Genomic DNA, 469,036 nt, shown 5'->3' with positions numbered 1-469,036 from the left:
GTACAGCATATATAAGTGAGTGATTGGGGCGGTAACCAAGAGCACATCGTCCCCCCCCCCTTAACACACAGACCTTATTGCTGTCCCTCCCCCCCCCCCAGCTTTCCACACACACACAAGGAGAGAGAGAGAGAGAGAGAGAGAGAGAGAGAGGGGCGGTTGACTTATTGGCATTATCTACCGTTAAATTGTACCGGTGTAACGAAACTGAGGGTCCTTGTAACAGAAAGTCCGCCGTCCATGTAGTTATAATGGTTAGGGTTAGTCTGAACAGGGAATTATATCGGATATAATCCCCTGGTCTGAATTAAGTGGGTCAAAATCTAGGGCGAGATTCACCTATACAGATGAATGGGTAGCGGTTTCTCTGTTATGGGTGACTCTCTGTCACGTTACGCCGTACAAGTGCGTGGTCGGGCGATAAAGTTTAATTACATGTTTACAAGCGGGTGTCCGGGTCCTTGCTGTCAAAAACAAGGACGCCCAGTGGTATTTTAAGTCAAATCATTTTTAGTCATAAGTAATGCCTAGATGGCGCTAGTACGTATCCTGTTGTTTACATCGTCCGTGTCAGGGAGATAATTATAAACAAGGCACCGTTTATAAACTGCGTCCCGGAGCAGCGCGGTCAAAAACTAGGACGGCGTGTGATATTTTTAGAACGGGCGTACATTTCCAGTGACCCATTGTTCTGATGAAATCATGATATTTTGTCACGGGGTGCAAGTGGTTAAGGAGTGGACTTTGTCATCAAGATCGCGTGTTTTATGAAATATATCAGTAATCAGGGGCAATAGTTACCTTCTAACACAGGCTTGTAGCCAGTAATTTCAGAAATACACTGCATTCGTGCTTAATACATAGACACGCTGTGTACTACCCAGCTACCCCCCCTACCTACCTACCCCCTTACTCCTCTCCCACTGCAACCACGATTTCAGAAAAAAAGTGGACATTTGCTTATCAACATACCAGTAACCTTGATGAAATTGTTATTCAGAGCCACCAATATATTAGTAATAGCCTCCCGACCAGAAATGCGGTTATTTCGACCACATACCCCTGTCTAATATGGAGGAATATATATTTACACGATTTACGAAGGTTTTCAAAGCTGAGATAAGTGTAGTAATTCATGCGTTGAGTGCCATTACCTTCATTTTACTCTGCAATAATTTAGCCGTCACAACAGCTGTGGATGACATGTGTCACTCGAGGCATTGGAAAGCTTAGCGTGCGCCGTCTTTATAAAGATAAAACAGTAATGAAACATTCATTGATGCAATACGAATTCTATACTTTCAAAAAAAAAAAAAAAAAAAAAAAAAAAAAAAAAAAAAAAAAACTTCTGCGATTAAGCAGAGTTAAATTCATTAATCAAAATAAAAATGCAAATAGGCCTCACACATGTGCCCCGGTATAACCCCCTTTCACCCCCCACCCCACCACCCCAAAACAACAACAGTGTTTTATAACAACGAAGCATCTACAGCTAATCCCCTATTTACGTCAGCCCTACAGTTTATATAGACATTTCTTTTTTTTTCAACTGGAGACGCATTCAAACTAGAGAATAATCCTCCCAGCACCACAGGTAGTAACATGTCCGTCTTTCTCCCTGCTGTCTGTATTTCATCATTACCCCCAATATACTTAGCTATACATTCAATATCTTATCTAATATCAGACGTAAAGGGACGCATTTTGGAGACAGACAGCGGGATGTGTCCACTCATGTAATGTTGTTGTCAGGTGTGTGGACGTTTTGGCTCATGGATTATTCATATAATGTGTCGTTTCAGAATGACGCACACTGTTGTGTATCTCGTACCCGCTGGGCACTTTAAATACTATTACCAGTGCGTCCCATTTTCTGCCCTGGCACGAGAATTAAAGTTGGCGTCCTACTTTGTGCCCTTCTGTAGGGTGCAATAAACAAGCAACGCATATAAAACTGGTTTGCTCAGTACGGCGTTTTAGTTATCACAATTACACGAGTCAATAAACTGGTCGAAGAAAAAAAAAAAAACAGGTATGTGAGACAACTGCTGTTTATGGATTAACATTATACTTGTACACGTATTAATGATGACTTTTAGTTCATTGTGACGTACTCTAATTAGTTAAGCTTTTTTATTTAGATCTAGCGAAGGTTAGACTGCTTCACAAAACAAACGCATTTGAGACATTGAGCTATTGTATACTGCTCTATATTATATGGATATTATGTTATGTTATGAATATGTCATACGGTTAGGCCACATTATTATTATTATTATTATTATTTAGAGCATATTAGTTCAGCTCTGGCAGAATAAGCCTGAGAATCCGGTTGGAGGATAGAGAACAATAGGAAAAAAAAGAAAAATAATTTAGAGTTTATTGTCCAGTCACAGTCAAGTTTGAAGCATACTAGATTACCAGCATATTTATAGACCAAATGTCAGTAGACCGGAAACACACTGGCTGACAGATGGAAAATAGGTTCAATGTATTTGTAACCGATTTAAAATTTAACTGTTATTTATTTTCAGACTACTCACAATGTGGATGTATTTGGTTGCTGTTATCGTCATCCTGGCGTCAGTATGGTTGTGGTGCGTACAATATTACTGTATATCACTATCAAATATTAATGTAGTTTGGATACCTTCTTACTTATAAAATGACATTTTGGAGATAACATCAGTAAGCCAGGGTGTGCCTTCACAGTAGAATTGAAAAAAATATTATTATTATTATCATTATTATTATTATTTTTATTATTGTTGTTGTTGTTGTTGTTTTGCAATACATGTCTTACTTAAATTAACAATCCGTATTCTTTTCATTTAGGCAGAGGATAGACAGTTTCCGTGTGTTCAAGAAGTTGGGAATCAACGGTCCTCCGCCAAGCCTCATATTCGGAAATCTCACAGAAATAAGGGTGGGTTTTCATTTTAAAAAAATTTCATTTATTAATATGCCCTGTATTTGCCATTAACATAGTTTAATAAATAATAGCCAGTTACACGCACCCTTTCAAAGCAACATGAACAACATCGTGAATCATAAAGTTTTCCCAACGCCTTCACCCAAGTACCTTAAGTTACAAGGGGGCGTGCCAGACATTTAAGCTGATTACATTGACCGTGCCTTAATTAGCAAGAGTTCCCGCGCGCTGAGATAGATCTATCCTGTTGGTACGATAACTTTTATTCTGAACAAATACTTATTGTGTACTTGGTCGCCAGATGACACGGCGTATAGGATGCAACAAGCTGTGACTACAATTATAAATAGGGTTCTTATTTTTTTTTATCAAAGGTTAGACGTAAGAACAAAATTAAAATTTGGGGTGGCCATCTTTAAAGGCAAAAGCCTAGTTCAATTAAGATCCAGAGTTTGTAAAATTAGTCAGAATTTTGGATCCCAAATTGTGAACAACAAAATGCAGCAAATGGTTCAGTGCACTTTAATTTCCATCTAGTCCCAGCCGGTTTGGATGGCATACAAGAAATGGGAACAGTTGTATGGAAAAACGTTTGGGTACGTATTCAAAATGCTCTTTATTTATACACATAATATGTCAATGTATTTGTTATGAAATCCAGCGATGTCATCGGCTCACCAGGAGTGACGCGTATTGACAAGTAGTTTAAAGTGTATCATGTAGCGTTCAGTTCTTTCGTCGATGTTTGAAAAAAACACTCACTTTTTGATTCACTAATTTATTTAGGCATATTTCGAAAACGGACCGATAAAAACGTAGTAAAGTTAATAAATGAAAAACACCCGACGGCAGTGAAAGACCCCAAAACTCTGCGATTAAGAAACTGATCAGCAGGCAATTGTGATAGCCATTATTTAGCCAGATACGTAGATGGATCACCACCGAACCACGTGTATAATGTCACATGGTCTTGTATTTATTTTAGGGTCTTCTTCATCAATTCTCCCAGTATAGTGACTTCGGATCTCGATTTTCTGCAAGAAGTCTTTGTCAAACAGTTCAGTAAATTTCACCATAGAGCAGTAAGTAAATTTTTTGCTAATCCTTCACATTTTATTAGTGGCATTATCATCATAAAAAATTAACCAAATATGCTGCTCACATCATATAACAATCGTGCTTTCATTTTTGATTAGTTGATCGCATATAAGAATAATTACACATCTTAGAGTAATTGAATGTTATTAAAACGTTGCACGCTGATTTTTTTTTACATATGTCACCCAACTGTGCATTACAAATGAAACACTTTGGTAAATTTTTAGATTCCTGAATCTATAGATGCAGAAGACGAAGAAACGGACATGCTTTTTGCCAAAGGAAAACGGTGGAAGCGATTGCGTGTAATCAGCAACCCGACCTTCTCGTCTCTTAAAATGAAACAAGTAAGGGTACATTTGATCGTGGGAAGTAAATCGTCCAGAAAGACACTTAACGTGTTGAGATAAAAGTATTTCCAGTGGGTAATTGAGGTCAATAGTGTGATTTAAGGGTTATGTCTCAAAGGTAGCATCCGTAAAGACAGTGGTTTATTTTCCAGACAAAGAAAGGCCACAAGAGACAAACAGAAACATATGTATCCACTTTGTAAACAGTAACGCCAATGACACAGATTAGAAAATAAACATTAACAAATGAAAATAAAAAAAAATGTAAAAAAAATCCTTCTTTTTATATACTAGTGCCAGGAAATCGCTAATGACAACTTTTTAGGGGAAAACACGATTTTCTTTTATTTACATACTGTTGTAAGTAACATGTGTAACTGCATTTCATGGCAGATGGCGCCACTGATCCAGGATTCGGTGAACAGCCTGATGGAAGCGATGGAAAAACGTTGCGAGGAAGGAAAGCCATTTAATATACATAAGTAGGTATTGTCGAAATCCTGTTTGATCGACTGAATATTCAAGAACTGAAAATTAGATGTCACATGGGATCTCACTCAAAACCGTGCGATATACCCCAGGTCTACCCAATTACCAGACTCGGCACCGAACGATCCCGAATTCAGTATGCATTTCACAGTATCATACCCCGGAACAAATTTTGAGATGAGATGCGCTACCAATCCTGCTCATAGTCATCGCTATCACATCGTGTACCAGGCAAGAGCGACTGATACTTCGAAGCCCGTACTGAAGCACACTTTGAAAACGGGTAGTGTGATTCGATCTTCCGGCGAATTTAGGATCATTCGCTGCCGAGTCTGATGGTTGGGTAGGCCTGTGCTCGTAGTACTTTAATTGAACTCTAATCATCTGTAAATCATCTCTCTCTCTCATTGTCTTTTAAAAGAAAATAATAACCGGCGTCTAAAGTCTAAAGCTGGTTGTAATTTCAGGCTGTTCAATATTTTTGCTGTTTCAGTGAATTCCAAGGCCTCACCATGGAAGTCATCGGCTCGTGTGGTTTTGGTCTCGAGCTGAACTCAGTGCGAGATAAAACGTCACCATTTCTGGCAGCATGTCGTAAAGTGTTCTCCGGGTCACTGGTGAGGATGGGGCCCTTCTTTATTTCCGGTATGATCACGTGGTGTCAAGGTCATCTAGTACTACTGCATGGCTGTAACGTCACAGTGTCCATTTGATTCGTTAACAATTTGGGCTTTAAACGCTAGATATAGACCCAAGGATCAGGGAATCGATCAATTGTCCTTTTTTATTTTTTACCTGATTTACCTAATATGGCGCCACGCCAGGCATGTTGCGTTACACTAATCATCAACGCTTTTCAGCAGGAACAAAATATGTATTTGATCTGTTGTTTATGCTTTTGTTTGCAGGGATCTTTCCATCGATGACAGGTCTAGCCAAGGTGTTGAACAAATATCTAATGAGACAGAGGAGGCATGACATAGGCGTTCTGGTCAGCGCTACGATACAGTCCAGATTAAATGATCCAAAGGTAAAATATATAAGACTAAAGATATATATATATATATATATATATATATATATATATATATATATATATATATATATATATATATATATATATATATATATTTAATTTTATAGTTGATGTAGATAGATGCAAATTAGACTTGATTTGTTAAACTTAAAAGACCAAAACGTTGATTATATTAAACCCATGGAATGAGATGAGATGGCATATATCAGATGCAGTTCAAAAACATAAACACATACCTGTGCACTCCTATGGGCAAACATGTTAAGTATTTCATTGACTTGAAAAAGAATGACAATTGTTTAAAACATGCCACAAACTTTCAGTCTCGACGCGTGGATCTCCTACAGCTAATGTTGGATGCCAAAACTGACAACCTGGACTCGACTCCACCCCAGGCGATGACAGACAGTGACGTAATATCAACACAAGAGGAAGGCGAAACGGGTCAGCAGAACGGCTCTTCGTCATCCAAAAGCAGATATTCACAAAAGGCGAAACTCACAGAAAGGGTAAAAAACAATTTGGTGTGTGTGCGCGCGTGTGTGAGTGTGCGCGTGTGTGTATGTGTGCGTGTGTTTCGAATGAGGAACCCCATGCTTCACGACTATGCACACACCTTAGCTGACACTTATTCAAGCCAATTCCGCTGTAGCACAATATGTTAGAACCTGCTACAGTCTATAAGTGGCATTTGGAACTAAAAAGCAGTAACTTAAGTAACCGTTTTTAAATGAAAAATTCTGGTGGGAGAACATGAATGACAAATCACTGATTATTTACTTTTATTTAAATCTTTAGGAGATCCGGGCGCAGTGTGCGTTGTTTTTGTTCGCAGGGTATGAAACCACCAGCACCGCCCTGGCCTACGCCGCCTACCACCTAGCAACGAGTCCAGAGGCACAGAAAACTCTCCAGGCGGAGGTAGACCAATACTGCACTGATGAGGTAGGTGTCTGCAGGGAAACAAGTCTCTTGAAGGAAAATAATTATATACTGAAACAACAGTGTTGCAACATACATTGCTAAATTCAGATACCAGTGGTTCCATATTTAAATAGTTGGATTCAGGCGGCGCATTTGCACCTACTTTTTAAAGTAAATGGAAGATTAAAAAAATTAAGCGCCAAGATCCTATAAAAGTATGTATTCAAAGTGTTTCAAAGTATTAAAACTGCGGTAGTGGGATGGATTTCCGAGATCATCCAATTGTTGCGCATGGTTTTGATCACATGACGCAAATGTGTCAGGTTGATGATGTAATTTTATGGTAGTAATTAGAGATGTTCTGCTCCTTTTCTCTCCGATAAGAAACAATTCTGTAATGTTAATTCACTCAGTTTCAAAGCTATGTATTACATATCAAAACTCTTTTAGGGTCCTCCATCGTATGAAACCATAAGTAAGATGCAGTATTTGGACATGTTCCTTAAGGAATCGCTACGACTACACCCTATCGCTCCAGCGTAAGTGGACTCACTAATGCAAAATTAATTTATGTCTCCTCCATCCCAGTGCACCACAAACTTGCATAGTCCCATTTATAACAAAAGAGAAGGCAACAAAGTCTATCGGTTGTTCGTGATTTGGCCAAACAAGGCCGCTTTTATTATATAAACTCACTATCCTAATAATTTTAACAATAATAACAATGTAGCAAATTGTTGCCTACATTAAATGTTATGGCCTTAGGGATAAAAATTAAATAGGAAATATTAAACGAGACTCATCATCCTAAAAATAATGATGTGATGAGTCAGCAAAAGTTATTATTTTCAAACAATTTTGCACAAATTTCGTTTGTGGGGTTGCAGAGAGGCCCCCACTATGCAACGGTTATCGTAAGCTGTGACCCACGATAAGCAATTATTTGACAACAGTAGTGCATCTAATTTAGCTTGTCTGATTGCAAAGGCACGGTCAATGCATTGCAGGACTCGCAATACAATTCTACTTAAGTACCGGCATGACAATGCTGTTAGCAGGTGACCTAACCCCTACTCCACTTTTTTTTTTTTTTTTTTTTTTTGAAGGGGGGTCGAGGTTCCGTTTTTCTCATATGCTGAAAACAGCTGGAAGAGTGCACTCTGTAATTGCCATGCTATCCTAGCTTCCGCCGTACTTGTTGATTAGTATAAAAGTTAACAGTTTTAAGTTATAGCTAGGCGTTAAGTCTCTTTAAAATGGCTACTTTTCATCATGGACTCCTTTGTCAAACTGCTTCTATAAACCAGTCTGTTTTCACTAGTGGACCAGGGAGAACAGCCCAGGAATCCAGCACAGTGATGGGTGTTCACATTCCCAAAGGCATGAGTGTCCGCTGCAACATACGCAGTATCCACATGGATCCCGAGCACTGGGGACCCCCAGACCCCAGCCTCTTCTGTCCTGAACGGTAAGGTGCTGCCATCTATCGATAACCACATGATATTGATTTGCGAATCACTTGTTCTGAATGCGCTTTCAAATAAAGGTGTGGAAATATAACAAGATATCTTTTGGAGTTTATATATGAAATGCTTGAGGTCTTAATGTTTCAGATTTATCACAATACCTTTTCCTTAATGATATTTAGTGAAAATTTCATTTTTGTTTTTATATTGTTTAAGTTTGTACATATAGTGTTGGCATGATCTTGTCATACTGGCTACATTCATGTTTTATGTTCCTTTAAAAACCCTTTTAATTTTTCATTTTTCTTCGAGATTCTTGATGTTAAATTCCATGATTTTTTTTTATAAAATACCTGGTTAAAACATGCCTCTAAATATTTAATTGTATGTTTAACAATATACTCAGCTAGGTATATATTTATGCTCTGCAACAGTCGTGTGTAAATATGGTTCACGTGACATGACGTAACTCTACGTCATCTTTGTGTTGTTCTTCTGTCCAGGTTCACGGCAGAGAGGGTTGCTAAGCGTCACCCTATGGCCTGGCTTCCATTTGGGGCAGGCCCCAGAAACTGCATTGGTATGAGGTTTGCTTTGATGGAGGCCAAGATGACCTTGGCGTGTCTCGTGAAGAAGTTCAGCGTTGAGACCTGTGCTGAGACGCAGATTCCACTGGTTCACGTAGCTAGGGGCACAGTGCAGCCGGAGAAAGGTGTCACCGTGCGTCTTACAAGGCGGAATACAGTGGCCAATAAGACCGAAGAATAAACACATTTATTGAACGTATTCGCAAAATTACATCGGCATTGTCATGATTGACAATGTTGTATGACTAATACCTGTCAGCATAATTTGCTTACATGCTTATTAAGTAGAAAAAGTTGAGGAATGTGTTCCATTTAAAACGTTCGATTGTGCGGATGGATGTCTAATTTAGTTGACAAAGAACAGCATTATATTTTAAAGACATCAGTGAAGATGACTATTACTGTGAACATGTTTTATGATATGTATATGATTTATTTTTAATTAAAATATATCCCTTAATATTTTATCATTATATTTTTTACAGACATATTACGTCACTTTGCATGTTTTTTAAAAGAACACTAGCTAGGGTGTTATAAATTTCAGAGTCATCAGTTACGATTACTATTTCTGTGAACAAATTTTAAGATACGTTTATAAATAACTTCAACTTAAAATATGTCCCTTAATATTTTTTCAATGTATTTTTACAGATATGTTATGTCACTTTGCATGTTTTTTTAAAGAACACTGGCTAGGGTGTAATATATATATATCCAACGTAATTCCAGCTCCATAGTTTGAGATGTTGAGATGTAAATGTGCAGTATACCAATTTACAGTTATGGGTGTAAATAATATTGCATTTTCTTTTTTATATATATAAATCGATTTATCAATGTGTTGTATTGCTAAATCTGACCATTTTATTGATTTACAAGTTCTTAGAATGACAGTAATTTGTCAGACTTTCGCGACAGTTCCTGGAACAAGGTTAATACACAGTAGACTTGGTTTAGTTCCACACACGTTATTGGTATTTCTGTTCTTTTCATGATAAATACACTATATTTATTTATTAATGATTGTTGTTATCAAATAATTTTCACTTTATTCGCGCCATCTGAAGAAATTAAGAACGCATGACCGTTAACATTAACTAACATAGGTGTACAAAAATAAGCATGCTACCGCGGTCTGCTACAAGTCAAGCTAGTTTTTATCCATTAGTACAAATGATCAAGTGCAAAACAAGCGTCTTTGGGAGCATTTCCATAAACCCATTGTACTACCTGGATCGATCTAAATCTGCGGGGATTCTCGCTGAATTGCATTCAGTGTAAGTGGTTAAAATGTCAAGCACATCTGCCCAAGCTGTGAGGGGTAATCAACGATAGTGAGTTACCCCCTCGTTACACAAAGGGCATACCAAAATTGAAGTTGCTTACACTAAATGCAATTTTACAAGAATCCCTGCAGAGTTAGATCGATCCAGCTACATGCAGTATGTTGGATTTATGGGAACACCCCCTACGGGAACGCAGTCTTCATAGAGATCACGTAAGCTTGTTAGCCGGGGAAATTTTAACACAGCTCCACTTTAGACTCCGTCCTGTGCGTTCATTCTCAATGTTTCACAAAAAGACGATGACAAAAATCTTAAATGCCAATGTTCACTGGAGATTTAGTAGAACAATTTTAATGGATAAATATTTACCCGCAATTGATCAAATAAAGTACAGCCTTGGAAGAGCTAATGTTTTCCGGCCCATGCCTTGTACCCATAGCGTTAGAGAAGTCGGATCAAAACTAGTCATTTGTAAAAAAAAAAATAAATAAATGATTCAATTACAAATAAAATTTTAGTCTAAGATAAATCAGAGAGGTGCGTTTTGATGTGTTTGAAACATTATGTCTCGATAGTATGTTTGCACCAAGAGGAAAGAGGAAAGAGGTGGCTAAATCCCGTAAGTGGACAATTAGTATACATTTAACGTGTATCTTGTATTACTTTTAAACTGGTTTATACTATTGAGAATGTATAATATCCCCACCTCCACAGGTGACACCTTGCGGAGCCAGCGTGTACATGTATAATCCAGGGTGCAACTGAAAATAACCTTGCTCCGCGAGTCTATTATAAACAAGGCGCCATTTATAACCAGTGTCCCTGATTAGCGCGGTAAAATACTAGGACGGCGTGTGGCATTTTAAGAACAGACATTCTCAATGATATTTTATTCTCGTGAAGCAATGATATTTTGCCAAGTCCCATGAAACGGGGTGGTTTTGGAGCAGACTTTGTCATCAAGATCGTGTGTGATATGAAACATCAGTAATCAGGGGAAATAGTTGCCTTCTAACACAGGCTTGTAGCCTGCAGTTTCAGAAACACTGCATACGTGCCTAGCACACATGACGTGTACTACCCGGCTACCCCCCCCCCCCTCAATCACACACACACACATACACACATACACACACACACATACACACACACACATTACAACTCTCCCACTGCTACAACAATTTCAGAAAAAAGTGGACATTCGTTCATCAACATACAGGTACTAATCATTACTTATCCAAATAACGTATTAACATCTTTTGCTACGTGACGACAAGTATTTGGTCTTTTGAAAGCGATACATGTATATAACATTGCATGCCCCGGCCATTCGTTGACACACAGATGAAACAGTTAACACCCTCTCCCCTCCCCCAGTCTTTCTCTTTCTATGATGAACATATATTGTCGGAGGTGATGTCACTTCTCGCATTCAGTCTTAAATATGAGCATGTGTTCCTTGGACACTTCAAGGGTATAGATATAGTGACCAGTCGATACATGGACTACGTACACAACAACCAAGTTTTCTTAAAACGTGCTAGACGCCCTATGTTAATGATTACATCCACACTTGTTCCTAGACTGCTCTTATTTATATTAAGCCATAATGTTTCAGCGACAAATTCCCAGTTTGGCGACATACTCTGAATAAATGACATAAGGGTATTTCTTTTAATTGCAAACCGGGTAAGCTTCTATGGAATTTGTGGTGACAAGCAACGGACCAAGCCACAGAAACCACATAAATACAATATACCTACGTGCACATTTTTCACGAGGTAATTATAGTATGAATTTTTTACCCTTATTCTAGGTGCAGTTCTTTATGGGGAGCGTCACTCTTGATAAATTTAGAAATTTGTATTCAGATCGTCACAAATAAAGTGATTAGCGACAACTTCTCCCTTTTGGCCCAGGGTGCCATTTTTTTAACATGCGTAAAACGTACGTATGTGTGGTAACCGTGCAGAGAGAAAAACCTACCCACATGCTTTTGATACTAGACACATCGTTAACATTAAATCATTTGCGGTTGCTTTCGCACAAAGGGAAATCAACTGAAGCCCCCATATTCCAGATCAGACTTCATGGTATACAGACAAAGGCGCGTGCATACATTTCAATGGCACTATATAAATATATATTTTTTTACATTTCAATTTATGATTCTGCAATTTGTCTGAGATGAAGGTCACCTCCATTACATCGTAGCTCAAGTAAACTATCTAAATAAGCGTGACTTACACGTATGACACCAGACGTTGTTTTCGAGAATAAGAGGCTGCAAGTATTAGACATTGATAACAAAGGGAAGCAGAGAATCGAGCCACCGCTTTAAGAAAGAGACTTCAGGTAGAGTTACGAAGAGCTCCATATAGACATTTTGCTCTAAAGTCGTTACTTAGCTTTAAAGTCAAAGCCTTCTAAAAATAACAAAAATATTTAAGACAGGCCTCCTTGCGTCATAGTGGACATCACAAAATATCTGAAGTCAGAACTTATGGCAATGAAACTGATATATTAATTATTAGTGATGAAAGTAAAACTTCTGAACAATCTTCATTATCTGTGCTTACCTACACTTTTAAGTAATTAAAATTACCTTAATATCTCAGTGTAACTCGAAAATGTTGACATTTAGATCTGCTTGGCACTTTTTTCATCGCTTGTTAACAAGTTATGCGTAACAAGTTATGCAATTATCAATGAACAATAAAGCAAAGCTTTGCCCAATAAATGTTAGAAAACAGAAAACGTCATTTACTCAATTATGTGAAACGGATAATGATATTTTTTATCGATTTTGATTAATCTCACTCTCTTATCAGGGAATATTTATTTGCTACAATCCATTATTCACAAGTTATTAGGGGATCATGCACGCTGTAGCGATTCGTTGATTATTAACTTATCCAAAGGCTGTTTAATTTGTTCGTTTTATTTTCGAACAGCTAACCATGTTTGTGCTCAATCTGTTAACTGGCACTGTTTTACTCACCGCTTTTAATGGATACAGTTACGGACGGGATGTGGTGGAGGTGAGTTTTCAACATGCTTTACATTATGCACGATAAATCAATTACATGTACTTAATCACGGAAAATATTATACTTATAACGTTAATGAATTCTATTTTAGGGAACATGTCCTTTGAGAAAATATAATATTGCCATAGCAACTATTTCAAAACAGGATTCAATTAGATGCATTGCTAACATCCTTTAGAAACTGTTAATTCATCGACGAGCAATTTTCCATCAATTTCCAATTAATTCACAGGTGCTCAAGACGTGCAAATATCTGATCTTTGGATTCAGAAATTAACCTTGTGGTTTAGAATTATGGACAACAACAATGACGGTTTAGTCTACAAAGAGGATTACGTGGATGAAGTGGCAAAACGAGCTCAACAGGTTCTCTCCCCATGGAGGGCCAAGGCTGTATACGGACTAATGGCAAAAGATTGGCAGGTTTCATTGCCAAAAACGGCCAACACAAAACAAGCAATTAACCTCAATAGGTGGCTTAAGTTATTTGAAATGGACCTCTTAAATGCATCAGTGAATGAGCATCAGTTACACTGGTGTTCGGACTGGTTCCATGTTTTAGATGTAGACTGCGATGAAGAAATGTCTGCTGACGAATATTCCAACTTTCTAAATATAACACGCAACATCTTGCCTCCTGAAGAACTGTTCAATACCATTGACCGACACCACAAAAACAATATTAGTTTGGAAGAGTTCTTATTTAGCTGTAACGATTATTATTTCGAGATGAAAGACAGCAAAACAGCCCTGTTGTTTGGATCTCCAGGAAATTAACTAAATATAAAACCCAATGAGGGTCGAAATTATCACATAAATGGATACCAATATTCGGAATGGTCTGAAATAAAGTAGGGGGATTTTTGAAGTTGCTTATTCATACGATATTTTCATAGATATTTTCAATTTGATCCAGAAGAAAGTATTGTACTTTTCGTCTTTTAATGATCCCACAAGTCCGGGGCTACACAAAACGCCGAATCAAATGACTACGAATAAAAAACTAAAACATCTTATTCCCCAATTATATCATCCCAGGTACTTTAAGGTATATGTGTGGGTACTTTCGTGTGTTCAAGGGAATGTTTATATGTACATGTATGAATTAACTGTTCAAATCTATTCGACATGGGAATTTAAATAAACATTAAATGTACATTTGAACTGACTTCAAACAAATCCAACATGCCAAGGGATAAACTAGATAAATCACTTGATTCACCTTAAAATATATTTAAACTGCTACTTTCTTTAAAATTTTGGTCGGTGATTTGACCTAATTACCTGACATACTAATCTGGCCCGTTTATATGGAGCACAGAAAGCAAGCAGAGAAAATCATTCAAACATCAGTTTTCCGATGTTATGAATTTTTTTTCTGTTTTTTCTATAAGGGATATTATTTGAACTATATATGCATGATGGCCTTTGGACGGCTCTCGTGGCAAAACTTTAACTTCAATTCTTTCAGCCCTTATCCGTCAATTTGTCTATAGTTACCAGGAACCTTGATCAAATTGTTCTTCAGAGCCAGCGACATACTAGTAATAACTATATAATTGGTTAATCATTAGTAATTAGTTAATCATTTGAGAAGACCTGACGAATCGACGCTGTGGGTCTTATACATATTAAACGAAAGGTTATTAGTAGTTAGGAATGTGGTTTTCGACCTGCAAATTGAGAGGCGTTATATACTTTTTAATGTAATTTTTTTGGATGAACCTTGAACATTTTGAGGCGCAGTCTTAGTAAGCTGCTATTTTTAGCCACTGACTGGGTCCGATGTACAATTCTTGCTAAACGTAGCAAGAGCTGTACACAGGAGCTGTTTTTTAACTATTTACTCTGATTGGAATTTTAATGACGACCATTTTATTATGTAAAACTTGTTGATATTATAATTTCATCTCGGACCTTTGTAAGCAAATTTTAATGACGATTATAAAAACTTGAAAACCCAAAGCAATGTTTACGAATTACTGCAATTTTTGAGTCTTAGTAAGCTGCTATTTTTAGCCACCGACTGGGTCCAATGTACAGTTTTTGCTATGTTTAGGAGCTGTTTTGGACCTGTTATGTAATTATGACGTAACAACACGTAATCAATCTGTCCATTTCAAATGGGGACCCCTGGGGACCTGTTACGTAAGTATGACGTAACATCACGTAATCATTTTGTTCATTACCACCGGGAACCTGTTATGCAATTGTGACATAACAACACGTAAGACTAACTGTGACATAACAACACCTAAGCCTATTGTTTTATGATCAATTAGTGGGTTACGTACCGTTTCAAACATCAACGAAACTACATATTGCATTAAAAAATTAACTGGCATCGCAACATCACGTAATTCCATTGTTTTTAGATTAATTAGAATGGCCTTTGGATGCAAGAGGATTGTTTTATGAATTAATTATTGTTTTAAAATCAATCGAATGCAACAACAAAAGCAGAACAGTCTTTTTAATCAATTTATTTTTATCTTTGATCAAGACCACTTACTTGAATGTTATTTAATGTAGGGTGCGTCTTATCTTGACACAAGTGACACCTGTTGACACCATTTTATCCAGGAGGCGGCCATCTTGACCTTGGCACGTGATACACCAACTGACCTATGCTAAGAATTATGTAACATTCAGCCCCCCTTTCCGTTGCGGTACTGCGCTCGACACAAAAGAACGCAAATAAAAATGTGTATTTAAAATTGCAGCATAAACAGTTAGAGTGCGTCGTTGCCATGGAACAGCGTTGTTTATTGCGTCCTACTGGGATTATAACTGGTACACAAGATCTATATATCAGTTCAAAGCAGGCACACGTTCGCCAAGGTAGAACTTAAAATGTTGTTTTACATTAATATCGTAACTGAGGACGGAAGAATGTTTTTTTTTACAATAAGCACGGAGGAGATAATGCTCCTCCTACTGATGGCGGAATTAGAAGTTCCGTATGGGTCGGAGCGAAATCCAATTATTTTGGATTAACCGGTAAGTGTTACCTATGTATTCATGTTTTAACGTAATTAAACTTGATTTAATTTAAACAATATTCGCGTGATTTCTTCAACGAGGTCTATAAAACTCATCCCAGCAGACAAATAAAACATGTCAAGTGAGTATACATATATCGTTGAACTTAATGTTTGTTGATTTTTCTAAAATTATTTTTGAGATTATTTATCTATTTATTTTTTAGCTGAAGATTTTCATCCTCAAACCTGTACGTTGTGTATTGTACGTTGGCGGGAGCAATTACCAAACTGACCACTGCAGGGGAACACAGAGCACAGAGAGAGAGAGAGAGAGAGAGAGAGAGAGAGAGAGCAATAACCAAAATGACCGCTGCAGGGGAACACAGAGCACAGAGAGAGAGAGAGAGAGAGAAAGAGAGAAACATATGAACTGATACCCTCTGCCACGGTCGCAGATGATTTTTTCACAAGTCAATGTGTTTATATAAATGCATGAGACAACACAAAAACTCTGGACTGAGTTTATTATAAATAATTACAGCAAACGTCAACGTCAGTATTAACAAATTGGTTTTCTCGGTGAAAAAATAAAACTTTATTAATCTAGATTTGAATCCATGTCCATAGTTCATCTTCTTTTTTTTACCATTAATAACTCACGCCGAGATACGAGGCGCCTTGGATTAACTATTAAATAAAATTTCAAATCAATAGAATTTCTAATTGATTATTTGCGGCATTTAATCTAAAAAAAAAAAAAAAACGCACACAGTAGCCGAATGTCTATTATTTCATGTTTTAGTCACTGTAAACTACGTCGTACGTTGATTGGAGTCTCGATTCCTCAGCTTGAGTGGTCCATGCCTCGTCTTCCGTGATCTCTCCGAGAAGCCTCTCTTTATCTTCTCCAACACGTAAGATGACGGCCATGACGTACGGATCGTTTTCTTTTTTCAATTGGGCCTGGTAGTGGTCGTAGGCTTTGAGGATGTGGCCTGCGGTGACGAGCTCCAACGCTTGGTCGAAGAAGCGAAAGGCGGACACCGCGAAGATCGGTTCCATGCAAGCGTGTTGCTTTTGGCTGCCGTGACCTATGGCGCAGCCCTCGCACTCCTCAACGGCCAGGTGTCGAATTTTTCTTTTCATAAAGTACACATATAAGTGACGGACGGCCGTCAGGCTGGCGTTGGTGTTGGTGTTGAGTGAGGTTGGTTCCTTTGTCATTTTCTTTTGAACCTCTGCATCGATGTCATTCATCATGGCGAAAAGCGGCATCCAGTCGTTGACGGTGAGTTCAAAGCATGCGGAAGAAAATTTTGATTGGTAACTGAGTTTGCAGCTTGAACCACTCACCGATATTTTATAGTCGTTTTGAATGAGAAGGTTCAACGCTTCCCCACTCGTCATCGCACGGTTAATTTCTGAGGCGTTGGACTTCAACTCTGCCCACGCACCTGGGTTGAATCTGACTTTCTGCTTGTTCGTTTTATCGGTTAAAACTATCAGCATTTCAAACTTGAGGTTGAAGCACACCGTCGCGCAGAACGAATTTCCGAAGTTAAAGAATGTAGCCATCTCTCTGAGCTTCAAAGTTGGATGAAGATGTGGAGTGATACACGTTGTAAAGGCGGGCAACTTATATAGAAGGCAGCTCTGGCGTTTTTCCAAGACGCCGATTGTAAAATAACCTCCTGGAGAGAGAACTGTATTTACTTGTCCGATTTTGAGTTTACGTTGTGAAAAGAATGGTAAACACAGCTGAGTGAGAAATTACCCCCCTGGAGAGAACTGTATTTACTTGTCCGGTTTTGAGTTTACGTTGTGAAAAGTAAAGCAAACATAACTGAGCAAGAAATTGTCACCCTGAAGAGACCTTTATGTACTTGTCCAATTTTGAGTTTACGTTGTGAAAAGAATGGTAAACACAGCTGAGTGAGAAATTACCCCCTGGAGAGAACTGTATTTACTTGTCCAATTTTGAGTTTACGTTGTGAAAAGAATGGTAAACACAGCTGAGTGAGAAATTACCCCCCTGGAGAGAACTGTATTTACTTGTCCGGTTTTGAGTTTACGTTGTGAAAAGTAAAGCAAACATAACTGAGCAAGAAATTGTCACCCTGAAGAGACCTTTATGTACTTGTCCAATTTTGAGTTTACGTTGTGAAAAGAATGGTAAACACAGCTGAGTGAGAAATTACCCCCTGGAGAGAACTGTATTTACTTGTCCAATTTTGAGTTTACGTTGTGAAAAGAATGGTAAACACAGCTGAGTGAGAAATTACCCCCCTGGAGAGAACTGTATTTACTTGTCCGGATTCGTCAGGTGTGCCTTTTATTACGAATTCGACAACGTTGCTTGCGTCTGAAACAGCAGACGTCGGGCGGACCTCTTCATCGGCGGTAGATATAATATCCGTTTGATAAGCTTCTCGTATATTAGAAAATAGATCAAGTTCTGTTTTAACGATTGGGTTGTTCATGACTAAAAATTTGTATCTCGCGTCTTGGCTGGACGTGACCGTTTTGTCTTCGTTACTTTAGTTCTTCTGACTTTTTTAGGTGCACTGTTCTTATTTATAGTCATGGAGTTTAAAGTTTTTCTTACGACGTCACCATTCACATACAAGTCTGGTGCACGCCTCTTTTTAGGTTTTCTTTTGCTGTGGTCTGACTGGTTGGTCTTTTTAATTCCAGCATTTCAGCGCGTCGAGGTTGAAGTAGTCGCCCACCACCTCTTTGAGTCCTTGCACCATGAAACTTGTGTATAGAACCCCCGCCTGCCTGTGTCTCGTATCTTCTCACTAATGCTTGATAAACAGGATCCATTATTACAATAAGCTTTTTCGTCGAAAATGTAATGTTGCGATCGTCTTCCCACTATCGAAATGCACAAGTTCACCCGTGTCGCGACTTATATCTATTCGAATGGTATCAATGTGATGTTGACTCAAAGGAATGTAAATAGGTGAATCAAATGTTTTTGTAACAACTTCCTCATGTTTACTGTCGACGCCGACGATCCTCAGTAAATTTGCAGACGCATCCCCCACCAACTGGTTTTGTATGATATCTGCGTATACATAGAGCGAATTAAAACCCAGCGTCATGTTGGGAGGGTGAGGAGCTATCGCGTCCGAAGTTATCTGAGTGTCCGTTGCCCAACCTAACATTTTTCCTACATCGCCGGTAAAATCAAAACTTGCACCGGAACGTAAATGAACTGTGACCCGTCTCGATATAATATTATACCCTAATGTGATGTTTGTTTTTCCAATAGTTGATAGGTCATCGTGGATTGTGGTTATGAGGTCATTGACCGTTCGATAATATCCACCAGGGATAGTTAATGTGTTTGTCTTCAAGCCATCGTAATACGTCACGGCACTGTCTTTTACATTTTTCCACGTTTTTGGGTATTGTAGTTCCACTAATGCAACTTCGTAGTCGCCGTCTAAATGCAAGGTTGATGACAATTTTGTCTGGAATGACTCGGCTCTGTTGTTCGGAAAATATTTAAAACTGCTGTTGGATGGTAGGATAACGTGAAAGGACGAGGCCATCGCTCCAACTGATCTTTAAGTGCAACGACATATCCTTTATACCGTTTTAACGTCTGATGCTTTGACCCAACTATTAAATTTTTTCGGGTAACCTCGCCATTGAACGAAATGTTCCCTCGATTTACCCTTGCCTCTGGATTTTATAATTTTTTCTACTCTATACACATCGTCTTTCTTCACGACGCGAATCATTTCAGGCTCGTACAAGACACCCTCTATCTCTTCTACTTCGTAATCTTCCACCTTGTACACCGGCGGTGACCTGTTTAAACGTTGCTTTATCGTAAACAACTCCTGCTCGTAGCCTTTCGCAAAGGGAGACCTATGTTTGCTCAACCTTACTGTGTCTCCCACCTTGAATTTAAACTTTGCTTTTTCAAAATTCATATCCCCGTAAAGGTTTTTCCATACTGCGTCTGAGTTTTTTTCTTTCGAGGCCTCTTCGAGATTTCAAACTTCTGTTAAAACGTTCCACGATCGAACTTTTTCGTTCCGACTTTGTTGTAAAAAAGGTTATTCCTTGTTCTTTCAAGTATGCCTGGAATTTTCTATTTGTAAATTCTGTTCCAGCATCTGTTTGTAGGATCGTCGGTTTTCGACCTCCCGCTAAAATACCACTGAAAGCTTGTAGCACGCTATTAGCAGTTTTTGATTCGATGGCCACGGCCCACGCGTACTTTGAAAATACGTCAATCACAGTTAACAAAAATTTCATTCCTTTATTGTATTTCGATAATTTGCTGAGGTCAGCTAAGTCGGCTTGCCATTGCTGATCCGTACGACCAACAACAACGCGGTTGGTACGGAATCGTTTTCTGACTTTAGCGTGTAGCGTATATGTATCTTGTCTTGCCAAGAACTCTTCGATTTGCTTACGCGTGATTTTCTTTTTATCTCTTCTTGCCGCTTTATATAATTTCAACGCGCTTCCAAAACTAGCTGGATTGGAAGGATCGTAATATATTTTTTTTTAAGTAACCATCTATCCTACTGTTTGGTGGTTCACTTTTTCGCATGATGACCTTCTTAGTTGTCTGCGTTTTGTTTCACACTACAAAGTAAGGTTTTGATGTAGTGCCGTATTCTTGTACATGTGCAAGGTCGTTGCTCGGTTTCTTTGTCGCATTCCGTTTCATCTCTTTGGTCGTTGACTACATCTGTCTGTCCCTGACAACACGCAACTACACACTTAATATCGTCGCACTGGATTTTAATGGATGGACTTGCCATAACAGTTCTCTAAGAACGCAAAACGTTAAATAGACACTCTCATTCGATGACGACTTTAAAAAAATACAGAGTAACTTTTTTTAAACCAATCAGAATAGGGTATACGGCCTAGGCCATGGATCGTGATCCACCTCATCAAAACCTATGTTCAACAGTGTTTTCACTGTACTGGGTGTGTAGTTAGTTTTCTTTTCAATCGAGACAAACAGCTGCACTAATTCGTGTCGCTTTTCGGGGGTCAATGGAACATTTAGAGGGTTCTTAAATCTCTTGTCGACGTTATTCATGGTACATTGCGGACTGTGGCGCTCGTGTTCGACGTCCGCCGCATCTCTCAACGGGTCCCAGTTTCTAAGACTGACCCGACAGTTGAAGCAAAGGACCGCGTCGTCTGTATTTGACGCCTCTTGGTCCCTGTAAAACCCGCTGATGGCTAGAGGTATGGGATTAATGAGAAGTTTACCGGGCCAGTTTAGAAAACTGAGTATCCTATCTTCCTCCCTACAATAGGGTATTCGAAAATGCGAGGGCTTGTCTTCGGGAGCGGAATCGGTGAATACCTCGTTGTCATCCATTCTTCAAATGCCCGATGAAATTGTAACGTTTGTTCTTATACTCTTTTCGTTAGCCAATTAAAACTGTGGTAATATCCGTTCCAGAAAAATAACCAGTCAAAATTGAGATATATGTCAACCAATCATACAAAACACCAGTGGGTCATTTCAACCAACGGCATTATATTTTCTTGAATTTCATAACAGTCTACATTTATCTCTCATTTCAGATCGATAGCGACCATGGTGCACAACAGATGCGAAGTGTGCGGAGCATCTTTTAATCGTGCTGGCGACCTTAAACGCCACAGGCTCACCCACACGAAGGAAAAGGAGGTAGCATGCCCCGAATGTGGGAAGACCTTTGCTCGTCGAGATAACATGAACAGGCATCGACGCCTCCACCCGGGGACCTCGAGCGAAGAAACGGAACCAGAGGCCCCGGTGAAAAGACCCAGGATTCAAAAGGGGTCGGGAGCCGCCGACCGCGTCGTCATGCCCGACAATCTTCTGCCCCCGGACGTCGACTCGTCAGTCGCCGAAGCGTACGAAAGTCACTGGAACAGCATACGGACCAGATCCTCGAGGGGTAACAAACTCCAAGACTGGTACAACGTTAGATTGACCACTCTTCAACCCGATGCCCTTCGAGACGACCTAGAGCGGATCTTGGAAGACCAACGCACGGCCTTCAAGATCAACGTGTCGTACGGTTTTTTCCTAAGAAATAACGAGACCGGGCAGTTGAGGTACTTCCACCCCAGCAGCAACAACCATTGCTTCTTAGAAGCGCCCGCTGTGATCCGCCACCGCCAGGATCTCGATGGTTTCTTTGAGCACGTGACTACCAGAGATATCTTGGAGTGCGCTCGGCAGGAGCGGCCCAATTCGAAGTGGGTGGTAGACACGGTCACCAACGCCACGTTTTACGTGACGAAGCTAAAGGACCACCCCATCGGTTGCGGAGTCGACCTGCCTGACTACGTGCTACACAACAAGGGTCTCGTTGCTCTGCAGAAAAACAACCGAGGAAAAACGTACCGCGACAACCTCTGTCTCTTTCGGTGCCTCGCCTTGCACAGAGGTTCGTCCGTTGCGGGTCTTGAAAAGACGACCAAAAAACTCTTCGAAGAGTACATTGGACGAAAACGCAAAAATTTCAAAGGCGTGCCGGTCCATCAACTGCACAAGATGGAAGCCCTGTTCCAGGTAAACATTGTCGTGTACGAATTGCAGGAAAACGAAGACGGTGACGTGTTTGCAGAACTCGTTCGTCGCTCTACTGACAGGTACGACGACACCATGTCGCTGAACGTGCACGAAAATCATTTTTCGTACATCAGCGACGTGGACAAATACTGCCGCTCGTTTTGCTGTTCGAGGTGCAGCAAAATGTTCAAAAGCAAGTGGTGCCTTCAGCGTCACGAACAGACCTGCGACGTCCTCGTCGAACACCGTTTTCCTGGCAAGGCGTACACTCCCCAGCAAACCGTATTCGACCTCCTCGAAGACGAGGGCATTTTCGTCACCGAGGAAGACAGGTACTATCGATACTGGGCGGCGTTCGATATCGAGTGTCTGCTACCCCGCACGGAGGAGCCGCAGCACAGCGAAAAGCTGAGTTTAGAACACGAACATCGTTTCCTCAGCGTCAGCGTGTGCAGCAACGTGCCGGGTCACACGAAGCCGAAATGCATTATTTCCGACGGCGAGCCCTCGTTAGCTGTACAAATGTTCGTCAACACCCTACAAGACATGAGCCGCGCGGTCGAAAAGCTTCAAAGGGACAAGTTTACATGGGTGTTTGAAAAGCTTAACGAAAAAAAAGAAAAAGACATTGAACAAATGCTACAGGAAAGCGAGGACGAAGATGTAGAAGACTTAACAAAAAAACATTACTTATCAAAACTTATCCGTAGATTTAGTCAATATTTAATGGAATTACCCGTCTTAGGTTTCAATAGCGGGCATTACGATCTCAACGCCATGAAAACGCTGTTTTTGCCTTTGTTGGCGGACACATTGAAATTTGTCGTAAAACGCAACAACAATTTCATGGTGTTGAAATCGGAACGCCTGAAACTTTTGGACATTTGTAACTATTTGGCTCCCGGATGCAGCTATGGTCAGTTCTTGAAGGCGTTCGAATGCACAGAGTCCAAGGGGTTCTTCCCTTACGAGTGGATGGACTCTTTGGACAAGCTCGAATGCCCTAATCTCCCTCCCCGCGAAGAGTTTTACTCAAAACTAAAACAGAGTAATATCACAGAGGAAGATTACGCGGAGTGCCAACGCGTGTGGGTAGAAAACGGTATGCAGACGATGCGCGATTTCCTCATCTGGTACAACAACAAAGACGTTGAACCGATGCTGGAAGCGGTGGAAAAAATGTTCGCCTTCTACCAAGAAAGAGGTATCGATATGTTTAAAGACGGTATCAGCGTGCCGGGTTTAACGTTGAAGTACCTCTTTCAAAATGTAGGTGACGCATTTTTTACCCTTTTCGACGATAAGCACAGCGATCTTTACTATCTTCTGAAAAACGCCATCGTGGGCGGTCCCAGCATCATCTTCCACCGCTATCACGAGAAGAATGTGACCTTTCTTAGAAAGGCGAATTCTGAAGCGCCCAAGCTGTGCAAAAAGATCGTTGGGTACGACGCCAACGCGCTATACCTGTGGTGCCTCATGCAACCTATGCCAACGGGCACGTTTATCCGCAGACGCGAAGAGTCCGACTATACGCGCGAATATTCTCACCCGCGAGGACGCGAGGCAACGATGTGGTTGGACTGGGTTGCACACTCCACAGGTCAGAAAATCCGGCATCAGTTCAACGGTACAGAAAAGCGCGTCGGGTGCCGTCGGCTACCGGTGGATGGGTTTTGTCGAGAAACGCAGACAGTGTATCAGTACCATGGGTGTTATTTCCACGGTCATCGGTGTCATTTGAACCGAAACAAAGATGGAACCTACAGGGAAATAAACGATACGAAAAAGGTCACTATGGAATCTTTACGCATCGAAACTGAAATTAATAGCGAGTACATTCGGGAGTGCGGCTACGACCTCGTCGAAATGTGGGAGTGCGATTGGAAAAAACTTCATAGCAAAAGCGATGAAGTGAAAACTTTCAGAAAGCGGTACACGCTCCCCACGGAGCATAGGTATCGGCTCACGTTCGACGAGATCCTAGACGCCGTCCTCGGGGACAAACTGTTTGGATTCGTCGAGTGCGACATAGAGGTCCCGTCCAACCTCAGACACAAATTCTCCGAAATGCCACCCGTTTTCAAAAACACGACTATTTCTCGCGACGACATCGGTCCTTACATGAAAAACTTTGCCGAGGAAAATAACATTATGAGTGTCCCGAGACGTTCGTTGATCGGGAGTTTATTCGGAGAAAAAATCGTTTTGGCGACCCCGCTTTTGAAATGGTACTTGGAACACGGTCTTTGCGTGACGCGCATCCACCAGGTAATCGAGTACACCCCGAAAGCCTGTTTCGAGCATTTCGGAAACGCCGTGAGTGACGCTCGCAGGGAGGGAGACAGAGACAAGACCAAAGCCATCGTCGCCGACACCATGAAGCTCATTGGCAACTCGGGCTACGGGAAAACGGTGACCAACAAAGAAAGGCACCGCGACACCGAGTATTGCGGTGAGGCAACAGCCTCTCGTAAAGTCAACAGTCACCGTTTTCGACGTTTAGATCGAATTACAGAAAACGTGTATGAGGTCGAGCTAAACAAAAAAATCATCAAATTAGACCTTCCTCTACACATAGGCGTGATGGTGTATCAGTACGCCAAGCTACGCATGTTGGAGTTTTACTACGACTTCATGCAAAAATTCGTGGATCCGTCCGATTTCCAATACTGCGAAATGGACACGGATTCCGCTTACATCGCCTTTTCGGCTGATAGCTTAGAAGACGTAGTAAAACCTCACATGAGAGCGCAGTACGAAGCCGAGAAACATCTGTGGTTTCCGCGTACTGATACCCCAGAGCACGAGGCGTACGACAAACGGACGCCCGGGTTGTTCAAAGCCGAGTGGGTTGGTGACGGTATCGTTGGCCTGTGTAGTAAAACCTACTACTGTTTTGGGGAAGACACCAAATCGAAATTTAGCTGCAAAGGAGTCAATAGAAATTCCAATGTTATAAATGAACAAAAGTATTTAGATGTACTTTTAAATAAACAAAGCGGCAGTGGTATAAATAGGGGGATACGTTTATTCAACAACACGATGTATTCCTACGTTCAACGCAGAGATGCCTTTAGTTATTTCTATTGTAAAAGAAAAGTGTTAGAAGACGGTGTGTCCACTGAACCCTTAGATATCTAGTGTCTTAAAATAAAGTATTCTTAATAGTTCAACGAAAAACAATTGAAATGTTATGTAAATGTATCTAGTGCATTAATAAATAATTCGTAAACATTGCTTTGGGTTTTCAAGTTTTTATAATCGTCATTTAAATTCGCTTACAAAGGTCCGAGATGAAATTATAATATCAACAAGTTTTATATAATAAAATGGTCGTCATTAAAATTCCAATCAGAGTAAATAGTTAAAAAACAGCTCCTGTGTACAGCTCTTGCTACGTTTAGCAAGAATTGTACATCGGACCCAGTCAGTGGCTAAAAATAGCAGCTTACTAAGACTGCGCCTCAAAATGTTCAAGGTTCATCCAAAAAAATTACATTAAAAAGTATATAACGCCTCTCAATTTGCAGGTCGAAAACCACATTCCTAACTACTGTTATTCACGCTATATTTTCGTCTGTCGAATGGTTGGCATTTGTGAGGGATAAACAGCATGTAGGCGAATAAACTGCACCTTGTACAATACATTTAAATAGTAACTTTCACATCTGACAATTGCTACAACAAATAAGACCCACAACACGTTGCTGCGATTTGCTTGAAAAGTACATACACTGAGCAAATAACATTAATATTGTGGCAAAAAACTACTTGTAGCATATTAATATCGAATCCTGTTATATTACTGTATCTGACAGCAAGGCACGTAGCGTGGTAAGTCATTAAATACCCATTGTACATGTATTAAATAAACCTTTAACAAACGTTCCATTTGGTTTTCAAGTCGATTTAAAAGTAATATGCAACCATGACCGTAAATACACTGCAACATCCCGGGTGAAGGGCGACTAGCTGGATGTAAATAAAACTATCTCAAACAAAGAAATAAGTTGATAAGTTTTTTGTAAAGAAGCGAATCCAAAATTTATAAGAATTGCCATACTCGAACGACTGTTACCGGATAATGAGAAGGCTTTCGCATTCCAAAGTAAATCGCTCGTGAAAAAAAGGTCGTGGTCAGAAATATAATTATAAACCAATGTTACATATACTAGTATGTCCATATATTGTTTAGTTCGGATCTAGTGTATGAAGTCAGGCGACTGTCCGCTGCAACGATTGGTTCATGCAGTTCAAGGCCTGGTTTATTTATGATTTTTTTCTTTTTAGTACATTCACCTTTAAAGGCGGCACGACTGTTCTTTAATTCTTGACGATAGTCCCGGTCTCCACCTGCATCCATGGCTGTTATTATGTACTAAAAAAGAAAAAAAAAATCATAAATGAACTTATTATGGACTTGGCTCATGTAAATATTGTACAGAAATCATTGAATGACTTTTGTGTTTCAATAGACCGATTTCGGGAGGCACATTTCAAATATTTTAACTTGCTGACTTGCTGACTTGCTGATACGCTGACTTGTCCATTTGCTGTACAGACATAAGAGATGTGAATGGCAAAATGTTAACCGAACGTAACGTTGAAATAAAGCATGAGTTACATATATTCTCCACTGTCTCAACGATTTCACACTAGTACATAATATTATGATTTCTCCGTAGAACTGTAACAATACACCATACAACGTTAGAAATAACGGTAAATGCAGGAGAGACCCTACTCGTGGAAAATCCTGTAGCGTTATGACTCGTTTACATTCAAAACAGGCGCGCTACTCACGAAAGTCATGAAAACTACTCACACCTTGTATATCTAAAACAAGGAATCTAGCACTTACACCTTGTAGGTCTAAGGCAAGGAATCTGGCACTTTCATACCCGGCTCCATAAATAAGTTATACTTAATATGTTATACTTATTTATCTACAAAACAAAAAAATTCTAAGTGCCCTTAAAACAAAACAAAACCATTTTACTGAAATCATCTAATGTTCATTTGGAACTAAAAGAACTAACTTGTTGGAAGGTCTACGGATATCCACACTTTGTGTTTTAAGCAGTACTGCTCTAACATAACCTTCAGAATCCATCTCTACCTCTTTAACACGACCCATGCGCCACTCACAACGCGGCACATTTTCTTCTCGAATGATAACTACATAACCGATCGTTAGATTTCGCCGATGTTTCGTCCATTTTGCACGACTTTGCAAGTTCAGTAGAAGCTCTCTTTTCCATCTTGCCCAGAACACATTGGCAAGGTACTGTACTCGTCGCCAGCGTTTGCGAAGATAAACATCTTCTCTCTGGAATACACCTGGTGGCAGGACAGTAACCCGTGATCTGAGCGTCAAAATGTGATTCGGAGTTAGAGAATCTTCATCACGCGGATCCATAGAGACTGTGGTCTCGAGTTGATGATCGCTTCTACTTCACAGAGGAGAGTGTGAAAGGAGTCGGTGTCGAGCTGGGTTCCATGTCCTTGTAAAAGACCCGTGAGAACTTTCTTAACAGACCGTATCATGCGTTCCCATGACCCACCCATGTTACTTGCTGCAGGAGGGTTAAAATGCCAATCAATGCCTACTGGACACATATTATCATGAATGACATCATGTTTCATGTTCTGAAGAGCCTGTTTAAGTTCTTTGTGAGCACCAACAAAATTTGTTCCGTTGTCACTCCACAACTCTTTAACATTTCCTCGGCGCGCAATGAATCTTCAAAGCACGTTAAGGAAAGTGTCCGTTTCAAGGTTCATGGCAACTTCTATGTGTACTGCCTGACTAGACAGGCAAGTAAAAAGTACCCCATATCGTTTGACTTCTTTCCTTCCGTCATTTACAACAAAGGGTCCAAAACAGTCCACTCCTGATCTGCTAAACGAAGGAAGCGTTTCATCTACTCTACAACTAGGTAAGTTGGCCATTCTCTGCTGTTCCACTGGACCAGTGAGACGTCGGCACTTAACACAAGATGCCAGCAAAGAACGCACAGCAGCATTTCCACTTAAAATCCAATATTTCGTTCGCAGGCTTGAGAGCACGTGATTTCGACCTGCATGCCCCAGACGTTCGTGTTCTTGGCGTATTATAAGAGTAGTAACATGGCCCTTTTTAGGTTGTATGATTGGATGTTTAGCTTCTTCTGGTAGATTTGCTCGCTGTAATCTTCCACCCACTCTCAAGATACCATTGTCAACAACTGGATCCAACTTGTAAAGATTGCTGGATTTGCTCACCGTTTTTGCCCGGCTCCGTGTTTGATCTGCATCAGCTGAGGTAAGTTGGGTAATCTCGTCTTTGTAACTGCGCCAATGTAGCCAACGTATGACTGTGGTCTCCGATTGGGCAATATCCTCGGACATAATCACCGGAGAGAAACTCGTCTTAGACTTTTCTCTTTTGCACAACCACTGTACAAATTTTCCGTAGATAGCAACCGCTTTGCACAATTTATACCAACTTGAGTAGTGATTCACAAGCTGAAAGAAAGAATCTTCTCCATCACTGCTCAATGCAAAACACGCTATATGTTGGATCTCATCGTCCGATTCTCATTGGTCTTGCGTCTCAGAATGTAGTGGACTTGCCGGCCATGTATCTTCCTCGGTATATAGAAATTCTGGACCAGTCAACCACCTTGCACTGTCAAACAACTCATCCGCTGATAAACCTCTAGAGGCTTCGTCTGCACTATTATTTGATGACGGGACGTAACGCCACTGCTCTACACTGGAAAAATCGCGTATCAGTTGAATTCTATTTGCCACAAACACTGGGAATCGATTCTTCTCATTGGCTATGTAGCGAAGTACAGTAGTGGAGTCGGTATGGTAAAAAACTTTCAGCTCTTCATCAATTTCTATCTCTATCATTTTGGCTAGTCGCACTGAGGTAACTGCAGCGGTAAGTTCGAGTCGCGGGATTGACATAGTCTTGATGGGTGCGAGTCGAGCTTTTCCTGCTACAAAGAAAACATTTATGTTTCCTGCGTAATCCTTACATCGAAGGTAGGCAACTGATCCATAACCACAGAAGCTGGCATCTGAGAAGACATGGAGCTGCACTTCACCATGTGGGGGACAGTCTGAAAGTTTGAAACACCGGTTTATCTTCACATTTTCTAATGCTGATATCGAAGATGACCATTTGCTCCACCTTTCTTGAAACGTCTCTGGTACATCATCATCCCATCCCACGTTTCCATCACGACAAAGATCCTGTAGTATTTTCTTCGCTGGCAATATCACTGGAGCCACAAAACAAGTGGGTCATAAAGCGAAGAAATGAGGGAGAGGATCCCCCTTCTAGTTGATGGTTTGGCTTTCAGCTTTATGGAAAACTCAAACTGATCTGTCTCAATGTTCCATTGTACTCCGAGCGTCTTTGTGATTGGTAGCTCATCATAATGGATATCAATTGAGGATATTTCTTTGGAATGCTCAGCCTCAACTTGTCCCTTGAAACTTGGCACTCGCATCAAACACTACTCTAATTTTCCCCGGTTTGTTTGGGTTGTATATACCGTGATGAGGTAAGTACCATACTTGGCCCTGTGCTGAGACATCATAAAGAGGAACACGCTCTGCATAACCAGAGTATAATGACCATTCTCAAAAACAACACCGTCTTCTGCAATCTGTAAGAAACGTTTGTCCTCTGGTGACATTGTGACATTCCTTTCTCATCAGGATATGATGGCTTATGCTCACAAAAATCAAGCTCCATCATGTGTATTGCAGTAGCAGGGGAAATTATCTCTTTGTGGACTTCCTCCACCTGTATACGATTGCATGTAATGTGGTCCCTAGTATCGGCAGTTAACGGTCCATGTACTGTCCAACCGTGTCTAAGTAACACTGCATATGGGCCTCCATTTGAAGAAGGTATCGCTCCAAGCGGCTTCAAGGCTAGTGGGCAATTGTTTCCAATCAAGATAGCTAAGTCCACATTTTCTTGCAATTCTGGTATTTCCTGAGCAACACTTTTGAGATGATCCCACCTTCTGACGATATCTGGCGTAGGTATCTGATCTTTGGTGATTGGAATATCATCTCTTGTGAAAGTTCGTGGCAGTTCAATGGCATTATCACCATTGATATCTGTATTCACCAGATTTTCCATCGCATTGCTTTGAAAACAGCTGCTTCCAGACAAAGTCTTGAGCTGAAGACGAGTAGTTACACCCGAAGCATCAAGTTGGCGGAATAATCCTTCTGTAATAAAACAACCACTACTTCCATTGTCATAAAAAACAGTATGCATTCATAACAGTGCTACTACCCCTCTGGTGGATCTTCACTGGGAGAAATGCATGAAAAATACGGTCTGTAGACACTGTGGTAACGCAGGAAGACACAGTAGCACCATCAGTAAGCTGTGTATTAGCTTGAGCTGTGAGAAAATGCGATTGGACAGCAGGTTATCGTCGGGTCCGAAAACCTTCAACATGGAGTGAAGTTGGATGCAATTTCTGACACTTCTGACATCGGCGTTTCTTGGTGCAGCCCTTTGACACGTGGTCCCGTCCAAAACATCCAAAACAGAGGCGTTTATCCATCAGAAAGGCTCTCTTGTCATCGATGCTCTTAGATGAAAATGTCTGACAGTTCTCAAGGTCATGACGTCCTTGGCAAAGTGGACAACACGGTTGCGCGGTAGTGACGTCAGAAATGGTCGTTGCCAAACTGGACACTTTTTGATTGAACCTACTTGTTGGAGGCTTTGAAGACTTTGTAGAAATGGCCCCTTTACCAAACACTGGGTCGTTGGCTACTTCAGACGCTGATGATACAAAGGAGACAAGATCTGAAAACTGAACAACCCTTTGTTGATGTTGTCTCAACTTAACTACATGCTCTCGCCATTTATTTTGCAAAGAAAAAGGCAGTTTCTTAGCTACATTTATCATATTGGGTGGGTGATTTAACACACTGAGGTAAGATAAATGTTGCATTGCATAAGAACACTTTGTTAATGACAAAGCCAATTTCTTAAGGCCTACATGATCAGCTTGTTTTACAGATGGCAACTCATTCACTTTATTCAAATACATCATAGCAGTGTTATATGGATCACCATATTCTTTGTCAAGCATCATACGGGCTTGCTTACTACCAAAGAAGAAAAAGAAGAAGCAGAAAAATATTTAGACCAGTTCCAAGTGACTGGTTCCAAGTGACTGTATACAAATAAGATGTCATGTATACTGATACTTTATTACAATTACGTTTGATATCCCGCACGAAAACGAAGTAGATACTCCAGCGCAGTAGACTACTGCAATAATACTGCAAACATGCCTCAAATCTGCTTCGATGTGGAAGCTAATTTGCATATTTGAAACATGCTTCTATCATGCTGCTAATCTACTGCATTAATACTCCTCCTCTGTACAACCCTATGTAATTTTTGAAGTAGAATTGCAGTGGGCTATACTGTATTTCTACTGCAAATATGCTCCACACCACTACTGCGTTAATGCTTCTTTGTTACTTCGATACTACTGCATTTTCGTGCGGGATACTTTACGATTAACAAAATATACGAAAAAATAAAAATAGATAAATAAAATAAAAAGTAATGCGAATGCAAATGAAAAAAAATAACGTGTATAGGAAACGAGAAAGACCTTTTATACTTAAATGAACAAAAGCAGTTATACCGTGTGTTAAAATAACATCATGTAGGGTTGTTTTGTTATTTGTTATACCAAGCTATTCACTATAAAAAGAATGTCAATATTTGTTTTGATATACCATATTTACTTTGCAATTATCCTATTTTTGTTTAGTTTTAAGTTTTAATGTTTCATGCTGTTCATTTACTGCTTCTTATAGAAAATGCATATGGCTTTATTCTATTTTTATATTGCTTTTTACTTCCTCAAAGAGTTAGTATAACTTTTTGATTTGATTAAGGTGACTTATGTGTTATTTTGTGTTTAAAAAGTTTTAACTGACCTCAGATAAATTCAACAAGAAGCCATCCATGCACTCAGAATGCGTTTTTAATTCTACTTCGTTTGGTTTTAAACTTAGTAGGTTTTCTAGTAAACAGATATGGACTGGTTTGAGAAAAATTATGATGGGTTGAAATGGGCTAACAGAGAATTGAGAAGTTTTTAGATTAATTGACTTATCAACAAAGATATTGATTGAAATGTAAAAACCAGCGCACACTGACCGGGCAACGTTGTGATTATATACATGATCGGCCCAGCTTGCGAATTGTTTAATTTTACATAACTAGCGTACTCACTTTCGTTTACCATGGTTCGTCTTCATAGAAGTCACCTGCTTTTCATTGTGTACTGGGACGCAGTAAAGTATTTAGAGGAGGTCCAGGGGGTCCTGACCCCTCTTCGATTTCTGAAAAAAATCACACCAATGGTCCCTTCTTGAAATTATCATTTGACTAGCTGAATCATATTTCTAAACCGTACTCAATGGTACCGTGGCCTTGTGGTTAGAGTGTCCGCCTCCATAGCGGGAGGACGTGGTTTCAGCCCTGTCTGGGGACATACCAGTCCTTTATTAGCAGTACCTGCTGTCTCCCTGCTTGGTACTTAACACTTATCAGGGGTTGAAGCAATGATACAGTTCCTAACTTGCTTTCAGAGCTTCATACAGTTTGCCGGCCTGTACCCCCCCCCCCCCCCAGGGAGGCCAGAGCATCAACACCTACACTGTATCACGGCCTAAACTATGAGCAGGCGTCTGTAAACCGCGCAGAGACGCACCTGTAGTACTGTATATAAGAAATGAACTTTTACTCAATTAACTGGAAATCAAATTAACTAAAAATAAACAAATAAGAACAACATTTGTATTGTCATTGTGGCTCATATTTATCTAATATACACTGACAGTTTAATTCGCTTAATTTAAAATAATTCACAACGTAATAATACTGATATCTAATATTTTGTTCTATTCACTGGTCCGTGGTTACGGCAGTGTCCGCTAGATGGCATTGCGAACAGTGCATAGCTGGAAGGTGAACTGGTACTTCTTCTTGGAAAAACCATCGTTAAACTTGAGGACAGCTGCTTGACCATTTCGACACAAACATTTAAACAAAAAAGAGTGGCGTTATCCCGCCATACCAATACGATATTTGTTGAAATATTAATCAGAGAACTGTCTCTGTTGGTCTCTTATCTTCCATATTGGTTATTCGCGGAAAAATCAACATCTCTTTCGATAAGGTTTCACCTCCGAAGGGGAAGGGTATATTTAGCTGGGGGTGACAGATGGGGTTTGCATCCGAGCCGTTCAAAGCGAGTAATAGTGTACGTGTTTATGCTTACTTACTTTTTTTATTTGCACTTGTAGTCGAGTGATCGATTTTCCCTATAAAGTCGATGGTGACGTGCTGTCTATAATGAAATAATGTAAGTACATCAATGATACATTTTATTCTTATTTCACTGGACAAAAAAAAAAAAAAATCTGTGCCGGGTTGTGACCCTCCCCTCCACAGCGTTCCTTCACTCAGTAAAACACGAGGTGACAAGTCATTAGTGTTAAGGATGTGAAATGATGCAGACGACATTTTTCGTGATCGTTGTTATTGCGCTGTCTCGGCGGGCAGGTAAGCATGATCTTATTCCAGGACAACATATTGCGTGTTGTTAAACAGTCTCAAATTTTAAACATTTCACTTACTCGTGCCCATTTTCTTCAAAATGTAATCACATTTTCCTAACTAAAAAAAAAAAAAACATTTATAGAGTTTTAGAAATGATGTGCTAAAGATTGATTCGCACTATTAAATGAACTTCTTTACAATGGGCTCAATCCCTAAAATGCACCAAGCGCTTTTTTTTAAGAAAAAAAAGCTGAATAGATAGTTCTCAAAGGCAAATGTATTCCATATTTCCTAGTGTCCCAGAGTAGCTTCAGGTGCCCGACGGGGAGGTATATACCGTGGAGATATGTCTGTGATGGAGGGTGGGATTGCAGCGACGGGTCGGACGAAAGGAACTGCCCGACAACGTACAGACCAGGTATGATTAAATTATTTATACATTTCTAGGCAGAAAATATTGTTATATGTTTACTGCACATAGCAGTTTCGGGAAAAAAATTATTACACCAATATTCCCATCTTGAAATTAGCATTTTGACTAGCTAAATCATAGTATTGAACTCTACCAAAGGACACTGCTTGCTCCCCAAAACACCGACAATTTACGGGGCCCTTGAGCAAGCCCCGAATCCCACACCAAGGGGGCGATGGTCGGCTTCGTTCCGTTCTGGAACCCCCCTTTCAAATAATCCTGGATCCGCCCCTGCATAGCGTAGGCCTATTTGTTTTGATGGATGGATCGATTTTGCTATATGGAAACGCTTAATGTATAACTTTCGCTTGAATGAAATATTATTGTTAATAAAACCATAAACTTTGGAATGTTGTGCTTACAAAAGCTCGCCTTTGAATGGTTTGTATGGGATATCTGGCCTTTTTGTAAAATGTTTAACGAATAATGTACTTGTTTGTTACTTAGCTGCATGTTTTAGAAGACTAACCTGTAAGTATATTTCCCTTTTTAGGTAATTCCAGGACAACCTATATATAAAGCTGATGTAAATTAATTTGGTATCTGTGTCTGGATAAAGTCAGCAAACAATGATAAATCAATTTACTCACTACGTCTGAATTATTCATATAAACGATGGCGCAATGTGCCATCTTTGGTAGCCGTTGACCACGTCAGTGTTTATCTGTTGTCACTCGATACTGTCGACTTCAACGTTTGCCTTATGATAAAAGTTTGTTTGCTAGATAAAAAGAATAAGATATGAATATAAGATATTGATTATAAATGTGCCGCCTATGTCATGACACGTGGTGATTAAATTATGTATGTAGTTTCTCCTGGCACATGTTTAGATAATGAAGGCTGCATTCTTTACTGTTTTAATCTAAACGTAAGGTCATTATATAATTCAATAACAAAATGTAAATTTGATCTTTGATCAGCCCCAATCAATAATGTGTCAGGATGTGCTAATGACAAAGTCAAGGTCGATCTATAATTCAATAGCGCAGATCAGATATTTGTTTAATCCTTTTCAATAATGTAAAACGTTGCATAGCCTTTATGGGCTAACTGTGAATGTTTCACTTTCTCCTGTAGAACACACCACGGAGACCAATGGAGCTACAACGTATGGTGAGCTTGAGAGGATATCTTCTTCATCTCTCTCTCTCCGTCTCTTATTCTCTCTCTCTCTCTCTCTCTCTCTCTCTCTCTCTCTCACACACACACACACACACACATAAACAAACACCCTCTCTCTGCCTCTCTTTCTCTGTCGCTCTCTTTTTCTTTCTCTCATTCACCAACAAACTCTCTCTTTCGCACTCTCAACAATAATATTTTGTATCCTGCAAAACAAACGTTTGTAGAAATGTGTATATTTTATTTTAATTAAAATGTACTTTTTTTGTAATTTGTGTATTATACCAGCAATATGCTTATACTGATGTATTGGGTTTGTTATATGTTAATTTGGGCATTGGGTTTGTTACATGTTATATTGGGTATTGGGTTTGTTATATGTTATATTGGGTATTGGGTTTGTTACATGTTATATTGGGTATTGGGTTTGTTATATGTTTCTTTGGGTATTGGGTTTGTTACATGTTATATTTGGGCATTGGATTTGTTACATGTTATATTGGGTATTGGGTTTGTTACATGTTATATTGGGTTTGTTATATGTTATATTGGGTATTGGGTTTGTTATATGTTTCTTTGGGTATTGGGTTTGTTACATGTTATATTGGGTATTGGGTTTGTTATATGTTATATTGGGTATTGGGTTTGTTACATGCTATATTGGGCATTGGGTTTGTTACATGTTATATTGGATATTGGGTTTGTTATATGTTACTTTGGGTATTGGGTTTGTTACATGTTATATTGGGTATTGGGTTTGTTATATGTTACTTTGGGTATTGGGTTTGTTACATGTTATATTGGATATTGGGTTTGTTATATGTTACTTTGGGTATTGGGTTTGTTACATGTTATATTGGGTATTGGGTTTGTTATATGTTCTCCAATAAGATCACTGTTACTGAAAACATTTGGATCTCTGACAAACCGTGATTTCCCTAATTTGATGTCCTCTCTTTTCTGTGGCACAAAGTCTCTCCATCTCCCTATATTTCTTATGATGTATGTATCAGATCCCTGCTACCGCAATCCGTGTCAGAACGGTGGAACATGTTACCCGAAGAGAACCTCGTACTGGCCGTACCAATACACAGAATACAGCTGTCAGTGTGACTCTTATCACTATGGACAGAAATGCCAGTTTTATGGACGTAAGGAGAGCCTGAATATCACGATACTTATTTTAAGATGTATATCTTGAAAATCATTCTTTGGTTCCATATAATCAGATTTATAACGTGACTATTAATAAAAATCAATAAACAAATAAGTAAAAAAAAATTAAAAACTACAAGTTACGATGCTATATTTATTAGTTTAGCTTTATTATGTATCGGTGTAGAAATATACACGTAAACCCCTGTTGGCTCTAGAACTAAATGTTTTACTAAAATAATGCACTGAACACTTCAAGCTGAATGTGTTTTTTTTAGGACAAACCACTGAGAGACCCACGGAAATGACAACACAGAGTAGGTTTCAAGGAAAAGGGATCATTTTGTGGATGGTTTTTAAAAGTTGCAATTCAGTAGAATTGTTTTGACGATGAAAAGCAGGTTTACTAAAGTAAAGTCATGTAGTTTGCTAATAGTTGTTTGATTGTTTCCAAATACTTGGAAAATCACGACGTTGCATGTCCGGCTAAAGTTCAACAAACGTCGCTTGCAACAAAATAAATCATGACACAAGCAGTACACTAAACATCCCACTCGCGCCCCCCGCCCTGTCTGCAGCACATGTAATTTTTAATACAGATTGTGTCTCTGTGCCACGGCAATAAGAGGACATTCTGTGTTTATACTCAACAAAGTGCAGTGCTGTTGATTCAGTTTTCCTTATTTCGTAATATAGGGTGTCAAAATGGAGGGTACTATGATTATTATGACGGTAGATGTCGCTGTCCAGCAGGCACGTGGGGTTATTATTGTCAATATGGCAGTGGTGAGTAGTATTTATTTAAATGTACATGGAATAATTTCATCATCATGTATTGTTCTACATAAATTGATGTTCACCTTTGACATGTTTTTTACTACTTCGATCAAGTGTTATTATTTATACGTATGTATGGTATAGTGAACGACTTTGAATAACAAATGCTATTGAAAAATACCAAACGACATATAGAGTTTTTACTTCCAATACATGTACATGTATATGGACACTGATATACAAATATACATTGGGCATGTATTACATTACTCACCAATGGTAACATGCAGTTCGTTTTCAATGCGTGGTCTCTGAACATTTCTTGTCAATGTACAGGGATCCTTGCAGTACAAATACTGCACTTTTTCGATATTTGTTTCAGTAACGACGCCATTACCACCTGAGGAAACAACTTCAACAGCAAACACAACAGGTACTTGTGATATGAAATAAAAATGGTTCACTATGTATGTACTCTCCATATATATTCACGCATATTGAGTTATTTGATTGTAGTTTTGACACCTTTAAATTAAGTATAATCATTTATACATTCCCCTTTTTAGTTGTAGTTTTAACAATTGTTCACTTTCAACTATTCCACTTTCTGTACTAAACGACCGCGACCAGTCTATTAAACAACACGTGGGCACTATGCCAAATGTCCTAACCATGCTCAGTGATTGAAATAAAATTGTTTTTTTTTTTCGTTAACATACCAAACATATTTTGTTCTCGTTCATGCTAGTGACTTGTTAAGTGAACAGTGACACGCCTACTATCCCTACTATTATATTATATTATATTATATTATATTATATTATATTATATTATATTATATTATATTATATTATATTATATTATGAAACGACCGCCATTTCAGATAAGTTTTCAGGAAAAAAGATCCGTTTAGTAGGAGGAGGGAGTAGCAACATGGGCCGCGTGGAGGTGTATCATAGTGGTCAGTGGGGGACTGTTTGTGACGATGGTTTTGGCAATACGGATGCCCAAGTTGTATGCCGTATGCTGGGATACAGGTCCGACTTTCGTTAAAGTTTCATTGACAGTATTGTATAATTTTGGGCCTTAAATATAATAACACAATTTTACACTGGAGTCAATTTGCACTTCAGTACAGAATTTGCCGAGGACGCAATGCTGTGTACAATATTGTACTGTGTACAATAGTGCAACAGTATTTGCATTCATTGTCTAAAATATGGATATCTAAATCATAAAATTTCCCCACATTAAATAAAAAGATATAATGACTACTCGGACAATGAAACGATACCCCCAAGATCCTAAAATGTCTTCAATTTTGTCTAACGTAGTTGTTGAATTTAAGGTGTCTGGATAGTTGAATTCCTGTCTGCAATGCATCTAATGTAAAACCCTACTAATTCTACACTTGTTACAGCCCATACAATGCTAGAGCCTACTCGAGTGCCAGGTTTGGTCAAGGCCGTGGTCCGATATGGCTGGATGACCTACGCTGCAGTGGCTACGAGTCCAGTGTATTTGATTGCTCTCACCAAGGTCTGGGTAAACACAACTGTGGACATAGTGAAGATGCTGGAGTGTCATGTTACAATGACACAGATTTCTCAGCCACCACGGTGCACTATGGTGAATAACTATATACCATCTTTAAAGTGTTTTTAAAAGTTCTTGTGTTGGTTTATGCGCCAAATAAATTCTAACCAAAGCAATTGTACAATATGAATTTGGTATATATTCAAATGCGCATAGTATAACCTATATCATTGCTGCTCAAAGTTTGACATATCGTTTTACAAGGTACGGCGCTTTGTATCACACACGAGTGATGATAGCATCTACGCTATCTTTATCTGATAGTATCATTTCATGGCGCGCCAAAGCACACGTAAGATTTATCAACAGATGAATATTCAACCGGTTTATAAATGAAGGACAAGTAAAGCGTTTTTCATTGGTTGCTATTCGGTAAATAAACAAATGCAGAACAACACTCAACGGCAAAATTTAACTAAGTATTTTATGTATTATGTCACCTTTTTCAGAAGAAACCACGGCGGCAAACGAAATAACAACTGGTACGGGAGTAAAACTCTGAAATATGTTCATGCTTTATAATATCATATTTTTTTAATTAAAATTTTAGAAACCCCTTGTCAATCACAATTTGGTTATCAAACAAATAGTTTAACACTAAATCAACTACTTGTATATTTTGACATAAGGCATATCGCAGGTTTTTAAACATTAAAACGAATATTGGATATTTTTATTTCATGTCCAGAAATGCCAGAAGCAACTACATACGGTAAGCTTTTCTAGTGTCCCTTACATTGTTTGATATGGTGTGAGGACTTTTGTATAGGCCGTGTTGAAGTGGCTATAAATATAGAATCTATGTGCAATGGACCGGGTACAAGTTTGTGTAATTGCAATCTTGCAGATGCTTTTTACTGTTTTTTTGAAGATACATTGTAATGTGTATAATGTGTGTCTGAGTTTTTATGTGCACGCCTCAAAATACTATTCTACTGTGCTGATAGTTTTATTTATAGCTCAATATCTTTAATTTAAAAGTGTCTCAGTACCAGGTACTACTCTTCATTTAAATATGCACAATTTCAGATCCTTGTTCCCAAAACCCCTGTCAGTATGGCGGTACATGTGTACGTACCAACAGTTACTATTGGCCATACACTGGCTACAGATGTAACTGTCCTTACTATCGTACCGGGCAAAAATGCGAGTACGGTGCTTATAGATACCGTAAGTTGATTTTTTTTCTATAAAAGTGCATTTCATTATTATTATTATTATTATTTTTTTTTTTCATTTAAGAACAGAAATATCCTCCAATTTATATCTATACCCTAGTTAAAGTACGCGTCTGAATAGAATTTGTAAAAGTAATATAAGAAGTATAAAAATGTACCATTTTGTCACGTGATAGAGCACCTGTTGGGATTATCAACACGTTGAAGATTAGAAATATATAGCATTTTTCAAGAAGCAGCATTTGGTTAATAACTGCAGTCCAAGACGGTGCAACAAATATTTACTAAGTATCTTATGCATTTTTCATATTTTACAGAAGAAACCACGGCGGCAAACGAAATCACAACTGGTATGGGTGTGAAACCATGTAGTAAAACTCTAAGATATTTTATGTTATGTAGTATTATATGTAATGGAATGAATCTTCAATATATTAGAATAAATTTTCTAACATTAAGTCAACTACTGTATATTTTGCATTTAGTCACATCACATATTTTTAAACATTTAAATTGAAATATTTCCATTTCATGTTCAGCAATGCCGGTGTGAACGGAATGGTAGTCCTAGTAACGCAAGTCTGACCGGACACTGGTCCTGGGAATGCAAGTCCTAGGTCTAGCGTTTCTAGGAATTGATGTCCTAGGACATACGTTACTAGGATTTAACGTCCTTGGGACAACAGTTACCAAGGAATGTAAGTTCCATTGCAAGGAATGCAAGTCCGGATGGGACCTGTTTTCCTGATTTATACTAGGACTATATGTCCGATTTGACTTTTTCTATCACACTTAAATGGAAGTTACATGTACATATAATAAATAATAATATGTGTGTATTTAAATGACCGGTGTGATTACCTTATTATTATTTTGATATTCACAAACTGAACGAAAAAAAATAATTATGAAAAATAACACGTAAGAAGTTTTAGTAGACGTATTCATTTGTCAGATAAATGTTCAAATTGGAGCCGTTGACGGCACCTTGAAGGGTGCACCCCCCTTCAATTTGTAGAATGTACGCTCCCGATTTTGATATTCCTTTTACTACACAAGGCCCTAACTATGGATCTTTCTGCTTTCTGCCTTATGACTATTAGCCAAAGTTCATCGTCATGACCATAATCATCACTGCACTTACCGTCATCCGAGACGTCCTTCACTTTCCTCTGATTTACTTATAAAATAGCTTGTCATGTTCAATCTGAAATGATCATTACAATACTATATATATATATATATATATATATATATATATATATATATATATATATATATATATATATATATATATATATATATATAATGACAGGCCTTTTCTTCTGTAAGTGAAGTTAGACGGAAAATCCAATAATAAGTATTTGTCCTCGCACCCAAAATGCTAGAGACAGTAGTTCCCCGGACCTAAAATCTCAGAAATTGTAGTCCTCCGGACACTTATTCCAGGAGCATAGGTCTGACGGACTTACATTCTTGGAAATGTATGTCTGTGTGTAAACTAATATGGCCTCTGTGAAGGCAAATTGTGTGTATTTTGAAGATAATGAAAAGTAACTGTAAATGAAAGCTTATTTATAATCCGACTTGCTAGTTCTTCGAATTACTCTTTTGTTGGTCGGTGCTGTGCCTATCGGGTAAGTGCCCTCTTCCAAATACTAAATATAACCTCTATGATGGGTCTTGAACGGGTGCTGCTCGTCCCTTCCATATCAAAAGTCAAGTGAAGGTGTGGTATCAGAATATGAACGTATTTATAGTAGTGCAAGAAAGCGCGTGACATATGTCACCAGTCTAAATTATCCGACGTGGCAAAGTTAGATGACCAGCAAACATGACAAAGACATAAAAATCACACAAAAGTTAAAAACGCAATTTCAGTCTTTTAGTCTTCAGTCTTCAAACTCCCATCATATTACTTTAAGTATACTGTTTTGGATATACATTGTTGCACTGCCTAACCACTACAGCAGAGAGACGAAGCGGCAAATCGGCGATTTTACGAACTATTTATATATGCTCACTAAAACATACTATTCATGTCACTTGCCTTTACCTATTAATATAAAAGGACGAACATAAAAATAGTGCAGACCTACATTTCGCTGACTAATGTAAACGGAATGCAGTGCCGCCAGGAATATAAGTCCTATCCATATATATGACAGGAATGCAGGTCCCATTTGGACTACTAATCCTAAGGAACGGTGGTCCGTAGGACCACCGTGACTAGGCGGACCTACATTCCGTTCACACCGGAAACAACAGCATACGGTCAGTCTTCCTATTGAACGTGTCGTTGTTTGTTATGTTGCCAATAGTTTTACAAAGGCTGTGTGGAAGTTGCTTTAAATAGAATCTTAAGTGCAACGAACCGGGTATAATTATGTATAGCATTTCTACCTAGTACAGACGTCGTAACTAAAAAAAAAAAAAAACGTAATCACCATTTAATAATTTGTTGGAAAAATTAACTTTTTTTTCAATGCGTCATTTGTTTTTAAGATCCCTGCTATAGCAATCCGTGCCAGAATGGAGGAACGTGTTACCCGATGAAAGCATGGTACTGGCCGTACCAATACACAGAACACAAGTGTTATTGCGACTCCTACCACAGGGGACGGGAATGCCAGTATTATGTTCGTAAGTTGGATATGTACAGTGAGATACTGGTTATTAAACTTTAAATTTTGATCTTAATCTAGACATTCATTCTCTAGTTCTGTGTTTCGCAAGGTAATAGCCTGACCAGATAGATGTATCTGGAACACGACAATCAAAGACACGTCCTGGGTTTCAGATAACAGATGTCGCAGCAATACACAGTAGTATACAACATATAATAATAATAATAATAATAATAATAATAATAATAATAATAATAATAATAATAATAATTTATTGAGCACTGAAATGTTTTTTACATTTAGAGGCTCTCTAGCTACTATATATTATAAATATGGAAAGATAGTAATGATAGTAAGTAAATGAAAGAGAAAAAAAAAATTATATAATGTTACACAATATACATTATCTTAATATACAGGTGACATGCATGAAATCATTTTTTGGACTTCCAGTTAATTACGTTTTTTCATAATTTTACTTACAAAATTCCCTACCGCAATTGCACTCTGTTCAGTGGGTGGGATTAGAATGACGTCAAGCTGTTTGACCTCGTCTGTTAGACCTTGCAAGTTAACCTCTGTTACGCATTCGAACAGCAATTTCCTTTCAATTTTGTGATGGGCGCATTTTAGGAAAAAATGTATTTCATTTTCTACCTCATTACAATGGGGGCATTTTCGGTCTGAAAGTTTTGTTTTTGGGTTTTCATGTCGCCCTTTTTCAATTTCTAGGTCATGGACACTAATTCGCATTTTTGCCAAAAGTTTTTTGTGGGTGTGTGAAATATTCGTTTTTAAGTATGGTTCGGGTTCATATTGATGTTTAATTTTCCTGTATGTCCTCAGCTTATTATTTTCCTCTCTGTGTAACTCTTCCCAAAAATCTGATTTTAATTTGACGGTTATGTCACTTTTTAGATTTTGGTTTTTGTGAATTTTATTGACAGTTAGGGTTGAATTTGAGTGATTTAGTCCCCAACATGTAGTCAAGTTTGACATTGCCCAAAACCAGTTTTTCCCCTTTTTGCTTGTTCTCTATTGTACGCTTGCTTGACAATTCTTTGCTCTGGAAGGTTATTCAGCCTTTCACTGTATCTTGATACTAATTTGACTATGTCCAAGTATAATGGGAGGTGTCCAAGTTCTGCATGGCAGGCATTATTGCTAGCTGACCTTCTCACACCAAGTGCCCATTTACACATCTTTAAGTGAATTTGTTCAAAGGGCATTTTGTTTATTTCATTTAATGATATTTTTTCTCTGTGAAGATTTCTTGGGCCCAGATTTCACATCCATATAAGAGAATGGGTTTAATCATCTTGTCGAAAAGATTCATGATAAGTATGGGTGATGAAATTTCTTGTGATGCTAGTATTCCCTTTAGAGTAAACGTGGCTTTCAGGGCTTTTTGCATGAGATTTTCAATTGAATGTTTTAGTGAGCCTGTGTTAGTAAAGACTATCCCGAGGTATGAGTATTGTTTGACTATTTCTGTTGGTCTGCTATTTATAAAGAAGGTGTGTGGCTCAATTCTACCAGACATGTTGAACACTATTAATTTTTGATTTGTTTTCATTAACTTTTAGTTTCCACTGCTTACAGTAATTTTCAAGGTTGTTAAGAAGAGTTTTAAGTCCTTCCTTCGTCTGTGATAGCAAGACTTGGTCATCTGCATATACATGTAAAATGTGTTTTAACCCTTCAACTTCCTTTGCACTATTGTTTGTGTAGAGTTCACTTTTTAAGTCATCTATGAAGATGTTGAATAGGACTGGGCTAAGGTTATCTCCTTGTCTTATACCTATTTTAGATATGAATGTTTGGGTGTAGCCACAATTACTGACACGCAGGCCCGTAGCCAGGGGGGTTCGGGGGTTCGAAAGAACCGCCCCTTTTGCTGGGAAAAGGTCCACTCTGGGTAAAATTTGATCTAGGTACATGATATTTTTATGGAAAAAGGTCCACTTTTTCAGAAAACGAACCCCCCTTTTGAAATTGCTGGCTATGGGCCTGGACACGCCTAGTCTCGTGTTGATGTACATATACTTTATCAACTCAATAACAAATGTATTAAACAACCTATACATACAGACTTGTTTTTTTTTTTCTAAATCATAATTATTTCCTGATTTTGCTGATTAATAAATGTAATTAACGATTAAAATTTTGTTTTGATAAATTTAAATAATATCTTTGATATCATTGTGATATCAGTTCATTACTTGAATTTGGCATAGAAGCAAACAGAAATACACTGCCTATTCTATGTCATTTGACAGGCATTGAAAGCGTTAATATGGATTTCCATATCTTCCAAATAAGGGTCTTAAAAAGAGATACACGCCCCACAAAGTCACAGCAACAGTACGCCTGACCTCATCTGGATGCTACCAAAGCTACCAAGTGTTTAATAGTGTTTAATCTGGAATAATATTTCAGGCCAAGCTTTGGCCAGCATAAAGGAGCACTGTCTAATCAAATCACTGCATATAACACAATGTTGCACTGCAAGAGGCACGGTAGTCAGTTAATTGGTAGGGACACACCAGGCTACATATTTCTCCAGATATTTTTTATAAGATCTGACTTTTTTTTGGAAAAAAAACGCATTTTAACTATGTATACCTTTGACACTGAAATATTCCATATTTATTGCCAAATCTTTATATTTTACTTAATTGCAGCACGTGTGATTGTCAATGCAGATTTTGCTTCTACCTGTAGCTTTGCCATGGTCATACTCTGCTTATAATCAGTTTATTTTACTTTATTCTTAATATAGCTTGTCAAAATGGAGGATATGCGGATTTACACCAAGGCTGTAACTGTCCAGTAGGCACGTGGGGCCGTTATTGTGAATATGAAAGCGGTGAGTTGCATTTGTTTAAATGTGTATGGGGTAATTCCATCATGATGATTGAGCCTAGCCCTATGTCTCCCAAAATTGATTTACAGCTAGGCCAATAAGACCGTTCACAGTAGGTCACGGTCAGTGCGACCGTGACTCCTGATAACCCCCGCGTGGATAATAACAGGGCAAATAGCGACAGTTAAAGCTGTTAAGTTATCAATCGTAACCATCTCGGACTCCCCGCTGTCTACATCGTGTCCCGTCAAGCAGCCTGTGCAATCATACGCCCCGCTAGTCCCAAGCATTGTTCTGTTGTAGAACGGCACGTGCCCTTTGTTAAGACATGGAAGACTAAATGTTGGGTTTAACCATGGTTCAAGCACTGATGATATTTCTGTTTATTCACCGCATTCCAAACTTCGTAGACATTTTCAAAAATAGAATTTTGTAATTGAATGAAATATAATTAATTTACCGATGTTGCCCTTTCATCTTAATTTTGGCTTCTAAAGGTGAAACGATAAGAGTCGCGATAACATGCTCAAGCCAATTGAAAAAGTGAAGTATGAATGAAAGGCTACATTAATTAGACAGCTTGATTTAGGTTTGTCAACTGCCACATCGACACGCGCTACCTGTGAGCGTGTGCCTTTACATGTACACTCATTAGGTGTTCTGAAATAATTAAGTAATTTTGATTTCATAAGTCAAATGTGTTGATTATTACAAAATGACAAAATTAAATAAAAAATACGTGCAACTAATCACCTGCTGTAAAAAGTTTTAATTACGTGTTTGGTTGAAATTCGTTTAAATTTCAAGTTTGATGAAACAGCGTTATCATAGCAAAAGATGCAATCTTTTCTGTACACTGCTGTTAAGAGTATATACAATTGATTGGTAGGTTGTTAATGTGCACTGTATTTAATGATATTTCTTGTTTATCCCTTGACTTTGAGTGCAGAAATCCTGCTGAAGCAGTGCGAAGTGCATAAAATTAAAATCGCCTTGGCTCTCTCGAAAAAGTATACCCCCCCCCCGCCCCATATTTATTTAACCATTTCGCCTCTTCAGCCCTGATTGTTACATTTAACATCAATAGGAAAGATGTGAATTAAATTTCTTGTTGCTGGACCCAGTGACATTAGTATAAGGTTGTTTTAATAGTACATAAAATCGCACCAAGACCTCATTGGAGTACATATATATAATTACACCCTTTACAGCAACCGGACCCCTTAATTGATGTACACTGTACAATGCACGTATATACACTGCAATTGCCGCTTTTACCTCCTTTATTGTTCTGTATGAAAAGAAAGGAAGTTGTTTGAGTTTAGTTCAATAAAGGCAGTCCCTTAGTCCGAGGTGCACAGCTTTTAGCTTCTGTTGCAGATGATTTAGCTTAAAATAAATTACTTGATATGCTGCTTTTTCTTTAGGGACTTTTAATTAGGCCACATTTGGAGTAAATATGAAATTATACTTGAAACATCTAAGTGAAATCTATCTTGACGTCCTGACAGATGTGATTAGATAAAGGTTTATGTACGAACGTTGCTTAGTACTGTATAGCCAATGCACATCTCCCGTCTCGACACAATGAAGAGATAACTTTGAGGGAAATTGTCAAGATTCTTTCTTCTATCATACCGGTATATTAATTATCGACGGAGACGCACGACCAGAAATTACCTCGTTTCGATGTTTAACGCACTAATGTAGATCAAATTAACCTTTTCAGGTCTATGCCTGACATCACATAACAAAACTCCAGCATAACATTGATTTCCAAGTGTGATTGTTTTATGTCGGCGACACCATTTCAACCTTTGTAAAGTGTGACTATGCATTTCTTCAGGAATGCGGGCTATAAGCAAGCAAAATGATATACAGTATTTGCCCTTGTAAATGCATTTGTATTTAAATATTTAGAATAGACTATTAGTGATAAAGTTGTTTTGAGACTGCCTGTTTTTCAAAATGTCCTCAACATTCCTCATATAAAGATGATAGTTGTCGAGAGAATTGTGCGCGATATATTTCGAGAGGAGAATAAATACGTACGTAATTATATGTATACACAAGTACAGTTAATGTACGCTGCAGGAACAGGAAAATATTTCGGCGTCATTCTTCAAATATCAACTGTACAAGTGAGTCCCTTTTTGATGCTTTTTAAGTTTCAATACAAGTAAATGACTGTCCCACAGACCAGTTGTACAAATGTTTTTCGATTTTTTCTTAAATATGTATGTTTACATGTGTGGTGTATCAAACTCCATCGCATTTAAGGATGAGACCAGCTTGTGACCACCAGTGCAGATAAAATCGCAACTACATTGTAGGGCTTCTTATCTGATGCACGTTTGCACGTTGTAATTGCTCCTTTCGCCCCCGTTATTGTTCTCTCGGAAAAGAAAGGAAGTTGTCTTTGTCTTCAATATTTTTGAGCTTAGGCAGTCCCTTAGTCCCAGGTGCACAGCTTTTAGCCTCTGTTGCAGATGATTTTATTTAAACTGAATTAATTGATATACTGATTTTTTCTTAATGCAATTATAAGTAAGCAACATTCAGAATATATATGTAACAATTATTACACTTGATACATCGTAGTGAAATCTTTATGTAACAATTATTACACTTGATACATCGTAGTGAAATCTATCTTGTCGTCTTGACAAATGTGTGTATATTTGTTTGTGGACCTTTAACGGTGCTGGAGAGGGTACACATTTGCACCCATCTTAGTGTCATGAAGAGTTTACTTCCTTATCTCTGTAGTGGCGATGCTCTTCATAGTAAATTTTTTAATATCATTCAACTAGAAAAGAGACATTTTCATAAATTAACCAAGGCTTATAAACACGTCCTGTAATAATGATAATGAACAGCGTATTTAATTTTTTTGTTTATTTTTATTGACTTGTAGATTGAGTGTTATGTTGCCAAATACTATTATTTGCAAACAGATATGGAGTGGTAGAGTGCGATAATGGTGGAGTCGTTAGTGTCGACACGTCAAAGTCATACTATCATTTTTTATTTATTCTCTTCAAATTGAGCGTTGGTTTGTGTTTACACTTGTTTATTTAAGTGAATATGCTGTTAATTGTATTTTCTGCTAAACCCGCTTTATATATTCCCGTTTAACTGACGAAGTACAGTAAGTAGATGCTTTGATTTTTGAAGTAATAAGAAGCGGTGCAATATTTACCGGACAGCAATTAGCGGCTATTAATGACATCACGCCTAAATGCACACGCTTCCTGAATAAGACGGTCGCCCCCTGCCAGGTTGAGAGATCGGAACACGCTCTCCTGCCACGCGACTGGCTAAATATCCATTGTTAAACGATCCTCCTACTTCCATTGTTCATAAAGTGGGCGGTAGGCTTGGTCACGGTTAAGAGTAACCGTGTTCGTAGACACGATCACGGTAGTGAGAACAGATTAAAAAGCCTAGCTGTACGTCGCCTTTGTGCTGTTCACATCAAAAGTGCTTTTACTGTCTAGATTTAAACCTAATATTTTAATACGTACATATGAGAGTACCAATAGTTTGTGTGTGGGAGGAGGGGGGGTGATCACGGTTTACAGGAAACAAAATAATCAATTCACAAGTTACAGATCTTTAAATCACGTTGAATATCAAAGGTTTTTAAAATATACAGAGCCGCATATGATGTCTTAACTGCCAGTGCATCATGTATATGTACACTGAATGTACACTGAATTTTACATGAGGACATGAGGACATGCAGTATTTTTTTCAACTTAACAATTTCCAAAATTTTACTTTTTGTTTGTAGCTGTGCCACTTTAAAAATACAAATTTTCCCTCTTTGGGTTGTTGTTTTGTCATTTTTACAATTCGGGTTTTCCTCTTTTTAGTTGTAGTTTTGCCACCTTTACAATTACAAAAAATCCATTTTTGTAGCAAAGGACACATCGATTAAAGACGTTGAAAATAGTCTCAATCATGGCCAGGGGATAATTACCCTGAGTGTCAGAGCAACATAAAAGCTACCTTGTTAAATATACCTTGTGATGAAGTCGATTTTACTAGCTCTAACGAACAGCGACAATCTGAGGGCGTTCTTCTTCAAAATTTTGCTTGGGGCGCTTCCATATTTGGAAGTCACACGTCACAGCTGTGTCCGCCTGGAACCATATTTGGAAGTCATAAGTCTCGTACGTCACAGGTTTAGCCGCCTGGAGCTGCCTTTCCCGCCTTGCGCTGAAGTTATCTCGTGCAGACGAGACAAGAAGCAAATTACCTGGCGCGGAGTTAGAAGTTTGAATTGAAAATATATTACAGTCGGAGGTCAGTGCCACAACACAAGCAACATTCTGCTTTAAGAACTGATTTTGGTGTATCAATTGCGCAGCTCTTATAGTGGTATCGGGCATACAGTTAAGCTGTCAAATTTGGCACACGGCAAGCACGTGTATTGTGCACGTGTATATCTCAGAACTAAATGTTATTTGACAAGCAACAAAAAAAAAAAAAAAAAAAAAACATTGAATTTATTTTTTCTTTTCGAAATGTATATATTTTTTTTCACTTTACATCTTAAATACAGCAAATCAAATTAAATATAGCAAAATTAAATCTGTTTTACGTTTCATTTTGGTCTGATGACATTCAACTTCTATTTAATTGACGGAAGTGTAACATGGCCGCTGTTCGTTAGAGTCGGTATTGCTGATATAGGTTATATATGAAATCAAGATCGAGCTGGCAATACCGGAATCTAGAACCTAGGGTAGGGGTTAATATAAACATCATAAGTGTCTTGTCAGTACCATAAGCATACCAAACACTGTTTCTCAAAATGACGGAATGCGTCAAAAGAGAAATGCACATACTATTTCAGTAGGTTCAAATTAAGGCAACTTATATCCACCTCATGACTGTTTTATAAAAATTCCATGTTCTACGTTCATGTTACAGTATATTTAGATAGTCTTTTTCGTTTGCCTACCTTCTAAAGTTCTAGTGACCAATTATAAATCTGTGGCATTATCGGTTATTAATGGAAAAAAGCTAAATGTACGCTAAACTAGAAAAGCACTCCGACAGTGCAGATCTCCGCCAACGTAGCGACTTTTGATTATAAATTATTATTGATTGATTTTTGATCCGGATTACCACCAAAAACTAAACATCTCTTCCTTGGTCCACTTTTGACAGTTCCTGAAAATTTCATCAAAACCGGTCCCTAACTTTTTGAGTTATGATGATGACAGTCATATGACAGTCAGACAGTCAGACAAATAAACAAACAGGGATAAAAACATAACCTCCTTGGCGGAGGTAAAAAGCCGAAATAAGAGGAGAAAAGCAGAGTCATCCAAAAGCAATACTGTACATTAAGAACTAAAGGGATAATAACTCTTATTTTGTTCAAAAAATGAATTTTCCTGAAGTAATCAACAGTTTTCTCATACTAACCAATGGTTAATTAATCCATGTTAACATTGAAAGTTAGTCTTATGTTATAATCTCTAAAGAAATTATTACAGAGTATAGCCATCAATGTAGATCACGTGATCTAAAGACACGCTCAGATATCAGAATATATAACAGCTATAACTGCCGTTTTTGTGGTAAAACATAATATATTATATTATATTTCTATGAGTTGTTCACAATTTTTTTTTTTTTTTTTTTTTTTTTTTTTTTTTTGTGAAATATAGATCTCATACGAAGAGTAATATCCCTTTAAACCACAGAGTCAACATCTTGGGTAGCTGCCACAAACCTAGATGGCGTTATCTAATCTTTAAGATACCGACTTAATCAATTTCTGGAGCTTGATAGCGCATATTAACTCACCTTTCGTCAAGATCGCCTGCCTCAGTTCATCCCGTGCAGTTGACTGGTCTTCTATCCTTTTTTTCAGCACGGTTTGGAGTATCCCAGTATTGTTCAGTAGGATTCAATGCAGGCGGACTAGTATTCTTTCTCAATTTTCTTATCACTGAAAAAAAAATTACATGGACCATATTGCTAAATTATGTACCGGTGTAAACAAAATGAGCTCTAACAAAAAGGCACCGTATCCGTCGTCAGAATATACATGAAAACGTCAGCATCACTCTTCTTCTGAGGAACACGTTCCAGATTGATTCAAGCTTCTTAAGATGTACAGAACTGCCATCGTGAGCAAAAGTTCTCACCTCAGGGTCTTCGGCTAATCTCTTCCCACATGAAACGGAGTTTGGGCATAGCGCCGCAAATAAGAAACCTTGCTATATCAGAAAACCTTACATGCCTTCAAGGATATATTTAGCGGCAAGAGAGCCGACGTTCCCATTCGTAGCCGCGTTTCTCACTCTGTTGGGTGAAACACGTTTTGCTATGAGTACACCTTGGCACAGACACCGAATCAGGAGTATAATGGTGTATTTTCTTCAGAAAACTGGGATTTCATGAGTTTTGGTCGCTGTTCTGCAGCGAATTACGACTTGTGCAGTGTATTTTAACAATGGTCAACAACACTGCTGCCTTGTTGCATATGGTGTATTGTATGGCACCGTTAGGTGAGCTACAGGCGGATCTTGAAGCATTTCAAGGTGAACAGCGATGCTCTTTTGTTTGCGCCTGGCACGCTTTATCCCGAAAACATACCAAGTTCTTCTTTGGTATAAACGGCGGGCATAGTCACTCTCCAGACCTGCTGTGCAAAATTTTACTTCCAACCATATATGCCTTACCCTAGGTTCTAGATTTCGGTTTTGCCAGCTCGATCTTGGTTCCTTATATAACCTATATCAGCAAAACTGACTTTAGCCACTAAAGTCAACCTGGGTGCATGTTCGGCAAAAATAATAATAATAATAATAATAATAATAATAAATAATAATAATAATAATAATAAAAACAAAAATAAAAAATGGCCTGGGGCGCTTCCATATTTGGAAGTCACAAGTCTCGTACGTCAAAGCTGTCTCCGCCTGGAGCTCCATATTTGGTAGGCACAAGTCTCGTACGTACGTCACAGCTGTGTCCGACTGGAGCTCCATATTAGGAAGTCACAAGTCTCGTAAGTCACAGCTCTTTCCCGCCTGGAGCTAAGCAAAATTAAAACTGTTTAACGTTTCATTTTGGAATAATGACATTCAACTGCAGATTTACTGCAGAGCAGTTCTTTTTGATTGACGGATACGCAACATTATTTCTTAGGGCCCCTGGTAAAGCTGTTCCATGAAAAGTTATGAATAGTTAGCAAGTTAGCTTTCCAGTGCCCTGACACTCAGGGCATATAACTTTCATATACATGTAGCCGTTTGAGCATTGCCCAGTAAATTGGTTCCGCAACCATAGCTTGCAAATCGATTATTAGTGATTGCCCCAGTCATGTATATCAAATTGCCACTGTGAAAATATAAAAGGCAAGTACATGAAATATTTGTTTACATATTCCATCATTTTGAGCAAGAGTGCATATCTAATTCATGCTAGTGAATGAATTGGTTATGCTTGTTTTTAAACACCCGCCATTTCAGATCAGTTTACAGGGAAAAAGATCCGCTTAGTGGGTGGGAGGAGTAGCAACGAAGGCCGAGTGGAGGTTTATCATGATGGTCAGTGGGGGACAGTTTGTTACCATGACTTTGGCAACAGCGATGCCGCGGTTGTGTGCCGTATGCTGGGATACAGGTCTGGTTTTGGTTAAAGTTATATTGTCAATAATGTGTCCTTGCGTGGCAATAACAGCTCTGAATGAGAGAACATTTAATGGTGAATGTTCTTTAACCAGTGTTACCGAAAGAGTGGCATCATTTCCATGCCCATCCATTGGTTGTATAAGGCTGAATGAAATACTGCAACACAAGTAATTTTGTTGTTTTAACTATGGGTTTTATAGTCGTGTTTTTACCCCAAAATGTACAATGAGTGCGCGGTTTAACCATTCAGAATTCAAACTTGCGATACATTGGGGGGGGGGGGGGATCTCTCTTACCTCTTCCTTAACCCATGGATGATTTTAAAAGCTACTAAATGTACACATGTTATAGCCCGAACAAAGCCAGAGTATACAGACATGGTTGGGGTAATCTTGCTTATGGCCGTATATGGCTGGACGACCTGCGATGCACAGGCAACGAGTCCAGCATATTCGACTGTCCTCACAGAGATCTGGGTGTACACGACTGTGGCCACGGTGGAGATGTCGGGGTGAATTGCTACAATGGCACCGCCATTCCTGGTGGGTAACTGTATGAACACTTTTTAAACGAATTTTAAAGATATCCTATAATTATTTTATTTTATAAGTGCCTTTAAATCATTGGATGAAGGCCCGGTAACTTCACTAACACCCCACATGCTATCTCATTCCAGACCACTGTTCCCCAAACCCCTGCCAGAGTGGCGGCACCTGTGTACGTAAACTCCGTATCAATTATGAAAACACTGACTACAAATGTATATGTCCTTACGACCGAATGGGTGTAAACTGTGAGAAAAGCTACGGTAAGCATTCCAATCGCACTTGCCTTTACCATGTTATATATAAAGTTATTACTTGCACCGCCCACAAAATGCCTACACATCCATATTTTTTTTTCATTCCAGACCCGTGTGCCACACACCATTGCCAGTATGGCGGTACATGTGTACGTACCAACAGTTCATTTTGGCCGTATTCTGACTACAGATGTAACTGTACTTTCAACCGTACAGGGGAGAACTGCGAGTACAGCATTGGCGGTTAGTGGAAAACTATTGACCTAATAACGATTTGTTACCAAGTGTGAACGCATATATAAATATCAAAATATCCTCCAAATTGCTACACTTTTCAGGTTTTTAAGGCAACTTAAAAAAGAAAAACACTAAAGGTACAAGTATTTATCATTCCATCGCCTTACGAAGCACCTATAAATCTTAACAACAAGTTGATTATTAAACACAGGTACTGGTATGGTATTATAGTGCAAGTGACATTCGGTTAATAACTGTCCGATTAGGCAGATTTAATTTATATACTATTTCTTGCTGTAAACTACTGCCCCAACAGGAATAATAGGACATATATGGCAGGAAAATCATTCGTCGAAACTCTGAAAATCTTTCATATTAAATGTTATATAATGAATTCTCAATATTTATCATAATTTACATAATTTACTTATCACATAAAATGTTTATCATTCTCTTGTGTCATAAGTAAGAACGCACATCTTTAAATACTGACAATGGAATATACAACATTGGTCAAAAAGGTTGTCCCACCCCCAGTTTCATGTGCTTTTATTTATAAATGATCACATCATGGGAGTTAGTTAGCACCCCCTAATGCTAAATGGGCGTAAATTCGGTGACATTTGGTGGTGTTATTTCAATTCAATGTACATTTCTTTGCCTCTGTGAATATCACAGTGAAACGTCAGATTTGAGGGGGCACATGTAATAAATGTGAATAAATGGTATTAAATATTGATATCTTCACCGCTAGTTTGTGTTTTTACTAATCATGTTAGTTATCGTATCTGGAATGAAATTCACTATTTACAACAACTTTTATCTGTGATGTGATCATTTTTAAATAAAAACACATGATACTGAAGGTGGGACAACCTCTTTGACCAATGTTGTATATGCTGTCGTGACCGTATCGTAACCGTTGAACTGCATATATTGTATTTCGCTCAATTGTTTTAACTGGAGAAATTGAAAACATACTTATAAAAAAATAGTGAGACATAAAACAATATACACATGGGAGACCGAGTCGCAGAACTGAAAAAATGTCAGGGCGGGAGTTAAAATATATACCTGTAGGCAAGTCATGTGACACGTGAACACATCTCACTACAAACAGTGACCCGCATATAGCACGTGGTGCAGTTTTAACTTTATTATATTTTAAAAATATATGATAAATATCAAGGATTCATAATAGCTAATATAACCTGGAGAATTTTCGGAGTCTAAACGATGAATTGAAATTATATATATATATATATATATATATATATATATATATATATATATATATATATATATATATATATATATAATTCCATCAAATCATATCAAATTATATCAAATCTAGTCCTATGCATAAAAAGCCCAGAGCCCATGTTTATTACGCCCTGGCTGGGCCCATTCTTTATGGTGTTTTTGCATTGTTAACAGCATAATGGGCAAGTTAAAAGACCAAGTTAATTGGCCAAGCTGCCAGTTTCTTTGTAAGGCATCTGCAGAGGATGTCTTAGATCAAGGTACATATTATGATACTTACAGGTGCGGCAAATGAGATATTCTCGTATTTCATTACCTGTGATTTGTAAAATACATCAGAGGATGATAGTTTAAAAGATGTTTAATGTTTAAAGAAAAGACATGTAGATTGATTTAGTAACATTTACTATAGTTTTGTTAAATTAAAGATGGGCTTCATTTGTGCCTTGATCTAAGACATCCCCTGCACATGCCATACAAACAAACTGGCAGCTTGGCCAATAAACTTGGTTAATTAACTTGGTCACTTATCTTGCCCTTTATGCTGTTAACAATGCAAAAACACCATAAAGAATGGGCCCAGCCAGGGAGTAATAAACATGGGGTCTGGGCTTTTTATGCATGGGACTACATTTGATACGGGTCTTTGGCATATGTGTGTGTGTGTGTGTGTGTGTGTGTGTGTGTGTGACCAGCACTTTTTACCATCGGTAGAAAACATAATTGGGGACTGGAATCATCAATTCATTTTCTAAGATTATAAAGGTACGTACATAAGTAAATATATAATTACAGGGAAGTGGTATTTATTGTCTCCGATCATTTAATCAGATAAAACATGCGGCAAAATAGTGATAGGATTTATAAAACAATACCTTTTGGTGTATTTTATTTAGACTCTTGCTCTTCGAACCCATGTTATTCTGGAAGCAAGTGTGTTGCACAAGGGAACGACTACACCTGCGCCTGTCCTTGGGGTAGATACGGGAAGAGATGCGAATCAAATGGTATGCCCCATTTCAAAAAATCATATCATATCATATAACATCAAATGTACACCGCAATTACTAGCAATATTTAGTTACCAGTGTGGATAGAATAGGCGTTTTCTATCTTACAATAGTTTATAGTTTTTCAAAGTGTTTTTGCGCTTAACGTAGAGATAATGAGCATTATATTTAAAAAGTGCTTATGGGCGCGGTAATGGTAAGGATTATATTACGATGATGAAAAGTATTCTTTATTACTACAGAATTCCCAGTTCGTTTAGTTGGAGGCCGCAGCAACAGAGAGGGGCGTGTGGAAGTTTACTTTGAATCCCATGGCAGCTGGGGGACTGTGTGTGACGACGGATTTGACGATAATGCCGCTAGGGTCATATGTAGATCACTTGGATTTGGGTAATACCAATTATAAGTTTATTCACCGATTGCCATATTATATATTCGCATTTAAGCTTTGATATGTATTTTCACATGTTTTGTCAAGATATGATAATAGTATTTACGGTGCTCTTCATTAAACCTCGCTCACAACCTCCGTACTGCATCCTACGACCTGTGTTGCGTCCAAATTTTATGCAGAATCTCTCGTGCCACTCAAGTTCTTCTAGTAAAATATCGAGCTCGTTCCTCCCCCCCCCCAAAAAAAAAAAAAAAAAAAAAAAAAATATATATATATATATATATATATATATATATATATAATTAATTCGGTTTTTTCAGAATTTTGCAATATATATAGAAAAATTCTGAAAACTAACAAAAACTAATTTAAACTGATGTGAACTAAAACCGAATTAAGTATAAAACAATACGGTCTGGGGAGACCCATGTTAGTGACCTGGGCCCGGTTGCACCAACCGGTCGTAAGTGAGGCGTAGCAGTTGTGCCGGCGTAAACCGGGCGCAAATCGCTACGCCCGAGTAAAGCCAGTTGCACCAAACTAGAATAGTGTTTACGTCGCTCTTAACTTAGTCGTAAATTTACGCCTGCCAGCTAGGTGGTTTAAGTCAGTCGTAGCTCGTTTTCCACTATAGTTAGGCTAGCACAGAGAGAGTTTGATGACAAATATCGTAGTTAACGTAGACAATGGGTGAGGTCAGAATTCCCGGTATGTTATGTGTTAGGTGTTAGTGTTACAGATCTATTACAGATATGTTACATTAATCAACAATTCTGATCTCTTACTAAACACCAGTGTAACACCAATGTTAGTGTAGCAGATCTGTTGAAAACTACAGTTCCTGTAACAGACGGTGTTACACCAAGCATCTCCGTTACATAAAATGTTAAATTAATCAGAGCAAACTCAAAAATGTTAAGCTTAAATTTTTCAATTGCTTATCCATTTCTGTAGGGATCAACGAGGGGTTATCACAGAATTATTTTAGCTTATCTGCTTTCTATATTTAGCACGTCAGAAATAAAACATTTGAATTCCTCTTAATTTTAGAAAGTTTAACCACCAAGTGGTTAAGCTGGTGTTACATCTTCAAGAGGTCAAAATTGAATATGTTAGTGTTAGAAGAAATACAGGTATTTAGTTTTGCCCTAATTTCTAGTAGTCTCCTCAGTGAAGATGATATTTGAGCCTGATTTGCAGGCTATTGCACTCGAGAGAGCCGAAAACTACAATAATCGCACAGCTGCTGTTAATTCAGAGCCTGAGCTATTCTTGCTGGTGTCACACACCAGGAAATGGGTCAACATAGGGCTATCAGCCTGTTAACAACATGCTGCAGCAAAATAGCAAGATGTTGACCACATGTTAACAGACTGTTTAACTGAACTCCATGTTTTCTTATTTGGGTTAACAGGAATGTTAACAGATCTGTAACACTAACACCTAACACATAACATACCTGGAATTCTGACCTCACACAATGTGGGTTGTTATTTGTTAGTTTCTTGCTCAAATCTTCCGTCTGTATAGCTTGGTTTTTTAAAAAAATCTAACTATATCTATATCTATCTATCTATCTATCTATCTATCTATCTATATATATATATATATATATATATATATATATATATATATATATATATATATATATAATTATTAGTGATTACTAAATACATTATGTGTAGCCATGTACATGTATATGCATATGTTCAAATTAAATCTTACCACTCAGGTAGGTACGTCTTGGCTCTCAGCAGTACGGTTTCTTTAATTGTTTTTCTTTTCACAATTTTTGACAAACCATAACTAACTATAGTCATTCTTTCTTCACATTTTATATCATTTATATTTTACTATATATAAACATAGAGACGAAAGCTTAAAATATCAACATTTTTAGGCTCATATACTATGTATTAGGTCTCTTGTATTTCTTAATCTCCAAGATGTAAGCTCGATTGAATTAAATGATCTCTCTCGGTGTAACCATAGATAAGAAGGTCATGAAATTTTTGGCAATGTTGTAGAATTATAAAAAGAGAGCAATGTTGGCGTTTTTTTTTTTTGCATTATTTTCAGACTCAAAAAAGTTTAAATAACAAATGTGAAGGTGTAAAAATCCATTAATAGAAATATGTACTGCCTCCAACGCGTTTTTCTCATTTACAACAGCATACTATAATAGCATACTATAATAATATTTTGATTCGGAATATATTTACGATTTTATTGCTATATATCCAAGGCAACAGCAAAGTTAACGTATTTTAACGTTCTTATTTCTAAATCAAAATGGAATAATGTAGCTTACGAAATTCTCCGTCTCTGAAATGCTCCTTTTGTGTTTATTTATGTCACCATTCCATTATGACTGCAGCTGAGATCTCCTCATTTGCCCAATTATACCATCCACGTATTGTTGGCCAGTGACGCAACGGAGATTTACTCGGGCGTAGTTACTACGATCAGTTTTTGTCTTGGTGCAACAGGCTTAAGCAGGGAGAGTAAACCTGGCGCACGGACGCCAGGCGTTGCCGTTTACGACAGTCGTAGCCGAGTAAATTTACGCCCTGGGCCCTGGGCTGTAAGGACGGGAGTTTAACTTTATTGCTATACCTTGACCTTTCTTACGTGTTCATTATCATTGGGATACACTCAACTGTTGCTAATGATCAAAAATTTCTAGGTAAATCCTCGTCTTTAATTAGAAAAAAAATACCTCCAACACAGTAATTGCGTTTGGGCCTTTACTATTTTTGTTTCATTTGTAAGGTTTGCAAATATTATTTGCGCCACTTAAACCAAAATAGATATCATAAATACTGAACCCTTCCCCAGTGCTTTCCACAAACCTGCCTGCTTTCTGGAATTCACCAGGAGGCAGGAGAATAGTTTGGTGGTTAAGAAGGGGTTGGGGGTTAATGGCTCAAGGAAACATGGGTCATTTAGGTTGTCAGAAGTGGGAGGTCTGCAATTAACAGTTGCGGTCACTTAATTCATCAATGTTCGTAATGGCTCGTCGTTCAATTGAGACTGTGACTGCTCAATCAAAGAAGACAAAACATTTCTCATAGTTCGGATTTGACATTCCCAGAGTCCGCCTGCATGGCTGGACGACGGTGCATTAAACTCAAATTGAATGTAATCGCACTGTCGTTCCCTCAAATATTCTGAGAAAGTATGTTGATCCATTTCACTGAATGCTCTTTCAAGCTGTTGTTGGCCTCAGTTAAATTCATACCGCGATCGGAACTTGGCAATCGGACCTGTCCTCGTATTGCTTGAAATCGACGCAACGAGTCCGTTGTCGGCGCGATGGCTACCTCAAAGTGAATCACTCGGAACTATTCGGATGTCTCCGCACTCGACAATAACCTTGGACGTGATACGATGACATCAATATTGATTGTTGATTATTGGGAAGGAACTACTTTCACCCTTTTACCATAGCCCGTCGGTAAAACAGCCAAAGTATCATGTCCGTAGTACAAATATTTCAACGTCTGTATCTGTTCATCCTTTAAATCAAAGTCAATTTTAGTGCATTGTTTGGCAAACTGTAAAGCATCATAAAAATCAAGGGTATTGAAAGCCATCTTTTTGGGCGGAATAATCGATTGAGTGAGTAGGCATTCCGGCGGACAAAATGCATGGATCTGATGCATATTCCTGCACCTATCACATCCGAGGTTAGTATGGAGCTAGCGGAATCAGCCGAGGATTGCCGATTGCAAAGTGAATAAGCCGTGATAAAAGATGTGGACAGCACACCATAACGTATGACCTCCTTTCTCCCTTCCCTCACGACTTAAGTGAATGGGGGCTTTCTGTCAAACGATCTTCAGATCAATTTCCCATCCTTTGTTCTCCCACTGACCCTCCTTTACATGCAACGCAGTTGGGTATGAGTTTCGACGCTGCTGAGCTTGCTGCAATGATCCATATGCCAGTTGGCCTGAGATAGTTTACTGTCATTCCTCTGCCTTGATGACCGGTGCGCGTGTTGTTAACACTGCGATGCGATATGGTGCGATTTGTGTAATATAATAGGATGACGAATGTCTTAATTTGGATGGGAGAACGTGCAATTTCGTCCTCCAACCCTCAAAAGTCCTTTCTTATCAAAGAAAGGGTTGAGCTTTCCCAAAGACTGTTTCTTATGTCCATTCGAGAATGCATTGACCTGCACGTGTTTGAACATTTGTGTTCCTTTTATATCATCAACAGTGATTGGCGAGTATACCTTCTGTCCCTTTCGAGACAAATTTTGACGAAAGCGTTGTCAGACAGCGTTGGCCCGTTGCGCTTGCACCAATGTGAGAAACGTTCAAGTCGATCCAGCATTGACACGTGGGATGACGTAGACAATGCTGATATTGTTTACTTCACTTCTGGGTCGTCTTGGAGAAGAGGAAATTCATTTTCTTCCGCAGAAGCGACCGTTGTTGCCTATAAAAAGGAAGGCCCGTGAAACCAATGCTCATGATTAGCTAGATCGACGGCAGACAAACCTCGTGAGGCAGCGGCAGCAGGATTGCTCTCCGATGAAGAGTATGACCTCTGGTTTGGCTCGGTGAAGTCCCTAATCATCTGTACCCTGTTTGCTACGTAAGTGTGGAATCGGTGCGCCTCGTTATTGACGTACAGGAGTACTATCCTACTATCTGTCCAAAAGTATTCAGTCAGTTTCTTAAATTCCAGCTGGGAAAGGAGCCACTTTCACCATTACGGTGGATGCTGTCAGCTCAAGTCTCGGAATGGAAACGGCGTTAAGCGGGGCTACCCTGCTTTCACTCATGAGTAAACAATATTGTTTTTGTCCTCTTCACGAGCCGAAGATACGAACACTGCTCGTAGCCTCCTGCGCTGGCGTCTACCAACGATTGCATAAATTTGGCTTATTCGCGCACAAAGTTTGGGCCCTGTGTTAAACGCGATTGCAAAGACGTTTTATAGCTAATTCTCGGTCGTTGGGTGTAATAGGATTCTCCTTTTAAACGTCAGTGACATTTCGTAATGTCCGTCGTTCGTCACGTGGATGCCTTTTTTCTAGTATGTCCAAAAACTAGCAATCTTCACAGGAAAGCGCCACAGTATCAAGCTGCTGATCATTAAAATCGAGTTTTAGCATGTGTCCTAATTGCTTTGGTACACATGTTTCTTTTACACGATTCAGTAGGCAGAAGAACACTTTCTTTCATCACACGATGAATCATGAAACCTGGGTCACCAAAACGAATCTTGTTTCCACTATACGCCAACCGAGACTTGTGCGAAGACCTTAAGGGCCGTCATTCACAGGAGGTATGACCTCTCGAGGGAATAAAGCGGATGAGCACTTGTACCCGATAAGTAAACCTACTTTAACGTCGTCTCGAGGAATCAAATTATCAGAAATCGGCTGCAGATGGGGCCATTTGCGGGCGATGTCGGGGGATGGTATGTGTTCACTGTTGGCTGGTATCACTTTTCTCATGCAACATGGTGGTAAGGTAACTCTCTCTGAACTGTCATATTCTCGCACAGATAAACCGTAGATTTTGCTCCTGTCCAAAATGTGATTCAATGCAGATATGGTTGACAATGGCAGTTAAACAGGTGTGCCTTTGAATGAAGGGAATCAGAAGTGTTTCTCAGAACGAAATAAATATCTGACTGAGTGTCAAGCATAGCGTAAATGAGCTGTTCTCTTTCTGGATTACTTCCATGCGAGATTCAAAACGGGAACTCTCATGGTTGACTGACTGACAGATGTGCTGTTTGAAGTATTGACAGCAGTATTGACCACATTGACCTTAGCTAATTGCATTCAATCGTTGAAAATTAGGGTCATGTAACGATGTAGGGTGCGATGTAAGTTTATTCAAGCACCATTAAGCAATGTAATTGGGTTCCAAACATGCCTTGCAGAGATGATTGCTGAATAAAGGATGTTTTCTCTCGGCTAAGGGCATTTCTGAGAAAGCACTACATTCGTTCAGCTTGTGAGGTTGTTGACAATGGGGGCATACCTGATGAGTGATCACAGCAAAACTTGAACCTGGCGGATGTGCAATGGTCCGTGGCGTTGGGGAATGTGCCGTGTGAGTTCTCCTCATAGGTGACGGACCTTTCGTCCTTTCTGCTTTTGTCTGTGGAAAGTGAGTCGTCTGCACACTGGGACCCTCGGATTTAAGTGTCTCCCTTCCGAATACTGGGTCGTTGACTTGCTCAATATCATGTTCATTTAAGGTAACCATATCTGAAAACACTGCAAACGTTTTCTCTTCTCTGACAGTCTTTGCTCCAATACCTCTCCAGCGGTTCTGGGAGGTCATGGAGACCTTTTAACAATGTGGGGGGCATGGTTAAGAACGTGTAAATGAATTTAAATGAAGCATTGTAGAATGGTACTTGTCTAAATACACTGAGATCATTTTAAGACTAAGACTATCCTCCGCTCTAACAGCTGGCCATGCTAAGAATTTATTTAAACATGTCATTGTATTTGTTACCATGCTCTTTATGCAACAATTTGCGTGCCCTTTTATACCCATCTGGCATATTGCGGCAGCTACTTATCAATTATTTCGGTTCACCATCTGTGTATTGATAAAGGTAGTACAATCTCTCAGTGTTTGATACGACTCTAGATTTTATTTTAGTTTCAAAGAGAATCTGAATGCAGTATAAATCAAAACATCACCCTTAAACACCGGGATCTCTGGCAAGGTAAGGGCGGGATGCAAAAAATAGAGCACATCTATTGGCGAGAATGGAATACGGGCATTCTGTGGGGGTCATTTGGAAGGAACGTAATTGGTACTTCTGGTCCGCGAGAAACATATCTGGGCGTACCGCGAAGATAAGGTAGAAAGTCACTGAACATGTCTTGTCGCTGACGCAACATGGATTTCCGTATAGGGAACTTCACCTTTCGCACCGTGGGAATCCGCCGTGACAGCTATACCGAGAGGATCCTTGCCGCTAGTCACACCGTGGGAGTCAATTCCGCCAGTCACTCTTTGGGGATCCTTTCTGTCAGCAGCATCTTGGGTGTCTGCTCTAACTTGACTTTGGACAGTTTCTACGTATTTTTCAGTTTGTTTTGTCCATAGGCAGTCTAAAAGTGATTCCAGATCTGAGTTAGAATTATGTAAATCTGTGCCAAGAGCAGCGGCTTTTGCCGCAGCGGTTGCTGCATCCTTCTGAGCCAAAATAGTTCAATTTCAGCGTCTAGCAAAGCTCTGTGACGTTTAAGTTCTGTTTTGTTCTGTTCCGTTGAAAACTATAATACTTTCTTGGAGTGGACATATTGTATTTTGCTGCAGAAAAACTATTGATAACTTCTGAAAACTAACAAAAACTAATTTTAACTGATGTGGACTAAAACCGAATTAAACAATATACTCGGGGGAGACCTGTGCCGCTGTACTGAAATGTTAGGGGATAGTTCATGTGAGGCATGAACACACCTCACTACAATACTCTGATCTACTCTGAAGTCTAACTAATGCACGTGTTGCACTTACAAAGAAGCTTACAGAGCAGAAAAGAAGGGAGGAGGAAAGAACAGGAGGCAAAACTGACTTATGTCGTAAGCACGTCGTCACAAGTGTGTGAGGCAATTGTTCGAAAAAATAACACAAGTGTAAATTACTTTTGCTGTGGGTTGCATCGATCCCCTAATTCTTCGTATACGTAAGCGGTGAGTGCGTGCCACGTGAGCAGGAAGCAAGACAAACTCAAAAACTGAGTACAATTCCCAGGGCAATTGCTCCTTGCAATTAGTGCCCCTGCTTTAAAAAATAACATCTCACGTGGCCCCTGCGACTCTCAAATCAATCATGCGCTTTTCCATTCAAATCGTTCTTCTCACTCTACAACCTCCAAGGATTCAAAGGGAAGTATGTTAAGCCGCGGTCACAACCGGCTTTACGGGCTATGACGGGTTGTTTGGGTCCAAAGTTTGCGCAGTTTCTCAAACCCCACTCAAGCCCTTCTTATGAAATTTCGCAGATAGCTTGTAAGCACGTACGGAGGACATTGGGCAAAAGCTCAAAAGCTTCTACTAGTTCCCCTCTCAAGGACTTCGCAAGTAGTTCTCAAGTGAGACGTGCGTGGTCCAAGTCGCACGTCGCAAACAATGAAGGAGCAAGTCCCCTGTGAGTGTTGAATAACGCGTCCGCCCTCACAGCTGACGATCAGCCCGCACACTGAAAATGCTTCGCACATGCGTCATCCCCACGCCTTGAGTATAAAAGGCGTGCTCACGACGCGCGCTTGAGTCTCGACAATGTGCAATGTGTCGATTGTGCAACGTGATTGTTCATACTGTTTCCTAGTTTGGTCACAAAAAAAAAAAAAAAAAAAAAACATGCTCAATCCAACTTCTAATGTGTCTTCAAAAGCAAGAGAGAGAAGTGCAGAAAAGAAGGAAGAAGAAAGAAGGGGAGAACAGGAGGCAAAACTGATCAACGCCATCAGTACGTCATCACATTAGGCAAGTGTGAAGCAAAACTGACACATAGGGAACTACTTTCGCCGTGCGTTGCTTTATCATCGTAAGTGGTGAATGCATAACACGTACACATGTAACAAAACAAACTAAAAAATGAGTACAATTTACGCGGCCATCGCAATTTGCAGTTAGTGTCCCTGTTTAAAAAGAAAATTCCCAAGTGGCCCCTGTGACTTGCAAGGCAGACTTGCGCCTTTCCATTGCAGACTTTCATCTACTTCTACGAACTCCACTGTACGCAAATTTCGTAGGGTACGTAGATCCTAAAAATCGTGCGTCCGGTTGTGACCGAGATTTTACTAAAATTAGTTTGCGGGTTGTGACCGGAATTAAATGTGCTTGTGTAAACTTTTGACAAAAAAGGCCGTTGTTTTGTAGTTGCAGGTATAGATTGAGATATATATATATATAAATTGAGAGAGAGAAAGTACGTTACGTTACCTTTTCTTTGCATTTTAGTGATCGTTATGCAAAAGCGTACCAGTCGGCCTGCTATGGGCAGGGCGATGGGTTAACTTATCTAGATGATGTCAATTGCACTGGAGATGAAAATTCTTTATCAGCATGTAGCCACCGAATTTTCGGTTTCCACGACTGTGGTCACTCTGAAGATGCCGCGGTGTCTTGTGGGTACTCATACACACGAAGCTGCCCAGGGCATTCTCAAAACGGTGAGTGCTCTATATTTATTAATCAGTATTGTTTCCCTTGCCCACAGTTAAAGGGATAATAACTCTTCGTATGAGATCTATATTTCACAATAAAAACATACGAACAACTCATAAAAATATAATATATTCTGTTTTACAACAAAAGCGGCAGTTACAGCTATTATTCTGATGCCTGAGCTTGTCTTTAGACCACGTGACCTCCTTTGATGCTATACTCATTTATAATATCCTAAGGGATTATAACATAAAAAACAAACTTTTTTTGAAAACAAGAAAGCAGGGACTTACTTTGAATGTTAAAATGGATCCATTAACCATTGGTAAGTATGGGAAGATTGCTTTTTACTCCAGGAAAATTCATTTTTTGGCTAAATCGAAGAGTTAATATTCCTTTAATGTTTGGTTGCGTTATGAACGGAAGCTGTTTCCTAGTTTGGTCACAAACCACTATAAACTAACCATATACTAACCCTAAGTAAACATTCATAATAGAATATTCGAGTATCAACTCGTCCAAGGCTCAAACATGTGCTATGTAATGGTAAAAAATACACATAGCACATTTAATAGCAGTGTATATAAATGCAGTAGGGGTAAAAACTTTTCTCTTGCGAAAGAGGTATCTTCCCATGCCATAGTTGATCTTGTGCTCTGTTCTTTTAGCCACGACCGAAGCACCCGGAAATACCTCCTCAGGCAGTGGTACGTACGAAGTATTTCTGTTTGTCTTAATCGAAAGAATTCCTATTTTAGGATATGAAAACTAACAAGACCTTGAACTTTTCCAGACCCGTGCTTTTAAGGCAGTGCGTGTATCCCATACAGGATCATTCGTTTATTTATATATTCATATTTTTATTTATTAAAAGACACTTTATATGACAACTCTCCTCTTAAAAGCCGTGTATGTATCTTATTTATTTATTTATTTATTTATTTATTTATTTATTTATTTATTTATACAGGTCCTTGCTTTTCCTACCCATGTTACAATGGAGGTACATGTGTACCGCAAAAATCTCCTCACTGGCCTTATGGCTACGTGGGTTACATCTGCAAATGTCCTGGGACTAGATATATGGGACAGGATTGCCATGATTTAAATCTGCCAGGTACATGCGGCACATCGCTTCCAATTGGTCGACTAAGTTTTTTTTTGCTATCATGTGAGAACGCATCTACTTTAGGAATCAGTTTCTGTGCGAAAACATTTTAAAATTAGAACATTGCTTTATGTAAATGGTATTATAGAGCACACTTCTGTATAAATGATATATATTACGTTAAGTTCTCAAGTGTTTGTCGTGTTTGAAGACATCTAGACACGCACCAACTTAACACTAATGCCACTGAAAGCACATACCAATGGAACATATTATTACGACAGCATTAAAAGGTGTTTGTGTGTATCAACTGGTATGCGATTTCTTCTATATTTCTTACGAGACCCTTGCATGTTTTTGATCTGGTTTCTATTTTATCTTAAAAGATCCTTGCACTTCAAACCCATGTTTCCATGGAGGTACATGTGTCCCACAAAGAGCTTCTTACTGGCCTTATTATTACATGGACTACAACTGTACCTGCCCCTGGGATAGATACGGAAAGAGGTGTGAACTTTATGGTGAGTAAATGACATGGCGTTTATGTGCGCAATATAGGACAAACTATAAGTATAGTTTATTCTAATAAAGGCTATTAAAATCTATCAGTAAAGATGCGTTATTTTTTCAAAAAAAACTCCGATCTCATATAAGATACGTGAATGGACAAGTGGCAATTTTTTTAATAGGTGGATTATGTCTTTCCATATGTTTTGGGGTTGCAGAGTTCAGATATTAGCATATTCAAGACATTGGTGATATTGGTAGAGTGATATCTGTAAAAATATGTTATTTAAAACAACAATATACAGAAAATGCACGATTCGAGTCTAAGATAAACGCAAATGATGGCCATCACGTACATACTGAATTCATGGATAACAGTTTGGTATTAAAAACAATTCCTTCATGGATGTGTACCAGCAAATGTTATGCTGTGTAAGGGACCTTTCCCGATCTATCTCACTAGGGAGTGTCACTAAATTGCTATAAACTAAACCAGCTTATATGTCTGCCACGTCTTGTAAAGCTGTTAGGGGGTAATTATCTTTACCCCCAAGCTGACTCGGTATGCTTGACAGACATTTCATTTTTTTAATTTTTTTTTTCATTTGAGAGCAATTTAGTGAGACTCCCCAGACAGTTAGACCAATCCAGATGGATCGATCTACCTTGTAGGCATGGTAACCCAGTCTAATTTTCCTTTCGTCAGAACAGTAAAAAATCTGTGGCATCATCCTCTATCCTCAACCTCTTGACATTAGAATGGTACTTAGTTTCAGTTGCATAGTTGAACACCATGAACGTATCAATAAGAATTACACTGAGACCAGAAGGCACTATATAAAGCCCCTGTCATATTATTGGGAATCAGCAGTAAGCAAGCAGAATTATCCGGAATGAAACATTTTAAAATTGGCGCCACATTCTGTGGGAATGACCTTAATTCTTATAAGAATACCGTTGGGATACTCAAGATGAGCTTCGAACCTGCCTAGAATGATTCGTGCACCTTTTGAGCGTCTTAACTCTCAAAGACAGCTCGAATGTAGTTGGAACACATTGGGAATGCCCTAAGAATATTAAGAATGCGACCCAGAGTGCAGTTAGAATACACTTCAAATGCCATTCGATATTTCTCCCTTTGGAATGCACTTCGAAAGTTTTCTTCCGTATTAAATGTTAAGTCTGAATGTATCAATTGTATCCACAGGAAAAGTGTAATTTTACAGGTTCCATTAAAACCAATTAGCTTTTTATTCTCCATGGGGACTTACAATCAATGCCTAAATTCCGCTCGGATTTCTCCAGTATACAATAATTCATATCAAAAGCGGTGGGCACCTCCACATGCAAGATAAAGACGCAATATTTGACGGGCACGCTATACTCACTTGCTGTATGTTTATTCCGGACGTCGGTTTCTCCTCTATGACACAGAAATAAAGAAAATCTCTTTACACTAATGTCCCCAAAGCTCATAAAATGTTTATGGAAACAACACACCTGTATGAATAGATTTATACTTTGAACGAGTTACACATGCGCTCAGGTGGTTTTAACATGGCAGTCCTGCGACAATGTTATCCAAGGTGCGTGCTGTGATATTTCTGAACAGATAGCGTTCGTTGAAACCCTCTACATGCCGAATGATACATTAAATCAGCAAGTATGTACACGATTATCTTATGCCGCATTTTTTAATTTTATCTGCCGTATGTGAACCTTGCAAATATATACACATAAAGCTGTTTTGAGAAAGGGACGTTTTTTAAGCAACCATGCAGGTGTTTAATTCGGCCGCAGTGTCTTGTGAATATCCCTACTGTAGGAGCTGACCAGGTTCTTCTCAATACAGTGTGTGCTCTTTATTAATAAACGCGGAATGAAGACAATGGTCGTTTTAGACATTGCTGATCATAGTAAACTTTGTCTGGATGACGTCAGTTGTAATAAACAAGAATAGTCTTTATTGGTTCTACTTTCGTAATTAATTTTGATAGTCGCACAATCATTAGTTTTGATGCATTAGCTAGAATCCATGACACATTTAAATTCTGAGCAGCATTCCTGAAATGTGAAATAAATAACTGTAGTCTGCATGATGTGTAATTTGAAAGCTCAAATCAAATTCTATTTTTCCACAAATCCCACAATGTAGTTTGCTCATGTGCCCCATAAATATCCAGTTATTAATTTATTTGTCTATTTGAGGAATATTGTTTTTGTAACCCAGCCTTCTATCGAAGTTCATGTATTTTATAACATCAATATAACATCAAACGTTGCAGCATGCTTCCCTGTCATTTGACATTATTGCGCTGATCATGAATTGTATCATTTTTTTTTCTGATTGGTCACAAATAATGATGTAGTCTTTCAATAATGTATCTTTAAGTAATTCTTTTTAAGACATAACTTTAAAGTTGTTAAAATGCTTATTTATTTTATCTATATTAAAAACTTAATGTGATAGGCTTTTTTTGTGTTTGTTTTAGGTCGGCAAACTACTGGAAATCCTCCCACTGAGATGACTACTGCATACGGTAAGCCTTTCATTTCTAGCCCTTCTCATTGTTATAGCCTCATTACCGATGCCATGGATACGTAATAGTTGTACACGATTTTCAAATCCGCTTTTAAAGTGATATTACTCCTTGCATATTCTAGAGGAAAATCGATGATACAAACCTATCGTATTTCAAAGTGACCTCTGCACGCACCAATACCCTCTGCGTCTTGAATTAAATTGAAAATCTGAACTTTTACCGTCTGAAATTTCCAAAATCCCTTTCCAGACCCCTGTTCCCAAAACCCCTGTCAGTATGGCGGTACATGTATACGTACCAACAGTTACTATTGGCCGTACACTGGCTACAGGTGTAACTGTCCTTACTACCGTACTGGGCAAAAGTGCGAGTACAGCGCTTACGGATACCGTAAGTTGATTTTTTTCTATCAAAAATAACGGCGCATCAGTTATAGCTATACTATCTTCTAACAGTGAGAGGTCACTTATAATTATAGATTGTAATACTTACTCTAATGACTACATAAGGATAGTATTAATAAGATTGATAATTAAGGTATGTACCATTTCAACATATATCTAAAGATGAGGCTGACAAATCAACAAGTCAATGATAAAACACAATATATATATATATATTTTTTTTTTTCAAGACTAGTAAAGTATGTCATCAGCAAGCGATATTTGGTTAATAAATGAAATATAGAATTAAAATTCTTACAAGATATTGTGTTCATTGTTTCATATATTATTATTATTATTATTATTATTATTATTATTATTATTATTATTATACAGAAGAAACCATTGCGGCAGAAGGAATTACAACAACAGGTACATGTATTTATAATTATTCAGTCAAGTCGATTCAGTCAACACATTATATTTTTTATTAAAAGTTTGTGTGATATAGGATTTTGTGAGTTAAACACTTTTTTTGATTGGTTCAGGGTTATGGTAATATGATTTTAGATCTTCGCGAAGTCCAATATTTTTGGGGCATATATAACTATAAATAATATTTAACTATTGAAAATGTATTTATTCTATTTTATGTTTAGTGGCGCCTGAATCAACTACATACGGTGAGTCTTTCTATTCGACGTGTCTTAATTATTTTTTTCTGCTATGGCTATGTTGTAGTTTTCACACGAGCATAAACTTAAATATATGCATTTTAAAAGCACATATATGTACGTGTTCTGGAGAAGTATCTTTGATAATGCTGCCCCACTGTGCCCATATTTAAAGTTTGCAAACCTGAAGATAACCATTTTACTCTGTAAGTGGAATGGTAGGCCTTAGTAGTATATGTATATGGGGTCTATTCCAGAGCCTGCTCCCAAAACGCTTGATATATTGATGCCGTATGTTGTTCATTATTACACATAGGAATCTTTGTCAGAATCCATTTATACCTCTTCCATTCCAGACCCCTGTTTCCAAAACCCCTGCCAGTATGGCGGTACATGTGTACGTACCAGCAGTTACTATTGGCCGTACACTGGCTACAGATGTAACTGTCCTTACTACCGTACTGGACAAAAGTGCGAATACGGTGCTTACGGATACCGTGAGTATTGCACGCCTGACACGGTACTTCACACTTTGCTAGTTTGCGTCCCTTCATTTACCATAAAAAGGAAAAAAAAATGTTTATGTATCTATATTTGCCACAATTCTTTGGCGCACATTATTTTTACAGTGCGTCTAAGTTCTCTAGTTAAACAGGTTTAACACATTTTCATTTGCAAACCGCTTCTGTAAGTGATATATATATATATATATATATATATATATATATATATATAGAGAGAGAGAGAGAGAGAGAGAGAGTGAGAGAGAGAGAGAGAGAGAGAGTAGTTTTGCAAATTGTCATATTTGAAATTGGTTAATTTACACATACAGTTCATACACATACACATGTTTTTCAGAAACAACAGAGATCCCCAGTGTGACGACAGAAGAATATGTCAGTGAGTAAATCAACTGTTGTTTCCTTTTGTCTCACCGGTTAGATATTTATTTGATCATTAAATGTTTATATGTCCAGTATGATTGTAAGCATTGTATTAATTTTCTAATTTTTAAAGGAACATTTCATAACACATTGCATAATTGTACTATTTCCATAACTATAATATTTATTTATAGTCAAACATGCAGTAGACATGGGTAAAATGAACAGAATAAGATTTTAATATATATTGAAATAAAGTCAATAAATGAATAGGTAGTTAATATTAGATAGTTATTAGAATATATTAAAATGTGTAGTACAATGTAAATAAATATATGGACAGTTAAGATTTTAAGATATTAAAATAGACAGTACATTATAAAAGATAGCAGCCATTTAAATCAGTTATATATATTTTTTTGAATCAAAGTTTTAATTTTTTCAAATTGTCCTCAGATTCTATAGTTTTGAAGTATATTTGGATATTGTTCCATTCATTTGGTCCATAGACTTGAAGAGCTAGGTTGCCGTATGTTCTCAGGCTGGCATTACATGGCATGAGCAAGAACTGGTCAAGTGATCTAAAAGTACGTTTTGGAGCATAATAGTTTTTGTAGGCACGAAGGTTGCTAGTTGATAAAAAATCGCATGCATAACTGTTAAAATTATGAATAAAATGCGTGCTTATATCTTACAGGAGTGCGTTTAGTTGGTGGAAACAGTTATCGGGAAGGGCGAGTAATGGTCTACTACGACGGACGCTGGGGAACGATATGTGACCACGAGTTTGATGATAATGATGCTCGAGTTGTATGCCGCATGCTTGGACACGGGTATGTTTTTTACATATGAAAAATCGTTAATGCATCTATTCTTGATATCTAACAATCGTTTTTCTGATGAAAGTTAATCTGTGTTTTAGTGTTACTCATAATGATGTGATTGAAAACTGTTCAGTTGAGTTGAAATGTGTTATAGCGAAAGCTCTCAGGTACGCATTCAACTCATTGTGTAGAAATTGAACAGTTTTAAGATTCACCATTATGAAATACTACACCATCTTATAATAACATAACCTTACTTTGATTAACCAATACGTGTATCCATCCCGTTCTAGTGACCGCTACGCCAAGGCTTATGGGGGCGCCTGCTTTGGTGAAGGTAGCGGCAAGATCTGGCTGAATCACCTGCACTGTCAAGGGACTGAATCCTCCTTAGCTCAGTGCTATAAGGGATACGGCTGGGGTAATTCCCACTGCTCACATAGCGAGGATGTCGGGGTATCTTGTGGCTTTTCATACAGACGATCCTGTACCAACTACAATTACACTACGAGTAAGTGAACTTTACGTTTCTGATGTTTGACTTGTGAAATGTGCTATTGGGGCAGTATTTATAGACCAGGTACCCGATTCCTAGCACTAAAGAGATTTTATTGTCGCGGAGGTACACTGTATTTCCCTGACTATAAGTTCTTCTTACCCGGACCCTATTATTCTTGTTCAGTTTGTTATTATAACCTTAATTCTCACGCAGTTCTTAATGTTGAAGCAATCCTTTAAGCTACCTGTATTTAGTTACTGTTTTTGAGCATTGGACACCACTGTAAGAAAAGTGGATAATACAGTGCAAATACTATATGTATCAATATGATAATACAGAAAACAAGAGAAAAATGATAAATCTATGGAACACCTGAAAAGAGACGACTGCTGTGAGAAACCCTTATTAATGTTATCGTGCTATGTATTTTCTTTTCTATTAGTTATTTATATATTTTTAATCGATCGCTTATAGCGATTTACATATCCCTCTTTTTATTTCCAGGTTGGCCAACTACCGAAAGCCCTACAATGGAAACGGTGACACCACCTAGTATGTACAAGTTAATATAACAATATACTATAATAACAAGGGATATTGAGTTAATGTAGATGTAAAAATGCATGTTCTACCTTGCAAGTATATAGCAGTAAGCTTCATTTTGTTGAGGTGATGGGTGTTTTCTGAAGCTATTCGGTGCTTTGATGCGGGATGGGGGTCTTTTTAGTGTCTTTTTAGTGTAGGGACATTGATAAGATGTGAAGTTTATAAGTGCAAACTGTTCACACTGGTTGCTCCAGTTCGTTTAATCACATCAGTTCGGAAGGTATGAATGCTGTTTGTGTGTTTGTTTTGTGGATTTTTATGAGGCTTATAAATATTTATTTGAATATGTGTTATACTTATGCGTTTAATTTCTTCTTAACAGTCCCTTGTTCTTACAATCCGTGTTACAATGGAGGCACGTGTGTCCCACAAAGATCTTATTACTGGCCTTATAACTATGTGGACTACAACTGCACATGTCCATGGGATAGATACGGGAAGAGATGTGAATATTATGGTGAGTATTATTACTGGCCTTATAACTATGTGGACTACAACTGCACATGTCCATGGGATAGATACGGAAAGAGATGTGAATATTATGGTATGTCACACTTCATGATTTATATCATATCACAACATATTTACTTAAGTTTCACGCTTAATTTATACGAGGAACTGCATCGTGTAAATTGATACAGCGTTATCTAGCATCGGTGCAGATATTAACGCATACAAATGTAAATAGTGTCAGGAAACCTTTGATAAAACCGTTCATGACAAACAACAGACCTGTACATGTACTCGTCAATATACTTTGTGCTGAATGATACAATCCAGTGTTTGTCAAATAATATATATCATTGTTTTTAACTCCAGGGTGGCCAACTACCGAAAGCCCCACAACAGAATCGGTAACACAAAGTATGTACAAGTTTATTATACTTAATTATTGAGCGTATTAAATCAGTTATATAGACACCATATTTAGCTTAGTGCATACACTTATTAAGACTCTGTTTATGGCAAATATTGTCTTAAATGGTTTCTTAAAAAGTATTCTTATTGCAGCCGTCCCAGTTCGTTTAGTTGGAGGCAACAGCAACAGAGAGGGACGTGTGGAGGTTTACTACAATGGTCGCTGGGGCACTGTGTGTGATGACTATTTTGACGATAGAGATGCTGCGGTCATATGTCGAATGCTTGGATTTAGGTACATATTGCAATATTTATTTAAGTGACATATGTGGGAGCGTAGATTCCATGTAACACAAAGAAATTCCTGCAATTAGTTTCTTGTACCACTGGTTTAAAGTCTAAAGGGGGAAGGTATATAAAATCAGTCACTCACTCATCGATTGTAACACCGTACATTCAGTAACTGAGATTCCATTTACGGGCAATATAAACGACTGACAAAAAAGACAGAATAGAGAATAAACATACATTATTACTTTTTTGATGTATAAAATCTGATCAGTGTGATACGCGTTTTAGCGACCAGAATGTGGAAGGGTACTACAGCGCATGCTTTGGTGCTGGCAGCGGACAGATATGGTTGGATAACCTAAATTGTACAGGAACAGAAACGTCTATTTCCCAGTGTTACCATGATGGTTGGGGACGACACGACTGTAGACATGGAGAGGACGTCAGTGTGTCCTGTGGATCTCCATATCAGAGCAGTTGTAGTAAAGTACCACACTGTAAGTTATTTCACCAACATTGGTAGCTCATTGGAGGAATTCTCCAGGATAGTCTATATGGCACGTGCAGTTTAATTTTATGGGATTCTGGATCCCTATCACGTGATAAAATGTAAGAAGAGTAGCATCGTATAGTTCCACACACAACTATTGGCTATTGGGGTTATACATGTACGAGAATCACCGTAAAATGTCGATATCTCGCTTGATTTTATAGTGGTCATATGTTGCATAACAGTACGAATTCGCCGTTTTGTGTCCCCCTCTCTTCTGCTTTCCAAGACGATCTCTCGGCACATGAGTTTCGCGGTTATTGCCTCTCGCATATTATTTTACACCGTTTAGTCCAGTATTACTTAGCACATTTCCCTTTTTATCCCATCTCTGACGCTGGTGTTAATGTTATTAGTCGTAAAAACACAGACACGTCAGTTGAACAGCGGCAGGCATCTATTATTGGGATTGTAGAATAAAAAAGATTTAAAAAACCTATAACGGTCATTATACACGTAATAAATGCATCACGAATGGCTTAAACACGATGTGGCGTCCCAAATGTCAGTGACTGTAATCGTGTATGATATTTTGATACATATAAATTATCAAAATAAATATCATTTATTTATTTCTTAAAGATTTAAATGCAACATCCGAACCACCGATGACTACCACAAGCTATGGTATGTATACCGTGATTCAAGTATAGATAACAGTATAATTAGATGTTGCATTACAGATTAACACAATCTCTTTTAGAGACAATACTGCATAATACAATGATTATGTTGTTGGGGTTATTCGATATTTCAATTGACTTTTGTGAATTTATTATTATTATTATTATTATTATTATTATTATTATTATTATTGAATTTTCAAGAATTGGGCATTTTTTTCTCCACCGAAATGAAATAAAAGGATCAAGTAATCAGAAGACTGACGAAACAATTAAGTGGTAGCATTTATTAAAAGCCATTGTTTTCCCTTGCATTTTTTAAGACCCTTGCTCTTCCTATCCATGTTATTACGGAGGCACGTGTGTCCCACTAAGATCTTATTACTGGCCCTACGGCTATGTGGACTACAACTGTACATGTCCCTGGGATAGATACGGGAAGAGATGTGAATATTATGGTGAGTATTATTACTGGCCCTTTGACTTTGTGGACTACAATTTAATGGCCCCATGACTTTGTGGGCTACAAATTAACAAAGATGGGAATATTATGGTATGTCACGTTTCAAACCCGTAGCATATATCACATCATATATGTAATTCATATAAGAAAGTGCATCTTGTAAGTTGTTGCCGTGTTATCTAACATCGGTGTATATATTAACGCACTGAAAAATATCATACCCGAAAATATACTTTTATGTTGATGCAATCCAATGTTTGTCAAATGATATATATCATTGTTTTCAACTCCAGGGTGGCCAACTACCGAAAAACCCGTGAATGAATCGGTAAAACCAAGTATGTACAGATTTATTATATACTTTAATTATTGGGCGTATTTTATTATTAATGATATATTGGCACTATATTTAGCGAAGCAGGCCTACATATACTTAAACTGATCATGATAACACACTTCACCTTTAGTTCGGTGGTATACATGTAAATATAGCAACTTCTATTTCAATAATTTACAGTCATTTTTTAGCTGATATTGTGTATAAAATCGTGCTCCATTTTAAAATTAATAACCACTACCCCATCCTCTCCCTATCTTTTCTTCTTTGCAATAAATGTGCAGGTCATCATCCTTGCGTCTTATAATAAGCAGATTTATCTGTATCATGGTGATTTCTTGATTCGGCTTTTGAGTAGTCCACCGGGTTTGTTATCATTTTCTTCTAGATTTGAAATCAAAAGAGCACATAGTTTATTTGCAGGGTTTCTTGTGGTATTATATGGTACGAAATCCACCCCCAAACTTTTTTTTCTTTTTGTAAAATAATACTATTTGTAATATTTACAGTTTGCAACGCCCAGGCAGACATAATTTTTATCTTGGACGGGTCTGGTAGCGTCGACTCACCCGACTTTGCCAAACAACTACAATTCATCAAGTCTTTGGTGAGGAAATTCGACGTTGGACCAAACGCGGTGCAGGTCGGCGTTCTGCAGTACTCAGACTACGCGGTGCAAGAGCTCAACCTTAACACTCACAGCACCGAGGCCGCCATCCTAGCCGCCGTGGACAGGATAAGGCAGATGGGAGATGGTACTGACACAGCCCTAGCTCTCTCCACCGCCCGCACCAGCAGTTTCACGGCTGCCAGAGGCGATCGGCCAAACGTCCCGAACCTCGTTATCGTCATGACCGACGGTAGATCTAATGACATGGCGGCAACCGCCAGAGAAGCAAATAAGCTGCGTAATATTGCGTCTGTGTTCGCAATTGGAGTTGGGAGTAATGCTAATACTGCCGAGCTGGAGGCCATGGCCACCGACCCGGATAGCAAATTCGTGTTTACTGTAACAGACTTCAGTGCCCTGTCAAATATAGAGACACAGTTAGCCACGGATGCTTGTGCACGTGAGTAGTTTTTTTTTTTATAGATTAGCAAGAAAATTGACCTTTTAACCCATATTTAACGTTTATAAACTATATTCCCAACGAATGAAAAATATGGGTACTCATATCTGTAGTTTGACAGGCGACTAGTGCGTACATACACTGCTGGAAAGAGAGCCAGGCTTGTACCGATGGCGCGTGAATTATTTAAGATTCATCTTCCTGACTGCCAATTCGACGGCGTAAAATAACACAACCGTTGGATGGGGTGTGAAGTGGCCTTTAACTGTAATATGGTCATTATCTGATCTACCTCGCGCTTGCGGAAGTCGGTTCATGTCGATCTGTTTGGAGAAGTATAGTTTTAGAGCAGTTGTTTTAAGGGAGGTTAGCACAAAGTTCCATATAGACATGTAGGAATGAATTATTACTTGCTTCTTTCTTTATCAACGAGTTCTTCAACTTACAGATACTATATAATGTCTAAATTTGATTAAAATTATTTTTTTTTTAGAGGCTACCGCAGCACCGCAAGGTAAGAATAAAAGGACATGGATACTGTATTAAATGTAACATCAATAAAGGAATACATTCTTGATAACGTGTATTTTCCCCACCTTATTCATAAAAAGTATATATGTTTGAAATCCATAAATGTCAATATCCAAGACATACAATAATATTTGAAAAAAAAAATCGACGTTTTCAATATTTACTAGTATTTACCGAACAGATGAAAGCATTTAACCCTCAAGCGACCAACCTATTTTAAAGACTGAAATGACCAAGTGTGGTCATCTATGTATAGATGGACTTGGGTTTAACCAAATTTAGAATCGTCGTTACAGTACAAAAGTTGTTAAAACTTGAATTTCCCACATTTAACAGTGGTACTGCTGTTTCAGTGAACCCCAATGTTTCCGTGAATTGTGACTCGACAAAGGGTATGACTGTGACGGTGGACGTAAATGACATCCAGTCTCGTCTTGGTCCAATGACCTTGACATTGGATGACATCAAGTGTGTTCCTGACCAATACCTTGGCGGAAACGCAATATTCTATGTGACCCTTGCCACTCAAATGTGTGGAACCCGCAGACTGGTAATTGATATTGGTCTTAATTAGTAACAACAAAATGAAAAATAAATAAATCACCATCCTTTGCATTTAAATTAGCTCATACATGTACTAGTACGCATGGGTATATTGCCATGAAAAATGAAAAATTTAGATATTTAAGTATATAATCCGCTCGTAATTGTGGTTAGTAATACCGTCTAAATACAAATTGTTAACAAATATTAAATAGCAGTAATGTTCCGTTTGTCAAGGAAACCAGGGATACGTTCATCTACAGAAACGCCCTCGTCCTCCGTCCGTACAGTAACTCCCTCATCAACCGCCAGCTGCACTACAGGTACACAGTGGAGTGTGTGCTGTCGAGATATGGTGGCGTAGGAGAGGAATTCGTCGCTGAGGTGAGATAATTTTGGTTGTTTTCACTTTGTGTAACACCCGGGGAATAAAGGAATGCCTTGCTCTACTCGGTATTTGTACGCGTGTGTTGTTATTATCAGTGGTATTATCAGACTTACTAACTCAAAGCACGGTCAGTTGTGCCAGTCCCTTGTACAATTTGCCAAAAAATATGATGTTGCAATACATGCAATAACGAGCCATTTTGATGCGGAGTAACAGATCAACATTATGGCGCATTCGGTTCTTTTTGGTTTTCAATAAATACGTCCGTACAGACTTATAAAATAATTATCTTTGCTATTAATGCAGGGCACAGTGTACGGCAACCGAGTATATGTTGCTAATGGTAACTTCACCCTGAGGATGGACCTGTACCATTCTGATTACTTCACCTCCCCCGTGACCAGCTATCCCCACGTGGTCAGACTTAACCAGGACATGTATGTGGACGTGGCTTTACTAACGCCGGACGTTAATCTTAAGGTGGTCCTACAGAACTGCGTGGCGACGCCGAAGACTACGAAGGGCTATCCACAATATGCCCTCATTAGCAACAAGTGAGTTCGGTGTTTTCAATCGCAGATTACAATCGCAGATTTTGAATTGATGTCGTTAGGCTTCTTACCGTTAGCTTGATGCAAGATAGCATTTTTTCCTTCATAAAGAAGGATTTAAACAACAAATACATGTACATATTCAGTACATAAATCAGTACTACTGGTGGTAAAGTGCAAGATGATGAACATATAAGGGAACTTATAAACACTCAAGTGTACACTGACTAACCGATGTATTGTTCAGACATTTACAATCAGCACAATTAAAAAAAAACATTGATTGTATATTTCCAGATGCCCAGACGACCCTACGGTACGCTTCTATCCCTCTAACGACACGCATGCGCAGTTCACCGTCAAGGCCTTCGAGTTCTTCAACGATCCAGAGGTGTACATCCACTGTGACGTTATCGTGTGTAACGCCACTGACCGGGACAGTAGGTGTCTGCGGCCCAGTGAAGGGTACGCCTGTCCACAAAATGGCGGCAGGGGGAAGAGAGCGGTACCTGGTGACGTAGAGGTGTACAGCCTGGTGCAGGGACCCGTGTTCGTCCAGAAAGAGAACCCCGTAGCAGGCAAGTAACATATATATTTAATTTAAAGGGAAGGTACATTTCTTATTGTTTGAACTAAACGTTCCGAACGCGTTTTTGGAATTAAAAATGAGTTTGATGACCGTAACAAAGCAGACTAATGAAGCCATTTTCCACCCCGGCCCTCATCATAATAAAATGACCCCTTTGGTCTTATTTTGTATTCCTCTAGCAATTAGAGGCAGATGATGTATCCTTTTTCTTACTAAACCAAATGCTGCAACTGCCAATAACTAGCGTATCGAATGTGTTTAAATACCCCGTCTTTGTTTTCCCAGAGTTTGCCGTAAAAGACGAGGGGAAGAATAAGGGGGACGGCGAGGAAGGTGCCCAGGCACCGGCTGCCACTACACTTGGAGCTGGTGTCATGGCTGTCAGCGCATGCGTTGTTGTCATAGCAGCAGTGATCGTAACGCGCAAGCGCAGATCATCCAATACTGATTACATTCCAGTCAGAACCGATGAAATTTGAATTCCATTGCATTAGTTGTGCTACGTTGTCACCGGCTTTGTAGACGTAAATGTATTATTATTATTGTTATTATTATTTTTTTTAAGGTTTATATGCGATTAAATGAAATACATTTGAAATTCCGTAGCTTTATGGACCAGAAACGTGCTTTTTAATTGAAAGAAAACACATTGATTTGAACACCCAACCTTAATTGCAATTAGTTTATGATTTTGCACACGTACAGTGTATATGACATTGCACTAAACAGAAATACCAGTCGGTCCTAATATCAACATTTGGTGATTGTAATTTCTCTACACAAAATGACTTGCATTCACGTTTAAAAAAGAATTAGAGTCTAAAATGTATTTTTGCCAATGGCTTCTGGAGTAGAAGATGTTGATTGTAGAAGAGAGGGCGATTGTAGTTGTTTGCATTCATTCTAATGCATTAAACTTTTCAATCTATGTATCCAAGATCTCGGATAGTACTTTTTTCACTTTTTTTGCTTTATTATTATTATTATTATTATTATTATTATTATTATTATTATCTGGCTAGTAATCAATTATGATAGATTATGCTTCCAGCTTAATATGTACAGAGTGTCCAATTGCAATAAAACCTTGCACAGATTGCTTCAATGTCCATTACTTTAATCAACTTGTGCATTTTATATAAAATATATTTCCTTGCAGTTTCACTGAACGGATCGTGTAATTTGAGAGTTAAATCGACAGAGCAAAGAATGTTTTATCTCTATACACAGACTAGTTTTTAGGTAAAAATTTTAAAAAAATAATAAAATTCACACACACAAAAAATAATAATAAATAAAGAGTGTCCTTTCATAAAACATTTATTCAAACTTTACAGAATTACCTCCATCGTAAAGACTAAGTAAAATTATGCAATCAAAGCATATATGTTAAAATCGACTTGAAAGAAATCGATAACCAACAATATATGTAATTACATGTGCATCTCATAACCAAGTCATTAATATATAAGTCATTAATATATATGTCAGTATATATATATATATATATATATATATATATATATATATATATATATATATATATATATATATACTGACAGTCAATGAAAACGCATCAGAAAACTTTCTTAACCTTTTCTTTACCGAGAATCGATTCCAACCATATAAGCGAATGCAAATTCACGTGCTTGGTCATAAGAGAGTTCTCTTGTTTGACTGAATAGTCGGTCATATTTCACACGAAAGTTTTTATTTTCCTTTTGTTTTAAAGGAATTAAAAATATTATTTGATAAATAAATGGTGCGTTTTCATTGACTGTCAGTATATGTGTGTGTGCGTGCGCGCGCGCGCGCGCGTGTGTGTGTGTGTGTCTGTGATATCGCTATTTTAGGCACCTGTTTATATATCATCCTTCTTGGGAAAGAGGGAAGCGACCAATATTTACTCTTAATGCCATTTTTAATAAATCATAACACTAAATACTTGCACCAATATACCTCTAGTTGAGCTCCTAATTAAATTGGAATCATATTCAAAAGCAACAAATGACACAATCCAGCTGATGCGCATAAATCTGACTTCATCACGCCTAACTGCTAATTTGATTTTCTCAGTGTTTTACCGATCACGAGTCGTACGTCATCTTGATATGCATTACCAATGATATCACAACACTCGCTTTTAACTTCATTTCGGTTTTTCAAATGATATATTCAATTTCCAAGTGAACTGGGGACAATAAAATACCCCAACATTGTCACTGTTTCTTTAGCAGCAGGATTATTATTTAAAAGTAAATATTCTTAAGAAGAATGATGCACATTCTTAGAAGCAGGGTTTAGCCCTACCACCATAGTTTAAGATAATCCTCACAGTACATAGACATTAACGAGGCAAGGAATCTGAATAAACTGCACGTTGTACATGTAAAAAGTAACTTTCACATCTGACAATTGCTACAACAAATTAGACCCACAAACACGTTGCTGCGATTTGCCTTAAAAGGTATATATATTGAGCAAATAACATATATAAATATTATGGCAAAAAAAATACTTGTAGCATATTAATATCGCATTCCGTTATATTACTGTATTTGACAGCAAGGCACGCAGCATGACAAGTTATTAAATACCAATTGTACATGTGTTCGTGCGGAGGATACCGAAGGCATTTTTAGGAAAGGTAATCTCGGTGCAGTATGAGGCTTCATCCTTTCTTTCAGAAGTGAAATTAAATAATAATTACTTTTTGTTGCTACTGTATGTGAGCGTTATGTTTTATTTTTTTCAGAAACCTTAATAAGATTATGTCCCACTCCAAGAAAAAAAGTATTGGATCACAGAAGTATGGTCAAAAATAAAATTACAAATCCATGTGACATCAATTTACATTTATTTTATCAGGGCCAAATATGACCAGGCATCTGTAAACCGAGGCGCATCTGTAGTACGTATAAGAAAGGAACTTTACTGGAAATAAAATTAATTGAAAAAAAAAAAAAAAAAAAAAAAACTAACAAACAAACAAACAAACAAAAAAGAAAAAAAATCTTATTTTCACCTTTGGCTCATATTTATCAAATAAACAATGGTAGTTTGATTTGCTAAATCTAAAATAATTCACAAAGTTATAATATTGATACAGATTTTGTGCTATTCACTGCACAGCTGTTTGACCATTTGGTCGCAAATATTTACACGTTATCCCACTATACCAATAAGATATTTGTCGAATTATTAATAAGCGGAGTGTTTCTGTTCGCGTTGGTCTCTTATCTTCCATATTGGATATTTGGGGAAAAATCAACATCCCTTTTGATATGGTTTCACTTCTGAGGGGGAAGGGTATATTTAGCTGGGGGTGACAGAGTGGGGTTTGTATCCGAGCCGTTCAAAGCGAGTAATGGATTTCGTGTTTATTCTTAATTACTCTTTTATTTGCACTTGTACTAGAGTGATCGATTTTCCCTATAACATCGACGGGGAGGAGTTTTTTTTTTTTTTTTAATGAAGTAATGTAAGTACATCAGTAATACTTTTTTTTCTTATTCCATTGACAAATAATGTAAAATGTTTTTCGAATCTTCGTGCAGGGTTGTGACCCTCCTCTCCACAGCGTTCCTTCACCCAGTGAAACACGAGGTGACAAGTCATTAGTGTTGAGGATGTGAAATGATGCAGACGACATTTTTCTTGATCGTTGTTATTTCGCTGTCTGGGCGGGCAGGTAAGCATGATCTTATTCAAAGACAACATACGTATACTGCTCGTTGCTAATCATTCTCAAGTTTTGAACATTTCACTTACTCGTGATCATTTTCCTCAAATAATTATCATTTTTCTTAACTAAAAATATATACATATATATTTACATAGTTTTAGAAATGATGTGCTAGCGTTTTTTTGTTTTTTTTTTATTTATTCTTTTTTTTTTTTTTAAAGAAAAAAAAAGAAAGACAAAAACTGTGTATATAGTATTCAAATGGATATGCATTCCAAATTTCCTAGTGTCCCAGAGTAGCTTCCGGTGCCCCACGGGGAGGTATATACCGTGGAGCTAGGTAGATAGTTCTCAAAGGCAAATGTATTCCGTATTTCCTAGTGTCCCAGAGTAGCTTCCGGTGCCCCACGGGGAGGTATATACCGTGGAGCTATGTCTGCAATGGAAGGTGGGATTGCAGCGACGGGTCGGACGAGAGGAACTGTCAGACCACGTACAGACCAGGTATGATTTAATTAATTATACATTTCAGGCAGAAAATATTCTTAGATTTTTACAGTACATAGCAGTGGCGGATTTAGAGAGGGCGAGATGGGGCGTCAGGGAGCCCTGTCACCCCCCTTTAGTTTTTGAAATTATATATCACACCAATATTCCCATCTTGCAATTATTTTGACTAGTTAAATCAAAGTTCTGAAATGTACCAAATGGTTTCTCTTTAAAACGCCGACAATTTACGGGGCCCTTGAGCAATCCCCGAACCCCACACCAATGGGGCAATTGTCGGCTTCGCATACAAGGCCAGTCGTTCAGTTCCGGACCCCCACCCCCACCCCCTTCAAATAATCCTGGCTCCATCCGATAGATGGATCGATTTGGTATAAGGAAATGCTCAATGTATAAGGCTGCGTTCACATGAAAAATCTAAATTCTAAAAGCCTAAAAATCCATTGGCGGTATCTAGTGATCACGGTCTGTCCCCTGAATAACCCGCGGCGTAATTAACTAGCAGAGCGAGCGAGTTACTTCCAAAGCTGTAATTAAATCTCCGTTTGGCTCAGAGGAAATTCTGATACCTAGAGAGAAAGAAAATGACGGTCGTGTTTTTTTTGAAAAATGTGTTTTTCGATTTTGTGCAACATCAAGACGAAGAAGATGAGGTCCATATACACACGACATATATGAGTGCAAATTGACGAAATCCACTGTTTAGAAATACAACTGCGCAGGTATCAGAATCTCCTACGAGCGCAGCGGATAATTAATTACAGCTTTGGAAACGACTCGCTCGCGCTGGTAGTTAATATCGCCGCGGAGTATTCAGGGCACAGACCGTGATCGCCAGATACCGCCAATGGATTTTTAGGTTTTTAGAATTTAGATTTATCATGTGAACGCAGCCTAATTTTCGCTTGAATGAAAAAAATTTGCAAATATTTGGAAAGTTGCGGTTACAAAAGCTCGTCTTTGAATGGTTTGTAGGGAATATCTGGTCTTATATATATATATATATATATATATATATATATATATATATATATATATATATATATATATATATATATATATAAAGTGCTTAACGAATTACGTACCGGTTTGTTCCTTGGCTGCACTGTAGGTATATTTCCCTTTTGAGGTAATTCCAGGACAACCTATTTATAAGGCTGATGTAAATTAATTTGGTTTCTCTGTCTGGATAAAGTGAACCACAATGATAATTCAACTTACTCACTATGTCAGAAAAAATTGCATAAACGAAGGCGCAATGTGCCATCTTTGGTAGCCGTTGACCACGTCAGTGTTTATCTGTTGTCACTCGATACTGTCGGCTTCAACGTTTGCCTTTGATAAACGTTTGTTTGCTAGATAAAAAGAATACGATATGAATATAATATATTGCTTATTAATGTGAGGCCTGTGTCATGACAGGCGGTGATTAAATTATGTGTGTTATTTCTCCTCTCGTATGTTTAGAGAATGAAGGTGATTTTATTTACTGTTTTAATCTAAAGGTAAGGTCATTATATAATTCAACTGGAAAAGCACTCTGAGAGTGCAGACCTCCGCCAAGGAAGCGATTTTTTATTATTATTGATTATTGATTGATTATTGATCCGGATCACCAGGAAAAACTAATCATCTCTTCCTTGGTCCACTTCTGACAGTTCCTGAAAATTTAATCAAAATCGGTTCATAACTTATTGAGTTATGTTGATGACAGACAAATAGACAAACAGAGGTGAAAACATAACCTCCTTGGCGGAGGTAATAACAAAATGTAAATTTGATGTTTTTTTGCTCAGCCCCAATCAGTAATGTGCCAGAATGCAATAATGGGAATGTTAAGGTGGCTCTATTATTCAATAGCTCAGCTCAGATCATTGTTTAATCTTTTTCACTAATGTAAACTATTCCATTGTCTTTATGCACTGATTGTAAAATTTTCACTTTGTCGTCTAGAACACACCACGGAGACCAATGTAGCTACAACGTATAGTAAGCTTGAGAGGAAAACGCTTTCTCCGTCTCTCTCTCTCTCCCTCTCTCTCTCTCTCTCTCTCTCTCTCTCTCTCAACAATAACGTTGTATTTCGAAGTACAAATATTTATTGAGAAATGTACGTTTTCTTTTACTTTAAGTGTACATAAAAAATGTTGAACGTTTAGTCAACTACTAAGTAATTTTTTGACGTAAGTTACAACGCACGTTATTTTTACATTGAAATCGAAATATTTACATTTCATGTTTAGCAATGCCGGAGACAACTCCATACGGTAAGCTTCCCTATTGTACGTGACCCCGTGAGTTATGATGTTATTACTTTTACAAATGCTGCCTGGCAGTTGCTATTAATAAAGTACAGTGGGCTGGCTTCAAGTTGTTATAATTGAAAATGTATAAATTTATAGTTTGAAGTCCATAAGATTTATCCAAGTTTTTTGTAAGTACATTCTTATGTGCATGGCTTGAGTTTTGTCTGAAGTTTCTGTGCACGCCTCAAAAAGCCATTCTACTGTGACTGTAGATTTGTTTTAATATATTTATTGTAAACTGGAAGAATGGCATTATGTTGTGACATTGCGGGGCTTCTACGTCAAATAAACATGTACCATTCCAGACCCTTGTTCCCAAATCCCCTGCCAGTATGGCGGTACATGTATACGTACCAATAGTTACTATTGGCCATACACTGGCTACAGATGTAACTGTCCTTACTACCGTACTGGGCAAAAGTGCGAGTTCGGCGCTTACGGATATCGTAAGTTAAACTTTTTTGATCAAGTAACGATTTTTTATTGCGTATGCATATTTTAAGTGCGAAACATCCTTCATTTTATTTTTACTCTCTTTTAAGTCATCTAAGGAAAGACATGCCGATAATATTTGTAAAATCACTGCAAAAGTAGGAAGTATTTCATTTGTGACGCCTGTCAATGCACTTGTAAGGTTAACCAATACGTTGAAAATAAAACAAAATTTATATATTTGAATGCTGAGCATAGTATTTCCTAAGAAGTGGCATTTGATAAATAACCGCAGCCCAGTACGATGCAACAAAAGTTAACTAAGCATTTTAATGTCTTATTTTATGCTCTACACAAGAAACCACGTCGGAAAAGGAAATCACAACTGGTATGAGCGGAAAACCATTTAGTAAAGTTCTGTACAAATGTTCATGTAATGCTTTGTCATATATTTTAGAATCCTCAGTATCTATCAAATTATGACAATCAAACACTTTGTTTAACGTTAAGTCAACTTCATGTTTAATGTGCAATAAGGCACAGTGTACATTTTAAACATTAAAATTGAAGTATATCCATTCCATGTTCAGCAACAGCGGAGGCAACTACATACGGTAAGCTTTCCATTTGTACGTTCCCTCGTTTGTTTTATGGTATCAATGTTACTTTTGCATAGACTTCGCCACTTCGCTACTAGTAGAATCTAACAATTTGATTTTTGTCTGTCTTAGTATTAGTTATCCGTTGTTAACCTGAAGATTAGCATAATATTGTATCACAGCCATATCTAAAACGTCATATAAACATGTACCATTCTAGACCCTTGTTCCCAAAACCCCTGCCAGTATGGTGGTACATGTATACGTACCAGCCATTACTACTGGCCATACACTGGCTACAGATGTAACTGTCCTTACTACCGCACTGGGCAAAAGTGCGAGTACGGCGCCTACGGATACCGTGAGTTGACTTTTTCTATCACATTATAAGTTATTTTTCAATGTATGTGCATATGTAGAACCAAAATATCCAACAACTTACTTTTAACTCTAGTTAATGCACTGAATATGATTTGTAAAACTTATATAATTATAATTACTATAATTATATATAATTACTATTTTTGTCACGTGATAAAGCACCTGTTGGGCTAGTCAACAAGTTGATGATTGAACAAAATATATAGTTGCACAACTTGTATAGCATTTTTCAAGAAGCAGCACTTGGTTAATAATTGTAATCTAAAACGATCCGACAAATATTTACTAAGTATTTTATGTATTTTCATCTTTTACAGGAGAAACCACGGTGGCAAACGGAATCACAACTGGTATGTGAGGGAAATCATACAATGAAACTCTAAAATATGTTCATATTATGAAGTGTTATATGTAACGGTATGAGTCCTCCATATATGAGGATAAATTGTTTAACATTAAGTCAACTACTGTGTATTTTGCATCCAGTCACATTACAGACTTTTAAACATTTAAGAAATATTCCCATTTCATGTTCAGAAATGCCGGAAGGAACTACATACGGTAAGCCTTAATTGTGTACGTTCCCTCGTTTGTTTTGTTGCCTGTATTTTTACTGTGTGGAAGTTACTTAAGGACGCTCTCTCATATTTCCGATTTCATATTTCTGCTCTAGCGATTTTGATTCTAATTGTAAGACAAAATTTTCTCACCATATGAGTAAAAAATATGAAAAAAATTGGAGGTACTCCAGCTTGCTTTCGAGAGGTGGCGTCCCGAAAAACGCTACGTTTATTACATTGCGTTATATGGGGATTTTGCCAAAATGCCCTTAATTTTGCTGAAAAATGCAAAAAAAAAAAAAAAAAAAAGAAAAAAAAAGGAAAAAAATCTGCCCTAGCGATTTTAATTTTATATGGATATGTTATAGATCTTGGTAGACCTCAAAGAAATTTACAAAACAAAAAAAAATGAAATAAATAAATAAATAAATAAATAAATAAATAAATAAATAAATAAATAAAAAATATGTACCACATCCAGCTTCTTTTTGAGCCAGGGCTGCTTGAACATCAATTTTTTTTTTTTTTTTTTTTTTTTTTTTTTTTTTTTTTTTTTTTTTTACATAGGAATCAATGGAAAATTCAAGCAAATTTAAATAAATAAGTTTGTATCATGGGTTTTTTTTAACTCATACACTTATTTTGCTTCCATAACAATTATATTTATACTTCTCTGCACCAGGTAACCAAATTTAATCAAATTTGCTTATCCCATTCATAATAAATTGATATTCAAATGTTGAAAATATCAGTTGAATTTCAGTATGCCTCATGGAATACCGCCATATTGGATTTTTTATAGGCTGGACCTACAAGCACATGTATCAATCTCATGTGACTTTTTCCTTCCTATTCTTTATTTTTTCTTACTGATATAAATATTTTTTTAAACATTAAAATGGCTGGATAGATTATTTGCTTTGTATATTTTGATATACCCTGTACATTGTTTTAACAGTGTATCAATTTCTTACTACTGGTAAGATACATGTAGCCATATTTATTCACAAACGTGCTTAGAAATCTAGGTGGCAAAAAATTAGAATATTCATCTAAAGACATCTTTTGGTTATCAGTTTATTTCGATTTGATATTATATTTACAACATGAAATCAAATAAATATCAATAATAAATATACGTACTTATTTATTTATTTATTTTTGACCTAAACACTAAGAAATTATTTTTATAAACGTGGTATTATAAATAATTTGCTCAAGGTTGAACACAGGATTTAGTTAATTGGCTGGGATGAAATAAAAAAAAATGAAATAACAGGGATCTTCCTGTGTGCCGTGAATTATTTAGTGATAATTCATTATATTTCAATACCTTAATATGGTTAAAACACTGAAAATAGGCCTGGTACTGCTACTCTGATCGCGCGAATTATGAGATCAAAGGATTTTCTGCTCTTTATTATAGGATACATTAACTAAATTTCGTGACTCGATCTAGACACTCCTCTAATAAATTATGGGCGGAATAATTTCTCTTAAGATATTTATACCTGTTGCATCTTTCCTGGAGAGTTAAAAATCGCACTGTTTGCAGGTTATATTGTTCAATAACATAATTGAATTAACAACAAAACGCCATGAGTATAATTATTTTAACTAATTGTGAAAGAAAAGAGAATTGTTTTCAGCATACAAATCACGGTAACTTGGCCCAGGGTGATCGGAAACCAATGCTGAAGAAGACAATGTCTTGTTGCACACATCGTAAACATGTGACAAATCACCACAATACACTTTGTGGTCAAAATGCAAGCCCTTGTGAATATTTTCCGTGAGATAAGATCTTGCCACTGTTACACAAGCATTATTAAAATGCTCTTTTCCATCCCTTCTTCGCGTAATTTCTTAAATTGCGGCATTTGTAAACAAAGTCGTAAGTGGGTACTTACCGTCGTAAAAGATCAAGCGTTCACTGATACGCAACGCATTGCTGACATATTCGTAGCGCTTCGACCAAAATAACATCAAGTATTTCATACAGATTTCTTAAAAAGATGAATTACGTATTTTACTGCATGTTTTATTTTCATAATTAGCCGCTATCTCCACAAACTAATTATGCTAGAAACCTGCGCCGATCGCAAAAATAGCTAATATGAGAGAGCTACCTTAAATAGAATCTTAAGTGTGGGCCGGGTAAATATATATAATTACAGTCTTTTATGTATAGAAAATACACACGTTTTTGCAAATACATTCTTATATGATAACATGTGTCTCAATTCTCCGTGCATTTTATTGTATTGTTCTTACAGTTTTAGTTTAAGATATTTATTGAAAACCCAAACGGTAAGATAATATAGTATTATTGCAATATCTTACACTTCATTTAAACATGCACCATTCCAGTAAATCCTAAACTGTTTAATATGTGTCTGTTAAAATATAAACATAATAAAGCGAAATGACAATGGCTCAAACTTAATTCAAACATGACCAATTCCAGACCCCTGTTCCCCAAACCCCTGCCAGTATGGCGGTACATGTATACGAACCAACAGTTACTATTGGCCGTACACTGGCTACAGATGTAACTGTCCTTACTACCGCACTGGGCAGAAGTGCGAGTACAGCGCTTACGGTAACTGAGAGTTGATTTTTCTATCAAATAACTGGCCATCAGTTACTGTTAAGTCATCTTCAGCAGTGACCAATCGTCCTTTTTAACGTTAACTCCAAGGGAACCTTAAGGGTAATATTTATAGAATTGATAATAAAGGTGTGTACCGTTTTCATCATATGATCAAACACCTATCTCGCAAATCAACAAGTCAAATATAAAATATATTTAGTCAGGCATAGCAGTATTTGGTAAATAGGTAGATTAAATATTAAAAAAAAAATTCAAAACTAGGTATGTATGCATACTCTCATATAGATTCATTATTAACATTATTTCATTATTTCATATTCGACAGGGGAAACCACTGCGGCAGACGCAATCCCAACAACAGGTATTTTTATCGTTCAGTCAAATTTGAAATACAATATTATGTAATATGTGGTTTTGCGTTAAACAAGAGTTCATCGATGTAATATCTATCTCAATATGGTTTTAGCAGCAGCATTTTGTGTCACATATCACCACATGTATTATTGAAAATTTAAATATTTCCATTTTATGTTTAGTGGCGCCGGAAGCAACTACATACGGTAAGCCTTCCTATTGCACGTTCGTTCGTTTTATAACACTATTTCTGCCGCCATATGTATGAAGTAGTTTGCACAATAGCATAAAGTTAATCATATTCTAGAGAAAGATGAAAAAACAAAGGAGTAAACATAGTGTCTAAAATTATCAATGAATGCATTGATGATTGTGTTCCACTGTGCCTGTAGTTATAAAGTGTAAGTTATTCATTGCAAACCTGAAAATTGCCATTGTATTTTGTAAGTGTTATATATATATGTCTGATGCCCCCGTTGATGCTTGGATTCGGTACTTTGAAGCACCGAAAAACTAGTGCTTGAGAAGATTTTATGGCCAAATTTTACTGTGAATATTTTTCAATCCCTCCTTTGTTTTTAAGATCCCTGCTATAACAATCCGTGTCAGAATGGTGGAACGTGTCACCCGAAGACAATCCCTTACTGGCCGTACCAATTCAAAAAATACATCTGCCAGTGCGACTCTAACCACTATGGACAAGAATGCCAGCACAACGCACGTAAGTTGGATCTGTGCAGTGAGATACTAGTTATAGAAATTGAAATGTATATCTTGATATTCATTGTCTTCTTCAGTGTTTCCAAGTTATTAACCTGACTATAAACAAAAAAAAAAAGGTGCGAGTGAGGAGCCTCTAGTGATATATATATATATATATATATATATATATATATATATATATATATATATATATATATATATATATATATATATATATATATAAAGTGTTTTTCCTGTACGAGTATATATATATAATAAAAAAGAAAAAAAAGAACAGAAGTTATTTTGCCCCGACCGGTTTCATTTCAAAATCCTTATTGTCTGCAGTGCCATCAAGAAATTAAATTACCACTGTGTTGGTTCAATCTTGATATTCGTTTGCTTTAGGACAAACCACTGATAATCCTACGGATAATGGCCCTTTTAAAATGATTTTTATAAACTTGTTATCCAGTTTATAAGCAGCTTTTTTTGTGTAGTTTACTAACACCATTGATTGTTTCCAGATAGATAAATTTGGAGCAAAGCAACCGATGACACATCTCTGTCCTCAGTTTCCGATAACAAATATTGCAACACAATACAACATAATACGACACAATACTATTACGAATGCATCAAACAACCCATAAAGATCTTTTACTTAACTGAGGCACGTGTAATTGTCAAGGCAGATTGTGTTTCTTTGTGTATCTATTACACGGCAACGTGCTATTGCTCTGCGTATTATCAGCGTATATACTCACTACAGTTTACTTTATTCTTAAAGTAGGTTGTCAAAATGGAGGATATATTGATGAGACTTACTATAACGGTAGATGTAGCTGTCCAGTCGGCACATGGGGCTATCTTTGCCAATATGAAAGCGGTGAGTTTTATTTGTTTAATGTGAATGTATGGGCAGTTGATTTACCTTGATCCCATGTGTCACAAAATTATAACACTTGTCTTTGTGCAGTTCACATTAAAAGTGTTTTTACTGCCTAGATTTTGCCCCGAGATATATACGTACATATGAGAGTACCAATGCCGTGTTTGTGTGCAGGGGTGATCAGTTTACGGGAAACAAAATAAAATAAAACTAATCAATTCACAGATCACAAATCTTTAAATCACTTTGAATATCAAGTATCAAATTTTATGTTAAAACATCTGAAATCAGAGGAGCAAGGCAATGTCACCTAAAGGCAATATTGTGCATTGAAAAAATTAAATCACAGAGACAACATCTTGGGTAGCTGCCACAAATCCAGATGGCGTTATCTTATCCTCAAGTTACCGACTTAACCAATTTCTGGAGCTTGTTAGTTCAGATTGACCCACCTTAGACAAGATCGTCTGCCTCATCCCATCCCTTGCAGGCGTCTGGGCCTCTCTCCCTCTTATGGCACGGTGTGGAGTATCCCAGCATTGCTCAGTAGGATTCAATGCAGGCAACCAAGTATTATTTCTCAATTTCCTTATCCCTGAAAAAAATGCTCAGTGAGCAAGTTGACATGAACCAAATTGCAGTTTTATGCACGTAACAAAAGAAATTACAAACAAAATGAGTTCTAGCGAAAGAATGGAACTGTTTCTGTCGTCAGAACTTGCATGTAAAAGTCAGCATCTCCGAGGAACACGTACCAGATCAAGCTTCATAAGATGTAAAGAACTGCCATCTTGAGCAAAATTTAACACTTTATGGTCTTCGGCTAATCTCTTCTGCCATGAAACGTGAGGTCTGGGCACAGCGCCACAAAGAAAAAACCTTGCTTTATCAGAAAACCTTACATGCCTTTAAGGACGCATTTCACGGCAATAGGATCGGCAGTCCATTTCCTACCAGCAATTCTTACCTTACGGGGTGAAACAATTTTCCTGTGAGTACACCTTGGCCCAACCCACGAATCAGGTGGTGTCTGCTGGTGTATTTTCTTCAGAAAACTGGGGTTCCGTGTGCTTTCGCCACTTTTCCGCGGAGAAGGTGCACTTCCCTTTTTCACGACTTGCATAGTATACAGTCCTACCTGGCTGTAGTTTTACAAGGGTCACCTTTGCTGTGCTTTGTGTGACACCGTTAGGTGAGTTACTGGCGGATCCTTGAACCAATCCAAGGTGAAATCAATGTTCTTTTTTTGCGCTAGGCAACCTATAACCCAACAACTTACCAAGTTCTTATTTGGCTTTTACAACGTGTATAGTCACTCTTCCTTCAAGCGTAATTTTTTACAGGTACGTGAAACTAAACATATATGTTCCTGCGTTAGGGGCCTAAACGTACATTTGCCCTTACATTTTTCCTTGGACTTGTCACACAGGCATAGCCATCTGAACATTGTCCAATGAATTGATTACATAACCATAGCTTGCAAATCGATTATTTGTGATTGACCAACCCAGGTATATCTAATGTTTTGCCAAAATTGTCACTGTGAAAATTAAAAATAAAAAACAACAAATACATGAGGATTTTAAAAAGTATTCCATCATTTTGAGCAAGAATGTACATCATTTTATTTCATGCTAGTGAATGAATTTGTTATGGTTATGAAGTCTATTCTATTCTATTCTATTATATTCTATTACACCCGCCATTTCAGATCAGTTTACAGGGAAAAAGATCCGTTTAGTAGGTTTGATGATTAGAAACATAGGCCGAGTGGAGGTTTATCATGATGGCCAGTGGGGGACAGTTTGTGGCGATGGCTTTGGCAACACTGAAGCAGAGGTTGTATGCCGTTTGCTGGGATACAGGTGTGGTTTTCATTAAAGTTATATTGGTAATAATGTGTCATTGCGTGGCTTTAATAACAGCTCTAAATGAGAGAACATTTCATGATAAATGCTCTCTCCACGCTGTTGCAGAAAGTGCGCCATTATTTTAATGTCCATCCAGTGGCTGAATGCAATACTACAACATAAATAATTTAGTTGTCTTAACGATGGATTTTATAGTCGACGTTTACCCCCGAATTTAAAATGAGTTAGCGGTTCCCATCAAACACGACACGTTCAGATTAAGTTGCTAGCACATTGCTACCACATAATAACATCATAGCGACGAATTATCCACGCGGTATCAAAGTGACGTGTTTGCTGGGATTAACCATTCAGAAAACAAAATTTCGATACATTGTAGGGAACCCTCCCTAACCTCTTCCTTAACCTATGAATGACTGTAAAAACTGCTAAATGTATCTTGTTGTAGCCCGTACAATGCCAGAGTATTCGAATCTGATTGGTCTGACCATCATACTTATGGCCGAATATGGCTGGATGATTTGCGCTGTAGAGGCAAGGAGTCCAGTATATTCGACTGCTCTCACAGAGGTCTGGGTGTACACGACTGTTACCACCGTCAAGATGCCGGGGTGGCATGTCACAATGACACAGGGCTCTCGGCCACCGCCATTCCTGGTGGGTAAATGTTTGAACACTTTTTAACGAATTTTAAAGATATCCGATAGGCGAGAAATTCTGATCAAAAACTTCTAGTCAAAGCAATAATACGCTTAAAATATGACTATACAAATGTTTGTGCGTGTATAGTTTAGTTTAAATTACTACTTGAGACTAAACAGTTTTGCTGCTTTCTAATATAACTATTTTATTTTATGGGTGCCTTTACATATATGTATGACAGCCCTGTGACTGAACATCACAGTTACAGAGTAACAGGTAAAATCTGCCCTATTTTAGTATTAAAACATGTTATCCAATTCCAGACCCCTGTTCCCCAAGCCCCTGCCAAAATGGTGGCACCTGTGTACGTGCCAGCATTTTACTTTCTTTGTACTCTGAATACAAATGTGTATGTCCTCTCCAACGATTTGGGGAAAACTGCGAGCAAAGATATAGTAAGTATTCCAATCGCACTTTTCTATACCATGTTACATATAAAGTTATTACTATTGCCCCGCCCACAAAAATGCCTACACATTTATTATTACTTAAAAGACAAAGCTGCATCCCTTACTTTAGATACAAAGCTGTATTCTAGAGAAGATTTCATGTGAATTACATCTGAATTAACAGTTTGTTCAAAGTGTTATATGTACGCGTTAACAACAATATGGTTCATGTAGAGTATGCTCTAGAGAAGATCTAAACACTTTTAGTTTCAAACCCATGTGCCTCGAGCCCTTATGTTTCATACGCGGTATGTTTTACAGAAGATTTAAACATGTTTAGTTCCCGAGCCATGTGACTCAAATCCTTGCCAATATGGTTCATGTGTGAGTACCAGCAGTACTGGCTACAGATGTGACTGTCCTTTCGACCGTACAGGGGAGAAGTGCGAGAACAGAATTTTGGGAAACAGTGAGTGGAAAACTATTGGTCAAATTACGAGTTGTTAACAAGTATGTATGCATATTTAAAGACCAAAATGTGCTTCAAATTGATATTAATTCCATGTGGTAAAGGCAAATATAAGTGACATATTTGTTAAAACGCTAAAGGTATAAATATTTATCATTTCATCGCATCAGCAAGTTGGTCATTAAACAAAAATATGTACTGGTATATTTTTGAACAGCAAGTGACATACGATTTAAAATAATTCCATCATAATTTAGTTATTGTGCAAAAATGTTTATCAATAACTCCCTGCTTTGTGTCATAAGTAACAACACGCATCTTTACGCAAGGAAATTGGAATATGTGTTGTCGTGATCTTACCGTAACCGTTGAAAAGTAGAAAAGCATATTTGGAATGCATATATTGCATTTAGCTAAAGGAGAAAAATGAAGAGATATTTAAAGGAGAAAAATGAAGAGATATTTATGAAAACCAGTGAAAACTTCTGAAAACTGATAATAATAATAATAATATATATATATATATATATATATATATATATATATATATATATATATATATATATATATATATATATACTGGGTAGGTCGTGTCGTTAAACTGATCGCGAAGGAGGGGAGAGCTAACATATATATGTTGCCATGTGACACGTGAACACCTCTCACTACACACAATACTCTGACCTACATTAAGCACTTGTTGCAGTTATTATATATATATATATATATATATGTGTGTGTGTGTGTGTGTGTGTGTGTGTGTGTGTGCGTCACAGATTGCTTTTATTGATAAAAACACTCAACCGTGTAACACTGAGAATAAAATCAGAGTACAAGTGACTCCAAACTTGTAGTCCAGCAGTGGTGCCTAAAATAACTCACAATTGAAGACAAGTTGACACCGACGGAGTACCGCCTCCCAGATCCCACAGGAGGGTGACAATTGACTCCATTCACACATCCCTTCATCCCTTGATATATCTCTACAAAAGACTCACCATGACCCCGTATTAAGGAACTTTTGACTCCTTAGCACATTATGAAAAAGCACAACAACAACAGTGCCAAGCGGAGAGACAACAGGTACCGTTTAGTAAACACCAGCATGTCCCCGGTTGGGCTGGAACCCACGTCCTCCCTCTCCGGAGGCCGACACTCTAACCACAAGGCCGTCCGGGGGCATTTTATGTAGTATCAGCAATAACAAATAGTTTGTAAATCTAGTAATATACAGCATGGCACATATATACCACAAATATACAAATGAGTGAGCATACCTCTCCAGTGACATGCATTGGCGGGGCAAACCTACAACCTGGAAACAAAACCTGCTGACCTGTATACCAATATACCACATAAAGGGTGTGGCAACCGAAGCCCGGGCCAGTAATAATTGCATGAATTCTGCACGCGGAAACACACATAAAACCACTTGTTCATGCATAAAACCAACTATGGCCAATATAGTAATGTTTATACCGACAGAGGATGATGAAAACTGTTCTGTCCACGTCGTCTGCTCACAACAATCACAAGTACTGAAACGAGTCTTACTGTCCAGCGAGCGAAAACAATCGGTGAAAGGGATAAGCCAGGAACTGGCCCCCGGTAATTTGACTATGATTTTAGAGCTGGCTTGACTCCATCACAGCTAGGGGGTGATTGACTCTGATGAGAGAGTCTAACGACTAGTACTGGGGTAATTTGACCCTTATATAGAATCAAATTAACACCATGAGGGTTAAGGGGTGCTGGACTCTGACTAGAGAGTCAAATGACTCCAATTTTACTCTTAGTGAATAGAAGTATTTTATTGCACCTGCAATAAATATCAAGATATTTGTATGACCGTTTTGGTCAGTTACCAGGTAGAATGAGGGAATGTCTTAAAGTCAGCTAGACACTTAACTTAAATAAAATAACAACTAAAATAAATACACCCATTTTATAATATAACTGAATAAATCATGCATCATGGCAATGGCAGTTGTACTTGAATAGTTGGCTCACCTGTAGGAAATAAAGATGAAGATATTTGAACCACCGTTTTGGTCTGTGAAAATATCCTATCAGATAAGATGATAAGTACCCGCCAAAGATAAAGTCACGTTAAGGAAAACTAGATGTGATTTTATACCTCGTCACATTACCCCCGCCTCTAAATAAACGGTATTCTGACTATTTACTTTAAATTAAGAGTTTATCAAACAATAGGACCATTTTACTCAACAAAAAGAAGTGACACCCCATATACCATGGAAGGAATGTCAAAACAGTCCACAGTGACCAAATCAACAATTACATTGGAGAAATATACAAATGACAACATGCATATTAAAATCACTCCATGATGTTTTTATTAATAATTATTTAAACTTCCTGAGCAACATATCATTTACATACACCAATCTAAAAATAGCTGCTAGATATAATCAACTTCAGCTTGACTCTGTTGATCATTTAATCCAAATACACTGTGTAAACTGTAGACGTAAGCATCTGTCATCCATGCAGGTATCTTTTTAATGCCTTTTGACTCTCTACAATTTTCTCTATTTTTTAACCATTAACCATTTAACCATTAACCATGTTAGGCGCGGTTTCACGAATAAAAAGTACTATTTCGAACAATTTACAGCTGTGAGGTGATCATTTGTAAATAAAAGTACATTGAAATAGGGGTGGGACAACCTTTTTGACCAATGTTGTATTACACAGTGCAACCGAAATGGAAGTTAGTTCATTGGTAGCGAAACACATGACTAAATATTTATCCATTCACATATCTGAGAGAGAGAATTTGATCTAATCACTTTGCAAGGGTGACCCTACCCATGGTGACGGGCCATGGGAAGCTGATATATAAACAAAAGAAAATGAAGAATCTGTCAACGTTCAATGAGATTCGTTGCACAAAATAAAATGAATTGACCGTTACAATCAGAATATTTTTTTTCTTTTTAATCTGTTTGCGCCCCTGATGAGGCCTCCGACCGAATCGGCTTTAGGGCTCTATATCAATTACCTCTCTCTCTCTCTCTCTCTCTCTCTCTCTCTCTCTCTCTCTCTCTCTATATATATATATATATATATATATATATATATATATATATATATGGTACATTCCACAGGGTTAGGGCTGTACATATTAGTCCGTGGGCCAAATACCGAAACCCTCCCCCCCTAGTGATTTTCGTTCACTATGTTTTTCTGATAGCTTAGGTCCTTAGCTTTTATTTTCTGCTTGTTTGCCATTAAACTGGTGGTGGGTGTGTGTGCTACAGCTGTTGCCATGGTAACACACGGGTTAAAATTGACATTTCTGAGCCCAACAAAATCTAAAATATTTCAAATACATAAACTAAATAGAATTCAAAATCGTTCTAGACATGTAGTCTAAGATGTGCACTATACCTAACGATTAACAAAAGTTTCCAAGATGGCGGCAAATCCAAGATGTCGTCCAATTTTTGCTGTTTTTTTAAGAAATTTTGATAATTTTTAATTTTTTAATTCTTATTTAATTATTAAAGAATTGCAATATCTGAGATATTTTGATGCACCAGTGTAGCATGGAATCTCTACTTTCTGCCTGTAGTGTTTGTTCAAGGTGCAATCTTTTTATTGAGATGAAAAATCCTGAAATCCAACATGGCTGCCACAAAACAAGTCTTTTACATGTAGCTGTCCTGTCTGGAAATAGACAAATTTATCATCCCAAATTAAGTTATTCATTACTTTTGGTGCACTGAATATAAAAACAGAACCCTTTTCAATTACTTGACTTAATTTGGATTACATTATGGCTTTCAAAATTCAAAATGGCCGCCAATGACCGTGAATTTACATCTTTGTAACCAGTAGACTAAAATATGACAGCAATATTCCTATTTTTATCTTAAGTTTGGATGAATACTTATGTTTTAATAGTGCTGATCACTACTAGATGTGTGGTCATGTAAAATGATTAAAAAAAGAAATATCAAATGGTCAACAATAACCTAGACTAGATAAAAGACATATAATATCCCCCAATAAATGCAAGTCACTCTCATTTGACCTAAGAAATCACACAAAGTTTCATGTACATGCTAATCACTCACATTTGACATGGGAAATAGAATACTTTTGAGTTGAAATACTAATGTATTCTGTCGCATTTGAAAGAAATGGCTGTCAATGAGTATAGGGGACTATATATGTATGGTCAATATCATACACTCTTGCAAAAAAAAAAAACTTGATAGAAAATTGTATTCCAAAAGAATGTTACATAGATTGATTTTATTAACCTGAACCCCCCTTTAGCGACTTTTATTTATTATTATATATTGCTTACATCCTGAGATCCCCTGTTCTGCTTGTTTTCTATTCAATTAACCCAGCCATTGCCATACTAACACAGGGGTTCCAAATTGACATTTCTGAGACTAAGAAAATTTCATACATTTCAAATATAACTTCAACAATAATGTAAACTTTAGAAGACATCTGTATCCCTGGTATGATGGCAAAACATTCTTTGAACATCCAAGATGATGTGATTTTTTTTTCAAGATGGCAGCAATATCAAAATTGCGGCCGGTTTAAGCTGTTTTCTAAACCTGTTTCTACTGTAAGCACCCTGAGCTTCAGAGCTAACTTGACACTAACCTTTTCACTGTAGCCTATCTCCATCGTGTCAAGTAACCTCTGACGAAAATAGTTTGACCTAGTTTATATAAGCCAATCGAATCCATGTTTCAAAATTTTTCACCAAAGTTTGGTGAAAACGCTGATTGGTTGATCGTCAATCGGCAATCCTCGGCTGATTCCGCAAGCTCCATACTAACAACATAGTTATTGTCGAGTGCGGAGACACCCGAGTAGTTCCGAGTGTATAACCGTACACAAAGAAAGCATGGAGTATATCGGAATTGAAACCAGAGCAGTATGATGCCCTGCATCATTATCTACTGAGGGATGATGTTTTTTGCGTGCTGCCCACAGGTTACGGCAAGTCCCTGATATTCAGCCTTATCTTTGATTGGTCCGGATTTGAACAAAGCTCGCTTTGACTCGTTCGCGTTCATTGGCTAGATCGTTCAATGAGTCGTTGAGTGCGGGCTTTAAATTTGATTGGCGGGCGGCGGGGGCACTCGAATCTGGTCAGAGGTTACTTGACACGATGGAGATAGGCTACAGTGAAAAGGTTAGTGTCAAGTTATCTCTGAAGCTCAGGGTGACTGTAAGTAACTAACGTTGAAAATTTAATAATTTAATGGGATAGAGAAATGTTAAGTATTTTGATATCCAAATGGTATTTAGTCTTTACTTACGGCTTATAGTGTTTGTTATTCCTACACTGTATAATTATCATTTGAAGAACAAAAAAAAAAAAAAAAAAAAAAAAAAAAACTTGAAATCCAAAATGACCCCAACATATCCTGGGTGATTTACTTTGGTATATATTGCTGTCCTATTAAACTTCTAATATTGTATATTGTTCTCCGAAATTGCCTTCTTTCTATCTGTATTTATTCTTTTATTCTTTTGTATTTGTTGTTACCTTTTGATGTAGTGAATTTGAATAATATGAAGCCAAGATCGTGAACATTTGTAATAACTCAATATGGTCTATAAGTATTTAAATTATCGTGCGGTAGATGGCTGAAATTATTTGATCATCTCTTACCATCTATTGGGCAAGTTGAATGACACAAAATAGTCTGATTTTGAGTGAAAGGCAACTAGTTTGTAAATATAGATGGCGATTTTGCATTTCTATACAATTATATTTAAAGTAAAATGCTATAAAAAATTAAATTATATATTCAGTTGAAGTTAGTGGATATATTGATTTTTCCAAAACGTGGATATAATTTTACCTCTCTAGCAGTTTGAAGCTGAGTTATGGCATATACATGTAAATGTTTTATTCCATTTATTCATATAGATGAACACCATCTTAGATTGTAACACAAACTCAGTTTCAGGTTTTAATACACTTAAAAAAGAGGATATAGAAGTAACAATCACTGTAAACAGTAATTATGCAATTCTGTTCATATCAGCATATCCAAAAACCTAACATTTTTCAATTCCAATGCTGCTTTCAAAGTTTACAAAAAGCTACTTACAGTAATAAGAAGAAAATTAACAAAAATCTATCGTCATCTTGCATTGGCTGCCATTTTGGCAATTTGACTATGATAATTTTTTCAAATAATTTTATTGATAACTGAGGTCCAAGTGTAATTTTTTTTAAAAAGTTTACAATACAGCGAGTTCATATATTTGAAATACATGGCAATTTAAAGGTCTCAGAAATTATAATTTTAAAACCCCTGTGTTACTATGGCAACAGCTGAATCTGTCACACCTTTCACCTATTACATGGCAAACAAGCAGAATATTTGAACTTAGGGCCCAAGCTATCAGAAAATCATAGTAAATAAAAATTGCTAATAGGGCTGAGCTAGCTTGAGTTTATTAATTTTTATTTTGCATTGGAATAATGTATCATATCATTTCATGTGTAAGCAAATTGGCGGCCATTTTGACTTTCGAAAGTCATAATGCAATCTGAATTAACACAATTTATAGAAAAGGGTCCTAGGATCATATTCAGTACACCTAAAAGTAATAAAGAATGTAATTTGGGATGATTAATGTGGCATCTTTCCAGTTAGGACAGCCGTATGTAAAAGACATGTTTTGTGGCAGCCACCTTGGATTTCAGGATTTTACGTCAAAATTAAAAAAGTTACATCTTCAACAAGCATTTTAGGCAGACAGCAGAGGCTTTTTACCATTATGGAACATCAAAACACATGCCACATTGCAATTTCTTAATAATTAAATAAAAACTCAAATATAAAAAATTCCCAAAATTATTAAAAAATGAGCAACAATTGGCATCCATCTTGAATTTACTGCCATCTTGGGACATTTTGATGATAATGAAGTATAGCACACTTATTAATTTACACATCTGGTATAATTGTGAAGTCCATTATTTTAAAGGCATTTGAAATATTTAATTTTCATTTTTGGTCTCAAAAATATCAATTTTCAACCACAGACATTACCATGGCAACAGCTCTGTTACTCACACCAACCACCAGTTTAATGGCAAACAAGCAGAAAATAAAAGCTTATGGCCTTACCTACCAGAAAATAATAGTAAACAAAAAACAATAATGGGACTAAGTTGGTGGGAGATAATTAAATTTAATATTCTGTTGGAAGAATATATTATATCAATTTTAGCCAGTGTGTATAAGCATATTGGCAGCCATTTTGAATTTTCAAAGTCTTAATGTAATCAGAATTAATGCATATTGTTTTAAAAAGTCTTAAATTCGAATTCAGTTTATTAAAAGTAATAAAGAATGACACTTTGATGATAAATCTGGCTTCTTTCCAGTTGGGACAGCAGACTTATATTTTGGCCACCATTTTGGATTTCAGGGTTTTACAACAAAATTAAAAGGTTTCATCTAAAATAAATAATGTAGGTAGCAAGTAGAGACTGTATGCTATTCCGGCGCATCAAAACACATCCCACATTCTTATTCCTTAATAATTGAGTAAAGACTCAAATATGAAAAATAATTGAAATTACTCAAAAATTAGATAAAATTGGCCGCCATCTTGAATTTACAGCCATCTTGAAATATTTTGAGGATCATAAAGTATAGTGCAACTCTTGAACTATAGGTCTACATCTGAAAGGATTTTGAATTACATTCACTTAACACATTTGAATAATTTAATATTTTTTTGGTCTCAGAAATTTCAATTTTTTATCTCAGACGTTACCATGGCAACGGCTGTAGCACACACACCCACCACCAGTTTAATGACAAACAAGCGGAAAATCAAAGCTTAGGACCTAAGCTATCAGAAAAACATAGTGAATGAAAATCACTAAGGGGGGGGGGAGGGGGTCTACATTGGCCCATAGACTATATATGCATGAGTAAATATTTAATTCCAGGAAAGGAGTATTTATTACATGTATCTCCGAGAAATGATATAAGGTGATGAGATAATAAGATAATACAAGTGGAAAAAATAGAGATAGGATTTGTTAAACAATATTCTTTTCTTGTATTTTTTTCCAGACTCTTGCTCTTCGAACCCATGTTATAATGGAGGCCAGTGTTATGTATACGAAAACGCCTACTTCTGCAAATGTCCTTTGGGTAGATATGGGAAGAGGTGCGAATCTAATGGTATGTCACGTTTCAAAAATCCTATCCAATCACATATTATGTATACCGTGATTAGTTTCAATATTTAGTAAGAAGTGTAGATACAATAAAATTTAATAAGTGTAGATTCAATCTATCTTATAATAATTTATACTACGTGGTGTTTACATTTTTCGTGCTAAATTTAAAAGAAACGAGCACTATATTCAGCAAATGCCTATGGGTGTGGTTATGATAAGGATTGCATGAGAATAATGGAAAACGTTCTTATTGCTATAGAATTCCCAGTTCGTTTAGTTGGAGGCCGCAGCAACAGAGAAGGGCGCGTGGAAATTGAACTTAATGGCCGCTGGGGGACTGTGTGTGACGACGGATTTGACGATAATGCCGCTAGGGTCATATGTAGATCACTTGGATTTGGGTAATATCAATGATAGGTCAATTCATAGCTTGCCATGATATACAGTGGCGGATTTGGGGGAGTGTCTAGGGTCCTGAATCCCCTTCGGTTTCTGAAAAAAATCACAGCAATGGTGACTAGCTGAGTAATAGTTCCGTATCGAATGGCACTGACCACCCTCTAAAATACTTATTTTTTGCGGTCTATCATTCCTAAAAACTGACCCCCCCCCCCTCTTAAATAATTCTGGATCCGCCCGTAATATACGGTCGCATTTCAGGTTTTGTCATATATTTCCACATGTTTTGTCAAGTTATGATAATAGTTTTAACTATATCTTATATTTTAATTTTAAATTAATTAAAAAAAAAAATATATATATATATATATATAATAAAAAAAAAAAGAAGAACACCAACTTTCTTGCCCCGACCGGTTTCTTTCTTTCTTCAGGGGTTTTTGTTTATTTGTTACTAGGTGATGTCATATAATATTACTCGTACAGGAAAAACGTTTTCATTTTTAATATATATATATATATATATATATATATATATATATATATATATATATATATATATATATATATATATATATATATAAACACTTAAAAGTGCACAGTGCTCTTCGTTATAAGCTTCGATCAAAACCGCCGAACGGACTTATACCTGTTTGCGTCCAAATTTTGTGCAGAATCTCACGTGCCAAGCCCTTCTTGTCAAATTCCGAGTTCGTAGACAGCTCGTATGCATGTACGGGGATATTGTAAGGTACCGTCGAAAGAAAAAACAACGATGTAAAATGCACGTTGCATGTAATGAAGAAGCAAGTTCCCTTTGCGTGTTGACTACGGAGCACGCCCTCACAACTTACAAAAAGAATGGAAAGCACGTGCGTCACCCTTACGCAAGAAATATTAAAGGCGTGCTAATGGCACACGCTCGCGTTTCAGCAATGATCGCCGATTGTGCAACGTGTACAACAATTTTCAAAAAATTCGAATTTCGGTCAATTCAGCTTCCAATATGGCTAAGAGGATAAGAGAAAGAAGATTAAAGAACAGAAAAGAATGGAAAAGGAAGAAGAAAAAAGTAGATAACAGGAGGCAAAACTGACAAATGTCGTCATTACGTCATAACGAGCGTATGAAGCTAGCGTGGAACAAAAGTGGTGCAAAAGTGAACTTCTTTCGCCGTGCGTTGCATTCTCGTCGTGAGTGGTGAGTGTGTGCCACGTACGCAGGTAGCAAGACAAACTTAAGAAATGTGTACAATTTTCTTTTGGAATTAGCGTCCCTGTTGAAAGGACACCTGAAGCCAACTTGCATCTATCCATTGCATTATTTCCTCTGCCAATACGGACTCACTGTACCCAAATTTCGTCGAGGACGTACTGTACGTTCCTAAAATCCGTGCATTCGGTTGTCACCGAGCCTTTTCTAAAACCCGGTTGTGACTGAGGCTTAAAAAAGTAAACGTGCCCGTATTACCCTATGACAAAAAAGAAAAACAGACGTTGCATTGTAGTTACAGACATAGTTTGCCAGTATGTGACCGAAAAGAGCACGTTATGCTACATTTCTTTGAATTTTAGTGACCGTTATGCAAAAGCGCACCAGTCTGCCTGCTATGGGCAGGGCATAGGGTGGATTTTTCTAGATGATGTCAAATGCACTGGAGATGAAAATTCATTATCAGCATGTAGCCACAGAATTTATGGTTCCCACGACTGTGGACACTCTGAAGATGCCGGGGTGTCTTGTGGGTACTCCTATACTCGAAGATGCCCAGGGGATTCTCAAAACGGTTAGTGTTCTAAATTTATTAACTCTAAACGTGGAACAGTACTGTATCTCTTGCCCACAGTTAAAGGTACATACGAACCGAGCATCGGTGGAGCGTGGATTCCCAGTAACACATGTAAATCACTTCTACTAGTTTCTTATACGACTCAAATAAATTAGACATGCCAAGGGATAAACTGAATAGATCACTCGATCAGCCATAAAGGAGCTTTAGACTTTTCCTTTCTTTAAATTTCTGGTCAGAAATTTAACCTACTTTCGTGACCTACTTTTCTGCCCCATTGACATACAGCATAGAATGCTAGCAGAAAAATCCGTTCAAACATCATTTTCGGGTAAAATTAAACAATGCCTTTTGGTAATCCTCTTAGTTATACTACTTGAAACTGTATGCTGGCATTTGGTCGTTTTTTGTGACAAAAAAAATTGACTTTGTATGCATCTTTAATGTTTGGTGGCTGATTCCAGGAGTAATGAACGAAAGCTTACCGTTTCCTAGTTTGATCACAAACGACTGTATGCGGACACTACAAAGTTGCTTTGATGTAGTGTGTATTCCTATTTCCGGAGATGATCTACTATTTAGCGGCATGTCCGTTAGAAACTGTGGTCGCCCCCCCCCCCCCCCTTGCCCTCCCCTTATGACATCCGTCCCATATACTAATAATTCGACTTGTTTCAATTTAGAATAGAATCATTGTCCAGTTGCTGGCTGGTGTCTTTACCAGAGTTGTGCCATACCATATCCAGCCAGGCTACATATATAAAGCATTGTTCATATATATTATCTTATGTCATAAACACTCTTTTTCAAGTTTTGATTGAAATCTTTCACATTTGTCTCGGCATAGATAGTTCCTTGCTGTGATCACTGGCCTCCTAACAGCAATCTTGCCAAATTAACGTCTTCTGACTGTGAACTTGTTCCTTGTTAAATGATGCAGGGGAATCCCTAAATGTCATGACATGCGTATTAACAGTCTCTTTTCTCAGGGTGTGGTTTCCTGTGATTGGCCTGACCCAGGCAGGCTTGCCCACGTGTCCACGTTTGAATTTGATTTAGTTAAATCCTCTGAATAGTTCTTATGGAGAAACACAATCTTCTAGTAATCCGGCGGGTCAAACATCCCTCTTATTTCAACCATACTGATTCACTTAGGACAGAGACATTAAAATATAATTCGCATTGAAATATTTCGATGGTCACGCTAGGTAGATAATTGGTTTATTACTCACATTCCCATTTTACACGGCTACCGGTTGCGTATTTTTAATGCAATGGTAAAATTATTTTATGGGTTCCCTTGTAGCAGTATACATAAATGCAATAGGTGTAGCGCATTTTTTTTTTATTTTGCTAAGGAAACATCTTCGCATGCCATTGTTGATGTTGTGCTCCATTCTTCTGTTTTTTTAGCCACGATCGAAGTACCTGGTAATACCTCCTCAAGCTATGGTACGTACGAAGTAGGTTTGTTTGTCTATATCGAAAGAAATTCTATGCATATTTAAGGATGTAAAAAATAAGAGGACTTTGAGCCCTTCAGGACCTGTGCTTTTAAGAAAGTGCATGTATCCAATAAAGCACCGATTGCTTATTTGTTTATTAAAATATTTATTTATTCAAAAACACTTTATATGACAAGTTACCTTTTAAAAAGACGTACATGTATTGCATGTATGTATTATATATTCATTTATTTATTTATACAGATCCTTGCTTTTCCTACCCATGTCTCAATGGAGGTAAATGTGTCACACACAGATCTTATGACTGGCCCTATGTGGACTACAACTGCAAATGTCCCGAGCCTAGATATGAAGGGAAGAGATGTGAACATAAAAACCCGCCAGGTACAAGAGTTAATCATTACCAATCGATTGACCAAGTCTGGTTTCCTACAGATTTAGATCGACCCATCTGGTACGACCTAACTCCATGGGAGCTCACGCTAAATTGTCAGTCGATCGCACAGGGAAGTAAATTACCCCCTTACAGTAAGGTAGGGTAAAGTATAACCTTTTTTCTTTTTGGAAATCTCTCAAGGAACAGATGACTTTAGAGGGGAAATGGACCAAAAAAGTTCATTCCTGATGAGGAAGTGGAGCTAGGAGCATTCTTTAGGTCGGATATTTTACTACTTTTGGAAATGCATACAAAGCATATGCACTGCATATGCATTAACTGCTGTAATTATATGTATGTATACAGTTGTACCGAAAAGTGTTACGTGAACTACACATTTTGATAAGTGAGTGTTTTCAATGGCAGAAAATAATGCTAAACACATATGTGCAACTATTTTTGTTCTCACAACAGCCATTTAGGTTGTTAAATGACAAATTTCAAAATTGCGGACAAAATGCCCTAACAAGAGTTTCAACATTGACAATTAATGGACCCTTTGTTTTGATTATGCATTTTCTTATGTTTTTAAGATTGTAAGATATTTATTCATATGTTTTCACTGCCATTGTTACATTTTAAATGGAGTTTGGTTACCTTGTTGGTTGATAGTTTACAGTCAAGCTTGACAGAAGAACCAGATCTCAGTCAGTCAAAACGAGGAGTGATAAGATATCTCAAGTTCTACTGGATGTGAATTATGAGGAAGCATCAGAGTTATCCTGACCTCAAGCAACCAAAGGGTGAATGTCTTTAAATTATTAAAAAGAAATGGATGGAATTTTTTGTTCTTCGCATAAGAAGCCGGAGAGGCAATCACTATCATGTACTGAGACCAACAGAGAAGTTTCCTGTGAAATATCCAGTGTCTGGATGCCCAAGAATATCTTTCCTCTTGAGAACATTAACAACAGAACAACTGTACATTGATGCTATATATATAAAGCATTGTTCTTATACATGATCATGATCATAAACACTCTTTGTCACGTTTTAATTGAAATCTTTCACTTTTGTATATCATCACTTTTAATCCTTGCACTTCACAGGCAGTTAATGCTTCATATGTTCCCCAAATATATCATAATCCAACATTCTTCTTTTGGGAATGTACTTCTCAAAGATTGGAAAAATACTTTATGGAGATTCAGGCATTGGTGATTTCCTTGGCAACTGCTTTGCTGGCTTCAGCTTATGATATGGATGTCTTTCGGCTTCATACACGTAAAACAAAAGTGTATCATCCATCCTATTGTAATAATATAGAAAAAAAAAGTTATGGTAAGGATAATTGATTCTTCATTATAATCCCCATCAAACAGATGTTGGGAAATCTCCTCATTTTGATTAATCGAGATGACTGAGGTTGTTCATTTTCCCCATTATCGAAGATTCTGGCTCTTCACTCTAGCTTGACAGTTAACTGTCAGCTGACATATTGGTAACTGAACTCACTGTAAAATATATCAATTTCAGTATAAACATAAGAAATGGGTTGTACAGCCCCATAAACATAAGAAAAGACATATGAAACACTATAATACCTTTATTTGTTGTTGATGAAACTTTGGGTAGGCCATTTTGGCTGCCATTTGTAATTTTACCGACCTTAATGATTGTTTTAGAACGAAAATTATTGTCAGATTTGTGTTTAGCATCATATTTTGCCTCAGGAAACACCTCTTATTGATATTTTTTAGATTTACCCCACCCTACTAACAGCTTTTAGTAGGCGGGACAGACATTTAAGCCTGCTAATCTGACAGCAAACTAGTGAGACTCCCCACGGGGATAGATCGATCTAAAATATGTAGGAATGCAGTCCAAGTCACATTGGTTATATGGGAGAGCTTATATAGTCAGGAATCAGTTTTTATGTAAAGTCACTTTCAAATCAGAATATTTCTTGTAAATGGTATTTATTGAGCACACGATTGTGTCAATTACCGGATCTTAATTGTCATGGTGATTTTACAAGTTTGAGTTGAGATGGAGAGTCTCCACATGTTTAAATATCACGGGAAACATCTAGACACGCACCATCAAGGCACTACAATGCCACTGAAAGCACGGACCGATGGAACGTATAGCGACTGCAGTAAGGGGTGTTAATGTGTATCTGTTTTGCTTTTTCCTATATTTCTGGTTTCTATTTGATCTGGTTTCTATTTTTTTTTATTTATTTCTTATCAGATCCTTGCACTTCAAACCCATGTTATTATGGCAGCACATGTGTCCCACAAAGAGCTTCTTACAGGCCTTATGACTATGTGGACTACAACTGCACCTGTCCCTGGGATAGATACGGGAAGAGATGTGAATATTATGGTGAGTATTATTACTGGCCTTATAACTATGTGGACTACAACTGTACCTGTCCCTGGGATAGATACGGGAAGAGATGTGAATATTATGGTGAGTATTATTACTGGCCTTATAACTATGTGGACTACAACTGCACCTGTCCCTGGCATAGATACGGGAAGAGATGTGAATATTATGGTGAGTATTATTACTGGCCTTATAACTATGTGGACTACAACTGTACATGTCCCTGGGATAGATAAGGGAAGAGATGTGAATATTATGGTGAGTATTATTACTGGCCTTATAACTATGGACTACAACTGCACATGTCCCTGGGATAGATACGGAAAGAGGTGTGAACAGTGTGGTGAGTAAATGACATGGCGTTTATGTGCGCATAGAGAGCACAGTATAATTATTTTATTCTAATTAAAACATTTAAAATCTATCAGTAAAAATGCGTTATTAAAAAAAAAAAAAAAAACTCTGATCTCATATAAGATACCTGAATGGAGACGTGTGATGTCAAGTGTGTCACTATTTATTAAGTGACTACCATGTCTGTTGTTCATATATTCCATATTTATCTCTATAAAAAACTTAATATGACCGTTTTTTGTGTGTTTGTTTTTAGGTCGGCAAGCTACTGAAAATCCTCCCAATGAGATGACTACTTCATACGGTAAGGCTTTCGTTTGGACATGTAATGGTTTTACAATATTCTTAAATCCGCTTTTATATAAATATCACCATTTTCATATACTAAAGAAAAATGAATGATACAAACCTAGAGTATTTCAAATTGACCTCTGCATTCAAAAACACTCCTTTATTTCTTAAATAAAAAATGAAATCTTAACTTTTTACCGTCTGAAATTTCCAAGATCCCATTCCAGACCCCTGTTCCCGTAACCCCTGCCAGTATGGCGGTACATGTATACGTACCAACAGTTACTATTGGCCATACACTGGCTACAGATGTAACTGTCCTTACTACCGTACTGGGCAAAAGTGCGAGTACGGCGCCTACGGATACCGTGAGTTGATTTTTTCTATCAAATAATGGCGCACCAGTTTTGTTATACTGTCTTCTAACAGTGACATGCCATCTATATCTTTGAATTTTAATTACTCTGATGACAACATAAAGATAGTATTATAAGTATGTATCATTCCATCATATTCTTAAATATCAAATTGGCAAATCAACAAGTCAAAGATAAAAGAGCATGTATATATTTTCCATCACTAGTAGTATTTCATTAGCAAGCAATATTTGGTAAATAAATAAACTAACAATTAAAATCTTAACAAGGTATCGTATTCATTGTTTCATATTATTATTATTATTATTATTTTACAGAAGAAACTACAGCCACAGAAGGAATTACAACAACAGGTACATGTATTGGGAATCATTCAGTCAAGCTGATCCAGTCAAGTTAATAAATTGTAAATACAAATTTGAATGATATAGGATTTTGTGAGTTAAACTTGTTTCTTTTTCGATTGGTTAAAGTTTATCGTATTATGATTTAAGCCGGATATTCACCAAAGTCCATCGTTTTGGGTCATAAATAATGTACGTAATATTTAACCATGGATTTATTTATTCCATTTTTGTTCAGCGCCTGAATCTACTACATACGGTAAGTCATCCTGTTACATATGTCTCCCTTTTAGTTTAATATATATTTTTATTTTTCTGAAGTTATTACTGTTGCCATGGCTACGTTGTTCTTTTGACAAGCGTATAAACTTAAATATCTGCATTTTAAAAAATACAAATATTTACTTGTTCTGAAGAAGAGTGATTTATAATGCTGCCCCGTGATGTCCGTATTTAAAGTATAAGTTATTCATTGCAAACCTGAAGATTACCATTACACTGTGTTAGTGTAATGGTAGATACTAAAAGTATATGTGTATAGGGTTCATTCCAGAACCTGTCCCCAAACTCTTGATGTCTTGACGCCATAGCTTGTTATGAGATTCATAATTACACATATAAATCTCCATCAGAATTCATTTAAAACTCTTCCATTCCAGAACCCTGTTCCCGTAACCCCTGCCAGTATGGTGGTACATGTATACGTACCAACAGTTACTATTGGCCGTACACTGGCTACAGATGTAACTGTCCTTACTACCGTACTGGGCAAAAGTGCGAGTACAGCGCTAATGGACACCGTAAGTATGGCACGCTGGCCACGGTGCATCACTCTTTACTAGTATGTGTCCCTTCATTTACCACAAAAAAGGAAGGAAAAACGATTAATTACGTTAGCGCATATTCTTTTTACAGTGCATCTAAGTTCCCTAGTTGAACAAGTTTAACACATCTTTATTCGCAAACCATTTCTGTAAGTTTAGGCACAGCACCCTAGACCTGCTTACGACGAAATCATGCTACAAGTAATTATATGTATGTTGACTTTAGGAAATAATGAAAAGGGATTTGCTGATAGCAAACAGTAGTTATGCAAATTCTCATATTTGCAATTTGTTACTTTATACATATAATGTTTTTCAGAAACAACAGAAATCCCCAGTGTGACGACAGAAGAAAATGTCAGTGAGTAAATCAACTGTTGTTTCCTTTTGTCTCACTGGTTAGGTTTTTATTTTGATCATTAAATGTTACGTTTCCTGTATGATTGTGAGCATTGTATTTAATTTTAAAAGAACAGTTTATAACACATTGTATTTTTGTACTATTCCTTAAAAAATGATAATAATAATTATTTATAGGCTAAAATCCATATAAATTGTTTACTAGACTTTACATGGGTAAAATGAACAGAATAAAGTCAATAAATGAATACATATGTAGTCAATATTAGATAGTTAATAGTCGATACTAAAATGTGTAGTACAATGTAAGTAAATATATGGACAGTTAAATGTTAAGAAAACAAAAAAGACAGTACAATGTAAAAGCAGCAAATTAAATTTGTTATATTTTTTTAATTGTCCTCAGACTCTATAGCTTTTAAGTATATTGGAGATTGTTCCATTTATTTGGTCCAAAGACTTGAAGAGCTAGGTCGACGTATGTTCTCAATCTGGCATTACATGGCATGAGCAAAACCTGGTCAAGTCATCTTATGCTTTGTTTTGGAGCATAATGCTGCACTAGTTTTTGTAGATACCCCCGATGATTAATAAAAAATAGCGTGCATAAATGTTAAGATTGTGAATAAAATGCGTGCTCATATCTTACAGGAGTGCGTTTAGTTTAGCATACACTTATTAAGACTCTGGTTATGGCAAAGATTGTATTAAAATGGTTTAATAGAAATTATTCTCATTGCAGCTATCCCAGTTCGTTTAGTTGGAGGCAACAGCAACAGAGAAGGACGTGTGGAGGTGTACCACAATGGCCGCTGGGGCACTGTGTGTGACGACCACTTTGACGATAGGGATGCTACAGTTATATGCCGCATGTTGGGATTTGGGTATATATATATATATATATATATATATATATATATATATATATATATATATATATATATATATATATATATATATTAGCAATATTTATTAAATTCACATGTGAAGGCAGCGCAGATTCCTTGTAAAGTATATACAGGGTAGACCACTGCTACTAGTTTATTGTGCCACTCGTATTAAGCCCAATGGGCAAAGGTCATTGTAAATTGATCACTCACTCATGAGTGGTTATCATCTAATATTAAGTAATTAAGATTTCATTACTGAACAATACAAACATTTGCACGACCGACAAAAATGACAGAATTAAGAGTGAACATGCGTTATTACATTTCTTTACGTATAAAATGTGATTACTATGGTATATGTTATAGTGACCAGAATGTAGAAGGATTCGAAGGCGCGTGCTTTGGTGGTGGCAGCGGACAGATATGGTTGGATGACCTAGATTGTAGAGGAACAGAAACATATATTTCCCAGTGTTACCATTTAGGCTGGGGACAACACAACTGTGGACATGGAGAAGACGTCAGTGTATCATGTGGATCTCCATATCAGAGGAGTTGTGGTAAAGTCCCACACTGTAAGTTTATTTCACCGACTTTGGTAGCTTATTGATGGGTTTGTCGAAGATATTCTGTATACATTACACACGCAGGGTGTTTATAATCCCCACCCCAGTTAGCACGTGAGAGATGCTGCTGTATTTTAACACGCAACGTTTGACAATTGTTATCTCGCTTGATTCTACGTATAACACTAATTGCCAAGCGTTGCCCAGGGTAAATAATGACTAGTGACTGTGATGCAACAAAATAAATAAACACATACATAAATTAATATAAAAAATAAGAAAAGAAAAATAAGATAAATGTACATAATTATCCAGAAATATTATTCTGGTTATTTTTGCTGATTCTACATAATAAAAATTTGTTGTAACAGTACAAATTCGCCGTGTTGTGCCCCCCCCCCCCCTATAAACTATCAAAATAAATATCATTTATTTATTTTTTAAAGATCTAAATACAACATCCCAACCACCGATGACTACCACAAGCTATGGTATGTATACCGTTGTTCAAGTATAGATAACAATATAATTAGAGGTTGTATTATGGATCAAGACACATTCTTTTAGAGACAATACTGCAGGATACAGTGATGATGCTGTTGGGTTATTCAACATTTCAACTGACTTTAGTGAATGTGTTATTATTATTATTATTATTATTATTATTATTATTATTATTATTATTATTGTTGTTGTTGTTGGATTTTCAAGAATGGGGCATTTATTTTTTCCACCAAAATGAAATAAGATGATCAAGTGATCAGAAGACTGACGAAACAATATTCCTAGTAATAGCAAATTTATTAAACTGCATTATATCCCTGCATTTTTTTTCAAGACCCTTGCTCTTCCTACCCTTGTTATTATGGAGGCACGTGTGTCCCTCAAAGATCTTATTACTGGCCTTATAACTATGTAGACTACAACTGTTCGTGTCCCTGGGCTAGATACGGGAAGAGATGTGAATATTATGGTATGTCACGTTTCAAAACCCACAGCATATTACATCATATTTATTTATGATTAATGCTTAATTCATATGAGGAAGTGCATTTTGTAAGTTGTTACCGTGTTATCTAACATCAGTGTCGATATTAACGCATGTAAAGAAAAATAGTCCCTGAAAAACAGCATATTCGAAAATATACTTTTATGCTGATTCAATCCAATGTTTGTCAAATGATATATATCATTTTTTCAACTCCAGGGTGGCCAACTACCGAAAGCCCCACAAATGAATCGGTAAAACCAAGTATGTACAGGTTTATTATATACTTTAATTATTGGGCGTATTTTATCAATGATATATAGGCACTATATTTAGCGAAGTACATCTACTGAAACTGATCATGGTAACACAGATCACCTTTAGTTAGGTGGTATACATGTAAATAAATCAAATTTTATTTCGATAATTTACAGTCATTTTTAGCTGATATTGTGTATAAAATCGTGGTTTATTTGCTCCATTTTAAAAAATAATAACCACCACTACCCCTCTCTCTCCCTATCTTTCTTTCTTTGCAATAAATGTCCAGGGCATCATCCTCGCGTCCTATAATAAGCAGAGTTCTCTGTATCATGGTTATTTCTTGATTCGACTTTTGAGTAGTCCACCGGGTTTGTTATCATTTTCTTCTACATTGTTAGCAGAAATCAAGAAAGCACATAGTTTATTTGCAGGGTTTTTTGCGGTATTATATGGTAAGAAATCCATCCCCAAACCTTTTTTTTTTTTTTTTTTTTTTTTTTTTTTTTTTTTTTTTTTTTTTTGTAAAATAATAAAATGTGTAATATTTACAGTTTGCAAGGCCCAGGCAGACATAATATTTATCTTGGACGGGTCTGGTAGCGTCAACGCACCCGACTTTGCCAAACAACTACAATTCATCAAGTCTTTGGTGAGGAAATTTGACGTTGGACCAAACGCGGTACAGGTCGGCGTTATGCAGTACTCAGACTACGCGGTGCAAGAGCTCAACCTTAACACTCACAGCACCGAGGCCGCCATCCTAGCCGCCGTGGACAGGATCAGGCAGATGGGAGACGGTACTAACACAGCCCTAGCTCTCTCCACCGCCCGCACCAGCAGTTTCACGGCTGCCAGAGGCGATCGGCCAAACGTACCGAACCTCGTTATCATCATGACCGACGGTAGGTCTAATGACATGGCGGCGACCGCCAGAGAAGCAAACAAGCTGCGTAATATTGCGTCTGTGTTCGCAATTGGTGTTGGGAGTAATGTTAATACTGCCGAGCTGAAGGCCATGGCTACCGACCCGGATAGCAAATTCGTGTTTACTGTAACAGACTTCAGTGCCCTGTCAAATATAGAGACACAGTTAGCCACGGATGCTTGTGCACGTGAGTAGCTTTTTTATAGATAAGCACGAAAATTGACCTTTTAACCCATATTTAAAGGGATAATAACTCTGCGTATTGGCCAAAAAAAAAAGAATTTTCCTGGAGTAAACAACAATTTAATGTACTTATCAATGGTTAATGAATCCATTTTTACATTCAAAGTTAGTCCCTGTTTTCTTTTTTCTTTTTTTTTTTCTTTTTTTTTTTTGTTATAATCTCTTAAGAGATTATAATATAGCATAGCCATCATTGGAGGCCACGTGGTCTAAAGACAAGCTCAGATATCAGAATGATAGCTATAACTGCCATTTTTCTTGTACAACAGAATATATCATACTTCTATGAGTTGTTCAGAATGTTTTATTGTAAAATATAGATCTCACACGCAGAGTTATTATCCGTTTAACGTTTTGTATACTATATTTCCAACGAATGAAAATTATGGGTACTCGCATTAATACTTTGACAGCTGACTAGTGCGTCCCCCACGTTGCTGGAACTCTCAAAACTTTTTCGTACCTTTCACCTCAATCGTACATACACTGCTGGAAAAACAACCAGTCTTGTAGCGACAGCGCGTGAATTATTAGAGTTTCATCTTCCTAACTGCCAATTACGACTGCGTGAAATAACAAAACCGTTGAAGGGGGATGTAAAGTAGCCCTTAACTGTAATATGACCTACCTCGCGCTTACGGAAGTCGGTTCATGTCGGTCTGTTTGGAGAAGTATTGTTTTACAGCAGGTGTTTTAAGGGAGGTTATCACAAAGTTCCATATAGACATGTAGGAATGAATTGTATTATGACTTGCTTCTTTCTTTATCAACGAGTTCTTCAACTTGCAGATACTAATGCCTTACTTGATTTAAATTATTTTCTTTTTAGAGGCTACTGCTGCACCGCCAGGTAAGAATAAAATAACATGGATACATGGAACATCAATAAAGGAACACATTCTTGATAACGTGTATTTTCCCCACCTTACTCATAAAAAGTACATGTGTTAAATGCCAATGTCCAAGACATACAATTTTTTTTTTTTTTTTGAAAAAAAGCTAACAATGGACGTTTTCAATATTTACTAGTATTTACCGAACAGATGAAAGCCTTTAACCCTCAAGCGACCAAGCTATTTTAAAGACTGAAATGACCAAGTGTGGTCATCTATGTATAGATGGACTTGGGTTTAACCAAATTTATAGAATCGTCGCTACAGTACAAACGTTGTAATACAGTAACTTGAATTTCCCACATTAAACAATGGTACTGCTGTTTCAGTGAACCCCAATGTTTCCGTGAATTGTGACTCGACAAAGGGTATGACTGTGACGGTGGACGTAAATGACATCCAGTCTCGTTTTGGTCCAATGACCTTGACATTGGATGACATCAAGTGTGTTCCTGACCAATACCTTGGCGGCAACGCAATATTCCATGTGACCCTTGCCACTCAAATGTGTGGAACCCGCAGACTGGTAATTGATATTGGTCTTAATTAGTAACAACAAAATGAAAAATAATTAAATCACCATCCTTTGCATTTAAATTAGCTCATACATGTACTAATACGCATGGGTATATTGCCATGAAAAATGAAAAATTTAGATATTTAATCCGCTCGTAATTTTGGTTAGTAATACCTGTCCTTAATACAAATTGTTAACAAATATTAAATAGCAGTAATGTTCCGTTTGTCAAGGAAACCAGGGATACGTTCATCTACAGAAACGCCCTCGTCCTACGTCCGTACAGTAACTCCCTCATCAACCGCCAGCTTCACTACAGGTACACAGTGGAGTGTGTGCTGTCGAGATATGGTGGCGTAGGAGAGGAATTCGTCGCTGAGGTGAGATAATTTTGGTTGTTTTCACTTTGTGTAACACCCGTGGAATAAAGGAATGCCTTGCTCTACTCGGTATTTGTACGCGTGTGTTGTTATTATCAGTGGTATTGTCAGACTTACTAAATCAAAGCACGGTCAGTAGAGTCAGTCCTTTGTACAATTTGCCAAAAAATATGTTGTTGCAATACAATAACGAGCCATGATGATGAAGAGTAACAGATCAACATTATGGCGCATTCGGTTCATTTTGGTTTTCGACAAATCCGTCCGTACAGACTTATAAAATAATTGCCTTTGCTCTTAATGCAGGGCACAGTGTACGGCAACCGAGTATATGTTGCTAATGGTAACTTCACCCTGAGGATGGACCTGTACCATTCTGATTACTTCACCTCCCCCGTGACCAGCTATCCCCACGTGGTCAGACTTAACCAGGACATGTATGTGGACGTGGCTTTACTGACGCCGGACATTAATCTTAAGGTGGTCCTACAGAACTGCGTGGCGACCCCGAAGGCTGCGAAGGGCTATCCGCAATATCCCCTCATAAGCAACAAGTGAGTTCGGTGTTTTCAATCGCAGATTACAATCGCAGATTTTGTATTGATGTCGTTAGGCTTCTTACCGTTAGCTTGATGCAAGATAGAATTTTTTCATCCATAAAGAATGATTTAAACAACAAAAACATGTAGATATTCAGTACATAAATCAGTGCTACTGGTGGTATAGTGTATAGTAAACATATACAGGAACTAATAAACACTCAAGTGTACTGTATACTGACTAACCGATGTATTGTTCAAACGTTGAGTAGTATGGTTTGAACTTCAAGGTAAAGGACATATAAGTAGGTCCACACAACGTGATTATCCGATTAATCGGTCAAACGTTTACAATCAGCACAATAAAAAAAACCTTGGTCGTTATTTCCAGATGTCCAGACGACCCTACGGTACGCTTCTATCCCTCTAACGACACGCATGCGCAGTTCACCGTCAAGGCCTTCGAGTTCTTCAACGATCCAGAGGTGTACATCCACTGTGACGTTATCGTGTGTAACGCCACTGACCGGGACAGTAGATGTCTGCGCCCCAGTGAAGGGTACGCCTGTCCACAAAATGGCGGCAGGGGGAAGAGAGCGGTACCTGGTGACGTAGAGGTGTACAGCCTGGTGCAGGGACCCGTGTTCGTCCAGAAAGAGAACCCCGTAGCAGGCAAGTAACATATATATTAAATTTAAAGGGAAGGTACATTTCTTATTGTTTGAATTGAACGTCCCGAACGTGTTTTTGGAATTGATTTATCTCCGCACCTCGCTGCCGCCCTGAAAACTAAGTTTGATGACCGTAACGAAGCAGACTAATGAAGCCATTTTCCACCCCGGCCCTCATCATAATAAAATGACCCCTTTGGTCTTATTTTGTATTCCTCTAGCAATTAGAGGCAGGAGATGTATCCTTTTTATTACTTAACCAAATGCTGCAACTGTCAATGACTAGCGTATCGAATGTGTTTAAATACCCCGTCTTTGTTTTCCCAGAGTTTGCCGTAAAAGACGAGAAGAAGAATAAGGAGAACGGCGAGGAAGGTGCCCAGGCACCGGCTGCCACTACACTTGGAGCTGGTGTCATGGCTGTCAGCGCATGCGTTGTTGTCATAGCAGCAGTGATCGTAACGCGCAAGCGCAGAACTTCCAAAACTGATTACATTCCAGTCAGAACCGATGAAATTTGAATTCCATTGCATTAGTTGTGCTACGGTGTCACCGGCTTTGTAGACGTAAATGTATTATTATTATTATTATTATTATTATTATTTTATTTATTTTTTTTTTTTTGAAAAGGTTTATATGCGATAAAATGAAATACATTTGAAATTCCGTAGCTTTATGGACCAGAAACGTGTTTTTTAATAGAAAGAAAACACATTGATTTGAACACCCAACCTTAATTGCAATTGGTTTATGATTTTGCACACGTATATGACATTGCACAAAACAGAAATACCAGTCGGTCCTAATATCAACAATTTATGTTTGTAATTTCTCTACACAAAATGACTTGCATTCACGTTTAAAAAAGAATTAGAGTGTAAAATGTATTTTTGCCAATGGCTTCTGGAGTAGAAGATGTTGATTGTAGAAGAGAGGGCGATTGTAGTTGTTTGCATTCATTCTAATGCGTTAAACTTTTCAATCTATGTATCCAAGATCTCGGATAGTACTTTTTTCACTTTTTTTGCTTTATTATTATTATTATTATTATTATTATTATTATCTGGCTAGTAATCAATTATGATAGATTATGCTTCCAGCTTAAGCTGTCCTACATAATATGTATAGAGTGTCCAATAAAACTTTGCACAGATTGCTTCAATGTCCATTACTTAAATCAACTTGTGCATTTTATATAAAATATATTTCCTTGCAGCTTCACTGAACGGATCGTGTAATTTGTAGAGTTACATCGACAGAGAAGACAAAGTTTTATCTCTATACACAGACTAGCTTTTAGGTAAATAATTTTAAAAAATAAATAAAATTCACACACAAAAAATAATAATAAATAAAGAGTGCCCTTTCATAAAACATTTAATCAATCTTAACAGAATTACCCCCATCGTAAAGCCTAAGTAAAAGTATGCAATCAAAGCATATATGTTAAAATCGACGTTGAGAGAAATCGAAAACCAACTATAATTACATGTGCATCTTATAACTAAGTCATTAATATATGTACTGACAGTCAATGAAAACGCATCAGAAAACTTTCTTGACTTTTTTTTTACCGAGAATCGATTCCAACCATATAAACGAGTGCAAGTTCACGTGCTTGGTCATAAGAGAGTCATCTTGTTTGACTGAATAGTGGGTCATATTTCACACGAAAGCTTTTATTTTCTTTTTGTTTTAAAGGAATTTAAAATATTATTTGATAAATAAATGATGCGTTTTCATTGACTGTCAGTATATGTGTGTGTGTGTGTGTGTGTGTGTCCGTGATATCGCTATTTTAGGCACCTGTTTATACATGTATATCATCCTTCTTGGCAAAGAGGGAGGCGACCAATATTTACTCTAAATGCCATTTTTAATAAAGTATAACACTAAATACTTGCACCAATATACCTCTAGTTGACCTCGTATTAAAACTGGAATCATATTCAAAAGCAACAAATGGCACAATCCAGCTGATGCACATAAATCTGACTTCATCACGCCTGGCTGCTAATTTGATTTTCTCACTGTTTTACTGATCACGAGTCGTACGTCATCTTGATATGCATTAACGACGATTTCACAACATTTGGTATCGCAACACTCGTTTTTAACTTCATTTCGTTTTTTCAAATGATATATTCATTTTCCAAGTGAACTGGGAACAAGAAAATACCCCAAAATTGTCCTGTTTCTTTAGCAGCAGGATTATTATTTATAAGTAAATATTCTTAAGGATGATGCACATTCTTAGAAGCAGGTTTTAGCCCTACCTCCATAGTTTAAAACAACCCTCATAGTACATTAACGAGGCAAGGAATCTGAATAAATTGCACTTTGTGCATGTACATAGTAACTTTCCCATCTGACAGTTGCTAAAACAAATTAGACCCACAAACACGTTGCCCTTGAAAAGTACATATATTGAGCAAATGACATCAATATTATGACAAAAACTACTTGTAGCATATTAATATCGAACCCCGTTATATTACTATATTTGACAGCAAGGCACGCAGCGTGACAAGTCATTAAATACCCATTGCACATGTATTCAATAAACGTTTAACAAATGGTCAATTTGGTTTTCAAGTTAATTTAAAATATAATGGGAAACCATGACCAGAAATACACTGCAACACCAGTGAAAGACGCCTAGCTTGTTGTAAATAACACGAGCGCCTATAATAATGTTGGACAAGCACCTTATTAGCGCACACTACTCTCTCTTTATTCATATATTTATATTTTATCAGACATTTGTCGATACTTACAGTCCCTTATCAGTAATTTTGTGGCGATAAAACTAAACAAAACAAATGGGAATATATATAAAGCAAGCCATCTAGTCCAACTCCTGGAGCTCACCATTTACTATACAGAGGCGGGGCCAGAAGTAAAACCGTTTGGTGAAGGACATGGTTTCCATGCTGGACACCTGCTGGTATTGACCTTGACCTTGGGTCTTCATACTGGCAACCCAGCTGTTCACCTGAAATACCACAAAGAGGTGAAATGTGATATAAAATACCAGATACACGTTACCATAACAATACCAGTAATATAATGCAGTGATGAGTTTAATATAAAATCACTCTAACATTGGACCAAAAGGTGGAAAAGAACAATCTGAACTGCAATGGTAGAATAATTTCTTGAAATAACAGTAAAACTCCATAATGGAATCTTCAAAGTATAACGACATTCAATAATAGAATTAATTACTACTAACCATTATCCAATATTCAGTTGCTCTCACTTTATCAAATGAATGAAGAAATTACTATTGGAATGAAACCATAACAGAGTGAATGAAGCCCTGAAACGTGCAGTGAATTCCCAATAATACAAGTCAGAAAGTCCAACCATTCTGCCTGACCTACCGAAGTAAGAAGCTCCAGAAAGTGTTTACTCCTCGCCTCCTCACTGAACACTCTGACAATGGCGTTGATGAACCAGGACCCGTTCTCCTTATTTCTCCAGGACACGTAGTCTGAAATGAAGGGATGTATAATTGACGAACACGATTGAATTGAATGGAGTCAAAGGATATATTATATTGTGCATTGATTCAAAATTCAAAATAAAAATACAACAAAAATTAATATCTGTCAAGATGGGGGGGGGGGGGAACTAACAAAACATTAAACAGCAACATAAGCGTCTTAATTCCTTTTTTTTAAATTACGTAAAACATTGTTGAAAAAATAACAGATTATTTGTGTATATATCCCGCCTGGTTAAGTGTGTTTTGTTTTCTATATGTTAGTATTTTGCCCACCTGGAGTGGTTGCCGTGGCAACGGCGATGTCACACATGTTAGCACCAAATTTGGACTCGCTTTCATTGCAACGCGCCCGCACAGAATCAGACTGGCCGCCATCTTGTCTCATTGTTAGAGGGACGGATTCTCCCGCGACTCTACTGTCTTTCTTTGCTGGATGAAATACAGTTTTTGGTTTCAAATGTAAAGTCATCCATTAATCACCGAAATGTATTATTTTAAGCAAATTAGTCTCTCGTATGCACTGTCTCTCTTATTTAATATTTATGTTGCTTGTTGCATGACAACAAACTTGTATTCTTAACGTCAGTCAACAACCAATTTCGTTCCAAGAAAAATGTTTTACAAATAATTATAACTACTCTGCAAATGCACACACCATAACTATTCAATAGGTTTTTAACTTACTTCCTTGGCAAGCCTGAATAAAAAACATTTTTGGTTTTCCCTTCAGGGCGGGGCAGCTGTCGGTGGTAAAGTGCTTGTACATCATACTGTACGGCAAACAGTTGCCATCTGTCCCATATACAGCGTTACTCATACCGTGACTCAGAATGAACACGATGAAGGAATCACTAGTCCAGTGGCTAGGTTGTTTGCTTTCAGTCTCCATCACATCAAATATTCCCTAAAATCATAATATTCAAAATGTACAGATTATAAATTACGATGCACTGACTGAAAAGGATTTAATAATACGCTATATAACTGTTTTACTAATTCAAATACATGAACACAAATAAACGAACCAATAAACACGTATTACAGTATACGCACCTTCGCACATACATGCACATGCGCAAATACGCGCATGAAAAACGTGCAAAAGAACGAATGCACACACACACATGTGCGCTCATACACTCACATGTACACACACACAGACACGTGCGCGCGCGCGCACACACAAGCTCACCTGTGCGGTCAGATCATTATGCACAATGACGGTATAACTCATCTGTTCCATCAGCTCTACCAGCGCCTTACAGTCCATTTCTGACCCGTCTCTCTTCTCATGGTGCTGGAAATTGATGTTGTTGACGATGACAGCGCGTCCACGGGGCAGGCCACAGTTTTGGTAGACCTGAAAGTAGAAGGCAAAATATGAGTCTTTCTAACAGTGGTATTTACCTTAAACGTTGTTAAACGTATGCAGCATTTACAGTGAAAGTCCAAATATGGAAGCGATGAAAGCGCCCGCGGAAATGGGGGATAAGGGGAGTGGTTTCAGAGAGAGAGAATGAGAGGGAGAAGAGAAAGATTCCGGTATTGTAGAAAGAAAAAAATGCGAGAGCGAGTCGATAGGAGGGAGAGAGAGAGAGAGAGAGATTTTAATTTTAGATTAAAATACATGTACTTACATCGTCCTTATAAGCTTCTTCCATGAAGAGCGAAGGATCGGCAGCTCTCAGACATAGTGACGTCACCGGCAGCTGAGGCACGGCTAATAGCAACATATAAAGGCGAATTAGTATTCGTTCAATTGTTTTGAAACTAAGCATTACGTTTACAGGTCTCTTTAACGACATTTGTCATTTGAACGTGAGGCACCCTGAAATACATGGATACGTTTACAGTAGGATTGATACTATTTTTTTTTCAAGAAACAAGTACTCTATTGGTCGATTGATTAAATGATCGATTGTTCCATCAACGAATTATATCCAGATATATTCCCTGGTTCAAATAAACTTACCTCTGGCCTGAAATTGATCAATGCGGTCATATGTCACGATGTATTCCGGGTAACACTGGTCCGCCGTGAACAGGAGGAATTCCCGGAATAACTTCCTGGTATCACCTATCACGGAGTCGAAGGTTTCGTGATGGTCACTGCAAATCTTCTCCCCACAGACGCAAGGCGGTCTCCTAAATGTCTGTTGTTCCTCGCAGTAGTAGACATTGCCGAGAAGAACGCGGTAAATCAAGATTTGGAGGTCCTCCGTTCGTCTACTGTCCATCTCGTCTGGAGTAAGATAGAATAATTCGATTAAATTTAAGGAAAATATTGTTGTAATCCGATGGAATATGAAAATACGAATAATTTAAATATTCGTTTTTCTGAAAGACTCCTAGAGGAAAAAAGTGTACGTGTGCACACTGTCCCTGTCCTAAAAAGAAATTATCACAACAACAGAAATAAGAAACGTGACAATAAAAAAAAAAAAAAAAAACTAAAACGAGCAGTAGTACTCATATTCATACGTAAGCGTACTCCAGGCCAGCCTCGACGTACCTGCGTACTGATCCGCTTTGGTGGCGCTCTCTGACAAATAAATTGCTCGACCAAACATTCCTTTGCGAGCAATCCTGAAATCTGGTCCCATAGCGCAAATAGATGGGACATATGCGCTCTTTGTTCCGTGAAATAAGTACTGTTCATTGATGTCCTCATTTAGTGTATCCAATACAGAGGATTCGGTCTCGACAGTCATGGGCTTTTTCATTGTGGGATCCATGTAATAATAAGGTTTTAAGCGACCCTGTGTTTGACGTAAGCGGTGCTGCCGCTTGGTAGTTTTATAACGCTCTAGTAAACCTTCGTTTATGATGGCCTCGACATTCTTTACCACAATATAGGTGTGGTCAAGGTTCCGCGTGTCTTGCCCGCGCCCCGTTTTCTTGCTTTGCCATGTTCCCTGAACCAGCTCAGTGACGGCGCAGAAAGTCTCGGCACTCACGCCCATTGTAAAGTAAGCACTTTGGGATGGATTTGACAGGGATTCGGTGAATTTTTCGTATTTGGATTTCTTGCGTCTTGAAATGTTTAACTGACTAGATAGCGTATCTGGTAAACCTCCAAGAAGATCATAGCTGGACGTTGAGGCACCGGGGAAATCCTGACCAGTGTAATCTGTCGAAAGAAAGACAACAAAAAAGCTATAGCCTATCTAAGGTTCGGCATTATTCCTTAATTAGGATTCCCCATAGGGGAATACTATTGTTTTTCCTGTTCTTATCATTATTATTCTTATTATTATTTTTCGTCAAAAAATTTCTTTCTAAAATTCTGAAAAAATTCATGCTAATAGCCTATGAAAAGTTATTCCGGTCCACCCAATTTTTTTTTACCTTGACCTAATTTTCAAGGTCACAGAGCCTTTAAAGTGAAATGTTTGCAAATTTCAAAATGCAATATCTCCTAGAATTTTCAACATTTTGACAAATCCTTACATATGTGAGGTCACAATGATTTTGTGTCAAGTGACTTAATTTTAGGGAAGGAGGTCAGGTCAAGGTCATCCTGTTGCAAAATATGCTCCAGGTGGTTGACAGTCGGCAGGGGGTAAACCAGATGTCACAGAGCCACAAGGATGATGTAAAAAGTTGCCCTAGATATCTGTCCAGTACAGTCGCTAATAATATTGACAAATGATTGATTAATTTTTTAAATATAAATTTTTAAATATTAATAATTTCACAGAAATAGTGACTTTGTCAATTTCTCCATGAAATCCCGATTTTTTATGATAACATGCTATAGTAAACTACCCCAAACATATACCCATCACCCCCAAATCAAATGTCAAATTTGACCTTGACCCTCATTTTCAAGGTCATTCGGCTATTTCATGGAAAAATATTGAAGTGGGCTAAAAGTGATGTTTTGTTGACCCCCCCCCCCCCAATTCGCACATGCTCTTTCAGAATACGGGGTCAAATTTAACCCATGACCTTCACATGACCTTGTAAGAGCATTTTCACACCTATTTTGCAGGGGAATCCTCCGCCACTTTAGCCAGTTGCAGTCTAGTTGGAATTGCTTTCGTTAATAAAACTAGTGGTTGTTTATTTTTCATACCAAAACAAACAAAAAAATATAAATAAATAAAATTATAATAAATAAATTAATTAATTAATTAATAAAACAAAATAATATAGATGATGGAAAAAAAGAAAAACAAGAAAGACAACACTTATTATCAGCATTTCGGTCCATTTAACATTTGTTGTGTTTTAATAAACGAGTCTTTAACGTACGTACCGCCGTCTGCTCTCTGCTCCCTCCCATATCTGTGATCCTGTCTTTCCGTCACTGTAGAAGGACAAAAAGTCACCACTTAGCAAAATAATTAAAAAGATGGATACGAAAAAAGACGACAATTGAATGCACTCCCTGAGGTGATGAAATAGAAAAATACAAAAATGATGACTGACGAATGAAATTGTTATTTATAATTATATAAAAAAAATGACAAAAATAGCTATCACGTACTTCATTTATCTAGAAAAATTAACACGTAGGTGATGAAATCAATAAGAGGGTGAACAGATGAATCACTTATCATGTTTACCTTCATTTTGTATTCCAGTCAACCACCTAAGAGCATTCCCTAAAATGGAATTAGTTTTCGGTCTTGCCCCTCCGGTCGCCATGTCCGGGTAACAGCATATGGTCCGCTAGCACAGTCCTGACATACTAAGAAGAATGCTGTAAGCGGCTGTACGTCCTAGTCAGGTATGGTGGATGGCGTATTTAGCAAGCTGGAAAAAAATAACCATGAACCTTTTTCTGCCCCTGGATATGGTAATGTTGAACATAGCGTACAAACAGTAACACGTGTTTATTCGAGAAGGATACTCCTTGTCACATACACACACACGCACACGCAAACACACACATGTGTACACACACACGCACAGTACACACACACACACACCGCTGTAACGCAAGGCTTACACTCAAAACACGTCTGCAAAAGATAATATTTTAGTAAAACAAATATACGTAAAAACATTTAACACGAGACCACAATGAATAATACTACACATAATAGTATATATTAATATTTATTATAAGAAATAATAAATTATCACAGCTAAAGACTTGTAAATAAACAGAATAAGTCCTAAGATGTGCGAAAATTCACTTTCTAAAAACACTGAATTCCTTTGATGTGGACCCCTAATCTTCTGGTACTCATACTTAATGTTGAACGTCAAACCTTCTGTCACACAACCCACCAAAAATAACTAGAGTGATCCGTTATCTTTAACAGCATACAGGTATGAACACATCTCACTCAGACCACGGTGGAAGTGAAGAACAAAAGACTCAGACGTGGTGTAATTCGCATAACCGCACGTCTCGCATGAATGCGTTATAACCCGCTAATGGACCCGTGGTCTAAATAAGATAGATCCCTCGTCAGCGAGGGTTATGTAATAGATAGACCCCGAGTCAGCGAGGGTTATGTGGCATACACGAGTGCGTAGCATGAGTGGATGTCACATAACCCTCGCTGACGAGGGGTCTATCTTATTTAGACCACGGGTCCATTATACCCCCTTTACACTCGTCCTCTCTGCGTCCTCTCTGCGACCATGAAATTTGGCATCGCTGTGGTCTTAATAAGGAAGCACGAACACTGATTTTGTATCAGAAGAACGCTCAATGATCGGCCAGTTGTCGGCACGTAAAATATTATAATTTTTTAACTCTCAAATGGAGCCGTGCTGCTGGACGCAGAAAGGACGCCGTCCAGTGTAAAGGGGCCCTTAGCGAGTTATAACGCATTCACGCGAGACGTGCGGTTATGCGAGTTACACCACGTCTGGGTCTTTTGTTCTTCACTTCCACCGTGGTCTAAAGGGGGCTTTAGCGAGTTATAACGCATTCACGCGAGACGTGCGGTTATGCGAGTGACACCACGTCTGGGTCTTTTGTTCTTCACTTCCACCGTGGTCTAAATTACCCATACCTTTTACAGCGTATCCTCGACCCCGTCATCGTGTCAACCCCTCCCAAGCGTGACATACTCTATACCAAGGCCACATATTATTTTTCAAAAGATATTCACAGATGTGTCCTTAGATAAACAGCCTGTCATTTGGATCTCTGTCACTCGAAATGTGAAATATGTGCCTATAATATTAGTCCGGTTGCTTAGGGCAAAAAAATGGCCAAATCGTGACACGGCGGATAAAAGCACCAAATTTTGCATGTGGGTACCTTTTGACATACTTAATCAAATTAGAGCCGTAGCCCACGGAAAAAAATTACCGTTAGGCCAAAAAAATCCAAAATGGCCGCCAATTTGTGAAATTCTGTAGAAAATATACATATACCTATGTTAATTTTTATCAAATAAAGTATTTTTCAATGTTTTCCACATCCTTATTACCCATATTATACATATATGTCAGATAACAAACGAGTGTCCTTGGACTTTTTGAAAAATCCAAGATGGCCACCGTATGGCATAGGAATACTAGAACATGTACAGGGGTTTTCAACTAATGCCAACTAGGAAGATGCATTGCCCACAATTGAATTAAGTTTGTTTCTGAGTGCCTTATTACAGAAATAATATATTTGTGGTGAGTAACTAACCTTTATTCTCAGCATTTCGAGAAATATCCAATATGGCCGCCATATCAAAGGAACACTATAGTATACATATAGGGCTTCTTCTGCCATGGAGATATAATTTAAATTGATAAATTAGATTTGTTTCTGAGTATTTTCTACATCTTTTTAATCCACACAATATATATATATGATGAGAATGTTATGTGTATCCTATTTGAAAACAAAACAAAACAAAATGGCTGTCATTAGCCATAGAAGGTGGGGTTAAGTTAATACCTGCGAGAGGTAGGCTTCCATATAAAATGAAGCTAAATTCAGTTGTTTTTCTTTTATTATTATTATTATTATTATTATTATTATTATTATTATTATTATTATTAACCCATGATACATATCTGCTAGGTAATTAATGTCCATATTTGATAATTTTGGGGAAATCAAAGATGGCCTTCTTTTCCCCATAGGAAAACTGGTGCATTGGATTTTATAGGCACTTCTAAGGCAAATCAGGGTGATTATGATATTTTGTCAAAATACTTAAGGGTACACACTTGTTACCCACCAGACAGATATCTCAAAGTCCAAAAAGAATGTGGGAAATACCGAGAGACAAAATTCATTTTATATTGAACCCAATGTCTCTCTGGCACTAGTTGACTGTACTATTCCTATTGTGAATTGCAGCAATCTTGAATTTTCTCAAATACGCAAGATGCACACTTGCTACACACCAGATTCATATAGCGTAAGATAATAAGGATGTCAACATGTTTGAACATCAAACGACTTTATTTCATGTTGGAATCAATGTCTGAAATGTTCCATTAATTAATTGACACCTATGTGCATTTGAAAGACATATTCCTATCGCAACTGGCAGCTTACTTGGGTTTTCTCTGAATAGTACTCGAGGATACATACACTTTTTACACACACAGAGTCTTTCAAAAAGATAAATAGGGTATGAAAGGGAAAACATTTAAAACAATCTAAAGTTAACTACATCTAAATTGTACTCTGTGTATCTCTGGCATTATTTGATTATGTGTACGAATATTCTAATGACAAAAGTCAGACATCTTGAATTTTTTCAGAATACCCAAATATACACACATGCTACAGATGAGGTATACATCATAGGGGTAATAATAAATGGAAAGAAAAACGTAAATTGTTTTTAAAACAAACCCATGGTAATGTTATCGTATAATGAACCACATGCAGCAACTGAAACCCACCCATTAGTATTCCTATGTCAGATTGTAGCTATCTTGGATTAAATTTTCTCAGAATATCCAAGGATGCACACTATTTACCCACAATATATTTATCATAGGACTAATAAGGATGGGCAAAACTTGATAAACAAACACAATTTCACCCTGGTAGTAGATGAAAAGCCATGGATGTGCAGTTTAATTCCAGTAGTATTCCTATGGCCAATGATGGCCATCTTGGATTTTCTCAAATGATCAAATATGCACATTTATTACCTGCTAGATATGTATCACAGTGTAATAATAATGTGTAAAACACTGAAAAAATAAACTGAATTTGATAGTGAATTATGTTTTTCCTAGCTGGCATTAGTTCTAACCCTTTGTAATACTAGAAGAATTCCTATGACATATGGCGGCCATCTTGGATTTTCTCAAAATGCCCAAGAATGCATGTTAGTTACTCACCAAATACATATTGTGTGGGTGGAAAGGATGTGGAAAACACTCAGAAACAAACTTAATTTGATAGTGGAAAATTAATCTTTCCAGTTGCCATTAGTTGAATCCTTCATATACTAGAATTCCTGTGGCACATGGCAGCCATCTTGGATTTTCCAAAATGCCCAAGAACACTTCGTAGTTACTCACCACAAACATATTATGTGGGTAACAAAAATCTGAGAAACAGACTTAATTTAATAGTGGACAACGTATCTTTCTAGCTGGTATTAGTTGTGCACTAGTATTCCTATGGCTATTTCTATGACATATGACAGCCATCTTGGATTTTTTCAAAAAGTCCGAGGGAACTTATTTGCTGTCTGATATATATGAATAAAATGGGTAATTAGGGTGTGGAAAACTCTGAGAAAATAATTTATTTGATAAAAATCAACATGGGTATGTACATATTTCTAAAGAATTCCATAAATTGGCGGCCATTTTGGATTTTTTGACCAAACGGTAAATTGTTTGAGAGGGCTACGGCTCTAACTTGATTTAGTATGTCAAAAGGTACCCACATGCAAAATTTGGTGCTTTTATCCGTCGTGTCACGATTTTTTCCTTAAGCCACCGGACTACATATGCCACCCTGGTAGAGAGTACATGTAAGCGAGGCGTGGGTGTATGACACTCAAACTAATGCTGACCCCGTCTTTTGTTCCCCTAATCCACCTTGGTTTGCCTACATATATAGAGTAACATATAGCTTCGATAGGTTATACCCCCTCCACACACACACCTATGCGTTACTATAAATCGCTTCCCCAATTCATTACAATTTTGTACCTATATATTGAGTATTTCAACTTTATCAATTATCTTAATGTATTGATATTTCTCCAAACAAATTAAAAATTGCCATATGTGGGTAAAGTGTATCAATATATATATATAAAGATGTGTAATCAGAAACCCTGTCACCTAGCAGCTAGGATGCAGATATGATATCTCTTTCTCTGAGGTCAGCCAAACATATCTGCCAATATCAATATAACTATACAGTATCTGTTACCGAATAAAAAATATCCTATACTACCAGGTCCCAATGTCCCTGTCACTTGATTCCTCTCTCTCTCTCTCTCTCTCTCTCTCTCTCCAAACTGGGGAGGTTCAGGAAACTGCACCCACACCCAGTTCCACACCCCATGGCTCGATGTGAAAAAAAAAAAAAAAAAGACACAACGTGTACCTGTAGGTGTCTCTTCCTCTTGACCTAGATCTTATTTTACCTGTGGCCGTGGGACCCACGTATATCTCCACCACACCTGTGACTACAGTGGTCAAATAGACAGCCTCCCTCCGTCTCCTCTAACTCTTGACCGTGTGCGATATAAACCCAACCAACTATGAATCGTAAATAACAACAACCTGCCTCGCTTTACGTGTCTATGTATTTGATTGCCGTGGTTAAAATAAGGTTGAAAATCCCAAGGTGGTACGTAGGCCTACTGTTGGGGAAATCCGCACTGCTCGTCATACGGCTATTTTTAACGGAGTTGTGATTGGATGACAAAAATGTGATGTCCTGTCTCAACTGTAGCAACGGCAGTTTTCGTGAATGTGTTCTTCCTTTGTTTAATCGTGAGTTGATAGCTCAATGTACTCAAACAAAATATTCAGGGGCAGATCCAGGATTATTTGAAAGGGGGTGGAGTGGGGGGGGGGTGGAGGGTCCGCAGATGCAAAGCCAACCCTAGCAGCATGATAGAAGCATGTTTCAAATAGGCTAATTAGCTCCCAAATCGAAGCAGTTTTGAAGCATGTTTGCAGTATGATTGCAGTAGTCTACTACGGTTTGCAGTATGATTGCAGTAGTCTACTGCGGTTTGCAGTATGATTGCAGTAGTCTACTGCGCTGGAGTATCTACTGCGTTTTCTTGCGGGTACATCCCAGCTGTAACATTAAATGTACGACCCGGCAGATGGTATTAGGTGTTGGTTGTACAGCTACAATATAACAAAATCAGTCAAGTTTGATAAGAATGTTTGCTCCAAGTCTAGTAGCACGCTGCTTGTTTAAATGCTTGGATTAAGTGAAGTAGGGTATCTGGAATTATGTTGCATTTAGTAGTGTTTAACAGTAGGCCTATCTGAATATAAGTAACCTGCAACGTACCACACATAAATTCACGTGGAAAAAGTTTAAACATTTCATTTGAGAAGACCTGATGAATCGACATTGTGGGTCTTGTACATGTAAAACGAAGGGTTATTCACGATATTTTCGTCTGTTGAATGATTGGCATTTGTGAGGGATAAACAACATGTAGAAGAAGGAAGTGGTCTGACCTTCCGCGGGGCAAGGTCCAAAAGTTCAGTGCCAGATTAGAAAAGCAACTTGGGTTTTCGTCTCGGCTTTAACAGTTCAAATATCACTAAATGTCTCTTTTTCTCTCACAATCAACCAACATTTGACTACATTAGGCTATGGACAAGACGAGAGGCAATTTAGAAATGTAGTTGCTGCGTGCACAAATTATTTAACGTTAACTGACCGTAAAAAAATGCCAGGAATACCTCTGTTGACTGTACTTTTGGCGCAGGAGTTCATTAAGACTGCCGGTAATGTAAATTCGTAATAAAAAAAGATACATTTTCAATTTAGTAGCATAAAATGACTGATACAGGTGTGCGCTCTGTGTCAGTCTTTATAATCGCAAGTTTCACGGGATCTTGATATCCATATTATAGGTCTGATTCCCAGTTTAACCCTATTTGTGACACGACTATATATAGCACGTTCTGATGAAAATACTCAACTATCTCCGACTCCATTCATACAAGCATTGATACAAATTCCACATCAATTTAGGCATATAAGTCACTGTTTCTCTTTTGCATTATATAATATTATTTATTTATCTGTGAAAAACAAATCATAAAAATATAGAAGCTGCGATAGTAATCAAAAGAATCAAGGTATATATGGATCCCCACATGTGCAACATTCATCATAGAAACGCACCACTGCCGGACCCATTATCGCCCAGGGGGTCGGGTGGGGTCACATCTAAGACACACTAGTGACGTGATGGTCTAAAGACACAATGGAGGGTTTTGAAGTCGAATGTCGGAGATGTGGGGAGGAGTTTTTAGCTCTCATTTGACATAGCCTAAATGAATGTTAGCAACAGTTGCAAGAGCTTCATGTAAAGAAAAACGGCTCACCCCCAGTACGAGCCGTTTTGTACGTCAAAATGGTGTGCTTAAGTTATCTTCCTTTTTGTAGCCCAAATAACCCTCCCGTTTGTTTATTTTCTCAGCTGTTTTAAAGTCTAAATACAAAGGATTCAAAGATACAGATATATTCCGTTCAAGAGTTCATCTTGTAAGAGAATGTCCGTGGATCATAATTTCAAAGATACCGACAAAGATATCTTATCTCCAGGTCCGGGCACGCCGGGGGGTCCCCTTCCCTCCAATTGACCTCGTTCTCGACGTTCCTGCAGACGATCCCGTAGACAGAGCAGGGTAGGAAATACTGATGGCCAATTGCGTCCCAGGGTTGTTCAGTTTGCACTACGCGGCACTCGGCAATAATAGGCTCGGATAAGAAGGCAGCAGCGGCACACTGGTAGTGAACGGTAAATAAACAATTAAAATGCAACATGTGTATTTCAATTATAACTTGAACATTGTTTTATATCTAATACATCTGTCAGTTGTTACTTTGAACTACTCTGTCAAAACGTTTGTAATTGTTAATGTAGATTAAACTTTTTTAATAGTGAGAGATGTAAGAGAAAGTGAGTGAAGTTAGAAATGTGATTACATAATGCAAAAGCCTAGAGCTAGCTTTAGGAAAAAAACCAAAGAGTTTCACTGGTGTCGCCCTCTGTTCATTTAGTCTATTTTACTTTGGCATCTTCAAGTACAATGTTTTAATGAGGTTTACGAAAAAGACACCTATTATGAATGTTATACATATCTACAGAGTACATTCCGAACTGACACCTTTTCAAAATAAGTACGCATATCCAACAATGCATATAAAATGTGTTTAGCGTTGCATTTGAGCAGACGACCTTTGACCTACCGGCGTCTCGTCCACCTCCCAGTCCCCGTCCTTAGAGGGGTCATCCTTGTCCATCCAGTCCGTCCAGTACTGACCTGAGGGGAGAAAGTTTATTACATGTACAAAAATAAACCCTCACGTCATAGTTCAAAACCTAGGGCCCATATACTACGAAAGTTGAACCCACTTAAAAGCTTGTCGCATAAAGCCCGTGGGTGATATTTTTGGTGTTTATTAAGGGATTTGCAGCAAACATTCAAGTTGATAGGCCATATGTAATCCTCGGATCAGTTAGTCCGCGAAACAACCTTTGAATGCGACCTTTCATTAATGATTCAGAACATTTCAAAGATTATTTTTAAGAGGTAGTCAATTCTAATACCTGTCTGTAGCTCTCTATCATTATGTCTATGTCTATAGAACGTGTGTGACAGATTGCCTGAAGACAGCTATTTCAGAGGAATTTTTTTAGTGAACTTAGCTGACCCAGCCAGAGAATTGGCATTCAATTTACATGTAGATCAACTATTGATTTGGAGCTGATCTTTACGGTAAAAAGCTCGGTTCTTTCACCCTCTACCTTAAAATCAACCTTTTTTACCATGTCCACACAAAAGAAAACGAAACGCGATTTTTAACCGACTATTCAAGCACTACGAGACAATCTATTTTACGCACAGCGAAAGCCACAGCACGGTCCACGCTTCTCCACGGTACTTCCGGTACACACACTTCCGGCTGGCAGACATTCTCGTGTCCTTGATTGGTTACCCCCAGTGCACGTGGCGTCACACTCGGGCTGGTCCGGCCACTCTCGGGAGTCGGAACCTAGAATATTTGTATTTAAATTAACAATCTGAGTTTTTGATAGGATTATAAATCAGACCCACCTCAAAGTTATCGGATTAGCGGAATCTAAAACGGAAATTTAATTACAAAACCTCATTTATTTGACCCAAAGAGCATAAGACTTATTACCAAGCATACATAGTTACGATGTTAAAACTATGACATGCCTTTATCATACATGTATATCCCTTGTGATTCTTCCCCATGGTAACCTCAATCCCTGAATAAATGGCTTTCTACTTTAATGTTATTATTCTGTTATATGTTATAATGTTATTGTACTTTAGTGTTATTATTTCATTTCTCATCTCTCTCTCTCTCTCTCTCTCTCTCTCTCTCTCACACACACACACACACACACATACTTGTCTATGTGTACCAACCGAGGACATCAGCACAACACCATACAACCGAGGACATCTTATTCCTTGGTTAAATCAAAATAAAAACATTCAATTTAGGGTAAAATCTATTCGAGTATGAATGTTATAAATTAATTTTTTATAAAATTTAATTTTTTGCTGACAAGAATTTTACATTCTAACCGAGGACACACACGGACACACACACGGACAGACACTACACATTACAACCGAGGACATGCATGCATCTACATGTAATAATGATTGTACTTTTAATGCAAAGCAAATTTTATATAGCGTTACTTTGCAGCAATTCACATTTTTATGAAATTCTTTCATATTTAAGGTAAATTCCAAAATAACACCAGAGGTGATGATTAAATGAACAGTTATACAATATTTAATGCTGGGCTTTGCCACTTTTTTAGAATTGAAGATTATGAGATAAAACATCAATTAATTTAGGAAAAGAAAGGATACTGATGAAATAAAATAAAAGACCAAAGAAATTCGTTTTCAAACATTTTATTTTCATAATGCTTATTTTCTATTTAGCACTCTTTTATTATCATGAATTTTGTATTTTGATAACACAAAGTGTCGTCCATTGGATACAGACTTGAACAGTACACAATTTTACAATTGAGGACATCATGCCAGCAGCACCCAAAATTGTGCTTTCTTCCAATTTGATGCAATATTATATAATGCTTAACAGCATAATGATCATCAATTTTTTATAATAAAATATTAGTATCATGAATATTCAGAAAATGTGACTAGCAAAGGTTTTCAGGTTCATGGAACTCCAAAGTCATACTTTGAAAATGCTAAATGTATACAAGAGAGCACTGTACTGAAATGGGTTTCTTTCCATTTTTAACTTTTTTACATAAAATAATACAGTTTACTGCCATTTCACATGATCAACTAAGAAAATTGTTGAGATGGCAAAAATATCAATATAACAAGTTTAAATGTCCAATTTCCTCCATTCCGAACATTGTGAATGATTGAATCTGACAAACTACAATGATACGAGTTCATTTCCATTTTGGCACTTTTTTTACACAATACAAGATAACAGGTTTACCACCATTTTTATATAATCAACTAGCAATATTGTCAAGACGCAGAAATTGTCAAACAACCCATTTTACATATCTAGTAAATTCAATAATGAGACTGTTTACATGCCTGACAATCAAATCTGAGGAAAACCACTTATATACAAATAAAAGCTGAAGTCCCTCAAAACTCAACCAATCAATCTTATTTTTAAATTTGATTTGTATATAGATAACATTGATCACTCTTGTGAGTTTAATGACAACAGGCCTATCGGTTCTCCCTGAAATGTGCTTACAGTGTTACTAATATGCTTTTACTAATAATCATCAGTTCTGTGAGTTTTATGAAAACAGGCTTTAAGTTATTGGTTCTCCCTGAAATGTGCTTACAGTGTTACATATATGCTGAAAAAAAAAAAAAAAAAAAAAAAAAAAAAAAAAAAAAAAAAAAAAACACAGCATAACATTGGAAAGAAAAGGGCCTGGTCTTGCTGATTTTCAATCTTGACCATTCTTTTACTAATAATCATCAGTTCTGTGAGTTTCATGAAAACAGGCTTATTGGTTCTCCTTGAAATATGTTAACAGTGTTGCATGTACACTGAAAAAAGGAGAAAAAATGCAAAACTTTTGAGAATAATCACCCCATTTCCTCCATTTTGAGACACTGTATTACACAGTACATGATAACATGTTTACCGTCATATTTATATAATCAACTAGCAATGTTGTAAAGATGCAGACAATTTCAGAGAAACACTAACATATTTACATATCTAGTTAATTCAATAACGAAACTGTCAACATGCCTGACAATCAAATCTGAGGAAAACCACTTATATACAAATAAAAGCTGAAGTCCCTCAGAACTCAACCAATCTATCTTATTTTTAAATTTGATTTGTATATAGATAACATTGATCACTCTTGTGAGTTTAATGACAACAGGCCTATCAGTTCTCCCAGAAATGTGCTTACAGTGTTACTTATATGCTGAAAAAAAACAGCATAACATTTGAAAGAAAAGGGCCTGGTCATGCTGATTTTCAATCTTGACCATTCTTTTAATCATAATAATTAGTTCTGTGAGTTTCATGAAAACATGCTTTAAGTTATTGGTTCTTCCTGAAATGTGCTTACAGTGTTACTTATATGCTTAAAAAAAACAGCATAACATTTGAAAGAAAAGGGCCTGGTCATGCTGATTTTCAATGTTGACCATTCTTTTACTAATAATCATCAGTTCTGTGAGTTTCATGAAAACAGGCTTATTGGTTCTCCTTGAAATGTGCTTACAGTGTTACATATATGCTGAAAAAAAAACCAGCATAACATTTGAAAGAAAAGGGCCTGGTCATGCTGATTTTTAATCTTGATCATTCTTTTTAATTTACTAATAATCATCAGTTCTCTGAGTTTCATGAAAACAGGCCTATTGGTTCTCCTTGACGTGTGTTTACAGTGTTGCATGTACACTGAAAAAAGGAGAAAAAAAATGCAAAACTTTTGAAAATAATCACCCCATTTCCTCCATTTTGAGACACTGTATTACACAGTACATGATAACATGTTTACCGTCATATTTATTTAATCAACTAGCAATGTTGTAAAGATGCAGAAAATTTCAGACAAACACTAACATATTTACATATCTAGTTAGTTCAATAACGAAACTGTCAACATGCCTGACAATCAAATCTGAGGAAAACCACTTATATACAAATAAAAGCTGAAGTCCCTCAAAACTCAACCAATCAATCTTATTTTTAAACTTGATTTGTATATAGATAACATTGATTACTCCTGTGAGTTTCATGAAAACAGGCTTATTGGTTCTCCCTGAAATGTGCTTACAGTGTTACTTATATGCTGAAAAAAAAAAACAAAACAGCATAACATTTGAAAGAAAAGGGCCTGGTCATGCTGATTTGCCTGGTCATGCTGATTTTCAATCTTGACCATTCTTTTACTTATAATCATATGTTCTGTGAGTTTTATGAAAAGCCTACTCTGAAGTATCAAATAAAAGTACTGATGGAATAAAAGTACTGGGTGGAAAAAAATCTCAAAATTTAATAAAAGTACTGATGGAATAAAAGTACTGTGTGGAAAAAATCTCGAAATTTAATAAAAGTACCGGATGGAATAAAAGTACTGGGTGGAAAAAACCTTTACACCGCTCCCCCCCCCCCCCCCCCCAAAAAAAAAAAAATGAAATAAATAAATAAAAGTAAAGAAGAAGAAGAGAAAGAAACAAGGCAGCAAAGCTGTCAAATGTACAGACAAAAACCAGAAAATGAAAACGCAGGAAATAGGATACTGTCAATTCTGATGAACTAATGTATTATGCTAACTGTAAATGCATAGCCAAAATCAAATTCTTATTCTGCATAACATTGGATTAGGATGAAAGTAAAATGTGTATCAAGCATTAGACTAAGTTCCCATACCTAGATCAATCTAACAGGATCAATCCAACTCCAAGGGGTTTCTCACTAAATTGCTTTCAGTTTGAGAGTCTTAGGATTCTGGCATGCCAGTTTCAGTAGGCGTGACAGACAACTAAGCCACTTACATTGATTGCAATTTAGCGAGAATTCCCATGGAGATAGATCGATCCACAGTTAGCATGATAGGGTCTGGAAATAGTCCCTAAGTTGTCAGGCTGATAAGAGTTAAACTTTGGAAATGCCAGAATGAGGTACAGTGAAAATTAAACACAAAAAAAATTGCTTAAACTCATTAAAAAAAAAAATATATATATATATATATATATATATATATATATATATATATATATATATATATATATAATTTTTTTTTTTTGCTGTATGTCAATCCTAAGAATCATTCTTGTAACTTAACAAAATACAGAAAATGTTACAAAGTAAGAGTACAGGGCTCCTGGCAGATGGGAGTGATAAGTCACGACTTGAAAATGCCAGTATAGCACTCTATAAACCTGCATTGCCTCCAAAACAGAAAACAATCACACTGGCTTTTAAACACAAGCTGCACTTCTGACTTACGAAACTTTTCAGTAAGTTTCAGTATCGTGAGTAACATGGTTTTCCCTTAACCGCTATCCTGGCAGCAGTGTCCAAAATAGGGTTTTCTTCAACTTTCATGCAATAAACCATAATACTTAACAGCATAATGAACATCAAATTTTTTATAAAAAAATAAAAGTATCATGAATATTCAGAAAATGTGATTTGGGAAGGTCTTCAAGGCCATGGAAGTTCAGAGTCACACTTTCAAAATGCCAAAATGTAAACAAGAGATAACTGTACTGAAATGATTTTCTTTCCATTTTCAACACCTTTTTTAAAACAAAATGATCAATAAACTGTCATTTTTAAATGTTCAACTAGGAAAATTGTTGACATAGGAAAACTATCAATAGAACAATTTTCAATGTCCAATTTGCTCCATTTGCAGATGCTGAACATAGTGAATGATTAAATCTGACAAACTGCAATGATGAGTTCCTTTCCATTTATGATACTTTATTACACAATGCACAATATTATAACAGGTTTACCGTCATTTTTATATAATCAACAATATTGTTAAGAAGCAGAAAATGTCAAAACAACACTTTTACATATCTTATTAGTTCCATAATGACACTGTTAACATGCCTAAGAATTAAATCTGAAGAAATAACAATTATATACAAAAATACAGAAAATGCACAGCACTTCTGGTGGATGGGAGTAAAAAATCACATCTTGAAGATGCTAGTGTTTGAAAAATAATTTAAAAAAAATTTAAAAAAAAAAGTAAAAAATTCCAATAAAGCTGCTATTCAAACTTTTAATCTAGCTGTATTAACTTGATATTAATAACCCCACCAAGTTTGAGAAAAATAAAGCACTGTTATTCATCTATAGCATGTTGGCATAACACATTCTTTTTGTTGTAAATTTATTTGCAATGTTTAACACCATTTATCTGCACAATTATCACCAAATCCTAATTTTGTGACACAGTTAAGAGAGCTAAACCTATGGGACTTTACAGGGAAATCTCAAGGAGTGTTTTATGTAATCTCATTTAATGGCCAATTGAAAATTAATGAGTAGGCAAGTGACTTTATAGACATTAATTTAATTAGTGATCACCCAAGGGACAATTTTATAGACTGCCATCCATACAGTACCATCATATAGCACAAAGGTGTTGCATACATGCTGAAAAAAGTGAAAAACAGCATTACTTCCCTAAAAATGACCCAATCACGCTGATTTTCAAACTTGACCTGCGTATTATGAATATTCATCAGTTCTGTAAGTTTGAAACCAAAAGGTAAAATGGTTTTCCACTTATCGTGTTATCGGTGCTGCATATATGCTGAAAAAAGTGGAAAAAACAGCATAAATTCCCTATAAGTGACCCGATCATGCTGATTTTCGAACTTGACCTGCGTATTACGAATATTCATCAGTTCTGTAAGTTTCAAGCCAAAAGAAAAAACAGTTTTCCACTTATCGTGTTATCGGTAAAAGTGCACGGCGACGGCGGCGACAGCGACGGCGACGACAGACACAGATGACGGCTATATGTACAGACACATCTGTGTCTGTACATAAAAAGCTAGCTATTGATCATTGTAAAAAAAAAAAAAAATTCACCAGGTAAAATTCACTCAGTATTAAAATTTATCTTAAAAACGGGATGAGTTAAATTTCATAATTGTCAGGGGCCGAAGACCCAGATATATCGCACCTAAGCCGCCTCCGAGAGCCATACGGTTCATACTAGTAAATTTATTCTCAGATATAAGGTTCGTTTTGCATACCTGTAAACTCCTAAGGGTTTATCTTACATAGAAATGTGATTTAACATCGTTTAAATCATAAATCGGCATGAAATAATTGACGTTTGAAAACAGACACAACTTCTTTGCTGCACTTGAAATGACCTCCTTAGCTATAAATATGATCCTATCACCTTGCGACATTGCATCATTCGATTGATATACATGAGTAGTTGTCACTGCTGAAGGGAAAGCACGTCTATTTATAGAAACTGAAATCAGGTGACGCATGTACTGTTGTGTTCAGAGAGCGACTTCCGCTTGACCTACTTTCCAGTGCTGTTTGTGGAACAGTAGGTAATGAGTTGAGATCTCGATTTTCTTCTCATTATACTTCAATTTAAGAAAATAAAAAGCGTGACTTGTACTTGTGTAATTTCCCACCGGTACAATAGGTATTTAATAAACATACCGGGTGGAAGATTTTTGAAAAATTAATAAGCGTAGGCTACTGGGTGAAAATGGAGCGTACCGGCGGGAAGAAATTTGGAAAATTAATTAACGTACCGGTACGTTTATTTGATACTTCAGAGTAGGAGAGCTTAATTTGATAAAAAAGACCTTTAGTTTAAAAATATGAACTTACTGAATATATAGACATCTGAGATATAACATTAGTTTCAGTTTAGTCTGCCCTTTACAGCACAACCGAGGACGCGGAATTTGGTCCGCCCTTTACAGCACAACCGAGGACGCGTGTGTATAGCCCGATTTCAGACAAAAAGTTGGACAGTATTTCTGATACACTCGTGGCGGGAATTTGGCCCGCGCTATACAGCATAACCGAGGACTGGCTCAGAATAGCGTCAAATTTCACCACCTAACTTGAAATGGGCCCCTTTATGCATTCCACTGCTTATGTCAACCGAGGACGTCCTCGGTTGGAGGTGTGTCCTCGGTTAGTGGGTTTCGGGCGGGTGTGTGTCCTCGGTTAGAATGCGTGCACAAGAGCACACAGACACACACACACACACACACTTACACAGATCTGCGCCATACGTGGGCACCCCATGGTTCACTATGGTGACGTTATTCCATGATATGACGTTTCCACCGATTGTGTCGTCACAGTTAGCCGCGGCATTAATGTTAACGTCAGTGTGGTCCCACACATTGACACTGCTCAAATGGCCCAGAAATGATTGCTCGGCTTGGAACCCGCCCCCAACTTTATCCTGGTCCTGTCCAACTATCCACACTCCATCTGAAACAATTCAGGCACGTTTTCTTTAACCCTCATTTTATGGATACAATTTTCCATCATATTATGTGATCATGAAATATATATATTAGTGTTTTTTGGTGAAAAGCACTCATAAAATGTGTCATAGTAAAGAATTCCTGAATGCAAAAACGTTATCGATACAATCAATCTTATTATATTTTATTAAGTACTATAATTGCTTCAGAAAGCAATGAAAGCAGTTCTTTAATCACATATCTAAACTTCTTTATCAATGGTAAATGACCCGTACCAGCTGGCATAGTTTTATATCTCACAAAACCAGAGCCTGCTGCCTTTCTCTCGCCATCCACATACAGTGCCCATTTCCCTCCACGCCTCTTCCATGTAAAACACCAGTGGTGCCAGACACCATCGAAGATCTGATAGCCTGGGATAGGGATGATTTTTCTTTCACCGTTAACATAGACACCAATGGTTCCCTCTGAATGATACTCAAACAGGAAGGTGTTATCGTACTCAGGTGTGGCGTAAGAAAGGATACATGTTGTTCCCGAGGTGAGGGTGGTCTTGATTCTCAAACAAGCAGTGATGGCAGACATCAGAACTTTCTCTGGTCTAAGCTGAAGGTATCTTCGAGTGCTCTGAGGTGGTGACCAATACGCCACTGATGTCTTCTCTGGAAATATGTTTGTAGTTTGTAACAGTTGATGTTCATAAATCTACAAGCTTAAAAAAAGCAGTTGTATGTAACTATTTGCATTGGATTGGAAAAGTTTTTATAATCGTTTGCACATAAATGAGTATTATTTAAAAGTATCTTAAGAATGCGTGTGGATCTGTAGGGGAGCGCCGCAAACATAAAGGAAAGGAATAAAGTATGATATAAGAAGTTAAAGAGATGTGGTTATAAGATTAGAATGTTTCAGGAGATGTGCCTGGTATGTTAAAGGTACATACGAACCGAGCATCGGTGGAGTGTGGATTCCCAGGAACACATGTAAAGCACTTCTACTAGAATCTTATATTACTCAAATAAATTCGACATGCCAAGAGATAAACTGAATAGATCACTCGATCAGCCATAAAAGACCTTTAGACTGCTCTTTTCTTCAAATTTATGGTTGTAAATTTAACCTACTTCCGTGACCTACTTTCCTGCCCCATTGACATACAGCTTAGAATGCCAGCAGAAAAATCTGTTCAAACATCATTTTTGGGTAAAATTAAACAATGCCTTTTGGTAATTATCTTAGTTATACTACTTGAGACTATATTCGGGCATTTGGTTGGTTTTTGTGACAAAAAATTGACTTTGTATACCTCTTTAAGGACGAGAAAACACACTCGTTTTGTGCATGAACAGGTTTGTGCTGTAATGAATAAAACTGTAATCAACTGTTTCGCGCCATCATTTTACCAACTTCTTACATCGTCACCAAACTTGTCAGTCAGCACATGAACCCAAAACAGCCATTTAACAATTACTTTTCTGCTTCATGGCTAGACATTCGCGGCTCCTTTTCTGGTTGCTATCATCACACGTGACCTCACAATCAGACCAGTCTGACCACTCACTAAGGTAGGAACCTAGACGAGAAGATATTCCCAAGCTTTATGTGACTATCAATTTAGTCAATCTGATATAGGTAAAAGGTAATAGTCAGTCATAGAACTCTTACATTCTAGTTTGTATTACTAATTTAAACACTTCAAAGGAATACATGGAATACGAGCAAGCACATTTGAAAGTGAAACAAAGGACTTCAAATAAAAGTATGTACTAATCTAGAGATGTTTGACTTATACATGTATGGAAATAATATTCGGATGTACCACGATGGGAAATAAAATAAAAAAAACGTTTTAAAATTGTACTGATATGGATATTATATTCGAGACTTAAGAGGAACTAAAATAAAGATGAATATATATATATATATATATATATATATATATAAGACACTTTGCTCTTCTTCTCTTTTACTCACATAGATCGGCTTGATGTGTTGTCACCTGGTGGGTTTTCTTTGTGACGTCATCCCATGCTATGACGTTTCCCCTGATTGTGTCGTCACAGTTTGATGCCTCAGTGAGATTAAGGGAGTCGTGATTCCACACATTGATACTGGTCATGTCTCCTATAAATGACTGAAAGACTTGAAATCCGCCCCCGACTGTGTCTTGATCTTGTCCAACTATCCACATTCCATCTAAAAGAAGATATGGTTCGAATTACACTTGTTGATGAAATTATTTGCATCTGACCTCTGATGAATTTGAATTGAATTACTGCATACGTACTTTTTTTTTTAATAAGATGTTCACTATCAAATGTGAACCAAATTGAGTTTGAATCGTTTACCGAACAATATCATGATCTGTATAGTTAATGGCCATTGGCGTGATTTTCAATGAATGCGTTTTCTAAAATAACGCTATTTAATGTTTCTTAAATATAACCTGCTTTAGAAAGACCAAGAAACACTTGCCACGTTGCCAACATAGCGCATAAATCAACGGATGTTTACAAATACTCACTAGCTGGTATGGTCCTATAACTCATAAAACTAGTGCCTGATGATATCCGTCTGCCGTCCATGTAAAGCACCCATTTACCGCCACGCTTGTTCCAAGTAAAACACCAGTGGTGCCAAGTGCCATCAAATATCTCATAGCCTGGAACTGGTATATATTCCTTGGCATCATTTATGAGGGCTATAAAAGACCCCGCCATATCGTACCCGAACAAGAGTGCGTTTTTGTACGAAGGTGTGGCGTACGAGAGGACGTATATTTCCCCTTTGGCGAGGGTAGTCTTCATTCTGAAGCAAACTGTTACGGCAGTCATACGTGGTGTGGTTGGCGTGAGTTCCACGTACTTGCCAATACTCTGGGGAGCTGTCCAACGAATCACTGAGGCCATCCCTGAAAACGATATATTTTGCCATGCTGAGCCTTCATGGATGTTTAATTCTCAAAGGCAAACATACTGAATCCTGAATTTATCTGTTCTTAATAAGCATGACACATTTCCACATACAGTAATATATGGATATGAATAATTTTACCTCTTCGTGCTACATAATTGAATAGATAAGGTAAATGAATCAGTTGTAGGAAACTAACAAGCGACCAAAATCAATTCCGTCTTCTTATACTGGGAGGCTTATCAAAACAAATATACACTGTCTTAAATATGAGCAACAATGTAATAAAATTACTTTGCTTTATCACAGCCAAACGCTCCTCAACAGTGCTTCCGACACACACACTTCCGGATGGTAGGCACTCCCGTGTCCTTCTTTGGTTTCCTTCACCGCATGTGGCGTCGCAGTCTGTCCACTCGCTCCACATAGTTAAATAGGGACCTAACATGAGCAGGAGGAACATAAATGATAACAATAAGATCCCGTTCTCATACTAGATCGATCAAGCAGGATTGATCCATTTCCCAGTTTTTTTTTTTTTTTTTTTTTTGCTAAATTGCTTTTAGCTAAAGCGACTTAGATGTCTGACACGCCTACTGAAGCTACTAAGCGATAAATAATTACCCCCTTGCAGCTTCAGTAGGCGTGCCAGTCATCTAAGTTGAAATAAATTTAGCGAGAAACCCCTTAGATATTAATCGATCCACATATAGGGTCTGGGATTGGTCCCTAATTGTTTACAATGACAGTTCCATCTAAATATCCTCGGTTGGATTAATATTATATTCAAATCCAGTAAAATACATTTATTAACGAGAAGTAAGGGCGCGTTCAATCAAAATAATACACTCACATCAACGAGATGTGACGTCATCTTAATATAAATGTTGTACAATTTCAGTATTTTAATTTATACAAAAGCTTATTCAATTATATTGTGGTTTATATAGAGATAGACATAACCAAAGTCTTTCACGCACAAGGTCCCCGCTTCTCTATGGTATTTCCGGTACACACCGCTCCAGATGGCAAACATTCTCGGGTCCTTGTTTGGTTGATTTTGGAGCACGGGACGTCACAAGCGGAGCCCGTCAGGTAATTACTTGTGTCGGGACCTAAATACAAGCCAGTCCAACACTGAATGATAGTCATTGTAGAGAATTTAAAATAACAGATAAGCAGGACGGTCCATATGTTGGAATGACTGAAACGTAAAACGGCAATAGGACCGAGATGCGAATTCCTATATATAAGATATCGAGGACCAGGAACTAGCATACGCAACATTTATATATGCTTCTGAACTGAAATATATTGGCCTTGATTTTTGAATGTTTTATTTTCAACAAAGATTATCGTCTTCCCCTCCATCTCTCTCTTCTCATACTCACAGAGATCCGCTGTATACTTCAATACTCTAGAGCTCTTTTTGGCCACAGTCTCCCATGCTATGACGTTTCCTCTGATGGTGTCGTCACAGTTTGCCGCGGCGGTGACGTCGACAGAGTCATGGTTCCACACATTAACACTGGATATGTCGCCTAAAAAGGACTGTTGTGCCTGAAATCCGCCTCCAATATGATCCTGGTCCTGTCCAAGTATCCAGGCGCCATCTGAAACAAGACACACAAGACACATTTGCTTTATTTCTTCATAAATCTCCGGATTTTATTTATTTGAAAGCTTAATGAATGTAAGTGACTTTTATTGAAAATTAAAAAAAAAAAACGTCATACAACTATACAAAATTATATTAAAATCAGAATGTAACTCCTATACGGTATGTTGCACATAGCAAACTCTGATTCTATACATAAAAAACAACTGACTGAAGGCCTTTCATGTGTTAGACTTTCCAATAAACTACCACTTTTCGATGTGATCAGCTCTTACTAGCATCGATGACATTATTCCTCATAAAACCAGAACCGGATGCTTTTTGGTTGCCGTCAACGAACACCGCCCATTTCCCACCGTTTTGGCTCCAACTAATACACCAGTGGTGCCAATTGCCATCGAAAATCCGGTAACCCTCTACAGTTTTAACTCTCCTTTGACCATTGATGTAGAAGAAAAGTGTTCCTGCTGTATTGTATCCAAACAGGAAGGCATTATCGTGCGCAGGGGTAGCGTACGACAGGATGCCCGTTTCAATGCGTGGCATGAGCGTGGTTTTAACTCTCAAGCAGGCTGTGATGGCAGACATTGGAACTTTCTCAGGTCTAAGCTGGACGTATTTACGCGTAGTCTGAGGCGCCGGCCAATGAACCACCAATGCCCTCTCTGGAAATAGTATGTGCCTTTTGTATTAACCGTCTTCAGAGTTAAAGACAGACGAAACTGAATGAAATTCGGAGCAGAACATACTTAACTGGACAACTGCGACAAAAGAGCATGTGTGGAACTTTTTAATGTTTTCAAGTCGTTTACAGTATTACGGTTCCAGTTCAGGTATATAAGCGACGACACTGAAAATTAACTAAATTTGTTCGATTCAGATGGATTCCAAAATTATTGAACTATACGACACAGGTATTGTCATTGAATCTGATTTACAACACTAGGAGTTAACTGTCGCCCCTACCCACAATAAAAAGTTTACTGGAATTCACACATTGATTTCACGGGCTTCCACACTTGTGCAATGTTATTGCCTATACTTAATTCTAAAAACAGACTAAAATGGCACTGTGGCAAACCAATCACACACAAATTCAAGATTACTTTGTTTGCTCATATCCATGCACTCTCGACTCCTTTGGTTGTCATGGCCGCATCTGACGTCACAATCCGACCAATCTGACCACTCACTCAAGTAGGAACCTAAAATGTACAGGAATTGAAAGATGTGTTTCACCTTTAATGCTTTATTATGTGTTTATTTATTTAGGGAATGTGTACAGAAAATCGATAAGAAGAAAAAGCGAAAGCAAGTATCACACTAGACATCATTTTGAGCAATTTTGTGACAATATTCCAACTTATTCAATGTTTACAAATTCAAAAATAACCCAGAAATGAAAATCACAGTTACAATTGACAAACATCTGTCTTTGTATAACCGTGGAAGTCTTATAGGCTTGTCCTGTCGGTACCCGCACGAAAATGAAGTAGATACTCCAGCGCAGTAGACTACTGCAATTATACTGCGAACATGCTTCAAATCTGATTCGATGTGGGAGCTAATTAGCATATTTGAAACATGCTTCTATCATGCTGCTAATCTACTGCATTTATGCTCCTCCTCTGTACAACCCTATGTAATTTTTGAAGTAGAATTGCAGTAGGCTATACTGCATTTCTACTGCAAATATGCTCCACACCACTACTGCGTTACTGTTTCTTTGCTACTTCGATACTACTGCATTTTCTTGCGGGTAGCATCAGAACAGTGATCATAAACCACGATGAAAATTTAATAAGAGTGTGCCATTGGAAATACTTATTTTCATTTTCAATATTGTTAATATATTATAAACCGTTTCTATGAAAACATATTTCCCATGAGGCATGACAGTCAGTAACTCATTCAAAGAGCCTGGGTGACATCAATGAAACGTCCTGTTTCACAAAAAAACAAGCATATTCTCTTTACAATCGATCACCAATGCTTAAAATAATGTGACATAATATTTTATTTTAAGTCAACGTTGTTTTTTTGGCGTCTCATCTCTCTCACTCCCTTTAAATTCCTTATATACTCACATAGATCTTCTTCATGTGTTGTCACTTGGTGGGTTTTCTTTGTGACGTCATCCCACGCTATGACGTTTCCCCTGATTGTGTCGTCACAGTTTGGTGCCTCAGTGAGATTAAGTGAGTCGTGATTCCACACATTGATACTGGTCAAGTCTCCGATAAATGACTGAAAGACTTGAAATCCGCCCCCAACAGTGTCTTGATCTTGTCCAACTATCCACACTCCACCTATAAGAAGACATTTGAACCTTATGCTTTCTAGAAAATCATTCGCATCTTTAATTAATGTCTTGTTGTTTTCAATCGAGTATGATATCGGTGAACGTGAAATGTTTGTATGAAAATGAAACAATCGACTGAAATAGACAAACATTAAACAATTTGATTCATAATGTGAAATTTGCGACAGAAATAAAATATTAAGATATAACATTTGTGTTCACACTAGCTGAAAAGTTAATCTATAGTTATAGGTACTCACTGGAAGGTACAGTCCTATAATTCATTAAACCAGCGCCCGATGATATCCGTCTGCCGTCCATGTAAAGTGCCCATTTACCGCCATTTTTGTTCCAAGTATAACACCAGTGGTGCCACGTGCCATCAAAGATTTCATAGCCTGGGACAGGTATGTATTTCTTAACATTATTCACGAGGGCGATAAAAGATCCCGCCATGTCGTACCCGAACAAGAGGGCGTTTTTATACGAAGTTGTGGCGTACGAGAGGACGTATATTTCCCCCTTGGCGAGCGTGGTCTTCATTCTGAAGCAGACCGTTACCGCAGTCATACTTGGTGTGGTTGGCGTTAGTTCCACGTACTTGCTAATGCTCTGGGGTGCTGTCCAACGGATCACTGAGGCCCTCCCTGAAAATATTGCTTTTTGGTTAGCCTATATGTGTGCAAATATTTAAAATATAAAGAAGGCAGCTGAATTTTTTAATAAAGTGCAATATCCGGTATAAAAAATCTACATGAAGATATTCAGGATAAAAATGTGAATTTGTTTATTCTCAATAAAGTACAATACCCAGCTGATTAGCATTACCAAAGATCTGCACTTGTCGAGACTTAATTCATAAAATACATCAGAAATGATGACTTCCATAATGTTAGTATAAAAACATGTAAGTTATTTGGAAGATTCGTTTAGGCATCAGATGCATTCTGAATGGCTGTGTAAGGTTAAGGGTGCAGAGGAAATAATTTACAAGAAACAAATGGTGTTCCAAAATTATACAACGCAATAACGTCTTTACTTATCTTCAGAAATTAAATAATGAAAAAACAATTACAATATTATTACTGTACCTTTTTTCAAAGTATCATCTTATTAAAAAATAAGTTGATCAATGACTTAAAATTTAAATTACTTTGTTTTGTCACAGCTAAACGCTTCTCAACGGTACTTCCGGTACACAGACTTCCGGTTGGCAAACATTTTCGAGTCCTTATTTGGTTGCCCTCGCCGCACGTGGCATTGCAGTCTACCCAATTCGTCCACTCAGTTAAGAAGGGACCTAAAATAAGTAATTAAATAATTTAAGTTTGATATATATTCAAGTAAGCCTGTAGTCTATATAACTTACTATAAAAGACAGTACCGGTAGATCCTCGTTACCTTTGTTCTTAACATGTAAAAGAAAATGTAAGATGCTAAGAGACATATGAAGTATGAATATTGGATAACATGTAATGACAATATGTGACCCATCTCTGTATTTTGATTTAATCTGCATTTAACGGGAAATATCACTAAGTAAGCTTGAACGCAGAGCAGTCATACAGCTAACGGTAAAATGTATACTGTATACATATACAAGTTTTATCCTTAACCAAGGGACGAATAGCATCGCGATGGATAATTGATAAGAAGAGTTAGTTGCTGTTATATTTGCGTCTGGGACGGTAAACTTGTAATTGAAAATATTTCACGTCTCACTCTATCTCACTCTCTCTCTCTCTCTCTCTCAGCTATATTTACATAAATCTGTGTTATAGGTGTAGACTCCGTGTCTCTCTTTGACAACAGTTTCCCACGCTAATACGTTTCCCCTGAGCGTGTCGTTACAGTCAGCGGCGGCAGTGATGTTCACGTTGACGTGGTCCCACACGTTAATACTGGATAGGTCGCCTACATACGACCGTCCGGCTCGAAATTCGCCTTCCATCGAGTCCTGGTCTTGTCCTAGTAGCCACTCTCCATCTGGAAAAAAACAGTTTTTAATTTAGATTTTCCGGTATTGAGTAGTCTTTTGACATTTAAATTTATTGGTAAATGCAATGTTTTATCAATAGAGACTTATTAATTTACCGCAATGATTTAAAACTATGGCACTCACTGGGGTTTTCTGCCGAAAGACAAGTACTGAACCAACAACATAATGTTTCCTTTTCCTGTTCAAAAGTGTCCATCTATACGCTGTAGTCACGAGCACTCACCATGTACTATTGACCTAAGATTCATAAATCCAGATCCGTTGGCTCTTTGTTTGCCGTCCAGATACAGCGCCCACTTGCCACCTTGCTGCTCCCATGTGAAACACCAGTGGTGCCAAGTTCCATCAAATATCATATAGCCCCCTAGAGGTATGTATTGTTTGGCATTATTTATATGAAATACGAAGGACCCGGCCAAGTTGTAGCCCAACATGAAGGAGTTGTCGTATGAGTACGTGGCGTGCGAAAGGAAATATCTTTCTCCCGTGGAGACTGTTGTCTTTAATCTCACGCAGGCGGTAATGGCGGGCAATACTGGCCTATACCGATACACTGGTGGTGTGAGTTTAACATATCTGTCAGTGCTCTGGGACGCTGGAAAACGCAGGACAGTGGCTCCTCCTGAAAATGTATTTTGTAGTGCATTTCTATTGGCTATTGTAAGATTCCTAAGTCAAAAGAGGTCTTTTGTTTCTTATCCATACATAGTAAATGATTTGAACAATAAGAATTGAAGTCAAAACCAAATAAGGTGCACAGACTGTGCAAAAATTTAACATTTAATAGAGACAGCTGGGATTACAGGTAGAAACAATTTAGCCTGGTGGGAGGTGAAGTGCAGGTAACAAATATCACTCCGCTTCGTCCTCGCGTGTGTGTCATTCGCCTCACTAACTCGTGATATATTTTTCATTTAAACTAAGCTTACGTTTGTATACAGGGGTGATAAGATGAATATGCCAACTTACTGTGACATTCCTCATCCTTTGTACACTGACATATCCTACTGTTGTTACCAATGTACAGACACAATTCCTTGCAGACCCCGTTATTTGAACCGCAGATGTTGTCACCTACAACAGGGAACAAAATCCCATTAGCGTTAAAGAGAAAGCTAGAGGCGATTCAAGAGAGGATGACGGAATGGTTAAAAAGTTGCAATTGACAGATGGTTGAAAAATGAAGTGCCAAAACAAGTGAAGCCGTTTGATGTGGCTGCAATATTTCCCTCTAAAGATCACCAATGCGACTGAATGTATGTTTATCATTAATAACGTGCACTTAAAAGCAAGCATATGGAATCATAAAATAAGGGAATAGTATGAGCTTAGATTATTAATATTTGTCATAGATAGGTCAATTTAGCTAGGGCCTATAGTAAAAAATAACATCAAAAATGTGTCACTCTTTTTGAAAGAATTCAGTTCGTTTCTTGTACAGAGGGACTTTATAATTCTATTTCTTAAAATACCTGTCTGTCTGTCTTCGTCATGCACTTTTATATCATGTGGTCTCGGGGTCTTTGAGTCCGTGTTTCTCCACATGATAACTGGGTCTGTGCCATTTTTGAATGCTCTCATTACAACTCCATAGGGGGCGCTAGGTGGGCTACGCGGCCAAGATTACAAATATAAATTACAATTTCACGTGCAACAGATAAAAGAGTTACAAATGGAATTTTTTTTTTTTTTTATCTTATTCTATTAGGTATGTATTGTGCTGCACACAACACTGATTTAGGGACTCTGACAGATGGTTTCTTCATATGTATCTGCACACCATTGTCCTTGACGATTATGTTAATCAAACAAAAGACGAAACATATTCATGTGTAAAATGACTGTACTACTAATCTACATGAAGTGGTAGACAAATGTTACTTACTTATTCATTCTTTATCAATTTATTTATACAATTCAGGTATATCATGCTAACATTATGTCTTCTATACAACATTCCCTGTACCAACCTATCAGTCCAGTAGATGTATTCCTCGGACACTGTAATAGAGGAAGGATCCGTCAGAGTGTCCCGGATGATGTATGTGACGTCACTTCCGTCTAGGTTGCTACTACAGATGACGTCAAGTGCTTTGTCACACCAGTATAACCTGTCCTTGTCGTAATCTATGGTCAGACCGCTGGGTTCCCGGGTGAACTCTGTGTGAGACATGATTGTTGTTCTTTCTGAACCATCGAGTCGTGCACGCTCGATTCTGGGTTTTGAACCTTGGTTAGTCCAAAACATGTACCTGGTTGACGAAACAAGCATTAAAGAAATAGACAAACTGCAAGTCACCCAATCTGCATTGGAATTTGTAGATCAAATTTCAAGACTCCTATTCAATCGTCTGCGTGTACGATATACAAAACTGTTACAATCCATAAACGTGTTTTTGAAACGCGCTTTGGAGAGTTTCGGCCATCACTTTTGACAGGTAAAAATAACTTAGGACATTGGTTTATAGATGGTAACGTTTGAATAGTGTATGCCTTGGAATTGAATTTTTTAAAAACTCAGGAATACTAATTTTAGCTATAAAAAAGTCTCATTAAATGCTTTCTTTAAATGTAATTTGTAAATATCACAGCTATAAAATCACAAGAATTGGAAAAATACAGAATAGCAATTGTCACATTGTCTCATCAAGTTACCCATTTGATTATACCTATGTTTTATCTTAAAAATTAAATTGGCATGCAGCAGGGGTTTCCAACTAAAATAAAATGCCATTAGCTGATTCAGCAACTTCTGTTTCCCTTACCCCAGGACTGGATGCACCACAATATCAGCTGGACTGTCCAGGTCAGATGCCACCAACACACGTCTGAATGACCCATTTAGTTTGGACACTTGGATTAAGTCAAGGTCACTGTCGGTCCAGTACAGGTTTTCTGGTATTGAAGAACTTTGTTTATATATATATATATATATATATATATATATATATATATATACTGAAGTATACCTTGAAAATCTGTTCTTAGATATTTTAGCCCTACTCACGTTGTGGTCAATACAGATTTTCTGATTAAAAAAAAAAAAAAAAAAAAAAAAAAAAAAAAAAAAATATATATATATATATATATATATATATATATATATATATATAATAAAACATTGTATTGAGAAGACACCAGTTGCTTGTTTAAGTACTGCAGATAGCATTACCAGGCCTACCCAACTGCCAGACTCGGCACCGAATGATCCCGAATTCACCGGTAGATCGGACCACACTACCCGTTTTCAAGGTGTTAGTCAGTCCGCATTACACAGTATCATACCCCGAACAAATTTTGAGTCGTGATGCATTACTTTTCAACTCCGCTGAGAATCGTTACAATCATATCGCGTACTAGGAAAGAGCGGTGTCGCATCTGATACTGTGTAATGCGTACTGATACACACCTTGGGAACGGGTAGTGTGGTCTGATCTACCGGTGAATTCGGGATCATTCGGTCCAGAGTCTGGTAGTTGGGTAGGCCTGATTACAGGTTTTCCGTTTTAAGACAAGAATTACATATACATTGTAAGAAAGTGGACTCGGTCTTATGTTTTTTAAACTGAGAACTTTCTTATTGAGATCTACATGTAAATTTACCTGCTATCCAATCCACAGACAATCCCTGCACTGAGCTGATTTCACCGGAAACTAGTGTCTGCATCTCCTTCCGGTCTCGATGGATTCTGGAGATGGTCTTGGAGCTGCTGTCCGCCCAGTATATGAACCTATTAGCTGAGGTATTATAATAAAAATGAAAAAAATATAATAAAAAATATCAAAATGATGTGCGACTTCCACTGTCTCTCAAATGAACCTCATGTTTTTTTTTCTTCTCTCTTTTTCAATTTGTTAAAGATATAAAGTTTCTATTATCAACCCTATTTCAATCTAGTAAACATTAGTGTGCAACATAAATCACTTAAAGTCTTTTGGTCGTAACTGATGTTATGTAAACCAATTAATCTGGCTAACTTTTGAAACCAATGAGGGATTTTTTAAATCAAATATCCAAATGTAGTATACTTTCAACCATACAATGTCACTTTTTATCAAATATTTTACCTGCATGGAAATCCACAACAGCCGCTGCGGTCAGCATGTCTGTCGTCTGCTGTGAGTTGATATCAGCGTTCAGAGAGATTCCGAGGATCTCTGCCCCCAAGGAGAGTGACAGGGAGGGTTCGGGATCTGGAAATGGTGAAATAATTATTGAAACAATAAAAGAGGGCAATAATATTTAATCTTAACACGTCGATAAATACTGGGAAATATATGTTTAACTTAATGTGTTAGGTGTTAATACATACTTAATGTGTGTTATGTGTTTTATGTGTTTGTTTGTACATCTTCAAAATAGGCATTGGTGATTTGATGTGATATTTTTGTCAATTAAATTTGACCTAATACTTTACTCATTCATTTTTAAACCACACCGAAAACGAATTAAAATGAAAATGGACACTAATGATAATAAATGGGATAAATATGCAACAGTGAACTAATAACAGTCTGTTAAGGAACCACCAAAAAATTTTATAATCTTTCATAACATTGATTATATTTTTCACTTGTCGTTTCTGTTAGTACAAACATTGGACATCTTACCCAAACAAAGCTTAAGTACAGAGAACAGCTTATTAAATTTATTCTCAGCACTGCCCATGTGTCAAAATAGTCCATTTTTAAAAAAACAATTATACACCTACCTTCTTGAGAATCCGCGGTTGTTGGCATACCAAAGCTATAGATGGGCGTGGTCGTCGTCCGGTTTGGGGCGGAGCTTGCATTCAGAGAGAGGCCGTGGATGTTAGCTCCCAGTGTGATTAACAGGAACGGTTTCATATCTAAGGAATGGAAGGACACGCATTTTACTACTGACGAAGCGGCGCAATGATACTATCGATTGTAATTCGAATAGCACTTTTTTATTTACAATTTAATAAATCTATTAATTTTAAAACGTAATATTTTTTTAGAATAAACATGCAGTAATGGCGACACATACTGTTGATATACTCCTATCAGAGCTATAAACAGTCATTTACATTATGCATGTTTTATTTATTTTTTTTAATCATAAAAGCAACTGAGTACATGAACTCCATAACAAACACATCCGTATTTTCAATCTAGGTATCTGTTTCCATGACAAAACCAAACTCACAACAAGACAAAGTGATAATGGATGCCGCCCACCCTGTTCAATCAATACTATTGATAAAGCCCACTCACCAAGGCAGGTTTTGCCGTCCTCTCCAAGCTTAAAACCGTCTGTACAGAGACATACAGCGTTGTTATTGTTGTTGTTGCCAGGGACGCACACCTGGGAGCAGCCGCCATTGTTCTCACTACACGCGTTCTTACCGAGATCTGGATAGAAGGAATTTGAAAACATTAGACGGGTCATGAACTTAAGTTTAAATTTTAATTGTTTACGCAATGTATTGACATTTTAATTTTTTCGTTGTCTGATTGTGTAAAGCTGGAGCTTATTAGACTCTTTAACAAGCACAATTATACTAATTATTCTATTTTATGTCACTTTTATCCTGGTTTTTACTTGGGAAAATTGGTTATTTTAGCCATAGGCCTAGATGACAAGTAGTAAATTTTATATTATGCTTGCATGAATAGAACATTAAATTAAAATAATCTTATTTCAATTGATCACGAATTAGTCTAGCCTTATTGCATATAAGTAATTCAAATTTATTCAGAACTACAAAAAGGATAAAAGTAAAATCGAAACTCACTAGATTTCTGCTTCCCTTCAAAGATCTTAACAGACGTTATATCATCTGTCTTTTCTCGCAGGATCTCCACTCTGACGTCACTTCCGGTCCTGTGAACCAGAGCAATGGACGACCCTGTGGCCACGTAGAGCTGACCCTGGTGGACAGCTAGTGTTCTGACGTCACTCAAACTGTGATCAAATGACACCATGTGGGAGTCAGAACCGTCAAAGTTGCACCAGGTAATCCGGCGAGTGCCAGAGTTCAGACCCTGGCTTATAAAGTACAGCTTCTCGTTGTCTACGTCTATTGTCAAACCTGGATCAAATAACATCTTATTCTAATTACCAAATATCTGTTACATTGCTTTGATCATTTAAGTTGATAGATGTGTGTTTATTTCAGTGCCTAGTGCAAATAAAGAGTGTATATGTAATGCTTCTTTAAGTTACAGTGCCGCATGATGCTTGAATAAATAGAACATTAAATTCTCAATGTTTTGAAAGTCTATAACCATTACAATTTGACAACATACATGGATCCCTGCTCTACAAGGTGGTGCGGGGAGGTAGAAAACCTGTTTTCCGAGAACAATTAACGCTAATCAGATACCCCCTCATTAAAAAAGCTGAAGGCTTCACAACCATTAGAGATACGACACAGAAGGACATCATCTAAGATCTACGTATAATTCTTACTGTAGAGTTTGAAGGCAGAATCGACGTGGGTCAGGCTGTCGGGAACAAACTGCTGGACATTGCTGCCGTCCATATTGGCAACAAATACGACCTGGGCATTGGTGCCATCCTCCGTCCAGAAGATTTTACTGAAAACCCACAGTGAAGTGAATCTGATTTGTAAATGATTTTTATTGAAACGGAACATTGGTATTGGGAGAGCAAAATAAACAGCTACATCAATCATCAAATTTATCTCTTCCGCAGATTGCTATTATGTATTTCATTCCAAGTTCCAATACCTGAAATTATATAACTTGGAATTTCAAATAATACATCACAATTGTTGACAACAGTAATGAGCTGATATATGGAAATATACAATGTAGGTTGTCCAAACAGTTTAAACAACCATATACATGAACAAGAGAACAACAACAACAACAACAACAACTACAACAACAATAATAATAATAATAATAATACCATTTAAAACGTACCCTTTATTTGGATGGATAGCTAGTGATGTGATCGGCTTTCTATCATATACCACTTTCAGTCTTTGCCTGCCGTCCAGCCTAGATACCCATATACTGCCCACACCTTCCCTGGTGGTGCTAAAGTACATATTACCAGACACATAGTCCACAGCTAAACCACTGGGGTTGTCCAGATCTGGTGAAAACAGTGATGAATTCTGATACAGTGTGGTCCTTCAAAACAATTAATAAATAAAGTATTCAAACAGTGTCATTGCAGTCACAGTACTTCAAAACAAGCTATTTTTAAAATGTTCTGGGGCAGCATGCTGTGGTACGTCAGTTCATTTTAACATAGCAATGTCAAATTATAAATGTGTTGTTCTTCCCTTGCTCTCAAAATGTTATAGATATTATTTTTATGTGAACGTAGCGGTATAAACTTAATTCAGTTTTAGTGGTGTTTTTCGGTGAAATGCTAGTACTTTCCCCAAGTATGTATGTCAAGAACTACATTGCCACCCTCTAGCCATATGTGCTTAGACGACATCTCGCTGACTCTCGAGGTGTTCTGGCATATATGCTAGGGGTGCCGGTGTAACGAAACTGAGGGTCCGTGTTACACACAGTCAACCCTCCCTTTAGTTATAATGGTTAGAGTTAGCCTGACCTAAGTGGATCAAAATCTAGGGCGAGGCTTACTTGTATACGAACAAATAAATGAGAAGCGTTACACGGGTCACGTTACACTGGTGTACCTGGAATGGACGTTCGGGCTCCCATAAGATAAGTAAAGGCAGGGGCGGGTCCGGGATTATTTCAAGGAGGGGGGGGGGTCCCCAAATGCAAGCCCCCCACCCCACCCCCCACCCCCCGCTTGACGTGGGGTTCGGGGCCGCTTGAGGGCCCGGAAATCTTTGGTCTTTAAAAGAGGGTCAGGACCCCTCTGATCCCCCTCTAAAGCCGCCACTGAGTACAGGTTGGTTGGAGTATTTGGGTTAGTATATGGGACGAATGTCACCTGTACAAAGTAATGGGAAGTGAAGTACGGTACCTAGCGGACTACATTCCCGTTACACCGCCTACCAAACCAAAAGGCAAAGACCAGTTAGACATTACCTGTGTTCACGACCGTTTCAATGTCCGTCCCATCAATAATACGAGCTCTTTTTATGGTGCCATGACGGCTGTCTGTCCAGTAATACATGCCGGACACAGGGTCGATGTCCATTGCTTTAGGGAACTCCACGTGAGGGGACGACATGGTCGGCATGGCGTCAAAGTCGGTGTTGTTTAAGTCCAATCCACGGATTTCATAGTGACGTGCGTAGAGCAGGAATGTACTGTTGACTGAAAGAGGAGAACAATGGACAAGCTGTCTTTTGAGCTAGTCAAACTTTCTGGTACGCCATAATTAAATCTCAACCAGTTTGGAGTTAATTATATACTACAGGCAGGGGCGGGTCCAGATAATTTCTGGTAGTTTTCAAAATTAACTTTGTTGATACATCCTCCATTTTATCCTCCATTTTATTCCGACAGCAAAAATAGATACCCGTCAATGTTTACTTGAAAATCTGACCGTCCTTTGAAAGACCCAGAAAACGGCCTTGATCCATTCGTCCCTGACAAGCTAGCTTTAGCTAACATGGATCTCGTAAGAACAAAACTACAAAATGACCTTAACAAATTATATTTACAAGAACAGTCTACTTACGGGCGCATGTTTTCCTGTCTGACAGTAAGACATGGAAGTAAGGACATGTGCAGTCCGCTGTGCCATTGAAACCCAGCAGACAGAGGTGAGAACAGCCGCCATTGTTTTCACCACACGGGTTCTTCACTGGATAATATAACCACGTCAAATATTTAATTAAGAAAAACTAAAATTCCAGTAGACTGGTATTTTAAAAACATACAGACATAAAACAGCGTTTTGCGTTAAGTTCCCGACTAAAAGACTAACTTTTTAACTATTTCACAATATTTCCAGCTATATAGGTAAAAAATGAAACGAGCATTAAATTAATACGCTTATTGAATATATCTCTAATCATGACAAGGAGTTTTCTGTTGTTTTCTTTTATTAAGACACATGTGCGACTTTTATAAAGAGAGAACCCCTTACTCTGGGCCTGCCTCTTAGAGTGGAAGACTTTAAGGTCAAAGGGCTGTGCATAAGTTCTCTGGACCACACGGACGCTGCTGCCATTAAATTTATTTGCCTAAAAAAAGAGGCAACACATATACGCATATCTCACCATATGCCAAAGTCCCCACAGGGAAGACGCATCTCAGCGCAAAAATGACGTACAAATAAATATATATGTAAAATATATAAAAAGCGACATGTTTCTCAACGATAAATAGTACATTCATTTGAACTTTTTTGAACTTTTTTCAAAACTGCCATGTGCACTTCACCATATACCGAAGTCCCCACGAAATAAGCAAATCATTATATATACAGTATACATACAAATATGTAAAAGCGAGATGTTTCCCAATAATATATACATATTAGCAACGATTTCCAACACTGCCACAATTATGAACATGTCTACACAACGTATTTCAAGAACTACCTCCATGAGCGAGTTGGTTCTCCAATCAGTCCAGTACACATTGGAGCCAAACACAGCAATGGCGAAGGGATGTGAGAGCAGACGATGGTTCTTCAACACGACCCTGTAGTCGCTTCCGTCATACCGTACCGTGCTGATGGTGTCCGACCTAGACAGTAGTACGGTTTGACAGTTTTGTTATTACTTTGATGCCCATCTTTGCATATCTTTATAATTAGAATTAGATTTTAAGACCTAAGAACATATCACACTTATAATAAATATCATTCTTTTTAAAGAATGATATTTATTATAAGTGTGATATTAAAATATACAGTGTGATATTAAAATATACAGTGTACTACCCATGCAAGCCTCAATATTAATACGTGTATTAATACATGAATTGCACTAATTTGATCATTATTCTAATTTAAAACGCACCAAACGGGAAGATGAATTGATTTCATTCGCACCGCTGTGTGCGCAGCAAGTATTTTTACTTTTGCTTGTCATTATCGCGGCTTGAATGGTCAATTTGGCGATAGCTCTTTTCCGTTTACAAGGCCTGCTTTATAACATTTGTTTGCATAGCTGTTTTGCTGACATGTTGGACTCTCTGACCTCAACCCCAAATAGCCTGTAGTCCTATCAGTTCCAGTAAACAGATGCCTTGTAGTCAACCGTTCAAGGTCGTCTACTTTTTATCCACGTGTCTGCAAATTCCAATCAAATATGCATGTTGGTTCGCATGAGGGGTTTTCGCTTCTCAGGCAATAAACTCACAAAAATGGAAAAGCAGCCAGTTTGAGTTACGTGTTACAGTTTTTAGTTTCAAAGATTCGGGTCAAAATAATTTGTGACAAAGTTCTCCTGGGCAATGGTGAGTCTGTGGAAACTTGTGAAAAGTTGCTCAGTGACAAGTGCTGCCTTTTGTGATATTCTTAAAGTTCATTAAACACCCCTCCGTGCTCCTCAGCGCAGGACACGTAACCAATTTGCGTATACTCTAAAATACCGGTATCCTAGTGTGTGTGTGTGTGTGTGTGTGTGTGCGTGCGTGTGTGTGTGTGTGTATGTGTGTCCACACACAGAGCAGCACAACATGCCCGTACCTGGCATCCACCCAGTAAACTCTCCTTAAGTCATAGTCCAGGGTCAGTCCATTTGGCCACGCCCCTTCACTGTCCATCAGAGTGATGTTGACCACGACTGCCCGGCCATGTCCACTCATAGAACAGCTCTCAATACGAGGATTGTTCTTCTCCCAGTCCGTCCAGAATAATAGACTGAAATGTTTGAATGCAATTGTTTGTCAATAATAATAATAATAATAATAATAATAATAATAATAATAATAAATCAATCATTCAAACAATACAGGAATTATAGGTCTTTATCGCATATTACATATGGCTTAAATCAGATATTTCTAATTATATCTAATTAATTGTAAATTTTCTTTTTTCAGGTGACGTATTTTATTTCAATAGAACGTTATAAAATAATTAAATTTAAGTTCGTTTAGAATGTCACCAGCTTACCCAGCACTGGGATCTACAGCAATGGCTCTGGGTTGCTTAATCTTCCCAGCTACAAGCGTCGACCTGAGCTTGCCTTGCATGGTGGCGACCTCTATCTGGCGTTGATTGCTGTCCACCCAGTAGATGTTCTCTCCTATCCAGTCGACAGCAATGCCCTCTGGTCTTATCAGGCCAACACTAACGACCTCTTGGATATCGGTTATGTCTGAAATCAGATGGAAGGTGTTTTACATGAAGTCTTGAAGTTTAAAAATTGTATCATTTACAACAACATCAAGAAACAGAAACAACAGTAGCAACATCACCAACAATATCATCACCAACAACAACAATAACAACAACAACAACAACAACAATAATAATAATAATAATAATAATAATAATAATAATAATAGAAAAACTACCCTTCGACAACTAGGTCACCACAGTAACGACGCTTGGTGACAAAAGTATAAATGTTCGAATTTCTAGGGATAATTCAAGAAAAGCAACAAAAATTTGTCACTGCAAAAAGTAATGTTTTTACTCGTCCTTTCAAGTAGCATACAGAGTCAACAGGCAAGTCAAGTAACTGCCTCTAAACCCGACAAATATTTTCAACTCGTATCTCGTTTGAATAAGAAGCACACGCAAAACCTTACCTAATACCTTCTGCATTACTACGTCATTTGGCGGAGTTTTACGAACTGCCAAGACGAATTAACAGGACAAGTTTACGACCAGATATTTGAAGAAGATGCAGTGTTTAAGTAGTACTTTTGCCAACCGAGTGAACAATTTGGTTAATCTTTTTGAACATGCATACACCTTATATGTCTTCAGTAGGAGACTGATAGTAGCGATTTATATGTTCAACAGGGATTCATCTCTCGCTTTGCATGCGTCTTTAATATCCACAATTACTTTTGATTGCTAATGAAATACTGAAAGCACGAGGCTGCGGCGCATATAAACCAATGTAGTTGTACTTACGGTTGGCGTCCATGACTCCTCTGTATATTTTATCCTCCATGACGTCCGACCAGAATATGGTTCTGTTCTTATCGTAGTAATCCAGGGACACAGTGTTTCTCAGTCTGTCCAGAGCAACCGACGCCTGTCCATCCAAGTCCACTAGTCTTATCTCATGACGGAGCGTATACAATATATACGGTCTTTCCGTACCTGAAGTGTTAAATGTATAACATGTGACAGATATTTCAGTATTGCAAAATATATTAACTTTGTATCCAGGCAACAATGGAAATGGGTTTTATCCGGTGCGGCTATATTACCCAGTATTTATTTATTTTCTAGATGTTGTTACTTGTGACCTTTTCTTTTTTATTTAGCCCAGGGAGGACATGAAAAGATCTTGTTGAAAGAGAAACAATGTACTACGTTGTGTGAAATTGATACAGCTATTGAAGCGTGCAAAATAAAGCTGATGTCAATTACAAAATAATAAATTCTGTTTAAATACCAAACCACCAAAAAGGACTAGGTTGGCTGTAAATGTTGTATTACATACGTTTTTTTTTTTTTTTTTTTTTTTTTTTAATTAATTTATTTATTTATTTTTTTTTTAGTTTTGCTCTAACCACCCTCACACGTTTACAAAACTGATGGTTATTCCATGAGAACTATCAAAAAAAAAAAAAAAAAAAAAAACATCCGGAACTACCTTCTGGCTTGCAAGTCCAGCCATCCGGGTCTAAAATGTAACCATGGTAACAAGAGCACGTGTAACCCAGTGACGTCTGTGAGCACTGCTGGCTGCAGGCACCCCACTGATCACATGGCGAGACATCTGAAATGAGATACAGGCAACGATCTAAATAGAACAATAATAAAAAAAAAAAAAAAAAACAATTCTGATATTTATTTAAAGTCTAAAATCATTAAAAGTTCGGCAGTTAAAATGTTAAATGTAAAATAATTCATAACTTATCATTCATATTATCTTAGTATTAATGGAATTTTACGGATGTCCTCAAAATCTGTAACTGATTTTTTTCATAGTTGTGTTATTATTATTATTATTGTTATTTATGCCTTTTCACCAGGTACGACAGAAATATTGAATATACGACTAGAAGATTAAATGATGCGATATCCTATAGAACTACACTCTTTCTTCTCACTGGCATGTTCCCGCTCATAGTAATACTATGGCAGATCTGCTTTATGGAGGGCGCTAGTGGGGTGGGATTATAATTAACAGGAAATAAATTCATCAATTCGTAGATCACAGGAAATAAAACTTCTCGTGGAAAATTTAGGACAAATGAGTTGGAAATCACGAATAATCGAGTATAATGACTTCATTTCACGTACAGCGAGGGATAATTTCTAGAAAATATATAAACGGGGTACGGTGCGAGGTACTTCAAGGATCTCGCTAAATGAATATGAACATTTTTCGCATCTCGGGAAAAGGAAAATAACTTTCACGGGGACAAAAAATCCGGATGTGCTCCTCTTGTTTAATCCCCCCTAGTTTTCTTCCAACCGGGTTCAGTAATGCCAACAATTATAGCGTACCTTGGCACTTTTTTTAAAATAATATATTGTACTTCATGAGTCAGGCCGTATACAATGTAGGGGGGTTACATGGAACAGGGTTGGGTCTCTTGCTAGAAAAACGCCTTTTTGGCCAGAAAAAAAATCATCTCAGGAGTCAAAATTTGATGTTGGTTCAATGTCATGTCGCAACCTGAGAGAACAAAGCGGGTACAAGTAAAAAATGTTTATTTTTTTATCTCTACAGACCAGTTTGTTTATTATACGTCAGGATATAGAGGTACAGTAAAGTGGCTATCAGTTAGTTTTAGTTGTCAAAAAATAATTTCTTAAGAAACAACATGTATGTGAGATATATATTTGACCTAGTAGGAACTGCGTTGTTCTAAGTTTTCACCACCACAATGAATCGTACGTAATATCAGTACATTTTAAATAGATACAACTATTTAATACAGACTTACCTGTGAAGACTGAGCCAGCGGAAAGGAGCAGTATCCACGCTGCTAAAAGATGCATGGTTTTCGACTGGCCCCGGCACGAGTTCGTTTTCTTATTTTTTCTTAGGGTGGCTCCCTTTATATACAGTGGTTTTACCGGTAAGCTCTTGCACAACAGGACAAAGTCCACTCCGACAAATCAGAGATACATGTATAGGCCTGTACACAAGAAACTACCAAAATAAGTCTGGTGTCACACTCACATGTGTTGTTAATTTTCTGTATGTCCTGTTTGCCACTGTTACTGCACTCGGATTGTAAAACAAACCGCAAAGCTTTTTAAAGCAGATCACTTTTACGGGGTTTCTGGGTCAACTGCATTAAAAACGCCTCCGTAAAGTGAAAATGAATGTTTAGGGGAATCGGTTTATAAACAAGTCAAGGCCTTAGCCCCTAGAATTAGGTGATTGTATTTCGCAATCGCTGCCCTCCTGTTGACATGCTCTGTCAAATGATTTCAAGATGTGTAGGTCTACCGTATTGCGTACATACAGCAATGATAAAATTCTACTTCTTAATGAAATAACCAAGTTTAGCCATTATCTCTCTCTCTGCCTGGCTGCTGGCTGTTGTGTGTGTGCGTGCGTGAATGCGTGCGTGTGTGTGTATGTGTGTGTGTGGTTGTGTGAATGTGGGGGGGGATAAGGGTACCTTAGATAGGTGAGACCAGTGGCGGATTTAGAAGGGGGGGGGGCAGGGTGGTCCTGGCCCCCCTTCGGTTTATAAAAAAAATCACACTAATATTCCCCTCTTGGAAGTAATATTTCGACTAGCTGATTTATAGGGCTGAACAGTACCAAATGACATCGTTCGCCCTCCAAAACACTTCAGCGGGCCCTGAACCCCACGCCAACCCGGTGGGGGTGGGGGTGGGGTGGGGGGTTGGAAGGGGGAGGCTTTGCATCCGCGGACCCCCCTCCCTTCAAATAATCCTGGATCCGCCCCTGGGTGAGACAGACGAACATGCCGTCTCCCAGGACATCATTAAATGCTTACTGCAATTTTATACCGAATACCGTGCTGCCCTTATTTCAAACATTCAAATATGCATAGAGCTACTACACTGCTACTATGAAAAAGCGCGGATTACATCGGAATGTCGGTTTCCACTAACTGTAGCTGCACAAGTTATACAACCAACACCGAATACCATCAGCCGCACCGTGCACTCAAATTTACAGTTGAGATGTTGTCAGCGCAAGAGGAAAAAAGGCAAGAAAAACATAATCAAAACCAAGAAACAAAAGAGTGAATAGATCTTAAATGTTTTTCTTTGTTGACTACATATAGTTTTAGTATTCCGTTCAAATATTTACCGATCCCCTTATCGTGATTGAAAAATCAAAGAACGCATTCACAAATGCTGTCGTTGCTACAGATGAGACCTTTGTCACAGCAACCGTTTTTTATTTTATTAATTAGTTTATTTCTGTCATACCAACAAATACAGCATAAGAATATAAAGCCCCAGAAACTGCATTGGTATGAGGTTCGCCCTGATGGAGGCCAAGATGACCTTGGCGTGTCTCGTGAAGAAGTTCAGCGTTGAGAGCTGTTCAGAGACGCAGATCCCACTGGTTCACGTGGCCAGGAGCACAGTGCAGCCGGAGAAAGGTGTCGCCGTGCGTCTTATGCCCCTATTTCACACAGACTACGAATCCCACGAATCGCCAGGAATTGAAAATTCCGGATTCGTGGTTGAATCCTAATCAGTTCGTGAAGTTATTAACAGATTCGTATATAATCGTAGCCAGTTCTTGCAATTCTTGATCAATCGGGAATTTGTGGCAAACATTTTGAGCTGTTCAAGGTCTTGGCCACGAATCCCGATTCCAAAAAATCGTAGTGAATTTCTGGACAATGTTCGTGCGATTCCAGCCGAATCTCACGAATATTCGTAACACTATCGCACCTGTATCGTAACTGAATCGTGAGCGTGTCGAATTAGACCAGAAAATTGGCCAAATCTCACGAATCCTCACGATTCCTGAAATTTGTCATTTCCTGGCGATTCGTGGGAATTGTGGTCTGTGTGAAATAGGGACCTTACAAGGCGGCATGTGGTGGTCAATAATAGTGAAGAATAGACAATAACTGAACGTATTCAAAAAATTCCATAGCTTTTGTCATGATTGGCTATGTTTTATGACTTATATCTGGCGACAAGGATTATCTTTCATGCTTACAGTAGAAAAATGTTTAGAACTGCATTCCGTTTAAAATGTTTGATTTCGCGGATGGATGTCGAATTTAGTTGACAATGAACAACATTATATTTAGTGAGGATGACAATTTATGCGAACAATTTTTAAGATATGTATAGAAATTATTTTAAATTTATTATATATCCCTTTATATTTTATCCACATATTTTTTTATACAGAGATACTTTATCACTTTGCATGTTTTAAAGAGCCCTAACTAGGCTATAATAACCAGCATAATCCCAGCTCTACAGTGTTAGATGTTGATATATTTAAATGTACAGTACATCGATTTACAGTTATGGATATGACGAAAATTGCGTCTTATTTTTATATAAAGGTCAATTTATCAATGCGTTGTATTGTCCAATCTTACCACTTTATTGATTTACAAGTTTCAAGAACGACAATAATTTGTCAAACTTTCGCGGCAGTTTCTGGAACAGGGTTAATGCACAGATTTGGTGTAGTTCCACAAGCGTTACTGTTATTTCTGTTCTTTTCATGGTAAACACACTGTATGTATTTATTATTGATTGGAGTTATCAAATGATTTTCATTTTATTCGGGCCCTCTGAAGAAGTTAAGAACGCATGGTCGTTAATATAGGCTATAACAGAACTGTTACCTGTGCTGAAGGCTTGTCGCGCCATCTACAGGAGATAATTGCAGTAGGTGGTAGCCGCATTCACTATTAGGCACGTGACCTTTAACGAACACATCCTAATGCTAATTGTTTGTAAATTTGGTGACATTTGATGGCCTCGTTTTAATTTAATAGACATTTCTTTTTTTGTTGAAATCACTGTGAAACATTGGATTTGCTATAAAGTTTACTTAATTGCATAAAATTTGTATATTTTCACCACTATTTTACATTTTTTCGAACCCTTAATCGTGTTTGACACTGTATCTGGTATAAAAAGCACTATTTCTAACAATTCACAGCTGTGAGGTGATCATTTGTAAATAAAAGTGCATGGAAATGGGGGTGGGACAACCTTTTTGACCAATGTTGTATAGAAGCGACATTATTTTAACCGTCTGTACCCTCCCACTGTTAAGTCCCTTCTCCCTGGATCCTCCAGTGGATATGTTGTACCACGAGTGGCATCATTTTAACCCTCAGGACCCTCCTACTGCACTGCCCCTTTCCCTTGATTATCCCAGTGATTATACCAATAGCGGCATTATTTTTACCCTTCTTAACCATTTGACTGATGTGTGAACTGTGTAAATACACTCTAGCATTGCATCCCAAGTGTTGCGCCCATGTTTTTCTTCACATTTATATTATGTTCTTATTTATCTATTTTATTTTATTTTTTTACATTTCTAAGTTAAAACTCAGCTTGATCTTTTTGCCCTAATTTTATTCCCTTTAGAGATACCAATGTCAACAAAAACTACTTTTACACTCATTATTCGGAAAAAAGCAAAGCTAAAAGATGGAACTAAAAGACGGTCCCTGTAAATATACACTATTTTCTACAATTTACCTCCTTTAAAGTACTGTATTGAAAACAGAAAATATCACTTAAAAGCAAATTTACCAAGCATTCAACATTTTCAAATTGTGTCTTATGGTTACACCCCCTCCAATAAATATAATTATTAAAATAATTATTCAAAAAGAACACCAAAAGATATATATTCAACTGAAACAATATCATTTTCCAATCCACAAATTACAATTAAATTACAATTAATTAGATAAAGTGGAATTATATCGTGTGTTCCCCAAGTTCCGTGTCCCTGTGCCACCCAGTTAGTAGTACAATAACATGGAATTAGAAACACTGTCAAAGCTACATATTACATTTTAAAGACAGCACAGCGCCAAATATATATTTAATTAACAAAACTTCCATAAAGCACCTTGACTATAGTAAGAAAAATTTAATATCGTGAAAAAAAAAAAAAAAAAAAAAGAAAACACCAAGCCAATCGACAAAGTGGACAGCCATTCTTATTCGAAGCTATGAAAAGAAACATCTTAGTCACTCAGACCCACATCTTAAGAGAGTAAGATAACTAAAACTGCAGTTGACGCTCCCAATTTTCAGTTCTCATAGTCCGTATTCATATGGAATTCAGTCCTGTGTATACAGTCCTGTTTTGTTTGTCCATATTTAATATTTCCCCACCGTCAATATGTTTCCGTTGTGTGTGTTATTGTCCTTGTTTCTTTTACGGTCGTTCAGGTACCAAGAAAGGTTCCCACGCTGGCAGACCAGGTGGATCAGGTGGGTTCAAGTCGTCATAGTCGTTGGCCGCGTCCCCATTGTAGTCTCCGCAGATTCCACGTACCCCCAGGGCAGAGGCGCAATGTTTGCCAGTCATTTCTATCTCATCAGTGTGTAGATAAACAATGACAGTCATTGGAACTTCATGGCAACGTATAATGTACCCTCTGGGTTCAAGACTATCCCCTGTAACAAGTCCACCGGCATATACGAAAGGCGTTTCAGTAATTACGCCTGTGACTCGGTTCTGGAAGGAAAATCCAAAATATGTTGTTGTTTTTTTAATCACAGAAACAGTATAAAATAATGTGACGTTTCTACAAGATAGTGTTGCACTAGGAAGACAGAAGCGGAATGGGGCTGGGGTTATCTCTGACTCGGTTCTGAAGGAAAATGCAAACAATTTCGATGTTGCAATATGTGTGATGAACAGCAAACCGTTAACGACTGGAATGGATTGCACTGCACTGACATGGAATTCATACGAGTGAAAGAGGGAGAGGGGGAGGGAATGAGCATTATTACTAGCATTTCTAAACCATTTAAACTGGACAAAAAAGGTCTTATTAGCTTGTAACTAAAGAAAATCACTTCTACAGCAACCGTTGCCAAGCATCACTTTGAAAATTTGGGCACTACCTATGCAAATGATCAGCATAGTCAAACTTTCCTTTGTGCCAATCCAATCATGTCGACTATAAAACTAAAAGGAAAAATAAAACTCACCCTCAACGTCACAGTTGAGCCTAAATCAGCCTCGAAAAATTCACCTGAACACCTCACGTATACTCGTTTGATGCGTGTTTTTGGTCCCCCATTAAAGAGCTCCTGCTCCGTGACCACCCACCAATAATTACCCTTCCAAGGCATGACCATGATGCCGAATTTCGTAACGACTGGTAGACTGATAGTTTGAACAGGAGTGTTATAACTGAAGTGCAGGTCGTCAAACGTCTTGTAGCGAACATCGCCTCGTGCCCAACAAGTGGCATTCGGAACTAAATGAACAGAGGATTCCAAATTTCAGTACATTATGCTGAAGTTATCAATGAATGAATATTTCAGCTTAATATGGTTAATTTTTTACCTTGAGTTTCAACCTCTGTTGACTATACAGGCTTGAGAGAAGAGTGGAAATAAATAGGTTTTTTAAACTGATACGCAGCAAAATAAAATAAAAACAGAAGTTTCAAACTAAGCTTAGGTTACATTTTCCGTGCTGCGTCCATGTAGTATACGAAATCGCACTAGTTCTATGTCTGGATAAAATGAGAAACCCCTGGTGTTGTGGGATTCGTTAAACAAACTTTGTTAAAAGTAAAACGCCGAGACGAGGCAGATAAAATATATATATTATATATATCCTATTTTAATTACTCCTAAACCGTCACACTGTCGTTAAGAGAGACAGAAGAATAGCTTGATCCAGCAATTTCAAAACTTAAAGAAAAATGTTTTTAATTTTTTGTCACGTTTGATTTTTTTTGCCTTTAAAAATCCCGGAGTAGGATAGAACGTAGGAAACAAACCCAATCATTAATCCTTTGATAAAATCACATGCATGCTCAAAAGTAAATTGGCAAATGGAAGCTTTAGAGTTCATTTACTTCATAAAATATGTGTCTTTCTTCGCCATTGTCAAATACGCAGAACACTAAAATCAACGAGCTACTAAAAGGTGCGTTGCGTTTCTCTGGTATTAAAACTGTCATATCTACTTACGTTCATAAAAATTTTCAGGTGCCAAAGATTCGCTGCCTATAAGTGGTGCTAAATTGGCTTCAATTTCATTAAATTCCTCGTCGTATACAGCCGTACTAGGCCCAACGCACAGACAAATCAGCAGTATGGCCACGGTCAGGGAAATAAGTTGTCGATCCATGCTGTCGGCAAGCAGCTGTGTCAGCAGTCGTCACTGTACAGCTTTTTAAAGTCCTCGCGTTTATTAAATTTTCATTACGACGGAACAGAAACTACCAATGAACGTTTTGATGAATATTAATGTTGACGTCATCAGAGTTTTAAAAATTGTTTACGTTTGTCCCATGCCTTACTTTATTTCTTTCATTTGTAGAATTCTGGAAAAGAGTCAATGTGAAGATTTTTAATATTTTCCGCGTTTCGTTAGTATAGCGGAAAATTATTGTATTCACGGTTTGTGATGAAAAAGAAGGTATGCAGAGATGTTTGGATGGATGACGTAATGAGGTCAGTTATGAGTAGTAGTTCAATACACGTCCAATGAAGATTGGCGTGGGTTGTATACAAGAGAGGATACGGGTAGTTGTCACTTTCTATCCTGTTTACGGAAGGGCAGGATCATTTTTCCCAAAAATATTACATTATATATAATTATTTAATTAGATCATGCCCAGTTATCAGATTTTTTTTTTTTTTTGGTCCCAGGAACTATGTGGGTTTCATCTCTGTTTTTCCTCTGGGCTTGATGAAAACTGTTATAGCACATTTTTTACATAAAGTAATGGTAGTTACGGTAAAAATGTAAATACAATTGATTTGATTTATAAAGAATCTAAATATTTGTCGCATAGGCATGAAAGAGTGAACTAATTTTGGCTAGGTTGAATGCTTATTTTGTGGATTCTGGGAGAGTAAAATTGTTTGCATATTCACTGCTCATGTTACCCTAACTTTAAGAATTCAGTATTGCCATCTCAATCTTGATTACATATATAACGTACAACAATTCTGTCTCAACTCAGTATTGCCAGCTCGATCTTTATTACATATATAACTTACAAAATGTTGACTCTAGCCACCAGAGGCATACTGGGGGCGCATTTGGTAAAATTTTGCCTAGAGCGCTTCCTTATATGGAAGTCACATGTCTCGTACCTTATGGCTACGTCCCGCCTGGAGCTACCTTCCCCGCCTTGAGCCGACGTCATCTCGTGCAGACGAGACAAAGAAGCAAATTGGCTGACCCTAAGTTTGAAGTTTGAACTAAGAATACCTTGCGATCGAAAATCAGTGCCAAAACTAAAGCATATCTTTCTGCTTTAAAAACTGATTTTTCGTGTAGCCGCACAGTCCTTATGGTGGTAACGAACATGCAGAGTAGCTGTCAAACTTGGCACACGGCAAGCACGTGTATTGTATTAATATCTCCAGGAGCAAATGTTTTGATTAGCAAAATTATATTATGTATTATATATTTTTCAATTCACATTTTAAATACAATAAATAAAATTAAATAAAGCAAAATTAAATAAGCTTTACGTTTCATTTTGACCTTCAATTTTGACATTCAACCGCAGATTTACGGCGGAGCAGTTCCTTTGATTAAAGGATACTCAAGATTGCCACTGTTTTTCAGGGGCACTGTAAGACTCCATTCCCAGAGATTAGATCGATCCAATAAGATCGACCTAACTCCCTGGGGGTTCACACTTAATAGCTGTCAGCCGAGTAGGCACGCAAGTTAATTACCCCCTTACAGCTTGTAGTACGCGGGACGGACATTTAAGCCGGATTATCTGACAGTAATCTAGTGAGACTCCCCACGGGGATAGATCGATCTAAAATCTATGGAAATGCGCCCTAAGGCTACCACATGAAAAGAGTCTATGTTAGCAAGCTAGCTTTATAGTCCCCTGTCACTTAGGGCAGTTCATGTTGGAATAAGTGATCTCATCTAGTCATGTATCCATGTTGAAGGTTCACGTGATTGTAGACTTTACAGATGTCCATTATTGCTTCACATGTAGTTAGTGTACCTTTTCGCATATCAACTTCTCTTCACAATCAATAACTGTAAATCAATCATGTCAAAATTATGTCTAGGACTTTTTTAACATGACTTGATGAACCATTTTAATATCTGCATGATATGCATGATATAGTTGATCGTCCCTCTTTTATATTGGCCTTTTTATGTGGTACATATATATTTATACTGTGGAGTCTCCTGAATATAATTTGATTTAAAACTTTAAAAATAAATAAATAAATAAATAAATAATAATGATTATTATTATTATTATTATTATTATTATTATTATTATTATTATTATAAGTCAGAATCAAATGATTCAAAATTGATCAGAGTCCGTACCAGACGACAAACAAGCGACTACATGGACAGCCGGTAATTCAATAGTAAAGGCCGTATCTGATTGCACACTGACGCTAATACCATTATATGTATGAAAGACTGTTCGATTCTGTCTGAACACATTTGATTTTTAATCATTCCTTTTCCTTTCCTGGTCAATTCTATATTTGTTGAAGGGATGCAATGCACGTTTTGTATAAGCAACAAAGATGCGTGTTGAGAGTTTCTTATTTGCCATGGCTCATGTAGATTTACCCCTTCCTTCCGTCACTTAATTAGCAAAATGTATTTTTCCAACGGCCATATGCTAGCTGCCATATCTTTTTCTCGGAATATCTTAATTACTGTAAAGGCGTTGAGGTAAAATATGATGAAAAAAGCAAAGATGTCGTATATTTAATGAAGCGATGGAGCCGAAAGGTTTCTACTTGCCAGTATAAGATTAACATAAAACCTCCAATGCCTAAATAATTAAATACTTTTTTTCCTACGTTCTATCGAATTCGAATTATTATATATGTTATGTGTCAAATAAAACACTGTATGTATGAAAAATGAACGTTTAACTTTCATTAAAATTCGTTTCTGATATTATTTAGAAGTTCGTTTTAAAAGCAACCTGATGTTTTTGAGCAGAATGAGCCATAAATACAATGTACATCATGAATATTCATCGTTTCTTTTATTAAGCGTTTTATCATGATCATTACATTTCTTTGGCCACTTAACACATTATAGTATGCTGCCAGTCGCATAGGCTGTTTTACTCATAACTATAATAAGGCTAGTCAGAAAGGTTTCATTTATGTTAGATCCTGAAATTTGATTTACCTGTTGACTGTTTCGTCTGTTCACTCTGACAGACTTGGTCACAACTGAATTACCTGTTCAGGTGAAGGTGAACAGGTAATTATCTCAGTCTTGATGGGGGAGGGGGCGAGAGGGACTAACAAGTCATCATCAAGACTGAAATAATTACCTGTTCACCTTCACCTGAATATATATTACGCGCATGTGCTTTTTCATTGAATTTGCCTTTATTAAGGTCCACCTTATCTTACGTGTTTTATCTCCTGTACACGTCTCATTCTCATTCTCCAACATCATCATAATCAATGTCATATTTATATTTGGCACACTGTCAGTGCTTTTTTCCCCAAACTTATCTAATGACTGGCACATATGCATATATAATAATAATAATAATAATAATAATAATAATAATAATAATTATTATTATTATTATTATTATTATTATTATTATTATTTCTAAACCGCACTACACTAACGTCTCAGTGCTGTTTACAAGCAAAATTATCAGAATAACAAGTAATTTTATAAATAAAAACAGTTGAGGTGAAGAAAACAATTGAAATGATTAATGCTGGTTATAATAGTAATCGTCTAAACAGTAAAGTTTCTCTGATATAATGAGAAAATATATAATTTCAAGTTTTAAATTCCAATGTAAGTACTGTGCAAATAAGAGTGTTTCCAAGTCTTCAACACTATCTACAGTAAAGCCCGAATGTGTGAGGGTAGTTCATTCCATAAAACGGGTGCTGCGATTGAAAATGCCCTGTGGCCGGAAGTTTTAGTTATTTTATTAATATTATTTTTTTATGTTTTCATTCCTGGTGAAGCAAAGAGAGTTAAATTATGGTGGGCATTCACATCTTGTTAATTTAAAACAAACAGCAGTGATTTAAAAAACAATTCTCTCGTACGTATTATATATATATATATATATATATATATATATATATATATATATATATATATATATATATATTCGATCTGATGCGTTTATCAAAATCTCACATAAACAAAGTGCTATGAAGCGAGCATGCAATGAGACTTGTTTCTGCTCATGCATATGCATGGTGTATTCTACTCTTGGTTCTCAAACCCATCGTTTACCCATTGATCCATCGCCATTTGTATCAAATTCCAAATTCGTAATCAGCTCACTTATCAAGAAGGACCTATTTACATGCATGCAGATTACATCAAACTTACTACGCTTCCATCATCCTTCCACACCCCCTTTTATTTCAACTATTTAACAAATTAAAAAATCACTCATTTTTTACCCTAAATCACACTCTGTGGCAAAATACAAGATTTGAAATACATTACTAAATTACTAAATTACTCTATGACATTTATTTATGTATTTATTTATTTATTTATTTATTTATGTATAAAGTCACCTTAAAAAGATGAATGAAAACCAAAAGGAAAACGAATAACGAATTAAATAAATAAGTCAGAATGGGATGGAATAAAATGAAATACATAACGATGACACAGCGTATCTAAAAGACAGTTAAAATATTTTAATGTAGTCCCACAATCATGCATTCCTTACATCGTCTGTCATGAAGGCAACGTGTCTTCTAGTCTTGATGGATTCCGTATCATTTTGTGAGCAAATTCCATGTTGCTCAGACATAACATTGTTTTTTAACATAGAAGGTTTGCCTTTCTACATGTAGCTGGGTCTCTCTCACCAGTGAGTGATTGGGTATAACATGAGAAACCTGCTATGATAAAGTCTCACGGCACGGTGAAGCAATGCTCTTGACCCTACAGAACAGAGACTTAGCTAATTTTATAACAGTAGCACTATAGTCTTTAGAATTTCTAAAAAAAATAAAAAAAATTAAAAGATTTGATGTACGAATTTTGGAAGAAACAGCCATAATTTTTGTAACGAATTTGTTTTGCAGCGTGTCCAATTCTTTCAGGTGTTTTTGAGACGTCCAAATCACGTCAGGGTATGGAGGTCCGGGTAGCACACGCCATTTAACAGAACTATAAATATAGCATGCTTTTGTTAAAGGGATAATAACTCTTTATATGAGATCTATATTTAACAACAAAAACATTGGGAACAACAAATATAACATATTCTTTTGTACCACAAATATGGCAGTTATAGCTATTATTCTGATATCTGATCTTGTCTTTAGACCACGTGACCTCCATTGATGGCTATATTCTGTTATAACCTCTTAATCTCAATCTACATGCCGTTATGAGAGCCCCAGGTGCTAAATAATAGTTGGTAAGAATTAGCCTGTAAACAACATAATTAAAAGCAGTTGAAAACTATTGAGTAAGTTTATTACAAATATTCCTTTAATTGACATATGTAACAATCTGATTACTTAAAAGCAGTCAGCTAAAAGAATACAACTTTGATCCAAAAGATCAGGCTAATTGATACATTTATTTCATCTAATTTCATGCTAGATGCTTGCTTGCTTGTGGGATGTGAAGCTTTGACATTTTGAACAATTTAATTTCTTGTATAACTTTTGTAATATCATGCTTTTGAATATCTTGTTTTATATAATACTTTTTTGTTTGTTTTAGGACTTACTAAAACAGTATTTATATTTTATCAGTGTTTATTTCTTATAAGATATAGTGAGTTTTGTATATAATGGTTCAAGTTGCAGGAATAGAATCCACATTTTTTTCCTTGATGAAAGGTATTTAAGCTGCCAGTATAGGTGTTCGATAATTGTTTAACTTTGTATAGAAAAGTTAAAGGTGAAGAGATTGAAGAAAACATACTGAGAAAAAATAATTCATAACGTTAGAATTTTCTTCAAAAAAAAAAAAAAAAAAAAAAAAAAAAAAAAACCCATGCACAATGGCTTTAACAATTTGTGTTGTTAATTTGGTGTTAGAAGCACAAATTGTATAATAGAATTTGATAAGATATGATTACTTTATTTTTTGTTACAAAAGATTCAGATAAGGGAATCATTTATTTCATGATATATGCTCGCTTGCAGAAAAGACGCTTGACATTTTTGAACAATTTACTATCATGTAAAACTTTTGTAAAAGCACCCTTCTGAATACCTAGTTTTTTACTGTTATTTTATTGTAGGATGTAGAACAAAATCAATAAGTATTTTGTAACTTTATATTTAATTTTTTTTTGGATTTTTTTTCATTTTTTTAAATATTTGTTTAACTTTGTATAAAATAGCTACAGTTACAGGAAAGGAAAAACATTTATTGAGTAAAAAGTTCATCAAGTTACAATACTAGCAATTTTGATACAAAATACCTGGATAAGGGATACATTTACTTCATGTGATTTTATACCAGATGCTTGTGGAACATTGTTACTTTTGAACAATTTACAATCATATTTTTCGTTTTTTTTAGAACTTTTGTGAAAACAATTTTGAATATTTTTGGCTTTTGAATAAACAATATTTGTATTTTAATATTGCTGTTTATTTCTTTTAATTTGTTAAACTTAATATGGAATGGCCAAATTTACTATTAAATCAACCTCACGTATCTATCTTTCAACTTTTTTTCTTTCCCAGTTTTTTCCTCTTTCTTTTTTCCTTTTTTCTTCTCTTTTTTCTTTTTCCTTCTCTCTTTTTTCTTTTTCTTCTCTCTCTTTTCCTTTTTTTCTTCTTTCCTTTTCTTTTCCTCCTTTCTTCCTTCCTTCCTCTCTTTCCCCCCTTCTTTTCCCCCTTTTACCCCTAAAGACAGTCGAACGTTCCCCAATCGTTCCCCAATCGGTTAGCGCGTTCGGCTGTTAACCGAAAGGTTGGTGGTTCAAGCCCACCCAGGGACGGTCACGTTTTTGTTAGGAGATAAAATGGTTGACTAAAATGAAGGACCAAATACGGCGATGCAAGTTCACCTGCGCTAAAGAAAATTGCACATTATCACTGGATCGGTAGCTTGTAAAATTGACGCAGAATTTATGATTCATGATTATTAGTGCTAAATATTTTAAGAAACTGAAGGTGTTCTCATTCATTGTGACACAATGCCGTTCAATGTCATGAAAATGGATAAAAAGTAGCAAGTAAGTTAAAGAAAATAATCGTTCAAGAACCACTCTGTTATGAGGCTACCTTGACGTGAATGCAACATTTTGAGCTTTTATTTCTCTTTTTGATTCATAAAGACCGTTTTTCCAGATAGAGCGGGACTCCCTGCTGATAAATGTTGTTCAGTGGTGAAGAAAGACGCATGGGATTAATATTTGTGCTGCAATAAAGAACGGAAGTGGTGGAGGGCTATGTTAGTGAACGTCCTTTAGGACAAGACATTTAGGGAGAGAGAGAGAGATAACCAGTTGTATATTTAAATCCATAATCACGCCTTGTATTCAATCATATTTTCTTTGCCTTACCTCTGGTGGGTTTTTGGTCTTCAATCGTCATTTCATTCTCCTGTTCGACACGAGCACCCTCATCTATTACATTTCTACTCATAGTTCCTTTATTTGCCATCATAATCCTTGTATCTCAGCGTTAACTACTCCATATTATCCAGCGCATACTGAACAAACTTGATTTCCTGTCACCTTATGGATGATAGTTATGTGTTTGTCATTATTTCCTAAGCTACTCGAATGGTCACTGCACTTTTCAATGTCATATGTAAGTTCGTTTCAACAGTCCTTCAACCAGTCGTCAGCCATAATCTAAAACGCGACCAAATAAAATTTGTTAACTTGTTTGTTAACTAGTCTGCTTCCCTCCACTTGATTTTCACATATAGATTTCTTCATTATAATCACTTATTCCCAGAGTTTGTCTATTGTCACACAGAAAAAATAACCTCCATGGTGATTGCAAGTCGTGTCAAATTTGTTCTGCCTCACACCACCCTCGTAGCCATTTTGTACATTCCATTTCATGTTTTCTCTGTAACCATGAATAACTCTTTGTTGTAGATTCATAATAGATGAAATAGAATAGATCTGTATAGTGCCGTATAAAATCATATGAGCTAGCTGTTACTAGGTTTCCATAGCTGTGGTCAGGGAGAAATTGATCTGAAGCTTGATGCTGGTGTAATATAATACAGCATACAGTGGTACTATACTGTTCTATGTATATTATCTGTGAAGCAAAAATCAGTTAGATATAATGTGACCGTCGACAGTTCAGTGATTCTTCAAATGTTTGACTTGACATTCATATCATCGTGAGAAATGTAACAAAAAAAATATCCTTAATTATCCCATTCATCCATAAAACTAATTTTACAGAACTGCCGAGTAGAATTATGTAATAGCTTCCAATAAATAATTCAGCAAGCTGACAAAAACGGGTTTGCCGCCAGTGCTACATCTTAATACCTTAGAACGTCATGAATTGCGCTATAATTGTATAATATGTCTCAAACATATAATGCATGCTTGCCTTGCTTCCCCTGAAGAGCACCGTGAATTGCGTAAACACATGAACATACTTCATGTGGGGTCACTCCAACATAAAATCAACCATTTTGACTTCTAGCTAGAAGAATGGCAAAACTCGTAGATGACAGCGTTGCAGTGTCATCTGACATGACATTGTCGTCAGGAGAAAGTGTCGGGTGTCGAGAAAAAATGACTCGACCACCGACTTCTCTCTGACCGAAATTGTCGCAACTTTTTTATGTCAAAGGATTCATCTCGTCGAGTAAGGTATTTAAAAAAAGTCCTCTGACACCCAGGGGCGGATCCAGGATTATTACAGATATAACACTCCATGATGTTCATAATGTGCTTTTCTCCTGACGGTTGCACTGTATTTTCAGCCAACCTTGTTATCCCCATTTATTGCTCTAGTCCATGTGGTTCAAGCTGAACCACAGATGACCTAATTAGTGGCAACGAGCAGTTCAGAAATTTTATTTTTATTATTTTTTTAATACTAAATTCCTCTCCTAAAGACACAAGGAATACATTTTCTATTTATTTCCTCCTACTTGATGTCTCGATTGGTTGGAGTCATTGCATTCTACGACTTTTTCGCTGTATTAATATTTAACAAGCAATGGTTGATTTAAACGTCAAAACGCGGTAGGGATCGGAGGTATCCACAGTGGGCATGTACCACCTTTTCTTTGGAAGTACCCCTCCCCCCTCCAAAACAAAAACAAAAAATCATTTAATGAGTGGATTGAGAAAAGTGTCACCAGCGAAACGAAACACAACTAAACGAGGTCTCCCTCCCAGTTGCATTAGTATTGTCGTGAATCTTGAAGAAAAATAAGCAAAAATACATTCTTGAAGTGTTGCAACAGAGGCTTTGACAGCACGTGACCAAGAAAGCCTAGTCATATTATTAGGCTGAACGCAGTTTTATATTTTATAGAGTACATTAACGTTACATCGCGTTTGGAAAAAACGATGGTCATAAAACTTGATTGCTCAATCCACACATTTATTGGCCGTGAGTGAGTTGGACATTTTTTTCTTCATAACATTAAAGGTATTCTAATAATAGCTTTACACGTGAAAATGGAAGAAAAGCAGATAATTCTATCGACACCAGTCAAAGGAATCGATCAAAATACATGATGTATTAACAGCAATGCATAGTTCAATATATAATATCATAGTTCCGGTGTATTCATACTATTGTCCTCTAAATAATTTTAAAATGTGGTCTAGTGAGAACAGAGCCAGAACACAGATTCTCCCGTGTCCGTTCCTTCAGTTTCTCCCTATGACGCCTGCGGTGCAGCATCAGGGGACAGCGTGGCCTGCAGTCCATCTTCTCTTGGCTCAATTCTATATTTCAAATAAAACATATCAAACAATTAACATTTATGTTTAAAAAAAATGCAGGCAAAACTTATGTCCATACATTTAAAGGTACATACGAACCGAGCATCGGTGGAGCGTGGATTCCTAGTAACACATGTAAACCACTTCTACTACATTCTTATATGACTCAAATAAATTTGACATGCCAAGGGATAAACTGAATAGATCACTCGATTAGCCATAAAAGACCTTTAGACTGCTCCTTTTTTTAAATTTATGGTTGTAAATTTAACCTACTTCCGTGATTTACTTTCCTTCCCCATTGACATACAGCTTAGAATGCCAGCAGAAAAACCTGTTCAAACATCAATTTCGGGTAAAATTAAACAATGCCTTTTGGTAATTCTCTTAGTTATACTACTTGAAACTATATGCTGGCATTTGGTTGGTTTTTGTGACAAAATATTGACTTTGTATGCATCTTTAAAGACTCTCATACTTTAGTGGTATTATTAATATGGCAGGCTTATGTACCCTGTAGGTTCAAGTGCTTGTTAAAATTATGTTCAAGGAAGCATTACTTGGATAGCCAGGAACATGCTGCAGCACCACAAGCAACAGTAGTGTCAGATCGACAGCGACACAGTGGACCGACGGATGAACCCGTGAACCACAACTTGTTCTTGGAATATCGTGATGCACTACAAAGATGGTACTGTGACGCCGAACAATACACTCTTCCGCATCTCACGCAGATACAAAGTCGATTAGGCTCGCCAGTCGGGTAGAACCACTGTCCTGGAGAATACGTGTTCTGATTCCATGTGCATTTCTCGCAGCACATTCCGTTGACAACTGTAGGCCACGTGTCTCCCTGACAACAGTGGTAATCTCTACACCCGTCGTTGAAGATGAAACAGCCGTAGGTTACAGCAAGAAAACACAGTTCAGTGAACAAAATGAAGAGTATTGAACTCAACATGATGATGGTAGACTTTACAGTAACTTGCAATATCTCTAGATTACGTGTTACTACAAAGATACATTACATCGCTAATATAATCTCCAATTGCGCAGGTTTTACCTTCTTCTCAAATCCAGCCAATCATCTTGGGCGTTAAGATGGTGGTGGCACGTGCTAATATTTTGAACTCGTGGTTGTGGTGAGCGTGCTTTTATTTTCGTAATTTGACGGTCGTTCAAGGTCTTTTATGAACTGAACTGTAGATGTTGTTTACATTTTTGTATTCTTAAAAACCTGCTCGCATAATCCAAAAGGCGTGGATATAATTTAAAATTTACTACCCTATTTTCGTAATAGTTTGTATGTATACTCAGTAGATGGATGTGGCATTTAAGCGTTACTTAATGATGCCAAAAAAATGTACACCCTAATACTGGACACTGACGTAGAAATTCCAGGGCCGTAGCCTGAACAAAATGCCAGGGGAGGCAGTAAGTGGACACGAGGGTGCAAAGCCCCCCGAGGGGGGAGGGTATGGGAGGGGGTTTGGGTTCATTTTGCCATAAGTACAGTCATTTTTTCAACACAACACGCCAATTGGACTTCATTTCGTAGATTGTCTCAGGATCAGGAATAACGTTTCCCAAACTAATAGATACAAAATTTAAACAAGTGCAGATACAGGGTTTGGAAAGGGGGGTCCAGCTTTTAAGAGTTCTATAGCGCTTGAATGACACCCGGAAAAGGTAGATCCGCACAATAAGTAGGCGTCTAACCTCAAAATTGGCAATTTTTAACGAAAAATGTAATTTCGGACAAAAAATAGGGGGGATACAGATCCCCTGGACCCATATCTCTGTATCTACCTATATGTAAAATTATTCCAAATAATTCATACGCTCAAAAAGAGCAGATAATTTTTACAGTTCAAATTAATTTTTCAAGATTACAATTTAGTTCATTAGTTTACAAAATTTATAGATCTCAGGAGTACCGGTATATAAATAATGTCTCACCTAACTTTTTTGGTGACAAAGTGTAACATTGACTGTTGAGAACTCGATCTTTTTCTCGATGGAGTCGTCATCATCAACAAAGTAAAGATAATCTGTACTCTAAAAGATCAAGAAATAATCCTAGATTCCATTCAGTCTAGTCTGTGCTTTTCTGAAGATGTCTAATAGTCGCATTGCTGTGAACACATACACACTGTTGTTATTGTGCAACAGACCGACTCAGGCTGTGGGGTCAGTTTACATCATGTCCAGGCTAAACACTATGTAAACTGATCCCACATACTGATAAAGGTCATGCAACATGTTCTCTGCAGGCTCAAAACAGCCCTCACAGCTTTGTTGGGCAAACAGTCAGGGTAAACAATAACCTGATAACAGCCTGGGGGATAGCTCCCTAAGGGAGGGTGAGCTTTTTGGCATGAACTGAGTTGGTTATAAACAGTACACCTTTGTAAACAGATTGTTGAATGATTGTCTAGTGGCCATGAGTGCATTTTCTCACAGAATTGATACCAACTTTGCAATTATTTTTTTTTACCTTTGCGATTTTTTTGCACCTCAAATCGTTAATTGATCACCCCCTATCAGCTTCAGTAGGCGTGACAGACATCTAAGCTGCTTAAATTGATTGCAATTTGGCAAGAATCCCCTTGGAAATAGATTGATCCACAGTCAGCACGATAGGGTCTGGGAATGCTCCCCTAGCTTGTGAATGAGGGATGATTGGAGGTAAAATGGAGGAACTGGCCCGTGTGTGTGTTCTCAGGGTATACTTGGGTATCGAACTCACGTCTCTCATTAAGGTTACCAGACAGTCTAGAAAAGGTAATGCGTCATTCTTTGCACTCCTCCTGTGTGAAAGTGTTACTATTAAGCCTGTTGATAAACTTGAAAAAAGTCATTTTGATTCCTTCGGCGCCGACTGTCACGTAGGCTAATAACTGCAATACTACCAGCAGTGTCACCCGTAGTGACAGTTCCTTGAAGATGTCCTTGGGATGAGGATGAAACGCTGGAATTTCTACGTCCACTGAGAATAAAATTGAAGCCATTTGACTCTCTAGTCAGAGTCCAGCACCACTTGACCCTCATGGAGTTAATTTGACTCCTATATAAGGGTCAAATAACCCCACTACCAGAGTCTTTACTCTCTTATCATAGTCAATCACTCCCTGGCTCTCATGGAGTCAATCTGACTCAACAATCAAAGTCAAATTACCGGGGGGGGCAAGTGTTTGGCTGACCCCTTTCACCGACTCTTTTCGCTCGCTGGACAGTAGACGGCGTGGAGAGAACAGTTTTCATCATCCTTTGTCAGCATAAACATTAACTTATTAATCATAGTTGGTTTTATGCATGAACAAGTGGTTTTCTGTGTGTTTCTGCATGCATGACATCTTGGTGGAGATATAACAGACAGATGTGTCGCTCGAGTTAACATTAACGACGGACGCATCCACTTCCGCTATAGTTTATATTTTAGGTCAAAAGAATGACAACAATCAAGATAGGGTTATTGGGTATGTAGGGATATCTTTAAACAACGCAGCAAAGAACTACACAATTCATAAGTTAGTGTGTTTAGCAGTAACTAGTGTTGAAAGGATAAAGCAATTTGAATTATATTTGTCCAACAACCACTTCAACGTGTATACAGATAATAAAGCGATTTCTTGGGTGCAAGATGTTAAATATACAGATTGCAGGCTTATCAGATGGTCATTAAATTACAAGGCCTAGATTTTGAAATAATTTACAGACCTGGAAAACCAAACCCGCCGACGCACTTTCGAAACGAGAATATGAACCAGTACACGTTTTGGATACTGTTAGCAACGATAGTCACTCAGGCGCGGATGATATTGGCATGTGTCAAGATAAACATTGGACCCAAGCTAAACTTTTCCTACCAAAACAAACAGATAAAAATATTGAACATAAGTTAAGTCAATATGATTACATGAACAGTGATGTTACAAATGTAAACGATAAAGAGAGGTTAAAACAAGACCAACGTGAATGCCCTGAGTTTCAAGAATAATACGTTACATAGAAAAAAAAAGTTTACCTAGTGACTTAAAACAAGCGCGTAAATCATTGTAGAATCAGAAAAATATGTAATGATAGATGATGTCTTGTATCATATGTATCGACCTCGTACACGGGGAATGCCAGAAAAGATGCGAATAATATGACAATTATCAAGTGATATTTTACATGCATAGCATGATTCATCAACAGCCGGTGGTCATCAGGGTGGTGATAGAACATTTGCCTCCATTGGGAATAAGTATTTTGGAAGTCACTTTATAAAGATGTCATTGAGTACGTAAATTCATGTGAAGTGTGTCAAAAGGTACGTAGAGATGTAGAGACGTAGAGATGCTTCAGCAATAATTGCGCAAAACGGTGGGCATATTGTGATACAGATCAAGCTTATTGGCCTGATATGCTTCCAGGAGTAATGATGGCATTACGCACGACTCCTAGTACTCAGTCTACACAGTTTTCTCCCTGTAATTTAATTTTTGGACGAGAAATGCGTACACCATTAGATAGTGATTTAATCACTGAATTTTATGGAAATAATAATCTACATCAGTACGTTGAATAATTGAAGGACATCCAGAACAGGGAAGCAGCTCAGAAACGGTATAAAGCAAGGACATTAATTCTATTCGTTTTAGGAAACGTTATACCTTCAAATGACATAAGATGTGTACACGCAAAGTTAATGCCACTAGCTAACGGAAGGCATAGTAGAAATAACGTAGGAAATCCACTTTGTAAGTTATGCACAAGAAGTATAATTATAACATACACCATTAACATTTACAATTCATTTTATGACGGGATTTTTACATGTATTTGTACATTCTGCGAAAAGAGTACTTTGTCACCCGCAATGCAAAGGATGATTTAATTCAAAATCAAACCTTACGTCAATTATCACGTACCTGACATCAGAGGAACTTTCACTTTATAACAAAGAGGCTCAGCTTGTCGTTGTTAGAGATAGGCGATGTTTTTTTTTTTCCTTTTCTAACATCAGTTAAATGTTACAGAAGGAAGAAAATCACCCCATCTAAGAGGTTCTTTACACTTTGTTATTCAGACAAGTTAAAGTACAGTTTTGTCTAGTTTACGTGGTGATATTACGATCGGTCATAAGGTCATTCAAAAGACGTAGCTAGCATTAAGCATGATGTACAGTGTACTTTTGAAAAGGTCAGTTTACAGATGTTATTATGTCTGTGCTTCGGTTGAATGTTTGACAAGGAAAACTCCCCAAAATATTTTACAAGGAATAAATTATTGATTGTAGACTTTTCAAACGTATCACCTATGTATATAACAGCATGTAAAATGCGTTTGGTGAATATGCCTTGTACAGTCATAAGATTATGTATGTGTGCATTTATTCCATCTAACGTAAGAAGATTAGATACAATTATAACGTCAGAAAATACAATAGAGGGAGTGTGATAATGATAGGGTCGCTAAACGATTTTGACGGAATATAGTGACTAGCCTTATCCTCTTGTCGCCTGGGTAGGCACGCCCCCTTAGAGTACTTATGTAAACAAAAGGTCTTCCATAGAGAACTATCCTTTTGTTCAACAGCTTCGCGCGTGCAGCGGATTATGTATATAGTGACGCTATACAGCTAAATGCAGTTAAATCTGTGAAAGCTGTTACTTAATTTATTCTTTTCTGAAGATTGGTGATGCATATTTCGAATGCTTAATTATTTGCCCTCCTTCTTACAAGAGAAAGGAAAAGGGGAGAGAAACGGAGACAGTGTCAAATAAAAAGGGTAAAGAGTAATATAATACATTAATTAAAGGGACTCGCGGTGGAAGAAACGATCGACTGTTTTGCATCAAGGTATGCAATTATAATCCCACACGGCCATCGCATATACGGCCGTAGTTTAAATACATTACTCATAGTTGTATTTAATTACATTATTTTGCTGAATAGACATACATTTTAAAGTTGGTCTTTCAGGAAATCGTTTTGTTTGAAATAACACACACGACAGAGGTAAAATCACATATAAATTTATTTTGAAATAAAACGTTTCGCTAGATCTTGTAAACACTCAGCGAAATGCACCTAGTGATTATATTCAATGTGCCATCATTTAATTGCTTTCTCGGTTTTATTAATTGACGATAATAATTGCAGTAAGCAAGAAGGAGGAAATGCTGAAGACAAAACAACGCCGTGGGTATGTGTGACTTTCTCCCTTAACATTTTCTATGATGCTGTCAAAGAAAAAGGAACCGAGATAGCGATCATTTAAACCCCTGCTGTTTACAGGTGGACTTCTTCGTTTACCATTTAAATGCCCCCCTCCCCCAGCAGACCCAACTTGAGGAATGCCATTGTAGCTACAGTACACTGTATATCAAACTTCGGTCCAAGTTATGAAATGTTTAAGCACAAAACGATAATTTGAGGGTATTTTTTCATTCAAGACAAAATTCAATAACTATGATGTGTGACAAAAGAGACTTTACAAAGCTTTACGTGTACTTAGATATATTCCAGTAACCTATGGAGATAGGCTAGCGACGTAATTGTAACCTCAACAGGTAGTGTACCCGACGAAAGCAAGCACCACAATAAACACTGAAAGGCGGGGTACAAAAATTAACTTTTTTAAATATCGATTACAACATGCTGTACAATGACCGAGTCGTGAAAGGGGTTTTGGACTTCTTTGCGTTAAAAACAAATTCATTTCGAAATCAAAAGAGCATTTTTGGGGGGCGCGTGGGGGGGGGGGTAAATAGTAACTCATTCCGTAATCCTTCCTGCACATTTATTTAATCGTATCAAAACGTTTGATACACAATGTTCACTAGTGTCATAATTTTGGCGATGTATTAAAACCATAATTGTACAAAGTAGGTTAGCATAAGTTAGGCAACAACCAGTGTGAAGAACAACTCCCTTTTTAAGTGAGGCAAGACAACTTATTCAAACTGATTATAACCTTGATAAAGACACAAGGTAAAGGAGTTATGTAAACTAGCGTGTGAAAACACATTCTTTGTCACTGTTACAAGACAATGGAGGCGACCAAGTGGGGTAATTACAATATACCCCTGTACAGTCAAAGAGAAATTAGTTATGAAAGCTTACATCGGGCAAGAAGTTATAATGAGAAGGAGTAGAAACGGGACATCAATTATCTCTCTCGTCCAATCAGATCGCAGCATTCTTTTCAAAGCGGCGTCCTTTGAAATTCGATCCTCGTAACTGGTCTAATCCTCCGCTCGCCTCCGCGTGACTCAAGACGGGGAAGCTGAACCAGTGCGTATACGTCTTGATTTATTCATGTTTAATGCGAATATTTGGAAGTTATACTTAGAAAAACGCCAAGTCGAGCGATATAAAGGTGAGTGAGAGTTGATAATCTGCTTTGAGCATTGTTTTATGTTCATACGGTGGCTGTCAGTCAAATTTGTCAGTGCAGAAAGCAGCGTTAGTTCGAAGATCTGAGGCCGATTCAGCGGGACCTCCATGTTTAGGACTTTTTTCTTCTTAAGTGCGTGATGTATGCACATAATTTATGTTTTTCTGGTTAGTTAAGCACGTGCATCATTACAATACATCCCTTTAGTATTAAATGAGTCAATCCTTTAGATGAAAAACATCGTTTCAAATAGACAACTTTTCATCCTATTTTTTCAAAATGGCGGGTCCCTAAATTGGTTAGAGACAGTTGGGTGACAGTTTGGGACAATTTTTGGTAATTTAAACGTGGTGTATGCAGATAATTTATGTTTTTCTGGTTAGTTAAGCACGTGCACCATTACAATACATCATAGTGATATTAAATGAGTCAATCCTTTAGATGAAAAACATCGTTTCAAATAGACAACTTTTCATCCGACTTTTTCAAAATGGCGGGTCCCTAAATTGGTTAGAGACAGTTGGGTGACAGTTTGGGACAATTTTTGCTAATTTTAACGTGGTGTAAGCACATAATTTATGTTTTTCTGGTTAGTTAAGCACGTGCACCGTTACAATATAACATTGTGATATTAAATGAATCAATCCTTTAGATGGAAAACATCATTTCAAATAAACAACTTTTCATGGGACTTTTTCAAAATGGTGGGTCCAAAATTTGATGACAGGGAACTCTCGGAATTTTTTTCAATTTTTCATTGCAATATGATGTTTGCAGAGTTTCGTTTAGGATATAGAGTTATATTTTGTAATGAATTCCGCACTTACTCATTTCAGGTTGAAGAGAATGCAGGTGAAAGATCTTTAGTTTTGCTGGCAGATGTACATGTAGCCATAATTGAACAGTCAAAATGATTGTTTCCAGCAGCAACTTGATGAGGCACAAGGCTCTGTTTTCTTACCACCACTAATATTAAACTATAGTGCACAAGAGGTGCAAGTTTTAAAAGGGAATTTAGTGGTCCAAGTTTTAAAAGGGAATTTAGTGTTCACTGGCTAATTGTCTAAAGTATAAAATAAAATAATCACCACATCAAAATAAAAACTAACCATTTTTGTATTGCTTTAATCACTGTTGGGTGTAACAATATTGATATATTTTCATTGCTGGTACTTTGTTTTAGATAATATACAAGTTGCTCGAATGTTGAAATAAAGCAATATCAATCAATAAAAATATTTCTTTGTTTTTTTCTTCTAATGAATTTAAACTATCAGTCTACTATTAGTTGGCCTCATGTAATAGACAAAGATATAAACAAAAATATGTATTGATGAAATTTCATTTAGAATCATACTAAGTGCAATAACTTATTTACATTTCCCCAATTTTCCTGTTTAAGCTCTACCTGGTATATAAGCAATAATGTGCCAAAAAAGAAAGAAACGAGGCTGGCATACGGAAATTGCAAGTACTACTGTTTTGTGTACACGGCTGTGAATTGAATGTGTCATTCCTAGATGAAGGTAAATTTCCTTTACACGCCTTTACACGACAAAAATAATTTAAAATAAATATGAGACTTCTACAGGTGCAAATTTTAGCGTTGAAGGTGGGTTTGTGAAATTGTTCTCATACATTCTTGATGTGAAACTAAATTTTGTATAACTGATCGGCTCTAGATCAAATGAAGGTGTATCTTGCATAATTTGAGTTTTATTTCCCGAAATGGTTGCATCCAGGCTTGAAATCTCTCTCTCTACACCTTTCTGTAATCCCACCATGTTTTCTCTGTGAGATTATTAGAGACTTCGCGAGGCTTTATCCCAATTGGCTGAAGCAACCCACGTGAATGGTCTTTTGAATATGTATTAGGCACAAGCTCTCCCTAAGACCACAAGCTGGGTAATTATTAGGATTAAGCCCGTTACGAGGATAGGATGAAAGGAAACCCCTTGTTTCTACTCCTTCTCATTATAACTTCTTGCATCGGGTCAGCCCTTAATTTGCTTGTCCGAAAGAAAGAGATAGATGTCGCAACGCGAATCCTTTTATTAACTCTTCATGAGTTTGTGTAAAAGTGTGAAAGACAGGCAACGATCTCGAGTCGCTGTTGATATTGTTCGCAATTAATATTGGAGTATACCGCCTACATGTAAACATCAGACAAGGCGTTGAGATCGATAAAAGTGGAGGTTTATCTGAAAAATTAGATGCCATTTTTGTGAAATGACTTATTAAGTGATGTGTATGTACCGAACATGTTTAAATTCTTGATTTTTATTATTTGAAACATCTTCATACACGGCCTCATATTTATATTTCTCTCAGGCCATACTCATTTTATTGTATAACATGGGACTCTAAAGCACAGGACATTGTGAAAGTTAATTGGCTACAGAGACTTGTTATCCTTTATGCAGTTTTATAGCGTGGATGAACTGGAAACAGGCTTTACTTAGCTTTACTTAATTTACGAAAATTTAAACAAAATCAATCTGCAAGGCTTGCTTTGACTTGATGTTAACCTAACACTGGTTTTAAAAGGAGAAATTTAAATATGTTGGATGGATTAAATCACCGACACCGTTCTATTTTAACTTAACGTGGTCATATACACAGTAACACAGATAATATTTATAAGTTGTCTGTCGTTCAGCACGCATTATAGGCGAGTAGCGAAACAGTGATGATGATCAATCCAAGTAAAATCTAGGCAAGTATTGTTTACAAAATAGATCATGACGAATAAACCTACGCTTTAATAAATAATCACCACACGGGTCTGTTTTTGTCACTTAAAAGCTTTCGTTTAAAGACGCTCAATGATATCAAAAATGATTCGACGCTTTAAAAATGGACCGGTTCAAGGGGCATTTTTTGTTTCAGCTAGGGACTTCAGGTAGAGGATTCAGTGTAGGTGTTTTCTCGGATGATAACAGCATCACACCCTAGGTCTAAGCGGGTTGACTAGAAGCTTTTTGTCCAAGCATCCTATTCCTACTACTAAACTAATAACTCTAAACCACAAAGGTTGTGCGGTAAAAATATTTAAACTAAATGAGGTGCATTGACAGAGGCACAAGTACAATCCAACGCCAACGTGCAACAGGGGAAAGTCTGACAGTGTATTACATAATATATGAAAGTGCGGTCAATATTAACAGTGTAAGACATCAGTTAAAGAGGAGGGGGTCGTACTATCTTTTGTTAAACGCGACTGTTATTATCTCTCGAACAAGCTTAAACCATGCCTTATACAATTACTGTGTCTCCGGCTGTCGTGCAGAAACGGCATGTCGAACATATTTTGCTACAGTTACAAACAGGGAAAACTAGCGACTTAGTTGTTCTAGATCGCTCTAGTAAGAAAGCATAAGTGCGGCGCCCGGGCAAAACAATCAACTACCCGGTATAACATTCATATCTTAGCGTTTACATATGACGCGCAAAGAGCTAAGTACATATGACGCGCAAAGAGCTAAGCAATTAGCCTTGACAAAGTGGTCCGTTTTTAAACAACAACGAGAAAAAAGAACGCCTTGTCATAGTTATGAGACAAATCGCTTGCAACGTGCAACAAGGGGGATGGCTGACAGTGTGGTCACACTACATGTTTATGAAAGTACATTGAATTAACAGTCTTCGACATCGCCCAAAGAGGAGGGACTTACTGTAGCCCTCAATCTATTGTTAAACGCGATCATCATCTTTTCTCATACAACCTTAAACAACACCTAAACAATAAGATTGTTAAAGCAGATAAGTGATGTAAAATCATATTGGGAATTTACGTTGACGACGGAGACTTCCATTCGCAAAGTTAATGAAACAAGACTGGTCCAAGTTAACTGCCCATACTGAATAAATCTTGGACTGTTAAACCTAAAGCCATGCTTCACTTTGGTAATAGTTATTTAGTAAGCTAGGTTTATTCACATATATCACAAAGCATAAGGGCGTTATGCTGCAAACAACCCATTTTGAACGCAATCGTCATCGCTGCCGAACAACCTGAAATCATGCCTATACAATATTAGGAGATGCACGTCGAGTAAAAGATTCAACACCTGGGTGCCCAGCACTATTATGAAAAGGAAAAATGACTTGACGTTTCATGCACAATCATCATCGAAAGCCTTATATCAATATGCTGCATGCGCAGTCGATTTTTATCAAAATAAAAAGTGTGTTTCATACAAGCAAAATCTAACTTTCCTTTATAACTGTTACTGAACAGCGAAGAGTTACATAAACCCAGTTACAAAATTACAAATGTAATTATGAGGCTAATTTCTCTAATGTGGAATGAAATATTTTGTTGGCTTTCAAATGATAGGACACTCACTTTAATCTTAAAAGAAGTTAGTTAATGTGCTCGTTCCCCTAACGCGCGTGCCAAAAGGTCCCATCAAATAACCAGATACACATCTGTCTATACTGGTAACTAGTGAAAATCTATCTGTGGCCTTTGATAATGGTTAGACACTCACCGCGTTAGTTGCGACAATGATTATTTCTTCACAGCGATTTATTCATTTAATTATTAAATCATAATATATTTATTAAATTATTTGAAATAATTTACCTTTTTTTTTAATGATTTATACCATCTAATTTTTATCTTTTTTATTTGATTCTTAATGTCATCTAATTATTTACTTAATTCTTTAAATAATTTATTTATTTATTTATCAAGCCCGTAGCCAGCAATTTCAAGGGGGGGGGGTCTTTTTCTGAAAAAGTGGACCTTTTACCGAAAAATCCCCATGCACTTATGTCAAATTTTACCCAGAGTAGACCTTTTTTCAGCAAAAGGGGGTTCTTTCGAACCTCTTGAACTCCCTCTGGCTGCGGGCCTGTTTATTTATTTATTTTTTTTATTTATTTATTTATTTATTTATTTATTTATTAAGATTTTCTATTATTATCCTTTTACGGGTTCGCTCTATTATTTTATATAAAATGTAACTTAATGTAGTAATTGAGGCAACGCGTCAGCTTGTAATGTGAATAAATTGTTTTAATAATGTTTTTCTTTGTTATTTCTAAACAGTAATCTATTTTTACACAGGTCGCGATGATGAAAATTTGTGTACGGAGCATCTTTAAACTTTTTGAGACGGGGTGATTTGTTGATCATGCTGATGTACGATGCTGATGCATGTTTATCAAATTCAATTTTTGACCACAGAACACTTCATATTGAATTAAATAATTGATACTAAATTAAACTAGCAGTTATCTTGCAACACTTAAAACATGATCAGCTGCGCGTGCCAAGCTAGTGAACATAAGGATAGGTGGCCACGGGAGTGGCACGCGTTAGCATGGGTTCTAGCATCTTAAAGCTATAATCCTATCGCCGCAACAAACAATGGGCACCTTCTGGCTGATGTATCCTGCTGTTAATTACACCTAGTCACAGCGGATTGTCGCGCTCGCGCTGGACCACAGAAACAGGCGTCATGGGGTTCACTCGCCTAAGGTATTGTGTGTTATTACGCCTAAACTATTGTGTTTTTGCGTTCGAATTTTGAAGGGATTAGACGGCTTTCCATTGTTTGTCCGCCCCCTTCTATTCACAGGATAGGGATTAAAACATTCTGACGCTTTTAAAACGTCGTACAACGGAAACATAATTATTATTTCTACTGTATGTCTAATTATTTTCTGATACTTGATACTTTAAGCAAATGTAAACATTATTCATCTTTTGATACGTCATAAATTCGTTGAGTAAATTCACTTTTGTTTACATTTTATACATCTATTGACCTTAAGAATTGTACAGGTTGCAGAATGTTTAGAGATATGCCAACAACTGAGATATCTCACTTCACTGTTGAAGATTCGTGACGGGACGGAAATGTGCTAACTTGTACAAATCAACGCCCTATAAAATATATTTGATAATGAATATACATGATATTCAGAGATCTAGAGTGACCGACATCTAAATGTGACGCGCAATGTTCCCGAAGCCTCACACACACTCGAATCTCATACAAACGGATGAAGCTCATTGTATTTCCTCGCATTGAGAATATTGTCTGTCAGAGGCACAATCATTTTGCCATCGTCAACCAAATGTGACGCGCAATGTGCCCTCGAAACCGCATACACGCTCGGAAATAACAAAACGGGGTGTGACCTTGACCTAGTTATGTTCCTCGCAATGAAGCTGTCTACTTCAAATGAGGGAATTGTTTTGCAACCCCCAGTTGAATGTGACATGTTATGTACCCTCGATTCCAAAAATGCAGGGCAAACCTCTTCCAATTTCTTTCTGACTCTTGAAATCGAACTCTCTGCTTGAATCAGGAAAAACTTAACTACCTTGAAAAATATCGATACTTGGAATAAGGACGTTAGTATCGCTGTCCGAGTCTAATACGGACGAGTTAACAATGTACCCACCATAACCGCTGTCAAACGCGTATGAGTGTAATTCAAAATCAAAATGATGAACAATACTGCCTTGATCTATATCAGTGCTGCCGTTGTTCAATGATCCAATATTTTCGAATGAAATCTAAACTCTTCGAATGACTCTGCAGAAATCATTTACTTTGCTTTTCCAGCTTTCTTTGGATGCAAAAATAGCAGGGTCTTGTTTTGAACATGGCGATATTCCCCAAAACGGAACTTCAACTGATCACCTACCCGACGAAGCTAGCTACAACCTAGGTAAACAAACAGTTTACAGCATATTTACAATGACACACATCGTGCGTATAGTTCCGCCTCTCTAAAATCTAACGCAGGATATTCCTTGCGTATACAGATTGCCATACAATAAAAACACAAAATGTTTGGATTTCACCGGTACCACAGATACACTTTCGATCCTCTATAGGGGTGCAGGAGGGGAGGCCCTTCTTTACTGACAATTCGTGAGATGACAACCTAAACCGAGTTGCGATATTTCTCTCAAACCTCTTGATGTTCATGTCAGTATAAATGTCTGATACGTTAAGATCCAGATTATTATCTCTATACATTACATAAAATATAATAATTATATATATATATATATATATATATATATATATATATATATATATATATATTCAATACATAAAATACAACAAATAAACTTTTATATGAAAAATGAAAACATATTTGTTATATTCATCACTGTATATTGGTATGTGTACAGACATCTCATACTGGATAGCTGGAGTTACGCTGCACATTGTTTTAAAACGCATTGTGAAATAATATCTCTATAAAAAGTATGTTGATTAAATTGAAAAAGTATGTAAGCTAAGTCTTGCTGACAGATATTGACAATTATGACACGTGCTATGTAACTTTGTGAATACGTTCAGTTAATGTCTATTATTCGGTCTTATTGGCCACCACATGCAGCCTTGTAAGACGCACGGTGACACCTTTCTCCGGCTGCACTGTGCTCCTGGCCACGTGAACCAACGGAATCTGCGTCTCTGAACAGCTCTCAACGCTGAACTTCTTCACGAGACACGCCAAGGTCATCTTGGCCTGCATCAGGGCGAACCTCATACCAATGCAGTTTCTGGGGCCTGCCCCAAATGGAAGCCAGGCCAAAGGGTGACGCTTAGCGATCCTCTCTGCCGTGAACCTGGATACAAGAACAGCACAAAGATGATGTAGAGTTACACGTCACGTCACGTGAACCGTGTTCAACAACGACTATAGCTGAGCATGAATACGCTTGGATGGCAATTGGATGACTTTACAATTACAAAGCTTTTACATTTATTATTAAAATAAAAACGACTTTTCTAATAACTAAAAGCATCCTCCGAAAAGTTATTTATTTATTTTTATAATCAAATATAAGGTAATAGGATAATAAACAAGATTGAAAGGGCTTTAGAGAGAAAAAAACTGAAAAGTTAAGACTCAAACATTTCAAATGTAAGCACAAAGATTTAGATTTAATAATAGTTCCATAGTTTATCTCAGTTTACAACAACTCGTTTTAAACTTGATATATAGCAATATCATATAAAAATCGATAGACGGCAGCACCTTACCGTTCAGGACAGAAGAGGCTGGGATCTGGGGGTCCCCAGTGATCGGGATCCATGTGGATACTGTATATGTTACAGCGGACACTCATGCCTTTGGGAATGTGAACACCCATCACTGTGCATGATTCCTGGGCTGTTCTCTCTGGTCCACTAGTGAAAACATGCTGGTTTATAGAAGTAGTTTGACAAAGGAGTCCATGATGAAAAGTAATCGTTTCTAAAGAGGCTTATTCTACCCAAATCGTGCTTTCTATCTATAAGACTTTTCCTTAAAAGACCCTGATTACAAGACTTCCTCATAAACGATTCAATATTTAATCATTACACAAAAGCCAATGAAAAACCTATTTCCCTGAAAAATGACTAACCTCATTTTTTAGAATCCGTTTCCAAAGAAAGGGTATGTAGGGAAAGGGTAGAACAAAGCAGGTGCTTCCAATAATTCATTAATTGTTATTTCCTTAGCGAAAAATAAAGTATGTAGCTGCTTATACTAACCTTTTATATAAGAATATAAATGTTAATTAAATTTGTATTTTTGAGTCCACTTACACTGAAGCGACAGGGTGTAGTCGTAGCGTTTCCCTGAGGAACATGTCCAAATACTGCATCTTACTTATGGTCTCATACGATGGAGGACCCTAAAAGAGTTTTGAAAAAAAGACCAATTAACAACCATAATGAATCAACATGACAAAGATAATTCTTTCCATACGGAAATTGAAATCAAATTCTCCTATTTCCGCCTTAAAAATCACGACATCAACACAATGTATGCGCATTTACGATCAATACTTCATGTATAGGTAATGGTCGGCTCATCTTCTAAAAAAAAATGTCACTCTGCATCAGTTATGAACATTTGCAGCACTTTACAGCACATAATAGTACACGTCCACCGTTTTTATTAAAAAGGTGTGTACAGAAGCTACATCTAAATCTAACTATATTACTCCAAATCCAACTGCGTGTATATTCATACACCGCTGTTTCAATATATAGTCGCTTCCATTCAAGAGAGATATGTTTGCAGTCCTACCTCATCATTGCAGTATTGGTCTACCTCCTCCTGGAGAGCTTTCTGTGCCTCCGGACTCGTTGCTAGGTGGTAGGCGGCGTAGGCCAGGGCGGTGCTGGTGGTTTCATATCCAGCCAACAGAAACGACGAGCACTGCGTTTGGATCTCCTAAAGATAAAAATACCATAGCTACCCATGATTGCTCAGTCATCTTTTAGTGAAATAATGGTGCTGCTTGTGTTGGCATTAATTAACGTGTTTGCATATAGCCGTGAAACGTGGAATTTTTTGGCACACAAACACACCCACAAACACACAAGATTAAATTTTACCTTTTCTGTGAGTTTGGCCTTTTGTGTAATTCTTCTTTGAGATGACGAAGAGTCGTTCTGCTGACCCGTTTCGCCTCCCTCTTGTGTTGTTATTACGTCACTGTCCGTCATCGCTTGGGGTACAGTCGAGTCCAGATTGTCAGTTTTTGCGTCCAACATTAGCTGTAGAAGATCCACGCGTCGAGACTGAAAGTTTACTACATGATTGTCAACCAGTTTCAGTTAGTTTATTGGTCACTGAAATGCTTTGTTGAAGGGTATTTATTCACGTTGTTTTAACTGTATTTGATATATGTGATCTCATCTCATCTCATTTCAATTATTCACCTTAATCAAATTATTGACATTATAACTATAACAATTGTAATTGTCATCAAATAAATATATTGGATAAAAACGCCCAAAAAGAGAAAGAAAAAAGCCGGAAGCTTTGGAGTTTTGCATTTTTTATAGTTTACCTTTGGATCATTTAATCTGGACTGTACGGCAGCCCTGGCAAGTACATTTATGTCATGTCTCGTCTTTCTCATCAGATATTTGTTCCACACCTTGGCTAGACCGGTCAACGATGGAAAAAGATCTGCAAACAGAGACATATATAAGGTACAGATCGTATAAAAATATTATTTGCTTTAATGATAGTTTGATCCTTAGCTTTATAAGTAGCGTTCAATGCGTTTATTTGTTTGAACACCAGTATTCATTGTTATACATTTTCTACAATGTTGGTAAATATCAGCAAAAAATTACATATGTGGTTATCTCAAACCTGCCAACCCAAACTTGCACTTCACAAAAATGATATACAAGTGACTTTAGATGTGTTTATAATTTGGGTCTAGAATAATTCATAGTACACTGTAAGAAGATGAATATTGCACATAGTTTAAATAAACAATAAACTGAAAACATTCTTGCAGCTATATTTTAAGTCTCAGTACTTAAGACTTTCTCTAAAACTGGCCTTTTCTTTCTAAAATTAACATTGTTATGACGTGAACATACCGGAAATTAACATTGGCCACTTCATCATCAGTGACGTGCTGAACACTTTACGACATGCTGCCAAAAATGGTGACGTGTTATCTCGCACTGAGTTAATCCCGAGACCAAAGCCACATGAGCCAATGACTTCCAGGGTGAGGCCTTGGAATTCACTGAAATCATATACCACAAAATATAGCGTATTGAATAACCCGAAATCACAGCCAGCTTTATCAAACTCCAGTTACAGAGAGAGAGAGAGAGAGAGAGAGATAGAGAGATCGTTACAAAAACATGATAATGGCGGCTACGGAATCTGTGTATATGCATTTGTACCGTAAGAGGATGAAAATAACTATATAAAGAATGTATGTCTGGTACTTTTAATGTGCAGGAGGATTAAATCTCCCCCGAACCTCATCCTTTTTGAATACATATGCAGTCGTAACGTCTAAAGCCCCTCTGTCTATCCCACTGTCTGTCACACAAACGTCACCAGCTCTTATGCCTTGTTACACTCAACATTATTCATAAAACTGAAGCTCGAGGTTAAATACCATAGGGAAAAGTACAGAAACGTACGATTTTATTGAAATCGCGAAGCTGACATCTAACGTTCGGCTTTATTCATCCATTTCCATTCAAGCTGTGAAACTTTACGTGACTTTGTCAGTAGTTAGTACTTACCCGTGGATATCGAACGGTTTTTCTTCCTGGCAACGCTTCTCCATGGACTCTATGAAACTGTTCACCGACTCCTGGATCAGTGGCGCCATCTGCAATGAAACGAAGCTACACATGCCACAGTCTATACAACCGCATATTTATCGAAGAGAGATTAAATAAATCTATCACCTTGGGGGTCGGAGTACTCAGCATTGTATACGACAGAAGCATCTTATGCCGACACGTTAAGTCTCGAATCGAACTTTTTACTTTTCATAATCATATGTTTTCTTACTTGTTTCAATTTAAGGGAGGAGAATGTCGGGTTGATTATTACACGTAAGCGCTTCCATCGTTTTCCTTTCGCGAAAACCATCTGTGTTTCTTCATCTTCCGTGTCTATTGAATTAGGAATCTAAAAAAATGAATTCAAATTGATCAGTGTCATTGTTAGTGGAAAACGAAGTTACATGTATAGTGCTCACCCAAAAAGAATTAGCAAAGTGAAAAAATTCTAGCAAAACTGCAGCAATATTAAACGAAAACTAAGCAGCAGCGAGTTGTTACAAATTTGCAAGAATGAAATGCAGTTTGCAGCGATTTTGCAGCAGGCCTGATATTTTGTTCAATTTACATTTTTTTGTTTGAATTACACTACCAAGTATGCTATTTCACCCCAAAACATCGTCTAGCCAGCCCGACAATAAACATTTTCTAAGGTCTCATTCACAGAGTCACCATAGGTCTACCATCGATCGACTTAACTCCGTGGGGACGCTCGCTGTCTGCAACAACTGAATGTCACGCCTCCTCCAGCCGTTAAGAAGAATACAAGAAAAAAATTAAGTTGGTGCTTAAACGAGTAAGTTTGAAACAGGAGAAGGTGTGTCGTTCAGTTAAGCAGATTGTACTTAGCAAGAGCCCCTGCAGAGTTGGGTCGTCTGACATGGACAGATAGTATCCATAGGAATCGGGTCTTAAATGCACTGGTCAACTAATCAAAATGAAAACACAATGCTCATTCTTGGTAAGCGGCATGTTTGGGGGAAATAATTTTGATGATAATACCACCAATAAATCTTTATGGTATTATTGATAATTGTTACTCACTGCTCTTTGGTGAAAATTACTGAACTGTTTGACAAAGACTTCTTGCAGAAAATCGACATCTGAGGTCACTATACTGGGAGAATTGAGGAAGAAGACCCTAAAATAAAGACAAGACCCTGTTAAAATATGCTTTGGAACACTGGTATTATATATCTGGCATGTATCGCAATAAATAGTGGCGATTAGGCACCAATCTTTTGAAGAGTTGCTTAAAGCAACAAAAATAGTAAATGATAATAAAGACTAAAAAGGACTTGAGAATATGTTGTATATATGTGAAGAGTGCGTTCATACATACCCAAACGTTTTTCCATAGAGCTGTTCCCACTTTCTGTATGCCATCCAAACTGGCTGGGACTAGATCAAAATGAATGTGCATTTCACTATTTTTTGTAGTTCAAATATTGGTATCCAGAGTGAGTTATATATTTTTACAAACTCTGGATGCAAATTGGAACGGCTTTACATCGTAAACATTGGACATTGATATAGCAACCCAAAACGTGAACAAATGTCCCTACGTCCTTTTTAAAAGTATAATTGTAATTAAAGGTTATTGCAGCTTAAATATCATGGTCACCTGAGGACACAATCGACATGAATGCTGTTTCCCAATACATGCACGGTGTTACTGGGATAAAGTAACGACGAGGGCAACTACTTGTGAAAAGCCTTCCACATGTATGATATTACAACTGGCAATTACTTTATACGTTGATAGTAAATGCAGCGTATTTCATCATTTCGGGAATGAGCTAGTAATTTTTCACAATTATCTGATTAAAAATACACTGTTTATTTGCAGTTTTGTTATTTTCCAATGTGAAAACAAACCATTATCTGTCTGAAATTTCCGAATATGAGGTTTGGCGGAGGACCGTTGATTCCCATCTTCTTGAACACACGGAAACTGTCTATCCTCTGCCTAAATGCAAAATAACACGGGTTGTTTATCTTAGGGATAGGTATAATACAGTGGCAGATTTAGGGGAGAGAGGTATTGGAGGCCCTGACCCCTTTCGATTTCTGAAGAAAAATCACCAATGGTCCCCTCTTGAAATTAGAATTTCAACTAGCTGAATCATAAATATGAAAATTCTCAGACACAAGCCTAAAATTTTCCGTACCGTTAGCTTACGGCCAACCTGGTCGAAGGCCTTCATCAGACTGACGTGAGTACGGAAAATTTTAGGCTTGTGTCTGAGAATTTTCATATTTATCCAACAACCAAGCTAATGAACCTTTTTGCTCACTAGCTGAATCATAGCACTGTTCGCATTCGTAAATACCAAAAATGTGTCGGGGCCATTAAGCGGACCCCCCTCTTCAAATAATCCAAGATCCGCCTTGTAATAATAATGCAATGCTTGTGATAATAATTATATTTCTTATTCAGAGTACTTGACGGGTCACTCACTTTTATTACATGTATCACAGTAAATTGTCAATTAGGCTTCGTTCACATGCAATGTCTATTTTCTATTTTCTATTTTCTATTTTCGGTATGTCTTATGATCACGGTCTGTGCACTGAATATCCCGCCGCGTAATTACTGGCAGCGCGAGCCAGTTACTTATAGTAACTTATAGTAACTGGCTCGCGCTGCCAGTAATTACTTATAGTAACTTATAGTAACTGGCTCGCGCTGCCAGTAATTACGCCGCGGGATATTCAGTGCACAGACCGTGATCATAAGACATACCGAAAATAGAAAATAGAAAATAGAAAATAGACATTGCATGTGAACGAAGCCTTAGAGCTTGGAGAAGTCGAGAGATTTTTGACAACTCTTGTGCATATAGCATGTATTATAGTCACAGCTTATTAGGGGAACGTCCACACTGTAGTGATTGTTTCATTATTGCAAAACGTGAATTCAAAACTGTGCTAGTCAAATGATCAAATTAGTTATATGTATATGTATATGTATATGTATGCTCGGTTTTAAATCCACTACAATATCACGTTTGTATTTGGTGATATATTGTACCTACCACAGCCATACTATGATATAGTGATATATTATACCTACTACAATACCACATTTGATGTAGTATTGTACGTACCACAGCCATACTGACGCCAGGATGACGAAAACAGCCACCAGATACAGCCACATCGTGAGTAGTCTAAAAGAAAGATTTAACAGTAAATTTAAAATAAAATTATCTACAAAGCAGTACACCCTGTTTTTCAAAATAACAGCAGATGGGATTTTCCCTCAATTGACATCTGATCTTAACATACTGGCAACCTGCTACATGTCCTTTAAACTAACCATAAATATCTCTCTTTCTCTCTCTCTATCTCTCACATGAGTAGAAAGGGTCTATCACTAAATGATTCGCAGGTGCGTCCCTCTCGTAAATGTCATTTAATGCCTATGCATGTATCCCCTACTTATATATATATATGTACGTCACGTACATGTAACTTGTATTAAAAAAGCCGATCTGTTATGCTATATATAATATAATATGTTCTGATATGCTAATATAGTTATGTGTGAGATAATACACTGTCACCCGAGCGATATATGCCATAACACCTCGAGCGTTAGAGAGAGGTGTTCATGGTATATATCGCGAGAGGGTGACAGTGTATTATTTGACATACATACCGAGAAAAAATACAGTCATTTCATCTTAAACACCCCTAAAACCGAATAAAGTGACCCTATATCACGCTCTAGAGATGTTATATGAAATAAACTCGTCCACGTGCGCTGGTCACCTCTCGCCAAATTCTTACGTAATGTCTGACCAATTTGGTCAATTTTTGCTAAATACTTGTCATGGACGTTCTGGCGTGAAAAGTATTTAATCAATCTTCGACACTGACCATGCGCGTCTAAGCTGAGCCACACCTAGCTGGACCTGCTGCAGAAAAAAAGGTCCCAAGGCAAAACTTCTACTTTGAAGTGACATTTCTGATAAACAAGGAGCGTCGGACCGGAATATAGTCATATTCGCAAGTGCAAAGGAGAAAGATATTTATTTTTGGTGATATTTCTGACAACGAGGCAGTTTCGGAATATAGTCAAAATCAAACGGATGTTTATTACAAGTTCACGGGAGTAATAATCCTAGTTTTTATTGTTATTTCTGACGACGAGGCGGTTAAGGAATATAGTCAAAAACAAACGGATGTTTATTTCAAGATCCCGGGAGTAATATTTCTAGTTTTTATTGTTATTTCTGACAACAAGGCGGTTACGTAATATAGTCACAATCAAACGGATGTTTATTTCAAGGCCACAGGAGTAATAATGCTACGTTTTTGTGACAATTTTTTACTACGAGGCGGTTTCGGAATATACGTGTGCTGGTTTCAGAGCATGGAGCATGCTGCATGTAATTACAAGTTCAAAGGGGGGAAATATTTGATTTTAACCGATATATCTGCTAAAGAGGAAGAATGAACAGTTTAAAAACAAAAGGTAAATAACACAAACCTCGTTAAAAAGTTATAGATTTACAAATAATTTGTACGTACGTGTGGCTTAAAACTAAATCCCGTTTTCAAACCATATCCATATGATGATGTAATAAAATTATAAATAATAATTGTTAAACGTGAAATGTTTATGCTAATTTTTTAAGAGTGTGAGAGATTTAAAATTTGTCTACTGGTAGGTATATAACGCAAACAACGTCACTATTCTCTTGATGCCAAATAATAATTGTTAAACGCGAAAGGTTTATGCAATTTTTTAAGAGCGTGAGATATTTTAAATTTGTCTACTGGTAGATATAAAACGCAAGCAACGTCACTATTCTCGTGATGCCAAGAAGTAGGTATATCAGAAAAAATTTCAAACTGATCAGAAAATTAAAATACTTATATCATCTGAAAGGTAATGCAAAAACCGGATGAAATCATTTGGAATTTTTTAAATATTCCTACAAGCAACAAAGATATTGAAGTTTTTTAACTGCAAAAATCCACCAAAAGTGTCCACACTTCTCAGCTCAAAACCTGTGCCCACTGACCAGCAGTGATCACTCAGGCGCAGCAGAGCACCCTGTGTGTCTTTGTGTGCTCAGCCTATTGTCTGGCTCACATAGCCTGTGACTAATCAGGGCAAAGCTATTTCCCTGTGATAATTTTCACATCATGTAATATTGCGGATTAAATTAACTATACTTCGCAACCTTCAAATTTCATGATTTTTCTACATAATATAGCAAATTTCATAAACTTTGCTGGATATAAATTTCAAAAAGATGATACCAGCACTTGCCTGAAATTTTTTAGCATTTTGTAGAGGCAAAACTTAAAACAAGCAGAACCGAAACTTGTCAAAGAGAGAAAACATGGGAAAATCACGTGACCGGATTTTACTCTTTGATTTACAACTTATTTAGTTAATGGCTTGTATTAGTTTTTTTACGCGGCGCTAAAAGAGAGATTTAAAAAGGGAGTTCCATAGGCGAACTGTCAGCAGGCCGACTTCAGTTTTACACTTCACTGCCCGTGGATAGTTACGACTGTAGCGCCCCTAGCGGATTGTGATCTACCTACAAGAAGGTCTCATGATCAGTCTGTCTTTTACTTCCAGCATTTAAGAGACCTAGACTGATTTAAGCAAGATGTAGTCGTGAAGTTTTAGACAACATCGAGGTTAAATCCGAGTATTCCGAGAGACGCTACGCAGAAATGTCAAGTGAATCGAGATATTTTTGGGCAGCGGCTCGAGGTTGCCCTCGATCTTCACTGAAGCTTGCCTAAAGGGACAGGCTTCAGTGATCATCATATCGCCAGGGTCACATAACATCCCTAGGTATGTATGCTATCTTAATATCCCCATTGAGCTTGCTTTGTGCAGCAAATCTTTCGGTAGATCTAAAAAGAAATTAAGACTGGGCCCCCATACCCTAGATCGCTCTAACAGGATCGATCCATATCCAAGGGATTTCTCGTTAAATTGCTTTCAGCTTCGGCGGCTTAGGTTTCTGGTATGCCTACTGAAGCTGCTTAACGATAATTCATTACCCCCTAGAGGCTTCAGGAGGCGTGACAGGGGTCTAAGCCGCTTAAGTTGAATTGAAGAGATCCATCCAGAGTTAGTACGATAGGGTCTGGGAATAGTTCCTTAGTCTAAATAAGACGTCACATTTAACTGTCGGGAATAGCCATCAATAGAAGTATAGACCTAAAGAAAATCCAAAAAAATGTTAATCATACATACCTTTTTCCTTTGACCTGCTTACAGGCTCCTGTAAATACACTAACTAAAACGTACCTTGCAAACCGGTTTTATATGGACGGCTTGTTTGTTGCGCCCTAGAAAAGGCCTAAATAAATATAGGACTCTTGCCTATTATGTTCGAAGGCAGAATTTAGGGCGCGCTGGTTATATTTAAACTGCTCTGTGTGCAGTTGCTGTATAACTATGCGCATTATTAACGGCAGGCAGACTGTATAAATTACCCAAAGCGTCCACAAAAAAGAATGTGGCCCCTTGTGGTGCTAGAAGGATCATGCTCTACTTTAAATGTGCCTCCTGTACGTCTCACGTTAAATGAAAATAAATGTGTTAAAAAACTCGGAGGCTGGCCCTTTACACTGGACGGCATCCTTTCTGCGACTATGAAATTTGGCATCGCTGTGGTCTTAATAAGGAGGCACGAGCATTGATTTTGTATCAGAATGAATGCTCAATGATCGGCCAGTTGTCGGCACGTAAAGTATTATACTTTTTTAACTCTCAAATGGGGCCGTACTGCTGGACGCAGAAAGGACGCCGTCCAGTGTAAAGGGGGCTTTATTAAACGTTGTTGTGGTGGCGTGTGTGTTTAAGGGGTGGGGGTGAAATGGGGTTAGACCGAGGTAGGTGCTTTTGGCCTATTATCATTTTATTTTGATCAGCTTTAAAAGTGTCGACTCTTTTTATTTATTGATTATTCTAAATTAAGAAGAAAAAAAAACATTTAAATTTCCCCATTGCCTTCTGTTGTGACAGTTAAATTTCATTGAAGTTGATGGGATTGAATGATTGAATGTATCAAATACTACATCTCAGACAGTGGGTCGGGAGTCCTGTCGGGGGGCTAATGATTTATTTATTTATTTATTTATTTATTTATTTATTTTCAGCTGGCTCTAAATAACAATTTGGTCAAGATTGCTGGTATGTTGATAATATTATGTCCACTTTTTCTAAAACATTGAATCCCTTTGAAATCCCTTTGAAGAGCTGTTGCTGGTTGGTAGTTGTGACTGAATGCAGAATTTAAACCGTGATTAAACATATCGACAAAATAAAGACAGCGAGCAGAAAAATGGATGTAACTACTTGTGTTATTTGAAGGATTATCCATCCTGTACTGTAAATACGTCTCCAGTTGAGGAAAGGTCTGTTGATATACACGGTACACCGGGGGTTGGTGTAATAAAGAGGGGATTAGCCCGGGGGGGGGGGGGGGGAGTGGGGAGGGTGATGAAGTTGTGCTGTTGGTGGTGGTTTATGTCTTTGTCTATGTGTATGTTAGTGTGTGCGCGTGTGTGTGTTTGTGTGTGTGTGTGTATGTTTGTGTGCATGCCTGTTCGTGTGTGTGCGTGTATACGGAGGCCTTTATGTGTGCGCGTGTGTACGTGTGTGTACCCGTGTATACATCGGTGTACGTGTGAGTTGAGGTAACACTCGGTGGTTAGGCAGCGGCATGTTGACATTCGTCCTATCAGTCTGTCCGCAGATCTTGCATATCAATGCGTAAGCGGTGATCATTACAAAAACACCTACGCGCTTGCACAAAATAGTCCGCGACGGGTTTTTCGCGCCATGTTTTCCAAAATCCGAAGTTGTTATATAAATCCATGAAGCTCTGTGAATAACTCATTATTCAGCTTGAAACTTTCAGAAAATTAAATTTAAAACGTGATGTAAACGCACATGTAAAATGAAAATTTCAATTTCCACGAAAGCCTTGTATCAGTTGTCTAAAAATAGCACACGCATTTTTCTCAAGCAGATCGTGTAATTTTGTACCCTAAAATGAAATGATTCTAGAAAAAATGGACAAACTTACTTTATTGATTTTTTAACGATTTATGCAACTATATAAGCTGGAATTGAGCCAAAAAGAATGAAAAATTTGTACAACCGTCCTTTTTTGTAAAATCCCTATTTTAGTGCGAAGTATGTAGGTCAGTCGAAACTGGGACTGTCACGTTGTACTGAGCAAGTGACTCGAAAGCGATTTTCTCGTCAAATCTTGCATTTCGGTTGAAAAAAAAATTGAATGTTCAGCTTCTCAAGTGTATATTTATAGTATACAGTGTGTCACTGTCATAGTGAGAGTTGTTATGGAAAATAATACGTGAAAAAACGCCACCGGTGCTGCAGATCGACCATATCGCTTCCATAACATGGTTTTAGAATGGAAAAAATCTGCCGTTTGCCATTCAAGTTACATAGCTTTGGGTTTGCAGACTAAAAGGTGAGTCTTTTTAGCATTCACTAAGTTTCATATAAGCGCCGAAATGATTTTGGAGTAACCTCCCTTTGCATAGTTTAGATGCACTTGTTGACGTTCAGTACCAGTGAAATGTTGCAAAGTTATACCCGGTAGTTGTACTTTGTTTACATAGTATGTGTAGGCCTACTAGCATACCTTTATCCGTTCTATTTCCTTTATGGAGTTGGAATCTAGACCTTTTCGAAATTGGGTGTGTGTGTCTATACACACCTGTTAACTAGCACATTGCGCAATCAGCATTACAAGTGTACTAAAGGTCTTTCTTGGGCAGGTTTCAAAGTTGTTTTATTATAAGTTTTAACATTGTGATTTTTAAAACAAGTTTTCTCAATTTATCTGAAATTGTTGGTAGTAAAAACGGTCTTCAAATTTAACAAGTTTAAAAAAAATCGTTTGTCAAGGCAGAGCCACACTTTATGACCAATATATGCACACTTTAAATTTATGACCTATGCATTGTGCTTTTTCAGTTTTAGTGAAATGTTGACAGCATACCTATCCCTGCCTAAGCTATCGCATGAGAATGGACTTGATGGCACGAAATGATGAAAATATACCAGTTAGACAAAGCAAAAAGTAATTAAGTGTTTATATATATAAAAGCCAATACTTCATTATATTTTTTATCTAGAGTAGTAGCCTGTTGCTAGTAGGACCAAGGAATTATTAATACTATATAGTATGGTAAGAAATTACTTTGATAAACAACTGGTGTGAGACTGACAATGAGGTGAGTTTTTTTTTTTTTTAATCTATGGTTTTTCATTAATTTTCAGTTTTTATCTGCTTTGTATAAATTTCTTGTTTCTACATACATGTATGATTTTATCATTATATTATATTTATTTTTTAACAGATTCCCGGATTTCATATCAGCTGACAATAAGGGAAGAGGTGTTCTAGTCAAGACCAGGGAAATTTTATTTCCATACGATTTTGTGTGATGGTGCTGTTGATGCAGGTGTGGCTGAACAAGAGATGGTGTTTTGTAGAGTCTTGGATACTGTTTACCCTAGAAACCTTTCTCATAGCAGACACGTTCTGGAAAAATACTTTCTTCAAGTATTAAACAGGATGGGCTTTGACCCAAAAGACTTCCACTGAGAGTGGCCTGCCTTTAAAGAGCACATAGGTGGCATGTTTATAGTGAATAAAAGTAAAGATATGTGCATGGATTTTTTTCAAGGCTAGGAGACCAAACAAAGATTAGAATACATACAATAATGCTAATTGAAATTGCCTTGTTCACCCTGTCTACTTCTTAGGCGGAGAGAGGATGCAGTGCTCTAATAAGAATCAAATCTGACTTGAGGTCAAGTTTGGGGAATATTATGCAAATTTTACCAAATTTTGACAGCAGTTTTATAGGGGCCAAGTTTTGATGATCATTTAGTCAAGGAATCTATCAACCACTGGGTGGCAGGGTGACACTCTGGGAAAACGGCCCAATTTTGAACTTGAAAATTGATTTAGTTTTCTGATTGTCATATCCAGCAGGTAAATGACCTGGCCATTGAAGATTCTAAGGAAATAAAAAACTGAAACACTCGTATAATGAAGTTTTCTTTTTTTTAATGCATTTTACTTTGTTCTGTATTTAATTACAAATTATATTCAAGAATTTTCAGCTGGGGATGATCTTAATTGTATGTCAGTTTTGGCTAAAGTAATATTCATAACTTGCTGGGGCAGGTGCTTCTCCTGCTCTCAGAATAGACAGATCAAGTTGCCCAACGAGTTTATTGGAACCTTATCTGCTTTAATTTTAAAGGCAAAAAGTTTCCAAAAAACTTTTTAAAAATTCAGTGCATATTCATGAGGCTGAATGAACATTTCCCAGGAACAGTGCTTTAAGGACATGAATTTTAAATGTTTACTTAGTTTTGTTTATCACACAGATTTCAATATTTTGCACTTTTAAAAACAGAAATGTAAATTTTAAATAGATTAGGGATATTTTTTCAAATTATAATTGGAAGGGTCTTATTTTAAATACTTTAATATGTAAGAGACAAAAAAGTACTAGTACATAGAAATAAATATGGAGCAATAAAAAAAGAGAACAAGGCAGAAGTGCATATTTTTATATAATGATTAAACCAGTGTTTAATGATTTTTTTTCTATCAAAACCATTTCAGGCTTTAATAAAAAGTACAACCTGGTCATAGGCCAGTACTTCTTTGTAAATATTTATTCAATTAAAATAATCTTGTTTTATTTATAACTAGATCCAGCAATATCTTTCTATATTGGTCAAAATTCACACTGGATTTCTTGTAGAGTAGATCATAACTATACAATTTTTGATGTTTTAAGAATGAAGCATATAACTCATGGAATATTTCTGATGTTAGATGAACAGCACTTGTTCATATTTTAATTTTATTGTAACTTGTTTGCTCTGATATTCAGAATATATAAGAAAACTTGTTGTCTTGCCAAGTGGGGTCAGTGCTTCAGGTTGGTCACGTGACGCTATAAATTATGATGAAAATGGGGTTCCATGTTTGTCGTCGATTTGGAGATGCACTAATTTCCCCACACAAAATGGGTAAAAATTGTAGGAGACATACCTTATGATATATCAATTGAAAGTTTATGATCTTATCTTTCTGCAGAATGTAATTGTTTGAAAATATTTTGCATTTCCTGCGATACATATTCACAGTAACCTACTGCACTTGAAAAAATCGATTTTGCCGACTTTTACACCGACTTCACGGGAATATGAACACTTTTCCAACGAGTTGGGACCCAAACGCAACATGTGTTTCATATCAACACAAAGCACACTTGTTTACCTTTTAGAATATATATAAAAGGCTGGTGATATCAACAATGTAGCAATTTTGTTCAAATTGAAACACCCTAGTGTCACACGCTTCAAAAATGCGAGTGCTTGGCGTCGCGTTCACCTCACGCTAAAAAAATGGACAAAGCTGAATTTTCAATATATATATACTGCCAGAGACCCAGTTTAACCAGCTTTCATGATTTAGTTTTTAAAACTTTGTACAATTTAAACTTCTTATAGAAATCTTCAAATAGAAAATTTCGGACACCTGAAACGGGGCACCATTTGCAATCACCCGCGTGGATAAATCTTCCATTTTACCGTTCTGAATCTATTTTTTATGACAACTAACCTTAAAATTCCGAATCCCTAGATATTCCCGCTTCTTTTTATATATCTATCGTTTAATCACATCAACTGTTGACAAAACTACACATGAAAATATGAAGAGCTCAAAAGTCGTCCATTTTCACTCGATTTTGCTGAAAGTAGTGCGAAAATGGCCGTCGCTTCAGACAGTGTGCACGCGCAGCTCGAAATCTGCGGACAGACTGTATATACAAACCCCAATACTCCCTACTAATTTTAAACTGTACTTGCCATACGGGAGCCCGCGGACTACCATTCCTGTCATTCCGGTTTGCAGTGTTTTTTTTTTTTTTTTTTTTTTTTTTTTTTTTTTTTTTTTTTTTTTACCCGTGTGCAGCTATTTGCAGAAATTCTTAAATTTATAAGTATTGCATTGGATTTACATTTAATGATTCACTGCGCATTTTAAGTTTTTCAAAATCTACTGTGGCCCTCTACTCATGTTGTGACAGTTAAACTATTACAGCGTGGTAATATTAGTAAATATCTGGATTGCAGGTGATTTAAACACCTTTTCAGTAATTGCGTAATCTTAAGTAGCACTTTAGGCTTTGTTTCTCCACAAAAATACAAATTAAGAATCATAACTCTTATCCGTCAGAAACAAAAGGGACCACCCATTGTGGAAAACCTAATTACAGCTTTTATACTAAATGTACCTATATCATACACGGTATATCATTATATTATAGTTGCCATCGTCAACCAAATGTGACGCGCAATGTGCCCTCGAAACCGCATACGCGCTCGGAAATAACAAAACGGGGTGTGACCTCGACCTAGTTCTGTTCCTCGAAAGAAGCTGTCTACTTCAAATGAGGGAATTGTTTTGCAACCCCCAGCCGAATGTGACATGTTAGGTACCCTCGATTCCAAACATGGTGGGCAAACCTCTTCCTCTTAGCTTCCAAATTCTTTCTGACTCTTGAAATAGGACTCTCCGCTTGAATCAGGAAAATCTGAACTACCTGGAAAAATATCGATACTTGGATGAAAGACGTTAGTATCGCTGTCCGAGTCTAATACGGACGAGTTAACCATGTGCCCATCATAATCGCTATCAGACGCGTATGAGTATAATTCAAAATAAAAATGATGAACAATAATCCCTTGATCTATGTCAGCGCTGTCGTTGAATGATTCAATATTTTCGAACCAAAATCTAACCTCTTCGAATGACTCTGCAGAAATCATTTATTTTGCTTTTCCAGCTTTTTTTGAATGCAAAAATAGCAGGGTCTTGTTTTGAACATGGCGATATTCCCCAAAACGGAACTTCAACTGATTATCTACCCGACGAAGCTAGCTACAAGCTAGGTAAACAAACAGTTTACAGCATATTTATAATGACGCACGTCGTGCGTAGTTCCGCCTCTCTAAAATCTAACGCAGGATATTCCTTGTTTATACAGATTGTCATACAATAAAAGCACAAAAATGTTTGGATTTCACCGGTACCACAGATGTATTTCCTATCTTCTATAGGGGGACAGGCTTTTTTTCACTGACAGTTCGTGAGATGACAACCTGTACCGAGTTGCAATCCCTTGACGTTCATATGAGTATGAATGTCTGATACGTTCATATCCAGATTATTATCTCCAAACATGACATAAAATACTATAATTATATATATACACTACCTGAAATACAAAAATTCCCAATATACAATACATGAAATACAATAAATCAACTTTCATATGATTAAAAGAAAGCATATTAGTTACACTCATCACTGTAGATTGGTGTATTATATATCTATAGCTGGCGTTACGCAGAGCATCAACATATTATATATATATCGACATCTCATCTATAGCATGCGTTACGCTGGCCATTATATGTTTTAAAACTTGTATTGTAAAATAATATCTCTGTAAAAAGTATGATGATTAAATTGAAAAAGTATGTGAGCTAAGTCTTGCTGATAGATTAGTCATTGGCAATTATGACACAAGCTATGGAACTTTGTGAATACGTTCAGTTAATGTCTATTATTCAGTATTATTGACCACTACATTCCGCCTTGTAAGACGCACGGTGACACCTTTCTCCGGCTGCACTGTGCTCTTGGCTACGTGAACCAGTGGGATCTGCGTCTCTGAACAGCTCTCAACGCTGAACTTCTTCACGAGACACGCCAAGGTCATCTTGGCCTCCATCAGGGCGAACCTCATACCAATGCAGTTTCTGGGGCCTGCCCCAAATGGAAGCCAGGCCATAGGGTGACGCTTAGCAATCCTCTCTGCCGTGAACCTGGATAGAAGAACAGCACAAAGATAACGTAGAATTACGTGTCACGTCACTTGAACCGTGTTCACCAACCACTATAGCTGAGCATGAATACGCCTGGATGGCAATTGGATGACTTTACAATTACAAAGCTTAAACATTTATTATTAAAATAAAACGATTCTTCTAATAACTAAAAACATTCTCCGAACAGTTATTTAATTGTTATTTATAATCAAAGACAAAGTTATAGGATAATAAACAAGACTGAAAGGGTTTTAGAGAGAGAAAAAACTGAAAAGTTAAGACAAACATTTCAAATGTAAACACCAAGATTTAGATTTAAGTGCCAGTTTTTTTAAGCACCAGACAAGTGCGGCAAGGTGGGGGTTCACAGAATTTGACCTTATTCGGCTGAAATACTTGCCTGAGGACCCTTTTAACTTCTGCCAAATGTTATGCCATAAAACTGTATTTCAAGGGATTTATGCCCAATTTTCTGTTTTTCCAGCTTTCGAAGCAGATTTTCAGTTATCATACACGTCACTCATATATATGCTTATTATACTCTTATCTAGCAATATATTTACTATGTACATGTATGATGTATTTTGTTGATCAATATTCTTCCCCCGAAGACTTTCAAACTAAAAATATAACCCACCTTGTCCACACTGTACCCACTTTTTTCACCCCACCCCCCAAAACTAAGTTTAAGCATGGCAATTTTCAGAGGGTCATATACCCACTAGTAGAGGTCCGATTTCTGTCAAACCTGTATGGGTTTGTAAAGGAACATTAAAAATATAAAGTACAAAGGAGATCCTCGTGGCCTTTTCTTTTGTTGGCGATATATTTTAATATTAAAATATCCGAAAATTGTAAAATTTGAATGGGTGTTGCTCTTGTCTTGGCCAGTAATACCTGCTCAATTACTCTAATCACGGCAGATATGAACAATAGACTTTACAAGAATAGGCAATTGCCCTATAACAGAGCCCACCTTTGGGATTTAAACCGTCATATTCATATTTTGATGACTTGTGATAGAAATTTATGTAGCTTTGGTTAAGACATAAACCCTTTTCAACCTGCTACTTGGCCTCAAGTTTTTACCCTTTGCTCAATAGCTTCCATCTCGATTGTACACCTGGGAATGGTATTCCCTGTAATACTATAGCTTACAAAATTAATTTAAAATACTTTTAGTCTAATAAATTTAATTATTCAGAAAATAAAACGACAAACAACCCACATTTTTCTTACATTTAATCATATAAAGAAAACTGTTTTCCTTCAACTTTTCTTTTCATCTACTACTTCAACAATTATTGGACACAAGTGGGCACCAATCACACACACAGCTTTTAATCAATCAACAATGTTTCATTATGCATAATCATCTCTTTATTGGATCTTTAAAGTTTAAGTATAAATAAGCAAATCATTTGGAAGTGTAGCAAACAATTGAAATCTTCAAACTGGAAAATACTTATTACCAATAACTTAATAAATGGGTGGAAGGCATTGTAACTGCCATTCAAGACTACTCCTGTCACCCTTAACTGAATAAGACACCGACAAAGTTTTGACTCAAGATTTAAGTGAATGTTTCAAAAAAAAAAAAAAAAAAGTACACTTGATTTTCATTCTACAAAAACATCAAAGTAATGCAAATCTATATTATCCAACTGAATCCCCTTCCTGAGAAGAATGAAGAAATAAGTTGAACTTATGTAATGGTGTAATTCATGGATTATTTTGCACTACTCAGGACCAGGGACATATATTGCTGCTTTCAAATATATAAGTCAAACTGATCTTTTGCTCCAAGGAATAAAAATATGATATTCAATATCAATATCTCAGTAAGATCTTATCCCATTTAAAGGTGGCATTCACGGATATCTTCAGTAAAATGAAACAGAAAAAAAGCAGCCATGATCCTAGGTTTCAAAAAAAAAAAAAAAAAAAAAGAACTCCGAACATTTATCATGGGACTCAACACCTAAGCGGCCAGAGGTCCGGGACACCTTGAATTGAATTAAAAAATGCGGAATTCCACGTTTCTGGGGCCAAAATTCATGTCTGAAAAGCTCCTTGTAAAAAAAGGTCATCGAAAAGTGTCAGTTTTCATCATTTAATGAAGCTCCCATAAATTACTTCCTCTTGGGGGATCTCCTTGCTACTTGCTTGGATCATCATGGCTGACATTAGCTATCTGTCAGGTCATTGGTGTCCTTCCACTGTAGATACAAATACTTGTTCAAAGTAGATAAACATCAAAAATACATTTTAGTTTGTTGGCCAGTAAGTCAATCCTCTTCACAAAACTTCTTTTTCGGGTGCTTGGATTAATCACTATTTTCTTTGCCATATATATCTGATTCCTGGCTGCTCTTTCTGACCAGTCTCCAAATTAACATCTTCTAGCTAAAATAACAACAAAAATTTATTCTTTAATCTATTGAATGGTTTTAATTTTCAACCAACAAAATTTACCATGAAACCCCATTTTAGGCTACAACTAAACTTTATTTCATATATATATATATATATATATATATATATATATATATATATATATATATATATATATATATATATATGTCTTGATAAAATATATATATTATTATTCATGTAATTGTGATATGATTGTTACCCTTTAAATCACTAGCAATGATCTATAAAAGCAGTATTATTTAGTTGTGAGGGTTCTGTAACTTGTTGCTCATACAAAAAAAAAAAAAAAAGTTTACACTGCTAACATGTACAGTACAAACATAAGCTCTTTTCACTTTACGTAATAACAAATTTGCTGTGGTTCTGAGGGTCAGAGATAGCAGTATTTAGATGATGACTTAGCTTCACTTGTCTAATTACTATGCATATTTAATTAAAACAACACAGATATCATACCATTATCAACCTTCTGTCTGTATGAAAATTCGGTGTGTTAATTAATTATAAAGATGTGACGAATGTCAACTTTTTAATTACCTGGGCCCAACGAACTGAATATCTTGGCTTTGTCTTGATAAAAATTTGGATACACTGTGCATGAAAGCTCCCGCTTGGTCCGAGCAAGGAGAGTCCTACAATAATAACTTGGTTCGAAGAAGTAGTTGACGTGTTCTTGCAGCTCCCCAAAGTATCCATAGCATGTGACGATGCGCTGGACACACGACTGAGTCGAGCTCACTCTCCATTCCTCTGATCTGATGACATTGCCTCTCATTAGCCTCTCACTCTGCATGTAACTTTTAGCATCGGGAGGTGACCCCAATCATCTCAGTCGTATCTCCTGAGTATCGCACAACCTTTCCGTCTTTGTAACGGTCTACAGAACAAAAAAGTATGCGCTTTGCTGCTTGAAATTCGGAAAATCTGCAGTGCATTCATCGCACGTTTTCCACCACTGCTACTTGAAACTGTCATGGCCGCCTACACGAATTTAGTTTCGAATGCATGTTTACCCCCGTATTTGAACTTAGCATATACTTAATATCCAGGAATCAATAAATAAAAAGTACAGAAGACTATTTAAGTTAATTAGTCCCTAAGTAACGTTGAAATTAACTTAAACATTCTTGAATGCAAATCGAAACTGTGGGAAGCAAAAATGTTTTACGATAATGTAGCCAGAAAATAGAAGAATTTGCGTCGCTGTTGCAAAATTTGTAGGGAAAAGGCCACGCCAGTGTTTTAATTTATGGTAGGCCCCTTGTCCATATTTTCAGTAAATATCAGTGATATTATCCAAGGTGCTCTACTAGTGGAGATATAAGGCTATTGACAGGGTGGGTATCTGCGGCAGTCATCAAGTGACCTCAAATAACCTCGGTAGTTTGTAACCATAGCAACGGATTTATGATATAAATCTCTGTCGTTATAAAGATTATATATCCATCTTTCAATTGTGGTATTGACCGAAGTAATGTATTGATCACTTGATGCACATTTGTGAACCAAACTTCGATGAAAAATACACCACTCACACAGCTGAAAAGTGAGACGGGAGCCACGCGAGGTAGTAGGCTTGTTAAGGACCAAAAAATGGCCAAACGCTGCATTTTGTAGTACAAATGTCTAACTTGGCATAAATGTTCCTTGGGCCAAAAGAAAATTTTTTATCCAAAGAGACGCTCTATCGATGCATAAATTAGCATAAATTAAGCAAATTAGGTGCCAAAATATGTAATATTTCATATTTCCATTAATATTTGGCCTAGAAACATGTATAGATTATCAAACCTGAATAAATTAGTGTCTAGGAACCCATTTTTGATCATTTGGAAGCAATTGGTGGCCATTTTGTGCCTCAAATCCAAGATGGCCGCCACCCGCCATTTTGAAAATGGACATAATTTTGCTATTTTATGATGAATTTTGATGCGTTTGGTCTATGTATACTTGATATATATATATATCGATTCCTACTGTTTTGGGGGTGCACAAGTCATTTTTGATATTGTTTTGGTGATAGTAGGTGATTTGAAGGGACAGAGAGGGTGTTTTAAGTGCCTACCAAGATATGTGTGAACGCTGCAAAACCATGGATATTGATAAGCCATATTCAAATATATCTCAATGCAATTTTTTGTTATATACCATCACTATAGGACTATATTATGAGCCAAAAAACACATTTTCACCATTATGGAGGACATTGGTGGCCGTTTTATCCCTCAAATCCAAGATGGCCGCCAAAAACCATTTTGAAATTGAGCATAATTCGCTATTTTGAAACTATATGTATTACATCTTTGTAAATGAGTAATACGTCATTTTATATTACTTTCTGGTGCAGAATACATTATCTGTTCCATAAAATGTAAGCACAAACTATTTTAGCCTCCAAAATCAATATGCATGTAGGCTTAAGTTGTCAAATAGACTTACATATGCCATGTAGTCTAATTAGCACAGCATGTTTTATAAAATCCTAAAGAGCTTGAAACAAGTGTAAGAGACCAAAATGGCTTAACTTAAGGTAAAGAACACATACTTGGTGCTTTGGAGACAATTGGTAGCCATTTTGATCCTCAAATCCAAGATGGCCGCCAGTCACAATTTTGAAATACGGGTAAGGCATAACTCATCAATTTGAAGCTATTGGTCTTACACTAGAGTGTTATACATTGTTTTTTATCATTTGGATTGTAGAAGTCATGTGTCTTATCTCTTCTGAGATATAATACAAAAAGAAAATATTACAAGGCTCCAACACCAATACAGGCTTACATCTTCACCTTCGCTTGTATACGTCTTGAAGGCAAACTTGTGCAAAAATATTTTATATAACAATTTAAAATGGTTTTGCCAGACATTAAGTGCAAGAGGCCAGCATGGCTGATTGGTCTTTATGGTGACTCCTGTTAGCTATTCTGTTCTTCATATCTAAGAGCCTGTCGCTATTTTAAAATTATGGCATAATTTACCTTTTTTGAGCTGTTGGACTTTCAAATGGTCGTAATACATCAATTGTTACTATTTTGGAAGTACATAATTAATTCCTGGTGTTACTCTGCACTAGTGGGCTTGATTTGGTCTTAAAGTGCAATTTAAGAACACAAATAGTCTTACATGATCTTAAAACATGAGTAAGACCATTTCTAGTCTGACAGCCAATTAAGTTGTCTCCCCTTAAACATTCTCCTATTGTGAGCAGAGGTGTTCTCTATTGTGAGGGGAGGTGTCCCCCATTGTAAGGGGAGGAAACTGTTTGACCACTTAAGTAGATGTTAGATCATTTTTGATCTTAAAAGCAGATTCAGTCCATTTTAAGACTACTGTTGTAATGATTAAGATCGTGTAAGATCACTCGTGAACTTAAATTGCACTTTAAGACCATATCTAGCCCACTATTGCTGGTGACAGAGGATAATGAAAAAGGCATAAGGTGTTTTAAGATGATGCAAAGATGCATATTCCTGTAGTTGTCATATACTGTAGATGTTTTGTGCTTGTTCGTCCATTGAAAACAATGAGAACTATGTAGTCGCCTTATGAATTTCTGTTGGTAGTGAGATGACTTGTCTGGCCAAATCATGCTAGGAATGATCACTGGCACTGTCAACTAGGAAAAGAGGCTGCTTCCTCGACTTTTTTTTTTTTTTTTTTTGCTATAACCCTCTTGCCTACCTGCACAGCTGCTGCTTTCTAGCTAGTTTTGCAGATTCCTTCTTTTGTGTAAAGATACCACTTTCCTCTGATGCGACATGTTCTCATGCATTGGTGTTTCTCTGGAAACTGGATTTAAATATATTGTCTGGCTGTTTCTCATAGCACACTGATAAAACCTTAATTCTTACTGGGTGTTGTCTTATTGGCCTTCCAGAGCTTATCATGCATGTTTCATTTTGCTGTGCTGCTGGATGATTTTGCAGACAAGATCTAGAGCTATTTCAAAGCAAAGTCCATTTGCTTGTCTTTCACGGGCATTTACGCATTAACACAACTACGTAACCAAGTTCCAGTATTATAAGAAGACACATTTTTCGCACTTCAAATCTTCGGGACTATATTTAACATGCAAATGCAAGCCCCAGTGACTGGGACATAAATGTACATGTGGCTTTTTGGTTCACATTGACCAGTAAAAGATTAATAATATAATACCACTATGTATATATATATTTTTATTTTTCAACCTTATATTACCTTTTTTTTTATCTTCTGTCACCAAATTAGCACCGGAAAATTACTTTTGAGTCCCCAGAATAGTACCATTTTACCTAATACAAGTAAATGAGGGTCCCATAGTTCAAAATTTATAAATTAATCCAAATTATTAAAATAGCGGCATGCAACCAACACTAGGTTTTGATCAAAATAATGGCTAACAATTTTCCTCATGCGGTCAAAGATGTATTATTTTGCTTTAATACAGCCATTTTGTTTGCTGACACTTGTTTTATAGGTCGGGCAAAAGCAGTTTTGTAATAATTGGATTACTCATTGTACATATAAACTGCAGGCCCATGTGGCGATTGAATCCTATATTTATTTAGAGACTTATAAAAGTTTCTATTTACATTTTATGAAACCGAAAATGCATTCTGCACCAGGAAATAATAAAAAATGACGTATAGCACGCTTATGAAGGTGGGATAGTTTCAAAATTGTGAATAATGCTCAATTTGAAAATGGCGTATGAGGGCCATCTTGGATTTGAGGCACACATTTTATGAAACAAATAATGTATTCTGCACCAGAAAATATTATAAAACGACGTATTACTCATTTACAAAGATGTAATACATGTAGTTTTAAAATAGCGAATTATAACAAATGTCAAAATGGTTTTTGGCGGCCATCTTGGATTTGAGGGATAAAACGGCCACCAATGGCCTCCATAATGGTAAAAATGAGTTTTTTGCTCATAATTTAGTCCAATATGGATAGTATATAACAAAAAATTGCATTGAGATATATCTGAATACGGGTTATCAATATCCATGATTTTGCAGCATTCACACATATCTTGGTAGGCACTTAAAACACCCTCTCTGTCCCTTCAAATCACCTACTATCACCAAAACAATATCAAAAATGACTTGTGCACCCCCAAAATAGTAGGAATCGATATATATATCAAGTATACATAGACCAAACGCATCAAAATTCAACATAAAATAGCAAAATTATGTCCATTTTCAAAATGGCGGGTGGCGGCCATCTTGGATTTGAGGCACAAAATGGCCACCAATTGCTTCCAAATGATCAAAAATGGGTTCCTAGACACTAATTTATTCAGGTTTGATAATCTATACATGTTTCTAGGCCAAAAATTAATGGGAATATGAAATATTATATATTTTGGCACCTAATTTGCATAATTTATGCTAATTTATGCATCGATAGAGGGCGTCTCTTTGGATAAAAAATTTTCTTTTGGCCCAAGGAACATTTATGCCAAGTTAGACATTTGTACTATAAATGCAGCGTTTGACCCCTTAACAAGCCTACTAAGGCAGTGAAATATGAATATGGCTGTATCTCGACAATAACGCAACGTAAAGCTTTAATATTTTACAGTTAAATTAAGGTCACAAAGGTGATTAACTGTGGGCAAAATGAGTGTATTCTGTGAGAACCCCACCTTGCCGCTTTTTGGCTGATTTGCCTGGTGGTTAGAAAAACTTGCACTTAATAACAGTTCCATAGTTTATCTCAGTTTACAACAACTCGTTTTAAAGTTGAAATATAGCAATATCATACAAAAATCGATAGGCGGCAGCACCTTACCGTTCAGGACAGAAGAGGCTGGGGTCTGGGGGTCCCCAGTGCTCGGGATCCATGTGGATACTGTATATGTTACAGCGGACACTCATACCTTTGGGAATGTGAACACCCATCACTGTGCTGGATTCTTGGGCTGTTCTCCCTGGCCCACTAGTAAAAACATGCTGGTTTATAGAAGTAGTTTGACAAAGGAGTCCATGATGAAAAGTAATCGTTTCTAAAGAGGCTTATTCTACCCATATCGTGCTTTCTATCTATAAGACTTTTCCTTAAAAGACCATGATTAAAAGACTTCCTCATAAACGATTCAATATTTTATCATTACACAAAAGCCAATGAAAAACCTATTTCCCTGAAAAATTCCCGTTTCCAAAGCAAGGGTATGTAGGGAAAGGGTAGAACAAAGCAGGTGCCCCCAACAATTTATTAAGGGTTATTTCCTTAGCGGAAAATAAGGTATGTAGCTGCTTCTACTTACCTTTTATATGATAATATAAATGTTAATTAAATGTGTATTTTTTAGTCCACTTACACTGGAGCGACAGGGTGTAGTCGTAGCGATTCCTTGAGGAACATGTCTAAATACTGCATCTTACTTATGGTTTCATACGATGGAGGACCCTAAAAGAGTTTTGAAAAAAAAAAAAAAACAATAAACAAACAGAATGAATCAACATAACAAACATATTTCTTTCCATACAGAAATGGAAATCAAATTCTCCCATTTTCGCCTTAAAATAACGACATCAGCACCATACATGTACATTTACGATTAATACCTCATGCATAGGTGATGGTTGGCTCATCTTCTTAAAAAAGATGTCACTGTGCATCAGTTGTGAACATTTGCAGCACTTAACCCTCAAGAGACCAAGCTATTTTACTGACTGAAATGACCAAGTGGGGTCATCTATGACCCCATTGTGCTCTGTACAGGGATCCTTATCAAAAAGGCTGTTGAGGGTTCATCACGCCTATACTACTCCCAGGATTTAAGACAAGTATTTTATAATGATCTATTGTAATAAGTATTTGGTAATAATGCTTTGATTGCATGAGATAACCAAGCACAGATTTTAAGAACAACTTTACACCGGTATTTAGACAGTCCTTGTCAGTCTCCACTTGCAGAAATATTTCTCTTTTTATTTGCCACACTAAATGAAAAAAGTACATTACAAAATTACTTTGAGTAGAAATATTTTAACTTATGTTGAGATAGCATCCTGCTAACTTCAATAATTAGCTGACTTGCTGAGTAGGGAATACCCTAATGCTGGTAAGGAAGTCATACTACTCAGAACACATTCAATCAACCTACATGTATGTTACTACCACATCTGTGTATAAAACAAAATCCACACAAACAATTTGTTAATATATGTATAATATGATATCGACAGAATTCTTTAGACTTCCAAAATACCCAAAAATTGTAACCGCCAAAATGAGAGACCCAGTTATGAGAATAAGTTCCAACAAAGCTACTGAAATTATATAGATTCAGCGATGCACTATTGGTAACACTTCAAGCACAATCTTCACAAACCACTTATTTGTGCCTATGTTTTGGGCACACTGGCTGGTTGCATGAAGCACATGCATGTGACATGTTCCTGTCAGTGTTGCATGGGCAAAACATTTGAATAAAATTTAAAAACTAATATTTAAAAACCAATGCTTCTCTTTGGGGTCATAAATGACCCCACAAGAGTTTGTGATGTAACGCCACACTAATTGGTCAATCCCTACAAAAAACTGTGAAAGTGTGTAGGATTAGTAGACTGACAAACTCATGCAAGGAAAGAAAATTCGAATAAAAAATAAAGAGATGGCACATTAAATCATATGGCTGGGGTCGTAAATGACCCCACTCAGTCACTTGAGGGTTAATTATTTGATAGGGACTTAGATCATAATTGTGCACGTGCACCATTCCGCTTTAAAAAGGTGTGTACAGAAGCTACATATTAATCCAACTATATTACTCCAAATCTGACCGCGTGTATATTCATAGACCGTTGTTTCAATACATAGTCGCTTGCCCTCAAGAGAGATATGTTTGCAGTCCTACCTCCTCAGTGCAGTATTGGTCTACCTCCTCCTGGAGAGCTTTCTGCGCCTCTGGACTCGTTGCTAGGTGGTAGGCGGCGTAGGCCAGGGCGGTGCTAGTGGTTTCATATCCAGCCAACAGAAACGACGAGCACTGCGTTTGGATCTCCTAAAGATAAAAAAGACCAAAGCCACCAATGATTGCTCAGTTACCTTTTTATTGAAGTAATGGCGCTGCTTGTGTTGGTATCAATTAACGTGTCTGCATATAGCCGTGAAACGTAGATTGTTTTGGCACACACACACACATACACACACACACATACACACACACACACATACACATGCACTTACACACACATAGACAAACATACATGTACACACACCCACAGAAGATTGCCTTTTTACCTTTTCTGTGAGTTTGGCCTTTTGTGTAACTATTCTTTGAGATGACGAAGAGTCGTTCTGCTGACCCGTTTCCCCTCCCTGTTGTGTTGATATTACGTCACTGTCCGTCATCGCCTGGGGTACAGTCGAGTCCAGATTGTCAGTTTTGGCGTCCAACATAAGCTGTAGGAGATCCACGCGTCGAGACTGAAAGTTTACCACATGATTGTTAATCACTTTCAATTAGTTTATTGGTCACTGAAATACTTTGTTGAAGGGTATTTATTCATGTTGTTTGAACTGTTTTTGATATAAATTATTAACATTTTAGGTTTAACAATTGAAATTGTTAATAAATAAATATGTTGGATAAAAACACCCAAACTAAGAAAGACATATAAGCCGGAAGCTATGGAGTTTTGCATTTGTAATTTCTTCAAAAATTGTGAATATATACGGATGTCAATATCAATAGATTTGTTAATTTCATTGCATGACAGATTTTTACCAGTAGTATATATATATATATATATATATATATATATATATATATATATATATATATATATATATATATATATATATCATTTACTTTTGGATCATTTAATCTAGACTGTATGGCAGCCCTGGCAAGTACGCCTATGTCATGTCTCGTCTTTCTCATCAGATATTTGTTCCACACCTTGGTTAGACCGGTCAACGATGGAAAAAGATCTGCAAACAGAGACATATATAAGGTACAGATCGCATAAAAATATGATTTGCTTTAATGATAGTTTGATCCTTAGCTTTATAAGTAGTGTTCAATGTGTTCATTTGTTTGAATACCGGTATTCATTGTTATACATTTTCTAAAATGTTGGTAAATATCAGCAAAAAATTACATATGTGGTTATCTCAAATCTGCCAACCCAAACTTGCACTTCACAGATTGTCGGCCTTATTGGTCATCAACAAAAACCCAAAAATGATATACGAGTAACTTTTAGATGTGTTTATAATTTGGGTCCAGTTTAATTCATAGTACATTGTAAGAAGATGAATATTGCACATAGTTTAAATAAACAATAAACTGAAAACGTTCTTGCAGCTATATTTTAAGTCTCATTACTTTAGACTTTCTCTAAAACTGGTCTATTCTTTCTAAAATTAACATTGTTATGACGTGAACATACCGGAAATAAACATTGGCCACATCATCACCAGTGACGTGCTGAACACTTTACGACATGCTGCTAGAAATGGTGACGTGTTATCTCGCACTGAGTTAATCTCGAGACCAAAGCCACACGAAGCGATGACTTCCGTAGTGAGGCCTTGGAAGTCACTGAAATCATATACCACAAAATATAATGTATTGAATAACCAGAAATCACAGCCAGAGAGAGAGAGAGAGAGAGAGAGAGATCGTTACAAAAAACATGATAATGGCGGCTACGGAATCTGTGTATGTGCATTTGTACACGTAAGAGGATGAAAAGAACTATATAAAGAATGTATGTCTGGTACTCTTAATGTGCAGGAGGATTAAATCTCCCCCGAACCTCATCCGTTTTGAATACAGTCGTAACGTCTAAGGCCCCTCTGTCTATCCCACTGTCTGTCACACAAACGTCACCAGCTCTTATGTCTTGTTACACTGAACATTATACAGAAGACTGAAGCTCGAGATGTTAATTTAAAAATACCATAGAGAAACGTACATAAACGTACGGTTTTATTGAAATCGCGAAGCTGACATCTAACCTTCCGCCCTATTCATCCATTTCCATTCAAGCTGTGAAATTTTACGTGACTTTGTCAGTAGTTAGTACTTACCCGTGGATATCGAACGGTTTTTCTTCCTGGCAACGCTTCTCCATTGACTCTATGAAACTGTTCACCGACTCCTGGATCAGTGGCGCCATCTGCAATGAAACGAAGCTACACATGCCACAGTCTATACAACCGCATGTTTATCGAAGAGAGATTTGTATTACCCTTGAATAAAGCTATCACCTTGGGGGGTTGGGGTACTCAGATTTGTATAAGACAGAAGCATCTTATGCCGACACGTTAAGTCTCGAATCGAACTTTTTACTTTTCATAATCATATGTTTTCTTACTTGTTTCATTTTAAGGGAGGAGAAGGTCGGGTTGATTATTACACGTAAGCGCTTCCATCGTTTTCCTTTCGCGAAAACCATCTGTGTTTCTTCATCTTCCGTGTCTATTGAATTAGGAATCTAAAAAATGAATCCAAATTGATCAGTGTCATTGTTAGTGGAAAACGAAGTTACATGTATAGTGCTCACCTAAAAATAATTAGCAAAGTGAAAAAATTCCAGCAAAACTGCAGCAATATTAAACGAAAGCTAAGCAGCAGCGAGCTGTTACAAATTTGCAAGAATGAAATGCAGTTTGCAGCGATTTTGCAGCAGGCCTGATATTTTGTCAAGGTTCAATTTACATTTTTTGTTTGAATTACACTACCAAGTATGCTATTTCACCCCAAAACATCGTCTAGCCAGCCCGACAATAAACATTTTCTAAGGTCTCATTCACAGAGTCACCATCGGTCTACCATCGATCGACTTTACTCCGTGGGGACGCTCGCTGTCTGCAACAACTGAATGTCACGCCTCCTCCTGGCGTTAAGAAGAATACAAGAAAAAAATAAGTTGGTGGTTAAACGAGTAAGTTTGAAACAGGAGAAGGTGTGTCGTTCAGTTAAGCAGATTGCACTTAGCAAGAGCCCCTGCAGAGTTGGGTCGTCTGACATGGACATATAGTATCCATGGGAATCGGGTCTTAAATGCACTGGTCAACTAATCAAAATGAAAACGCAATGCTCATTCTTGGTAAGCGGCATGTTTGGGGGAAATAATTCTTTATGGTATTATTGATAATTGTTACTCACTGCTCTTTGGTGAAATTTACTGAACTGTTTGACAAAGACTTCTTGCAGAAAATCGACATCTGAGGTCACTATACTGGGAGAATTGAGAAAGAAGACCCTAAAATAAAGACAAGACCTGGCTAATTATGGTTTGGATCAGTGGTAAATAATTCATATATCTGGCATTGAATCGCAATAAATAGTGGCGATTAAGCACCAATCTTTTAAAGAGTTGCTTACAGCAACAAAAATAGTAAATGATAATAAAGACTAAAAAGGACTTGATAATATGTTGTATATATGTAAAGAGTGCGTTGAATACATACCCAAACGTTTTTCCATAGAGCTGTTCCCAATTTCTGTATGCCATCCAAACTGGCTGGGACTAGATCAAAATGAATGTGCATTTCACTATTGACTGATTTTTGTAGTTCAAATATTGGTATCCAGAGTGAGTTATATATTTTTACAAACTCTGGATGCAAATTGGAATGGCTTTTCACCGTAAACATTTGACACTTTAGATAGCAACCCAAAACATCAACAAATGTTCCTACGTCCTTTCTAAAAGTATACTTGTAATTAAAGCTTATTGCAGCTTAAATATCATGGTCACCCGAGGACACAATCGACATGAATGCTGATTCCGGGAATCCCCATACATGCACGGCGGTACTGGGATAAAGTAACGACGAGGGCAACTAAGTGTGAAAAGCCTTCAACATGTATGATAATACAACTGGCAATTACTTTATACGTTGATAGTAAATACAGCGTATTTCATCATTTCGAAAATGAGGTAGTAAACTTTCACAACTATCTGAATAAAAAAAAGGATAAATACAAATATACACTGTTTATTTGCAGTGTTGTTATTTTCCAATATGAAAACAAACCATTATCTGTCTGAAATTTCCAAATATGAGGTTTGGCGGAGGACCGTTGATTCCCATCTTCTTGAACACACGGTAACTGTCTATCCTCTGCCTAAATGCAAAACAACACGGACTATTTATATTAGTTAGGCATAGGTATAATACAGTGGCGGTTTTAGGGGAGAGGGGCCCTCGAGGTCCTGACCTCCTTCGATTTCTGAAGAAAAATCACCAATGGTCCCCTCTTGAAATTAGAATTTCAACTAGCTGAATCATAGTTCAAAACCGTGCCAAATAGCACTGTTCGCCCTCAAAAATACAAAAATGTCTCGGGGCCCCTATTAAGCGCACCCCCCTCTTCAAATAATACTAGATCCGCCTCTGTAATGATAATGCAATGCTTGTGATAATAATTATATTTCTTATTCAGAGTACTTGACGGGTCACTCACTTTTATTACATGTATCACAGTCAAGTGTCAATTAGAGCTCTGAGGGGCCGGAAGATTATTGACAACTCTTGTACATGTGGCATGTATTACGGTCACAGCTGATTAGGAGAACGTCCACACTGTAGTAATTGTTTCATAATTGTAAAACGTGAATTCAAAATTGTGCTAGTCAAATGATCAAATTAGTTATATGTATATGTATACGTATATGTATGCTCGGTTTTAAATCCACTACAATGCCACGTTTGTATTTGGTGATATAATGTACCTACCACAACCATACTATGATATAGTGATATATTATACCTACTACAATACCACAATTGTATTTAGTGATGTATTTTACCTACCACAACCATACTATGATATAGTGATATATTATACCTACTACAATACCACAATTGTATTTAGTGATGTATTTTACCTACCACAACCATACTATGATATACACTGTAAAAACAGTGTTTAGCATTTAAATACATACAACACACGTTAGGCACCTATACGCATTTAGAAATCTGTGTAAATGCTAAACGCGTATAGCTTTTCAAACGTTTCACAGAAGAAAAAGCTAGACACGTTGGCATTGTTACACGTTTAGCTATGTGTTAAGCTTCACCGGCATATGATTCTATAACAAGTCTATCACAAGCTAAGCACATTGGCTAAGCACTTCCCCTGCTAAGCGCGTGAGGCTGCTAAACATATGGAGCTGATATAGGTGTGGAATTCCTTAACGCGTGGAGCTGCTAAACAACATGTTTAGCTTTTCAAGCTCGTCACAGAAAAAAATGCTTCACAATCCCATATATACGATCCCATAACAAGTTTATTACAAGACTCAACAATTTTGCTTAACACTTCCCCTTGTAAACATATGGGGCTGTTGGAGGCGAGAAGCAGCCTGCTCGAACGCGTTGTGTCTTCCCTTGCAGTAACGTGTGATTATTTAAAATAGGCCTATTAAGTAATAATCCAAATAACAAATAACGTTTTCACGACGTTATCAGCTGGTTACATGATGGTGATGGTATAGAATAACGTCATGGTAACGTTATGGGTGTTTTTAACTCCATGCAAAATGATGCACTTGCAATTTTATAAGCGTTTTATAACATTCGGGAAAAACATTATTTAATGTTTTGAAAACTTTTTTTATTAATCACCAAAACACGTCTTATGCTGTATGAACTACAGTTAGCGGTTAATTCCAAAATGGGCTTGGGTTAGTCGGCGACTAGAGCGGTGCGATTTGAAAAATATTCGGACTATCGTTACCAAAATAACCAGCATGTGATGAAAGCTTAAAAAAAAACATTATAATGAATACCCCACCATCATCCTGATGTTCTATTGTTCATTACTTCCGGAAAAAATAAATGAACATCAATACCTTAACGCATTTTATCAAAATATGAAAAAAATGTTTTAAAGTAAAAGTGATATTGTTTCGTGTCTTTAGTAAACTAGTGAATTTTCCTAACTTGTTTTTTCAGAAATATATTCCAATTAACTTCCTCGCAAGGTCAGCTAACACAAGGATGAATAAGTCCCGCTGTAAAGATGATGGTGTGAATCAACTATGTTGACAGTTCACGGTACCCTGTTATAGATAGAGATATCTATAGCAGTTAAAGGTGACCGTGACTTCGCGCACGCGCGCGCGTGTGTGTGTAGTGACTGAAACAGTTGAAAACGTAACAACCTTAAAGTTAATCAAATACACCCTACATTTATTAGGCGTGAAGCACGTCAAAGCGTGTAACATGTTAATAGGCTAAACGTGCTTAGGTGCTAAACGCGTGGAAAAAATGAGACAAAACAGGCGCTTAGAAATGTGTCTCGGAGCTAAACACTGTTTTTACAGTGTAGTGATATATATCATACCTACTACAATACCACATTTGTATTTGGTGATACATTGTACCTACCACAGCCATAATATGATATAGTGATATATATCATACCTACTACAATACCACATTTGTATTTGGTGATTTATTGTACCTACCACAGCCATACTATGATATAGTGATATATATTATACCTACTACAATACCACATTTGTATTTGGTGATTTATTGTATCTACCACAGCCATACTATGATATAGTGATAAATATTATACCTACTACAATACCACATTTGTATTTGGTGATTTATTGTATCTACCACAGCCATACTATAATATAGTGATATATATTATACCTACTACAATACCACATTTGTATTTGGTGATGTATTGTACCTACCACAGCCATACTGATATCAGGATGACGATAACAGCAACCAGATACAGCCACATTGTGAGTAGTCTGAAAGAAACATTTAAAATAAAATAAAATACAAATCAATTGACCATGTATTTCAATGTGACAGCTGATGGGGTTTCCGGTTATTGATATCTGGTCTTTAACATGCTGGCAACACGTTATATGCTCTGTAAACTGACCATATCAAGATATCTCATTCCCTCTCTCTCTTTCTCTTTGGTGGTTCATGTCAGCACAGATTTAAGTGCAGTTGCCATAACTACCGCTTTGGTGGTAAAATCCAATTCCGTTTTCTGTTTTCTTTGCAATATATTTATTGTTTTAAACTCATATGAAGAGCTGTTATCCCCTTAAATTCAGAGGAGGATACAAAGATTATCCTTGCCGAGAGGACAGTAATATTTAGGACACAGCGCGCTGACCTTTCTATAAAAGGCCAATAGTTTAGTCCCAATATTTCTATACTGTTATGACAAACCACCGTTTCATCAGGCCCTGTTCCTTTTCATATAATTTATTTTTGCCTTTTTCTGTTATGTTTTACAATATAGCTTTCAATTTACTTGTCCAATACTTCTTTCCTTGGGTAAAGACGTATATGGCCAAGCCAGAATCTTCACAATATTCAGAGGCAAGAAGTGGTGTATTGTACATAAAAATATATTGTGTATATAACAGTATATCGTATATATAAGGAGTATGTAGGACTGAACACACAAATGGGATTTAAACACTACAGAACTGAATTACTGTGGCATTGAACGACATTAACTGCGGTAAGCGTTAAATGCTTGTTTCAAAAATACAGGACAATAAATCAAGTATTGATCAACAAATATATATTTAATACCCTACACTTATATATCCACGCCACGCACGTGTAACTTGTATAAAAAGCTGATCTGCTATGCAATATATAATATAATATTGTCTGATATGCTAATATAGTTTATACTATCATAATATCCCCATTGCGCTTGCTTTGTGCAGCAAATCTTTCGGTAGATCTAAATGGAAATTAAGACTGGGCCCCCATACCCTAGATCGATCTAACAGGATCGATCCATATCAAAGGGGTTTCTCGCTAAACTACTTTCAGCTTAGACGGCTTAGGTGTCTGGTATGCCAACTGAAGCTGCTTAACGATAATTAATTACCCTCTAGAAGCTTTAGTAGGCGTGACAGAGATCTAATCCGCTTAAGTTGATTGCAATTTAGCGAGAGTCCCCTTTAGAATAGATCGATCCACAGTTAGTACGATAGGGTCTGGGAATAGTTCCTTAGTCTAAATAAGACGTCACATTTAATTGTCAGGAATAATCATCAATAGAAGTATAGACCTAAAGAAAATCCATAAAAAATGTTTATCATACATACCTTTTTCCTTTGACCAGCTTACAGGCGCCTGTAAATACACTAACTAAAATGTACCTTGCGAACCGGTTTTATATGAACGGCTTGTTTATTGTGCCCTAGAAAAGGCCTAAATATAGGACTCTTGCCTATTATGTTCGAAGGCAGAAATTGGGACGCATTGGTTATATTTAAACTGTTGCAGTCGCTGCATAACTATGCGCAATATTAACGGCAGGCAGACTGTATAAATTATCCAAGAGAATGTCGCCCCTTATGGTGCTGGAAGGATTATGCTCTACTTTGAATACGTCTCCAGTACGTCTCAAGTGCCCTGAGTGTCAGAGTCACTGTAAAGCGGGTTTCAACAGTGACCCTGAAGAACAGAGATAGTGGGTGAGGTCAGAATTCCAGGTAGGCCTATGTTATGTGATAGGTGTTAGTGTTGCAGATATGTTACAGATATGTTACATTAATCAACAATTCTGACCTCTTACTAAACACCAGTGTAACACCAATTTTAGTGTAGCAGATCTGTTGAAAACTACAGTTCCTGTTACAGACGGTGTTACACCAAACATCTCTGTTACATAAAATGTTAAATTAATCAGAGCAAACTAAAAAATGTTAAGCTTAAATTTTCAATTGCTTATCCGTTTCTGTAGGGATCAACGAGGGGTTATCACAGAATTATCCTAGCTTATCTGCTTTCGATATTTAGCACGTCAGAAATAAAACATTTTAATTCCTCTCAATTTTAGAAAGTTTAACCACCAAGTGGTTAAGCTGGCGTTACATCTTCAAGAGGTCAAGTCTGAATATGTTAGTGTTAGTGTTATGGTAAAGAACAACATAAACTGTACATGTATAGTCAAAATGCAAATTACCTGCCCACTTCAAACTTGTATGTAGGCTCTCTCTAGTGAACACATGTAAGTTGACTTGGGGATTCCCACTGTGCTATTCTTGCTGGTGTCACACACCAAGAAATAGGTCAACGAGGGACTATCAGCCTGTTAACAACATGCTGCAGCAGAATAGCAGGATGTTGACCACATGCCAACAGACTGTTTACCTGAACTCAATGTTTTCTTATTCGGGTTAACAGGAATGTTAACAGATCTGTAACACTAACACCTAACACGTGTTATGTACATAACATACCTGGAATTCTGACCTCACCCAGTGCACGATTTCCGTAAATAAAAAAAAGACCTGCTCCGCAGTGAATCTGCAGTTGAATGCCATTAGACCAAAATGAAACGTAAAACAGATTTAATTCTGGAATCTAGAACCTAGGGTAGTCTCAAGTCGAATAAAAGAAGTATCTCAAAAAACTCGGAGGCTGGCGCAAAGAGGGGATTGACCGTAGCTACTCTGCTCTTATTAAACGTTGTTGATGTGGTCGGTGGATGGGGGGGGGGGGGGGGGGGGGGGGTGAAAGGGGGTTAGACTGAGGTGGGTGCGTTTGGACAGCATTTTTTTTTATGTTGGTCAGCTTCAAAAGTGTCGAATGTTTATTTAATGATTAATCTAAATACTAATGGGGACGCATGCAAAATTTTCACCAGTGTTTCTAGTTGTGACAGCTAAATTTTATTAGCATAAAATGAAGTTAACGGGACTGAAAGTATGAATTACTACAATTATCACAGCTTCGTAATGATGACTTTCGTAACGCGTGTAGATCTATATCTCAGACAGTGGGTCGGGAGTCTTGTCGGGGGTTATTGTTTATTTATTTATTTATTTATTTATTTATTTATTTATTCTTTTTTCTGCTTGCTCTGAATAACTATAATTTGAATAATTTCTAAAGAAAAACGGAATTCCTTTGAAATTGTTAACTCCACAGCTGTGTTAAGAGCTGTAGCTGGTTGGTAGGTGTGACTGAATGTAGAGTTTAAATCGTGACTAAACATATCGACAAAATAAATTACGATTAGAAAGAAAAGGATGTCACTAGCTTTTGTACTTGAAGAATTATCCATCCTCTACTGTAAATACGTCTCCAGTTGAGGAAAGATCTGTTGATATACACGGTACACCCAGGGCTGGTGTAATAAAGAGGGGATTAGCCGGGGGTAGGGGGGAGATTAAGGTGTGATGTTGGTGGTGGTTTATGTCTCTGTCAATGTGTGTCTTTGTGTGTATGTGTATGTTTGTGTGCATGCCTGTGCGTGTGTATGCGTTTATGCGTATGTTTGTGTGCGTGTGTGTGTATACGTGTGTGTTGAAGTGACAACCGGTGGTTTGACAGGGGTAGGTGGGTATTGTAAGGCCAGTGTGACAGGAATGGTGGTCCGTAATGAACCGTAGACGGTCCCCCATTACTTTGTACAGGTGACATTCGTCGCCAGGGGCGGATTTAGGCCGTCTTCAGGGTCTTCCAGAAAGCGGTCAGTTTTTCAAGTTTACAATTGGCAGCGATTTTTTTTCTGTTGGAAGATGGTCAAAATTATAGGATGAATTCACAAGGATAATTTGGAAGACTGTCAGAAAATAGCTCTGGATCCGCCCCTGCCGTCCCATATACTAACCCCAATCCTCCAACTAACACTAACCTGCACTAATCATATGTGAGCCCGGACGTCCATTCCTAGGACTACCATTCCTGTCACACCGGTTTGCAATTTTTTTTTTTTACCCGTGTGAAGATATTTGCTGAAATTCTTTAAAATTGTTGAATGCGTATTGCATTTGACTTTCATTGAATGATTCACTGCGCATTTTAAGTGTTTTTTTTTTTCAAAACCAACTGTGGCCCTCTAGAAATGTTGTGGCTCCTTAATTATTTTAGCATGGTAATGGGAGTAAATATCTGGATTGCTATACTTGTCGCAGCTATAACAACCCAGGTCATGTGCAAATCATGATACCTCAGGATATGTAAAGATGGCGGGAAGGGGGGGGGGGCTGGGGGCGAACTTACCTCCATCTTGGTCAGGAAATACATTTGATCCACTCTGAATCAAGGGGTAATCAAGTTATTTTGTCATTATAGCGATAAAGGTCCACCACTTCTTTAAAAAAATTCCCTTTCTCTGCAATGGCTGGGTACAGTTTTCATACGGCTGTGTTCAGACTAAAACTTAGCAGGATCGACCTATCTCTGCGGGAATTCTCGATTTAAAGTGTAATCGGAGTAATTGTCTACCTGCCTAATCCAAAAGCTAAAGGGTAATTATCTGCCAGACTGTCTCCTTTCTCAGGGAGGCCAGAATTTCAACATCTAGACCGTACCAAGACATAAAAAATGATTGTTCATTTTACTGTATGCAATGGCACAAGCTTCCCCCCTTCCAATGTTTAAATGTGGTATTATGTTTTCACTTTGGTTAGCATATTCATTGGTTGTAAAGTCAGTGATTTTTTTATGGAAAAAAAAAAAAAAAAAACTAAGAAATTTTAACAAATCAGAAAGAAAAAGCCTGGTAATCACGCAAAATGCAATGTAACGAAAACAAGTAAATGCAGAATCGAAACTGAGAATTTTTTTTAAATAAGAAAATAAATTGGGGAATAAATGTTTGAAAGCTCCAACTTATCGTTTTCCTCGCTATATACATTGTGCATTTTATGAATTACTGTTGTTTTCATATGGCGTGCACTTTGGTTTATGTTCTCTGGAGAAATAAAGAAAGTATGCCCCATATCTGTAGGGTATAGAGATACTAAATAAGTCTCTAACGTATATATTTTAGGCGCCCAACAGGTCCCCGCCCCATCTCCCCAAATATTTCTCTAAGGCAACTGTCTCCATAGGGTAAAAGTCATCAATCAGAAAATAAGTCAAAACAATTCAGAGCGTTGGTCTATAACCACACTTTTATTACAGGTTTCTAACTACTTGTTCCAGTAATAACGCTCAACATACATCTTACGGTCATGAAGTTATTTGTTCCATCCAGATCAATATTACTTATCTTTCAGATGTTCAACATGACGGGATTTATTGAAGCTCCACGATTAGCATATAGCTAGACGTTTCAGATGTTAAGAAAGCTATTACTTGGTTATTCGACAATAGAAAGCATCCTTTATAATAAACAGAACAGTAATAAAGCGGCCTATATCTGCCAAATATCAAACACACCAGTTGTCATACAATTGCATCAATCGAAGTTCTTGGTTTACTAGTGGTGTAGACATGTTATCTATATGTCGTGTAGTAACAGAATAATCGACAGTGTACAAATATTCTTATTCTATGTTTTAAATATAGTTTGTATCTTTGGTTATATTAATCATGGGGTGTGGATTATTTTCTCCTATCGTTCAATTATTGTGTTAACTGTAAGATGGATGTCAATTAACACATCTGCACATCTAATCAAAATAACATTTTAGCTAAATATCCACAAATCTCACTGCAACTCAAAAGTATGAATAGACATTTCAATTGAATTATTTCTATTGCTATGGCAAACACAAAAATATTGGCTGACTACCTTTAGCAAGCTCCACAATTGTCTTGAAACTCAGTTACAGATGTAGATAACTTTTGTTTGAAAATTCAATGCTGGACATAATTGCATACAAAGAAGAGCAAAAACAAAATAACAAATAAACAAATAAATAAATAAATAAAAAGCTCTTGCACTGTAATTAAAAAAAAATAATAATAAACAAGACCTCAAAAAAATGTTATGTAACTACTTCACGAAAAGTTAACAAATTACCAATAATCCTTAAACAACAATCATGATAATGTACTGTGTATTGTACTATAAAATAGCATGTCCGATCTATAGTGGTTTTAAGTTCGTATATTTCACCACACACAAGAGACGCATCAACAACTATTTAATGAAATACTGAATGTAAATACCAAATATTGTTATATTATTTAAGATTACAGCAGACTAAATAACTGAACATGGTAATTTTGGTAGTTTGTATGCTCTTTTTATCTTATATTGTTTTAATTCATTTCCACCCATAATCATAACTCACAAGGATCCCATCTTTCATTGGGAGAGATATTTTGCACCCCAGTGTTCTTCATTTAATGGTGCAACTATACCCCTCATCAAACAAGACATTTACATAACGTAATTACCTTACGTACGTCACTGAACATAATGGTCTTAAACATCAATACCCGGAATGACACAATTTCACAATTAAAACAGACAGTTTTAACGCCCACTAATGACTGGTGGTTCAAAACATAATACTTTAGTTTCCAGCGTTAAACAACTACCTGATTTATAATTTATTTATTTGTTTCCGTTTATGTTATGCATTCACTCGCGTACACGAAATAGTCATTACATATGCATTTTATAGTATATTGAATATTTATGATAGAAAGCATATATATATATATATATATATAACACAAATGAGAATGATTCAGTATTGAACAGTATGTCAACCTTCACTTTACTTGTATTATAAGTATCTATGATGCCCCCCACCCAGAAAAAATTAAAACACCTCATAAACCACATATTCTAAAATAGACGTATAATTATTAAATTTATCATGGTATAATTTGAAAATGTGACTATGATAGCATTGGTCATAAAACACTAATAATTGCCTACACAATGACAATACGGTTAAAAAAAGTTTAAAAATAATTATATTTTGTGTTGTGATATTTCATATCAGAGTGATAAGATAAAATACAATTACATGTTGTTCATTCTGTTTGATTCACCACCTAAATAACTCACAAGAGTATGTGTAACCTTTACCACAGTGAAACTATTCACATAGGAATGAAGTCAAATCAACGCTCCATATTGACACTTATGTACAATCTGTGGTAAAACTCACTAGTATGACCTCACAACCACGATAAAACGCTTGAAGTGCCATCTTCACTTTGTCACCAAGAAAACTGACCCCATCCCCATGGCACCGATTGAATAATATATTTTAATGATGCATATAATGTAATTGGGCATTTGAAAGCAAAGTGTCGTGCCAATGTCTGAATTATGAAATAGAGGATTACCAAGATCTCCCTCGTACGGCAGCTTCGCACCTACAACAAACAGCATGGTGGCAATATCACCATGACAGTACTTAAGAAATATCGAAAAATGTGCACCAATTCCACTGCCCACTATTTTTTTTATCGAAAACATGCTAATTGATTGCCGACCTCCCAGGGTCTCTGAAATTTGCCTGATCAGCAAAACTCCCAATAATGTGGTAGCATGTGGTGCGGACTTCCTGTGATGTAAAGCAAAACGAGACTCATACATGTTCATAAACACCCCAAGACTTCCGTAACTGTCTTTTTTCTCTTTAACCTACGCAACAGCCAACAGGAAGTTGAAAAGAGTCAACTGCACCCGGTTGGCCTTCAAAAATGGTCTGCATTATAGTTTTAAGATCACTGGGTACAAGATCGCCCTCGTCTGGCAGCTTAGTACATGCAACAAACAGCATGGTGGCAATATGTCGGTTTTGTAATGCCAGATAGAGGACTGGTGAATCTTTTATAATTTTAATTAACAACATTTAAAAACAACATTCTTGGATTGGAAAGTAGTGCTCATTCACCTGTCTCCATTGGTCCTGAATCAAATAAATTAAGCGCAGTTGACAATGACTTCAACGTAGGGACTATCCTAGAAACAACGGTGAAGCACTCATTGCTTCCATCATTCATTTTGCATGACCCAACTAGCAACCCTATAACGCGAGGGGTCCCGTTTTTCATTACATAAACAGCAGCACCAGAATCACCTCCCTCGCTAAAGTTTGTCCCAGGGTTGCTAGTCACACGTATCATATTGTACAACCTAACTGAACCAGCATGGTCTTCCAAAACGACAGAAAAGGAATCGTCATAAAATTGACCTGAAGTATAACCTGTTTTAGATCCAAACTTGTGCACAGTATCACCCCAAGTGAGATCATGTACATCCAAGTAACCCGCATTATGAAATGTTACTTCCACATTGTTTGGAGTCTTTACAGTCATATTCGGTTTTGCCTGCCGATTAAGAACAATGGCCGCTGCGTCTACCCCATATTCCAGTAAATCATTATCCAGTTTAACATTCCCTAAAGAAGTATCGCAAACTGTGCCGCAATTCCACTGCACACTATGTGTTTTAGCAAAAACGCGCTTATTGATTGCAGACCTCCCAGGCTCTTCGAATTGAAGGTGATCAGCGTAAGTCCCAATAACGTGGTAGCATGTTAAAAAGGCGTGTGGTATTGACTGTCTACGCTGGAAATCAAAACGGTTCTCATCTATGTTCATAAACATCCCGAGACTTCCAAAGTCGTTTTCACCACCTAAAGTTAAATAACAGCCTACGGGAAGTTCATACAAGTCAAGTGCACCCGGTTGACCTTCATTGTCAGCGAATAGAGTGGTTGAGCCTTCCCTAACAAGAACTCCATATGTCCCAATTTTTGTAACACCAAGTTCTCTAGGAAATGTTGCTTTTTTCTCTTTGTCATTGCAGACAAAGACAAAATAAGGAACTTCCTTGGGCCTGGTCCCATCCCCATTGACTGTGCACGAAATAAATATCGCACGTAGACTGTCGTGCTCCTTCGCCAAACCATCTGCTCTCTTCTGAATAATGAGCTGCATTTTAGTTTTCACATCTCTGGGTACAAGATTTCCCTCGTCTGGCAGCTTAGCACCTGCCTCATACAGCATGGTGGCAATATCACCATGACGGTTCTCTAGTGCCAAATATATACTACTTCTGCACTCATTGTCTTGTAAATTGACATCAGCCCCCTTGTCAATAACGTAACTGACTATATCAGCAAAACCTCTCTCTGCTGCTATATGTAGACAACTTCTCCCGTCGTTGTCTTGCAAATTGACATCAGCCCCTTCATCAATAAGCTTGCTAATAGCCTGACAGTCATCTCTTATTGCAGCTAAATGTAAATCACTTCCGCAACCAGGCAAAGAAACATCGTCTGAATTAATTTCCCTGCACTCATCTTGCTCTGCTTCTTCTAAACATGTAGCTGTGTCCCCTTGCCCAGTTTCGAACCCGTCACTCTTTGTTTGCGCTGGCAATGAGCTCCAGGCGTTCTCTGTTGTATATTCTCCACGGGATCTTCCCTCCAACAGTTTGCCGTTGTCACGTGGCACATCATCTGTAATAAATGGATAGACGTTGAAAACACCCGACAAGTCCACCTACCATATGCGATTATGACCCAGACAGCCTCAGTGATCTGGCCCACGTCTGGCCCAGATCTGGCAGGCTCTGGCAACGTCTGGCAAAAAGTATGGCCCACGTATGGCTTGCCACATGTGGGCGAGATCTGGCCCAGACATTGCCACATCTGGCCCACTCCACATTTGCTCTTGTGGCCAGATGTAGGCCCAGATCTGGCAATATATGGCAAAGGTATGGCATGCCGGATGTGGACCAGATGTGGGCCAGATCGAAATCAAATGGGCCAGATTAGGGCCGGATGTGGACCACATATGGTCCAGATTGTTTTTTTTTTTTTCTTTAATAATAAATTTTAAATTATTCAATAAGATCACTATAAAAAAAGACGTACAAGATTCAAGTATTTATTCTGTGCTACAAACCTAAACAAAATTATTACACATTCTATAACCTTGCTGGCAACTTACATGCAACAAATTAAGGGCCACTCCTTGTCTTTTTGTACAAAACAATGTATGTTTGAAAAAAAAACTACCCTGCAAAAAGGCAAATATACAGACACTGAACAGGAGGAAATGTCACTTACATACATGTAAAGAAAAAAGTAATAACAACAGACTTTTTTTCAACACAAAGCTGCTCATCGAATCTGAATTAACACAAAAATTGTAATTAATTATGCATGTACATGGGGGGGGGGAGGGGTTTGAGGGGGGGAATATTTTTGCACACCTTAACCTAAATAATATTATACATTGTCATTTTTAAACTAATTCAAACATATCATTAATAATAATTATCATTAATGAATATAGTTCTGTAATGAATAAATCTTGAATAATGAATGAAAAAACATTGTTTTTTAGATGACGGAGAGTTATAACAAAATTATAAATAACCATGCAGTAACTGTTTCAATTCAACTTGCATGCTGGCTACAGTACATACATGTAAACTCTGAAAAAAGAATTATGTATACCCCAGCACAGATATAGATGAACAATTAAAAGAGAATTACATGTGCACAAAAACAAACCCCAGTATATTATTGCACCCTGAGCTTCAGAGCTAACTTGACACTAACCTTTTCACTGTAGCCTATCTCCATCGTGTCAAGTAAACTCTGACGAAAATAGTTTGACCTAGTTTATATAAGCCAATCAAATCCATGTTTCAAAATTTTTCACCAAAGTTTGGTGAAAACGCTGATTGGTTGACCGTCAATCGGCAATCCTCGGCTGATTCCGCAAGCTCTATACTAACAACAAAGTTATTGTCGAGTGCGGAGACATCCGAGTAGTTCCGAGTGTATTACCGTACACAAAGAAAGCAAGGCGAGTGACTACGAAAAAGAATGTGTTAAGTTATCTCTTGATTCTTTGCAAAATATGAGTAAATCGGAATTGAAACCATAGGGTCTAGCAGTTTGAGGCCCTGCAGCATTATCTACTGAGAGACGATGTTATTTGCGTGCTGCCCACAGGTTACGGCAAGTCCCTGATATTCAGCCTTATCTTTGATTGGTCCGGATTTGAACAAAGCGCGCTTTGACTCGTTCGCGTTCATTGGCTAGATCGTTTAATGAGTCATTGAGTGCGGGCTTTTAAATTTGATTGGCGGGCGGCGGAGGCAATCGAATCTGGTCAGAGGTTACTTGACACGATGGAGATAGGCTACAGTGAAAAGGTTAGTGTCAAGTTAGCTCTGAAGCTCAGGGTGATTATTGATGCTTTTGAATTAAATCACATCACGAATCAAATCACTCAATGAATTGAACCAGTTTGCAACGCTTGGGCTTTTTTTATATCCAAAACACTGAGAAATGATACATCAGACTCCTTGACAAGATAATAATAATTAAAGGAATTAACAATGGAACAAGTAACTCTACCAAGTTAACAACAGTTCATTCAAATGTCAAGTCAAAACACAACATCCCTTCCTTTCTTGGAGAGAAACGGTCCTTTCACATATATGTTAATTGACAGTTCAGTCTTTAAAATGTATTTTCAAACATTTGCAGAATAACATATGAACTCCAACTATAATTCTTTTAACCACACTGACAATTCTCAAAACTAATCAAACCCCATGTCCTTTCAAATTCACTACTACAAATTCCACATGGTCTCTTCCTTTGCCTGCCTTTATGTCACAGTCAAATGTTCCTTTCACTTTTAAAGGTTTCTCAGACGTGTATGAATAATACTGTTTGTTTTGTGGTCCCCCACAAGAGCCACATTTATTTTTCTTGGATTTCATCATTCTCCATGTATTTTCATCAATGATATTACAATATGCACCTGAATCTGGTAATACACTGAGATTAACTCCTCCTCTATTTCCACCATGTCTTCTGTGCATATTGCATTGGTTCCCACACCAAATGTATATGCACTCCTGGATTATCAAATTCAAAGCTGTCATTTACATGAATAATACTTTCAGTTTTGCAGACTTTTGCAAAGTGATCCAAAGTTCCATGTTTTCTCAGTCGGGGAGTTTCTACTTCGTTTTTCATGTCTAAACTCGTGGTGTTAAGACTGGCTTGGTTTGCCAAATTACTTCGGTTTCATCATACTCACTGTCTATGTATATTCATGTTTCTCACCTGTGTTTGGGAGAGTCCCGAAAATATCTTGTACACCTGTCCCTGCTGAATGCAACATAAGCGCGCGTCTCCTCTGACATGTATTTTTTAATTTTCTATCTTTGTCCATTATTCATTCCGTCCGTTGGTTCTGAAACGATCTATCCTTTTCCGTCAGCGAACAGTTTAAAACTGTCTAGCCATCGCGTCGAGCGTGACCCTAATGTCTCCGGACTTCTGTACGGTTCGAATTTCGTAATTTCACATTTTTCCTCCATTTTCTCAAAGAAAGTTGGCTCACAGTTTTGCACTAGTGTTAATCCTCGTCGCCAGTGTTGATGCCTTCGAATTAAATCGCATCACGAATCAAATCACTCAACGAATTGTATCAGTTTGATACGCTTGTGCTTTTTTCATATCCATAACTCTAACCCAGCGGGCACTCAACGTTGATTCAACATTGAGGATAGGTTGAGATGATGTTGATCCATCAATATTGATAGATCAACAAGATCTCAACACTGAATCAACCTTTTCTTGTCAACCAATTGTCAATGTTGATAGATCGACAGGGTCTCAACATTGATTTAACCTTTCTTTGTCAATCAATTTTCAATGTTGATAGATCAACAGGATTTCAACATTGAATCAACCTGTGTTTGTAAACCCTTTGTAAATGTTGACATATCAACTGGATCTCAACATTGGGTCAACCTTAACTTTATAACCTTAATCATAACCTTGATAGGCCTAATAGTTTTAAATGATTATCTCACTAGAGAGGTATGCATAGGGGTAATTACCCCCACAAAACGCTTGTTTTTGCCCCTTTTTCATTAAATTAATTTTGTGAAAAAAACGGTTGTCAGTTTTTTTAAACTTTCCAGATTTGATGTTCAGGTAATCTTTAAGAAAAAGAAAAAACATAGGGTCACCAGCCTTACTTTATGGCAAATTGACAAAATTTTACTCAAGGTTGAAGAAAAAGCTTGAAAAAGCCAAAAATGCCTGTTTTTCTGGAAATTTAAGTTAGCTGTGAGAAAATATTAGACTGGTGACCCTTTGTTTTTGTATTCTTAACATTATCTTAACTACCTGATGTGACGTTATAATTATTTTAGTAAAGCTAATTTGTTGTTTAATTTCTATGAGTAATTACCGTATGTGCCTGCATACCTGTATAATGTAAATGAAGTGCGGGACTGTTATTAAGTGCGAGACTCCGGATAACATGAACTGATGCAACACGTGAGTCTGGCCAGTGGTAACACTTTTACAGTACAAAAACTGTACTTTATTAACAGTACTTTGTTAGGCCACACTATCAGGAGGATCGTTCAACATATAAGGACATGGAAACGGTGACATTGCGTCTTCAAAACCCCACACTATCAGGAGGATCGTTCAACAGATAAGGACATGGAAAACGGTGACATTGCGTCTTCAAAACCCCAAACTATCAGGAGGAACGTTCAACAGAAAAGGACTCGTAAAACTGTGACATTGCGTCTTCAAAACTTAACTGTCTACGAATCTGTTAGAATTTAACTGTATTTGACAAATGTTAAAGTTTATGCAACATGATAGTATTACATGTAGTTAGTGTATGTAGTGTATGTTCATTGTTTGTTATATATTATATTCATAGTTAAATTAGTTGTTGTTTGTGTTTATTTTTATGTTCGGGCTGTTTTGGTCCGTAACACTGAGCATCAAACTGGAAAGTTTAAAAAGAATCTGACGACCCATAGGTGGATACAGGGGCCGGTCCCGGGGTCTGGACCCCCCCCCTTTTCTTTCGAAATTACCTTTTTTTGTAGGTAACTTTCCTAATTTCCCCCCCTTTTCAGATCTGAGTCTTTTTATTTCAAGAAATGCTTGATATCTTGGAGAACACTTTCAGCCATCAGGCAAATTTCAATCAAATATCCTGATAGCCTAATTGATATATCAACGTTAATTCAATTTTCAAATTCAACTTAATTTCAACATTGATTCAACATTGAGGTATCAATGTTGATTCAACATTGATACCTCAAGGTTGATTCAACCTTGATGGTTCAACATTGATTCAACTTTCATAGTCAACGTCATATCAACATAGTTTCAATGTTGACTGTCAACGTTGATTCAACATTGATACTTCAAGGTTGATTCAACATTGATGGTTCAACGTTGAGTCAACTTTCATAGTCAATGTCATATCAACATAGTTTCAACGTTGAACGTCAACGTTGATTCAACATTGATACCTCAAGGTTTATTCAACCTTGATGGTTCAACGTTGAGTCAACTTTCATAGTCAACGTCATATCAACATAGTTTCAACGTTGACCATCAACGTTGATTCAACATTGATTCAATGTTGATTTGCCCGGATCTGACCCAGATCTGGCAAGTGTCTGGCAAAATGTGGCATAAATGCCAGACTTTGCCAGACTTGGCCCAGATCTGGCAAATGTCTGGCAAAATCTGGCCCAGATATTGCCAGATCCACCCACATGTGGGCCAGATGACCGAGGCTAGCAGGGAAGCAATTCCAATGTTCCACACGTTTAGCAAGTTTTACAACAATACACCAGTCTTCACAGTCATGCTTCTGGTATTACATAACCTTTACTACCGGATCATCTTTACATTGAAGACATTTTATTTAAGCAAGATTGTTATGGCCTTCAATTCATTAAATGTAATAAAAAAACCTCCTTCGAGAGCCCATCTAAAAAGTGAAAATGCTAAAATTAATATCATAACTTGGCATCGGATACGCGTTTATGAAACATTTCTATATATTCTATAATTAAATATTTTCCCTAATTCAAAACATGTGTACATGTATCTTATTTACAATAAGGAAGGTGTGGGTCCCCGGTGTCGAAATGACCTGGCAAGTCAAACGATGCAACTGAACTGAAATGGTTGCCAGCCACTTGTAACCTTCTATGCTAAATTCAAATGCATGAACATGTTTTTTATAACTTACATTTCATAGTTTCATAGTTCGCCCGTGCCTTACAATGACAAAGACGTGTCTTTTGCATATAGCAGAAATGCTAGGTTTTAGGAATGGCTGACTTTTTCTTTCTACCTCGATCCCTTTTAACACCACATTTGCCAGACCTCTGCCGAGCATTGCGATTCTGCGCTATTTGCGAGTGCAATTGCACCCACCTGCTATCTCGAAGCCTTAGAAAACGCAACGCAACAATAATCTCAAACTCTACTAAAATTCGATTGCCGCATTTACACAAAATATTTTTCTTTTTCACCATGACGCTAATCAAAATGTTGTTTTTATTTATAGGAATATCATAATTACAAATACTGATATTTGAAGTGTTTTAGACCAATAAAATGCCAAAAACAATTCAATAAGCGAAGCTTGGACTGACACACTTACTGACACATTGGTGAGCAGTGTTCAGTCTCACAATAATAGACATTAAGGAAGGTCACGGAGCGACCGAATGCTTTGTTTCTGCTTTTTCATTTTGGGTAGAAAACGACACTTTTAAATGTACGATTATTATCAATAGACTACACAGATGAGTCATATTCATCAGAAAATATGAAATGATGTATGAAATGTTTAATTTTAATTTTTTTATGCATAATAAAACATGACTTAAGCATTATTCACGTTAATATTTACCGCTAGAGGTACCCAGTGATTCAATCTATTATAAGCTTCCAAGTTTTTGTTATATGCTATTATGACTAGCAACCCAAACTTCCCGCCTTGTTTAATTACATGAAAGACACATTAAAATGAGGAATTATGCATACGCAGAGGCCCTTGCGACTTGTTTGTATCGCCGCAAATAATAGCCTCGAAACTAATGGTTTTTTCGCTATTAGCGCACGGTCGCGATTTGCGAGGCTTTCGAGATGCAGGACCCAGACCTTTTAAAGGTGTATGCACAGATTTTTAAAATTCCCAGGTACAGTTAAATGCAAACTTACGCAATAGATTAAGGGCAGATTAGATTATACGTGCCAAATAGCATAGCTAAGTTTTCACCAGTAAAAAATTATAACTTATATAAAGTTATAACGATATAAAGTTCCAAGTAATTATTTGACCCAGAAAAAACGCTATTTCCAGGACTGGTGTAGAGACCGTCAAAAATTGCGAAAGAACTCTCTTAAGGCCGCTGGTAGTAAAACGACTAAAGGCATAGAAAGAAAAGGCCAATTAAAGACAGAGATTAAGTGCAGGGTCCAACGGATGACGCTCTAGCGCCGTTTTCGGATTTGGGATTTTCTCTGTGACCAAGATAGCTATTCAAGTGATTCAAACAGCCTAATAAAGCTGGGTGAAAGCACTTCAGTCGGGTGCCAGGGAATTGTATTAAACTATTTACTTTTGATTTTATCGTCTTTTACGTTAAATTATATCAATGGGTCATTCACTTCAAAAGACGATAACTTTCAAACAAACAATTTATTCTAAAAACCTCTGACATCAGATTGTAGTCAACATTTCCAACAACATTTATAGCAATTTTCAATCGGTTGCTCAGATATACTTGAAAGCGATTCACTTGTCTCGTCAATCTAGAAAGCTGTCAATACATCCAAAAACCGTTCACAGGTTGGTTAACAGAGATTATTAGTCAAATGCTTAGCTGACCAATTGACCTGTTATCGGTTTTACAATCAGATGAAACCATTGCTCATTGTCATTTAGAAATTTGGGTGCTTTGAAATGCCAGCAAATCGTGTTACTTGCATTATATCTTTCTTATACAATTACGAAGAACACTTTGCTGATAACAGAGATGGAAGCTCCCAGGTAAAATTGCTGGATTGTCGAGGATTAAAATTCCTACAGAAACGTTCCAATGCCACTTCACACCTCTTAATTGCGGTTAAACGCAATCGCCATTGTTAGCGCTTCCTAGGTACATATCCTTGGCACCCTACTCTGCATCACTAGGCTAGGGACCTGTCCATAGCTGTCAATTAAAATGGCGGCACACTTACTAATCTACCGCGTAAAAAAAAATCCGTTCAGAATGAGGGGTAAATTGCCATCAAAATGTGATTTTCAAGGACGTTAGCGGACTCCAAACTGATTTTAGCTTCTCCGCCGTCTGCTTCTCTAACCTTATGAATTTGGGACCATGACCGTTTCTGGTTCGGGTAGAACACTGAAACCGCGTGTCTTTCTTTATTGAGGTCATATTTCCTGTACCCCTCGACTAGTCAAACCATAGTTTACAGACATTCAGAAGAGGCCTACGACAAAGCGTGTGTCGTGTGTAAAGTTACCATGTGTCTGGATTTGATACACCACAAATTGTGGTCATCGATGAAAACCCGAATCACATCAAGCAAAGGAATAATTTGGAAACTATTTGACTATCAATTGATAGGGGGCGATATCGGCATATTTGAACCACATTGACACTATTTTGGTAGGTCATTACCCACCGAATCAACGGCGTGGCTGCCCTGCAACAAAACTGGAACACTTTGCCTGGAATGTTATTCATGATTAAACTCTAAAAACTTATCCCAAGGAATGCCTTGTCGCTTCAGGACCCAGGTGAGGTCAGGCGTAAGAGCAACCGTTTCTGTGACTATACACTAGACACTGACATGAGCCTCCTTTGAGGGGCGTGTAACACATTCACCGATGATATGGAAAATATGGAGATCCAAACAATTGTTGCCATATGAATTAAACTAGGCAATGTGTTTTTGTTTGCTTCACTGGAGAATTCAATTAATAAAGTGATGTCACAGTGACCTTAAAGATATTATTAAAAGTTATCAAAACACGATTCTAATGCTTATTTTCATTTTTTTCAGTCAGCAAAAAAGGAAAATAATGTTTAAAGGATTTGGAAAAAAATATTTCATATTAAATGTTAAGCCCTTATGTTGTAGCTGCAAGCCCATTTGAACCTGAAACTATGTTTACACAAGAAGGAAAAGTGGTCACCTTTACAAGTAGAGCTTTAACAGATGCAGAGTTATTCGCAGAGCTAGAAATGTCAGCTGTTGTGTGGGCAACAGATCATTACAACATTTATGTGTATGGTGCGAAATTCAAAATTCGGACAGGTTACCAACCTCTATTTGGTATTTTCACAAGCCAAACCCTCCTATAATCAAACGATATAAACCTCATTCAATGACATATGTTTGTGTAGTTGTATAAAATAATCATCCAATTGACATGAGCAAATAACCTAGACCACATTCAAAACCTGTCTGCAGAAGTGCTTCAGGAGAGTACTTAAAATTATGTGTTTAAAAATGTCACGATTGTGAGGAAGAAAGAGGAAGTTAAACATCACACCAGCAGAGATGTGAAACTTCAGGTCATTGCATCCATTTTAGTCCAGGCAATAATATGCCATTTTAGGGCCAAACCTCAAAGTAATTGCAACAGTTTTTTTTTTTTTTTTTTTTTTATTTTACCACAATGCTTTCCTTTAAAGTCCCCAAATGACATACTAAAAGTCCTAAGGAATCCTAGCATGGGAAATATGAAAAAAACAAGATGGCCGCCAATGCCATAGAAATATATGGACAGCAGGGGTATGAACTACAAGCAGGGAGATAAAGTACCCATAATCCGATTTAGATTGTTAATCAGTGTTTTCTAAATCTTCAATACCCCTTTATCACATTTATGAAACATTAAAGTTGTGTTTCCCTCAGCACTTTGAGAAAATCCAAGATGGCTGCCGTTTTTTATAGAAATTTATGGGTTTAAACTATAAAAATACCTGAAGGATAATGTTTATTATCAAATAAAGTTTCTTTTAAAGTGTTTTCCAACCGCTAATTATCCTTTTGATGTATATCTGGTGGGGAACAAGTGGATTTGAGTGTGTTACCTTAGGTATTTAGAGAAAATCCAAGATGGCCGCAATTTACCATTGGACATGGGTTCTTACTACTCTCAGGTAGTTATAGTGTCTATTGTCAAATTAAGTTTATTTCTCGGTGTTTGCCTCTCCCTTAATACCTCTTTAATATATATCTGTTGGATAACAAGCATGTTTTAGAAGGTTTCTTGAAAAAATCCAAGATGGCCGCCATTTACCATGAGAATACATGGATTTCAGATACTACCAGGGACGTTTATTGTCCATTATCAAAGGCACGTGCTGAAGGCTTGTCGAGCCATCTACAGGAGATACTTGCAGTACGTGGCAGCCGGACTCGCTATTAGGCACGTGATCTATAACGAGCACACCCTAATGCTAATTGTGTGTAAATATGGTGACATTTTATGGCCTCTTTTCAATTTAATAGACATTTCTTTACATCTGTCGAAACCGCGGTGAAACATTGGATTTGAGGAGGAAACTGTTAAAAAATTTATTTAATGGTATTAAATTTGTATATTTTCACCACTATTTTATATTTTTGAACCCCTAATCGTGTTCGACACGGTATCTGGAATAAAAGGCACTATTTCTAACAATTTACAGCTGTGAGGTGATCATTTGTAAATAAAAGCACATGGGAATTGGGGTGGGACAACCTTTTTGACCAATGTTGTATATATATATATATATATATATAGTGTGCCAAAGGAGTATGCGATGTACTGTACAAAATACACGTTTATTTTACTGAAACATTTTTCACAATGCCTGCAAACGAAGGTGTGATAAATATTTGGTAGATAGCAAGTGTGTATCCTTGTGTATTTTGAGAAAAAAATTTAATAGCTGTCGTTTGCCATAGGAATACTTATTCGCGTGTTTCAATTACTACCAAAGAAAGTTTTTTTCAGTGTTTGTCAAATCCTTATAACTTTTATTATATATTTCTAGTATGTATCCTTGTGCATTTTGAAAAAACTCAAAATGACCGCCAATTGACATAGGAATACTACTGGTAGCTCTCAGAGTTCAATTACTTTTAGAGAATCATATGGTCCATTATAACATTTAAATTAAATTCAGTTTGTTTCTCAGTCGTTGTAACAGCGTTATTAACCCGATGATACATATTCTGTTAATAACAATTATGTATCCTTTGATTTTTGAGAAAAATCCAAAATGGCTGTCATTTCTCAGAGAAATACTAACACAAGGGTATTCAGTTACTGCCAGAGAGACGTATTGGATCCATTCTCAACTGAAGGTACCATAACTTAAGGTTGTTTTCCAGTTTTTACTTATCCTTATTTCTTCTGTGTGCATATCTGCTGGATAACAAGTGTTCATTTTAACAAACTCCAAGATGGTTGTTATTAACCTTAGGAATAGAAGTACATTGGGTTTCAATTGCTGCTAGGGAGAAATAAGTTCAATACCAAATAAGTTTTGTTTGTCAGTGAGTAGTATAAGAAAAACCCGGACAGTTCTTAAAAAGGATAGGGCCCTGATAAGGCCCTCTAAATGTTTGTTTTTCTTATTGTCTTTCTTATTTATTTTTTCTTTATTTTATGAAAAAAAGTTATATTGGCAAAATCAACTGTGTATACATAAGGATAGATGATTGTTTTAGTATTTCATTGTATTGGATGAACAAAAAAGACCCGCATTTGTTATTATTGATCTAAAAAAGAGAGGTGGCATTGTTTGCGGTCCAGTTGAACGCGGCGCATAGTAAACAAACAAGGATCCGCTAACTGTCAGGTGAGACTATTGTAATGCACAAAGAGAGCAGTATGCAAGCCAAATACTTAGAGTATTGTGAGAGTGTGTGATTTGCAAACACTTAATAGATTAAAACATCCCATTTTATTGAAGTAAACTGTATTTGAACGATAGCGTTAAATGAATGACACTATGAGCCAGGCAGTGTTATAGTAAAGAAGTATTGTTTGCTGGTCAAGCAACTGTTGTAGTGGTTTATACGCACAGCCGCATTGAATATTATTTTGATCCATATGAAGCTTTCCCTTTATTTCTAAATGATCCCCTTAGTTTGTACAACAAATAAAACAATATTGCACGTTGTAAGTGTACATAATCTGTTAAGCACAAGGCGTTTTGGTGACAAAATTCAAAGCATTTTTAACAGTATTTGTATGATAGTATTCTCTTCGTTAAAAATCTGAGTTTTTCTCTATCAAGAAAAATTTCTACATCATTTTACCTTTTCAAGGTTAAACATTGCAGTATTTTTCTCTTTCAAGTAAACTTATACAGAATTTTAGCGATTCAAAGCTAAACCTTGCAGTATTTTTTCACCTTGTCTTTAAGAATCTTAGTATTTTTTTTTTTTCTCCTGCAGATGAAACACCATTGTTTTTAATGTAAAAATGAAAAGTATTTTCTCTACCAAGTAAAAGTTTTACAGCATTTTACCAGTTCAAATGTAAACGTTGGGGTATTTTTTTCTCTTCGACTTAAAAAATGTGAAAACATTTTCCCTTTCACGTAAAAGTATAACAGCATTTTTCCGATTCAAATTTTTCGTCTTAAAATTAAAATTCTCAGTTGGAAGAACCACACATGAATCCCCAATAAAAGATGTTGTAAACTTTTTAAATATTTCGAACAATATTTCAAGACATGTTATTACAATAATTGCACAGCAGTGGCGAAGCCGCCCTTTGTCTTTATGAACACTGAAGCTATGTTGGTCAAAAATGACCTTCATCAGCTGCAAGTCCGAGAGGGAAAAAATGAAAAACAGGGGAAGAAAGGGGTCGGTCAGCAAAGGTGTCTCACATTTGTTTGGTGATTTTTCATCAATGATATCTCGTCATTGTGAATGATACAAGCCATCTCGGCTTATTTGTATCACGTTTGATCACAAGTGTCTCGCTTGTGTCATATACGACGTGTGTCTTAAATAACCGTCTAGTCTAATCTCTTGTATCGTGTTTAGGAGTACAACTCCAAAGCAAACAGGGATACGAGCTGAAGGAATGAATTGAGCGTGTGAATGGATCAGGAGCCAAAGGTCGAAATGAACGCATTGACCTACTTAGGTGTTTACTATATATATAGGCTACTCACGCTGCACAGGTGTGTTCAGCTCGCAAGCAATGCGTTGTGAACTCTAAATGAGTTTGTTAGACAAGTTTTGGTAATCTTTAAGCTAAATCATATCAGAAAGAGTATGTTCTCTGAGAAATTTGATTTGTAAGTTTTTCAAATACTGAATTTACGGCGCCCCTCCTAATATACGCTCTTTGTTTACAGGTCCTTAGTTACAGCAAATAAAAAACTTCGATGTCACTCGTGCCGAGATAAGAAACATCCCAGGCTAAGGGTTTGGGACTAATGATTTACTCGCGTACGCTAGGAAATTCAAACACAAATCCATAATTCGAGTAACACAAACAACAAGCATGATTGGTGGCAAAAAAGAAATCATTTTTTAAACAATCACACAGATGATTTGGCTCATATTGCGATACCTGTAGCTAATTGCACGTAAACAATGCGTTGTGGCCTTTAAACAAGCTTACATCCAACCAAAGAGACATGGTCATAGCTGAGTAAGAATAAAATTTCCATGGAGATCAATCCTTTGAATAGCAGAATTGGTATTGTTTGCTGACCATCTGGTTGTATTACTTGAGTAAACAGAAACATGCCTGGACATGTGAATATAGACACTATGTAGTTCAGGCCTGAAACAGTGATTTGTTGACCAGTGGTCTGCATTATTTGAACAAACATGCCTGGACATGCTTGCTATATTTGAAGAAACAGGCCTAGGCATGTGAATTTGAACGTTATATAAACGGGACAGGGTTTATCCATACAGCATACTACAGCTGTGTACAGTACAAGGCACTCAGACAGCAGAAGAAAGAACCATTTGCTCGATTGATACTCAAGTTCTGATAAAGGTAAGTTATTTCTTTTATTACTGCAAGGGGTAGAAAATCACTGCAACACTTAATTGTTACTATAACCAGCATTTCACCGGCAATGTGTGAAATAATAGTTGATTTAATATAAATTCTAACCTGAACTTGTACAGCATTAAAAGAAACTTTAAAAAAATTAAGTAAAAGCTTATACATAAGATTGCTCTTAGTTAATACTTTAGAAGGGGACTAAAATTAGAGTTGATCTGAAAAACGTTCAAACATAAAACGTAAGTTTTGTTTCAACAACAATTATAAGAAAAAAATAAGATAAGAAATATCTGAAGCAACTTATGTAAGAATTCTTACTAGTCATAACAATTAATTGGACTTATTTTCAAATCTGCTGTTAATCTTTAAACTTTTTTCAAAATATTTCTTTTCCACGGACACTAAAACTTCTGTCCATGTACAATGTAAAGCGATTAAATTTTTATATCATGGAGTTTTTTAAGGTTTTGTTCATTTTACATTTATTTTGAAACCGATGTCAAAATTGAACATTTGAAAGTAAAATACAGTTTTTATATTTTACAAAACACATGTAAGCAAATTATATAATTTTCATTTATTCTTCCTTTTGAAATTGAAATTTTGAAATTTTACATTTCTGTTGATATTTGGGCTTGTTTTAACACTTAAAAATGTAATGTGGCATACCCGCACGAAGTGTTATGTACATGGCGGTGAAGCGATGCAGTGCTACAAAACTTTGAGCCCAAGCAAGATACACATTTTTTGAAAACGTGACGTCGCTAAATTCTATCGAAGTAGCAAAGAAGCATTAACGCAGTAGAGGTGTGGAGCATATTTGCAGTAGAAATGCAGTATACCCTACTGCAATTCTACTTCAAAAATTGCATAGGTTTGTACAGAGGAGCAGCATAAATGCAGTAGATTAGCAGCATGATAGAAGCATGTTTCAAATATGCTAATTAGCTCCCACATCGAAGCAGATTTGAAGCATGTTTGCAGTATGATTGCAGTAGTCTACTGCGCTGGAGTATCTACTTCGTTTTTGTGCGGGAAACCCTTAGCCTGGGATGTTTCTTATCTCGGCACGAGTGACATCGAAGTTTTTTATTTGCTGTAACTAAGGACCTGTAAACAAAGAGCGTATATTAGGAGGGGCGCCGTAAATTCAGTATTTGAAAAACTTACAAATCAAATTTCTCAGAGAACATACTCTTTCTGATATGATTTAGCTTAAAGATTACCAAAACTTGTCTAACAAACTCATTTAGAGTTCACAACGCATTGCTTGCGAGCTGAACACACCTGTGCAGCGTGAGTAGCCTATATATATAGTAAACACCTAAGTAGGTCAATGCGTTCATTTCGACCTTTGACTCCTGATCCATTAACACGCTCAATTCATTCCTTCAGCTCGTATCCCTGTTTGCTTTGGAGTTGTACTCCTAAACACGATACAAGAGATTAGACTAGACGGTTATTTAAGACACACGTCGTATTTGACACAAGCGAGACACTTGTGATCAAACGTGATACAAATAAGCCGAGATGGCTTGTATCATTCACAATAACGAGATATCATTGATGAAAAATCACCAAACCAAGGTGAGACACCTTTGCTGACCGACCCCTTTCTTCCCCTGTTTTTCATTTTTTTCCCTCTCGGACTTGCAGCTGATGAAGGTCATTTTTTTCATTCAGTGTTTATAAAGACATAGGGCGGCTTCGTCACTGTTGTGCAATTATTGTAATAACATGTCTTGAAATATTGTTCGAAATATTAAAAAAGTTTACAACATCTTTTATTGGGGATTCATGTGTGGTTCTTCCAACTGAGAATTCTTATTTTAAGACGAAAAATTTGAATCGGAAAAATGCTGTTATACTTTTACGTGAAAGGGAAAATGTTTTCCCATTTTTTAAGTCGAAGAGAAAAAAAAAACCCAACGTTTACATTTGAACTGGTAAAATGCTGTAAAACTTTGACTTGATAGAGAAAATACTTTTCATTTTTACATTAAAGAACAATGGTGTTTCATCTGCAGGAGAAAAAATACTCAGATTCTTAAAGACAAGGTGAACAAAATACTGCAATGTTTAACCTTGAATCGGTAAAATGCTGTAGAATTTTTACTTGAAAGAGAAAAACTCAGATTTTTAAAAATGAAGAGAATACTATCATAAAAATACTGTTAAAATGCTTTGAATTTTGTCACCAAAACGCCTTGTGCTTAACAGATTATGTACACTTACAACGTGCAATATTGTTTTATTTGTTGTACAAACTAAGGCGATCATTTAGAAATAAAGGGAAAGCCTCATATGAATCAAAATAATATTCAATGCAGCTGTGCGTATAAACCACTACAACAGTTGCTTGACCAGCAAACAATACTGCTTTACTATAACACTACCTGGCTCATAGTGTCATTCATTTAATGCTATCATTCAAATACAGTTTACTTCAATAAAATGGGAGGTTTTAATCTATTAAGTGTTTGCGAACCACAAACTATCACAATACTCTAAGTATTTGGCTTGCATACTGCTCTCTTTGTGCATTACAATAGTCTCACCTGACTGTTAGCGGATCCTTGTTTGTTTACTATGCATCGCGTTCAACTGAACCGCAAACAATGCCACTTCTCCTTTTTTAGATCAATAATAAATGCGGGTCTTTTTTGTTCATCCAATGAAAAACTAAAACAAATCCCTACCTTTCAACAACTTGTGTATACAACAACTATTCTAACCAATATAAACATCTCATTTTTAGTGAAGTAAAACAAAACAAAACATATTATCTTTATTTTTGGAAAAAAAAAAAACTATATATTTAGAGGGCCATTCAGGGCCATTCCTTTTTAGTAAGGCTCCCGTCCTTTTATTACTACTATAATTGTATACACAATGCTATAGTTTGCTTCCAACACGCGACCACAACTTTTAGTTCAGCTATTTTGTTTCAGTTCGTTTAATAGATTTACCCTCGTGCGTGGATTTTCCACTGCATCAATTAAAAATACAATGATATCAATAATGTAATAAATGACCGAAAATAAAACAATGATAACAAGTCTTAACCAAAGCTAAATAGTTCATAGATGCCGATGCACTTTCTTATAAAATTTAAAATAAGGTAAATATACTGTCTATAACACAATTACAGTTGGAAACATGTTCACTAATAATTATGCATAAGCATGGCCCTTTTATAATGAAGTCAATGTGATATTCCACATCAGAGTAGTGACATAATTACATTAGGCAAAAGGCCGGCAATATTTTGTTACAACCGTTTTATAACTATCAAAACTTTGTATAACATTAACGCAGGAGTGTTTCTTATCTTATATAAAACTATTTATAAGGGGAATGCATTCGATTATCATTTGTGAAAAAAATGTCATGTCGTTATTGACAATTTTGTTCACACTGGCAAGGGAAAGAAACTAAGAAAACAAAAAAAAAAGGAAGGAGGGAAACGAAGGAAGGGGGGAGACAGGAGGCAAAAAAGGCGCACGCAGTTAGTACGTCAATACAAGCGTGTGAGGCTAGTGTGCAGCAAATATAATTTATTGGTCACAATAAAGGGATTTATGTGTGATGAGGGTATTAATGTGATGTAAGATGCCCAGGGAAACTCCCAGAGACTAAGATAAGCTCCAGATGTGTTAGGTCGATCCTATTCTCATTATACATGTTACCTGTAGAAGATATCATACTAAAGCATGGTCTGAACACTGTTATTTTTGCAGATGACACACAAGTATATATTACATGCAAGAGTAGCCAGTCTGCAACAATCACTTCTATGGAGACTTGTCTTGCAGAGATTCGAGAATGGATGAAAGTGAACATGTTGGCTTTAAATGATAGTAAGACTGAGTTGATATGGTTTACATCAAGGTTCAAGGCAAATAGAAAAAATGTAGCAAATGCCAACATTTGCATAGGAGATGTTCTTATAAAACCATCTAGTTCTGTTAAAGATCTGGGAGTTACCCTCGATGAAAATGGCACTATGGGCAAGCGTGTATCTGAAGTGTGTAAATCAGCATCTTATGCACTATGGCGCATTCGAAAAATAAGGAAAGTGTTAGATAACAAAACCACTGAAAAATTAGTACATGCATTTATATCATCAAGATTAGATTACTGCAATAGTCTCCTCTTTGGTATTTGTGACTATCAGATTAAAAAGTTACAAGTTATTCAAAACTCAGCTGCAAGACTGGTTTGTCAAATTAAGTACAATAGTACACACCATATCACTCCCATTCTGAAAGAATTACACTGGCTGCCTGTGAAGCAGAGGATTGATTTTAAAGTACTCTGTATTATTTTTAAGGCGATCCATTCACAAGGACCATTATATTTATCTGATCTTATCTGTTTTAACTTACCACGGCGGTCCACACGTTTTAATACTGAGAATGATTTTATTTTAGAACATTCTGTTTTAGAGAAGGGGTGCCTAAAAAGTTATGGAGATCGTGCTTTTATAATCTACGCCCCAAGAGTGTGGAATGGTCTACCAAATTTTATTAGGAAAACAGAAGACTTTGACAATTTTAAATCTCTTTTAAAGACCCACTTTTTTAATTCTGTCTATATCTCTTAGATTTTATTTTAATATATATATATGTTTTTTTTTTTTTTTTTTTTTTTTTTTTTTTTTTTTTTTTTTTTTTTTTTTTTTAATAAGATTGATTTTTAGTAGTGTAAATTTTAAATGGTTTCCAATGAGAGTTTATGATTAAAATATTGTAGTCATTTTAATGATTTTAGTATATTAGCCATTATTGTAAGGCGCCTTGAGATAGAATGTAAGGCGCCATATAAGAATATTATTATTATTATTATTATTATGTTTCTTCCCTAATTACAGACAGGATGTCTTCGCTTTGTATTTCACGCTGTTAAGTTAATTACTACCAAGTGACACTGGTCAGATACCAGTATAGCAAAACCTGATTGGACAGTACAACCTAGTCTCATTATGATCAGCCAATCAGAATCATAAGGAGTTCAGCTTCACCAAGAACAAAGAACACTCTCTCTCACTTCCTTAGAAAATTTTAACCTAGTAGTACATGCTCAGGAGAGAAAAGTTTTTAGTGAATTTCATAAAGTTTCTCAAACCCAACCCTGTCCCTCCCTAATGTTCCCTGATTAATTAACACTACAAAACAATTATTAATTCTATGTATCATTATTATATGTATGGTATTTATGTTTAGAAACATTTGACATATAGGTAAGCCTCTATGTGTTAGCAGTTCTCATTTTGTTTAAGTCAACATACAGGGCATAACCTTAGCATAGGGCACATATGGCAGTTATAAGGCCAAGAGAGACAACTCGATTAGTGGGCTGTCAGAGCATTGAGGAAACCTACGTCCCCTTCCTGAAGGGTAGGGGTTGCGCAGCTCGCTCTCAGCCTCGGCCGAATTTTGGACATAAAATTTATCTAAAACATATTGCCATGTGTGGGCCCTTTTTCCCTCCATCTTTGCTGAAATGTAAATTATATCTTTAAGCTTGAAAATTATATAACATGCATGATTGTCACTCATAGATTTATATCTAACTCTCAGTATTTTTCATTCGTACTTTGAACATTAATCAAAGTGCAAATGTCAATAAAATGACATTTTCAACCTACATCTATTTGATTCTGTTGTTTTGTGTATGATAACAAAATTTGACAGCAAACTAGCCGCGGCGACTCCTCTCAATTCATGCACTCATAAAAGGAATTTACTTTCGCCGTGAGTAGCATTCTCTTCCTAAATGGTGAGTGCAAGCCACGTACGCATGTAACAAGACAAACTCAAGAAATGAGTACATCGCACCTTGCAATTAGCGTCCCTGGGCCTGGTTGCACCAACCGGTCGTAAGTGAGGCGTAGCAGTTGCGCCGGCGTAAACCGGGCGCAAATCGCTACGCCCGAGTAACGCCAGTTGCACCAAACTAGAATAGTGTTTACGTCGGTCTTAACTTAGTCGTAAATTTACGCCTGCTAGCTAGGTGGAGTAAGTCGGTCGTAGCTCGTTTTGCACTATGGCTAGGCTGTCACGGAGAGAGTTTGATGGCAATAATCGTAGTAAACGTAGATTATGTGGGTTGTTATTTGTTTGTTTCTTACACAAAACTTCCGTCTGAATAGCTTGGTTTTTTAAAAACTAATTTTATACACTTATATATATATATATATATATATATATATATATATATATATATATATATATATATATATATATATATATATATATACATGTAAGTGATTATTAAATACATTATGTGTGTAGCCATGTACATGTACATGCATGTATTCAAATTAAATCTTACCACTCATGTCGACACGCCTTGGCTCTCAGCACTACGGTTTCTTTAATTCTTTTCACAATTTTTGACAAACCATATACCTAACCATAGTCATTTTTTATTCACATTTTATATCATTCATATTTTACTATATATAAACATAGAGACGAAAGCTTAAAATATCAACATTTTAAGGGTCATATAATATGTATTAGGTCTCTTGTATTTCTCAATCTCCAAGATGTAAGCTCGATTGAATTAAATGATACCTCACGGTGTAACCATAGATAAAAAAGGTCATGAAATTGTAGTAAAATTATAAAAAGAAAGCAATGCTGGCTTTTTTGGATTATTTTCAGACTCGAATGTTCCAATAACAAATGTGAAAGTGTTCAAATCCATTAATAGAAATACGTACTGCCTCCAACGCGTTTTTCTCATTTACAACAGCATACTATAATAGCATACGATAGCATACTATAATAATATTTTGATTCGGAATATATTTACGATTTTATTGCTATATATCCAAGGCATCAGCAAAGTTAACGTATTTTAACGTTCTTATTTCTAAATCAAAATGGAATAATGTAGCTCATGAATTTCTCCGTCACTGAAATGCTCCTTTTGTGTTTATTTATGTCATCATTCCATTATGACTGCAGCTGAGAACTCCTCATTTGCCCAATTATACCATCCACGTATTGTTGGCCAGTGGCGCAACGGAGCGTTACTCGGGCGTAGTTACGACGACCAGTTTTTGTCTTAGTGCAACGGGCGTAAGCAGGGAGAGTAAACCTGGCGCACGGACGCCAGGCGTTGCGGTTTACGACAGTCGTAGCCGAGTAAATTTACTCCCTGTTGGTGCAACCGGGCCCTGCTTCTTACGTGGACCCTGCGACTTGTAAGGAAGACTTTAGCCTTTCCATTGCAAACTTTCCTCTACCTCTACGAGCTCCACGGCCTCCACTACGCCCAAAATTTGCTGGGCCCGTACCAGTAAACCATTAACCCTCAATCACCTTTCAGGGGCCTTGCAGGCCCGGACCCATGTATCTTTTGCTCTCTCTTCATTAGCATGAGGTTTTGAGCCTGTTCCTTTCATGTAATCCTCAAGCAACTTATACCCCATCAATGGATGAATAATTAGTTTTGAAATAATTTACAACATATGTAGAAATTAACTTTTCCAAAAGTTAGTCCCATTTCCTGGAAACCGGGCCTCTGAGGCCCGGTCGCTTGATAATTTTACTTCCACATGGGATAAATAAATCCATGTTACCTCAAATAGCTTTGCTATAAAATGTTTTACACAAGCAATATCATGTGTGCTATGACTCTCAGTATGGTCAATGAAATCTGCCTGTGAAAGATTCAAGACCTGGAGAAATTATTATTTATGAGTAATCGGTCATCTTGGTCACCTGATATGCAGATATCAGTTTAAATCTATCATTATTACATACTTGATAGACTGCGCTACCTTTGCGAAACTTTCCATTTTGAGAAAAAAAAAAAAAAACGTTTTTCTGCATTTTCCATACACAGTGTATACTCATGCACCCATGGAGGTAAAGGGAGCAAGGGACCGGTGTAACATGAAAATCTGACTCCCCATGAAAATTTGACTCCCCCACCACAAATGTTCATAAATCTTATTTTATTTGAGTATATGACTGTGATATTGTAATATGTAAAATGGAGGATACTTTTTTTTAAGTTTGCAGGTGAATATTTTAATGAAAAAAATATGAAAATTAAAAATGTGCACTTAAACACCAATTGTCTCCCCTTTGAAAAAGCTATTTATTTGATATTGGATGATCATTTCTACATCTTTCCTTTAAATTTACTTTATGAAGATTATATTGGAAATATTTGAAAGTTTGATGGTAAACTATTGGGTGAAAAAACTAAAAAAAAAAACATGAAAAATAGAAAATTAAAAATGTGCATTTTATCACCCAATAACTCCCCTATGAAAAAGCTATTTATTTGATATTTGATGATCATTCTGACATCTTTTCCATTAGGATACTTTATGAAAAATATATTGGAAATATTTAAAAGTTTGATGATAAAATAGTGAGTTAAAGAATGAAAAATAAATCATGAAAATCTTCATTTTTATACCCATGAGATTTGGATTCCCATAAAGAAAAGGACCTATTTTATATTCAGTCACCATACCATTGTTTTCTACATAGTTTGCACAGAGATGTACATTTTGTTATTATTTGAAAGTTTGGTGGTGAAAATTTTGGTGAATATTTTTAAAACAAGTATTCATCTTACTACCTGTAGGTTTTGCACTTCCATGTCAAAATGCTACATTTTTAACTCAAAAAAATTGGCCCCATCGCCTTTTTACTGAATTCTTCTTATATAGCATACCCAGTATTTTACCATTCAAACTTTCAAATATTTCCAATATATTCTTCATTAAGTATCCTTAAAGAAAAGATGTCAGAATGATCATCAAATATCAAATAGATAGCCTTTTCATAGGGGAGTCATTGGGTGTTAGAATACAAATCTTTAATTTTTCTTATTTTTCATGTGTTTTTTTATTATTTTTTCACCCAATTTTTTAACCATCAAACTTTCAAGTACTTTCAATATATTCCTCATAAAGTATCCTCAAAGAAAAGATATCAGAATGATCATCAAATATCAAATAAATAGCTTTTTCATAGGGGGGTCATTGGGTGTTAGAATATGAATCTTTAATTTTTCTTATTTTTTAATGTGTTTTTTTATTTTTTTTTTTTCACCCAATTTTTTAACCATTAAACTTTCAAGTACTTTCAATATATTCCTCATAAAGTATCCTCAAAGAAAAGATGTTCAAATGGTCATCAAATGTCAAATAAATAGCTTTTTCATAGGGGAGTCCTTGGGTGGTAAAATACAAATCTTTAATTTTTTAAAATTTTTTCATGAAAATTTTCACCTGCAAACTAACAAAAAGTGCCAATGTGTCCTCCATTATGCATACTACAAGATCATAGTCATTTACTCAAATTAAATTAGATTTTTGAATGTTTTTTGGGGGGAGTCAGATTTTCATGGTACACCGGGCCCCTGAGGCCCGGTTTCAGGGTTTACGTAGGGTTCCGTTTCCTTGTGGATGAGGGTTAAAAGAGATATTTTGGATCTCCATTTTATCAAAATTATTGTCTGTAAAAGACTTACACGCTCCGCAAAAGACCCTCATGTTAGTGTAGTCACAGTAACGGTCGCTGTTACGCCTGACCTCTTCTGCCTACTACCAGCGCTCTGAAGTGGCAAGTCATTCCTTGGATAGGTTGCTAGAGTTCAACCTGGGATAACATTCCAGGCATCGGTCAAAATCTGTCTAATTTGGTCCTGTTTTGTTGTAGGGCACCATGTATGCCATTGATTCGGCGAGTACTGGCCTACCCGCATATTGTCTATGTGGTTCAAATATGGCAATTTTAATGACCAAGGTAGCTGCTCATACCCTTTGGTCTGTAAGTAAAATGGTATTAAAATTGCACTGCGTATACCGTCAATCTCATCGTGCAGCCTAAAATTGTTCCTATCAAATGATAGTCAAGTGGTTCCCAGATCATTTCATTATTTGATCTAGTTCAGTTTTCGTCAATGACTACCATTAGTGTTTTGGCACCAACGTGGTATCCACTCCAAGTACTGACGCTGTGAATGACCTCAGTCACTTAAGACGCGACAAACGCTTCGTCGTTGGCCTCCCATGGATGTCTGTAAACTCTGTTTTGACTCTGTTTTGTTGGCGATACAGGTGGAATCTGACCTCAATATGGAAAGCCAGTGTTCACACCAGAAACGGCCAAGGTCCCCAATTCATTAGAGAAACATACAACGATGTTTTGCTGTGTACTGTGGGTTCCTCGGGAGTCTTCTGGTATTCTAACCTGCTTAAACCAGATTTGGTGTTTGCTAAGGGCCTTGGAAAATGCAATTTGACGGTAATTTACCCCTTATTCTGAACGGACTGGGTGGTTTTGTTTGGTTGCAACAGTATATCCCGAAAGACAGTGGGTCCTGTACCCTGGTGGTAAGATTTCAATACATTGGATGTGGCCTCTATGTAGGTACATCAGTCTGGGCATAACTCCATAAGACTGTGCACAATTATACGTCTGTCAAAGTCTGTCTTTTTCGTGCCATTCTGCCACAGATTAACACGTGTAAATCACTTGATAGCTCATTTTACACACTGTAAAACTGACCACTTGCATGCAAAATTTCAAATTCTTCTTTGCAGTAGTTGCCGACATATGGATACTTTTTTGACAGAACCATGCTTTGCAAAAGCCAAGCTTTGACCTGCGCAAAGGAGCACTACCCAAATAAAACATCGCATATTACAGAATGCAGCGACGCAACAAACCTGGTATTCAGTTAATTGGTAGCGACACACCTGACTACACACGTCTTCCCCATTAACATATCTTATATGAGATCGGAGTTTTTACCCAGGTATACCTTCGAAACTGAAATATTCCATATTAAATATCAAGCCTGTACTAAGTGCATTATCTGCAAAACAGACAGTATTTATGAAAACTTCGGGAGGAAGAGTGTGGGTGTACTGGGTACAAGCTACTACAGCACCTACATTTATAGGCTTATTCCTTGAAGTTGATACCTTGATGCACATCGACTCATTTGTGTGGAAATATCTCTAAGTTTGGTGCGATGGATATTTTAACTGTAAAATGTTTTGCTGACTATGTTCACCACACAATAAGTAGTACATCAATTTCCTCAATTCTAAAAGATTTAGCTTACTGTTATGTGTTAAAATTACTTATTTAACATCCATTGGAGTATGAATCTCAGCAGACAGTGCCTTCAGCGTAGGACCTATGTTGCAAACGATACCAAAGTTTTCATTGGGATGACCTGGCTTCTCTCTTGTAATATTTGCAACAACCAATCCTATTATGTAGTGCACGCCATTTTCTATAATAAAAGCAGCAGCACCAGAATCTCCTTCCACGTTAAATTCTGTATTATAGGAACCCTTCACCTCTATCATGCTATGGAAAGTCTTCACACATTTACCATAACGGATTGGGACACATGAGGAACTCCTGTGTAATTCTCCCTTTGAATACCTTGTTACAAGCCCGTACATATGAACATCGGCTTTTCTCCGGTTGCATCTATAAACATCCAGAGTTTTGATGCTTCCAATGTTTGGATGGTTTGGAAGCTTGTGAGTTAAGTTCGCTGAAGCCTGGTCACTAAGACCAACGAGTGCTGCGTCTATTCCAAATAGCTCTCCATCACAGTAGAAATTATCAAAATAGCCATGGCATACTCTACCGCATTCCTTATCATTAACGGAAACGGGGATATCAATTGCCCATTCTGTACTATTCTGAGAGCCAACCTTATCTTTATAGGTTCCACAGACGTGGTAGCAAGTTAAAAAGGAATTTGGTTTGGTCTTTCTGGGTTTGAATGCGCCACGTGGCTTTTCTACTGGTATATTCGTAAACACTCCAAGGCTTCCACATTTGCCAGCTGAACCTAACACAGGACAACCTAAAAATAGCTCACTCGATCCACCAACTGCACCGGGTTTTTCATCACCAGAGGAAAAATGACTGAGCCTTTCCTGACAAGAACGGCATATCCCTCGAGTTGAGTGGGGAAAACCTTCCCCTCTTTGCCATTGCAAGTTATCTCAAAATAAGGCACCTCTCTGGTCCCTCCAGTCCCATTTTCATTGACTGTGCAAGAAATAGCTATCGCGCAGAGACTGTCGTGATCCTCTGCCAAACTGTCTGCCTTCTGTTGAATGATGCGCCGCATTTTATTTTTGTCATCATTGGGAACACAATCTCCCTCATCTGATAGCTCAGCACCTGTAGTGCCATATATATACTACTTCTACCTTCCTTGTCTTGTAAATTGATATCAGCCCCCTTGTCAATTAGGCATGTGACAACTTCTGTGCAGCCATTCTCTGCTGCTAAATGTAAACAACTTCTGCCCTCGTTGTCTTGTAAATTAATATCAGCCCCCTTGTCAATTAGGCATGTCACAACTTCTGTGCACCCATTCTCTGCTGCCAAATGTAAACTACTTCTGCCCTCGTTGTCTTGTGAATTGACATGAATGAATAAATAAATAAATACGCGTCTTCCGAACATCTTTATATCTTCAACAATATAATTCAAAACATTTTGTGCACGTATATCATTTGCAATAGGTAAGGAGGGGTGGGTCCCCAGTGTAGAGATGATCTGCCACCCAACGTCAAATGATGCGACTGAAATGATTGCCATGCCAATTGTAAGCTACTATGCAAAACTCGAATGCATGCACATGGATCTTGTAGGTTACATTTTATATTAACATTTCGCCTTTTCTTTAGGATGACAAAGACGTGGCCGTTGCATATAGTACCAATGCTATGTACCTCATTCATATACAATTTATTAACTCTTACATAACTCTGGAAGCCATAATTATAAATGGCGTCGACAAAACTCAGTCCGAAGGTAAAGTCTCTCATTTATGCGATTGAGTAAGCCTCACGCAATTGGTCACGTTATACAGGTATATAAAGTAGTTAAGAAAAATATGAGACACCCTTATTTTAGGACAAATCGAATATTAACCTTTTAACTATTGTGTTAGCTTGAATTGGAAGTTTTGACGTAAGGGGTGTATGAAGTTGAGCTAGCTAATTACTTTTTTAGTTGGGGGTACACGGTAAATAATTTTTTTTAATGTTCCTAAATTCTAAAATTTAATAAAGCGAAAAGCTTCAAGATTGAACCGGAATAGGACATTACATTTTCAAATATTTTTTTGCAAAGCTCAACCCGTAGATTCCGTGGTTCGTGCCCGACTCACACTAAGTACTTAAAGAAATCCCAAGGACACAGAATGACCAGATATACAATTTACGACACTCTGTAACTAAATGTTGTACGTGAAGTCTCCAATTTCTTAACTCTCCGTTTCTCGAAATACGGGCTGTTACAGTTCACTCCTTAATTGTGTTCTCCAAGTATGATCTCCTAGATATAAACGGCATATTGCCAAAGTCTTATCCTAGGTAAATTTAATGCTGTACTATTTCGTGGTAATACAAACATTTTTAAATTACTCAAATTGCAGAACTAGACAATGAAGAGAGTCGCATGCACGAGCAAGCGACACCTATTGATATTTTTTCTAAGTTCTGTGCAACAGGAGCTGGGATGTGAGTGAGAAGTAGAAGCAAATTTTACAGCGGTATGGTATTTTACGATGGTATGGTAGTAATAACCGTTTCTTTGGTCCTTTTGAACAGATAATTCTAATAAAATTACGAATCATTTGCTAAGGCATGTGTCAAATTTAGATCATTTTCAGTCAACTTGTTTTCAAATGACTTTTGTGTCAAGTAGACATACATTCCATACAGTATAACATCAAACTAGTAGACCCAAAACTCCGGGGTAGACATCAGTTCACACTAGACCACGTTGACAGACAAGATGCTATATTTACTGACCTTCACTGAGTTTGTCATAATCTTCCTCGTCATTCCTCTTCCGAGACGCCTGTTCTATCACTGGTTTGGGCCTAGTAGTTTCAGCTTGAATTTGGGAATAAAAATCTGGGAACATTCGGGATTCAAGGTACTCTTGTCCTAGTGAAAAAAAAGGTTATTTATTGTATCAAACAGTGCAGTTTTATTTATTGACTGTAACATCACTTTTATTTTTATTGTTGACAACTAGACAATGAAACAAATGAACAGTACCTATTAATTTATAGTGCTTAAAGGATAAAGGGACATTTAAAATCAATGTTTCGCGAGACAACAGGAACTATGCCAGAAACATAATAATAATGTTAATTCAAACACACGGAACTATGCTGCCTTCCTAATTAATATCATTGTCTTATCTGCCCTCCGGATGACATACTGGGACCATTTCGGGCCCAGAGGAAATAGATTTTGGGATTCATGCCGCGTTTCTTTTACAAGTATTTTAAGAAAAAAAATGCATTGCCATTATTTCTGTTTTCAACTTCAACACTTAAACTATACAAATCTTACAATTTCTGGATTTTAATACCTAAAACACACTCTGCATTTCATAAAACAAAGTCACGCTCGGCTGTCATCTTGATTGGATAGTAAACGATTGTCGTAATATCACTAAATGATTTTAAGTGTGTGTCCACGAGAAAACCAGACAAAATGTAGAAAATGCGGCAAGGTGGGGGTGAACGGATTTACATCATATTTGGTGTGTTTGAACCTTTATATGAACAATATCTGAGGCTGCGATATTTCCTGAAAAAAATCCCTACTTACAGAGATATGGCCAGTGACAATTTGGGGGGTTTATCAACCAAAAATTCTTCTGAAAAACAGGGTTATATTGATTGGCCTTAACGTTTATACAGGTGTCACTAAATGATTTAGTTTGGTGATATTTATAACCTAAAGATAGGGGATTAAAATGATATACACTTTTTTCACTCTCTTTGTTTCCATGGTAACAAACCAAGCGTTTTTCTCAGGCCTACAAACCACATGCTTTTAACACCCCCCTTCTATTTTTGACAATATCTTCATCTTCACAGGTCTTTGGGGTAAAGCGTGTTCAGGACTAACAGATAACTCATTTATCTATTTATACATGAAATCAAAACTTACTGCTGTTCTACAACTTGTCCGTTGTAACAGATAGAACATGACCTAATTTCTTCATTTTTCGTAAATATATCCGGACACATATATCGGTGCACTCAACTTCAGCTATCTCTTTCAAGTCAACAAATGGTTTAAAACACTGTTAGTTGAACTTTTTATTTTCATTTTACCTATTCTAATTTTTTTCTGGTTAAAACAAGCATCTAACACATTTTAAAATCATGTGAAACTAATGTACTAACGTCAGAACAACACAACGTCATTATCCAACATGGCGGAAATCGCAGGCTGTTTGCAAATCTTCCTCAACGAAGTCGTATATCATGTGGTTTATACTCTGTCTACAGATATAAAAAAAACATGTAGTGTATTGAAAAATTGCAACAGAGATATTAACAGTCATCTTCGTCGCGTTTACGTGAAGCAAAACAGCGTGAGTTACGAAAGCAAACTGATTCTTGTCAGGTGTGGATTATTTTGTCTCCGATGACCGCAATTGGACATTTCCAAGGATCTTTGGGAGAATGAATGGGTTACACCATGTGACCAGCACTGGGATATGGGCTTGGTTTGTGCTGGAAACCATCCACACAGGGAAAAACGAGCCTATAACGAAATATGTCATGGGATTAACTTGCAGTTGTCAGTGTAGACAAAAAGCCATTTGAATGTACTGGTGCCACTTGGTTCAGGTAAGAAACGGGTTTGTTTGTATTTTAATACAGGCTAAATGCCAGAAAAAAAGTTCACTCAGAAAAATGATCTAGGTGTAATTTTTTAATGGTAAACGGTCTATTTTTTAAAAAGAAAAATGCCCCCTTTCAAATAATGAAATTGCAGCCTAAGGACCTGTGATAATTTTATCTTTTAAGCTATATTTGTGTGGGTACCGTATTTATGTAGGTTTAATGGTGCTTGGGTAAAATAAATTTAAGGGTAACAATTGGAATTAGATTGAAGCTAGGGCTGGTCTTGGCAAAATTGCTAGGCTCATCATAATTAATATTCGAAACCATGCCTTACTTATAAAACATGGACAAATGGGATAATAATTTATTTTTCATCAATGTATCAATTAACTTTCAGATAAGTGTTTTCATGTGTCTATAGTAAGCTATATTTATATTTCAGGCATATTTGAGAAGTGTTATTTGACACACAGTGATCTTATGGTCAGCAAAAGAGTCCAAAGCCTTGCAGAAACTGAAACTAGCTAGTGTGGAAATGATGGCTGTTGTAGAAAGGCATGTATGTAAATGAAAGCCACAATATAACAAATGCTGAGGAGATGCATGAGGCCCTAGTTTCTGCACTTGGAGCCATTTTTTACATCCAGCTAGACAGACATCTTCCAAACCTGCGTGGAATGGAGTGTCTAATTACAACAATTTAGCTTTCTTGATTCCTACAACATGAGAAAAGGTGTCTCCCTTCCTTGAGCAGTTTTAACATGAGTGATACTGATGTTAAAGTTAATTTGGGTTTTTCTGAGGCAAATGTGCCAACTGGGACTATACCAAGCAAGTTCACAAACAAGGAAATTTTTTCTTGTTCAGAGAAGTCTTCTCTGAAATCTTTTGCTACCAAGACTGAAGAGTAATTGTAAGGTCCTTTTTTTAGACCACAGTTAAGAAATGTGCCAAAAAAACAGCTTTTGATCAAATTAAAGTCTAGTGGGCCAACAATCTGACTAAAGAAAAACTTAAAGCACATCAGCTGTGAGAGAACTCCGCCCTCTTGAATATCTCACTGAGTTACACAATGGATGAGCTTTAAAGTCATCTAAACCTTTGAAACTATATTCAAATAAAGTAAAGGAGTTAACGTTTTTACTGAAGGAGTTTAGAAGGGCACAAGAAATAGGCCAGCAGAACCTAGCATTTGTGAGCATGAAGATGAGATTGAAATGTCAGTAAAAAGGGTTACACACTATTCAGGAAGAAAAAATCGGCAGTTATTTTTGAATGTATTAAAAACTTTGATGTTATGAGCTGTAATGTTTGATATAAAACTGCAAAGATGTTTCATAACACCAGGATATATTTTGTTGTTGTGTTAGTTTTGCTTTTTGAATAGAAAATTATCTTGTTTTGCTACATTATGATATAGTTTGTAATGATCACAACTAATGTTGCACTGCTTTGCATGTATTGCTGTATTATAATTTTGTTGTTTTTTTATTATTTGTAATTATTCATCTGAGACATTAATAAACTAAATTGAATAATTTTTAAGTTACTGTATGCTCATAAATAGTCACCAAAAAGGGTGTGGATGATTAAAAAAACTCTTGATAATTAAAAAAGATTTGTTCTGGCTTTGCTCTCATAAATACTATGGCATATCCTGATCTCTATATGATAAATATTGCACCAAAAAGAAATCGCTACTAAACTAAGATTTTAATTTGTATTCACCAAATTGATGATATTAAAAAATATATATATTAAAATTATCATGTTAACTCTCAAGTTAATTGCCAGTGCCTATCCAAAGTAACAGAATCTAAGATTTATTTCCTCTGTACTTTTTGTCCATACAAATTAAAAAGTCCATATATGGCAATTTACAAATATGAAGCCCAGTGACCTTGACCTACGACCCACTGACCTGATATTTATTAGTACACATCCACTTTCCATGCTCACCAGCCCTATTAATTTAGTAACATCATTGTAGAGCAAAATGGTTTAATAAATTAATCAAACCCACTGTCTACATAGACTTGAATGAATCCACCATGATTTTTTGCCTTAAAAATGGCCAACTTTGGGGGTATTTTTCAGTACCTGTTTTAATACAGCAGTAACTTTTGAAACTTGATTTGGAGTGATCCATATCTGCCTAAAATATTCGTGCAGTTTTATAGCTGTAAACCCTGTGAAGATGGAGATATATGCAATTAAAGATGGTAGTATCAACATTGGACTTTGGGGGGAGGGGTGTTATAAATGGGTGTGGCTCGCCCAAGCAGGGTCTTATCTGAATTCTACATATATCTGTGGCAAGCCAAATGATTGTTTTCAATGTTTGTAAGGTCTAATATTTTTTAGTTTTCTCCATTTTTGTTTAATTTACACAAAATATATCATTATTTTTCCAAGGTAAAATTGGAGTCTCAAAGAGGCTACATAAGCCATGACTTATAATAGGCTATATTTCTCTGAAGAAAGGATATTTTTGGGATTCTTCCTAACTCATGAATAACTTCCTAATATGCCTCCATACAACAAATTTGGTTGAAATCCGCTGACCCCCACCTTGCCAACCTGGGCTGGTTCTCTCGTGGACAATCTCTTAAAAACGGGTGCATAAACTTGAAAACCACATAGAACAACCTTAGACTGCCACATTAATCCAAAACAATGCAAAAATAAACTATAACAAGTGGTTAAAGCCTTCAAGCCGAATGTCGTAAAGTCCCCACATACCTCCATAGAGACAATAAAATAGAGTAAGCATGTGAAACAGGATTCCACAAATTTAAACATAATAATCGAAATAAAATACTGCCGGGCATCGGAGCGGCCTAAAACTTGGCACGCTTACCGCAAATACCGCATGCCACATCATACCGCCCTCGTTTGTTAATTCCGTGCATGGCATACGCACTATCAAACCGTAAATCCAAATTCCCTTTTACGACAAGTGCAACCTAAAATTGTTCCTAAGGTGCCCACTATTAGATGATAGTCAAGTGGTTCACAGATTATTCCTTTATTTGATCTGGTTCAGGTTTTCGTTGATGACTACCATTAGTGTTTTGGCACCAATGTGGTATCCACTCCAAATACTGATGCTGTTAATGACCTCAGTCACTTTAGACGCAGCAAACGCTTCGTCTTCGGCCTCCTCTGGATGTCTTTAAATTCTGTTTTGACAAGTTGATCGGTACAGGTGAAATCTGATATCAATAAAAAAGCCACGAGGTTTCAGTGCTCAACCTAGAAACTGTCAAGGAAAAGGAGAAAGGAGAAACATACAACGGTGTTTTGCTGTTTACAGTGGGTTCCTCGGAGGTCGTCTGGTATTCTAACCTGTTAAAACCAGTTTGGTGTTCACCAAGGGCCTTGAAAAAAAATGCATTTTAGTGGCAATCACCTCTCATTCTGAGCGGACTGGGTGGATTTGTTTGGTTGCAACAGTATATCCCGAAAGACAGTTGGTCCTGTACCGTGGTGGTAAGATTTCAATACATTGGATGTGGCCTTTCTGTAGGTACATCAGTCTGGGCATTACTCTATAAAACAGCGCGGGCCTTTCCGTCCGGCGCAATGTCTGCCACAACTAAACATATTTGTAAAGCACTGCATAGCTCATTTTACACCTTGCAAAACCAACGTCTTTTAAATTATTAGGCATTAAATTCTATGTCGACCTAGATACTATATGTGAAAGGAATTATCGTGGAAAAATTGAAAGTACTGAACGATTACTTAAAGGGATAATAACTCTTCGTATGAGATCTATATTTCACAATAAAAACATTGGGAATAGCTCATAGAAATATAATATATTTTGTTTTACCACAAAAACGGCAGTTATAGCTATTATTCTGATATCTGAGCGTGTCTTTAGACCACGTGACCTCCATTGATGGCTATATATACTCTGTTAAAATTTCTTAAGAGATTTTAACAAAAAACCAAACTTTTTAGAAAAAAACCAGGGACTAACTTTGAATGTAAAAATGGATTCATTAACCATTGGTAAGTATGGGAAAATTGTTGTTTACTCCAGGAAAATTCATTTTTTTGCCGAAACGAAGAGTTATTATACCTTTAAACTATGGGAAAGACGAATTATTTCACTGCCTAACCAATCTAACCAAATAATTAAGGAGCTAAAAAAGCTAATCTTTGGATTTCTTTGGAAAGGTAAGCCGGATAAAGTAAAAAGGGAAATAGTATGTAAAAAAATAAAAGATGGAGGACTAAATATGATAAACGTAGAAGCTTCAATAATGGCATTAAAATTAACTTGGGTGAGACGGTTGATAAATACGGAGGGTATTTGGCAAAATATCATTTTGCATAGATATAAATTAGACTTGGTGCTAAACTGTGGTTGTGAATATTTGCGCTTCTGTCAAACAGGCACACAGAATTTATTTTGGAAGGATGTTTTTTTTAGCTTGGCGGGAATTGTTGAAAAAAAAAAGAACAAATGACCGAGTTGAATAAAGTCCCATTATGGTACAATGACTCTTTGAGGATAAATAAAGAGACGATGTTCCATAAAGAGATGTATGACAAAGGATATAGACAAGTGAACGATCTTATCAATGAAAAAGGTAGACTATATTCATAAAAATAATTTTCTGAACTCACCAATATTAAAATCATTTTTTTACAATACAATGGTATTATTGCAACAATAAATGATCTATACAGAAAATATGACAATCCGCATAAAATCAAAATGTACGGTCCGTGGTAACCAGAAAGTATACGAGTTATTGTTAGACAAACAAGGGGCTCAAAAGATATGTACGACATATTAAATAGCTCGAATGCTAGGCGTATTTTTGAGGAAAAATGGTCAAATATTCTTACTCCTCGGGATCATAATTTTTGGGAAGAGATATATAAGAAAACTAATGTGTCGGTATAGGACACAAAAATGCTGTGGTTCCAGTTTCGAATTTTCTATAGAATCCTCACCACAAATAACTTTGTATATAAAACTGGCCTATCTCAATCACCTATGTGTACATTTTGCCACGAGGAGGTAGAAACTATATACAGTTGTATCATATACTTTGGGATTGCGATATTGTACAAAATTTCTTACGCCAAGTAGAAGCATGGTTAATTTCTTGTAATATATATTTAAATTTCAGTAATATACCGTTTATTTTAATTGACATTAATGAACGTAATGTATCCAATATAATTATGACTATACACATTAAGTTTTTCATATACAAAACAAAATGTCAGAAAGACGCACTGTTTCTCACAAAACTTCAACTTTATTTAGAAAATATATACAAAACCTATAAGCAAAAATACATTGTATCTCAAGACGTAGATACATTCAATGTTATATGGCAGAAATGGATAGGTATATATGGATTTGTGTAGTTGCATGTATACAAGTTATTGGTTATTTTTTTTATACGTTAAATCCTTGTGGACTTTGGTATTATAATGAATATTGTGTGCTTGTAAAATTTATGTACTTGCTTTTTTTCTATTGCAATAAAATAAATAAATAAATAAATAAAACAGCGCGGGCCTTTCCGTCCAGCGCAATAATCTGTCTGGCAATGTCTGCCACAACTAAACATATTTGTAAAGCACTGCATAGCTCATTTTACACCTTGCAAAACCAAACACTTGCACGCAAATTTTCAAATTCTTCTATGCGGTAGTTGAAGACATATGGCTACTTTTTTGACAGAACCATGCTTTGCTAAACCCAAGCTATGACCTGCCCAAAGGAGCACTACGCAATTAAATCACCGCACATTACAGAATGCAGCGGCGCAACAAACCTGGTATTCACTTAATTGCTAGAGACACACATGACTACACACTTCTTTATTCACATATCTTAAATGAGATTCAAGCTTTATTTTAAAAAGAACTCATTTTCACCTAGGCATACCTTCGAAACTGAAATATTCCATATTAAATGTCAAGTATGTACTAAGTGCATTCTCTGCAAAACAGACAGTATTTATCAAAACTTCGGGAGGAAGAGTGTGGGTGTACTGGGTACAAGCTACTACAGCACCTACATTTATAGGCTTATTCCTTGAAGTTGATACCTTGATGCACATCGACTCATTTGTGTGGAAATATATCTAAGTTTGGTGCGATGGATATTCTAACTGTAAAATGTTTTGCTGAATATGTTCACCACACAATGAGTAGTACATCAATTGCCTAAATTCTAAAAGATTTTTCTTACTGTTATACGTTAAAATTACTTATTTAATATCCATCCGAGTACGAATCTCAGCAGACATTGCCTTCAGCGTAGGGATAAGCTACAGGTATGTTGCAAACGATACCAAAGTTTTTGGAATAACCTGATTTCTTTCTCTATCATGCTATGGAAAGTCTTCATACATTTACCATGACGGATTGGGACAAATGAGTATCTCCTGTGTGATTCTCCTTTTGAATACCTAGTTACAAACCCGTACATATGAACATCAGCTTTTTTCGGGTTGCACCCATAAACCTATAAACATCCAGAGCTTGGACGCTTGGGAGTTAAGTTCGCTGAAGCCTGATCACTAAGACCAACGAGTGCTGCGTCTATTCCAAATAGCTCTTCATCACAGTAAAATTATCTAAACAGCAATGGCATACTTTACTGCATTCCTTTCAATTGACGGAAACGGGGCTATCAATTTCCAATTCCATACTATTGTGGGAGCCAACCTCATCTTTATAGGTTCCAAAGACGTGGTAGCAAGTTAAAAAGGAATTTGGTCTGGTCTTTCTGGGTATGAATGCGCCACGTGGCTTTTCAACTGGTATATTCGTATACACTCCAAGGCTTCCACATTTGCCAGCTGAACCTAACTTAGGACAACCTAAAAATAGCTCACACGATCCTCTAACTGCACCGGGTTTTTCATCACCAGAGGAAAAAATATGACTGAGCCTTTCCTGACAAGAACGGCATATCCCTCGAGTTGACTGGGGAAGACCTCCTTCCCCTCTTTGCCATTGCAAGTTATCTCAAAATAAGGCACCTCTCTGGTCCCTCCAGCCCAATTCTTATTGACTGTGCAACAAATAGCTATCGCCCAGAGACTGTCGTGTTCCTCTGCAAAACTTTTTGCCTTCTGTTGAATGATGCGCCGCATTTAATTTTTTGTCATCATTGGGAATACAATCTCCCTCATCTGATAGCTAAGCACCTGCATCAAACAGCTTAGTAGCAATATCACCATGACGAGACTGTAGTGCCAAATATATACTACTAGGCATGTCACAACTTCTGTGCACCCATTCTCTGCTGCCAAATGTAAACTACTTCTGCCCTCATTGTCCTGTGAATTGACATCCGCTCCCCCATCAATTAGATTGCTAATACCTTTAATGTCACTTCTTATAGCAGCTAAATGTAAATATTTTATGCTAACAAGCAAATAAAAGATAACCTGAACTGCTTTTACCTTGCAGATTTTGAATTATTTCTTCTAAACCTGTGGCAGTGTGCTCTTGCACAGTTTCGAACCTGTCACTCTTTGTTGGTACTGGTGATGAGCACGAGGCGTCCTCTGTTAAATATGCTCCATGGGCTTCCTCTAAAAGTTTGTAATAAATGGACAGACGTTAAAAAATAGGACCTATCCAACTACAGTATGAAATTTTATGCAATTTCGATGTTCAACTTATTTAACACTTTTTTGAACAATACACCAAAGTTTTGCACTTACATGTTTCTGGTATCACACCAAAATTTACTACGGAAGCAAGAAGTCATTATATTTAACCAACAACCTACAATCTAGTAAATGTATTTTTAAAAACTCCTTCTCGAGCCCCAAACATTGCAAAACATATTGACTATAGTTTTCCAAAATACAAAAAAATAATAATAATAACAAAATAAATAATAATAATAATAATAATAATAAATAAATAAATACGCGTCTTCCGAACATCTTTATATCTTCAACAATATAATTCAAAACATTTTGTGCACGTATATCATTTGCAATAGGTAAGGAGGGGTGGGTCCCCAGTGTAGAGATGATCTGCCACCCAACGTCAAATGATGCGACTGAAATGATTGCCATGCCAATTGTAAGCTACTATGCAAAACTCGAATGCATGCACATGGATCTTGTAGGTTACATTTTATATTAACATTTCGCCTTTTCTTTAGGATGACAAAGACGTGGCCGTTGCATATAGTACCAATGCTATGTACCTCATTCATATACAATTTATTAACTCTTACATAACTCTGGAAGCCATAATTATAAATGGCGTCGACAAAACTCAGTCCGAAGGTAAAGTCTCTCATTTATGCGATTGAGTAAGCCTCACGCAATTGGTCACGTTATACAGGTATATAAAGTAGTTAAGAAAAATATGAGACACCCTTATTTTAGGACAAATCGAATATTAACCTTTTAACTATTGTGTTAGCTTGAATTGGAAGTTTTGACGTAAGGGGTGTATGAAGTTGAGCTAGCTAATTACTTTTTTAGTTGGGGGTACACGGTAAATAATTTTTTTTAATGTTCCTAAATTCTAAAATTTAATAAAGCGAAAAGCTTCAAGATTGAACCGGAATAGGACATTACATTTTCAAATATTTTTTTGCAAAGCTCAACCCGTAGATTCCGTGGTTCGTGCCCGACTCACACTAAGTACTTAAAGAAATCCCAAGGACACAGAATGACCAGATATACAATTTACGACACTCTGTAACTAAATGTTGTACGTGAAGTCTCCAATTTCTTAACTCTCCGTTTCTCGAAATACGGGCTGTTACAGTTCACTCCTTAATTGTGTTCTCCAAGTATGATCTCCTAGATATAAACGGCATATTGCCAAAGTCTTATCCTAGGTAAATTTAATGCTGTACTATTTCGTGGTAATACAAACATTTTTAAATTACTCAAATTGCAGAACTAGACAATGAAGAGAGTCGCATGCACGAGCAAGCGACACCTATTGATATTTTTTCTAAGTTCTGTGCAACAGGAGCTGGGATGTGAGTGAGAAGTAGAAGCAAATTTTACAGCGGTATGTTATTTTACGATGGTATGGTAGTAATAACCGTTTCTTTGGTCCTTTTGAACAGATAATTCTAATAAAATTACGAATCATTTGCTAAGGCATGTGTCAAATTTAGTTCATTTTCAGTCAACTTGTTTTCAAATGACTTTTGTGTCAAGTAGACATACATTCCATACAGTATAACATCAAACTTGTAGACCCAAAACTCCGGGGTAGACATCAGTTCACACTAGACCACGTTGACAGACAAGATGCTATTTTTACTGACCTTCACTGAGTTTGTCATAATCTTCCTCGTCATTCCTCTTCCGAGACGCCTGTTCTATCACTGGTTTGGGCCTAGTAGTTTCAGCTTGAATTTGGGAATAAAAATCTGGGAACATTCGGGATTCAAGGTACTCTTGTCCTAGTGAAAAAGAAGAGGTTATTTATTGTATCAAACAGTGCAGTTTTATTTATTGACTGTAACATCACTTTTATTTTTATTGATGACAACTAGACAATGAAACAAATGAACAGTACCTATTAATTTATAGTGCATAAAGGATAAAGGGACATTTAAAATCAATGTTTCGCGAGACAACACGAACTATGCCAGAAACATAATAATAATAATGTTAATTCAAACACACGGAACTATGCTGCCTTCCTAATTAATATCATTGTCTTATCTGCCCTCCGGATGACATACTGGGACCATTTCGGGCCCAGAGGAAATAGATTTTGAGATTCATGCCGCGTTTCTTTTACAAGCATTTTAAGAAAAAATTGCATTGCCATCATTTCTGTTTTCAACTTCAACACTTAAACTATACAAATCTTACAATTTCTGGATTTAAATACCTAAAACACACTCTGCATTTCATAAAACAAAGTCACGCTCGGCTGTCATCTTGATTGGATAGTAAACGATTGTCGTAATATCACTAAATGATTTTAAAAACGGGTGCATAAACTTGAAAATCACATAGAACAACCTTAGACTGCCACATTAATCCAAAAACAATGCAAAAATAAACTATAACAAGTGGTTAAAGCCTTCAAGCCGAATGACATAAAGTCCCCACATACCTCCATAGAGACAATAAAATAGAGTAAGCATGTGAAACAAGATTCCACAAATTTAAACATAATAATTGAAATAAAATACTGCCGGTGTCATGTACCAGGTTCCCCATGACCGAAAGAACGGGTCTCGGACCCTGTATCATGGTAATTGGATATAATATACAGGGTCCCCCGGACCCTGCATTTAACCGGACCCCGCGTTTCATGACAGCTATCACGAAACACAGAGTCCGCCCGTCATACAGAAGAACTGGGTATAAAAGCTAGGGTCCTACTGCAGAATAGTAGATATTTAGTAAAAGCGCTTTATATTGACAATCTGGGTATAATAGAATTATAAACAAGCAAATCCTTGATGCAAGTAAATATAATATAACAAAACGGCAGTGGTTTGCACAACGACCTGGTGGTGTAGTGGACAGCGACACGAGTGATGAGCCTACTATGGTATCCAATGACTGGGAAGTATGTAGTAATTTAACAATATGATGGTTCGAGTCCCACACTGGAGTTGATTTTATAATTCCTCTATTTTCACTCTTGTTTTTTTTTTTTTTTTTTTTTTTTTTTTTTTTTTTTTTTTTTTTTTTTTTTTTTTTTAAATTTATAGTTAAATATTCAACTTACTGTCCAAATATTGTGATTCATTCCGCAGTAAAATGTGTTATACTCACTTTTGATTACATTTCATACCTTTTTTAATTGGACTTACTTTAAATATATCTCACACATATCCCATTGCATTGTGATGCTTTGGACTATATATACGCGTGACTTATTTGAATACCACTCGTACATGTGTGTAAGCTAGTCGTACACAATGAATCGATGCTAAACTGAGCAAAGCGTTTCTTTTCTCCAGACTATATACGCGTGACTCAGGCTACAACGACTACCACTCATAAATGTGTTACAGCTAGCGTTATACAGTGCATCAATGCCAAATTGTGCAAAATATCTATCTTCTGGAAACTGACTAAATTAATTAGTTATTAAATATACATGCTTATGGAGTGTAATTGAAAATGTGCTCATTTAATTTTGTTTAACAATTTATATAAAATTTTAATTTAAGTTGCATACCCTAAATTAAAATGGAATCAACCCAAAAGGAATGTATTCCATGTTTCTCAATAACGTTAGAAATCTTAATTAAAGTTTTTTCCATTGTGTATTATATGGACAACAATAAAGCAAAATTGTATCAACAAGAAAAGATTTGATATCTACATGTACTTGGATTATATTTCCCTCATTTTAGACGAAGCACTGGCACAGATGTTTTATCAAGTTTGCATGATGATGAAAATGCGGGTGACAACGGACAATGAGGAGATAAAAACAATTACTATACTGATTAATAAAATAATTTTTTTATAAAATTGCATACAAAAGATAATCCTGTAAATTAAAGTTTATGAAATGCGAACAATGCACATTTATACTACGCGTTACATTTTAACAGAGGTTAATAATGTTTATTTTACCTTTAATTCTTATAATTCTTCCCTCCATATCAGTTAACATCATGTTCAATGTAATTTTAAATTGCAAGTTTTAAGTGTGAGATTTCATTATTGCTCTTTAATGCGGACTTTCAGTGTTAAAACGTAGGGTCCTAGGACTTTCCGTACTGAAATAGAGTGTCTAGGGGGACTCTACATTTCAGAACATAGAGTCCGGGACCCGTTATTTCCAGACATGGAGTCCGCCGGACTCTCAGTTTTAAAACACCGGGTCCGCCGGACCCTAGAATGGTAGGACTCTGTGTTGCTTGACACCGGGCATCGGAGCGGCCTAAAACTTGGCACGCTTACCGCAAATGCCGCATGCCACATCAACCTAGAAACTGTCAAGGAAAAGGAGAAAGGAGAAACATACAACGATGTTTTGCTGTTTACAGTGGGTTCCTCGGAGGTCGTCTGGTATTCTAACCTGTTAAAACCAGTTTGGTGTTCACCAAGGGCCTTGAAAAATGCATTTTAGTGGCAATCACCCCTCATTCTGAGCGGACTGGGTGGATTTGTTTGGTTGCAACAGTATATCCCGAAAGACAGTTGGTCCTGTACCGTGGTGGTAAGATTTCAATACATTGGATGTGGCCTCTCTGTAGGTACATCAGTCTGGGCATTACTCTATAAAACAGCGCGGGCCTTTCCGTCCGGCGCAATAATCTGTCTGGCAATGTCTGCCACAACTAAACATATTTGTAAAGCACTGCATAGCTCATTTTACACCTTGCAAAACCAAACACTTGCACGCAAATTTTCAAATTCTTCTATGCGGTAGTTGAAGACATATGGCTACTTTTTTTGACAGAACCATGCTTTGCTAAACCCAAGCTATGACCTGCCCAAAGGAGCACTACGCAATTAAATCACCGCACATTACAGAATGCAGCGGCGCAACAAACCTGGTATTCACTTAATTGCTAGAGACACACATGACTACACACTTCTTTATCCACATATCTTATATGAGATTCAAGCTTTATTTTTAAAAGAAGTCATTTTCACCGGGCATACCTTCAAAACTGAACTATTCCATATTTAATGTTATGTATGTACTAAGTGCATTCTCTGCAAAACAGACAGTATTTATCAAAACTTCGGGAGGAAGAGTGTGGGTGTACTGGGTACAAGCTACTACAACACCTACATTTATAGGCTTATTGCTTGAAGTTGATACCTTGATGCACATCGACTCATTTGTGTGGAAATATTTCTAAGTTTGGTGCGATGGATATGTTAACTGTAAAATGTTTTGCTGACTATGTTCACCACACAATGAGTAGTACATCAATTGCCTGAATTCTAAAAGATTTAGCTTACTGTTATATGTTAAAATTACTTATTTAACATAAGTATGAATCTCAGCAGATAGTGCCTTCAGCATAGGACTGAGCAAGTTTTATTGGGATGACCTGGTTTCTTACTTGTAATTTTTGCAACAACCAATCCTATTATGTAGTGCACGCCCTTTTCTTTAATAAAAAGCAGCAGCACCAGGATCTCTTTCCACGTTAAATTCTGTATTAGAGGGGCTCAACATCTCTATCATGCTATGGAAAGTCTTCAAACATTTACCATCATGGATTTTGACAAATGAGGAATTCCTGTATAAGGCTTCGTTCACATGGAATGTCTATTTTCTAAAAATCTATTTTCTATTCGCGCTATCTTATGATCACGGTCTGTGCCCTGAATATTCCGCCGCGTAATTACTGGCAGCGCGAGCCAGTTACTTATAGTAACTTATAGTAACTGGCTCGCGCTGCCAGTAATTACGCCGCGGGATATTCAGGGCACAGACCGTGATCATAAGACACACCGCGAATAGAAAATAGAATTTAGAAAATAGACATTGCATGTGAATGAAGCCTAATTGTCCTTTTGAATGCTTTGTTACAAACCCGTACTTATGAACATCAGCTTTTGTCCGGTCGCATCTATAAACATCCAAGGTTTTAATGCTTCCAAATGGTACCACTCCCATATTTGGGTAGTTTGGAAGCTTGGGAGTTAAGTTCGCTGAAGCCTGGTCACTAAGACCAACGAGTGCTGCGTCTATTCCAAATAGCTCTCCATCACAGTGGAAATTATCTAAACAGCCATGGCATACTCTACCGCATTCCTTATCATTAACGGAAACGGGGATATCAATTGCCCATTCTGTACTATTCTGAGAGCCAACCTTATCTTTATAGGTCCCAAAGACGTGATAGCAAGTTAAAAAGGAATTTGGTTTGGTCTTTCTGGGTTTGAATGCGCCTCGTGGCTTTTCTACTGATATATTCGTAAACACTCCAAGACTTCCACGTTTGCCAGCTGAACCTAACACAGGGCAACCTAAAAATAGCTCACACAATCCTCCAACTGCACCGGGTTGTCCTTTATCAGAGGAAACAATGACTGAGCCTTTCCTAACAAGAACGGCATATCCCGCGAGTTGGCTGGGGAACACCTCTTTTCCCTCTTTGCCATTGCAAGTTATCTCAAAATAGGGCACCTCTTTGGTACCATTCTTATTGCGAGAAATGTACATAGCGCATAGACTGTCGTGTTTTTCTGCCAAACCATCTGCCTTCTCTTGAATGATGCACCGCATTTTAGTTTTCTCAGGACTGGGTACAAGATCTCCCTCATCCGACAGCTTAGCACCTGCGTCATAAAGCATGGTGGCAATATGACCATGACGGTTCTCTAGTGCCAAATATATACTACTTCTGCCTTCCTTGTCTTGTATATTGACATCAACTCCCATGCCAATTAGGGATTTGACAACGTTTTTGTGGCCTTTCTCTGCAGCTAAATGTAAATAACTCCTACCCTGACTGTCCAGTAAATTGACATATGCCCCTTCATATATAAGACTCATATAACCCTTATCGTCATCTCTTTTTGCAGCTAAAAGTAAATCACTTCCTCCACCACGCAAGGAAATATCACCTGTGTACACTTGCACAGTTTCGAACCTGGCACTCTTTGTTGGTGTTGGCAATAAGCTCAAGGCATCCTCGGTTGTATATTCTCCATGGATTCTTCCCTCCAACAGCTTGGCGTGGTCATGCAGCACAGCATCTGTAATAAATAGATAGACGTTGAAAATCTCGGACTTGTCATCTGCCATATGCGATTATATGCAATAACAATGTTCGACACATTTAGCAATTTTATAACAATACAGCAATGTTTTGCACAGTCATGTTTCTGGTATCAAATATACCTTTACTTCAGGAGCAACTTAAGACTTAAGAAATTTTATTGAACAAAGACAGTAATGATCTGCAAAATGATAAATGCAATAACACAAAAAAAAAAAAATAAATAAATAAATAAAAAATAAAAAAACTCCTTCGCAAAACTCAACAGTGTCACGCATTGCCCATAGCTTTCAAAAACCAGAATTGCCAGTGAAAATGTTGAAATAGAATTCAAACCTTAGTATCGGATGCGTATCTACAGAACATTTTATAGCACAAAAAAAAAAAAAAAAAAAAAAAAAAAAAAAAAATATATATATATATATATATATATATATGTTACACCCTGCATATCGCACTAGTCCCCATTCAAATCAATGGGAAAATTGGTGTTTTTTTTAATAAGCCATTATTTTTTTATGATTTTGAGCGAAAGAGAAGCAAAATAATAGAAGATATGGTAGCAATTATTGCTTCTTAAGTCGTTTTGAACAAGAAATACTAATAGGCACACGGAGCATCTGTCAAAGCATTGTACGACACTTGAATGTGTCAAATTGATTTTCTTTTCAGTGAACTTGTCTTAAAATTACTTTTTGTATCCAGCTGACACACATTCCACAAACCATACACTCTAGGCCAAGTTGACAGACAAGATGATATATTTACTGACTTTCAGGGAGTTTTTCTCCATCTTCTTCATCATTCCTGTTCCCAGACGCCTGTTCTATCACTGATTTGTGACTAGAAGTTTCATCATGAGTTTGAGAACGCTCTGGGCATATTAGTTCTACAATGTGCCGTTGTCCTAGGGAAAAAGTTTTATTTCAGTGATCTAGAAATTATAAAATTTGTAGCAGATAGTTTAATTACTTTGTTCTCAAACTCCGCCGAAATGGCCAAAAAAGAAAATAAAAATAAATAAAATCAAGCCTATTTTTACCGATGCCCGACTGATCATATGGTCACATGGGAATAAAACATGCACGATTGTCACACTTTGCATGACTATATAAGTTTTTAACGCGATGGACATTTGAGGTAGATCGGACGTTACAAGTTCCAACGTTCAAAAAAAAATTGTCTGAAGAGACACCTAAGTACGTTAAAATTTGCAAAAAAGAAAGTTACACCTTGCATAACCCACTAGTCCCCATTCAAATCAATGGGAAAATTGTTGATTTTTCAGTGAAGCATAATTTCATTATGGTTTTTTAACGTTCGAATTATTTTTTAATATTTCTCTTTTATGTAAAGAGGCATCCAATTACATTTCAATTTTTCAAAAAAAAAAAAAAAAAATGTATGTTAGAAACTATTGAAGAATTGCGCAAATCTTCAAATTATGCAACGACCCATCTACCTTAAGCCTAAATAAACCATTGTGTTTTTATTTCGTTTTTGAAACAATCGGCGCTTCGGTAAAATTTGATATGTTAACATGTCAAATAAAGGGAAAATGTCCCGGTGTACCATGAAAATCTGACTCCCCTAAAATGAAAATGAAAATGTGACTCCCCCTATGAAATTTTGACTCCCCCCCAAAAAAAACATTCATTAATCTCATTTTATTTGAGTAAATGACTATGATTTTGTAGTATGCATAATGGATGATGCATTGGCACTTTTTTGTAGTTTGCAGGTGAAAATGTTCATAAAAAAAAAGAAAAATTAAAAATGTGCACATAATGAAAATGTGGTTCCCCTATGAAAATTTGACTCCCCTACAAAAAAAAACAACATTCATTAATCTCTAATTAATTTAGGATATGACTGTGATCTTGTAGCATGTAAAATGGTTGATACATTGGCACATTTTTTGTAGTTTGCAGTGAGAATTTTAATGAACAAATAAGAAAATTAAAAATGAGCACATAATGAAAATCTGACTCCCCCATGAAAATTTGACTCCCCCTCCACAAAACTTCATAAATCTTATTTTATTTTGAGTATATGACTGTGATCTTGTATTATGTAAAATGGTTGATACATTGGCTCATTTTTTGTAGTCTGCAGTGAAAATTTTAATGAAATAATGAGAAAATTAAAAATGTTCACATAATGAAAATCTGACTCCCCCATGAAAATTTGACTCCCCCGCCACAAAACTTCTTAAATCTTATTTTATTTTGAGTATATGACTGTGATTCTGTAGCATGTAAAATGGTTGATACATTGGCACATTTTTTGTAGTTTGCAGTGAGAATTTTAATGAACAAATGAGAAAATTAAAAATGAGCACATATTGAAAATCTGACTCCCCCATGAAAATTTGACTCCCCCGCCACAAAACTTCATAAATCTTATTTTATTTTGAGTATATGACTGTGATCCTGTAGCATGTAAAATGGTTGATACATTGGCACATTTTGTGTAGTTTGCAGTGAAAAGCATGCAGACTCAATCCCTAGAGGCTATTTCCATCGCAGTGCACTAACTGAATGCATGCAATCAGACTTAAAAGTGGGTTCTTAATACAATTGTTACGAAAGTAAAGATTTAAAAACGGAGCCAGATTTACACTGCGAACTTAGACTGCCTGTATCCACAACCATAGGTTCTAGATTTCCGTATTACCAGCTCAGTCCTGATTTCATATATTACCCTTATCAATCATACGAAACTCTAGCCACTAGCGGCGGATTGGGGGCGTGTTTGTCAATATTTTCCCTGGGGCGCTTCAATAATTGGAAGTCACAAGTCTTGTACGTCAGAGCTATAACCACCTGGAGCTCCATATTTTGCCGTCATAAGTCTCGTACGTCACAGTTTTGACTGCCTGGAGCTGTCTTTTCCGCCTTGCTCTGACGTTATCTCGTGTAGACCAGACAAGAAGCAAAGTGGCTAAAGCGGAGTTTGAAGTTTGAACTAGGAACATATTGCAGTCGAAGGTCAGTGCCACAACACAAGCAACATTCTGCTTTAACAACTGATTTTGGTGTAGCCATTGCGCAGTCTTTATAGTGGTGTCTGGCATGTACCTGTCAAACTTGGAACACGGCATGCACGTGTATTGTGTTTACATCCTCAGGAGCAAATGTTTGTTGATAAGAAAAAATACAAAAACATTGGATATATATTTTTCTTTTAGGAACATTTTTTTTTTTTATTTTTCACTTTACATCTTAAATGCAGTAAATAAAATTAAATGAAGCAGAATTAAATCTGTTTTACGTTTCTTTTTGCTCTAATGACATTCAACTGCAGATTCACTACTATGGGCGACCAAAAGGGTAAAAATTCGACGTCATGTTTCATCGATTCACTGCCTTTCCATCGATTCAGTTTCAAGTTTAAGCGAACCTATAAATTCAGCATCGGTTTTCGCCAATTCAATTGTCAAACATTTCTCCTCTACGGTGTATTAAACAGTGGCCTATCACATGACTATCAAAATGGCAGACAACGAGATAATTGTCGATTACGGAATGCAGTTTGTTAGTGAAATAAGAACATTTTCTCAACAATTTCTATATTTAATAAATAATTAAAATCTATTCGGTTGGATGAACATTATTTTCTAGTTGTTTCCAACCCTGACCATGGCTGGCCGAGTTAAAAAAATACCGCGTGATTGACAGCCAGAAGCACATGTTGCTACCGCAGCGTCCTTTGGCGATTGATCGATGAATGATGAAGTGACGTTACAGGATCGACGAGAATAGATAGACGATTGACGAGAATAGTGAGAGGATTTGTTTTAATACACGGTAGACGTACCCTGGGTGTCAGAGCAACGTAAAAGTTAGCTTGATAAATATCAAATATACCTGGGAGTCACTTTTACTAAGCTCTGACGAACAGCAGCCACGTTAGATTTCCGTCAATCAAATAGAACTGCTCCGCAATGAATCTGCAGTTGAATGTCAGCAGACCAGAATGAAACGTAAAACAGATTTAATTCTGTTTTATTTTATTTCATTTACTGTAATAAAGATATGTAAAGTGAAAAATAAATAATATGTTTCTAAAAGAAAAAGGTATACCCAATGTTTTTGTATTTTTTGCTTATCAAAGAACATTTTCTCCTGAAGATACACGTGCTTGCCGTGTGCAAAGTTAGACGGTTTTAGAGCGTACCCGACACGTGACCTAATTAATGAGCCGCCGCCATACTGGGGGCCACACACAAATCCAAGATGGCGGCAGTGCCGGTGTACCATGAAAATCTGACTCCCCTAAAATGTGACTCCCCAGTCAGATTTTCATTATGAAAATCTGACTCCCCAGTCAGATTTTCATAATGAAAATGTGACTCCCCCTATGAAATTTTGACTCCCCCCAAAAAAACATTCATTAATCTCATTTTATTTGAGTAAATGACTATGATTTTGTAGTATGCATAATGGATGATACATTGGCATTTTTTTGTAGTTTGCAGGTGAAAATTTTCATTAAAAAAAGAGAAAAATTAAAAATGTGCACATAATGAAAATGTGGTTCCCCTATGAAAATTTGACTCCCCTACATAAAAACATGCATTAAGCTCTAATTAATTTAGTATATGACTGTGATCTTGTAGTATGTAAAATGGTTGATACATTGGCACATTTTTTTGTAGTTTGCAGTGAGAATTTTAATGAACAAATCAGAAAATTAAAAATGAGCACATAATGAAAATCTGACTCCCCCATGAAAATTTGACTCCCCCTCCACAAAACTTCATAAATCTTATTCTATTTTGAGTATATGACTGTGATCTTGTATTATGTAAAATGGTTGATACATTGGCACATTTTTTGTAGTTTGCAGTGAAAATTTTAATGAAAAAATGAAAAAAATTAAAAATGTGCACGTAATGAAAATCTGACTCCCCCATGAAAATATGACACCCTCTCCACAAAACTTCATAAATCTTATTTTATTTTGAGTATGTGACTGTGATCTTGTAGTATGGAAAATGGATGATACATTGGCACATTTTTTGTAGTTTGCAGTGAAAACTTTAAATGAAAAAATAATGAAAATTGAAAATGTGCACATGGTTAAAAAATTGAGAGAAAAAAGTAATAAAACACATGAAAGTAAGAAAAATTAAGGATTTGTTTTCTAACACCCAATAGCTCCCCTATAAAAAGCTATTTATTTGATGTTTGATGATCATTCTGGCAACTTTTCTTTTATGATACTTTATGAAAAAATTTATTGGAAATATTAAAAAGTTTTATGGTAAAATACTGCGTGAAAATAAATGAAAAATGGATAATAAATTTGCATTCTTGTACCCGTAGGATTTTGACTCCTCTAGTTAAAAGCACTTATTTCATATTTAGCACACATTTAAATGTTTCTACTTTTTAGTTTTCTTATGGAGAACATATGTGGAATATTTAAATTTTGTGTTTGAAATTTAAAAATAGTGAGAAATTCAGTATCATATTTATTTTACACCCATGAAAAGGACAATTATTTTTTATTCAGTCATTATATCACTATTTTCCTCATACTTTTCATTGTATATATAATGATAACTCTGCACACTAAGCTATATGAAAATAAAAATTGTTTTGTGTCATATCAGAAAAGAATATTTTTTCAATGAAGTGCATACAGTATCAACAAAATGTAGATGAATGTAAAAAGGATCCACTGAGACAAGAAAATTCTGCTTCTCTTCAATATTTTCCCTTGTGGCAGTGAAAACTTAATGATTACTTTGCACACTAGGCTAAATCAAAATACTTTTGCCCCTTAACTAAAAAAATCATATTGGAATTTAAAAACACAATAGTAAGGAAATATCACCAACATATGAATAATGCTGCTAAAAAATTCTCAATTTTGACAAAAGTTATCACCACCAAACTTTCAAATGTGATAGGACTGTGACATGTTTGGTGGTAGCTTATTCATATGTCGTAGCTTAAAGGAAAAATATTAAATATGAAACATTTGATTTGTAAGATGGGTCGTCAAAGTCCTATGGGCGCAAGAATGCATACTTATTATCCTTTTTGCTTACTTAAGCCCCATCTTTCATCCAGCTTTGGGGAAAATAATGGGAAAACAAAAGCAAGTGTTTTGTTGGGTATGCTATATAAGAAGAATTTAAAAAAAAGGCGATGGGGCCAATTTCTTGTGTTAAAAATGTAGTGTTTTGACATGGGAGTGCAAAACCTACAAGAATAAAGACGGATACTTGTTTTAAAAATATTGACCAAAATTTTCATCATCAAACTTTCAAATGCTGATAAAATATCCATCTCTATGCAAAAAATGTGGAAAACAGTGGTATGGTGACTGAATATAAAATAGGTCCTTTTCTCCATGGGAGTCCAAATCTCATGGGTGTAAAAATAAAGATTTTCATGATTTCTTTTTCATGCTTTCACTATTTTATCATCAAACATTTAAATATTTCCAATATATTTTTCATAAAGTATCCTAAAAGAAAAGGTGATGAAATGATCATCAAATATTAAATAACTTTTTCATAGGGGAGACAATAGGCGATTAAGTGGACATTTTTAATTTTCTTACTTTTTCACATAATTTTTCACCTGTAAACTACAAAAAATGTGCCAATCTATCCTCCTTTTTACATACTACAAGATCACCGTCATATACTCAAAATAAAATAAGTTTTATGAAGTTTTATGATGGGGGAGTCAAATTTTCACGGGGGAGTAAGATTTTCATTTTGTGCACATTTTTAATTTTCTTTATTTTTCATTAAAGTTTTCACCTTCAAACTACAAAAAATGTGCCAATGTATCCTCCGTTTTACATACTACAAGATCACAGACATAAACCCAAAATAAAATAAGATTTATAAAGTTTTATGATGGGGGAGTCAAATTTTCATGGGGGAGTCAGATTTTCATTATGTGCTCATTTTTAATTTTCTTATTTTTTCATTAAAATTTTCACTGCAAACTACAAAAAATGTGCCAACGTATCATCCATTTTACATACAACAAGATCACAATCATATACTCAAATAAAATAAGATGTATGAAGTTTTGTGGAGGGGGAGTCAAATTTTCATGGGGGGAGTCACATTTTCATTATGAAAATCTGACTGGGGAGTCACATTTTCATAATGAAAATCTGACTGGGGAGTCACATTTTCATGGGAGTCAGATTTTCATGTTACACCGGTGGTGGAATATAAGCGACTGCGAGTAAAAAACACGAAATCCACAAGTTTATCTGTTGGCAGCGAAGAAAATCAGTTATTACCATATTCAGAGGGGCTCCAAGAGGCGGAGAAAATTCGGTATGAAGAGAAATTGGGTCATCTGAAAGGGCAAGGCCCGTATGAATTAACGGAGTCGAGCGGCGATGTGGAATTACTGCCCAGAGTTATATACACAGACATAGTCAACTATCATCTATTCAAACCAAGCCCATACACACCACACCAGTTAAAATGTTACAAGGGTTTGGATGCCCACAACCAGTTTGTGTCAGGATGGGCCAGGGATTTGGCGTCGGTAGAAATCGACGGAAAACGTGTAACAACAGCCAAGTGTAGTGATCCGGCATAGGTGGCTTGTCTTGGCCTCGATTCCGAGTCGAGGCTGAGTGTCAGTTTGCGAGAAACTCGATAGCTGTAAGGAGTGGTTTTACAGCGAGGAGCACTGAGAACAAAGGGCGACGCCATTACTGTGAAGCAAGATTGAGATAGAGGTTGGAATCCTGATTTCTAGTGGTTATCTATAGGAAAGGGATTCCGTTACTGCTAAGGTAAGCAGATTATTAGTAGAAATATCCGGAGCTAGAGTTGATTAGCGTAAGGGATTTCTATATTAGTGGCAGCGAAAACATCGAGCTCACGTTGCTGAATAAAAGTTAAAAAACGAGTAGTTGTTTGTTTTTTCACACAAATAGCTGTTTTTCTAGTTTATTCAGCGGTTTGCTTAGGCAGACGTTACTGTTTTGTAGAAATTTTGCAAGTAACAATTAAATTGTGGGTGCATTATTTCTAGAGGGGGCTATATTTATATATTTTCAATAAAGATATATTTATAGTCGTTTGTGTTCTTCATTTTTATATATATTGATATTAAATATGGAGAATGTACATGTCATTAAAGTCAACTCGGCTGACGTTCAGGAGCTGTCACTAATACCGGGTGTTAGTGACAAAATAGCTGAAACTTTGGTGTCAGCGAGACAAAATGGTGGACAAATCACCAGGGAGTAATTACAACTAATAACTCGGAAGAAGTTGACGGATGATGTGGTGGAGTTATTGGACTTTACTCCTAATACTGCCCTCTCTACAGTACAGCAAGCCTCTGGAGATAACACCAGCGCGGATCAGAAAATGGTGTCAAGGGAGCCCAGTAATTCTTCGGGTTTCGGGACTGGGTGTTTATGGACTTCTACACCCATTGGGTCACCCTTGAGTGAGGTACCAAGGGCTGACGAGAGGCGTTTGGTCTCCACGCCTGTACAGACAGGAGAGGGGATGAGGGAAATGGTCTCCACTTCAGTGCAGACGGTGGTTTCTACACAGACTGGAGACGAGTTACATAGGAGGTATGTAAACCTGGAAAAGGCAGGTGTTAATCAGGCACCTGGGGGGATTCTTGTGGGTTCCAGACAGGAATCTCGAGGGCCAGCTAAAGGGCCGTTGAGTAAAATTCCGTGGGGAATAACTCCTATTCCCGAGGATCCAGGGCATGGTGATGACACTGAAGTGAAAATTCCATTCACTCAGGATATGCGTATACCTGGATGGAAGACAGGAACCAGCCAAGTGCGACAGGCTACTGTACACTGGAAAACAGAGCCAGTCCCAGCTTACACCCGAGGGAGTCATGAAAATTATGGTGCAGTGTATCAACCAGGTCCATTCACACAAGGCCAAGATGGACCGACTAGTGGGGTCAGACATGTAACTTTGCAGCCAGGTGTGGTCACACGGGACCAGTGTGGACCGAGTCTTGCTTTTATGCAAGATGGGCAGCAGTCAGGTGGGTTCACACAACACCAGTGTGGATCGAATCTTGCTTTTATGCAAAATGTGCATCAGCCAGGTGGGGTCACACGAGACCAGTGTGGACCGAGCCTTGCTTGTATGCAAAGCGGGCAGCATCAAAGGGAGGTCACACGAGACCAGTGTGGACTGTACCGAGATGTCAGACCAACAGGGTGGCAGCCAGACCAGGTCACACTAGATCACTATGGACCGAGCCATGCTTATATGCATGGTAGACAGCTGCCAGGTGAATTTACACTGAGCCATGGTGGACCGAATCGTGAAAACTGTGGTCGGGGTCTAGAGCCATTAAGACAAGACTGGTTGAGACCGGACCATGGTGAACCAGTACCAGTTACCGGTATCAGCACTCAAGTATATGAATGTGGGGGGCCATACCAGGCTCCAGTCATTTCTCAGAGGAGAGCTGATGTACCCTGGGAACCAGTTCCTACTAATGAGGCTTCTTATTCTATGGAAGTCGGAGGTAGAGGTGTCCATGGAGGACATCGTGGTGTCCAGGGAGGATACAGTGGTGTTAATAGAGGACACGATGGTGAACATAGGAGTCATGGTGGATGGGGATCTACAGTTAGCGCCCCAACACGGAAGTTTAACCCACTAAAGAACTTAGTCTTTGATGGTAACTGGACTGCATTTAAGAGCTGATTTGTCAGACATGCAGTTCGTGAACAGTGGGATGATGCCTTGTCCCTCGATGGGTTATGTTGGTGCCTGCGGGGAAAAGCTCAGGATTACTACGCTATACTGAGTCAGCGGGTAGGTGGCCTAACATACCGAGTGTTGCTGCATGAACTGGAGAAACGGTACGGAGAGCGGGATACGCCAGCTACAGCACAGTCGCGTTTCTAGAGTTCAGTTCAGGAGTCTAAAGAGTCGTTAGATGACTGGGCTGATCGTGTGTTAACTTTGGCAGGTCGTGCTTACGAGGGCTTGCCGGAATCATTCACTGATATGCAGGCGGTGAATCGGTTTTGTGCTGGTTTGTTGGACAAGGAGGCGGGGCATGCTATTTATATGCGGAGTCCTCCAACTGTTCGTGAGGCAGTGAGTTTGTTGAGGATGCATCAGCAAATGTACCAGGTGATAGAACACACGGTGCCAAGGAGGGGTCGTCAGGGAAACCCGAGAGTAAATCAGGTAGCGACGGCCGGAATACCTGAGATGTCCAGGTTGGTCCAGTGTATGGAGAACATGGAGAAATCCATTAAATCTTTACAGCTGGATGCGAAAAAGAAAAACACCTCCTAATCCAGATATGTCCAAGTGGGTCCAGCGCATGGAGAATACAGAGAAATCTATTAAGTCTCTACAACTGGATGCGAAAAAGAAGGAGATCGAGAAAAGTGGGTCGCCAAAGGCAGAAAATGGGTCCAAGTTTGTGAGTAGACCTATGGATGGGACTTGTTTTAAATGCCGGGAAAAGGGACATTGCATCCGTGACTGCCCGAGATGGGGTGATGCCTCGGAAAAGAGACAAGATAAGGTCTCAGGGGCGAATCAGGGAAACGCCAAGGGGTCGAGTTAGGGGGCCTATCCTCGATCCGAGACAACGCTAGATCAGACGTCAAAGAAGCTGATGATAAGGCTCGAAAAATTGGATCCGAAGCAGAAAAGAGCACACCTGAGCCAGAGGTGGTGTATGTGAACCAGATTGGATCCGTATCCGACTACTCTCTAAAAGTCCGAGTAGGTGATAAAACAGTGAGGGCATTAGTGGATACCGGTGCTCGTGTTACCATTTTATCTGACAGTATCTACAATAGCTTGAAAAATCCGCCGAGAAAATTAAAGGATGTGCAATTGTGGGCTGCAGGGCGGAAGATGGCTATGCCGGGTTTTATCGCAGGTCCTATAAAATTAAAAATTGGGCACAAGTGGTATACGGAAACAGTATACGTGGCTCCTTTGGAGGAAGAAATGTTGCTGGGAGTCGACATATTGAGAGATCGGGGTCAAGCCATGATTGATGTGGGAAGAGGGATTCTGCACTTCGATGACATGAGTTTAACGTTGGACTGTTGCCTGGAGAAGGGTGTTCCTCAAGTAGCACGCGTTATGGTGTCAGAGCGCCGGGTAATTCCTCCTAACTCTGTAGTCAGAGTGGCATGTAAAATGGACATGGACCTCGATGATTATGTCATAGAGCCAGTGGAGAGGGGCACGTGTAATTTCTTGGTTCCAAGGGTTATACGTAATAGGGGGAGTGACCCTATTATGGTGTTGATTAACCCAAGTGACAGGTACAAGCTGCTATGGAAGGGGTCAGAAATTGGGAGGGCTTTTCTTATGAAAAAGTCGTGACATCTGGACAAGCGTTTGATGGGCAGGGGACTAAGTCGAGTGAGGCTCTAATGAGGTTTAGAGCGTATGGGCTAAAGTTAAAGCCGAAGAAGTGTTCTTTCTTCCAAAGAAAGATTGAGTTTCTAGGTCGAGTAGTGACTGGGGACACCTTAGCCATGTCGGAGCATGATATCCAGGTGGTCAGAGATTGGCTGATGCCAACATGTGGAAAGGATGTCGAGAAATTTATGGGCCTAGCAAACTACCACAGGGCGTTTATCAAGGACTTTTCCAAACTCGCTGCTCCACTGTATGCCATGGCTGGTAAGAACAATTTTCAGTGGGGTGAGGAGCAGTGTGTGTCATTTAGAGCACTAAAGGAAGCATTAACTTCACCACCAGTGTTGGCTATTCCGAGGCAGGATGGCGAGTATATTTTGGACACAGATGCGAGCGAGTATGCCATTGGAGCAGAGCTGCTTCAGGTACAAGATGGCGAGGAAAAAGTTGTAGCTTACGGAAGCTACGGCCTCACGAAAGAGCAGAGGCGGTATTGTACAACACGTAAAGAGCTACTTGCTGATGTGCGTTTCACCAGGCAGTATAGACACTATCTCCTGGGGAGGCCATTTATGGTGAGAACCGACCATTCAAGCTTGCGTTGGTTAATGAGGTTCAAGAAGCCGCAGGGTCAGTTGGCGTGATGGTTAGAGGAGCTGTCGCAGTTCAACATGGTATTATCACATCGGGCAGGGCGACTTCATGCAAACGTGGATGCACTGTCAAGAGCTGGACACACGGGGCAGTGTTTAACGTTTGGGATAGGGGTGCGCCTTGGAGACCCACCCTGTGGAGGATGTGAATATTGTAAGCTTGCTCACTCAAACTGGGCCAGGTTTGAGGAGGAGGTTGATGATATGGTGCCATTGGTGATCCAAGGGGAAAACCAGGGGGGTACCAGGAGCGTCGAAAGCGATGAAACCTCAAGTGACCGACAGAGTAACAGTGGCAAGACGGTAAACACTGTTATGGTTGACTCAGTGAGGGAGTTTTCAGAACCGGAGGTATTGGGGCCAGTGGTAGATACCTCGCCTGATGAAAAGGTGAAAGAGATGCCTGAGTACCAGATGCTGAGAGAGGTGATCGAGAATATTCCATGGGACCCAGGGAAATTGGTCCGAGTTAATGTGATCACCACTCGTCAGCAGGCTAAAAAGATGAGAAGAACGCCTGAAGTGGGCTCTACTGGTGTAGAGTCGAGATCAACTAAAGTGGACTCTAAGGATATAGAGTCGAGACCAGCTGAAGTGGGCTCTTATAGTACAGAGTCGAGATCAACTGTGAAGGCTGAGGGTAAGAGCACCTCAGGGCTGCGCAGTTGGGGGTAGACAGTGGAAGAGGTGAAAGCGGCACAGAAAGCAGATCATGATGTGAATCTGATCAGGGAATATGTGGACAACGCCATTATTCCAAATCAGTCTACTCTATTCAGAGGGAGCCAGGAGTTTAAGTCTTATTGGCTGGATAGAGAGATGTTTGTAGTGATTGATGGTGTACTGTATTGGTCAGATCCGAAGACTGACGATAAGAAGTTAGTGCTTCCACATGAGTTGCGAGTTAAGGCAATCGAGTTACACCACTGTTTACCATCAGCAGGACATCAGGGAGTCTCTAGGACTAAAGAGAGACTCAAGTGCTGAGGAGGTGGCTTCTCTAAAGGCAGAGGGAGCCGTAGTGTCGGTGGGTTGGCACCCCAGACACGAGTTTGACCCAGAGGGCTGGGCGAAGTTTGAACAGACAGTAAGCAACCCGGAGGTGTCTGTTCTACAGTAGTAATAAAAATTAAGTTTCCGTTGTACGACGTTTTAAAAACGTCAGAAAGGTTTTAATCCCTATACTATGAATAGAAGGGGGCGGACAAACAATGGAGAGCCGTCTAATCCCTTCAAAATTCGAACGCCAAAACACAATAGTTTAGACGTAATAACACACAATACCTTAGGCGAGTGAACCCCATGACGCCTGTTTCTGTGGTCTAGCGCGAGCGCGACAATCCGCTGTGACTAGGTGTAATTAACAGCAGGATACATCAGCCAGAAAGTGCCCATTGTTTGTTGCGGCGATAGGATTATACTCCCGTGGCCACCTATCCTTTTGTTCACTAGCTTGGCACACGCAGCTGATCATGTTTTAAGTGTTGCAAGAAAACTGCTAGTTTAATTTAGTATCAGTTTTTTAATTCAACATGAAGTGTTCTGTTGTCAAAAATTGAATTTGATAGACATGCATCAACATCGTACATCAGCATGATCAACAAATCACCCCGTCTCAAAAAGTTTAAAGATGCTGCGTACACAAATTTCCATCATCGCTACCTGTGTAAAAATACATTACTGTTTAGAGATAACAAAGAAAGAAACATTATTAAAACAATTTATTCACATTACAAGCTGGCGTGTTGCCTCAATTACTACATTAAGTTACATTTTATATAAAATAATAGAGCGAATCCGTAAAAGGATAATAATAGAAAGTCTTAATAAATAAATAAATAAACAGGCCCACAGCCAGGGGGAGTTCGGGAGGATCGAAAAAAAAAAACCCTTTTGCTTAAAAAAGGCCCACTCTGGGTAAAGTTTGACATAAGTACATGGGGATTTTTCGGTAAAAGGTCCACTTTTTCAGAAAAAGACACTCCCCCTTTAAAATTGCTGGCTACGGGCTTGATAAATAAATAAATAAAAATATTATTTAAAGAATAAAGTAAATAATTAGGTTACATTAAGAATCAAATAAAAAATAGATAAAAATTAGATGATTTAAATCATTAAATTAAATTAATAAATAATAAATAAATTATGATTTAATAATTGAATGAATAAATCGCTGTGAAGAAATAATCATTGTCGCAGCTAACGCGGTGAGTGTCAACCCATTATCAGGGCCATAACTTATAACTCCTTGATTCAACGTACTTTCATAAACATGTAGTGTGACCACACTTTCAGCCACCCCCCTTGTTGCACGTTGCAAGCGATTTGTCTCATAACTATGACAAGGCGTTCTTTTTTCTTGTTGTTGTTTAAAAACGGACCACTTTGTCAAGGCTAATTGCTTAGCTCCCTGCGCGTCATATGTACTTAGCTCTTTGCGCGACCTATGTAAACGCTAAGATATGAATGTTAGACCGGGTAGTTGATTGTTTTGCCCGGGCGCCGCACTTATGCTTTCCTACTAGAGCGATCTAGAACAAGTCGCTAGTTTGCTCTGTTTGTAACTGTAGCAAAATATGTTCGACATGCCGTTTCTGCACGACAGCCGGAGACACAGTAATTGTATAAGGCATGGTTTAAGCTTGTTCGAGAGATAATAACAGTCGCGTTTAACAAAAGATGGTAAGACCCCCTCCTCTTTAACTGATGTCACTGTTAATATTGACCGCACTTTCATATATTATGTAATACACTGTCAGACTTTCCCCTGTTGCACGTTGGCGTTGGATTGTACTTGTGCCTCTGTCAATGCACCTCATTTAGTTTAAATATTTTTACCGCATAAACCTTTGAGGTTAAGAGTTATTAGATTAGTAGCAGAAATAGGATGCTTAGACAAAAAGCTTCTAGTCAACTCGCTAAGACCTAGGGTGTGATGCTGCTATCATCCGAGGAAACACCTACACTGAATCCTCTACCTGAAGTCCCTCTAGCTGAAACAAAAAATGCCCCTTGAACCGGCCCATTTTTAAAGCGTCGAATCATTTTTGATATCATTGAGCGTTAAAGCGTAGGTTTATTCATCATGATCTATTTTGTAAACAATACTTGCCTAGATTTTACTTGGATTGATCATAGTCACTGTTTGGCTACTCGCCTATAATGCGTGCTGAATGACAGACAACTTTATCTGTGTTACTGTTTTTATGACCACGTTAAGTTAAAATAGAACGGTATCGGTGATTTAATCCATCCAACATATTTATATTTCTTCTTTTAAATCCAGGTTAACATCAAGTCAAAGCAAGCCTTGCAGATTGATTTTCACAATGCCCTGTGCTTTAGAGTCCCATGTTATACAATAAAATGAGTATGACCTGAGAGAAATATAAATATGAGGCCGTGTATGAAGATGTTTCAAATAATAAAAATCAAGAATTTATACATGTTAGGTACATGCACATCACTTGATAAGTCATTTCACAAAAATGGCATCTAATTTTTCAGATAAACCCCCACTTTTATCGATCTCAACGCCTTGTCTGATGTTTACATGTAGGCGTATACTCCAATATTAAATGCGAACAATACCAATAGCGACTCGAGATCGTTGCCTGTTTTTCACACTTTAACACAAACTCATGAAGGGTTAATAAAAGGATTCGCGTTGCGACATCCATCTCTTTCTTTCGAACAAGCAAATTAAGGGCTGACCCGAAGTAAGCTTTCATAACTAATTTCTCTTTGACTGTACAGGGGTATATTGTAATTACTCCACTTGGTCGCCTCCATTGTCTTGTAACATTGACAAAGAATGTGTTTTCACACGCTAGTTTACATAACTCCTTTGCCTTGTGTCTTTATCAAGGTTATAATCAGTTTGAATAGGTTGTCTTGCCTCACTTAAAAAGGGAGTTGTTCTTCACACTGGTTTTTGCCTACATTTGTGTAACTTATGCTAACCTACTTTGTACAAATATGGTTTTAATAAATCGCCAAAACTATGATACTAGTGAACATTGTGTATCAAACATTTTGATACGATTAAATAAATGTGCAAGAAGGATTACGGAATGAGTTACTATTTACCCCCCCCCCCCACGCGCCCTTCAAAAAATGCTCTTTTGATTTCGAAATGAATTTGTTTTTAACGCAAAGAAGTCCAATACCCCCTTCACGACTCAGTCATTGTACAGCATGTTATATTACTCTTTACACTTTTTATTTGACACTGTCTCTGTTTCTCTCCCCTTTTACTTTCTCTTGTTAGAAGGAGGGCAAATAATTAAGCATTCAAAATATGCATCACCAATCTTCAGAAAAGAATGAGTGAATGAACCATTGGACTGGCCCACAACGTCCGACACAGCAGAATAAATTAAATAACAGCTTTCACAGATTTAACTGCATTTAGCTGTATAGCGCCACTATATACCGGTACATAATCCGCTGCATGCGCGAAGCTGTTGAACAAAAGGATAGTTCTCTATGGAAGACCTTTTGTTTACATAAGTACTCTAAGGGGGCGTGCCTAACCAGGCGACAAGAGGATTAGGCTAGTCACTATGTTCCGTCAAATTCGTTTAGCGACCCTATCATTATCACACTCCCTCTATTGTATTTTCTGACGTTATAATTGTATCTAATCTTCTTACGTTAGATGGAATAAATGCACACATACATAATCTTATGACTGTAGGTGAGACTGGTGTAGATTACACTACCTCATCGTGGCAGTGGGAAGCTCAGTTTGAAGTCCTGGAAAGAGCTCTCACATTATTAAGAGAAGACCAGGTACTGGTGCTCCACTGTCGAGGGCCCAAGGATGACTCAGCTGGTGATCTGGTTTGGAGACATGTTTTGAACATTCTTAGATTAGCTGAGAATGTGAAAAGTGACCAGTTATTTCACTGTCACTATTTCACGGGGTCAAGGAGGATGGTAGAGAAGTGGGTACAGTATTTTCCCAATTCCTACTTTGGAACTACTGCCATCTTCAGGACGTATACGGATACGTCGAGGAGTAGGAGAGCAATAGAGATGTTACAGTGGATGCCTGCTGGCAGGTTATTGCTGGAAACTGATGCCCCCTACTTCGGATTTCTGAAGAGAAGTAAGTCCACTCCAGCTTTCCTGGGGAAAGTAGCGGAAGTCGTCGCAAAAATTCGTGGGTGTGACTGGGAAGATATTCTCAAGATCATCGAGGAGAATGGGCGTCGGTTATATCTAGACCGACTGGGGCCCAGTGTTGAGTAAAAACACCAAGAAGCTGGCCAGGAGGGGTACGACCTGCTCAGGAGTAGATGCTGGGAAGGAGTATTCCTAGTGTTGAGTACCGTGTATGGATTCCTTGGCTGGGTTAGCATGGGCTGATCGAGTAGTGATACAAGGATCGTAAGAGCGTGTTGTTGGTGTTGGATTGTAATGGCTACCTCCAATCCAGATAAAGTGGGGAGGAGTGTAGTGATCCGGCATCGGTGGCTTGTCTTGGCCTCGATTCCAAGTCGAGGCTGAGTGTCAGTTTGCGAGAAACTCGATAGCTGTAAGGAGTGGTTTTACAGCGAGGAGCACTGAGAACAAAGGGCGACGCCATTACTGTGAAGCAAGATTGAGATAGAGGTTGGAATCCTGATTTCTAGTGGTTATCTATAGGAAAGGGATTCCGTTACTGCTAAGGTAAGCAGATTATTAGTAGAAATATCCGGAGCTAGAGTTGATTAGCGTAAGGGATTTCTATACAAGGTAAGAAATTTAGTAGTGAGTTAGTAATAGTGAACAACATATACAGTAACTGTCAAGTGTATTGACTGATGGTCGTTACGACTTTCTTTTGTATCTCACGATCTTAATAGATTACAGCTTTATAATTAGGCACCGAAGCTAAGTTTGAATGCAGTGTTTTTTTTTTTTTTTTTTTTTGAACCAGAGGTATTCGGTAGAATTGAAATGATAATGTTTATCACAGTCTACCAACTGGTTTTCTTATCTAACACATGGGTGACATGCATGTGCATTGTCCTCTTCTTTTAACATTTTTTTAAGAAAAAGGGTCAGTAGCACAGAATTTTTTATTTCTATAAACATAAGAATGTTTGCTAAAGCAAGTGTTTGTAAAGCAGTTGAGAATGAGACTTCCTTATTAGTTTTCAAACTAGATATTATCTCAGTTCTTAAGATTCAGGTTATTGGTGTCTCTGACAACTTAGACCACGGTGTAAGTGAAGAACAAAAGACTCGGACGTGGTGTAACTCGCATAACCGCACGTCTCGCATGAATGCATTATAACCCGTTCATGGACCGTAGTCTAAATAAGACTCGTGTGTGTCACATAACCCTCGCTGACTCGGGGTCTATCTATTACATAAAATGGGTTATGTAACATCTGAACAAAAGTGATGTCTTGTGAAAAACAGGTAACTCTCCAGGTAGATGTAATTACAAATAGTTGCCTTTAATTCAAATAGCAGTCGCCTTTTATCAGCTTGGTAGCCTGTGACACCATTTGACAAAATGGTATTTAATTAAGTGGTATCACAGTTTTGCAAGTGCAGTGTACCTTGATCCCTAAAATCAACCCTATGTTAATTAATAAGCCCATTTTTCTTTTTAGGTCTTGCACTCTCAGTGCCTTAATGACAGTCCTCTGCGACTGTAATTACAGGACACTGCAACTGTATGGCAGGACTTGGTGAAACCTGTACCCATGTTGCAACACTCCTATTTTTGTGGAAGCTGCAGTTAAGATCAGGGATACCAAAAAAAGTAACGCAAGAGAAGGCATATTGGAAGTTGCCAACACCCTTTTCAAGTGTCACGTACAGTAAGCTTAAGGACCTTGATTTTACCTGCCTCCTCCTTGAAATAAATTGGCACTTCTTTATGCACAGACAAGCCAGTAACTCCACCAACCCCAAACCAAAACAGTTCCCAGCCGTCAACACTACCTCCCACACAGGAAAGATTAGACAGATTTTTCAATGCTCTCAGCAAGGCACCATCAAAGCGGGCTATATTTGCCCATGTGCCAGAATATTGTGAAAATGTTGTCCCTTTGTTATTAAAAGGAGATTTCCCCATAGTGCTGACAGAGTTGAAGGACAAGGAAACTTTTGGCTTTGCATATAACAATTTAATTGATCACTGTGAAAGCATACTTGAAGGTTTGACAATAACCGTTGAGCAAGTACTACAAGTAGAGACAGTGACTAAGCGCCAGAGCCAGACTTCTCACTGGAATCGTTTCCGTGCTGGGAGAATAACTGCTTCGAACATGAAATCGGTATGTAAAACTAACCCTGCCAGCCCAGCCATGTCACTGATAAAGACGGTCTGTTATCCACAGGCAAGGCAGTTTTCCAGCAACGCCATGGAATGGGGGTGTAGTCATGAAAGTGTGGCAGTTGATGATTTTTTGCAGCAGATGAGCCAAGACCACAGTAATATAAGGGTAGTGAACAGTGGACTTATACTGACACGAGACTACCCTTACATTGCTGCTTCTCCAGATGGCATTATTGAACGTGATTGCTGTGGAAAGTCTATTTTGGAAGTTAACTGTCCCTTTTGCAAAAGGAAAGTACCCTGGATGGGAATGATAAGACTTTTTTTATTTGGTCAAGGACAAGGGAGGAGAGTTAAAACTTAAACGGGACCACCAGTCCAGACACAGCTAGGTGTTGCCAAATTGGAGAGGGCGTTTTTCGTTGTGTTGACTGAACAAGATCTCCATGTTGAGGACATTTATTTTGGTGTTGGTTTTTGGGAGGGAATTTACATGAAGTCTAGCATTTTTTTTTCTGAAAGCAGTACTTCCAGAATTGGTAGCAAACTTTTTTTTTTCAAGAACCCCAATGCCATTGCTTGCTGACAAAACAAATACACGGTTATCTGATGAGCAGTGGTGCTACTGCAAGGATATGGAACATGGGAGCATGGTGTGCTGCGATTCAAAGGACTGTGCCATTCAGTGGTTTCACTTTAAGTGTGTGGGGATTAAGGGAGAGCCAAAAGGAAAATGGTTCTGTCCTGATTGTAGAAAAGCTGTGAAAAGGAGAAAAAAAAAAAGAATCCTCAGTAGAAAAACTATGTTTCTTCATTTTAAGATACAAACATTGGCAATTGAATTATGTGCAGGTTTATTTCTTTGCACACAGCTTAAGAAGCAAGCTATATTCAATGGATAATAAAATAGCACATCATTAGTTTTAGAGTACAGCTGCAGTATGATGTCAATATTACTGTGGATGTTTTATCATTTGTATGAATTTCTTTTTTTTTTTTGTAAAAAAACATGGCTCAGCCATGCAGCAGTCATTTTATGTATGCCTGACATGATTCATAAAGCAATACAAGGTTCAAATAATACTCACTTTTATTCCCGTTTATAGATGTGATTCTACAAAGATTCTTAAATGCAATCTAAATTGAATAACCATAGGAGAAAAATAGTTTTACTTAGAGTACAACTCCAGCATGCTATTAAAGTAGATGTTTTAATGCTTGTATTTCTACAATCTCTGTAAAAAATGGTCAGTCATGCAGCAGTCTGCTTACTATATATATATATATATATATATATATATATATATATATATATATATATATATATATATGTCAGTGCAATCTAAATGTGCAATGTGCATTTGTGATAAAAAGTTTCTTGCCATATGATGAATAAATTATCCATTTCAGTTGAATGGTACAACAGAATCACAAAGATTTGACAATGCACAACAAACCTTAACAATTTTGTCAATAACAAGTGTGTCATCACCCTTTCCTGGTGTAAAAAATCGTGAGGTAATTTTGCTGATAATATTAAATACTTCTGCCGAACAACGCCTATCAATCTCTCAACATGTATTCTACTGTTGACTATCCTCCTCGTTTGTTCAACATCTAAAGCTCCGAGCTGTGATTTACCCCTGGTAAATGCTGGGATGTATAACCGTTCACACATGCTATCTACACTATCCTGTATGTCAAAACCTCTATCTGCTAAAATTACATTCCCTGGCAAAAGCTTATTAAGCAAACAACAAGTTTCTTTAATTATTTTGTCACTAGCTCTGCCGCCATGCCTATCTGAGATGAAACATATCACTCAATGAGGTGCAATACCTATCAAATATTTTGCTGTGGTATTGTGTTTATAAGATGACCAAGTTTCATCTCTTGCTTTGAGGTTAGATGAACATTCCATAGGCATTTCAGAATAATCAATAATCACGGCAACTTTTGTACCAAAATGCTCTCTAAAACTCATTGGCATTGTTTTTTTCAGTTGCTCTCTCTCAGGCCAATGAATGAGAGGTGACAAAAGAACAAACAATACTCCCAAAATGCTTCTAAATATTCGTGAAACAGTACTATCAAAAACTCCAAATCTGACGGCCAAATCCTGGTTTGCAAGGTTTAGTCTCAGTTTCATAAGAACAAGGATCAATTGTTGAAATTTATCCAAAACACTCTTGTGTAGAGAATAATATCAGTCTCAACATAATCATACAATGATTTCAGAACTGGGTAATTTGGGAGGCCAGTGTAATTTCTTACTTTTTCAGCGTCATTTTCAAAAAAAGTCAATATGAAATTGTTTTGCCTTGCAAGCTTTTTTTAGTTCGGCATTTTCACTTTGAAGTCTCATTATTTCCTCTTCCATGGCTGTATACAGCTTCATGTCGACAGTACTTTGAGATGCTGTCCCAGTCTCCACATTTGTAGTCATCTCGAAAGTTGCAGCTACTTCTCCAGACTTCTGTAAATCAAGTAATGCAGTTGCTGCCTCGTGTTGTTTCTTTTTTGTGGATCATAACAAGCAAAAAGACCGAGTTTGAGCATTTCAAGTGCATGCTACTATAACTTTCAAAACCGTATGCTTACATGATGTGAACTCTGTCACTAGACTAAAATTATTGAGAAATATAACTTCTCGTAGTTCCAAACATAGCATTTCCCTACACCATGTACATGTAGTGACTGGCCAGGGTCTACCTTGGTTCGATAGCTCAGAAGTTGAGCACTCCACTCCACTCTGGTACTTTCCCCAAAACGATACAACTAAATTATCCTTTTCCGTGTAATAAAAACTCACCTACGAAATGGTCTGAGCACACATGTATGTGTTCATAGCTTGATTATTTGATGTCTGATCTACCGATGTTAGATAACCATTTATCACGCCTTGCTTGCGATAATTCCTTAGTCTGGTCACCTTTGTGTGTTATAACTTAATTTTGGTAGCCTGTAGTATGATCGATCATTTTCTTGATTTCCCCTGTTCTAACAGCCAGAAACAGCACAAAACGAAGGCATTTTAATTCAAAGCCCGCAACCGCGCTACCTGCCCACGCGCTTTGTTCCGGACCCCCAATATGGCGGCGGCTAGAGATCGTGACGTCATTCAAGTTGAATTTGACCTACAGGAACAGGCCCGGTCGATACGAGTCTCGGAGGGCGCACAAACTAAAGGATGTCCTCGTTGATTTAAGTGCCATATTTTAAGCACCTGGCAAGTGCGGCAAGGTGTAGTTTCACATAATTCGATCTTATTGCACTGAAATACCTTCCTTGGGGACCCTTTTAACTTCTGCCAAATGTGAGGCCTCAAAACTGTATTTCTAAGGATTAGTGCCCAATTTTACGGGGATAAAATATAAAAGATATCTTAGTGGACTTTTACTTTGTTGGCGATTGATGTATGAAAATATAAGAATTTAGATGGGTGTTGCTTTTGTCTTGGCCATTAATACCTGCTCATTTATTCTAATCACGACAAATGTCAGATGACTTTACAATAGAAGGGGATTTCCCTCCAACAAACGCTACAGGCCTAGTTGTAATTATGTTTCCGCTGTATACCTGTTTACAAACGTATGCTTGTGCGTGTCCACAGTTTCAGACGACGGAGGGCTGTAAATGATCCCTCGCATGCAACACTGCCCACTGGTGTTGCAAGGAAGATTGTAAAGATCCTACGAAGTGCAATGAAATAGTCATGGCCACAGGAAATAAGAGAAGCTGCTGCATCCATTGGCCGCATATCCTAAGGAACATCACTAAATAACAGTTTCCACTTTTCCACATCAGACTATTTCTACTTAATCCCCACCTCGGGAGACCCATGTGATAACAATTGGCAAGAAATCTATGCCATCTGATATCATATCATCCGGTTACATTTTTTAGTTTTATCAAATACTGACATAAAACAAACTCACCTGTTTCAATAAGCGCGTTGCAAAATTGTTCAAAAGCAGCAATCCCTTTTCCTTGAACCATGTCAATAATTGTCTTCACTTTTTCTTCCTTTGTCTTTTGAAGCTGGATGTCAAAAATAATGTATTTCAAATAAGTCTGAATGATTAAATACAACCACTAGGAAACATTTCTCTCAATACCTTGTCTGACAAACTCCCAAAAGAAAACAGTTTGATTATTAACATTAAAATCGTCATGGGTTCTCATTTTTTTATTTTCTATTTATGGAAAGGCTTAATAAATTCCCATTGTCAGCTATCAGTCAAACGTGATAATGTACAGAAAACTGTTCCGTTCAATGTTAAAATAACCTTATGCTGGCCTACCTTAATACGCTCCACCATTTCAGCGGAAAGAACTTTTGTCCGGCACAGATAATCTACAACTGGATCAGGTTTCATATATTGAATCAGGGCAAGGCGATTCTTGCTTATTTGGTCAAGATGATGCTGATCCATACTTTACAGTTCACTGTCTTACTGCTCTGCAACTGAGAGTTCTTGATTCATGTAACAATTTGTAAGGCTGCTGATTGTCAAATTGCACAACGCTTCTCTTCAGTACCTGAACCTGAAATATATGATGTTTTAAATGAATAAAATCATACAATAGGCAGAAAAGGATGCATTGACTCACCGAATCTACAATTTCAGTCCTGCCGTAAGATACAAATTCAAGAGCTGCTTTTTATATCTCCTTATAATTCGCCACTTGATTTCAAATTACATTTCAAAAAGCAAACTTCAGAGAGACTTAAGTTGGTAGTTTATCTTCAAAAGAAACCATTAAAACCATGTGACGCAAATAAACGGTAGTTGTAAAAGATCTCAGATCTTCCCCATACATTGAACAACGGATTTTGTTGTCATAATTAATGATAACCGACAATTCTCGACGACTTACAAAGTAACACTAGTAACACTCTCTGTCAGACCCCATTTAAATGTAAAATAGGTTAAATGCCCATTTGTGGCATCATTCGCGGACTTAAATACCACATGACAATGCCGATGCATCTCTTTTGTAAGAACAAATATCTTCAAACGGTTATATATAAACACCCCAAGAATGCCAAAGCTGTCTTCATCACCTAAACCTACAGAATGCTGTAAACGGTCAACTGCACCCAGTGGCCTTCATTACCAGCCAAAAGTGTGGTTTAACCTTCCCCAATGCTGGATATACCAAGTTCTCCCGCTTTTTTTTTTTTTTTTTTTTTTCATTGCAGATAAGTACAAAATAAGGAACTTTCTTTGCCTTTCTAGGACAACCGTTTGCTGTTGCTAAATGTAAATTCTCTCTACCCTCATTGTCTTGTAAATTGACAGCTGCTCCTTGAAAAAATGACTTTTTCAATTTGTACGTCTACCCTCTTTATAAATAAATTGGTTAAATAACAATAACAATGTTTTAATCCCTATCTTGTGAATAGAAGGGGGCAGACAAACAATGGAGGGCCGTATAAATCCCTTCAAAATTCGAACGCACAAACACAATAGCTTAGGCGGAATAACACAATACTTAATACGAGTGAACCCCATGACGCCGGTTTCTGTGGCCCAGCGCGAGCGTGACAATCCGCTGTAACTAGGTGTAATTAACAGCAGGATACATCAGCCAGAAGGTCCCTATTGTTTGTTGCGGCGATAGGATTATAGCTTGAAGAGGCTAAACCCATGCTAAGGCGTGCCACGCGAAGCGAACTGTCCTTTTGTTCACTAGTTTGGCACGCGCAGCTGGTTTTTACTGTTGCTAACCAACTGCTAGTTAAATTTGTTATCAGTTATTTCATCCTATATGAAATTTCCGCAGTCAAAAATTGAACTAATTATTGTTTGTTTGGTTGAAATGCATGAGCGTCAGCATCAATCTGTCTCAAAAAATTCCTTTTGCATTAATTTATAAATGTATAATTTATTCATGTACTTACGTTTTAATTTGAAATATCTGCATTCAAGCGTTCAAGTATTTATAAAACATGAATGATAATGAAAGAGGAATAAGGAAATAACATATTACTTATATTATGCTTATATTATAATATTGAAATTAAATGAGGTGCATTGACATAGGCGCAATGACAATCCAACTACAACGTGCAACAGGGGGAAGTCTGGCTGTATGATCATACAATATACGAAAGTACGGTCAATTAAAAGTGTAAATCATCAGTTAAAGAGGAGGGGGTCTTACTATAGCTCGCTATCTATTGTTAAACCCGACTGTTATTATCTCTCGAACAAGCTTAAAGCATGCCTATACAATTACTGTGTCTCCGGCTGCCGTTCAGAAACACCATGTCGAACATATTTTGCTACAGTGAGAAACATGGTACACTAGCGTCTTGTTTTAGATCACTCAAGAAAGGATGCATACGTGCGACACCAGAGGAAAAACAATCAAGTATGCATCTGATCCATTATAGTAATTGCACAGTGCATGTTACTAGACCTTTGTCCTAACTCAGTAGTTAGGAATAGGATGTTTGGATAAAAAAGCTTCTATTCAACTCGCTTAGACCTAGGGCGTGATGCTATCATTCGATGAAACACGTAACTGAACCCTCTACCTGAACCCGAAGTCCCTTTAGGTGAAACAAAAACTGCCCCTTGAACATGTCCATTTTTTAATCGTCAAATGATTTGTGATTTCATTGAACGTCTTTGATCGAAAGCTTTCAAGTGACAATAACCGAACCGTGTGTTGATTATTTATGAAAGCGTAATTAAGTTTATTCAACATGATCTATTTTGTAAACGATACTTGCCAAGATTGAGCTTGGATTGATCACCGTCACTATTTAGCTACTCGCCTATAATGCGTGCTGAACGACAGACAACTTAAAAATATTATCTGTGTAACTGTGCAAATGAACGCATTTAGTTAAAATATAACGAAGCCGGCATTTAATCCATCGAACATATTTATATTTGTTTTTTTAAAACCAGTGTAAGGTTAACGCCAAATCAAAGCAAGCCTTGCAGACTGGTTTTGTTTAAACTGTCGTGCATCAAGTAAAGCTAAGTAAAGCCTGTTTCTACTTCGCAGTGTTCATCCCAGCCATAAAACTGCATGAAGGATAACAAGACTCCGTAGACCTGTGCTTCAGGTTTCCAGGAGTCCCGTGTAACACAATAATATCGAAGGCCTGAGAGTAATACATATATGAGGCCGTGTATGAAAGATTTAACAAATTAGAAATTCAAGAATTTAAACATGCTAGGTACATGCACATCACTTAATAAGTCATTTCACAAAAATCGCATCTAATTGTTTAGATTAACATTTACTTTTATCGATCTCATCCCATTGTCTCAACCACCAAAAAGAAATATAGAGAACATGAGGAAAAGTAACACGTTTACATGCAGGCGAAGGAGTTATACTTCAATATTAATCGCGAACAATATCAACAGCGACTAAAGACCGTTGCCTGTCTTTCACACTTTTACACAAACACATGAAGGTTTAATAAAGGGAGTCGCGGCGCGATATCTATCTCTTTCATTTGAACAAGCAAAAGCCTGACCCGAATGAGCTTTCTATACTAATGTCCTTTTTATTGTATATAGTAATTACTCTACTTGCTCGCCTCCATTGTCTTGTAAAAGTGACAAAGAATGTGTTGTATTCACACACGAGTTGAAAGAACTTTGCATAACTCCTTTGCCTTAAGTTGCATAATGTCTTTCTCAAGGTTATAATCAGTGTGAAGAGGGTGTCCTGCCTCATTTAAAAAGGGTGTTGTTCTTCATACTGGTTGTTGCTTAACTTATGCTAATCTTAAACTTTTATGTACCGATATGGTTTTTATAAATAGCCAAAATTATGAATTTAATGAACATTGTGTATCAAACGTTTTGATACGATTTAAATAAATGGACGAGGAGGATGACGGTATTAGGTTCTATTTACCTCTGGCTTTAACTTCGCCCTGGTATATAAATGAACAAATGTTGCAGATCGTAACAAAAAACTTTCTTATAGTGTTTTATGACATATATGATTTACACATTTGATAGTGAAACACTCCTCGACTTTAACGAATCACCTGACGTAAACTGTCTACCCGCGCTCCCCGAAAAAACTGTTTTTTTTTTTTTAATTTTGAAATGAATTGCTTTTAAGGCAAAGAAGTCCATTAAACCCTTTAGTCTCAATATCATTGTACAGCATGCTGTAATCGATATTTAAAAAAGTTAATTTTTGTACTCCGCTTTCATCGAGGATACCTCAAGTTGAGGTTACAATTACGTCGCTCGCCTATGCTACTGGAATATATATTTAAGGACAAATTAAGCTTTGTAAAGTCACACACCATAGATACTTAATTTTGTCTCGAATGAAAAAATAGCCTCAAATTATCGTTTTGTGCTTTAACCTTTCATTACTTGAACCAAGATCTGTACTATAGCTACCAAGACGTACATGCATCAAGTCTGCTGGGGGAGGGGAGCATTTAAATGATGAACGAGGAAGTCCACCTGCAAAAGCAGCAGCAGTGGTTTAAAAAATCGCCTTCTAGACTCCTTTTTCTTTGACAGCAACATAAAAAGTGTTTAGGGAGAAAGTCACACAAAGACCCGACGTTGTTTTGTCTTCAGCATTTCCTCTTCCTTGTTATCTGCAATTACTATCGTCAATTAATGAAATCGAGAAAGCAATTAAGTGACGGCACATTGAATATAGTCACTAGGTGCATTTCGCTGAGTGTTTACAAGATCTAACGACACATTTTATCGCCACGCGTTCTAGTTTGATTAGTTTAGAAAATTAAACAGTTACTCTGGCGGCTCTCCGTCATTGCTATGAATCTGACATCGAATTTAGTCCAAAATATTAGTAAATTCAGAATTATTAGCTAAAACGTAAATTGCCCTAATTTGTCAGATAATCAAAAATGCCGGTGATCCACGCGGAGGGTACGCTTTCCTGAAGGTAGCGGCGACGAACAGCGACGATATTTTTCTGAATAGTGAACCTTTATTAGTTACGAAAAGCCCCCTTTTCAACAGGCGCGTTTAATTAATTACTTCATGTCACAAAGTTAATTTACACAGGCAAAACTTTATTCAAGGAAATAGTTTCACGAAATGAACGAGAGTAAAATATAAGTCGGCACAAATATAAGGCATACAACAATGAGTCATGTTATGGATCATGTTATGGGCCATGTCGGATTATAATGGCATACCTTGATGCAAAACAGTCTATCGTTTCTTCCACCACGAGTCCCTTTATTTAATGTAATGTATTACTCATTACCCGTTTCATTTGACACTCTCTCTTTTTATCTCAAAATCTGCACCACCAATCTTCAGAAAAACATAAGTCAACGAACCAGTGGGCTGATCCACAACATCCGACACAGCAGAATGAATCAAATAACAGCTAGCACAAATTTATATGCAGTTAGCTATAGTGTCACTACATACATAATCAGCTGCACGCGCGAAGCTGTTGAACAAAAGGATAGTTCGCAACGGGAGACCGTTTGTTTACATAAGTACTCTAAGGGGGCGTGGCTACCCAGGCGACCAGGGGATTAGGCTAGTTACTATATGCCGTCAACAATCGTTTAGCGACCCTATCATTATACACTCTCTCTATTGTATTTTCCACCGCATTAATCGCAGTGTAATCTTCAAATGGTCCACGGGGTAAATGTACACATTCTTAATCCTAGTACGGTAGTTGTTGTTATTTTCAGAAGGTTTTAATGTGTTGTTAAATATTGAAATATATTGCTCCGTATTCTTGTTTGTTTGTAATGCATGGTAGTATAGTATGCTTAAGCTTTGGTTTGATTTGCTTGATTCATGATTTTTTTTTTTTTTTTTTTTTTTTTTTTTTGTATGAGGCATTTCAATAGGAATGTATACATTTTCAACGTCCTAGAAGCACACTTAACAAATTTTTTCAGGGATACTGACTTAAATTAGTTTTCAGTATCCGACTTAAACCGTTCTCTTAGCCGTTTGATATTGATGACATACATAGACATACAGTTATGTCGGATAAAATTACTAAAACGGTTATCAATAGTTAAAACCAAGATTAAATCTCACCATTCATATAAATACAGATTTAAAGCAAAATTTAAATGTGTGCTTGTCAGATTTAAAACTTATATAATAAACTCGTTAAAAAGTCACCCATTGTTGCTTTTTAATTTTATGTTTGGTCTTTCACAGAGACATTTGAACCGAGCTTGGATTTCCATTAAAGCATATAAACACTTCTGCTAGTTTCTTTTAAGACTCAACTAACTGCAACCTCTTCATTATTTGGTCTTAAATTGACCTATTTAACTGGCCTTATTATTTTTTTTTTTTTCGGTTACACACTGGTTGCTATATTCTTAGAGCATTGTCACTTGTGAGCAAGGATGCTGTCATAATGAAGTCTGGAGTTAACCCCAAAGTCAGTTCTTGAAGATGGAGTGAGATACTATAACAGCTGAGAATATCTCGTTCAGTGATCCCACAGGCACATCAATCTGGTCATCCATCACTGGAAGGAAGAAGGTTTTGATGCAGAATCAAGTTATTTCTCGTATCCCATGGATGGTCAAATGAGGGTCCGCAGACATGTTCAAAACTGCATCTTGGAAGAGTGTGTGCAGCATAATATCGCCTGAGGTGTTAGATCAGTCCGCATTTGGGGACATTCCAAGCCCTTGGTATTTGTACATTGCTCTTTTTGGAACAAAACGTAACAGGGGCATTTTATTGTAATATTCTGAACAGAAATTTCACTCCATTTGCAAGAGGTGACATCAGGGGTGCTACTGTCTTCATTGTGACAACACAGTTGCCCACAGTTCACGTCTGGTTAGCGATTTGTTGCAGACACTCGAGGCTCGGAGGATGGGACAACCGTCTTTGAGCCCTGATACTAATCCTACTGAGCACATGTGGCATTAATTGGATTGTGCATTGCACAGGTGAACCAATTTCTAAATAATCTGGACAAATTTCGCCACGCTCTTTCGGATGAATGGGACAATATCCACAAAACAGAATTAAGGCCGGTCATAGGGTTAACTACGCTTAAAATCATGTTTTTGAGTTTTTTGTGTGTTTTTATTAATCAAAAAAGTATCTATCGTTGGGTGTAATAATTTTTATGAATTTGCATCGCAAAATGTGTCTTTTGATGAGTTTTTCAACCGGCACGCGCCCCAGTCAGGCAACTAGGCTGACAACTAAGCCACGCCTCTGTTACTAAGGGCCGTTGCCATGAGGGGGTCGGAGCACAGTTAATGAGTTATAAGCCGATTACGTGTGCGGTAATAGGTTTTTAGCCTTACATCAGCTTAGCATCGAAGAAGTCTAGCTAGTACCCTATGGAGAAGAGAAAATTCGTGTTAAAAGTCCATTTCCAGAGGAAAGAAAGAAAATGTTGAAAGAGAGTAGGGCCTATGCGTGGCGGTTGGGGAAAACCGGCCATATTAGTTCAGTCGGATGACTGATTTCTGTATACCTAATAAATGGGTGAAAGAGTTAATCGAACCGTCTTAATTAATTGACAAATGAAAGAAAAATAGATTTAAAAAAAAACGATAAAAAGGATACTTTTAGCCTAGCTCCTAATTTTTGCGATATATATCGGCGAGCGTATCTGCGACACGTTACGAAAGCGGAAATGATTGTTGGTCGCCGTTTGCAAAAGGCAAATCTAATGTTGACAAAATAAAATTTTATTCTCCAAGATATAATATCATGGAGCTTGAGAGACACGCGAAAAATTGTGATGTGAATGGCCAAACGAGAGAAATCCAAGCAAGGGATGACAGCATGATTAAAACAATAAAAATAAAAACGCATGTTAGCGGATTTGCATTTTGCGATGTTTGGAGTAAAACAATTTCAAAATCACTGATCAAGCGGGAAGAAAGAGTTCAAAATGTATCAAAAAATTAAAATCACAAAAAAGACCCCGAGAATAGTCAAGACTAGCAGGTAAAAAGCAAATAGGGTCTTCGTGTCATGTGTGTAAAAATAAAATATGTCTAATTTGCAAGTCTGTTTGTAACTTGCATGATGTCTTTCATATCTAAAGCAACATAATGCCTTTATGCATTGACATTTGTCTCCAAAATAATACATAGGGCCTAGCAGTAACGTGCAAGTTTATTTAAAACTAATAATAGATAACTAATGATAATAGAATATTTATGCTCCAGTTTTTTTATCATATTTATCTTCTTAAAAAATTAATAACTTGCCCTCCCCCACAGTTGCCAGGATAATCAGTTTAGAACTAATACTGTCACCCATACATCTGTCTTTTGATTCATCAAATTTGCAGCATAAATAAATTTATTTTGTGAGCTGAACGCTAATACTTCAAAGATTGTCAAAGTGTCTTGTCGGAGAAAGACAGAAAGGAGAGCTATAGTACACCTTTAAAAAATCAACCATTTGAACTTCATTATACAGCAAGTTTATTGGGAAGTGCAACAGCAATAAAGGTATGTGTACAGTAAATCAGTCTTCTGATTTTTGTAATGCTTATGGGAGTAAAATTGGGGTTTCTGAGCAAAATGTAAGCTCTCGACAGACAGTTTTATCTGATCACTTTGCCGATAACAGAAAAGGAATCTCTCAGGTAAAATTACTCGATTGCCGAGGAAGAGCCATTGAGACGTTCAAATGCAACTTCACACCTTTAAATTGCGGTTAAACATAATCGCCTTTGTTAGCGCTTCCTTTTACATATCCTTGACACCCTACTGGGCATCACTAGGCTAGGGCCCTCTCCAGAGCTGATGTCAGGGGCTTAAGTAGAGAGGTCAGGTCAACTTTCATAGTTACATAAATATCAGCCATCTGATCTTATCTAATAGAGCAATTCATGAGCTTTCCAAAACATTTTATTTTTTGAAAATCAAGCAAGCCAATCAAAAGTTATTAAATTTTCAAGAATGCTAGTCGGCCACAAAATTTTGAAAATGTCTTGTATGCAAGCATATGTAACAGTGGAAGCCAAAAGTGTCACCTAATTGCCCAATCAATAAAACAAAATTGGCATAACTTTTGAATGGAGTGAAATATCCATTTGAAATTTTCTGGAAAGTTACACTATGCCAAGAAGAATCTGGCAAAATACAATTTTCTGTAATTTGTCCTTATTTCCATGGCAACCATTGCTAAATATCAATAGCGATCGATATTATTTTTTTGATTTTTCAACCTAAGGCTTCAGCATCACTGCCCAAAGGCTACTTTTGGATGAAAATGATGCTTATCAATGTGCCATCACTAAAATAAAAAACTATGGTTTCTAATGTATCTGTTGCTATGAAAATCGTCATTATGATAGCTGTTGATATGGTAACTGTTTGAATTATTTTTTACACATTATCATGAACTTTTAAACTGAATATGAAGTGGGAAACACTCTTGGTACTCAGTTTATGAATTTAAATTAAGTAGTAAACAAATACTCTGCCACTGTTGCCATGGCAACCAATATTACAATGACAATTGCATATACGATTTTAAGTAAAAAATACCAGAATGCACAATGAAAATAAATGATATCCGATTTTGGTAAGTTATAATTTTGCCAAAAAATTTAATTGATATTGGACATCATAGCAGGTAGGTTATACAAAAACCAGCGAGATTTTTTGGAGAGACTGCCATAACATAATGGCAGTTTTAGGATTTTTCCTTTTTTTTTTGTTGTTAAGAAAAAAAAAATAAATATTTCTTTTGTTCCCTTTTGTTCGGCTGTCATAAACCATGCTAGAGTTATTGCATATCTCCATGATTTTAATTAAGATTCCCCTTTTTATGTTCACTGACGAGTTCAAAGACGAAAAAAGCACCAGCCCCATCAATATCGTACGTAATTTCATACTTTGTTTGAAAAATAAAATAAACTCTATAAAAAAAAAACACTCTATATTCTTGAATTGTAAGCGTTTTATCAATATTACTGGGTTTCGTGAACAATTCAAAGATTTTCTGATTAGATATTCTGATATCTTGATCCTCTTTGGGTGCTGAAAGTGCAGTTGCTTTTTCATCAGCAGAACAGCATGGTGCGTCCGCCATTTTGTTTGCGGTAAGATCAAAGTCACTGATTTTCTAACGGCTGTTACGGCTCTATCTTACCAAAAAATAATAAATAAAAAATTGATTTGAATCGTGAATTAGTTAAAAAATTTAGGTAGGGGTTACAGAACCTTCAGAAATTCGTTATTCTAACTCTAAAACACGATTAAAAACTTTACAAGCTAGTTTTAGTTGCTGTTTTCGGTTGAGTAAACTTCTCTAACCCCTCACTCGAACGCTTGATTCATTCTCCTCATGAATATGTGTCCAAATATGAGGAAATAACGTCCGGGACGCCTTACGGAGCTTTTAGAAAAATGGCGCCAAACGCGCATGTTGAGCAAAGTTCGTAAATAGCGGGAACCAAACGAGGAAGTGAAATCACCGGCGATTTCTCGCAGCATTTTCGTGGCTGGAGGCTTACAACAGAGACATGATACATTGTTACATATATTGTTCGAAAGCCCATTCAATGCACTTTTTAAATATTTTTTCTAAATTTATCATAGGACCCAAATCTTGGAAGTTATGATGGAAAACAAACAGCGCGGTTAGATTTCTTCCCGTTTTCGACTACGTGAGCGGTGTAACCTGACCTCCCTAGTTTAATTAAAAGGAAATTGTTTGTTTGAAAGTTATCATCTTTTGAAGTGAATAACCCATTGAAATATGGGGTAATTTAACGTAAAAGATGATAAAATCAAAAGTAAATAGTTTAAGACAATTCCCTGGTACTGCACTGAAATGCCTTCACACAGCTTTACGAGGCCATTTGAATCACTTGAATAGCTGTCTTGGTTATAGAGAAAACCCCAATTCACTAAACGATAAATTCGAAAGAAAAACACCATAAGTGAGGAAAAGAACATGACAGCAAATTCATTGAGGACAAAGATACTTATAGAGATGAAAATATGTTTTCTTGTGGCAAATCACTAAAAATTAAAACAAACTTCCCAAAAGGCCAATTAAAGACGGAGATTAAGTACAGTGTCCAACGGATGACACTATAGCACCAATTTTAGGGGGGAAATGCCGTTTTCGGAATTGGGGTTTTCGTAGGACACCTGGTTTCCGTAGGACACCTGGTTTCTGAAATAACGGGTCTCGAACTCTGTATCATGGTAATTAGGTATAATATAAAGGTTCCCCTGGACCCTGCATTTAACCGGACCCTACGTTTCATGACAGCTATCACGAAACACAGAGTCCGACTGTCATACAGAAAAACTGTATATCGCACAGGGTCTGAAATCTAGGGTCCTACTGTAGAACAGTAGATATTTAGTAAAAGCGCTTTATATTGACAATCTGGGCATAATAGTATTGCAATAAAGCAAACCTTTGATGCAAGTAAATATAATATAACAAAACGGCGGTGGTGTGCACAACGACCTGGTGGTGTAGTGGAGAGCGACACGGACAAAGAGCTTACTTTGGAATAAATATGACGGTGTAACAGACATTGGTTGGAGTCACGCAATGGATTTTAAATTCGTGTACCTCCCATTTCTTACTCTTTTTTCACTTATAATTAACTTGAAAATAAAATATTTTACTTATTGTAAACTCAGTGTGTGTCATGCCGCAGTAAAATGTTTTATACACACTGTTCATTACATTTCATTTCTTTTTCATTGCCTTGTGATCGTTTGGACTAGCCCCCCCCCCCCATACGCGTGACTTATTTGACTACCACTCATAAATATGTGTAAGCTAGTCATATACAGTGCAGCGATGCTTAGCTGTGCAAAACGTGTCTTTTCTTAAAACTATACGCGTGACTTACAATGACTACCACTCAAATGTTTGACAGCTTGCGTTATACAGTGCATCAGTGTTTTAAAAGCTGTGCAAAATATTTTTTTCTTGAAACGGACGGAATTCATTAATTATTAGATTGTTAGATTATTAGATGGTTTAGCCACTTCTACCATTTGTGTGGGATCCCTCCTGAAGGTGACCATGCCTTAGATAATGAAATTAAATCTTATGAAAGCCTACCAGGTGAAGCAGTACTTGACAAACCTATTACAGTGAAAGAGGTTAAAAATGCCATTAAATATCTAAAAAATGGGAAATCACCTGGGGAAGACAAGGTGAGAAACGAAATGTTGAAAGCAGGAGTACAGTATTTTGCAGTTGTGCTCACAAAACTATTTAACATGGTGCTAAATACATCTGAAATCCCTGAATCTTGGAATCTAGGAATTATAATCCCGCTTTTTAAATCAGGAGAACATATGAACCCTGAAAACTATAGAGGCCTCTGCATAACTAGTTGCTTAGGGAAATTATTTAATTCAGTTTTAGCACACAGGCTCATCCAACATATTAACAATGAAAACAAATTAAGTGAAGAACAAGCAGGCTTCAGGCCAGGTTATAGAACAACAGATCATATCTTTACTTTGAAATCAATAGTCAACAGGTATCTAAATCAAAACAAAAAGCTATATGCCTGTTTCATTGACATGAGAAAAGCCTTTGATTCAGTATGGCACAAGGGACTATTACTGAAATTGCTTAAACTCGGGATTAGGGGGAAATTCTACCGTGTCATAAAAAGCATGTATAGTAACACCAGATTAGGCATCTCGGTAGGTTTAGGCTACACTACCCCATTTCTATCAAGATTAGGAATCCGCCAAGGGGATAATCTTAGTCCCACTCTCTTTAATTTATACATGGATGACATCAAGGAGGCTTTCCTCTCTTGTAACCAGCCCGGTGCAATTAACGGACTGAATCACATCTTGTATGCTGACGACCTTGTCCTAATATCGGCATCTAAAGATAGTCTACAAAATAAACTAATGGCACTGCAAGCTTACTGTAAAAAGTGGAAACTAAACATAAATGAAAAAAGTCCAAGATCATGATATTTAATAAAAAAGGAAAATTAGACTCTGCAACAACATTTACATTAAATAATATAGCCATTGAATCAGTAAAAGAGTACAATTATCTGGGATTAACCTTTACAAATACAGGTTCAATGAAAAAAGCAATTGAAAATTTAAAGAAAAAGGCTCTAAAAGCAACTTTTGCTCTTAAAGCAGCCCTGTCCTCAAACAAGATAACATCTCCCACACTCAACTTAAAACTTTTTGACAAAACCATCAAGCCCATCTTACTATATGGGTGTGAAGTTTGGTCTGAAGAAATATTTAAGGAAAAACAAATGTCACTTACAAAACTAAATAAATTTCCTTTTGAACAACTACATCTAAAAATGTGCAAATGGGCACTAGGTGTACGAAAAAATGCTATGAACAATGCCTGTAGAGCTGAATTTGGAAGATTTCCACTCTATTCTGATATTGCAAAACAGACACAAAGATACAGCGCCAAACTGAAAGAGCTACCTTCCAACAGATTGGTCAAAAACATTTATGAACAGGAACAAAAAGAAAAAGGACCCTGTTGGTCTGAATCAATAAGAACATTTATACAGTGTTGGGGTCTGGGCCATAAAACTGATACACAAACACTAAATAACTTTGAAAACCTAAGAGATGCTATCAACAATAAAATTGAGGAACTATTTTGGAAAGACCTGGAAAGTGATAACTACAGTAAACTCAGGACATACAGATTACTTAAAAAAACCTATACCCCTGAAAAATATCTGTCAATGAAAGTCACCCCATCAGAAATGAAGACTATTGCAAAAATGCGGATTAGTGACCACGAATTAGAAATTGAACGTGGCCGCTATACGTCCCCTAAAACCCCTACTGAAAATCGCAAGTGCCCCCACTGTAATGAAATTGAAACGGAGATCCACTTTTTACTGAAATGTGAAGAACATAGTGACAGAAGAATTCGATTTATGATACCTCCTGAGCAGAAAACAGATCATGAAAAAATTCAGTGGCTGCTCAGTCCAAAAAGTGAATCGTGTTTGAGAACATTATATCTTTATATAACTGAAAGTTTGAAAAAACGACACACCCATCAATAGCAATAGTCGTTTTATTCTGTGCTGCTTCCCAGTAATCATTCCATAAGTATTGTATAGATCTGTATAATTTGTTGCTAAGTTGTTATGACTAGTGTAGAGAGCCTGTAAAATGTAATATGTATGCATTTTAGTGCTCAATAAAAATTAAAAATTATTAAAGTGTCATTTAAAATATACTTATTTAATTTTGTTTTACAGTTTAAATAACTTATATTCAAATAAAATAAATGACCTATATTTAAATGGAATCAACTCAAAAGGAATGTATTTCATGGTTCTCAAGGTATAAAATGGCTAGCTGCTCGCGTTGCCCTACACTGTCACCATTTTAAGTTAATTGTATTTTCAAGCAATACGGCTTTATTTACAACATGGCAGGTGTACCATGAAAATCTGACTCCCCAGTCAAAATTTCACAATGAAAATCAGACTTCCCCAAGATAAATTTTGACCCCCACCCCACAAAACTCAATAATTGTTATTTTATTTGAGTATAAGACTTTTATCTTGAAGTATGCATAATGGAGGATATATTGACACTTTAATTTGTTAGTTTGCAGGTGAAATTTTTCATTAAAAGAAAATCAAAAATATGTAATTTACCACTCAGTGAATCCCCTAAAAGCTATTCATTTGATATTTGGTGATATTTGGTGATATTACAACATCTTTCCTTTTAGTATACTTTATGAATAATATATTGGAAATATTTGGAAGTTCGATGTTAAAATATTGATTGGAAAAAAATCAGGAAAAATATTCATTTTCGTTCATAACCAAGGGGAGTCAAAATCCCACGGGCACAAGAATGCAAAGTTATTACATTTTTTTCATTAAATTATCCCCACTTTTCATTCAGTTTTTGAAAAAAAAATAATAACGGGAAAACAAAAGCAAGTGTTTTGTTGGATTTGTTATAAATATGAAGAATTCAATTAAATATTTTCCTGATTTTTTAAAATTGCATTCATAGCCTAAGTAGAGCCGAATAAAACTACAATTAAGAGAATTAATTGTATTTATGTAGCAAATGGTTTGTTTTAGTGGTGCTATTAACTTTTTGGTAATACATCAACGTTTTGTTTGGGTCTTGTGTCTGCACATTTTGACCTTAAGTAGTTGACCAAGACAAGGTGTTAACAGATGTCCAGGGTTAAGGAATGTCTTAGCTGCTGTGTATCAAGGCACTCACAAGTATATTCTATGAAAGATGTTTTGGAGATTAATTCCATCGAGCTGCATTCAGTGAGAAGTCATTCAGCTTTTTAGCTGCGGATATATTTACCCGTAGTTTTAGCAGCTACACTGTATTATTACTAACGTTTCTTTATTGTTATTTGTACACTGGTTACCAGTCATCACTTTTGTGGTTTCAAGATTTGGGGACGACTATTTGTTACTTGGTGACTATTTTCTTCGGATTATTCAGTTTTCCCCAGCCACCAGTTTTGGTATTCAAGATTCAGCGACGGCTGTTGACGGTTATTTGTTACTTAGTGACTTTATTTTATTTGGACAATATTCACTTTTCTCCAGTCACCAGTATTTGTTATTCAAGTTTCGGCGACGGCTGTTTCCTTTTACGGGATGACTTCAAGTTTTGGATCACACACAGGCTAGTATTTGTTTTCATTTCCCCCCCCCCCCTTTTTTTCACGTGTTCTTATCAATACATTTATAATTGTTGTGTTATGCAACTACAGTTGTTACCTATTTTGTTTAGGTGTCACTCATCATGTTATTTTTGATTTTTTTTTTCTTTTGTGTGAATCTATTTTATTTATGTTTATATTCCTATCGGGCCAGGTGTTTTTGCAGTTTTCATATTTCCTATTTCCTGGCTGTCATTGACATGCCGTAATCTATTCATATCCTATTTCCGATTGTCTCCGTGTCCGCATTACCAGGTGGAGTATTATTAGGGGTTTCTGGTCGACTAGGCGATATGCATTTTTGGAGTTTTTATGCTCTTTGTTCTGGGTGTACTTCCCAGGTTTTTAACTGTTTGCCTAGTAGTGAGAACCCTGTGGTGGTATCTGGTATACTAGGTTCTGTGTGTATATTTCCCAGGTTTTTTAACTGTTTGCCTAGTAGTGAGAGCCCTTTGGTGGTATCTGGTATACTAGGTTCTGGGTGTATTCCCAGGTATTTAACTGTTTGCCTAGTAGTGAGAGCCCTTTGGTGGTATCTGGTATACTAGGTTCTGGGTGTATATCCCAGGTTTTTAACTGTTTGCCTAGTAGTGAGAGCCCTTTGGTGGTATCTGGTATACTAGGTTCTGGGTGTATTCCCAGTTTTTTTTAACTGCTTGCCTAGTAGTGAGAGCCCTTTGTGGTATCTGGTATACTAGGTTTTAATTTTTTGGGAGCTGTTATGTCCCTATTCTGGGGAGTCACCCAGCTATGTGTTCGCTGCCTAGTCGGTTTTCCAGATATCCCTGTTTTTACGTGCAAGGCTAAGCTGAGGCTGTTGCCTGCATGGATTTTCTCTGGCGGCGGACTAGGAGATGTTTAATTTTTTACACTTATTATATCAATATGGCTCATGCCATATCTACCCAGGCTATTCGTTGGGTTTATGCCGGGTTTATATGTTCTCTGTACAAGTGTATATTTTATTCATATTACTTATTCCGTTTACTTACTTGAATTACCTGGCCCGGGAAATTTTTATTACTGAATTGTCTAATATATAAATGCAACTGCCTTTGCGCAGTCTTCTTAGTTTCCTTTGTTTTTATGTTACCATGCCTTCCAAGACCCCTCCCGGGTGGAGTACCGTAAGCGGTCCAGGATGTCGGTTGTCTCCAATGCGCGCTCATTATCCAGCAAACGACGATTGGCTCCTGCATCCACTGCTCCTGGTGGAAAGAAGCCGAGTCACACCGGCACAGTAATGCCGTGCGCTTCTCCTTCTCCCGACTCCTCCCTGCAAGAGACTAACGTTCAGCAGCAGATACCCTGTACCCAGTATCAGCAGACTCTCGACACTGTAAACACACGGGTCCAGCCGATGAAATTGGAAGTGATCCACATGCCCTCGTAAAAATCGCTGATTTCCCTTTACCTTTGGACTGAAGTTTTTGTTTTTGTTTTTGTTTTCAGCGATTTTCTAACAAAAAATTTATATGATTCTGTAAACTTACTTACGTACGGCTTATCTATTAGAACATTAAGAAGCTCCTTATGCTAATGATTGGCGTCTTTATGATGACGCCTTTTGCAACTTACGACCAACACTACTGGTCCCGTGGGATAAGTTATCCCCGTGTTACCGTTAAAAGTGGCAACCATGAATACCCCCCCTTTTCTACGTCCCTTTCGTCTAGGCATCTTTTTTTTTTTTTTTTTTTTTTTTTTTGCTTTTTATAAAAGGGAATAATGCACCTTTAGTCTATGTTAATTTAGCACTGTTGCCAGTACTGGGATCCCATCCTAAAATCGATTGTCCCACATCCCACGCCCAGTTACAGACCCCGCCTACAACATTGTCTAACAACTCCAATTACCCATTCCCTGTTACAATTGGTACTTAAGGTTAGGATCCTCATCAGGTGATTTTCTCATCAATATATTTCCAAGGGTTCCTGCCTTCATTGCACCACCACTCCTAGCATTCACGCATTTCATAATCATTTATCAGCCCGTACTCATCCTTAAGCGATTTTGGATTATATTAATCAGGTTTATCCTCTGGGCGGATTGCTGGCCCAATTTTATCTCCCTCTTCCATATTTTAAATGTTCACCATTACACATTATTACTAAATCTGAACCTTATAAATTCCGTGATATTCGCGACCTTTCTTATCCCCACCTGGACTCGGTTAATTCTAATATACCCACAGTATTTTCTGTACAACTCAATATATTATACGATTATCGCCCATGTCCAACATTTCGGCCCTGGTGCTCTTTTAGCTAGGTCTGACATTCTAGATGTTTTCCGCATTTCAGCTCTTAGCCTTTTGGTTTATCATCTTCTTTGTTTTTCTTGGAATGAATTATTTAATTTGAAACATGTCTGCCTATGGGTGCAAGTCGTTCGTGCCAAATCACTGAGTACAGCTCTAAAATGGATGTTTAAAAAAAAAAAAAAATTCATGCCTCGGCCATATCCTATATACTGGAAGATTTCTCTTTCATTGGACCCCCATTTCCAAAAACTGTCAAGTTAATTTACAAAATTTTCTTGCATTATGCAAACGGAGTAAGGTTCCCATTGATGGCTAAAAAAAAAAGAAAAAAAAAAAAAAAAAAAAAAACTTAATTCCGACCACTTGTTCAACTAATTGCGGCGTTGAAATAGATTCGCTAGTAGGTCGTGTGCCACAGGACAAATTGGAAAAGTGTTATGTTTTAGTTTCCTAGCTTTCTCAAAGGCGAATAGGTACAATTGAAAGAGTTACATCTCTTATGGTTTTTAAACTTTGCATGCTTAGGCGTAGTGCCGGGCAGGGCTTTCTTACGCCCTTACGCCGCTAAATTCATTTAACTGTTGGTGTTAGGCGCCCCCGTCATTATATTCGACTCAATAGTGAAGCAAGAGCGGACCTAGGCATGTGGCTTCATTTTTCACATCACTTAATGGAATATCGGTCCTGCTGCCTTCATCATGACAATCGTCAGATACCTTACACTTGTTTACAAATGCCTCGGGGTCAATAGGTTATGCGGCGGTCTTTGGCTGTCAGTGATTCTTTATGAATGGGTTGCGGTTGTTGCACTTTGGCATATCACAGTTAAAGAACCGTTTCCTATAGTTCTTGCTTTGAATTTTTCGTTATCTCAGCTGTTTGAGTCCGACAGGTACATCTCGCCCTCTCCTTTGCCAAGTGCAAGCCTTCTTCTATTATCGACGAACTTTTACGCATATGTTAGGTCCTTTATTTCAGTTTATTGATGGAACACCGGTCACTTATTCTTATGTTTCTTAGTAATTATCCAAAGCCCTTGCTTTTTCAGGATAGTTATATAGCGGTATTGTTTTTATAATTATGTGTGTTTCATGTTTCAAAAAAAAAAAAAAAAAAAAAAAATTACAGGGTGGGATCACCATTTTACTGCCTTATTTGGCTCCCTTAATTTTATTCATGGTTGCCAGTTTCTCTTCCTATCCTTCATTCAGCTGTAGCTAGTTCTTCATGGGATATACACGGTATATATATATATATATATATATATATATATATATATATATATATATATATATATATATATTTTAGTAGCACATAGGATTCAGATATAATGTCAGATGTTGTTTATCATTCCCTTTTTTTTCACAAGCACTCCTCGGTTGGCGGGGATGTGAGCTTCTCTCACATCATATGGCCTTTTATTTTCATTTGCGCCACCTTTTGCTCCTATAGCTGTTGTGATTTCTCATATTTTTCATAATTAATCCTGGTTACATTTCATTAACATACTTTATTATTTTTATATTTAGCACTTATATAGTTTGGGGGATGTTTATTATCTCCCCAGTTTTGTAACTTTGTATCTTATTAGTTTTCGTCATTAATAAATGACAATTTCAGTCATATGGACTTATCCTACTTAATTTGGAGCAAAAACAGAGATTCGTTGTGCTTGTGAACATTTGGCTACATAAAACTACAATTAAGAGAATTAATTGTATTTATGTAGCAAATGGTTTGTTTTAGTGGTGCTATTAACTTTTTGGTAATACATCAACGTTTTGTTTGGGTCTTGTGTCTGCACATTTTGACCTTAAGTAGTTGACCAAGTCAAGGTGTTAACAGATGTCCAGGGTTAAGGAATGTCTTAGCTGCTGTGTATCAAGGCACTCACAAGTATATTCTATGAAAGATGTTTTGGAGATTAATTCCATCGAGCTGCATTCAGTGAGAAGTCATTCAGCTTTGTAGCTGCGGATATATTTACCCGCAGTTTTAGCAGCTACACTGTATTATTACTAACGTTTCTTTATTGTTATTTGTACACCCTTCACCCTCCCCTACCACCTGCCTTCATCCTTGTGGTGTTTTTAACACTTAGACTTATTTACTTTCAAGCGGCACCTGTGTGACATAATTAAGGGGGGCACCTATTTGGACAGTGCCACTTTGCCTCTGGAAGGCCTGCTAATCAGAGGCATATGAGTTCAGTTATTCAGGAGACAGTTAATGCTCTCCCTCACTTTTCTCGTAAAATTCACAACATTAAGAAGTGCATTATTCAGGAGTAAAAATTTTGAGGTGATGTTTGGTAAACTTATTCAAACCCCCCCCCCCCCATATTTTTTTTTTTTTCTCTTTTCATGACTAATGAAGCAGATTTGAGCATTGGCTCATGTAACATGGTTGTATTTATGCTTGTTAGCTATAACTCATTTGGCACATTAATTAGTCATTTCAGATTATCTGGTTGTCATTTGTTTATTGATATATATCATACATGTGAGATTATTACTTTAAAACTATAGTTAGGTAAATGTACTATGCAGGGCATATGAGGCAGTACGTAGGCCAAGAGAGACAACTCTATGATTGGGCTGTCAGAGCAATGAGGAAACCTACGTCCCCGTCCTAAAAAGGTAGGGGTTGCGTAGCTCGCTCTCAGCCTAGGCCGGCTTTAGAATGTGCCTTTTGCCTTTTCTTTTCATTTGCGCCAACCATTTGCGCCAACTTTTTGCTCCTATAGCTGTTGTGATTTCTCATATTTTTCATAAGCCTTTTATTTTCATTTGCGCCAACTTTTTCCTCCTATAGCTGTTGTGATTTCTCATATTTTTCATAATTAATCCTGGTAACATTTCATTAACATACTTTATTATTTTTATATTTAGCACTTATATAGCTTTTATTTTCATTTGCGCCAACTTTTTGCTCCTATAGCTGTTGTGATTTCTCATATTTTTCATAATTAATCCTGGTTACATTTCATTAACATACTTTATTATTTTTATATTTAGCACTTATATAGTTTGGGGGATGTTTATTATCTCCCCAGTTTTGTAACTTTGTATCTTATTAGTTTTCGTCATTAATAAATTTTATTATAGCTGTTGTGATTTCTCATATTTTTCATAATTAATCCTGGTTACATTTCATTAACATACTTTATTATTTTTATATTTAGCACTTATATAGTTTGGGGGATGTTTATTATCTCCCCAGTTTTGTAACTTTGTATCTTATTAGTTTTCGTCATTAGTAAATGACAATTTCAGTCATATGGACTTATCCTACTTAATTTGGAGCAAAAACAGAGCTTCGTTGTGCTTGTGAACATTTGGCTACATAAAGTTTATTAAATGCCAACAATACAAATTTATAGTACGTTTTAAATTTTTACGGAGGGTAATCGAGCTTATTTAACCTTTATAGTTTTTCAATCCATATCTTTCTCATGTTCAAAATCATATTCAAATTGCATGTTATAAGAAACATATTTTTAATTTTCACTTCTCAACGCGGACTGTCAGTTTTAAAACGTAGGGACCTAGGACTTTCCGTATTGAAATAGAGTGTATAGTGGGACTCTATATTTCAGAGTCCGGGACCCGTTATTTCGATACAGTGAGTCCGTCGGACTCTCAGTTTTAAAACACCGGGTCCGCCGGACACTATAATGGTAAGACTATGTGTTGCTTGTTTAATGGTTGTTCAGTTGTTCTTACCTCCATTAAACTTTTTAAGTAAGCGTCACAACAGCTTAAAAATACTCTTAATTGGCCCACCTGTGTATTTTTAAAACTCACATTAACACTAGCTTATTTTCCGTGGTGTACGTGGCATTCTAATAGCTTATCATTATGTGCAGGGGATAAATAAATTATTCTAGAAATGTGTGCATTCTATATAACACAGAGTGATTACATACAAAAGTGGAAGTGTCAATTTTTTCACGTAAACTCAATAATGGATAAAATTTGAAGATCTTGAAAGTGGAGTCTAAATAACGCATATAAACTATTTCTAATTTATTATGTATGTGACATAATCCGCGTGCCACAAGACGAACCTATTTATTTACAATTTTTTATTTGTTTGGACGACGGGTTAATATGGAAAGATGTCGACAAACGCGGGATTTGTCCCTGGACAGAAAGAACTCACCATCCTCCCGCTCCAAAGGGCTCCAAAGGGCAAAAATTGACCACAATAAAAAAAAAACTCGCACTGTACTCAGTAAATGCACTACATGCACATCATTAACATGTACATTTCTATCTTAAACACGTGGTACTTACCTCTGATGCTGACATAAAATCTTAATATTAGGTCGAATTCAATAACTTGAAGTCAATTAAGACAAAATGGTGACTCGCCTGTTTGTCTTTATTTAGGATATCGAACGAACGACTGTACCCTTATAATAAAGCAGTTGTTATAAATGGAAATCCTGTTCCAATATTCAGTAACTATTTATTTAATAGTGTTTTGTTTGTGTAGTCAAGTTGTTTTGTAAAAAAGTGAAAGCTTTTTTAGACTCCAATTTTCATTCAAATGTTTGTGCAGCTTCCATACTTATACTTTCTTTTGACTTTTTGCAAAAAAAATTAATATAAAGGGCAACTTTGACAGTTATAAAAATGGAGAATGATATATTTTAGAGAAAAATGTTTACTTAAATTGACTGAGAAGCTACAAAAGCTTGAAGACCAAGGGGAGCAAATGGTAGTATATACTCGCAGAGCGTACTAGTAAGCAGGGTGGTGTGAGAGACAAGAGTATATTTTGATGCCTCAATTAATATATTTGAACCTCAACATAGTTGTGAAAACACTACATGTCTCTATAGACTGGCAGAGTAGGTATTTTAGAAGCAAATGAAAGTTTTAATACATATTCTCATATATAGCCCCAGAATATTAGACTATGCGAGCACATGAGTAAATAAGTAGCATATGTAGTAAAATTAAGATACATTATCCGAAGCTGAAAATGGCCTAAAGTAGCAATTTATAGGTGCCCATATTCTACAAAGCTTTTTGTGTCCCCTTATGCAGAAAGAAAGACAAATTACCTCTAATAAAGGCAGCTGATGTCGATGATTCCTGTGCATATGGGTTTGTCTTTTTTTGCTATTCATTATTATTATTATTATTATTTTTATTTATTTATTTTTATTTTTTTATTTTTTTGCGTTACGAAAGAGGAGGAGAAACGTTTTAAAAATCTTGTGTCAAATAAACTAAAAGAGTGATCCAATGGAGACTATTTGTAGAGAAATAATAGTTGTTGTTGTTTCTATGAATTCATATTGCGTGACATTTTCAAAGCTAATTTACTTAAATTGTATTTTGTTTTTGATAGCCTCCAATTTACAGTGTTTGCTTTATAGAGTGGGCAGTTATTCTATTCATATTTTTGGCCTTACAAAACACAAAGACTAAAAGCCGCCTGCCGGTGCGCAAAAAATATAAGCTGATCTCTCTGTTGAGTTTGGCCTAGTTTCGCCATGAATTATTTGCGCATTTCTCAAGCGGCTCTCCCAAAATGATATCATCTTTGTTATTTTATCCATTCACTTTATTAAAAAAAATAGAACAGTCTATGTACAACTCAATTAAATAAACGTCATCATATGCATTAAACTGCAAAATTATATTTTAAAGTAATAAATCATGATTCAAGTAAATTAATACATTAGAATTTTATTCAAGGTACTGCGTAAAATACCTAGAATTGTTATTGAAAATATACGATACATAAAATAAAAACCATTTTACTTGCCAGTTTAGTATTATGACAGATTTGCCACGAAAAATCATCCATATATTCCATTTTGTAGTATTTTTGTCCTCTGTTTAAATTCATGTTCTTTTTCTCATAAATGATGTTTTCTTTTGAAAATGTAAAGTAAAGATACCATCGAAGACAAACATCACTCATTATCTCTAACTTCCATAAAGCTTTTTTTAGTAAGTGTAAAAAGTAAACACCAATATATATATATTTTTTTTTACATGGCCCAACTGTGCATTTTGCAAATTCAAATTACTTTCGCTTTAGGTTTATTTTCGTGTGGTGTGGAAAAATTAACAACAAAAAGCAATGTACAGAAAAGCACTCAAATATGCATAATGCGCACATATGTATATGTAAATTATTTTTCTAGTTTAGGTAAACAGTGCTATTTGTACATTCTAAAACAGATCCGCAATATCCAACATATTATTTCTGTTAGATGTACAGGCCTAATTCGTATCTTTGTTAGTCCCTGAATTTTTTCTAAAAAAGTTTTTTGTCTTCTTTTTATTTATTTATTTTTTTATTGTAATAATTGCTTAAGAGATTATAACAGAGTATAGCCATCTATGGAGGTCTCGTGGTCCGATGACAAGCTCACATATCAGAATAATAACATAACTGCGTTTTTTTATTTATTATTATTTTTTTTATTATTATTATTATTTATATTATACTTCTATGAGTTGTTTACTATGTGTTATTGTTATTGTATCAAAAGTGACAAATGGCCTATTTTCTGCATCTTTTTAAGGTGTGACTTATGGGCCTGAATACCTTTACTAGTCACATTTCCCTAACGTATAAGGTCAGAGCTATAGTCAATTAAGATACAAGCGGCCATTAAGTGAGATAACATAAAACACATTTGTTGATACTGTAAACTCTCATAGTTTAAGTTCTCTGCCAGATAAGTGTCCATAGTAAGGAAGCAGTGATAATTATGTAGGTAAATATTGTTTAATATTGCAAAAAGGTTTTCAAAAAAATTATTTCGTGTAATGCCAACATTAATGCTATAGATGAATAATAGTGCCTTATATATCCTCAAACTTAATGGGATTATTCATATCATGTTAATACAGAAAGTTGAAATATTGAATAGCAGCTTTATTAGAATTATTTTTGTTGTTGATTTTTTTTTTTTTTCAAACACTGGCATTTTCAAGATGGGACATTTAACTCCAATCCATTTGAACCTCTACACATTTTCTGCATTTCCACATAAGCGTTTGTATTGGTATTTATGTCTTTAAACATATGTAATATTATTTTATGCACTGTCATCATTTTTCAAATATTGTGATTTTCATTATGTGAATTTGAACTCTCGTGGTCCTGAAACTGTAATCTTATTGCAGGGGTGGATTGAGACCGTCTTCTGTCCCTTCTGGAAGACGGTCTGATTTTAATGTTTACGTAGACAGGTATCTATTTTTTCTGTTGGAAGACCATAACAAATGGAGGATGGATCAACAAAGGTAATTTGGAATAGTGTCAGAAAATATATCTCCTCTTCGCTCCTGTTATTGACCATGTTATTTATTGTTCATGATCAAAATCCAGTGTTGATTGACGGCATTATTTATAATTGCATCAAAGTTGACAAGATGACACATTTTCTGCATTTTTATTTTCTACTTTTTTTGTCTGTACATTTGACAGGTTTGCTGCCTTGTTTATTTAAGCACCTAATATTATAGGTTTTCTTCTATATGTTCGGAGCAAACCTGCTAAATTATACTATCTTTCTATCACATTTTTCATTGTAACGGGTTTATTGGAAAGTTAGTAGACCTCATGTGTCGATCTCGCTTATTGTTATTGTAGCAGCGGGACAAAGAGCACGTAAACCCAGGCATGATTTTCAGCACCGCTGTAAGTGTTTCAAAATAACAAGGACTCACTTTCCCACAATGCAATTTCCATTTCCGGAAAGAATGAAAAAGGTCCATACTCCATACACTTCCCCATTTTCTCTTTTTTAACCAAGAAATAAAGTAAATTCTTATCATAAAGTTTCCCTGTCCCGGGCATCCTCATCTTCAGATGACTGTTGAGCAGAGCTCATTTTTAATATGTCCAATCTCCTCACTATTTTAACAACAAACTACATATTTACATAGATGATCAACTGTTTGTTTTATTAAACACATCTTCAGTTACACTTCTGCATTTTTTTTAGACTTTTTAAAGTCTAAAAAAAATGCATCTAAAATATTGCATTGTGGGAACTGAATATTAAAATATTAATAAATTATATAATAAATTAATATTATATCCCCCTGATAAAGACCGGTGATGCCGACCTCATTTGTTGTTGTTTTTTTTTTTTTTTTTTTCAAGTTGAATGCTTTACTTACATTCCTCCCTTTGTGATATGACAAGTCACACCACCGATGAACCACCGATAACCTTCCTAGCAGTATTTAACTGGTATCTGGGCTCCACTAGAATACGTACAAAATCACACTCTAGTTTTTAATATTAATATATTTTGTAACAGACTAGTACACCCTGTGGTCAGCAAGTACCATATAACCATGGTTAAGGGAATTGATTGCAGTCATCTTTTTCAACACTGGTTGTGTTAACAAAATGATGTAAATATAACAAAGAGAAAGTAAAAAAATACCCGAGAGAGAGACTGAAGGAGAGCAAAACCCCAAAAAAAAATTAGATGAGGAATCTCTCCTAGTGTAGTATATCGATGAGTGGAGATAGACCTTTTCTCAATTTTTGCTTCAAGACACACACATATATATATATATATATATATATATATATATATATATATATATATATATATATATATATATATATATATATATATATATTTAATTATCAATTCTATAACCATTTTTCTTTTTACAATTCCACCAAATCAATCAATCAAAATATTTGGGAAGATACTGCCACACGTTCACATGCATTTCGCTAGTGAGTTTGCTTCCCCTGCAAGCTGTGACCGATCTCGTTTTCAAGTAAATTGAATTCTCCTCCAAGCCTACTGTGAGCAAATAGAGAGAATAATTAAACGTATGATTAAAAAATTCGATGTATCTATTATATTTTCAAAGGTAGATTATTTTGGCCCGAGATGAGACGGCCTATTGTTTTGTCTCTCGTTTTTTAAGTTAACGTTACGGACTGCAGATCTGGTACATTCAAAGGGATCTTGTCCTCACAGCCTAGACAGTGTGCTCGATGTCGGATAATTTTCTTTTTAATATTGATACAGCTAAACAACTGCAAATGCCATTATACTTCTTCCAATAAAGCCTACATTTAAAGGAAAATATATACTAGGGCAAGTCGATGATTGGAAACAGAATGGAGTGGTGTATTTTCTTAATCTTCTTGTTAACGGACTTGTTTTAACAAGAAAATTAATTTGGTTATGTTTTATTAGCAAAAATCATTGGTTTTTCGACAAGCCTTTTTTTTTAAATTGTTTAACAGCTCTGCCAGAAAGAAAACAAAGAGCATCCTTAGCGTCTGTATTTTAAACAAGAAAACACCAGAGGAATGATCGTGTGTGCAAATATGTAGAAATAAGGTGATAATATAAACACCTGAGGAGCGATGTCAGTGTTTAAAATAATTTCTTTCCGAAGAATTAAGATATATTGTCATCGATTATTTTATGTAAATGCTAATAGTGTGGGTTCAACAAGTATTGTGGACTAAAATTTTACCATGCGGGGAGCACTGTTAGTTATAAAATGGAAGTTGACAGTGGACAGAGGGGACAATAGTTGGGGGGGGGGAAGTGCTTGTTATAACCCGCTTGAACAGTTTTGTTGTATGATTTTTTTATGTACCGGAGTCGGGGTTTGTACTGTGTGAAATAAGTCTTATAAAATCCACTTTATCAATACTCCGGGACTCAAGGCTTGGTCCATAAGTACATGTGTCTTGACACCACCCTAACTGTAAGCATAATATTTATAAATTAAACACCACTTCTTAGGCTTCTTGCCTGAATAAGATGCATCTAGTTCACTATGTGAAGAGAGTTCCAGGTGAAAAACTGTTCTTTAAAGGTGATGAATTCGGTCCGAGCATTATCTCCTGGTAGCTTCCCCAAGGAGAGACGATCTACCTTTTTTTAGTATTATATTCTTGCTTATTAGCTATTATTATGTAGCCGCAACAAACGATGGTGATATTTTGACACCTAATTACAGTGGATCAACGTACTCTCGCTGGACGACATATACCGGTGTCATGGGGTTCACTCGCCTAAAGTATTGTGTTATTCCGTTAGAATTTTGAAGGGGTTGATAAGGCTGCCCATTTATCCACCCCCTTCTATTCACAAAATAGGGATTAAAACATTTCAAACGTTATTAAACCAGAAAACAACGGAAACTTTATTACGACTTCCACTGTAACATACTGCACTTAAAAAAATCTCCACGTACATTGAATAATACTCAATACATGAAAAACCTTTGTCCCGATATTCAGTAACTGTTTGTTTATAGTGTTCGCTGTTGCCCAGAGCTCATTTTGGTTTAAAACTTTTTGTTAGACTGCAATAAAGAGTGTTTGCTTAGTAGTGTGCACAGTGCTGGTAGTCATATTTGTCGGCCTTTCTAAACACAGACTCCAGGTTGCTGAAAGCCGTCTGGTGGTGCATAAAAAAATATAAGCTAATCTTGCTACTGAATAAGTTGTTTTCAAGCTGCTCTCCGAAATTAATATCATCACAGTTATTATGTTCAGTCATTTTATTTTAAAAAATATTATAACAGTCTTTATATAGCTCCATTTAATAAACTTCATTTTATGCAGTTAAAGTGAAATATAATGGTTCATAGTAATCAATCACGTTTCATAGTAAATTGACTTTAACTAAACAAATGCATAAGACTTTTATTTAGCGCACTGCGTAAGATGCCTAGAATTCTCATTGAACATATGCGATACATAGTATTGTCTATATATAGATACCAAGAAAATGACATAGGCCCACTTCACAAGGTAGTGAACTTCTGTGTAACTCCAGTGATGCATATAGTTTGTGAAATACTTACATAACTATAACTAAGATACAATTTCAATATTAAAATCGGAACAGATTTTCAAAAAAAGTTCTAAATGTGTGCTAGTCAGCTTTTATAATAATAATAATAATAATAATAATTTATTAATATTGCTTATTTGCTTGAATTAAACTGAGTTAAAAGACTGCTACTAGGAATTTAAAATTACTGCACTTAGAATAACAGAATTTAAAAGTACATATGAAATATTAGAGCATCGGAATCTATCGGTCTTAAATTTTGGCACTTTGTATCTATTGTTTGATCTTAAAATACGACTGGATTGCTCAATTAAAATGTGATTTAATTTGTCAGAGGGTTCAGGTATTTTGTAAAAGAAAGTTTTACACAGATCTTCCCTTCGTTTATCTAAATTACACATATTTGCCAGGGTCAGGGCTTCATCATAGTGTAGGTCAAGGAAAATAATCTTCAAAACACGACTTTGGACAGTCTCTAAGAGTTTGCATTGCTTAAAGTTAGTCCTGGATGCCAAACAGGGCAGGCATATTCTAGAATTGAGCACAAAATACAAATGTAGGCTACTTTGGTAAACTAGGGCTGAGCTCAGCTCGCTTCAGTTGACGGAGGAAATATAGTTTTGCGCATGCCTTTTTATATATATTGTAATGATCTGGGTTTCGCTTCATTTTTATGATGAACGATGATCAGAGCACTTTGTCTCGCAAGTTATTTTGTCCTGTCGAACGTCGAAGTCGGTATCGACGACTAATCATTGTTTATCTTATTTGTTACCTTCCAAAGCTCGCCTGTATGCTACCATACCTTCTCTGTGGTCGCAATAAAAGTGGTTGGGAATTCGAAGTACTTGCGCCTTATGTTAAAGCTTTTATTTTAGTTTTCTAGCGATTTCAGCACATTAACGTCACATGCATGGGCGCAGCCATTTCTTTTCTTGGTTGCCACTCGTGTCAAAGGTCATGAGGTGACGTAATCGTTAACGAGGTCATGCGGTGACGTAATCCCTAACGACCGAAAAAGTATAAATAGAGCGACGCATCAGCTGTCGGAGAGTCTGAATCTTCTTGTCGATCGCGGCAGTTTCAAAAACTCCGCAATACTCCGGTGTCTTGGGGGGAGGGGGAATTTATTTTCGTTCGTCTTTCGGGTCTAAATTTCGTGTTCTTTTATGCTGAGAAAAGACCGAGAAAAGTTGATTTTATATTAACTATTAAATTCTGAATCTTATAGGCCTACTCAGCGCGCCTGACAGACCGTTCACAGATGGGTCTTTCTCAAAATAGTCACATTATAATTTCTTTTCAGGTCAGTCACTTCCATATGGTCACATTATAATTTCTCATCAGGTCAGTCACTCCCATATGGTCATGTTATAATTTTCTCATTAGGTCAGTCACTCCCATATGGTCATATTATAATTTCTAATCAGGTCAGTCTCTCCCATATGGTCACATTAGGCCCTATAATTTTCTCATCAGGTCAGTCACCATTGCGGTAAGGTCTTACTGGGCGGGTTCTTCCAGTCGTTCTCGTCTGGAACCATTACTTCCGACAAACAGTCGGTACTCTTTAAAAAAAAAGGAAAAAAAAAAAAAAAAAAAACATCAGACCCCAGGTCTGGAACCGCTCATCCGACTGGCCAAGTCGGGCACATCACATGACCTTGTCCTCTTCCGACCATCTTAGCCGGGCACAACATAGGACCTTGTCCTCTTCCGACCATCTCGGCCGGGCATAACATAGGACCTTGTCCTCTTCCGACCATCTCGGCCGGGCACAACATCGGACCTCGTCCTCTTCCGACCATCTCGGCCGGGCACAACACGGGACCAGTGTCCCTCTTCTACATGGCATCACCTTTTAGCAACCCACGCCTTTAATTATCGGCGCCAGCTTTCAGTCAGCATCTTCTCGGTTTCTTGTCTAGTTGGCATCTCTCTTGGGGCTCGAGGCACGCTAGGTTATGCAACGTGAACCTTACGATACCCCGAGCCACTACGTTGGACAGGGTGCAGCATGTCCTAGCAGACTCTACCACAGACGGCACTCTTCATCGGGAATGTGTCGCTCGAATTGTGGCTCCATCGAGGACGTCACTTGCCTTCTAGCATACTGGACCGCAGCAACGTTCATGTTGTCTCCACCATTGGCAGCTTCAACAGCTGTATCGACTTTCGGATGATTGGCTACTTTAAGCTCAAGTGCTTGCATTACATTAATTATAACAAAACTTCACACGAAATTAAACTCTACAAATTATACACTACAGGAAATCCTTTATGATCCCACTCTTTTATCGAAAAGAATTCTCCCTGAGGAAAACCCTTGAAAATGTTATTAGGAACTTTGTAAAAACTATAGTTCCTGTCATAGCAAGTTTAGAAATTTCGAATAAGCCAAAAGGTCATGCACCGTGATGCATGAGTATTAAGATAATTTGGTAAGAATTTATTTTTATTATTAATCATAATTTAGGCTTGGTATGGCAAATGACATACCAAAGCACAATGCCGAAAGATTAACTGAAAAGTAAACACGATACACCGTACCCAGACGAGACAATTCTAAGACAAGGCGAACATGGTATAAGATTGACCAAAATAACAACATACCGTCGTGAATGACATGAGGTTCATGGCTTATATGAGGCTTATGACTGACAGCGACCAAATGAGAAAAATGCGCATGACTATGCGTGCCTGTCCTCAACAAACAAGAAAATGAAGCGACCACATGAGAAATTATAATGTGACCATATGAGAGTGACTGACAGTCAGCATGAAATGACAGTCAGCATGAAACTAAATTCTAGACGGGCAGTGTCGGCAGACGTTCCCATGAACATCCAGGCTACGAGAATTGTCATCCCCAGACCAGACGCTACCAGAGTCCAGAGGCTACTAAAGACGTTGCGTTTGAAACTTAAAGACTTTAACTTTAGCTTAACAGTTGTTGTTACTATTGAACTTTGATTGATATACGTGGTAATTGAAATGTACCTTTGTGCAATAATTGAGCTCGGTGAAACGCTACCTGAACGTTGAGGACCGAAAAATGACTTTAATCTTCGCAAAGAAAGAGCTCAGAGAAATATTACTAGAACATTGTGACTAGAACTATGATCTAAGGCTTTATTCAAAGCAGCGCTACCAAAAATAAGAGACTTAGTGGTTAACGAAGTATAACTTTAATTCACTGTAACATTATGTTTTTATTTTCGTTTTTGTTTTCAATAAAATGTTTGTACCGAAATCCACTCTTGTCATTAGCTTGGGATATACTTTCCCACGGGAGCGCAACATCCGCCCCGATCCCGAACTCGAACGGCGCCGCCACTCCGGGCTCGGTCGCGCCGGAGGGGGCGCGCGTTTCAGTATATATGATGCACATGAGTACCCCATTTTAGGTCATTGCTAATATGTTTTAAACTTGTATATTTACCCATTCCATGAAAAAGGTACCAATTCAAAAAAATACCTGTCGGAGATTTTCAAAAAAAAAATTGTTTCCGAAAAAAAGTTTAGCCTATAACAACACAGCGGCAAAAAAGACAACAATTGCCATTGTAGCACTCCCTTAACGAGAACCCCGAGTGTCTATGTGCCGCAAAAAGCACGGTTTTCATCTGCCGCTTTAGTTTTACAGCTGATTTTCATTTATTTGTTGAGAAACTGAACCCCACGGATAAAGCTACAAAAGAATAATCACTTAACCACCATTATGCTTAAGTCCGTCACTGAATTTAAAACTTATAATAGAAATTAATCTAGTTAACCCCAATGTACCTACCCTCTGTTACTAAGATTATCAAAACATACTTTTGGCAAAACGTGGAGTGTGGATAACGAATTAACGATTTTTCTTTTTTTTAACATTAGATATGTGTCTGCTGATAAATAAACGTTCATTTCATACTAAATTGGTAGCACTTAAATCGAAAATGAAACCTGAGACCTATGAAATAAAACATGATTCAGATGTTATCTAACTTCGGTAACGAAAAAAAGCATACTTAGTTAACACGTGCATATTGTTTTAAATAATGCAACGATGTGGTAAAAATATTATCTTACTCTTATAATACCTCCTTATAATTATGAGGAAGGGAAATGTAAAAGTAAGATTCTATTGCATATGGAAAATCTAAAAATTATAAATTCACATTATTGGCAGTGTTATAGTGAGGAATAACGACAACAGTCTGGAGCTTTCGAACGTTTATTCACCGACTCTCTCTCCATACAACTGCACAAATATTTATTCTTAATTTCTCCATACTGATCACGCATTTACTTGTTTTCTTTTCCATTGTCTTTGCGTGGTTACAAGGAATTTTCCATTCTCATGTTGTGAGTCACTATGCGACATTTCCTTATTAGGTAATCCCTAAGAAACTTGTTTTCAATTAAAGATATCTAACATATTATTTGAATTACTCATGCTTGGACTTTATCCAAAAATCCGTTATCATGTGTTAAATAGATGATCAAAATTAAAATATGTTATGAAATTAACCAATCACATATACTGTTACTTACTTTGACCTTTTCCATCTTTTTCTGACACTAAAAACACGTTCTACACTTGTTAACTTTTGATTAAACCCAACTTACACTCAATAACTCCCTATTCTTTTACTCGTTTGATTCCGTTTTAATTGTTATCTGCAATTAGTGAAAAAGTAAGTAATTTGCTTTACAACATAATGTTGTCGCACCAAGCTTGTCTTTACTCACATTTATTGATGGGTATTAACCTCTGATGCTGACCTAAGCTCAGAAAATTCGGGTCGAATTCGTGGAACTTGAAGCCAATTACTACAAAATGGTGGAGGATAGTTGACCTTGCCTGGGCCTATTGGTTACCATGGAAAGAACGACTGTGCAATCGTCACTTACTTTAAATAATCAATAAAATTAATTTCCAATGTTTGTTGTTGTATTTGTGTAGTCATATTGTATAGCATTTCAGAAAACCAGTATGCCCATTCAAAGCCCAAAGCCAATTTACTTAGTCTACGGTTTAACCTTTTTAGTTAGATTCCAGCTGTTTGTAAAGCTGTTTGAGTGTTTGCGTGCGCAGTTATTGCGAGCTCCGGCCTTTCCAGGTTGCTGAAAGCTGCCGTGCCAGTGTATGAATAGTGTTAGCTTATATTGATTTGGATTAGTTGGGCCTTTGTTCAACTGGAAATATTTGCACATGTCAAGAGAAGGGTTGATGTTAATCTCAGCAGTAGGTGAATGTTGAAAAGAAGGACTATAATGATGAATTAGGTCCATAAATATATACACACATTGCAGTATTTCGGCCTGACACTAATAAAATAAACTATCGCAGCAAAAGTTTATTCTGAGTTTGAAAACGCCTTAAAGTGATATTTTTAATGATTATCTTTCCTGAAAAAGTATTTTTTCAGTTTTCAGTCCAGATTATAAAAAAAAACAATTAAGAAACTACTGTCGACATTTCCTTTCTGAAATGCGCAGGAAGACAAGAAGGTTTAAGACAGTAATCAGTAATTAAGAATTAAATGTTTCTACTTAATCCGAAATAGAAAGGGTAAAACGACAAATTCAAGAGCAGGGATGGGTAGAGGAGTTTTTTCAAAGGTTGATGAAAATATTTATGAAAATTGAATTTGGTTTGCTCATAGCCAATCCGATACATCATAATATATATTTTGATACGAAAATTCTCGAATTTTTTTCTTTATCGGAGCACATCAGAAAAACCGTTTTGACGTCAATTTAAAGACATCATTGAGTATATTCAGACCCTACCAGTGATTTTTCTTTAAAATCACATGTCAGGTTTTATCGTTAATAATGAAAAATGATACCGTTGCTAACTGGAATCATTGCAATAAGGGGCCTATAACTCCATGGCAAAAAATAAATAAATAAATAAAAATAAATAAATAAAATAAAATAAAATAAGCCTAAATAAAAGCCCATTTAAATGGGTTAGCTATGCCAATTTCCGTGACTAAATCCGGTTCAGGGATGAAGTAACGCCTCATTTCGAATGTTATGTCACCTTAAAATAAAAAGCTGTAAAATTGACGATAAACGCTCAGCTTCGAAAAACATGAATGCTAATATTTTACATTCTCAAGGGGATCTTTGTTGTTAAAAAAAAAAAAAAAAAAAAAAAAACAGTTGATTATTAAATGCACCAAAATCTTTATTATGGGTATTTCGATGATAACAAACGCTGACAGTAGCCCCCAACATATATTTTTGTACCAAATTTTATATGTTCAAATCCTAACATATAGAGTCCACATGAAGAGGAAACAGGATACATGTATGCCTCTATATTGACTAAGTTGGTGCTTGTAGAAGCAAAAAGGAAATTATTACAGTCGGTTACCGGATTACTGCCTCTAATTTTGGAAATTATTACAGTCGGTTACCGGATTACCGGCTCTAATTTTGGACTAGGGTAAAACATTGGCTTGCGCCCATTACTCTCAATGTTAAATTGGTGAACTTTGATCGTTCTTATCAAACAGACCAGAGGACAATTAATTGTGACAACCACTTGGTTATATTCGCTAGGGTTTTTGGCGTCAGTCAATAGGCCTCAGGAGGATTTTCTAGAGCTGATGGTGATTTTATCAGCAGATGCATGATATAATAGGCATATTTTATCGTCTGTATCAAGTAAATCTGTGAACAAATACGAGTGACAACTGTTTGTTGATATTCACTTACGTATTTAGCTCAGGAAAATGGCCATCAAAATGATTTTCTAGCGTCAGTGGCGACTTTAACAACGATGGTGGCGTACTATTTTTAAAGCAATTTTTCCTACTGGGACACTATGACCTATACGCACCAGTTCATTAATATACAGTCAGAATTCTTGTATAATAAAATCATTATCTAAACAAAGAAAACTATTATATTCATATTGCTTTTAGAGGTCTCAATTTGAAAGATTTGATAAGCTAGAAAAGGGGGCTTGGGTAGCATGGCGTACCTGTTGTTTTCAAAGTAAGTGTCTCAAGTAATGCAGTTAATGTGCTATCAAAAAGAATTTTAATTTGTCACTGCTGTGTTTTCCATTAAAATTTCTTCTCCTACTGTTATCTGGATTATGTTTGAAGAGACTATGAAATACTTTTTCAGCCTTAATAATTTTTGCAAAAACGTAAAAAAAAATTCACTAGAGCCCTGCCAAAATTATTTTTCATAAATGAATTGATTCATCCATAATTATCCAATTATACAAAAAGTTTTAACCACGTTCACTCAGCTTTAATGCTGCTGGAAGGGAGGGGGTAATAATCACCAATAGCTTACAAGTTTTTATCCTTGATTTTCATAATTGGAAATAATTTGAAAGACAGCAATAATGCTCTTTGAATATTCTATTTTTCTTTATTTTTGAATTAAAGCCTCACTTTAATCTTTATAATTTGTCAAAATCTACAAATCATTTTTGACTGATGTTAAATGAAGTCCATGTTGTCTTTTTTTCAGAAAATAAAATAAATTTATAAGGTAGTGATTCCATTTTCATTTTTAGAACATCAGACTCAATATCACAATACAAAGTATGATCTATAAAAATCCTAATTAAATGCATATTTAACCGTCATAAATCACTTTGAATTCTTAAACAAAATGCAAAATGAAAGATACAATAAAATTTGTTGACTTAAAATTTACATTTTATTTCTGTCTATAAGGTATGTAAGAAAGGAGTATAAAATTCCTTGACATATGTTGTAAAGTTGCATTTCTTAATTAACATTTGTACAGTAAAAATGAATTAGAATTTCTATTATATAAAACCTTTAAACAAATATAACAGTAATGTCCAAAGGATAAAAACACTGAATCCATAACAAAAATTTGATTGTTGAGTGTTTTTTCTAATTGCACGGGTTAATAGATTTTACTCAGCAAACAGCTCCACCCGCTTGTTTCTTCCAATTCATATACTGGAGTATGTGCATTGATAGCCTTTCTTGCGTTCTATCCTCTTGATGAAAGTGTGCAACATCACAAAGAAGAAGTATTAGTTATCTGTTCCAATAGCATATCATTGCCATTTACGCACTTCATAATACAATAATTAAAGAAGGACGGAAGTACATACGTTTTTTTATGTAGTCCGACTGAGTAATTTTTTAATATTGGAGTCCCGGGACTCCCGTTTCCGAGCGATACCCTGATGCGATGTAATTGACGATAATGCAAAACAACTCACCTGAACGCGACTGCCTAACACTCGCTGAAACGGAAATGACGTAACATGTTTGGTATACTCGCTTCGCCGTCATGCTGATATAGTTTGGAAGTTTGAAGCGGGTTGTGTTTCTCATCATTCTAACTGAAACAAGTTGAAGAGAGGCAAAGGACGCTATTGTGTGGTGCATGGAAGCAACAGTACTAGTTTCTCTATTGACGAAGTTTTGTTTCATTTCTTTCGGGTAAAAAAAGATCAATTTTGTTTGCGTGCCGTAAAGATTTTGATCTGCTGTCGAAGACGATGCTGATATGTGAGAAACAATTTGAGATTCGCGCTACCTGATAGAGTAACGACAATTGAAAACATTGAAAAAGAAGAAGAAATGTAAAATTTTGCTGACAGAGATAGTTACGACCACTCGCCTGCATACCAAGATATTCATCATACAGTGGCACAAGGTATCATAGATTGTAATTAGAATGCAGTCTTTCATAAGTACTTCCATTACTTTTTTTATTTATGATAAGTTTATATGATTTAAAACTAACTGATGACACTCAGTATACCAGTAAAGGGCAGAAGCTGTGGAGATTTTTTAAATCACTTGTTTAGATTATCTTTTTACCCTAACTATAGTTTACGTCTGTGTGTGTGAGTGTATTTTAATAGAAAAGATTTGAATTGTGTTATTAAGTCTGTCCACATATACGTAGAATGTTTTCTTATATTTTCAGATACTAGTACAGTCATTCTTTGCTAGTGGTGCACTGCGGGGGGACCATAACAAGAATGTTATTTAAATTTATATAGCCGACCAAATTCTCATGACATCGTTGTGTATGTTTCAATAACAAATCAAAGAAGCTGCATGAGCAAGGAGGATATTGTTATAAAAGCAAAAGAAGAGAAAAAGCAGAAAATATATCGAAATTACCCTCAAAATGGCGTCTTTTTTTGTGGAATTTCGACCCTACCTCTATTTAGGAACAGTTTGTTTAGGGTTTGAATGAATTATTGAAGCAGGGAATACACCTACTGCAAGAAGATATAATAAACAGAATGTGCAAATGGTTATTTAAATAAAAATTTATTTGAAGTCACTGAAAAATGATCACAAAATTAGCTTAACTTACGATACATGCGGTGTCCCACCCCGATGAAAATTTCATCTAATCCTATCTTTCCGTATTAAAACTGTTCAAACGTCCAAAGTAGTATTTCGGTTAGTTTGTGTCACGAAATCCATGATAATATCAGTTTTCTTAAGAATTTCACATTTATTGCTCAGCAAGGTCGATATTTCTTCACCGTGTCCCAATATTACGTTCGCAACGCTGAAACTTCAGAGATCGATTCTTATCAGACGACTTTAAAATGCCGCGTGAAAATTATACATCGATAGCGATCTTCTTCCATACTCACTAACTGATGACGTCTACACACGAATGGCTTCTTTTACACACTAAAAAAACCCAGCTCAAACTGGCGGGTGGCCCATTCTGATAACATGTTACGCAATGACGCTGTCGAGATAGGATGCAGGGCACAGGTGTAATTCCCTCGATTTAACCGTCACAGGATTGTTTATTGGGATCTTCTTTGTATGAAGGTGAGAAATAATGAGTTTCGTTTCATTTTTCTTCAATTGTTTCAACATATTTGTGTACCGATTGATTTTTACCATTCTATAAGTAGGGTGACTTCGTCTGAACTTTCGTTTTGCGTCTGTTTCACATGGGGGACTAAAGGTCATATTGAACATGGTGACGCGGTGATACCGTATTCATGTTCTCTTGTTCTCGAAAACTCAATCATCGAAATTGAATTATTTTTTTTTAGTTTTGTCTTAAATTAAGCTGCTACACTGTATTCCGTGCGTTTAAAATTTAACCGTCTGTAAAAACAGCAATAATGGATTACTAGCAACACTTACGTTACGCAATGAAGCACCGAAAATGGGTGAAGAAAATGTGTCTCAGTAATGCGTGTTTGCCACTCATAATGCACTGTACTTTGTTTGAATAAGCAATAAACTATTTGTGATCTTAGGTTATCCATTGTTCGTTATCAGAGTTAACAGATTCTTTGTGTGATTTTTTTTCAGAATCCGAAGAGTGGATGCCTTAGTGAGCACAGAACAGATATCACCATTGGTCTACATATGTCAGGAAGAATGTTATAATTATGAACTTTGTGTTACACTGAACTTCATTTTGTTAAATTTTGTATTTAACTGAACTTTTTGGGTTAAAATTATAATAAAAAAATAATATTTCTTATAAAAAAATACAATCTGGAACATTCTTTAGATCAACTTTGTTCAGTGTGTGTCCCATATGACAGAGTTACAGTAAATAAAATATGTGCATTATTCCTCTGTGTTTGTCAATTCCATTTTAAAAGCATGTGAAAGTGGTGTGCCCCTCATGAATGAAGTGTGTATGGATAATAGCAAAAATATTGTTATTATTTACATGATTATAAAAAGTTTTTGTACCCGCGTCAATAACGTTACCGTGACCCACATATTCACCATTTTTATTAATTATGAAATGTGGATTAAATTCTTCAAAACCAGTTTTGAAGCATTGAGACAACACCCCCTTATGATTTAAACTAAAACTGAAAACATTCCATTAGACTTTCATTAGTTTGTGCAAAATATATTACCCAGGGTAACGCGTCTTGGATTTGGTGGGTATAGCTGTTCAACTCTCCTGTGTGCCCTAAAAAGGGCAGCTGCTGTTTCCCTTTTTATGAAATGATAAACTGTGATGGTGTATCTATCACATCGCAAAATTACAGCTTCCCAGAGAAAGTTTGAAATTTTCGGTCAAATTCAACATTTTGTAACCACTAGCAAAGAATGACAGAGTAACAAGAGGGTCCCAGCTGAAGGGAATGAAGGTCCAATATCATTTGCTGTTCAGTCTAAGCTTAAAATTCAATGTAAAGGTGGGAAAGCTTCATTATATATTAGTTCATTTTGTGTACTTTAATTTATGACAATTGCATTGATTATTATTATTATTATTTTTATTGCCACAGATGTCCAGACAAACAGAAATGAAATATGTCACATGCAGAATATTCTGGTCACATCATGTATGCCTCTGACAAATTTCTTCAGCAGCACTTGGTCAGGATTTACATTGAATTGAATTCATAATGGATTTGAATTACTTTAAATCATTTTAATTACTTAAAAAGTACATCGTTTTAGGTTTTGTCCACTGACTGCTGACCGTTGAAGACCGTTGAAGAAAATTAAGTGATATACCTCTGGTGGGAATAGCCCCACCCCTTTTGACAGCACAGTACAGGAGATCTCAATTTTGTGAGACTGTCTCGATTTAACAAGTGAAGGGCAGCTCTTTTGCAAGCCATGAAAATTTCTATGTATATTTGACTTAGAACCAAAATGTTATAGGGTCCACAGAGGCACCAAATGGAGAGATTATGTTCATAATTAATTTTGACACCCTTCAATATATGAAAGCAAAACATGAAAACATTTCACATGAGATGAATATTTAATATGCATTTGTACCATGTGAAACTTCAAGCCTTAATTCATATGTCATGAAGTCTTAAATATTGTGCAATAAACTTGCAAATGAAATGTGTATAATAAAGTGTACTGTGAGATAATCATATAAATTCAATTTGAACTTCTTTTATCTTAAGCTTATCCCATAATAGTAGTGTGGAAAAATAAAACTGACTTAATATAATGGAAAAGCAGGACAAGATTTTACTATGAAGATTTCTATCTGACACTTGTGATAAATGTGCATATACAGTATATATTTTTATTCTTTGATGATTAACCATTTCTTTATACAAGATCAACTCTACGTCACTTCAGTCCTCGTGCACGTTAATAGAATAGAAGTAAATCCAAGTTGGGCAATTTTAACTCTGTGTGATGTCCACTTGATGTAAGCATGCTTCTAATCTTAATCAATGCACAAGCAGGTAGGGGGACCCTGCATTCTTTTCCCCCAAAGAAATCTGCACTGCCACACCACTTGGCAATAATATATTTGAAGCTATTTCCTGTAAGAATATAATACAATTGCCCAGTAAGTTTCATGACAATAAATAAAAAATATTATATATTCGGGTGAATTAAAAGCAATGTATACATTTCAATAAAATATAGACGAAGATTTAGAGAATTTCAGAATTGTGCTGATGGTAGTATTGCTTGAGTAACTGATTGAATATGTTTACATGTACCATATGTCTGATTTACTGTATGATTTACTTGAATTACTATTTCCTGTGCTGAAAGTATGCGATTTCCAATGTATAGGGATTTAGACAGCCCTAATCAAATCCTGAGTGCATGGTGATATAAACACCACCTTTCTACAAAAAATAAATAAATAAATAAATAAAAAAACGCTGGTAAATTAGGTTACACATGGCATATATGTATGTTAGACATGCAGACATAATTTACATAACTTATTTAATTCAAAATGTTACGTTTTGCTCCTATTCCTGAAGTATTTTGCATAATACTTCTAATGTTATTATACTTACCACTAAGGAAGTAAATATAGAACTTGTAAACTGGAAGTGACGCCAGTGCCACCGCCGTCTCCCTCGTCTTCAGAGTCTGACTGAAAGGGTTCAAATTTGAAAGGGAGTACCGACTGTGTCAAGCTTCGGACGCTTGCCGTGCTCGTCTCATTTTTTTTCATCATTTACGTCGTCCAGACCATAGTCCGACGCGTGAATCTCCCTCCCAACTCAGTCGCAGACAGTGTAGGCCATACCCCTGACGTCATCTCGCAGTGGCCTCGATTTCGGCTATTTCCAGCCTTCCTCCAAACGAGCGGTTTTCACAGGTGAGAACCCGTGCATTCAATGCGCTATAAATAGGTCACTAGTGCACGTATTGAAGTCGCGCTTTCGGCGAGTCGTATTTAAGAAAATACACTATCGGACTACATAAAAAAACGTATGTACTTCCGTCCTTCTTTAAATGATTTATTGAGTATGTAAAAATGTTATTCCTGTCCATGATCTCAATTCTGTCTGCAGCAACATGGGTATTAAAATATTACTAGAAAAAATTGTTCAAATTCTCAAAATGACATGTACTTACAGTAATAAAATCAGACTAGTAAATTGTCATTAGAGCTTTCTTTCAGCTCCCCTTTTCAAAGACAAATACAACGACCACACCTGTGAAGATCATATCTGTTTTAGTTCTATTTGCTACAATGACACCAACTGATAAGATCACTTTCTTTCAATTAAACCACCTCAAAGGGCTCTTGTTTGAGGATCCAGGTAAGTTCTGTTCAATCACTGTAAGTGGACAGATTCATCCGATAAGAAAGCCATTGGAACTTCTCACCTGAAAAACAATCAGAACTATAACTGCAGCTCATGTAATTACAGTGTAAGAGAGGTGCATTTCAATAGCTGATAAAATCGGCATCAATGCTAGAAAAGGTCCTTGATGGCCATTTCCTGACGCTAAATACCTATGTTGATATACTTAAACAGTTGTCAAGTTTAATTATCTACCGGTGTGAGAGATACAGACGATCAAAGTTGATCATTTTAACATGGGGAGTAATGGAGCTTACAGATTGTTTTACCTTAGTCCAGGGGTAATCCTAGAGAGGGGTGAGAAACGTCCATTGTTATCGTCAGTGAGGCTTACCAAATTCAGGGTATGTACGCACAGACAGAAAACCATAAATTGTGGAAAAGTTACTAATGAAGCCACTGGTAGTACTAGTAGATATCAGTCTGTAGTCTTGAACAAGCACCTCTTGACGAGTGAACAGTTGTCATAGACAAAAGACTTGGGTGTGGTAAATGACTACTGTTCATGCGTGCCGCAAAGACCAAGGCTTATTGCCCCTCAAGCTCACAAACTAATATCCGGTGCTGACGGTTAGGCTCGTCATAATCTTATAAGTAGCGCGTTTCCACCCCCTGCCTAGTCCAGGCGTGGCGGCCATCTTGTGACCCCATGCCGACTGTAAGAATATACACACAGCACAGTAGGCTACGTCAACAGGTAAGAGAGTTGCTAACACACGTAGTGAAAATTAAGTTTCTGAAGATGAAAATGTCCCAAAGTTATATTTTATAGGTGTCCATATTCTCAAAAGTTTCCCTTGTCACCTAATTCAGGCATAACAATTGCAGAAAATGGCAGCTGATGTCGTCATTTTAACCACTGAGTCACCACAAAGGTCCTTTGGGAATACCGCCTATTTGATAATTAGATTTTTATTTGGCGTTACGAAAGAGGAAGGAAAACTTTCACCAAGCGTGCATTTACTCAGATTTATTAAAATACTGGGTACTTACCTCTGATGCTTACAGAAAGTCTTAACATTGGGTGCGATTCTTGCCTTCGGAGAGCCCTCATGAAACCTATGCGCGCGCGCGCAGAAAAATAAAGGCAAACTTCCTAACAACCGCGATCAGTTCATGTAGTCCCTTACCTACACTGGTCTATCGTTTCATTGTGTGAAAAGCTCCAGTGGCCAGACAATTTTCACGGTGCCATGAAGATAAACAGTTAAAAAATATCCACAATAAATTCGGCAACCGTAGGATGCGCCAACATATAGATAATTGCGATAGTATTTATGCCAAAACATCAAAATGAATAGCCCTGCCGTTCCAATCGGCAATCCTCGACTGTCGAGTGCGGAGACATCCGAGTAGTTCCAAGTGCTGCCGTTCTACCCTTTAAACCAATCAAAGCAACGGAAAGGGGTCACGTGATCACTTGACCTACATCTGATCGATGTAAACAATGGATTTCCATGCGAAGCTTGCACATTTAATAGATGATTCCCATGCGTTGTTTCAATAAAAAAAATACGTCCTAGGTTTTTAAAATCGATGTCAATATCGAGAGAAAGATTCAAATAGTTGGAAAATACGTGTATTTTAGGTGTATTTATATAATTGGCTAAATGATGACGTGAATTCACGGCAAAAAGGTATGTAGTATAGCCCGTAGACTGCATGTGCACTGTACCACTTCTACAATCGCACACAGGTCACACTATTACCCAGTATAGTGATCATATAATCACTTGCATGTATGTTCAGTAATGTTACATTGAATGCATTTTAAATTTTCAGGTGTGTTAAAGCGCATATAATCACTTAAAATTATTTGACTCAATATTTTACACTGATAAATAGTATAAATCCATGTGTAGAGTTACAAACTAGGTATCATGCGGACTGTCTGTTTACGAAGCTGGCAAGTGCTCAAAAAATTATTTCAAAAATATATAAGTGCTTCACTAGGTAGAATAATTGAGTTTTTTATGTTCAAGTTTATCTTTAAATTGCAGAGGTACAATTTTTAAAGAAGTTTAATTGTTGCAATTAATTGCAGCATTGTCTAGTAATAACAGCAAATTAAAAGAAATAACAGCTCACATTTAACAAGGATTTTATGATATATATAATATATTTTTCCAACTTAATTATTTCAACTGTGAAATTATAACTTTCTACATTACTTGTGCATATCTGAAAAAGATTAATAAAATGCCATTCGAACAGGTACACTTAAAGTTTTGCAAATGGATTTTAGGTCTAAGAAAGCAGGCTAGCAATACCATTTTTAGAGCTAAGCTTGGCAGTTACCCTATTATTTCAACTATAACTAAACCTGTCTAAAGATTAGTCTTAGACTGGAACAACTACTAGTAGATAATAGAACTGTAAATCAGGTGCACAGTCTTGAGCAAGATAAAAAGGGAAACACATGGACAGAATCTATCCGAAGATAACAACCCACCAAAGAAATTATATCAAATAGAAAACCTTTTAGAAATATTGAACATAAAAATCGAAAAACACTTCTGGCAGGAATTAAATAGCTCAATCTCAAACAAATTAAGGACATACAAAACAATAAAAAAAATGTTATGAATGTGAAAATTACATCAAAATGTGTGTCTCCCCATTAAATATCAAAACACTTGCAAAAATTAGACTAAGTGACCACAACTTTTTTTTTTTACAAATAATGCAGATAGCTGGCAGCACTGGTGACTTTGATATACCAAACCCTGAGACTGATCTCAATTTCTTGGGAGATGGACCTTGTATTTTGGAAAGTACAACTGGTTGATGGTTCTGTAAAAGAAGCAAAATAACATTTTACTTTTCATACCATATATATTAGTGCATTATAATGTGCAGATACTGACTACTACAGAAACAGCTTTAACGTTGGATAAATATCCAAGTGGGTGTAACAAAGATATGTAAAAATAGTAATGTGCTCAAAATTCAGTTATAAAAACAGTTGCCCTGTATAAATAAAAAGACAACATAGAATACATATTTCAAATAAAAACATCTGGATACCTGGATACACAAATGATTTAGCAAATACAGAGCAGACCGCAAATCCTTGATTGTTGCAAGTGCAATTGTATATACAATCACTATGATTTAACTATAAAATAAATAAATAATAATGAAATAAGATAAGACAGTCGCATGTGAGTTTATCACATGATTGACATCAAGTGATATTAACAACTATAATTACATATATCCTCATGATTCAAAGGGCATAGGGTAGGTATAGGATTCAATGTATTAGTGGCTCAGCATGTTCCTTTTATGAGGAACTAAGCTGTAACAAACTATAGGCAAATGAGACCCACTGTTTAATATTTGTTGCAACTAAGACAAATAAATCAAGTTTAAGATCTAATAATTAATAGGGAGCCCACTAGCATTCTGCTGCCCAGATTAATATCAGATGCCTTGAATAAAAGTGACTCTTCTCTTTAAACTGAACTACATCTACCAGTCACCCTACTCATTATAATTATTCCTTAATTGATACTGTTTGTCAACGTATTTCTTCATTGATACTATTTATGTATACCTTTACTGATTTTATTCATAAGGGAAAGTTACAAGGATTATTCCTAACAGTCCTAATTAAATTAATCACATTGCAGCTTGTTCTGTGAAAAGCTATCCTACTTTTTCTGGCTCACAAGATACAGTAAATATTCCCTAAAATACATTCTCATTGAAGTTGGGCTTAGCCTATACATATTTATATTCACTAATGGTTGCACATGTGCAGCAATGTAACTGGGGGGGAGGAACACTCCACAAATAACATAAAAGATTCTACCATGATACTTAAGCCTCTGTCTCATAAAATCCCACCATAACATTTGTTTGTATATCTTGTTGTGTGAAGCCTTACATTATTTTGTGTAAATGCAATGCTAATATGGATGAACTAATAATGAGATGTTAATCATGGCAAGAACATACAGCTAGCTTAGGCTGTATTCCCAGAGCTTTTAGATTGATCTGTCCCCGCGGGGAGTCTCACTAGATTACTGTCAGATAATCCGGCTTAAATGTCCGTCCCGCCTACTACAAGCTGTAAGGGGGTATTTAACTTTCGTGTCCGCCCCACTGACAGCTGTTTAGCTTGAACCCCTAAAGTAGATATATCTAATCTCTGGAAATGGGGTCTTATTCAACAGAGAATGAGTTGTTTCATATCTTAAAACCTCTAAGTATTTACAAATAAAATAATAATAACACTAATAAACTTTTTTATCATTTTCTTTTTTTTTCTTTCTTTCATATCACTTTTATCAGTCACATATTGTTATGTAACATCAGCCACGTACAATGTAAACATCACACGATCAGGGCTGATTTAAAAACAAATTACAATATGTTGACATACCTTCTTCAGCAGGACTGCCTTGTTTCTCAGCTTTCTCATACTTCTTTGCCGCCTGAGATAGCCCCTTCTTGTTAGTTAGCTTTCTGTAGCAAGAAAAGTGACATCGTGGTTTGGCTTCCAAATCGTCGAATCCTTTATCTAAATCCGTACTGTACGGATCCACTGAACAGCAGCGGCTTCTCTGCTGCCAAATTTCCGCCATTGTTTCGCTGCGACTCTAAAATTTTCCCAGCGAACACGTGTGATGGTATCTAGAGTCTCTTAATTAGCTACCTTCTTCTATGTGCATGCAACACGAAAGATGAGAATTAGGCGAAGATTTCGCGTCTCCCTCCTCAGACTCTTCTTTACAGCCGACCATGCTGCTTTGTTTACATGGCATGGCCTGGTGGGAAGGTGAAGTGACCCCCTTTCCGTTGCTTTGATTGGTTAATCTGATCTGAATCTGATTAAAAGGCTCGAACGGCGGGGCTATTCATTTTGATGTTTCGGCATAAATACTACCGCAATTATCTTTATGTTGCCGCACCTCTCGGTTGCCGAATTTATTGTGGATATTCTTTTACTGTTTATCTTAATGCACCGTGAAAATTGTTTGGCCACATCACATATTGAAGGAAAGAGCTTTTCTAAACGCTTTTATGCATATCAGGTGGGGGACTAATGTATTAGACGTGGGGCAGATAACACGCAGAAATGCTACAAAAAATGTGTCTTGTACTTGGCTGCTATTCTAGAAAACACAAAGGGAGTGAATATATTTCTTCATTATACCTAATCAGTAGTTTAGAAGGGAGAATTGGCTGGCAGCGATAAACAGGGCAATATCGAGTAAATAGTGATGGCTGTATTGTGATGGCGAGAGGAAGTTCCCTTTATGTCTGTTCTCTGCATTTTAACAAGTTGAAGCCATAGACAGGTTTTGCATTCTACTTTAAGTAGAATATAATATCAATGCCACATCTATGGCAATGGATAAATCGACGATTATATCATCGTCCAAAAAATTTGAGATTGCCGTTAAGATTGTGTTTTATTTTTTTCCGGAATTTTACAAAACTTGCCAAGGCTGACACTAACAGATATTGACCAAATAATGATTACGAAAAATGCAAAAAAAAGTTTTAAAAAAGAGTCAGTGGTCCTACGCACCCTGATTACATGTACGTGCTAAATGTATGTCTTGCGTGTGTACCACAAGTGATCAGGTGATCCAACAGGCAGAGATGACAGTGGAGCGATATGAAAGGATTTTATTGACAAAATGGATCGATGGCTCAATTTCGAGGGCCTTGAATAAGAATACAAATTGTTCTAATTTCAAATTTGTCTTTATTCTTTTTTCGGCAGTTACTTTCGTGGAAATATGCATGCTAAGTGCACATTTCAATCATCCTGGACATGGTATATATTCGGCATGGAAATCGTGACATACAACAATGGTTATAAAAAAATATTTATCATTAAATCTACGTCATTTAACAAAAAATTGATTCATGTCGGCTGTAATTATACACACAAAACAAAGTTAGATCCAAGCATCAGATTCATTTTCCTTATATAAAAATGTAACACTGATCACTGATATCTTAACACACGTATTGCACAGTGTGATTGAATTATACTTGTATAAATAGCTGATTCTCCCATGAAAAATAGAAAAAAAATGAGCGCTAATATCCATACACAGACATTGCGTATGGGCCACTTCACTATACTTTCCAAGCGGATAAGGAGTTCATAAAATATTTTCCATAAAAAAACCTTCTTATATTTGTATTGACTGAGAAAACTGGAGACTTATTTTAATAATATACACATATATATTGCACAATGTATGGCTGAGAAAAAACTGAGCACTATAAAGCTTACATTGGTACACACAGATTGCATAATGTGTGGCTGAGGAAAAACTGAGCGCTTGTATACAAATACATGTTGGCTATTGCATAATGTATGACTTAGAAAATAAGTTGACCACTTAAATTCAAACACACATATGTATGCCTGAAAAAAATAAGCACTTGTATTCACGTACTCTAAGTCACAACATGGTACACCCTCTGGATTAACCTAATGTGAAGAAGGTGTGAGCTTCCAGGGAACGACAGTTTTCCATGGCTTTCAGTGAGTGCAACCCTGAAAGTAATTTTAACATTTTTTTTCCCAATTTTAGAGACAGGTATTGAAGTGCTCTTCAGTGAAAAGACACACTTATACAAAAGCAAAGACTATTTGAAACCTGCCTCTGTATTTTAAATTAATCTTGAAGTAACTAAAAATTCATCTAGTCACCAACAACAAAGGGGCAGTCAATAACAGAAGTACTACATGTAACTAAGTGTCTAATATCACTGATCAGGCAAGTGGATTACTTTCTTAGTAAGGACTACATTCAAGTAAGGAATGTAAAATTCAATTAAAACTGTTCTGTATTTCCACTCATCAATTCTTTCAAACTACAATAGGGTGAACAAAATATTTAATATTAGTATTAATAAACTGGATAACCAAACACCTAAAAACAGAACAAAAAGTAGTGTTGATCTAACTTATATCCCCGTCCCAGTAGAGGCGAAATGAGCAAGAACGTCGTAGGAGAGACAATTCTTTGTGCGTTACTGGATATTCGAAAAGCATTCTAAACTTTCAGAGTACATTCCAAATATTTTGCCCACTCTTTTGGCCGGCCCCAATGTTTTGCTCATGTTAAAAACTTTCGAAGTGCATTCCAAGTGGAAATTATTGAATGACATTTTAATAGCATTCTAACTGCACTATGACTGCATTCTAAATATTCTCACTGTATTCCGACAGCATTCGATACATTATGATCACATTGGAGGGAGAACCGAAATGGCAAGACACTTTAAATCCTGCTAAAAAGAGCCGGAATGCAAATCGAATGCATCTATATCCTATTTCAGTCAGCAATCGAACGTTACTCGTACGGCATTCGAAGTGTATTCTAAATATTCTGACTGCATTCTGACAGCATCATTGATATACCTAGTTCTCTAACTACATTCGAACTGCATTTGAGAGCTAATACAGCCGAAATGAGCACGAATCATTCCAGGCGTATTCAAGCGCATTCTGAGTATTCCAACGGCATTCTTACAAGAATTTAGGTCAATTTGAAATTTCTTCCCGAATGTAGTACGAATTTTTAAATTTAGTCATTCCGGTTTGTTCTGCTTTTGTGTGAGTGTGTGTGTGTGTGTTTTCTATACACCAACTGTCAGTATTTGCTAAATAGTTTGCGCTGCTTTTGTAGTCATATTTTTTTACCTTTCAATGCACATAGACCCCCGGTTACTAAAGCTGTCTACCTGTGAATGAAAAATGTCAGCTTTTCGGGATTGATGCGTACAGCCAACGCAACAGTAAGCTGGTTATATGCGAACTAGATCCCTAGATCAAAACCTCAGTAATAATTAATGTGGGGGATGTCGTCTGTAATCTAACCAAAATTGTTTTAATTGTTAGAAATACCAATAGAAGTATTGACCTAAAGAAAACCCATACACAGTATTTATCAAATCCCTTCGACAAGCTAACAAACTCATTTAAATGTGCTGTCGAAAACACATCACCGTGCAAATCAGTTTAATATGAACGACTTGTTAACTGTGCAGCAGAAAGGGTCAAAATATAAGGTGCTGCCTATTTCGTTCGAGCGCAGAAATTAGGACGCACTAGTTCTATTTAAACTGCCATGTTTGCGGTTACCATGTAACAATACGCAATATTGCCTACAGTCCATAACAGCCACATACCCTTATTTACATAGCTATGTTGTCTCTATAACAGATCCATTTACGTTTGACTGTATGGAATATTTAATCCGCGACTAAACACAATGACAAGTAATAAAGACATCCAGCAGAAAAAAAAAGATGTCACCACCTGTGTTGCGGAAGGATTACCCATCTTTTACCTAGAATGCGTCTCTTGTTGAGGAAAGATGTGTTCTTTTACACCGGGAGCTAGCATAAAGAGGAAATTAGTCGGGGTGGGGGGGGGGGGGGTAGATGCCGTTCTGAAGTGGTTTGTGTGTGTGTGTGTGTGTGTGTGTGTGTGATTTGTGTCTTTGTGGTGTTTGCGTGCGTGCACGTGTATGTGTACATGCATGTGTGTATGTATGCGCATGCGTGGATCTGTACGTGTGGATGTATGTGCGCGTGTGTCCTTGCCAGTGTATGTGTGTGTACGTGCGTATACACCCCAGCAGTGTGTTTGTGTGTGTGTGTGTGTGTGTGTGTGTGTGTGTGTGTGTGTTTGGGTTTTAAGCAGGTGTTGGGCGGGGGAAGGTGGGTGAGGCGGTTTGCGGTGCTTTTTACCTGTGTGCAAGTATTCGTAGAAATTCTTTAAAAATGTACATGACGAATTCGTACATTGCATCAAATTCTTATTTAATAATTCACTGCACATTTTATGTTCCCCAAAACCAACCGTGGTCCTATATTTATGTTGTTACACACCCTTTCTCTCCAATGTCTGGACACAGTTTTCTTGTAATAGGCTGTGTTCAGAATAAAAGATATCAGTTCATGAGGGTCGATCTATCTCTGTGGGAATTTTCGTTTTAAAATGCACTTAGTGTAATCGGATGAACTGTATGCACCCCCCCTTCAAAAGTGCCAACACCAAGACTGTACCAAGACCAAAAAAAAAAACCGTGCTGTAAAAAAAAACACATCTGAATGGCCAACCAGAATTGACCGGTGTCATGTACCAGAAGGTCCCCCATGACAGAAAGTCCGGGACCCGTTATTTCTGAAATAACGGGTCTCGGAGATGTATAATGGTGATTAGGTATAATATACAGGGTCCCCCGGACCCTGCATTTAAACGGACCCTACGTTTCATGACAGCTATCACAAAACACAGAGTCCGCCCGTCATACAGAAGAACTGGGTCTAAAAGCTAGGGTCCTACTGTAAAACAGTAGATATTTAGTAAAAGCGCTTTATATTGACAATCTGGGTATAATAGAATAATAATAAAGCAAACCCTAGATGCAAGTAAATGTAATGTAACAAAACGGCGGTGGTTTGCACAACGGCCTGGTGGTGTAGTGGACAGCGACACGTGTTATGAGCCATACAATGGTATCCAATGACAGGGAAGTATGCAGTAATTTAACAATGTGTTGGTTCAAGTCCCACACTAGAGTTGACTGTATAACTTCTCTATTTTCACTCTTGTTTTTTAAATCTCTAGTTAAATATTCTACTTACTGTCTATTTATTGTGTTTCATTCCGCAATAAAATGTGCTATACTCACTTTTTATTATATTTCATACCCTTTTTTTCAATAAAACTTACTTAGAATATTTTTCACACATATCCCATTGCATTGTGATGCTTTGTACTACATATACGCGTGACTTATTTGAATACCACTTGTACATGTGCGTAAGCTAGGGTATACAATGAATAGAAGCTAAACTGTGCAAAACGTTTCTTGCTGTAGACTATACGCGTGACTTAGGCTACAATGACTACCACTCATAAATGTGTGACAGCTAGCGTTATACAGTGCATCAATGCCAAATTGTGCAAAATATGTACAGACTTGACATTTAATATGGAATATTTCAGTTTCGAAGGTATACCTAGGTAAAATACGTTCTTTTTACAAAAAACTCCGATCTCATATAAGATTTGTGAATGTAAAAGTGTGCAGTCAGGTGTGTCACTACCAATTAACTGACTTTCATGCCTGTTGCGCTGCTACATTATGTAATTTGCAGTGATTTAATTGGGTAGTGTTCCTTTGGGCTGATCAAAGCTTGGCTTAGGCAAAGCTTGGTTCTGTCAAAAAAGTATCCATATTTCGGCAACTACTGCATAGAAGAATTTGAAATTTTGCATGCAAGCGGTCAGTTTTGCAGTGCGTAAGATGATTCAAGTAGTGCATTACAAATTTGTTAATCTAAGGCAGAATGGCGCGAAAAAGACAGACATAACCAGACAGATCAGAGCGTCAAACGGAACGTTCCACACAGTTTTATAGAGTAATGCCCAGACTGATGTACCTACACAGAGGTCACCCCCAATGTATCAAAATTTTACCTACAGGGTACAGGACCCAATGTCTTTCGGGATACGCTGCTGCAACTAAACAAAAAACACTTAGTCCGTTCAGAACGAGGGGTAAATTGCCACTAAAATGCGTTTTTCAAAGCCCTTAGCGAACACCAAACTGGTTTTAGCAGGTAAGAACACCAAATGACCTCCGAGGTACCCACTGTATACAGCAAAACATCGTCGTCTGTTTCTTTAATGAATTGGGGGCCATGAACGATTCTGGGTAGAACACTGAAACTTCGTGGCTTTCTTTATTGAGGTCAGATTTCACGTGTACCGCCCAATTAGTCAAAACAGAGTTTACAGATATCCAGAACGGGCCTACGATGAAGCATATGCCGGGTCTAAAGTGACAAGGGTGATTGACAGCGTCAGTATGTAGAGTAGATTCCACATTGGTGCCAAAACACCAATGGTAGTCATCGACGAAAACCTGAACCAGATCAAATAAAGGAATAATCTCGGAACCACTTGACTATCATTTGATAGGGGGCACCTTAGGAACAATTCTAGGTTGCACGATGAGATTGCAGGTTCACACAGAGCACTTTTAATAGCAGATAACTTACAGAACCAAGGGAATGAGCAGCTACCCTGGTCATCAAAATCGCCACATTTGAACCACATACACAATATTTCTGTAGACCATTACTCACCAATCAACTGCCTACATGTCCTACAACAAAACTGGACCAGATTGGACAATTTTAGACCGATGCCTGGAATGCTATTCCAGATTGAACTCTAAAAACCTACCCCCAAGAAATGCCTTGCCGCTTGAAAGCGCTGGCAACAGCCACGAAGAGGTCAGGCGTAACAACGACCATTACTGTGACTAGCAACTGACATGAGGGTCTTTTGTGGAGCGTATTACCCTTTTACAGACGATAATTTGGAAAATATGGAGATCCAAAATATCTCTTTTAATGGGAGTCGTATGACATAGAATAGGCAATGTGTTTTTGTTTGCTTCTCTGGCGAATTCCATTAATGAACTGATGTCACAATGACATCAAAGAGATAATTTAAAGTTATTAAAACACGATTTTAATCCTTATTTTCATTTATCAGTCAGCAAAATAGGAAAAAACTGATAAAAAATTATTTCGAAAAAAATATTCCATATTAAATGTCAAGTCTGTATTTTCTGGAAACTGACGAAATTAATTTGTTATTTAATATACGTGCTTTAGGAGTGTAATTGAAAATGTACTCATTTCATTTTTTTAACAATTTATATAAAGTTTTAATTTAAGTTGCATACCCTAAATGAAAATGGAATCAACCCAAAAGGAATGTAGTTCATGTTTCTCAGGGTATAAAATGGCTAGCTCTTCGCGATGTCTTACTCTGTCAGAATGGATTTTCAATACAAAATATAAACCTGCAGATTAAAGTTTATGAAATGCGAACAATGCACATGTAGGCTATACTACGCGTTACACTTTAACAGAGGTTAATGATGTTTATTTTACCTTAAATTCTTATAATTCTTCCCTCCATATCAGTTAACATCATGTTCAATGTTATATTTACATTGCAAGTTTTAAGTGTTAGATTTCATTATTGCTCTTCAATGCGGACTTTCAGTATTAAAACGTAGGGTCCTAGGACTTTCCGTACTGAAATAGAGTGTCTAGGGGGACTCTACATTTCAGAACAGTCCGGGACCCGTTATTTCGATACATGGAGTCCGCCGGACTCTCAGTTTTAAAACACAGGGTCCGCCGGACCCTAGAATGGTAGGACTCTGTGCTGCTTGACACCGGTCATTTTAGTTTATACATTGTATGGCTTGATTTTTACTTTATACAGTATAGGATAAGTACATGTAGGAACTGTGGTACTCACAGGCTATTTGTGGGTGTTTAAACAAGACTGCAATTAATAAGCCAAGTAAAATTTTTTTTTTCTCACATACTGCTTTATAAGTAGGTGCAAATTCAAATATGCTCCTTAAAATGTTGGTACATATAAAGGTTGCTTTGAAGGACCATAGTCATCTCTGCAATGCCACTAGCTTAAACAAACTTCCCTTGGATGACCAGATTATCCTCGGATATGAATAACTGAGGGATGGCCCTGTTAAAAAAAACGATATCATACTGTATTTGCACCTTAAGTGGGACGCCATCAATCCGCAAACGCTACATAACTTTTTGACTGAACGAACAGAGGTACAGATGCGGCAGGTGCGCCACCCAATTCAATACTCAAATGTAGCACTATTTTTAAACTTAAGCATATTCATTGCTTATACAAGCAGTATTTTTTTAATAAAAAAATAAAATAAATAAAATAAAATAAACTTTAGAAGTTAAGAAGTTAAGAAGTTTCAATAACGAATAACGGCATGGTTTTCTGTATCGCTTTACGCATTGCGTTAGGGGCGACTTTTTTTTTTTTTTTTTTTGAAAAAGCTTTTTATTTGATATTTACATAGTGATCATTTCAACATTTGTCCCTTAAGTACACTTTATGAACAATATATTGGAAATGTTTGAAAGTTTGGTGGTAAAATATTGTGTGCAAAAAATGAAAAAAATAATCATGAAAAATCTTAATATTCATACCTATGGGATTTTGGACTCTCATGAAGAAAAGGCACTATTTTATATTAAGTCACCATACCATTTTTTTTCACATGGTTTGCATGGTGACGTCTATTTTGTTAGTATTTAAAAGTTTGATCGTGAAAATTTTGGTGAAACTTGATAATTTTTGAAACAAGTATCCACCTTACTAACTGTAGGATTTGGACTCCCATAGCCTTTCATAGGAGTCATTGGGTGAAAAAATATTTTAATTTTCTTATTTCCTCATGAAAAGTTTCAGAAAGTACCAATGTATCTTCCATTATGCATACTTCAAGATAAAAGTTACATATATTCAAATAAAATAAGATTTATGAAGATTTGTGATGGGGGGGGGGGGTCAAAATGTCATGGGGGGAGTCAGATTTTCATTGAAAAATTTTGACTGGGGGAGTCAAATTTTCATGGGAGTCAGATTTGCATGTTACACCGGTACTTCATGATCCGGTATTTTGGACCTGTACCAAATCGATTATTACGGTACTGTAACAGTGCAGAGTACCGGTACGCAGCCCTAGTGGAAAGTATTCCTTTTAGGAAAGGATGATATTCGACAATTTCACATATAGTTTTATTTGATTGGTTGATATCACAATCAAATTGTTCCTGCAACGTTAAAAATACATACAAAATAAGTTTTAGATAAGATCCAAATATAATGTACAGTGTAAATAAAATAATTTAGATTTCTAATCAAAACATGAATCTTGGAGATTGCCGTTGTAGAAAAGTATCGAATGATGGGTTGACAAATCAGAATAAAAAATCTTGGTATTCACGAAAAAGGCAATGTAACCAAACAAACGAATGCTGGACCAAAACTGAGAAACACAGTATAAATACTCCTGAATTTGTACTTAAAAATAAATTGGGGAATAAAATAAAATAAAATAAAAAGCTCCAACTCGTCGTCTTCCTCATTATATAAACTGTACATTTTATGGATTACTGTTGTTTTCATATGACATCCACTTTCATTTTTGCTCCCCGGAGAAATAAAGAATGCATGCCCCATGTTTGTAGACTACAGGGATACAAAATAAGTCTCTAGCGTGTATATTGTAGGCTGTCAACAGATCCCCGCCCCTCTCCCCAAATATTTATCTGGGGCCACTGTCTTGGAATATACTCAACCTTAGTACAGAGAATGGGTAGTGGAGACAGGTTGATTGATTTCCCACAGCTAAAAATATTATCAAACAGAAAATAAGTCAAAATAATTCAGAACTTTTTTCTTTAACCACATTTTTATTACACGTTTGTTACTACTTGTACTAAAAATAATATGCTACGCATAGCTTATGGTTATTAAGCCATTTTTTTCATACAGATTTAGATTATTTAACTTTCAGATAATTCACAGGATTGTCTTTGTTCCAGTTCTACAACTGTCTTGATGCAATAAAAAAGTTTCAGTCATAAATAACCATTTTACTTCATAACTCTGAAAAAGTCGTTTTATACTTATATCATCCCAAATATCATACATACCATTGGCTAGTTATACAATTATATCAATCAAAGTTATCCGTTAATTGGTGCTTTAAAGAAAGTTTGTACCTTCTTTAGATACCATGGCGTCTGCATTGTACATGTATGATTCAACCCTTTGGTAATTTATAAAATTACACATCTCCATGTCTCTTCATAACAAATTGTTGGCTAATAAACACAAAACTTTCTGCCATTCAAAATTAAAATTATAATTATAGACAGCTCAATTTAGATATTTTAAGACTACTGCAAACACATAAAGTGAGCAAATAAATAGGAAGCCAAAACAAGTAATCATTATAATTTACTGTATATTATAAAGATATAACGTGTTCCCATTTCTTATATTCCCTCACACAGGAAAAAAAGCTTCCACAACATTTTAATAAAATACTGAATGTCAGTTACTAAAGACTGATGGTTAAATAGATTTAGACTACACCAGACTGGGTAACTCAATTATAACTATGAACGTTCGCATGTTCTTTTGTAATTATATTCATTTCTTAATTCACTTTCATAATGACAAGGACTCTTCGTAAACTGATGTTTGCTTCCCAATGTAATTGCGTCCTTTAAACAACTACATGAAAATTTAATCTTCTTGTGAACATTCAACCAACTATATGCTTTAACAACCGGACCCTTTACAACCTAACTTACATATGTCACTGCAATTAATGGTATTAATTAAACACCATAAATCTCACAATTTTATCATTAACACACATACTTCTTCCGCTTAAAAAGAACTAATAATTTTACAAATAATGTTATAGTTTGCAGCATTAACAGATACCCCTATCTCAGTGACAAATGCTTGTTTTTATACATAACATATTTTGAACAAACTACTGTATACCAATAATACAATATTCTGTTGTAGGTTATGTGAGCAAAAATGTTCATTAGCTTGATAGTTGGATCTTATATGGTAATTATCAAACACAAGCTGAAACGCTTCAAACCGTTAGCTAATATAAGAAACAATATACTTATAAAATAAACAAATCATAATGGTATAGTCCAAAATTTTACTTACTAAATTTTGTCTAACGCCACCCCTATAAAATCCAATAAAAAAACATCACATAAACTACCAATTTTTCTTGTTATTTTACCAATTTTTCTAAGGATAAGGCCAAACAATTGCCCACACTTACATTGTGCATGAAGTAATTAACCCAATCTTGACAGCTCACATATGTTATTGTATTTTATAATTATAAACACCCAGATAATAGTATGATAGGAAATATACAGGGTTAACAAATACTACGTTGTCTATATTATCTCTAAAATACTGATACAATATTTTGTAGTACATTGTTTGTATATTCCACATACATCTTTATAAATCATTTCAATCTATACACATGATTGTACAGTTTATCATGATATATTGCAGTTTATGGATTATGACTGTAAAATCTCGGTTATTAACTTATCAATATCAACACTACAATGACCATACAGTTGAAACATGTTTTTTAAAAAAGAACAATAGGTGATCTATATTTATACTGAGGTCAGATGTTATTGACTGTGTCTGTTGTGAATGTGTTACATTAGTCAAAAGCCTCTCAATACATTGTGTTACAACCATCATATACCATTAACCAGAAATTATTCCATACATTTATAACATTATTTATGAGGGGAGTGGACTCAATTGTAACTTGTGAAGAAATCAGATGTCCATATTATCACTTATGTATGAATTGACCTAAAAGCCATACTCACCACAATGACCACACGACCCGTGTTAAAAGCGCTTGAACAGCCATGTGTATTTTGTCACCAAGGAAACAATAACGACTCCAACCTCATGTCACAGACAGAACTATATAACGTAAGCACAGAAGTGGAGCAAACGGTACTTTAGAAGCAACGTTTTGTGCTACAGTCTGAAATACTTTAGATCTTGCATAAAAGTTATGGCTACCATGTTGTGAATAACAAACATGAACGATATGTTAGCTTCCTTGCACAATAAATGAACTAATTGAGCCATGAGTGTTTGCAAAATAATGAGGCAAAGACTTACAGAACTATTATTGTATAACCCTAGGGATTGAGAAAACGATCAGTCATTTAAATAAATTATTAGATGCGTTCGAAACATACTATTATATAATTTTCCTGGAACATTCTATGAAGTTGGATATTTATTGCACTACGCTACGTATGAATATTCCGAAATTTAAAGGATACTGGAAGGCAACATGGATCACTTAGAAATATGGCAGAGCTGTATTTCCGACAGTGAATTAGTCGCACATGTGGAACAAATTTGAACTACAGCAAGACTTTGAACACCAAACTATAAGCGACGATGAGCTGGCCGATATTCAGAAACTTTTGAAAAGAGCGCTAAAAAAAAAAAGTTGAGTGGTAGAAATGTACCATGAGAAAAAACACGTGACAGAAAAACTATTATAAAGTGCCGTGCTGTGCTTTGCAAATGTCATTAATCATCATGGGTGACGTGAGGTTTAAATCGCCTAGTGCGATGATTGTTTCTGCCCGACAAAATGCAGGAAAACTACTTGGGTGAAACGCAGGTATAATGATACAGTGTATATCTGCGCCTCCTGATAAAAAACAAGTCATTTCTATTCGATCTTGCAACCGTTTCTTACTGAAATGGAAAACACCATCAACAACATAACATTTAGAAAAGGGATGACGCTTGACTTTCAGCCTGAGCACGCACTTTTTTGTGCAAATTTACGCAATCTGGTCATCTTTGATGACTCGTTTGCAGAAGCGGGAGTGTCAGTAGGATACGCTATTTGTTTACCAAAGCCTCGCATCATTTGAACATCAGAGTTACGCTTCAGCTTCAGTAAGCATGCCAGACATCAGGGCCGCTTAAACTGAATGTAATTTAGCAAGAAACCCCTAAAGCTCGGAGATGGATTGACCCTGCTAGATCGATCTAGGTATAGGAACAAGGTCTTAGGGACAATGACATATGAACAGCCTATCAGACAATGTTGTGACTGTCCTTTCAGTGAATGCTTTAAAAGAACACACTGGTGGGCTCAGCTCTTTACAAACACACAAGGTTCTTCCCCATCATTGGATTTTTGATGATGATTTTTCCATGACGTTTCTAAAAATTGGGTAGGTTTCTGCCCTGGGTATTTACTAGCATTAAAATGAGAGAGATATGGGGGGATACATACCAACAGCCTCACTATTACTTTTATTAAAATAATGTATAGGAGAGTTTCCACATGAGGACAATCTGTTTTTAATACTGTGAAAAGTCAGACAGTGGACCAGAAATGGCCAAAAATATGTTCTTGGTCCAAAAATTAACACCATGATTATATGATGATGGCAAATGGCAGGTGAACTTTGAGTGTATGCTCACATGTCAGACAAATATGCATTTTATCAATTCCCCCTCCTCTATATGATGACCAAGCCTTTCGTCTCGGGTCACTAAATAAATTTTCTGTCCATCTCTTCAATTTATCATCTGTTAATTGGAAAGCAGAATTCATACCCAGCAATAAATAATGATAATAATAACAAATTCCTAGCCGCTCTTCACAAATAAGACGACCCTTGTTTTCTTGCATGCATCCTTATCATCTGCCTCTTTACGTCAAATTGCTTTACTTACCCTTTCACGGCCTCCTGAGTATTTTCCTTCAGTCCGTCGCCTCATCCCAAGACAAACCCCTCCATGAAGTGACAGATTTCACTAATTACCACATAGGTAATAGGTTGCTCATGTATCATTGTCCCTAAGACCCTGTTCCCATACCTAGATGTCACGGATACCTGAATAATTTTAATGAGGCTCCCTTATAATAGCTCAAACACTTTTTGACGACAACGACTAATGATCAAAATATACCATGCAATAACGTATGCAATTCATTCTTAATAAAAACTTTGTTGTTATTTTGATCGAAGGGTTACGGATATGTCAACAAAAATGTACGTTTATCGACGAATGGACTTTTGCGATGTAACATACCCACTTACGACTTGTTTACAAACTCCGTAACTTTTTTGGGGATGCTACCTCTCGTAAACAAACCCAAGTTTTTCATATACTTTACTCACATGTTGAGTAGATTGTCTTCCAATTTTTATCAAAATCGCTACGGCAAACATGGTGTTTCTGAAACATGGGGGGAGCCTCCTTCACTGGCTGGCGAGGCCATTTACCAAGATAACATTTAACAAAAAAGAATGCTTAAATGCCAAAGGAGTGAACAATACCGAGCACAATTATTTGTATCAGCCCGATGAATGAAGGTTTAACGTTAGAACATTTTTCAGTCCTCCATTCTTTCTCTTCGTCAAATAAGAAATAAAAGAAGATAAGCTGTGTTCATTTATCAGTCAAGCTCTGAATTAGTACTGCATGTCGTTTGGAGGTCACTCGATATATTAGTATGCTCGTACCTGTATGTCTTAATAAATTTGGATTAGGGGAATAATAAAAGAAATTGATAAACTAAAGACTTGACATTTAATATGGAATATTTTTTCCAAATCATTTTTCTCCAAGTATCTGGTATAACATATCGTCAACAGCGAGGGTCTGTTCGATTGTTAAATGGCTGATTCCGTGTATTACTGGCGGGCTAATGTGGACGCTCATTCCTGCGCCACTGGAGAAAGGAAACATGGCGCACACCTTGAAAAAGTCCTTCTGGTTTAATGAAAGCAAAGCGAAGAGCGTCTTGGAAAGATGAGACTCGTTTTCTTTTGATCTCGAAACAAGATACTTGGTGCTGAAGGAAAGAGACCACACCCACGTGAAGGGAAACAACGTTCGTGCATTCGTCCCGGGGACTGACATGCCCAAGGGGAGGCATTAAAGGGCTAAATGAAACGCCACATGGGGATGTCTTCTGGTAGACTTTTGCAGACAAGACAGGTGACATATATGCGGCTAAAGGAACCTCTCTCTCTCCGCTGGTAGATATGTTTTTCTTCAGTACGCGGTTCATCTACATCACAGACACCAGACAAAGGGTACCTTTACTACATCTTCCTCGCTCCTCGCTGACGTTGTTTTGTCAGTGCGTCACAGCACAGGGGTGAATTGGAAACCATGGGAAGAAATGAGCAGTGATACATTTCCACAGGTTTGAGGAACTACTTAAAGCATATGGACTTCCTTTGAAACCCTTGAAATACATCCAGAAAGCTTTACTGAAATATCAGAAACAGAACAGAGAACCAAATGAGCTAATAAACATTGTGCTTCTCCAAGACGAAATTGGTAATTGGTATCAAGGCCCCAATTGGGTCGTCCCCAGAGAGCCGAAAAAGAAGTCTCGTAATATCTCGTAGTTAGTCACGGACCATTTCATAGAAAACTTTTGGGATTTATCTCATCCTTTAGTGCAGCAGAAACTGTGGATCGTGGATATGGATCGCCCGGACGCCTTCCCACCATTTGTGACAGACTCGATTTACTGCACATGACCCCCAAAAGTGTACCGTTACACCCCTAACTCTTTAGAATCTTTAGAGTTATATACAGCATTAGATATATACTGGGCACATAGTAGCAGTAGTTTATTTTGTGTAGGTGTGGCAACATTAACAACACAAATTAATGACCTATTAAAAAGCACACAAACGTACACAGAGGTTATTGCATGGACAGTGCTGTTGATGAATAATTTATACATGGAGGTATTGGGAATACGTTTTGTACACAGAATCAACAACAACTCCCACGGATGTGTCCCTAGACGTATAGAATTGAGCCATGGAAAGAACTGTGCCATGAATAAGTCAGATACATTCTGCGGATATCTCTTGAAAAATCTTTAAGACTTTTAGACTATATTTTTAGAGAGGTCACTTAAAATATATGACGACCCTTCCCACCCTGCTAGTTTTGGAAGTGTGTCGAAATCAAATGAAGCGGCGCAAAAAGATTAATAAATTTACCCGTAAGCAAATCAAAAAGTCCTTTACAAGAAAAGATACATATACACAACATGCATAAGTGAAGAAAAAGAGACCATCCCAAACGTGTTGTGGTTGGTCGTACAGATCAGCAATCACAAGCAGACTTAGCTGACCTCAGAAAATTATTAAAATACAATAAAGGAGAGAAAATGTGGTTAACTGTGATTGATGTATAATCAAAGTACGCATTGGTTGTGGCCATCAAATCAAAAACAGCGGATTATGTACAAGAAGCTTTTAGTAATATTTTAGCTGAAGGTCGAAACCCAGCATTCCTACAAACTGATGCAGAAGAAAATTTTCAAATAGAAAATTCCAGGCAAACCTGAGAAATTAAGGAATACCCGTTTTTACAAAATGCTGAAACGAAAATTTCTGTCGTCCAACGGTTAAACTGAACCTTGAAATCTCGCATGGACAAATGCTTAACCGACAACATTACATTGGAATATTCATACACACTAGTCCAACTATTGACGGGATACAACACAATTGAACATGGGAGCATTGGTACGTCACCAACGGGGGCGTCAAAAGAAAAAAAAATCGAATGTGGTATGAAAAACCTTTATGGAAGTATGAAATTTGAAAAAAAGAAAAGTTTAAATCCAAGGTGGGAGACACCGTAAGGTTGAGCAAAGATAGATCTCCCTTTGCCAAAGGATACGAGCAGGGATGGACGCAGGAGCTGTTTACGATAACACAACGTTTAAACAGGTCACTACCAGTCTACAAGGGGGCAGATTACAAACAAGAAGAGATAGAGGAAATCTTGTATTAACCTGAAATGATTCAGGTCATAAAGAAAGACGATGTGTATAGGGTCTAAAAAGGGTAAATCGAAGAAACATTTGTTAAATGGCAAGGTCAGTGATCTTATAAGCAAAATCCACGAAATACAAACAATGCCAAAGCACATCGTTTTAGGAATGGTAGATGGCGACGCCTTCAGTGGTGATTAAGAAAAATTCCATTAGATTTAAAACACTATGACCTGTGACAGCTGCGTCTAACTGTGGTAGAGGAACAAATACCCTTTAAACCATACAGCATAGGGGGTCACTGGTGGTTTACGCTACATATATCCTATTTCTACCTTTTATCATCAGTTAGCGCAGATAGAAATGAACAAGATGTAACATAGATCAAACAGATTTTTTGAAATGTTCACTCTGTTTGGCTTTGGCTTGACATCAGATAAAAACTGAAAATTATAGTACGCCAACGAAGCAGGATTCGCTCAACATTAATGTAGAATTCGGACAAGTGATTGATAATTTCACCTTGGTAGTTTAGCTGAACTTAACGCGTTCATAAAAATTGATCAACACACAGGGCCGTAGCCTCCGGGGGGGGGGGGGGGGGGGGGGGGGGGGGGGTGGCAGCCCCCCTCGTGTCCACTTACTGCCCCCCCCCCGGCATTTTGCTCAACGAATGTGCCCACCAGATTTTTCGTGCGGGTCGGTATTGGCAATTATGCATGCAGGGTAAGTACTTCAAAGAAAAAGGGACTGGAAAACTTTTTGACTCTTATGCCAAAGGACCTTATTATCATAACGATTCATTTGAATGCTTTTTGGAGGAGAACTGAACTGTTCTTGCGAGAAAACTTTAGATCAAATGCTTAGAGGTTTTACTAATGATAAAACAATTCAACGATACATTAGTGTACTAGGGCATTTCATGATATCAAGTTTTATCAATACGAGTTTTCAAGCTTGCAGATCAAAAAAAAAGTCTTTAGGATTTATATATTTAATACGTTAATTGAAGCAAAAGTAATATGTTCAAAAGTTTCTAAATACCATGTCAGCTCATTCTTGCCTATAGTTTGGTGTTCAAAGCCTTGCTGTATTTCGAACTTTTCCACATGTGTGAAAAATATACATCTGTCATAATTTTAAGTGATCCATGTTGCCTACCCAAGTACTTTAAATTTTGGAATATTAATATGCAGCATAGTGCAATGACTCGGCATTTTCTCTATCCCCAACCCATGGAATTTTCCAGAGAAAAAATCGTTTTAGTATGTTCTGAATGCATCTGTTTGTTTATTTAAATGACTGACCATTTTTTGCAATCCCAAGGGTAGTTTTTCCATGTTTCTTTATGAAAAATTGGGCTATTTATACACACCAAAATAAAATGGCTGTGCGTTTCTCTCTTTCTCTCTCTCTTATATATATATATATATATATATATATATATATATATATATATATATATATATATATAAAAGCCTTTGTCTCATTATTTTGCAAATACTCATAGTTCAATTATTGTGCAAGAAAACTAACATATGTAGTTCAAGTCTGTAACACACAACATGATACCTATAACTTCTGTGCAGCATGCGTGACTACAGCGTACATGGTTAGTTGCTCTGTGCTAAGCGACCTATGTTTGTTTCATGTAACCCGCACTGCTTCCATGATGTGACATGCATATTTCTACCTAGGGTAGCTGGAAATAACCTTATTTCCATTCATTATTGTTTATCAGCAGAGTAGCTGCTGTTCGCTCTCTGTCCATTCAAATACAGTAGTTATTTCACCTAAACACTCAATATTTCTGTATATTTGCAAATCAACTTGACAGAGGCATGTTCACCAGAGACTTAGTTATTCTGTGTATTTGCAAATCGCTTGAGAATCATATGATACCCAGACGTGTCTAATTATTAATATGCAAAGACTGAACTTTTTTCACAATTTCAGAATATTCTAGAACTTGTTACAGGTCCGTGACTCAGCGTTTCCCCACAGACAAAGAGATAAGAATTTCCCGATAGACTGGAAGGTTATGCCATTTCTTTTTAGTTTTGTTATTGCATGTTACCGCAAAAAACACAATTCTGTCCTTTTTTCATTGGCTATGTAAGATATGGATATTCCACATAGACTACTATACATCTTCGCCAAAGCACGTGCTTTCACCTGAATTAATTTCACTGGGGAAAAGATTTCCTTCCTCTGACAGTTCTGCATCTGTATCAAACAGCTTGGTGGCAATATCACAATGACGGTTCTTTAGTGCCAAATATATACTACTCCTACTTTCCTTGTCTTGTACATAAATATCAGTCCTTTATCAATTAGATAGGTGGCAACTTTAATACTGCCGTTGTCTGCTGCTAAATGTAAACTACTTAAACCCTCTTTGTCTTGTGAATTGACATCAGCCCCTTCATCAATAAGCCTGCTAATACCCTGATAGTGATTTCTTATTGCAGATAAATGTAAATCACTTCCGCCACCAAGCAAAGAAACATCACCTGAACTAATTTTACTGCGCTCATATTGAATTTCTTCTAAGCCTGTGGCTGTTCACCTTTGCACAGTTTTAAACCTGCCATTCTTTGTTGGTGTTGTAAATGAGCTCAAGGTATCCTCGATGGCTATCCTAGATGGTTTCCTTCCTCTTACAGTTTGTCATGGTCATGTGAAACAGCATCTGTAATAAATGGACACAATGAAAAAATAGGTCCTGCCCCACTATCGTTTGCAATTATATGCAATTCCGATGTTCTACACATTAAACAATTTTGAGAGAAATACACCAATGTTTCGCACATTACTAGCATCATTTCACTGAAGACATTTAATTGAACCAAGATTGTAATGGCCTGCAATTCAGTGAATGCAATTTAAAAAAAAAACTTCGCGATCCCCAAAAGTTGCGAGACATTGCCTTTAGCTAAAAAAAAAAAAAAAAAAAAAAAAAACGGACAATGGAAATGCTGAAATCAAAATCAGAACTTAATATCAGTTACTTGTCTTCAGAACATATTTTATATCTTCCAATATTAACCTTTTTCTATAATCCATAATATTTATTTTACACACATCAGCATCTTATTTGCAATATCCTATGTAAATGTACTGCTTGGAGAGTACTGGTATATGTAAGTGTACTGTTCAGTGAGTACTGGTATATGTAAGTGTACTGCTCAGTGTGTACTGATATATGTAAGTGTACTGCTCAGTGTGTACTGGCATATGTAAGTGTACTGCTCAGTGTGTACTGGTATATGTAAGTGTACTGCTCAGTGTGTACTGATATATGTAAGTGTACTGCTCAGTGTGTACTGATATATGTAAGTGTACTGCTCAGTGTGTACTGATATATGTAAGTGTACTGCTCAGTGTGTACTGGTATATGTAAGTGTACTGCTCAGTGTGTACTGGTATATGTAAGTGTACTGCTCAGTGTGTACTGATATACAACATTGATCAAAAAGGTTGTCCCACCTTTAATTCTATGTGTTTTGCTTACAAATGGCCAACTTTTCATTCCAAATAACATATCTTACATGATACATATTAAAGGAAATACAAAATAGTGGTGGAAATATCTATATTTTATACCATTTATTCAAATTTATAACATGTACCCCTTTCTAGGTTTACATCCCCAACCTTGATAAACTCCATCAAATTAATCTTCATTTTATACTTGTGTATGTATAAATATGGCAATTCATTATTATGCACGATTTTTACGTATTGCTTTAGTATTATTAGCTGATTTACCTTCCTGTGCATTTTTAAACTTATATTAGTTTTAGTTTACTTTTCGTGTGGTGTGGCAACAAATACAACTAAAACAACAATAAAAAAAGTATTTTCTCAGTGTTTTGCACATCCTTGTTAAATACAAATGTACACAAGAGCATTTCATAATGTGTTCAGTGTTCATAGTGTTCAGACCCAAAAGCAGAGGTGTCACATTTCATCGCCTAACCTCAATAACGGGCCAAGTTTGAAGAAAATCGTGAAAGTGTATTCTTAGTTATGCGTATAAACCATTTCTGCTAGTTTCTTATACGACTCAAATAAAATCCACATGCCATAAGATAAACTGAATTAATCACCCCATTTGTTTTTCTTTTGGGGGGAGAGGGGGGTACGAATTAAATTGGAAAGGAGAAGCATTACCCACTAAAGAGAAATAAACGTCTGATTTGTCCATGGAAAGAAAGAGCCCACACCCTCCCGCTCTTGAAGCAAACACATCAAAAAGACCACAATAATAAAAGTATATTTTGTGAACAACTCGCCCCTGTAAATGGGCAACATCATTTAAATAAGCACTCCTGAACAAAACACAAGAGACTTGATCTTAACCTCGTGGAACTTGGAGCCAATTAATACAGAATGGCGGAGGTTGTTAATCTTGCCTGGGTGGGCTTATCATCAGGACATGGAACAAACAACTGCATACCTTAAATAATAAAGCAGTTGTTATAAATGAAAAGCATGTCTAAATATTCATATTGTATGGCATTTTAAAATACATCGACTCTTAGTTAATTAAATTAGAATTTGATTTAAGCTTTTGTTGTTGTTTTGTCAAATATTTGGTAATATCATTGGGATAAAAGTATTTCCTTAAATTGTCTGAGATACTTAGTTATTTTAAATTCATTTTTTCTTTTATTTATAATGTTTAATTTCTAGGTGGAGTTTTGTGCCAACTCAAGATCGAGGTTCATCAGACAAGATGATGATAGTTCTAGTCCTTTTTTCTACAGTGTAGGATACTTATTTTTTTTAATAACAATGTAATCGTGAATATCATTAGTGCATTAGAAAATATTTCCTACCACCACAACAGGTCACTAATTTTTGTTCCAAGTAACCTGAAATTTAATGATGAATGAAAGAAAAAAGAATTTACTGAAAGAAATAGCCGATGGAAAAAGGAGATTGTGGTGAAAAGATACTGGAAATTTACCCTCAACTTTAAGTCTGGCACATCAGTAAAATATCAGTAAATGTGTGATTTAATGTTATGCATTTTGTATTTCGTGAAATTCTCCACATGAATGTGTGGAAAGCTCTCCAAAACAAAATGAAAAAAGTCTAGTAAATAATTATGTATAGTTGGTTCACTATTGTTTGTGTGGGTCTCCAGTTGTGGTTCATTGTGCAGTTTCAGTTTTATATATAAATTCTTGCTGCACATTGCTTGTGACATTTGTTATATTTTCTGCAGTTACTGAATGTTCTACTTTCTCTTTATTTGTAAAAGTGTCAAAGTATGTAGTTACTTATTTGTATTTTGCACAGGGTTAACCTGTATAGAATTTAAAAGAACTGCTCAATAACCATTGTGTCCTCTTAAATTATCAGATAAAATTCAGATTTTAAACAGTGCTTGATTTTTCCATTTTCTAATTGTATTTGAATACAATGTGATTTCTCCTTGTTTTAGGTTGATTTTTATTATAGATTTTTATCATGATGTACAAAGCATTTTGCCATTTAGGATATTAATCCCTCTGATTGACACTCTTTTTGTGATGCTCTGAGTACACTTGTGGTAATAATCCTATAGAACATGGATAAATTTATATATTTTTAACTTAAAAAGCATCTGTAATTATCCATTGGTCATATGGTTAGTGACCAGTCTTTTCCTTAATAACGGTGCCAGTTTTCATTTTGTATTATTAAATGTTTAATGTGTATTTCAGCAATGCATTTTTTTTCAACTTTGATACCACTTTTGTAATTGCTTAGTTTTTTCTACATTGTGTATATTTTGTATTTTGTAGATTTAATGAAATCCTTATACTATTTCACTTTACATTACACCTAAGCAGTTTTTTTTATAATGGATGTTGTTGTTGTGCTCGTGTATCGTTAACGTGCTTCATTTAAGATTGAAGGCAATGACACTGATAATGGCCACATTTTGTACCAAATTTTGTTAATGTGAAAATGTTGTTTTATTACAGCAAGAACTGTTTTCCTGATTTAAAGAAAAAAATATATATATGCCTTTTTTTCTGGTTCACCCCCTTTTCGTCAAGGGTTGTAATTTTAACATTTTTTTTTCATTTCTCTCTCTCTCTCTCTTTTTCTCTCTCTCTCGGATATTTTATACTCTCTGTAATATTTTAGTCTTTTGTGAACACGACCAGTGTTGAAAATGGTAAGCTTACTATACAATCCCTAAAATTTGAAATTGATTACTGCAATCACTTCCCTTAATCATGATTAAATAGTACTCTCTGACCACAGGGTGCACTAGTCAGTTACAAAACTGTTAAAACAGGCAAAGTGTGATTTCTACGTATTCTAGTGGGGTCCAGATATCAATGGGCAGTAAAATAGTGCTGGGAAGGTCATTGGTGATTCAACCGTAGAGGGTGCAAGAGAGGAGCTATAAAACCTTTATTCATTATAGCTCATAGCCCGCGCGGAAAAGCGATCGTTTTGCACCTATTTTAAGGTCAGCAGAGTCCAAGATTATGAACAAATATGAAGGTTATGGTACTTTTCGAGTGAATAATAACATATTATCTACATCTTGGCAACCGTATGTCAGTAAAACATGTTTAATATATCAATTCTACTAAATGAGAAATCAACAATATCAATTGCAACTAATTTACCAGAGGGTCCTTTAAATTATTTTATTGTATTTTCTTTTTACTTCTGATATTTTCTTCCCCTTCTAAATGCTCCTTCTCCCTCTTTTTCTTGTGATATCACAAAGGAGGGAAAATAAAGCTCTCATCAACATTTTAAATGTAATTAATGTACGAAACATTAATCTACCCAGTGTACATTTCTATTAATCTAGAATCAAAAGTTGAAAAATTGTAACAAATGTACGAGCAATTATTCACTCATCAACGTATTACATGTAAAAATACAGGAGAGATTTATCTACCCAGTATCATTTTTTTTTTCGTATTGCGCACCGTCAATCTCTCTCTCTCTCTCTCTCTCTCTCTCTCTCTCTTTCTGGTATTTGTTACTTTCTCTTTGCAATATCTGTAAATTATTTTGTGAACACGACCAGGGTTAAAAAAGGCTAATCATGATTAAATAGTATTCTCTGACCACAGGGTGCGCTAGTCAGTTACTAAACTGTTAAATAAAAAAGCAGAGTGTGATTTCTACGTATTCTAGTGGGGCCCAGATATCAATGGGCAGTAAAATAGTGCTGGGAAAGTCATTGTTGATTCAACAATAGAGGTGCAAGCGAGGAGCTATAAAACCTTTATTCATATAGTTCATAGCCCGCGAGTTCAAGCGATTGTTTTAAGGATTTGGCGACACCTCGTCCTGTCAACTGACAAAAGGTTCAAAGTACAAATATACACAATTATTATCCTTAATTACCATGGGCCCGAGCAATACAATAAAAGGTCGGTTTTTGAAGATCGACTTGATTTACACAAGTTCGCTGCGATACAATCAAGTGCTACTCCCACCATGGGTCATTTAAATTATTCTGTTGTATACTCTTTTTGCTTATTACATTTTTTTCTTCTTCCGAATACTCTCTCTCTCTCTCCCTCTCTTTCTTGTAATATCACACAGGAGGGAAATAAATAAAGCACTCAACTTAAAAAATAAGCTGAGGTCGGCATCACCGACCTTTAGCAGAGGAAAGAGATTAACTGGACCAGATCGATCACGTTGTTACTGCATAAGTTCATCTACTAGAATATTTTACTTACGTTCTTGCAATGCATTGTATAAATACACTAAATATGACAAACACGCAAGTCTAGCCCAATAAAACCTTGTGGATAAATAATTGAAGATGTGTCTCATAAAACGTGGGTCGTTGAAGCACTGCACAAAGCGACACATGGTTGATCATCTGTGTAAACATGTAGTTTGTCGTTAAAATAGTGAAAAATTGAATGTATTAAAAGTGATCTCTACTCAACAGTTATCTTGAAAAGACGAAGCCCAGGACTGGGGAACTTTATGACCAGCATTCAGTTCAATTCTTGGGTTACGTAGAACAGCGGCAAGTGCATGGAGTATATAATACGTAATATACGGTAATTGAGGGAAGCCTCTGTTTTTTTATCCCTATACATGATCCTTGCCGCCGGCTTAACATTAAACGGCATTAAATAGACCCGAAAATGTGCCGCTTTAGACCAAGTAATTTTCTGAAAAAAACTGGTGTCATTCTTTTGTTCGTTTTCCAGTACAAGTGATTTGTATTAAGTGAGGCGGCCTGGCTGCGTGAAATAAGCTGGTTTAATTGTGATTGTGATATTTGTTCTAAAAACACTTTTGTTTTCTTTGTTACTATTAATATTTGTTCATCCTTTTTTTTTCGGCTACAACGTATTTGTTGCGATGATATTACTAGTTTAGTGTTAGGGGAATTAAACAAAAATAGGTTTTGTTGTTACTTTAACTTTACATAAAAATGCAAGTCGCTAGATTTTCTGCCAAGTTTCTTTCCACTTTCTTATTTTTTTTTCCATTTTTCTATAAATCCAATATGCGTAAAACTTACAACAGTTCTTTTTGACATAAAAAGAGGCAGGGTGAATTGTTGACTACGCACAAACAAATAATATTTTATTGATCATGTGACACAGCAAATCGAATAAAATAACAAGTGACACTGGTTTAACTTGCAGCTACAGTGTATATTCATACCTAGGGATGTTATGTGACCGTGTCGATATCACTGAAGCCTGTCCATTTTGCCAAGCTGCAGTGAAGATCGAGGGCAACCTCAAGCCGCTACCAGAAATATCTCGCTTCACTCGACATTTCTACTTAGTGTCTCTCGGAAAACTCGGATTAAACCTCGATGTATAGTCTAGACTGCATCTTGGTTAAATCAGTCGAGGTCTCTAAAATGCTGAAAGCCGAAGACAACTTAACATGTAACATTCTTGGTATCAAGAGAATAGCGACTTTTCTTGCGTTATATACCTAGACAAATTAAAAATCTCTCGCACTCTTAAAATTTAGCATTAACTTTTCAGGTTCAACACTTATTCTTTATCATTTTATTTCACTAAGTCATATCATGTGAGTATGGTTTGAAAACGGGAATTATTTTACAGTTAAGGCATATGTGCATGCAAAAATATTTGTAAATATATAATTTTTTAACGATTTTGTGTTATTTATCTTTTGTTTTTAAGTTGTTCATTCTTCCTCTTTATCAGAAACATCGGTAAAAATTAAATCTATTCCCACTTTGAGCTTTGTGGCATGTAGCACAAGAATTGCTCTGAAAACCAGCACTTGCATATTCCAAAGCCGCCTAGTTGTAAAATAAAATGTCACCAAAACGTAGAGTTATTACTCCTAGGGACTTGTAATAAACATCCGTCTGACTTTGACTATATTCCGAAACTGCCTCATTGTCAGAAAAAAATCTGTTATCACTTAATAGCTTGCTAGGATACAAGAAATACATTTTATCGGGCTCGCGTAGACCTATCATTCAAATCTCAACTTTTTAAGCATAATTGGTTATCATTAAACACTCCAAACTATGCGGAAAGGCTGGAACTCCACGACATTTCTACTTTCGATACCTTCTTAAACAGTCAAAATACCGTAATTTCTATAAATTAATCAAAAATATACTTGCAGATGACTACATTAATTTCAGAACGCAATAACATTAAACTTACCTCTTTCTACATGGTCACAAATCGTTAACTTCTTGTCAAAATGACAGAGTTTTTGAGACTGTCGCTAATTTCTCAAATAAATAATGTCTGATTCCATAATCTGAATTCGACCGCCCTCAGATTAATACAGGTTTGTACATATTTCTATAGAGATTCCATATATTGGCGGCCAAACGGGCAATTTTTTCAGAGGACTACGGTTACTTGCTCACTACAATTTTCAGTGCGTAACCCCATAATTTGCGTAACCCCAGGCGACCTGTCGCGGTTTAACGAATCACCGTTTTTCTGGGGACAATTGGTGCTTATGTGACCCATTTCATGGCAGTTATAGCACCTTGTGGTGCCCTCGGGGTGTACTAAACTGAGTCTCATTGCCCTGTTGTGTCTGGTTCACCGACTGAATCAATTCCAACAATGAGGATTCAATGCTTTGCATCCTCTGCTCTGCATCATTCGACTGAAATGATTTTGTTCGATTAGGGCTCAAGCTACGAGGTGAAAACTGAACGCGACTCACATTTGGTGGATTTAACGCTAAATATGACTTACACATGGAGACTGGGGTTCCTTAAAAAGTAACTTTGTGCACTTGCTTACTACCATTTTTAGTGCGTAACCCCAGCATTTGAATATTTGCGCCACACATACGGGCATTTTCGACTGCCTCTTCTTATGTATTAGGTCTCATGCACATCACCTTTTCCACTAAATATTGCACATGTAAGACCCCATTCCCATATATTTTATATCGATCTATCCCTGTGGGGAGTCTCACTAGATTACTGTCAGCTTAGTCGGCTTAAGCGTCTGTCCCGCCTACTAAAAGCTGTAAGGGGGTAAGTAACTATGCTGCGCGCTCGGCTGACTGCAATTTAGCGTGAACCCCCAGGGAGTTAGGTCGATCTAAATCTAAATCGCTGGATCGATCTAAATCTCTGGGAATGTACCCTTAGTTCACGGTAAAAAGGTCCAATTTTTCGGAAAAAAGAACCCCCCTTTGAAACTGCTGGCTACGGGCCTTCTCTCTCTCTCTCTCTCTCTCTCTCTCTCATTTTACCCTCTTTGTAATATTTATAGTCTTTTTAACACGACCAGTGTTGAAAAAGGTAAGCTTGCTAAACAATCTCTAAAATTTGAAATTGATTACTGCAATCACTTCCCTTAATCATTGTTAAATAGTACTCTCTGACCACAGGGTGCACTAGTCAGTTACAAAACTGTTAAAAAAGCAAAGTGTGATTTTGTACGTATTCAAGTGGAGCCCAGATATCAGAAGGCAGTTAAATAGTGCTGGGAAAGTCATTGATGATTCAACCGTAGAGGGTGGAAGCGATGGCTATAAATCCTTTATTTATTGTAGCTCATAGCCCGCGAGGAAAAGCGATCGTTTTGCACCTATTTTAAGGTCAGCAGAGTCCAAGATTATGAACAAATGTCAGGGTTAGGGTACTTTTCGAGTGAATAATAACATTTTATCTACATCTTGGCAACCGTATGTCAGTAAAACATGTTTAATATATCAATTCCTTCTAAATGAGAAATCAACAATATCAATTGCAACTAATATTAAAGTCACCAGAGGGCCCTTTAAATTATTTCATTGTATGTTATTTTTGCTTATTATATTTTCTTCCAATTCTAAATGCTCCTTCTCCCTCTTTTTCTTGTGATATCACAAAGGAGGGAAAATAAAGCACTCATCAACATTTTAAATGTAATTAATGTACGAAACATTAATCTACCCAGTGTTCATTTCTATTAATCTACAACCAAAAGCTGAAAAAAGGCCTATCTCTACTCATCAACATATTACATGTTAAAACTGCAGAAGAGATTTATCTACCCATCATTTTTTTTTTTCATATTGCGCACCGTCAATCTCTCTCTTTCTCTCTCTCTCTCTCTCTCTCTCGGGTATTTTTTACTTTCTCTTTGCAATATTTACAGTATTTTTGAACACCACTAGTGTTAAAAAAGGCTGAATCTCTTTCTCAATCACTTTCCTTAAGCATGATTAAATAGTACTCTCTGTCCACAGGGTGCCCTAGTCAGTTACAAAACTGTTAAAAAAGCAAAGTGTGATTTGTATGTATTCTAGTGGGGCCCAGATATCAATGGGCAGTAAAATAGTGCTGGGAAAGTCATTGGTGATTAAACCGTAGAGGGTGCAAGCGAGGAGCTATAAAACCTTTATTCATTGTAGCTCATAGCCCGCGAGGAAAAGCGTTCGTTTTGAACCTATTTTAAGGTCAGCAGAGTCCAAAATTGTAAAAAAAATGTCAGGGTTAGGGTACTTTTCGAGTGAATAATAACATATTATCTACATCTTGGCAACCGTATGTCAGTAAAACATGTTTAATATATCAATTCTACTAAATGAGAAATCAACAATATCAATTGCAACTAACAGGGGCGGATCCAGAGCTATATACTGACAGTCTTCCAAATTATCTTTGTTGATTCATCCTCCAATTTTGACCGTCTTCCAACATTAAAAATTGGATACCCGTCAATGTAAACTTGAAAATCTGACCGTCTTCTGGAAGACCCAGAAGACGGCCTAAATCCGCCCCTGACTAATTTACCAGAGGGTCCTGTAAATTATTTTATTGTATTTTCTTTTTACTTCTGATATTTTCTTCCCCTTCTAAATGCTCCCTCTCCCTCTTTTTCTTGTGATATCACAAAGGAGGGAAAATAAAGCACTCATCAACATTTTAAATGTAAAAAATGTACGAGACATTAATCTGCCCAGTGTACATTTCTATTAATCTAGAATCAAAAGTTGAATAATTGTAACAAATGTACGAGCAATTATTCTACCCAGTGTACATTTATATCAATCTAGAATCAAAAGTTAAAAAAGGCCTATCTTCACTCATCAACGTATTACATGTAAAAATACAGGAGAGATTTATCTACCGAGTATCATTTTTTTTTTCGTATTGCGCACCGTCAATCTCTCTCTCTCTCTCTCTCTCTCTCTCTCTGGTATTTTTTACTTTCTCTTTGCAATATCTGTAAATTATTTTGTGAACACGACCAGGGTTAAAAAAGGCTAAATCTCTTTCTCTGTCACTTACCTTTATCATGATTAAATAGTACTCTCTGACCACAGGGTGCGCTAGTCAGTTACAAAACTGTTAAAAAAAAGCAAAGTGTGATTTCTACGTATTCTAGTGGGGTCCAGATATCAATGGGCAGTAAAATAGTGCTGGGAAAGTCATTAGTGGTTCAATAATAGAGGGTGCAAGCGAGGAGCTATAAAACCTTTATTCATTATAGCTCATAGCCCGCGAGGAAAAGCGATCGTTTTGCACCTATTTTAAGGTCAGCAGAGTCCAAGATTATGAACAAATGTCAAGGGTATGGTACTTTTCGAGTGAATAATGACATATTATCTACATCTTGGCAACCGCATGTCACTAAAACATGTTTCTTATATCAATTCTACTAAATGAGAAATCAGCAATATCAATTGCAACTAATTTAAAAGTCACTAGAGGGCCCTTTAAATTATTCTATTGTATTTTCTTTTTACTTCTTATATTTTCTTCCCCTTCTAAATGCTCCCTCTCCCTCTTTTTCTTGTGATATCACAAAGGAGGGAAAATAAAGCTCTCATCAACATTTGAAAAGTAAAAAAAAATGTACGAGACATTAATCTACCCAGTGTACATTTCTATCAATTTAGAATCAAAAGTTGAGAAGACCTATCTTCATTCATCAACATATTATATGTTAAAATTGCAGGAGAGATTTATCTACCCAGGATCTTTTTTTTTTTTTTTTTCGTATTTCGCACCGTCAATCTCTCTCTCTCTCTCTCTCTCTCTGGTATTTTTTACTTTCCCTTTGCAGTATTTACAGTATTTTGTGAACACGACCAGTGTTGAAAAATGTTAGCTCACTGCAGTCTCTTAAATTTGAAATTGATTACTGCAATCACTTCCATTAATCATGGTTAAATAGTACTCTCTGACCACAGGGTGCGCTAGTCTGTTACAAAATTGTTAAATAGCAGAGTGTGATTTTGTACGTATTCTAGTGGGGCCCAGATATCAGAGGGCAGTAAAATAGTGCTGGGAAAGTCATTGGTGATTCAACCGTAGAGGGTGCAAGCGAGAGGCTATAAACGCATTATTCACATAACTCATAGCCCCCGAGTTCAAGCGATTGCATTAAAGACTAAGCGACACCTCGTCTTGTCAACTGACAAAAGGTTCAGAGTACAAATATACACAATTATTATCCTTAATTACCATGGACCCCAGCAATACAATAAAAGGTCGGCTTTCGAAGAACGACTTGATTTACACAAATTCGCTGCGATACAATCAAGTGTTACTCCCACCATGGGTCATTTAAATTATTCTGTTGTATACTCTTTTTGCTTATTACATTTTCTTCCTCTTCCGAATACTCTCTCTCTCCCTCTCTTTCTTGTAATATCACACAGGAGGGAAATAAATAAAGCACTTAACTTAGAAAATAAACTGAGGTCGGCATCACCGACCTTTAGCAGAGGAATGGGATTAACTGAACCAGATCGATCACGTTGTTACTGCATAAGTCCATCTACTAGAATATTTTACTTACGTTCTTGAAATGCATTGTATAAATGCACTTGAAATTAATGAAATGCTAATAACTATGTTTCAGGGCATCAGAACTATCACTAGACAATTTTAAGGCAATTAAAACCCAAATTAACCTTAGCCTCAGTTGCCAAGCAGCATATTACCCTAGCGAGAAGCATTTGAAATTGCGTTAGTCTATTAAGTAAGGCAAATCTACAATACTAGCTAAGAACTACACTTTTGAGCAAGATATTCATATTTTTAATCCAGTAAGTTGAAGCAATTGTGTGATGTTTACACACATTCGATAAAAAAACATTGCCGCTGCAGATACTTAAGGCAGCACGTTCCAAGTTAGTAACCAGTCATTTCCATGCTTTTATCACCTTACGACTCTTTTAAAAAAATTTTCCTATGGTTAGGGCGTTAAATTCTCCCTTGTATGTGCAATATACAGTGCATTTTGCCCTTTCACATTGTCAGCCTCTACATCTGAACCTACATGCACACTGGAGCAACTCTGGGCAGGTCAATAGCTTCTGGAAAATGTGTACACAAGGGTCCACTGTTCTGCACAAGTCCAACCAGAGTGAGCACATGGTATCTGATGACATGGCACCGTAGTGCTGATTCAGATATGTTCATCTCGCAAGAATACTCCTATATTGTTGTAGAGCAGCCTTGGTGGAAGTAAGATATGGCATCTAATGGCCTTTGGGTGTGAACAGAAACTTTTGAACTTCATTGATTAACAAAAATAATTAAAATAGAACCACATGAAGGTGTATTTAAGTTACTTGGTAGAGAATAGAAACTGACAAAATACAATGTGCAAAAACTTTTTAGAAAATTTTGAACAAAATGAAAAATATCTTGGAAATCTGGGCCGGCTTTCACGAAACGTTTCGCAGTTTGCGCACTCGCTATGGTTTGCGCAATTGCGCTAATTTTTTTAGCGTAGCTTTCTCGAAACCTTTCGCAATTTTTTTCGCTATTAGCGCACGACGTCGTGCCTGGAAGTAAATATTGTAATCTCAAAACCCAACTCTTTTGGCGGCGGAGGCAAGAAATATGACAACAAATGCTCGTGCTCCGGACCCCTGGATGTATAGAACGCCGCTTGTAGGCCTACAAAAATGATGAAAGTATCATTTTGATAAGATTTTTTTTTTTTTTGGGGGGGGGGGGGGGGAGGTGCTAACATTATTTTGAGATCGTCACTTTCATCATTTTGACAAGAAAAAAATTTTTGCGAGGTGCTAACATCATTTCGAGATTGTCACTTTCAACATTTGAGAGAAAAATATTTTTTACAAAGTCGTTTTATCATTTTGCTTGTCGAGTCGTATCGATTTGAGATACCGACATACTCTGTATAGAAACCAACATAATGCTCAATATATGAAAAATATTTCAAAAATACATTAAAAGTAAAGGCGTCTTATTAAACATAAAAATTAGTGATGGTTGACGTGGATGCATATGTCGTTTAAATTCACCTGGGGCTGGCAAATGGCCGTCCCGCAACCGCCTGATATGAGAGTCTCCACAGAGGAGAATAATCGGTCCACCTTGCTTTCCAGACATGGTTAGAGTGATGGATACACTTGCACTTGCTTTTATTCGGAAACTTGGGTTGCAAACATTATAATTATCCCATTATCTTTGATCTTATGAACACCTGTGCCCATCTTTTCATTTAAATACTGATATTGTTATTACTAATTTCTTCCTTCATCAAGATAACACTGCCATATAAGAGCACTGCTATTTAATCAAATTCCAACACTACATTTGGATATATAAATAGCATAAGTGATGCTAGAGTTATTAAATAAAACATCTTACAAAATTTCTGGTTATATTTTGGCTAATAAACAACATTTCAACAAGATATTTACTCCCGTCCCAAAGTTTTCACATATTAGAAAATTAACCAGGTTTTGACAGAAAAGTAACGCCGACTAATGCTATTGGTATGCATAGTCGGGCGTGAATTGTCAATAAACAATTGTTTTATTTTACATCTGATTTTTCTGTATGCTTATGGTCGCCCTTCATTCAATTATTCTAAAAACGGAGTAGGGTAAAACCATGGACTTTGACAGACAAAAATGACTGATAGTTATATAAACTTTATTTATAGAAATAACCGCATTCAGTGCAGAGTCCGTTTTCCGCACGCTCGACTGTACCGTTGAACGCTTGTTGAATCTAAAGGCAACCTGGCTATATCGATGTTTACTGTATACTTATGAACGTTTTTTTTTTTTCCTTTTTTTTTCATTTTGGAAGACTAGTATACAATAGTAAACATCGTTTTACGTGGTTTTCAATGCAACAAATGAGACAATCGAGTCTGGTTCACCGTCTTGAAAACGTCTACAGACACGCGTTCATTACATTTTTTTTCCAATAAAGCATCATTTTATGTTACATTTCTAACTATTATCTGATTTTACACTTCTTTCATATGGGAGGACGCTTGTGGACGGTATTTATTGCTTGTGGACTGTTGTGCCGACGGTAATATTAGTGCTTGTGGACGGTAGTGGTCGGTTGTGCTCGGTTGTACACGGTAATTAGGTACACCGGGTACATGTAAATTCGCCTATTTTCGTTTCGAACGACAAGAAAAGCAACGCAAACGCCAAAGTACGCTTGCGAAAAGTCTTAGCGACAGGGTCCGACCTGTACCAAATATCTTGCGCAAATAGCGCAATATTTTGCGCAAAATTACATTGCGAAACGTTCGTGAAAGGGTCTGTTCGCAAAAAGGGACTTTGCGCAATTGCGCAAACTGCGAAACGTTTCGTGAAAGCCGGCCCTGGTCTCTGAGAAACCTTTCAATAATAGGAAAATCAACAGTGGTTAAACCTTTACTATCTCTCATCTTAGTGCATGTATAAACTCTCCTACCAGCACCCCCACCCCCCTCCCTCAATACTTAAAAATATGCATATCATATTTATCAGGAATGGGAAAAGATACAAAATAAAATGAGCAAGGATTGCGTCTGATTACAAAAATGGACAGTAAAAGGTACCGCAAATAAAATGTTTACCAAGGCCCTAAACTTTATATGGCTTAAAAGACTTCTTTATGAAGAAAATAAAAGTGGAAAGCATTTTTCTCGGCGAAATGTCAGGAATCGGTAGTAACAAAAGGTGGATTAAAAATACTCAAAGCAACTTCTAATCCCTTTTGGCAAAAATTATTGGTTCTTTGAGTGAAATTCAGGAAAATCCCAATTTTGCCCCAGATGAAATCTCATCACAACCATTATGTCAAAACTCAAAAACTGAAAGAAACTGAAAAACTATTTTCCATAAAAGATGGTGTAAAAATGGTTTATTTTACATCAATGATATTATAAATGACATTTGAAATCCCCTCTCTCAGAGGAACTCAACAAGAAATCAACCTTAACACTAACTTTCTGGGCTAATTCAGAATACAAAAGGCCTTTCATCTGAATGGCTATCTCTTCCCTTTGAAGGAAATTACACATAGCATTCCAAGAAATAATTGACTCAATTAAACAAGTTACCAAACCATCCAGATATTTTTTTTCACAAAAAATCCTCCATAGCCATATAATATCACCAGATAAAGGTATAGGTAAATGGCAGACATATTAAAAAAAAACTTGAGTACTGATAATTGGGAACTAACATTTAAGATACAGATCACACGAAACTGAAGTCGCTCCAATTCAGAATAAATCATAGAATATTCAATACTAATGCTTATCTTATGAATTTGAAAATTTTGCAGTACTGCTAGGGAAAATATTCTGTACGTTTTGGGGGATTGTCCACATGTAAAAAATGTTTGGATGTGCATCATTTGCCCTGCTAAAGATAATTTAGGTGTGGTCATTGATAGATCTCCGGAGATATTTGTATTTGGGTTTGTGCAAGCATACACTATTTATGAACCTATCTTAATAATTAAGAAACATGTTAGTATATGTAGAATGGGAACAAAAAAGATTGGAAGGAACTGGAGGATATGTAAAATGCTACAGAGATATCTGTATATATATTATTAAATATATAATGTTAAATACTTGTTGCTAGGGTAATATGCTGCCTAGCAACTGTTGCAATGGTTTACTTGGGTTTTTAATGTCTTAAAATAGTATAGTGACAGTTCTGATGGCTTGAAACATTATTAAAAGCCTTTTTAAATCATTTAAACTGAACAAGAAAGGTCCAATTAGCTTGTTACTGAGTGAAATCACTTCCTTAGCAACAGTTGCTAAGCAACGCTTTGAAATTTTGGGCACTACCCTTGAAAATGATCAGCATAGTCCAAAGAACATTTGTGCCAAGTTTCATGCATTTTCCACCTTTTGACCTACCTGCTGTATGTGGCTAGAAAATTGTGTCTTTTTGCAGATAATACTAAGAAATATTTGACGGCTATTTTCAACCTAGCCGCTTTGTGATTATATTGTGATTATATTCATATTATATTGAAACTTTCAGAAATGTTCATCAGATAGCATGTTATTATATAACAGTCATTATAAGTATTATTATTATTATTATTATTATTATAAAATTGATTTTATTTGAAAAAAAAAAAAATAGATGCGGGGAAAAAAACCTAATTTCGTCACGGCCTCAGCATCAAAATGTAAACTGTAGTAACAGTGCAAAGTCATATTAAGTTAGCAAACTCCGTGCTAACTCTCGTGTTCATACCCGCAGATCCAGTACAATTCTATCTTCAGCATTTTCTTAAATTGTGGTCCTCCTGGGTGGATTTTCATTGCTACGGTGATAACCACCACATCCATCTCAAGGCATTTCCCGAGCAAATTGCAGCAGGTGCGATATTCGAAACTATCGTTTTAATAATACGCTACAAAATCATTCGAAACTAAATCGTTCAGCTAGCTTTACGACATCGGCGGCAACAATAAACGACGTGAAAGACGGACGCAATACGTGATGGATTAACAGCACAAAATGCCCAGAAAACGACTCTTTTAGGTGACCAACTATGGCCACTGTTAATACACTGGTGCTACTGTGTCTTCTGGTGACTCAAGGAGGCACAGAAACCACGGAAAACCAAGGTAAGTGATGTAGGCCGTGGATCGAGCCGTTTAATCCTCGTTGAAGTTGTCCCTGTCTCATCCTGCCCAAGACACCTGTGTTTCCACAACACCTGTCCCTGAGTCCTGGACTTGGCGCGTTTATCTCCCGGGGAAATGTGGGTTAGATATTGATATGAATGGTGTGCGGGCTGGGTTTTGAAAAGTCTCCTACTGTAGCGACGATTGATCGGTTTAAGTTCATAATTAATTTTAAATAAACATTTTAAAATTATAGCTTGCATGGTAGATTCTACGTCCTCGCTCGACTGGTACTTTGATCCGTTATGGATGAAATAGACTTAAGCATTTATAACAGACTAGTCTACCATAATGCAATAATTGTGATAATATAAACAAGTGAATAGATTGCTAGTAATTAGTGATAATCATATTTTTATCGCACAAATAAATACAACCATAATACTTTAATACAAGTACAAACTACAACAGTGGAGAACATTCAGTTCAAAGTTTTAATGGCATTTTGCATTTCTTCTACATGAGTTTGCTCATCTCATATAATGCTTTGGAAGCCATTTGTGTGCTAGTATTTTAATTATCCATCAATGTCATCATATTATTCTGAGTTTTCTTCTCTTAATAATTAATAAGAGTGGGTGGGGTGGCAGGCGCACAAGTTTTGATAAAGTTGTATACTAGACAAAGACAGTTTTACTGAACATACTAGTACTCATAATTTATGGAAGGCAAGAAGTGAATGCAGTGCATTTTGTCTTTCTGTCTTATATTGCTTGTTTTACTCATTTGAAAGCTTTTAGTTGCGTAGTATTTGTTGTAGTAATTAACTGAGCGGAGAGGAAAATTAATTAAGTGGCATTTATGTAATGGCACTCAACGTGCTAGTACCACTTAGCATTATGTTTTTAAGAACAAGTTACAAGTACAGTACTAGGACCAATTAATTTGGAACAGGCTGTGATTTTTTCAAGTAATTAATTGCATCTCTCTCTCTCTCTCTCTCTCTCTCTCTCTCTCTCTCAAACACATTTAATTAAATGTTTTGCTTCTCTGTATATATAAATACATGTAAATATAAAACAACAGTTTTTAATTATGAAGGCTTAACCGGATTATCAAGATTTTTAACCTTCCTTTCCAGCCTATGTGAAGTAAACTTGTTTGCAGCTGCTCATGCAGTGTCTTATTTGATGCTGTTATATCAATCAGTAAATCAAGACTAAGAGAGCCTAACACCTTTTTTTAACAAGCATGTCCTGTGACACTTGCTTGTGACATCATTTACAATAACTTGCTTTAGTCAATCAACAGCTTAGTCACTTAAAACTGAAAAGAGTGCTCCTGTGCGTAGACATAACTGTCTGACTGGTGATTTGGCATACATTTAAAGCTCATCAAAGCTGAAATATAGTAAATAATGTATACTTAGGTATCCTGTCTATAGAGAATCTTCCATAAATTCATACTTGGAGGAGATATTTAGAAATGTTTCTTTTGACTATATATCCCTCAAATTTTACAATTTCTGTGTAAAAAAAAAAAGAGTTATGAAAGGAGAGAGCTTGTATTGTGAGAGTTTAAGCCAGGATACAACATAACATTGAACGATAGTTTAATGTGAACTAACCCATAGGCCTTTCTACTACTTGCCGTGTAACATAACCAACAAGAGTTTATAATATAGAAAAATGGGCACCCCCTTCTGGGCACGACGCTGCATGGCTGATAGCTTTGTGTGCTGTTTGTGTGTTCTTGTGAAATAACAAGAGGGTTCGGCAAATATGTTTTCTTACCACTCAATGCAGGTTTGCTGCCTTTGTGTGGAGAGTGCGTTGAGGTTTTGTGTTTTTTCCTCTGCTGTTTGTTGGTAATAATACGTCTTCTCAGCTCGCACTGCGAGAGTTCTCTATAATGGTTGAAAGTCCTTGTAGCACCTAGCTTGCTGGCATTGTCTAGGATTGTTTTGTGGTTGCTGAACTTGTGTTAAGCATGGGAAATATGTTGCTGGTGGCTAGAAGTTATAACTTCTCTTCTTAGGACACTGTCTGTAGGAAAGGAAACTTCTTATGTGTGTCAATCCATAGAAATACTAGTAAGATAGATTTTGAGCCTGAATAGAGGAGTTTAAACAAGTTTTCTTCTCTCATTAAGATCTTTCACACAGTGTTCACCCTCCTTTTTTTTTGGTCATTTTTATTTCCATCAGTTTCTTCTCAGAGTATGAATGTGATGGAATTATTTTCCTTGAATCAATATTATCTTCCTGTGGTTTGAAAACATGCATGTAGGTTTCAAGATGGAGACACTTTCACAGTAAAACTGAACTGTCTGAAGAATGACTTCTCTTTATTGTCTTTAAATAATAACATTTTCTTTTTTAAGAAAAAAAAAGCAATTAAAACCAAGAGAGACAAAATCTGTAATAAACTTTTAGCCCTGAAGTCATGAACAGCTGTATTTAATTCAAAACTGCAGATATAATTGGTGGCAAATTACCCCCACAAGTCATTTATACACACGCTGACTGCAGTATAGAGCTGAGAGTTTACCCAAGTGGAACTTGTGCATATTTTGAAATAGATTTGAAAATTGGTGTCAGTTAAAGGTGACTACTCTGACAATGAAATATTGAGACCTGTTCGTAAAGGGACTAGTTTTAACTGAAGGAGATATTTATAAGAAACTGATGTTGCATCTGGGCTTTTTTGTACTTAAACTAATTACTTATAAATTACACATCACTAAACTGCCTTTCTCTGTCTTTGCAGTCTACTTCTGCTATTAGTGTAACTGTTATATGAAGTTATTAAACCAACTTATTCAACTTTCCATGGTAGATGTAATGTATAAACTGCCAGTCTACCTTTTAGTCTTATCTGTTTTTAACTGTAGTGGGTAAGTGCACCCCTCTGATGGAAGTAATAAATGAGTTTAGATCTTAAAATGTATCCTCCGTGCCTAGTTCCTTGTCAACTAGGGGAACCAGATGGTACATTTAATTAACTCCACACATAACTCAATCATCTTTGACTTCTCACTTACAGGAACCTCGTTCCATTTAATCTGACATTGAGCAATTAAAGGTTACAGCATTGAGCAAATTGGCCATTAGTGGAAAACTGGAAACATCAAGATCAGCTGAAGATGTATAAGAAATAGGCATGAACCGGGCACTTATTTTCAAAAAAAAAAAAAAAAAAAAAATACATGATGATCTTATTTTTCCGTCCAAAGCAAAATGGCTCTGCATCAAATTCTTTGTACAGATTTATATTCAGATATTGTGATTAATTTCATCATTTTGATCCTTCTATAGAAATCCTAAAGGTTACGTCCAATATCCCAGACTATTAAAATATCAGTGAGCATCGGCTTACCATGATTGGTTCTGTTAGACTGATATGTCTCTTGCCTCACTGAGCTCAGAGATGTTCAAATTCAATCTTTTCTGTCGGCTGCCTGGCAGTCTATTTACAGTAGCGCGTTATCAGAGAGATTGGAGAATTACTGGGATCATCAGCGCCACTAAAAGGCCATGTTGATTACGGTCCCAATGGTATTTCACGGGTAGAATTGACCTTTAATTCACTGTGCGAGAATCTTGTGAATGTTGGCTGTTGAAAGTATTGAAGAAGGGGATGTATGGATTGAATAAAAAAAGAAGGCAGATCTTTGAAATATTTTTAGACTTGGAAAAGATACTGATATATAACTGGCAAAGCAGATACTTGTTAATTTATATTAAAAAAAAAGAAAAAACTAAAAAGATAAAGCACAGACTGTAAGATGAAATGAGCACTAAACTCAGTGTATGATTTTTTAGTACTAGTAATATTTTTTTTAATTATTTATGTAGAAGTATTTCATTTGAATTAATATTTAGAAAAAGAAGTTCAGAATGCACCAGTTATGATATATGACAAATGAAGCTGTTAAAAAAAATTAACCATTGTTTGCATTACAGTATACACCAGTAAACAAATTATACTCATTAAAGAAAACTGTTAATTATCTAAGATAAGTAATTAAAGTGGCTCTAAAGACCACTGTCAATATAGATTGATTGCATTAAATTCATCATAGTCATACCTAAGTCAGTTAATCAGAGCTCTGAATCCTGCAGAGTTCCTGATGTTTGATGATAATCATCTACATTGTCACTGGACAGTGCTGGGTGTGAAGTTCTCAAGTAAATTGCATTAACATTAATTGGTGACTCAGCTGCAGGGATGGTTACTGGGCAGATATATGACTTTGTAGAAATTTATATCTGATTTAAGGAGGATTGTTTTAACATTGAGTATAAGAGAGAGAGAGATAGCAGACCCGTAGCCGGGGGGGGAGGGGGGGGGGAGGTTCGAAAGAATTGACCCTTTTGCTATGAAAAGGCCTACTCTGGGTAAAATTTGATCTAGGTACATGAAGTTTTTATGGAAATGGGTCCACTTTTTAGAAAAAGAACCCCCCTTTTGAAATTGCTGGCTACAAGCCTGGATAGGGAGATGAAGAGAAAGAGACTGAGTGAAAAGAGAGAGAGGGGGAGACAGAGAGAGGGAGAGAGAGAGAGAGGGGAGGGGGAGAAAGAGAGAAATTGAGGGAATAAAGAAAAAAAAGTGAAAGAAGGGTGCTTATAAGAGAGGGATATGGTGGGGTGTAGAGAAGAGAAGAGAAGTTGGAATTTATTGCTACAGTCATTTGGCATTGAATAATAGTTCACAATATTGAATATGACAATCAAACGTGAACATGTGCACATGATGTTGGTAAACAGATCACACCATTTGAAAATAAGTCTTAATTATTCACCAACTGTTTGATAATTCAAGGAAACATGAACAAAATCACTTTCACTGTTATCATCCAAAATTAAAAGCAATCAATTAAAATAAGACGAATTAGTACAAGCACTACTCGGCCGACTTCACTAGAATATGAATAGTTAAGCTGGAGATGTTGCGTACTTGTCCTGTCATCAGTGATATCCCCTGTTAGCCATATTGATTTCCACTTCGCGCTATTTGCTCAGGCAGACGTAAGAGAATTCTCTGATTGGATTTGACAAGCTATGATTCATATTTTATTGTAGTTGATGGGGTGAGCAGCCAGCAGTTTAATCTAGAGTCCCTGGGGAGAACGGGCCGAGATAAAAGGGATGGAGGGTCTTGTGTAGCACTGTGTGAGGTGGTGTGTTTGTGGTATTCAATATTAGACCGGGTTTCAGCAGGATTGACCCATCTCTGAGGGGATTTTCACTAAATAACAATCAACTTAAGCAGCTTAAATGTCTGTCAAGCCTACTGAAGCTGCTACTGGTAAGGGGTAATTTAGTATTGTTTAGCAGCCTCAGTAGGCGTGTCAGACATCTAAGCTGCTTAAGCTGAAAGCAATTTAGCGAGAAACCCCTCGGATATGGATCGATCCTATTAGATCAATCTAGGTATGGAAACCTAGTCCTTGTGGTGGTCAATATTAGTCTATGGTAACTGTCTGATGTAATTTGGCGAACAAGTAAAACCAGTTCTAGATCAGCCCGAGTAATGTCATAGACAATGACATATACATCAGTTGTCAGCTCAGCAGCAGTTCATCTGACACATTGCAGAGTATACACGTTAGCATCTTAATAAATCAACTTTGACTAATTGCAGTCAGCAATTTTAACCAATGACACCTTAAAAAACTTTCATGTCTTTTAAATCAATAATAAAATCAAGGACAAAGACTTTGGTGAGTTCTCTCAAAACTTTGAATTTCTGTTGTACATAATTATACAAACATGACATCTGTTACCTGTATATTTATAAATACAGTAGCCTGTTTTTGTTCCAGTAGCTTTCGCAAAATTATAGTCATGCAAAAAGATGCAAATAGTGAGCAACAGCAGGCATTCGCAATCAACATAGAGAATTCGAGAAGTGTTCAGAACGCTGCCATGAATTTTGCAATAATTGTATGGCATTATCTCATCTTGACAAACATTGGCGGAAGGCTGCAGGCATCGAGAGCACTTTAGATTTCATACATGAGTATTTCCTGTCTCTGTGAACGTTAATAAACCCAGCTAGCCGCACTGAATAAACACACTACAATATCTGTGTACACTACTTCAGTGCGTGTTTTTAGAGTTGTGATTCACGTAATATGGATCGATTTGTCCTGTATTAAAGTGTATTTATGATGATTTCATTTTTAGTTTGTGTCTGAGAGAATTTATTGAATTCCTGTAGATGTTGTACGATGGATGGTTGTATAATGTAACTGAGAATGAATTTTTATATATTAAGTTTTTTGAAAAGTACGAAATAGAATTTTAAAGTTGATTATGATATGAAGGTGGAGAGCACCTTTAGTGTGCAGATCTTTGTCAGGGCAAAATGTCAGTTATCATTAAGTATAAGAATAAATTCAGTTGATATTGTACTAATCCTAATCCCCTTAGAATAACTGTCTTGAAATGTCATCAAAATTTGTGGAGTACTGTTAAAGATATCTTGTCTAATAAAAAAAAAAAAGAAAAAAAGAAAAGAAAAAGATAAACTAGTGTTGCTGCAAACATAACTTTCTTCTTCTGGCAGAAGTAGTGAAATTCTGCAACTTAGAAAAAAATGCAGATAGCAGACAGAGTGGCTTTCAGGAGTATCTGCAGCACTCTGAATCTTTGGTGAAGATGCCCCTTATCAGGGATTACAATTCTGTACCCCAGAATGTTTGGCTTGTAAATTAAGTTTTCAATTAGCCTGGTTTACTCTGAGGCTCAAGTACTTGGGATATCAGAGTAAGCTAGCTGGCTTTAAACTGGGAGTTAATAATTTGATTGGTTTCTGTCTTAATACGTAAGGTGAAATTGGAAAGATACAAAACATGGTACTTCAGCTACTTCGCAAAATGAAGGAATTATTTTTGACATAATTGAAATCAGATGTGACTGTTCACCACCATGCCATCAAGTTACGTGAAGTAGGAGTTTACACAGCAAGAGTTCACTCAACCATTTATTAGCCAGTTCACAACTGAAAATTTCAATTTATAATACTGTAGATATTTCAAACAACATACAGAAATTCATCGTTTTTAAAAATCTATTATATAATTGTAACTTTTAGAGCATAACACAATTGATGAAGTTCTTCGCAAGTTCTAAACTGATGGAAATTTTTCTGTTTAACTTAAACGAAGGAAGCCTCAGTTTCACGCAGATGTCTGTCTTGCCTGCACTCCAGGAGCTTCAGGATAAAAATGTCCAAATATTTACCTTCTGCTTGCTCTGCTTGGACTTCCGGATATTTTTATAGTGAAAAAAGAAAGCCTTCTGCTTTACAGAGTAAATGATTTTCCCAGGTCACCAGATAAATATTTAACTTCTGGAGTTGGGATTGCTTACCTTCAGTGTTCTGGGGAAACTAAGGTTATAGTTTCTAGGGGCTTTTAACTTTTATGATGGATTTTGTGTGGAAGTTGAACAGGTGCAAAAAATTGGAATATTGGCATTTTAATTTACTCAAAGATAGGTAAAATACAAGTTGCCTTTTTTCATTAAAGTCCTGTGTTGAAACAAGCAGATGGTTTTACACAGGTTATATTTCTGTATTGAAACAGACCCCTTTCTCAGTAATTATACTGTGCTGTTTTTCTCTCCTCTCACTCCCCCCCCCCCCCCCCCCCACACACACACACACACACACATCCTCCCAGTCTGCAGATAAGTCTACACTCCACCATTTTTTTTACAGCTCTCAAACAAGTTACATAATTTACTGCTCCACTGGGCTTACATGCAAATTGTCTGACTTCCAAAACTGATAACCTGTAGCCTTCACAATCTCCCATTTACTACCAACCTTTATAGAGGTAACGTGTAGCGTGGATAGTGTTACCCAGGCACGTACATTTTGCCAACTGCAAAATATAACTTGGTTTGAAACTTTTAAAAGGCAAGAGACAGTTTTAAATGTCTGATTTTATTTTCTCTCGGTTTGTTTTTCATCTTGCCAGTTTTAAAATTGGCTGGACTTTCAGTGTGTCTGTATGAAAAATTGAAGAAGTAAAAAGTTGTTTTTTTTCTCACCCTTTAGAAGAACAAGATAATTTATGTACTATTAGCCTTGCCTGGGTGCCCCCCCCCCCCCCCCCCCCTTTTGCAGAAGGAATGTTTGTTTAAAATTTTAGCTAAAATTATTTGTCAGTGTTAACCCAGTATAGATCAGTGACGTTTGAATTGAGTGAGAATGAGTTTAGCTGATTGTGCAGTAATAAATAGTTCACTAATGGTTTAGAGCAATAAATGCTCTATTTTAAAAGCTCAATATGGATTTTTCAAAAAGAGACATCCACCAGCATCTCCAGTCTGAAAATAAAGGGGAAAAAAAAACTTCAGTCATAAATGGTTTGGTTGTAACCTGCTTTTGGTAGTTAACTCTTCAGTGGTTCTCAGGTGGGTTTTCACAGCAGTCTAACAACCTGTACAGTTAACTGCTTGGCTGGGTTTTCACACAAATCCTCCCACTTCAAAGCAAACGACCTGCTCCTCCAATTTACCCCATTTATCAGCTACGCGTCCTGGGTGACTGGCGATAAAAAACGGAACTATTGAGGAAGTCGCATCATTGTGAAATGTACACTTCTGGCTGGGTATTACGGCTAACAATAGGACTGGTTTCAACTGCAGTGAAACTGTGTTTAGGGTTTAGATGATGAGGAAGAAGCTTGGGCCCATTACTAGTATACATTTATATATATTATAGTTTCACACACACATTCTATTCATCATAAAATATATCAATGAAAATGACAATAAAATTTTAATGTCAAATGTAATGAGTATGCTATAAACCAATTATAAGATGTATGACTATACCTACTTCCAACTTACTAAAGGCAATTGTTTTAGCCAAGTTACTATTACTAATACTCAATTTCCGGTCAGGAGCTGCACTGTCTTCTAGCTCCCTCCTAGCCAAGACAGAGGAGAGAAATTGAGCTATGAGGGTTATATATTATATTATGTTATTTATTTATTTATGATAAATCCAGGAATGAAATGAGACTTGAGTAAGGTGGGATGAATTAATGTTCCCGCTGTGTCATGACCATTATATATTCCTTCCCTGGTGATTTTTTTCTCCACAGCTGATGTTTTTGTGTGTTGATTTACCTTTGCAGAATGGATATATATGATTTTTGTGATGCCATCTTTTATTACATTTTATGCCCCATTAGAAAAATGGAAGTTATCCATTCAAACTGAAACAAACAAGGCTGGGGTCAGTCCATCAAATAAATACTATTTCTGAATCAGTAAGTCTTAAATTGGTAAAAAATAAAAATAAACCGTTTCAGTTTTTAAGGACATAGACACATGTTGCAAAATGACAAATTATTCTATTTATACAACTCTGTGTATATTTAGCCAAGAGAGTAGTTTTTCACAGTTGAAGACAATCTCCAGTCACGTATCAACAGTTTGATTATCTCGCTCAGGTAATAAGCACAGGTAAGAATCTCTGCTATTGAGGTCGTCACAGGCACAATACAGTGGTGTGATCTTGTAAGTACCAGCTTACGTGGAGCAACTAACATGTTTTCTATAGCTTAGGAAAAAAAGACTTATGCACAGAAGTCGATGTCAGAAAATTAAAAGCCGTCCAAGAGCCCTTCAAGCTACTACTAGGGTCTTAGAACGGCCCTTCAAGCAACTAAGTTAGGGTCTTAGAACCTGACAGAGTGATAGAGAGAAACAGTTCTCAGTATCATCAGCATACTTAGAGAATTTAGTTTTACTGGCCAAACTTCCTTTTGATAGCTTAGGAAAAAACTGTATGCACAGAAGTCTGTAATTTATAATTTTTTCATCAAATATAATATTCAAAAACATACCCTGAAAAATCATTTATTACAAATTCTAAAACATGCTGATTGAATTTACCAAATTTTAGACATGTATACTAGGAATATTTAGTGCTGGTAAAAGAAACAACATTATCTGTTCAGAATATTCAGAATATCACCATTTTATACATTCTGACTCCATGTCCAAACAAGTAAGAGCCACCAGCTCAGTGTACCTGTGGTGAAATACCAAATAAATAAGGATAAGATTGAAATAGTTGTGATTTCATGCTGAGTTAAGAGAGTATAAATCAGCCTCCAGAGCAGAGTTTTGATTTGTAACTGTCAATGGTGTTGTTTATGCTCTTCATGCTGTTGCTGGGAAATTTATGAATAACGTGGTGTTCTTATTGGGGCGGCAGGAAGAACTGTTTAAGAGGGGATTAAAATGTGAGACTGAGATAGGATTTTCTGAAGCTCTATTGTTTTGTTGGTTTCCTGTTAATCAAGCCAGTAGGAAGCCTGGTATAAATGTAAGAGCACATTTAGAACAAGTTGATCTGCGGACTAAGAGCGCATTCCCAGAGATTTAGATCGATCCTACTAGATCGACCTAACTCGCTGGGGGTTCAAGGTAAATTGCTGTTAGCCGGCCGCGCACGGTAGTTAATAACCCCCTTACAGCTTTTAGTAGGCGGGACAGACGGGTTAGCCGGCTAAGCTGACAGTAATCTAGTGAGACTCCCCACGGGGATAGATCAATCTAAAATCTGTGGGAATGGGGTCTAAATGTAAGAGCACATTCAGAGCAAGTTGATCCGCGTACTAACAGATCCATGGACCAAATATGGCCAGTCAACGCAAAAGTAATGTCACTAATTCCCTGATGGTCACCCTGCCTCCACACGTGCCATCAATGTAGGGGCCTAGCAATTAAACTCGGGGAGCTGAGATTTAATCCATTTTATGGTGCTTGTGGAGACCATTTTGGAATCAGCAGCATCGCTTTTGAAGTGGGGTCGGCCATATTTAGCCAGGGGATCAGTTAGTACTGGGATCAACTATTCTGAATGGTCCCTGGGACACAATTTTATGAAGCACTATTGTTTAATTGATGTCCTGTTAAACAAGGCAGTAATAGTAAGACATCTGTTATGAATATATATATATACTAGTAGTAAAATCTTTTCTGAGGAGAGGTGGGTGGGGGGGGGGGGGGGGCTTGAGGTGGCAGATGAATTCAGATAAGAGGTAAATTGTGAAAATATCATAAATATATTTTCAGCCAAAATAAGTTATTCAGTATTGAACCCAGTCATTTTAAATTGGAGGCAAGCATAAAGTTAGAAACCAACTCACACTGAAATAAGGGACAGATCAATCTATCAATTTATTAGCTAAAGTGAAAGTAAAGATAGACCTGCTGTGAGGAGACACGGGCAATTTGTTTTCTTTTCTAACTGTAGAATTTTCCAAGCACCTGTCAATTTGGAAATGTCAGAGAGGACTGCAGTTCATTGGCCTTAGAGCCTTCCAGTCCACAAATAAAAGTACTAAGAACTACCCTGAAAAAATTCAAAATTGGTCTGGTTTTGTGACCAAAATTCTTGTCTACTTTAGCCCTATATAAAGATTCATATTAGTCTGTATGTGCAATATTGATATATTATTTTTATTTACAAGCATTTATTGATTGATTGATCGATTTAAGCCTTTAATATTTTGGAACCATGTAAAAAAGGATATATTATTTAAACTCCAAGGCATAAGTCACATAGGAACACAGAGAGTAGAAAGTGAAATACCTTCTCAGTTTTTTTTTTTTTTTTTTTTTTTTTTTTTTTTTTTTTTGGGGGGGGGGCAATTTTCTGTTGAATTGATAAAGTGGGTACATGGCATGTAGCCAAGCAATCAGACCAGCACCTGTTTGCCAAGTAATTGTAATCAAGGCTAAGTTTGCCACATAAGTTATCTCTGAATGTTTCATACATAGTAACATGCCAATGGAGCGGGGTTTGATACCAATATATCTAAATACCTCCATCATTTTTTGCCTGGGAGAGAAACTACTTCAAATGGCAATAATGAAGATTTTGAGCTCAGTAAAATGTTTGCTCTATTTCTCTGCTATCAGCTAATGTCAACCCAGAGGCAATGGTTTATCAAACAATTGCTTAGGTTTATGTGGTTTGTGCAAACTTGGAGGCATTATTGAGGAAAGATAAGGGAGGCTGTCTGGCTGGAATGACGGGGTAAAAAATGAAGCTGTTTTTTTACCTCTGTCAGTGAAATAGGTGGTGGTTTTATTGGCATTGGTTTGCCGATAGTTCCTATAAATAGATCTCAACAAGTTCTTCAAAACTTTTGGTGAAATTTTCAGCTACTGTAGTTGGAAAGAAGTTATAAGAAATATATAATAAATCCTTTTTTTTTCTTTTAATTTTTTTGTATAAATAAAACATGGTGATGATTATTGTAGCTGTTATTGAAAATTACTGCATATCTCGCACACAAATGCTTGTCTGCACATGCACATGCACCTGCCTGTGAAACTGTTTTTGTAAAGCCTGGTTTAATTAGAACACATCAATTTCTTCTAGTAATTAGTTATTTGATATAATGTTCTCTCTTTCTCTCTCTCTCTCTCTTTCTCTCAAGCAGACAAAAAGAGAGAAAGAGTTGTAATCAAACATTCTCCATCTTCCATGCTTAAAGTCCCATATTGTATAATTAGTAATACAATCTGGACTTTCATTGATGAGGATAATTAAAATGTACAGTGTAGTGTTTCTAACCCAGCAAGAGGTCATGCGTGCGCGCGTCGTGTGGCAGGCTGTGTTGAACATCTGGTGCACTGCTTTGTCTCTGACTCTGATTGAACATGATAGCACCAAGGGTTCTACTTGACTGGGTGAAAACAAAATTTATAACGGGTTTCTGGTCATATATTGTTTTATATAAACTTGTGAATTTGTGGCTGTTTGTGTTAACACTTTGACAGACTGGAAAATGTTGGGTTTGTTTGATTCATCCTAGTCTTCTATTTGGAAGGTTTTCAACTTACTCTGACAAATAAAGATGTATTTCTTTAATTTTATTCTTGAAGTGATTGCATAATTTTATAATCCATAAATTATTTTTCATTTTACAAACTATTTACAAATCTCTTCTGTCTTCCAGTCGTCTTCCTCACTCCCACAGTCAACACCACATTTCCCTCCTCTCCTGCACACACAGAGATAGATGGCGCCAGTGATGACAGCACCACTGACTCTGACACCATTGTCACCACCACCAGCACCACATTTTCCATAGACCCACCACCCAAGGAAATGGCCATCATTTCTAATAGCACCATTAGTGGCACCACTGCAACCACCTCCGACAGCACTGTCACAAAGGCACCACCCGAAGTAGACACCAGTGGTGCCGAGGCACCACCAAAAGACACCACCACCACCACTGAGAGCACCACTGTGGGTGCAGCGCCACCTTTAATAGTACAGAACCTCCCAGCTGTGTACGAGATCGTCTTCCCAGAACAAATTCGACACAAGAAAAGAATTGGAATATCTACGAGAGATGACAAAGGACGTAGATTTAAGGTATTGGATTGTGCGACATGTATTTCTTTCTTTTTTTGTGCACATTTTAAAAGAAATTCTGAGACAAAATTTTGACTAGGATAAGAGATCAATAACAGCCCAACCCCCCCTCCTGCCATGATATTATTATTGCATGTGTTTCTACCCCCTGTGGCTGTAGACACTTTACTCTAATGTCACTTATCCTCACAGCTGAATAGAATCGGGTACAAATACTGGGATGCCCACCCACACCCAACTGTTACCAGAGATAACTGATTTTATATGATATTATTACTAACCAAAAATTATGTTGAACTTTTAAAGCTTGTATTTTCACTGCATTCAATGTAAAAGCTTTCTGGATTTTCCAAATTTCAGTCTTCATTCATTGCCCTGGACCCAGTTGGGGCATTACCTCCCCCAGCTACTAGTACATTTTCAGGATGTTATCAGTTTTTACAAAATTCACCTGATGATCCTGTGACTCTGCAAGCTTGCCTAAGCATTATAATACTAAGGTCTAGTACTCAAAGGTGGTATGTTTCAGAACATTGTGAAATTCTAGCTTGCTATTTGCTAAAGGTGTGTTTTTTTTTTTTTTTTTTTTAATCACCTGAACCAATGCTGCCAATTGCAAACAATGAAAGAAAAAGTCAGTGGGAAAAAAGCCATTGAAAGTTTTTTCAATATAATATATATGTCCTCATTTGTACCTTGTGATGACTCACTGTGGTATTTTCTACACACGGTGAACAATCAGTGTAAAATGACAGCCCTTTGACACTGCTTATTATATTAACACCAATCAATAAGTGGGATGAAATATGAAAAAAAAACATGAAAATTCTCTCAGAGAAAATCAGCTTTTTACGGAAGACAAGAGACAAAACACAAAGAAGTCGTTGAAGCGTGTCTGCCGTATTGAAAGGCTGGATATTGGAGCATGAGGCAGATTAAGTTCTTATGGGAGATGGATTGGAATTGAATGGTTTTCTCGGGTTTAAAAAAATGTTTAGTAAGGATTAGACATCAGAATCATACAAACATCTATATTTAAATTCAATGAATTCAGTCATGTGTCACTGAAAGGGAGGGAGATATGCATATGGAAATATTAACCCACTTGTTTCTGATGAAGTGAATGATGTTATAAATATTGCAGTGATTTTTTTTTCTAGAGAATAAAAGGGCAGTCAGACAGGTTGAAACCAATGAAGTGTGGCTACTTTTCGTTTTTTTTTTTTTTTTTTTTTTGCAGAATTTATATGTTTGTAAATTTGTTATTGGTAAATTAGTTACTTTTGGAACATTGAAAGATATAACATTTTGTTGATTTCAGTTTGTAATATTTCCTCAATTTTTATAAGATTTTTAACTATAAAGAAAGAGAACCAAACTAATGAAGAGTGACCATGTTGTTTAATTTATTTTATGCCATTTACGAATGGAGTAATATTATCCATATGTTAGTCTCAGAGGCTTGGTCTTACACCGAGTTTCCTGGATTTCCTGGTAATTCTTGTTCCACGGTGATGACTCACACCGAGGTGATTACCTGGCCATTAGCTCCAGGTAATAGAAAATGCCAACATTGTCGCCAGCATTTATTTCCCTCCGTGACGCTGATCGCTAAAAGTCCTAGCTAATAACGTCGTACTTTTGATGATTCACTAACTGGTTTGACAATTGCCGTGTGTGAGTAGCGTGATGTATATTTGTTCTAGAGTAACGTGGAGAGTGAAAATCTAGAACTGGATGCGATGTTATTGATCAACTTTGAAAATATTTTCACACAACTAAATTATCACTCTGTAATGTTTGATGTGTGATTTATTTACTTATTTATTTAATTATTTATTTACATTTTATTTTTTATTTTACTTATTTTTATTTATTTATTTATTGTTATTTTGCTGTAAATGATTAAAGGTAAAGAGAAAAAGAATATTGTCCCCTCAGGACCCTGAATAAAATACATGCTCATTGATTTTGTTTCGTTCACTTTAAACATAAAATAATTCCCTTAGAGATACCTCCTGTGGGAGTCTACTGTTAACGTTTGAATATCACCATGAAAGGATCAGATGTTGTTTCATCTGCCCTTCCCTTGCTTCTTTCTCTCAAATGTATTGTCTTATTACTGGAGTCAACATGTATTGGCAATTTCACAAAGTAATGGTGATATTCCCATTGAGAAAATTTAGTCCTGAAGGTCCACTTAGTTTACTGGCGGGGTGAGTCATGTTGTCTCTGTACTAAACTGTTCAATGGCTAAACTAGTTTATTTTCCAGATTTTTAAAAATATTTTTGTAAGTTCAAAGAGAGCCCAAAATCTATAATGTGTGATATCTGAGATGAAAGCCTTTTGTGTGATTCTGTTTCAATTTATTCCTTATATTTAAAGACAAAACAGCAGCGCTCAAAGTATATTTACAATAACAATAATACAATTTGCAAATACATTGTAATAAGTTGCTCTTTGTTTCTCATGAAATGATGATTAAAAGTAAATAGTAAAAGGCCTTGTTTTTCTACCTGAAAAGACAGACTCCCATAACTCACATTAACAAATTGCTCATGTGAACAAGGCTCTTTGGTCAAAGATCAGAAAGTTATACCTCTAACGTAAAAAAAAAAAAAAAACTTCTTTAGTGTCACCAAAAATTAAGGTTGCTTTTTTATCATCAGTATGATCATGCAAATATAAGGTAAATAAAAAATACAATAAATGTGTATTAACAATGTTATTTTTCATTCCCATAGGAGCACTACCAGTATGTGGTCTATACAGTCAGTTTGGGAGGACACCGACACAAACTACAACTCCAGCTGAACCAGTGAGTACTAGTAGATATTTATCTCATATATGAGCTTTTTTTGTGAAAAAGCAGAATTCTGCATTTTTTAATTCAATTCTGGTGGTCCGCGAGATTTGTCAAGGTTAGGTGTTGGGTCCCATGATAAATGTTATTATTATAATTATTTTTCAAATATTTTTAAAACCTAGGTTCATGTCTGTTATCTACAGTGGACAGCCTGAGAGTTCTATGTTCTAATGTCTGAGCGTATCATGTGTAGCCACTGTGAATTAATTTAGCTGTCACATAAAATGATTATGAGAAAAATCGTTATTTGGTTTGTGATATCTGACATCATGCCCCATTTCTAGTGTTTGTTGCTAAACCTTTATGTCAGCTTGTCTGAGGTGTTCATTTATGAAAGAGAGAGAGTGAGAAAAGGAGAGAGAGAAAGTAGGAGGAAGGAAGAGAGAGTTAGGGGAGAGAGAGGAGGAGGAGGATAAACATAAACTGGCCTGAAGTCAGCATTTTCAGTTTAGAAATGGCAAAGAACCTAGTCCATATTTTATTCAGAGTGAACTTTTTTCCTTGCCAAAAAGATCACCCAGCTTTCTCACTAATATATACAATTTGGTTCTGATTGAATGGTTCTATGTAAATGACACAATTAAGACCAAAATCCAGGAAAAAATTACAGTTTACAGTAATATATACATTAATCTAAAGTTACAACACAGAATATTTCATCAGACACCACGCCACCCCACCTCCCAGCTGGGCCATCACTACTCATGTTCTTACCATTAAATTATCTTGTCTTTTCAGGAAACTGCTGTCTCCTAAGATCCAACACAAACACTTCCTAGAGGGTAACACTCAGGTGATCTCAAAGGTAAGCTGACAGGAATGACTCACCTGTGAGATAAAGCCGAAGCCGACACTTGACTGGAGACTTGGTGCCAGAGAGCTAGGGTTTTGTATTTTTTAGTAGATTAATAGTTTAGTGATTTATGTCAGCTTGTCTGAGGTGTTCATTTATGAGAGAGAGAGAGTGAGAAAAGGAGAGAGAGAAAGAAGGAGGAAGGAAGAGAGAGTTAGGGGAGAGAGAGGAGGAGGAGGATAAACATAAACTGTGCCAGAGAGCTAGGGTTTTGTATTTTTTAGTAGATTAATAGTTTAGTGATTTATTGTAGCAGCGTAGGATAAAAAAACTGGCATTTCTGTTGGTTACTAGCTGTCGCCAATTTAGTATAGTCTTGCTCTGAGGCTTTTTTTCTTCAGTAGATAAATATGATTTATTTTAGCTAAGCAAGATAGAAAAATATGAAATACTTTTTAGTCTTTTGTCATTTATGAGGTATACCAGTCGGTTTGGTCTAGACTTTCTCTGTTGCAGGCTTCTTTTAAATTAATTTTTTCAGCAGATGATAGTGGTTTATATGTAATCAGGCACTGATAAGTTCTGTCAAAGTTCTAATGAAAGCTATAGAGTTATGTTTAATACACTGGCTCTTTAAGGACATAAACCTTTAGCTAGCTGTGAAAAAAAAAACCTGAATGATAGTAAATACTCATTTAATTTGAACAATATGAATTAGTGATTTCCCCTAAAAATATTTCATTATCAGCACTATAAAAATGCTTATTCAAACATTTTGCTAACAAAAGATTTTTACAGACAGTCATTAATTCATATTGTTTGATTTATAAAGTAATTATCGTATTGCTGGCTGTGTCAACAAACAGAATGTGAATCATCCTCCACTGTTTGAATATCTATCCATTACAACTTGTGAAGTATGCTTCATTACTTGCAGGAAATGAAAACTGCTGTTTTACCTTTGAATTTCTAAATGATGATCTTTTTATGGACTAAAACAAAATTGACATCACGCTGTACTACAATGAAAGGCAATTAGAAGTGCATTGCTGTATTTGATAGATAGAAGTTATAATTGGAAACACCATTATTTGTACCCCTGAATTGTTAGTTTTGTGTTTGGTGAAGTAAAAGTGGATGATTGTTGCTTGATGATAATTATCGGAAGTATTACAGGAATAAGTTTCTTCTGAAAGTTTGACAATATTTGAAAAAAAAATTAAATAAGCTTGAAAATAAACTTTTTGAATACCAGTAAATATAAACCACTGCCATACATCAAAAAACAAAAATTAATTGAAGGATCAGATTGTTAGATTGTTTACAACTGGTCATAATTATTGTCACTGTGAAATTTACAACTGTCTCCATCTAGGCAACCATTCTGTGCCAAGCACCTATTCCCGTCCTCTGTGATCTCTACCCTGTGGCTCTCCTGTTGTATTCCCTGTAGTTCTGCCCTTTTCAGGCCCAGTCATCCATGATTTGATTGATGTCAAAGGACAAGTATATTTTATGTCACAGAAAACACGGGTTAAGCACATTAACTTCACAGACAGGTCACACTTGGCTGATCATAGCAGGTAGATTGAAGGATGAAAGTCCTCTGGACATGTTATATTTAAGCCCCCAGAACCCCGTTTCTTGTTGGTAATAATGAAACGCCACATCACTTCTGGTAGGTCAACCCTAGGTGACTAGATCTTATTGTCTTGTGACGTGATTCATCCGTGAGATGAAGACTTGTTTAAACAAAGGTGAATAACACTATAACCTTGTACAGTGTGGCTTCCAGGCGGAGTTCACCATCCGTCTTTAGATAGACTAAGAGCACATTCAGAAAAGGGGACTAACAGATCCTAGGATCAAATATGGTCGACCCACTAAAATGCGTGTTGTGTAATCCCCACAGGAAATCTACATAATGTCCGATCCTGAATTAAGCTGAAAGCTTTTTTGTGGGTTGCTATCTTGAAGGGTGTATCTGTTAGTTTGTTGTTCTGAATGCGCTCCTAATAATAGGCATTGTCTTCTGAATCAAGTGTATGCTTTGCTACAGGTGTTATATGACAGCTTTGAGAACACCTGGGGGGGGGGGGGGGCAGACATGGTCAATTTAACACATACCTGGCTGGTTATAATATTAATCTGTAGGTAACTGGAGAGGTTGTATCGAAAAAGGACATTTTTAAGATTAGGTGACTTTTAGTTGTATCTGAGGTTTAGTAGAAAGAAAACTGAACAGGGGGATTTTGTTTGAAAAGATTATCCTGGAATGTGACTGTCTGGGGTTATGACAGGTTAGGTATCTAGCCTCTGAGAGTCAGGAGGGTCAATAAATATTCCAGAAGTGAAAAAGGCGAGAGAGGAAATTCATTAGACTGTTAAGCCACCAAGAAAACAGTTCTATATCAAATAATTTGTGGTTTTTGCCTTAGATATGTTGCTGTTAACGTGTAGTGATATTTTTCTGACACAAACCAAGATGTTAATATTTAGTGATAATTATAAGTATAAATGGCTCAAATAAGTTTGCATTTGTTTTGACGAAGAAGTCAATGATTACAAGACAAAGCTCTGGTTAAAAAACAACACAAACCTTGAATTGCTTCTTTTACTATATGGAGAGCACTGACACATTCAGGTGATTAAAAATGGACCAGACATTTCAGCAAGACCCAGAAACCACCCCACCCCCAGATTTCTAGACCTAGACGCCTAGACTATAGATGTTTGGAATCTCTTTGTAAAACCCATAAATATCTTTTTTTCCAATCCAAAGTTTCCATTAAAAAGATATTTCACAAATAAAGAAATTCAGCAGCTTGGAGACAGTATCAATCTGATCTGATACTGAAGAAATGTATTCATCAAGCTATCGAGTTATAAGACAGGAAAAAAGGTCCTTTCAAAATAAAGAATTTGGCTGAGGTTTGCATTACATACCACTTATTTGACTTTTCTAACTTGGAGAAGAAAAGCGCTTTCAGAACAGTTTGTGTGTGTACATAGAATGTAATTAACTACTTATATATCGATATCTGAGTCAGGTAGCTGAAAATTCAGACATCAATACTGAATGTATGGTAATTGTCCAAAATATTTGAACAAAATTAAGCTTTCATTGGGCCATTGCACTTTGAATTCTTTGCTGTTTGGAATGACACTTTGCATTCATGGGCATCGTGGTTTTTGAATACAAGGGTTGTGAAATTAATATTTCATTTTTGTTGGAGAGTTTGGTGCTTATGGATAAATAGTGCTGACATTTACTGAGGCAATGCTGTTTTTTTAAATGTCAGAATAGACATGATTTAGAACTTAAACTGAAAATTACTCCACAATACGTTGAGTTGATGGGAATATTACATGCACGCAGTATGCATTTGCTGTCAGCGCCTTCATTGTAGTTTTGTATTGACATAATTGTCATATTTTTATATTGACTTCAGAAATAAGCTTTTGATAATTGACAATTGATATATCTGTAATGTGAGCCAGTGCTTGTCTAAGCTGGTAGACTTTAGCCCAAGAACCGATAATGTTTTCACTGCATTGGGTGATATATGGGACTGATGGTAATAGTTAGTCGACTAAACTTTCCCTCTGGGGTTTATTTTGCAGTCTATTTGGCTAATGTACATTTGGCGAAATTAATGGACACTTATTGCCATTAACTAAGAGAATATTTTGCCTTCTTAACCTTTGTATAATCACAGCCTTTGAATAAAGCCATATCATATAACCTGTAGTGGCTGTTGAGTTCTAGAGTCAGCAACTTTGTATTATTTCCGATTTGAGCTCCCAGCTAAAAACGTGAAATGATAACATTTTTGCTGTTGTAGGAATAGGTCACTGTAATCCATCTTCTGTGGTTTCTGTTCCTCAATTTTAGTGCAAATATTCTCGCCACTCTTTAGGTCATTACGTACTTTGTGTAAAGCCACATATATATAATCCCAGTGTAGGAGACACGGAGAGAGAATGGGCTGATAAAAAGTTCTTTTATAAAGACTGACAATAACTAATTGATAACAGAGAAAGGGCTTTTTTATCATTTCTTGTGTAGTAGTGGAAAATAATAAATCCTTTCTAAAGAAGCATTTTTATTGTATGAGGCAGTCATTTTGGGTCCTTTGTTGAAGGGTCAAAACTTGCTGTTTCATAGGTGAAAAACATGTTTTAACTGAAGTCTTGAGAGAAATATAATGATGCCTATTGTTAAAAAGGAAATTATTACTTGTGAAAATTGCGGGACTTCATTAATTAAGATCATTCATCCTGTATTATATACATTTTTTTAATTTAAATTAAACATCTCTAAAAGTGTATGTAGAGAGATTTTTGAAATTTGAATATTTCTTTTTTAAATTTTTTCTCTCTGAAGACTGTTGCTGCTGAGGTAAACCAATTGTGTTGCTGTTGTGAATTGCTGTATATTGTTGTCACTGCACCATTTGTTGTTGTTGTATTTAAAACAATATGTGTGTACTTTTATAGTAACTGCATTGTTTAGCTTATAAGTGTTTGCAAAGTTTCTTAAATATTTCAGTATGAATCTTTAAAAAAAAAAAAAAAACATGATTATAGTTTTAGGAATATCAATGCATGCATCCCATTTATTTATTATAATAAGAAACTTAAGATTGGAAAGGAAGTTAACAAATATTCATGATTTTTGTTAAAAAGGGTTTTATTGTTACCATGGAATAATAGAAAAAAAGAAGTAATTGGGTATAAATATAAATTGATATACAGCCATTGTGTTTATATGCAGTTAACCTTGGATGATAAATTTGTAATTTCTATATCTGTGCTTGTTTTAGTACCACAGTTTAGCTTGGTAATATTGTTATGTTGAAGTGATTGCACTGCATTTCTTTACTTTCTTACTTATTTCCTGCTGTACTAGTCTGAATCTACTTCATTCATCAATATTCAGAAATCATTTCCATTCAGTACACTATCATTTTAGTTTTGTATTTACTATAAAACTTAGTTATTTATTATTTGATTGGGGATAGGGTTTGTTTGCTTATTTGCTGTTGATTTGCTGTGAGTTGATTAAAAAGCTTTAAATGTGAACTGTTTGTCTAGAAGGTAATCAGTATTTTTTTAAATCATTTTGTATGGACAAAAGGTGTGTTCTCGTTTCATCTTATGTTTAGGTATTTAAAACTTTTTTGGAAATAAATTGCAGTGCTTGTTATAAAATGTAAAATATTTTCAGTACACGGAGTTGACTTATTATAAATTTAATCCATTAATGAAATGCTTCATTTAGTTAAGATTATTGCTTTGATTTTGAAAATATTAAATTTTATATGGATTTGACATTTTATAAATTAAATCTTACCAGTACTTTTTGGTAGATTGATTTCAGTTGAATGTGGTATCAGTTACAACATTTGGTGTTAGGTGTTATGAGGTTTTGCAAGTGAATGTAATGTTTTTATGAATCAGATTTATTTTATTTATTTTGATGTGTGTTTAATGTTTGTATTCTATCTGTTGTAGGATGTGGAGCACTGTTACTACCATGGTCATGTGAAGAAGACTTGGAGCAGTTCAGTGGCTGTCAGTACTTGTAATGGGATCAGGTGAAGTATCTCCTCTCTCCCCCCCCCCCTTCCATTTCCCAGCCCCCCTCTGCTTTCAGCCCCCTCTTTCTCTCTCTTCATCCTTCCTTTCCAATCTTTCTATATCTCTATCTTTCCCTCTTACCGGTTCTCTCTCTTCCTCCATATATCTCTTACACACACGCATGCACGCATGCACGCACGCACACACACAGTATCACATTAATTAGTACCACCAGCGTGTACGCTGGCGGTACTCATGGTTTTAGTCCCGACCCGTATCGTACGGCTCCGCCGGCTCCGTAAGCTCCGCCGGCTCCGTGAGCTCCGCCGGCTCCGCAGGGTGGCGTGGGATACAAGTCACCGTTACCGCTTCTCCTCCTAGACTGCATGGGCCTGTGTCCCCATCTCTTGGATTTAGGTCACATATAATCTCAACTTGAACCCCCTGGTTTTTTTGTCTCGATCGGTGCAATTGCCTGGGCATGACGCTCGTTGAAATGCACCCTTGTCAAAATTTTTGAAAATTCAATGCTTTATATCTCCCAAACTGAAGGAATTATGGGAAAAATTAATATAGAAGTCTGACCGAAAGTCACATATGAGGATTCCAAATACGCCCTTGGATTTGACCTTTGACCTTTATTTCAAGGTCAAACAGACCAAAATTTTCAAAAAAAGGGAATTTTTTACGAAAAAAAAATTATTTGTGCTGATATTCAGAAACTACGGAGACCTAACCTCTAATATTTTTGGTAGTTGTTACCCTTCAGGTTATCTTTCATCTCTGTGAGTTTTGAGATGCATTTTCACGGGAGCAGCGGCCATTAGATGCTGAAACATAAAACTCTCTCTAATTCTGGAGTCGTTAATGCTAGAGACCTCTTGTTTTTTGCATTTGATAGAGCATGTCAAGCCCAACACTGGAGGTGGTCTCCGTTTTTTTGTTTTCCATACGGTTCACGAGTTATGCTGTATCAAAAAGTACATTCCTACTTTTCACCATTAACTGAAGTTTGAAAATTTTTAGTCTCTTATATCTCCAAAACTAGAAGAGTTGGGTCAATAGTTACTATTGAAGTTGAATAGGAAGTCATATACTGGCAATTTAACTGTGACCTTGAAATTGACCTTTGACCTACTTTTCACCATGGACTGAACTTTGCAACTTTTTTCAGTGCTTATACTTTCAAAACTGGCAAAGATATGCCCATAGTTAGTACCACCAGTGTGTAAGCTGGGGGTATTCGTGGTTTTAGTACCAACCCATATCGTACGGCCTCGCAGGGTGGCGTGGGATAAAAGGCACCATTACCAATTATCCTCCTAGATCGCAAAAAAGGGAATTTCTGCAAAAAGATATTTGTTTGTGCCAATGTTCAGAAACTAAGCAGACCTTAGCTCTCATATTATACTGAGGGGTTACAATTGCAGACTGCTTTAATGTGTGGAAGTTCGGGGTCAATCGGTCCATTTTCATGGGAAAAGCAGCCATTAGATGCCAAAACTGAGAAAAAAAAAAAAACACCTTGTTTACTACATTTCCTGCAGCTTGTCACCCACAACCATACAGGTGGGGCCCCACTTTCTTTTTCTTTCCCATACAAATGCGCTTACCCCAGCTGGTGGTACAATATCAGGAGGCGGTATCGCCTCTCTGATCCTCTAGTTTAATTCTGCCATCTTCCCTCCTCTCTCTCTCTCTCTCTCTCTCTCTCTCTCTCTCTCTCCACACACAAAAACCACCTAATGATGTGATTGTTATAATAAGTTAACCATTGTCAGATGTTAATGAATAGAACAAGAAAGAACGTCTAAATTCTGAGATTAAATTAATTCTTAATGTTATTTCTGCAGAGGAGTGATTCATCTTGAAAACGCGACCTATGTTATTGCTCCATTAGATGATGCCAGCAAGGAGGAGGTGAGGGAAAATATTCCAGTCATAGATTTATCCTCAGTGGTGTTTCAGCTTGTTTCTTACTGTGATTTATATAAAAATTTTACTGACATTGTAAGAACACTATTTTAAGAGTAGACTTTAAGAGTGGATTTTAATTATAATTGTAATTATGAGTTTGAGTTTGAAACATTCTCCACAAAAAAAAAATGTTTGATGAGAAAAACTTTATCACATTACTTTTATTTCATTCTGCCATTTTTCTCTCCAGCCGCGGGCACATGTGGTATTTCAAACACTGGGACCAGTGGAGACATCTTGTGGTAGGTTTTTAAATCAACAGAAAGGTTTCATAGTGGATTAAAGCAATAATAACTCTTCCTGTGAGATTCAAAATTCCACAAGGAATACATTGTAAACAAACACACGGTGTGAATAAATTCTTGGATGGTGTTATTTCCAGGGAATGACATCGCTCAGTGGCAGTCATACACTCAGCTACACAGGAGAGAATTCTTACACCGCATGAAGACCGTGAAAGCCAAGCGCGTGCAGAGGAACATCAGATCAGAGACTAAGTACATCGAGTTGGGCATGGTACTGGACCATAGCATGGTAAGATTAATCCACTTGGATAGAATAATATTTATTTATATAATATTAAATATACAAATTATAGTACTCTGGGCCAATTTTACTGTGCTGTGAGAGTAAAATAAAGCATATGATTGGAATTGGTGAACATTTTCAGGAGAAGTGGTACCTTTTACATATTGATTTTATAACTCATTACACATATTCCATCACATATTATTAGTACCACCAGCGTGTACGCTGGCGGTACTCATGGTTTTAGTCCCGACCCGTCTCGTACAGCTCCGCCGGCTCCTGCGGCTCCGCAGTCGGGCGTCGGAAACAAGTCACCGTTACCGCTTCTCCTCCTAGACCGCAAGGACCTGTGTCCCCATCTCTTGGATTTAGGTCACATATAATCTCATCTTGAACACCCTGGTTTTTTTGTCTCCATCGGTGCACTGGCCTGGGCATGACGCTTGTTGAAACGCACCCTTGTCAAAATTTTTGAAAATTCAATGCTTAATATCTCCCAAACCAAAGGAATTATGGGAAAAATTACTACAGAAGTCTGACCGAAAGTCATATGTGGAGATTCCAAATATGCCCTTGGATTTGACTTTTGACCTTTTTTTCAAGGTCAAACAAGCCAAAATTTTCTAAAAATGGGAATTTTCTGTAAAAAAATATTTGTTTGTGCTAATTTTAGGAAACTTCATAGCCCTAAGCTCTCCTGTTATAATGAGGGGTTACCATTGGGGACTCCTTTCATCTTTGGGAGTTTGGGGTCAATCGGTGCATTTTCACGGGAGAAGCAGCCATTAGATACCGAAACTGAAAACTCGCTCTAAATCTGGAACGGTAAATGCCAGAGACCTCTTTTTTATTGCAGACCTTTTTGTAGACCTTGTCAAGTGCAATACTGGCGGTGGTGTCCATTTTTTTGTTTTTGATATGGTTTAGGCGTTGCCCTATATCAAAAATTACAACATCGCAATATTCAGTGGGGAAAATGTGAAATACTCCAAAATTAGCAGAGATACGCCCATAGTTACTATTGAACTTGAATAGGAAGTCATATACTGATAATCTAACTGTGACCTTGAAATTGACCTTTGACCTACTTTTCATAATGAACTGCACTTTGCAAGTTTTCTGATCTTTATATATCCAAAACTGGCAAAGATATGCCCATAGTTACTATTGAACTTGAATAGGAAGTCATATGCTGGTAATCTAACTGTGACCTTGAAATTGACCTTTGACCTACTTTTCAGTACTGCACTTTGCAAGTTTTCTGATCTTTATATCTCCAAAACTGGCAAAGATACGCCTATAGTTACTATTGAACTTGAATAGGAAGTCATAAACTGGCAATCTAAATATGATCCTGAAATTGACCTTTGACCTACTTTTCACCATGAACTGAACTTTGCAAAATTTTCAACCCTTATATCTCCAAAACTGGCAGAGATACACCCATAGTTACTGTTGAACTTTAATAGGAAGTCATATACTGGCAGTCTTATTGTGACCTTGGAATTGACCTTTGACCTACTTTTCACCATGAACTGAACTTTGCAAATTTTCTATCCCTTATATCTCGAAAACTGGCAGAGATAAGTCCAAAGTTACTATTGAACTTGAATAGGAAGTCATATACTGGCAATCTTACTATGGCCTTGAAATTGACCTTTGATCTACTATTTATGATGAACTGCACTTTGCATGTTTCCTGGCCTTCATATCTCCAAAATTGGCAAAGAAATGCCCATAGCTACTATTGAACTTTTATAGGAAGCCATATACTGTGACCTTGAAATTGACCTTTGACCTACTTTTTCACCACAAACTGAACTCTGCATATTTTCTTGCCCCTCATATCTTCAAAGCTAGCAGAGATCTGCCCACTGTTGTCCCTAGGTTTTCTCTTTTGTCAGCAAATATGCAATACTGATAACGCATTTCAAGGAAAACCAATAGGCCTATTGTCTAGAAAATCACAGGAGTGATCAGTGTTAGGAAAATACAGCTCAATTTGAACAGCTGCTTGTTTTGAACAGTTATGTTTGTTCGATATATATATATTTTTTCATATTTTGAGAACTCTTGTTTATTGCATTTCATAGAGCTTGTCAAGCACAAGACTGGTGGTGGTGTTCATTTTTTGGGGGTGGGGTTTCCATGAGAATGCGCTTACTCCAGCTGGTGGTACAATATCCAGAGGCGGTATCGCCTCTCTGATCCTCTAGTTTAAGTCAGTATTGACAAGTGACAAAACTAAAAAAAAATTGTACACTTTTTCACCAGTTTTATGGAGGATATTTTGTTCACAATATATATTTATACATGTTTTCCTTATTTTTTCAGTCCCGTCAAACCAATTTGTCTCAGGAGCAGTCCTTGCAGTATGCGCTGGAGATAGGCAACATCATGGACCTGGTAGGGGAAATCATTTCAAACTTTCAGCTGTCTCTGTGTATTATTATAATAAGGGTTTAACACTTGCCAATTTAGCCAAAGGCTAAAACTGACTTAAATTGGCTAAACAAAATAGGGTTGATTTGACTTGTTTTAGTCAAATTTAAACTACTTGGAGAAAAAAGTGATGAAAATGTAGTAAATTGGCTTAAAGAAAAAAAAATTGCTAGTGCCATTATAAGGGTTTATTGTGCTGTCTTTGCAATACATAAAAGATACAGTGATCATATAATTATGTATAAAATATAAAGATATAGTATTAAAAATGGGATTAGGTTAAAAATATACCTTTAAAAACACATTAATGAAAATGAAAATACTAACAATAAAAGGAATCGTCCATCATTCATTTAATATTATGATCCCTTTGATGTGATTATAACCTAGCTGGTGGTATTGGGCCCTTAATCTAGTTGGTGGTACCTGTCCTGTAGTGACCTCGTTTTTCTCCATCTCTTCAGTACTACAAGCCAATGAACATCCGTGTGGCCTTGACCTACATAGAGGTCTGGAACCAAGGCAACCAGATAACTGTGTCAAGTAATGTCCGCCAGACGCTGCAGGAGTTCATGGTGTACCGGGAACAACATATGAAGTCTGCGCAAATAGACGTTGCTCAACTGATCACGTAAGATAAAGTGCATGTCAGACCTTGGAAAAGGCAAAACAATACAATTTGTATTTCCATTTATGACAATTAGTATTTCCATTAGGGATAATTTTGTATAAGCATTTGTGTAGGTTTCTATCAATTTTGCTGTTATTAACAGACTTTGAGGTGTCTGCGTTCAGATTATATTATGTTAATAGCCCTACTGCAAATATCTCATTTACTTCATGTAGCTGCCAAAGTGCATTATTTTCTCAGTATTATATTTAAAAAATTAATATATAATTGTTGGAGAGCCCTTTGAGAGCTTTAACAGTAAGAATTTCTTTTTTTTTTTTCTTTTTTTTTTTTTTTTTTTTTTACAAGATTTCTTTATTGTTGCTTTTATAAGTAAGATGATTTGTAATGATAAGTATAATTGCTCTATAGTAAAAAAAAAATTGCTTGTTCCAAAGAGACCGATGAGGCATTAAGTTTTAATCATTCTTTTAATAAGCAGCAATTTTCTGTGTACCTAATTAGATGAGAGAAAATGAAATTTTTTTCACTGTGTGTATCTGTTGTTTCAGTATGGAGAAGTTTGAGCATGGTATGGCAGGTATGGCGGTACCAGACTCTGTATGTACAGCCAGGGCAGTCGGAGTCAATCATGTGAGTAGACTACACATTGTTTGACTTTATATCTTCAATATATTGTAATTTCACTAAACTTCTGAGAGGATGACTCTTGTGTCTAGTCTGTGAGTCAAATTGAAAAAAGGCCTTATTTAAAAATTTGACTGCATCCTTTTTAAAGAATATGAAAAAATTGAAAAAAAAATAGGTTCTGAATTAATAAGACTCAAACTAAAAAACTTTGCTTCATGGGGGAGGAGGTGACATAAAACAACTATTCATTAATGTTTCTCATTCTCCATGTTTCCAGAACCCTGACTTTGAGCAGCAACACCAGGTGGCGAGCACAGTGGCTCACATGATAGGACACAACCTAGGTCTCAGCCATGATGATAACTCACGTGAGATTATTATTAAAATTATTATTATTATTGTAACATGGCAATGTACACATTTCTTTCTTTCTTTCTTTCTTTCTTTCTTTCTTTATTGTGCCACTAGAGTAAGTACATTTTCACACTGATCATGACCCAGTTAAGTAGAATATATACATAATGGTTACCTAACTTGAATAATACAAGGATACAAGACAGCACAATAATTATCCATTTCAAAGATTCGGAGTCTTTTCTAACATGACACCAAAAATGCTAGGTCTGCTATTTATTTTCTATTATAATAATTGATAGTGTATGTTTTATCTCTCCCCAGGCCAGTGTTCATGTGGTTTAACATCAGGGTGCATCATGGGACAGAATATTGTGTAAGTATTGGCGGTCCACCTGGAAGTCAATCTAGAGGTAGTTCTGTTTATCTTAATGGTCTCTCCAGCTTCACACCTCAAGCACTTAAAATATTATAATGTAATCAGGGGCGGATCCAGAGATATTTTCTGACAGTCTTCCAAATTTTCTTTGTTGATCCATCTTCCATTTTTGACCGTCTTCCAAAAGAAAACATTAGATGGCTGACAATGTAAACTTGAAAAACTGACCGTCTTCCAGAAGACCGAGAAGACGCCCTAAATCCGCCCCTGGTAATGATACAATTAATATCTAATATTTGCAGTTAAGGTATGCAGTATATAAAAATAACCATGAATTTTTACAAAAGAAGGAAAGATTTTAAACAAATAAGACATTATTTGAGAGTACATCTTATTGGATTAGCTTTGCAGCCACACAATATATCCTTTTGAAGTGAATGCTGCCAGAGAGCATGTTACTTGACAGACTATTCTTTATTTGTACCTATTAAATTCTATTTCGTAGTAACTCCCATGGCCACCATCCCAGTGACTTCTCCCAGTGCAGCGAGGAGGACCTGGACACTGCACTGCAGACGGGCCTTGGCTGGTGTCTGTTTGAGAGCCCCAAGGAGCCTGCTTTTCCTCAGTACTGTGGGAACAGCTTTGTGGAGAGAGGAGAAGAGTGTGACTGCGGCCCTCCAGAGGTGAGTCAAAAAAGGGGGGGGGGGTGACCAGGGCATAAATGAAGATTAAATTCACATATATGCCCCTAAAAACCCATTTAAGCCTTATAATCCCTAATGAAGATTTATGTCTTTGTGGAGAGAGGAGAGGAGTGCGACTGTGGCCCTCCAGAGGTGAATGACAGAGGGAGCGGGGTTACCAGGGCTTAAATGTGTTTTAGGGGCATAAATGAATATTCAAGGGCATAAATGAAGACTTTTGCCTTTTGTTGGCAAAAGGACAAATAGTCTAATATAAAAGGTGTGTGTGTGTGAGAGAGAGAGAAAGAGAGAGATTTAAAAAATGGTGTATTTGCGACCTTTGCACTTAATTTTTCCAATCCACTACACTATTAGTAGATGTGCAGTACTGTTAATGTAGTGTCTTCCCATCTTTCCAGCTGTGTGCTAATACCGACCCTTGCTGTGACGCTACCACATGTCTCCTGAAACCTTGGGCCAGGTGTAAATCTGGACCCTGCTGTCATAATTGTACTGTAAGTATATAAATAAACAGTTCCGCACAAGAATCTTAAGTACTATTTAGTTAGCTTAATTTGGGTAGTTAATTTAATAAAGCCACAAAAAATATTCATTCAGCAGTGAAAAGTTGAACATTTGCATTTTGATTGAATTTAGAATTTCTGTGACAGATAATAGGTGCAGCACAGAAGTCTTATATTGTATATTTTATTTATTTAATTGATTTATTGGTTGTTTTAGGTGCGCACATCAGTGTTTAAGTGCAGAGAAGCTTCCAATGAGTGTGATGTTCCTGAGTTCTGTGATGGTATCCATGGAGAGGTGAGAGAACAGTGGTTACCACAGAGATAGCATTAAAAGATTTAGAGATATTTTATACTATTTTGAGTGTGATGTTCCTGAGTTTTGTGATGGTATCCATGGAGAGGTATCCATGGTTACCGTAGTGATAGCATTAATAATGTAGATTTTAAATTATTTTATATTATTCATTTTGTGTGATGTTCACTAGTTCTCTGAAGGTGTCCATGGAGAGGCGAGATTATAGTGGTTACCAGTTGAATCATCTCATATTGAATTGTCACATCACAATGGCATCTTGAACAACTATCAATCAATAGTTTATCAACAAAGAGGAGTGGTTCTTGACTTGTTCAGATTTAAACATTTCCTAAATGCGTTATATTGTTATAATCTTCTAGTGTCCATCCAATGCCTATGTCCAAGATGGTCAGCCATGTAGTGCAGGGAATGGCTACTGCTTCCACGGACGATGTCCATCCAAGGACCAGCAGTGCCAGAACCTGTGGGGGGAAGGTAAGGAGGCCGGTAGTTGAGATGAAATGTGGTAGTATATAGAGATAGGATATGAAACTGCTGCAGTGGTTGATTTGTCATTTTTATGTTGGAAATTCTACCTTATGATAAGTAACTGTTCCATTATTTGTTGCACTTGCCTGTTTTATTATAATAATATGTTATGTTTGACAATCTTGTTATAATGTGTAACTTGTGTAGTGTATATGTCATAACTGCGGTGATTGCATTTCTTCGCGGAACTGAGATGCAAAAATATCCATTGGTTATAATAATAAACAATATCAGATTCAAATTGTGTACACAAGTAACATTGTAACACAAGTAATCATGATTTATTGCAGTTCATTATCTGAAATATTACTTGAATTATTTAGGTTCATCCTCGTCTGCTTACAAGTGTTACGAGGTGTACAACCCCACTGGGGGGATGAACGGACACTGCGGCAGAGACGCCAGCACTGGGAAATTCTGGGAGTGTGATCAACAGTAAGTACACTTCTCTCTCTCTCATCAGTCTCATCTCTCTCTCTCTCTCTCTCTTTCTCTCTCTCTCTCTCACTGAAATTTTTTTATATTATATACTGCAATTATCATTGTAAATTTATATTATGTACTGCAATTATTATTGGAATTTGTCAACAACTTTTTATTCAGATTATTGTATTTTATATTTCTCACAATCCATTCTTGTTACTGAATTTAGCTCATTATTATTCCCAGATAGATTACCATGATATTTGTGATGCAGTTTCCCAGAATTTTATCCAGTATTTCAGAGACAATGTGTTTCTGTTTCCAGGAATGTCCAGTGTGGGCTACTCCACTGCCAAGGAGGTCAGAACTGGCCACTGAAAGGGGACACCAACCTCATAGAAATCTCCAGGACGATTTACGGCACCAGTGGGCAGGAGTATGAGTGCAAGTAAGGGACTGTCTTGATAAATGCCAATTTTTGGGGCTGTCTTGATAAATGCCAACTTCAGGCAGTGTCTTGATAAATGCTGGCTGCAGGAGCTGTCTTGATAAATGTTGTCTTCTTGATAAATACCAAACATTCAGAATTATTTGAAGATCTCCGCAGTCAAAGGATGTTTGGTCAATATATAAAAAATTATGATAGTCCAGTTGAGAACAGGTTTCTGTTGGCTAGGTCTGTTATTTCAGCCAATTGAGCATGGAGATGACTATAAGTTTTGAAAAATGGGAAAGTAAAATCCAAATATTTAAAGATGATTTACAGATAAATATAATGTAAAACTGGAGTATAAAGTTCAATTTTATACATTTTTTTTATACATTTTTTTATGGTCCAATATAATTTTTGAATTTTTGATAATAGATTTATTTACAGTTAGTTATGCATTTTTTTCTTATTTATTATTTCCTTTTTGTTTATTCATTTACTATATAACTGTTCTATCTGTCCAGGACAGCCAATGGTGCCCCGAGTGCTGACGTGACAGACATGGGACTGGTAGAGGAGGGGACCAAGTGTGCCCACAACAGACTGTGTGTAAACCGTGTGTGTGTACACATAAATACCATCATCAGGAAGAAACCCTGCCCAAAGGGATTGGACAACAGGACCTGCTCGGGACATGGGGTGAGAAGGGTTACTGCTTACCTGACAGTGTGTTTATCTTGATCCTTGTGTTTTCAAAATGATTAAATTACAAACTTAAAACTTAGGACGGTTTTATTTATAGATTTTAGTTTTCTGAACACAGTAAGTTTTGATATGGTGCGGGTTTACTTAGTGATAAAGGAAAAATTGGTGACATTTCTAGGAAAGTTCACTCATTTGCTGTAGAAAAGTTAGAGAGCAATTTATGCCATTGAGGAGTAAGCTGTCTCATCCAGCACATTTCTAATCTCACCTAATGCATCTTCCTTAATCTCACCTAACACATTTCTGAAATCACAATGTCTCCAATCTCACCTAACACATTTCTAATCTCACCCACCACATCCCACCCTCAGGTTTGCACCACAAAGCAGACATGTCACTGCGACACTGGCTGGTCAGGAACCAACTGCAGCTCGCGTCTCCGCGACCCAGACACATCCACCACCCCACCAATCAGAGACGGCGATGAGGTCATAGTTCACTTCCCCCCTGATGAGATCAACACGGCGGAGTTGTTTACTACCACTGTCAATGGCAGTGCTGTGCTGGCACCTCAAGGTAGGGAGGGAGGAGGATTCTGACTTCTTTTTCAACTTTTTTCATCATTCTAAATAATCTGAAATATTATGATTTAGTATTATATCTTCCCAAAGAACTTTATTTATTCAAGATGATATTTGTTATGTTTTTTCTACTGTTTGAATCTATTGAGATTTTCTGGCATTTGAGATGTGAAATGTTTCCTTGTTCATTTTAGTGGGAAGGGGTGCTTAATATTTCTTGCACTGCACAAATTATATTTTTAAATACTTTTTAAGGACAATACATTGAGCAAAACTTTTCGGTTTTGATTAGTTATAACTCATGAAGACATAACTCATGAGTCAAATTTAAGATAAAAGTTAACTCTTGTCAGTGATTAGAATAACTGACGTAAGGCTGTCAGCAGATTCAAAGATATTTTAAGTAATTTTGGAATTTGGTAGTTGAAAAATCTTTTTTTTTTTAATTTTAATATAAATTAAAATCTTAATAAAAATTAGTGAAGTCTTCATAAAGAAAAGTTCAGTGGTGAAAGTGTATTTTCCAGTGGCAGACTCTGGTGACACAGTGAGACTGGTGATCATTCTTGTCGCTGTGACAGGGTGTGTGGTAGTAGTACTGGTACTGGCCATGTTGTGTTACAGGTAAGATGGTAGTAGATTTGTCCAGATGTTCTTGACTCAAAATATTCACTTGGATACTGACGGGGGGAATTAATCAGAGTTAGGTTTTATTATTTTTTTTTCTTTATTGAATGATTTTTCAAGAATGATTTTTGTCTAGTTGATAAAGGGTATTTTATGGTGTCTTTTGTAACATGAGTTTTACAAAACCTCGTGTCATTGATAAGGCCAGGATAGAACACTTAAACAGTTCAGTTATTGTATATTTAGTGTTATATCGTGTTTACAGACGGAAGAGCCCAGCTTCTGTGACAACCAAGTGGTTTGGAAAAAAGAAGACACTGAGCAGCAAACACAGCGAGTCCAGTGCTGAGGAGGGTATTGTGAGGATTATAAAGTTTGGAAATATGCCCTCATATAGGTGGGTCGCCGTCTTTATCTCTGTACATAAGAACAAAGGTAGAGTTTAGTGTAATGATGTCATTGAAGTCGTAGTGATTGGATGGCCTCCAGCCCAGCAGGAGATCACCTGATTGTAGCTGTGCAAGGTTGGCGTGTTGCTTGACCATCTGTGCTACTTGAATTTTTTTTTTATATCCTCATTTAATTAATATGTTTTTTATTATTTGATGTTTTTATGTTATTTAAATTTTATTATTTATTTATTTAATTATCTATTATTATTATTAATATTTTTTGTAAGAGGAGAAAATTTTCTTCAGATCCTAAGTCGGTGGTAGGTTTTCTTAGTCTTCCTTTGTTTTAGATATTGCTCTAGAAATGTATATGAAATAATTACCATTAGATAATTAATAAATATCTGAAATAAATTTTGCCATTATTTTCCAGGCAAGACAAATTAGACGAAAGAAAAAAGAGGCGAAAGAAGTCACCCCTGGGTATCGGCAGCGGCAGCGAGTCGGAAACCCCACACATCAGCGCAGACGACCAAACAGACATCAAAATCGTCCACAATAATTTATCAAAGACCCCGGAGAGGGGGATTCTCAAAAACGGTCCAAGGAGCTCGGAGAGTTTACAGAACATAGGGCACAGGGACGACAGTGGGCGTGGCAGCCGGGAGAGCCGTAAGCCCGAGCTGAGTCCCAGCGACAACGAGGTTTACGTCATGAGCGATGACAGTCGGGGATCTGGTAAAAGATTGACGTATTCGCACAGCAAGGATAATTTTGATGTGACGAAGTTACGGGGGTCACCTGTCCCGCCTCACACCCTGTTTGTAGATAGTAACGGGGACCCTATATCTATTGATATGTTAGAGGAAGAGACGCCCTCCATGTCAAGTAAAGAAAACTTAGCACAAACTTTAATGTCTCAAATTCCTAAATCAGGGAGCAAAAACTCTTACAGAGAAGTGAAATCTGATCCAAATTCTCCATACTCGCCACAAGACAGAGAGCCGCGTTTCGGTGAGGAGAATTTATATGATAATCAGATGTCACCAGTGAAATCTGGAAGCGAAGAGGGCCTTTCCTCGAAATTGTCGTCGTCTCCGAAAAGGTCGCCTCAGAGACAAGTGAAAAGTAAAAGTCGAAGTAGGGAGAATCTTCCCGACCGCCAACAGGTCGACCAGTCTCCTTGCAGAGAAGAGCAAGATGGCGGCAGCGGAGAAAGTGGAGACTCTCTAGGAAAACAGCAGCGGTTTGGTTCCACGTCCAGGTCTCGTATTATCAAACTACGCAACTTGGAGGACTTGATAAAACAGATAGACCAACAAGAGGCCAACAACCTCTCTCCAGCTAACTCGGAAGACTTTCGCTGCAGCGAGCCCGAGGCTGACCGCCATTTTCGTAAAGGACAGTTCAGTCTACAGGAGACGGAACCCGTGGTCGGTAATGGCGGCACTGATCTGGATGGTTTTGATGTGAAAAAACAAAGAGACAGCATTGATTCTGTGTCTTCCCCAGCCAGTCCTCAATATTATCACATCGATTCTTCTCCGAATGGCTCCCCAAATAGACTAAGCCAAAAGAGGCGCTCTTTTGGATCCGGCGGAGCTTTTCGAGAAATCTCTCCTCAGCAAGTTTTCCGTCCTCTATCGAGTGAAGACTCGCAACTTCCTCACAGCGTCTCTCCTGACAACCACTTTCGTCCCGTTTCACCGCCGAAAACTCCCGTGAGGCGGGTGTCGCCGGAATACGGCTACCCCGCGCACAAACAAAATCAGTTTCGCCCCATTGCCCCAGCCAGAATATCTTACGAGACATCAGATCAGGCGCCGGTTTCTCCGTCAAAAAGGAGGCACTCGACTGGCCGTATGAAAAGTAGACAGAAGTATGTGTGACGAGAGTTCCTGTGCGTAAATCTGGATGTCAAAATTAAAAACTGCCGCTTAAATATCACATTTCTGTCATAATAAGATAATTCTTCTCAAATCTTAGATTCTCGACTGTTTATCTCAAAAGTGTACCGGTTTTGTGCTTGTTGAGAGTGATGTCCTAAAAGCCCGATAATACACCGTCATTTTGAGCTTTAATGTGCAAAAATATCACATATTTCAAGTGTTTTCGCAAATGAGAGAAAAACACCTGATTTAATGACGTTCAGTTAAGTCACTTATATCAACAAAATTCATCTAACTTTCTACATCAGAGACGCCAATTGCAGAGTTAGGTTTCTTCAACATGCCCCGTTTGTGTAATGTTAATGAACTACAAAAAAACTTGTAGGATGCCACTCTGGTTTGATCTTGGTTGCAGTGATGTTGTGAAGATGCGGCTTCCATTGGGTGCTTTATATTGATATCTTGCTTGATCCACTCATATTTAACGTGATGTTACTGAACTCTGACAACTCTATGATTGTGATTTAAGTTGTCCAGAGCCCTATAGGCGAATCATGCCTCAAATTATGTTGTTTATAAACATTTGAGAGAGTGACAGACGCAAAACAATAACACTGTATAATTATTATACTTTGCTAAATTTAATTTCTCCGCCATCTTGGACGTTTTCAAAGAAAGTGTCGTTTTTCAAATGGCGTCTTCGAGATTGGTCGGTGCACCTTGTGTTTTTCAACAGTGTTTATCGTTCAGTAGTGGAGTAAAGTGTAGATTATATTTTTCATATCATCACAACTTGATGGTTCATGTAGAGCATTATTTGTAAGATAAATTTAGTTTGATGATGGTGTTTGTATTTAGAGGTCTTTTTTTACCAGAATAATGCATTTCTTTCTTATCTCTTAAAGCAGCGGAAGCTACGGACTCGCTGTTACAGTGTACAAATATATTATCTGTCTGTCTGTGTCTTTTAATTATCATATATTTAAGTTTTTATGATGGAGCGAGATAGAACGAGAAGAACGCGATGTGTCATTATTAGATATTTACACGAAAAATTATTTTAGGTTACAAACAATTTTATTATTTAAAAAGTATATTTTAAATTATATTTCTTTGAGGATAAATTGATCTTGTAGTAGAATAATCTTTTTTAACGTGATCAGATAGAAATTCAATCGAACATTCGTGTAGTGAATTATGTTTGTGTGACGTAGTTAGAATTGACCAAATATGGTCTATTTGTTTAATACCATAATTGGTCATTGGTAAATTTATTGTTTTTTAAAAGGTATTGTTGGTGTTTTCCATGTGCGTTTTTTATGTGTGAGGAAGTGCCATCGAATTCAGCACGGTACTGAGTAGTTCAAATATTTGTGAAAAATTCACAATATATTACAAGGCTGCTGTGTTGATATTAAAGTTTAGACAAGCACAAATATAATAAGATTAATAAAAAAAAAGTTATGTAACAGAATATAAATTTAACTTTCAAATGTTAGACATTGATTTGTTGATCTCTGTATTGCTGCTCAATAGTGTTTTGTTATGCAAAGTGGCCTTTCAACCGTGCACGGTGCTGACATGCTGCAGATCCTCCGCTTTGAGGGGCTTGCCTTGATAATGTGTATGTGACGTCATGATCCGGGAACTTGAACGTTACATCTGCAGTCGGGATACGAACCCTAAGGTATTATATTATGATATATTGTCCAGGCCAGGTTGGGTAGTACTTTATGTAACAACCTTATTTTCTGAAGGTTGGCATGGATGATATGGCATTCTGTGGAGTTTTTTTAGAATAAAGCTGTATAGAAACTCGATTCACCTCAGTTTATTTATTTATTTATTTTATTTATATTTAATTTTAATCATAGGGGGTTGTACTCAGCGTGCGCGAGGGGGTAGAATGAGTTGATATCTGTAAGTGTTTGTGCAAGTTTGGAGCGGTACGATGCTCTTAAAGATGGAGCAAAACATGAAATTGAAATCGGTTTGACTTCATCCCGTCCTGTCATTTAATTTGCATCGGTGATTCACATTATGTTATTATAAACAGGCCACAGTAGACCGGCAAAGTTTTTTGATAATGCAAGGCCTCGGGACCGGAGTAACGCGCCAAAATTTCCCCCATGATAGAGAGTCCACTTTCCTTTCATTTGTACAGGTGATCCTCACCCTAGATTTTGACCCACTAAGGTCAGACTAACCCTAACCATTATAACTATATGGAGGGCGGACTTTCTGTTACACGGACCCTCAGTTTCGTTACACCGGACCTTCAGTACCTCCAAAATTTTCCCCATGTCTACTACACAGTGTTACAGTGTTTTTGAGGAGTGCAGTCCCCCCCCCCAACCCCAAATCCTACACTCACTTACTCCGCTCTCTCCATCTTTCTTTTGCTGAGTTGCACATACCTGTCAGAGAACATGGTCCCGTGTCTATAAATATTTTTTTAATGTTAATATACATGGTCTCTGAAAGGTAAAGGTAAATTTTTAGTTCCTATACACAGCATTACGCGTGTTTGTCTTAGCGCCGTTCACAATGAACTTGTGGAGGATGTATTGAATGTAGACCTACTATTATTGTGAGTGCACAGCGCGGCTGATGGGATTCTTCGCTGAAAACCCCTGAAACAACGGCGCTTTGTGCCCATCACGTTTTTTTTTTTTTTTTTTTTCAAAATAATTTTTCTTAAGATTCCACGTGAAAAATTACCAGTGCGAGAATTTGGGCTTGAATGCAGTACCTAAACAGGGGAAACAAAAACCGAACCATAATGATATCATTAGTACAGCCAGTCTATTGTCAAAACCGGATTGTTGATAATGTGTAGTTGCCTTTGTGTCATCTGAAATTTCCGCACCTTCTGTCTCTGTCAAGCCGCAATCTCGCACCCAGGCCTGCAGATACCCGTTCTTTGTTCTCTGTGTAACCATTTTTATATTATTTGAAGTCCTGGTCTGTAATTATCTTCTCCCATCGTCACATTTCTGAAGGCGTCACTCCGTTGACTAACCAAATTTCACGATTTGAGTATTTCTATAAAGCTCCCAACCACAAAATAGACAAGAAATATACAGCGTACAAAAGAGGAACTTGATAAAACACGTGTCAGCTTATACAGTGCCATGAGCGACAACATATTGTTGGTAAAAAGGTATACAGAAAATTAAAATAAATATAAATAAATAAATATACCTTGTGGGCAGCGTCACTGTAGTGATTGAAGGACTGCTTGACAAGTTGGAGAGGGGGGGGGGAATGGAGGGGGAGGGGCACGCCGAGAGATACTGCCGGGAGCTCAGCTGTTATCTTTGGCAGGTAGAAACACAAAAGACAAGTTGCCATACCTGTATTATCAGATCTTACCACCACGGGGAGACGTGATGATCAACAATAATTTAACATCACGTTACCTAACTTATCAACCATGCATCAAGATTCAAGACCCAAAAACATAAGTTGACTGATAAATTACAAAATATCTGTTAGTTTTCAATTCTTAATTTCTTCTCGTTTCAGCCCTTTGACTGGGCCTCTAATGTTTTAAACAGAAAAATAACCAAAAGCCTTTCCACACAAGGTACCCTATAAGTCCTTTGTTTTAAATAGATGAATAAATAATTTGTTTATTACAAAGAAAATTCACAGCTTGCTGTTATTGAGTAAAAGATATACATAATTCAGCATGATATTCGCTTCACTCTTTAAATTTACTCGGAAGAGTAATAGAGGCAAATTCAAGGTTCTACATTCTTTATTGTTTTTGAATATCGTCCTTTTTATTATTTGCAGGCTAAGTTCGCTGATGTCGAGACCACGAAATAATTACTGGTCAATTCTAGTTTTGATAAAAATGATACAACGCTCCTATTAACACTCTTATTAAATCTTCTTTAAATTAAAGGCAAAATTCCGAGAGCATGTTCATCATGTGTTTTATTTACATTCTTTTCCGATTCTTCAAAGTTCTATATTTATGTAATGTATATTCCTAGTTACGTAGATGTTTGAAATGTTTCCCTATTCACAGGATGTCCCCTGATACAAATAATGTCCAGAAAGTGAGCGTGTCTGCATTCTATAGCAGGTAAACATAAAGATAAAAGACGTCATACCGTCCCCAGTATCTTCACATCTTAACAATTCGGGAAGTTGAAATGACTGATAACAATCAAATTACATGTAGCTAGTACATGATAACATACAGCCTCACTTCACAGTGCGTCAAGGAGCCTGAAACAAGTTCTTTAGTTGCCTAATTAGAAAATGTGTAATTACACTAAATTACTAGTGATACAGTGTGTGTGTGTGTGTGTGGGGGGGGGGGGGGAGAGATACTGATTGCTGATTGGTCTAGAGGTGGGGATGATTGACAGTAAGTGACAGGGGTGGCAATACCTACGCGCTCCCTATAAATGATGCATTCGCGGCAATGTTCTCAATTTCAAACGAAGTCCAAGACATGGAATCTCTTCCAAGGTAGGTGACTGTGTGTTCATAAATATAATAACAAGGAAGTGTGAAATACAGGAAAAAAGGCACCAGCCGCAGCCGCTATTTTTCAAAGAGATGGGCTGGTGCCCTTTTATTCTTTTTTGCAAAACTGGGTCTTCGTGTACCTAGATCAATTTTTTTTATTTACATTGGACCTTTCCCTTCGAAGAGGGTAGTTCGTTCGAACGACAGCATCAATTTCTTAAATTTCAGTGGCTGTAACTGTGTAAGCTAAGAGTCACTTCCAAGAATCATAAGAAGAGCCTATGAAGGTGTGCTTAAATTACACAAAATGCTGCAAAACACCTGAAAAAAGCGCAATACACTAGAAAAAAATGAGTACAGTGGCAAGCAAAGCTGTCACTCTTCACTAAATAGGGTGATATTTAAGCGAAATGTTTTACTATATAATTTTAATATCATTGCTACATCTCGCTACAACAAGGAGAGCCACTGGCCAACATGGCGGGCAACCCGACCTCAAGCAAGTGGTGCCGATTTGTTAAGTTGCATCAACGATATAAATTACCTAGTGATAAATTAAATTTTATATGGCCTGTTTTCTTACCACCGACCGTTTATTTGTTTTTATTACTGACATTGCTACAACATTTTGGGATCCCGTTGGAACTGTTGCCTAATTGTACATTTTGGGGCTAGATATCGCTAAAGTTTTTGCAGCCAAAAATATATGTTCCAATTTTTTTATTGTAAACGTGAAAGAAAAATGTCCAATTTTGTGCCACCAAGGTAGCAGTTTAAACTGTCAAAATGTTTAACTGATGAAAAGATGTATAGTTCTGATTTCAACAATTTCAATAAGATAAAATACTTGAATACGCCAAAATATAATTATTAATATAAGTACTTCCTTTATTGATATCATCTGAAGTTGTTGTCATAAACATGCAGAACTGTCATGCATATACAGAAAAACAGTTAGAAAAAGAGTTAGCGGTGGGTCCTGGCGTATCCCTGTTATACAGATTACTATGTTTTGGGTTCTGTAATGATAACGATTTACTATACAGAGTTATTAGCCTACCAATAAGCAGTTTTATAAATGTGTTTATCTGTACTGTTTGTTTGTTTGTTCCTGTGTCACCAGCTGGTACCTGATAATTATCAACATGTGAATATTAATACAATGTGGACTGTCCAGTATTCCGGCCAGTAAACAAAGTAAACAAGTAAACAAAGTAGGTGTCAGCGTCACTGAATGGATCAGTTTTAAAGTGTGAATTCCGATTTGAAGGATCTAAAACCAGATTTTTTTAGGAAAATTTGCGACATTACTATGAATGTTTAATATTAAAAAACGTCCATTCATTTTCAATTTCTATCGTCGGTGAGGGAGAATTCGCACACAAAGTGATAAACTTCTGTATATAGGGGATCCACAATCACCTGCACTTATCACATGGGACCCCGGGACTCCCATTCCGAGGTTTACCATTCCTGTCATACTGGTTTAAGGAAACTGAGGGTCCGTGTTACAGAAAGTCCGTCCTCCCATTTAGTTAAAATGGTAAGGGTCAGCCTGACCTACCGGTATGTGGGTCAACATCTAGGACGAACATGTGCGCGTGGAACGGGAGGTACGGGAACTCTTGGTGCCCAAGATATTATCTTCACATCTCGAATTCATTGGTAAATAAAATGTTAAGATACAACAACGCGATACTGAAACATAAGTCTTCGAATTACTTCTGGGTCCAGCTTTATCAACACTGGATAGCGCTATCCTATGGATAACACTATCTTTTGGATAAAATTGTTATTCTCTGGAAAGTTATCATGAGGACAGCAGCTTTTTTTTAAAGCTCAACGCCCAAGGGTGCTTTACCTGATTCTGAAATCAAAGTGTGAATTATGATTCACCCAGTTGTGACGTTCAAAAGGCAAAAATGTTTTAACTCTCATTCTGGACACGCGTAGATCTGCAAGATGTTATGAAGACACTCCGAAGTTTCTGCATGACAATCTCAGCATGATATCTAGCAGATCTACGTAAGTGTCCAGTTTAAGAGTAAATATTTTTTTGCCTTTCAACATGATTTTGATTAGATAAAGGTTGTTGTGGTTGCGGTAGTTGTGGCTTTTTATTTAATCGCAGTCACGAAACAAAAATATGTCAGTTATGAGGAAAGGTCTTCCAAATCTGGAAGGAAATTTGGGACTTTTTCCTTGTTTGCCACGCGACCACTTAACAACAAATACTCTGACACCAAATCCAGTGTGAGAAAAGGGACATTTTTGCGCTGTTTCTAAGTAATTGTGAATATTGTCAAAATATTCTTCCACTGAACCGGGCAAGTAATCTAGGAGTTTGAGAATTGACTTAAGGGGAGTGTTCATTTCTCTTCCAGGCATCAAATAAAAAAGGAAAAACTCATTCGCTTCAGTAGCTGGTGTTGCTCTGAGAGCCAAAATTCACTGGCTAGTAATTGCACTAAATATTCATATATAAATACTATTTTACCGTATAACTAGCAAACGGCAACGAAAGTTAAGTACAGCATATGGATGTATGTTTATTGATGGGCGCCATAACAAATAAGACATTGAGCATAGTCTGGTATCAAAGGTGACAGTTTTTTCCCCAAAGAATTCACATTTAGGACGTCAGAGTGCAGGGACTGCTAACCTGCATATATGTGCCAAAACAGACAGCATATCGGCAAGGGTTTGAGAAATATCTGTATTGTGCGCTGTCATCTGATTTACTCGCGGAAACAATAATAGGGATACGCTTTAAAAACAAATCGGTTGACTTAAAATCAGTTACAAACAACGGTTTATTCGGTTATTGATCAACCAGTCGATTGTGGATCGCTTATTGAACAACTGATCTGTGGACATTAAACAAGAATATCAAAAGATTATTAAGTAATTCTACAAACCTTTTGGATCTTGTTTATTTATGATTATTTTAAATTTATTTTAAAATAATTATAAAACTTAACCGATTCAGTCGGTTAATGTACCTACCGATAATTATTCAGATTATTAGTTGAAAACACATTGAAGGGTTCAATTGGTTGGTTTCAACCAATTTTTCTCATTTTTTTTTAAATCGAAGTGTTTTGGTAGTTAGGCAGATCTGGCATGGCGCGTTATTCAAAATACAATATATTGTCATTTCAAAAAATCATCTTGTCACTCTTTGCAGCATCAAAGCGTTTATTGTGGCCTCGGTCCTCGTCAGCGTGGGAATGGTGAATGCTGGCCGCAACGACCGCCGTGACACCTGCTCCAACAGCGACACCCCCTGCTATGACTATGCCCTCACCTACATTATGGACGGAAGAACCGAGAATTTCTTTGGCGGAAACCGCACCGAGATACTTGCCCATAACTGGCTGATTGGGCGAACTGAAGCTGACGTCATACAGGAGGGGAAAATGGCGACCGCTTGGCTGATGGTATGGGATGACTGCTTTTTTTTAAATTTATTTATTTATTTATTTATTTATTTATTTATTTATTTATTTATTTATTGAACGTTGTGCTGTCATTCATCGGACATATAGTAACTGAGATTTGAATGGCCTTAGTTGCACAAACACCTCGTTGTAATTTGGTCTAATGGTGACGGAAGATTTTTTTGATTTCCGTTCCAAGCTAGCCCTTGTCTAAATAGTGTTACATTATTAAAATATCATTCTACAGTGTTATGCTATATCTCTATTCAAAGATCGAGGCGGTAACAATAAACACGGTTGTAAACATGTCACCCTCCCCTCCCCCAGATTAACAGACCGTGAACAGACCCTTAGATGGCTGAGTGTGTAAACAGTTTCCACGGGAACATTTACCAATTTGTTATGTTTTCAAGCAAGTTCATTGCCAATATGAAATAGCACGGTCATGCAGCAATTTCTTGTTGCTTTTACTTTCAGACGAAATACGGTATCAATTTCACCGACGTGGAGGATGAAGTGTATTTAGATGCCTCCAACGCTGTGACAAGCGATGACGGCAATTTAACCTTCACCGCGTTCATGGTCGACCCTGCTGCTAGGTATCGGCTAGTCTCGGCCAGCAAGGAACACAAGGTGGAATTCTTTAACGCTCCGATATCTGACGCAGGTACGCCATTTTTTTAAATTCATCATGCATATCACGTGATATTTTAAACGTTTTTGTATGTTAGTGACATACATTTCACAAACACTTGAAAACATTAAAGGGATAATAACTCTTCGTTTGAGGTCTATATTTCACAATAAAAACAGTGTGAATAATTCATAGAAATTTAATATATTCTGTTTTATGACAAAAACAACAGTTATAGCTATTATTCTGATATCTGAGCTTGTCTTCAGACCACGTGACCTCCACTGATGGCTATACTAAAAAAAACAAACTTTTTAGAAAAAAAAACAGGGGCTAACTTTGAATGTAAAAATGGATTCATTAACTATTGGTTAGCATGGGAAAATTGTTGTTTACTCTGGGAAAAAAATTTTTTTTGGCCAAAATGAAAAGTTATTATCCCTTTAAGAAACGCAAACATACAAATGCATACATAGAATACTATACACAAACGCACACATGATGCATAGATACACACGACCCCCATAATACACACACATATGCAAAAACACGTGTGTACTGGACAAAACAAGAGTAAAAAATTACGTTTCCTTACCCACCTGTAACCGCATTCTAAGTAGGCCCTAGTTATTGAAATTACCACTGTATCAATATACATTTATTTATTTTACAATTAAAAAGTCTTTTGGATAGATCTTAAAGTCTGCATTTTGAAAATGTCACGAACATGTACATCCAACTTCCAGGCTGGGCCGTCATAGTGAACGAAGACTACTCTGCCAGCGGAACGTTTAACAGTGCGCTACCTCAGGGGGCAATGATCGTCTACGGTGATTACATCATTCCCCTTTGTGATCAGACAGAAACAAGGAGAAAGAAACCAAAAGGCAAAGGGCGCAACTGTCGAAATCTCTTCAACCAGTCCACACTCAAGATCCATTACGAAAGTTCAACGTACATGCTTACCGTTGATGGCGTCATCGTTATCGACTGTATCGTCAAGGAGACGTCATGGGGGGTCGGCGTAGCACGTGGAGCGTCGTTTATGGAACCTGACAACCTGTACAGCACAAGGAATGTGTTAACATTTCCAGCTACAGCGCCATAGTACAGCTGTCTTCGTGAGCTAGCCTAACAACACCTGACACTTTGATATATAGGAACTTAGAGTGACATGAATACCAAAGCTGATGAATGCTGGGTATTTAAACAAAATCAATGCTAGACCACCTTATATTTTCTGAGTTGCGTTCTCCTAATGGTGACATGTAAGCCTATGACGACAAATGTTGATTCTGTATTTACAGTGTTGGGGGCGATGGCACATATCAGAACTAGACAACCCTGTATACGTGTTCTTTGTGTTATACTTGTTTATGTAATCCATCTTCATTTTCGACTTTGCTATTTTACTTTCAACTTTGCTATTTTACATTTATGACAAACACTTAATTATAGTGTTATTTTAGTGCTACTGAATACGTGTCCATGATCAAATAAAGCACCTTATTTTTCATAATACACTTTCTGGTTTCAAATTTGGTCACCACTCCAAAGGGGGGGGGGGGTAATAAAATGTGTTTCTGCGACCATTGATAAATGTGTCAGTGTCGGTAAAACGTTCGCCAGTCAAGTACAGACAAACAACAGTTCTGGGTTACCATATCAGCTTCATTCCCGCTGTCAAATTCCTTGTTCCTGATAAAACTAAGTTGATCTTCTCGCGCAATAATCTGACAGGTGGTCGCCTTCCACAATTTTTCGGTCTATGAATTACGCTTCTATTGCACGGTATGGTTGTCTATATAAATCTGATAATAGTCCCATTAATGCAATTGTTGTGGAAATCATTCTAGAAAACCCAAAACGAGACTGTGGGCACTTGCCTGGCGAGACTACTAAAGGCGAGAATCCGTGAGGTTTTGCTTTAGGCGGCAAGGGTGAAGCATTAACTAATCTTATCTTACAAAACAAAACATAATTAGCACGCTATACATAGTTACAACTTCACATTGCAAAAATATAAAATAAAATAAAAAAAAAAACTTAATTTTGAAAGTTTGAGCTGTCACAAAACTGTGAACTATGTTTGTCGATTTCTATTGAAACAGCCTTATTGACTATCTTCATTATTTTTCCCAAATAATGGCCTGTAAACAACCGTTTATACCGATGAAGTCACGTTTTATTTATCAAGAATGCGTATGTGAATATGTGTATAGAAAATAAAACTCCTCAATTTTCTACAAAGTGTGAAATACAAGCATCCAGTCATTTTCATGCCCGGCAACTGATATATAATTCTTAAATCAATTAATTGTCGTTTCATCTTCAACCTAATGTCTCTAAATAGTAAACGATTTTTTGGAAGACCGAAGAACTATGGCCATTCATCTGCACTTATCTACACTGTTGAGATATTAGTAAAAAATGACAACATCTCCCATCTGTTTGTGCAACATATTAGGTGCAATATTACACAATGTGGAAAAACAACCATCTGGTTCGGGGCAAGGCCTTGGAAGATGTTCGCGCTCCTATTATGATCATATGTTACGCCTGCTCGGTCTATATAAATGTGTCGTCAGATGCAATATTGTCTAAGTAATCGATGCATCACCTTCACGAAATGGAAAGCGTTGTAAGGTAAGCACCGCTACAGAGCAACTAGAAATTGAACAACAAAAGCGAGTTATATTTCTTCGCCTTGTGAAGTCTGCTAAACTGTACTTGAGAATATATTTGATTCATATGTAATAGATGGCTTTAAACTAAATCTTGCTTAGAGAAATGCGATGCAATGTGAAGAAAGCATAAGAAAAAAAATCATATAAAAGCGATTCATAATCGCCGAAATAGGTGATAGTCGAAGACATGATACCAATACATATAGATACACATATACAGCAACGCGAGGCGTCCAATTCTGTCTTTCTCTATGTTACTTTAGCAATAGCTGTTTCTACGGAATAATGTGTAACAATGCCTCTTCCTTTTGATAATTTATGATGCTAAGAGATGTGTCTGCCATTGAACACAAGTTGTTAGACCAACCGTGTCACACTCGTTATTAAATGTCGTTTGTTTATTATAGCCTTGTATTGTGCTTCTCAAACTGGTGTTGGACGCTAAAAACGATTTTGCTATGTACTTCAAACCTGCTCACATTTTTTGTTCAGCTTGAACAATAACGTGTGCGACGTCCTTTAAATGATGGATGGGTAGTACGTGATTCACAGCAGAGGACTTACAGCTCCGCAGGTCAAATATGCCTGACCCACTTAAATGTTTGTTGCATAGACCCCGCGGGGAATTTATTAGAGGTTAAGGCGACAAGCTTTTAAGTGGGTCGCCATATTTGATCCACAGATCTGTCACTCCGCTGTCGTGAATGAACCTATGTTCAAGATATTGAAGGAACCATCTCACTGTTCCGATACAAACATGGCACTGTCATTTTAACGTATTATCTTTCACTCTTTGCACATCAGAGTGTTCTTTGTGGCCTCCTTCCTCGGCATCGTGGCAATGGTGAATGCTGGACGTGGACCAATGCTCAACGACCGCCGTGACACCTGCTCCAACAGCGCCACCCCATGCTATGACTATGTCCTCACCTACATTATTGACGGAAGAACAGAAAATTTATTTCGCCAAAACCGCAGCGAGATTCTGGCTATCCATCGCTTGGCTGGAAGGTCTGAAGCAGACGCCATTCAGGAAGGGAAAATGGCGACCGCCTGGCTGAAGGTATGGAGTGCTTTCGTTTTTGTTCCGACTGATTTTCTTTAAAGCAGTCCGTTTTTATTTTATCACAACTTAATTGAAATTACTACAATTTTCAGTAGACTGTTGTAAACAAGACCGACTGACATATGTTTAAATGTTATCAAAATCTCTGGCATCATAGTTAAAAAAATTAAACCTTTGTTCATAACGACACCAATTTCGGCAACTCTACTTGCAGTTTTATACCGATCAGATTTCCATTTAGTTTCAAATAAGAATTATTGGTCAATGTTTTAAAACGCTTTTAGATACCTCAAAGGTTTAAATGGCACCGTAGTACAATCGCAGTCCCATCTCTTTTCAGTATATCGATTAGCAAATACATGTATATATAGCCACTTAGGATATTTCAGTTGCAATCCACTAATTATAAAATTAATAATAAACGAAAGAAAACTAGGTCACAAAACGATATATTGCAGGGTTGTGGACTTAAAAAGCTAACATCGTTGTTATATCAGCTAGGGTCATTGCCAATGTCAACTTTCAAAGTTATTTAACACGCTTACTTATCAGCGCCTATTTTGTCTCAACGTCGTTACATTTTTTCAGACAAAATACGGTATTGACTTTACTGATGTGAAGGATGACGTGTACATAGATGGCACCAAGGCTGTTACAAGCCCTGACGGCTCCTTAACTTTCAGAACGTTCATTGCGGACCCTGCTGTCAGAGCCCGGCTAGTGTCGGCCAGCAAACAACATGAGGTGGAATTCTTTAACGCTCCGATATCGAATGTAGGTAAGTGAACACAATGGAGCCCGTTATGACCATGAACATGAATAACAGATGATAAACTTTTTATTTGTGTTGATCGTAAATCACACATATACTACACATACAAACAAATGTGCATCCAACAATGTACAGGCAGACAGACAGGCAGGCAGAAGCACACAAGTTTGCTCCACACACATATCTAGATTGTACATTTAGCATTGTGGACAGCTTATTGGTACTCTGCACGCGTTTGAAAACTACCTCTGTACATAGAAATAGTGGAAATGGAATGCCAAATCCCGCGAGATTTGTATTGCCCTCAAACGTCAGTGATAGCATGTGTATTAATCTTTCAGGCTGGATAGTCATGGTGAACAACGACTATCAAGCCAGTGGTACCTTCAACATGGTTTTACCAAAGGGAAGCACTATTTTCTACGGTGATTACATCATTCCCCTTTGTGATAGCACTGGAAAGAAGAGCAAAACCCGACTGAGTAAAAACAACTTCTACTACGGCAGTCCTCCATGCCGCAATATCTTCAACCAGTCAACACTGAAGATTCACTACGAAAGTAATACATACTTTTCAAGTGTTGGCGTTATTGATTGTGTCGTCAAGGAAACGTCGTGGGGGATCGGCGTGGCACGAGGGGTGTTGTTTATAGAAACTGACAACAAAGTCTCTGGTCGCAATGTGTTAACTTTTCCTGCGTCACAGCCATAAATAAGGGAGTTCCACATCTTCCGGCCTAGAACTTGATTTAATAAATATTGAAAATGTAATAATTAGAATACTGAAATGGAAATAATTTGCAATAGCCTTAAGGGTATTGTAACCCTTTATTTTACCCAGATACCGCGAATGAGGTTTTTCCAGTATTTTGTTATTCAAAAGTGCATCTATCTTTCTGTTGCTTTGAAACAATAAAAAAAACTCTCGAAAATGTAAAATATCGGCGTTTATATTTCTCTTTGCAATGTATAAGTATAGTTAACTTAAAGCCTTTCTCGCCAATTTATCACCTTTATATTTTTAGGAGAGATACCAATCGGTAATGGGTGTAATTTTATCCTTGAACAAGATTTTATCACGAAAATTGACAGATTTGACCACGAGTTTTGTACGCTGATCATATATATATATATCAAAATGAAAGGGAAAGACTCGTTTCACAAGTACACTCTTTAGTAAACACATTTAAAAGTACACCATATGCATAGCTGCAAGTACAAACACACACGGAAACATACGCACACACACACACATACACACTTTTAAGACAATTTTAATTAAAATTTATGAGGAAAAATAGAAAAAAAAACAGAAGTCACCGGGTATACTTTATTTAGAGGTTCTTTGAACGTTTGTCTTATCAGAAGAGCATAGCAGGACTAGTGAATACACTTAAGCCCGTACTATTAAAAAAAAATGACAATCAAAACATGTCGCAAAAAATGATAAAAGGTGAAAATTAATTCGTTTTTTCATAATAAGCTTATCTGACAGTTCAATAACGTGTTCTTGAGGGCATCAGCCCCCAGAAGTGTGTTTGACACTTCCATGGGTCCCATAGTCGAAAACTCCTATGTTATTCCCTGTAATTTTTTTTTAATTGAATTTTTTGGGGGCCTTTAAAGACCAATTTTTTTCTTGCCAGTGGCTACATCTGGAACATTGATCAATTTTCAAAATTCAAGATGGCCGTCAATAATATAAAATATATTATAATATTATCATATGTTAAATAAATAATCATGTAAAATAGCAGAGAGTCGGGTTCATGGTATTCCGAATTTTAAATGACCGCTAAAACATGTCCAAAAAGTTAATAAAAACAGTACAATTTCGTTTTGAACTGATAATCTATAGTATATAATTTGACTCTTTTATTTAATGAGAATGTGTATTACTAAGGTACAGTTATATTAAGAAAAGAACATCATTGATAGGATTGACTGTAAGTTCTCTTTTTAATACAGCTCAGCTTTAAGAATCCTCGTTCTTTTTATTAAGACCATTTTTTGGTTCAAATTACATCATTACATTACAGCATTTCTAATTTATCCTATGACTGCTCTTTTTTCACTTTAAATTAAATGGAGTCAATAAACAAACATCTTACAACTCTTGGTTATATACTGACAGTCTTTCAAAATTTGAGGCAATATTTTTCGACATAATTGTTGTTTTGGAGCCCTAAACTGGATTTTTTTTCATTTATGTGTGCATGAATTGAGAGGAGTCTCTGAGGCTAGTTTGCTGTCAGCAATTTTGTGATTTCTTAAATTACAACAGAAATAGTTGTTCGTTGGAAATGTCATTTTATTGACATCTGTACCTCGATTAATACACAAAGTACGAATTCAGAATACATATAGTTAAATATTATCATATGAATTATTCTCGTGTATGGTAAATACTTTACAAATTTAAGATATAATTTTAAGTTTCAGCAAAGATGGAGGGAAAAAACGCCAAAGATACAGACTGTTCACTGTCTGTATCCCCCCCCCCCCAATTATATAAAATAACTTCCAGAAATGTAATAAATGATCACAGTTTGCATGTATGTATACATAAACATGCAATGATGAACAATGGAGTGTAGGATACAATTTTTGATTTGAACGTATGGCTCTTGCTATTCACATAACAAATGGACGGCCATCTTGAATTCTGAAAAATTATCATTGTCTCAACTGTCAAAGAAAGTCAAGCTTAATAAGCTTTTCTAAGTTTTGCAACCCAGATTAAATAATTTAAAAAAATCTTGCAAGATATAACATAGCAGGCTTCTACTATGGGGCTCGTGGGGGAGGTGGGGGGGGGGGGGGGGGGGGGGGGGGCAAATGGGTCCCGGGAGATGGCACCGTCTGCCACCATCTGATAAATGTCAAATGAGCAGTTTCTGAGAGCTTAGGATCATGGCTAACAAAATATCATAATGAACATAAATATTAAAGGGGGGTATGCTTTTAATATAACTAAATATGCAATAAATAAATAAATAAATAAATAAATAAATAAATAAATAAATAAATAAAACGAACTAATTATGCAGCTTTTATCACTCTGCGACATGTTTGATGGTCATTTTTTATTTTGTTTTATTTAATTTAATTTAATTTAATTTAATTTATTTATTTATTATTATTATTTTTTTTTTTTATTTTTTTTTTATTTTTTTTTTTTTTTGCTACGTGGTACGCGGTTAACTGTATTCATTGGTCCTCCTGTGCTCTTCTGATAGGTTAAACGTTCAAAGAACCTCTAAAGTATTCCCTGCGACATCTAGTCTTTTTTTTTCTAATTTTCCTCATAAATTGAGGTCCATATTGAAAACTGCTCAATGTCTCGGAAGTAGCAACCAAGCTAATTTCGCTTCTCTCGACCTGAAGAATGCATTTTAGCAAAAAGAAGTTCACAGGAAAGAACATTGCAGGGTTAGTGTTCTGCCTTCTTGACTACGCGGCCAGGGCGACCTCGTATCACAAGAAAAAAAGTTTTTTCTAGATTCCGGTATTGCCAGCTCGATCTTGATTCATATATAACCCATATCAGCAATACCGGCTCTAGCGAACAGCGGCCATGTTACACTTCCGTCAATCAAATAGAACTGCTCCGCAGTGATACTGCAGTTTAATGTCATCAGACCCAAATGAAACGTAAAACAGATTTAATTCTGCTTTATTTAATTTTATTTTCTGTATTTAAGATGTAAAGTGAAAAAATAAATAATATTCTTCGAAAAGAAAAGATATATCCAATGTTTTTGTATTTTTTGCTTATCAAAGAACATTTAGTCCTGAGATATACACGTGCAGCTACACTGTATGCCCGATACCACTATAAGGGCTGCAATAATGGCTACACCAAAATCAGTTTTTGAAGTAGAATGTTGCTTGTATTGTGGCACTGACCTTCGACTGCAAGGTATTTTCAATTCAAACTTCTAACTCCGCGTCAGGCACTTTAATTGCTTCTTGTCTCGTCTGCACGAGATAACTTCAGCGCAAGGCGGGAAAGGCAGCTCCAGGCGGCCAAACCTGTGACATACGAGACTTATGACTTCCAAACATGAATCCAGGCGGACACAGCTGTGACGTGTGACTACCAAATATGGAAGCGCCCCAGGCAAAATTTTGAAGAAGAACGCCCTCAGATTGTCGCTGTTCGTCAGAGCTAGTAAAAGCGACTCCATCACAAGGTATATTTAACAAGCTAGCTTTTACGTTGCTCTGACACTCAGGGTACATAGTACAGATGTCATCCGCACCTGGCACTTTGATATAGATACTGAAAGTGACACGAATACCTAAACTGACGATGTATTTTAACAAAATCAATAGTGGACCATGTTATATTTCATGAGTCTCAGGTCGCATTCAGAACAGTGGTTTAACTTGTCCAAGCGTCAAATATGGCCGACCCACTTGAATACTTCCCCACGGAAAATCTAGCTGGGACTAACTTTGAATGTAAAATGGATTCATTATCCGTTGGTAAGTATGGGAAAATTGTTGTTTACTCCAAGAAAATTCGTTTTTTGGCCAATGATATTTTGGAAGACGGAATAACTATGGCCATTCATCTGCACTCATCTACACCGTTAAGGTTTTAGTAAAAAATGACAACGTCTCCCATCTGGCTATGTAACATATTACAATATGACATCATATCGACATCAACCATCTGGTTCAGAACAGGGCCTTAGAAGCAGTGTCCGCCCTTGTAAGGATCAATATGTTACGCATGTTCGGTCTAAATGTCTCGCTTGATGCATTGTTGTCTAAGTAATCAACGGATCATCATCTCGACATGGACAGCGTTGTAAGGTAAGCACCGCTACAGAGCAACTATAGGAATTAAACCAGAAAAAACGGGTAATATGTATTCGCGTTGTGAAGTCTCATAAAGCTACTTTTATTCTTAAAATAATATCTTTGATTCATAGGTAATGGAGGGGATGTTTAGAGACATGCGATGGAACGAGGAGAAAGCAAAAGAAAAAAAGAGAAATTATTTAAAAGCGATTAATAGGTGATAGTCGAGGACATGATACCAAAAAGGCCAGAGAGTCGATCATACATGGAGCAGACTATTTCTGAAAACTATATTTCGTTCTTTTTTCTTTATAAATGTAGTTATACTTATATAGCAGTTCTGTATTCCTCTGACGTACTTTTGAGGCACTTTTGCAATAGTTGTTCCTATGGAATTATATGTTACGTATGACACTAAGAGATGTGTCTGCCATTGACAACAAGCTGTTAGACTGACCGTGTCACACTCGTTATACATATCTTTGCCGTTTTCTGTTATACCCTTGTTAATGTTTTTGTTGCCCTGGTGATTTGACGCGAAATACGATTTTGCCGTGTACTTCAAACCTGCCCACATTTTGTAATCTTAGCTTGAAAAATCAGGTGCTGGCTTTTAAATGATTGATGGGTAGTACGCAATAGGTAGTACGCGGAAGTCCGCTAGGAACCGTAGTCCGCTCGTCATAACTTTTTCCAGGTGACATTCGTCCCATATACCTCCCCTAACTAACCCTAACCTGTACTAATCATATGGGAGCCCGGACTTCCATTCCCCTTACAACGGCCTCACTTGTCGCGTGATACTCGCGGTTACGTATTGGGGGTTGTTGCGGCAAATTTTTAGCGGGTCGCCATATTTGATCCTCGGATCTGTTTCTTCGCCGTTGGGCATGCAGCTATATTCAAAGTATTTAGGGAACTACCTCACTTTTCCAATACTAACATGGCACTGTCATTTCAAAGTATTATCTTGTGAATCTTTGCAGCATCAAAGTGTTCATTGTGGCCTCGTTCCTCGTCATCGTGGCAATGGTGAATGCTGGACGTGGACCAATACACAATGACCGCCGTGACACCTGCTCCAACAGTGCCACCCCCTGCTATGACTATGTACTCACCTACATTATGGACGGAAGAACAGAAAATAGATTTCGTCAAAACCGCAGCGAGATTCTTGCTCATCATCAACTGGTAGGGAGAACTGAATCTGACGCCATTCAGGAGGGGAAAATGGCCACCGAATGGCTGAAGGTATCGGGTTCTTTTGCTTTTGTATCTTAAAAGCAGTCCGTTTATACTTTATCACAACTTAATTGAATTTTATTCAATTTTCAATAGACTGTTGTCAGCTAGACCAACTAACATAGGTTCAAATGTTATCAAAATCTCTGACATCATAGTTAAAAAAATTAAACCTTTGTTAATAACGCATCAAATTCGATAAATCTACCTGTAGTTTTATACCGAACCGATTCTATCTACAATCAAGTAAGAATTGTAAGTCAATGTTTCAAAAAGCTTTTAGATATTTCAACAGGTTAAAATAGCTCCATAGTACAATTGCAGCCCAGCCTGTTATAAATATGTTGATTAGCAAATAGACATACATAGTCACTTAGGATATCCCAGATAACAAACAAAAGAAAACTAGGTCACGAAACGATATATTTCAGGGTATAAAACCTTGAAAAGCTGACATCGTTATTTTATGAGGGTCATTGTCAATGTCAATTTTCACAGATATTTAACACGCTTAGACGTCAGCGCCTATTGTGTCTCAACATCGTTGCATTTCTTTCAGACGAAATACGGTGTTGACTTCACTGCTGCGGAGGATGAAGTGTACATAGACGGCACCAAGGCTATAACCAACGCTGACGGCTCCTTAACGTTCAGAACGTACATAGCGGACCCTACTACCAGGTACAGACTGGTATTGGCCAGCAGACAACATGAGGTGGAATTCTTTAACTCTCCGATTTCTAATGTAGGTAAGTGAACACAATGGAGGCCGTGAAGACAATGTGCACTAAAACATTGGTCAAAAAGTTTGCCCCACCCCAATTCCATGATATTTTTTTTACAAATGATAACCTGACAGATTAAAATACCTATTAAAATACCAGGTATCATATCTACACGAAATAGCTTGATTCTTCAGCAAAAACAGATTTCTTCCAGCGATTGTCGACTAGGTTCCATTATCTCTGGGGTCACTGAACGTAAATTTTCAGCTGATATGTCACTAATCTGCAAGAGCTGACTTCGTCGTTAAGTCCAGGCTTCATCATGACAGCACACTTGCTCACAGTTCTAGTCTAGCGACTTATTTCTTGCAGAAAAGCAATGTTCTTTGGATGGAACAACCATCTTCAAGCCCCTGATATTAACCTACTGAGCACCCTTGGCATGAATTGGAGTGTGCAATGCAGAGGAGAACCAACTCCCTTATAATCTGGACCAACTCCGCAAAGTTGTTTGGAAAGAATGGGCCAATATTACACAAAACAGAAGTGTTACCCTTGATTAAGGCTGATCGCGCCACCTACAAGAGATAATTGCAGTGAGCAGTAGACCCAAACGCTATTAGACATGAGGCCTTTACCGAGGGCCTCTTAATGCTAATTGTGTTTAAATTCGGTGACATTTGGTAATTTTATTTCAATTTAGACATTTCTTTACCTCTGTGGAGACCAATTCAATTTTGAATAAATGGTATAAAATATGGATGTCTTCACCGCTATTTTGTATATTCTGAACCATTAATTATGTCAGATATGGTATGCGGAATAATCCAGTGGAGATGGTCTTTAAATATAATATTGAAATAAGAAAAATAAGTCACATTAATACTATTTTATCATTGTTCATAGCCTTGGTGGTATACCACCGATCTCAAACTCCGTCTGTGATATCACGTGTATCAATCTTTCAGGCTGGATAGTCAGGGTGAACGACGATTATCAAGCCAGCGGTACCTTCAACATGGTTGTACCAAAGGGAAGCACTATTTTCTACGGCGATTACGTTATTCCCCTTTGTGACAGCATGGGGAAGAAGAGTAAAACCCGGCTGGGTAAAAACAACTTCTACTACGGCAATCCTTCATGCCGCAATATCTTCAACCAGTCCATACTGAAGATCCACTATGAAAGTAATACATACTTTTCAAGTATCGGCGTTATTGACTCTGTCCTCAAGGAAACGTCGTGGGGGATTGGTAAAGCACGAGGGGCGGTGTTTTCAGAACCCGACAATAAAGTTTCTGTTCGCAATGTGTTGACTTTTCCCGCGTCACAGCCATAAATAAGAGAGTTCCATATCTCCTGGCACTTGATTTAATGCATATTGATAATGTAAAGAGTAGAATACTTAAATGGAGATAATTTGAAATAGCCTTAAGGGTATTGTTACCCTTTATTTTCGTCCAGATGCCGAATATGAGGTTTTTCCTGTATCTAATTATTCAATAATGCATCTTTCTTTGTGCTGCTTGGAAACAATAAAAAACACTCGAAAATATAAAATATCGGTGTTAATATTTCTTGTTGCAATGTATAAGCATAGGCTTAATAGTCTATCTAACATCTTTATATTTTGAGGTGAGATAGCAGTCGGTATGAGGCGTAATTTTATCCTTAACGAGATTTGATCGCAAAAAAATGACAGATTTGACTACGTTTCTTTGGGATACGATGTCTTGTCGCCGTTTTGGTTAAAATAGTTTTGTTATGGAGTTATGAGCCCCTAATTTAAATACGATGTGATTTTTTTCTTCAGTCAACAGCTTAATATTGAGTTTTTACCTCCAGTAAGCTAGACATCGAAATATTGGAGGTAAAAATCTCCATATTAATCAGCTGACTGAAAAAAAAAAAGAAAAAAATATCACATCATTCTTATAACATAACACAGCTGATGAAATTCTTCTCAGACCCTAATTTAATATTTTCATAAGACAAAGGCATTATTTTGCTTTATCAACGATAAAATCTGAACTAAAACTTTTGAGAAAGTCGCTATCAGAGTTTTGGGGAACTAAATGGTGTCATTAAAGCGGCGCTAAAACGGTAATCGTGGATGGTCAGGAGGAGAACTTTGAGAAATCGATTTTTAGTTTTTACACCAATATCGCAAGTATGAGGTCACCCGTAGGATAAAATATGCATAGATACTATTTATTTTAGTCACTGAATACTGAAGATAATATTTAAGCAAAAAGAGTGAAACTCTATATGCCGGAAATGTCATCTTTGAAAGCAATACAAAAGTAATACATAGAACATGTTGACCACGTACACTGTTGTACAAAAGACTGTAGTTTTACAAAAAGAATAAACAACCAGGAAAACCATGTGTGAGACCCCATTCCCACAGATTTTAGATCGATCTATCCCTGTGGGGAGTCTCACTAGATTACGGTCAGCTTAGCCGGCTTCAGCGTCTGTCCCGCCTACTAAAAGCTGTAAGGGGATAATTAACTACCATGAGCGCTCGGCTAATGCAATTTAGCGTGAACCCCCAGGGAGTTAGGTCGATCCGGATGGATCGATCTAAATCTCTGGGAATGCACTTTAATTTTCTGTCTTGTATACCTTGTCACACCGTCTTCCATTATAAGCAGGTACGCGAGTCTTACAGAAGCCCGTTGTTGTCCTTGTACACCCTATGGTTTAACGCTGAGCACACATATATCAAAGACAGAGGCAAAGATTTGTTATGACAACTACACTCGTTGATCAACACATTCAAATCTACACAATATGTGAGATGCAAGCACAAACAAACACAAGCGCGAAAGATACGCACATAGGCATCAAAATTTCAACATGGCGCCGATCATGTGAGCACGCTGTCCGCTTAGAATATGTTTGCTTTATATTCACTAATTTGGGCAAATGTAACATAGAACACATACAAAAATTATTAGGAAAGAGTACACTTAACTTCACAGAGTTGGGAAAACACGTGTATGTATGTTTATACTTTAAATTGGTGTTATGCATTTGTGTGCTACTGTTTATGTGTCAGTTACAAAATAAAGTTTATTAAACATTTCAAAATTCACTTCCTAGATATCAAACTCAATTCTCCAACTTCATTCCATGCACTTCTGCCACCGTTAATTAATGGCTAAGAGTGGGGAAAACGTTCGCCAATCAAGTACAAACAAACAACAAAAATGTAGGTTTTCTAAGTCAGCTTTATTCCCGCTGTCATATGTCCTGTATACTCTCCTACTAGTTCTTATGAACTTTACTTTATTTAATTTTCTATCACAATGTTCTAGCTTCGAATTCGACCATGATATAACTAAAAAGGCGCACGGCATTGCAAGGGGCGTCACCGCGTCTCCAGTAGACAGATGGTCGGGGTGGGGGGTGGGGGGCAAAAAGTCATTTTTGTGGAAATCATTTTAGATAACTTAAAACGAGACTGTGGACACTGACTGGCGTCATACGAGACTATCCGCGTGAGGGTTAAATATGCATGGGGCTGATCTCGATAAAAACGCAACACAAAGCTTTAATATTTCACACTAATAAAGTCATAAAGATGAATAACTGAGAGTAATATGAGTGTATTCTGTGAGAACCCAACCTTGCCACTTTCTGGACGATTTGCCTGGTGGTTAGAAAAAAGTGCACTTAAATTAATGAAGTGATTGGTTATCTTCAATCAGATGTCTCTACATAAAAAAATGGGGTTTGGGAAGGCCGAATAACTATGGTCATTCATCTGCAGTCATGTATAATATTAGGTATTAAGTAAGATATGACATTTCTCATCTGGCTGTGTAACATATTGCAATATTACATCATATCGACACCAACCATCTGGTTCACTACAGGGTCCCGCCCTTATAAGGATCAGCATGTTACTCCTGCTCAGTCGATATATGTGTCTCGTCAGATGCATTATTGTCAAAGTAATCAAAGCATCACCTGCACGCCATGGACACTGTTCAAAGGTGAGCACAAGGCAACGTGGAATTTAACCAGGCAACCGCGAGCGAGTTAGGTTTCCTTGTGAAGTCGCGTATGTTCATACTGAAGAATACACTTGATTTTTAAGTAATTGATGACTAAAGCTAAATTACGTTTAGAGAAATGCGATGCAGTGTTGAGAAAGCAGTAAAAAAATCAAATTTTACCTAAAAGCGATATTAGGCTCCAAGATAGGTGATAATGAAGGAAACGATATCAAAATGTCGGAGAGTCGATCATACATGGAGCAGAATACTTCTGTTAACTATATACCCGTTTTCATTATACATGTACATTCACATACACAGCGACGCGCGCCGTCCAATTTTGTCTTCCTCTGTGTTACTTTTGCAATAGCTTGAACAATCATGTGTGCGTCGGACTTTAAATAATGGATGGGTAGTACGCCATTCACAGCAGAGGACATACAGATCCGCGGATCAAATATGCCCGATCCAATCTATTAGCGGTTTATTCGAGAAGCTTTTTTTTTTAAGTGGGTCGCCATATTTGATCCGAAGATCTGTTACTCCGCTGTTGTGAATGCGGTCATATTCTAGGTATTGAAAGAACTATCTCACTGTTCAGATACAAAAATGTCACTGTCATTTCAAAGTATCACCTTGTCACTCTTTGCAGCATCAAAGTGTTTATTGTAGCCTCGTTCCTCGTCATCGTCATCGTGGGGATGGTGACTGCTGGACGTGGACCAATACATAACGACCGCCGTGACACCTGTTCTAACAGTGCCACCCCCTGCTATGACAATGTGCTCACCTACATTATGGACGGAAGAACAGACAATTTATTTCGCCTCAACCGCAGCGAGATTCTGGCCCTACACCGATTGGCCGGGAGGGATGAAGCTGACGTCATTCAGGAGGGGAAAATGGCGACCGCATGGCTGAAGGTATGGGGTAATTTTGATTTGATTTTTGTTCCAACTAATTTTTTTTCGAAAGCACTCCGTTCATTTTAATCAAAATTTAACTGAAATTACTTCTATTTTCAACAGACTTGTAAAGTAGAACAACTAACACAGGTTAAAATGTAATCAAAATCTGTGGTATAAAAAATATGTTGAGTTTATCGTTATCGTTATTTTATCGGGGTCACTGTCAATGTTAACCTTCACGCTTAGATATCAGCACATATTGTGTCTCAACACCGTTGCTTTTCTTTCAGACGAAATACGGCATCGATTTCACCGATGTGGAGGACGAAGTGTACTTAGATGGCACCAAGGCAGTAACAAGCCCTGACGGCTCCTTAACTTTCAGTGCCCTCATAGTGGACCCTGCTGTCAGATACAGACTGGTATCGGCCAGCAAACAACATGAGGTGGAATTCTTTAACGCCCCAATTTCTGATGTAGGTAAGTGAACACAGCCGGTTATGTACATGTATAGGAGATAATTAAACTTTTTGTTTGTGCCCATCGTATGCCACACATACACACAAACGCGCATCGAACAATGCACAGACAGACAGACGGACAGACAGACAGACAGACAGACGCAAACTGGTTTGGTCCACACACACATATATCTACATAAATATGACTGTACGGGGAAAACGTATAGATACTCTCCCCACGTTAGAAAATCCCCCTACAGCCATATTTATACCCTGTATCCCCCATAAATAAAAGTTAATCTAGGCTCCGGACGTAAGCCATCTTCTGGATTTTTCGAAAGACGACCTGAATTTTACGTTTACGGGCACCTACATTTTTCATGTCATGGTGCAGGGTCGCAATACAAAAATCGGGCCATTGCCTTATGTGAAAAAAGAGGACATGACTTTCCAAGTGACTAAATTTTTTAGTAGAACAAGTAGAATAAGGCATCGAATCCAACTGAAGGAACGTACCGAGTACAGATTCTCGATTACCTTTTTTCCAAGAAAATTCATTTTGGCAGGTAAATCCCGCGGAGAGAGCTTTTAAATATCATATTGAAAGAAGAAAAAAATAAGTTTACATACACATTAATGCAGTTTTATCATTGTACACGTGCCTCCGTAGTATACCACCAAGTTCAAACTCCGTCTATGATAACATGTGTATTAATCTTTCAGGCTGGATGGTCATGGTGAACGACGCCTATCAAGCCAGCGGTACCTTTAACATGGTTTTACCAAAGGGAAACAATATTTTCTACTGCGATTACGTCATTCCACTTTGTGATAGCACTGGAAACAAGAGCAAAACCCGACTGAGTAAAAACAACTACTACGGCAATCCTTCATGCCGCAATATCTTCAACCAGTCAACACTGAAGATCCACTACGAAAGTGCCACGTACACTTTAGGTGTTGATGGCGTCTTCGTTATTGATTGTGTTGTCAAGGAGACGTCGTTTGGGACTGGCGTGGCACGCAGGGTGCTGATTATAGAAGACGGCAATAGATACTCTATTCGCAATGTGTTGACTTTCCCTGCGTCAAAGCCTTGAATGAGGATATTTCGTAAGTCCCGGTGTAACAGGAATGGAAGTCCAAGGAATGTACGCCCGGGCTCCCATGTGATTAATACAGATTACGGTTAGTCGGAGTATTGGAGTTAGTATATGGGACCTATCACTCAAAGTCAATAAAACAGTGCAATTGCACTTTGAAAAATGTGCTCATATGACCAACCCCACATAATGTTCATCTCTTAGGAAAACATAGTCCTATAGCTCGGGAACACTGCCCAGAAACAGTTTCAACATTACTCTTTCCGTATTTTAACAATCGAGCTTTAAAATATGGCAGTTTTTTTGCTCTTTTTTCACAATGTAACATTCGTGACCATGTCAAGGCTGTCTCTATATAGTGGATAAATTATTTCTTCTTTTAGCTTAACTCAAAAACTTCTTTTATTCTTGAAGCTTGTATATTTGTTTCACAAAACAAACCTTCAAATGAGCATGATATTTTATTTTTTTCATTTATAACTCACAACAATAATCAATGAAAAACAATAAACACGTAAAAATAGAAATTCAAACAAAGTGACTAGAATTAAATATCAATATCTTTAATGTATAATGTATTAACTTAAAAAAAACAATATTTGTTTTTCATACAAATATTTAAGAGAAATAAAATGATTTGATTTCACAAATTTACATTGTCTTCTTCATTTTTGGACAAAAAAATTAAAAGGTAGGAAAAGTAACGTATGTTTCATACATCAAGTAATAATGCCTCAATTTTACAGAATGGTTCAAGTAATTGAGTCTATCAAGTCATTGTTTTGCTTTACACTTATTGTTCATATTTAGATCAAAATACACCATTTTATATGTCAAATCACATTTTCTAACAATTCCTGGTGGTCTTATTTTTACTTTTTGAACATAAGTACACTATTTATGTTGAGTTATCCTTTTTATTATAATCACTGTGGAAGAAAAGAATAAACAAAAGTAATTTCACATTGTTAACAAACAAACCTGAGTTACTCAGAACCTTTTAAACTGATATGGTGATCGTGATGCATATAAAATCTCTCAATTATATACTAAGAAAGTCTGTAACGTATGTTACTTAATTTAGCAATGGATCTTTTCTGCATTGAATTGCCAACATGAAAATGATGTCACAGGAAAACATGACGAATTTCAATTAAACACTCCATTGCTTAATGGAGGAAACATTAAACATAACCATCAGAAAAACATCATAAAACCTGTTCCTTACTCACTTCATAAAAACCAAAGTTACGTATGTTACACATGATGAAATATGATGCTCAATTATGCCTGAATTTACTTTCAACCAATTTCACATCCCGCTTACTGAATTTGAACATTCTTTTTGTTTTTTCCTTTTTTCTGGGCTGCATTATACTTTTGTCGTCGCGGACGTAAAATGCTGTTACCTCTCTCCTGAATTTGTATGCTGTTCGTTTTCTAATCTCTGCTGTGTCGGTACCTTTACGTATTATATTAGATATTAGATTTCTGTTAATCTTTGCTGACTTGCTAAAATGTGAAATACATCTGTACTTTTTTAACAGTTTTCCAGCAAAACTACCATACAATTGCCTCTTCTTTGCATTGCTTGTTGTTACATGCTTGAATTTTGAAGCCTCAGCCGTGATGACGTTTGTTAGCAGTAGTTGTTTTCTAACTCTTTCGCCCCCAAAACCCTTTGATTTTGGAAAGAGTCTCTTCATATTACTTCTAGGTGTGTTTGGACATGCTGGTATATTCATCTTTCTTTTCATTCTCTGCATCTTCCTTTGAACGCATTTTACTTTCTTTTTTAGACCTTCATTTTCCTTTTTCAAAGATTTTAACTTGTCTCTGCTTTTTCTCAATGCTTTGCTTAGCCTCTTTCTGGGTCCATTTCTACGATTCGGTAACCTTACTATGAGTCCAGTGCTATGGTCACTTTGCATTGTTTCATAACCACTGGTATCATTTGTGGACTCTACAGGGTTTGGAACGTCGATTGCAGCATTTTCAACATTTTTCTTCTGCCTGCACTTTCTTACCCACTCCTTTACTTCATCTCTTCTTTTTGACCTCTTTCTTTCTGTTAAAGTTCCTATTGGGACATAATTTCTTTTTTGCCGTGCCCTCTCTTTGGCAAGGTATGTTTTCCTCTCATTTCTTTTCTTCCTCTCCCTATAATTCTTTTGGATTTCTGCTCTTGAAAGCGGCATCTTGACCTAAATTGATAGAAAAAGAGATTTGTAACATACGTTACCAGACCAACAGGAATGTATTTTGTACAATAAAACTAAGCCATATCTTACTTTTAGCTTATTTTTATTCATTTTTATGATAAGTATATGCAATCCATCCTTTTCTAACCAAATATCCAATATTTCAGGAAGAAAAAAAATACCGAAAAAAAATATTGTTCAATTAATATTATTCTTTATTGCGTAAATTTTTCCCATGCTTTCTCCCATTTAGTTCTTATAATTTTTCCTACTAATGGCCCGAGTTTAATTGATGAACTGACTCCCAATCTCAGATACTACAGGAATTCAAGGTTTCTTATCTTTTTATTGTTCAATATATACTAAGAAATCTAGCTATAACTAGAGTAACATACGTTACCAAAAGTAACGTATGTTACTTTCACTGAATGCCCTACAATTCCAAGAGGAAAAACATTTCAAGCTAATGAAATAAGTTTATGTCTTGCAAGCACTTCTCCAAACTAATCTACATATGAAATGTTTCTTTTCAGAAAGATTGATATAATATTTTTGAAACTCAAATAATAGTGGTACTTACCTTAGAATATGGAAGAGTATTTCTAGGTTTTCCTTCTACGAAGGCATGTTGTATTTAGTGGCTGAGAAACAGCATGGCGTCTTCAACTCATGTGACTAATCATGTGATCACAGATAAGGGGGGAAGGGTTTTACAAGGAATAATTTGAAAATGTAGGTAACGCATGTTACATCACGTATGTTACAAATCAGCTTTGACAATCAAATTATGCCAAAATCTGAGACACTTTTTCTGACTTGTTGATATATTTTCTTCATTCATCAGCAAATATTGAAATTATGAAAGAAGCCAGAGTATACTGTAAGCACTCAAATTATATGATAGGTAACGTTTGTTACATCCTTAAATGACCAAACAATTTCAGGGTGAAAATCCTTTTTGTTTTCAGATAACCTTTATTGGAGTGAAAGTTTTGATTATTCCTATATATTATAACATTTCCTATTCATCATAAATAAATGTAGCTGCTTATAAATGTATCGTACGGCAATTTACTACTATGTTTTAAATATAGGGTATTGAAAATTAAAAAATTGGCGACATTTTTCTACCAAATAAAAGCAAAACTTAATATGCTTCGATGGAAAAACAAATTAGCATAAAAAGTTGGATATACATCACCTTTCAATATAATAAACAAATTACCAGGGTTTTCAGCCTTTATAACTCATTTTATATATGTTGAAGACAAAAAATTAGAAAAGCGTCAGTAACGTATGTTACAAAAACGGGGGTTTAAGCAGGTACATCGTGAAAATGACTTAACTAAACTCGACTTTTGCAATATGGCCAATAAGGTCAGAAATCTCACTAAGTCATAATATAGTGAAATGCCCCATATCTTGTGTCTTTTAAACGTGGGAAGGTGACACCCCCATTTGCACTGTTTTATTGACTTTGAGTGCTATGTCACCTGTACAAAGTAATGGGAATTACCAAAGTGATACACAGAACACGTTGAATACGTTTACTGTTGTACAGAGACTGTAGGTCTACAGAAGGAATAAACAACCACAAAATTCAATGGGTAAGTTTCCGTTATCTTTTATTCCTTGCCGCAATGCCTTCTATATATCTGACCCTCTCCACTTCAAATCCCGCGGAACCTCGCTGGACCTGGCTTTGTCACGAGACTTGAAAAAACCTACGTATTATCTTTGCTGTTTCCTATATGTGTGACCTGTCAGCAACGGTTTAATTCTCGTACCATTTTAACATTATTTTTGGCAAGAATGTGCCGGTGTGCTGCCATTAATTAAAAATAATATTTAATTCAATTCAAGGCTTAAAACGTAAGTACCTAGCCATTTACATGAAAAATGATAAATTAATCCTAAATCATGTGGCGAGTTATTTCCAACCCGATGTCGCTAAATTGAATCATGCAAGGTCGATTAAGTATGACTTTCTAACTGCTCTTTCTATACTGTAAGGATTTTGACAAAAATAAAGATATGGCGTCACCCCCTAGGATGCCTGGGGAATGACGTCATCTGCCTCCCCACCTGGTTATGGACAGGACTTTCGCAGCTGTTTACGCCATTCCAATGATTGGCGTGTTTTGCCTCTCAGTCTATACATGTCTCGGCCGATACAATATGGTAGAAAAAGTATCTTGTCAACACCCAATGAATAAAACGATAAATGTGTAACCAAGAAAACAAACTCCACTGGTTGGTTTTTACATAATCTGCAACTTTTGTCAAAAGTTGGTCTCACAACAGCGCAGTTGGCTTACTTTCATGCGCAATGCATCCGTACCTTGTGCGCTTTGTACGTAGATGTGGCCGGGCCTGAAGATGTGACCGGGGTATAACAGCGTGTGTTTGTGTTTGAGAGAGAGAAAGAGAGAGAGACAGTGAAAGAAGGAGAGATAGAGAGTAAGTGTACGCACATATGTATGTTTGTGTGTGTGTGTGTGTGCGTGTGTGTGAGAGAGAGAGAGGGGGGGGGGCGAGAGGGAGAGAGACTTACTTCTATCGTGAATCGCATCGATGTGACCTTGAACGGCGGCAAAATCAGAGAGTTCATTTAGCTCGAACTCTCACCACATCAGTAGCAAACGCCAACGCACCGACCCGGGTTTCATCAAGAGCAATGGGAATATGCCTTTCGATGAATTCACCGATCATCTGAGAAATTAAGGAATGCCTGTCGTCAATACATACCACGAGCTGTGATAATGGCTATAAAAATATATAAAATCAAATATATTACTGTAATGGTACAAAACATGAAATATTTGATGTGGCTTTATCACGTCATGTTCACTGTATATCACCCTCTATAAAAGACGTAAAGAAATAGCCTGCCTAAGAGGAACTAAAAACATGGTTAAAATTAAACCACGCTGTACAAAGAAAGATCAAAATCAAAATGGGCCAACAATCCCACATATTTGTTTTTATCACGTACAAAAATAATTAAAACACATTAGACATATCCCAAGGTAATATCACTGACGGGTGAGAAAGGCACTCGGCAAAGTAAAACTTAGTTTCTTTGGAGAATTATTTAACCTAACTCCGTTGCATATTTCTGCATATTAAACTCCATATCACTGATGCTCGAACTGCTGTCCATTGCGAACACAATATCAAGGTCAGGGTTCTTGCAGTTGGTTTGCTAGTCCCACAGAATTCTGTGGGACTAGGTTACACCGCTGTTGGTTGCTAGTCCCACAGAATGCAAGTTCAGCCAATCTCACCGGGTCCACCAAATCCACCTCTACTCTTTGCTCTCTCACCTCTTCCGGGAATGACAATAACAACAACTACAAAAGTAAAGAACATCTAAAAACCTAAGGCTATACTCACCCGGGCACGAATATCGTGTATTTTTTTTTTTTTTAATTTTTAATTTTTAATTTTTTAATTTTTTTCTCTGAACTACCCCTTTAACTCCTACCTTACATATGATTGGATGCAATTGAACTGAGCGCCGTCTGCAAATATCAGCCAATTTATACAATTTACTCTTTTGAGCATAACCGCTATCGTAAAGAAAGCACCTGTAGATGATGAACTTGATCACTCTATAAGAGAGATGTTTCTTCCACGCGTGTTGTCCTAATTGAACATTATACTTGGATATCTGAACTTTTAATACAATTGAATTTTAACCTTTACAAAATCATGATGAATCATTTGGTTGTGGTTCTTAGGGGTTTACATGGCAGGATTATTTGAAGGGGGATCCGCGGAGTGAGTGGGACAACCTTTTTGACCAAGAGTGTATTATGCATGTACAGACATCATGACTCTTATTATATATCACCATGACTCTTGAAAAGTTAACAAGAATAAACCAGCATCAAGATGTTGCAATACCTGTATGCCAGCTGCATAAGATGATGCTGACTGCTACTATCAATGTTAGTACATTGTTATCAGTCCATTGGAAGCCCGCCTGCACGTGTTACCTATCCTGTTCACTGCCGTCTCTGTAACTATAACTTAATCAATATCAATATGGCGGGGAAGAAGGCATGTCAAATGTTTAATGAATATCAAAAATAACATGAGTGGATTTGAATGACATTTTATTTAATTAATTGAAAGTAACATTTAGTAAAGTGCTAGCTGAAATGCAAATAAACTGAAAACATCGACGCCACTTGATGTTCTTATTGATTTGTTGATTTGAGTTTGTCTGTTTATATATATATATATGGACGTATATATGGACGTACATTGTTAGCGATCATGTCAGCGATCATGAATACGCAATGCTGAAGAGTTTTAAATTGATTAGACTATAATTCGACAGAAGTAAGGGAAAACATACCTAGATGAAATGTGTCTTTTTTTTCGTCGTTGCAGCCCGCCTGTCATTATGTATGACCCCATTGTCCTCCCACGCCAATCTTCATTGGACATGCATTGAACTACTACTCATAACTGTACCTCATTGCGTCATCCACCCAAACATCTCCACAGACCTTCTTTTACATCACAAATCGTGAATACTATAATTTTCCGCTATACTAACGAAACGCGGAAAATATTAAATATGTGTACGTAGTATGTAGTGTTATTAAACAACAATTTACAATTTACAATTTTCAGGTGGTCGTGAAATTTATAAATATCGACGTGTTATTTGCCATCAGATGTCATCAGGCGGTAAACTGGTTTGTTCAAGGCCGTATAACTATGGAATTAGTGTGTCTTAAGTCTCACAGTCTGGCTGCATAATCTGACAGGAAAAAAAAATCCTAAAGTACAGAGTCCCGTAAAGTGAAGGACCATGGATTTTTCTTGAAATGAAGAATGCCCAATGTTTAGTCTAGCTTAAAGTGCAGGCTTATTTCCGCACTATCGACCACCCTGTTTGAGTGTGTATGTAGACACACGCACGACTTGACCATTTCATAATGCTAAACACGTGTCAACGAAATTTAACCCCTGTCGTGTGAAAACATTGAGCTAATTTTGGATAATCGTCAGGCTTCTCACATTGAGGAATGGGAATAAAAGTGCTGACTAACTCCGGTTATGTTGTTTACATTGAAATCAGCCATCTACTTGCCATTCCCAACGTGTCACTTTTCAAATTCTCTGGTTTGTTAAGTCACGAAGTGTATAGGCAAGGTGACATATTAAAGTGTTGTTGAAGGCGAAGGCTGCGAACTTCTATTATAGAGATGAGTTTCTGCCAATGCTAGGTGTACAAGTTAGTTTTTACCTTTTCCATTCGCTCATATATTTGTATCCTAAGTGACATCGTTTTTAATGCGTTATATCCGAATGAAACCCCTATAATATATATATATATATATATATATATATATATATATTATTGACTTTTATAAATTATATATTATATATTATTCCACTCAAAACACGTGGCCATCGCAAAATTTGGTTTTTACAAACAAAAACACCTTATTGACTTTTTTGCCCTTGTCCAGGGACGTATTTCTTAAAATAAAGCAAGACATTAAAACTCGCAAGTCACCGTGTTTATCTCTTGTGTAATGCTTTGAAAGGCGCCAGAAGTCCTAACTAATGTCTGCTTTGACAGTTTGCCAGACGTGGAAAAGAACGTCGATACGGTTGCCGATCAGGTAATTAACGGAGCGTACAGATGTCTATAAATGAAGATTTTGATGCAATGTTGTTGAAGTATCTTATCAAAACTTCACCTTCACGACATGGACGCTGCTCTAAGGTAAGCTCTGTCATAGGGCGAAGAGATATTTTGAAGAAATACGGGTTAAGGGAATAATTAATTGATAAGTTTTGTTGAATTTGGAAAACTTTTAATTGTGTTAGGGAAAATGTAATATTTTGAGGAGAAAATGGCCAGAACTAAAATAAACCAAACCCTAAGCTTCAAATTTCATTTAAAAGCGAAAACGTTTTGGCCATGGTAGGCCTGCAGTTGGTACTGGTGATACCGACAGTTTACGAAAAGGGTAGGGACGCTCGGAATGTCGATAAGATGTACCTGTGGTAGATTATTTTTATTCCCCAAAAGATGTTAACCTCCTTAATTTTTTCATCATATATGCACATAAACTGTCCAGAACTGTCCTCCATTATGTTGAAACCACTAGAGCCTTCATCTCGCTGTACCAATTAGAGCATATCGCTGTCTTTCAAAAGTGTTATCTTGTCCTTCTCTGCAGCACTCGGGTGTGGCTCTTGGTCTGCTTCCTCGGCCTGATAGAACTGGCGAACGCTGGGCTATATTACTATTACAAAAGCCGCCATGACACCTGCGCTAGGAAAGCCACGCCCTGCTACGACTATGCCCTGACTTTCGTTATGGACGGAAGCAGCGATGAATACCTTGGCAACAACCGCAGTGAGATTTTGGCTCATCACCAACTGGCAAACAGAACTGAAGCAGACGCCATTCAGGAGGGGAAAATGGCGACCGCATGGCTAAAGGTAGAATCCATTCATTTTGTCTTCTTTTATTTGTAGACTGGAATCAGAACTTAGTGTTGTCTGACGATGGGGTTGCTTAATAAAGGTTTAAACCGTCTGCCTTGTTATGATACCTTACTTTTATTTTGCCAAATGGCGACGTGAGTTCTCATGATTGTCGTTCCATAATGATCCTTGTCTGAATACATCTTCATGGTTTCCGACCACAAAAAACATCTTTGAAGAGTAAACAACTTTTTGTCTATAATTGGAGTTTAATGATGATAGCGTGTAGGTAACAGAAAACATTTAGAAATGTAATAGGGATGTCAAACGCTAGTAGAAATTTTGAGTGAGCTTCCGTAGTTCAAATATAACCCGAGGATAAAAATTCATCGAGAAAGAAATCTGCAAAAACATGGAAGAGCACCACCAAACTTCCTCAATCTTAACACTTACCTACCCCAATCTTTTTTCTGTTCTGAATAAGAACGGAACTCTGTTCAAAATCAAAATTTGATTAAATTGCTAATGGTTTGTTTAATATAATATTTTTATTATTTGCACATTATCTCACGCCTTATTTCAAATTAACAAATTGCAATATTATTAACCTAATCAGGTGTGTTTCAACTTCCGCTGCTTTTCTTTCAGACAAAATACGGTATTGACTTCACTAGTGTAGAGGATGACGCCTACTTAGATGGCACCAAGGCAGTTACAAGCGATGACGGCACACTAACCTTCAGAGCCTTCATAGTGGACTCTGCTACCAGGAACCGTTTTGTGTCGGCCAGCAAGGCCCACAAGGTGGAGTTCTTTAACGCCCCGATTTCTAAAGCAGGTACGGTTATTTCTGTAGCCCGATATTGACCATGTGCATCATATGACATTATTTCTGTGTTGTCCGTAGACAGCACATAAACTATTACTACTACTACTACTACTACTACTACTACTATTTCACTCACAGGTGTAAATTCACAAACGTACACCAGTTCACATATACATACTTGCAAGCACAATCACAAATGCACTGAGCGCACGCACGCACGCACGCACACACACACGCACGCATATGCATTTACACACAGATACTTATTATACATAGGCACAGATATTTTCATACCAGATGTTTATCATCACGGATGAGAAACAGGTAAAATCGAAAACGGCAATGTCCTGTTGTCGCCATAATCGAGACACTGTAATGTACCTCAGGTCGCAATATATTCATTCTAATAAAAGTGAGTATAAACATATATTTTAATAACGTTAAGTAGATATACATCGATCTATCCTTCAGGTTGGGTGGTCATGGTGAACGAAGCCATCTCTGCCGGCGGTACATTTAACAGGACGCTGCCTCGGGGTGCCAAGATCTTCTACGGTGACTACGTCATCCCCCTTTGTGATCGCAGTGGGGTGAAGAATAAAAACAACTATTATTCATGCCGAAATATCTTCAACCAGAAAACTCTCAAGATCCACTACGAAACTAGCACATACTGTTCTAGTGTCGACGGAGTCAGCGTTATTAACTGTGTCGTCAAGGAAACGTCATGGGGGGTCGGCGCAGCACGTGGCGCGTCGTTTGTAGAAGGCGATAAATACTGTGGTCGCAGCGTCCTCACTTTTCCCGCGTCAAAACCATAGATTAGGTCTTTCCATAACTCCTCGCACGTGGTTTTTGACATTTGAAATAGTTATGACAAAAATACTAAAATTGATTCAGACATCCATTGCGTGTTAAGACAAAATCCAAGGATAAGTCTCTGTCAGTTCATTTCTCCAGAGCATGGGATATTTGTCTCTCAAGGCAACTGTCGACTATAAAGTGAATTAGCCATGAGACAATATAAATAAAAGACAATTACCTTGAATTCTTGCAAAATGTTTTTGTATGTCATTTTTTACTGCAAGAGACTGTCCAATTCCCTAGATATTTCGTAAATATTTGACTAATTGCAATACTCTTTGTGCGCAGTTTTATATCTCTTATATTCTCAAATGAAAATACGTTTGAATGCATACCAATCTTTTGAACAATGTGTCATTTAAATGAATATAGTATTGATTCACAACGTATAAGGAAAATAATAGGGCCAAAATTTCAGTTGCCCAGGCAAGAGAGTATAAATGTACTTTTCACACATTTTAATCTAGAACTGTATGTAAACATCCAAGGAGGTATGTGCGACATGTTGCAATAAAACTTGTTTTCCTCTCAAAGTTCATTTAATTACCAAGGTGTCTGTCCTTAATGCTAACTTAATAATAACTGCATGACTACAGTTCTCTGATAAAACGGATGGTTGTCAAGGTGCATTAATTGTTGTGTTTGTACAGCTGTTTATGTACCATCAAGATATGTTATGGGGTTTTATGTAAGGTTAGTGGCTGCTTTCTCTATCATGTTTGAACGTCTTATCACAATATTTTAGTAGAACAGATTTTTTATTTAGTAAAGTTGTAGTGTTTTGCATTAATGCAGATATGTTTTCTTCCTCTCTCTTCTCTCTCTCTCAAATAAGCGACAAAGTACTTTTTCATACGTTCATATGTCGTAGTGTCAGTTTCATAGACACCAGTACATTATTTTAGGAAAACACTGATTCTCTCTTTGATTGCGGTGTATGTGGCAGTAATGTTGGGCTCAGGCGTGAACAGCTACGGTCTTTACAACCTCGGGTTAAATATGCAGTTCTACAAGTATGGGCCCAGGTATAACCGCCCAGACACGTGTCAACTATGTCGTAACATTTATTATGGACGGGTCTGTTAATTTAGCAAATATCCGGTGACCCCGCAGCAATATGTTGGCTCATCAGTGATTGCCTGGTCGCTCTTTAGCAGACATTGAGGAGGGAAAGAGAGGAGCAGCATGGCTGAAGGTAAAATCTTTCGTCTTTACCACTCACCCTGTTCCCTCTCTGTCTGTCTCTCTCTCTTGAAATATTGACAAAATCTTCATTTCGAAGATATATGACCGTTTCTGTCCATCGCAAATACCGCAGGTTATGACAAATGCCCTTGGTGTTAACTATTAAAATACTTGATTAGGCAGCTGTGGAAAATTTGGGTAAAACAGATAAAAGAAAGTGGTTCTGAAATAAACATCACATCATCAAGA

At 37.0% G+C, this 469,036-nt stretch overlaps 21 protein-coding genes and 5 long non-coding RNA genes across 52 annotated transcripts; 13 read left to right on the top strand and 13 right to left on the bottom strand.

Moving 5' to 3' along the window:
• The first annotated feature begins 2,005 nt into the window (after positions 1 to 2,005).
• LOC106156299 (cytochrome P450 3A29) lies at positions 2,006 to 9,905 on the top strand. Its single transcript, XM_087013787.1, has 14 exons — positions 2,006 to 2,024; positions 2,532 to 2,597; positions 2,836 to 2,926; positions 3,470 to 3,528; positions 3,918 to 4,014; positions 4,258 to 4,377; positions 4,774 to 4,862; positions 5,363 to 5,514; positions 5,778 to 5,899; positions 6,229 to 6,414; positions 6,704 to 6,850; positions 7,280 to 7,368; positions 8,151 to 8,297; positions 8,799 to 9,905. Exons 2-14 carry the CDS (start codon positions 2,545 to 2,547, stop codon positions 9,061 to 9,063), a joined length of 1,617 nt encoding a protein of 538 aa, XP_086869913.1. The 5' UTR covers positions 2,006 to 2,024; positions 2,532 to 2,544; the 3' UTR covers positions 9,064 to 9,905.
• A 2,438-nt stretch (positions 9,906 to 12,343) lies between these two features.
• On the top strand, positions 12,344 to 14,206 carry LOC147761914 (uncharacterized). The gene is made up of 3 exons (XR_015334818.1): positions 12,344 to 12,526; positions 13,126 to 13,212; positions 13,454 to 14,206. It is a non-coding gene; the product is annotated as an uncharacterized LOC147761914 (long non-coding RNA).
• A 6,925-nt stretch (positions 14,207 to 21,131) lies between these two features.
• LOC147761913 (uncharacterized) lies at positions 21,132 to 25,902 on the top strand. The gene has a single exon (XM_087014090.1). The coding sequence runs from the start codon at positions 21,793 to 21,795 to the stop codon at positions 25,900 to 25,902; it is 4,110 nt and encodes a 1,369-aa protein (XP_086870216.1). The 5' UTR covers positions 21,132 to 21,792.
• A 3,438-nt stretch (positions 25,903 to 29,340) lies between these two features.
• On the bottom strand, positions 29,341 to 30,455 carry LOC147761912 (uncharacterized). The gene is made up of 2 exons (XM_087014089.1): positions 30,329 to 30,455; positions 29,341 to 30,035 (listed from the first exon to the last, which is right to left on the bottom strand). Exons 1-2 carry the CDS (start codon positions 30,453 to 30,455, stop codon positions 29,341 to 29,343), a joined length of 822 nt encoding a protein of 273 aa, XP_086870215.1.
• Positions 30,456 to 34,290: 3,835 nt separating this feature from the next.
• LOC106167426 (scavenger receptor cysteine-rich domain-containing protein DMBT1-like) lies at positions 34,291 to 82,584 on the top strand. The gene is made up of 46 exons (XM_087014088.1): positions 34,291 to 34,381; positions 34,674 to 34,796; positions 35,931 to 35,966; positions 36,989 to 37,126; positions 37,409 to 37,447; positions 37,827 to 37,916; positions 38,290 to 38,340; positions 38,791 to 38,944; positions 39,328 to 39,536; positions 39,953 to 39,985; positions 40,192 to 40,215; positions 40,533 to 40,673; positions 40,999 to 41,031; positions 43,187 to 43,324; positions 46,091 to 46,177; positions 53,674 to 53,827; positions 54,187 to 54,377; positions 54,512 to 54,643; positions 57,390 to 57,537; positions 66,501 to 66,712; positions 67,376 to 67,414; positions 67,678 to 67,824; positions 68,202 to 68,336; positions 70,815 to 70,862; positions 71,115 to 71,255; positions 71,645 to 71,680; positions 71,908 to 71,931; positions 72,279 to 72,419; positions 72,781 to 72,822; positions 73,504 to 73,639; positions 73,924 to 74,141; positions 74,634 to 74,681; positions 75,058 to 75,192; positions 75,555 to 75,599; positions 75,747 to 75,888; positions 76,173 to 76,381; positions 77,017 to 77,061; positions 77,381 to 77,515; positions 77,814 to 77,858; positions 78,367 to 78,927; positions 79,421 to 79,441; positions 79,812 to 80,008; positions 80,239 to 80,385; positions 80,696 to 80,943; positions 81,238 to 81,518; positions 81,815 to 82,584. The coding sequence occupies exons 1-46, from the start codon at positions 34,327 to 34,329 to the stop codon at positions 82,006 to 82,008; spliced, it is 5,748 nt and encodes a 1,915-aa protein (XP_086870214.1). The 5' UTR covers positions 34,291 to 34,326; the 3' UTR covers positions 82,009 to 82,584.
• A 2,520-nt stretch (positions 82,585 to 85,104) lies between these two features.
• On the top strand, positions 85,105 to 120,023 carry LOC106156295 (scavenger receptor cysteine-rich type 1 protein M130). 4 transcript variants are annotated; one of them, XM_087012827.1, is made up of 38 exons: positions 85,105 to 85,220; positions 85,596 to 85,718; positions 87,675 to 87,710; positions 87,965 to 87,988; positions 88,333 to 88,473; positions 88,818 to 88,847; positions 89,050 to 89,073; positions 89,279 to 89,419; positions 89,757 to 89,789; positions 89,977 to 90,000; positions 92,467 to 92,601; positions 92,939 to 92,974; positions 93,150 to 93,173; positions 93,551 to 93,688; positions 94,463 to 94,558; positions 96,273 to 96,426; positions 96,881 to 97,089; positions 97,398 to 97,529; positions 97,864 to 97,992; positions 106,101 to 106,211; positions 106,470 to 106,611; positions 108,184 to 108,395; positions 109,812 to 109,850; positions 110,108 to 110,248; positions 112,494 to 112,628; positions 113,242 to 113,289; positions 113,504 to 113,644; positions 113,971 to 114,006; positions 114,236 to 114,256; positions 114,657 to 114,797; positions 115,141 to 115,182; positions 115,924 to 116,065; positions 116,438 to 116,646; positions 117,084 to 117,128; positions 117,476 to 117,610; positions 117,845 to 117,889; positions 118,441 to 119,001; positions 119,887 to 120,023. In XM_087012827.1, the coding sequence occupies exons 1-38, from the start codon at positions 85,166 to 85,168 to the stop codon at positions 120,006 to 120,008; spliced, it is 4,152 nt and encodes a 1,383-aa protein (XP_086868953.1). In that variant the 5' UTR covers positions 85,105 to 85,165; the 3' UTR covers positions 120,009 to 120,023. The 4 variants fall into 4 exon arrangements, with proteins under 4 accessions (XP_086868953.1, XP_086868952.1, XP_086868954.1 ...); XM_087012826.1 differs by having other exon boundaries at positions 94,460 to 94,558; XM_087012828.1 differs by lacking the exon at positions 88,333 to 88,473 and having other exon boundaries at positions 94,460 to 94,558.
• A 228-nt stretch (positions 120,024 to 120,251) lies between these two features.
• Positions 120,252 to 123,362, top strand: LOC106157095 (CUB and zona pellucida-like domain-containing protein 1). The gene is made up of 5 exons (XM_087012833.1): positions 120,252 to 120,476; positions 120,701 to 120,847; positions 121,154 to 121,401; positions 121,778 to 122,058; positions 122,385 to 123,362. Exons 1-5 carry the CDS (start codon positions 120,321 to 120,323, stop codon positions 122,576 to 122,578), a joined length of 1,026 nt encoding a protein of 341 aa, XP_086868959.1. The 5' UTR covers positions 120,252 to 120,320; the 3' UTR covers positions 122,579 to 123,362.
• Positions 123,363 to 123,416: 54 nt separating this feature from the next.
• Positions 123,417 to 135,374, bottom strand: LOC106156302 (caspase-3-like). 7 transcript variants are annotated; one of them, XM_087012830.1, is made up of 11 exons: positions 135,071 to 135,370; positions 130,140 to 130,329; positions 129,830 to 129,880; positions 128,081 to 128,698; positions 127,541 to 127,810; positions 127,206 to 127,288; positions 126,761 to 126,928; positions 126,253 to 126,472; positions 125,842 to 125,997; positions 125,444 to 125,553; positions 123,417 to 125,052 (listed from the first exon to the last, which is right to left on the bottom strand). In XM_087012830.1, the coding sequence occupies exons 2-11, from the start codon at positions 130,219 to 130,221 to the stop codon at positions 124,906 to 124,908; spliced, it is 1,905 nt and encodes a 634-aa protein (XP_086868956.1). In that variant the 5' UTR covers positions 130,222 to 130,329; positions 135,071 to 135,370; the 3' UTR covers positions 123,417 to 124,905. The 7 variants fall into 7 exon arrangements, with proteins under 7 accessions (XP_086868956.1, XP_013386950.2, XP_086868957.1 ...); XM_013531496.2 differs by having other exon boundaries at positions 135,111 to 135,370; XM_087012831.1 differs by lacking the exon at positions 135,071 to 135,370 and adding an exon at positions 134,918 to 134,937.
• Positions 135,375 to 136,714: 1,340 nt separating this feature from the next.
• On the bottom strand, positions 136,715 to 169,369 carry LOC106176272 (uncharacterized). The gene is made up of 38 exons (XM_087013578.1): positions 169,000 to 169,369; positions 167,697 to 167,822; positions 167,006 to 167,197; positions 166,034 to 166,238; positions 165,605 to 165,778; positions 164,511 to 164,658; positions 164,054 to 164,150; positions 163,643 to 163,768; positions 163,045 to 163,275; positions 161,947 to 162,121; positions 161,468 to 161,595; positions 160,791 to 161,087; positions 160,270 to 160,407; positions 159,744 to 159,881; positions 159,100 to 159,225; positions 158,635 to 158,769; positions 157,797 to 157,926; positions 157,002 to 157,283; positions 156,504 to 156,640; positions 156,001 to 156,105; positions 155,255 to 155,653; positions 154,797 to 155,018; positions 154,186 to 154,332; positions 153,293 to 153,679; positions 152,818 to 153,039; positions 151,837 to 151,935; positions 151,006 to 151,395; positions 150,504 to 150,725; positions 150,093 to 150,227; positions 149,407 to 149,553; positions 148,724 to 149,110; positions 148,174 to 148,395; positions 147,671 to 147,772; positions 146,475 to 146,861; positions 145,982 to 146,203; positions 138,575 to 138,724; positions 137,918 to 137,991; positions 136,715 to 137,452 (listed from the first exon to the last, which is right to left on the bottom strand). The coding sequence occupies exons 1-38, from the start codon at positions 169,052 to 169,054 to the stop codon at positions 137,237 to 137,239; spliced, it is 7,275 nt and encodes a 2,424-aa protein (XP_086869704.1). The 5' UTR covers positions 169,055 to 169,369; the 3' UTR covers positions 136,715 to 137,236.
• A 3,228-nt stretch (positions 169,370 to 172,597) lies between these two features.
• Positions 172,598 to 174,477, bottom strand: LOC147761911 (uncharacterized). Its single transcript, XM_087014126.1, has 2 exons — positions 174,212 to 174,477; positions 172,598 to 173,732 (listed from the first exon to the last, which is right to left on the bottom strand). Exons 1-2 carry the CDS (start codon positions 174,359 to 174,361, stop codon positions 173,430 to 173,432), a joined length of 453 nt encoding a protein of 150 aa, XP_086870252.1. The 5' UTR covers positions 174,362 to 174,477; the 3' UTR covers positions 172,598 to 173,429.
• Positions 174,478 to 184,618: 10,141 nt separating this feature from the next.
• LOC106181654 (uncharacterized) lies at positions 184,619 to 186,149 on the bottom strand. Its single transcript, XM_087014245.1, has 2 exons — positions 185,676 to 186,149; positions 184,619 to 185,118 (listed from the first exon to the last, which is right to left on the bottom strand). Exons 1-2 carry the CDS (start codon positions 186,074 to 186,076, stop codon positions 185,052 to 185,054), a joined length of 468 nt encoding a protein of 155 aa, XP_086870371.1. The 5' UTR covers positions 186,077 to 186,149; the 3' UTR covers positions 184,619 to 185,051.
• Positions 186,150 to 199,578: 13,429 nt separating this feature from the next.
• Positions 199,579 to 209,974, bottom strand: LOC106162400 (cytochrome P450 3A29-like). 7 transcript variants are annotated; one of them, XM_087013065.1, is made up of 14 exons: positions 209,825 to 209,974; positions 206,628 to 206,762; positions 205,468 to 205,558; positions 204,932 to 204,990; positions 204,634 to 204,730; positions 203,819 to 203,938; positions 203,545 to 203,633; positions 202,879 to 203,030; positions 202,332 to 202,453; positions 201,874 to 202,059; positions 201,563 to 201,709; positions 201,076 to 201,164; positions 200,527 to 200,673; positions 199,579 to 200,108 (listed from the first exon to the last, which is right to left on the bottom strand). In XM_087013065.1, exons 2-14 carry the CDS (start codon positions 206,750 to 206,752, stop codon positions 199,847 to 199,849), a joined length of 1,686 nt encoding a protein of 561 aa, XP_086869191.1. In that variant the 5' UTR covers positions 206,753 to 206,762; positions 209,825 to 209,974; the 3' UTR covers positions 199,579 to 199,846. The 7 variants fall into 7 exon arrangements, with proteins under 7 accessions (XP_086869191.1, XP_086869193.1, XP_086869192.1 ...); XM_087013067.1 differs by lacking the exon at positions 209,825 to 209,974 and adding an exon at positions 207,254 to 207,395; XM_087013066.1 differs by lacking the exon at positions 209,825 to 209,974 and adding an exon at positions 206,912 to 207,001.
• Positions 209,975 to 211,570: 1,596 nt separating this feature from the next.
• Positions 211,571 to 213,635, top strand: LOC147761910 (uncharacterized). The gene is made up of 3 exons (XR_015334774.1): positions 211,571 to 212,075; positions 212,585 to 212,690; positions 212,971 to 213,635. It is a non-coding gene; the product is annotated as an uncharacterized LOC147761910 (long non-coding RNA).
• A 2,819-nt stretch (positions 213,636 to 216,454) lies between these two features.
• On the bottom strand, positions 216,455 to 237,261 carry LOC106164157 (cytochrome P450 3A29). 5 transcript variants are annotated; one of them, XM_087013073.1, is made up of 15 exons: positions 237,190 to 237,261; positions 236,050 to 236,401; positions 234,652 to 234,714; positions 231,971 to 232,061; positions 231,401 to 231,459; positions 231,096 to 231,192; positions 230,302 to 230,421; positions 230,015 to 230,103; positions 229,372 to 229,523; positions 228,789 to 228,910; positions 228,218 to 228,403; positions 227,832 to 227,978; positions 226,290 to 226,378; positions 225,761 to 225,907; positions 216,455 to 217,534 (listed from the first exon to the last, which is right to left on the bottom strand). In XM_087013073.1, exons 3-15 carry the CDS (start codon positions 234,702 to 234,704, stop codon positions 217,273 to 217,275), a joined length of 1,614 nt encoding a protein of 537 aa, XP_086869199.1. In that variant the 5' UTR covers positions 234,705 to 234,714; positions 236,050 to 236,401; positions 237,190 to 237,261; the 3' UTR covers positions 216,455 to 217,272. The 5 variants fall into 5 exon arrangements, with proteins under 5 accessions (XP_086869199.1, XP_086869202.1, XP_086869200.1 ...); XM_087013076.1 differs by lacking the exon at positions 231,096 to 231,192; XM_087013074.1 differs by lacking the exon at positions 236,050 to 236,401 and having other exon boundaries at positions 237,190 to 237,233.
• LOC147761909 (uncharacterized) lies at positions 218,284 to 221,472 on the bottom strand. The gene is made up of 2 exons (XR_015334503.1): positions 220,511 to 221,472; positions 218,284 to 219,943 (listed from the first exon to the last, which is right to left on the bottom strand). It is a non-coding gene; the product is annotated as an uncharacterized LOC147761909 (long non-coding RNA).
• A 4,174-nt stretch (positions 237,262 to 241,435) lies between the features above and the next one.
• LOC147761908 (uncharacterized) lies at positions 241,436 to 246,836 on the bottom strand. Its single transcript, XM_087014087.1, has 4 exons — positions 246,757 to 246,836; positions 246,449 to 246,545; positions 244,264 to 244,357; positions 241,436 to 244,119 (listed from the first exon to the last, which is right to left on the bottom strand). The coding sequence occupies exons 1-4, from the start codon at positions 246,834 to 246,836 to the stop codon at positions 242,540 to 242,542; spliced, it is 1,851 nt and encodes a 616-aa protein (XP_086870213.1). The 3' UTR covers positions 241,436 to 242,539.
• LOC106153787 (uncharacterized) lies at positions 245,807 to 457,258 on the top strand. 5 transcript variants are annotated; one of them, XM_087013118.1, is made up of 4 exons: positions 245,807 to 245,831; positions 438,577 to 438,829; positions 455,973 to 456,162; positions 456,867 to 457,258. In XM_087013118.1, the coding sequence occupies exons 2-4, from the start codon at positions 438,620 to 438,622 to the stop codon at positions 457,241 to 457,243; spliced, it is 777 nt and encodes a 258-aa protein (XP_086869244.1). In that variant the 5' UTR covers positions 245,807 to 245,831; positions 438,577 to 438,619; the 3' UTR covers positions 457,244 to 457,258. The 5 variants fall into 5 exon arrangements, with proteins under 5 accessions (XP_086869244.1, XP_086869242.1, XP_086869243.1 ...); XM_087013116.1 differs by lacking the exon at positions 245,807 to 245,831 and adding an exon at positions 435,248 to 435,389; XM_087013117.1 differs by lacking the exon at positions 245,807 to 245,831 and adding an exon at positions 436,579 to 436,603.
• On the bottom strand, positions 286,298 to 333,571 carry LOC147761906 (uncharacterized). Its single transcript, XM_087014085.1, has 6 exons — positions 333,468 to 333,571; positions 311,547 to 311,790; positions 311,181 to 311,283; positions 288,688 to 288,822; positions 286,799 to 287,892; positions 286,298 to 286,384 (listed from the first exon to the last, which is right to left on the bottom strand). The coding sequence occupies exons 2-6, from the start codon at positions 311,676 to 311,678 to the stop codon at positions 286,298 to 286,300; spliced, it is 1,551 nt and encodes a 516-aa protein (XP_086870211.1). The 5' UTR covers positions 311,679 to 311,790; positions 333,468 to 333,571.
• On the top strand, positions 304,650 to 308,028 carry LOC147761907 (3'-5' RNA nuclease TATDN2-like). Its single transcript, XM_087013138.1, has 2 exons — positions 304,650 to 305,636; positions 306,572 to 308,028. The coding sequence occupies exon 1, from the start codon at positions 304,650 to 304,652 to the stop codon at positions 305,214 to 305,216; it is 567 nt and encodes a 188-aa protein (XP_086869264.1). The 3' UTR covers positions 305,217 to 305,636; positions 306,572 to 308,028.
• LOC147761905 (uncharacterized) lies at positions 350,497 to 351,868 on the top strand. The gene is made up of 2 exons (XR_015334746.1): positions 350,497 to 351,158; positions 351,427 to 351,868. It is a non-coding gene; the product is annotated as an uncharacterized LOC147761905 (long non-coding RNA).
• On the bottom strand, positions 351,718 to 355,106 carry LOC147761904 (uncharacterized). The gene is made up of 2 exons (XR_015334747.1): positions 352,755 to 355,106; positions 351,718 to 352,262 (listed from the first exon to the last, which is right to left on the bottom strand). It is a non-coding gene; the product is annotated as an uncharacterized LOC147761904 (long non-coding RNA).
• On the bottom strand, positions 355,665 to 358,606 carry LOC147761903 (uncharacterized). Of its 2 annotated transcripts, none has more exons than XM_087013905.1 (2): positions 357,946 to 358,606; positions 355,665 to 356,348 (listed from the first exon to the last, which is right to left on the bottom strand). In XM_087013905.1, exons 1-2 carry the CDS (start codon positions 358,145 to 358,147, stop codon positions 356,230 to 356,232), a joined length of 321 nt encoding a protein of 106 aa, XP_086870031.1. In that variant the 5' UTR covers positions 358,148 to 358,606; the 3' UTR covers positions 355,665 to 356,229. The 2 variants fall into 2 exon arrangements, with proteins under 2 accessions (XP_086870031.1, XP_086870032.1); XM_087013906.1 differs by lacking the exon at positions 355,665 to 356,348 and adding an exon at positions 356,360 to 356,673 and having other exon boundaries at positions 357,946 to 358,602.
• On the top strand, positions 393,984 to 432,719 carry LOC106161793 (disintegrin and metalloproteinase domain-containing protein unc-71). Of its 3 annotated transcripts, none has more exons than XM_087012954.1 (25): positions 393,984 to 394,182; positions 407,188 to 407,612; positions 410,359 to 410,432; positions 411,219 to 411,285; positions 415,661 to 415,675; positions 416,791 to 416,873; positions 418,710 to 418,773; positions 419,024 to 419,075; positions 419,216 to 419,367; positions 421,696 to 421,767; positions 422,268 to 422,434; positions 422,986 to 423,067; positions 423,342 to 423,432; positions 423,743 to 423,794; positions 424,303 to 424,483; positions 424,903 to 424,998; positions 425,225 to 425,305; positions 425,686 to 425,800; positions 426,178 to 426,289; positions 426,603 to 426,725; positions 427,232 to 427,406; positions 427,784 to 427,988; positions 428,521 to 428,617; positions 428,886 to 429,017; positions 429,446 to 432,719. In XM_087012954.1, exons 1-25 carry the CDS (start codon positions 394,107 to 394,109, stop codon positions 430,899 to 430,901), a joined length of 4,245 nt encoding a protein of 1,414 aa, XP_086869080.1. In that variant the 5' UTR covers positions 393,984 to 394,106; the 3' UTR covers positions 430,902 to 432,719. The 3 variants fall into 3 exon arrangements, with proteins under 3 accessions (XP_086869080.1, XP_086869078.1, XP_086869081.1); XM_087012952.1 differs by having other exon boundaries at positions 418,710 to 418,776; XM_087012955.1 differs by lacking the exon at positions 415,661 to 415,675 and having other exon boundaries at positions 418,710 to 418,776.
• LOC106161794 (uncharacterized) lies at positions 442,060 to 444,927 on the top strand. Its single transcript, XM_087013121.1, has 4 exons — positions 442,060 to 442,109; positions 442,955 to 443,213; positions 443,805 to 443,994; positions 444,330 to 444,927. Exons 1-4 carry the CDS (start codon positions 442,075 to 442,077, stop codon positions 444,698 to 444,700), a joined length of 855 nt encoding a protein of 284 aa, XP_086869247.1. The 5' UTR covers positions 442,060 to 442,074; the 3' UTR covers positions 444,701 to 444,927.
• A 109-nt stretch (positions 457,259 to 457,367) lies between the features above and the next one.
• Positions 457,368 to 460,312, bottom strand: LOC147761902 (uncharacterized). Its single transcript, XM_087013120.1, has 2 exons — positions 460,028 to 460,312; positions 457,368 to 459,450 (listed from the first exon to the last, which is right to left on the bottom strand). Exon 2 carries the CDS (start codon positions 459,442 to 459,444, stop codon positions 458,527 to 458,529), a length of 918 nt encoding a protein of 305 aa, XP_086869246.1. The 5' UTR covers positions 459,445 to 459,450; positions 460,028 to 460,312; the 3' UTR covers positions 457,368 to 458,526.
• Positions 460,313 to 465,038: 4,726 nt separating this feature from the next.
• LOC106161792 (uncharacterized) lies at positions 465,039 to 468,135 on the top strand. Its single transcript, XM_087013944.1, has 4 exons — positions 465,039 to 465,199; positions 465,660 to 465,924; positions 466,558 to 466,747; positions 467,210 to 468,135. Exons 1-4 carry the CDS (start codon positions 465,183 to 465,185, stop codon positions 467,557 to 467,559), a joined length of 822 nt encoding a protein of 273 aa, XP_086870070.1. The 5' UTR covers positions 465,039 to 465,182; the 3' UTR covers positions 467,560 to 468,135.
• Positions 468,136 to 469,036: the final 901 nt, after the last annotated feature.

The sequence above is a fragment of the Lingula anatina genome, chromosome 5 (assembly GCF_051362555.1).
Source record: "Lingula anatina isolate TDL-2025a chromosome 5, LinAna3.0, whole genome shotgun sequence".
NCBI classification, from domain to species: domain Eukaryota; kingdom Metazoa; phylum Brachiopoda; class Lingulata; order Lingulida; family Lingulidae; genus Lingula; species Lingula anatina.
Note: the sequence above shows the minus strand (reverse complement) of the source record. Positions and strands in the feature narration are given on the sequence as shown.

Coding starts and splice junctions, on each gene's coding strand:
- LOC106156299 (XM_087013787.1), top strand. CDS start 2,545: ATGTGGATGTATTTGGTTGCTGTTATCGTCATCCTGGCGTCAGTATGG. Junction 4,015..4,257: donor GTAAATTTCACCATAGAGCA/GTAAGTAAATTT, acceptor GTAAATTTTTAG/ATTCCTGAATCTATAGATGC. Junction 5,900..6,228: donor CCAGATTAAATGATCCAAAG/GTAAAATATATA, acceptor ACAAACTTTCAG/TCTCGACGCGTGGATCTCCT.
- LOC147761913 (XM_087014090.1), top strand. CDS start 21,793: ATGGTGCACAACAGATGCGAAGTGTGCGGAGCATCTTTTAATCGTGCT.
- LOC147761912 (XM_087014089.1), bottom strand. CDS start 30,455: ATGTCACCAGAGGACAAACGTTTCTTACAGATTGCAGAAGACGGTGTT. Junction 30,036..30,328: donor TCAGCACAGGGCCAAGTATG/GTACTTACCTCA, acceptor TTGTGGCTCCAG/TGATATTGCCAGCGAAGAAA.
- LOC106167426 (XM_087014088.1), top strand. CDS start 34,327: ATGATGCAGACGACATTTTTCGTGATCGTTGTTATTGCGCTGTCTCGG. Junction 38,945..39,327: donor TGCCGTATGCTGGGATACAG/GTCCGACTTTCG, acceptor CACTTGTTACAG/CCCATACAATGCTAGAGCCT. Junction 46,178..53,673: donor TTATTGTGAATATGAAAGCG/GTGAGTTGCATT, acceptor CCGCCATTTCAG/ATCAGTTTACAGGGAAAAAG.
- LOC106156295 (XM_087012826.1), top strand. CDS start 85,166: ATGATGCAGACGACATTTTTCTTGATCGTTGTTATTTCGCTGTCTGGG. Junction 114,007..114,235: donor AGAAGGAATTACAACAACAG/GTACATGTATTG, acceptor ATTTTTGTTCAG/CGCCTGAATCTACTACATAC. Junction 119,002..119,886: donor AGCCACGGATGCTTGTGCAC/GTGAGTAGCTTT, acceptor TTTTCTTTTTAG/AGGCTACTGCTGCACCGCCA.
- LOC106157095 (XM_087012833.1), top strand. CDS start 120,321: ATGACTGTGACGGTGGACGTAAATGACATCCAGTCTCGTTTTGGTCCA. Junction 120,848..121,153: donor GAGAGGAATTCGTCGCTGAG/GTGAGATAATTT, acceptor CTCTTAATGCAG/GGCACAGTGTACGGCAACCG. Junction 121,402..121,777: donor TATCCCCTCATAAGCAACAA/GTGAGTTCGGTG, acceptor CGTTATTTCCAG/ATGTCCAGACGACCCTACGG.
- LOC106156302 (XM_087012830.1), bottom strand. CDS start 130,221: ATGGCGACCGGAGGGGCAAGACCGAAAACTAATTCCATTTTAGGGAAT. Junction 128,699..129,829: donor GGAGCAGAGAGCAGACGGCG/GTACGTACGTTA, acceptor TTCTTTCGACAG/ATTACACTGGTCAGGATTTC. Junction 127,811..128,080: donor CAAAGCGGATCAGTACGCAG/GTACGTCGAGGC, acceptor ATCTTACTCCAG/ACGAGATGGACAGTAGACGA.
- LOC106176272 (XM_087013578.1), bottom strand. CDS start 169,054: ATGCATCTTTTAGCAGCGTGGATACTGCTCCTTTCCGCTGGCTCAGTC. Junction 166,239..167,005: donor AGGAGTCATGGACGCCAACC/GTAAGTACAACT, acceptor ATCTGATTTCAG/ACATAACCGATATCCAAGAG. Junction 164,659..165,604: donor GTTTACTGGGTGGATGCCAG/GTACGGGCATGT, acceptor ACTACTGTCTAG/GTCGGACACCATCAGCACGG.
- LOC147761911 (XM_087014126.1), bottom strand. CDS start 174,361: ATGGTCATGCCTTGGAAGGGTAATTATTGGTGGGTGGTCACGGAGCAG. Junction 173,733..174,211: donor GCTCAACTGTGACGTTGAGG/GTGAGTTTTATT, acceptor TTTTCCTTCCAG/AACCGAGTCACAGGCGTAAT.
- LOC106181654 (XM_087014245.1), bottom strand. CDS start 186,076: ATGTTGAGTTCAATACTCTTCATTTTGTTCACTGAACTGTGTTTTCTT. Junction 185,119..185,675: donor GCATGTTCCTGGCTATCCAA/GTAATGCTTCCT, acceptor TTTGAAATATAG/AATTGAGCCAAGAGAAGATG.
- LOC106162400 (XM_087013065.1), bottom strand. CDS start 206,752: ATGTGGCTGTATCTGGTGGCTGTTTTCGTCATCCTGGCGTCAGTATGG. Junction 203,031..203,544: donor AAACCGTTCGATATCCACGG/GTAAGTACTAAC, acceptor ATATGATTTCAG/TGAATTCCAAGGCCTCACCC. Junction 200,674..201,075: donor CTACACCCTGTCGCTTCAGT/GTAAGTGGACTC, acceptor TGTTTTCACTAG/TGGACCAGAGAGAACAGCCC.
- LOC106164157 (XM_087013073.1), bottom strand. CDS start 234,704: ATGTGGCTGTATCTGGTTGCTGTTATCGTCATCCTGATATCAGTATGG. Junction 231,460..231,970: donor GAAATTTCAGACAGATAATG/GTTTGTTTTCAT, acceptor ATTTTGATCTAG/TCCCAGCCAGTTTGGATGGC. Junction 230,104..230,301: donor CCTCCCTTAAAATGAAACAA/GTAAGAAAACAT, acceptor GTTTCATTGCAG/ATGGCGCCACTGATCCAGGA.
- LOC147761908 (XM_087014087.1), bottom strand. CDS start 246,836: ATGTCAGAGGAGACGCGCGCTTATGTTGCATTCAGCAGGGACAGGTGT. Junction 244,358..246,448: donor CAGTGTATTACCAGATTCAG/GTGCATATTGTA, acceptor ATATATTGCCAG/ATCTGGGCCTACATCTGGCC. Junction 244,120..244,263: donor CCACATGTGGCAAGCCATAC/GTGGGCCATACT, acceptor CATTTATTACAG/ATGATGTGCCACGTGACAAC.
- LOC147761907 (XM_087013138.1), top strand. CDS start 304,650: ATGACTGTAGGTGAGACTGGTGTAGATTACACTACCTCATCGTGGCAG.
- LOC147761906 (XM_087014085.1), bottom strand. CDS start 311,678: ATGGATCAGCATCATCTTGACCAAATAAGCAAGAATCGCCTTGCCCTG. Junction 288,823..311,180: donor CAACGCGCTTATTGAAACAG/GTGAGTTTGTTT, acceptor CTTTTTCCCTAG/GACAACGGCACATTGTAGAA. Junction 287,893..288,687: donor TGGAGAAAAACTCCCTGAAA/GTCAGTAAATAT, acceptor TATTTATTACAG/ATGCTGTGCTGCATGACCAC.
- LOC147761903 (XM_087013905.1), bottom strand. CDS start 358,147: ATGGCGGAAATTTGGCAGCAGAGAAGCCGCTGCTGTTCAGTGGATCCG. Junction 356,349..357,945: donor AGGCAGTCCTGCTGAAGAAG/GTATGTCAACAT, acceptor CTTCTTTTACAG/AACCATCAACCAGTTGTACT.
- LOC106161793 (XM_087012952.1), top strand. CDS start 394,107: ATGGCCACTGTTAATACACTGGTGCTACTGTGTCTTCTGGTGACTCAA. Junction 423,795..424,302: donor ATCATGGGACAGAATATTGT/GTAAGTATTGGC, acceptor TCTATTTCGTAG/TAACTCCCATGGCCACCATC. Junction 428,618..428,885: donor CTGGCCATGTTGTGTTACAG/GTAAGATGGTAG, acceptor TCGTGTTTACAG/ACGGAAGAGCCCAGCTTCTG.
- LOC106153787 (XM_087013114.1), top strand. CDS start 436,930: ATGGTAAGGGTCAGCCTGACCTACCGGTATGTGGGTCAACATCTAGGA. Junction 438,830..455,972: donor TGGCGACCGCTTGGCTGATG/GTATGGGATGAC, acceptor CTTTTCTTTCAG/ACGAAATACGGCATCGATTT. Junction 456,163..456,866: donor CGCCCCAATTTCTGATGTAG/GTAAGTGAACAC, acceptor TTAATCTTTCAG/GCTGGATGGTCATGGTGAAC.
- LOC106161794 (XM_087013121.1), top strand. CDS start 442,075: ATGCATCACCTTCACGAAATGGAAAGCGTTGTAAG. Junction 443,214..443,804: donor TGGCGACCGCCTGGCTGAAG/GTATGGAGTGCT, acceptor ACATTTTTTCAG/ACAAAATACGGTATTGACTT. Junction 443,995..444,329: donor CGCTCCGATATCGAATGTAG/GTAAGTGAACAC, acceptor TTAATCTTTCAG/GCTGGATAGTCATGGTGAAC.
- LOC147761902 (XM_087013120.1), bottom strand. CDS start 459,444: ATGCCGCTTTCAAGAGCAGAAATCCAAAAGAATTATAGGGAGAGGAAG.
- LOC106161792 (XM_087013944.1), top strand. Junction 465,925..466,557: donor TGGCGACCGCATGGCTAAAG/GTAGAATCCATT, acceptor CTTTTCTTTCAG/ACAAAATACGGTATTGACTT. Junction 466,748..467,209: donor CGCCCCGATTTCTAAAGCAG/GTACGGTTATTT, acceptor TCTATCCTTCAG/GTTGGGTGGTCATGGTGAAC.